Source organism: Mus musculus, chromosome 6 (assembly GCF_000001635.26).
Source record: "Mus musculus strain C57BL/6J chromosome 6, GRCm38.p6 C57BL/6J".
Lineage (NCBI taxonomy): Eukaryota > Metazoa > Chordata > Mammalia > Rodentia > Muridae > Mus > Mus musculus.
In genome coordinates this window covers 134,273,798-134,824,539 of record NC_000072.6, presented here as the reverse complement: position 1 = coordinate 134,824,539, position 550,742 = coordinate 134,273,798, and the positions used below count along the sequence as shown (strand labels likewise).

General features: G+C 43.5%; 5 protein-coding genes and 5 long non-coding RNA genes across 17 annotated transcripts; 5 read left to right on the top strand and 5 right to left on the bottom strand.

The window, feature by feature from the left end:
• Nucleotides 1-3,119: 3,119 nt before the first annotated feature.
• On the bottom strand, nt 3,120-32,180 carry 1700055D16Rik (RIKEN cDNA 1700055D16 gene). Of its 2 annotated transcripts, none has more exons than NR_151454.1 (2): nt 32,044-32,180; nt 3,120-4,157 (listed from the first exon to the last, which is right to left on the bottom strand). It is a non-coding gene; the product is annotated as an RIKEN cDNA 1700055D16 gene (long non-coding RNA). The 2 variants fall into 2 exon arrangements; NR_151455.1 differs by lacking the exon at nt 32,044-32,180 and adding an exon at nt 27,829-28,890.
• On the top strand, nt 17,477-109,072 carry Dusp16 (dual specificity phosphatase 16). Of its 4 annotated transcripts, XM_030255592.1 has the most exons (8): nt 17,477-17,551; nt 17,634-17,718; nt 63,106-63,694; nt 65,783-65,921; nt 84,565-84,728; nt 98,545-98,704; nt 103,923-104,046; nt 105,489-109,067. In XM_030255592.1, exons 3-8 carry the CDS (start codon nt 63,467-63,469, stop codon nt 106,654-106,656), a joined length of 1,983 nt encoding a protein of 660 aa, XP_030111452.1. In that variant the 5' UTR covers nt 17,477-17,551; nt 17,634-17,718; nt 63,106-63,466; the 3' UTR covers nt 106,657-109,067. The 4 variants fall into 4 exon arrangements, with proteins under 4 accessions (XP_030111452.1, NP_001041519.1, NP_569714.2 ...); NM_001048054.2 differs by lacking the exons at nt 17,477-17,551; nt 17,634-17,718 and adding an exon at nt 31,912-32,263 and having other exon boundaries at nt 106,455-109,072; NM_130447.3 differs by lacking the exons at nt 17,477-17,551; nt 17,634-17,718 and adding an exon at nt 31,912-32,263 and having other exon boundaries at nt 105,489-109,072.
• Gm36328 lies at nt 69,341-70,660 on the bottom strand. Its single transcript, XR_378067.4, has 2 exons — nt 70,156-70,660; nt 69,341-69,640 (listed from the first exon to the last, which is right to left on the bottom strand). It is a non-coding gene; the product is annotated as a predicted gene, 36328 (long non-coding RNA).
• Nucleotides 109,073-113,355: 4,283 nt separating the features above from the next.
• On the bottom strand, nt 113,356-185,028 carry Borcs5 (BLOC-1 related complex subunit 5). 2 transcript variants are annotated; one of them, NM_001170479.1, is made up of 4 exons: nt 184,853-185,028; nt 180,068-180,211; nt 138,419-138,576; nt 113,356-114,496 (listed from the first exon to the last, which is right to left on the bottom strand). In NM_001170479.1, exons 1-4 carry the CDS (start codon nt 184,911-184,913, stop codon nt 114,269-114,271), a joined length of 591 nt encoding a protein of 196 aa, NP_001163950.1. In that variant the 5' UTR covers nt 184,914-185,028; the 3' UTR covers nt 113,356-114,268. The 2 variants fall into 2 exon arrangements, with proteins under 2 accessions (NP_001163950.1, NP_080647.2); NM_026371.3 differs by lacking the exon at nt 184,853-185,028 and adding an exon at nt 183,283-183,600.
• A 7,023-nt stretch (nt 185,029-192,051) lies between these two features.
• On the top strand, nt 192,052-215,333 carry Mansc1 (MANSC domain containing 1). The gene is made up of 4 exons (NM_026345.4): nt 192,052-192,324; nt 202,491-202,807; nt 207,083-207,223; nt 213,689-215,333. Exons 2-4 carry the CDS (start codon nt 202,588-202,590, stop codon nt 214,570-214,572), a joined length of 1,245 nt encoding a protein of 414 aa, NP_080621.1. The 5' UTR covers nt 192,052-192,324; nt 202,491-202,587; the 3' UTR covers nt 214,573-215,333.
• Nucleotides 215,334-216,536: 1,203 nt separating this feature from the next.
• Nucleotides 216,537-219,308, top strand: Gm38910. The gene is made up of 2 exons (XR_869496.1): nt 216,537-218,865; nt 218,999-219,308. It is a non-coding gene; the product is annotated as a predicted gene, 38910 (long non-coding RNA).
• A 38,318-nt stretch (nt 219,309-257,626) lies between these two features.
• On the top strand, nt 257,627-378,064 carry Lrp6 (low density lipoprotein receptor-related protein 6). 2 transcript variants are annotated; one of them, NM_008514.4, is made up of 23 exons: nt 257,627-257,897; nt 282,495-282,888; nt 303,947-304,144; nt 311,121-311,317; nt 313,253-313,384; nt 316,858-317,254; nt 318,173-318,344; nt 337,869-338,085; nt 338,607-338,896; nt 340,100-340,326; nt 343,980-344,164; nt 344,705-345,031; nt 353,649-353,851; nt 355,686-355,897; nt 356,841-357,031; nt 359,936-360,145; nt 361,879-362,004; nt 365,072-365,308; nt 366,772-366,882; nt 368,255-368,485; nt 369,707-369,843; nt 370,893-370,990; nt 373,460-378,064. In NM_008514.4, the coding sequence occupies exons 1-23, from the start codon at nt 257,843-257,845 to the stop codon at nt 373,752-373,754; spliced, it is 4,842 nt and encodes a 1,613-aa protein (NP_032540.2). In that variant the 5' UTR covers nt 257,627-257,842; the 3' UTR covers nt 373,755-378,064. The 2 variants fall into 2 exon arrangements, with proteins under 2 accessions (NP_032540.2, XP_006505720.1); XM_006505657.4 differs by lacking the exon at nt 282,495-282,888 and having other exon boundaries at nt 257,820-257,897; nt 373,460-377,170.
• Gm52921 lies at nt 370,847-373,463 on the bottom strand. The gene is made up of 2 exons (XR_003956530.1): nt 373,206-373,463; nt 370,847-371,834 (listed from the first exon to the last, which is right to left on the bottom strand). It is a non-coding gene; the product is annotated as a predicted gene, 52921 (long non-coding RNA).
• A 7,751-nt stretch (nt 378,065-385,815) lies between the features above and the next one.
• Nucleotides 385,816-428,211, bottom strand: Bcl2l14 (BCL2-like 14 (apoptosis facilitator)). 2 transcript variants are annotated; one of them, NM_025778.3, is made up of 7 exons: nt 428,121-428,211; nt 425,749-425,898; nt 400,478-400,929; nt 397,080-397,244; nt 394,404-394,474; nt 392,128-392,394; nt 385,816-386,839 (listed from the first exon to the last, which is right to left on the bottom strand). In NM_025778.3, the coding sequence occupies exons 3-7, from the start codon at nt 400,920-400,922 to the stop codon at nt 386,801-386,803; spliced, it is 987 nt and encodes a 328-aa protein (NP_080054.1). In that variant the 5' UTR covers nt 400,923-400,929; nt 425,749-425,898; nt 428,121-428,211; the 3' UTR covers nt 385,816-386,800. The 2 variants fall into 2 exon arrangements, with proteins under 2 accessions (NP_080054.1, NP_001342615.1); NM_001355686.1 differs by lacking the exons at nt 425,749-425,898; nt 428,121-428,211 and adding an exon at nt 409,905-410,112.
• Nucleotides 421,125-515,589, top strand: 4933406J09Rik (RIKEN cDNA 4933406J09 gene). Its single transcript, NR_153848.1, has 9 exons — nt 421,125-421,675; nt 425,689-425,779; nt 430,679-430,774; nt 504,603-504,752; nt 505,224-505,357; nt 506,282-506,379; nt 508,210-508,312; nt 509,887-510,029; nt 515,451-515,589. It is a non-coding gene; the product is annotated as an RIKEN cDNA 4933406J09 gene (long non-coding RNA).
• The last annotated feature ends 35,153 nt before the right edge of the window (nt 515,590-550,742 follow it).

Sequence of the window (550,742 nt, the reverse complement as noted above, 5' to 3'; positions counted from 1 at the left end):
CCTATAGATGCTATTTACAACAGCCAAGAAGTGGACAGCCTAGCGTTCTGTCAGCTGGCAAATGGCAAAGAAGATATGTGTATATGCACAATGGAACTTTATGTAGCCAGGAGTGTAAATGAAACCCAGGCACCTGTAGGAAGATGGATGCAAGTGGAAATGATGTTAAGCAAAATGAGCCAAATAGCACATTTCTTTGCTCATATGTAGAAAGTGTGTGGTGTGTGTGTGTGTAAGTCACAAAACTGGAAGTGCTGGAGATGGCTCAGAGGTTACCATCACCATCACCAGCTGCTCTTCCCGAGGATCCATGGTCAATCCCCACCATCCACATGGTGGCTCACAACTCTCTGTAACTCCAGTCCCAGGGGTCCTACACCTTCTTGCTTCTGTAGGCACTGTGAAGATGTGGTGGATAGACATAATTGCAGGCAAACACCCATACACATGAAAATCAAAAAAAAAAAGTTTAAACTTCCCTTTCTTTTCCCTCCCTCCCTCCCTCCCCCCCTCCCTCCCTCCCTCCCTCCCTCCCTCCCTCCCTCCCTCCCTTCCTTCCTTCCTTCCTCCCCTCCTTTATGAGACAGGGTTTCATGTTGCCACAGGCTATCCTGGAATTCATTCTGTAGCTGAGGATGAATCTGAAGTCACGATCCTCCTGCCTTTACATCCTGTGTGATGTGATAGCAGGTGTATGCCACCAGGCCTGGTGGATAATTGTGCTGTAGAATCTAACCCAGACCTTCATGAATGGCGCTGGGATGCAACTCCTGCTTACCCTTTCCCATTGTCGCAGGGGAAATGTTAATTAAAATTTACTGTTGGAGTCAGGTGTGGCAGCTCGCACCCGTAAGTCCTGCATTTGGGAGTCTGAGGCCTGATGGTCACCAGAGTTTGAAGTCAGTTGGTGCTATGGTATGAGACGCTGTCTCAAAAACAGACCAACCAAAGCAATAGAAGCTGTGTGTAGTGGCACACACCGTTCATCCTAACACTGGAGAGACAGAGGGAGTCAGATCTCTGTGTGTTCAAGCCCAGCTTGGTTCAAATAGTACATTGTAAGGCTAGCCAGAGGTCACAGTGAGGCTTAAGACTAACAGTGAGACTCTGTCCCATAAACAAAACCAATAAACAAAAGCAAATACATTTTTATGGCTGGAGGAATAGCTCAGTGATTAAGAACACTTCCTACTATTCCCGGTGACTGGAGGTCAGTTCCCAACACCCAGGTCAAGGGGGTCACAGTCACTGTGACTCCAGTTCAGTGCTTCTCAACCTTTCTAATGCTGAGACCCTTTAGTACAGTTCTCTGTGTTGTGGTGACCTACAACCATGAAATCGTTTCGTACCTACTTCATCACTGTAATTTTCTACAGCTATGAATTGTAATATAACTATCTGAAATACAGGATATTTGACATGTGACCCCCAAAGTGGTCTCAACCCACAGATTGAGAAGTGCTGTGCTAGACCCGGGGAGAACCTGACGCCCTCTGCTGGCCTCTGCAGGCATTGCACACACAGCACACATTCCTATAAACACACACCTGAACTTCACCTGAACGCAAAGTAAAAATAAAATCTTTAAAACTTTACCTCTGGCTTGGCGTGGTGGCGCATGCCTTTAATCCCAGCACTCGGGAGGCAGAGGCAGGCGGATTTCTGAGTTCGAGGCCAGCCTGGTCTACAAAGTGAGTGCCAGGACAGCCAGGGCTACACAGAGAAACCCTGTCTCGAAAAAACAAAAAAAAAAAAACAAAAAAAAAAAAACTTTACCTCTGGGATCCTATAGACACAGGTATGGCCATAAATACACGTTAACAGAACCACAAGTGATGTTGAAAAGAACTTGAGTTTCATCAGTAGATCCTGACTCTGGATCTAACACTATCTTATAACGTTACAAGTGTTTAGATTTTTCTGTTTGAGGTGACACGTTATCACATACTTGAGCTTTGACGTTTTGTTTTCCTCTTGCGGGATTAGACTTGTCAAGTGCGTGCTTTGCCGCTGGGGTGTCTCCCCAGCCACAAGAATTTTTTTTAAGAATTTTTTAAAGCATATTTTTAGTTTCTTTAACTTAGAAAGGCTTCTCTGGTGTATATAAGATTTCCATGCTAGGGCTGGGTACAGTGGCACAGGCCTGTAAGCCTAGCACTCAGGAGCCCAAGAAGGAAGACTGCTACCATGTCAAGAGCAGCCAGAGCTATAGTAACAACATAACACACCAGGCATGTTAACACATCTGTGGGAGGGGAAAGCAGAAGGTTGAGTTTAAGGCTAGCCTGGGCTACATGACATTATAGTCCAGCCTGGACTTCATTAGACCCTATTTTAAAAAATATTTCTGCTCTAGTATAAATATCCTTCAAATATCCTTCAAGTAGTATATAGTCTTCAAATTCTGCTGGTTCATAGAATTATTCCCAAAACATCTTTGTAAAACTGAAGGTATTTACTCTTTGTCTTCTCTGGCTAATTCAGTGACACCTGAAGAGTATAAAACCCAAGTGTCCCCCCAGATCTTTGTGTTAGAATTGTCTCTTCCGAATGGAGGCATCGCTATGTGGGACTTCGCCTGTATAATATACAGCCTGTATTTGTTTATTTGAGCAAGTCCTCACTGTGTAGTCTAGACTGACCTTTAAACTCACAAACCTTCTGTCTCAGCCATCTGACTGGAGGATGACAAGTATGAGCCATCATCACCTCAGGCCTAACACATAGTCCTGTCACCATGAGCAGTCTTTTGTTAAAGGGCATACATTGTTTAGCTAACACCATCACTAAATGACAGTATAAGTCTGTTCAGCTGCTAGGTTCGTTTCTGTCATCCAAGGGGTTGGGATTCAGTTCAGTGGTAGAATGCTTGCCCGGTAAGTGCAAAGTCCTGGGTTTGGTCCTCAACTCTGGAAAAAATAAAGGTCATCCAAGGCATTAAAGATTACACTTTTTCTTGCTAGATGAAATAGCTTTGGAAAGTGTGTTCCGAGCTGATCTGCCACAGGGTTCAGATGGCAGCCTTCATGCTTGTTTTATAATCCAACCCATGTTAAATTCTTTCCACACTGTGGATGCTTTTTTTCTTTTAATTTATTTATTTTATGAGGTTGTGAGCCACCATGTGGTTGCTGGGATTTGAACTCAGGACTTTTGGGAGTCAGTGCTTTTAACCGCTGAGCCATTTCTCCAGCCCCATGGATGGTTTTTATAAACTTAGTCATACCTGTCCAAGACGAATGGCACTGCTTTGCAAAGGTCTTTCTAATGGCTAAACCTTATTGTTGAAGATATAACACACGTTGGTTGCAGGACATGAAGAAATCAATGAAGGACTGACCTGAAAACCTTTTCCCTGCTGGTCATGTTTCACAGTGCTGGAAGATACTCTGCAGCCCCACTAGGGAAGAAGAGCCATCAGTGGATTTACCCAGCAGTGGATCCTGCATATTACAACGCCGGCCTGCCAGGCAAAGTGTGCCTACCTGTGCAATAGCAGCATAGCTACTGTGGAGATAACCAACTGTTTCCTGCTTAGATTTGAGGAAGGAATTCTCTCTACAGGAGACAATCCATGCCTGGTACTATGGTCTAAAGCTCATGGCTATAGAGGAACCTCTACTCTTATTTGCTAAATGGACATGCTGTCAAACAGCCTTCTAAAATATTTACATTTATAACCATACATTAGTGCTGCTCTCAACCTGATTACTGGTCAAAATGCTGAGGATAAGGGACTCTTGAGAGCTCACCCCCAAACGGGACGTTTATATCAGTCCTACAACCCCTCCACCCACAACTCAAGGACTGTCAAGGAAGATGGGGCAGAAATAACGCAAGAGTGGAAGGTCAGGGAGGGGTGCTGTGAAATGCTTTTATGGGCATGGCATGGCTATGGCACTCATGAGCTCACAACAGCTGTGCTTACCAGCACAAGACCTGCATGAGATCAAGTCAGTCAACATTCCAGCCTGGAGGGGAGAGGAGTTCACGAGGCTTTCCCACAGCCGAGGAACTGTTGGCAATCCACAAGTTCAATTGATGAGCAGGAGAGTCATTTTTCTTTAGGAGTGTGTCTATTGTTACGTTACCCAGGCTCCAGTGGATGGCTCCACAGTCATGTGCATGCAGGCAGTGCTAGCCAGACTCAATAGGCTCTAAAAAGAAAGACAGGAAGGTAGGAAGAGAAAATATTAGGGAAACCCAGAGGAGTAGCCATGGGGATTTCTGTTGGATACAAACAAGATACATTGTATACATGTTTGAAATTGTCAACTTGTCAAAGAATAAATTTAAAATATTCAAAACATACTCAACACACACACACACATTCACAACAAATGCACACATAGAGAGAAAGGTCTTAGTGCAATATGATGATATAATGCCTGTGATTTCAGAGCTCAGAAGGTAGAAACAGAACGACCAAGAGCAGCCTTGACAGCACGAGACCCTGTCTCAAAACACTCTAGTTAAATCAATAGGATTTTGCCACCCAGTGGAGTTTTCCTCACTGCTCTTCCTAGGGTGCTCACCTGAACTGTTTCTGCTGCATCTCTTCATGTGACGGATGAGTCACGGCTTTGCTACCCTGATTTGTTTGTTTTTATAGTACTGGTGGTTGAACAAGAGCTTTGTGCATGCTAAGCAAGCTGTTCCAACTGAGCCACGTCCTCAGCCTTTTTGTTTGTTTTGAATCTAAGAATGAAGAATCTAGCTCTTTTGCTCTCCCTCTCCCTCTCCCTCTCCCTCTCCCTCTCCCTCTCCCTCTCCCTCTCCCTCTCCCTCTCCCTCTCCCTCTCCCTCTCCCTCTCCCTCTCCCTCTCCCTCTCCCTCTCCCATCTCCATCTCTCTCTCTCACTGGCTTTCTCTCTTTTACTCTTTCTCATTCTGTAGACCAGTGGCCTTGAACTCACAGAGATCCTAGGATTAAAGGCATGCTCCACCACGGCCAGGCAAATAGTCTCTTTTTATACCTGTTTTCAGACTTGGTTTGACCAGATATCATCATCATCATCATCATCATTGTCATCATCATCATGAGTGTGAGTGTGTGTGTGTGTGTGTGTGTGTGTGTACACACGAGTGAGTACAGACGCCACAGTGTGCATATGGAGATCAGAGAGAACTTTGTGGAGCTGAGTCTCTTCTACCTTTCTGTGGGTTTGAGAGTCACACTCAAGCTATTAGGCTTTCATAGCAAGAACTTTACTGTCTGAGCCACCTTTTGGGGCCCAAACTGGTATTTTTCTAGAGCTTTCTGCTAAAAATTTTGGACAAGTAAATACAGAACTCTTCAGGGGTTTTGCATAGTTAAGTTTGTCCTTCCTTCCTTCCTTTCTCCCTCCCTCTTTGGTTTTGTTTTTTGAGAGAGGATTTCTCTTTGTAAGAGCCTTGGCTATCCTGGAACTCATATGCCAGGCTGTCTTAGAACTCCCAGAGACCCGCCTATCTCTGCCTCCCAAGTGCTGGAAATAAAGGCCTGTACCGAAGCACATACTTTCTATTGCCAGTGAACTTTGTTTCTTTTTGTTCTTTAGTTATTTAAATAATCACTATGTTTCCCTAATAAGAGAGAATAGTCAGAACTAATTAGTTCTGCTACAGGGCTCATTTTGTAATACAGCATGAGGCTTTATTTATTTATTTATTTATTTATTTATTTATTTAGAACAGGGTTTTATGTAATCCTGAATGACCTTGAACCTGCTATGTATCTGAGGATGATGTTGGGCTCCTGGTTACACAGCACCTAGCTTAACAGGAATTTTAAAGTGTGTGTGTGTGTGTGTGTGTGTGTGTGTGTGTGTGTGTGTGTGTGTGCTTATTATATGTGAGGGTGTTTATGTGGACTTCAGAGGACACCCTCTGGTATAACTGCTTGATTTCAGCTGGCTTGAGCCAGGGTCTCTTGTTTGTGGTTTCATATGCTAGGCTAGCTGTTCCACAGGCTTACCAGGATCCCCCTGTTGTTTCTTCCCATCTCCCTTTAGGAGCTCTGGGATGACCTAGCTTGTGTCAAGTTGAATAAAACGTAAATATGCTTAAGCACTTTCCCATCTCCCCAGCCATCCATCTCCTTTATAAACTGTCTTGATGCTGGGGAAGGAACCCAGACCTATAGATAACACTCTACCTCGGTGTGACATTCCAGCCCCTGGTATTGTGCTTCTTTATTCTTTGTTGTTGTTGTTTGTTTGTTTCTAGACAGGGTGTCTCTGTGTAGCCATGACTGGCCTGGAACTCACTTTGTAAAGACCAAGAGGCCCTTGAACTCAGACTTCTCTGCCACCTGAGTCCTGGGGTTAGAGGCCTGCACGACATGCTTGGCTCCTTATTAATTTTTAAGAGAATAGGCTGCTGGGAATTATTCTTTCCATGATTCTTAAAGAGTATCTCTAGCTTGCTTAGCTTTATCTTTAAAAAACTCCAGGCTCTGGCATGTCTCCTTAATTGGCATCCTTTCTCAATCAGCATGGAATTTGTTGTCCTTCTTCATTCTGTTCGTGCAGATGAAGACCGGTACCTGCTTCTTACCTGCCTGCCCTGTTGTAGCTTCCAGAGGACAGATGGTACCTCCTTTCCATCAGAACTCATTCCTCCCCACCCTAGCTCATCCCACACTGCAGGGTCCTAAGCACGGTGGGGTGTGGTCTAACTACCCTTGCTTGGCTTTTCCAGTCATATTACGTGTTTCTGCCCCACCAACTTCCCTTGTTTCTACCCCTCAGTTTGGATGTTTGGCTCTCCTGGCTGCCCAGCTCCTTTGCTCTGCCACACCCAGGCATGAGACAAGCTTCTGGAAGTTTCTCTAGCTGCCTGTAGGGTATCTAGGTCCCCAGCCAGCCCTAGGCATTTGTCTTTGTTTCCACAGGTGCTATTGCTAAGCTCGGGTCATTTGTGGGGAGTTGGGAGGAGGCTGTGACAGACTTAGACCCTCTTGGGTACCCTTCCAGGACGCTGCCTTCCCAGCTTTTCCTTTTCAGTGCCTCCAGCAGACAGGTGGTCCTCCCGCTGGTAGTAAATTCCTGGGTATTTTTACCCGGTGCTCCATAAACAAAAAGACACTGTTATTAGAAATGTCACTGTAACCAGGCGTATGAGTCATTTTCCCCATTAATCATTTTGCCAAAGAAAACAAGTTGCCATCCAAGCTTGTTTGGAGAGATGCTTGCTATGCGAAGGGAAGAAAGTTCAAGCACCTGCCTGAGGCTCCTGTCAAGGCTGGAATGACATAGCCGGTGCTCTGGTGCGTCTGAAAGCAGCCCTTCCCTGTGCAAGCTGCTGCTAGCTGTGTAGTCCACACTGAACGAGTCCATACAGGAATCTCAGTGCCAAAGCCTTGGAGAGTGAGGCCCTTCCACAGGGACTCAGAGTTAAAGAGAGGTGCAGCTTATACCTAGCTTGTCTGTATCAAGAAGTGTCATCACTACACAGACATCTTCCAGGGCAGGCAAGATGGCTCAGGGAGTAAACGTGTCTGCTGCCAAGCCTGATGACCCAAGTTTGTTCTCTCCAACCTACATGGTGGAAAGAGAGAACTGACTCCGAAAGTTGTCTTCTGACTTCCATATGTGCACTAGAGACTGGAGGATGGGGGTGGGGGTGGGGGTGGGGGTGGGAAGAACAGGATAGAGGTAGGGAGAGAGAGAGAATACATGTGCGTGTACACCCACACCAATAACTGAACACTAAACTGGGTCTCTACCCTCAAGGAGCTATAGTGGGAATGTAGAGATTCCCTTACATTCTTATAAATGAGTATTTCATGAACAGCTGCAGGATAGTGTGTTAAGATAATACAGCATAAAGAAAATAGGAAACACGGCAAGTTCAAAAAAGGAATACAAGTTTGTATGTTTGTTTGTTTTCAAGCAGGTAGGTATAGAAATATTTGTAAAGGCACAGTGGATTGGAGTAGAGTGGGGAATCCCAAACGAGCAGGTTTGGGTGTAGCAGACATCCAGAGGTAAAAATCAGTCAGGAGCTAAGGGCAAAGAAGTGGGTAAGTGACCGGTGAGGAAGCACTTTGAATGGCCAGCTTAGGAGACTGTATGTGGTTTGGGAGCCACGGTGGCATCAGTCTTTTCACGTGTGCCTAGCATTCCATGTTTCACTCAGGGCAATTTTTTGAATTATGTTTGGCCATATGTATGATATGTATAATACAGAAACAAATGTTAAAGTGCAAGGGCCTCTTCAATAACCCACGCCTGTGCGGGAACTCTGATGTAAGTCTCACCCAGGCCAATGACTTGCTTCCTGCCAGGCACTCTCTGCCCGATGGGAGCAATAAATCACAAAGTAGATATTGAGATAGCACCCCAGATAGACAGTATGGCTACCTGGCAGTGCCCAATATGTGTTTCCAAATATTTGCTTAGCTCTCCCTTCACCTACCTATTCTAACCTACTCTATTGTAATGTCCCCCAAAAGGGACAGGAACTGTGTGTGTGTGTGTCCTTGTGTGATGGAAGTAGAACCTAGAGCTTGGGCAAGCTGGGCAAAAGCCCTCGGTTACGGAGCTACACTACAGTCATTTTGGGTGGGTGGGAGGCTGAAGGAAGAGTCTCCAGGGTGGCCTCAGATTCAGTATGTGGCTGACTTTGGATTCTTGATACCCCATATCTGCTTCTCAAGAGTTGGGATTACAGACACATACCGCTATGCGAAGCTTCTGACTTTGTGTTTAGTCAATCATATATATTAGATACTGTCCTGAATCTGTGGGGTGGAACACCATATGTTCCCTTTTTTTCCTTTGAGAATTCCTGCTTTCCTTTGTTTTATTAATACAAACATGTAGAATTTCAATGATATATCTCTGTTCTTGTGTGGATTTATGTATAAGATAGAGTCCTAGTGGAAGAATTTCTTGATCACAAACACACAGCAGAGTTCTGCAAATATTGCTGTTTTGCTTTATTTAGGTTCATTTTATTATCTTGTGTGTGAGTTTTTTTGCTTGCATGTATGTAAGTACATACATACATGTATGTATGTATGTATGTATGTATGTATGTATGTATGTATGTATGCTGTAAGTACACTTCTGTGGGTACCTGATCAGAAGAGGGTGTCAGGTCCCCTGAGACTGAAGTTATAGAGGATTGTCAGCACCCACATAGGTGCTGAAGATGGAACCTGGGTCCTCTGCAAGGGCATCAAGTGTAAACTAGGTGTTATGGAGAATGCCTAAAGTCCTAGTATTGGTAGACAGTGGCAGCTGGCCTCTGAGTTCAGGGTCAGCCTGGTCTACAAAATGAATTCCAGGACAGCCAGACCTTGTCTTGGGAGTCTGGGGAAGAGCATCTAGTGCTTTTAACCACTGGGAAAACTCTCCAGTCTGCTCTTTTCTTTTATATGCATCAGAAATATGTTCTTTCATCGATATCTGTACAGTGTCCCATACGCTTATCCATGTTTGTGGAAGGAGTATTCCAGTTTTTGTGACTGGGTCTTGAGTAGCCAGGTTGGCCTTGAACTCACTCTGTATTCAAGATTGACTTATGATATTTCTGCCTCTACCTCCCAAGTGCCAGGGTCCCAGGCCTGCTCTGTGTCCCATGTCTGCTTAATGTGATGCTGAGGGAACCCAGGACTTTGTGCATGCTGGGCAAGCATGCCAGTTCTACCAACCCAGCTACATCTTCAACCCAGAAATTTACATTTTAAAGTCATGCTTATTAACAATTCCTCCATGGAGACTGAATCTTACATTTTACTCAGAGAAAGACTTCTCCATCACAAGATTATACTCAGAGACTATACATAAATTGTTTCATTTCAATAACTTTATCATTTCACTTTTATATCTAAGTGTTTACCTGGCATTTATTTATTTACTTACTTAGTTTGAGATATGGTTTTGCTATTTATCTTAGGTTGGCCTTGAACTCATTATGTAGCCTAGGTTGGGCTTGAATTTGTAACAATCCTCCTGCTTAGTTTTTCAGAGTGCTGGATTTATTTTTTTTTAAGAGAAAAAAAAAGGTATAGATTTGCTATTCCTCTGCTTTTAAATTTTTTTCATGATAACACTCCATGAATATTCTTCCTACAGATTTAGAACGGAACACACTGCCCTGCGCATAGACAGATGCTCTGCTTCTGGGTTACCCACCAGCCCTGAAATGCTCCTTTTATTATAAACCTATTCTGTTGGTCTATGGGTTCATTTGTGGATTGTCTCTGTCTTCCCATTGATATGCCCTGTCTGGTTTTGTTTGTAACAGCTGTTTTAATTAGTGTAGTTTCAGAAGATATTTTGAAATCTGATGGAACTAATTTCCTTTCATCACTCTCTTCTTGTTTATATTTCCAGATGGTCTATACTCATATTCTAATATCAAATTTAATTGTATGCTTGTTTGATCAGAGTTACAATGGCTACTAAGACAATTTCATGACTCATACTGGCCAGTACCATTTTGGATGTTGTTTTCGTTCCCAGTATTACAGTGTAAACATTCTTAATGAGACTTTTAGTCATTCCTGTTTTTCTGATTTGTTCACAATTATTACAAGTCCCTGTGCTCCCACAGAGTAAATGGATTGGCTGAAAACCACGGGGGACAGTGCTCTCCTGTTGACTCAGCCACCACACTGAGGCTTCTCAGGTGCCCGAGAGCAGGTGGCACAGTGCCCATCAATGTGGCTGTAAAACCTTACATTTGTCCTGGGTTTCATCCCACAGTCCCAGGAACATCAGGGTTCTGCAGGCACTCTTGCTTGACTACTTTCCCTCTCTGTACTCTCTCCCATTTATGCATGTGGTTCAAAGAAGCATATTTTCAGCCTTACAAATAAATCCAGAAGGAAATGATCAGGAGCTGGATGCCAAGCTCTGTCCTTGCTCCTCCTCATCCTTCCCACCTCCAGCCTCTCCAGACATCAAGCGAAAGGGTCAGAGCTAGCAGTCCTCTCCACAGAACTTACCAAGAGAACGGTTTAATTAGGCTCCGATTCCTAACTCTCTATCCACCTTGAAGCTTAAGGTAAGTGCTCCCGTACTTTAGCTCTTTTTACTTCAGGTGAGTGCTATTTATTTTCATGCTAACCACTGGAGTGGGGGAAAGAAGAACTAGTAGATCTACGGTGAAATAGAGCTAGGAGGACAGAGCAGGACATAGTGGCACAGCCCTTCACTTAGGGCCACTGGGAGAAGTAGGAAGGCTACTGTGGGTTTGAGTTTACCTGCTCACATATCAAGTCCATCCCCACCCCCACCCCCATCCCCCACCTTTTCAAGACAGGGTTTCCCTATGTAATCCTGGTTGTCCTTGAACTCTCTGTAGACCAGCCTGACCTTGAACTCAGAGAATGGCCTACCTCTGCCTCCCAAGTTCTGGAATCAAAGCTGTGCAGGAAGAAATGAAGAAAACACAAACTGAGGTAATTCTGGAGATGGAAATCCTAAGTAAGAGAACAGAAACTACAGATGCAAGCATTACCAACAGAATACAAGAGATAGAGAAGAGAATCTCAGGCATAAAAGATAGAATAGTAGAAATTAATACATTAGTTAAAGAAAGTATTAAATCTAAAATGTTTCTGACACAAAACATCCAAGAAATTTGGGACACTATAAAAAGATCAAACCTAAGAATAATAGGAATAGAAGAAGGAAATATTCAGCTCAAAAGCCCAGAAAATATTTTCAATAAAATCACAGAAGAAAATTTCCTGGGCTGGAGAGATGGCTCAATGGTTAAGAGCACCGACTGCTCTTCCGAAGGTCCTGAGTTCAAATCCCAGCAACCACATGGTGGCTCACAACCAATCAGTAATGAGATCTGATGCCCTCTTCTGGTGCATCTGAAGACAGCTACACTGTACTTATGTATAATAATAAATAAATCTTAAAAAAATACTTAAAAGAAAAAAGAAAATTTCCAAAGAAAGAAATCCCTATAAATGTTCAAGAAGCTTATAAAACACCAAATAGATAGGGCCAGAAAAAAAATCCTTCCACCACATAATTGTCAAAACACTAAATATACAAAACAAAGAAAGAATATTAAAGCTGGACGTGGTGGCGCACACCTTTAATCCCAGCACTCAGGAGGCAGAGGCAGGTGGATTTCTGAGTTCGAGGCCAGCCTGGTCTACAGAGTGAGTTCCAGGACAGCCAGGGCTATACAGAGGAACCCTGTCTCGAAAAACCAAAACAAAAAACAACAACAACAACAACAAAAAAAAGAATATTAAAAACAAAAATTATTCCATAGGTACATAAAATGCATCTTCTACCATGGAGCAGGTTTCAACAAAGAAGTACATTGAAAGCACTCACAGGGCCCAGGAGATGCTCAGCATGTAGACACTTGACAACAAGCTTCAGGACTTGAGCTTGATTCCCAGAGCACGTGTAAAAGCCAGCTGCAGTGGTACACACTTGTGTACAAAATCAATGGGCTCAATTCCCCAAAGAAAAGATACTATCAGAATGGATGCAAAAACAGTGTCCATCATTCTGCTGCATACAAGAAGCATACTCCAATATCAAAGATAGATATTACCTCAGAGTATATAAGTGTTCTGTATTCATGACTTGGCCCTTTGAGGCTAGAAGAGGGCACTACTGAAAGAGAGGGGGCACTACTGAAAGATTGTAAGCCAACATGTGCGTGCTGGGAATTTGGGAATTGAACCCTGGTTCTTTCTAAGCTCTTAACCATCTCTTTGGCCTTTTGTGTTCTTACATTTGAGGAAGAGAGGAGTTGAATCTTGGAGCTGGAGTGCTTGAGGTGGGTGCTGGGAATTGTACTGGGTTGTACCTGTTTTGTTTTGTTTTTAAACAAAGATTTTTTTTAAGATTTATTTATTCTATGTATATGAGTACACTGTAGCTGTCTTTAGACACACCAGAAGAGGGTATCAGATCATCATTACAGATGGTTGTGAGCCACCATGTGGTTGCTGGGAATTGAACTCAGGACCTCTGGAAGAGCAGTCAGTGCTCTTAACCTCTGAGCCATCTCTCCAGCCCTGTACCTGGGTCTTACGGAAGAGCAACAAGTGCTCTTACCACTGAGCCAACTCTGCAGTTCCTTCTGATTCTTAAAGAATGCTGTATTACTGAGTCAGCAGAGATGGTGAGCCAAGGCTGTTTCTGAGGAATGAGGAACAACAGTGGTGGGCAGAGTTACCTGTAATGTTTTATTTTATGTATGTGAGTACACTGTAGCTGTACTGGTGGTTGTGAGCCACCATGTGGTGCCTGGGATTTGAATTCAGGACCTTTGGAAGAGCAGTGAGTGCTCTTAACCGCTGAGCCATCTCTCCAGTCCTGTTCCTTTAGTCTTAAAGAGCTCCCTTACTACAGCAATGTGATCTGAGACTCTTCCTTATCATCAACCTTTCTCTCTCCCTCCCACGTTCCTTTCCTCCGGTCCTTCATTCCATGACTCATAAGGATCAGACCTACTTGATAATCCAGTGGCTCTCTGAGGGGACCTGGACTAATACATAATAGTGGGTGAGGTTTTGGCCTTTAGAGTTGTTGTGGATAGCCCTGGGGCTAATTATATTTGATGTTAATTCTGTTCTCCAGTGAGTGGTTGTGAACAAGGAAGGAGTCAGCACTCAGGTGATTTTCTGTAAACCTGCTTCCCACCTTAATTTCTAAAATAAAGGAGAGCTGATGATTGGGCAGATAAAGGGAAGGTGAAGCTGAAGGTGGGGAGAGGGAGAAGGGGAAAATGGAAGAGGGAGAGGATGCAAAGAAGGAGGAGGAAGAAGAAGAAAAACGGAGCAGAAGCACATGGCCTGGAGAAACTGCAAGTTCTAAGGGGTCTCATAAGATGGGGAAGATGGTAGTGTATCAGTAGATCTGCCCAATGTAGGTGAACAGCATGTATTCATATTAACTGTGTTGTGTTTTCATTGCTGGGGTATATTTGGGTTGGAGATTTACCACAACATGGAGTCACAATAATTTGGTGGGAATCAAGATCTGTCTACCCTGGTTATGGGAGTTAAATCAAGCAAGAAGTGTGACCTGTTAAATATAGTGCTCAGCTAGTGATGTGTGTGGTTTGTAGAGTTTATTCAACATGCACAAAGCCTTGGCTTTGAATCCCAGCACTGCAGAAACTGGGTACAGTTGGTGCATGGCTATAATGTCAAAACTTGGGAAGTAGAAGCAGGAGGATCAGAAGTTCAAGGCTATCCTTGGCTACTGTGATGGTTTGTATATACTTGGCCCAGGAAGTGGCATTATTAGAAGGTGTGGCCTTGTTGGAGTAGGTATGTCACTGTGGGTGTGGGTTTTAAGAACCTCATCCTAGCTGCCTGGAAGTCAGTATTCTGCTAGCAACCTTCAGATGAAGATGTAGAACTTCGAGCTCCTCCTGCACCATGCTTACCTGGATGCTGCCATGTTCCTGCCTTGATGATAATGAACTGAAGCTCTGAACCTGTAAGCCAGCCCCAATTAAATGTTGTCCTTATAAGAGTTGCCTTGGTCACAGCAGTAACACCCCAACTAAAACAGCTACATAGGCTAGTCTGGGAATACATGAGACCTTGTTTCCACACACACATAGGCTGGGGGAAGAGTTGAGAGTAGAATATTTGCCTACTATGAATGGGACCTTATGTTTAACTCTTTTTTTAAAATCATGAAAATTTTGAGGCCTAAGTTAGTAACGTTCATAAAGTGCTCTGCAGAATATCCAGAACATCATGAGTACTTGATAAATGTCAGCACTTTTGCTAGAGTTGAAGAATGAAGAAACAGGAGTTAGAGTAGGTGTCGGGCTGTTTGCAGTATATAATATCACCCAAGGTTTCATTGTTCTTTTGCATGTACCAGATAGCCTTGAGGTGTGAAGAGATTAGGAAATCCTTTTTGTCCTACTTCTGAAATTCTTGAGGTCTCCAGGTTTTATGACTAGTAGAAAATAAACTATTAACTTATAAACCAAACAAGAAATACATACATGGCCGGGCAGTGGTGATGCACGCCTTTAATCCCAGCACTTGGGAGGCAGAGGCAGGCGGATTTCTGAGTTCGAGGCCTGCCTGGTCTACAGAGTGAGTTCCAGGACAGCCAGGGCTGCACAGAGAAACCTTGTCTCAAAAAACCAAAACCAAAACCAAACCAAACCAAAGCAAAAAAAGAAATACATACATAAATCCTCCAGGGCTGGTAACGTGCTTGGTATGCAAGCAAGAAGACCTTAGTTTGACCCCAGCACCCATGTAAAAACAGCTTGATTCAGAGTGTGCACCTGTCATTCTGGTGCTGCAGAGTGCTAGCAGGAGGGCCTGGGGCTTGTTGGCCATCACTATAGACTCACCTCTACCCCAGAGTTGGGAGTTCTAGAAGGTAGCTTTTTATGAGACTTCAGTCACCCCTACTTCCTACAGGAATATTCCTCTCTTTGCCATGTAAAAAGAAAATCAGCCAACCTTAAAAAACTAGGCGAGTGGAATTCTAAGTTAAGTCATTTTCATCAATAAAAACTTAAAAGGCATGTGTGGGAGGGGAGAAGGGTTCTGGAGAAATGGCTCAGAGGTTAAGAGCACTGGCTACTTTTCCAATGGAGCCCAGTTAAATTCCCAGCACTCACATGGTGGCTCACAATAATCTCTAACTCCAGTTCTGGGAGATTAGATGTCTTGTTCTGGCCTCCATGGGCAATGTATGAACAGGGTGTACAGATATACATGCAGGCAAAACACTGATACACATAAAATAAAAATAAAAAAAATTTTTTTTGGGAGAGAATGCTTTAGCTATTAACATGAGATTACAGCATTCTGTAAAGTGTACACTACAAGTGATTTTCTTTTCTCAAAAATGTTAGTAAAATTAAGATGTTCCAAATTCAACTCTAGACAGAAATATGGAGTTAAAAATGGAATTGAAAAGCAAAATATAAGCTGAACAAAAATTTAAGAAATTTATTGTGATGGAAAAAAATTGATCCAAAGAACGGTTTATATGAAAAATATTATGGGTTTTAGGTTAGCCACCAGTCCCACCAGAGCCAAGGGTGCAATTTTAGCTCATAGAAAAATGAGTGTACTCTAGTCTAATAATGAGAAACTTATTTTCCTCTCCTGCTAAGTTAGGGCTATCATAGATGATTTGCAAACTCCTTTTAGAAGTATAATTCTGTATCTAGAAGTTCTAAACTTGCAGGAGGCAGGAGAATCGCTTGAAGTATAGCCTTATCTACATTACCCGGGCTACAGGAGCACCTGCCTGTGGAAAAGAAGACCCATAGGAAAAATATGTTGATTTCATGAAAGCAGGGTTGTCTGCTTAACTATACTGCTGGGGACGGGGAGGGTCTGTTTGCGATGCCCTGACCTTAGATCCTATCCAAATGAATGTGGTGATGATGAACGGCCTTCCTTACGTCTATTTCACACCATGGGAAGCTTCACACAAAGCTGCTTTTCCTGGGTGATGAGCAGGAGCGACCAGTTTTTCCTGAAGTTTGTCTGCTGCGTACATTTTTGATGAGCTGGCCTGTCATTTCACTGTCTTGCGTTAGCCTTGCAGGACCGATCCCAAGCCAACTGGCTGCCTGTTGATGTCTGGTAATCAAGGACTTCGGAGGAAGGCATCAAGGTTGATGTGAGGCAATACTGGAAAGGCCTAGCGAGGCCTGGTACTCAGGGTCCTCGATTATGCCTTGCCAGAAGAAGGCTGAGGGCGGGCATAGATCCGAGCTCTGGCCACAGGATAATAGGCTGGCTGACAATGGCTTGTGGGTAACCAGTGAGCCTCCTCACTTCACCAAGGCTGTCCCTAGTCCCTTCTAAACTATAAACTGGCATTTTCAAACACTATAAACATCTTGTAAGAAAAAGACTGTAAAAGAGAACAAATCTTTGGGGAAAGCTTCAATAAAAATAGAATTCTAAACTGTTCACCCAGCGTCTTTAGCTAGCTGACAAAAATTTGTAGGTCGGGTCAGAAAGTCTGTCTCTCATTTGTTCCCCCGTGAGCCAAGTGTATAGTCTTGGGCAAACCAGTTAACAGGCCTTCCAGATGAGGAGGCGCCCATCCTGCTACTTCAAGACCGGAGGGATATACTTAGGCTGTCGTGGTTTGTGGGGGACCCTGACTTAGAGGTGAGTTCCATGGACTGCCGGGGGGGGGGGGGGGGGGGGAAGAAGCCTTGATATGGGTTTGGAGGTGACCTCTGTGATGTCAGTCAGAGGGTGGGGCCTCTAACCTTAAAGGACACATCCAGAAGGCAACAAGCAGGAGCTGAGATCACAGAACTCCTACTTCTTGTCTTAGGCAAGTCCCTTCTAGGTGTTGGCTGAAGTGCTTAGTCACTTTCTTAATTCTGTCAGGCACAAGAGGTCACAGAGGGTGGGGTACTGGCCAATGTGTCATGTTCCTAATGCTCTGAGAAGAAAGGGACAGGGAGGAGAAAAACCAGAAAAGGAGTTGAGTTTAGTTTTTTATTTTATTTTATTTCATTTTATTTTATTGTATTTTGAGACAGGGTGCCACCGTTTTGAGACAGTGTTCTTAAACTTGTGATCCCCCTGCCTCAGTCTCATGTTCCAGGATTACAGGTGAGTAACACCACACCCAAGCTTCACAAGAAGTGTGTTTGTAGTAAGTTACTGCCAACTGATGGCCCTGCTTTCTTTCCAGATTAAAAACCCACAGGAGCCAAGGACATCTGAGCCTCAGCCTCGCAGGCCCTTTCACTACCTCAGCACCACAGCTGCCAGCTCCAGTAAGGAAAGAAAAATGTTTTTTAAGTTTTTCTCATGTAGCCTATGTTGGCCCCAAACTTAACATATAGCAAAGACTAGAACTCCTGACCCTCCTCTAAGGCTGCCTCTACTTCCCAAAGGCTGGGAGTTTAAATATGCAAACCCACATTTGGTGGAAGGAAGGTCTTCAATGAAGAGGACAAGTGGAAGAGATGCTAAAATTGAAGTTTTCACAGAAGATTTAAGGGGATATACAGATACTTCTGCTGGGGGAGATATTTGTTATTTTAGGTCTTCCTTTGTAAGTGTATAGTGGTAAGGCCGTTTTTGATGACTCCAGGTCTGTCCTTGTGCTGATGTCCACCCCCCAACCCCCCGTTCTCTTATGGGAGAAAGTTCCAGATTATTCTGTAGGGCCCATCTGAGAAGCTGCATTCAGCTCCTCTAGGAAATACCCTAGATTACCAGAAACACAGGAAATTCTGTGGTCATCGCTCTCCCTGCTGTCATTTGCCACTGCGTCTCTTTCGTTTTCATCTCTTTGGCTCTGACCACTAGCCCCGATTGTTGTGTGCTGACTTTTGGCTCATTCCAATCTTTTTTTTTTTTTTTTAATTACCTTTTAGACAGGCTCTCCTGTCACTCAGGTTGGCCTCAGACTTGCTATGTAGAAAGTACTGACCTTGAGGGGGTTTTGTAAAGGTTTAAGAAACCTTTCTATTTTCTGTGCGTGGATGTTTTGCCTTCCCGTGTGTCTGTGCACCATGTGTGTGCAGTGCCCTTGGATGGAAGAAAAGGACATTAGGTTCCCTGGAACTGGACTTACAGATGATTTTCAGTGGCCGTGGGGTGCTGATGGGATTCGAAGCTAGGTCCTCTGGAAAGAAGAACAGCTGAGCCATCTCTCCAGCCCTGACACTGAGCTCTTGATTATTCAGGTTCCACCTCCTCAGCTCCTGGATTATAGGCATTAGCCAACATGGCCAGTTTATGGCAGGGACTGAACCCTGGGCTTGGTGTCTGCTGGGCAAACACTCTGCAAATGAGCTGCAGCCCTGGCTGCCATTGTAACCTTTCCTCCTTCACTGGCCTTTTTTGGTCAACTACGGTCAACACCTTCTGTTGTCTAGCATTTGCTTTTTACCTGAGCGCCAATCCCCAAACCTGCATTCCTGGACTACTTACCCATCAGTCCTTTAGGCCATTGTTTTATAAAACAAATAATATGTTCAGAAACCTTTTTTTTTTTTTTTTGGTCACAAACCAGGTCCTTGTATGATGTCTCTGTCCCTGTCAGTAACCCACTGAATCATTTAAACTCAAATCCTCTTTGATCTCTCTTGTTGCTCTCAGCCAATCAGCCCCCAGAACGATCAGATTTTCCGGCACATTTTAATCTTGTCTGTGTTCCTCTCTTCCTTGTCCATTTCTAGGTACTTAGCATCTACGATGCTGTGTCTACCCTTTCCCCAGTCCATTTCCTGTGACCAGCTGAAGCTAGACCTAGACTATCCTCACTAATTTCCTCACGCCTGTTCAAAACCCTCAAGTTCTTCCCTGTTCAGGTCAAGGCTCTTTGCTCTTCTTAGGCTGTCAACATTTTCCACAGTTTGATCATATCTGGACAATACCTCTGCCAGGTGGCTCTACTGTGATGGAAAGTTTAATGGCTTGGGATAGAGCTGCTTTCAAATTGTAGCCTTGTGTTCAGTGGAATGACCTTGTGTAATTGGTTGACTCCCGGTGTCTCCGATCCTCATTTGCAAAATGAGGATAACAATGCCTATGTCATAGAAAACTTAATGAGGGTTTAATTAGATAATATGTGTGGAGGCTGTGTAGCATTGTGCTCAGAACCCACGTTTGAAATGACTCACTTGGCTTACACCCAGACTTTTCCACTTACTAATTACGTGACCTCGAGCAAATTCCTTGACCTCTCTGGACTTTGTCTTTTTCCTTTGTAAAGTAGGGATTCTAAACTGTGCTAAGGTCTGTAGTAAGGACAAGGTGATTTATATATGGGAAGTGCTTAACATAGTACCTGGCACACTGTACATTTTAGCAGGTTAAGCTATTGTTACTTTGTGGCAAGAAACCCAGTCTAATGTTTGGCATATAATCAGCATTTATATGTTTACTGAGTTTGTTAATAAATCTTTTTTTTTTTTTGATAAAAGGTCTCCTGTAGCCCATCCTGGTCTCAAACTCCCTGTGTAGCTGATCAGAGTGGAACTTCTGATCCTCCTGCCTCCACCTTCAGTTGCTAGGAGTACAGGCATGAACACACCATGCTTGGTGCCTGTGGGACTTTGGGAAGAAACCTAAGGCCTCATGAATGCTAAGCAAACACTACCTCCCTAGCCTCTGAATTAATCTCATTGATATGGTCTTCTTTCCTATGAATATAAGTACAGTCTCACACACCCTCTCCCAAGACAGGCGAACTACTTCCATTTCTATGCTTGTATTTTCATCGTTTTTGCCCTTGGTTGTGGTTTTCCTCATTTTTAGAATGTCATAATCTCTCTTTGCTGACTATGGAAATTCTGGTTCTGTAAAGTCGGTCCTAATCCTCGTCTCCATGAAACTTTCCCTCATCATTTCTGGGATCAGCAAAGTTTCGATTTCCTGAACCATTTACCAGCCTCTTTTTCTTTTTCTCTTCTTTTCTTTCCTTTCCTTTTATCTTCTTCTTCTTCCTCCTCCTCCTCCTCTTTTGACAGGGTTTTGCTATATAGCTCAGGCCTGCCTCAAATTTTCCATCCTCTGCCTCAGCCTCCTAAATGCTAGGAATGCAACATTAACCACCTTACTGGGGTCCAGTTACTCTTGCTTTAGTACTTGATGGTAATATTCTAGTGGAAACACTTAGCTCCTGTTTCCTGTGTGCTGGTTTTGTCTTCAAATAGTTTAGGAAATATTCTCCAATTTAGTATTGTTTCAGAACACATACTAAACATATAGTAATTATTTAACTTATGTTGCATCATCTTTTGGGATAAGATTCCCATATTATATTTAGACTATGTATTTATCAGAGTTCTCTAGAGTCACAGAATTTATGGAATATATTTACATATTAAGAAATTAGAATGATTTATAGTCTGCAGTCCAACTAACCCAACAATGGGCGGCTGTGAATGATAAGTCAGAGAGTCTAGTATTGCTCGGTCCCGTGCAGGTAGGTGTTTTAACTAGTCCTCTGTATAAGCTGGCATCCTAAAGAAGTAGGCTCCAACAGATGTGCTGGCAGGTAAGCACAAGCAGGCAAAGAAGGAAGCCTTCCCTTTTCCATTGTCCTTACTTACGTAGGCCTCCAGCAGCCGAAGGTACAGTCCAGATTAAAGGTGTGTACCACCGTGATTGGACCTAAGCTTTTCTTTACTTGGAATTTGGTCTGTCCCAGGCTGGCCTTGAACTCAGAAATCTGCTCGCCTCTGTCTCCTGAGATTAAAGGTGTGCACCACCTTGCCTGAGCCTAAGCTTTTCATGGTTACTATGCCTCAAGATCTGGATCACAGATGTGCCCACCATTTCTGGATTGTAGTTCATTCCAAACATTGTCAAGTTGACAATCAGGAATAGTCACCACAGGATAGGATTTGATACTTTTTTTTTTTTTTTCAAGAAAGAGTCCAGAATTCTGGAATAATTTTTCCGATCTACTGTCTTACCAATGGATTGGCGTGTGACAGATGCAGCTTGCTTTGGCTAAGTAGTACTGTATAAGCCAAGGGCTGGAGCCTCTGGGTCAGAGGGTTGGAGAAGGGCTGAAGCCTAGGAGCCCTGCAGGTGGAGGGCCAGAGACTGACCCTTGCTGATGCAGACAGGGAAGTGTCCCCGTTTAGATCTGGTTCTTGCCACAACAGGCTTTGCCTCTCGAACTTTCTCAGGCTCCTTACACCTTTACACAACGTTTGCCCTATTGAGAAACTGGTTCTGCTTGAAACTTCCCATGGCTTGAAGCAAGTAACCATGACGGTGTTTGCATACCAGTGGGGTTTTACCCTCCCGTAAGTGCCAATAAGGATGAAGTGGTATTTAGATGACGTGATATGAAGGACAGCATTGCAGCCTGTACAGCCCAGAATGTTTGAACTATGTGAAAGGTTCATACCAGATTTCACAATACACGGGCGGCCAAGAAAGCCTAGCCCACAGTACAAGGTGAACGCACCCTGTCCCAGTTCTCATGGGGTTCTCAGCTCCCCTCACACCCCTTTCTGCACTCATGCAGTACCTGTGGTCTGGACCACTCAGCTCAGTTTTGCATTAGGCTTCCCCTGCCCCCAAGGTAACTGTGTTTCTCAGCTAGCTGTAATTTCCCTAAGAACACAAACAATATCCTATACTTCTTTACTGCCTATCAGAGTCTCAGCTATAGTTTAACTAGAGGACACAATAAAATATCATCAATAAATGCTGCTTGACTTGACTTGAACATTCATTTAAAAAAAGGTCCACGTAAAGAAGGAATCAGAAGATAAAAAAAATTGTGGGTATGTTTGCATATATATGTATGTTAGAGACAGGATCTCACTCTAAGCCCAGGCTGACCTGAAACTCACTATGTAGCCAAGGCTAGCCTTGGTTGAAGAGCAATGCTATTGCTTCAGCCTCCTGAGTCCTGGGATTACAGGCTGGAAGCGGCCATCGTTATTTGTAATGGGAACGACAGTGGTAGTGTCCTTAGACACTGTATTGGTACTTTCCTAGGTAAGAGAAAAAGAGGTTCAACCCCATGCCCAAGGCCCCTTCCATGTCTTATGTCCCCTTTCCAATCACAGAGGTCATACAGTTAGAACTTGAGGAGCTTCAGAGACGAATTCAAGTCTCTCATTTCATAGCTGGAAGCAAGTAAGAGCAGCTGGTTGGGGTGGAGAAGGTGTGTCTAGGCTTCACTGTAATGGTGGGATATCTCTCATCTTCAGAGCCTCAGCTCTTCAAGTTTAAAGTGAGGACAGTGAAGCTTATATCTGTGATTGCTGTGGGAATTAAGTGATAGGCACACAAACAGGGCTGGGCCCCAGTAGATGCTCAATAGGTGCTGACCAGCTCTTCTTCTTTCTCTGGAGTGTCCTTCCCAAAGGCAGAAAACAATGCAGCATTGTCCTGCCCTGCTTTTCCAGCCAGTTCCCCCTTTGATCTCCTGTTATCCAGCCTCCCAGCCACTAGAAAACTGGGTCAAGCATTAGCAAATTATTTTCACTGGATATTTGTCTAAAATTATCTTGAGTGCATCTGTATAACTTGAAACAAAGGAATTCAGAAGACAGGAGTACTGAATTCTACGGAGAAATCAAAGGTCTCAAAGTTTGTCCTTTGCTAACTACAGGGTTTGCTCCTGATGGAGTGTTCATGGCCTTTTACCCCCTCTTTTTTTCCTTTTGGAAAAAAACCCACCTCTGATATATTTATGCGATTGGCCTTGCAACCTGATATTTTTCACCTGTCTGAGGACAGACTCTGCTGTTTATTCATCAATCAACTGAAGCTGAACTGAAAACATCGCTGTTGAGGTTGTTAAAAGAATTTCGATGTAATGGTGATGCCCACTGAGCCTTTGTAGTGCTGTTTAGTCTCAGAAGCAACATCATCGTTAATAAAAATGAGAGGCTAATGGTAAACCTTTCTTTCCCTCACTGGACAAGTTTTAATGGGATAACTGTTTCTTTAGAGATTTGTAGTTAGTTAACATCACTGTGTTTTGTTGTAAATGTTTTAGTATGAAGCAGAATTAGATTATACCAGAAAAAAAAATCTTAATTATAAGAATTTTCAAATTGGAATTGACCAGTCATCATTTAGTGAATGCAAGGCAGAGAGATGAAGCAGGGGCCAACTTTCTAGGTAATTTCTTTGTAGAGGATGTAGGAAGTGGAACACTGGCCTTCCAAAGTATTTATATTCTAATCTTCAGATGCTGGACAAGGTTACAAGGAAAAGAGATTTAAAGTTGCAAAGAGAATTACAGTTTCTAATTGCTGGGGAGATTGGTAAAATGCTTTGCTTTGCAAACACAAAGACCCAAGTTTGAACTCCCAGTAGAGGCCCAAGCCTGAGATGACTCAATGAAAAAAGCTCTTGATGCACAAGTTAGACAACCTGAATCCAATCTCTGGCACCTACGGTAGGAGGAGAGACCCCACGTCCAGAAGTTAACCTTTGATCTCAACTCAGTAATCATGCCATTGGCACACGAGCACCCACTTGCACATATGTGCACACAAACATAGCACACCAAACTAAACCAAGAATGCTGGTTATATGCATCTGCAGTTGCTGTCGAGGTCCTGACAGACAGAGCCCCAGAGCTTCTTGGGCAGTTAGCCTGGGGTAAAGTTCAGAGACAGTGACAGAGCCTCTCTCCTAGAACAGGGTGGGGAACAGTTGAGGAAACAAGCACATAAACACACATGCACACAGCCACACAGTCACACACACACACACACACACACACAGAGAGGAGAGAGAGAGCTAATTAGCGGAATAATTTGGATTTTCCAGGTAGAACAAAATAAGAGTCCTTAGCACAGAGGCTCTCAGCCTTCCTAACACTGCAACCCTTTAATACAGCTCCTCATGTTGTGGGGACCCCCAACCATACAATTATTTTCGTTGCTACTTCATAACTGTAATTTTGCTACTGGTATGAATCATAATGTAAATTGTCTGATATGCAGGTTATTTAATATGTGACTGAAGTGAAAGGATCGTTCAACCATCTCCCCTCCTCCCCATGGGTCTCCATTCACAGGTTAAGAACCACTACCTTCACAGAAGTAGGCAAAACAAGAGAGAACCTTGGGAGTAGAGTTATAGGCAGTTCTGGGCTGCGGTGTGAGCGCTATCTGCTCTTTCACCATTGAAAGAGTGGTAAGTACTCTTAACTATGGAGTCATAGCTCCTGCCCCTAGGTTTTATCCTTAATTTGTCATTTAGTTTCAACATCTAAGAACAGTAACAGCTAGCCGGGTGTGGTGGCGCACACCTTTAATCCCAGCACTCGGGAGGCAGAGGCAGGCAGATTTCTGAGTTAGAGGCCAGCCTGGTTTACAAAGTGAGTTCCAGGACAGCCAGGGCTGCACAGAGAAACCCTGTCTCGGAAAAACAAAAAAACAAAAAACAAAAGCAAAAACAGAACAGTAACAGCTAATATTTCATATGAGTTATTTCTTGCATTCCTGCTCTTTTGCTCAGTGTTCTCCATGTCTCCATGTTTGACCCTCCCACATTGCTGATACCATTTATCAATGAGGAATTTGGGGCCTGTGGAAAGTGCTAACGTGCAGGGCTTTCATTACTTATCTTCACTGCCTTCCGTGACGGGTGTCACCAGTCCTCTCAGTTCTCTTTCTGCAGTGTGTCTTGGGTTTGTCCCTTTCTTTCATGGTCACTGCCACTGTGTCAGTCTTATTTCTTTTTGATTTATGCCTGAGTTGTTGCCATGGTCCAACATGGTGTCCCTTGCTTCATAATTCCCTTCCTTAGCTTCTCTAATATGCTCTAGTCAGACTGAGGCAGCCCAATTTCTACTTTTATCCCAAGAGTCTTGACATTCATACTTTTTTTAAAAAATTATTTAAGTTTTATTGCATTATGATAAGAAAGGGACATAATTTCAATTTATCTGCATTTGTTAACATTTAAAAACATATTTTGAGTAAATAGACTTACATCATATTCTTCTTTCCCTTTTGTACCCCAACTTCTCCCAGAAACCCCCTTCAAATTCCTTTCATTTTTATCATATTCTTTAAAATTTATAAAATATTATAACAATAAAAATGAGTATTATAAAAGTTGTTTGATATAAAACAATCAATTGAACAACTTTATGTAGATGCTTGTCTACAGCAATACTGAAAATACATACATTTTTCTCAATATAAATTTTAAGTAACTCCAAATATATTATCGGTATGATATTTTAAAATAATATATCACTATTAGTTTTTTTAATGAACATAAATAGATAAAGTCTTTTTGTTTGTTTGTTTGTTTTGTTTTTAGTAGAGCTTAAAATCTTGGCTCTTGCTGGGCGTGGTGGCACATGCCTTTAATCCCAGCACTCGGGAGGCAGAGGCAGGCGCTTTTCTGAGTTCGAGGCCAGTCTGGTCTACAAAGTGAGTTCCAGGACAGCCAGGGCTACACAGAGAAACCCTGTCTTGAAAAAAACAAAAACCAAAACAAAACAAAATCTTGGCTCTTACTGTGATACAAGCCCAAAATAAGAACAATTTTTGGACATTGAAGTTCGTTGTAATAAGGCTGTACTTGAATGTCCATTCACGCTTTTAAGATGGAGAAAAGATACTCAAATGTCCCTGAAATCATCTTTGCATAGTGTGGAAATGGCACTATTTTCTATAGAAATTAAACAACATATTAAAAGGAAAAGGAGAAAAATGTTAAAATACGATTGAAATCACAGGACAAGGCGTATAATACGGATAGGCAACTACTGTAGTCTATAAGTGTGTAGCTCAAATTCGCTTTGTTTCAGACTTGGGAAGCTAATCTTAGGAATAAGGTCATCTCAGACGAGCAATTCCATTTTTGGAGACAAAGTTTTGTAGAAAGATATGTTACTTGGGGTTGAAGAGATGGCTTAGCTGTTGAGAGCACTGCTGCTCTTGCAGAGGTCGTGGGTTCAATCCCCAGCAACCACAAGAACGCTCACAGACATCTGTAACTCCAGTTCCAGAGGACCCAATGCCTTTCCTGACCTTTGCTCGCACCAGTCTTGCATGTGGTACACATATGTACATGAGGCAAACACTCATAAAAACATTACGTAGTATTTTCCACTTATTTATAAACTTTATTGTGACTATTGTAGTAAATGACTATACTATGATAATTTTAAGAAGAAAAGATGAATTCCATGAGAGGAAGTGCTAATAATCTGTGGTGTCAGATGGCTGCAGTGGTCATCTTTAGTGCCTACACTTACCAACTCCTGACACTGGGAATCTTGACTGTTCATCATTCTATTTGTCACTTATGCCTCAGTGAAGTTGGAGATGGGGTAGACAGCACACCAGGAAAGCTGTGACCACTGAATGACGTGGCCCTTTCCCATGTCTTTGAGACAGAGTCCTGATATGTACTCAGGCTGGCCTCAGCCTCATTTCAAGCCACTTGCCTCAGCCTACTAAGGGCTGAGTGTATGGGTAAAGTCCACCAGACCAGGTAAAAAAGAGTCTTATTTTCTTCTTCTTCTTTTTTTTTTTTTTTGGTTTTCTGAGATAGGGTTTCTCTGTATAGCCCTGGCTGTCCTGGAACTCACTCTGTAGACCAGGCTGGCCTCGAACTCAGAAATCCGTCTGCCTCTGCCTCCCAAGTGCTGGGATTAAAGGCGTGCTCCACCACGCCCGGCTTACTTTCTTCTTTACAATGCGTACAACTTAACTTTCTGTACTACATATGTATAGTTTTATAATTAAAAATTATATATAATTTTATGATAAAAATATAATTCCTGAAGACTGAAGTGTGGACACTATGCCCCTCCTTAGATTTGGGAACAAAACACCCATGGAAGGAGTTACAGAGACGGAGTTTGGAGCTGAGATGAAAGGATGGACCATGTAGAGACTGCCATATCCAGGGATCCACCCCATAATCAGCATCCAAACGCTGACACCATTGCATACACTAGCAAGATTTTATTGAAAGGACGCAGATGTAGCTGTCTCTTGTGAGACTATGCTGGGGCCCAGCAAACACAGAAGTGGATGCTCACAGTCAGCTAATGGATGGATCATAGGGCTCCCAATGGAGGAGCTAGAGAAAGTAGCCAAGGAGCTAAAGGGATCTGCAACCCTATAGGTGGAACAACATTATGAACTAACCAGTACCCCGGAGCTCTTGACTCTAGCTGCATATATATCAAAAGATGGCCTAGTCGGCCATCACTGGAAAGAGAGGCCCATTGGACTTGCAAACTTTATATGCCCCAGTACAGGGGAACACCAGGGCCAAAAAGGGGGAGTGGGTGGGCAGGGGAGTGGGGGTGGGTGGATATGGGGGACTTTTGGTATAGCATTGGAAATGTAAATGAGTTAAATACCTAATAAAAAATGGAAAAAAAAATATAATTCCTACTATTTCCCGTTACTTACAGCATGTAAATTCTTTGGCTGGGTCCTAACGTAATCTAGCTCTAAATTGTTTCCCAGACTTTATACTATTGCAGTCAAATGCTGTTTCGACACACATTACTTCTGTTTCTCCTGTTGTACTTGTTTCTTCTTCCTGGAATGAGCTTCCTCATTCTCTGTACCCCAGTTCAGTCTGTGGGTCGTCATCTAGGTCGGTTCCATATGAGGGTTTCCTAAGGCGGAAGGAGTGGCGTGAGGTGGTTACCATGTCACCGTACAGGTACTCGGCGCTTTACTTGGCACAGGATTTAAACCTCACAGTGACTCAGAGGACTTGGTGTCAATACCTTGTACATGTCCACCATGTGCCCCTGGACTCTGTAGCTGGCGAGTTCCAGCCCCTCTGCAGCTTATATTTGAGTCACAAGCTCCACAGAAGTGTATGCTAAGAGAAGCGATATTGCTTTAGTGTTATTTGGAACTCATATTCTGTATTTTCTAAACAAATTGGTCTCATGGGGACACTTGAATTTAGTTTCAACTTCTTATTACCACTTATGTGTCCTTGCAAAGCTCCTTGATTTTTTTCCCAGTCTCTGTTTTGTTCAATGTAAAAAAAATCATAAACATAAGCTGTGTATGGGGACACATATCTCTAACGCCAGCATTTGGGGGAAGCTGAGGTAGGGTAACTACAAGTTTGAGGCCAGCCTAGGGTACATGAGTCTGAGAATAACCTGGGCTACAAAGCCAGAATCCCTTTTATAAAGGTTGTTATGAGGATTAAAAATCCAGTATAAGCCAGATGTAGTATTACACACATTCCAGTAGTTGGGAAGTGAGAACATCAAAACAGGAAAAGGTATTTTCAGCACTTCACCATGTATGTGTGTATGTATGTATGTATGTATGTATGTGTGTGTATAATATATGCATATACATATGTAATTTATATATATGTACATATATTATTTTACTTGCCAGAAATGCCCTTGGCCAGAACTTCAAACTTGGATTCTACATAATATTAAAAATATGCTAAGCCGGGCGTGGTGGTGCACGCCTTTAATCCCAGCACTCGGGAGGCAGAGGCAGGCGGATTTCTGAGTTTGAGGCCAGCCTGGTCTACAAAGTGAGTTCCAGGACAGCCAGGGCTATACAGAGAAACCCTGTCTCGAAAAACCAAAAAAAAAAAAAAAAAAAAAAAAAAAAAAAAAAAAGAGCTTTAGAGGCCAGTCATGGTTGTCATGCCTATAATTCCAGCAATCTGGAGACTAAGATAGCAGAATTAATGAAACTAAGATAGCAGAATTAATGAAATTCCAGGCCAGCCTGGGCTACAGAGTAGGATTCTGCACAAAACACGAAACACGAAACAAACAAACACGGAGCATGTCTGGTTAGGTTTGAGGCAGGTAAAGGTGTGAGCTGCTAAGTGTGACGACCTGAGTTTGACCAATAGGCCCCACATGTGGACACTAAGTTGTTTGGCAAGTTGTTCTCTGACCTTTACAAGTGTACCATGGTCCACCCCTAGTATGTAAATAAATAAATGAATAAATAAATAAATAAATAAACAAATGTGAAAACAAACAAGCACACAAAACACCCACAGGATACTATCAGGAGCAAGCTGAACCTGAGATAGGCTGCCAGACCACTATGACCTTGGAGGGTTTAAATGTTCTACACTTATGCTTTACTGGAATTTATCCTCTTTTTCTCAAGCCTTTTGAAAGGACGGCATCTCATCCTTTCCACTCTTTCTGTTTCTAGCGCATTGAAATCCTGACCCAGTAAGACCGTTTTCTGTGAAACACCGGCTGCCGGTTCCTTGATAAACCAAAGACAGCCATCTTCATGAAGGGGACAGTTGCACTTGGCTTTGTTGCTTGTGACAGTCAACCTCTGTAGCATAAGTTAGCCTCTAGCTTTCAATCCTCTTGCCACAGTCTCTTTTAAAGTGTATATGTGTATGCGATGAGTGTATGCACAGACATGCCTCGTGTTGGCTGTGGAGACCAGGAGTACTTCCTTTCCTTGTGTATCCCAGGATGGAACTTAGGTCCTCAGGCCTTTTACCCAGAGAGCCACCACGCTGGTCCAGCCAGTGTCCCGAGTGCCAGAATTGTCTTGCTACCTGTGTACCATCACACCTGGCTAGACCAGAACATTTAAAAAAACAAACAAACAAACAAACTTTTTTTTTTTTTCCTGAGCTAGGGGACTCCTTATATAGCTCTTTTTCACCTACTCCTCTCCCAACTTCCAAAAGCAGGCGTCTTGGTGGTTGTCAGCTGGTGACGCTGCAGTACCGCGTCCTGCCACGAGAGGACAGGGAGCCGCCTCCACTCAAATCCGCAGAAGGTCAAAGGCACCTCTCCTCTAAGCTGGGTCGGCATCGGCAAGCTCAGCTTGCAGCTTCTGCGGTTCTCACCTCCAAAAGGGCTCCCTTTTTCACTCTGAAAGATGACCTGCAAGTCCCCGGAGGCATATTCCATAATGGTTACCTTAAATGATTAATGATTGCCAGCCTTAACGGGTGCACCTTTGTTGCAGGGTTTAAAGGTGGGAGAGGACTAACAGAAACGTTACCTTTCTAACCCACTCGGAAAGCACGCCAAGCCACCTAGGCGGTGCCCACATCGATTCACCTCAACATACTGCTTGAAGGCCGGAATCCTTACTTCAGTACCCTGCAGATGGCGTGTGTTGAGGGGTACAGGAATCTGGTTCTTGGGCCAGTCCACTCGAAGTGTGCTTTTCTGTCATTGATCTCATCTTTGTTATGTGATATCCACGTGAGTCCTTTTTAGTAGAAGCTTCAAGCTCAGATGCTCAAAGAACACTGGAATAAAGCTTCGATTGTCCTATTCAGTTGCTGAGAGTGGTTGTCGCCACCTCAGGTCTCTCATTTTCCTAAGTAGGTAGTGTCTCAAAACAAAGCTACTTTGAAAAGAAGGGAGAAAAAAGCAAAAGCAAAAGCAAACCAAAACAAACAAAAAACCCAAACCCATGAAAGACTTGGAGTTAAAGTAGGCTCAAGTAGGTCTTGCATCTCTTGAAAGCAAGTGAACTCTGGTTTGACTTAAAGATGATGCTGTACTACCGATGTCGAGAATACTTACTTAATGTGTAAGGGCGTTTTGATTTCATGTTTGTGTGTGCGCCCCATGTGTGCTCGGTGCCCATGGAGGTCAGCGGAGGGCATCAGATCCCCTGGAACTGGAGTTACAGATGGTTCTGGGCTGCCATGTGGGTGCTGGGAATCGAGCCGTCAGTGCTCCTAACAACCCTAAAATACCTTTAACGTCTTATTACATTTTATTTGTGTGTGTGTATTACATTTTATTTATTTATTTGTGTGTGTGTGTGTGTGTAGCGGGGTGGGGAACAGCATGTGGACTGAGGACAACTTTCAAAGGCGGTTCTCTCCACCGCATGGACCCTTTACTTGTTGAGCCATCTCGAGGGCACGCAGAAAAGATTCTTTTAGAAAAAATAATTCTTGGCTGCGTTTGCCCGCACTCGTGTAGTAGGGTCTTTCAAGGACGAAGACATAGGTGAAGATATGTTTGATATCACCGGTGCAGTTTTCCTTCAAGTACCTGTAACTTCCCTCTCAAGAGAAAAGCCCCGGATTTGGGATTCCGGGACCTTCTTACAAAATGATTGACTGCAGCACTCTCAGATCGCCTTGCTTTCCTTCCCCTAGAGTGGGGGCATTGGAGCAGCCGCCTCCGTCGGAGGAGAGACCCCAGCGCGGGCAGGAGGCGGGCGGGCCACAGACCCAGGCTCCCGGGCCGCGAACCCGGAGCGCCGAGGCGCCGCTCGGTCGGCCCGGTACGCGACCCGAGCCCGCCTCCCGGAGGCTCCGGAGGCTCCGGCTCGCGGGGACGAGCGCCGAGGGGCGGGCGATGCGCGGCCTGGGCCGGAGACCCCGCCCCCCCACCCCGCCCCCCGCCCCGCCCTCGCCCGTCTCCTCCTTTCCCCCCCGGGCTCCGCTGAGTTCATTCACTGGGATTGGTTTCAAGTGACGCCATCTCTTTATTTTTAAACCGATGACCTCATCCGCGCTTGAAGTTTCCTGACCAGCGACTCTTTCTCTCTCCCCAACCCCCACACTACCCCCCCTGGTCCCCTCCTGCGGGCATCACCGTTTGGGGGGGCTCTCATCCCGTTTCCAACCATTTACCCTCCCCCTCTCGCTTTTCCCGCGCGGACCCCCAACTTTACCTCAACTTCTTCATCCCTGTCGACATTTTTTTTTCCCTCTTTCGGGGGGCGGTGGAAGAGAAAGTGAAGAAAAGTTGCAAACGCCCGGGCTCTCGCTAAGCTCTCCGCCCACCCTTCAGAGGAGAAGCCCCGGCGGCGAGGAGGACGCGCGAGCGACGGCTGGGCGACGCGGTGACAACGCTCGCTCCCCTCCGCGAGCCTGGAGCCGGCGGCCCCTCAAGTAAGTGTTCGCGGCGGGCCGCGGGCCGGCTGGGAGGCGCGTCCGCTCCTCGTGCCGGCCGCCGCGCGCTCTCCCCGGCCGGGGGCCGGCGGGCCACGGCGGCCCGGAGCGGCGACGGCGGCGGCGGGGGGTGTGTAGGCCGCGCTGGGGGTCGGCCCGAGCCGCGGGGGCGCCCCGGCCTCGCCGCGCCGAGCGGGCGAGCGGGCGAGCGGGCGAACGAGCCCCGGGCCGCGGGTCGCCGGCACCTGGGCGGGCGAAGCTGCTCACTTCCAGACTGTTACACAACACGCCTGCCAAGTGGGGCCCTGACTGTTTCCATAATCCCAAATTCACCTTGTGTGTGTGCAGGCAGCCAGCGAGGCCACCTGGGGAGCGACCGTGTCGCTTCCTTAAACAAGGAAAAAAAAAAAAAAACCCACCCCCAAAACTCAACTTTCATTCCGGGGCTCCCGTCACGGTGTTGGAGGAAAACGGTCCGCCGGTGACTCCTTTATTTACAGTAGCTGTAAAATGTGAGACATGAAAACGGGGAAACAACGGACGGTGTGTGTGTGTGTGTGTGTGTGTGTACGGTGTAGTTTCACGTGGAAAAAAAAAAACCCTAAGGAGGACATACATGCAAACTCTTTAAGAGCGACGGGTTGTTTCCTACAGAAAGCTGATAATACACTTGGGGAAAGTACAAGGAGATCTTAAAATGAATGGCTTGTGCAAAATTGGAAAGAACTTTTCTTAAACGCCTGTTGCAAAGATCCTTGGTGTTTTGAAGTCCTGTGTGTCTCAGATTGTTTGGAGAACGCACACCTCTAATCAGCCCATGATTAGAGAGGAAAAACCTGTTGCATAATCTCATTTGCTGTGGGGTTGGCTGTGCCGTCCCCTGAACCAAGGGGAAGTGAGTTAGGATGAGGGTTTTTAAACCTCTGAGGTTTTTATTTACACAGTGCGCTGGGTGCCACTTTGCTTTTAAAGATTGTAAGTAAATACTCTGCTCTTACAAGCGAATCAAACCTATCGAACCTGCTGGGAAAATGACCAGGTATGTGTTCTCTCCTGCTCACGTTATCTCTCTCTCTCTGAAATAGATTCTCAGGGGGAATAAGCCTCTTTGGCCACTCTGTGGAGCTTGATAGTACATACAGTTAACAACTACTTCCTCAAAAAGCCTACACTTTTTCATCTCCCTTAAAGAAAAGACCTTTAAAGGTAAATTTCAGAAGAAGGGGAAAAAAGCTTAACAATTGAGACAATTCAAATATTAGCGAGCACACTGTGGGAGGCTGTAATTCAGATTTATAGAATTCTCTATTGGGTGAAGACCAGTCGCTTGGAGAAGTAAATTGAAAACTGAAGTGTCTGTGGCTTTGTGTATTCTAGTCAAAATGTGACCAGGCACTGCAAAAGGGTTTTGTCTTTATGTAAAAAATAAAACTGTGGAACTTATTGTGTTTAAAGACATTGTGGAATGTTGATATTTTCATAACATTTACCATCTTATGGACAAATTCAGAACTTCAGCTTGAATTATTAGTTTTAAGGTGTAAGATTTTGTGTTTATCAGAGTTCCAAATGGGGAGAAAATTCGAAGTAAGTTTATTTTGCATTTTAGTAAGTGGTGAATAAGCTGATGTTTAGAAAGTATAAACTGTTGATAATGATAGTTACAATTTTTTGTTTTATTTTACTCTCTGGTATCTTAGCAACTCAAGTGAAATACTTATCCTAGAATTGTGCTGATTTTCCTTCAGTGTTTCAGATGGTGAGTTTCAGTAGACAGGGCCAGGAACAGAAGTACACAGTTACCACTCCCTCCCCACCCCTCACTCTGTTCAGTTTGGAAGTTCTTGTCTCATAGTTCAGCTTGGTGAATGTAGTTGAGTACCTATAAATTTAAAATGTTAATACGAAATTGGGGGTTCCTGGTCTATTTGAACAGAGGTTTAATTATAGGAATTGAGAAAGGGGTCAAAGAGGAAGATCCTGGTAACTCAGTTCCCCTCTCTCCTGCTTTCTTACACATTGAAGATTTATTTGTAGAGTGGAAAAGAGGAGGCAGAGGTCAGCTGGTTTAAGAGTCTGGCTGGGGTTAGGTGAGGACCTAGGTGTAAACTATGTTCCCTCCCACATAGAGAAAGAGTAGGTCTGAGAAGTTTGAAGGAAGCTTGGCTCGAGTTAGAGAAGAACAGGAACAATGTTGGAGTGTTAAAATAGCTTTTTTTTTTTTCTTCTCTAACTGCCTGAATTAGGAAATTGAATTTCATAGAATTTTCATTATCTGGACTTAATATATTAAACAAACAAGTTTATATACATGTTCATTGTTAAGCCTTTTCTATTTTCACCCAACCATAAAGTCCTGTAAAATATAACTTGATATCATTTACCAGTGTAATTTATCCTAGAGTCTTATGTGTTCCTGGTATTTCTAACAAAGACATTTTTCTGTTGTATCTTATTGGACTAATAACTTCATTGGGCACTAATGTTTTTTAAGTGCATTGAGTTCTCAAACAGAAGATACAATAACTTGAAGAAGTAGATTAATATAGGGAAATCTCATGGCTTAAAACTCCCCAAGAAGATAACCAGGCATAACAGAAAACAAGTTTTTCAACATATTTCAACAGATTATACATGTTAAAAAGACTTGATAGGAAACAAAATATACTTGATGCTTGATTATCTTTAAAGTAGTAATTATCAGATTTTAAAATTGAGACTGATGTTCACCATCATAAAGAAAAAACAATCTTACTAATGTTGGTTTAAGCAAAATCATAAAATGAATCTTACCTAAAGCTACATATATTTCAAAGCCAGATGTCATTTTCCCAATTTACTTGTATTGTGGATAATCTCTCATTTTCATACACTTCTTTTATTTAGATAGATAAAGGGTTGGCTTTGTGAGGGAAGGGTCCTGAAGGCTGGCTGGAGGTAAAGAATCAGGGTTAAGCTTTAAGAAGAGGCCACTCTTTTACACTGACTAAGCTAGGAGGCGAGGAATTTAATCAGATACATGACCGGAGAAAAACAAGAGTGCTTCAAAAGAAGAATCTACGGCAAGATGACGCGCGTGTGTGTGTGTGTGTGTGTGTGTGTGTGTGTGTGTGTACACATGCCAGTATGTGTATGCCAGGGGTATGACCAGTATAGGAGGAAATAGGATACACCTTGGGATAAAAGGAAAGAGGTATAAGTGGAAAAATACCCCTTGATACTTCAACAAGAAGAGAATAATTAATTGTCATCGTCTTCCTGATTGATATTGGTTAATGATGTAGGTCTCTTGTCATCAGAAAGTCAGATCTCTGTTTTCTGTTTCTTTGTATTAAAAAACACAATCTAGCGGTGAGGAGATGGATTTTTGTGATTATATAACTATATGTAAGCATAAAACTTAATTCCCAGAGCTAAGTTTAAAGTAGAAGGACTCATGTTACAGTTTCATGGCCCATTTGATTGGGGGTGGGGGGTGGGGATAACTCATAAGATGTTCAAGTTATTAACTAAATTTCCAAATTGACTCACATGGAAATCAAGAAAAACATTAATTAAAGACACACTATTTCTTTTGTTTTATTTATTCATTTATTGTATTTTTATTTTTTTGGTTTTTCGAGACAGGGTTTTTCTGTGTAGCCCTGGCTGTCCTGGAACTCACTCTGTAGACCAGGCTGTCCTCCAACTCAGAAATCTACCTGCCTCTGCCCTCCAAGTGCTAGGATTAAAGGCGTGCGCCACCACTGCTAGTCTTATTCATTTGTTTTTGAAACAGAACCTCACTGTATCTGTGGCTAGCCTGGAACTCACTATTAGTTCTGGCTGGCGTCAGACACACAGAGATCTGTCTGCCTCTGTCTCCAGAGTGCTGGCTTTAAAGGAGTGCACACCACCATGCCCCAAGATAAGGTGTGGTATTTACATGGATACTAAGTTTTGGACCCAGGTCTATACTCGTAAGGGTGAAAGGTTGTTAAGAATTTTAAGGTGTGTGTGTATGTGTTGGTGCATGCAAAGATAAACAGTTCTTAGACAGTAGTAAGGACCAGAGTCACTGTGTAAGGAAAAAAGAAATTGGAATAGGGAGGCTATGCATACTGTGCATTGATAAAGGGAAACTGGGGCGGTTGAAGAGTAACTGTTTATCCTTTTGCTCATTCAGCAAATTTATGGCTGACTGCTGTCAACTGAAAATAAAGTTTTTGCCCTCATGAACTAAATTTACAGTCTGAGAAGACAGAACAACAACACAGTAAGGACACCAAATAAGTACCACAAACAAGTAAATAGTGGAAAAGTCCTGTCAGATGACTGGAATAAAACCAGGATGTAGGAAGTTATAGAGAGCTACTTCAGTTCCAGTTATTCGTCTATTATTATTCTAACTCACTGAGGTAGGGTCATATGCATCCCAAGCTATGATGACATTGAACTTCTGACCCCCCACCTAAGAGCTGGGATTGCGAGCCTGCACTACTACCCTCTGGGTGGTACTGCATAGTGATCCCAGGGCTTCAACATGTTAGGCAGGTATCCACCAAGTGAGGTACATGTTCATCCCATCCCAGTTATTCTGAATAACTTATTTTGATTATGATATTCTAATGTTTTTGTTTTTTTTTTTTTTGAGAGAGAGAGGGTCTCAACTAGCTTAGGGTGATCTAACACTCAGAATGTAGCTGAGGCTGGTTTTGAACTTGTGAACCTGCTGCCTGTAAAGTACTGGATTACAGGTGTTGCCCCATCCTTTTTTTTACTCTTTTTTTTTTTTTTTTTTTAAAGATAGTGTCACAATACTGTAACTTAAACACTCTACAACTAACCTGATTTGTGTGCTTTGGAAATATCTATTTAGTATCTCTGTATAATAGTGGTAGTTGATTGGCACAGTTTATAGGAAAGGGTTTACCATATATGTTGTGATATAGCAAGATAATTACTTTTAGGGCTGGAAGACTGACTGCTCTTCCTGAGGTGCTGAGGTCAAATCTCAGCAACCACATGGTGGCTCACAACCATCTGTAACAAGACCTGATTCCCTCTTCTGGTGTCTGAAGACGACTACAATGTACTTACATATAATAAATAAAATATCTTTTAAAAAAGATAATTAATTTTAAACATGTTCATTCACCCATTCACATTTACGGGCGATACATACAGTACGTGCTACTTGCTGTCTGTATTCTGTGTCCGTTTTGGTGAGTATTTTCAGTTCTGTATGTTGAGCCCTTAGGTCCTCTTGCATACTACTTGTTAAAGCACTTAGCCAACTGAGCAACCTTCTTGGCCTTGTGTGTATTAGGGTTTTTATACATAGCTCATATCCTAGGATAGGACCTAGCGCTACAGTCTTTGATAAACATTTGCTCAGTCAGTTGAGGTTTTGCCCTGTTGTGGACCTGACCTCAAACCCCCAGGTGGTTGATTCTTTTTTTGTTTTTTTTTTTTTGTTTTTTTGTTTTTGTTTTTTCAAGACAGGGTTTCTCTGTATAGCCCTGGCTGTCCTGGAACTCACTTTGTAGACCAGGCTGGCCTCGAACTCATAAATCCACCTGCCTCTGCCTCTCTGCCTCTCGAGTGCTGGGATTAAAGGCATGTGCCAGGTGGTTGATTCTTGTCACCTCTTTGTTCTCACAGTTGGTTCACAGTGCTTTCCCTCACTGAGCAGCAAAGCATCCTTTTCTAGTTGCTTCTCAGAATACTCAAGTGCATGTGTCACATGATGACCTATTTTATAGTGTATTTGGGTTTCTGTTGCTTGGTTTTGTGATTTGGTTGGTGGAGGGGCACGTTCAGGAACATAGTTCTTGACTTTGCAAGTTGTCTGTGGTATAGGAAACATAGAGATGGTATTGTTTCCTTTCCTTCTTAGCTTTAGTGAAATATGTTGATTCACTTGAAAAAACAGCTAGTAAGTAAGAGTGGTGCATTGATAATACCAACCAACTAAAAGCAAAGACTTTTTTGAGACATTCAAGAAAATTGACCATTGTTATATTAAACTCCGGTCTATTAAAGTGAATCTAGAAGTATGAAATGATGCATGTCTGATGTTTGTTTGAAAACTTCTGGATAGGCACAGGTACAAGCATGAGATAAATAAAACAATTTAAGTTTGCTGAAGCTTGGTAATGGGTATTTTGGGATTTATTCTTTTCTGTATATTTGCATGTACATGGAAATATACATAATATATCTCCACAGCAACCAATCATTGCTGTGGAGAAAGAAACATAATAAAATTAGATGTTTTGGCATTTGAACTATTGGTTAATGAGAGATTTCTACTTTGTACCTTTCTGTAAAGGTTTTAGTAACAAAATTTAAGATAGGGAAAATTTTATGGAAAGGTAAGACGTTCTTAAAACTCAACTTTGATCTCTTAATGTAAGTAATACCTTATAGTTTATTGCATGTTTTGACATATTCTGCGTTTTTTGTTAGGAATGTTCTATTTTGTAGATGAGATAACTAAGACCTCAGAGACAGACACTGAGTAATTTAGTTGAATCACAAAGTAAGTTTTGCTAGAACACGAGTCAAAATGTTCGAATTTATATTTAATATGTGTGTATAAATACAAAGACTACTTTTTAAAGACAGGGCTTCTGCTGTGTAGCTCAGGGTGGCCTTGTGCAGCGACCCCTGTTTCTGGTTCCTTGTGTACCTATGTGTGTCACCATGCTCAACTCAGTGATCTGTTGCTTTAGTTTTTGAGGTGGGGAGTATAGTGACGCAGCTCAGTGGTTTTCAGACGTATCAGTCTCGAGGTGCCTTTATACTTCTAGAAATATAGTACTCCAAGTATCTTGGTAGGGACCGTGTCATTATTAACATGTCAGAAATTAGAATGTTTAAAATATTTATTTACTTAATTAATATTAAAAGTTAACGTTAAAATGATACGAAAAACTAAATGTTTCCAAATTTAGTGAAAAATGCATTACTTTGCATTTTTCTATTCTTTTTAACGTATTGAGTAGCAGGACAGAATGGGATGGCTCATTTGCATAACTGTAACTTCTAAATTCAGCATCTGACCTGCTGTTATAGGTAAAGTATATAAAGTAATTAGGCTGCACTCAAATACACAGTTGAAAAAGATGGACTATTTAATGTAATGGTCTTTTCATATAAATATGGATATTTACCTAATCTCAGCACTATTGGAGCCTTAAAGAGTAGTTGCAGCATTGAATCTGAGACTACATGATTTTTTGTCTTCTATATATAATATTAACTATCTATTGATCCACCTTATGATTCTTATGAATCTTGTGATTCTTATGGCTCTTTGACCCCTGTCTAATTTTGTAATATGCACGATCATTTGGAAAATGATGATTTACTGAGTTTTACTGACCTTTCACTCAAAATTCACATTTGTTTATACATTTGATATATATTTGATAATAAGTAAGTGCTACTCCTTATTATGACTGTTAGTCTTATCCAAAAGTCTTTAAGACTCTGAAAGGAGTCAAGATCTTGGTAATTAATTTATTTCCCCAAATTCTGAATTTTAATATTGGCTATCCATATTGTCAATTTTGAAGAGAGAGGCTTCACATCATTCATTTTGGATAAAATGAATAACTCCCGTTATCTGCAAGTTATTTTTTAAAACCAGAATGGAGTTCTTTGAGAACCACACATAACTCAAACAATTGCCTAAGTGTTCTCCCTGAACTCAGGCATTGTGCTCAGGTGTGAGGGAAAGTGCTCTGTGTTCTTCTCATTTCAGTGCACACAATATTAGGTGCACCGTGCTCACTTCACATGTTTATACTCATTTTTAAAAATCCATACTCAAAACCACTGATCTTTCTTCTTTTTAATGACAAGAGGGTAGAGAGGGTCACATACTTTAGTGTTACTTTGTCTGTTCTGTTGATTTTTTTTCCCCTGAGAATTCTGAAGGGTGACTGAAAGCAGACATTAGAAAGAAGAAATTATGAGATAAGATTAGATATCCGTATCTTAATATTCGTCTGAACTGCTGGGTTGTGGTCAGAGAATGGATCTCAGGATTGCAGGATAGGTGCTAGAGGAAGGCTGCAAGTTGTGCTTGGATACTGGATTGGGACACAGTACAGGGATGGGTGTATCAAGAGTAAGAGATAAACATCAGCATAGGTTAAAGGTTAAAATGAATGACTAGTCTTTTGCTTTCTGACCAGTACTCAAATTCTGTTTTATCCCCTGTGTTCAGTTACAGTGGGGGAATCACCAGTGTCACAGTATGAAGGGTCTGGAGAATTAGGCTACAGTCATCAGTGTGTGCAAATAGGAACCAGGCAAACTTTGGGGATCCAAATTCAAGAATGAAAACTTTTAAAGATTTATTTATTATTGTATGTAAGTACACTGTAGCTGTCTTCAGACACACCAGAAGAGGGTATCAGATCCCATTACAGATGGTTGTGAGCCACCATGTGGTTGCTGGGAATTGAACTCAGGACCTCTAGAAGAGCAGTCAGTGCTCTTAACTGCTGAGCCATCTCTCCAACCCAAGAATGAAATTTTAATGCTTTGTTTATTTATTTATTATTTTTATTTATTTATTTATTTTTTGAGACAGGGTTTCTCTGTATAGCCCTGGCTGTCCTGGAACTCACTTTATAGACCAGGCTGGCCTCGAACTCAGAAATCCGCCTGCCTCTGCCTCCCGAGTAATGCTTTATTTTTTTTGATAAGTTAATAAAACTAAAGAAGACAGGAATTTAGTCCAAATAGAGAACATTTATCAATTTGTTATCTGTGTGGTGCTATTCCTAAAAAGGATTTGACATGGCAGAAGGAAAGACCAAAGTCAATACTCAAGGCCACACAGGATTCTAAGAATCATTTATCCTAGGTTTTTTTTTCCATTGACAACATTGACTTAATAAAGCCATATGGTCAAGCTATCACCACTGCTAAGTAATTAAATTGATCTCCTGTACAGGAGCAGTATATCCCCCCCCCCCGCTCGAGCGTGTATGTTTGTGTGTGTTTTCAGTTGCATGTGGTATAAGCAGAAAATATGTATGTATATAAGTGAGATTAAGCAAGAAAATCCCAGCATGCCGTACAGGGAATTTATAATTCAAGCATGCCTTCAGCTGTACTAGCGAGCCTTAAACCGTAAGCCATTTATAATTTACTCAAGCAGCTCAGGGTTCAGTCAGGTTCTCAGCATCACTTAAGCTGCTTAGCAGTGTCATCAGGCTTTCTAGTTCTCTCCAGTCGTCGGCTCTGTCATCTTTTCCTACTTCCTTAGTATCCTGACCCTTCTTGTTGCCTGGTCACAAAATGGCTGCTTTAGTTTAGCCTCACATCCTTTTTCAAGGCAGGAAGGAGGAAGAAAATAGAGCAAGTGGTCCTTCCTGTTACACCTGCCTGATTAGACTCCTAAGGCTAGTGGTTGGCACGTGCCTATAGTCCTAACACTTGGTGGGCAGAAGTTAGGATGGCAAGTTCAAAGACAGTGTGGTTTATATAGTGAGTTCTAAGCTAGCCTATGCTCTGTTGAGGCCCTTTCTCACAAAGCCAAAAACCAAACCGTACTAAAACTCAACAATGCTTCCTAGAAGTTTTTGTCTGAGTTCCTCACAAGTCTCATTTGCTTGGATTATTATACATGATTGCCCCCCACTCATCAGAGAGATGTTGGCAATGAATGTTGAATAATAGAAGGGTGTGGCTTAGTGTGTATGTACCACCTGGCTGAGGCATACAGCTTTTCAGCTTCAAACTGGGATTCTGTTAGCATTTGGGAGGGGAGGGAAGGTCTGTTGAGTAGCTGTGTGTTTGCTGCAGAGAGGAAGAAAGGAGAGCAGTGGTCACTGGTTAAACAACCGTCTGTCTGCTGGACATTGTCTCTATCATCCCTCCTAAAGCCCTGCATCCATTCTTCTTTACTGTAGATTAGGTTATGCAGCCTTCTATTCCAAGTAGTTGTAGGGCTAATTTAGAGGCACTTGAGCATTGATTTTTCTCAACTTTAAGAGAATTACACTTGATAATCTCTGAGGTAACTTTTATTTTTATTATTGTGTGTATGCACGTGCTTGGGTCAGCATCTGTGTGTGTTAGTGTCTGTGTGTATTCGTGCATGTGTGTGTGTTAGAGTTAGTGTGAAGTGGAAACTGAAGGGTTCTTTGGAAAGTTGGTTAGAATGGTGTTTTGCTGGGGCAAACATGTGAAGGAATGGTTAGCTGAAGCGGACACATGTGAAAGGACACGTGATGAAGGATTCTTCCCTGATGACATGCAAGTATTGGTCCACCTTACACTGTGTAGTTAAGCTGCCTTTATAGGGACTCCATAGAGAGAAACGCACGGAAAAACCTCTGGTGGTGTGCTGCAGTGTCTTGCCGCTTCCACGGACTTGGGCTGATTGGCAGAGTGATGCCAGCTGAGACAGACTCATGCTGAGGTACATGATGTTTGGAGGGGGTATAAATAGGACCTGATGGCCAGTGAAGGAGGCTGAGCTAGGCTTGTATATGGAGTTGGCTGTGGCTTGTTGGTTTCACTGAGAGGCCCAGCTGAGAACTTCTCCTGGCATTCCTGTTGACCCTGGTCCCTCCTGCTGATTTGTGCGGAGGCTGAGGCCTCACTGTCTCTGCTAGGTAGTGATAACCTCTGTTGATTTGTGTTTGCCTCCCCACTTCCAAACCGCACTGCTGGTGTATTCGTGCTGCTACCGCCTCCTCCTGTGAACTGAACTGCCGATTTCCAGACAGAACAGAAGGGAGTTGCATTACTAAACAGGTCCACTTCCCCTGTATCTTTTCTTTTCTACTACCTCTGGTGGGTGGTGGGCTAGCAGGGAGATTAAAGCTTTTAAGAGTCATCATTAAAAATAGGCATTGAAAAAAATTAAAGTTACATCAGTGTGTGTGTTGGAGTCAGTATGTGTGTTAGTGTCAATGTGTATATTAGTCATTGTGTGTGTGTTAGAGTTGGTATGTGTGCTAGTGTCAGTGTGTGTGTGTATGTCAGTGTATGTTTGCCATTGCTTGTATATGGTTCTCTGTGGACTTGGTTCTCTCCTTCCAACTTTACATGAGTTCTGGGGTCAAACGTGGGTCAATCTACTTAAGAAACCTTCTCCTTCTAATACAACTCTTTCAAGAGTATGTGACTATCTCAGGCTTGTGTGGTAAGCACCTTTACCAGAGAAGGTTGAGCTATCTTGCCAGCCCTGAGATAATTCTTTTCTCTTTTGTTCTTCTGACCACTTAAAGCATTTTATCATCAGAAGAGTAGACAGGATTTGAGAGGGTATGGTACTGTGTGGTTATTTGATTGCTGGATAGCATCACCAACAAAGGATGGTAGAGAAGTTTATAGTTCTTAACTTTAAAGGTGATTTGGCTTTTGATAGTCATTCTAAATTTTTATTGAAAATAAAAAAGTAATTACATTTAAAAATTAATTTTTTTGACTTTGCATGCTATGTAAGTGCTGTAACTAAGCTATAACTCGGCTTCCATTTCTTTATTTTAGGAAAGGTATGTGTGTATAGTCTATAAATACTTGAGTACAGAATTCTGAGGAAATGTCTTCCTGTCCAACATAAGATGTATTTTAGGAATCATTGTGGGAAACCTGGTCCACTCTGGCCTTTTGTTGGACATTTGTTATTTGGTGCTAGCAGTCATGCTGCATATTTGCTTGGATAAATTAAAAGAACAAGGCCTTCTGTATTAAACAACGGCACTTCAATGAAGCAGGGCATTTGGTACATCAGGAACCATATAGTAGCTTCTGTTTTGTTTTCATAGAATGAACCTGGTTCTTCACGTGGAGTTTTGTCAAAAGCTGTAAGGAATTTGGATAGTATATTGTGAAACACTGTACTGTTTGAGAGTTTTTAAAAATAAGACCCCCAAACTTCTAATCTTATACTAAAAACAATTTTATAGAAGTACATTTTATTTAATACATTTTATTAATACTTGGGTTTTTGTTTTTGTTTTTGTTTTTTGTTTTTGGTGTTGGGATTATTTCTAGGACTTTTCGATGTAATTCCGTGTTCTACCACTAGGCCTCATCTCACCCATGTTCTACCACCCCCACATCTCCTCCTCTTCCTTCTCTTCTTCCTTCTCCTCTTCTTTTTCAATGGAGACAAGGTTTCTCTGTGTAAGCCATGCTAACTTTGATCTACTGAGTTATATAGGGCTGAACTACTTGCCCAGGCTGGCCTTGAATAAGCTATATAGCTCAGGCAGGCTTGAAATTTGGGATTCACTGTCTCAACATCCTGAGTAGCTGTAATTTCAGGCAAGTATGTCTGGTTCCCTGGTACATTTTGTTTGCAGTTTATCAGTACTGGGAAAACTTTAGGCTGTATGCCATTAATTTAGGTATTTAAGAACCAAAAAAAATTTGCAATTTGAGTTGAATTATTTATTTTTTATTGGCTATATTATTTACATTTCAAATATTATCGCCTTTCTCAGTTTCCCCTCCACAAACCTCCTTGTCCCCTCTACTCTACCCCTGCTTCTGTAAGGGAGCTCCTCCACCCACCCACCCGCCCACTCCCACCTCACGGCCCTAGCATTCCCCTACACTGGGCATCGAGCCTCCACAGGACCAGGGGGCTCCCCTCCCATTGATGTCAAATAAGGCCATCCTATGCTACATATGCAGCTGGAGCAATGGGTCCCTCCATGTGTACTCTCTGTTTTTTTTTGAGACAGGGTTTCTTTGTGTAGCCCTGGCTGTCCTGAAACTCACTGTGTAGACCAGGCTGGCTTCAAACTCAGAAATCCACCTGCCTCTGCCTCCTGAGTGCTGGGATTAAAGGCGTGCACCACCATACCCAGCTTCCAATAACATTTTTAATAATAGAAATGCATAGTTTCCATTCTAGACTCAAGATTTAATCTCCAGAAATAGGACTAGATAGGTAGTTTTTTGTTTTTTGTTTTTTTTACCAGTTTTCCAAGTAATTTGTGTGATTAGATGGAAGGAGAGAGTATAAGTTGGATACATAGTAATCAATAAATGAACACATCTGTATTCTTAACCCAGGAAATTTTTCTTCTTAGGCTTTTACAGATTAGCTAAAGTCAATAACCTCAGAATTAAAGGAGAATGAGCAGTTCTCAGGAAGGAGAGAGGACTGAACACTTACTGTACCACATGTAAAGCACCTTTGCTCTTTTACTCAGTGCTATGTGATGTTCAGGTGTTGGTAGCAAATGATGGTGTTTTCTCTGAACCTAATTAAGAGTTGGCGCAGAAGGATTAAACAGTAGAGCTTTTGTGAATATAATTCTTGGGCTCTAACTATGCCACTCACTACATATTAGATGACATGGTAAACTCAGGTAGTTTAGTGTTAAGCCAGAGTTTCATGGTGGATGACCTTATAATCTGCTTTGTACCAAATTTCCCTTATGAAAACTTAATGTGTTTGTTCTGCCTTTCCTGTTAACTTTACACATGGAAAGGAGGCACTACCTGATACCTGTCTTCTTGTTTTGCTTTATGTGGCATACACACTGTGCTAGAGCGACAATGTGAAGGAAGGATTTACTTTGCTTTAGAGCTCCTTGGTTGACCATTGCCATCATGGTTGGAAAGGTGTGCTGAAAGAGTTGCTTGCTTCATGACCGCCACAAACCACAGAGAGACAGGAATAGGCCAGGAGCACATTGTATCTTTCAGGGTCTCTGTATAGACTAGGCTAGCTCTAAACTTGTGGCTGTCCTCCTGTTTTGAGATCTGAGTGCTTGGATTATATATATGCATGAGCCACCATGCTGGAAAATATTTTTTGTTGTCTCCTTTAGATCAGTCTCCTCTCCCAAGTCACTATGTAGCCAAGGATGTCTTGAACGTCTAATGACTCCCCTGCTTTCACCTGACTAATGGCGGGGGGGGGGGGTCCAGTCACTTCTCACTGATTGTATCCATATCCATCAGCCTTAGACCAAGTCTTGAGGGGCAGGTCAAGGGAGACTGCATTTTCAAATCATAGCACATATTGAGTATCTTGTATCTTATAGCATTATTGACATTGATTTTTTTTTTTTGGTTTTTCGAGATGAAATTTTTAATTAGGTCGTTTTTTGTACTACCATTTACCACTGAATGAATTCTATGATACTACAATAAAACGGATTTTGGATAATGATGAAAAATAATAACAGTTTATTGAGAAAATAGAGCTCAGTACTTTAGTTTCAGCATCTTTCTTCCTTTGACCATTCTTAGCATGGCATGAGCTAAGACCAAACAAAGAATGCTCTGTCTCTCTGTCTGTCTCTCTCTCTAGTGTGTGTGTGTGCATTTAACTTACAGAAGAGAATCATGATATCAGCCTTCAATTCCGGACCCTAGTGCATCAGTCTTCTGAGTGCTGGGATTGATAGGTGTATAACATCACCATACCTGGCTTATTTTAACCTTTTATTATGCCCAGTTCACTTTATTTGTAAACAGAAATTTGAACCTGGATATAATGCTCATTTAATTTTATATTAGCTCATATGAATCGGTGACAGATTAGAGTACCCAGATCTTTCAGATGTTATTATAGAATACTTTAATGGTGCAGTCCAGATGGCCATTTTCATGAGCACTGTCAGTGAGAAAACCTGTAAGTTAATGAAGGTGTGTTCTAAGGCCAGGCACGCTGACCAGCCTTGCACCCTCAACAGTCTTCTGATGCTTGCTTTTTATGTCAGACCATTCAGTAACTGTTCTCGTCTAAGCCATCCTTACACATCTAAAACACGCGGGCTGTATCTGAGGTCCCTTGATTCAGTTTTCTCATCTGTCCATTGTAAATAGTTACCAAGTGAAATTTATCCAGTGATGTTTTCAGGTCATTTTTCTGCAGCTTACGGTGGGTTTGACGGCACGTGCCTTCCAGGATGCTCCTTCCTTTTAACTTACTTTGTCACATATTGGTATAGTCTGTGCTCCAGCCAGGAAAATCTGCTTAGCTCTTTCATTGAGTTCATGTATTTATTTAATTTGGAACTTTCTTCTTCATTTCTCTCTGGGTGTTCATGTCCCAATTTTGTACCAATTTTTTCCTGAAAAGTCATCTTGAAATTTAAATTTTTCTAGGAAAGTGTTTTTTATATTTCTTCAAAATGTCATTTCAACTATACTTAATTTTTTTATACTTATATGAGGTTAACCATCTCTTCTGTTTTTCTCACACTGCCTTTTATTAGCTTTAAGATAAGCCAGTGCTGCCGGGTGTGGTGGCGCACGCCTTTAATCCCAGCACTGGGGAGGCAGAGGCAGGCGGATTTCTGAGTTTGAGGCCAGCCTGGTCTACAAAGTGAGTTCCAGGACAGCCAGAGCTATACAGAGAAACCCTGTCTCAGAAAACCACCCCCCCCCCAAAATAAAAGATAAGCCAGTGTTGACAGTGATGTTTTTCAGTCAGAAATTAAAACTTGGACAGTATCTGCTGTGTATGGCATACCTGAACCTGACATCACCTCTGGACTATAAAGGGCAGGATCATCTTCCTGAAGGTGGCAGATGATCTCTTAGAAAGGGAATAACCTGAAGGATAGCAGGCAGAAATAACATCTCATCTCAGACTTGCATTGTTGAATAGACATTTTCTGTATAATCTTTTTTTTTAAACTTTGTGGTTATTTTTTATGGCTTGTAGTTCAGTTTTTTTTTATTGTATTGTTAAGATTGTATTTGAGCTGAGATACAAAGCTTGTCATATTATTTATTTGTCTTTGATGTTCCTTCTGGGTCACGTTGTGACCAGTTGAAACCGATGGCTTACGAGAGGTTGGAGGGTCATCCAGCCGCAGGGCCACAGGTGCCATGGCACCCTTGATGAAACTTGTTTGTGTCCACACATGCTCAGGTTACTTTCTACTTTACCACATGAACCCCTAGGTGGTAAAGTAATCCATATGTTGTTATTTTCTACACATCCAACTGTGGAAGCCTCCAGAATCTGTTTCTTTTGAGGTTTAGGTTGAGGCCTAGCCTTCATATCTAGATTCACAGTATTTAAGACAGTGAGCCAGGTGTGATGTTCTAGACCTTTTTTTTTTTTTTTTTTTTTTGGCTTTTTCGAGACAGGGTTTCTCTGTGTAGCCCTGGCTGTCCTGGAACTCACTTTGTAGACCAGGCTGGCCTCGAACTCAGAAATCCGCCTGCCTCTGCCTCCCGAGTGCTGGGATTAAAGGCGAGCGCCACCACGCCCGGCCCCTCACTTTTTTTTTTTTTAAAGATTTATTTATTTATTATATGTAAGTACACTGTAGCTGTCTTCAGACACTCCAGAAGAGGGAGTCAGACCTTGTTATGGATGGTTGTTAGCCACCATGTGGTTGCTGGGATTTGAACTCCAGACCTTTGGAAGAGCAGTCGGGTGCTCTTACCCACTGAGCCATCTCACCAGCCCTGTTCTAGACCTTTAATTCCACCACTTGGGAGGCAGAGAGAGGCAGGTAGAGCCCAGCCTGTTCTACAGAGTGAGTTCCAGGACAGCCAGGGCTGTTACACAGAGAACCCTGTCTTGACAGGAAGTTAATGAAGTTTTCTTCGTGGAGCCAGCTATGTATGAAATGTCAAGCTGGGTGTTTTGTTTTGTTGTTGTTGTTGTTTTTAATTTCTCTAAAATAAAATTTTACTTTAAAATGTTTTATCTTAAAAGTTTATTTATATTATTATTATTATTGTTGTTTTGGTTTTCAAGATGGCGTTTCTCTGTGTAGCCCTGGCTGTCCTAGAACTTGCTTTGTAGATCAGGCTGACCTCCAACTCACAGAGATCCACCTGCTTCTGCCTCCTAAGTGCTGGGATAAGAGGTGTGTGCCACCACCGCCTGACGAGTAAAAAAAAAATTTAATGTTGATAGAACACCGAACCCATCGGTAACTATGTCAAAATGGTCGTAACAGTTGTGCTTACTTGATATAATAGCAACATATCAGACCTTGACAGACGCCCCACCCCGACCCCCCAAAAGGAAACACCACAGAAAATGAATTAATAGTAAAGGCTTAACCTTAAAATGCTAGAGGCCCTGTTTTTAGTTGTGAAGGGAGAACTATAAAGAGGAACAAGGGAGAGAAGAGGAGACGACAGCGTTTTAGAACAAAGGGAAAACACAGAAACTGAGTTTGATGAGAGGATGGAAAACATTACAGGGAAAAGATGAACGATGACAAGGAACCAAAAGCTCAGGCAGCATCCTTGGCTCTGCCAGGGTCTGCGTCTTGTGCTGTCCTGTTCTTCTGCCCTGGCCCTGGCCCTGCCACTCTATGGTTCTCCGGTGGTGTAGCTTCCTCATGTTATTAAATTCTCAGCACCCACTGCAAATGTGTGCATGCATGCGTGTGTGCTGCTTGTGTAGACAGATGTAGTGATGTTAGAGTTCGTATAGCCTAGGTCCCTAGGGTGGGTGAACAGTGGTGCTGCTCATCTTTCTCTGCTCATGACCTCCTTTTATCCTGAGACTTGCAGAGAAATGGCAATAGTTGTTTCAGATCAAGCCTTGGGGATCTCCAGCCATAGAAGGGATGATTTGGCTTGCCTGTTGTGGCCCCAGAGGATAGATATGTGAGGCTATAAACTGTGACACTTACATGACTGCTTGGTGATCAGTACATTTCTGGCACCTTTCTGTTCCAACACTTTTTAAATCCTAAGATATACTCACAGTGGCATCTTTATGTTACTAGTGAAAGAATCTTAGATGTCATTCAGTTCCTCACTTTACCTGTTATACAAACACAGGCTTGGGAGTGTCTATTGGCATGTTTTATATGGCCTTCTGAGCAGTTTGGTAAAGTTGAAATTAGGAACAAGGTCTCCTGAGTCCTGTCCATTTTACATCATGAAATCCTCACATTTATTTAATTTTTTTCTGAATTCTTAAGATTCGTTTTGGTTGGAATCTGCAAAGAAACTGAGTCTGCCTGAGTTGTGTGTGCTTGGTGCAGAAACCTAGAGAAGGGAATTGTGAGTGCTTGTGTGTGTGTGTGTGTGTGTGTGTGTGTGTGTGTGTGTGTGTGTGTGTGTGATAACAGTTTTGTAGCTCCTGCTTTCACTGCGCAGGCTGAGCGAGGGGCCAACAGTTACCCCTGGGCCTGGCTGACATCCCATTTTTTGAGGCCCCAGAGTTATTTTTAGCCCCAGGGCCTTGGAAGCAGGTGTGGTCTGTTCTTGAAGGCCACGCCTGGAACCTGTTCAAGCCTTGTTGTGCTTGTCTTCTTAGGAGCTGACAATGGTGACCTAAGCCTACTGGTTTACCTTGCCAGAGGAATTTGCATCTTTTTGGTGAGGAATGAGAAGTCATACTTTATTACATTTGTGATTATTTAAGCAGGTTTGCTTTGGAAACTTTTAATACTTGAAATATATTTTATTTTATTTTAAGAGTAGTACAATATTAACTAACAAAAATATCAGAATAAGTCCCTTATTTATAGAAGGACTCTTTGTATTAAAAAGCATGCCCCAACTGATATGTTTTAAAATTCAGGTTTTTAGTCACAAGTCACAATTGAACTTTTAATTTTCTAGGCATCTGAGATATAGTTCAGTGCTATAGACAATGTGTTTAGCGTGCATAAGGTTCTGTCACCAGTAAGCACACACACACACACACACACACACACACACACACACACACACACCTTGAGGATGATAGGCAAGTGCTCTTTACCTTACTATAAATATTCTTTTTTTCTTTTTAAAGATTTATTTGTTTTATATATGTGAGCACACTGTCATTCTCTTCAGACACTCCAGAAGAGGGCATCAGATCCCATTACAGATGGTTAAGAGCAGCCAGTGCTCTTAACCTCTGAGCCATCTCTCCAGCCCCACAGTAAATATTCTTTACAGGTTCTTTTGTGAAGCAACAGCTGGACTTTCACCTCTCAGAGATTAACATCAGTTTTCATATATATATATATATATATATATATATAAAATCTTCTGTTCTGCCACTCACTCTCCACCTTTTTTAAAATCAGCCCTGCCAAGAAATATAGCAAGATTGTGTGATATCATTTGCTAATGTTTCTCTCCTTCTCTCCTTCCTCCCTCCCTCCCTCCCTCCCTCCCTCCCTCCCTTCCTTCCTTCCTTCCTTCCTTCCTTCCTTCCTTCCTTCCTTCCTTCCTTCCTTCCTTCCTTCCTTCCTTCCTTCCTTCCTTCAAGTTCATGCATATCACACAATCACCCCAACACCCCTTTGCAGCCAAGGATGACTCTGAGTGTCTGATTCTCCTGCTTCTATCTCCCAAGTGCTGGACTGACTCACAGGCATGGGCCAACTAAACTGCACTTCATTACACGCTCCTAGGGCTGCTGATGTAGAAGTTAAGTCCTGGTTCTTCCTCCCAGCCCCAGCTCCCAGAAATGTCTCAGACTCAAGATATATTCACAGATACCTTGAACATAGAGCTAGGCTCGTCTAACTAGCTCTTCTCTCACTAAATTATAATTCAAATTAAACCATTTATTCTAATCTACATTCTGCCACATGTCTCATAATCTGTGCTCAGGTAGCATGCATCCATCTTGTCACATCTTCCCACGTGAATATCCTGTGCCTTGTTCTATCCCAGAATTCTCTCTGCCTCCTGGATGTTCCACCTTCTATTCTACCCTTTCCTATGGCCATAGGTTTTTAAAATTGACTGGCGATGCATCCATACAATACACAAGATATCTCTTAAACTGATAGTCTCTGAGAAATTAAGTTGTAACCTCTCTTTCATTAGACTGCTTCCAGATTATCCACCTGTGCCCTGTCTTAGTACTTGTGATAATTTAACTTTTCTATCAGAAACATATGTCCCTTCTTTCTCATAGTGGATTTTGTTATGGCAGTGAATTGGCCAAGGGTACAATATACAGATAAAGATTTTGAAGTTACTGTTACCAACCCCTTGACTATAAGTTCTTGAGTTATTTGATCCATTCTTTGACGAGAAGAACATCTTGAAAACATTTATTTTAAGGAAAAGATTTTTAAGGGGGCTGGAGAGATAACTCAGCGCGCAAGAGCACTGGCTGCTGTTCCAAAGAACTAGGGTTTAATTCCTAGCACTTACATGGCAGCTTATAGCGGTCTGTAACTCCAGTTCCAGGGGCTCTAACACCCTCAACACAGACACATGCAGGCAAAACACCAACCAATGCTCATAAAATTAAAAAAAAAATGTTATCTTTAAAAGAAAATATTTTAAAAATACTTTCTTGTATAGATTTTTTCATACTTGTATTTTGCTTACTATGTCTGTTATATTTTACTCCATCCCTTGCCAAAAAACAACCCTCCAGACTCTCTTAGTAGTTACAAACATTTGTGCTCTAAACAGCAGTATATGGTGTGAACATTGTAATCTTTCCTGTCACAGTGTTGGTGGTTCTTGGCTAAGACAAACACTAATTAAGGAAGCACAGCACCTTCCTTCGCAGTGTTAAAGGAAGAAAATGTACTAAACGTCTTTAATGCGTGTGGACTCACCTACATACACATACTTGTATATATTTCACTCTAAAGTTGTTAAAAATCTCAATTGCTTGGAAATGTGTCATTTCTAGTAGATATAACCATAATTCTGAAGAAAGCCTGAATATCTGCTATATCTTTTATTAGAATTTGCCTAATTCAGGAGTTCTTGGCCAGTCTCTTCATGATTTTCTTTTTTTTTTCTTCTTTTTTTTTTCCATTTTTTATTAGGTATTTAGCTTATTTACATTTCCAATGCTATACCAAAAGTCCCCCATACCCACCCCCTCCCCCCTTTTTGGCCCTGGCGTTCCCCTGTACTGGAGCATATAAAGTTTGCAAGTCCAATGGGCCTCTCTTTGCAGTGATGGCCGACTAGGCTATCTTTTGATACATATGCAGCTAGAGACAAGAGCTCCAGGATACTGCTTAGTTCATATTGTTGTTCCCCCTATAGGGTTGCAGTTCCCTTTAGTTCCTTGGGTGCTTTCTCTAGTTCCTCCATTGGGGGCCCTGTGGTCCATTCAATAGCTGGCTGTGAGCATCCACTTCTGTGTTTGCTAGGCCCCAGCATAGTCTCACAAGAGACAGCTACATCTGGGTCCTTTCAGCAAAATCTTGCTAGTGTATGCAATGGTGTCAGCGTTTGGAAGCTGATCATGGGATGGATCTCAGGATATGGCAATCACTAGATGGTCCATCCTTTTGTCACACTTCCAAATTTTGAGGCGCACACCGGTAGCATTTGCTGAAGGAGGCAGAGGCAGGAGGATCACGAGTTCGAGGCCATCTTCATGATTTTCAATCATGCTTTTGGCATAGAGCTTCAGTGTTCAGGCGACTTCTTAGCTTGCTTTCTCACCTCCTTCATGATTTTATTTTTTGTGATTCCTTTGGAGAAAGGCCTCTGACTGGTCAGTTTGAGCCTCCTCTAGCATCTCTTACCTCTTAACTCTGCTTCATTTATTTCTCCATAGCACTTTTCACTAGCATAACATAGTTTGTCTATTTTATGTACCTTATATTTTACATTTTGAAAGTCCCTTCAAGGTTCATCTATTGAAGACTGAGTCCCCAAATTAATGTTATTGGGAAGTACTGGAGTCATTAGGAGGTAAGATCTTGGGAAGATTTTAGGTCTCAAGGGGCAGGCCTTCAAAAGGAAATTGTGTGCAACTTCTTTTCTTCTATGCCAGTTTGCTATATGAAGAGTTTACCTGACCTCCCATTCTTACTTGCTACTTGACATGCCCACAGGAAGTACTGAGAGCATTGGATCTGCTCAATCTTGGACTGAAGTGTTCAGAACTCTAAGCTAAATATCTTTTTTAGGGACTGGGAAAATGAGTTTTTTGTGTCAACTTGACACAGCTAGAGTCATCAGAGAGAAAGAAACCTCAGGTGAGGAAATGCCTCTGTAAGATCCAGCTGTAAGGCATTTTATCCATTAGTGATCAGTGTGGGAGAGTTCAGCCAATTGTGAGTGGTGCTATCCCTAGGCTGGTGGTAGTCCTGGGTTCTATAAAATAGGAGGTTGAGCAAGCCATGTGAAGGAAGCCAATAAGCAGCATCTCTTCATGGCCTCTGCATCAACTCTTGCTTCTAGGATCCAGCTGTGTGAGTTCCTATCCTGATTTCTTCCAGTGATGGACTATGATCTGGAAGTGTAAGCCCAACTTACTTTTTGGTTGGTGTTTCATCATTGCAATAAAAACTCTTAACTAAGATAAGTACAGTCAGTAAACCTCTTGCCATTTAATTAGGAGACTACTGAGTTCAATACTCAACACCCATGTAAAATGCTTGTTATACTGCAGCCAGACATTATGCAGAGGGAGAGACTTTGGAACACTCCACTCTAAGTGGGATGTCTCTATCAAATCCCTCCCCTCAGAGTTCAGGGACCTCCCACCCCTTACTCCTCCACTCTCATAGAAGGGGAGGTGGGAGTGTAAGTTGTAAGAGCCAGAGGGGATGAGGAACACCAAGAAAAGAAGGTGCTCCAAATCAACATGAGTAAGGCTCATATGAACTCACAGAGACTGGAGCACAGCTCTGCACTGGGTCCTCTGCATGCATATATATATATATATATATATATATATATATATATATATATATTGGCTTCTAGGTGAGTGTTTTGATGGGATTCCTGAGTGTAAGAATGTGAGTAGGTCTCTGAATCTCGCGCCTTCTCTTGGGCTGTCTTCCTTCTGTTGGTTTGACTTATCCAACTTCAGTGTGATACATTTTGTTTTATCTGACTATATTTTATTTTTGTTTTGTTTTGTTTAAATGAATGAAAATCTAGCCATGGGGCTGGAGAGATGGCTCAGCAGTTAAGAGCACTGGCTGTTCTAGAGGAGCCAGGTTCAATTCCCAGCACACACATGGCAGCTCACAGCTGTCTGTACCAGCCAGGGGGATCTGACACCCTCACACAGACACACATGTGTATGCAGGCAAGGCCTATGTACATAGATATAAATAAATAAATCATTTTTAAAAAGAAAGAAAGAAAACCTAGCCACTAGGTTAAAGGTTAACCACTGAACTGTCACATACCTGCTGGAAGAGGAAAATCAGTTTTCTTCAACACTGGGTATATCAACCACTCCAGGACAGGCCTCCTGCTTAGGAGTAGTTAGCCAGCATATAATGGACTCCAGAGTTTTATTTGTTCTTATTTGGTTACAGTTACGTGGTTTTTTTTTTTTGTTTGTTTGTTTGTTTTTTGTGTAGGGGGGCTGGAGTATGGGGTAGGGTGGAGTTTTGCTTTCTTAATTTTGGAAGGGGTTTGTTGTATTGGGTTTTTTGAGAAAGAACTTAAAGTTGGGTATATAGGAAGGTGGAAAGGATCTTGGGAAGGGAAAGAATATAATCAAAATATATTTAAACTTAAAATATGTTTTAAATAATAGTAATAAAAAATACTGCTGGGTAAGGCGGTTCTGGTACTTCCTCCTACCTTTGGGAAGGCAAATTACAGCAAGACCCTCTGTTTGCTGTTCAGCCAGACTATCTTAATCTGCAAGCCTTAGGTTGCAGTGAGAGCCCCTGTCTCACAAAACCAGTGAATAGCATCTGAAGACTGGCACCTCAGGTTGACTCCCTGGACTCCCAGGACACCCAGGAGCTTGTACATGAACACACAATGTTCTCTCTCAATGAGTTAATTGTTTCAGATTTTCTTAAAGTAATGGGAAAATAACTAATTCAGTATTTTAGTACTAAATTCTAAGAGAGCAAGGATTTTTTTACTTTTACAATACATTTACACTTATAATTTATAATGAATGGTTAGCATTTGTTAATGCATTTTCATGGCAGTGTTTGGCACATCCTAGGTGTCTTATAATTACTTGCTAATTGACTGGGAGATGCTCAAGAGTACCAGGATACACATCAGTCTCACTTGACCTTGGCTTGTTGTCTCTTCTCAACACCAGCTTACCGTTGTCTTGAGTAGCCTTATAAAAACATTTTCTGTACTCTCAGATTCCCTACATTTCTTCCTGCCTGGTGGCTTCCTCTTAGGGACCCTTGCATTCCCACCCCAGATGGCCACCCATATCCAGGACCCTCTTCTAGTGACCTGGACCCTTAGTTTTCCGGCAAGGAGCTAGAGGAAACATGAGATGTGGATCAGTGAATGAGTGGAGGTTGCAGGAGTGTGTCTAATAAACTCATGGAATGGAGGAAAAGGAAAGGTAGGTAGTGTAAGAAGAAGAAATCAGGGCTCAGGGAGAGCAGGTAATGGAAGCTAGCTGTCGGCAGGTGAACATCACAAACAGGAAGCCATCTAAGAAGAAAGACACGATCTCTAACGGAGACGGTGTCAAGTGTATGCTACTCCTGGCCAGCAGAAACTCTATGGCTGCTCATACATCTGGCCCTGCCCATGAATTGGTTGGCCAGTGTCTTAAAAGAGAGTTAATCTTTGAAAGCTAGCTGCTATTGTAGCCTTCATTTGTAGTTCCCTGGAATCATGTAAACGGTCTAACTGTGATGCGTGCTGCCTCTCAGTGAGGCTGGGCTTTCCTGAGCTTTTATCTCCTTGTCTAATTCTACTCGTCTAGAAAGACTTTCTTCAAGCAGTCTATTCTGTTACTATCACTTGTCAATATTTATGTCTTACGGTTTTGGGTAGGAAAATGTAGAGCAAACATGTTAAGTTCATGGCTATTTTGGTGAGGATCTGCTTTTTGTTTTGTTTTGATCTCTGAATTTCTGTCAGTTTTTTTTTTTCAATTTCTGACAGTTGGTGGTGGTGGGGTGTTTGCTCATGTTGATTAGGGCACCTCACTCTATTAACCACAACCTCAGCCTTCCACTAGTTCTGTTATCCACAGAATCCTAGACAATAGCATTAATCCCTGTAGAACTGCAAAGGTCAAAGCCTAAGATGTTTTTGCTTGCTTCCTCATCTGGTCCTTCCTCCCTTGCAGCAAGTCTAGTCCTCTCTGTAGATTTGTACATTTTACCATCATTACCATCCGATTAGAGTTACCCTAATAGTCTTTTATTTTGTAGCTTGTTTTATCAGTCTTTATTGGAGGGGAACTAAGTATCACTGTAGTTTAAACTTCATGCCTGATTCTATCCTTCCCATGACCTGCTGAGAATTTGAGCTTATGCTGTAGACCTGCGAATTGTTTTCTTCAAGAAATGAGGATACAGTGGGAGCTCCTGCCTTCTCAATTTCCAGACTGTCGTTTGAAATGTTGGTGGAGCCTTCCTTACCCTGTGTGACTTAGGCCATGTGGGTGCCTAGTAGTTGAGAACTATTGTTGTTGGCATAGAGTAACCATGAGGAGAAGGAAAAAGGGACATTTATTCTTGTAGTTGAACATATCCTTATTACAACTGACCTCGGAGCCATCGTTGTGTTATTGGGACATTTCAGAGAGAAAAATACTTCATCTGGGAAGATGTTTAGTAGAATCATTTAATAGTAATGTGGTGGGGGAAGGGAAGTCCTAGAAGGATTGGGTACAGAGCTGTCATCTTATTCACTGTGGAGGCTGAGACATGAGGGTTATGGTCAAGGCTGCCTAACCTACAGAGCAGGCTTAAGGCTAGTGTAGAAAACTTTATATGGTCATCTCAAAATAAAAAGTAAAACAAAACAGACAAACAAAAATCCAGAATGGGCAAGATACACAGCTGAGTTGAAAATGCTTATCTCATGTGTGTGAGGGCCTGGGATAAATCCACAGTACCCCAGGAAAAATATCTAGCTGGGTACACTGATGGCTGCAGGGACTGAGGAAAGTGAACCTAGATGTCTTTCCTTTTAATTGTTTTAAGGACAGAGAATTGGTATTCTTATAATATTAGTCTTTATATTGTTCCTTTACTTAAAATAAGCTCTACCTTAACAGTCGTCACACATAGCAAACTTAGTAGCATCTTTCACTGATAGAGTTTCAAAATTAGATAAAACTCCAACCATCTCTTCTATCATGAAGTCCAGTATATCTTCTCATTGAATCTAAAATCTAAAATGTTCAATGTATTACATATAGAAACAATTAAAAGATAAATTTAAGGAGGAGGTTACTATACAAATTTTGTTAATGTTAGAAGTCACAGCATATAAAGCATGAATCATTTGATTCATATACTAGGAATGGCATTTCTTTATGTGTATGATGTGTGTGTTTGTGACTCTGTGCATGTCACCAACCACAGGTCAGATGTCAGAAAATAGCCTTAGGTGTGGATACTTGCTTTTAACGTGTAAGAGCCAGGACCTGTTGTAAACCTCAGTTCGTTGGCCTGATAGTTTGTGGGGGTTCTCGTGTGTCTGCTTCTGTCTTACTGGAGGGACACTGGAGTTACAGTGTGTGTGTGACCTTATGGAGGTACTGTGGATCTGGACTCGGGCCCTCATTATAGCGGAGCAAATGCTTTACAAATGGAGCCATTTCCCTGGCCCAAGAAATGGTTAGTTTGCCTGCCTGCTCATTTCTAAATGTAATGTTTTTTTTTTAAATAAAATTGGAGTATTATGAATGGAAGAAAAAGCAAGATATAAAACTGCATATTCCATGTAATATTTGAACAAAGGAGAAGACAAATAACCTTGTGTTTTCTGTATTTATTTTAAACAAGAAATTAGAAGCTACTAATTATTAGCAGTGGTTACCAGGTGAGGAACATCTACAACATATGAATTTAAGAAACTTCAGTACAGTGGTGGAGTTTCAGTATCATGGCAGTTTATATATAACACCTGGCACGGAGTGCAGGGATTGAACACAGGTCTCATGGCATGGCAAGCAGGTACTCTATGTACTGATACACACCCCAGCCTGTTAGGTAGAAGCAGACTATGGGTATTTAACTTAAAACTTCTACTTATAAGACACCCAAGTGCTGGCCTGGCCACACTGATGGGGGTGGCCAGAAGAAAGACACCCAAGTGTCTGCCGTGGGTGCCACTGAGAAGGACGAATGGAGAGATGGGAAAGATGGAGTATGTGGTGAAGAGATGCAAGAGAAAGTGAAGCCAAATGGTTTGTACACCGTGCAGAATGGTGGTGAGGAACAGGCAAATATAAGGAGGCCATGGTGACATGAGGAGGCTTGGGTTGTCACCAAGGGCCATGTCTGGGTCCATGGTTCAGCTGCAGCTGGGATCTCTGTTGATGTCTGTGGCCCTAGTTACCACTAAAGGCCAAGCAGATATCCATGGTCTGGGCTGCCACAGGGACACATTCTGCTCTGAGTGGCCTGTGTTGCCACCCGAGGCCATGGGGACATCTAGGCTCAGGCTGCTGCTAGGGGCCATGTCTGGTTTGTGGTCCTGTGGCAGCCAGGGTCTGTATTGATGTCCTAAGCCCATGTTACTACTGAAGGCCATGCAGATGTCTGGTCTGGACTGTTGTCTTAGGCACTGTGCTGAGCTGGCCCTGCCCCTCACCTGCTACAGCACTTGGGAGAGCGGGCCCTGTACTTTACCTGGGCAGCACAGTAGTTTGCCCTGGTGGCGAAGGCATGGGTGAGCCAGCTCCAGGACATGAGAACAGGAGAGCTGACCTTGCCCCTTGCTAAGCTGCAGCATTGGATGAGCTAGCTGGGGTAGTGCTGGAGAAATCTCCCTAGTGGTGTAATCTGACCAGCTCAGCTATGCGCCCTGCACCCCCCAGGCCCAGATCCAGGACTTTGAGTTGGCTCACCCAACATCTATGCTAGCTATGAGTACATGAAAAGGCCAGTCCTTCAGATCCAAAGCTGCAGGATCGATATGACACAGGACAACAACAGGATATCCAAGAGGAGTCCCAGTGAAGATCCAGTATTGATAGTGTAGCAGAAGGCAGAGACCTCAAATCAGACCAGTGACTCATTGCAGTGAACATTTGCAAGCAGAGCTATGTGGACAAAAGTGTATACTGGCTGACATGCTGCAATACAGCACAATTTCCATGCCAAGATTTTGTTTTAATTCCATCTTACTTTATTTTCTTTTGGAGGGTATTTTATTTTATTTGCAGGGGTGGAGGGCAGATACGAAGGGACAGGGAGATGAATGGGAGTGGGGTGCATGATACGAAATTCACAAAGACTCAATAACACTTGAAAAAATTTCTACTTATAAAGAAATGAGTACTGGAGTGGGAATAATGGCTGGATTGTAAATTAAGTAAGTAAATAGAAATGAAATGAGTTGGAGGTCATTCGTAGTCACTTTCTATTACCCCCTTGGCAGGGTTCTGCCACATAATCCAGTCAGGACTAAGAGCATCAACATTTTGATATAAAGGGACAAGAGGACTTGAGCTGGTTTCAGCACAGTACTGAACATGTACACATTTACTTTACTCTCATCCTTTTGCTAAAGTTACATCCCCTATTGGAGTGACTGAGCAGAGAGAGAGCTTTCTTGGTTAGGACAAGAGTCTGTCTGTGTCTGCAGCAGCCAGCTCGGGCCTTTTCATACCTGGTAGAGCTGTCTGCTGAAGGGAAGCAGATGAGTTTTCTAATTTAGCTTGTGCATATTTGCTATCTTCTCCCCTCTTTTGTCTCTTGATCTCCTAACCCAGATCACTGCTTTTTGTCTCTTCCTGACTTCATCATTGAACGGGGCCAACCACACTTGGTACTGTTGTTGGAATCAGCTTGCTCTTGTTCTCATATTTCTGCTTTCTGTGCCATCTGGGGACTCTTGTGGACAAGTCACATCATTCTTTCCCAGTCCAGTGCCATTGTGGAGCAGGTGCTTAGGGAAAACTGGGTAACCCAGTAGTAGAAGCTCTGGTTTGGAAGTCAGACATTCTCTGTCTTACATGCCTTACAGTGGCATGAGATGTGTCACTGAGCAGTCAGGACTTTGAATAAAGTGCTGTGAACATGCTGGATACTTTGCAAAAGTTTGTTGATTGCCAAGGCAAATCCGCTCTGGCTTCTTCAGTGAAATGAGAGGTGACTCTCATTCCTCTTTGATACAAAAGCTTATTGAAGATAAACACAATGTAATGAAACTTAGTGCTTAGAAGACAAGACATGGCTATTTAATACATTAAATGTAGGGTTCATAAAATAATATTTCCCAGGTGCATCTATATCAGGCTTTGTGAGAAAGGTGGAGGCTGGACTGTATAGGAAAGTAGATCGCTACTGCTTTGATCTACTCAGTAATGTCTTTTTAAAAGGAAAATACTTACGTTATGTGCATCAATGTTTTGTCTGCCTGTATGTCTATGTAATATGTATGTGTGTGGTACCTGAGAAGATCCCAGAAGAAGGCATTGGATCCCCTGGGAATGGAATTAAAGATGGTTGTATCGTGTGGGTGCTGGTCCTCTGAGAGCTGCTGGAGGATTAACTGCTGAGTTGTCGCTTTAGCCCTCATAATGTCTTTATGGTTCTAGACACGAGTGAGCTTTGTTCACAACACTGCCCTCCCAGCTGAGACAGAGTCTGACTATATAGTCTAGGCTGGCCTACAATTTAAAATTCCTTCTTTTTCAGCTGCTCGAATCCCAGCGTTAAAGGCAGGCTGTTACGCCCAGCCTCACCTGTGCATCCAGCCACCAATGCAGTCCCCTCCTCTCTCTGACTGATCCACTTCCATTTATTAATTTTAGATAAGTCAGACAGTTTTGTCCTCAGAACAAATATTTATGAAGAGATAGTCATTGCTGCGTCTGTATTTTGTAGAAGATAACCAGTAAATTCCAGGCTGCTTCTCTTTATAGCCTGATGCCTTTTCTCCATGTCCAGGGCTTGAAATTAAAGTTTAAAAGTAGAGAATATGACCCTAAGATGATTGACAGCTTTACCATCTTGTTCTGAAACCAGGCAATCAAGTATTTATTTATCATCATAAATTGTTTTTGGAACAAGAAAGGTTTTGCTTATTATGAAAGTTAAATCGAGCATCTTACCTATAAACAGAGTGGAAGTGAGAAACTAATCAAATATTTCCACCAAGTGCTTATCCTCTAAAAGTGTGCCAACAGCAAATGTCTGGTATTAGACAGAGTGTGTCTTGTGTCTCACGTAAGGAAAATGGACCAGGTTAGATACAAATCTAAGAATGTTGAAGGCTAGGATCAGGCTCAAATTGTGGACACTAAACTTCAATAAGTGTTACTCAGGAAATGGTTTCTTACAAGAGTCTGGTGAGATTAGAGGCATTTTAAGGGCTCTGCATGCTGTCTTCAAGTCCCAGGCTAAGGGATGAAACTCTCTAAGTCAGCAATGCTCTTGAGAATGTGGTATGAGAACTGGAGGGGAGCCTATGACAGGTCAAGGAACATGAGGTGGAGGGAGAGGAGGGCTCGGGATGGAGACAGACCACCTGCTGTGGAGCTGGGTCCTGTTGACAAGTGCGGCAGCCATTTTGTCCCCTTTCTTCCTTAAACAGTAATTGAGCTTTGTGGAACCTTGTTTTCCTGTCCCTTCTCAAGGGGCTGCTGTTTGCCCACTCACTACAGGAATTCTTAAGCCAGCAGCAAAGATTTTTTTTTTCTCCTAATCTGACTTTTTGCTATTCTGTGTACTGTTTTCAAGGCATAAATAAGTAAAATGGAAGAAAACCATTTGGAATATTAATACTTCGAGCTGCTTCTTCAGGCTCTGTAATTTCATACAAATTATTGAATTTGGGATCTCAGGTAATTATAATTATGAATGCCTTGTTTTGGTTTTTTTTGAAGTTTTTATATTTTGAGGTTAGTATAACCCCTTTTTAATGAAACCATGTCTAGTTATTCCTTTTTGTTTGTTCAAATGAAACAGTGCATTAAGTATGGAATTAGATTAATGAAGTAAATATTATGAATCATACACTCTCTAGTCTGATACTCATTTTTCTGACCCCATGTTTTGTTTTCTGTCTTTCTTTCTCTCTTCATATAGGTTGTCAGCCCAGTGTAAAGCTGTTGGAGTGAGGGCAGAAAGGTAAAGGATGATGTAATGCCTGGCTGCCCTAGAGCATCTTTTGTTGTGGGATGGGTATTCCCATCATCTCTATGAATCTAGTGTGAGGGGCTGCTTTGTGGAAGGAATCCTTTGCAAGAGCATATCAACAGGAAAGAGAAAGAGACATTCAGTTGGAGGGCTCTTGCTGAAATGGATTTAACTCTCCTCTTGCCAGTCACCACTAGCCTGACCTCATACATTTTTAGTACAATGGAGTGGCTGAGCCTTTGAGCACAGCACCATTACATCATCGTGGCAAATTAAAGAACGAGGTGGGGAAAGAGGACTTATTGTTGTCATGGCCCATGAGATGATTGGAACTCAAATTGTTACTGAGAGCTTGGTGGCTCTGCTGGAAAGTGGAACGGAAAAAGTGCTGCTAATTGATAGCCGACCATTTGTGGAATACAATACGTCTCACATTTTGGAAGCCATTAATATCAACTGCTCCAAACTGATGAAGCGAAGGTTGCAACAGGACAAAGTATTAATTACAGAACTTATCCAACATTCTGCAAAGCATAAGGTAATTTCTTTCTTTTATGACTTTTTAAGAAAGCAGACATACTAATTCAGAAAATATTTTAATTGAAGCTTCTTTTTTAAGTATAGAAAGTAATTTGAGGAAATTTTGATTGCTTTTAGATTTGGTAATCTTGCAATACCTAAAAATATATTAACAATTATACTGTCACTTTAAAAAGATTTATTTATTTGTTTATTTATTTAATGATATGAGTACACTGTAGCTGTCTCCAGACACACCAGAAGGGGAGAATCAGTTCCCATTATAGATGGTTGTGAATAATCATGAAGTTGCTGGGAATTGAACTCAGGACCTCTGGAAGAGCGTACTCTTACCTGCTGAGCCATCTCTCTAGCCCCACATTAAGAATATTTTAAACTAAATCAGGTGCTGTGGCTTATGCCTATCTAGCATGGAAGGCTGTGGGGGAGGATTGCTACAGGTTTAAGGCAAGCTTGGGCTACATAGGAAGACCCTGTCTCAAAAATGAAAATGCCATGGGGAGGAAAAAGACCATACTATACAGAATAGCTAACTTATTATAATTTGGACACATGCTGTGTTTCTTTATATATTAATATCTCAATGAAATTATCTTATCAGGTTAAACAACATTTTGTATTCTATTATCTTCAAACACACTGAAAGTCATTCTTTTCAAGGTCTTTGAAAGTTAGAACTGATCATTAGAAGTGGAAGTACCATTAATGTGTGGTAATATTGGTTAAGACATTATGTTCAGGAAAACATTATTACTGGGATAATGAAGTATTGTGTATGTGTTAGGGGAGTCTATCGCCCCCTTTTTTGAGTAGGGTTTCATATGACTCAGGCTGTTCTCAAAGTTGCTATATAGCGAAGATTGGCCTTGAACACCTGATAAGTGCATCTTTTAATAAACAGCAGATTTCCTTCCAGTTATATAAGAAGTATGTATGTGTGTGTGTGTAAGTATAAGCCAAAAGGGTATTATTCTTAGAAATGTAAACAGCTTCTTTTTTTTTTTTTTTTTTTTAAGATTTATTTATTATTATATGTAAGTATACTGTAGCTGTCTTCAGACACACCAGAAGAGGGAGTCAGATCTCGTTAGGGATGGTTGTGAGCCACCATGTGGTTGCTGGGATTTGAACTCAGGACCTTCGGAAGAGCAGTCGGGTGCTCTTACCCACTGAGCCATCTCACCAGCCCTAAACAGCTTCTTTTTGAGGTATCCTCCTGGCTTGGAACTCAGCAATTAGTCTAGACTAGCAGGCCTGTGAACCTCAGAGATCACCCCCAACCCCGCAGACACATACACACGAGAGACACTATAATCAACTTTTTTATGTGGGTGCTAAGTACCAAACTCAGATCTTCATGCTGAGATAGCTCTTCAGTTTCCTGTAGGAACTATTTTAACAAATGTTTCTTTTGGTGGGAGATTGTTTTTATAAGTTTTGCAAATTATATCATTTGTGAATTTTACCATTTTATATTACCACATTTTTAGCACATCTTAAAGTAGCATCAATTTTGCCTTTGAAAAGTAGCATACAAGCATGTAACCAACCATTTCTTTGCTAATTTTACCCAGTAAATTGATTGCATCTCAATTTTATTCAAGATACTAATTGATATAAGAAGCCATTAACTGTTTGAAGACCCCTTGGCTGGAGAGATGGCTCAGTGGTTAAGCACACTGACTGCTGCTCTTCCAGAGGTCCTGAGTTCAATTCCCAGCAACCACATGGTGGCTCACAACCATCTTTAATGAGATCTCATTCGGGTGTGTCTGAAGACAGCTACAATGTACTAACATAAATAAAATAAATAAATCTTTAAAGAAATAAAACTGTTTCAAAAAAGTACAATGTGAGCTCCTACAGAGTCAGTGACTTGCTAGATTATTTTTCTCAAACCATCCCCCACCCCATAATCCCTTTCTGAAACAGCGGCACAAGTAGCCCAGACTGGTTTTGAGTTTGTGTTGGGTAAGCATGACGCTGAATTCTTGATTCTCCTTCCAACCTCCCCAGTGCTGCAAGTGTGCAGTGCCATGCCAAGCTCTCGTCTTCCTTCTTAACAAGCTGCACGTTTGCATTTTAGGTTGACATTGACTGCAATCAGAAGGTGGTAGTTTATGATCAAAGTTCCCAAGATGTTGGTTCTCTGTCGTCAGACTGCTTTCTCACTGTACTTCTGGGTAAACTGGAGAGGAGCTTCAACTCTGTCCACCTGCTTGCAGGTGAGTCTGGGACCCAGTGGGAAGGGCTTGGACTGTTATGTCACTGTACGTAAGCAGCATCACAACTGATGTGTAAAGTGAGTCACAGCTTTCGATTGATAGAAAGGTTTCACTGATCTTGAATACTGTTATTCCTCCCCATTAAATTTGTGAAGTGGTATTTTACTTTATTTTTTGTTTGATTCTGAGGGAGAATCTCACTATGTATGTAGCCCAGGCTGGCCTCAAGTTTAAAGCAGTCCTTCTGCCTCAGTTTCCCTAGTACTGGAATTACAGGTGTGGACTTTCACACCTGACTGGGTCTGTGTATTCTGACCTAACTAAAATGCCTCTTTGTGTCTTATTAGATGGCTTATAGCCTCTTATAGCTTCTGTCTGATGATTTTCTGTGTACCTGCTGTTTAAGAACACTGAGAGATTTGAATCTCAGCTCTTGTGAGTTCTTACCTTTCAGCTAGAGCCAGACCAGCATTACAATTTCAAACTCTTACAATATATTCTTGAAGGAGACTCCAGAGATAAGCTCACCTTCTCAGGCATATGAACAATGAAATAAAGAGCAAATTTGTAGACTGTTTCTTCTAATTGTTACGTAGACTATTTTAAAACTTATTTACTTATATATTTCTTGTGTGATTTTTGTTTGTTTTTTATGCTTGGAAAAAAGGTCTTAATATATCAATGCTAAGCAAGTGGGTAATTTTGTAAAGCATATGCGAAGGACTAACTCCCTGAGAGGGAGCACAGTGTGGCAGGTGCATCTCATGGACTCCAAACAAACGGCTCACCCTTTGCTTACCTGTTGCAGACTGGCACACAAGAATGAGAAGTACATTGACCACTGCATAGAACATTAACATAAAGTTGCTACCAGGCAGATTCTAGCTGTAATACCCAAGAGTGCTTTTTAAGATGTGACCTAGGAAAAGATATTAATAGGTATTATAATTTTCCACCTTTGGTGTTTATTATAAGGAGGATGCAGTAAGCTTGATTAGTTATTGGCAGTTAGTATTAGAAATAAACGTGCTAGTTTTAAGATCAATAGTTTGTTCGTGTACAGACAGTTTTAAAATGTTAATACTTTGAAACTCCATACAGGGTTAGGTGAGATCCCCTGTTTCCAGTTCTTTCACACATTTTTGCTTCAGTTCTCTAGGAACAAGGATAGGTTTTTGTTGTTGTCCCCCCCCCCCCAGGTTGTCTCTAATTACACCTTATGTTTATGCTGTGAGTCTCTCCAGTCTCTCTGTATCAGGAAGTGAAGCTTACTTTTTACAGAATGTAGCTTACGTAATTCTGTATGATGACTATGATTATGTTTGTCCTGTCTCTTGATAGATGTGTGTGTGTGTGTGTGTGTGTGTGTGTGATGCTAAGCAGATGTTCTAGCAGTGAGCTGCTCGACCCCTGTCCTCTCACTCACCCTGCAGGCACATTTTAAGGGTGTATAGAAGTGGGTTAGATATAACAACTTTTTGAGTTCCACTAAGAGTAAGTTTGGTATTCAGGTTTTTGTAGCCACTGTGATGGACTTTAACTTCAGAGTGCTGTTAGGGAGTTGAAGCTTTGTGCTCTCATTTCCCTAACCCCACAGTGCAGAGGCTCACTCATGTTGAGCAAGCACAGTGTTAACTGAATCACACTTGTAGATCCAGTCTTTAAAGTTTGTGTGTCAGGATACCCCACCTTGCTTTTTTCTTTAAAATTAGACATTTTCTTTCCTTTTTTTGGGGGGGGGTTCGAGACAGGGTTTCTCTGTATAGCCCTGGCTGTCCTGGAACTCACGTTGTGGACCAGGCTGGCCTCGAACTCAGAAATCTGCCTGTCTCTGCCTCCTGAGTGCTGGGATTAAAGGCATGCACCCCCACGCCCGGCTAAGATATTTTCTTTATTTACATTTCAAATGTTACCCCCTTTCCTGGTCTCCCTCTGAAAGCCTCCTACCTTATCCCTTCCTCCCTCCCCCTTCTCACCAACCTACCCACTCTTTCATCCTAGCCCTGGCATTCCCCTACACTGGGGCATAGAACCTTCACCAGACCGAGGGCCTCTCCTCCCATTGATGTCTAACTAGGCCATCCTCTGCTGCATATGCGGCTGGAGCCATGAGTCCCATCATGGGTACTCTTTGGTTGGTGGTTTAGGCCTTGGGAGCTCTGGGGGTACTGGTTCATATTGTTGTTCCTCCTATGGGACTTCAAAGCCCTTCAACTCCTTGGGTACTTTCTCTGTCTCCTTCATTGGGGACTCTATGCTCAGTTCAATGGATGGCTGTGAGCATCTCTTTCTGTATTTGTCAGGCACTGGCAGAGTATCTCAGAGGTCAGCTGTATCAGGCTCCCGCCAGCAAGCACTTGTTAGCAACCACAATAGTGTCTGGTTTTGGTGATTGTATATGAGATGAATCCCCAGGTGGGGGAGTCTCATGCTGTCGATGATGTAGAGAAAGAGGAACACTCCTCCACTGCTGGTGGGATTGCAAGCTGGTACAACCACTCCGGAAATCAGTTTGGTGGTTCCTCTTAAGATTGGACATATTACTACCCGAGGACCCAGTGATACCACTCTGGCCATAAACCCAGAAAATGCTTCAACATGTAATAAGGACACATGCTTATTTATAATAGCCAGAAGCTGGAAGGAACCCAGATGTCCCTCAACAGAGAAATGGATACAGAAAATGTGGTACATTTACACAATGGAGTACTACTCAGCTATTAAAGACAATGAATTTATAAAATTCTTAGGCAAATGGATGGATCTGGAGGATATCATCCTGAGTGAGGTAACCCAGTCACAAAAGAACTCACATGATATGCATTCACTGATAAGTGGGTATTAGCCCAGAAGCTCAGAATACCCAAGATACAATTTGCAAAACACATGAAACTCAAGAAGAAGAAGACCAAAGTGCGGATACTTTGATCCTTCCTAGAAGTGGGAACAAAATACCCATGGAAGGAGTTACAGAGACAAAGTGTGGAGCAGAGACTGAAGGAATGACCCACCTTGCTTTTTTGAAACACTTTTCCTGTGGCGAGCTCTGGCCTGACAACTTAGTCAGCAGACAGGCACTCTGTAGGTGTGTTCACGTGAGTTTCTAGAGTAGGTGTCTTACTCGGCCCTCATTCCCTTTGCTGAAGGGCTTTCCTTTGTTTCCTGAGAAGGTTCTTATCAATCAGGCTTTGGGAGCAGCACTCACTGGGCTACAATGAAGCATGCATACAATGAAGTTTCCTACATGTGTGGAGTGCTGCATTAGTGGGAAGAGGTCCAGGAAAAGTGTGTGCAGGTAAAGCAAGAGGGATGCCAGCTGCCCTGCCCAGTAATGGATCTAACGTGTATTCCTGAAGTTTACCCCACAGAAGTAAAACTCAAGCTTGTAAGGAAGGGAGCGAATACAAAGAACCACGTTCAATGTTTGATAATGCCTTTATCAAACACTTAAGGTTTATATTAAAGATAATATTACCTTAGATATTGACAGGAGGAAAGGCAAGAAGGAAGAAAAGCAAGACTGCTCTGAAGGAGTCAGGGTCTTCTGGTGGACTTGGGGCCAAGACAAGCACTGGTGACCTAGGTTTCAGACATTTTTCTTGACATGCTCCTTGAAGCTGAAAAGGACAGGGACTGTTTTTTCTCCACTGCTCATGGCTGAATGTCTTTAGAAAGGTGATGGAACTGGACTTATGTTTTTTGGTTTTCTTCTTTTTCAGCTATCAAAAAATAGATATCCAATTTAGAGATTATTTTTTTGTGAGAATCAGATAGTACATGTGAAATCTGTTTCAGTAGTCTTTTTGAAGACTATTATCATCATGAACTAGAAGACAAAATAATCAGTTGCTAACATTGACTTATGATCAGCTATTTAGGTTTTGCTAACCTTAAGAAAACTTTAAAAAGCAAACTTGTTTCTTGGCTTTCACGTTATAATCTTAGCCTTTTTGCTGTTGTTCTTATCCAGGAGTGCTAGGTTTATTTCCCATAAATTAAATAAATAAATAAATAGATAAATAGATAAATAAATAAATGGAAAAAACCTTTTATCTGAGCTTTTAATTTATATTAACATAGGAAAGATGTAGAAATGACTTAATTTGATACCAAGCAGGTTAAGAGATAGCACACAGATGAACAATACTATTCTCTTATCCTCTCTGAATCCCAGTTGGGATGGGTTTGGTTTGGTTTTGCCTTTTGGTTTACGGTACCACACAGCTACACCTACCTCATGGTCTTCCTACTTCCACTTCAGTCTCTCTATCACATTCTCCCAGCATGTGCTAGCGCGGCATTCTCAGCCTTCCTTCTCAGCCTCTTGCGTGTTGGAGCTCTGGGTGGGTGTAGCCATGGCTCTCTTCTCCACTGCAGAGGGGCAGCCGAGGATGTAGTGCAGTGGTAGAGTATCTGCTTACAGGTACGATCCGGGGCTACTCTCAGCCGCCCATTGCTTCTAAAAGGAAGGAGAGGATCAGCCTACATACTCAGTCTGCCCTATTGTTTTCTGTCTATGGAAATCAAACACAGCTTGAGTGCTATGCCTCTCAGCCTCACACTAGCTTATTTCTGTCCTGGAATGAGTGACAGGACAACTGGACGGCAGATAAAACTCAAGACAAACCACAGACGTCCGCTCTTTGACGTGCAGATGGTGATTCAGTGACTCTCCCATGTTCTCACCATGTGCGTACGGCTCCGAACTACAAGTGCTTCCAGAATCTTCTAGACTTTTCTTAAGCCTAGATAGGGTATTAAGGGGTACTTTTTATTTATTTATTTATTTATTTATTTATTTATTTATTTATTTATTTATTTATTTTTTCTGTTTTGCCTCCCCCTCTTGAGACAGGCCTTTCTATGTATACCTGGTCGTCCTGGAATACGTAGACCAGGCTGACCTCAGACTCACAGCGATGTTCCTGCCTCTGCCTCCCAAATGCTGGGGTTAAAGGCCTGAGTCATCATGCCTGGCTAAGATGCTTGTTTGCTTTGTCTGTCTGTTTCTTTAACATACTTCCTCCAACCAGGCCACACCTACTCCAACAAGGCTTCACCTCCTATTAGTGCCACTCCCTATGGGCCTATGGGAGCCTTTTTTTTTTTAAATTCAGTTGAACCAGAGTCCTCTGAAAGAGCAGCCAATGCTTTTAACCATTGAGCGATTATCTCTCCCAGGATGCTTATTCTTAAAGACCTTTTCTAGTAACTCTTTGTCAGTCTCTTAAAGATTTTGGAGTCATGATCTTCATACTTTATGGAATGAAATAATGTATAAAAATTATTGTACATAAAAATTCAAATCATTAGATTATTTTAGCCAGAAGGAGCTTATCAAATATATGTGTAACTACTTTATCCTATGGGAAACAGTAGGTTAGAATAATTATAAAAGGAAAACATTATTAAGTATTTTGTGAGAGATAGTCTTAAGTACATTGCTAAGAGTTTTTATAAACATTAAGTCTCTGAACACGCTGTGCTTCCCAAGAAAATCATAATGCAATTTTTCTGGTTACAGATTTTCTGTCTGTGCTGTTATTATCAATTCTATTGAATAGTTTTTGGTGCTTCTCCTTTGAAAATGAAAGAACATTTTCAGTCATTCCATACCAAAACATGTAGCATCTGGTAAGAGATTAAAATAATATATTTCAGTAAAAGCACTCCAGTTATTCAGAATTGGTTGCTACTTGTCAAAAACCAACAAAAGAACAACAACAGCAAAATCTCAAACAAAACAAAAACCCCCCAAACGGGAAGTGACTCAGAGCCACTGAAAATAGGTCTTTACATTTACATATGCAATGGAATTATTTACCCGTAATAAACAAAGAGCTGAGGGTTACAGCTCAGCTGTAGAACATTGCCTAACATAGATGAAGTTCTGGAGTTAATCTTAGGACGGGATGGGGTTTGGGGGGGGGTGGGAACCAGGAAAGGGGCTAACATTTGAAATGTAAATAAAGAAAATATCCAAGAAAAAGAAGAAGAGAAATCATGTTTATTTGTTTGTTTAAACTTGAACCAGTAAACCATTATGTTGAGTGAGATCAGCCAGGTACAGAAGGATAAATGCTACATCAGATTCACTTATATATTTAGTCTAAAAAGTCACCGAAATAGAGAATTGAAACCAGATGTGGTGCATGCTTGTAATTGTGGAAGCAGAAGCATCTGGAGTTTAGGGCGAGCTATCCTGAGCTATATAAGACTGCTTCATAAAACCAGGAAGGGAGTGATGGGGCTGGTGCTGATTGGAGGATACAGGCAGACCTTTTTCTAGAGGTTACAAAGTGGTGAGTATAGTTAATAATGCATTATATGCTTGAAATCTGCTAAGAGAATATAATGTTATTACTATATTCACAAAAAATATGTTTAGTAACATTTCAAAATTTATATCAGATGGTTACTTATAAACATAAAAGTTTTACTTGAAAGTTATACTTCAAGAAGACTAGAAGAAAGGAAATTACTTTTGTGTACTTCCTGCCATGTATTTGCCTGGTGTTCTTTAAGTCTTAGTTTGCAGGAAACGGTTTAATTATATTGTCTTTCAGGCGGTTGTTACCAGTGACTAAGGCATCATGCCTGAGACTGTCTTTTGATAAAATGGACTCTGGAGCCAACTAAAGTACTTGTTTTCCTCATTCTGATATTTTCACAAGTTATACAAATACAGTTACCTGGAAGACAACAGTGACATCAGTCTTCTCTTGTCCCACTTGCGTCCTTGTGCTCTGCACAGATGCCAGGCCTAGGTGTATTTGGCCTTTTCACTGTGGGCCTTCAGAATTTGATGGGCACATTTGTGGTTGTGTTGTAGATTGGGCTCTAGGGAAGCAGAGGCTTGTCCCTGCCCTTGAGAGTCTCCTAGTTAATTTGGGAAACATGTCTAAGCAGGATGAAACAAAGGAAACACATGATCATGTGCTTTTTGATGTGTGATAAGAGATGATTCAATGTGTAGTCTGTAGAAATAGAGGGAGATTTAGTCACAGCAATGAAATTGTAGTTGAACCTTGAAAACAGTAATCTTTGAGTATGGAGGTTCCTTTGAATTCAGTGGGGGCGAAGTGTAACATCATAGTTCAGTGGGGAAAGGCTCCTACTATACACACAAGAAAAAGGTGACCTGAACTCAATCTTCACAACCCGAATGAAGGTAGAAGTAACCTCACAGAGTCATTCGCTCACCTCCATATATGTGCTATGACACACTCCCCTTCTACAAATAATATATACAGCCAGGAGCTAGAGCTAGAGCACAGTGCTCGCCTAGTGTCCACAAAGCTCTGGATTTAGTCCCCAATAGCACATAAAATGGGTGTGGTGGCACACACCTACCTGCAATTCCAGCATTCAGTAGGCTGACACAGAAGGGTTGTGAGGTCAAAGTCAGCTTGGGTTGCACAACTTGATTAAAAACAACGCACAGCAATGGAGATAGATTTAGAGGATTAATAAGGAGACTAAAGGGTTTTACTTTTTTTCTGTAAGAAGGAAAAATGGGAATTTAGACAAGTTGGTAGTAAATTATACATGCTCTTTAAACATGAATTTCTTTAGATGTGGTGGGCATTGTGAGCTGTTGGAGATTTGGCTGCAACATCTGTCACCTCTCAGTCACCACTAGGTCCTTTGCCTGTCTGTCAGAAGTCTTCATCTTCTATTACCTCAGTCTTTCTAACACCATCTCTTTCAGATGCTCCAGGAGCCTCTAAATTGTCTCGCATTCTCTGTCTTGCCACATTCCAGACCATAATGCACAGCTGGAGCATTTTCAGATTGTTTTCCTTTTCAGTTTAATATGTATCTGTAATCTTAGGATAAATTATAGACTCCTTAACTAACTCTAACAGTAGCTGACTTCTGTCTGTCTCTCTGACATTAGCTAAGCCACTTTCTCTCTTTTTCCTCTCCCTTTCTCCCTGTCCTCTCTCCTCTGTGCTCTGCTCTCTTCTTTAGCATCCCTTCCTTCCTTCCTCTCACCCTCTCTTCTCCCTCCCTTTTTAGATTATCAGTCTTTATCCTATTTGCTTAGAATCTGCAGCCTTATGGTCTCTGGACCTCCACAGAAAACTTTTTTCTTCTCTGCCTCTGAAACTATTTCTCTGCCACTTGTCTTGGTGTCTCCTACATTTAATGTAATTTTAAACCTCTTGGTTACAAGGTACTGTTGGTTACCACAGGTTTTGTTTTGGTTTTTGTTTTTTTGTTTTTTGTTTTTGTGTTTTGTTTTGTTTTTGGCTACCAACCATAATTAACTTAAGTTTTGATCTTATAATTATTTGGCTAAAATCTGTCTGACTAGATTGTCAGCTCCAGAGAGGGCCTCTGTCTTGGTCCACTGGTCCTTTTGCCTAGCACGGTGTCCACATTACAGTACATGTGCACTGAATACTGAATGATTTGTTTATTTTGTTTTGTTTTTTGAGACCAGCCTCTGTATGTACCACTGGCTGTCCTGAAACTCTATGTAGACCAGTGTGGCCTCAAACTCACAGAGATCTGCCTGCCTCAGCCCCCCAAGTGATGGGATCAAAGGTGTACATTACTTACTACACTACTCTTGAGTGACTTTTTTTCCTTGTTCTTTCTGAGCTCAGGCTGGCTGATTCAACTCAGCTGTTCTGGCTCAAACTCCTCTTGAAGCTGACTGATTCAATCTGGCTTCTCTCTTGGCCTCTGACTGAATTGCTCTGCTTGACCTTGTATCTTTGGCAATATGTTCTAATCTTCTGGCTCCTTCTCATTTTCTGGCTTGTTCTGTTTTCACCTGTGTCCAGTTTTCTCTCTGCAACCTGTCTATCATTGTCCTGGTAAAAATGCCTTCCTCTCTCCTCTGCCCCTGTTCTCTTAAGTAGTCTCTTCTTCCTGTCTCTTCTTGTGTGGGGGGAAGGGGTATCCTATCTCTGACTCATTCTGTCAAATCTTTATCTGATTTGTCAGTTTGTCTATCCCTCAATTAGACATCATTGTTTGGGATTAAAGGCGTGTGCTAAAACCGTGTCTGTATCCCAGCCAGAGGGATTAAAGGAGAGTGCTAAGGACTGAGCCACACCACACCTAGAAACAGGGCTTTTCAGTCAATAACAGTGTCAGGGTTCACAGTGTGATCAATATCCTCCAACAAAACTGTGTCCCAGCTGTTTTTGATTGTTGCTTGGGTTATTGAATAGGGATCATTCTCTTCCCTTGCTTTTTGAAGTTTTCTATAAAATTGTAAAGGCGGTCAGAGAGGTGGGTGGGGTTTCATTGTTGTCTGCACTAACTGTAGAGTAAACCTAGGGCCTAATGCATAATGCTCTGTCCCTGAGCTATACCCCTAGCTATTACCTTTTTAAAACAAGGTCTCATTTAATTGACCAGGCTGGCCTTGAACCTGTAGTCATTCAGTCCCAGGTTCTAAAAAGCTAGGATACTGGGCCCGTTCCACCAGACCCAGCTAAAGACTGTTAATATGAGTAGAATACATAGATTGTCTAGAGAGCTTGCCTAAAGTAGATTAGGAAGTTTTGAGCTGCACATAGAAAGGTGCTAGAGGGGCTGGTGAGATGGCTCAACAGGTAAGAGCACCCGACTGCTCTTCTGAAGGTCCTGAGTTCAAATCCTGCCAACCACATGGTGGCTCACAACCATCCGTAACGAGATCTGACTCCCTCTTCTGGTTTGTCTGAAGACAGCTACAGTGTACTTACATATAATAAAAAATAAATAAATCTTTAAAAAAAAAAGAAAGGTGCTAGAAATGTTTTGTATAGTGAGTGATTCTTGACTGTGTGTGTGTGTGTACTTGTTAGTAGATTTGAGTGAGTCGTTCTCTATCTGGAGTAAAGACTTACGCTTACCTTTCTTCATTATTCATAGAGTTACCTTGATTTATAATTGTATTCCCATTGTATTTTGATAATCATTTAAGGTGCTTCCAGTAGCCACCTCGTTCTCCTTGGGGTGTTATTGTAACTGTTGTCCTAGAGGTTTGTGAAGGGATGTGTCTTTGATTCCTCGAGCCACAAAGATAGGAATCCTGGGCCACTTAGGATGTCTGAGAAAATGTGTGTGTTAAGTGTTTGTAAAAGTTCCCTGGGTAGAGAAGTTGAAGGAGCAGAGTTGCTTTTGGCTGATCCAAGTGGCATTCACTAGAACTACCTTCTTTTCTCCTTTGGCAGCGGAAGATTATTTTCTTGCCCTGTGCCTTCTCTCCCATGCTGAGTCTCTGGGACATTGTAGTCTACAAATAGGAAACAGGTTTTGTGCCCCCACCCATGCCAGTGTAATTTTTGTCTTTGAATGGAATCAGGAAATCCGTTTTGAATACTAAAAATATACAAGACTTGCGCCCATCAACAGTTATTCATTGTAAAAAGGAAAGATTCAATAAACATTTGTTGAATTCTAATTATATACTAGGCACTATGTTAAATGGTGAAGTGATTAAAGAGTGCTATTCACAGTGAATTATAGCTTGAGAAATAAGACAGGACAATACACACAAACATATACAAACGTATCCAAATACACAAATTTGCAGTTATCAGATCATTCACAAATTCTTCTTAGTCACCAGTATGAATTTTGTAAAACTCACTTTTAGTTTGTGTATGTGTTTTGTGGTTTTAAAAAGCAGGTCTCAGGTGGCCCAGGCTGCCTATGAGCTTGCCATCCAGCCAAGGTGTCCTTAGGCTCTTGCTGCTCCTCCTCAGCCTCCCACTAAGTGAATTTTACACACTTACCACACTAAGTAAATTTTACAGAACTAAATGAGATGCCAGCAAGATAGCTCAGAGGTAAAGGCACCTGCCAGGCAAGCCTGGCAACCTGAATTTGATATCTGGGAACCATGGGAAGGTGGGAAAGGAACCAACTCCAGGGTTATCCTCTGATGTCCTCTCCAATTACATCAATCAAGATTTTTAATTAAAAGAAAGAACTTCTAAGTTATCAAGACCATATTGAGAGACACTGTATATGAGGATGTATATCTTTATTGTAGTGAAATGAAATATAACCTGCCAGCATTTAATACAGCAAAGGAAGATTATATTACTATTTTAGCAGTGAGTATATATATGTGTTCAGAAGGTTTTGATATAAAATGTATTTTCTTGGCCAAAGTAAAAAGAAAAAATTGGAATATACTGTTGTAGAAGAGGTATTAATTGTGCTTGCCTATGGTTTTGAAGAATATGTGAAATGAATTGTAAGGGTTGACTTGACAGGTACTCATCCAAATAGAAAGTACAGCTTTCTATGTTAGGTCCATATAGGATGGTAATAGGGGGGATTATATTGTCCACCTGAGTATCTTTAGATTTTATTTCATAAATAGTTAGGAAATAACATGAAAACATTATTTTGTAATTTTTATGTGGCAATAGAGTAGAAATAAATAATAGAGAAACAAATGGTTTTTTAAAAAAATTAATTATTAATTTTATGTATATGAGTATACTGTAGCTATTCAGATGGTTGTGAGCCATCATGTGGTTGCTGGAAATTGAACTTAGGACCTCTGCTCACTCTGGCCCTGCTCGCTCTGCCCTTGCTCACTTTGGCCCAAAGATTTATTTATTATTATATGTAAGGTCACTGTAGCTGTCTTCAGACACCAGAAGAGGGCATCAGATCTCATTATGGATGGTTGTGAGCCACCGTGTAGTTGCTGGGATTTGAACTCAGGACCTTTGGAAGAGCAGTCAGTGCTCTTAACTGCTGAGCCATATATCCAGCCCGAAACAAATGGTTTTGAGAAGGGTACTACTGAATTTATTCAAGTATAAGGTATGAGGATTTAAACTAAACAGTGTAGTAGGAGGCGGAAGAGAGAGACATTCTGTAGGAAGGTCACTGTCAGTTTCCCAAGCAATTGCTACTGAAGTGACCGGGGGTGGGGGAAGCGAAGCAAACATGAGCAGGATACACAAATAGGAGGGAGATTTTGGCCTTGAATTTATTTTTAGGTATCCATAGATCTTTTAATTCAAGTGACCAAAGAAGGTTGAAATATTAGATTGGAGTTTAGGGTATTAAGGCCAAGTTTTGGAACTGAGAACTCTGGCTTCCAGGTAATAAATGAACATATGTGGACTCCTTAATGATTCTCCTTCTATGCTGTTGGAAGCAGGGTCCTCTGAAATCCTCCCTTCCCAGGAGTCTCTGATTCTGTTGGCTCCGCTGTCATCTTCTCATCCAGATTGGACCAGAGGACCAGACAGGGTTGTGTCTGTAGATTTGGTTCTCCTACTTATTAAAGCACTTGTTGGGCTCTGGAGAGAAGGCTCAGACTGCTCTTCCACAGGTCCTGAGTTCAATTCTCAGCAACAACCATCTGTAGTGGGATTCAATACTCTCTTCCGGTGTGTCTGAAGACAGCTACTGTGTACAGATGGTTGTAGGTAGTTAGGTGGGTGCTAGGAATTGAACCTGGGTCCTCTGGAAGAGCAACAAGTGTTCCTCGAGTGTTCTTAACTGCTGAGTCGCCTCTCAGCCCTTGAATTTTTTTTTTAAGATTTACTTATTATATATAAGTACACTTTAGCTGTCTTTAGAGTACACTTTAGCTGTACTTTAGACACTTTTTCTTCCCTCTCCAGCCCCGCTCACTGCAGCCCAAAGATTTATTTATTATAAGTAAGTACACGGTAGCTGTCTTTAGACACCCCAGAAGAGGGCATCAGATCTCATTTGAGTCACTTCGTGGTTGCTGGGATTTGAACTCAGGACCTTCGGAAGAGCAGTCAGTGGTCTTAACCATTGAGCCATCTCTCCCTTGTACTCTTTTGAAAGATCTTTGTTATTTGAAGCATTTGTTAAAAGCCCTGGAGGTGTGTATTTAAGGTAAGTTGTTTCTAGGCTCAGTTGTGTATTGTCTGACAGGTTAAAGGATCAGTAAACTATCAAACACTCAGCATTTTCTAAAAACTAACTTGAACCACACTCTCAATATGATCAAATAGTATATGCATGTGTGTAGATTCCATATACAGCCCAGTATTTTATAAAAGGGGTAGATACTAAATCCCAACAAAACCAAACCAAAAAAGAGACCGCCTCTAGAGGTAAGGTTTGCTTCAGTTCCCACTACATTCTAGGCTCAGCAAATAGGGAATTCTCCTTACGTCACAGAACGTTTTGTTTTATGAACTCATCAGATTAGAGAACTGTCTCAAAAATGATACAAACATGGATAATTTAAAATTAAAGTTAAATTTACATATGATATCTGGGAAAATGTTTTTTTCAGGAAGTAAAATTTTTATATAAATACCATTCTGTATATATCCATAAAATTAACTTAGAAGATGGGGTGCGTGGTTTTCTTTAATTTTGCCTCCCATGTTAGGCAATTGTTGTCACTTAACAAAGTGCCAGTGGTGTGTCTGTCTGAAGAAAGCCTGGAATGAAAGCTTGAAAGCTTGCTCTCTCTCTCTTGCAGAGAATTTACCTCCAAGTGGTTGACATCCATCATTAGTTTGGTTAAAGGGATATGGTTTGATTTTTAGAATTTGAGGCTTAGAAAAGTTGAGAAGCTAGATACGGGTGTATACTCCTTTAATCCCAGGACTTGGGATGTGGAGGTAGGGGGATTGCTGCAATTTTGGGGGAGGGGTGCGAGACAGGGTTTCTCCGTGTAGTCCTGGCTATTCTGGAACTCACTCTGTAGACCAGGCTGGCCTCGAACTCAGAAGTCTGTCTGCCTCTGCCTCCCAAGAACAAAGGCATGCACCACCACTGCCCGGCTGGATTGCTGCAAATTTTAAGCCTGTATGGCCCATATGGAGAATTTTAGAATTGCTATACTTATACAACAAGATCCTATCTCAAAAATAAAATAAAAATTAATTAGTTAAAAATGAAGTGTTATTGTGCTGAAGTAAAGTATCACTTTTGATAATTATGTAAATATTTGTCTTTTAGAAAATAACTTTTACAGCTGATTACAAATGAACCAAGAAAGAGAAGTGACTGGGACTGTTTAGCAGAACCTTAAGCATTTTATTTTACTTGGCGTATTTTCTCCCACCACAATGCATTGATACTTCATAGTGATTTTTTTTTTAACGAAAATAATACTTTTGATTGCAGTTGTGAAGGAGGCACCCTCAGGGGAGAACTTTTTCTTGGCTGAGTTAGAATACATGGACATATAAATGACATATGCCTTTGAAGCTATAGCAAATGCATTCTGTGTCCAGAGTAGCACATTTTATTTCCACACACGCATTCTTTTGGTTGGATGGTGGAAGATTAACAAGCAGCAGCGCTGCAGTCTGTCCGTCATTCTTTCCATCTCCGTTTCTCTCCAGACCAGGAGTCTCGGGACGTGTCTACCTGCCTGGTAAACACTTGAGAACTCCAGGGACTAGTGTGCAGCTCTTTTGAAGTTCAGCTGTGTGTGAGGGACACACATTTGTGTTACTGCCATTTTACATTTTCTTCATTCCTGCTGATAAACAACATAGAATGTAGGGTAGAAAGTTGGTAGTATTAACAAGACAAGGCCATGATAACTTTTAAAATATGGCTTTCCACAAGGGAATGGGGCAGTGCCCTGATGGTACAGGTTTTGTAATACACTAACATGGATTGCTTATGACAGCAAGTTTTATAACAAAGTCAGATAACCTTCTGCTTTTAGTTTGTATCTGCAGCTCTTAGGAACAAAGTATATATAAATGAGCTGTGTGTTCTTTTCTTTTGATGTAGATCTTGTTTGCAAGAGAATCTTTGAAAGGAAAGGGGGTAGTTTAGATATTTTGAAACTCATTTGCTGATGAGGCCACAGATAGTTTTTAAAGGTTCAGAGTAGATCTTCAGTGTCTAGTCTGTTGTTAATTAATGAAATGAAACTGGAGTCACTAGAATACAACAGTGAATGAAAGGTCAGTGAATGGAAAACACTGTCAATGAAAGAGGATGTCAGCAGAGTGGATGTTGTCATAAAGAGCAGGAAAATGTACTCTTTGGCTGATGTAGTATTTTCTGTAAGTTCACAGTTTGGGACATTTCAAGTGAGATTGAGCACTAAATGAAAGTTCCAAATTCATTGAAACCTATTAAATATTTTAAAGTCCGACTGTTTGTACTAAATATTAGTTGAAAATACCCAACAACTTACGTTTTATTTTGCAGCAAGGCCTCACTTGCCTTAAGCTTGTGGCTTCTGGTCTCTGGGAAGGCTACAGTATATTTGGAGGATTAGGGAAGGGGGATATGAGGGAGAAATCAACCATCATACAAACCTTCCAGTGTGGCTGCTTTTGGGTCATCCATGCTCCTTGCCAGAATCCCTTACCCATTGCTCTGTAAATAAGACTAATAGACATTGTTTATGGAAGAGATTTTAGCAGCAGTTGTATTTAGTAAGTCTCTTATCTCTGGTCATGTTGGGTCCCCTTGTCTATCTTCTCTCTAATCAAAGCTTCACACACAAACACACACACACACACACACACACACACACACACACACACACACGTTACGCTCTCTGGTCGAGTCAACTGGACAAGCCGATCCTAGATAGCAGTAAGACTTTCCTTGCCCACAAAGGGAAGTTCGAATAGTTAAGAAGTAGACTCATAGCCGGGCGTGGTGGCGCACGCCTTTAATCCCAGCACTCGGGAGGCAGAGGCAGGCGGATTTCTGAGTTCGAGGCCAGCCTGGTCTACAAAGTGAGTTCCAGGACAGCCAGGGCTACACAGAGAAACCCTGTCTCGAAACGCCCCCCCCAAAAAAAAAACCAAAAAAACCAAAAACCAAAAAAAGAAGTAGACTCATACCTTAGCTCTGCTAAGTATTATAGAATGTGCTCTTGTATATAAACAGGAGTAGAAATGACATGTACTGCAGAGCTTATTTGAAGACTGAGACGATGCCTGTAGAATCAAGGATATTAGGCCACCCCTGTAGTCCCAGTTGCTTCTCAGAATTTGAGTTCAATATATTCTGTTGTTACTTTTCAGTATGATTATTTACAAATTTAAAATAAATTCAAGAGGTTTTTTTTTTTCTTTTTTAATTTCTCCGAGAATATTTTACTGGAACATGGTTCTGTTAGTTTTTAATGACAGATGTCCCATGAAACAATTCTTAGGTTAAATAACAATGTATAGAAGTTGAAATTTTAATCATATAATTATAAAATAGTACCTGTTGGTTGGTATAAGCTAAGCAAAGAAATGTGAGAACCTTCACTATGTTGCTGTAAGGCCCAGTTGCTGGGCCTTACCTAACAGCAACAATATTCTATAACCAGAAATCCTGAGAGAAATGTTAAACAGTGGACATTTGTGAGCCCATGCTGCCTGCCCCAGATCATCAGCGGTTACACTTGTAGGCCAAGGAAGTTGCAGTAGTTCCAGTCTAGCACTTGCTCGTATAGAATGCCACTAGCAGCTAACGATTTTAGAGGGATTGCCATGGTTCAGTCAGCTTGGAAATGCTTATTTGACTTAAGGAAATTAAACCACTTTCTTTGGAGATAACATTTGTGGGAGTCCTTAATATGTTAATAGGAGCTGTGACACTCTCAGGGAGATGAGATAGGCAGTATTTCTGTTACTTTGTAGACAATTCCCCTCTGACAGCTTCTTTCAGGACACCAGTGCTTTGTAGCTCCCTTGGGAAATGTAACCTTAGACTCTAAGGCTGAGTCTCTGCCTTTTGCTTTGTGTCTTAGGCGATCCTAAAGAGGTGCTAGGATGGAAGATGACTGCTGTCATGGAGTACTAGCTACTGATACCTGCTTGAGTGTTTGCTGGGTGCCACACGAAAAATATTGTAGGCATGCCGGGTAATCCTTTTAGAATCCTTCTTACAGATGAGAAAACAAGGAGTTGGGGATTCAGTAGATTTACCACATCAGACATCAGACTGTGTTGAGCAAGGAGTAAACTTGGACACAGGAACTTGCTCTCCCTACTTTCTTGGTCACTGGGCTCATATGTGTGCATGTATGGTGCAGGGCAGAGTGGTGGTGTCCTGCAGTATGAAATAACAAGGAGCTCTCTGTGGTTGGAAGCCATGTTTAGAAGTGATGGAAATAAAGCACATACAGGCATAGATCTTGAGGGCCTTGCCATCGTACAAAGTGACTCGTGATTTCCACAGTGGACCTGCTACACCTGCTCTGTCCACCAGTTTAGCTTAAGACCTTTCAACTGCCCATGTGCAAGAACAGTTTTACACTTACAAATACATGCACTGGAGGTAGGGATGTTGTCTTATATTTTGCTGGTACCTTAATTGTTGCTACAACTTCCTGCTCACTGCTTCTGGCCCTGGACTGAGCATAGACAGAAATATGTGTCCAGTTGAGTTATATGTGAGTCAGGCAGGTATTTTCTATAATTCTAATCATCAGTGTTCCTGAGTTGAGATCTTAAGAGGTAGCAGTTTGGATAGTAAGGAATTTTATCAAAACCAGTATGGTTCCTGTGTTTTCATTTGGATAGAAGGCATCTTTATTGAAATTGGAAGGTCCTGTGAGACCTTAGCCACACTTTTCCCCTTCAGAGGCGTTCAGATGCTCCCTGATGTCACTTTTGAACTGTGGCAACATTATGACACTTACTGAAGGCCGTGGGTCAGTTCGTTAGAAATAGAAGGATGGACTGGCATTAATGAGGTGGCTTAGTAGGGAAAGGCCTTTGCTGTTAAGCCTGATAACCCGAGTCCCATCCCTACAGCTCATGTGATAGAAAAAGAGAACTGACTTCAGCAAGTCGTTCTCTGGCCTCCATACCTCCCAACCCACTTTTAAAAAGAGAAAAGAGAGGAAGAGAGAGACTGAGGAAAAAAACAAGCCCAACTTCCAAACCTGAACCCAAGACTCTTGCCACAGAATTCTTGTACTCTGAATGATCTAGGATCCAACTACACTTTTTTGTAGTGTTTACTGAAAAGGAGTTGTAGAAATCAGTGACTAACTGCTACAGAACCGTATGACTGGCTACAGAGACATTTTTAAAGAGTAAGGTATGTTTTTGATATCTTAAGAAAAATGATCAGGCAAGTAGTACAACCTGAACCCCAGCACTCTGGAGACTGAGGTCAGAGAAGTTCAAGGTCACTCTCAGCCACAAAGTAAGTTGGAAGGTTTCTCAAGACCTTGTCTTATCCCGCCACTACTGCCAAATATTCTTTTGTATGGTTGAGAGACTTAAAGTTGAATCTCAGAAGAATTTACAACATTATTTGTATTCTAAAAAGTAACATTCAATTTATCACTTTTTAAAATATCCATTTGTTTACTATTGCGAATAATTATTTTTGACTTCTTTGCTATTAAAATCCTCCTTTTATATGTCCCATAAATAACATTTTTAATGGAGAGAGAAAGGAGGGGCATATGCCGTAGGGTATGTGAAGATTTAAGAGACTGTCAAAGAAAGGCCCTCAGTGTCCTCAGAACTTGCACATCCGTAATTCAGCCTTATATGCTAACGTTAGTGCTGGATTCTCCATCAGTTTTAGCATCAGCAGCTAAAGGAAGGAATGTGTGCATAGATCGTGTTACCTGCTTGCATCTGTACCGTCTGATTTTTCTGTTTTCAATGGTTTTAGTCAAGTAGTTCCCAGAGGGCTGGTTTGTTTGACTTTGTACATGGCATAACCTTACGATGTTTATTCTTAGGTGGCTTTGCTGAGTTCTCTCGTTGTTTCCCTGGCCTCTGTGAAGGAAAGTCCACTCTAGTCCCTACCTGCATATCTCAGCCTTGCTTACCTGTTGCGAACATTGGGCCAACTCGAATTCTTCCCAATCTCTATCTTGGCTGCCAGCGAGATGTCCTCAACAAGGTGGGTGCTTCAAAACACCTTTCTTTGTGTCTGTCAGTAGCATCTGGAAAAGCAGCAGTTGTCCATTATCTGTCATGGAACATTCTGTGATCCCAGAAAGGGGGAAACATTGTCAGTGTGACCCCCCTAGCTACATGTTGCATCATCTTAACACTATTACTTTGACGGTATTTATTGCCATATGACAGCCAAATTGTTTCTTGTTTTCCTTGTAGTTCTAAGAAACTTGAAGTATGATGGGATTATTTTGTTTTTCACACTATTAGCCTTGTCTTCTTAGACTATTAATTGTTCTATTACTGTAATTGGTGTCCTACATTTACAATGAATTGGTTTTTCCCTTGTATCATACTAGAACGGGGTTGAGGTGAGGCATTGGATTGAGGTCCTCATGGTGACAGCTGATGGGAGAAGGGCAAGATGGTCAAGGATGGTAAGGACCAAGGAGACTTAGACATGTGCTTTGTCAGTTCCACTATGTGCAGCTGGCTGGAACAATTTGTGGAGAGAGGATCATTTATTCTTGCTGAAAGGCTGTGGGCAGCCCTGACCACACCTGCCCTGTTAGAGAAATGCATACTGGATGGAGCATTTGTGTATAATGCCACAAACATAACAAAAATAGAACTTCAATCTGATTCTTCAGCTTATGTGCTCTTCACAGGAATGCTAAAAAAGCAGGAAAAGTGCTCTTCCTATTTGGAAAAGTGACTTTTCTCTAATAACCACTCCCTGCCTTGACTTCTAATTGTATAGTAAACAGACCGTGTAGAGTGTTTGTGGGAGAAGTTCCGTGTAGAGAAGTTTGTGGGAGAAGCTTATGGAAGTTCATGGCCAGAGGTTCAGCCTGAAGCTGCCATGGAAGACTGTCACTAGGCTTCTCCATGGCAGATTGGAGCGAGTGCACAAGAGACTACTAAGGATAGCTGAGCAGCTTGGAGACCTTGGACAGGACTTAGTCTTTGATGAGGAAACACTGGAACTTATTTAAACTAGAGATCTGCCTGCCTCTGCCTCATGAGTACTGGGATCAAAGGTGTATACCACCACAACTGGCTTCCTTTTTATCTGTTTCTTTTTTAAGTTTTATTTTTCTTAACAGGGTTTATAAGGCCAGGCTACTCTAATTTTATTTGGTTGAGGGTGACTTTGACCTTCTGATCCTTTTGACCCTACCTTCAGAAGGCTGGGATTACAGGTACATGGGACAGATTTACTGTCTCACGAGCATCATAAACTAAATCACCTTCCTGTTCAACTTCCTGATTTAAACATTCCAGAAACAATAATATATGCTTATTTTTCTTGAAGGTGAAATTTTAATGATCTTCCATAATATGTTCCTTTCTATTAAAATTTAAAAGTTGAAGTCATTTGAAAAAAAATCTAGAATGCTATTGTCTTTAGTTAGGGTTACTATTGTTAAGATGAAACAACATGACCAAGAGAAAGTTGGGGAGGTAAGGATTTATTTGGCTTATACTTCCATATTGCTGTTCATCATTGGAGGAAGTCGGAAAGGAACTCAAGCAGGGCTGGAACCTGGAGTTGGTGCTGATACAGAGGCCATGGAGGGGTGCTGCTCAGCCTGCCTTCTTATAGAACCCAGGACGACCAGCTCAGGAATGGCCCCACCCACAATAGCCTGAGCCCGTCCATATCAATCACTGATTGAGAAAATGTCCCGTAGGCTTGCATTCAGCGGATCTAATGGAGGCATTTTCTTAATTGAGGTTCCCTCCTCTGAGATGACTTCAGCGTGTGTCAGGTTGACAGAAAACTGTCTAGCATATAATGTTTTTAATATTAAAAAAGAAATAAAGGGTTTGTCCTGGGAGTTAGCTCAATGGATAAAGGCACGTGCTACCAACCCCCACCCATCCAAGTTTGTGACCCAGAGCCCACAGAAGGAGAAGAGAGAATTGACTCCCATAAGTTGTCCTCTAGCCTACATGTACACTCTGTGGTGTGCAAACATATACCCAAAATAAATAAATGCTATGCATACACACATATATACACACTCACACACACACACAAACAAAAACATGCATATGCACACACATAATAATAATAATGAGCCACGGAAATATGTTAAAAATATAGGTATTATGTTAGGAGGCTCATAGCTAATATAATAGATGAAATATAATGGAGTGCTAAGTTGTTGAAGATAGGTTGGCCCCAAATTTCAATTGTATACTATACATTTAAAGTACTTGGCTCTTAGCCAGAATAATGACTTAAGTTTGTAATCTCAACATGAACTGCAGACTAACCTGAGCTGTATAGTGAGATCTTATCTTGGCACTGACCAAAAAAAAAAAAAGAAAAGAAAAGAAAAGAAATAAACTTAGGCTCTTTACACTGTTGTATTTAACCCACATAGGATTGGGATTTAGGCTGCCCCAAGTTGCTGTCATTTACCCAAAATTTTGTCATTGGCTTCAGTAACAGAGATCTGTTTTCTGGAAAATGTAATTGTTGGCTTTGACTTTTCAAATCCTACTTTTAATAAGGGTTCTTAATGTTCTTACTTCCCTTCTAGCCCACCACCCACCAGAGGCAGAGGAAAAGAGAGGTTAATAGGGCAAAGGAGGATGTGGACCTGTTTAGAAAGAGTTCTTTGGGGCAAATCCAATCTTTGTTGTTCTCAGTCCAGTCCACTAGCAAACACCAAACACGAATAAGCAACTGCAGTCCAGTCCACTCAGCAAATACCATGCACAAATTAGCAAGGGCAGTTCAGTCCAGAAGAAACCATGAGGCTTGCCAACTGGCCAAGTCCATCGTGGAAAGTGGCAAGAAGCCATAGGAACCTCACAGAGAAGCTTTAGTGAGTTTCTCTCTAGAAGTCACCACGAGCAAAGCTCAGCAATGCAATGTAAAGGCAAACCAGTACATGCTGTCACCTATAATACAAACCACATACATAATTTAAAATATTCTAGTAGCTTTATTTAAAAAGCAGGAGACAATTTAGTGTTAACTTTAGTAACATTTACTTAAGTCAATATATAGCTAAAATATTTTAATATATAACTAGTATAAAAATGTATGTATTTTATGTTCTTTTCCTTGTACCAAGTTTTTGAAGTCTGCCATGAATTTTATACTTCACATATCAGTTCAGAGTTGTCACACTTTAGACAGTCAGAGCTGTATGAGGCATTGGGTACCTTAGCAGACAGTAAGGTTAAACTGTTAGCATGTACTAGTTATTTTGCACATTTAAAAGCATACCTTTTGTTTAAACACCATGAGAAGTCACTGGCTGCAGAGTATCCTTTTCCTTCCTCTTACACTGTTCTTTCTGTCTGTTTAGAATCTGTCCTTCTGTTCTCTGGTCTTTACTAGTTGAAATGAGAGCAGTTGAGTGCACTGTGTGTGTTAATGTCAGTGCTGAGGCCTATTTCATATCTGGAATGGGGGAAGTTTGAGAATCTCTAGTTATTGGAAGGTGAGGTTTTTTCTTCTTTTGTGTACTAGGCCAGTGCTCTACCACCGAGCTGTATTTCCATCCCTCACGTTTCCTAATTAGTTTTCTCCTTTAGCCCTTAACATTTAGAGTAATTTTTAAAATTTTATTCTTAAGTACTCCAAATATTCTGATAGATTACCTATTCAAAGTAGCCTGAAGCTCTGTTGTGTGTCTAGAGTGAACCACTTAAGCTGTCACTAAACTATCTGCCATTAGCATTCTTTATGTGACTTATTGTAGCCTTTTAACATGCAAAATTGATTTTCCCCCCATGCTATCTTATTTCGCTTGTGATAGGACTGGTGCTATTTTATTTATTTTGTATAGGTGTTGGGTAGTAGCCTGTACACAGCATTGCCAAGTGCTGATTTGGGAGTTTCTCAGAGAAACATATGATGTAGGAAGATAAAAAGATCATCAAAAGTATCATTAAAAATGTTGTATGTATTATGTGTAGAATACCATACAATGAGCATATTAGTTGTTTAGATAAGAAAGACTTACTTGTTAAACAGTAGTTCACATGACAAGGTGACTCACAGTATAATTCTCAATACTGAAGCAGCGGCACATGATGGGGAGAAACAGCTTGCGTACCGGTTCTCTACCTAACTACCCTGCCGCTTTAGTCAGGTTTCTAAATCCTGTCTTCTTCCCCTGACTCAGCACGCATGTGACGTTCAGAAGAAATGGCCCCATGCGTCTTACAGGATGCATCATAGCATACTGCAGTATGGCCTTTTTAATCAGTATTCCACAAGACTCCACCATCTTAGGAATAGATTAGAGAACCCAGGACTTGAAATTTAGTCTTAATTGTAGAAAGAGCTTGTTTCATAGCATAGAAGACAAACTTTTAAATGAAAAAAAAAAAGTGAATGAAGTGCCAAATGAGACAGTGCATCCCTGTAGCTCCTACACTTCAGCGGCTGCAGCAAGACAATTGAGAATCAAGGCCGGCCCTGGCTACATAGAGCGTTCCAGGCCAACTTGGGATATATAGGAACATGGGGTATATATAAAATCTATCTCAAGACGTTTTTGCAAAGAAAAAAAAGTTAATGAAAATTCTGTGTGAACGGGCCCGGCAGGCAGGTGGACTGCTAGAGCTGGCAGGAGGATGTTGACGCTCTGACAGTGTAGGTCAATGGCCACCATCCAGAGGAGCCCCAGCGGGGCTGCCACTGGGTAGGAAGCACTGCTGGAGCTTGATGTGACCTGGGAGAAAAGGAAGCATAAGGAATGGCAATAGAAATGTCTCATTAATTAAAAAAAATGGTGCCTTGCACACACAGACACACACACACACACATACACACACAACTAAATGTTTGCTTTTGACTCATAAATACTACTAATTATACAATCCTGGTTGTCCTGGAACTTACTGTGTAGACCAGGCTGTTCATGAACTCACAGAGATCCTCCTACTTCTGTTTACCAACTTCTGGGATCAAAGGTGGGCACCACCACACCTGGCTATAAATAGTACTTTTGAACATCTTTAATTATATATTAGACTCAGAACCCAGCGTTTACAATAACGTTTTTCACTTTATAGGATAACCCTTTCTTAATTTTTGGCCTGCTTTATTAAGTTTAGTCATCCCAGTTTAATGCCAATTAAGAGGAAGTACAGTTTAAATTAATGGGAAATTTACAACACAGGCCTTTTGAGGGTTTTTGTATGTATGTACGCATCATATATCTAACAGTCTTTCTGTAAGAAAGAGTAGAAGGTGTATCATTATGGAGCTCAGGCTGGCTGGCCTTGAACTTGTGATCTTGCTTTAACCTCCAGGTGCTGGGATACAGGCATGTGCCACTGTGCCCAGTTACAATCTGTTTTAAAAATAAGATAATATTAAATAATATTTAGGGCTACATTATATATTCCATCCTGTATGTTCTCATACTCTTGCTTGCATTTTGATACCCTCATCATCAGCCTTAATTAACAGGAGGAAGAAATGAAATATGGGGAGTGCAGCGAAGGGGACGCCGCCCAGGACAGGGCAGGAGTGGACTGTGACGTGCCGGGCTTCAGAGAGTTAACCAACTCGGAATTAAAAATGAGCAAAGAAAAACTCTATGTGTACTGAACCTGCACAAACAAGCTTCTGTCATTGCTCTTGACACAATGTAGGACTGCAGCTGCTTACATAGTGTTTACATTATATTTGGTATTGTCCAGAGATGACTCAATGAAGATAAAAGGACATCCTCAAAAGCTGTGCTGTCTTCATAATGACATTGAACATCCAGTAATTTTGTTATGTTTGAAAAGTGTGAGTCAGACCCGCTGGGCTCTGCAGGATAGCTCTGTGTCTAAGCTTCAAGCGAAGACTGTCGTGTCGTGTTCATTTAGGGTTCTGTGGCTTCTCTCCAGTGCTGCTTTGATTGTTTTGCTCTGCCATATGGACCAGACTGGGTTATTGATGTTTGTAGCTAACTGCTTATAGACTGCTCATCTCTTGGTCACGTGGCCTGCTCTTTGTTCCCCAGAGCATGCTTTAGAGCACCTTGATGCATGACAAGCCCTCCATGATTATTCGTAAATACTTATAACTTCATTTGTAAACAGTTGCAGTTTGATGCAGGCAGTTTACCTTGTCCTTAAAAATTACTTCAGCACAGCTGGTAAAATGTTTTCCCCCATGCAGTTAATTTACTTATAAATCCTTTTTTAAAATAAATGAGTAAAACTCGTTTTCATAAGTTATCAAATGGCTGGACCATAATGTGATGACATTTTATTATTGCTTCTCAAATGAAAGTCTTTAAGAAACATCTATGGAGATTATTCATCAAAGGATACTAATAAAGTAGCTACAGGATATGATTTTACTCATTTTAAGAATAATAGTTTTGCCAGGCAGTGGTGGCACATGCCTTTAATCCCAGCACTTGGGAGGCAGAGGCGCTTTTGTTTGCTAGATAGTATTCTCAGCACTGGCGATACATCTGTAAAAGAGAAGAGACAATAAGCAGAGTAAATAGGTATTTATATATTGCAGTCCACTATTTATTACCTGTTTATTATGGTGATAAGTGCTCGTAGAGATAAGTACCCTGAAGAAACAGGGTAAGCCGTTGGGGTACCCGTGGGTGTGGCTTTTAGTGAAAGGGGTTATGCAGATAGGCCTCACTGAGATAGATGGAAGCCAACACCCGAAAGGGGTCCCAGAGCAAATCATTGGGCTGTGTAGACAGAGAAAAGTACCACAGGCAGAAGAAGCGGCCAGGAAGAGCAGAGAAGCTAGCAAGGAGGGCAGTGTAGCTGTGAGGGTCAGCGTGGGACACGGCCAGAGAGGAAGCCTGAGGAGGGCAAGGCTCTACAGCGAGTCCTTGGCAAGATTTCCTCTGGGAGAAATAGGGCAAGATTTTATCGAGTAATTTTAGTGCGAGTGTTGGTAATAGGTGGTGTGATCCACAGGACAGAAGCAGAATGGCCACATAGTAGGTCTGATAGTGGTTGGAATCACGTGGAAAACAGGAGTGATAACTGGTTGGATTCTGACTATAACTGAAAACAAAGCTGTGAGTTTTCGAGTTTTCTGATAGATTAGATGGCAGGTGTGTGTGTGTGTGTGTGTGTGTGTGTGTGTGTGTGTGTGTGTGCGTGCGCGCGTGAGAAAGGAAATGCAGCTGGAGTGAATTCTGGACTTTTCGAATTCCCTCTCCCCACTGTTGGGCACTTCATCTAAGCTCCCTCCCATTGAGTCCTCGCCTCCCAGGTCTCTGGTACTTTCTAGAGGGTCCCCCCCCTCTGAGGTTGCATATTTCCATTCGTTCTGCTGGCCTTCTGGGCTCCTCTCCTGTCTCCCTTCCCAATACCTGATCCTGTTCCCCTTTTCTCCTCCCCCCTCCTCTCCTGCCCAAATCCTTCCCTCCTTCTGCCTCCCATGATTATTTTGTTCTCCCTTCTAAGTGGAATTGAAGCATCCTAACTTTGGCCTTCCTTCTTGTTAAACTTCATGCAGTCTGTGGGTTGTATCGTGGGTATTCTGTACTTTTTGGCTAATATCCACTTATTAGTAAATACATACCATGCATGTCCTTTTGGGTCTGGGTTACCTCACTCAGGGTGATATCTTCTTGTTCCATCCATTTGCCTTTGAAATGCATAATATCCTCATTTTTAATAGCAGAATAGTACTCCATTGTGTAAATGTACCACATTTTCTGTATCCATTCTTCCATTGTGGGAATCTGGCATGTTTCCATCTTCTGTCTATTACACATAAGGCTGCTATGAACATTGTGAAGCACATGTCCCTCTGGTATTTTTAAGTTAGGAAAAATACTTATTTGATTGTTAATAGTGGAAATAACTTAAGAGTAGAAAATTGATGTAGGAGAAAGTCCAACAATTGCTAGAAACATCCTTGAGTAAAACGAGGATGAATTTACTAAGCAAGTATGGAGACTGGTCTTATGGGCATTGATTGTTCATCTATAACAACAGCTGGGAAAATTGAATATATACAGATAAGCATGCTCATAGAAGATATATGTGGTGGGTGAAATTATGAAAATTGGCCTGCAATTGATCTAATTTCCCAGTGTAGCAGGAAAATGAGATTTTCTACCAACTTAAGAATGAGGATCAGCAGAAATATAGTGAGGGTTTTGAGGGGAATGGCACATACAGGGAGAGAAGAGAGTTTGAGGGGAAGAGAGATGGGTTGGAATGGCACATACAGGAGAGGAAAAAGCGCATGGCTAGGGGGATACCATTGTTGCTGAGGAGCCTGAATCAAAAGTGAAAGCAGGCTATGTTGCTGAAGTTTATCTCAGAGTCATGCTCAGCTACAGGAGCATCCTGCAGATTTGGTGGAGGATGAATTCTAATTAGCAATTAGAGCTGACAAGCAGGAAGAGGTGATAAAGGGGCAAATGAATTAAGGACAGAAGCAAGGGAGTGGTTGTAGCAATTGCCTGTGGAGTTTAAGTTGGACCAGGAAGGTAGACAGACATCATGGAATAAAGGACAGAGAAAGTAGGTAGAATAATCAGAGTGAAGGGCAGAGGGTTCTGGGTGTAGTGAAAGAAGGGGTGGACAGGAAAGAGTAGCGGTCCAAGAATGTATTGCAAGCATTGTACCTATTAGACAGTAGGCTGGAGCTCATGAGAGTAAGCAGTGGAGGTGAGTTCACAGAACGTAAGCACCGTGCTGTCAGAGGGACATCATGAAGGGCAGGAGTTTATCTTATCAGTGGAAGGGCACATATTAGCAGCAGTCCAGAGTCCAAGCTAAGTACTTCACAGCATAAGATAACTACTCTCTACAAGTCTAAAGATTGTGCTGCTTAATTACAGACCAGATTATTTAGTTGTGTATTTTTGTATAATGTGGCAAAATAGAATGAGAATTACATGAATGTATCTAGTTTATAATAGGTATCAGCAGCCATTTATGAAGAAGAACAGTCATTCCATAAGATACTTATTCTTCACAAGTGTACCTTTAAATCATACCATCAAAACTTTCAGTGCCTAGGGATTGAGAGATGGTTCAGCAGTCAAGAGCACTTACTGTCCTTGCTGAGGACGTGGGTTTCCAGGACCTACATGGGTGGGCTCACAACTGCCTCTAAATATAGCTCCAGGGGGTCTCTCATGCCCTCTTCTGACCTCCATGGCTATCTGCATGCATATTGTACACATAAAAAACATTAACATGCCCTATCAGCCAATTAAGTGTGCATTCATCAAAGTATTAAGGAAATACCAATCAAGAGAACAGCCAGTAGAGCTGTGTGGAGCTCCTAGAACTCACCTCAGAGATTCCTTGTCACGTCTTTGTGTCCTCCACAGTCTAGCTGTGAGCTGTTCCTACAGCACACCTGACACCAGTTTGTGAATATTGTACTTACCAGAACCAGTTGTTTGCCCTCAGATCTGTTTGGGCCAGTATGCTTGTTATTGTAATTATATACATTAATTAAAATAGTACACATACTCATGAAATAAAAATGAGGGAGGAGACTTGTTTTTGTATGACCTAAGCTAAATGTTTTGGAAAGATTCTAATAAATTAGGTGAGAATGAGGCCACTGTGATGGAGAGGGCACTGTGCAGTCACTGTTCTCTAAGCTTTCCTTTCCCTACTTTGTAAAAAGCACCTACGTACCTACCTACCTACCTACCTACCTACCTACCTACCCACCTACCTACCTACCCACCTACCCACCTACCCACCTACCCACCTACCCACCTACCCACCTACCCACCTACCTACCTACCTACCTACCTACCCACCTACCTACCTACCCACCTACCTACCTACCTACCTACCTACCTACCCACCTACCCACCTACCCACCTACCCACCTACCCACCTACCCACCTACCTACCTACCTACCTACCCACCTACCTACCCACCTACCTACCCACCTACCTACCCACCTAGCTTGCTTTTATTTATTTATTTATTTATTTATTTATTTATTTATTTATTTATTTATTTCCATAACAGAAATAAGACTCAGAGCCTTCTTCACACATGCTAGACAAGCATTCTGCTACTGTGCTTTATATATATATATATAAATAATCTCCAGCCTTTTGTGAGATCTTGCTCTTTATTAAAAAGTAAAAATAGATTGCTGCACTTAGGTGTGGTTCCCCCAAAACTACTCAGCTCAGGAGAAAAAGCATGCATTAGAGATTGGTGAATTAATGTACATTTGTCTGCCTGCTGCCTGCCTGCCTGCCTGCCTGCCTGCCTGCCTGCCTGCCTGCCAAGGCTGACTTGGGATTCTTTTTAACTGTGTCATGGGAGGTCTTATGAAGACATTTTCATTCAAGCATACCATGTACTTTGGCCAAACCATTTTCATTGTCTATTCTGCATAGTTCTCTTCCTTTCCCAGATAGCTGTAATCCTACTTTCATGTTATATATAAATTATTTAATACATAATTTTAAGCTAAATGTCACATTTCAGGTTTGTCCTGTCCTTAATGATTTCCTTCTTTTACTGACATTTCCCACTGATATAGTGACTACAAATCTAAACACGGAAAGCACTACGAGATTTAACATAGCTGGGAAATCACATTTTCATTTTGTGTGACATGTTATTATTTTGTTTGCCTTTTTGTTTTAAAAACTGGCCTAATTTTTTTTTTTTTTGATTTGTTTTTCGAGACAGGGTTTCTCTGTGTAGCCCTGGCTGTCCTGGAGCTCACTTTGTAGACCAGGCTGGCCTCGAACTCAGAAATCCACCTGCCTCTGCCTCCCAAGTGCTGGGATTAAAGGCGTGCACCACCACGCCCGGCAAAACTAGCCTCATTATATTTATCAAATTTCCAAAGTCATCTCCACTGTGCTGCCCAGTCAAGGTGTGTGTGTGTGTGTGTGTGTGTGTGTGTGTGTGGTGTGCAGTTTTCCAAGTGCTGCAGCCTATGAGACGCTGGGTCAGCTTTCCTGTTCTCACACTTTCAGGGCTGGCTCCCTTTGCCATCAGGGCCAGCTCCACTGTGTTGCCCAGGTAAGGCACAGGGCCCCCTGTCCCAAGCTATAACCAGTGAGGAGGCAAGGCCAGCCATTCTCTCAGGTCCGGTTCGCCTGACTCCCTGCAGGTGGTGAGGGGAAAAGGGAGAGCATCATCTCTCACCCCCGGCCCCTCTACCAGAGACAGCCTAGTCTGTTGCCTAGCTGAGGTGAGGGACCCACTCTCACAGTGCTGTAGCCTGTGAGGGGCAGGGACAGCTCATATGCTTTCCTGCCTCCAGGTCAGATCTCCAGCTGCCTCGGGTGGGAAGGGGACGAAGGGATACCTCCCCTCGATGCCCAGACCATCTCATGGCAGAGGAGTGACTGGGCCCAGCTCTTCCTCACTCAGGCCCTCAGGGCTGGCTCACCTGTTCCCCCACCACCAGGGCCAGCTCTACTGTACTGCCCGGGAAGGTGAGGGGCTATAACTCTTGAGTTCTGTAGCCAGTGAGGGGCAGGGCCAGCTCTTCCAACTGCTGCAGGGTGTGAGGGGCAGCCTTGCTCTCCTGAGCTCAAGACCCTGTGGGGAGCTTTCCCCACTGCTGGATGTGAGGTGAGATGAGGTGCCACTATCCAGCTGATTTGTGGCACAGTCAGCTGTCCCATACTCATACCCTGGAGGCCAGCTCACCCATATTCCTGCCCCCAAGCCCAGGTTCAGAATACTAGACCAGCTTTTCAGAGAGCTGCAGCCAGTAAGTAGTAGGGCCAGTTATGCACAGGTCCTGGACATGTGGCTGCTCTGACCAGGGACATCCCCATGTTCTCTAGTGGTAATATGAACCATTGGTTGACCTATGGCACTGTGTAGCCATGGACTCAGACATGGCCTCCAGCAGCAGCTAGGGCTGGGACATTACCATGGCCCCAGGTGGCAGGGCTGGCCACTCACAAGGCTACTACTCCACCTTCACGTCTCCAGTTCCATTTCTCTCCATAATGCTCAGACTGTTCGTATCTCTTTCCCAGCTCTCCACCACATACTTGCATATTGTGCTGGCTCCTGTTGCAGGCTCCCATGAGGCTTGTGGGCTCCTAGGTGACATCCTCTGTCCTGCTACATGGCATAGTGGCAAGCAGGTGTTGATGGCCACATGTGCTGTATGCTGGAGGCTGGCACGGCAGTTGGCAGGTTTCTGTCTTTCTCCTGCACTGAGCTGTCTGGATTTGATTTGATTTTTATGAGTCCTAGGCATAAAGCAGCTTTGGTCATCAAGCCAGGCATCAGGCTAGCGTGAACAAAGGACTGTCATGTGCTCCTGCCTGATAGAACACCAGCACCACCAACACGGTGTCTCTGCCCGTTGCTGGGGTCGGGGAGGCCTCCCTTGCCTTTTCATCTACACAGTTACTCGTCATCCCAGAGCTCACTGGCAGGCTAGGGTGGCTGGCCAGTGAGCCCTAGGGATCTGTCTGTCCCTGCCTCTCCAGCACTGAGATCACAAGTAGGCACCAAGGCACTTAGCTTTTCATGTGGGTTTCTGAGCTCATGACTTTATTGTCTACTTTAATTTGCTGTAGAAGAAGCTTAAGTTTAGTGTATTGTGGGAACTAACTGTAGTTTCTGGAAATGAGTATTTTAGATTTGAATCTTTCATTCTGTACTGGTTCTAGCATGCAAGACCAGTGTGTGTAGGTAAGACTCGGAAAATATTATATAACCTCTCTAGGCTTTAGTTTTCTCATTTATAGTAGGGATAATAATAAAACATATCACACAGAAAGTTGAGGATTCAGCAAAACTCTGGGATTGAGCATGTCAGGAGCACTTAGCCTGCTCCGAGTTGTGAAAGAGATGAAGCAGAGTGTGGTGGCATCTGCCTATAGTCCCAGATCCTTTGCACACTGAGGCAAAAGAATAATTTGAGTCTGGAGTTTGAGGGCAGCCTAGGATACACAGCCAAGACATTGTCTCAAAAAAGAAAGTTGTGAGGAATCTGGTTTGGAGGGGAAACATTATCTTGGGCACTGCTCACCGAGTGGTGGATGGGAAGAGAGAGAAGAAAGAGGGCAAATGGAGGAAGTGACACTTAGTGGATCGGCAGCCATTTGGATGGGATTATAAGGATTTTGCCAGCTGGCTGTTGGATGTTCTCATGTATTGTCTCATCAGTGTTGGGATGACAGGAAAGAGGAGTGCAGGGCAAAAAAAGGGCAGAAAGATAATATGGCTGGTTTCTGGCATTTGAATGTGAAAGGCCTGTGGGACATGCCAGTTTATAGTAGGTATAAACTTAACATGCACATAAATAGATGCAGCCTTCAGAAAGACTTCTAAACCAAGCAGCAAGAATGCCCAGCATCGCCTATGTGGGAAAAGAGCTATGTGTGCTGTTGTTTCATTGAATGCTTTATTCTGCTTCTCTCTGCAGCAGTGGACACAGCCGTGTCTTGATGGATTGATCATGTATGGTTGCTCCTCAGGCATCTATCTTAAATGGGTTTTTGTCCATAACTTTTTTTTTCAGTTTCAGTCTGTAAATGTTACTTCTTTGGATTTTTGGATTTTACTATGTGCAAAGAAACTTGTAATTATTTTTTTTTAAGATCTATTTATTTATTTATTTATTTATTTATTATATGTAAGTACTATAGCTGTCTTCAGACATACCAGAAGAGGACATCAGATCTCATTATGAATGGTTGTGAGCCACCATGTGGTTGCTGGGATTTGAACTCAGGACCCCTTTGGAAGAGCAGTCAGTGCTCTTAACCGCTGAGCCATCTCTCCAGCCCCGAAACTTGTAATTCTTGTTATAGTATTCAACATCAATGTTTCAAAATGATTCTTAGTACAAATGATTCCCTTTCATTGTTCTTTCCCTATGTAGGACCTGATGCAACAGAATGGGATTGGCTATGTGTTAAATGCCAGCAATACCTGTCCAAAGCCTGACTTCATACCTGAATCTCACTTCCTGCGAGTGCCTGTGAATGACAGCTTTTGTGAGAAAATCCTACCATGGTTGGACAAGTCTGTGGATTTCATTGGTATGTAGCTCAAGACAAGGTACAAGCCCTTTGAATCATACATACATACATACATACATACATACATACATACATAGTGTCACAGATAGGTATAGCTACCCCCTCCCTTTTTGTCTTTTAGAGATTTCAAGTCTGGAAACAGCACATGATGTTGCTAACTTATTTAATGGTCAAGCTGATGTGTGCTATGCTTTCCCTAAGGGATTGGCCTGTGAACTGCTAGCTAACTTTTAACAGCACCAAGGTTAAAGCTTTGCAGGATCTATGATTATGTGTTGCAAGTATTTAACAATCAGTTAAGCTTTCAAAAATATCCCTCCCTCTCCCCTACTTTTTAGATCTCTGAAACTTTGATGAACCTGGCTGTTATTTTTCTTTCTTATTGCTGTGATTTTCTTGGGAAAAGTTAGGTCCTGTGAAAACACCCAATACATTTGAAGGCCTTTGATGTGTTACAAGATTTTCTGAGCCTCAGTTCATGCAGCAGTAGTTTCAAGTATTTAAGTCCAGTGAAATTCCAGCACTTGCACATGCAGGAGCCATAACAGAGGTTAGTCTGTATCATACTGTGCTCTGCTTTGGCCTCATCGGGAGCCTCCCTTCCTCACAGTGCTGCGACCTAGTGCTGCATGCCACATTATCTGGTAACTTGGTGGTTTGTACTTGGATGTGAAGGCTGGCAGAGGAGACGTGAGCAGCAAGATGAGATGTGGCCACTTCTGTTCCATGCAAGAGTGTCTTGTGGTTTTCCTCCAATAGGGACACAGCTCCATAATTAAATCTTGTGAATTAGTTATTGTAATGAAAAAGAAAGGACCAGGGCTCAGCTGGGGTTGGCTCATCAGTTCAGAGCACTGGCTACTCTTCTGGAAGAGGCAGGCCCAATCCCAGCCCCTGTGCGCTGGCTTAAAACTAGCTGTGACTAGAGTTCCAGGAGATCTGACACTCTCTCCTGTCCTCTTCTGGCAACACAGACATATTAATATTTCACAGATACACATGTAGGCAAAATACCCATAGACATAATTTTAAAATTTTCCCCATAAAAAACAAAATTAGGTATGTTAACCCTGGTAACATTTTTCGCTTCAGGTAATTCTGATATAGTTCTTGTTGTGGTTGTGGTTCTTCTCCTTCTCCTCTCTCTCTTATTTTTTTTAGAACTTCAGTTTTCCAGAAATTTCTGTCATCAAATTGAACTTGTTCTTTAAAATGCCTCAAGATTAAAAGCTATAACAGTTCACATTAAAGTAATCATAGAGAAAATTCTTCATCCTGATACTTTCTCACTGTACCTCTGAGTATATCTAGCATAGCATTAGATTTCTAGCCCCTAAGAAGGCAGACAGTTGTGATCAATGTTCCCATTGGATGCCATGTTGATTCAGAGGCATGATCCAAGCTCCTGCTCTCTCTCCATGGTTGCTTCCTTGGCTCCTGCTCAACCCCACCCCACCCCCAAGTCCACGAATCTGTACTGAGGCAACAGAGAGACTTGATTAAAAGGATGGACTTTGGAGCCAAACTTTGAGTCCTGCCTCCCTGGTTATCAGTTAAGCGATTGTGTGTATCTAACATAAAACTCTTAAAACTCTCTTGAGCATGTTTCCTGAAAAAAAGGCTGGGTAACACACCTGCTTTGTATGAAGAGCATGAAGATTAAAGCAGACAGTCTCTAGGCAGCGAACCTTTGCAGAGTACTCAGCTCAGAGTTAGCTCTGAGGACGTGCTCACCTCTTTCTGTTTTCTGCTCCTCTCTCTGACACGCTCCTGCTGGGCTGGCCTCATCCTTTGGGCTCAAGCACTCCTCCTGAGTAGTAGGGACTCTAGGCACAGGTTACCCTCACTGACTAACGGATATTTTAAAGAGTACCACGAAGACTTTTTCCTGTCTCTCCTCAGCTGAACTGTGCTCTGACCTCCCTGGCCATCGCTTCCTTTTCAAGCCCTGACACCTCGCTCTTAGCAGGCCCTCAGTCTTCTCAGCCTTCTCCTTTGCTTTAGTTTATTGTTGTGGCAATGTTTCTGTCCCTAAACATTGCTTTGAATTCCTGTAGTACTAACTTGATGTTATTTCCAGTTTCACCATCTCTGACTTCTTATTCGTCACTCCAGAACTAGCAGAGTCTCCTTAATTTCCTACGCAAGAAGATGGCTCTTAGCCTAGCATTACCGAGAGTCATCCTACATACCACACACACACACACACACACACACACACACACACACACACACACACACACACACACATGCACACGCATGCACGCTGGCACATACACGTATGTCCCTACTTTTGCAGCCACCTCCCCTTATTTCTTCCATGGCTTGTGAGTGCCAGCTCCAGCAGACTGCCTTCTGAGCCTGCTCAGTACTGACAGGGCTCTCCTCTCATGGTTCTTTCCTCTCTACCAGGTCTTTGTGTGGGACTTCTGTTCCAAGGCATGGGCTAGCACTCAGTCTGTCAAGACCTACGTGCTAATGAGCCCGCTCTAGAATAAGCACTTTTATATTTAATTAAAGACACTTATCAGATGAATTGTGGCTATAAAAAAAACAAAACAAAAAAAAAAACTCAGTATGAACACAATACAGAAAATTGAAAGGGGAAGGAAGCCCACCATCAACGCTGTAGTGCGTATTCTGTCAGGGTTTTAAAACAGCGTTTGTCTTCTTACTTGTATGTATTAAGTAGAGGCACACACAGGCAAGCAGACATGTGACGTGGTGCATTTCTGGAGGTCAGAGGACACTTTGGAGAGTCAGGTCTCACCTGCTTGGAAGTACCGGCTCTTTGTGAGGCGTCACTGCTGCTCGGGCGGCTGGCTGTACAGCTGTCACTTTTATTTCTTTGCAACATCCTTCAAAAGTTTTAGTTTCATTGTTACTATGGTTGTGTGTACATGATACATGTGTGTGGGCACACATGTGCCACCATACATGGAGGCCAGAGGACAACTCATTCAGCTCAGACAGCAGATACTTCTGTCTGCTCAGCCTTCTTTCCATTTCTCTCTCTTTTTTTTTTTTGTTTAAATAAATTGCTTTTTAAAATATGTGCGGGGCTGGAGAGATGGCTCATCAGTTAAGAGCTCTGACTGCTCTTCCAGAGGTTCTGAGTTCAATTCCCAGCAACCACATGGTGGCTCACAACCATCTGTAATGGGATCTGATGTCCTCTTCTAGAGTATCTGAAGATAGCTACAGTGTACTCTCACATACATTAAATAAATAAATATTTTAAAATATGTGCCAGATACTATTAACTGCCTGCATAAAATATGCTAGTATTCAATACGTTGAGGACTGTGAGAACAGGACCATGTTCTTATACTTTTTTAAAAGATAATTATCATTTGAAATTTTTTTTTAGATTTATTTTTATGCCTGTATTACCTGTGTATATGTTTGGTGCCTGAGGATGTCAGACAAGATCATCAAATACATAGATCTGGAGTTACAGACAGTTGTGAGTTGTAGTGTGGGTGCTGGGAGCCAAAACTCCAGCAAGTGCTCTTAACCACTGAACCACCTCTGCAGCCTCAGATCATTACTAGCAATAATAGGAGATAAATTCAAAATTAAGAAAACTGAAGCCACGGGGTTTTAGGATGTGTGCTGGAATCGGATGTGGAACTTTTCCAGCGACAGGCGGTGCTCTGCACGCTCTTCTCCCCAGCCTTCCAGTCCTGCTTCTCATCAGGATTTGGAGCAGCTCCCAGCTTCCAGCTAGGGGCTGGGGTCCACACACACACACACTCATGCATACACACCAAGAGGACCAAAGTTGGAGAAGAGCCAAATAACAGGGACAGTATAATGTTGGGACATAAAATCAGAATTGCTTTGAGCCTTTCAGCCAATGAAAAGAGAGACAGACTACTGAGTAGAAGGTAATAATGTGGGCAGTTGATGTCAGCATACTATGAGTATGTGTAGGCTGTGTGCTTTGTGTGTTAGCCTGCCCTGTGTGTCAGTGTGGATTGTGTTCACTCTTTCCTGTTTGGCTCCCTTGTCTAACAGAAATGCTGCTTGCTGATTACTCTTAAATTATTTAGTATGCAATGAGTAATAAACTACATTTACTAGAAGTCTGTATCACAGGCTGCGAGGTTGGAGCAGCTCTGTATTGTTCAGTATGCAGTGCAGGTTCCTTGTATTCTGATAATTTTTAAGAATGTTAACCTTGTCTGGTGGTAGTCCACACATTATTCCCAGCACTCGGGAGGCAGAGGCAGGTGAATGTCTTGAGTTTGAGGCCAGTTTGATCTACAGAGTGAATTCCAGGACAGCCAGGGCTACCCTGAGAAACCCTGTTTGGAAAAACAAAAGACAAAACCAAAATGATCTTAACCTGAGTTTTGACTATAACACAAATGAAAAGGATAGATTTGGCTCCATGACAACAACTTTAAGCTGGGCACATGTGTCGTAGTTGAGGGTAGAGTCTGTCGTGGACTTGCTTACAATGGTGTTGCTTGTAGGCTGTCTGGGCTGTCATCTGCTCCTCCATGTGCGCGCTGAAGCTCCTCAGCAGCAGAGAGGGCAGCGCCCCCTGGATCTCCCTGGCTTGCTCCTAATGGTGTCCACAAGTCTCAAACTCTTGCTTCCTATTAGAGAACTCTGCTCTAGCATGGACATGTTTTCGAGTTAAGCAAATAGCTGGGCAGACAGTCAGCCTTTAGGTGCTTCCTGTCCAAGCGTGAGGACCGGAGTTTGATTCCCAGAATTCATGTAAAAATGATGGGTTTGGTGGTGCTCGCTTGTAATCCAGTACTGGGGAGGCAGAGACAGGAGGCTGCCCCAGCCCACTACCTTAGTCTACTTGGTGAGCTCCAAGCTCGTGAGGCACTTTGTCATACCTGGGGAGTGACAACCGAGGTAGACCTCTGGCTTCCCTCTACTTGCATTCTTACACATGCATTACATGGCAAAAAAAAAAAAAAATTGAAATAAGAGCCCAGCAATCTGAGGTAGTAACCCATTCATTGCTTATTAATAATCCCTTTAAACCTTAATGGCTCATGATATGTTACTAGTGAGAGAACTACCCTTCCCCTTCCCCCTGTAAACAATAAAGGATAACTAGGAGGCTATGTAGGTAAGATCTGCTTTGAAGTTTCAGGTGAAGACACCGACAGTAACACTCAGAGTAATGGCCAGTGCAAGATTCCCTTGCTGAAAAAATCCCTAGTGACTTTTCTTAAATTTGCTCCCACAGAGAAAGCAAAAGCCTCCAATGGCTGTGTGCTTATCCACTGCTTAGCTGGGATCTCTCGCTCCGCCACTATTGCTATTGCCTACATCATGAAGAGGATGGACATGTCTCTAGATGAGGCTTACAGGTAAGGACAGGAGCACGGCTTATGGGACTTGCTTTCATTTTCCCTGAAACAGAAAGAGGTAGGAAGGTGGGTGACCAGACGAACGTAGACAAAGCTGATTTTGGTCACACACATCACAGGTTCCTGGTGACTCATGGCCTTGCAGAGACTGAGGAAGAGTTGGCTCTGCTTAGCTTTCATTCTTCTAACATGTGGAGTCCCTCCTCGGCTCTTTTTAGTAACAGACCAGGAAAGCTTATCCTTTCCCTCAATAGAGAAGCATGACCTTTTCTGATTGACAAGGCCACAGAGGCTGCTCTGCTGGACTGGACTGCAGAGATGGAAAAGCCAGGTACACTCGTGGATAAAATCTGAGGAAAACTGCCGTCCTGTCTAGTTGGCCAGATTTTACAGGTAGTAGTTTTGCCTAGGCTGCCCTCTCCTTCTATCTCAGGAAAGGACAAAAAGTGGCAGGATTGCTGAGGACTTGTGTCTTCTTTGGTGACAAATGAGACTGAGTTCTCTCTTATGCCTCTGTTGTATGCTCTGTTGACAAGAAGTGGTTGTGTCACATAAGAAAAAGAATAAGAATATAGATGCATGCACCATGTTAGCTTCTTTTGATATTTGAGTTTCTCAGAATGTAAATTCTGGAACAATGACACGAGCTGCTTAGGCAGTCTGTCTTCCTGGGTGCCGGGAGGGGTAGGTAGATCGGTCCTCTTTGTACAATGCTTCTCTCCAATTAGGCTATGTCCCTGTGTCCTTCTGCTTAGGTTGAAGTCAGGTGGGAAGGCTCACATTCTTATATCCCATTACAGTTTTACTGTGTGAGTTTTCAAGATGGATTTAGACACTCATTAGTCCAAGGTTTGAATCCCGCTTCATTGTTGAGTGAACTTAAGGACTTTGCGCCTGATATAGATGAAGCAGGTTAAGGACTGAGTAATTCAGTCCAGCAGCACAGTGCTTAGCATCCAGAGGTCACTTTGTAACGGATTTTTCTAACATTGTGAATATAAAAAGAAATCCAGAACTGGGTGCTCTGACACTGTGCCATCTGGTGCCATCCGTCTCCTTATGGGAAGTCTTGAGATGTGAGTGAGTATGGACGTTGGAGAGGGAATCCTGGGATGCTGAAGCTGATGAGGGGCTTAGCCTTGCTGTGCTGCTGGGTGTGGCAGGGAGCAGGGCATTTCCTGGGTTCAGCAGAATCCTCTTATCAACTGCACAGGAAGCCTTGGCTTCTTGGAAACAAGGAGCCTAGAGAATCCCCTCTAGCGGGCACCCACCATGCCACAGCACCCTGATAAGGTGTTCTCCACCTCAGTGCTGGAATTGTACGTGAGTTCTCTTCCAGCACCCTGAGAAGGTGGAGTAGTGTCCCGTCCCACGTTCTCTTACTAGCTTCAAGACAAAGTGCAGTTGTAAAACTCAGGGGTTTTGCTTTGTCCTCTCTATAGATTTGTGAAAGAAAAAAGACCTACTATATCTCCGAATTTTAATTTTATGGGCCAACTCATGGACTATGAGAAGACGATTAATAACCAGACTGGAATGTCAGGGCCAAAGAGCAAACTGAAGCTGCTGCACCTAGACAAACCCAGTGAGCCCGTGCCTGCAGCCTCAGAGGGCGGATGGAAGAGTGCACTGTCTCTCAGTCCACCCTGTGCCAACTCGACCTCGGAGGCATCAGGGCAAAGGCTTGTGCATCCTGCAAGTGTGCCCAGCTTACAGCCGTCACTCTTAGAGGACAGTCCGCTGGTACAGGCGCTCAGTGGGCTCCAGCTGTCCTCAGAGAAGCTGGAAGACAGCACTAAGCTCAAGCGTTCCTTCTCTCTCGATATCAAATCTGTTTCATATTCAGCCAGTATGGCCGCGTCCCTACACGGCTTCTCGTCAGAGGAGGCTTTAGACTACTACAAACCTTCTGCCACACTGGATGGGACCAACAAGCTCTGCCAGTTCTCCCCCGTTCAGGAGGTATCAGAACAGAGTCCAGAGACCAGCCCGGATAAGGAGGAGGCCCACATCCCCAAGCAGCCCCAACCTCCCAGGCCTTCTGAGAGCCAGGTCACACGCTTGCACTCAGTGAGAACCGGCAGTAGTGGGTCCACCCAGAGGCCCTTCTTCTCGCCACTGCATCGGAGCGGGAGTGTAGAGGACAATTACCATACCAACTTCCTTTTTGGCCTTTCCACCAGCCAGCAACACCTCACCAAGTCTGCAGGGCTTGGCCTCAAGGGCTGGCACTCAGATATTCTGGCTCCCCAGTCCTCTGCCCCCTCCCTGACCAGCAGTTGGTATTTTGCTACGGAGCCTTCACACTTGTACTCTGCTTCAGCCATCTATGGAGGCAACAGCAGTTACTCTGCCTACAGCTGTGGCCAGCTGCCCACTTGCAGTGACCAAATCTATTCTGTTCGTAGGCGGCAGAAGCCTACTGACAGAGCTGACTCGAGGCGGAGCTGGCATGAAGAGAGCCCCTTTGAAAAGCAGTTTAAACGCAGAAGCTGCCAAATGGAATTTGGAGAGAGCATTATGTCGGAGAACAGGTCCAGGGAGGAGCTGGGCAAGGTGGGCAGCCAGTCCAGCTTCTCCGGCAGCATGGAGATCATCGAGGTCTCTTGAGAAGACCTCGTCGCTTCTGTTGACAGTTTTGTTTCCTGTTCACAAAAAATAGTCCCTGTAAATCTGAAATATGTATATGTACATACATATATATTTTTGGAATATAGAGCTACGGTATAAAAGCAACAGATGGATCAACACAGTTGTTCTCTCAGCACCTGCACTGAGAATAGCTAACTCTCAGAAAAGATTGGAAGGGTAGATGTTAGAATTCTCCCAGCCAGGAGAAGAGATTTGGTTCAGTGAATTGCACATCTTCTTGTTCCTACAAAAGCAAGGGTTTTGTTTGTTTGTATGTTGTTTGTTTTTAATGTTAGAGGGCAAAATCCCTCCCATTTTCACGTGCAACAGAGGTCTCAGAACTCATCTCTGTCCAGGCCCTTCCCTAGTGCACCTTAGCGCTAAGACTGAGCCAGCTGTGGGTCAGGTGGGAAGACCCTCCCTCTAATGGTAACTCCAAGGGAAATGATCCTGTCTTAAGCTGCGTAATAAACCCAAACTTGATTGACAGCTGAAGGATACGGACATCATTCTGCTGGATGAACTATTTAGGAGCCTTGCCTAGATCTACTTATAACCAATCCAGTACCTCAGACAAGACATTTGGGGCCATCACCACTACCATGTCTAGTAGACCATTTTCTAGGCATTGTGAATAAGTAGGTAACTTGTCACTTTCCAGACTATGCACAAAATCCCAGTGGGCCTGTTGCCCATGTAACCCTCCTGTCAGCTTGAATGAAGAGGGGAAACCAACTAGAGTTTAGCTTCGCCAGAGATTGGGCAGTCAGATAGCTTAGAGACTTAAGCCAGGGATGGAACACTGAACAGTCTCCCTCCCTCCCTCCCTCCCTGTAACATAAGAATTCTCTTTAGTGGGATTGTTACTTCTTCACTTGGCCACAGACCTGGTTTAGAGATAAGCATGAATCACTGGGCTTGGTAGCAGACCGACAGAACCTCAGGTTCTCACTTCTGTTTCGTGTCCTGGAATAAAACTATGGCAAGACTTGGGAAGGTAAAACCTGAAGCAGGAAATGGATTTCCTTGGCTTTTTTTCTCTATGGTATGCAACGAGGGTAATATTTCTAGAATCTTCTTAAACTTCCAAACTTAACCATGGGCTTTGGTAAGCAAGAACTAGTCAGAATAAAACATACTAGAAAGGTTAAGAGGGCGTTGTTGAATTTTGTTTAGTTTTGAATACAGGAAAGCTCTTTTCCAAAGCTATCCCAGCATGCTTTCCAGGGAAGGGGCATATCAGAGGGAAGGACCACAGTGGTGTCTTGGTCCCTGACATACAATCACTGTGTAGACTCAATCCTGGCAGCTGAGGATAGGAGATAAGAACAAGAAGTGTGTACACGATAGTCCATATCTGCCCTTAAACTTCCTGGCTTGAGTTGTATCCTCTAGAGTACGGTCCTCCTTACGGCCTTAATTCACTCACGTCAGCAGGGTGTGGGTGTGGGGTAGATGTTGTCATTGTTCTTTACTGTAAGTGTAGCTAGGGGCTGACTCATATCTCAGGTTTTTCTGTTAGTGAAATGGATGGTCCTTTGGCTAGGATGTGACTTACTGTTTCCTATACTGATTGCTGAAACCAGCATAGAGTGACGGTGGTTGGAAGCTGACAGGCTTGATTGTGAGGAGGATTAGGGGCCTCGTGAACAGACTGGGTCTGTACAGATAAGCTGTGTGTGGGCATAAGGTGAAGGTAGAGCAGATACTGCACAGGGAGCACGTTGCCACTCTTGGAGATTCTGTTCAGCAATCTTCTTAGATATATATCAAAATGTCTAAAGTTCTCAAAGCTTCACAGTAAATTTTGATACATTGTGTACACACACTTAAGTATGTAACAATCCACCTTCTTAAAATCTGGTCACACCGGTAAGATGTAATTTATTTAAGAATGAAAACAACGGCTCCAACATGAAGTATGTTCCAGAAGACTGGGGACTTGGCTTCAGTAGCTTCGGGCAGTGCGTTACCTAATGCCAGATGTCCTGTAGAGAAGTGCTCTCTGGACTGTGTGGCTGACAGTCATACACTACAGCTGTCAGTCCTTCGTCACTAATGTCGTATCAGTTCTTGGAATCACGACTACCATGCTGAAAGGGCTGCCTCTGAGGCACATTGTGGGTGGTGGTGGTTAGGTCTCCTCACGTAAGCACAGGGAAGTCTGTGAAGTCTACTGGGATGGTACAAAATGGACTCTGTGAGAAATGCTGGAAACCGTTCAGGCCGTTTATAAAGTTAGAGTGGAAAGACTATATAAATGTTTAATATGAATATCGTGTCCTTGAGTAAAAGGCAAGCTGTTGAATGGTTCACTTGTGCATCTCTCATTCTCAAGTGTCACGTATGTTAATATGATGAAATAAAATCAGAACTGGTACCTATTTGTACGTAAGTGTGAGACGTGGCTTCTCCTTGCAGATCCCACCCTCGGTGGGAACCACACTGTCACAGGACCACAAGTGACAGTTTTAACCATTTGGAGTGGAGGTGGCAGCTGATCCATCCATGTGTCATTCACATGGAGCAGAGACAGATGCCAGTCTGTGTTCCCTATGCCAAGCACACACTGAGGAAGCATTCCTACCTTCCTGACTTCAGGACACACAAAGACAGCTGCCTGCCTGTGCACCTACCACAAACAATTCCATAGTCCTTAAGGGAAAACAGGAGGGTGGCCTTTAAACAGGTTCTCAGAAGCTGAAATGAGGCTCAGGTGGTACAGTGCTTACCTCATATTCATGAGGCACTGAATTTGATCCCTAGCACTGTATAAACCAGACATGGTGAATGGTGGGAATCCCAGCACTCGGGGTATAAAGGTAGAGACTGCAGGAGTTTATGGTTATCTGTGGCTACACAGTGGGTAAGGAGGCCTGACTACTTAATGAGACCCCATTTCAATGGAAAGAAACTGTTCCCCATGTTATATATACCTTAGTGACATTTGATCATATGAGAAACTTAGCCTCACCAATTTAACCAGATGTACACACTAAAGAGGTCAAATAACGCAGTTGTCACTACAAGGCTGACAGAATGGCTCTAAAGGAAACCATGGCCCTGTGAGATAGCTCAGTGGGTAAAGGTGTGTGCCATACAAACCTGGCAGCCTGTTTTCAAGATCACTAGAACCCATGTCAAGATGGAAGAAAATAACCAATTCCACAACACTGTGTGAAACACACTCACACACACACACACACACACACACACACACACACACACACACACACACACGAGGGGGGGGGAGGGGAGGAGAGGCAGAAAGACTCCACTGAGACTGCTGCTGGGAATGTCGCTCAGTGGCAGAGTGCTTACCTGGCATGCAAGGCCCTGGGTGGGATTCCCTAGCACTTGAACCAGACACCACAAAATGAGACCATTCCTCTGCTCCAGCCTAAGGTGTTCCTGACACTCATTTCATCAAAGATTTACTCTGCACACAGTGTGGCTAGGTATCTAGATTCACAGTATATTTTATATTCCAAATTAACTGCTAAAAGAAGGCAAGTATATGTGCATATACATGAATATATATATAATTACTAATGATACAACTTTGAGGGAAACAAAGATATGTCTTGGGCTTTCTGTTCCTGTGATAAAACACCATGACCAAAAGCAAGCTGAAGAGGAAAGGAATTTTTTGCCTTACACTCAGTCTACCACTGAGGGTAGGAACTCAAAACAAGGCAGAGCCCTGAAGGCAGGAGCTGATGCAGGGGCCATAAGGGAGTGCTGCTTACTGGCTCGTTCTCTTATTGAACACAGGACCCAGGGTTGGTACTGCCCACAGTGAGTGAGCTGAGCCCTCCCCACATCAATCATCAGTCCAGAAAATGTACTTGTCTACAGGTTAATGGAGTGGAAGCATTTTCTCAATTGAAGTTCCCTCTTTGAAAAGGACTGTGCCAAATTGACATAAAAGTAGCCAGCAAACAATGAAATCTAAAACAGTGCCCTAAGTTAGTATAATAGCTTTGTGTGTATGTGTGTTGTTTTGTTATTGTTTTTGTTTTGAATATCAGGTTCCACTGTAGTCTAGATTATCCTTGAACTCAGTGCTTAGCCCAAGATGTCCTTGAATTTACAATGATCTTCCTGCTTCAGTCTTCTAATCACTGGGACTAGAAATGTACACCACCAGACTTCATTATCACTTGCTTTAACACCCACCACCCAACATGTATAAAAACCATAAAAAAACCCACATGCATATAAAACAAGAACGAAGGCCAGCTGCAACTGCCCTTCACTGTAGTAAGAGTGCTCTGTTTGTCCCTAAATACAGATAAGCACGTCTCAGGGAAGCAAGACAGCTTCTTAGAGGCACAGTGGGGCTCTGGTTTACAAAGCAAGGCGAGGAGGGAGGGAGGGACACCCTGGGAGCTTCCTGGCTAGGAAGGAGTACAGATGCCCTCCACATGCTGGGTGTGGTGGCATCTGTCTGCTACCATAGCACTTGGAGAAAGAGACTAGAACATCAGAAAGCCAAGATCAAACTCAGCTCAATATTGAGTTCATGAAACCTTATCTCAAGAACAAAAACAAATGACTAGAGGTAGAGCGCAGGCGTGACAGTAGATGGAAACGGGAGATTACTCTCTTCAAGGGCATTCCTGACTTACTCCCACCAGGCCCCATCTCTTAGGCTCCACCTCTTTCCAACAGTACCATTGTCTGGGGACTGGGCCTTTCATATTTATGGGCCTGTGAGGGGACATTAGCTTCAAACTAGTCCTGAGGTCCAGGGAAATAAAAAGCATTTACCAAAACTCAAGGAGAGAAACTTCCTTCCAGGACTCTCTGACAACTCCAGGCTGTTTCTTCATTCCATAACAACCTGTGCTGGCCAGATATGCCATAGAATACTGAGAGGCAGCATAACGGTGTTCTGATGTGTCACTCGGCTCTCGGAGCACTTTGGGAAAGGACTCCGGAAGCCCTCAGCTTCTCACAGCGGAGCCTTCATCCACGTGCCATGAGTGCTCAGAGAAGCAGCTGACACTAACTCCCAGGCTGCAGAACCCCAGCAGTTGTGGACAGGGTGGGACAGGGCCTGGCCCGTGCCTCCTTTCAGCCCCTTCTTCCAAGTCTCACAGGAATGTGTCTGATGCCCAGCCCCACTCCAGAGGAGACCAGGAGACCACCTCACCCACAGCACAGCAACGAGTTAAACTAGGACGACCATCAGAATAAGCTCTGGCCTGCCTAATTTCTTAGAAAAGAGAACTGTCTACTCCACCTTTCTTCCCTGAAACAACCCTCGTGCTAGGAAGTAAGGAGATGGCCGGAGAGGCCAGCCTCAGGCTGCGGTTGACATTCGCCAAGCCAAGGAGAGCTGGAGGTGGCACCTGATTCCTGTTCACACAACTCTGCAGACAACTGGCCCTTCTTTCTTTGAAGGTTTATGAACAGGTCTCTCTGCACAGAGCTGGGTTCCTAATATCCCAGAAACTCAAGGAAAGACAATGGTGGTGGTGGCTTTTAAAATGCCTCCTGCCAGTCTAGGTGAAAAAAATGAGCGCCCACTGCCTTACTGTTCAACTTTCTGCCCATTTCAAACTCGGAAGAAAAAAAAAAGGGAAAACTATTTCTGAATGTAAATGGGCTTCATCTAGCCACACCACATAACAAAATACTGTGTGGAAATAATACTAAGCAGTATGAGAAATCAAAAATAGTACAAACACTGAGGGAAGAAAGAGCAACGAGTCAGAGCTCAGTCTGGAACTAAAATCTTAATTATCTGACAACTGAGCACACACGAGACACTGAAAAACCACCTGGGGGTGACACCCAATGCAGGTGCCCCTTCCTTCACCCTGCCGTGCTCGACAACGGCCTTGGGGTATCTAATAAGTTTCTGAGCTACAGGACATCTGTTGTAAACTGTACCTCCCAGGAAGTTGCTCTAGCAATGGCTAAACTACAGTCAATGTAAGACCAACAGAGGTGAGATGATGGCCACTCCCAGCTGCAGTGCCCCAGAGCTCTCAGCGCACCTTACCGCCTTCCTCCCTCGCCAGGAAGGAAAGCAGCCCCCAAGAAGGGAGGCACAGCACGGCCAAGAGCCTGCCCAGAAAGTGGCGGCCCAGCCTGGGCACTTCAACGTTAATATACTCAGTCACTGGGAACACCCTAGACACAGTAGGGACGGTAAAGTGGTGCCTCTCACCTCAGCAGTGAGGGACCAGAGGCGGGAAATAGCCACAAGGTCAGCTTAGCCAAGGAGTGAGGTCCAGGCCAGCTAGAAGCACATGGATCCTGTTTTAACCCCAACCCCATAAAGAGAAATGCTTAGACATTACTATTTTTCCTTATGTCTATTTAACCTTTTTCTTCCCTGTACTTCAAATATTCATGCCACTCAGCTACCTAACCCTAATCTGAGTTCTAAGAACATTATAAGTTAATATCTGATGAAGAACCAGTACTTTTAGGGCCTGGTAGGATTGTTCAATGGGTAAAGGTGCTTGTCAGGCATGCCTAGGTCGATCCCCAGAATCCATACAAAGCTGGAAAGAGAACCAACCCCACAGAGTTATCTTCTGACCTCCAAGCATGCACTCACTGTGACAATCCTGCTCACACAGAACACACCATATACACCGTCACAATTAAGAAAGAAAATTAAAAACTAAAAAATGAGATTAGAATCAGATCAAGTTTAGCTGCTACACAATAAATTAATCAGATTCATTTTAATCTTATAAAAACACCGAGGCTCTTCTAACACCTGACAGAATCTCTCTGGATTCTGGAGGAACACAGGGACGAAGGGGAGGCTGTAGACTCCCAGCCCTGACAGCCCCTCAGACCCAGCTCTTATCTTCGGGCCCGTCCCCTGCACTTATTGCGTCTCTTCCTTCCACAGCAGTCCTGTGACGGGCAGCTCTTTCCCCAGCTTCACGCCCTACAGTCGGCAGGGCGGGCAGAGGCTCCGTCGCCTCTTTAGTGTTCCTGGCACATCAGTGGAGGGCCAAGGGTCTCGCATGAGAGAGGGTGGGAGCAAGTGTCAGTGCAAACCTTGTTATGGAAGCCAAGGTCTGCCAGGCTGGCAGAAGCCTGAGCTCTGAATGGAAAAGCGGTTCTAATGGGAAACACCTTCATGAGTGCATGACGGCAGTCTTCAGTTTCCAGTGACCCACAAAAGGGGCGTGGTACCGGAAAAACAAAAAGATGGTGTTCTGGCAGGGCAGGAAGACAGTGCCAGATACCTCCTTGATGTGATGGGGGCCAATGCATAGCAACAGTAGCTGGAGCCAGTCAGCACTTATGTTTACAGCCACAGATCAGAGAGCCTGCGTCAAGTCTCACGAGGCGCCAAAGTGAACAGGTCCTTAGCATTTTCTCCACAGTTTCACTGCAGTAGCTAGACTACTTACACTTTTAATTCAAACAATCGGAGCAAAATAAAAATAACTCTTGATGCAAAGTTCTTTACAGGATTTCTGGAAATTCAACTGTCCCAACTTCGGTTCTCAAGAACTACCACACTGGGAAGTCCATGTGGGTCAGACACATCTAGGCAAACGTCAGGGCCCAGGGGAAGGCTGGAGGAGCTGTGTGCGCAGGCAGGCGCCTGCTAGTGCCGCTCCCGCTCAGGCTTCATGCTGAAGGGCTCCAGGCGCTCAGCCTCTGGCAGCATGCTGTTCAGCCGCTCCATCAGTGGCACCGTCTGGTCTATGCCCATCTGGATGCGGCGCAGGATGGCCGACATCTCATTCACCTTCTGGATCTGCTCTGCATACTTGGCGTATCTTTTCTGGCGCTCCTGCATGAAGCAAAAGAGGGTTTCCACGGACAGATCCATCTGCAGGAAGTGAACAGACAAAACATTACAGTCGGCTTACCCTGTTGTCCCGGGCAGTGGGTCTCAACCCAGCTCTTCACAGGGGTCGTTTTTCAGATTTCCTGATTCTCAGACATTTACATGGGGATTCATAACAGAAGCAAAGTTACTGTTATGAAGCAGCAATGAAATAGTCTTATGGCTGGGGTCACCAGAGCATGAGGAACTGTGTTGGGAGGGCTAGGTGTGCTGCTGGAGGCAGAGGAACCTGACTGTGTGAGAGGCAGTGGCCGTCCCGAGGACGACTGCAGCCTATTCTGGACTGCTTGGGAGTGTGTGCTACCCATCCCATTCCCTGCTGAGACTCTCTCTGTGGAAGAGTTCCCTGTCTCTTACACTGCACTTATGTTTGGCTCTGTTGAAGTGAACAGACCCTTGCCACCATGTCACCACCAGTCCCAGAATATGCTGTCCAGGCTGCAGCCTAGAAGGAACAGGCACTGTCCCCCAACCCAAGTGTGCAGCGGGCTTTACCATACAGCTGTGCGTGCTTGCACTTCACACACCATGACGAAATTACACACACAGTTCTTAGACTGTCTCTGTCATCAAAGGACTCACAGCTATAACCAGAGTTGTAGGAATGACAGAATTACACACAGATAGCTAACCCAGTGACTTGGTAATGCTGTGATCAGTCGGGGGACTACAGGGAAGGCACAGCGCCTATGGCAGACCAACATGCCAACTGCACCTCCAGCCCACGAGGGAGCCTTACAACATGATGTTAAACTCTGTACACTGCCCCGAAGGCCCTTTTCTCTCCCGGGCACATCTGTCACAGGTAAAGAGGGCACTTCCTGTGTTTTGCATGCCTGTGCCCCTCTGCAAGGACCCCACATCTACGCATGTATCCTTCCCTTCCCATATACTTATACTTTTGGTTTTGTTTTGTTTTTTTTTTTCCCTTTGGTTTTTCGAGACAGAGTTTCTCTGTGTAGCCCTGGCTGTCCTGGCACTCACTCTGTAGACCAGGCTGGCCTCGAACTCAGAGATCCACCTGCCTCTGCCTCCCTAGTGCTGGGATTAAAGGCGTGCACCACCAAGCCCGGCATACTTACACTTTTGAGACTCTCATTCCACTCTAAGCTTCTAAACATTACTCCAGCTGTCGTGTGGTCTCCCGTTTCCCTCCTCCCCAGCCTCTCCCTTCCTATCTGTGCCTTTCCCGCTGCATGCTGGAGCCCAGGATGTCTTACCATGTAGAGCCTCTGAAGAAAATTCTGACAAAAATGAGAGCAAGGCCAATCCTACTTTTACACGGGGTGGGGTGGGGTGGAAGGGGGGCAGGACAGACACACAGACAGACAGCATTAGTACTTCAGCTGATCTTTAAAGCTTTGAGATAGAGAGGACTGGGTGGCAGGGCCAGAACAAAACTACAGTCCACCCAAAAGGGGATTCAGTATGGAAGTGGTGCATCTTCAGAGGAGCTGCCTACGCACTGCTCAGCCCTGAGGAAGCAGCGTGCCGGCAGCTAAGTGCCACTGCTGGCCACTGTCAGGGCCTGCCAACATGGCCCATTGAGTCCCTTGGGAGGGAAGATAGAGCCAGCACAGCTCACCCAGCTGCTCAGACTCTGCTGTCTTCTCCAGTCATCACGTTATCTACCTTGCTGGGAGGTCCCCTGCTCTCCATCCTTGAATCACACAGTGACAGACACATGAGCCAGACATTGGAGTTTACCTAACTGACCTCAGAGGCTCCTGTGGGCCATGGCGAAAGGGCCTGGCAATCAACTCATCAGCCCTGACACGCAGCTCAGTGCTTTTACAACCATCTTGTAAAGTGTTTGTTCCGATGCACACACTTCATGGCCCCATGTCCAGCTGGGCATGCGGATACTGCCCAGTGGAGTGACTCTTAGGACATGCCCTGTGCCATGCTGGCTCCCACGGACAGAGACACTCAAACCCAGACTCCTTCTACCCACAGCACTCACTGCGCACAGTAGCATGACGCTCCACTGGCTGCTAACGAGACCACTCACTGCACACAGTAGATGACGCTCCACTGGCTACTAGTGAGGCTGCACTGTTCCAGGAAACACAGGCAGACCCAGAAAGAGAAAAGTTGGAGTAACTAGGTTACGGGAACTTCCACAAGAAGCCCCAACTATTTAAACAAACAATTTGATTTTCCAATAAACAGTGAACTACTGTCTATTCTCTACAACTTGCGTTTGAAACCCCTTGCCCTGCTGTGTTCTAGTGCATTATGGTGGCCGTCAGTCATGAAAGGCCCCTCAGTTGGAACTTTTCTCAGTCGCCAACTGCTAGTGTGACGCTCATGGACTGCTTTGTCTCCTCAGGTCTCCTCCGCTCTGCTGCAGCGCAGGGAGAACTACAGGTAAGGTAAACTAGAGGCCCGGGTGACTTTGTGGGCCAGAGCAGTGCCTGCCTGAGAGGGCAGCAGTCTCTCAGTGTACAGGAGTCTCTGCAGTGCCAGGCTTTCTGCAACATCAGCACAGTAAAAAGGCGATGCTGCTGCCCTCAGGAGCTCAGGGTTCAGTCAGACCTCGTCAGACCTCGTCCTCCACTCCACACACTGCCTCTGGTAGCAGGATGTTTCAAAGGACCACCATACACACACCATGGTGCCCCACACGTAGATAGAAAATAGAAAAGAAAAAGGCAAGCCACATACAAAAAATATCCACAACACATACATTTAATAGACTTGTATCCAGAAAACCAATTAGTATTGGCAAGTAATGTTAAAAAAAAAAAGGGGGTAGGAGGGCTGGTGAGATGGCTCAGTGGTTAAGAGCACTGACTGCTCTTCTGAAGGTTCTGAGTTCAAATCCCAGCAACCACATGGTGGCTGACAACCATCCGTAACGAGATCTGATTCCTTCTTCTGGGGTGTCTGAAGACAGCTTCAGTGTAGTTACATATTATAAATAAATAAATAAATAAATAAATCTTTAAAAAAAAACAAAAAAAAAAACAAAAAAAAAAAAACATCAAGTCCTATCGTAACCAGGGACATTCTGTATGGATACAGGAAAAGTGCTGCGAAAACCTCACTGAGCCACAGTGGAGCCTGAGCAGAGCAGCCCTAGAGGAAAGCACAGAGCTAGAGGTGTTATCATACCTGACTCTAAGATGTACTATGAAGCTAGAGAAGTCAAAACACACACATCAACCAATGGACGAGCCCAGAAGTAAATCCATGTGTTTACAAAAGAGTAGTCAGCCTAGATGTTCCTCGAGAGATGGCTGGTACAGTGCAGGATAGACACTGAGGAGAGTCTGTTTAGCTATAAGAATGAATAAAAGAAAGGACTTGTGTCATCTGCAAGGAAACACAACTGCAGACTGTCATCTTAAGTAAAATAAGGAAGTAGCAGAATCTAGATGATTTTCTTTGTCTTACCACTATAAAAACTTCATAAAGCTGTTACCAAACTGAAATATGGCATTCGGGGAAAGCTAAATCGGTGTTCCCAGACCACAGTTGTGAATATTTGGCTTCAGAATAACCTAGTTTATTCTCTGAGGTGAGAGCTTTTTACATGATCATAAAATCTCTAAGGAGTGTGACTCTGCTATGTTAAACACCAAGTGACTATGTTCTTCGTTGTAAACTTCGGACCTGTGAAATCTTACAGCTTACCTCCCCTCCAAGTTTCCTGACAGAACCATCTCACACCACCAAAGGAACCAAGTCCTAGTTACCCACAAATCCTTCCTGTTCTTTTATCAGTTTGTAGTACCAAGGATAGGCCCCCATGCCCCATGCTGGGCACATGCTCTGGACCTGGCCCCAAGTCTCTTTAGTCACCATTTTCAGCTTTGAATATAAGCCAACTCCTCTAAACATTGGTCAGACCCAACATGATCACAGTAAAAATGTCTAAGTACACACAAGTGCATGTGCTTTTAGAAGTACTTTAGCAGTGCTAGGCAAGCCTGAGCCATCTCCCTGAGCCTTTCTAAGACATTCTGAAAAACTGCTCAGCACAAGGCACACACGTCTTTAAACCCACACTGGAGGGGAGAGACAGGCAGGTGTCCGAGTTCAAAGCTAGCCAGTGACATAGTGACACACCAAAACAAAAACAGACTTCCACTTTTTAAAAACAATATGTAAATAAAAAGGAAGTACGAGCTGAATATTGTCACAAAACAAAATGAAACAAAACCAAAAAACCACTTTTGGGCTTAATTAAAATATGTAGCTGGGCAGTGGTGGCACACGTCTTTAATCCCAGCACTCGGGAGGCAGAGGCAGGCGGATTTCTGAGTTTGAGGCCAGCCTGGTCTACAGAGTGAGTTCCAGGACAGCAAGACTACACAGAGAAACCCTGTCTTGAAAATCAAACAAACAAACAAACAAACAAACATAAAAACCCCAAAAAAGAAAGTATGTAAAGATTGAGGATTCGCCGGGCGGTGGTGGCGTACGCCTTTAATCCCAGCACTTGGGAGGCAGAGACAGGCAGGTTTCTGAGTTTGAGGCCAGCCTGGTCTACAAAGTGAGTTCCAGGACAGCCAGGGCTACACTGAGAAACCCTGTCTCGAAAAACAAAAAAAAAAAAAAAAACCAAAAAACAAAAAACACACACACACAAAAAAAAAAGATTGAGGATTCTTCTCATCATTTAAAAGAAATGTTCAGCTTTAATTTAATGTACTGTCTATGTGAACTTAAGCCTCAAGGTGAACTTTGATTTGGTCTCAGTAGATAGCAGCTCACCTTCTCTGCACAGAACTCCTTCCTCCCAAGGAGAAGGCACTAGAATGTGGCACCAGGGAGCAAGAGGCCATGGGGGACAAGGCTGGCTGACCAGTGGCTGTGTGTCATCTTCCCAGTTCCACCTCCATGCTGGCTTTGTTCCCTCTCTATCTGGACAGACAATGCAAAAACATGCAGGGATGCACAACTCTGCTCTCTTCCTGAAGAGCTGAGAGGGAAAATGAAAACCACTCAGTGAATTGTTAGGTCAGCGATAGTCTATGGGACCTGGCCATAACCAGATTTGCCTACTTGATGATGGATGCTCCCAACACAAAACAGTTTTTACCTCAGAGTTTGTTCTGGAGCCAAATATAAGTGACAGGGGCCTGAGAACAGATTTAGGTTACTCCAAATACCACGCTCTACTTGTAATCATTTAATAAAGTTATAAAGTATTTATAGTTAGAGGCAACAGAAAGCTCTAAGTCAAGACACTTCTTAAATACATTGGTGGGAGCATCAGGTCCGTGAGGGAACCTCGGCCACAAGTCTCAGATGTCCTCTGACCCACATTCTTAGCATCCAGGTTCACAGAAGCTAGTAATCTGTCAACTTATGCCACAAAATAACACAAGTGAGAACTCATAGATTTAAATCCTGCTACTTGTATGGCTTCCAGAAGCCAGTCTTAGCTTCTATTTTCTAAAATGAGGAATGAAGCACCTGCCTCTTATATCTCACAGTAATGACATTAAAATTATAAATGAGGGCCGGAGAGACAGCTCAGTGGTTAAGAGTGTATTGATCTTCCAGAAGACCTGTCTTTGATTCCCAGCACTGATGTCAGGCTCACAACCATCTGTAACTCCAGCCCACGATGATCCAATGCCCCTGGATCCACGTACCCACTTACAGGTATACATGTATACACATAATTAAACCTTTTTAGAAGATACAAATGAAATGATATAGGCAAATGTGACGTAAACAGAGCTATAAACTACAAGATCATATTATTCCAACAAGTCTCACTGAATGGAAATTTGTTCTTCACAACACTCAAAGTTAAATTCCTAGATTATATGACCACATTCAAAGAAAACTGTTTTACCACTCACTGACCTCCCTTCAATGCATCTGCTTAGAGCTGCAGTTAGCAAAGCTACAGGATTAGCACTCCCGTAGGCAGAGTCTAGAGGCGTGGTTACAGCCTCCTCGTTTCCCCAGAGAAGACAGACGCAGCCACAGCCCATGAGAAGATGTAGTGTCTCTGGTCATTTGGGAAAGGAACATCAAACCATGGAGACTGCTTCTCATCCACTAGGAGGCCTAACTCAAAAGAGAGACCAGCAAGGGCCGGTGATGGTGTGGAGAACCCAGCAACCCTCGCCCCTCCTGCAAAGTGGTATGGCCACTTCAGTGACCCATCTGACAATTTCTCACAAAGTTAAGCAGAGGGTTATCGCTGACCAGCAGTTTAACACCCAGGAAAATACACGAGGAAACCAAAATATGCACAACCTTATACATCAGTGTTCACAACACCATTCTTCATAGTAGGCACACACAGAAATAACCCACATGTCCATCAGTGTGAAGGGACAGCAAAATGTGGTATGCCCATAGGCCAGAATATCATTTGGCCATCAAATCAAATGAAATGTTGACAGAAACTCAGCAGTGTTTGGAAAAACCTCAGCAGTGTTACACTCAGTGAAGGAAGCATGACACAAATGGTTACATATCATAAGACTGCTTTCACAAGTAAGGCCCCACAAGGGCACTGTATAGAGACAGACAGTAGACCTGAGCCTATCACGTGGTAGGGAACGGGGAGTGACAATGTGTACATGTTTCTAGGATAGGGCAAGTGTAGAACTGGTTGTGTTAGTTACACAACCCTTGACTTACTAGAGACCACTGAACTGTAGACTGTGAAATGGGTAAGCTATGAGACCCAGATCTTAGTCTTAACAAATAAACAAGCCCAATACCCGAACTTCCTTCCACACCTGTAATAGCACTAAGCACAGGCTGTTCTAAATCTGACCTGGAATGGGAGCCTGTCCTGACACTGGACCCCAGGTGGCCAACTGCAAAGGATTAGAGTTCAGGATGATGAAACCCACTTGGCAATCCTGAACTAAACACTGCCCAGTGGCCCTCAAACAAATCACTGTGGCCAAGTAAAACATTACAAACCCAAGGAAACTGAGAGCGCAGGCCACAGAGCAACTAGCAAGAGAGAAGCTGGGTGCTCAGCCCCATGCTTTCTTGTGACAAGGGACAATGAAGAACGCAGAGCACCCCTCTCTCTCAGAGCCCCTTCTTTCTTGTTCTGACATTGGCTGGTACTGGCCACAGTCTTCTTTTATTTTTTAATAAAAAATAAGAATCCTTATGGAGCTGCCAGGCATGGTGGTGCACACCTTTAATCCCAGCACTCGGGAGGCAGAGGCAGGCAGATTTCTGAGTTCGAGGCCAGCCTGGTCTGCAGAGTGAGTTCCAGGACAGCCAAGGCTATACAGAGAAACCCTGTCTCAAAAACCAAAAAAAAAAAAAAGAATCCTTATGGAGGACAGTTTGATGTATGTATATACAGCGAAAGGATATTTGCAGTCAGGCTATTTCTCTTCCGCTCCTGACTGGAGGCACCGTCAAGGTCTCCATCCTACACCCACCCTGGTCATTAGGTTTCCTACAGGTGGCCCCGCTGTCATGCAACGCCAACCCATTATGGCCCATCAACCCCTCTTTATTCACGTCACACTGCCGCTTCATGTCTAATGGGGATTCAGACCACCGAAAGCCTGGAGTGGGCCATGCTCAACTCACAAGTTTTCTGGGTCACCTAAGTTTTCTCCGGCCTTCTGGTCTACCTTTAGATCACCCCTTCCATTCCCACGGAAGACTCAGCGTTCTCTTTTCTGAATGACTCTCTCTTGCACAATGACAGTGGATAGATGTTCTCATTAATTATACTACAGGCTGAATGCTGTGTGTTACCACATACTGCTATTCTGGAGTGACCTTGTTTCCCCAAGGAAAGTCCTGAAGACCATCATTCTAAATAGGCTGCAAGAACAGCTTTCAGAATAAGGTCCAGCCTTTTATTCTCACGCATAGACTCTAACTCTGGAAATTAAAGAACAAAACTTCACTCCAGCAAGTCGCAGCTAAGCTGATTTACAGAAAACGCAAACACAGTGTTGGGACCGGCGCTTTTGGCCATCCACAGAGTGACCTGGAAGATGGAGCCTAGTAAACAATATTCTCTGGTTCGCTCATTATATTAACAAGTGTGACAGATAATTTGCAAGTTACAGCTACTGTCTCCTGAGTATCCGGGAAATGGCAGACACGACTGTACATTCTACACGCCTTACCTTTAGGTCCCATGACACTCCTCAAGGGAAGTATCATTTTCCTGCTAAACATGGGAAGTGGATTCTGAAAAGACAAAAATGCGCCCAAGGTCACCCAACCTGTCCCAGTAAGGCAGCTCGAAGGCAGCCGCGTCCACTTAACTTTTGCTCCTCTTCTTTATAGAATCCATTCATTCAAATGTCAGAGCAAGCAAATGGTTTTCAAAACCCCAATGAAGGAATCTATATACCAATTTTTAGTGTTTTCCAGTAAGAAAACACTTGATTTCTACCATAAACACCAGCATTTACTTTTTCCAAAAAAAAAAAAAAAAAGTAAGTAATGCATTACCAGATCTAAAATGGACATTCTGAGTGGCTACTGCGGGGCTGGCATCTCTTTGCACACCTCACCCGACAGGCACCACCTGGACCTCACACAAAGCAGGGAAAGCCGAGAGCCCTGCAAGATGTCCTCTAATAGAGGAAGGCTGCTCCAGAGTCATAGGCAGTTCACCTCACGTCACCCAGCTGACATGGACAGCCAACACCCAAGTCCAGATCTCCCGACTCCAAGAGCCACCACAGCACTGTCCCAGGCAGGTCCACAGTTAAGCCTGCTGACCATATTTTCTTTTCCATAATTTGTTCTGCCTAGCCACAAAATATAATTGTATAAGATCTAAAAGTAAGTTTCTCGGGACAACATTTACAAAAATCTATTGTTAAATAAGGTCAAAACTCAAAGGGTGATCTCAACAAAATGCATGGTCTCTGTGTGCTAGGACGAGGAAGGCGCTCAGGTGAGCCACAGGCTGGAGTTAGAAAGCCAGGCTGAGCAGAGCTCTAGCCACTTCCTTCTGCATTACGTAAACCTCCTTGGGCTCTCTAGTGCCCTGCCACTTCCTGTTGTGCAAGGACAAACAATGGGCAGACTGTCGCCAGTGTTTCCATTAATTACACCACAGGCTGAGTGGCATTGATTACCGCATACTGGACATTTTGAAATGACCCCATTTCCTTTGTTCAAATACTCTACCCAAGTGTTTCAGTAAAGGAACACAATTTACTCATGTCTTTGAGAGAATGAAGAGATACCAGCAGCTGGGGAATCTGAATGGCGTCATCACTGTTCCAATTATTATTTTATGGCTTGCCCAGCTTCCCTTTATGCTGGCTTCCCTTCTGAGCTATGTCTAACTAAGAAAGAAATCTTAAAACCTGTGTTAGTACCCTAAACAAAACCTGTTCGATCTGGCAGATCATGCCCCTCCCTGGACTTGAAAAGGCTGTAGACAGCAGCAAATAAGAGAAAGAAAGAGCTCAGTCAGGGTGTGTGGGCGTAAGACAGAAGGCTAGACAGGAACTATGTATGCATCAGAGTCTCACACTCACTATAATTCTCAGCTCCAGGCCTAATACTGAGACCCTGGGGATGGAAGGCTAATATCAAGTACTGGGCCCCAAAAGTCAGAGAAAAAATTGGGAAAGACAGTCAGACAGATGAAAACCTCCAAACACACAGAGCTATCATTTTAGGACTCCTTGTTTCAATGTCCGAGATGAAAGGAAAGTAAGTCTGTACAAGTTAAATAACATTCTGGTATTCTTACACAGTGGCAACCCGGATTAGCTAAGTGCTCTGTAATCCCTCTGAGGATCTCACAGCATGAGCACTGCCCCTGCGACCCAGAGAACAACTGCAGGTGTGGTTGAGATAAAGACCTCACTAAACTCCTCTACCATTGGCCTGAAGAATGAACCTGGGATGGTGACATCAGACTAAGGATTTGGTAATACCACCCCTGCCATCAGCCAGGAGCTATTATATTATAGCTAGTATAAACTAGACTGGATGGTTGCTCATGACTGATAAGTCTAGGGGTCCACATCATTTCCCACTCACAGTAGGTGTAACTATGCAAATTAATCCAGAAAACATTTTCCAAAGTCTAAGGAAGAAGCAAACCCTTCCTTCTGATAAGGGACAGAGGATGGTTAGGCTGCTGTCTGATGAAGGAGGAGTGTCTCAGGGAAGTCAGACACGGATTATTCTAGCAGGGTGGACACAACAGGAGGCACAGAACACGAGTTGAGACTGGCCATAGCCAACATTTGGCAGATTTTGGAGACTTCAGTTATGAGCATTGCACATTATATGGAAGGCAGATGAGTGTCTGACTACAGAGAACCAAAGTCTCAGCAAAAACAAAGGGAAAGAAATGCTGAGGTACTCTGGGATACTGGAAGAAGCCGTCATGGAAGACATGCTCCAACTTTGACAGAGTACTACTCTGCACTCCCTCTGTGTATCTCACTGTGTTTGAGATAGATAAGGTTTTTTTTTTTAAGATTTATTTATTTATTATATGTAAGTACACTGTAGCTGTCTTCAGACACTCCAGAAGAGGGAGTCAGTTCTTGTTACAGATGGTTGTGAGCCACCATGTGGTTGCTGGGATTTGAACTCCGGACCTTCGGAAGAGCAGTCGGGTGCTCTTACCCACTGAGCCATCTCACCAGCCCCCGAGATAGATAACTTTTATTCCAGAAATGGCATTTATTTTCAGAGTTCCTTAGGTCCTCTGGTCTGATCTGCAGTCTGGCTGTCACCACTTCTACATCAGCAATTCCTAGCAATTTAGTCTGCCCTCAGACAAGAAAGTTCTCTCGACCAGTGTGCAAAGCAGGAGCTGTGGAGTCCCACCAAGATGTCAACCAAGCTTTGGGGCTGTCTCCTGGAGATACTTTAGAAATCGTTGAGGCCTGGGAGAAGTAGGAAATCCTTTTATAAGGAGCAGGGAAGGTCTTCAAGTGTCTTCCCAGCAACAGAGGAGACTTCAGAATGAGCAGGTAGCTGTAACAGTGAAAAAACTAGTAAGGAGTAGGCTCGTGGGTACTGACTGATGTTGACCAACAAATCCGATCACTTTCAAGTGAAGATGGTTCCAGGTCTTCTGATGCTCTGTATTAGCTCAAGGTCACCTTGCAGGAAGGCCTGCCCAGGCCAGCCTCTCTATAACTTCTAGCCCACTCACAGTGCATGTTCCCTTTACCTTATTTTATAATTGTTAGACTTTATCTTTTTATATGCTAGCTACTTTTACTTTTTTTTTTTTATTTCCTTCCTTTTTCTGCCTTGCTTATTATCTGCTTCTCCACTGGAGTATAAGATCTAGGAAGGATTTTTTCCATTTGTTAGTCTGCTACCTAGAGCCCTGGCACTTGCTAGTTCATCCACCTAGGGGGTGGATAAAGGTGCATGGACTCAGAGCTCTGAGCACATTCTGTCTTAGTGTCCTAGTGTGATTCTCAGTTGCTGTGATACAACACTGACAAAAACCAACTTGGGGAGCAAAGGGTTTAACTTACACTTCCATGTCACAGCCCATCACTGAGTGTCGCCAAGGTAGGAACTCAAGCAGGGCAAGGGCCTGCGGGCAGGAACTGAAGCAGAAACCATCAAGATGCTGTCCCTGGCTTGCTCAGCCTTTCTCATACATCCCAACCACCTGACAGGGGTGGGACCGTACATAGTGGGCTGGGCCCTGCCGCATGGATCATTAATCAAGAAATGCCTCAAAGATTTGCCCAAAGGCCAGTCTGATGGAGGCAAATCCTCAACTGAGGTTCTCGCTTTCCAAGTGACTCTAGTTTGTGTCAAGTTGGCAAAAACTAACCAGCAAATTTGGTGAGTAAGAAAAAACCTGGAGCTGGCGAGATGGCTCAGTGGTTACGAGTGCCGACTGCTCTTCCGAAGGTCCCGAGTTCAAATCCCAGCAACCACATGGTGGCTCACAACCATCTGTAACGAAATCTGATGCCCTCTTCTGGAGTGTCTGAAGACAGCTACAGTGTACTTACATATAATAAATAAATAAATCTTTAAAAAAAAAAAAAAAAACCTGTATGTTTAAGATGAAGAGTTTGTAAATAACAAAAAATAAAAAATAAAGACAGGCTAAGGAAGTAGTGCTAAGAATCTCACCATTAATGTGCCATGTAATTGATTAATTGGCTGCCATGTTTCCTTATGATCTTTAAGAGTTTGGAACAAAGTTGAAGTCATGCTGAATGGATGTTCCATGTCTTGGTTTTGTTCAATGATCTTGGTTTTCTTAAAATGATCTTTGTTTTCTTAAAATGATCTTTAAGAACAGTTTTCCACACAACTCCTGTTTTTCACCCACAGTAGGACTTAAACTCTGTAGAGCTTACTATGTGACCTGACCCAGAGTCTCAAGCTTTGCAACACATGTACTGTAGAAGAAGTCCAAAGATGACACAGATGCTCCAACTATGGCTCAAAGTTTAGTGTAGCCATGAGCACACAGCCATTCCCAGGCACCTGTGGATGTAGCCCTGTGATTGAGTTCAAGCCAGAGTTTCTGAGACCCGCAGGTTCAGCCCGTAAGACACTCCTACTGCTCTTTGCCATTCCATAGTATTCTGCCAGGTAGATGCTATGGAGATCACAAAGCCACAAGGTGAGAGGAACCTGGAGATCTGAACTCAACAGAAGAGAACCATCTGCTAACAAGGAAGATTTACTCTAAACATGAGTACAAGCTATACTTCCATACCATCTACACTATTACACATGCCAAGTGTATTTACAGCTACAGCATAGCCTACTCACTCTAATACTACTCTCAAAACAGTTATTTTTCCCTGACAGAATGAGACAGCTTATCAATTTGTAGGATGAAGTAGCTGAAGCCTCTAGGAAGCTGTTCATTTAACAAGCACTCATTGTTTACTACAAGCTGGGCATTATTTTAGGCTCTTGAGCAGTGAGTCAGCTTTCTATTACTATAAAAAACAAACCCTGATATAACCAGCTGAGACGTTTACACTCGTCTTTAAATTTGCACCACTGTAAATTGTAAGTCAGACAGGGAGCATGGAGTTTTCTGGAAAGGTACGTTGCCTGTAGCAGGCTGGCATTCAGGAACTTGAGGGAGAAGAAAACTACTCTGTGTCCAAGAAGCTAGAGGCTAACACTACACGGGTTGGGGTTTCTTTGAAGGATTTGGCCACTATAAATAGCCTGGAGATCTCCTTCCTGGGTGGCTCTCCCACCTCTCAACAGTGTGACCCTGGGGACCAAACCTTTAATACATGGGCATTTGGGTGACATACAAGATCAAAACTGTCAGAGCACCAGTGTCCAAATTTGCTAATATTCTTCATTACTGTCAATAAAGAAATGCAGAACAGGAAGATCTTTGCTAAGCCCTATTTCCATGTCTATAAACTATGTGTCCTAATACTTCCCACGCACTGGTCTGTAGGCTACAGGTATTTTTGGGGTTCCTTACAGGAGGTGACCCTTAAAGCCTCTAACCTGCTTCATCTGTAGAGAAGAAGACAGGGGCTTTAGAGCCTGGCACCTGTGGCTAGCACCGAGAGAGATGACAGAGCCAGCTGTCTAGGGACACATCTAGGGCAGGCATGCTGCAGGTAAGTATGGCTGTTCACACATGCTCAAAAGTCAGTGTCTGAATGTGAAGAGAGTTAAATCTCAGAGCAGGGGTAGCCAAATAACCGGGCTGTGCTCTTGTCTCGCCAAAAAACACAACCCTAAATTTCCAACAGGCAAGTAATAAATTTGACTCGGCCCTCCTCCAGGATTTCTGTGTCTTGGCAGGGCAGGGATGGTGGAAAGGAGCACGGGCCCAAGGCCCAAGGAAGCACTGCACAGCATGTGTTACTGCCAGAGCCAGAGCCAGCCCAATCTCCATCTCCATTTCCTGCCACCCAAGGGACCAGCTGGATTTCTTACTGTAAAGAAAGGTTGCCCAGAGGATAGAGAGGAAGGGGGGATTATAATTACATTGTGTACTCTCAAACTGAAATTTATACCAGAGTAATGTGTAAGACAGAAAAAGAAAATTCAAACTTTTCTGGAAATGCTTTGTCTCAGTATTTCAGGGGAAAAAAAAAAAAAAGGCAGCCAGCTATCTCAACGCTTTGCCAAAACCTTTAGTTTTAAAATGAAGCACCTCTCAACTCAGTTTATAATCTCAGGTCAAGAAGCAGAAATGGATGCCAGAATGTGGTCAAAGCAAGGACGGGAGTCAGCTCATGTTACTTAAAGGAGGTTCAGTGTACAGAGGCAGACAGAGCGTTGCCTGGCCAGTGGTTGATGCCAGTCAGACTTGGTGAACTGAAGGCAAATGCAAACACTAATGCCAGCCTAGGGCTCTGCACCATGGGAACCACTCTTACCTGTCACTCTTTTCCCTGGGAGAACACAGTAGTTAGCTCACATACCTGGTGAGTGGCTCCATCCAGGTCTATGTTACAGAAGGAATCCCCTGTGGGCTCTCATGCCCCGACCCCTACCCTGGATGCAGATTCAGAAATGGCAGCTCCTGCACATTTCTTCACACTTCAGGTGAGTGCCTACTATGTGAAAACAGAGTAACCAAAAGTGAAATGAAGGGTTCCAGACAAGGAGAACATAAGCAAGTCTTCCTTATATGAACTCAAAGTACTTCAGAGGACTTTTGTATCCTATTCTGGATTCTTGGATGTTTGCATAGGCTCTACCATTTGCACATCCTTGATCCAGCCTCTGAAACTGTAAATGCTCCCAAACCTGACACCGTCTGCGTCGCAGGGCAATGCTCAAAAAGTTCCATATATTGGAGCACCTTAGATTTAGATACCTTGATTGGAGTGTTCACCTCATAGGGAGGGGAGGAGGGAGAGGGAGAGAGAAGAATATAGCAATCAGAAGATCCATTTGTCATGCAAACATGAAGCCCTGACTTTGACCCCAAGCCCACATTCTGACAAAGAGCTGGGTGCAGTGATGTGCTCTTGTAATTGCACAGTAGAGAGATCCCTGGGATTTCCTGGGCCAACCAGCCCAGCCTAATCAGTGAGCTCCTGACCCTGTATGGAAAACCAAGGGAACAGTGCCTCTGGTAATGACACCTGAGGTTGACTCCTGGTTTCACATGCACACATACTTGTGCACCTGCACACATATACACACAATTCACCCCTCAATATCATTTTAGTCATTAATAGGAAAGCCTTGGTCAAGTCCCAGGTAAACTTTAAGTTCTGGGGTTTCTTGATCTGTGCAGTGACTTAGAGAGAGAGCCTTCAGGGTCTGTTTCCAATCTCATGTGATCATGTGTCTTTCTGAGCAGGGACTCTTTCCAGGAAAATCCCTGGTGTTTCTCAGCATCCTACGCTAATGCCTTACACTAACACCAGTACACCTAAGAATTGAAACCAGAGGCACTACTAGAATCAGACCAGAGTCCACTCTTAGATTAGCTGCGAGAATATATATATGCCTACTAGCTTTATCTCGGGCTAGAAGCTGTGAACTTGTGTCCAGGGACAGCAGCTAAAGTGAAGTACAAATGTGACCAAATCATGACCCAGATTAGCACGGCAGGAGAGGCTCCACGGTCTCCGCTGTGTCTTCTGCCATGTGCCTTCTCCCTAGTGCATTGTTGTTGCTAAAATTTCTTCTCTGGGCAAGACAGAAACAAAGTGAACAGTATCTCCCCGTCCCCCTGAAGTCCTAAGGACAAACTGGACATAATTCCATCAACGTTCACCTCAGGGAACCAATGAGCTTATTAGGCTTACTCACATAGCGTAGGTGAGGAGTTATGAGCAGGACCACAGACAGACAACCTTAAAGCAGCCACACTGGAAGGTCTGCACTCAGCATGGACAGTGCCTTTCCCATGGCTAGCTACATAGATGGAACCCCTTCTCCTCCTGATTCCCTCCCACCTACATCCTCTAGTCCCACCCAGAAGACCATGTGCAACAGATGCGGAATTGCATGCAATTGGTTGGGAGGAGTGGCTGGATACTGAGGTGAGGGTCCCATGACCCTCTCTACCCTTCCTTTTATGAGGGAAGGGAGACAAAGTCAATAGGTACAGGTGTGATAATCTTTGTAAACCAGCCCAGCAGAATGCCCAAAGATGTGGCAGTTTTGGCTGGAAGGAATAGTCTTGTTCAACCCCTGTCTCCAAAGAAAAATACACTGGTCGACAGGCAGTCTCCTTATAATTGGCCTTTCAGTACACTTGAATTTCATTGACAGATGAAGCCTAAAGTGTAAAGTGCCTGTCTGCCACTTTCAATCTTTAATAGAAATATACCAAAAACAACCAACCAACCAACCAACCAAACAAACAAACCCAGAAAAAGTGATGAGAAGTGATCACTTAAGTCCCTGCTTAGAAGCCAGGGCCTATTTTTCCAGCATCTATATCTAGCTCTCCAGCAAACCCAAGCCTCCTAGGGAGTGAACCAGTTTACTAGTCACAAGCGTTACTAGAATCAGACCAAACAGATAGATTAACTACAAAAATTCCAAAACTCACATACTTTTGGTATGAAAGAAATCATTTAGGGTTTGTGGGAACCAGAGTTCACAGAAAATATCTGCCTTGCCTCTCTTCAGGTTTTACCACATGGGTTGTAGAAGGCAGTGTTCAAAATAGGCCAGGACTTGGCCTGCTACTACAATCAAGAAACTTCACATGAGCCAATTCATGGCAAGGTGAGACGTTTCTCTTTCAGTCACAATGTGTACCGAGGACAAGGACTCCACTACAGTATTGACTGTACAGCAGGCCCAGTCCTAAGCATGGTACCTAGAGGAACTCTCTTTAACCCTCCTCAGACCTCACTGTTCTTGTATCAAGAACAGAACAAGAGACTGAAGCTTAATAGGCTTGAGTAAACAATCTGAGGCTACCCAACTAGTTAGAGACGGTGTGAGGACTGGACCCTGCCATAAAGCTCTAATGTTCACAGAACTATTATCTGAAATGGTTCACAAACACAAAAGCCAGAGTCTAGACCCAACGTGACCCATCCCAAGTAGAGAATGACAGCTGTAACTCTGCCAAGTACATCTCAATCTCACATGTAGTTTCCCCTCCATATTCCCCCTCCCACCCACACACACAGAAAGAGGGGAGAGAGAGGGGGAGAGAGAGAGAGAGAGAGGGAGAGGGAGAAAGAGAGAGAGAGAGAGAGAGAGAGAGAGAGAGAGAGAGAGTGTTAAAAACATAAAATTTCCCTTTGATTATTTATGCTCTTGTAATTTATCTTATTTTATGACTGGGTAATCTGCTTTAAATGACTTCAATTTATATATCTAAATAACAAGAGACTAGATCAGGTGATCGCTAAGATCTGCATAATGCCAATATGCTGTTGTTGGCCGGACACAACATGCTGTGGTCTTTAATGCAGAAATATGAGTGTTTTCTTGAATCACAAATCTGTCTTTTCACTATCCCTGAAGTCCCAAAGCTATTTTTCTCTAAGATTGGTAAACTGTCTCCCATTTATCTATACTCATATCCCAAGACCTGTGTTCTCCATTATTTCACTTAGGCCACATTGCTCCAGGATATCTGCTATCTCACTGTTAGGAGCAGGTGTGGCGGCAGTCCTAAAGGCGCCAGGGACTGCAGCTAAGTCATATGACTTGCACCTGACTTCCTCATATAAGACACAAACATCTTGAGTGCTGCGCAGGTGTACCAGGATACAGGTGAATCCAATTTGGTGGAGATTTGCCCCTGCTGCCCTGATTAGCTGAAGCTGCGTGCCTGGTGAGGTGGCGTGGCCTGCTGTGCGTGGATGGGAACTGAGAGTATAAAAGAGTGAGAGGCCCGGGTTAGAGGGAGGATTATTATTCGAGAGAGGATTGTTATTATTGGGAGATATAAACGAGGGAGAGATATAAAAACAGGGGAGATATAAACAAGGGAGATATAGAGAAAGAAGAAATAGGACTGAATAAACGTGTGCAGAAGGATCCTGTAGCAGCGTCGTTCTTGCTGGCGAGTTGGGGGCGCGCTCGAGAGTTGGTGCCGAAACCCGGGACAAGAAACATCTTCAGGCACGAGCGAAGACCCCCTGCTACAGGGAGGATTCAGAACTGCATCATGGGGAAGGAGCTGTTAATAAAGGTTCCTGTAAAACAGACTGTTGAGAAGGATCCGGCGTGGATTCAGAACTCTTCAGCTGGGGAACGGTACTGATGAAGAGAAAGAAGAAAGATGAAGACTGAATAAGCTGCTGTTAGAAGGACTGGTGGTCGTGTCGTTCTTGCTGGTCGAGAGCAGACGCGACAATTGGTGGCCCGTACGGGGAACCGACTCCCCCACCGAGTTCAGAACTTTCAGCAGTCAGTGGTTGCTGGCAGGGTAAGTTCACGGTGAGTGAAACTTGCAACCCCAGGAGTTTGGGAAGGACCTCGATAAAATAGAGGTGAGCATAAAGTTGCCAGGAAGTAGGCACAAAGTAACCCAGGAGTTTGGGAAGGACCTCCGATAAAATAGAGGCGAATATAACGTTGCCAGGAAGCAGGTACAAGGTAACTAAAGGTTCATGGTTTTGGGATAAGTTAAGGTTCCCGGTTTGGGGACAAGTTAAGGAACTATGATAACCTCAGTGTAGTGATCAATAGATCCTCGCTGTGTAGATATGCTTTTTTCTCCCATTGACCCTTTGTGGGTAGGTCTGATAGTTTTGGTCTTGTTTGTTCTGATATATGGACTCTGTTACTGTTTGAAACTGTGTGTAGAGGCAGTCAAGACAGGTCAGAAAATCCTTACAGAGCAACAAGAAAGTATGTCGGAAGAGAAGGGCTTAAAAAGAAAAAGGAAAAAGAAAGGAGACACAGTGTTATCAGATGGACAGAAAGGACAGGACAACAGAGCTGAGGTGGAGGAGGAAGGTGAATTAGCTTCTGCTCCCCCTCCCTATGCCTCCTCAGCAGCCATCTATGGGCAGACCTTCTGTCCGGAGGTCTGGAAAGAGGATAGATTCTCCTTGCTGGGATGTCCTATTTTCACTGATCAAGCTGAATTTGCATGGGATAGAGATATGTTGCTTGATCAAGGTCGATTTGCACAACAACAGACAGGATATCCAGTGCAGGTGTTTAAGCAGGTAAATCAGATTGCCATAAGGGCACGGAAATCATTGCCCAACAGAGGGGAAGCTAGTGAAAACTTGACTTTCATATTGACTTCCCAGATGGACACACAGGTGATTGAGGTTATGGTCTCATCACCACGAGGTATTGTGTCAGTCTCCCCTGCGGATCGACCAGATCAGGTGTTGATGTGGGCGAGAGGGTCTGTTTGTGTTTCCACAGGACCAGACGGAACCTCTTTGGGTGCTGGAGAGATTGGTGAGACGCTGCAAGAATGAGGCTCCTGATCCAGTTGCCCCTGTGGATGTGGTGGATGATCCCACAAGCACAAAGGATGGAGCCGAGATGAGAGATCCTTTCGGTATTCCAGAAGCCGATACCAGCTCGACATGACATTCAAATTTTTCCACGCTTTTTGATCCCTGAATTCCCCTTAAAGAGATAGCCTCTCTGGCTATCTATCCCTTGCTTCAGGGAAGATGAGCGGGGATGAGAGCCCTGGGATGTATGCTTGTTATAGTGTGTGTGTTTTTTGTGTTTGGCACATGTGTTAGGTGCAGAGTGTGCAGGCCCGCACTTTCGCCATGGTAGCGTAGGCTTTTGCTGCAGTGGAGGCGGAACAATCTCCTCAGATTCGGTTTGCTGCTCTAAAAGAAATTATGCTGCGTTATGCCGTGGGGTGCGAGGCTAAGCACTGCACAGAGGATAGCTTGCTGTTGGCATCCTGTGGAAGGTATGTCTGATTGCATGAAGGTTCAGTGTCCTAGTTCCCTTCCCCCAGGAAAAACGACATGGGAGCTGGCCAAGACCTCTCTGGGTGATGAGCCTAAGGGATGGTTTTGTGTAGGGCCCCTATGCTTGCACACTGGGGATCAGACCTCTACCTTCACCCATGAGGCTTGCTTGCAGCAATTAAGATCTGGCCATAGGTTAATTAACATCCTGGCCTTTTGATGCACCTGCCACAAGCAAAACACAATCTCCCCAGGAGTGGCTTGGCATGATAGAGAGGTAGTCAGTGATAAGACTCCCTGGGCATGTCACCAACCTAAGACAGGGATCAAACCAATGCTGTTTGTCACCCAAGGACGGGTAAGGGGCATGGCTGCGGGGGGCTATCTACAGACATTCTCTCTGCCAAAAAAGAAAAAAGGGGGAATTGTTAGGAGCAGGTGTGGCGGCAGTCCTAAAGGCGCCAGGGACTGCAGCTAAGTCATATGACTTGCACCTGACTTCCTCATATAAGACACAAACATCTTGAGTGCTGCGCAGGTGTACCAGGATACAGGTGAATCCAATTTGGTGGAGATTTGCCCCTGCTGCCCTGATTAGCTGAAGCTGCGTGCCTGGTGAGGTGGCGTGGCCTGCTGTGCGTGGATGGGAACTGAGAGTATAAAAGAGTGAGAGGCCCGGGTTAGAGGGAGGATTATTATTCGAGAGAGGATTGTTATTATTGGGAGATATAAACGAGGGAGAGATATAAAAACAGGGGAGATATAAACAAGGGAGATATAGAGAAAGAAGAAATAGGACTGAATAAACGTGTGCAGAAGGATCCTGTAGCAGCGTCGTTCTTGCTGGCGAGTTGGGGGCGCGCTCGACATCTCACAGAAATTTCACACTGCAACCAGTCTCCACTGACAGTGCCCACCCGGTCCATAGAGATGTAGGTTTTTTTGTTTTTGTTTTTGTTTTTGTTTTTGTTGTTTTGTTTTTGGTTTTTCGAGACAGGGTCTCTCTGTGTAGCCTTGGCTGTCCTGGAACTCACTTTGTAGAACCAGGCTGGCCTCGAACTCAGAAATCCGCCTGCCTCTGCCTCCCGAGTGCTGGGATTAAAGGAGTGCATCACTACACCCGGCTGGTTTTACATTTTTGTTCTGTGTATTTTCATTTCACCAGCCAGACTAACCACTCAGTGGGCATGCCACAGTTGCTCAGCAACACCGGTTTGGTGATGGGTAAGGGGTAACCTTACAGCCAGTAAGTAAACCAGTGGTCGAAGTGTACTGTGATGCTGGGAAGGCAGCTAGCTCCATTGTTGTTCTCCCCTCTTACATGTACATATTTGTAAACATAAAATCTATCACTCAAGAGCATGACTCAAGTGAGACTCAGTGAGTCAGAACAAGAAAAAGAAGGCATGAAGTTAGAAGGGGTGTGTATGCTGACGGCAGAGAGGAGTTAGGGGCAGGTGGGATAGTTATGATCCAAAATACAGTGCATATGGCTCAGAAATTAAAAGATAAATAAAAAAATAGTATTGAAAATGCATTAAGACAAGAAAATAGAAGGAAACTATTTGGGATAAGAGGGTCAATAGGGGCATAAAAAGGAAAAACAAGAGTAAATGAAAGATGAGTATGATCAAATTATATGATAGAAATTTACGAAAATGTCATAATGAATCATTACTTTATATGGTGAATATATGCTAATAATAAGCTTTTACTTCTGTGGGATGTTAACAGATGTTACTTAAGACAAGTGCTTTGAGGTAAAGTTAGTTTGGAATGTATTGGTTTTCTTTACTGTGAGACTCCTAAGAAATTTAAATAGTATGCTAAATTTTAAATGTCTATGATGTGACTTTTCAGGGTGTGGTAATGAATATGCAAGAAGTTTAACCTACATGGGATGAGTTTTAAGCCTTGTTTTGGAAAGTAGTCCTTTACAGCAGTGGTTCCCACATCCCAGTTAATGAAGGGCAGCATTAGGTATCATTTGGCAAGCTTATTAAAACAATGACTCACAGGCCACACCCTGGTTGGGGAGGGGAGAACACATCATTCAAATGAACAAACTGAAGCGATACTGATGCACACTCAACTCTGGGGATTAGAGCGCTACGGACCGTAATATAATTGAACAAGTATCTGAAAGGCTAGGGCTGGGAATGTAGATAAGTTGGCAGAGCACTTGCCTAACATGCCCAGGGTACTAGGCTCCACTCCTACCACTGCATAGAGAGTGGTGGTGCACACCTGTAATACCAGCACTCAGAGAGCAGAAGCAGGAGGACTCCAAGTTTAAGGTTATCCTCAGTACCAACCGGGACTACACGACCCTGTGTTACATGTATATTTAGGGCTACGTCAATGCCAGGCAGTGAGAAAGGACGTATTGAATAGTTCCAGAGAATAGCATTTGCTACGATTTGGACATGAAGTCTCCCTCTGCATCCTTGGTCTCCAGCGTATGAATCCACTCACTGTGAGGTGACTGGGTCACAGGGCTCTGCCATACTCAGTGCATTAACTCCTTGAATGACTGATGCTTGACAGCGTGTACAGGAAGATGGGGGCCTAGTGTCTGATGTCAGCCATGGGGACAGGGTTTGGAAGGGTGTTTTCTCCTTGGTCCTTTGACATCTGCTCCTCAGCTGCCACAAGTTGGTCAGCTCTGTCCCATCACATACTCCTGCTATGCTGCTCAGCCTCACCATGACCTAGAAACAATGGAGCCAAGAAGCCACATACTGAAACTAAATAAACTGATGTCAGCTATTTCGCCACTGTGATGTCTGACTAAGTTGTTTTATTCATTAAAGAAAAGTGCATATATTTATATCTTTATGAAATAATGCTAAATGGTGGAAGTGTTGGCCAGTTTAAACCTGCTGCTACAATGAATGTCCAGAACAGACAACCTTCGGACTCTCTGAGAACAGCCTATCCTTATTACTCACTGAAAGCAAAGCGCAGTGATGGACAACCCATCACTTGTTCTTCATGGTCAGCTCGCTTACCAGAGTTGATGACCGATGGCCAGTTGTTACACACACAGAGCTGCCACCCTCCTACATAATTTCTCCTGGATAGAGCTCTCACACTTTCCTTCACACAATAGCGCCTCACAGCAGAAACCTGGGCTCTTCCTTGATGGAAAATTTTAAAATACTATGTGCTTATCCCTCGGGGCTCCAATGTAAATGTCCTGGCCAATAAATCATTTCAGTGTTGAAGCAAAGAACCTACTATGCTTACTGGTAACTACACATTTGTACCATCTTTGAGTTTCTTCTTTTTTTTTTTTTTTTTTTTTTTTTTTTTTTTGGTTTTTCGAGACAGTGTTTCTCTGTGTAGCCCTGGCTGTCCTGGAACTCACTCTGTAGACCAGGCTGGCCTCGAACTCAGAAATCCACCTGTCTCTGCCTCCTGAGTGCTGAGATTAAAGGTGTGCGCCACCACACCCGGCTAGTTTATTCATTTATTGATGGAGTCTTTTGTATCAAGGATAGCTTCTAACTTGCTATGTAGCTGGGAATGACCTCAAACTTCGGATCCTGTCTTAACCTCCTGAGTTTTGGGATCACAGCAGGTTTACGTGGTGCTGGGGATGGAACCCAGTGGTTCACGCTTGCTAAACAAGCAGTTTCTCAGCTAATGTGCAAGGCCTGCACCACACTCTGTGTTTACAGGCTATTTCGCACGAATGATACCTGAGCTGCATTCACAGAAGCCTTCAGTGTTAAATAGGCATAGTCACTTCCACAGAGCAAATAAGAGCACTGAGCTGTATGCACTAACAGTGAGAAAAGTAAAGGATGTGCTAAGGCTCCTCCATTCAAAGCAAATGATTACTATGAAAAGTACAGAGGTGATACCCAAGAAAAAGCTAACTGCAGATCTATCTGGAGCAAAATCATGATACTAGGACTCTACACACTAACAGCCGTGGAGCAGCCTCACACACTCAATGCTGGACCACTACCCGGCCCGTTCCTCATGTGCAGAGAAGTTAAACAGCAAGTCTGACCAACTCAGCTGTGAAGCAGGAGTCAAATGCCAGGCTGTTCTCAGCTGAGAACATTCTTCACCAGCATGTCTTACTACTGCCATGAGTCCGGGGTGGGACCCCCCACAGCCATGGAGCCCCCCACAGCCATGTTACCTCTTTGATTCGCTTGACTAGAGCATTCTGATCGAAAGCCACTGCCTCTGCGCACTGGTGCAGGTGATCCTGGTACCGGAGGCAGAGCTGCAGCACCTGCTGAGAGTCTAGCTTCTCCAGTTTGGCATTGGTTGGGGAAGTCTGTCCACTCAAGAGCCCTTTAGAGGAGAGAAATGGAAACAGTGTAATGAGAAATACTGCTGATGAACTTGTGACTAACCTAGCCGAAGTCCATGGAGTCAGGGAAAATTCATTTCATTTTGCATCTTCTGCTCTATGTAGATGAACGTCATTACATCCTTGATCGCTCTACCTTTTGTGGAGTCCCAGCCACCTATCAGCTGCTTTCTTTTGCCCGGTGCTCCCAGTGCATTACTTTCTTAGCCTACTTTACACAAGAGGGAGCGAGGAATAAGCCTCTGGTGATCACAAAGGGAATCAGTGGCCCCTCAGACAGTGCCCCTGGCCTTATCCCACTACTATAAAGTGCCAGGGGGCAGAACCCCTTTTGACTGAAAAGGGTGGAAGTGCATTTGGTTACTAATATGGTTATCTGAGAAACTGAGAAAAATGTGTAAGGAAGTCTTACGAATTTAATACCAAAATTAGAACAAAGCCAGAGTGCAAGCTAACCAGCCTGAACTGGTTTATCTTTTCCTAGAATTGGTTTCTTTAGGCATATAGCTTCACTAAGCAAAGAAGGCTATGTTCTCAACATATTTACATTGATCCACCATGCCTTCCTATAGATGCATATGTCGGGGTAAAATTACAACCATCTCCTGCAGAAGAAATCAATTCAATTACAGATGCTACTTACACTTGCCTATGGCCAGAAGGCAAAGCCCTGACCTGAATTTAAGCCCATGCACTTTTGGTTGCTAAGGCAACAGTTCTGCAACTGTGGTATCAAGCAAGCTCCTCCTGTACATTCTCACGAAATACTGGCATTTTATCTATTGTTATTAACCTATCCAAAGTTAAGCCTGATAAAATTCTCTAGTGTTAAATAATTGCATGCCTCTCAAAAAGTCAAAATAATAGTAACATTTTACAGATTAACATATACACTATTTTGAGAAAAATGTTTCTATTTTCCAAAACAAAAAAGACAGAAGGGTTATACTGGTTTATATTTTCCCAAGTCTTTTTAGTGTTTTGCTTAATAGAAAACAATAAATTCTCACGTCTCTTCTGTATGTAAGTTGCCATTTCTTCTCACAAAGTCTCTAGGAAGCTCTCCTGGACACTTCCTAGATTGACAGTGGCTTGCAGATGGTGTCCAAGTATCGACCTCAGAGACTTCCCTTGGAAGTCTTGAGACTCCTGGGACACATGTCCCTCAGCTGGCACATTCTGAAAATCGCTCATTATACCCTATCACGCTGTTCTTGGACTAAGCACAAGGAGTATTGAGACATGTGACATTGGGCATGTGCTGAGCCTCCTGTGCCAAAACTCATCCTGTTCTCTTCTACCATCAGCCCCTTGCTGCTCCCATACGTGGAAACTCAACCCAAAATCCTTCCCCAGCAGGACGATACACAGATGACACACATACAGCTGGGCTGTGTCTGAGGATGCTCAGGCATGCTACACAGTGCTGCTCTCATCTTTATGGGACTCAGCCCTAGACAGGGTGTAACATGAGGATCAGAAGTTCAAGGTCATCTGCAACCATACGATGAATTCAAGGTCAACCTGAGCTACACAAGAAGGTTTCAAATAAAATAAAGAATGAATTATATGCCAGGCAAGAATTTATGGTTTAACTATTGATTTGTAAGGATTTTTCTTTATAACCTATTTTTGCACAATTTTCAAAGTATAGAAAACCAGGAAGAAACCCAGACACATCTAGGTTCCATTTTATAATATCCAGACCTCACTACATAATTGTTTCTTCTTCTGAGCCATTAAAAATAAGCAGACATTATCTGGGCAGTGTAGTGCAAGCCTTTAGTCCCAAAACTTGGGAAGTAGAGGCAGGTGGATCTCTGAGTTTGAGGCCAGCATGGTCTACAGAGTAAGTTACAGGACAGCCAGAGCTACACAAAACCCCATCTTCAAAACAAACAAACCAAAAAAAGCAGAGATCATGATACCTCAGTCCATAAAAGATTTCTGTGTACATACTTATGGTTAATTTTTCATGTTAAATAAATTAAGTTTCTACATTAGTTTGGAGCAGAGCCATTCCTTCATTTTCTAGTTGTCTTTAGGTTGTAACAGATTCACACAAAAGGGACATTATTGAGCTAAGACCCGACCTAACAGATTCTGTTTCTGAAGTGGTAGATCTGCATATGGCAAACACGGGACATATCTCCCAAGATCATGTTGAGACCATTCCTTTTGTACAAAACTAAGGTGTGGGCTCCAGGGAGTGGGCGAGGACGCAGACAGAAGTTAACAGAGCTAACGAACTGCCTACTATATCCACCTCTTCATGTAAAGTGCTGCGTGGAAAAATCATCAGGGTTAGAAACTGGGTGACCATTTCTCTGAGTTCTTTTATGATAAACACCATTAAGAATTAAAACATAAAGCACAGTCCAGGACTGTGTGGTTATTAAATTAGGCTATTGCCAAACTGAGTTTCTCAATCATGAGAGCTTAGTTGTAGAATTACGAATTAATGGTATAATGTTAGACACATATTTTTGAAATGACAGAATAGAGAAAGTAGACTCTATAACTTTGTCAAAAGTTACTGGAAGGTATAATTAAACAATAGTATATTTTTTTTAAAAAGAAAAAGAAGTCCCTCTGTGTGAAGTAAATGCTAATGTCTTCCCCAAATTGCCACTGGAAATCCTACAGATCCTTGCTCCCGCCTCTCAGTGTTAGAGCTATAGGTGTGCACCATGTGTGTGTGAGCACACATGAGTACCTCAGTACTAATCTGGAGGTCATTGGACAACTTGTTTTACATAAACCTTTAAATACTTTTAGCCTTTAAATGTTTTTATTCATTCCTTGAGAATGTCATTCACGTATAAAATAAACTTTGATAATATTCACTGTTCTCAGAGCCTCTTCCCATGTTCCTCTCTTAACTTTTTTTTTTAACCATTGGATCCCGTGAGTTCTGCTTATGTGTATAGAGGTATGGGACTATCCACTGGAACCTGGTCAGTCTACCAGGAACCACACCCCTAATGAAAACCGACGCTCCCTCTCTAGTAGCCATCAACTCCATCTGGAGGACAACTTTTGGGAGTTTGTCTTAGGGATCAAACTCAAGCTGTATACAGCTCTGCAGCAAACACCTTTACCTGCAGGATCTCCTTGCCAATCCCATACTTGGCTTTTTCTGTAAGTTCTAGGAGTCCAACTGAGGTCCTCATGCTTTGCCGCAAACACTTTACCCAGGAGTCAATTCCCCCGGTCCCTACTCTTACCTCTCTACAGCAAAGATGGTGGAAGGAACTGGGTGGAAGGGTGTGGATGCACATGTACTAAATGCCTTGCCCTGCTCTGTCAGCCTGTCCGTCTTCCTCTTCCCTTTCTAAGCAATCAGAATGATGGGGCTGGTAGGGCCGGGGAGGTGGCCCAACTGGTCCAGTGCTTGGCTTGTTGAGTATGTAGTAGAGCCTGTACCTGGATGGTCAGAAAGCGATGGGGAACTGCCTTGTAAACACTCACTGTGCTGTGTCCACCAGCGTAATATTATCCTTACCTAGACCTAAGGAAACGAAGGGGAACCAGCACATTATAATGCCAGCTGTGCCCCCCTGTGCAAACCAGAAAGAAAGTATCACCAGTCAACTCACAGAATCTGACCTGTGCCACCAGGGGCTGGATGAGCTATGTCACAGTGAGCCGTGAACTCACCTCCCCTAAAAGAGCTTCAGCCTTCTGAAAACTCTAGAACTCACTGGTGTTGATTACACCTGAGGAACCTACAAGGGCACATCACATCTAGCCTAAGTCCAAGCCATGTGGCCTATAAAGGTCACATCCTCAGGAAATGTCTTTTTCTTTGTAAGTCACCACATACCTGGGCAAGTGATGCACATAACTGTAAGCCCTGAACTTAGGGGACAGGGGAAAGAGTATCCAGAGTTCAAGGCCAGCCCTTAGCAACACAGCAAGTTCAAGATCAGCCAAGAGCTGTATGAGATCCTGTTAGGAAAAAAAAAAAGAGCACAAAAAAGGCAGAATTATAAAGAAAATCTGGGCAACTGAATGGTAAGGTGCAACAGCAACACAGGGACTCGAGAGCCAAGATAAGCAAAGCAGGATGCTGCCTCCAAAGCTGGCAACTCCAGAGACAAGAGATTGACAAGTAGCCTGGAATACAATGAAAAATAAAGATCCCAAGAAAACAGACCAGACATGAGATCCAAAACAAATCAGTAACTTCATTTTCAGCCTTCTATCCAGCATGGTACTGGAGTTCCAAACAGAACCTTTAAATAAGAAGAGAAAGGAGAGGTGTTCAAAGTGAGGGGAGAAAAAAAGTGACTTGTGATTACCGGGATGATTTTATATGCAGAAAGCCCTAAATAATGCTTGAATTAATAAGTAAAACTTAGTAAAGTAAGAGGATACAAAGTCAACTCAAAATTCTGTTGCATTTCCATGAACTAAAGAGAAACCCCCAAAGCACAGAAATCAAGAAAGCAGGTTCAATGACAGCCACGTCAAGAGCACACAGTGCTTAGGGGTGAACTAGAGAAGAGCAGAAGATGTGCATAACGGACATTATTTGACACTGATGAAAGGCAGGGCACCAGGAGAGGGCTGACTCTTGAAGTTGTCTTTGGGTCTCAGAACATTACTCAGTCTTATATAATGAATCTTTGAAACATTTCATTAGTTGAAATAAACCAGATTTTAAACAAGGGCAAATACCGTCTAATTCCATTTACATGAAATACACAGAATAGTGAAATTCCTAGAGAAAGGAAAGGGATAATGGCTGTCACACTGGGGGTAAAAGGACATTGGAGGTCACTGTTAATGGCTGCAGAGTTCAATGTGAGATTATGGGAAGTGAAGGTTGACAGTTACGATGCTGCACAACACTGTGAATGGACCAAAGACACTGAACACAGCCTTGGAAAAGGGTTGAGATGATACATTTTAGGTTAAATATAGATAACACTAAAATCAGGTTGATTAATTTTAAATTTTGCTAAGCAAACATATTCTACAATACTCCTGTAATAAGAAGGCCAAGAATGGGGGATGGAACAGAGACTGAGGAAAGGCCAACCAATAACCGGCCCAACTTGATACTCATCCCACGGGCAAGCACCAATCCCTAACATTATTAATGCTACTCTGTTATGCTTACAGACAGGAGCATGTTGTCCTGAGAGGTTCCACCCAGCAGCTGACTCAAGACAGATACACCCACAGCCAAACTGTGGATGGAGCTTGGGACTCTTATGGAAGAATAGGAGGAAGGTTGTGCCCTGAAGGGGATGGAAACTCCACAGAAAGACCAACAGAGTCAACTAACCTGAATCCTTGAGGCTCTCAGAGATTGAACCACCAACCAAAGAGCATACACAAAGGCCTCCCCAAACATGCACAGAACAGATATGCAGCTTGGTCTTTATGTGGGTCCCGAATAAATGGAGAGAGGGCTATCCTACAAGCTGTCCGCTGTATGTGGGATATCTTCTTCTAGCTAGTCTGACTTGCCTGGCCTCAGTGGGAGAGGAAATGCCAGCCTCACAGAGACTTGAAGTGCCAGACTGGGGAGATAACCAGGGGTGTCCCTACCCAATCAGAGAAGAAGGGGAGGGAAGGGGAAAGGATTGTGGGAGGGGTAACCGGGAGGGGGCAGTGAGCTGGATGTAAAGTGAATAAGTAAAATTAAATTAAAATTTAAAAAAGAAGGCCAAGAGAGAAAAAGTGTGATCAACAGGAAACAAAATGAAAACTATATTTCCTTGCCTAGAAACAGAGTTCTTAAATCAAGTTTTCTTTGAAGTCTCAAATTTTCATTTTAAATTTTTAATTATTTTTATTTTGTGTGTACGATGAGTACACATACCCTAGGGCTCATGTGTAGAGTCAGTGAACAACTTAGGGGAATCTGTTCTCTCTTACTACCATGTGGATTCCAGGGACCTAACTCAAGTCATCAGCCTTGGCAGCAAGTGCCTTTACCCACTGGCCTTAAAATTTCATTGTTCTTAACCACTGAGCTATCTTTCTAATCCCCACAAAATTTCATTTTCTTTTCTTTCACTTTTCCTCTCTTTCCTCCTCTTCCTCTTTTTTCCCTCCTCTTCCTCTCTTTTCCTCCTCCCTCCTCCTCTTCCTCCTCCTCCTCTTCTTCTCCTTCTTCATTTGTTTATGAGACAGGTGTTCTCTGTGTAGTCCTGACTGTCCTGGAACAAGCTCTATAGACCAAGCTGGTCTTGGACTCAGAGATCCACTTGCCTCTGCCTCCCAAGGGCTGGTCTTAAAAGTGTCTACCACCTTCACCCAGATCAAATGTTCATTTTCTAAGAAAAAGGTTTATCTACATATTAGGTGCTTGCTATGGATTGAATATTTCTCTTTCAAACTTGTGAAAGTATGAGGAAGTGGGGCCTTATTGATGTGACTAGATGATAAAGTTCCTTTATAAAAGGGCTCAACAGAAACGTCTCCTTCGGGCTGGAGAGATGGCTCAGTGGTTAAGAGAACTGACTGCTCTTCCGAAGATCCTGAGTTCAAATCTCAGCAACCACATGGTGGCTCACAACCATCCTTAATGACATCTGACGCCCTCTCCTAGTGTGTCTGAAGACAGCTACAGTGTACTTACATATAAAAATAAATAGTAAATAAATATTGAAAAAAAAAAGAAAGGAACGCCTCCTTCTAGCTGGGTGTGGTGGCGCACACGCCTTTAATCCCAGCACTCGGGAGGCAGAGGCAGAGGCAGAGGCAGAGGCAGAGGCAGAGGCAGAGGCAGAGGCAGAGGCAGGCGGATTTCTGAGTTCAAGGCCAGCCAGGGCTATACAGAGAAACCCTGTCTCGGAAAAAAAAGAAAGAGAGAGAGAGAGAGAGAGGGAGGGAGGGAGGGAGGGAGGGAGGGAGGGAGGGAGGGAGGGAGGGAGGGAGGGAGGAAGGAAGGAAGGAAGGAAGGAAGGAAGGAAGGAAGGAAGGAAGGAAGGAAGGAAGGAAGGAAGGAAGGAAGAAAAGAAAGGTCTCCTTCTGATCTTTCAGCTTCTGTCCTATGGTGTCACAATGTTCAAGGCACCATCGTAACAGTAAAGCCTGAGCCCCGAGCCCTCACTAAACAATTGTTAGCACCAGATCTCGGGTTGCCCAGCTTTTTAAACTGAAAAAATAAATTTTGTTCCTTAAAAAGTATTCATTCTTGGGTATTTCATTACAGCAGCACAAAGAGACTAATAAGACTAAAAAACTCTAACAACACCTTAGAGACTTAAACACTCAGCATCCCAATCCATTTGTCCAAGGAAAGCTCTAGATTTAAATTCCTTTCAAGTAGCTACACTTTAGTGTGTGTGTGTGTGTGTGTGAGAGAGAGAGAGAGAGAGAGAGAGAGAGAGAGAGAGAGAGAGAGAGAGAGAGAGAGAGAGAGAGAGAGAAAACGAATCACTATGTGGCCCAGACAATCCTTTGGACCTGCTGCAATTCTCCTGCCTCAGCTTTTTGAGTGCTGAGATTATAAGTGTGTCTCCATCACACCCAGTGCATGACATATATTTTACTCCTATTACTGCAAAAAAAATGAGCTCCTTTTTGCCTTTGAAGTAAACTTACGCATCACCCTTGATTGAGATAGGTACAGCTTATAAGTGAATCTTTATCTATCAATTGTTTTACGGCAGCCTTTGAAAGTGTAGAAAGGCAGTTATATGGAACTACAAGATAAAGAGACACTAAAGATCAACATGACCACGTAATAAACTTTGCTCCTTCTCCTAGCAACTACATGTAAACACACACAATGTATCCCATCATCATCTGGTCAGAGCTTGACTGAGCTACAACAATAAATGACATATCAGTGGGTCCATTAGTTAGTTCTCTGACCCCTGGCCCCAAGTTCACTGTGATAATATATCTCAATCTCTATGAAACCATAAACACAAATATTTCCACCAGGTGGCTGAAAGAATGGGCTTCTACAGTCTAAGTCTCTGAACGCATGAAGAAGAGACTCCAGTTAGTTTTCAATGCCCCGCCCCCCCACCCCCGCCACTGTCTCTAAGGCCCACAGCTGTGAAAGCATGCTTCTTTGTAGAAAATGTGTTCAATAAATAACACTCATAAGAAATAGCATGATTATCAATACCCTTCTTTCATTCTGTGCTACAGTTTCTCCAGAAGCAGAAAGGCACCACAAAGAGGACAGGGAGAGCTGGGCCATCCGAGGAGGTTATATGCTGCCGCCTCCAAAGCAAAGAGAACAGCTGAGCATGGCAAGGGGAAGCCAGCAGAAGCCACACACCTCCAGAAATCACACTTGTGCTGCCAGTGAGACAAAGCGACTAAGGGACCTAAAATCACACAAATAGTTTGAACAGGGCCATGTGTAGTTCATGTTGAAACTAATGTAATTAAGGTTAGGGAAATAGGTTTGCAAACTGGTTAAATCAACAGCGTTAGAACAAAAACCTGCCTTTAAGTTTCAACTCTGACTATTCTTTCATTATCAGCAACCTTCATTAGCAAATGAGGAAACGCTGAACCAGATATTTATACAGCAGTTAAATGAGATCCTGTATGTAACATATTTAAACTAAGAAAGAGGGAGAAGAAAGGAAAAAGTAATTGTTATTGTTAATGGCACAGGAGAACCAAGGGCACTCAACCACTTTTTATATATGACTTGTTAAAAAAACCAAACACTAAAATGAGTAGTACCCACCCTGGTCACTCTGGGATGAGTCTACCCACTGAGTATAAAAATACACAGAAAGGTTAACTATCCTACCAATGCTTATGTATAAAGTTTCTCTATAGACAAGGTAAAATAAAATACATTAGAAGAAAATAAAGAATCTAAGCAGAGCAGGCTAGAGAGCTGGCCCAGCAGTGAAGAGCCCTGGGCTGCTCTTCCACAGGACTTGGGTCCTGTTCCCACTACCTACATGGCAGCTCACAACGTCTGACGCTCCAGTTCCAGGGGATGTGCCCTCTTCTCACCACAGATACACATGAGGGTACACACTCAGACACACATGCAAGCAGAAGCTAATACAGAAAATAATACAATAAATAATTCTTAAATTCTATGAATCAAGAATAAATATACTGGGCTGGTGAGATGGCTCAGTGGGTAAGAGCACCCAACTGCTCTTCCGAAGGTCCGGAGTTCAAATCCCAGCAACCACATGGTGGCTCACAACCATCTGTAATGAGATCTGATGCCCTCTTCTGGAGTGTCTGAAGACAGCTACAGTGTACTTACATATAACCAATAAATAAATCTTAAAAAAAAAAAAGATTTATTAAAAAAAAAAAAAAAAAGAATAAATATACTTCAGTAAGGAATTCCCAGATATCTGCAGTGGTTAACACTTACCTTGACAGCCTTTCAGAACCACACAAGAACCATCCCTCTGGGCACAGCAAGTTTCTAAAGTGGGTTACAGTTGAGTAGGAAAATTAAAATTCAGGCACCAACATTTCAGGCCTGAATAAAGGGGAAAGTACTTAGAAGCAGCATGCATCACTGTGCTTCCTGGCTGGACACAAAGGCCCAATGGCTGCCTTGCCTCCCTGCTGTGATGCGCTGTGCCTCCATCTGTAGCCTAAGTAAAGTACACGGACCCTTAGTTATGCTGGTTTTGTCAGAACAATGGAAAATGAGAGGGCTTGAAGGAAAAGCTGTCTCTCAATAGCTCCGTGGTACTTACTGTTCTTCCAGGGGACCTGAGTACAGTTGCCAGCACTACATGCGTGTCCCACACTCTCCTGTAACTCCAGCTGCCAGCACTACACTGGGTGTCCCACAGTCTCCTCTAACTCCAGCTGCCAGCACTACACTGGTGCACAGTCTCCTGTAACTCCAGCTGCCAGCACTACACTGGGTGTACCACACTCTCCTGTAACTCCAGCTGCCAGCACTACACTGGGTGTCCCACAGTCTCCTCTAACTCCAGCTGACAGCACTATACTGGGTGTCCCACAGTCTCCTGTAACTCCAGCTGCCAGCACTATATGCATGTCCCACACTCTCCTGTAACTCCAGCTGCCAGCACTACACTGGGTGTCCCACAGTCTCCTCTAACTCCAGCTGCCAGCACTACACTGGGTGTCCCACAGTCTCCTCTAACTCCAGCTGTAAGGGAGTCTTCTAGCTTCCTCTGACACCTGCAAGCAAATGGTATTCACTCATGGAAATAGACATATGTGCACATAAATAAGACAATAAAAATAAATCTTTTTTAGAAAGAAAAAGGTAGAGGGAGAGAAGGAGAGTAGGAAGGAGAGGGAGAGAAGGAAAAGGAGGAGAGGGCGAAAGAGAGAGAGATCCCTTCCAGTTCTGAGATCCTATAAGCCTTATATGCTACAAGACACAAATAACTTTCTGGTGCTCATGGAAGAATAGAGTTTTGCTCTAATAATAATGCCCCTAAAAACCAAAGGATTTCCAAATTGAGGTAAGAGACGGATTTACCACTCAACTCAAACAGGACTGAATGTGAATGGATGGATGCCCTAATTCGGAACCTTGTTCTTTTCCTCTCTCAGTTCTTTTCCTTCCTGGGTGCTGTGCTCACAACCTTATTGGATCAACACCATAAACATTCCCTGACCTCTCCTGCAGAGCTATCCCAGAGAAACAATCTTAGATGAAGATTTACATGGCCATATTTTTATAAAAATTCTAGTGTTATTTGAATGTCCTCAAACAAGACAATGGTAATGATTAAAATGGTGTTTTCAAATAATTTCCAAATTATATGGCGAATGTCAGAATGCTAATCAAAACTGTGACATAAAATACACATTCAGAATAATTCTAGCTGTAAGCAAATGCATGCCCTGATGTCTGCCCACAGGAAGAAGGAAGCGCACATGACGATGTTATTGGTTATTGGCCTATACAGGAAAAGGCTTTACTTTTCTTTCTTGTAATTGTTTTCCCATTTCTTTAAAATAAACAAATCATTTGTTATCAAAATATGAGCACAAGAAGCTGTATTATAGCTATCTTGGATTTGTGACACAAGAAGTAAAATAAATCCTTTCAAAGAAGGAAGGCTGGAATTAAAAAGTCCGGTTTATATCTCAGCCTGAGCTTTCTGTGGTTGCTAGGCATACTGCTACCTTTAAATTAATTGGTAAGCATGGAACAGCTGGACAATATCCGCTTTTATTGAGGATGTGGAACAACAGGAACTCAACATAGGAAGCAAGGATATAAACTGACATAAATACTTTGAAGGGTAAATTGAGTATGGTAAAGCAGAAACATGTGCACTCTGGGACAGCAGCTTGTCACCGGTTACCTGCTTTAGAGAAAACTCTTATGCATGTGTAAAAAGTGTGAGAAAGGATGTCTGCTGCAGAATTTTCAATAGTGAGACAACAGAAAACTCAATCATTAACAGGACCAGGCTAACTACACAGTAATGGATAAATAAGGTATATTCCAGAAGCACATGGAGCATGCACATAGATTACTATTCATACACAAGTGAAATGCATATATCATGCAGAGATACAGGAAAATGCATATATCATGCAGATATACAGGAAAAAGCAGTCATGAAAAACACAAGTCAGATGATGATTTCCTATATTGTGTTCTTTAGGCACAAAGTCAGAATATCAGAGAATGCTAAAAAGGATGGTGTATTAGTTTCTTTTCTTGATGCTATAACCAAATACCTCTCAAGAAGAAATCTGAGATAGAAGGGATGTTGTTAGCTCACAGTTTGAGGAGCCAGTCTACTGTGGTAGGGCAAGCACAGCATCAGGAGGTCTGAGGAGGAGGGGATGTGTAGCAGCTACCTCCTCACACATCTACACAGCGGGATGTGTAGCAGCTACCTCCTCACATGTCTACACAGCGGGATGTGTGGCAGCTACCTCCTCACATGTCTACACAGCAGGATGTGTGGCAGCTACCTCCTCACGTGTCTACACAGCGGGATGTGTGGCAGCTACCTCCTCACATGTCTACACAGCAGGATGTGTGGCAGCTACCTCCTCACGTGTCTACACAGCGGGATGCAGAGCGATGAACACTGGTACTCTACTGCCTTTACTACTTCCCCTATTTTCACCCAGTCCAGGCCACGCCCATGGGATGTTGGTGTCCACACTCAGGGCAGGTCCTTCCCCTTCTCCTCTCTGGACACATGCACAGACACAACTGAAAGTTGTCACTAATGTCCTAGACATTAATTAATTCTTTACTTATACTGTTTATTTTTGCGAGAGTACCTCGTGTACCACAAGCTGACCTCAAACTTGCTATGTAGCTAAGATTAGCCTTGAACTCTCCTGATCCTGCCTCTAACTCCTAATGATTAGGATTAGAAATATGTACCCCTAAGAGTCTCCTAGAGACTACTCAAGCTGACAATAAAAATTAGCCATTACACATGGGATGAGAGATCTAAGTTTATTTTTCTTTTCCTTGAAGGGACAAAAGATCTGAAACAAATATGTCCAATTGTTAAGATCTGATAAAGATGAATGAATAGAAAGCAGTTAACTTCTATATGCCAAGATACTATAAAGAGACATTCTAAATAATCCTATAAGCATTAGTGATCTCTACTGCAGCAATCTCTGCTGAGGACAAGGCTGTCTCTCCACAGCAGGAGTCTTTAAACTCTTGGGGATATAAGAGCCCTCTACAAAGTTGATGCAAACCATGGTGCTTTTTCCCAAAAGGGTTTGGTACACCTTACCCTCAGCCCCAGGCAGCATTTGGAAATTAACTACAAACTTTCTTTGGTCATGTGGTTGACCAGGTAATTTCTAGTTGTGGTAAGAGTTTACAAGGGTAGACAATTAGAAATGGTGACACAGTAGGCACTCAGAGAAACAGTCTATGACATAAATAAAACTTTCACTTGAAGAAAGGCTGCTAGGATGACTACTGGCCAAAGTCTTAAAATCCAGTGCTAGGCATGCAACTGAAGGTCTATCTGTAGAACCGAATGATCTCTGGGGAAGCAGTCTAAGAACTATTCTTAGGCTCAATTAGGCCTTAGTGCAAAGCCAAGGTTATAAGTTGTAGCTGATAACAAAGATTAAGGAGACTTGCTCATATTTCATAAATGTTTCCTTTATTTGTGCATCTTATTTAATAACATTTCATCTGGCAAGTTTGAAGCTAATGTTTGGCTAGTGTTTGTGCATAGCTTTTCCAATAACACATTGCTTTACTTTCAGAAAGTCCAGATCAGTGGAAAACTATGACTCTCTGAGTCAGACTTGGGGAAACCTGGGGGTAAATGGTTGCTGAGACCTAGAAGCCACAACAGATGCAAAAGGCACAGTGTACATCTAGGAAGACACATGGCACATGGCTTATGAGCTGGCACCTGCAAAGGGGCATGAGATACTGTATTCTGATATGCATCAATAAATACTGTCAACATACATGTGAACATCCAACATGCATGTGAACATCTGTAAATAGAATCATTATCTCAGAGTGCTTCTCTCTTAGACGCTCCAAACTGTGGCCTTCTGAACTAAAGAGTTCCAGAAGCACACTGTTCTACGCTTCACAGCACAGGAGATCTCTAGATTTTGTTCCCACCTCTCACTGTCTCTGTCTCTCATCTTTGCATACCAATCTCAGGCACTTTCTCATGCCTGCCTCTTCCCCAGGCCTCCATCTCTTGTTTCCTCCAACCCCTTGTCTCCACCGTGAGCTGCTTACCTCCTGCCTCTCAGGATGTAGAGGAAGCACCACAAGACTAGACAGCTGGTACCGTTTGGGAACCAATGGCCCACTTAAGAAGCCTTGTGCCTCTTCCTCTATTTCCTGACAATGTCTCCCTCCAACCCCCACCCCCTGCATCTATTTTTCCAAAGTATTTTATCCAGTTTTCAGAAATAAAATCCATTCCAAATGAAAGCTATGCTACACTGCAAGTACACAGTTCACTAAGATGTCCCATGATCTTTAAATAAATGATTAAAAACAAACAAACAAACAAAACTGGACTGTTTGGTGAGATAGGCTGTTTCAGCCTCTCCTAGCCCTAGAGAAAATTCTAAAAAATTATGGCCTCTCTTAACTGTCACAAAACTGAGGTCACTACTGGAATTTAGTGAGTAGAAAAGTTCAACACTCCAAACAGCACAGTGCACACACAACGAAGAGTAGTACACCCAAGACACCAGTGGTGTCTGCAACCCCTCCTCCTCTAAGCCTGGACCTTAGAGAGCTTCACTTAGATATTCACTTAGCTAGCTTCAGGTGATTCCAACCTGAATTTGGCCAATCTTGACACTGCCGAGTTTTTAGAAATATGGACAATTAGTTACCTAAACCTGGCCACCCAGGTTCCAACAAATTCCAATTTCCAACAAATTTGCCTAGGATTGGGGGGAGCAGGGGCAGGGGCAGGGGCAGGGGCAGGGGCAGGGGCAGGGGCAGGGGCAGAGGCAGAGGCAGTGGCCTTTTCTCCAAGGTTGACTGCTAAAACGACTATTCTGAGTTCCACGGCCCCGTGTCTTATGCACTTCTTCACTCATCATGATTGTAGGACTATTTTGAGACAAAGAAGCAACAGGGGCCATTCCTCCTTGACACTAAATCAACATAATTCCACAGCCCTCTTCAGGGATCAGCACACAGTGGCCCTCTGAGCCTGGAGAGGAGCCAGGAAACATCCCTGCTCCCAGCTCCTGTAAGGCGGACTCCTCCTGATAAGAAAAGCACAGCTTTTATACATAGCAATGCTACTCACAACAAGTGAGCCATTCTTACATTCCTTCTCCAGTTCATTTCCCCTACAATTCTTTTCCCCTTGTCTTCACTCTCTCCTCCCCATCCTGCTGTACTCTTTGTATGACAAAAAAGAAAAAAAGGAAAAAAAAAAGTTGCTTCTGGCCAACTGTGACATCAACTCATTCTTATTCAGTGATGTCCAGCAGGAACTTCGCTCTCCCAAAACGTTTGCTCAGTTCTGAAGCAACAAAGATGACTAACTTCCTTCTGTTTGCCTTCCCTATGTTCTTGATCTATTTGCAGATCTTCTGAAACATTTCTCTGACACAAGGCCCTATACGTGTGCACAAAGAACTTTCCAGGCAGTCTCAGCAAGCTAAAACATTGCCCCTAAGTTACTAGAAAGGGTAACATAACAAGATGACTTGATCATTTTTTTTAAAGATTTATTTTTTATTATATGTAATTACACTGTAGTTGTCTTCAGACACACCGGAAGAGGGCGTCAGATCTCATTACAGATGGTTGTAAGCCACCATGTGGTTGCTGGGATTTGAACTCAGGACCTCGGGAATAGCAGTCAGTGCTCTTAATCACTGAGCCACCTCGCCAGCCCGACTTGATCATGTTTACACCCCACAAAAGATATTTCTGTTTCATCATTGTAAGAAAGAGCTAATAGATGATCCAAAAAGATAAAAGAAAAATAAAAAAGTAAGCCCCAGACTATTCTAGATCATTTGTTACTTATGGGAGGGAAAAAAGAAAAGGTAAGAATAGCAACCATGTATTATAACTACTTTCTGCTATATACTTCAGCAAGGCACCGTTTAAATGCTTTTGAAGGCCAACATTTTACTCTACACATTAAGTAATATAAAGTTTAAAGAGCTGACTAGGGACTGTGGTTCTGGTGTCTAAGTGGCCAGCCGTGATGGGAGCAGCAGACTGTGTCAGGCTCAGCTCCTCCTTTGCTAGGTCTCCGAGGCCCCACGCCCTGACTTGACCGCAGGGCTGGGAAGGCACCATTCACAGTCTAAGCATCATCTACGCTTTGCCTGACACTGTCGTATTCTGGGATGCGCACAAGGAACCCAACCATGGAACTGTGACAGGGCACGGCACTAACATTTCCTTCTGGGGCTCTCAGGGGCATGTTGTAGGAATGAATTCACTCAGATCCAAATCCTACCTAGCAGTGATTGGAGAGGTGCCATTCTGAGCTCAGTAATCTTCAAGCAGATAGCTAGCTCACTGTTTGTGAGTTCCAACATTTCTCATAAATATAAATTGAAGTAAACTAAAGAAGGAACAAGAATTTAAAAAAAAATCTATCTTCCTCTGTAACTGTGACGATTTAACAAAATTCCAGGATGTGGTGCAGCTTAGAGATACAGCACTTGACTAGCATGCAAGAGATCCTGGGTTCCATCCCTGACAATGAAACACACACACATACACACACACACACACACGTTTGTAGAGAAAAAGAAAATCATAGGTTGCTGCAATGCTGCGGCTGCTGAGTTTGTTTAAAGTTAACCTGAAAAAGACAAAGGAAGCAGCTCTGAAGGTTATAATTACAGAAAATTACTCAGGTGACTTCATCCCACCCACAGGCTCCTCCGAGGAGTACTTTATAAGCTAGTGTTCTGGAAGGGTACAGCTGCTAAGCATGGGTTTCATATGCTCCATTTAAAACATTATTTTATCAACACAATTGTTAATGGCTTCTAAATGAGAGTAGAAATTTCCAACAAGAGTGCCATAAATTCCTATTAGTATTCACTCTGGGTCTAGAGAACAGAACCCCAGATGGATCGCTCCTTGGCACAAACAGTAAAATAATAGTATAACGATTTCATAACCCCTACTCCTTTCCAAGAGCACTGCATACATCATTACTTGTGTGCTAAGTACACCAGCACAGAGTGTGTGCCATGACTGGAAGACTACCACCAGTGCAAAATTGACTCAGAAAACCATTAAATCTGAAAGATATCTGCTGCCCTCCCTTTCCAAAAATACTCCCACGTCATTGAAAGTTCACTCATGACCAGAGAAACACTCCCAGGGGCTAGGCCATGCCATTCAGCCTCCATCACTGATATGACTCCTAGCTGTGGTTCAGAGGAGCCAGTTTAAGAAATTAATCTGCTTTCAGTTCGGCCATTATCCTGCCTCCCCAGTCAGGCATACTGCCCTCTGCTTTCAGTTCTCACCCTCCTCTCTTCTTTGAGACAACTCAGATTTGCTCTTCTACCGGCCCTAACTCAGCCATGACTTTGATCAGTGTATCATTAGAAAACTACAGTGACTACCTAACTGGGTTGTCCATCTCAGACCACTGCCCCAGTAATTACCCAAAAATACAGACTTTTTTAAAGACTTATTTTTATCTATGTGTACATCTGTGTGAGACTACATGCAAATGCTAGTGAAGGGTAGAAATACATTGGATCCCTTGAAGTTGGAGTTACAGGCAGTTATAAGCTGCCTGATGTGGGTACTAGGGTCAGATCTCTGGTCCTCATGATAAAACAGTAAGTCCTCTTAACCTCCGGGATATCTCTCCAGCACCCCCTCTCTGCCTGCCCCCCCAATCCCACAGCTTTCAAAGTGCCAATGTCATGTTTCCTGTTGCAACAATAAAACCATAATAGCAGTTGTAATTTAAAGGCAATTGCCTTCAAATTCCTGTCTTTATCCTGAGGAGCCTCCAGCAGTCATTGGAGCCAAATACCGTGCCTATGAATACCATTTTTCTAAACTTGAGACCCATAAAAACCCACACTGAATTGTCATTGACATTTGTACCATATCCATGGACAACTGTTTATTTTTAATTTAAATGTATAACTTGATATACTGCTGTTAAATGTTACTGTGGCTTTAGCCCATCTTTCGAGTCTACTGAGACCATTTTTGACCCTTATTCCTGGCATCCATCCATCCATGTAGATAATTTATCCAGTATCACCTGATTGGGGTATGGGATCAGATCTCTGGTCCTCATGATAGAACAGTAGGTCCTCTTAACCTCTGAGCCATCTTTCCAGCAACCCCTGCCCCCCGCACCCCCGCAAAATCCCACAGCTTTAAAGGTATCCTCTTTCCTGTTGCAACAAACAAAACCATAATAGCAGGCACCCACATCCAGTATAAAAATGTGATTTATATGTGGAAACAAATCCTCAGTGAGTGAATAGTACGTCCAGGGTTCTTTAGGTAGTAGTAAGTCAACTGGCATGGGAGAGAACAAGGCAGAAGTCAAGGTCAGACCCCTGTACATCTGATTTTTACAGGCTTACTTTGGAATTTGTTAGCTTGCAAAGGACACAAGTAATTAGAGACACTGTCTTGGAAAGGGAGCAGGCTCAGAAGGCAGGAAGAGTTGAAGCTGATGCGTGGAAGCTGTGGCGAGGTCCTCTTGGATCATCCCCCTTCTTTAGCATCCTCTTTTCCTTGTGGAAGCTTCTGGCACCTCCCATACCCCACAGTTTATTAAAGACCACAGTTGAATAATTCTACTCCCGAGTCCTTCCAGTGCCCTGAAGAGGAGGGGTGAGTAGGGGTGGGGAACCCGGGAGGAGGAACACCATGGGAACAAAAGCAGAGACCTTTCACCAGCTTGCTATATTTCTTCCAAAAGTCTGGGGGTTTAGCGACTCGTGTCCTATCATTTTCAGTGAATGATCTTTCTCTGTGGCAGAAAATATGGATGCGAAGGAGGTGTTACAGAGCTAGGCCCTGACTGGGCCTTACCACTGCCTTTGCTCTGGCCGCACAGTCTCCTTTCCTAATCATCCTCACACCCACCGCCTCAGCAGTGTCTCCTCACCCATTCACTCACTCACTCACTCACTCACCCACTCACCCACTCACTCACACTACAGCTTTCACCCACCGCCTCAGCAGTGTCTCCTCACCCATTCACTCACTCACTCACTCACTCACTCACTCACTCACTCACTCACTCACACTACGGCTTTCACCCACCGCCTCAGCAGTGTCTCCTCACCCACCCACTCACTCACTCACTCACTCACTCACCCACTCACTCACACTACGGCTTTCACCCACCGCCTCAGCAGTGTCTCCTCACTCACTCACTCACTCACTCACTCACTCACTCACTCACTCACACTACGGCTTTCTACTTGCCCATGGTACACTCTCTTCCCTGTACACTTAGGACAGACTTTAGCATGCTCCTTGCACAGTCACATCAGCCACGTCATATATCCTCCCCTTTTCTCTTCTGTGATTTATTTAACTGTGTCATTAGCAATCTTGGGAAGGTAAGAAGGGTGATGAAGGATGTGAGCTAAGAAAAGCTTCTATTCTCGCAGGCTGAGGCATTAAAGGTCAGGTCTAGTGCTGGGAGTAGCAGCACACCTCTTTGATTCGAGACAGAGGCAGGTGGACAGCCTGGTCTACATAGTGAGTTTCAGGGCTTTAGTAAGACCCTGTCTCAAAAAAAGACAAAAACTTCTAGTGCAGTACAGGAGTAAAGGCTTGCAAGACATAAAGGCAGGAGGTGGCTGCTAGTTTGCTCTGGAGCTCAAGATAGTTAAAAGCAATGGGGCCGGGGCCGGGGGGGGGGGGAGATGAAATGATCACTAGACATTTTCAGATCTGTGCCCAAATACAGCAGCAACCACACACTCTAAGGGTTACACACACTGCTAGAACTAGGGTTGATGAAGATTTCAGCAAAACATACAGAACTGCAGAGCAGACATGGTGCTACATGCCTTTAACCTCAGTATTTGAGAGGTTGAGGCAAGATCACTGCAAGGTCAAAGCACGTGGGCTACACAGTGAGTTCGAATCCAGCCTGGATTACATAGAAAGACTCTTTCAGAAACATCAGCAGCCAATCAAGTAGCAAAACACCAACAAAACCAAATAATTAGAGGTGTGAAGCCAAGTGTATGTGCTTAGCATATAGAAAGCCCTGGAAGGGGTTCACCTGCACCAAAGGAAAAAACTCTATAAATGCACATTAGAATATATTTATTTGTGAGGGTCAGGGAAATGGCTGGGTGGGTAAAGTACTTTCTGCATATATATGAGGACCATAACCCACATTAAAAAACAACCAAAAAAAGGTTGGCTACAGCAGCACAAGCTTGTAAGCCAGCACAGTGTGTGGACGCAGGAAGCTCTGGGAGTTTGCTATCCTACCGGGCTAGCGAAAACGTCAAGTGTAGTTCAGTAAGAGGCTTTATCTCAAATAAAATAAATAAGGTGACAGGCTGGGAGACGGCTAGTGGGTTAGAACACTTCCTGTACAAGCATGAGAACCCTGAGTTTGGAACGCATGTTAAAAAATAAAACAAGGGCTGGCGAGATGGCTCAACGGGTAAGAGTGCTGACTGCTCTCCCGAAGGTCCTGAGTTCAAATCCCAGCAACCACATGGTGGTTCACAACCACCCATAAAGAGATCTGACGCCCTCTTCTGGTGCAGATGAAGTCAGCTACAGTGTACTTATGTATATTAATAAATAAATCTTAAAAAAATAAATAAAACAACAAAACAGAGCAAGAGCTGGGCATGAGCATGGCTGTGCCTATGCCCCAGCAGTGTGGGGGATGGAGACAGGGGAATCACTATGACTTGCTGGTGCCAATCTAGCTCCAGGTTCAGTGAGAGACCATGTCTAATCTAGCTCCAGGTTCAGTGAGAGACCATGTCTTAGGTAATAATGAAGACAGCAGTAGACCAGGATACCTACCAGACGTCCTCCCCTGGCTTCTATACATACCTGCACACACACACACACACACACACACACACACACACACACACACACACACACACATACACACACACACCAAATAAATAAATAAATAAGAATGAAAAATAAGGTGGAACAGTGACTGAGGAAAGACCCTAAAGTGAACCTCTATTTTCCACACAAAGTTGCCTGGTTAAGCACACCCACATACACATATACACCCATATATGTACATATACACATACCATACATGTATGTCTGTCTATAAGTGTTCATGTATAAATATACATGTCTGAGAGAGTACTTTGGCCAGAGATAGATATCTTTCTATATGCTTTTTAACTGAATTCACAGAATTTGCCTCAACAACCTATACTTTATCCCTAAACTGAAATGACTGAGGCTCAGGTGTGTGTTACCAAAATCAAAATAGGGATGAACACAGGCCAAAATAAATAAACCTCAGGAATATAGTGCCTTGCCAGAACTGATGGCAAGCTGGGAGAGGACTGACTTTTACCCACTGCTAACCGAAGAGTTACGCTCCTATCTAGAAACTCTTTGTCCTGTTTCCATATAACGCCCTTACTGTGTGGCGCTGCCTGAGACTGTGTTTCAGTCTTTCCTAGATGCTGCCGGGAAGCACTGCAGGGTAATAACAGCTATCTGGCCAGTGCTGATATTAGCCCTCCCTGCTGGTACTCAGAGCAGTCTCAAATGGCTCTTCCCTGTTCTTGTGTGTATCCTCCTCATGCGTGTGGTCACTTTCATTAATTATTAACCCTTTGTCCTGCTTTCCCTTACTGTAGAATTATGAGGTACCGTCTGACCAGGTGGGTTTACTGATAGGCTTATCTATCACTGGTCAATGATCACATCCAAAACCAACAGTGGGTGTCATTATTAGATTTACTTTACTTTGTTTACAGATACACTGCTTTTGTGCTGGATATTAACTATCCACAGCCAACCATTCCTCTTTGTTGATGTCACACAGTCTAAGTAACTGGCAGCCTTGACACTATTATTTTTCTTATTTGAGGGTTAGGCCAGGTCTTAAAATAAAAGTTTTACTGTTTTCAATTGTGTGTTTTTTATCTCCTGGTTATTGTCATTGTGTTTAACTGGTATGGTACACAGTAGCTTAAAGTCTCAGGAAAAAAAATCCCTGTATTTTAATTAAGCACTGTACTAGTAATAAATATATAAAATAGTAAGGAATAGGCTATCATAATAAACTCTGCATTGATGGTATGCAGATAAGCACAGTGCTGATAATAAAATACTAATGAGTCTCTTGGGAGCCAGGGAGAGAGCGCAGATGTAAAGCACTTGCTTGTCTTGCACAAACCGGGTTCAATCTCCAACACTGCAGAAAACAAATAATCATGATCTTAAGTTTTCATGAGGTATGACGGCATATAATCCCAGGCATATAATCCCAGGCATATAATCCCAGGAGCTGAAGGCCAGTCTCAGCTATTTAGTGAGTTTGAGGCTAGCCTAGACTATGTAAGACTGTTCTCAAAAGGAAAGAAAACCAGAACAAGGGGCTGAAGATATACTTCATTGATAGAATGCTTGCCTCATATACAAGGACCTGGGTTAGAGCCCCAGAAACCTGTAAGTGGGGCATCATGGCCCATGCCTAAGTTCCAGCATGGAGGTAAAGACAAGAGGGTAGGGCATTGGAAGTCATCCTGAGCTACACAGTGCACATGAAGCCTTTTAGACTGTCTCAAAACCAAACAAAAACTGTCAATAAATAAGCAGCATTATCTGTCACTTGTTGCACATAACATTAGCAATATCCTCTTAAAATCCTAAGGTAAACCTAGGTAATTTCAAAACTTACCAGACAGAAAGAGTTCTTGCTCTGTCAAGAATAGTATTATGTGATCTCCTATAGCCTTTACATTTGGATTCTGCCCTGTTAAGCATTTTAAGGTCATCTGAAATTTTCCACTTAGGATGCTAGTTGTAAAAATTATAGAAATAGAAAAAGCAAAAAGCTTCAACAATACAGAAACATAACTTCACAATGGGGTCAAACAATATTTATCTTATACTAGCAATCTGAAAACTATCTGGAAAACCAGATGGTGGGGAGGTGTGGCTTAAAGTCAAAGCATGTGAAAATACTTTAGGGTTTTACAGGACTCAAGGGAATGTGCTACTGAGAAACTTTAACTTGAGCTATACTGAAAGGAATATAGCATGCATATAAAAAAGGTCCAGCCTGTGGAAAGACACAGAGGACCCAGATTGCACTTGGAGTAGGTGCTCAGTTGCATAGGTCAAACTCTAGACAGACCAACATGGAATGCATGTAGGTTTGCAATCAGAGGCCTGAGTGACACAAAAATCATGTCACTCAAGGAACCACCTCAGCCCAGAAAACAACTACTCTATAATTTTTTACCTTATGAGAATAAAAGGCATTTCTATTTTGGAAGTCTTAATAATGCTTGCAGAATATTATGAACCTGAATGTTCAGATAGTCCTTGTTCAATGTACACTGGTTCATTAAATTTGTGTTTGAGTTTTTTGTTTCTTTGTGTTTGTTTTTGTTTTGAGACACAGTTTCTTTGTATAGTTCTGTCTGTCTTAGAACTCACTCTATCGCCCAGGCAGGCCTCAGACTCAGAGATCTGCCTGCCTCTTCCTCCCAATTACTGAAACTAAAGTCATGTGCTTCCATAGCCAGCTTCATTTAATATTTTTAAAAGCCATCTTGACATACATTGTAACTTCCATAAAACTGCTATTACAGTGTCTTTGTTTATAACTGTCAAATATTTGAAACATTCCAAATTTTCTCCAACTAAAAAATATTCAAACTATGATACATACATAAAATCAAACACCAGGAATGAAAGGGAGCAAGCTCTTGATAGTATGAATAACTCTTGATTGCATTACTCTAAGTGGAAAAAGAAACAGACTCTAAAGGATGCGTGCCGCATGGTTCTATACAGCACTGGGAAAGGTAAACTCCAGGATCAGGGAGCAGAGCAATGGCGGTGGGCACACAGGTAAGGGATGAAACTGACCACAAAGGTGCACAGCACAAGTTCTGAGGAATGGAGGGATTACTATATACTGTGGTTATGAGGATGCTAACACAATGGTATGGATCCATCAACATTCTCAGAACTACATAATAAGACAGGTGCACTGTGTGGTGTTTAAACTATATCTTACTTTAAAAAGAATTAAAGGAAAATTTGTTGAAGTAAGACAAAGAATAGAGATACAGAAAGAACAAAAACAAGAACCATTTTTTAAAACTGAGGATGATTCAGCAATTACGAGCACTGACTGTTCTTCAAGGCCCTGAGTTCAATTCCCAGCATCCACATGGTGGTTCACAACCATCTGTAATGAGATCCGATGCCTTCTTCTACTGTGTCTCAAGATAGCTGCAATGTACTCATATAAATAAAATAAAATAAGATAAAATAAAATAAAATAAAATCCTAAGGAGAGGGCTGGAGAGATGGCTTAGCAGTTAAGAGCACTGTCTGCTTAAAAGACCCAAATTCTGTTCCCAGCCCCACATGTTAACTCACAACCATTTGTAAGGCCACTTCTAGGGTGTGATGGTTTCATAGGAATGGCCTACTAGACTCATGTGTTTCAATGCTTCATCATTGAGAATAGTACTATTTGGAGGTGTGGCCTTGTTGGAGAAAGAGTGTCACTATGGGGGTGAGCTTTGAGGTCTCCTATGCTCAAGCTATAACCAGTGTTGCCACACAGTCTCCTAGTGTCTACAGATCAAGATGTAGAACTCTCAGCTCCTTCTCCAGCACCATATCTCCTTGGATGCTACCATGCTTCCTACCATGATGATAATGGACTAAACCTCTGAACCTGTAAGCCAACTCCAGTTAAATGTTTTCTTTTATAAGCATTGCCTTGGTCATGATGTCTCTTCACAGCAACGAAACCCTAACTAAAACATTGGAAATATGATGGCCTCTTCTAGATTCTTTGGGCACTGTGTGCTTGTGATGCACACACATGCATGTACATAAAGTAAAAGTAAATATTTCCTTCATAGAGTATAGTTATGAACAAACTAGAGAGAAATAAAGACTTTTTCAGAAAAATAAACAAGGGCAAGAGTCTTATTACTAGCAGACCTACACTGCAAGAAATGCTAAGGGAAGTCCTCTAGGGAGGAGCAGGATGGCAAACAGAAACCTGGACCTACCTAAGGAAAGGGGAGTCTCTGGGAATGGCTAATCACCAACTCACTGAGCGTTTGAAGTGGGAGTCAACAAAGCATGGTCCAAAGGCCGAATCTTACTCCTTTGGGCTGTTATAAGTCAGGTTACATAGGAATACAGTCACGCTCATTCTTTCATCCATCACCTGTGGTTGCTCTTATAACAAGGGCCAGAGAACCTGCAAAGCCTAAACTACCACCACGCCTTTAAAGAAAATGTTTGCCAACACCCGACCTAAAGCAAAAGGCAGGAACAGTCAGATAGAGTGCATTTACAGCACACAGGAAGACTGTGTGACAGCAAGCACAAAAGATACAAAGAACCTGGCGTGTGCTCTCGGGAGATCCAGGGGCCAGAAGTGGGAGCAGCATGCCCTACAAGGCTATCTCAAATAAGGAGGAGGAGATGTGTACTGAGAGCCTCGGATAACCATGGCTTAAATCTTAATGTAAAAGTTTAAAGGCCCCAGTAAAGATTAAAAACAAGACAATAAAAAGGCATAACCCTGAAGCACCCAGAAAAGGGGAAATGAAAAAAGAAAATCAAAATTTATTCAACCAAACTGAAATTAAACAGTGATAAAGATAGTATTTGAAGAGAGAAATTTGGAAGTGGGGTGAGACAAGGTCTTACTCTGTAGTGCAGGCTGGCCTTGAACCTGTGATCCTCTGAGCAGGGATGAGGTTCATTCGAGACAGTGTTGTCTAGCATGCATGAAGGCCTGAGACTGAGTCCTAGCACCACACAGAATGAGGTATGATGGTGCGTGTCTGAAATCCCAGCACTTTGGAGGTGGATGGCTACACAGTGAGTTCAAGGTAAGCCTGGGCTACATAAGAGCCTGTCTCAAGAAAACAAAAACAAAATAACTTTAGATGTTAAACACAAGAAATAGTTCAGTATTGGGAGCTGGAGAGATGGCTCAGTGGTTAAGAGCACTGACTGCTCTTCTGAAGGTCCTGAGTTCAATTCCCAGCAACCACATGGAAAGAGACAAGGTGTGGGGGTTCATAGGGATGAGAGGGGGATGAGAGGGTACAGAGAGGAATTAAGAGAATACATCATATACATGTATGAAACTTATCAAAGAACTGACAATAAACAAAATAAATGGCTCCATCTACACCCAGTAACCAGAAACTCAGGTTCAATGTTACCCAGACTCAAGGCAGGACCAAGGATAACCTGCAAAATGAAGATCATTTCACTTAGGTCTTCTCACCTCTTGATTTCTACTTAGATCATTGCATCCAACCTATTTTCCTCCCATCCTGCTGACAGGGTCTCCCAGTTTGGGCTGGCTCTCCTGAATCCACGCAATTGTGGTTTCCAGCTCATCCACTAGTTTCTTTCTAGTGCTAAGTAGGATTTTTATTCCATTTCCTGGACATGTGGTATTTTACTTATCCACTCACCAGCAGACAGATATTTAAAATGCCTCCAATAAACACAATTATTTCTTTGAGCACAGTGATAAACTGAAAAGAGTTTCCTACATACACAATGTAAGGTCACGCTAGAGTTTCCTCTGGTCAGACGTTTTTTCCTTTCCTGTCTTGCTAAACACTAAAGGAGGCAATTACAGATGACTGTCATGTCACAGAACATGTATGCTTTCCAGCTAACTTGCATTTGAAATGAGCTGTGACCTGGTTCTAAACGGAGATCCAGATGCTCGGGAGCCCATGTTCCTAACACTGGGCACAGGGTACAGACACTTCCGCAGCCAGCTGTTTTATTCTAGTGACATCTAGTGGCAAAAGTGTTGTCACTTTTAGATGGCTCAGAGGGTTAGGATACCGGCCTCCAAACCTGAAGACTTGAGACTGATCCCAAAGACCCAAAGTCCAATAGCAAGTTTCCAAAATCACACGCCTTTAAAAAACAAACAAGCAAAAAGGAAAAAAAACAAAAACAAAAACCGTCTGGGGCTGAGGAACGAAAGCAGCTCTGTGCTACAGCACTTGCTGAGTAAGCCTGAGGAACCCCTAGCTCCACAAAGCAATCATCACTAAAATCATTACTGAATAATCTAAATTTTGTGACAATAAGTAGAATTCAAATTTACCATCTTCAAATTAGTTTATCCAATACATGGCCCATGCACCCATTCAAGGTCACTTAAAATGCTAGTGTAACACACTCCTTATATCCCAGTCCCTGAAAGTGACTCTGAAGCCAGGGCCTGACCACCAGCAGTTTTTAAGTTTCACCTGGTAACCTGTTAAACATTTTGGAAATAATTTCAGATTGCACCAGACAGTGATCACACATGTCTTTATTTCCAGCACTTGAGAAGCAGAGGAGGCAGATCTCTGAGTTTAAGGCCAGCCTGGTCTACACAGCAAGTTCTGAGACAGCTAGGACTACACAGAGAAACCCTGTCTTGAACCCCCTCCTACCCAAAGACGTTATATATTGAGCATCCTTTCTTCAAAAACCTGAAATGCTCTAAAATGTGAAACTTTTTGAACTCGGTGTCAGTGCTCAGAAGTTTCAGATTTCAAAACACCTAAAGCCTATGAAAATACCCCAAACCTAAAACATTAATATCCCAAGGCATTTAGAATAAGGCGTGCTCAGTCCACACTCGCAAGATGACCAGAGGTTCTTCCACACTCTTCTCATTCTCGGCAACCTTTACGTCTCAGAATAGCTTGTCTTCCCTTAGGTTCCCCACATCTGTGAGCCCTTACCATGTGCTGCCATGACAGGCCCTCCCACCCCCTTGTTTTTTACACCAGGGACTCTTCGTGGGCCATAACCGTGGTTCTGCTTTTGTATCTCTAGCCTAAAGATAGCTGTGAACAAAAAGAATAAATACATTTGTCTAGATGGATGAATAAATATTTTAGACAGCAGAGTTCTAAATCTAGGATGTGACTGACTCCCTTCTGTTCAGGAGTTAAGAACTTTATCCACAATCAACTCTGCATTCTGTAAGACTGTTACCAATCAAGCTGTCCAATCATCAGTTAAAATCTGAGACGTGGAAAGGACTTTTTTTTTTTTCAATTCTGGAAATATTTATAAAGCCTCACCTTTCCTAAATTGACATTTCACTTCTAGTTGCTAGTATGCTTAAAAGTAGAAGTATAGAGCCGGGCGTGGTGGCGCACGCCTTTAATCCCAGCACTTGGGAGGCAGAGGCAGGCGGATTTCTGAGTTCGAGGCCAGCCTGGTCTACAAAGTGAGTTCCAGGACAGCCAGGGCTACACAGAGAAACCCTGTCTCGAAAAACCAAAAAAAAAAAAAAAAAAAAAAAAAAAGTAGAAGTATAAAGAGGGTTTTTGAAAAGTAAAAAAACTTAAAAGGACTGACTGAATTTTATACAGTCTACCCTTATGTATTCAGGCTGTCACAAACTACTAACAAAGACGAGCTTCAGAGAAAATAAATACATCTCTTATTGTCATACCTCAGCAATATTTTAACTAGCTCAGATAGGAATATTGTTTACAGTGACATGGCTCCACATACTTAGGTTTAAATTCAGAATATAGCACAAATTACAAATGTAAATAAAAATAATGAATACTCAGTACACATGCTGGCAATTACTCTAACGTTGGTTTGTTTGAGGGAGGTTTTCACTATGAGCCCGAGGAGACCTCAAACTTGCTATGCAACCCAGGCCGATCTCCAAATTACAGCCGTGCTTTGCCTCTGCCTCCAAGTGCTAGGATTACAGGGCTGATGCACCATACCCAAGCTGAGCTAACCAGGAGAGTAACTGAAATCAAAACCTGAGTATACTACTGAGGTAGAGGGATGGTTCGATTCTCACCTGTTTTTCTATCATGGTCCAGGCGATATGGGGAGAACTTACCTCAGTCACGGACAGAAAAAGCCTAAGCTGAAAGCAGACTTTTACCTCCTGACCTATGGCTGTCTAGATGACAGCAGATCCCAAATATAACTTTAGCAAAGAGCTAGTTTGGCTTTATATAGCTTCTTTTTGTTTATATCAAAGATTATAAAACTTGGAACCCCCCCCATCTTTATATAGTAGTTTCTCACTCATCCCTTGGAGTCCAGCTCAAATGTTTTTCCTCTGTGAAGCCTACTCAGCAGAATATTCTACAGGCTATGTTAATAATCCCCTTCCAAACCAGGAAGGGGGAGAACATTTGGACTGTAAATAAATAGCCGATAAAACCATCCCCCTTCCATGCATGCCTATTCTTTTTACTAGCAGTTTTACTAGCAGTGTACTAGCAGTTTTACTCACACTATATTACCGTGAGTTATTCAGTTTGCCCACAAATCTACCAAAGTTCCTGAAGGTTAGCGGCCACGTTGTACATTTGCGTTTGTCCTGTCTGAACACTCTCAGACACTTAGCAATGTGTTGCAAGAAGAGGAAAAAAAATTTTTAAATGGATTAAAATTTTCTTTTTTCTACTTTTATAGAAATTCCTAGTTTCTAAAAAGAATGAACTATTCTGCCTTCCAGCCATACACAAATAGGAAGCAGATAAAGTGTATGGCGACTCTTCAGATGCTCTGCACAGGAAGTGCCATTCTGTCCCCAAGAGAAGCAAAACAAAGCACTCTGTTTTCCTAGCTTACTGCCTGAAGGCAGTTTCCAGGATGTAGAGCAGGGAGGTGACTTAGTCATGGCTGCTGTAACTAGAACAATATGGACGGTGGCTTAGTCGACAACTCTTTCTTTCTCCTAGTTCTGAAGCCTGGACCATCCATGGCCCCGGAGTCCCAAGACCTGGTTCTAGTTTACAAATGGCAGTCTGCTTACTGTCTCATCACCTGGCAAAGATAAGAATGTTCTTCTTTCTCTTGTAAGGACATGAATGCCACCCCTAAGGGTGCCACTCTTATAATCAAATTACCTACAGGCCTAAGATCCCATCTCCCTATACAATCATAGGAATTCCATTGCAGCCTCTGGTTTTGGACTGATAAAGACATTCAGTCCACAGCAAAGGGTATCTCTGAGAAAAGCCCAGTTTTCTTTACTGATCTGGAAAGGTGGCGACGCAGTACTGGAACAACTAGTGTCTTCAGCTGACACAGCAGGCCATGGGAGAGGCAAGGCCTCAGTAAAGGGACATTTGAGCTCTGCACCGGGGTGACTGTGAATCTCCAAATAAGACTATCTGAAATGCATGGAGTAAAATTCCATGAAGCTGGAGAAACAACCATAGGTAATAATAAGCAAACAACTTCTGACTCTCAAACAAGGCCAGGCATAGGCCTTTCACCACGAGCCACGGTAGAGAGGTGGGCAGACACCAAGGCACTAGTGGAGTCTAACACCTTGGTAGCAAGGGTTATGATATACTGAGGATTGCTGTGCACTAGTTGTGGTAGCCCATACCTGTAATCCCAGCACTTGAGAGGTGGAGCCAGGAGGATCAGGAGTTCAAGGTCATCCTTGTCTACATAGCAAGTGGACATAAGTCTACATAAAACCCTATCTCAAAAAAACAAATGAAAAAGAGTAGACCCTATCTCAAAAAGGAGGAAAAAAGGAGAAGAAAGTTCAAAAATAAATGAACTACAACATGTACATCAGAGCAAAGTCCAATATCTTCAAAGGAACACAGCAACTAAAACCACAACATTTGTAATGTTTAGCCTATAAGAAACTTCCCGACAGGCAAAGAAGCTAGGGAAGAGGACTTATAGCAAAGAGAATGTTTGATCAATAAAAAAACACAAGCCAGGGAAAAAATGAATGAGGAAAAAGTCAATATAAACGCACTCAGATATCCAAATCAGAGAAAGACAGCATAAGCCGACAACTGAAAGGGACTCAGGGCAGTTATTTAAAGCTGAACTCATAGTATCAGATTGGAAAATATTAGAACAGTATAGACAAAAGAGAAACTAGACTGCTGAATTTAGAAACACAGCAATGAAAACAATCCGAAATAAAGATGGGAAGGAAAAAGACTAAAATTATAAACTGTAAACTGTACCAGGGCTGGAGAGAAAAGCCAGTCGCTTTGTGTCTGTTTGCCAAAGCCCTAGGGTTTGACCCCAGCACTGCAGGAAAAAAAAGAAAAGTCTGGGTTTTAGGTGTCTGCCTGTAAGCCCAGCACTTGAGGCAAGAGGACACATAATTCAAAGCCAGCTTGCCCTACATAATGAGTTGTAGGCCAATCTAGGCTGGGTATATAGCAAAACTCTAAGACTATATGAAAGAAAGAAAAAAGAAGGAAAGAAAGAAAGAAATGAAAGAAGGATGGAAAGCAGAAAAGGGAAAGAAGAGAGGGCTGAGTAATGGTGGTTCGTGCCTTCAATCCCAGCACTTGGGAGGCAAAGGCAGGTAGATCTCTTGAGTTGGAGGACAGACTACAGAGTGAATACCAAAAGAGAGAGAGAGAGAGAGAGAGAGAGAGAGAGAGAGAGAGAGAGAGAGAGAGAGAGAGAGAGAAGAGGGGGAGGGAAAGGAGTCAATAATAGCCTAAGAAAAATAATCAGTGGTCAAACAATAGATGTTCTGAGTCTTACAAGAAGAAAGATGTGGGGACAAGATATTAAAAGAAATAATAACCAATAACCAATAATATTTGACTAAAACAAACAAACAGGTATGAGCCAGGCCTGTGAGATGGCTCAGAAGGTAAAGGTGCTTGCTATGCAATTTTGATGACCTGAGTTTATCTCCATATGTTTGTACAGGAGGAAGGAGAGAATACAGTCCATAAAGTTTTCCTCTGACCTCCACATACATACAGTGGCATATGTGCTGACACACACACATATCATGCATGCACTCACACACAAATTTAATTAAAAAGTTATCAAAGAACAAGTACTAATGTGAAGTCATTATTTAAAAAATACAGGTATGAACAAAAACAAGCACACACTGGTTGAGTGTATATATGCACATGGATACACAGACATGCATTTCCTAGCTAAATCACTCAGGAAGTATAGAAATGGATGGCTCCTTAATGTCATTTTCCACTAGAAGACTCAGGAAACACTTGAAAAGTGCCTGACTCTAGCGCTAGGGTCAGGCAGGGACAGCATGAGGATATTGTTCCAGGAACCAAGGATCAGTTCAAGGAAAAGCACGGGTACATCAAAGGGACCTGAAAAATTAGACTAAAAGTGTGCAGCTGAACATGGTCGGAGCATGAAAGCGTGAACATAAGAACTTCACTTGCAAACAAAAACAAAACAAACAAGAACAGGAGTCCGCTGTTCCACACTTACTTCAGTACATAAACGAATAAACAAATGGGAGAAGAAATCTCTTCCTTGTAACAGAATGCAAGCTGGTCACCATAGAAGAGATGATAGCATAAGAAAAGAATTGTGCAACCATGACAGTATAATTAATGCCAAACCACCACCACCCCCAAGCTGGACGTGGTAGCACACGCCCATAATCCTAGCGTTTGTGGGGTGGAGGACCAAGGATTCAAGGTCAGCTTTGGTTATATAGTAAGTTAGAGGCCAGCCTGCGTTACATGAGACTCTACCTCAAAAAAATAACAAAAACCCCAAAATAATAATAATAAAGGAAAAGGCAGCAACAGATTTTTAAGTGGTAAGAAAGTGGGTTGGAAGATGAGAGCCATGGTCTTGCTGGATCTGTTCAAAAACAGTGATATGGGTTTTATAACAAACTGGGTAGAAATGGCATTTTTTTTTAGCTGCAAGATATACTAGAATATTTAGACCAAAAGAAAATGAAATCAGCTGGGCATGGTGGTCATGCCTAAGAGAATGGTCTCGGGTAAGGCCAACTTGGACTACAGAACAAGATGTTTCAAAAACAACAACAACAACAACAACAACAAAAAAAAACCACAAATAAAAATAGGGAAAAATAGAATGTTCAAATATTCAATTGATCTAAAATTGACAGAAAAAAATGTTATGAAGAAAGCAAAGCACGAGGCACAAATAAAAAATAAACTAAATGGTAGATTCAAATCTAGTCAGATCAAGTTTTACAGAACTACATGTAGACTATGGGGCCTAACAGAAAAGCAGCAGCCAACTACTAAGCACCAGACATATACTTTCAATATAAAGAAACTATAAGAAAGCCAGGCAAAACAGTCCACACACTGGGGCAACATCACAGACAGAAATTTCATAACAATGAAAAAGATCAATATGATTCCTGTACTACACAAAGTAAAAGCTGGCAAAAATTAATAAGGCAAATTGTCAACCATAGGTGAGCATTTTATACTTCTCAAGAGAGAAATGATGGCATCACATTAATCAAGAAAGATGCGAACACTATTAACTACACTTTGCCCTGATTGACACCCAGCATCATAGCGTCCATGGCTCTCCAGGGGGACAGTCAAGTGTACATTATCACCTGAGTTTTAGAAGGAAATGCCTCTCGGGCGCTGGAGAGATGGCTCAGGGGTTAAGAGCACTGGCTGCTCTACTAGAAGTCCTGAGCTCAATTCCCAGCAACCACATGGTGGCTTACAACCACCTATAATGAGATCTGGTGCCCTCTTCTGCCCTGTAGGCATAGATGCAGACATACACGCAGCAGAACATTGTAAATAGGGATGAGGAGATAGGCCAGTCAGTAAGGGGCTTGCTTCACACGCATGAGGGCCTGAACTGCATCTACAGAACACATTAAAAACAAAAAATAGAGCCAAGCATGACAGTAAGCACTAACAAAGTGGAGACAACAGGTCCCTGGACCTCACTGGCTGGCCAGCCAGCTAATACTTAGTAAATTCCAGGCTACTGAGAAAAAGGGGGTGGAGGGAACAGGGGCTAGAGAGATGGTTCAGCAATTAAGAGTGTTTGCTGGTCTTCCAGAGGATCCAAGTTCAGCTTCCAGCACTTATGATAGGCAGCTCACAAATAACTCTATCTCTAGCTCCTGGGTATCCAATGCTCACTTGTGGCCTCTGTGAGCAGACATACACATACACACACATACACACACACACACACACACACACACACACACACACACACACACACACACGCACACACACGCACATACATACACACATACATACACACACACACACATACACACACACATACATACACACACACATACACACACACGAATAAAAATATCATTTTTAAAAAAGATTTATTTATTATTATATCTAAGTACACTATAGCTGTCTTCAGACACATCATTACTGATGCTTGTGAGCCACCATGTGGTTGCTGGGATTTGAATTCAGGACCTTCAGAAGAGCAGTCAGTGCTCTTAACTGCTGAGCCATGTCTCTAGCCCCAAAATATCATTAAAAATAAAAAAGTAGGCAGTAACAGAGGAGTTGACATCAGGGTTGTACTCTAACCTACACACACACACACACACACATAAATGCACAAACATGTGCAAACACAAATGTAAGAAAAAAAAAGTGGCCTGAGGCTAGCTGGGGATGTGTCTTGGTAATAAGAGTGTTTGCCTACTAGCATGTGCAAGGCCCTGAATTTCACCCTCAGTACCAGGCAGTGATGGGGGCTTTGTATGTTTTCTGAATAAAGTAAATAAATACATATGTACATAGGCAGAAGATGGAACATTCTGAATTTAGAGGATCAGTACACAGGCCTGGAGAGATAAGTACCTTGGTGCGTAGAGATACATTCAAGCCGTCTTGGCTTGCTTTCTATTGCTATGATAATACCATGACCAAAAGCAACTTGGGAGGAAAGTACATATTTTAGCTAATAGCTTACAGTTCATCATTAAGGAACATTAGGGCTGGAACCCAAGGCAGGAACTAAGGCAGAGACCAGGGATGGTGGCTGTTTACCGGCTTGGCTATGGTTTCTTTGCTTTCTTTCTTCTTTTTAAAGATTTTTACATTTTACTTTTATGAATGTTTTTCCCTGCATGTATATCTGTGTAATTTTTTTGTGTGCCTCATGTCCACCAAGACCAGAAGAAGACATCAAATGGCCTGGGACTAGAGACACAGGTGTTTGTGAGCCACCACGTTGGTGCTGGGAAATGAACCCATGAACTCGTGTCCTCTGGAAGGACAGCCAGTATTCCTCAGCCATCTCTCCAGCTCCCATCGGATTAGTTATACAATGGCCCAGAATACCTGCTCACAGATGCTGCCACCCTCTATCCATGTCAATAATCAAGAAAATGCCCAGAGACTTGCCTAAAAGCCAATCTGATGGAGACATTAGGTTCCTTCTTCCTAGACCAGAGGTGGTGTCAAGTTGACAAAAACAAACAACAACAACAAAAAAACTGGGACTGGGAGATAGGCCAGTCAGTAAGGGGCTTGCTTCACACGCATGAGGGCCTGAACTACATCTACAGAACACATTAAAAACAAAAAATAGAGCCAAGCATGACAGTACGCACTAATAAAGTGGAGACAACAGGTCCCTGGACCTCACTGGCCAGCCAGCTGATACTTGGTAAATTCCAGGCTAGTGAGGAAAAGGGGGTGGGGGTAACAGGGGCTAGAGAGATGGTTCGGCAATTAAGAGTGTTTGCTGGTCTTCCAGAGGATCCAAGTTCAGCTTCCTGCACCTATGATGGAAAAAAAAAACAAAGCAGGGTGGTGGTGGTGTCCGCCTTTAATCCCAGCACTTGGGAGGCAGAGGCAGGCAGATTTCTGAGTTCGAGGCCACCCTGGTCTACAGAGTGCGTTCCAGGACAGCCAGGGCTACACAGAGAAACCCTGTCTCAGAAAAACCAAAACCAAAACAAAAAACAAAAAAACAAAAACAAAACAAACAAACAAACAAAACACCTAACCAATTCACAAGCAAAGCATCCACACATATAAAGTAAAATAAAATTTTTAATTTAAAAACAGGCTGGGGCTGGGCAGTTGGTGGCACACACCTTTAATCCCAGCAATCTGGAGGCAGAGGCAGGTGGATTTCTGAGAGGCCAGCCTGGTCTAACAGAGTGAGTTCCAGGACAGCCAGGTCAGTTATTCAGAAAAACACTGTCTTAAAAATCCAAACGGGGGTGGGGGGTGCTGGAGAGATGGCTCAGTGGTTAAGAGCACTGACTGTTCTTCCAAAGGTCCTAAGTTCAAATCCCAGCAACCACATGGTGTTTCACAGCCATCTGTAATGATACCCTCTTCTGATACCCTCTTTTGGTGTGTCTGAAGATAACAGTGTATTTACATGGAATAAATAAATAAATCTTTAAAAAAAAAACAACCCAAAGGGGAAAACAGGAATGGCACATGGAAAGTTACTAGTTCACAGCCAAAGAAATAGGACACAACATTGAGGTTAACGACACAAATGTCAAATCATCTTGATGTCTACATTTCAAAACACTTAAGGTCCTTAGAATCTTGTTTCTCCAGAAGAGCACTGGGCAACAGTGCATGCAAAGATAAACAGAGCGACCAGAAGACCCCAGCACTATGGGATTGCGCAGAGCTATGACACAAAAAAGAAATTTAGAAAGTGGGATGAAAATGTGCATTAAATATGAAAAAAACAGAGGCAGCCGTGGCCTGAAGGAAAAAATGTCAGGCATGAGACAAGAGTGTGTACTTCTCTACGGGAGCTAATCAAGGAAGTAGGGATCGGGCTGTAGGGATGGCTCAAGCGAGAGGTGCTTGCGGCCAAGCCTGGTGACCCAAGTTTGATCACAAGATTTCACATGGTGAGGAGAGATATGACCCCTGCAAGATGTCCTGTGATGTCCACACATGTACACATCAAAATAAATGAGACCTTCAAGGATGGCGAAAGCAGAGAGAATGAAGGGACGTGTAGTGACCATTTAGTAGCAGCGTTGGCAGCAGCGATATACACTAAAGAGCAACGCATGGTAGCCAGGAGGGGCAAAGCAGTCTCAACAAAGCAATTTTATTTGTTAAAAATCCTTTCTGTATATAACTCAACAAAGGAAAATAGGTACACTAAGTCAGACACTGGAGGGAAAGAACTGCAGAAGCAAAGTAAATGTGTGTGGGTGTTATAACAGAAGTAGACATCTTCTCTGAGGTCTGATGGAAAGAAACACGAACAGATGCAGGCCAGAGGCAGGCCAGCGAGAGCAGAACGCTGAAAGTGCTCTAGGGAGGTGGTTTCACCTTCCCAGTCCATTTCAGCAACTCTTCACTTGGTATTTCCTTTCACTCAGTTACATTGGTGCTTTGCTGCATAAGTCATGTGCAAAGCTTAGCTCAACAGGTACTAGACACAAAAATAAATCTACAGGGTAGTCAGAAGTAGGCTGCCAACTTTCTAATCTGGTGCTTGGGGGAAACTGTATTTAGGATCAACGTGTGCTTGGAGAACACTTTAACCTATTCAGAGAAGACTGTGTCTCTGGTTAAGTCCATCCTTTGGCTAAGCCTTCCCTTTGGTACACCACTTTCCAACTCAGTGATGTCTGGCAGCTGGTAGAGACTGATGAATGTGGAAGACTTTATGCTTGATCTTTCTGAATGACAGAGGAGGACCTGGTTAGAGAACAGCACACGGTTGAGAAACTGGTCCTGTGAAATCTCCCTCCCTCTTGTTCTTCCCTGTCCTTTCCTATTGCTTTATCCCCCAGCTAGGTGCAGTTTTCTGTGTTCTAAGACCCTTCACTGCTGCTCTACGTGATTTAACTCCCCCAAGAGAAGTCTAAAAGGCTGGCTTTGTTTCTTTCTTTTAGCTTTCCTTTTCTTTGTATTCTATGCCCAGGCTTGCCACAAACTATCTTTCCGCCTCTGCCTGGTGGTGTTAGGATTACAGGCATGTCCTACCTCACAGAGCTCCGAGCTCTTTAATAATCGGAATCCATTTCACATGCCTTCTGTTCCTAACACCCACTCTCAGAACACCCAACAAAGCTGCTTAGTGTCACGTAAGCATCTATGTTGTATAAGCCTGATTTCCTGGCTAGTAACAAGGACAGTGCTTTCTTAGGCATGAAAACAACCACTTATGTTATATCCAAGGTCATGAACAAAAATGGCAGGTCAGTTACAAACAATGCATGTGTGTATGCACATCTATTCATCCACTAAAAGTGAAGAGTACATTTTTCTAACTTTGACATAAACACAATATTGCATCTCTCTTCTGAATGTTTCATTCCTATAGAATGATATAGAGTCAGCTTCATTTTAAAAAGTGAGTGGTTAAAAACGGAAGAAATGTGTAGGGCTTATTTATTTCATTGGCATCTCAGTAACGTACATGAAATCAACTATTTGCTTCTGTGTTCTGGAATAGCCACACTGCTACCCTCTAGTTTCCATTTCCTAGTAAGTGTTTTACATATGAAAATAAATTGCTAACTCAGAGGTTTCTATGAAAGATAGAAATTCTTTGACTTGAAAAAATGAGAAGAACAGATATTTGTATTATACAGCATAAATTATACCCTGGTATATTCATGCAAAAGAGTTAAAACCAAAGAATCCGCTTGCTTCTTAAGATGCAAACATTACCTCAGTCATACAAACAGCCTGCGACCGCCCAGTCTCCGCCTCTGCAGCTCACCCACCGGCATCAGATTACATCAGATGACATTATGGAACAATAGTGAACTCTGTGTTAGTTGAACATATTGTTTTGAAAGAATAAGCTGTCATTAACTTGAATAAAGGCTCTCTGAAATCAAACCTGGGAGTACAGCCTTCACTGGGTGGCCTGGTTTTTTCTACTTTAAGAAATTGCCTCACCCTGAAAGCAAGGTGAAAAAGGAGATGACAGCATAAAGCCAATTGTCACAAGCCTTCTGCAACTTCTGCAATGGCCCATGAGACAGGGCTCAGCTTTAAATGACAAGGCAGGAGGCTCTACTACAAGCTGGACACCTAAAATCCAAACAAGCTTGCACACACACACACCCTCTCCCTGAAACAATCGTGATCTATAGAACAGAGCAGGTTCCCACTCTGCTCAGTGGAACAAGTCTTAACTCTATGGCCAGCATGTCCCCAGTGCCACCTGAAGATGGGCAACTACCATAGCCAGTGAATCCCAATGTTTTAATCTATACAGTAAAAAACAAAATGACTATCACGGGGAAGTCCTGAGGGGACTTGGACACTATGGCTATCAACTGTATTCATTAGCTTACTAAATGTTCCTGTCCACCTGTCTTCTCTAATCACTATCCAGGGAATTTCTTGTTCACAAATGAAACACAAGCATCTGTAAGTACTCACTGCCTGTTGTTTGTACCTGTGGTCTGAACGCAGCTTGCCATCTCTAACCAAGCAAGTGCTCTATCTTGCTTAGCCAAGCCCAGATAAGCACCCAGAGTCACCTGCCCCACGCCAGCTTTCCTTTCCTCTCTACTATAACCTACTCTCAATGTAGTTAGCTGGTGATAAAGCTCTGATACAAGTGAGTGTGTTGCAAGGTGACGCACCTGGACTTGGTTACCTTGGTAACTTGTATCACACATCACTCATCCACCTCGAGGCGGACAACCTATGATGACCTTAAATTCACCGCCTCTTAGTACCAAGCTTAGATCTTTTTTACTAGTCAGTTTACTCTCATGTGAATTATTTCAAAAGTTCAACAACTGACCCCAGAACATTATTAAGTATATCTCAAATTCGGTTTTGCCTCTTGTACTTCCTTGAGCGAGAAAGGACAAGAATTAGTCACAGAAGACCCATGGAGGACGAGAAGACTTTGAGGAGTGAGAGGATGGTGACAACAGGAAGAAGGTACATGAAAACTGACTGAACTGTACTCCATACAGATCCAGGAAGGGCGGAACACAGAAGATCAATATCTAGTTGTTAGGTTTCTGAAGACTGGGCAGGTAGGTATATGTGAGGGTAGAAATCTCACTAACATTGGCTTCTTTGGAGAATCATATTCTTCCTCAAAATAAGGGGAAAGAATGAGAAGATGGGTAAGGAACAGAATCCAGTATGTTCTTTCATCATGCAGAGGGCTTATCAAAGCCTCATCCGGTGCCCAATACAGAGGAGAGTGAAAGCGTGGATAGCCTCTTCTATAAAGTGGATGACTTACTTCGAAGAATACGATGATTCATAGATCGCCTGGATGTGCTATTTGTTTTTGTTAGGAACAGGGCAGAATGGTGTAACTAGGGTAGGACATGATGTTGGTGAGCAAGTTTCAAGTGCAATCTCTATCTGCCAGATGTCTGATCTTGCAGAAATCACTTAAGCAAATTCAATGATGCAAGAATTACAAGAATGGTATGTGTGTATATGAAAGGCCAGGGTACGTTTTAATATAAATAACTATATAAGATTCCAGCTTGCTCTTGCCTAGGTATTTGTCACCTCTAGGGTTCATACTGAAATGTTACTCCCCCGGAGGCATAGGCTAATGGTATTTGGAGGCGGGGCCTTTGAAGGCAATCAGGATGGGATGTGTTCATGAACGTAGCGCCTTAAGATTACGTGAATGGCTCTGAGGAGAATGAGAGATCAAGACAGCAGTTTTCTCTGCTTTGTGATGTCCTCCTTCGTGCCATGAGCCAGCAGAGAGGCTGTCACCAAATGCCAAGAGGATGCCAGTGTCAAGGTCTTCAAGAAGTATAAGGTAACTTAACCTCTTTTCTTTATAAATTTCTCAGTCTGTGGTATTGTTGTCAAAAAAAGAAAGATGGAGAAAGATGCAGGCAGGTTAAGTAAGCCACAGCCTTGTTTATGGTCATTAGAGCGAGGTCTTGTTTGCAATGCTTTTCTATAGCACAAACTCCATTCAGTTGATAAAAAAACATCTCCAGGAATGAGAGGGAGCTCAGTTATTAGCACCACGCTCTAACCAACTGAGCTAACCGGCCAGCTGGGAGCTCAGTTATTAAAGTGCTTGTCATGCAAGCATGGGAACCTAGTTCCATCCCCAGAAACCACAGCACACACCTGTAATTCCAACCCTGGGCATTGGGAGACAGGTAGATACACGAGGCCCAGTTGGTCCAGCCTAAGCGGCAAGTCCCAGGTCCCAGTGAGAGACCGAGTTCCAAAAAACAAGGTGATGGCTCCTGAGAGCAATACTGGAGATTGACCTGTTGCCTCCAAACACACACCCACACAGCATCCATGCACACACACCCACACAGAAGGCACAGGAAGTAAACTCCACTTAATGAAGATGTGAAAACAGGCTATGGTCTTCATATAAAGTACCTTCAAATATGCTAATCGGGTGGGTAACCACTCCTCTCACAAACATACTTTTCTCTCATGCAAGAGAGTAGCCAGAATGAGTTACCAGTGCATTAGTGGTGACAGAATTTGTCTGTGAGTCTGAACTAGACAACCTATACAACAGTCTAGATCACAAAAGAATAACAAAAATCTTTTCATGGAAATACTGCAGGAAAGGGCCAACTCCAATAACATCGAGTCATCCATTGATTTACTCGACCCTTATCTTAGATCTGGTTCTATCCCAAGGGCTGGGCTTCAGCAGCGGAAAGGAACAGAAAATTCCTGTCACCATGTAGATCACAGAAAAATACAGAGAGCAAGTCAACCTGGCTGGCAAGGTGGCTCAGATGGCTACAGGCACTTGCCGCCGAGCCTGCTAACCTGAGTCCATCCTCAGTACCCATGTGACGGTGAGAAAGAGCCCACTCCCAAAAGTTTCCCTCTGACCTCTGTATGCAAGCTGTAACACGCACACCTAGACACACACACACACACACACACACACACACATATAAAACAGATAAATATAAAAATGTTCCGAATTTACCACAGGTCAATGGTGATTAAGTGCTTCAGGGAAAAAAAATAGGCAGAGAAAGAGACTCCAACTTCAGACAGGGCATTCAGGGAGACTTTTCAGAGACTATGTCAAGTAAGGAAAGACCTAAGAGACAGAAGAGTGGAGTTTGTACATAAGCTTCCCCAGCAAGTCCAGATATCACAGAAGTCTCTTACCTTTTAAAAGGGGCTGGAAGGTTGGAATCTCTTGTAGCTTGATGACATCGGGGTCATTGCTGACATTCCGTGAGGCCTGAGAGCCCTGAGCTACCACCACGATATCGTCCATCTTGGCCCGATGTTTAGCCGGAGATGGAGTCACTGCAAATAAAGATATACAGATCAGTACCAGTTGATCACACGCTGGAGAGCCGCCACTACTCACCAACAGTCATTAGAAAGAGGAGTTTGTAGTAAATGAGAGAGTTTTCTTTTTTTGTCTTTTTCTTTCTTTCTTTTCTTTTTTTTTTTTTTTAATGTATTTATCTCATTTATATGAGTACACTGTAGCTGTCTTCAGATGCACCAGAAGAGGGCATCAGGTTGTGAGCCACCATGTGGTTGCTGCAAATTGAACTCAGGACCTCTGGAAGAGCAGCCGGTGTTCTTAACCGCTGAGCCATCTCTCCAGGCCCAGTGAAAGATTTTCTGATCTTAATGGCTTCTCTTCAAAGTCATCCTTATTGAAGTGACAAACTACTTCTTCCAAGAGTGGTGCTGTCTCCTTTTTGTCTTTGAAATGCTGTAATGGATTAAAGTTTGTTTTGTTTTTACTAAAAGGAAATGCTGGTGCAGTAGCACACGCCTTTAATCTCAGCACTCCTGAGGCAGAGGCAGGCAGATCTCTGTGCGTTCAAGGCCAGTCTGGTCTACAGAGTGAATTCCTGAGCAGCCAGAGCTGCATAGTGAGGGGGAAAAACACCAATAAATAAAACTATGCAAACAAAAGACTATGTGGGGGGGTGTAACTCAGCTAGACATAAACTGGACATGGTAGCCCACATCTATAGGAGGTACATACAGGTAAATCCAAACTTCAATAACAGGGGTTGGAGATACGGTTCACCAGCAACCAGAGCACTGGCTGCTCTTCCAGAAGACCTAGTTCAATTCCTAGCAGCCACATGTTGGTTCAAAACCATTGGTAACTCCAGTTCTAGTCTATCCAGTGCCCTCTTCTGGCCTTCGCAAACACTACATATATGTGGTGCAAAGCCATGATGCGGAGACAAAACACCTAGACATATAATAATAACTTTTTGTTAAAAAAAAAATTGAACGACCGTCTTGGGAGTATAGATCTATCTAGACTACATAAAGCATTGTCTGAAAGGAAGAAAAAATAGTTTTACATAACCAAATGCAGTGATTTTTCTAGTGGGGGCTGGCACAGAAAGATTATGGGGAACTTCTAACTTGTTTTTCCCTCCTTGTGGTACTGAAGATTGTACCTCTCACATACCAGGCAAGTGTCCTACCACTGAGCTATAGAGCCCTAGCCCAAAACATCTATTTTTCTCTTTTCATATATAGAATGCAAAACCCTCAAACATAACAGAAACATATAAGATGTATGAATGTCTTTCATAATCACACATTTTATCACTCAACATGCAAATCATAAGTAGGTATTTTTTTTAAAGTCTCCTTTTTAATTGTTCTGATCTGTATGTAGTTTACAGATTTGCCTAAGGTAAAACAGATTTAGGAAAGGCACTGAGGGTCTCTTGGTACAAAAGTTCTTCATAGTGTCACAGAATGCAAAGGTGCCTCTCTAGCCTATCAGAGCCAGCCAGGTGTGGAGAAAAGAGCCAAAATCTCTGGTTCCAATCCCAACTTATAAGTCTATACCTAAGGCTTCAGGGAGCTTGGTGCAGCATTTGTGCACGGAGGACAGAAACCATCAATAGGAACCATTCAGAAAATGGGAGCATTGCTTCCGGGGCATGTCAATGTAAACCTACAAGGAGTCTCTAGAACAAGATATCCTCTTACCCAAATAATTTCCTGGCTGGAACAAGAATGAATCCCTAAGCTGTCTTATTCTTGAAAGTTCTGGTAAACAGTAAACACACTCAGGCCCATCCGTCTGTCCTGAGGATAAATACCACAGAACTACTCCATCTTCCAGGAGCGAGCTTCTCCTGGTGCCTCACCGTGCTGGGGTGGGAGTGGGGGACAGATGACAACAACGATGGACCTCTGCCGCTTTTATTGCTTTTTCAGGAAAAGTTTATCTTGGCTTTGTCATTTATCTGACACTTTACAAAAGCAGTACCAGTCTTTTCTGCAACAAATTACACGATTCCTCCAGACTCAAAGGAAAAGGGACTTCAAAGCAGTTAGGCATTATTTATGCATAAAATTGGTAAAGATGTGGGCAAAAATGGGTATACTATAAACATTATCCTGGCACGGGATGTGTACGTTCTATCAGAAATGAGCCTATGCTCATTTCTATGGTTCCCGGATGAGCAACTGTCTGATAGGATGCTACACTACTTCCCCTAAAGTGTGCTTCTGGCCTGATACAGAAAAAAAAAAAGTATGAGATGAGCCATTTTTGCGGGTTTCTTAAAAACAGACGTGATACTCTAGGCCTTCCAAGGAATGAAAACATAACAAAGCTAGTAGCTGCAAGCCCCTGACTGCAGGTCTTGAAGGAACGCCCTTCAGCATGAATCATCTGTTAGCTTCCACATTTCTAAGTTGCAAAGATTACCAAGTAGAGAGCCACTCTGAGACTCTTTGGCTATGAGAGAGTTTAACTAATTAGGCTTGTAACCCTTGAGCCTATCGAGGGCCCTCTCAGAGGTTACCTAAGTAACAACAAAAGGACCAAATGGTTTTCAATTGCCAGCTGTTTTATTGAGCACTTACTACAGGTACAGGACAAAACCCTTCCAAATCCTACCCCAAATGCTAAGAGACGTCTAAAAAATGTGAACAGAAGATACACGAGAGACTGCCTGCCACCTGGCCAACTTATTTTTAAAATTATTAAAACAAAACAAAACAAAAAACCGATACCTGAGTGGCCAGAGAGCGGTGCCTGGAAATATTTGCACCCAAACACTGAGAGTGACCGCCCAGTGCTCACAGGACCCTTCTGAAAAGGTTCCTCGACACCCCGATTTTCAGAAAACCTGATCTTGGAGGACTCGGGTATGATCGATCCAGTGTGACCCAAGTCTCCACGTCAGTGTGGAGTCCAGGAACCGAACACTAAGTAGGTCGTCTTTTAGAAATTAGAGTGAAGCCGGGCAAGCCGGTTTAGGGGACTAGGACTGGGGCGGGAGGCCACGCTTTTTTTGTGTTAGGGAACACAGAGGGCCTGCACCGGGGCGGTCGGCTTCGCCAGCAACACCGGTGCGGGGAGGTGAGGCACCGACCTGAGGCGTTCAGATCGCCGGGGCGGCTCTCGGCCTCCGCGCTCTGCTCGCTGCCCATGGCCCCTGCAGCGGAGGGACACCGGGGCAGAGGCTAGGGAGAGCGGGGAGACCCCGCTGGGCCACAGACACTTGGAGAGGCGCCGCTGGAAAGCACGCCGCTCGCGTTGACAGGAGGCTCGGGACGCCGGCAGGGCTGCAGCCGCGACCGGCGGGCGGCGCTGCTGTCATTCACTGGCTCGGTGGCTTCAGCTCGCTCCTTCCGGGACGCCGATTGGCCGGGCCGGCAATGCGCGGCCTTCAGTTCCGGGTTTGGAGGTCCCGCCTCCAAACCCGAGGGGTGGGGCGGGGCAAGAGACGCGCGCTGGAGGCTGGGGCGGCGCTGCCTTAAAGGGCTAGGCTTCCCCAAGGCCAAAGATGTCCAAAAGATAAAGCCTTTTCCTACCCCCGAAGACACATTAATTACCTTTGAGCAACACATATTAAGAACCATAATGCTGGGGCTGGAGAGATGGCTCAACGGTTAAGAGCACTGACTGCTCTTCCGAAAGTCCTGAGTTCAATTCCCAGCGACCAAATGGTGGCTCACAACCATCTGTAATGGGATCTGATGCCCTCTTCTGGTGCGTTTGAAGACAGCTGTAGTGTACTCATATACATAAAAATCAATTAATAAATAAATCTTTTTAAAAAAAAAAAAAAAGAACTGTAATGCTGGTTATCTTCAAACGACTTTACAGAATGGTCTGGGTTTTTGTTTTTGAGATAGAAGTTCACTCTGTATGACCCTGGTGACCTCGAATTCTCGATCCTGGCTCAATCAACAGAAGTGCTGGGTTACAGGGTAAACCACCACCATGTCAGGCAAAAATCGGTATTTTTACACCTATTTTACCAATGAGGAAGAAAGGTAGTCTGTAGCCCTCAAATTTCAATTCACACTAGTACAGAAGCAGAGTTCTTTTCTAAACTTTGAAAGCAGGGAGTTTTGTAGTAGGAGGCCATACAGGAAATGCCAAGACTGTGTGTGTGTGTGTTTTAAGGAGTTAGAAATAAGTAAGAAATTGTTAGAATATGCTGTTTTATTGACAGATCACTATGGAACTACCAGAAGCCAGGAAGATAAACAGCTAATACAAAAAAAGGAAACTGCTTATCTGAGCCAATCTCATATAGATGGGTAGTAACCCAATGCCTTATAGGGATTCTCTCATCTGTTTCAAGATATTACAAGCAGCTTGGCTTTATGATGTATGCCTGTGTTGCTAAAATTCCTTCCTTGGGGGAGATATAAATACATCTATACCCTTCTACAGTCTCAACTACCACCGAAGTTCAATCCCTTTAAAATATCTAATATCTTGAAATTCAAAGTCTTTTTACAATTCAGTCTCCTATCTGTGGGCTCCACTAAAATACTTTCATACTTCAAGAGGGAAAAATACCAGGGCATAGTCACAATCAAAAGCAAAATCAAACTCTGACTATCCAATGTCTGGGATCCACTCTCGATGCTCTGGGCTCCTCCAAGGGCTTGTGTTACTTCTCCAGCTCAGCCCTTTGTAGCACCCACCTTGTTTTCTAGGCTCCAGATGCCTGTACACCAGTGTTGCTGTTCTCAGTGGTACTGGCATCTCCAAAACACTGCTGTTTTCTGCTACAACTGGACTGCACTTTCACTCTCATAGGCTCTTTTCATGGTGCTAAGCTTCAACTTCTCTGCATGACCCCTTTAGTCCTGGGCCTTCAACTGCCACTGTGGCTGCACCTTCACCAGTGACCTCTCCTGGCCTCTCACAGAGCCAAGCATCAGCTGCTACCCCTTCATGTTTCAAAACCAGTACCACCTGGGTGACTCTTATACATTACCAAGTATGGGTCCTACATGAGGCACAACTGTGGTTGTCTCCAGAACACAGCTTCTGTGCTCTCAGAAAACACCTTCCAGAAGATGTCACCTCAGTGATGCTGGCCTCTTCTTTATCACCGCTAATTTCGTAGCTCCAGCTAACCAGCATCAATTGCCCCAGTAATGCAAAGGTTTCGCTTTAGTAGTCCTGGTATCTTGTTAACCACAGCTGATCCTTCAGCTCCAGCTAACCAAAACCACAGAATCTTCACAATCAAAGTAGCAACAGCCCTGGTAAGATTCTTTAATATCGCTGGGCATTGGTGGCACATGCCTTTAATCCCAGCACTTGGGAGGTAGAGGCAGGCAGATTTCTGAGTTCGAGGCCAGCCTGGTCTACAGAGTGAGTTCCAGGACAGCTAGGACTACACAGAGAAACCCTGTCTTGAAAAAACAAACAAACAAACAAACAATAAAAGATTCTTTAATATCCCTCTGAAGTTTCACAAGCCAGGCCTCCATTTTCTGCACTGTTCTCAACATTATCTTCCAAGCTCCTACACAACATCCCACAGAGCTCTTAAAAACCAATGCTCTTCTAGCTCAAAGTTCCAAAGTTCTTCCACAGTCCTCCCCAAAACATGGTCAGGTTGTCACAGGAATACCCCACTATGCTGGTACCTGTTGGGAGCGACCGTGTTTGAATGTTAACTGCCTTGTTAGCCATAAGTGCTTACTTACAAAGTCTTGGCCTTAGTGGAAAAGCACTAGCTTAGTTTAGATTTCTGTGGGAAAAAGTTGAGGCCTCTATGGAAACTACTACCCCCAGTTAAGAACAAATAGCTGTAGATCTTGTGGACAGGTACCTTGCAACCCATTCTGTTCTGTTCCTCCTGCTGAACTTTTTACCTAGCCAATAGCCTGCTTTTGGGAACAGGTGCGTTCTCCCAGAAACAAAGCAATTCTGCGAAATCCCCCTCCCCATACCCTGCTTCTGTGGGCATAAAATCTGCCTGGGAACAATAAAAATTTGACAGCTTGATCAATCAGACTTGCTGTCAGTCCTTGTGCTTCTCACCTCTCGTTCTCTCCATAGGTGGTTCCCCAGACCCTGGTCGACTGTCCCAAAGGCCGGGACAGGTACCAATTTGTCCTAGTCAGGGTTTGTATTTCTGCACAAATATCATGACCAAAAGCAAGTTGGGGAGGAAATGGTTTATTCAGCTTACACTTCCATTTTGCTGTTCTTCACCAAAGGAAGTCAGGACTGGAACTTGGAGGCAGGAGCTGATGCAGAAGCCATGGAGGGGTGCTGCTTAGTGACTTGCTTCCCCTGGCTTGCTCAGTTTGCTTTCTTACAGAACCTAGGACTACCAACCCAGGGATGACACCAACCCACAATAGGCCTTCCTACCCTTGATCAGTAATTGAGAAAATGCCTTACAGCTGGATCTCATGGAGGCATTTCCTCAAGGGAGGCTCCTTTCTCTGTGATAACACCAGCTTGTGTCAAGTTGACGCACAAAACCGGGCACCCACCTATGTATACAGCTAGTATACATAGAGTCCCAGCCTTTCATGTCTTACCGATATACCCTAGCTCCACCCAGATACAATTCTCCACCCCCAAAGCCACCTTCAAGCAGAATTGCATAGAACTGCTTGTGAAGAGGGGCTGGATAGTCAGATGAGATTCCCCTTACCCCCTCTTTCCTTCCTGGAGGAAAAATAAAGTCAGAACCCCCCACTGTGGTGATCTTTGGCTAGCAGGCCCAGCTGGAATCCTGAAGATAGCAGTAGTTTGACTCAAAGTCATGTACAACAGCCTGTACTCCAGTACTCAGAGACTGTGGTGGTGGAAACAAGAGGATCAGGGTTTCAAAGTTGTCCTTGAGTACTTAGAGAGTTCAAGGCCATCCTGGTCTTCGTGACACTCATCTTAAGAGACAAAACAAGAAAAGGTCCTAAGATTTTGTGTATAAATATAGTACCAGCAGGGCCAGACTGACCTAGGACTTTGAGCTTTCTTTTGCTGTGCACAAATATGCTCTGTATCTTACCTCATTTAAACTTCACAGCTCTGAGGGCAATAAATATGCAACTTCTAAAGTTAGGAGACGGTGAAAAGTGAAATGACTTGGGCTGTGGTTTCAACGACTCAACAAGGCAATGAGAAGAATGCAAATAGATTTTTAAGTTCAGTATTTTATAGGAATAGAAAAATAGATATAAAATCTACCCAGAGATCAGCATAGGCTCCTAGAACGTGAAAGACTGTTTTGTTTGGGGTTTGGTGAACTGTGTGTTTTTGAGACGGGATCTCTATCTAGGCTAGTCTAGTGTTTGATGCACAGGCCCAGGTCAGACCATCTCCCTGCTTCAGCCTCCCAAATGCTGGGATGGCAGGTATGCCCTGTCGTGCCCAGCTTTAGAATGGTGAGAAAAGGTGAGGGGTTTTTGGGTTTTTTTTTTTTTTTGTTTTTATTTTTGTTTTTGTTTTGTTGTTTTGAGACAGGGTTTCGCTATGTAATAGCCTTGGCTGTCCTGGAACTCCCTTTGTAGACCAGGCTGACATGGAACTCAGAGATCTGCCTCCAAGTACTAGGATTAAAGGTGTAAGACACCACGCCTGGTGGAAAGGTGAGGTTTAAGTGCCTATATCTTTTTTAACCCTAGATTTCACTTTATTTGGAGCAGGAGACAAGGGTGAGTGGTTTGTAGTACCAGTGGAGACCAGAAGAGAGCGTTAGATCCCTTGGAAGTACAGTTACAGCCAGTCGTTAGCCACCTGATATGTGCCATGGGAACCAAATTCAGGTTCTGTACAAGACCAGTCAGTACTCAATTGTAATTGCTGACCCATCTCTCCAGCCTTTGAAGAATACACGTAAGTGGATGGATTTAATTTAGTACAGAACTCTGTATGCCTTTCATCTGCTGACTCCAAGTTTACTGGGAGCCTGTCAGATACTGGGTACATGTTAGAGGTAAGAAAAGATTCAACAAGATGTAGCCCTCACCCTTAAGGAAATGGAACGAGGGGCTGGAGAGATGGCTCAGTGGTTAAGAGCACTGACTGCTCTCCCAGAGGTCCTGAATTCAATTCCCAGCAACCACATGGTGGCTCACAACCATCTGTAATGGGATCTGATGCCCTCCGGTGCGTCTGAAGACAGCTCCAGTGTACACATATAAATAAGTAAATTAAAAAAGAAAACGAAATGAGTGTTTATACTGTAAGTTTTCTCCACCTGTGACTGATGCCTTTCAGAATGGCGTATGCATGAGCAGCAGTCTGTGTGTGTTACATGTATGAATAGCCTTTGAACATTTTTTTCTCCTGTGGTTTTTGTTGTTGTTGTTGTTGTTGTTTGAGATAGAGGTCTTCCTTTGTAACCCAGGCTCACCCTAAATTCACAGCAATTCTCTTACTTTAGCCTCTCAAGCCCTAAGATCATAGGGCTGGGCCACCATGTCTATCTTAGAAACAACTCTCTTCACTTCCCAGTGAAGTGGTTTCATACAGTAAAGTGTGATATACCCAAGACTAAAGTTTTTTTTTTTTTTCCTTTGTGCCTGTGACCCCCCTCCCCAAGCCTGGATCTTTCTCCCTTTTATTACCCAACACATCCAGCTAGCCAGTCTCTCATCCAAAAGTCTCCTTGGCCTCACCAGTACATCTAAGCAGTCCCTGAGTCCTAGAGAGTTTGTCTCTTTAGTTTCTCCCTTATTTCCATGCCCAGTTTAAGGCCCATCATTTCTTTCGTTTCTTGGAAGTCAGGTCTCTGACCTCATCTCCTTTAATCCATTCTCCATGTAGCAAAAGGGAGACTTTTCCAGGATACTAATGTATTCTGAGTAATGTGTTCTCTTCCTTTATGTACACAGGCGACTTTCCTGCCAGATGGGCTGATCCCCGAGTGATCATGTTCCCTCTCTCTGAATTACTCGGGGTTTTTTTGTTCTTCCTCTTCCTCCTTCTTTGGCTAGCTGACCTTCTCCTTTTTTGGATCTGGTTTACATACATCTTCTTGGAGGGCCATCCTTTGAGACGCCTTAGTTGGCATTTCTTCATTCTCTCCATACCTTAGTCAGGTTTCCAGGACCGAGCAGTGCAGGGTGTAACATTATCCCAGCACTCAGAAGGCTAAGGAAGGAAGATCTTGAGTTCAAGGCTAGGCTTGGCTTTATAACAAGACCCTGTTTCAAAAAAACATAACAAAACCCCATCATGCAATGAGGTAGCAGTGGATTTGATTGCAAGTTAAACATCTGTTTCATTATCAACACAATGTGAAATGTTTATTCTTACAGTTTTTTACTACTCTGTGGATTGAAAGTAAGGCCTTGTACATGCTAGGAAAATACATGGCCGCTGAGCTATATATATCCAGTCCTTAACCTTTTTTTTTTTTTTTTTTTTTGAGATGAAGAGATTATTCAGTGGTTAAGAGTACTTGTTATTCTTGCAAAATACCTAGGTCTAGTTTTCAGCACCTATAAGGTGGTTCATAACCACTGTAATTCTAGTTCCAGGGTATTCAATATGTTCCCCTGTCCTTCTAGGGCACTAGGCCCGTTCACACATGGTATATATACATACATTCAGACAAACATTCATATACATGAACACACTTTTTTGAGACAGGGTCTCACTGTGTACCTTTGTATGTCCCAAAACTCACTATGTAAACCCGGCTGGCCCTGAACTTACAGAGACCTACCTGCCTCTGCTTTTGTAGTGCTGGGATCAGAGGTGTGTGCCACCATGCCCTACAAAAATAAATCTTAAAACATAGTGTTTAATAGAAGCTGGGCAGTGGTAGTGCACGCCTTTAATCCCACCACTAGGAGTTTAATCCCTGAATCTTTGAGTTTGAGGTCAGCCTGGTCTACAGTGTGAGTTCCAGGATATCCAGGGCTATACAGAGGAAGTTTAACAGGCAGTTGTTAGCTGCCTGATGTGGTACTGGGAGCCAAATTTGGGTCCTCTGGAAGATCAGTGTGAACCCTTAGCCATTTCTCAAGCTCTTGGTGTCTTTACTAATTTTTTTTTTTTTTTTTTGAAACAGGGTCTCACTAAATTGTCTGCTAGCTTTAAACTCACTCCTTAGCTAAGACAGCCATTAAACTTGTGATTCTCCTATCTTAACTTTTAGCTAGGGTTGTAAACCTGTGCCTCCAGGCCCAACTCCAGGAAGTTTTTGTTAAGCCACCATTTTCATCAGTGACCTGTGTTCACTGCTGTAATTCAAGACAAACATATAACAAGACCATTGTAGCAGAACACTAACGCGGACATGTCTTTGTTGTTTGAGACATGAAGTCTATGCAACAACCGAGGTTGGCCTGATCTTCCTGCTTTCGAGTCTTGAGGTCAGAGATTACAGGCAGGTGTGAAGATACTGTGCAATCTGAAATTCCTAATAGTGGAGGTTTGCTTAGTTCCCATCACACTCACAAACTCACACACACACACACACACACACTTCATATCATCTACAGAGACAGAATATACATCCACTTCATCTTGTTGCTGCAAGAAAATTACCCCAGCGCAGTCATTAATCCACACTGTAGTCTAGTTTTCCTTGGCTACTCCTTGGTACCAAGCTGTGGCAACATTACTATAACTGGAAAGTAGGTCACCCTCTACCTGCCCCGAGTTGGTATCACACAATGGACCGTTGTTCACAAGCTTTCTCTGACGACATATACTTCCTGCAGCTACTGGTTAAAGCCAGCTTATGTGTTGACTGTACAGGCCCAGAACAATCATCTATAACTGCGGCTTCAAAACTCTTCCGCCCCAGCCAATGTGAAGATGGCGCCGAAAGTTAGACTGGATTACATCAGTCTCTTAATGAGGTTTTATTCGTTTGGGGTTATATGCAAACAGGAGTGAAGGGAGCAGTCAGAGATAACTTAACCACTTAAGCCTCGTTTCTATTTATTTGGCAACAAGTACTTTTTTTTTTTGGTTTTTTGAGACAGGGTTTCTCTGTAGCCCTGGCTGTCCTGGAACTCACTTTGTAGACCAGGCTGGCCTCGAACTCAAAATCTGCCTGCCTCTGCCTCCCAAGTGCCGGGATTAAAGGCATTCGCCACCACGCCCGGCTAAGAAGTACATTTTAGTCAAATACTTTTAAACCACCATAAAGCCAGAGTGCTACGCTAAGTGTTTAGGGATGTCATTTTAACAGCTGTGTCAGACAGCACTGCTTTCGTCGTTATTATCCATACTCATAAACAAATCATGACTTGGGAGGTAGAGGCAGGAAGATCAGGACTTAAAAGTTCATACTCAGTTACACGTGGAGCTGGAGACCAGACAGGTGAGAACCTGTCTCAAAGAAAAAAAAAGCCAAAATAAACAACAACACACAGCAACAACAACCCAGTACATCCCGGGAAAAGCCATGTGCCTTACAGAGTTAGCTGGAGAACTGCCAGCTGTGACTGAGCCCCTCCCGTTCCCCAATTGTGGAAATAGACTCTCCTAATTATGCCCAAATTAGGATGCTCTGTGATCTTTGACCAAGAAGGTGTCCTTGAACAGAAAGTGGAGGTGAACCCCTGTGACACCTGCACTTTGGAGGTAGAGGAAAGAGGATCAGGAGTTGAAGGTCGTCCTTGCGTACCCAAAGAATTCCAAGTCGGCCAGGCCTTCAGATAACGTCTGGAAACAAAAAGCAGCGCTTATTGTGGTTGCTTGCTAAAGACAAGAAGACTGCGACCCAGCGTGGAGCGGGAGTACACCTGGGTGTGTGACCTCCCCATCAGCACCTGTGCATTTGCTCTTCATGGCTTCCCCGCGGCCGAGCGGCACGGTTTAAGACCCTTGGTGACCCCGAGAGTCAATCCTCCCCCTCTAGTGGCTCTCAGTGCGTTGGGTGCTGGGGATCTGGCGGCTAGGTTCGCACATCCCGGCTGGGGCGGTCAGGCTGGATGTTGCCTGGGAAGCAGCTCCGGGTTGCAGGGCAGGGACGCGCCCTTCCCCCGTGCAAACTTTCAGTCGCTGCGACGGAAGCAGGAACTTGGTCACGACAAAATCTGCGGGACCGGTGCGGGAGCTGCGGAGCATCCCCTGCGATCCTCCCCAGAGCCTTGCGCCGCTTCGCTGGTTCTTTGCAAAAGCGACCTAACTGTCCTTGGGCCCAAGCGCCGCGGGGGCCACAGGGGTCTCTCGCTTGCAGGTAAAGGCGTCTCTTTCCGCCTCTGGCTGGCCTCGGGTAGACGCGACCCCTTGTGGGAACAACTCCGTTCCTTTCCGGGGCCCAGCTCCAGCAACCACCCCGAAGCGACCCTAGGGACCAGACTTGGGCAAAGTGGGGGCTGGCCTGGATAGTCCCCAAAACAGATGGTAGGGCGGGCTTGAAAGCACCTGCTATAAATGGCACAAGCTCCAAATTGTCTGCAGAGGGCGGCTGAAGCAATTCAGGGAGTAGCATGTACTTGCTCAAAGGACGGAAAAAGTTCCCATGTTTTCTCCTATGCTTTCTCTTCCCTTTTCCTTATTCAACCTGCTGTGTGATACTCTGTAAAGGTGGGGGTGGGGTGGGGGTGGGAAGGGAGAGAGAGGGACAGAGAGAGACAGAGACAGACAGAGAGACAGAGGCAAACAGAGACGGGGAGAGGAGAGTTACCTACCGACTTCTTGATAGTATGCTGTAAATGATTGCCAACACTTGAAATAGTTACATACAAGTTAAGTTTGAGCGAGTCAGCAAGCTCTCTTCTCTCTATGTCTCTGTCCCCCTTTTCAACAGGATTAAGTTGAGCTTCACACCTTTAGTGGATTAGATAACTTCATGAACTAATGGCACTACAATTGTGCTAATATGTAATTCTTTTTATTTATTTTATTTATGAGTACATTGCCACTGCCTTCAGACACACCAGAAGAGGGCATTAGATCCCAATTCAGATGGTTGTGAGCCACCATGTGGGTGATGGAAATTGAACTCAGGACCTCTGAAAGAGCAGTCAGTGCTTTTAACCTCTGAGCCATCTCTCCAACCCTAATATGTAATTCTTAATCAGGGATCAAAAAAGCCAGAAGATCTAAGTCACCTAAGAGCTGTTGGATATCCCTAATGAAACTATTTGTTAATTTAATTGATTACATTTCCCTGTGTACCCCTGCCCAGCCTGGAACTCATTACTTAGACTAGGTTGGGCTTAAACTCACAAGATCTGCCTGCCTCTGCTTCCTTGGTGCTGTAGTTAAAGGTGTGTGCCACTGCGCCCATACCTTTTTGGGGTTGTTTGGTTGGTTTTGGCCTTTCAAGACAGGGTTTCTCTGTGTAGTTCTGGCTGACCTGGGATGAGCTCTGTAGACCAGGCTGGCCTTGAACCCAGAAATCTTCCTGCCTCTGCCTCCAAGTGCTGGGATTACTTTTCTTTTTAGCTTTATTTTTGGTTTTAAGACTAAAAAAATATACATACTTGTATGTGCACACATGAACACATGTGTTTATACCCTGGTGCATATATGTAGGTCTGAGGACAACTTGTGGGAATCAGGTCTCTACTTCCACCATATGGTTCCCAGGGATAGAGTTCAATCCCCAGGCTTGGTGGCAAGCCCCGGTACCCACTGAGCCACCTCAAAGGACAGTGCTCTCTGCTCAGCAGCAGTCACTGTAAAGATGCTGAGAGCAGAGCCCCTGCTGTCTCCTGCTGTCTCCTCCCACAGTTCAGGTTTCTGTGCAAGCGCGCCTGTGCGAGGACAGGCCATATCAGACTCTCCTCCCTTTCCTTTCCCCTCTCGAGGCTCCATGGATAGAATTCAGGAAGTCTGTGAGCTTTGGGAAACTTTATTACTTCCCTTTCCTCTAACTGAAAAAGCAGCGTTTCTGTCAAGAAGGACGTAGGCAAAGCCATAGTAGGGTTAGCAGCGACTGTGACTTGCCACCACTAGAACGCACAGCTACATTTTGTAGGTGTTATTCATTACAAAACTCTCAAAGGATTGCATTCAGCACTGCTTCAAAACTGCAGCAGTTGCTTGATCCTCCACTCATTTTCACCATTAATAAAGCAGCACACATACAGCACACAATTGTTCTGTTGTTTTACCTGGACGTTGAATTAAAAATAGGCCTCTCTCTCTTTCTCTCTCTCTCTCTCTCTCTCTCTCTCTCTTTCTCTCTCTGTGTGTGTGTGTGTGTGTGTGTGTGTGTGTGTGTTTTGAGTAAAGGTCTCCAGGCTGTATTCCAGGCTGGCCTGGAGTTTACTAGGTAGCTCAGGCTAACCTAAAGCCTAAGTTGGGCTGTCCTGGATTTCTTGTGTGGATTTAAGGTCATGGTCTGTATAAAGTACATAGAGATTGGCATGTGAAAATGATGCATCTTCCCATTTTATTGTCCACAGAAGTGGTAATAACCAGGGAAGTATTAAACTTGTGTTCTATTACCATAGACTGGCTTTGTATGATAACCTCGTTTACCAGCTAAAGTTCATTATTCACACAGGGTTCACTTGGCATGTTTTATAGTTGAGGGGAGTCTTGGTAGATATGCAAAGACATGTATCCATTGCAGTATCTTACAGAATAATTTTACAGCTGAAAGGACCTGTATTCCACCTGTCCATCCCGCTTCCCCTATTGGTAAGCTCTGATATGTCTTTTAAGGTTTTAAAATATTCGTTTTTGCCAAATGTGGTGGTATATACCTTTAATTCCAGTACTCAGGAGGCAGAGGCAGGCAGATCTCAGCGAGTTTGGAGCCAGTCTGTCCCACATTGTAAGCTCCAGGACAGCCAGGGCTATGTAGTGAGACTATGTCAAAAAAAAAATTATCCTTCTTTTATGTTTATGGGTTTTGCTCACATGTATGTCTGTGCACCACCTGAATGCATTTCCTGAGAAGGCCAGAAGAGGCCATCAAATTCTCTGGGACTGGAGTGACAGACCCAAATAAACTACCTTATGGGTACTGAAAACTGTGTCCTCTGGAAGAAGAGCCAATGCTCTTAACCTCAAAGCCGTTTCTCCAGCCCCAGGGCTGATATTTTGGTTTGTTTTTTTTCCCAGACTATCAGGAGATATTTAGAGTCAAACTCGGAGCCAAACCTGTTCATACTAGCTTCTTTTAGCAATAGACTACTAAAGATTTCCTTATCTTTCTGTTGTTTGACAACTCTGCGTCCTTCCTTCCTTCCTTCCTTCCTTCTTCCTTCCTTCCTTCCTTCCTTCCTTCCTTCCTTCCTTCCTTCCTTCCTTCCTTCCTTTCTTCTTTTCTCTTTTTTAGCTTTCCAGACAGGGTTTCTATGTGTAGTCCTGGCTGTCCTGGAATTTGCTCTAGAGCAGGCTGGCCTTGAACTCAAAGAGATCCACCTGCCTCTGATATTAAAGGTGTGCACCAACTGGCTTTCATTTCCCTTCATTGCTGAACAATGGTTATTTTATTTATTTACATTCCAAATGTTATCCCCCTTCCCAGTTTCCCCTCAAAAAGCCCCCAGCCCCTCCTCCCTCCCCCTGCCTCTATGAGGGTGCTCCCCCACTTGCCCACCCACTCCTGCCTCAGCAGCCTAGCATTCCCCTATCCTGTGTCATCAAGCCGCCACAGGACTAAGGAACTCCCCTCCCAGTGATGCCAGATAAGGCAATCCTCTGCTATATATCCAGCTGGAGTCATGGGTACCCCCTGTGTACTCTTTGATTGGTGGTTAAGTCCCTGGGAGCTTTAGGGGGTCTGGTTGGTTGATATTGTTGCTCTTCCTCTGAGGTTGCAAACCCCTTCAGCTCCTACAGTCCTTGCCCTAACTTCCCCATTGGGGTCCAATGTTTGGATGTGTACATTTGCATCTATATTGGTCAAGCTCTGGCAGAGCTCAGTAGACAGCTGTATCAGGCTCCAGTCAGCAAGTATTTCTTGGTATCTGCAATAGTGTCTGGGTTTGGTGTCTGCATATGGGATGGATCCCCATGTGGGGCAGTCTCTAAATGACCTTTCCTTTAGTCTCTGTTCCACTCTTTATCCCTGTATTTCCTTTAGACAGGAGCAATTCTGGGATAAAATTTAGGAGATGGGTGGGTGGCCCCATCCTCAACCGGGCCATGCCTAACCTCTGGATATGGTCTCGATAGGTTCTCCCTCCCCTTTGTGGGGTATTTCAGTTAATGTCATCCCCGTGCGGTCCTGGGAGGCTCTTGCTTTCATGGCATCTGGGACTTTCTGGTTGCTGCCCCAGCTCCCCACCCCCCATTGCTGTACACCTCTGTTCAATTTCCTGACCCTCTGTACATCTCCTCCATCTCCTCCCATACCTGATTCTTCACCTCTCCCCCCACCCCTGCTTTTCTCTTCCTCCCAAGTCCCTCCCACCCTCTACTTCCCTTGATTATTTTGTTCCCTCTTCTAAGTAGGACTGAAGCATCCACTCTTTGGTCTTCCTTCCTCTTGAGCTTCATGTGGTCCATGAATTGAATCATGGGTATTCCATGCTCTTTGCCTAGTATCCACTTATCAGTGAGTACATAACATGTGTGTTCTTTTGTGGCTGAGTTACCTCACTCTGGATGATATTTTTTAAATCCATCCATTTGCCTGTGAATTTCATGAAGCCATTGTCTTTAATAGCGGAGTAGTACTCCATTGTGTAAATGTACCACATTTTCTGTATCCGTTCTTCTGTTGAGGGACATCTGGGTTGTTTCCAGCTTCTGGCTATTATAAATATGGCTGCTATGAACATAGTGGAGCATGTGTCCTTATTACTTGTTGGAGCATCTTCTGGGTATATGCCCAGGAGTGATATAGCTGGGTCCTCAAGTAGCACTATGTCCAATTTTATGAGGAACCGCCATACTGATTTCCAGAGTGGTTGTACCAGTTTGCAATCCCACCAGCAATGGAGGAGTGTTCTTCTTTCTCCACATCCTCGCCAGCATCTGCTGTCATCTGAATTTTTGATCTTAGCCATTCTGACTGGTGTGAGGTGGAATCTCAGGATTGTTTTGATTTGCATTTCCCTGATCATTAAGGACTTTGAACATTTCTTTAGGTGCTTCTCAGGCATTTGGTGTTCCTCAGTTGAGAATTCTCTGTTAGGCTCTGTTCCCCATTTATAATAGAGTTATTTGATTCTCTGGAGTCTAACTTCTTGAGTTTTTTGTATATATTGGATATTAGCCCTCTATCAGATGTAGGCTTGGTAAAAGATCTTCTCCCAATCTGTTGGTTGCCATTTTGTCCTTTGCCTTACAGAAGGCAACTTTATGAGGTCACATTTGTCGATTCTTGATCTTAGAGCATAAGCCATTGGTGTTCTGGCTGAACAATATTTAAATATATAATGTGTTTTATTTATTTGTTCACCTATGGAATGGCAACTTGGTTGTTTCTAGTGCTGAGCAATTTTGAAGAATGTTGTACAGATTGTGTGTGTGTGTGTGTGTGTGTGTGTGTAGAAACTAGCTTTTCAAAATTTTTATTTTAAGTGTGGGTGTGTGTGGAAGCAGGGGTCATGAGCCCATAGTGCCTGAAGAGGCCAGAAGAGGTTGTCAGATCCTTTTGGAGCTGGAATTTGACAACTCAGTATCTGCTCCTAGTAGCTGAGCTCTCTCCCCAGGCTCTAGACACCATTTTTCATCCCTTTGGGTAGGTACCTGTAGGACAGCTTGCTGGATTCTGCTGTGAGATGACCTTTATGCTTTGTAAGGCACAGTCACACTTCTTCCAGAGTGGCCATACCAGTTTGCATTCCTACCAGCAAGGAATGGGAGTTCCGGTTGGTTCACACCCCAGTCAGCATTTAGTGCTGCTGCTTTCTCAGATTTTTACCATTCTAATAGATGTGTAGTGGTGTCTCAGTGCTGATTCAAATCACAGTTCCTTGGTGATACAATGTTGAACATTTTAAGTATGCTTGTCTATATATGTATATATGTGTGTGTGTATATACATGTATGCATATATATATATACATACATATACATATATATATATTATTGGTGATATATTACTTTGCCCATTTTTTGTTTTTATGGGGGTGGGGGTGGGGGAGGAGGGTTGTTTGTAGGGTTTTTTTCCCCCTGGGCTTTTTTGTTTTTTGGACAGTGTCCCAGGATACAGTCCTGGGTGTCCTGGAACTCAATATATAGATTAGGCTGGTTTCACACTCATAGATGTCTGCCTGCCTCTGCCCCCTGGTACTGAAATTAAGGATCTATACCTTCATATGCCTGACTCCGTTTTTTAGGTTTTCCCCTTATTGTTAAGAGTTCTTGCTATGGTTTGGATGGCAGGCCTTTACCAGCCAGCTGTCTTACAAGTGATTTTTCTGTGTTTGGAGTGATGACTTAGTACTCTCCAGGCAAACATAAGGACTGGAGCTTGGATTCCCACCCCACAGAAGTGCTGGGAAGGCTGGGTAGCCTTTGAAGGGCACCTGCGGGATCTCTGGAGTAAGCTGGCTAGAAAGATTAGCTGTATCGGCAAGCTCTGGGTTTGATTAATAGACCCTGCCTCAGAAGAAAAAAGAGCTGTTGAGGAAGATTCTGAACTTCAGTTCCCCACAGGCACGTGCACCCCCCACCCCACCCCCACCCCACCCCCACACACATACATACCACACACGTGCGTACACATACACTCATGCACACACACATACCACACACACACACGCGCGCGCGGAAAGAACAGTGGCTTTTATAGAGCAGCAGTGTTAGGGGTTTTTGTTCTTTTTAATTGAATAGGGATTGGAGACATAGCTCAGTGTAAGAGCACTTGTTGCTCCTGTAGAGGACCTAGGTTCGGCTCTAGCGCCCACATGGTGGCATTGCAACAATCCACAGCTCCAGTTTCAGGGAGAGCCAATGCTTTCTTCTGACATCTGCAGGCACCACATATGCACGCGGTCCACATCCACACACATACACGCAGGCTAAACACTCATACAGGTAAAATAAAATAGACATGAAACAAAAATCAGCTTTGTTTATGGTTTGTGCTTCTGCTGTTGTCTCTAAAAAAAAAAAAACCAACCAACCAAACAAACAAACAAACAAACAAACAAAACCCGCAGCATTCAATTACTCAAAGAGCATGAAGACTTGTCCCCTGTTACTTCCTGGAATTGCACAGACTTGTGTTCTACATTTAGGGCTTCATTCACTTTGAGTTCATCTCCTTGAAAGGTAAAAAGTTTGTGTCTCTGTTTATTTGTTACTTCTGGCTGTCCCGTTGTTCTAACACCATTAAAAAAAAAAAGATTCTGGCTTATTATTATTTATGTGTTTGTATGTGAATATGCACACATGTGTGCAGAGGCCAGAAAGGGGCCCTGGAGCTGGACTCAGAGGTGTCTGTGACCCCGTAGGGTGGGTGCTGGGGGCTGAGCTCTGGGCCCAAGAACAGCGAGTGCTGCTTAGCACCAGGCTTTCTCTCCAGCGAGCACCCCCCCCCACCCCCCTCACCCCCCCCCCACCCCCCCCACCCCCCACCCCCCCCCCCCCCGGTGCTAGAGGTGCTAGAGTTGAATTGCCTTTGCACCTTTGCCAGAGACTAGTCGGATGTTTGTGTATGTTGCCCTCTAGGCTCCCTCCCGTTCCGTTAAGCTATCTGTCCCTTCTTTTGCCAGAACACTTTTCTGTTTTTTGTTTGTTTGTTTGCTTGTTTTGTTTTGTTTTGAGACAGGGTTGCTCTGTATAGCCCTGGCTGTCCTGGAACTCACTTTGTAGACTAGGCTGGCCTAGAACTCAGAAATCCACCTGCCTCTGCCTCCCGAGTGCTGGGATTAAAGGCATGCGCCACCATGCCCGGCTAGAACACTTTTCTGAACTGTACCTTTCCACCAAGCACTGGATGAGGGATTGGTGGCTTGCTGATATTGGTTTTCTTCACTACTGTGCTGGCTGACTTTCACGGCTCTTTTCATTTCCACCTAAATTGTTAAAAGCATTTTGTTGTTACCCACCGAATAACTTACTGGATTTGGATTTATATATGATATTGGGAAAAACTGATACCATAATAATAATCTTCCTACTACAACCATGGGCTTTCTCTCCATTTACGTAGTCTTTGATTTCCTTCATTAGAGTTTTATATAAATGTGTATGTATGTATGTATGTATGTACGTACACACACACATATACACACACACACACACACACACACACACACATCCCTCCTGTTTGCCTGTTTGTTTTTGTTTGTTTTGAGACACGGCCTTATGCACCTCAGGCTTGTCTCCAACTGACTATGCATTGGAGAAGGACCTTGAACGTCCAGTCATCCAGTCTTTACCTCCTGAGTGCTAGAATTGTAGGTGTGTGCCACCCAGGCCCTGTGTATACCATGCTAGGAATCACAGGATCTCGTGGTTGTTGTATGAGCAGTGCCAGCTGAGTTCCATCTGAAGCTCCTAAAACGGATTTTGATAAAATAAGCAGTTTCCGGTGGGCTTTAAGGAATGCTGTGTGGCTGCTGTTGTAACATTGCTCTGCACCCTCAGCCCATCTTATGTATTTAGAGCATTCTGTCAGGATAGGGCCTTCGCTTCCTTAGATTACCGAAGGAGATCATGGTCGAAGAAAGGCTAAAGAAGCAGAAACTTGGAACTGGGGGAGATGGGTCAGTGGGTAAAAGCATTTTCTGCTCAAATATGAGGAGCTGAGTTTGAATCCTCCACACCCATATAAAAAGCTGGGCATACCATAAACAGAGACATCAGCGCTGGATATGTGGGGGCAAGCAGGGGGAGAGAGGTGTCAGCAAGCCAGCCCAGCTCCAGGGAATAAGCTGGAGAGTGCTAGATTATGACACCCACATCCTCTCTGACCTCCGCACATACGTGTAGGGCCATGAACACTGTACTGGCTACTTTTTGTTATTGGTGTGGTAGAACACTACGAACAAAAGCAACTTACAGAAGGAAAAAGTTACTTTGGATTACAATCCCTGAGGGAGACTCTGTAACGTCCAGATAGGCAGGACTTGGCTGGAGGACCAGGAAACTGTCTGGTTACATCTTTATTTACACACAATAAAGCAGAGAGAAAATGGAGGCCAGAAAGAAGGGAGGGAGAAAGACAAAGCAGGAAGCAGAACAAACCTGTAAATTGTCAAAGCTCACCTCTAAAGATGGACTTCCTCCAGCAAGGTTGCCTCTCCTAATGGTTCCATAACCTCCCCCCAAAACAGTACCATCTACTGGGGACCAAGTGTTTAAACAAATGAGCCTACGGGCGGACATTTATTAATCAAATAACCTCATCTGCTCAGCCATGCACATGTACATAACACACACACACACTTCCAAAATGTAGCAGGCCAGAGGCATGCTGATCTCTCTGAGTTCCAGGCTAACCTGATCTACATAGTAAGACCTTGCTTCAAAATAAAGAAGGAAGCAAGGAAAGAAGACAGGCAGGGAGGGACGGGGAGGCAGGGAGGGAAGCAGGCAGGCAGGCAGGCGCAGGCAGCAGCAGCAATTCAGCATTAAGCCAAAAATATGTATTCTGGAAATGTGAGGGTGGGTGAGGTATGGCTTTGGCAATTTCATACTGGTTTTTCCTTAAAGAACCAGGTACTCCACACAGTCTTGAGTTTTCTAGAGTTGTATGTTTTTCTGGTTTGGTTACAAACATGTATCACTTATGTAGCTAAACTTTTGTATTAAAGGGGGATATCAAAAAAGATAATTGCCCCTAAGTTTTCCCTTATCAGAGCCAGAATGTTCCCCATGCTAACTAACCAGTTCCTAGAGTTCAACCATTAGGTTTGTCTGCCTCTCATTTGGCATAAGGAGAAGCAATGTCTGCAGGGCTGGTATAAGGATTCAAGAGGGGACCACCCTGTGGGAGTTGCTTAGCACAGTCAATGCCGGCCTCTCCCAGATGGCTTTAAATGTGAATCGCTATTACTGAGGAGGGCTGTGTGCTGAGCTACCAGCCTTGCTTCAGGTGCCAACAGTTTTATGGCCTTTCTCCTCCAGGTTGGTAAGGGCAAGGTGATGAAGGATTCCCGAACTCACAGGCAGACAGGATTTCCGTTTATACTTCTTCATAGGTATTTTCAGCCTTTATTTATTATTACTGTTTCTTATTTGTTTTCAAAGCGATGTTTTGTTTTCCATGTGTGTATGTGTCTCTGTGTGTGTTGTGCCAGTACCTATGCAGAGGTTAGAAGAGGGTGTGAGATCCCTAACAGCTGGAGTTATAGGCAGTTTGTGAGCCATAAAAAAAAGTATGCTAGAATCCAAACCTGGCAAGTGTTCTTACCTGTTGAGCCATCTCACACTGTAGCCCAGGCTGGCCTATAACTCACACTATGTAGCCCAGGTGGACCTTGAACTCGTGGCGATCCTCCTGCTTCAGCTTTCTTTCTTTATTATTTTTTTTTCTAGAGAAAAAGCAATCTGTACAATTTTCCTGAAGTAAACTGAGACCAGAAGAGCCATCCTTGGTCTCTGCAGAGAGATCAAGACTAAGCAACAGTTCAGAATGCTCTTCAGGGGAACCAGCTTGGCTTACTCGTTGCTGGTCATTTCCTTCCTGACACCAAGGTCGTCTGCTGGTCAGAACTGCCTCACCAAGAGTCTAGAAGACGTTGTCATTGACATCCAATCGTCGCTTTCAAAAGGCATTCGAGGCAATGAGCCCATACACTTGGCAACTCAGGAAGACTGTATCGGTGCCTGCTGTTCAACAAAAGACATAGCAGGTAGGCGGCTCAGCTTGCCGTGGTCTGTGGGCTTTGTGACGATGGTGGCTGAACGGTGTGGCTGGTTCGTTTGCACCAGTGATTCTCCGTGGATCAGAAAGACAAGTGACGCAGTGGCTGGGAGACTGTCCACAAGTACATTCCACCATCCCACCCTAGTGCTGTGTTAAGTTGCTCTCTCTGTGATGCTGTGGCATAAGGATCGTATACCTAGCCTTTGTCTCAGGTCCTTGTGTGAATGTTGCTTTTATTTCCTCAGATGAACAAGTATTCTCAGTAAGAGCTCTCCCACTCAGCTCTCTCTTTCCCCCAGCCTTCTTTTTTACTTAAAATAGAACGATCTATTTTTATGTGTAGGAGTATTTGCCATGTGCATGCAGTACCAGTAGAGGCCAGAAGAGGGTGTCAGATCCCCTGACCCTGCTACTAATGAGCTGCCGGTTGAGCAGGGTCCTCTGTGAAAGCAGCAATTGCTCTGAACCAGGAGCCATCTCTCCAGCCCTGCTCTTTTAACTTTTTCATCGAGACAGGGTGTCACTAAATTGTCAGGCTGCCTTAAAACCCATTCTGTAGTCCACCCAGGCCTTATCCACGTGATTCTCCTACATCAGCCTCCTGGGCATCTGGGATAACATTCGAAGGCTGTCCTGTGTTTGTGGCACAGAGCTCCTAACTCTTGGAATGTATGAGTGACAGGCACAAGTCTCATTTTTGTAAATCTGACTCAACTATGACTCATTTATGCTAACTGAGACTACCTAACAGGCCCACAGACTGTTCTAGATGTTGCTAGTCATCAGAAAGAGCAAACCCTGGTCAGCCCTGTGCCCTAGTCTCCAGGGAGGAGTACATGGAACCAAAGGGCCACTGACTTAAACTGATTAGACCTATGCAGTGACGCTGGCATATAGGTCCCTAAAGGATGACTTTTGGGGAGCTTCTGAGGTAGGTGGGTGAACGTGTGTATGTGTGTGTGTGTGTGTGTGTGTTATGTGTGGTAGGAAGGTAGCATACCCCAGGTCCACAGGGACAGACGCTTCTGCAATCATGACCCTTCTAGACCTTTCCTTATGTCCACCTTCATCCAACTGTTCATTTGTGTTCTTTATATTTTATACAAGGAAGGCCCTGCATTTGGTAGTAAGTCCATGTACAAAAACAAACAATTTGTGTCCTTCATCTTACAATGTAAGAGTTCTATGGGTCATACTAGCAATTTATCAGATGGGAGGGGCAGGGCTGCAGCGACCTCTGAATCTGTAGTTGTCCAGTCAGAGTTCAGGTAACCCAAGACCTGCCCCCCTGCCACAGGCTTCTGAGGGGACAGGAGGCTCTCAGGATGGAACCCTTAAGCCTATGGAGCCTGGGGCTAAGCCCTGCAGGTTAGACTCAGAAGTGGGTTGAATTGAATAGCAGGATATCCAGCTATTGTCAGGGCTTTGGAGAACTGGTGTGGGAAGCGACCCTGGAGTAGATGCTCATGGGAGGTAACCCTTTAATGACCTCAAACCCAGCAGTCTGCTTTGTGGTACAGTGGTTTATAGGCAACACGGTGATTTAACTTAAATCCTACTTTCTGTACTTCTGTAAATGTCCACATAGAAGCTGTTGAATTAATAGTTATTAATAAATCCTGGTGTGGAGTTGCTACCCTCCTCAGTGGTTTATATCCCTGAATGAAAAAACTTGCCCGCCCCACACACACAGTCTCTTATTTTAATATACCTAAAGCAGACCAATAGCTGAGTGACTGTCTAGCCTCTATGTTGCTAGAATCTACCCTCAGCCCCGCCGATATCCTGAGTTACTACTTATTAATTTCTATGTTCCATCTTGGCGGCACCAGACCCATTTGTGCAGCCCTCTGGGCAGCACTCTCTTGGCCCAGAGCGCAGGGTGTTCTCCTTCCTTCTCTACCCCATGGCGGCCTCTGTGTTTCTCCTCTCTCCACACTCTCCTAAAGCATGATGAAGCCTCTCTTCCTCTCCCTATCCTAAGCTGGGGAAACCCTAAAATCCCGCCTCTGTCTGTCCTCCCCAACTATTGGCTGCCGCCATCTTTATTTACCAACTGCGGGCAGGTTCCCAGAAGCTACGTGCAGACAGACCCTCTCATGTAAGCAGTTTTTGAGGGAACATAACTAGCATTCATAATACAAGCAGCTACAAGAAGCCTCAAAAGCTCAGGGGCTAAGGCACTGATCTTACAGTCGTTGAGACAGCCATCGAGTGAAATAGAGGTGGGCATGTATGTACTCCCGGCATCCGAGCCGTCAGGAATGGAGTTCCCTACCAGCCTGAATGTCAGCCTAGAGTGAGGCCTCTGGCACTGTGGGCCCAGACAGAGCTTGTCTTCTCCGGGTTGTTCACATCAGTTATTTTGTCCTGGTGATGGGAGAACAAACGGAACTAGCATGGTCTTCTTTTAGGCTCTTAGATAAGTAGTAAACCCCCAATCGCAGGTGAGATTTTGTGTCTTTGTGTTAATGTGCATTTTCCTACAGTCTATGACTATTGTCAGATTATCAAGGTACTTTAAAATCGCAGTTTTAGCTGCTGAATACATGAAGGGAAAGTCTAAAATCTGTGAACTGGGGCTGGCAAGATGGCCCAACAGGTAAGGGCACTGATTGCTCTTCCAAAGGTCCTGAGTTCAGATCTCAGCAACCACATGGTGGCTCACAACCATCTGTAATGAGATCTGATGCCCTCTACTGGGGTGTCTGAAGATAACTATGGTATATTTACATATAATAATAAATAAGTTTTTGGGCCAGAGCGAGCAGGGACTGAGCGAGCGGGCCGACCGGAAAGATCAGAGGTCCTAAAATTTAATTCCCAACAACCACATGAAGGCTCACAACCATAAAATAAATGGTGTACTCACATACATAAAATAAACAAATCTCTAAAAATAAATAAATAAGTAAAATAGAATCTGTGAACTGAGGTCCATGGGTGGCAAAGCTGTATGAGTACTTTCACTGTAAAATAAAGTAGGAAACGCCTTGTTCTTGGCATTCAGGACAAATATCTGCTTTTCTGCATTGCCAGGAAACATCCACACAGCCGGCATTCAGTCCTCACAGATAAGATTTCTGTCTTGTATAAATGGTTTGCGTGTTGTTGTTGTTGTTGTTGTTGTTGTTGTTGTTTGAGCAGTGTTTCACTGTGTACATGAGGCTGTCCTCGCACTGGTGATTACCCTCCTGCGTCTGCCTCCTGAGTACTGAGATTACGGGATGTACAACTGTGCTCAGCTTTTGTTTCAGGCAGGGCATTAGATAGCTCCCGATAGCCTCAAACTCCTCATGTAGCCTTCCTGGAAGGGCTCACCCAGGAGGGTGCTTCACTGACTACCACAGGCATCTCAAACCGATCATGGTTTTCAGTGACATTAACCTTCGCGGCTCCGGGTGAGCAGAGTTTGTCGTTTCGACGTAGGATCTCTTACAATCAGGCTGGCCTCAAGCTCAGTATGGAGCCGAGGATGGCTTTGAACTCCTGTTCGTCCAGCCTCTACTTCCTGAGTCCTGTGGATTACCTCAAGACTATACCATACCGCCACGCCACACCTAGCTAAAACATGTCTTTTGTGGCCGTCTTTGTTTTTCAGTTTTATTTTTATTTTATGCGTCTGGGTGGTTTGCCTGCCTATCTGTGTGTTTATCACGTGGGTGCTTGGTACCCAAGGAGGCCAGAATACAACATCAGATCCTCTAGACCTGGGGCTGAAGCCTGTAGGTGCCAGGATTCTAACCCCTAGCCCCTAAGAGATGTCTTAACATCTGGAAGATCTATCTCTGGAGAACTAAAGGTGCTGCTAGAATTTGGTGTGGGAAGTTTAGTGGCTGAGAACACTGGCTGCTCTTCCAGAGGACCCAGGTTTGAATCCCCGTGCCCACACCATGCTCACAAGCATCTGTAACACTAGTTCTAGAAGGTCTGACGCCCTCTTCTGGCTTCTGCAAGCACTGCATGCACACAGTACATAGATATGCATGCAGGCAGAGCACCCATATGCAAAAAACAGATACTATGATTTTAAGTTGAAAAAAAAGGGGAGGGGGAGGCCTTTCTAAGATTTTTAACTCAGGCTTCTAGAGCCGACCAGGTGTCACTATACTTAGGGAAAGGAAGTTATCTGAGGGGTCAGCGAAGAAGCCAAGTGAGCAGAGGTACTCTGCAGGAAGTACCCAGTATTTACAGCGCCTCCATCTTGCCCCAATCTAGAAAGTTCTATTTCAAAATTGTGCTTACAAGTCTTTCATTGCAGGGGACAAGGCATGTAATTTGATGATCTTTGACACCCGGAAGACAGACAGACAGCCCAACTGCTACCTGTTTTTCTGTCCCAGCGAGGATGCCTGTCCGCTGAAGCCAGCCAAGGGCCTTGTGACCTACAGGCTCATCAGAGGTAAGAAAGGCATTGTTCTCTGTCTTTGGTGACTAAATTATGTAGAGCTTTGGCGGCTGTGGAAGATGTCCTGTAAGATTCTTAAGTATCAAAAAAAAAAAGTTCATAAATATTTCATGATTTGAAATTCATTAAACTAAAGATATATTTTTCTATAATGCGATCTGGCAGTATTTTTTTTTAATTTTGTTTTTACCTTCATATTATTAAAAGTGCATAGCTCTGTTATGGGCACTTTTCTTTTTAAAATAGACGAAGTCTCCCAGGTAGCCCAGTTGATTGTTAATATTCTATTTATTCACTTAGTCAATAAATAAAGAATGTTATTTAGCATTTCCTTTGCCTCGGCACACTTTCTATATCCCAGGGATGAAGTGCTGAACATAAAAACCACAGTTCTAGTTTCTCAAGCTGACTTTTGGGGGAGCTGAGATGGTAGTCATAACACACGCTCGAGAAGAATGTGGAGGAGTCACAAGTGATGTGCAGGGTTAAGATAACCCCACAGAATAATTGCCAAGGTGGCCCCCTAAATTAGGTGATCGGTGAGGGTGTAACCCCTAGATTGAGATCTGGAAAGCCAGGGGCCAGATCTGAGGAGACAGAGAAGATCTCCCAGGACCATGATCCTTAGGTGGAATGGGTCTGGAATGTCTGAAGAGCAGACGTTCATTCTGAGCCCAAGAGGCGTAGTAAGCCATACAGAGTGTGTGGTGTGAGGAGGTAGGGAGTCCAGGTCACTCGTGCGTTTGACATCCAGAAGAGGAGGTAGGTTTTATTGTATATGGAGAAGGGAAATGCTGAGGGAAGTTTTGGGGTAGCCATGCTCCATGGTGTCTTTTAAAAAAATTCCTGTTACTATGTATGTGTGTGTGCGTGTGTGTGTGTGTGTGTGTGTGTGTGTGTGTGTGTGCACATGACCTGGCATGTGTGGAGGACAGAGAGAGCCTTATGGACTTGGACTTCTCTTTCCGCCTCTGTGTGCATTCTGGGTATCTTGCTCAGATCTCAGGTTGCCAGGTTTGCCATGTAGTCTAGCCTGGTCTTGACCTCAGAGAGCTCTGCCTACCTCTGTCTCTAGAGTGTTGAGACTCAGGCTGTGTGCTTCCAGTATGTCTTTAAGGAGACTTCTTAGAGCCCACCGGTGTCTCCTTTTAGAACTACTCTGAGGCCACAGGAGGTAGGAAAATGGAAAAACTGGTTCCTTGGGAAGTAAGATATAGGCAGAAGATGTCCAGGGAGATTAAAGGAGATAGAAGGAGGTAAGATTCCAAGGCTTGCTGGTAGCCAGGAAAATGGACACAAGGAGGCTGAGGTTTAGTTTTTGAATAGCACATCTGACAGGTGGGGCCACCATTTGCGAACTGGCTGATCTGAAGGACAGTAATGTTAGAGTCAGGAAGTAGAATAGAGTAAAGTGTTCCCCTTCTTGCCTGTTAAATTGAGGTACTTTGTGGGATGAACTGTCTGGAGCACCTGGGTGTGTGCTTTGTCTCCTGAGTGGGGGAGAAGGGATGCCTGAATTTTGTTCCAGAACCAGGGAAATCCAGTGTGCCAAACACTTCCTGAAATGGGTGCACAGAGCACAGATTGTTTGAATGATCTGCCATGGTGATATAAATTACAATTGAAGATTAACTTTCCCAATTTCCATAATATTTCTGTAGAGTTGATGGATTTATAGTGTATGAAAGAAGAAATACAAGATAAAGCTGCTGGCCAGTGGAGATGAGAGGAAAGGGAAGTGGGTCTGTGTAGGAACTTTGTAAGGATAAGAATAAGAAGGTAGATCTGGAATCAAGCTGTTCTGCTGGCAGCCACCAGGGGGCATCATGAGCACAGAGCAGGTTGAAGGATGGGTGGTTCTTGGCAGTGACACCCGATCCTGGTCACATGCGGAGGACAGTGTATTCATTCCTACAGGATGTATACAAGTTATGTTCTTAATTCAATTTATAAATCTATCGCGTTTGCGGGTTGAGTTCTTCCACTGATCATAAATTATCCTGTTTGAACTGAACTGAAATGTAAATATCTGTTCGGTGGTTTGTTTCTGAAGGAATTTTATTTCCTGTAACCAGCTGACTAATATTTACAGACTGACACTTTGAAAGATGACAGTGGACTCTGCTCGGGCTATAAACGCACTGCAGCTTCGCATTCATCTGTCTTTAATAGTTTTGCAATATATCTTTCTACCAAGCTCTGTAAGAATGGGAGAATTCAGAAATCCAATAAATTGGAAATCTATTTGCTTAGCTGGTTTCCAAGCAATAGCCTCTGGTTCTTTTTTTTTTTTTTTTTTTTTTTTTTTTAACTCAGCAAAATCCCTTGAAAAACGAAACTCTAAAGACGTTTAAGGCCCAGGGCTGTTTCCCAAGCCCCAGAGAGAAGCCCCGCCCAGTGCAAACAGCAGTGGGCGAGGTGGGAGGAGCAGGTGTGAAGGGTTCTGTGAGGTTCTAGGCTTTTTGCCAACATTTGTATCTTATCAGACCGGACTGGTGCTTGCTTTTTATTACAGCTGAGGTCACAGGTCTGAGAAAGCAAACAGCTGTTTCGGTCGTTCTTGTCAATGGATATAGCTAACTTACAGTATCAAACAGACCTCAGGTCAGTTAGCTAAATGGTCTTGCGCTCTCTCTCTCTCTCTCGTTTTTTATTTTAGAATAATATTTAAGTGTTTTATTATAACACTTTATTTATTTAGTGTGTGAGTGTGCAGAGCTGTGCTCACCATAGTGATAGTGATAGTGTAGAGGTCAGAGGACAACTTGTGGGAGTCCGTTCTCTCCTATCAGATCGGTCCAGGGGACTGAACTCAGGCCTTTCAGGCCAGGCTTGGCAGCCCTGCTGGGCCATCTAGCTGATGCCCCTCCCCCCTTTTAAAAATGAAACATGTTGAGGTATATTTGTTTCTTTTGTGTGCATCCTCCCTGGGGCCCATACATACTATAAGCTACACTCCCAGCCCTGAGTCCTCATTCTTACTAAATACCTTATGATACAGATGGTATGAATGTGACATCACCTGTAGTAGTTACACACACACATATACACATATATGAAGATACACACACATATGAAGTTACACACACACATATATACACATATATGAAGTTACACACACATATATACATATATATGTTGAGAAAGAGGAAAAAGGAATTGTCAGAGGAAAAAGGAAGCTCAAATATCCAGATTTTTGTGGGGGGGGGAAGTGAAGTGGTTTGAGACAGTCTATGTAAACCAGGCTGGCCTTGAACTCATTATGTAGCTGAGGGTGACTGTAAGTAAATTCTTGACCCTTCTACTTCCCAAGTGCTGGTATTAATGGCATCACTACAACACCCAGCCCCTACTTCCATTTTAGAATAGAGCGAGGTAGCCTAGAGCATATGTCGGGCAGCTTTTCTGTCTTGATGTCAAATAGTTCTTAGGTTTTGGAGGCCTGGGTTGAAGCGCTCTGGCTGTGTGCAACCAGTTATATCTATTCACCATTGACCTTTATTGTATAAAAGCTGCCATGGTGACCATATCAATAAATGAACACATTGGGCACCAGTAAAACTTGATTGAAGAGCAGTAACATTCAAGGAGTGTACGATTTTCACATGTCCAAAGTTGGTTATTTTCAGCCATTGAAAAATGTAAACTTCAGTCACAGCTTGCAGGGCACACGGAGGTAGATAGCAGGCTGGACTTGGCCACTGATGTCAAACCCTGTCCTAGATGAATGAAGTGATTCTTGTAAAGGTTCTTGTAGCCTGGTGGGACGATACACGTCAATAATGCCAGCAGGGTTGGGGCATGCAGATCTGGGGCTCAAGATGAGCCTTAATCCCAGCACTTGGGAGGCAGAGGCAGGCAGATTTCTGAGTTTGAGGCCAGCCTGGTCTACAGAGTGAGTTCCAGGACAGCCAGGGCTACACAGAGAAACCCTGTCTCGAAAAACCAAAAAACAATCAAACAAACAAACAAACAAGAGTAGCCTGAGCTATCTGAGACTGTCTCAAACAAATGAAATAGGGCCAGCAAGATGGCTCAGTGGGTAAAGGCTCCAGCAGCCAGGCCTGATGACCTGAGTTTGAGTCTCAGGACCCACGTGGTACAAGGAGAGAACAAGCTTCTACGAGTTGTCTTCTGACCTCCACACATATACACTGGGTCCCTTCCTCCATCTCCCCATAAATAAATGCTTATAATATTAAAAGTAATAATAGCAGCAAATAATTAAGAACCGTGGAGGGCATGAGGATTAGTGAGCATTTCCAAGCTATCCCACCTCTGCAGTTGCCCTTGGATCTGTTAGGAGTCATAAGAGGTCTACTTTAGAAACAGACATGGAGGGACATTAAGAAGAAAAGAGGCGAGGAGGGTGACACCTCCACTGTTTCCTGCAGTTCTTTTTTTTTCCTCATTATTTTTTTCCCTGCCCAGTTCTTATTTTTTGAGACAGGGTATTATTTACTCTGGGTGGCCTTGACCTCTCTGTGTAGCAGAGGATGGCTTTGAACACCTGACCCTCCTGCCTCCAACTCCTGGGTGCTGGGATTACAGGTGTGTTCCACTGTGCCCAGTTTATGTGATACTGGGGGTTGAGTCCAGGGCTTCGTGTATGCTGGGCATTACCAACCGAGCTACACTCCCAGCCCCAACCTGCCTGCCCTGCTAATACTATCAAAACAGCCAAGTAGCGCAGTTAATACTGAGCAATTCAAATTATCTCTCGAGGCACTTGATTGCCTTAACGAGCTTTTCCAGTTCGAGCTGTGGTTAAACAGCTGTGTGTGGCTCAGAGCAACCCCCACCCCCCACCCCCCACCCCCCTTGATTGTTCTCTGGGAGCTGGTCTGTCATATCCAGTGTGGGCATTCTGGTTTCAAACATCATTCCCATAACCTAAGGCTTTTGCTCTATTAACACCAAGCTTTGAAAGTCCAAGGCAAGTCTCTGATAGCCTCCCTCTTCTGATAACACTCTGAACCGCCCACCCCTGATTTTATTTGGATTTACCTTGTGCTATCTTGTTGGCTCTTGGCTCGTTGGCTCGTTGTTCCTCAAGGAGTCCAGATCCCGAAGCCCGCCCCTTCCTGTTTCTGTGAAACCATCCCCACTGTTCAAGGCCTGTCACCAGTTCTGGTCCCCCTGACTCATTTTCCGGAGGCCTCTCTCACTGTTTCCCACCTGTTCCACGACCAGGCTAACTGTCTCCATGATTACCTGTCGCTGTGGCAGTTGGCAGAAAGCTTGCCTCACACAGCGTCTTTCCTGCCAGTCCTCATCCTGCTCAGCGCGCCCCCCCTCCCCGCCCTCCCCGCTCTGCTGCTGTCTTTCTCTCCCTAACCCTCCTGCCTTCTGCAGGGTGTTTGCCCAGCCTTCCCGCTGTTCCCACCTATTCCTCACACAGCCTGGGCACCCCCACCCTCACTGTCTCTTCTCTTCTGTTCTACTGGGCTAGAAATAAACCATACCGCGAGGTAAAGAGACACTGTGTGATAATTAGCGTGTACTTTTCTATTTTATACATGCTTTGATGAAATATCCAGTATCTGAGGCTGAGGTGTAGTTTAGTTATATCGTGCATGCTTGAGATATACAGGATGGCTCTGTGTTCATTTTCTAGCATGTATGCACAAGTGTATACACACACACACACACACACACACACACACACACACATACAGAGAGTTGTCAGTCAGTCTGTCTTAGCTTGTTTTTTTTCTTTTTTTTAAAGATTAATTTTTAATTTATATGAGTACACTTCAGCTGTCTTCAGACACACACTAGAAGAGGATATCGGATCTCATTACAGATGGTTGGGAGCCACCATGTGGTTGCTGGGAATTGAACTCAGGATTTCTGGCAGTCAGTGCTCTTAACTGCTGAGCTATCTCTCCACACACACACACACACACACACACACACACACACACACACACACACACACACACACCCTTTTCTTAGCTTGTTTTCTATTTCTGTGATAAAACACTGACCAAAAGCACTCTGGGGAGAAAGAGGTTTATTTGGCTTATATATTCTGATCACAGTCCATCACCGAGGGAAGAAGTCAAAGCAGAAACCTAGAGGCAGGCACCGGTGCAGACATTCTGGAGGAAAGCTGGCTTGCTTTCCATGGCTGGTTCAGCTTGCTTTTTCATACAACCCAAGACCATCTGCCCAGAGGTGGCACCACCCACAGTGGGCCAAGTCTGCCCATATCAATCGTTAACCAAGAAAACGCCTTGAAAGACTTGTCTACAGGCCAATCTGATGGAGGCGTTTTCTCAGCTGAGGCTCCCCCTCCCAGGTGACTGTGATTTCTATAAATTGACAAAACAACAACAACCAACTCACCAGCACGTGCATCAGGTATCGAGTCTGGGGACATAGCAAACATTTGTACTATATACATACACACCATGGACATTTTAACTCTTCTTCTGATTTTCTTTATACTTTCAGATTTTCCGCTGACCAGCGCTAATTCATCACTCCAACAGTTAACACAAGGAGAGTTTCTCTTACTTGACCATTCGTCACCAGGAGCCACCCCTGGGTTTCGTACCCCAGCAGGTTACCCAAAGCCCACCGGCCTGTCTTGGAGTGACAGATCTTCTCTGAAGTCCACAGCCCCCCTGCACTTGCGCAAACACATCAAGGCTGATGAAACAAGCATGCAGCTCCCTGAAGAAAAAAGCCATTCTCAGAGTTTACAGCTTCCCTCAGAACTAAAAATGGCTCATCTGCTCCCTAAAACTGTGCCGACTCCACCTACCACTGTAGCTGTGGCTCCCCTCCGTAACGTCTCTGCCACCCTGAAGCCTGAGCTTCTGTTGACCAGCATTTCAGTGACAGCTAAGACTTTGAAGCAGAAGGAGGCCACCACAGCATCACCTGTCACCACCGTGACCTCGAAGCTCCCAGGAGTCCCAGGGTCTACAAGTTTTACACCCGTGGTTACACATCAGGCAGCTTTGACTAACACCTTTCAGGCACATACAGACTCCAAAGGCATCTTAGAAACAATGCCCTTTCAAGGAGGCTCTACGCTGACTTCAGACCCGAGGCACGGGAAAAGCTCAACCTCAGAGTCTTCCATTACAAACAAGACTGCTTCCTGGGAGGACAGGAGGGTCAGTGTAGGCAGCGCATCGCTGAACAAGGGTCCAAAAAGCCAGCATGGCCTTTCATTTGAGAAGTGGCTTCTCATTGGGACCCTCCTTTGTGGTGTTTTGTTTCTGGTAATAGGTCTCGTCCTCTTGGGTAGGATGCTGGTTGAAGCCCTCCGTAGGAAACGGTATTCAAGACTTGACTACTTGATCAACGGGATCTATGTTGACATCTAAAGACAAGTTCGGTATCTCTTAGTTCATGTAAGAACTCATTGCCAATCGCACCTGTGTCCCTTCTGCCCAGCCGGTCTCAGCAGGAACTGTATCTTGAAGAATAGCCCTACTTCCCTCCCCCTCCCCCTCCCCCTCCTCTCCCTCCTCTCCCTCCTCTTCCTTTTCCTTTTCGAAACAGGCTCAGGTAGCCCAGGCTGGTTTTGAACTCCTGATCTTCCTGCCTCTGCCTCCTGAGTTCAGGGATTGCAGATTTTCACTACCATGTCTGGATTTTTAATTAAAAAAATTTTTTTTAATTTTTTTTTTCCCAATACTACATACAGGTCAGGGTCCTCTGCATGCTAGGCAAGCCATCTCCTTCTGAGCCATCCCTCAGTCCAACCACTTTCTGTTTGTCTGTTTGGCTTTTTTTTTTAAAGAGGAAGAGAAGAAGGGTTAAAAGAAACTAAGTTAAGTTACTGAGTGATCTGTCTGTAACATAGTAGCTGAAAATAATTCCTAACTAGAATGTTAAGTATACTTAAATATAAACTAGAAACGTAGTATCTGGCTTTAGATCAAGACAGCTTGTTGGTTTAGGACATCTGAGCTCTGATTCATTACTATTCCCCATTCCAGATAATGGCAACTGTTTGATACGAGTTTTAATGGGTCCTCTTTTATTTTTATTTTTTTATTTTATATGAATTCCAATAAAATTCATTCCAGATGTATCTTCCTCCAATTAAATATTTGAATAAATCTCTTGTTCTGGCGGCACAGCCAGCTGGATAGCTTTCAATTTCTTCCCATCAGCAAAGTGAGGGAGTGGGGAAGCAGGCACCCCATGCTGAAAACCTACGACCTCTCTTCCCACCAATGACCAAAGAAGTTCCTTAGGGAGGATCTTAGCAGAGTGTTAGTCCACCATGGAGACGACGGTTTTTTGTTATTTATTTGTTTAAGACAATGCCTCACGTAGCCTAGACCGGCCTCAAACTCTCCACGGAGCCAAGGGTGGTCTTGAATTCCTGATCTTCCTGCCTCTGCCATCCAAGATCTGGGATTACAAGTATGTGCTCCCCTCCCCCACCCCGTGACTGGCTAGTTAATTAGTTCTTATACACAGCCAAACAAGGGATTTAGGATTAGGCCTAACTTTTTTTTAAAAAGTGCTAACATTTTCTAAAATTGTACCAAGTCTAAAAATTTCTGACATTACTTATGACTATCTAAACTTGAACAACCATCAATTACAGGTTCACTGGGAATGATATCAGAAGTAATATGTAGCATTTTGATTAGTATACTATACTTTTTATTGGTTGCGTTCTGCAATTTTGGGGAAATGTTGATAAGGAAGAGATTTTGCCAGACAAGTGGGGTTAGGGTAACTAAGAGTGGAGAAGACCATCTGGGTCCGTTGGACCTCTCATCTCTGGATTTCAATGTGCTTATTGGCTATACAAGAATGGTAGAACCATCCAGATATAAACAGGTTAGTACATATTTGTGTTTGCACACGTATGTAGAGACCAGAGGTCAGTGTCAGGTGGTGTCTAGTTTGACACTGTTCTTGTGAAGAATACCATGACCAAGCAACATTTCCTGGTCAAACCTCACCAATGAGGGAAACGGGGCAGCAACTAAAGCAGGGACTGAAGCAGAAATCACGAGAACCCCTGCGGATGGGCTTGCTCCTTTCTTATATAGCCCAGGTTCATCTGTGTAGAGATGTACTGTCCACAGTGAGCTGGGTCCCCCTCCTTCATCCATCAGACAGAGGTCAATATCATGGAGGAGACAGTCTTTCTAGGTGTGTCACGTTGACAGTCAAGATACTAACACAGGTCATTTCCTCTACGATTCACCTATATATTTATTTATTTAGCTTCTTTTTCAAGACAGGTTTGGTGTGTGTGTGTGTGTCCTAGAACTAGCTTCGTAGACCAGGCTGACATGGAACTCACAGAGATCCCCCTGCCTCTGTCTCCTGAGTGCTGAGATTGAAGGTGTGCGCCACCACCACTCTGCTTTACGCCTTATTTATTTTGTTTAATCCAAGCTCTTGCTGAATATGGAGCTTACCGTTTGTCAAGACTAACTGGCCAGTGAGCTCCAGGAATCCCCCTGTCTCACCTCCCCGGTGCTAGGATTCCAGAATGCACCATCACACCTGCTTTTTAAGTGGCTGCTGGGATCTGATCTCAGCCTTTTCCTGACTGAGCTATTTTCCTAAGGCCCTAAACGTGGTTTTTAAAGGTAAAAATGGAGAGCTGACTCAGCAGTTCGGAGCACTTGCTGTTCTTACACAGGCCTGGGGTTCAGCTGCCGGCAGCCTACAGCTGTAACCATCTGTAACTCTAGTTCCAGGTGATCGAACATCCATCCCCTCTGGCCCCGCACAGGTACCTATATGTGTATATGTATACATACAATCTGGCACATACATACACTGAACACACACACACTTTGGACTTCACATGTGACCTAAACAGCAAGCACTAGAGGGCAGTAGCTGATTAACAAGGGTAGCCAGGAAGGCAGAAGGAGAAAATGACCCAAGGGCTTCTCCCCTTCCTCCTCACCTCTTCTCTCCTCACCTCCTCTTTCCTCAAGGCCTTCTTCCCCTCCATTCTCCTAATAACTGCCTCCCCCCCACCACCACCACCACCACAGTCTGGGTAAAACGAATTTGAGAGAAAAGCTGGCCTATTGAAAGTCCATTTTTTTTTCATGTATTTTCCAATTTACCAGCTTGACACAGCTCTCCAAGGAGCTTACACAAGCTTTAAGGAGGTTGAATAAATAAAGCCTGGCGATGGTTGAACAAGCAGCTTTTTGAATATCCACTTGTAGAGCAGAATCAGATTTGTAACCAAGTGCCTTGGGAGTTGGAAACGGCTCCCCTCCTCGTTAGTGGGCTTGGAGAGGAAAGAGAAAGGCTCTCTCTGTATGTTTATGGAAGCTGCCTCCTGCCTCCTTGCCTCCACTTAGTGCCCACCTTTCCTGGGATGAAAGACTTGCTTTTTTTCTTCCTCTTTTTGAGTTCTCACTCTAGCCCAGGCTGACCACGGTTTCTCAATCCTCCTGCCTTCAGTTTAGAAGTATAGACTTACAGGTATGTTCTACAACGCCTGGCTCTAAATGTCTCCTTTCCCTCCCCCTCCCCCCTCTCTCTCTTCCTTCTTTTCCGTCTCTTTGCCATGGGGTCATGGAGTCCAGGCTGGCTTCCAGTTGGCTGCGTAGGCAAGGATGTGCTTGAACTTCTGACCCCCCTCCTTTCTGCTTCCTGAGTGCTGAGATTGCAGATGTACGCCATGGTGCTTGGTGTTAGGCCGGGCTAGGATGGGGACCCAGGGGCTTTGTGCATGCCAGGCAAGCATTCTACCAACTTGCTCCCCCTCTTTTTTTTTTTTTCTCCTCTCAACTTTGACCACTGAGCAGCCCTACCCCTTTCCTTTCCTTTTGAAACAAGGTCTTGCTAAGTTGCCCCAGCTAGCCTTAAATTCAGCTCTGCAGTCAGGCGGGTCCTGTACTCGCCATCCTCTTGACTCAGATCAGCCTCCTGAACATCTGGGATTACAAGCTTGCACAAGCATCCAAAATGCTTTCTCCTAAATGCTTCGTAAATGAAGCAATCAGAGAGGAGGCTGTAGCCATCCATAGCTTAGGTAAGAGACGCTGTGAGGCCAGGCTCTGCCGGTGTCTGGTAAGGAAGCACTTGGATTAACGGCATTCTTGTTGGTTTAATTCTTGAGACCAGGTCTCAGGTAGAGTAAACTAGCTTTGTAAGTATTCTATAGCTGAGGCTGGCCTTGAACTCCTGAACCTCTTGGTTCTACCTCCTCAGTATTGGGTTTTCAGGGCTGTGCCACCACACCTGACTCATCTACAGCCTTTAATTTTCTTTTCTCAATGCAGACACTTTCGTTTTTAATATTAAATGACAAATGAAGCTATCCTGCAAAACAAAAGGTTTTTGAATATGGCTTATAAAGAGCTCATAACAGGCACTGGTCAGGTGTCTTGGCTTTTTACTCCCATAGAAAGCCTGCGGCTCTGCTAGGACACAGGCTTTCCTGTGGACACAGGAGGTACCTGGCTTGCTGGCCTTGAACAGAACATGCCCCGTGGTTCAGTCTTCTATGCCCACACCTGGATGGAAAGAACCATCATTGGCTACAGGCAGAGGCTGCCCGGCTCTCTCCCTGGACTTCTCACTCTATTAAGGCTGCTGTGTTCTGCCCACCTGACATTCCTGCGGCACTCCGAGGACATCTTGGTAGTCGGGACCATGAACTCTGTCAGCAGGTACAGCACCGGCACTTTGGAGTGAAAGGCCACAATGGCCAGCACACCCTCTCCCTCCTCCCATCCCATGTAGGTAGGTGGTCTGTAGAGTCAGTGGCGAAGCATCTAGGAGTTCTTGCATATCTCCCCCCAGGTGGATCCTTCACATGGACTGTGGGCACTGTATACACTGCTTCTTGAAGCCTTTCTCACTTGAGACTCCCTCCTCTCTGATGACTCTAGCTGTGCCAAGCTGACATAAAAGTAAGCAGTACTCTAGGCAAGCACTCTATTGTTCCCTACATGCTGGCCAAAGAAAGAAGGTGGTACCATCTGCCTCCCTCCCACAAGATCTGAGATTTAAGTACCCAGCCCTTCCCACCACTTCTTTAACATGCCTGATCCGTAGACAAGTCAAGATACCCAGTGTGCTTGTAAATAAACTTTCCTTTTGTACCTGGCAAGTTTCCTCTCATCTTTAAAACCAAGATCACGTATTACCCCTATGTCTATGCTCTTCCAAGGTGACTGTTGTTCTTCCTGGTCTCGTGTAGTTCAGGCTGGCCTCAAACTCACAGAGATCCTCCTGCCTCAACATCTTGATACCAACTTTCACTTTTTTTGGTCAAATGGTTTCCCGCCTCCTCAAAAGTAGCTTCGACTGTTGGCATGTGCTACCCAGCCTGATTGGTTTTGCCTTTTCATGTGGCTACCTTTTCTACCTGGCAATCTGAAAAGTGTCTGGAAGGTTGGCAGTCATCTTACAACGCGTTTCATCTGTTAGAGCCATTTATCGTTTGCCATCTGTGGCTAGAGTGCGTTCTCCTTCCACCCCATTTGATCCTAATTATATGTTGTAAAGGGTGAGAAAAACACAGCTTAGAGAGCTGCAGGACTTGTCTGACCTGGTCCACCACCCTTACATCCTTGCTTTATCTGCCTTTGAGTTATGATAGCCTTTGCATTGAATTGGTGATCAATACATAATGATTAGAGGGCTTGGGGGATATAGCTCAATGGTAGAGCATTCACCTAGTTTCTTCCAGGCCATGGGTTTGATTCCCAGCACCATCACCACAAAGTGGAGGAGGGACAGAATATAGTATGGTGATAGAGTATTTGTCTAGGATATTTGAGTCCCTAAGTTCAATTCCAGTGTCGGAAAAGAAAGAAAGAAAGAGAGGAAGGGAGGGAGGGAGGGAGCAAGCCAGGGAGAAACCTTGTGGTTAACTTTGACACCTTTAGGCGCCCAGCACTGTGACAGCTACTGGGTTTCCTTTTCAAGGCACAAAAGGAAACGCAGATGTAGTCAGACAAGAAGTATATGAGTTAGGGAATGTGGGCAGACTTTCTCTGCTCTCTGATCTACCCAGATGTTAGCAGCTTTGCACTCCCACTACTCCCACAACCAGCCTTTCCAGCCATGATAACTGAACCCTCTTTACTGGAAACCAAAATGTTGTCTCCAACAAAAGGGGATATGGTAATGGGGTAGCCTTGTAAATTCAATCCCCCCAAAAAATGTGTTTTTAAAAAACAAGAACCAGGCTAGAGAGATGGCTCAGTGGTTAAGAACAGAGACTGCTCTTCCAGAGGTCCTGAGTTCAAATCCCAGCAACCACATGGTGTCTCACAACCATCTGTAATGAAATCTGATGCCCTCTTCTGGTATGTCTGAAAACAGCTACAGTGTACTTATATATAATAAATAAATCTTTTTTTAAAAAAAAAGAACTTCATAATCATAATTCCAGTGTTGTGGAGGCAAAACCAGGTAGATCCCTGGGGCTCACAGGCCAGCCACTCTAACCTACTGGGTGGGGTCCAAGCAAGTAAGAGAACAAAACGAAGAAAACAGAAATGGCAATGGAGGGACTGTAATCTGGAGCAGCGCTTATGCTCTTAAGTGGCTAAGACAAGGTATGCGGGACCGGACAGAGGAACCACAGCAGGCAAAGGCATATTGTTATTTATTTTGTTCGTTTTGAGGCAGAGCCTCATCTATCTCAGGCTGGCCTTAAACTCTCTGTGTAGTCAAGGAGGCGCTTGAACTCCTATTCATCCTGTGTGCCCACCAAAATCTGGTTGGTGTCTGCTAGACAAACACCAATTGAACGACCTTCCTGGCCCTATTATTTTACGGTCACTGAAACTGCATATGTAATGCTGAATGTACTGACCTTAGCTAAGCCCCCTAACCAGGAGGGCATTCTGTGCCGGGCTGACCAGGTACAGTGGCAACCAGATCAAATGTTGTTGCCAAGGATTCTCCTTCTTAAATACACAAGAGTGGCAGACACAAGGCACAGGGACAGCTGCTTTTTTTTTTTTTTTTTTTTTTTTTTTTTTCCAGATAGCAAGGAGCCACCAAAACTCATTCTTTCCCATCCTCCCTTCCTTCGAGACAAGCATCCTTATTTTCTAACTAGGTGCTATAAATCTCAGTTCCCAATCTTAAGACTTTGGATGGGGATAAGAGCATGAGAAAGAAAGAAAAAGAAAGACAGACAGAAGGAAGGAAAGACAGAAAAAGACTGAAAAAAGAAAGGAAGGAAGAAAGGAAAGACAGCAGGAAGGAAGAAAGGAAAAAAGAAAGAAAGAAAAGAGAGAAGAGAAGGGAAGCGGAGGGGAGGGAAGGGGAGGGGAGGGGAGGAGAGGGGAGGGGAGGGGAGGGGAGGGGAGGGGAGGGGAGGGGAGGGGAGGGGAGGGGAGGGGAGGGGAGGGAAGGGAAGGGGAGGGAAGGGAAGGGAAGGGAAGGGAAGGGAAGGGAAGAAGGAAAGGCCAGCAGGCAGGCCTTGCCTGAGAGGAATTTTGTCCATTCTGTCTCCAATCCTCTCCCCACCCACAGTCCCAGCCACAATCACAAACTATACTCCTGGCTAGATTTGTGACCTCCCACCCACTTCCCTGCAAAAGGCAAAAACTTTGAGAAAAACAAGAAGGCTGATGGCATGGGCTGAACTTTCAAATGCTAAACGACGGTGAAAATTTTTTTGGAAGAGAAACTATCTTTGAAATTGCGCTCCATCGTAGAGTTAATGCAACCCATATGTCCCCTACTAAAAGTTAGAAAAACAAACCAAAAACAATACTTTCGCGCCTGCCAGGCTGAAATATGATCTACTGCTTAATATTCACTCAACCCAGGGCCAAATACTTTAAAATGGTAATGATTCCAAAGGGCAGGCTGGCCTCAGCGCATAAACAACAGACCTTAAAATTTATGTTCCACTCCTAGCTCTGGGCGAGCCACCTAATCTCCTAGTTCCTTCTCAATTTTCTCAGTTCTAAAATGGGGGCGGGGGTGGTGGTGGTGGAGGCGGGGGGGGGGGGCGGGGGGGGTATCAGTACTTTGGAGGTGTTTATGAGCCACACCAAAGTGGCTGTAAAGCACTTTACAAATGTTTAATAATGGATGCTGTTTTCATAACCGGGTTCTATGACATCTATTAATATTCATCCAGCAGCATGGAAGTAAACGGAGACAATTCAGATGAGTGTGGCGGACATTTATGCCCAGAGCTGGCTGCAGAAGGTGTCAGCCACCTCCTCTTGCATCTGGCAGAGACTTGAAGCAGAGTTGATGAAAAGATAACTCAGAGTGGAAATAGCCAGCTTTGGATATGCCGGGATCTGAGATCATTGGAGAGGGGAGGTGGAAAGTAGCCTGTGAAGTCTCCACAGCCTACCGAGAAGTGGAGTATCTTAAGCAATTGGTGTGGGAGTTTCAATTGGCTTTCTCTGGCTCATCCTGTGTTGGCAAGTGAGTGAAACTCTGGTTAGAAGTCAGTTACACACTGCAGAGGTCGTGGGGTCAGAGTTTACTGGGCTACACTCAGTGTAGCCATTGTCCAAAGTCTGTGTTTTCAGTCTCTCTATGGAGTATTAAAGAAGAAAGAGTTCCAGTTAGCTCCAAGAAGTGAGCAAACCTCTGGTAGCATAGGAGAAACTTGTGCTTTTGATACAATAGAGACCCTTCTTTAAAAAAAAAATGGTGGAAGCACACATTTAGTTAGCACTCAGGAAGGTGAGGAAGGCAGATTTCTGTGAGTTAGGAGCCAACTTGGAGAAAGCAAGCTGAGTACAAGCGTGCATACATTTGCTCACTCTGCTCTACCTTGCGAATATGCCTAGCTGTTTTAAGTTCCTTGAATTCCCCTGAAACAAACATGAGACTGTAACAAAACTGTGAGTCAAATAACTCACCTTTTCCCTTAAGGTTTTTTTTTTTATTTTGTTTTTGTTTTCCCTGTAAGGGAGTCGTAAAAGTAACAGGAAATGTAACTATGAATCAAGGTCTTTCACTGATCCCGGACCTGATGGGTTGGGCCAGGCTGGCCAGCCAATGAGCTTCGAGGATCTGCCTGTTTTCATCCTAGCCTCCCAGCACTGAGTTAGAAAGGCCTGGGACTAAAGATGCTGCCACTAAGTTTAGCCTGGGCTTTACTTGGGTGCCGGGGATCTGAACTCGGGACCTTATATTCTGACATAGACGTTTTATTGACTGAGCCGTCTTCTCAGCTCCATTTAAACATTCCCAAAAGGAGTAAATGCAAACTGGTGGAAACCAGTTTATAACCCCAGCAGCTTGAGTGACTATATCTGAATGCTTGGGTGACTATATCTGAACGATGGAAAGCTCAAAGCCCACATGACTTACTGAGGAAGTTTGAGGTTATCTTAGGCTACTTGGTGAAACTCTTTCTCAAAATTATATATATATGTATATATACACACACATATGTGTGTGTGTATAAATATTTAAAGGACTGAGGATATAGCTCAGTGGTAGAGTATTTGTTGAGCATACACAGGCCCTTCGGTTCAAATCCCCAATATCACCAAAAAGAAAGAAAAATGAAAAAAAGAAAAACAAAAGAAGCCGGGCAATTGGGGGCCCAGGCCTTTAATGCCAACAGAGATAGATAATTCTCTTTGAGTTCAAGGACTGCCTGGTCTACAGAGTGAATTCCAGGGATATACAGAGAAATCCTATCTCGAAATTAGATAGATAGATAGATAGATAGATAGATAGATAGATAGATAGATACATACATACATACATACATACATACATACATACATACATACATAGATGATAGATACATAGACAGATATAGATACGGAACGAAGGAGAAACAGTAGACTCTGAAGACTGCTCATTTTCACTCTCTTGACACACGGTGAGCATAGCATTAGACTAGCAATCGGGACAAAGGAGCTCTAGCCAGAAGACTAAGTCCTCCTAGGACCCCAATTCCTTAAGAATAGGCCAGGAGTTGCTATCTGTCTGGCATAACACCCCTTTGGTTTGGGTCTAAGTGGCCCTAATGTTTGGGAAAGGACCCTATAAAACAACCAGCTTACATCCTGTAAAAGAGATTTCTGGTTTTTTTTCCAGGCAGTTCTGAAGTAAGATAAGAAAGAATACAGCATACACCTTTGAAGGTCTACCATGTGGACTGCAGTCTTAAATTTCTTATGTCCAGTTAGAGAGTTGGTCAGACTTAGATTCTCCATCCTTCTCGCCACACAATCCCTGCACCCCGGACCTCCACTCCACCTCCACCCCACACCTCAGCTTCTCCACTCCCAGTCTCAGTAAATAAGACCACCAGGAATTCCAGGAATGTCTTTGGGCCTGAGCAAAACCCGCTTTGGGCTTCTACTTCTTACTAATGGGCCCATTTCTTAAAATGACATTCTTGTTGTCATGCTAACATTAAACAATTATCAGTTTGTAACTTTTTTTTTTTTTTTGAGACAGTCTCATGTAGCCTAGGCTGGTCTTTGAACTCCCTGTATAACCGAGAATGACCTAAAGCTTAAAAAAAAAAAGGTTAATTTATTTTTATTTTGTGTGTATGAGTGTTTGCATGTATGTGTATGTATGTATATATGTATGTATGTATGTATGTATGTATAGGAGTGCCTGGTGCTCATGGAGGCCAGCAAAAGGGCATTGGATCCCCTGAAGCAGGAGTTACAGATGGGTTGTGAGCCCCCCACATAGGTGCTAGGAACTGAACTTGGGTCCTCTGCAAATGTTTTTAGCTGCTGATCCATCTCTGCAGCCCCAAGCTTGAACTTCTGATCCTCCAACCTCCATCTTCAATAACTTCAGGCTGAGCTATAATTTCTCTTTTCTTTTTGAAACAGGGATTTCCATAGCCCAGGTTAGTCTCAGACTCACTCCATATGGAAGAATGACCTTGGATCCCTGATCCTCCTGCCTCCATCTCCCACGTGCTGGGACTACATGGCTGTATGCCAACATGCCTGATTCTGTTGGAAGGTAATGCTCTGACAATATTCTCAGCTCACACAGCCATTCACTAGATATTCATTTGTACCTCTCTCAGGCACTTTATTAGAAATTAGAGAGTATACTGGCTGGTTTTGTGTGTCAACTTGGCACAAGCTGGAGCTATCACCAAGAAAGGAGCCTCCCTTGAGGAAATGCCTCCATGAGATCCAGCTGTAAGGCATTTTCTCAATTAGAGATCACAGAGGGAGGGCCCAGCCCATTGAGTGTGGTGCCATCCCTGGGTTGATAGTTCTGGGTTTTATAAGAAAGCACGATGAGCAATCCAGTAAGCAGTATCCCTCTGCATCAGCGCCTGCACCAAGTTCCTGCCTGCCCTGTGTGAGTTCCTGCCCTGGTTTCCTTGGTGATGAACAACAGTATGGTGTAAGCTGAATAAACCCTTTCCTCCTCAACTTGCTTCTTGGTCATGATGTTAGTGCAGGACTAGAAACCCTGACTAAGACAGAGTCAAGGGTAATTGTTTTTGTTGTCTTGGTTTTTTGAAATAAATTCTTCCCATGTTGGGCTGACTAGACCCTGCTATTGTAAACCACTGAACTTTGTCTTGATTCTATTCTCATGATTTTGCCCTTTGTGTGTGTGTGTGGGGGACTTCAGGGGTGTGCCATCCTGTACAGTACAAGCTCAATTAATACATAGATAATTACAGAAAAATGTGCCAAATATGACCTTGGCAACATGAACAAAGGAATATGAAAAGAAATTCATAATTTTCTTAAGAAATTAAGAACTGGTTTAAAGTTCAAGGTTAACTTTGGCTACATAGAGAGTTCTAGACCAGCCTGGGCTGCAGGAAACCATACCTCAAGAAAAAAAAAAAAGATGATAGATAGGAGATAGGTGATAAATAGGTAGATAGATGATAGACAGATTAAAAATGAGGACTAGCCAACAGAATATGGAGGGTGAGAAATTATGTGATTCATAGGATGGAGACCCGGAAAAGTCAATGCTTAGTCCAAAGACTTGAGAACCGAAGGAGATAATAGTAAAAATCCTAGTTTGAGAGCAAAGGGAGACAAAAATGAGAGGTCTCATGCAGTGTGTGTGTGTTAATGTTTATGTTTGTGCTTGTTAATGTGTGTGTGTGTATGTGTATGTTTGTGCTTATTAATGTATGTGTGTGTGTGTGTGTGTGTGTGTGTGTGTGTGTGTGTGTGTGTGTGTTTCTCCTTTGTTTTGTTTTCTTCAGGCTCTCAACAGGTTGGATAATGCCTACCCACATCAGGGAGGGTAATTACTGAGTTAAACTTAAACTCCTGGAAACACCCTCACAGTCACACCCAGAAATAATGTTTAATCTGGGTGACCCTTGGGCTAGCCAGTTGATACACAGAATAAACTATCACGCCTGACTTACCACCTGGCTTTGCCTTCTAAGGTACAGGTGACCGCTTCCTCCCAAGCTGCTGATTCCTATCACACAGGAAGGAGGGGAGCATTAAAATAGGAATGTGGTACCAGCAGCTCGGGAGACTGGAGCAGGAGAGTCACAAGCTGAAGGCCAGCGTGGGCAACTTAGTGAGACAATGTCTCAAAATAAAAGAGAGATTTAAGAAGAGGGATCTATCTATAGCTCAATGACAGAACTCATGTATGAGATTCTAGGTTTAATCCCCAGCAGTGAGGAAAGAAGAAAAAGGAAGGACCTAGAACAAATACGACTATGGATCATCAACAGTGTAGACTAGTGTTATTGATGCCATCAAACGGTATACTTAAAAGAAGTCAAGCAGTACATTTTGATATGTGTGTTTTTCTACAATTAAAAAATATACTTTGTTTTGTGAGTGTGTGTGTGTGTGTGTGTGTGTGTGTGTGTGTGTGTGTGTGTACACAGTGGGTTCTGTCATGTACCACATAACAGGGTTGAGGCCAATGAGAGACTGCACACAGAAGGGCCCATGAGACCATAACGGAGCTGCAAATTCCCCCACTGTCCAGTGACACTGTGGCAAGCACTCCTGTGTGTTGTGGTAATGCTACAACCCACTATGAAGCCACTTAAAGGAACACATGCATGTGCGCTGTACGTGGTACTTGGTGGCGATGATAAAATACTGATTTAGGCTCATCCATGTACCGATCTATATTTTAAGCTGTAAAATTGCATCATTTGTTTGTGAGGGAGCAGGGTGGCAGAGAGGACGTGCTCATAAAAGTCAGAGGAGAACGAGGGAGGGAGTCTGCTCTCTATTTCCATTCTGTAGATTCAGGGATTGAGTCCAGGTGGTCAGGCTTGCATGGCAAGCACTCACCAGGCCTGCTCTATTTTTTAATCTACTTGTTTATTTATTTTTAAGTTTACTATCTATGTCCTAAGAATTAGAACAGGGCCTAGAGGGATGGCTCAGTGGTTAAGAGCACCGACTGCTCTTCCAGAGGTCCTGAGTTCAATTCGCAGCAACCACATGGTGGCTCACAACCATCCGTAATGGGATCTGATGCCCTCTTCTGATGCATCTGATGATACTCAGGTACATAAAATAAACACATAAATCTTTATTAAAAAAAAGAATTAGAACAGAATGCCATGTTATTCCTACAGCACCTTACACATCCTGTGTTCTCCATCAGTTATTGATTGATTGATGTGTTGATTTGGTTTTTCAAGACAGCGTTTCTCTGTGTAACAACAGCCCTAGCTATCCTGGAACTGGCTTTGTAGTCCAGGTGATCCTCAAACTCACAGAGATCTGCCTACCTCTGCCTCTAAATTTTTTTTTTTTTTTTTTTTTTTTTTGGTTTTTCAAGACAGGGTTTCTCTGTATAGTCCTGGCTGTCCTGGAACTCATTTTGTAGACCAGGCTGGCCTTGAACTCAGAAATCCACCTGCCTCTGCCTCCCAAGTGCTGGGATTAAAGGCGTGCGCCACCACCGCCCAGCGCCTCTAATTTTTAAAATTGTGTGTGTGTGTGTGTGTGTGTGTGTGTGCACGTGTACAGGTGGCTGTAGAACTGTGGAGGCCAAAGAAGGACATCAGATTCTCTGGAGCCCCATTAAAGTGCTTTCTTTTATACGTTTGCTTGGTCATGGTCTCTCTTCACAGCAACAGAAAAGTAAGACAAACAGGGGAAGACAAAGAGATGGGAGATGGGTTCATCCAAACTAAGGATATATATATATATATATATATACCTTTTAGAAACATGCCACTTTGTAACCTAATCAAAAAATAGAGTTAAGAAAAATAAAAGGAGTTTGAACATAGGTTCCTTAAGTGGGTAGACCATGTTTCCCCAAGACGACAAGGTTTGATGAAGGATGCCATGTGTGGGCTCTCTTCCTGTGAGTTATTGCACAGGGAAACAGCATACTCCCTTTACTTATGGCTGCTCACCATAACTAGATGGTAGTACCAGACTGCTGAAGGCACTACATACTCCTTTGTGGGTCATAGAGAAAATCAAGCCAGAGCTGACCAGGGAACTTAATTCCTCCTGGTTAGCTAGCTTTCATAGCACCAAGGATGCTGTGCAGACCATGGGGGTGGGGGAGGGTGGGAGAAAAAGCCTCAGTAGTCTCACCTGCATACTACAATACCAGCCTGCCACCAAAGATGTAGCTGTTGGTGGGGCTAACAACTGTTTTCTCATTGGGTTTGCGGCCCATTCCACCGGAGGGAATTCATGCCTAGTACCATAGACCTGGTCCTTAGCCCATGGCTTCGGAGGTCCTAGACTCTGTGGGAGAACCCACAACCAGAGAGCTGAGCACTAAACAGGACACCTGTATCAACCCTACCAGTGCTTAAGCGACACAATGAGAGAAGAGGCAGGAAGAAGGTGGGAAGGAGTGTGGCAAAATGCTGACTTCTGGACACAACTGCTACACTCTTCAGCTCTCAACAGCTGTGGTCACCTACAGGAGACCAAGATAACACAGTTCATCAATATTCCAGTGGGCAGTGCTACCTGGACTCAGTGGGTTCCAGGAAGAGGAGGGGGGGGATGTGTTGAGTTGTGCCTGAGAGAGACTAGGAAGGGGGACTTGGGGGAGATCTTATCAAGATACATAATCAGTCCTTGTCTCCATCCATCCATCCATCTGTCCAATCAATCAAAACAGCTTGGGGAGGTTGCCTAGCTTGCACAGTTCCCTAGTTTCGATCTTCAATACCTCATGGCGGCTCACATCTGTAGTTCCCATACTCAGAAGACGGAGACAAATGAAAAACAAAACCCTTCTGTTTGCAAGTTACTTTGTGCCTGCCCTAGGGTCCACGGGTGAAAAGGTTTTTAGAGGAAGTAACTTGGAAGCAGAGGGCCAAGTCACGAGTGAGCCAGACGTTTGCTGCCTTGCCTCTTCGGTATACTGTCCTCTTGTCTTGGCTCTGTGCCCCAGGAAGCCACCCCTTTACACAGTGCATGGATGACTTCCTTCCTTTCCCCTCCGGCTTCCTGTACACTTTGGCTCACCGGACTTGCCAGGAGGAGAGCGGACAGAGGTCAGAGAACGTGAGCGAGCAGATTATTCTACTGGCTTCTGGTGGGCTGGTCGTCTGCGGCTTGGTGGTCTTCCTCCAGTGGCTACCTGACTCTATTCCTCTTTTGCTTGGGATCTAAGGTTCTGGGAACCCTTTAGTGCTTCAAGTAGACGTGAAGCAATCAGTAAAGCTCCCCTCAACCCCTGTGCCCTTACAGGGAAGTTAACACAGAGCCGAGTCTCTCCTCCCACAGTGTGAGTCCCGGGATCGAACCCAGGTTGTCAGTCTAGGTGGCAAGTACGGAATCTTTAACGGTGGATATCATTCCCACCTCTTTTTTTTTTTTTTTTTTTTTTTGGTTTTTCGGGACAGGGTTTCTCTGTATAGCCCTGGCTGTCCTGGAACTCACTCTGTAGACCAGGCTGGCCTCGAACTCAGAAACCCCAGAAACCTGCCTGCCTCTGCCTCTGCCTCCCAAGTGCTGGGATTAAAGGCGTGCGCCACCACTGCCGGGCTCTGATGCTTTTTATTTTTTATTTTTTTTAAAGATTTATTTATTATTATATTTCAGTACACTGTAGCTGTCTTCAGACACACGAGAAGAGGGTGTCAGATCTCGTTACAGATGGTTATGAGCCACCATGTGGTTGCTGGGATTTGAACTCAGGACCTTCTGAAGAGCAGTCAGTGCTCTTAACTGCTGAGCCATCTCCCCAGCCCTCTGATGCTTTTTAATATTCACAGAGCAGTGCTTAATCCGGTGTTGCTTTATTTTCTGTTATTGTTTTAGACGGGGTCTTCCTATGTAAACATTGGCCACGAACCCACGATCCTCCAGCGTTTGCTGCCCTAGTGCTGAGATTATCGTGTGCTCCACCACACCTAGCCCAATTAGCAGTTTAAAAAACGACAGTCCTGGCAGTTGAACTAAAGACCTCACACGTTGTAGGCAAGCACAAAAACTTAACCTGAGCCCTCTTAAAAAACAAAACAAAAAACATGGGTTTTTGTTTTGTTTGAAGCAGGGGCGCACGTAGCCCAGGCTGGATTAGAAACTGCTATGCAGCTGAGGATGCGTTTGAACTCTTGATGCCTGCCTCCACCTCCCAAGTGCAGGGAGTACTGCTGTAAAACCCATTTTTTTTCTTTCTTGATTTTGTTTCTTTGGTTTTGAGATAGTCTGTGCTGGGACAAGACTCCCCACAAGCCTTAGCCCACCGGGAATGGTGCCTCCCACAGCTAACCAGCTAACGTGGGTCTTCCTACCTCTATTCACCTAATGTAGATCATCTATCCTGGGCATGCTCAGGGGCTTCGTCTCCTAACTGATTCTAGATCCTGTCAAGTTTACAATATTCACCATGATAGATGGCGTCCAGGTCCAGTCTGACTTTGAACCTACTCTGTACCTAAGACAGCTGCAGTCAGTCTGCTGCCTACTTTAGCCTCCCGAGATACTATGACTATGGCTTGTGCCACCACACTAATTTCAATTTGCATTTTTAGCAAAACAATACATTTCCCACCTGAAATCCTTACCTCAGTTATCAATGGATGGAATTTCCCCTCTTCATGAATGTTTTACTTATTTTTTCAAAAGCGGGAGTGGGGGGGGGGTGGCTAGGAAGTAACCAGCATAGTTGGGTTAGAATAGACCAGAATCTGCCCAGCTACAGTGTACTAAGATAAAAATAAATATAAATGCCTCTGTGTCATCATTTGGGAACAAGGGAGGTGTAGAAAGCACCAAATAATACTTGTACACTATTTTTATATGTGTGTATAGTATGTGTGTGTGTGCATGGGTCTACGTTATGAGAGTACGGATGCCTTTGGCCATCAAAAGAGGACTTCAGATTCCCTGGAGCTGGAATTCATGGGCAGTTGTAAGCCCCGGAACGTGCATGCTGGGACCTAAATCAGGTCCTCTGGAAGACCAGGAAAAGAGCCGTCTCTAGCCCTGCTCAACTTGTTCTTATGTCAAATATAGCTTGCTAAATGGCCTGTTTGCCTGAGTTCAGGGAAGTAGTCACTTTGGTTATAAAGAAATTAAGGCCCATACGTCTACTGGACATTCAAATGTTCACACACACACACACACACACACACACACACACACACACACACACACAAACCAAAGAAAGAAACAACAAGAAAACAACCCCCCCATACTCATTAGGAAAGACATTCTCACTAGAGGAAGCAACGCTGGTATCCAACTACATTGTTACTTTGGATCAAGGGACTTCCATTCTCCACCCACTCCTGCGTGAAAATCAGGTTCCTTTTTGAACTTTGAAGTGTGTGTTAACATCTGCAGGCATCCTAAGGGAAATTGGCACGAGGTACATCGTGAATGCTATTTTTAATTCCGCAGGGGGGGAGGGGCAAGGATAAATTAAGTTTCTCTGTATGAAACTTGGAATAGAAATGCTTTTCAGAAGTCTACTTAAACAAAAAGAAAAAAGGTTTTCACGGCCACCAACAAACACAAGAGCCCCCACCACTCGTAATCTCCATACAGCGTATGATCAGGCTATGATAATAAATCCTGGATGTTGGTGAGCTTGCCAATAACTTTTTCCTCTTTCTTTTTAAAATACTCATTTTATTTTGTTTTTATGTCCATGGATGTTTGCCTGCATGTATGTTTATGTACCGTGTGTGTGTGTGTGTGTGTGTGTGTGTGTGTGTGTGTGTGTGATATACACAAAGAGGCCAGATGAGGGGGTCAGATCCTCAGAAGCTGGAACCACAGATGGTCATGAGCCGCCACGTGGGTTCAGGGAATTGTACCCAGGTCTTCTGGAAGAGCGGGCAAAAATAACTGCTGAGTCATTAGTCTAACCCAACTTTATTTTTAATTATATGCATTTGTTTTAATCTGTGTGAGGGAATGCACTTGTAAGCACAGGCGCCTGAGGTGTCTTGGAGGCACCTCTTGGAGCAAGGATATCCCACCTGGCATGGGTACTCAGAGACAAACCTAGTTCCTCTGGGAAACCAGCAAGCACACTCAGTGCTGAGCCATCTCTCCTTGTGATGGTCTGAATAGGAATGGCCTCCATAGACTCACGTGTTTAAATGCTTGGCCATAGGGGGTGGCAACTATTAGGAGGTGTGGCCTTGTTGGAGGAAGTGTGTCACTGTGGGGGCCAGATTTGAGGTCTCCTATGCTCAGGATACACCCAGTATGACACACAGTCTCCCTCTGCTGCCTTCAGATCAAGATGTATTACTCTTGGTTCCTTCTTCAGCATCACGCCTGCCTGCATACCACCATGCTTCTCACTAAGATGATAATGGACTGAGGTTCTGAAACTGTAAGTCAGCCCCAATTAAATGTTTTCATTCATAAGAGTTGCCTTGGTCATGATGTCTCTCCACAGTAATGGAAACTCTAAGATACTCCTAGGTGGTCTGTTTTCCTTCCTTCCTTCCTTCCTTCCTTCCTTCCTTCCTTCCTTCCTTCCTTCCTTCCTTCCTCCTCCTTCTTTTCTTTCTTTCTTTCTTTCTTTCTTTCTTTCTTTCTTTCTTTCTTTCTTTCTTTCTTTCTTTCTTTCTTTCTTTCTTTCTTTTAATGTTTCTACCTTTTACAGGGTTTCTCTGTGTAACCTTGGCTGTCCAAGAACTTGCTCTGTGGACCAAGTCACATAGCGCTGCCTACCTCTGCCTCCCAGAGGAATTAAAGGCACACACCATCACTGCCTGGCTAGCAAACATTCTTAACACTGATCCATCTCTCTTGGACCATTTTTTCTTTCTTTTTAATGTTTTCTAAGCATTTGTTTCTTTTGTTGAGGGAGGGCATGTGTGGAAATCAGAGGACAACTTGCAGGAGACAGTTTCTCCATCTACAATTTGAGTCCTGTGGTTTGAACTCAGGTCATCAGACTTGGTAGCAAGCACCTTTACCCAGTGAACCATCTCACCAGCTCTACAGCTCTAACTTTGCTATTTTCTTTTCCCTCTTTCTATCTTTCTTTCCTTCTTTCTTTCTTTCCTTCTCGCTTTCTTTTTTAAAGCAAAATGGATCTGGAAAAGCATTACAATTGCAGTTTTAGAAGGTATTTTATAATTTCTTTAATATTTAGTAATGCATGTAAGGTAGAGGTATCCTACCAGCCAGGATGTGAGAGTAACAGAATGTCTGATGAAAAAAAACCTAGATTCAGACCCACCCTGCCCCACCTTTCGGAGACCCCGCAAACGAACAAGTGATGAAGAAGAGGGAAAGAAGGGAGAGTGGAGAAGCACGTGCCCTTGCATGGAAGAGAGGCTGAACTGGAGACGAGTGGTAGTGACAGGTCTAAGGGTGGGCTGTGGTCAACAGTGGAACGTGTTGTTGCCCAGGGGGTCGGTGGGATGGTGTGCAGCGGCTTGGAGCATATGCAGATGCAGGCTCAGTCCTTGAACATTGCCCTGGCTCTGGGTAATGATGGAGGCCTGAGATGAACAATGGTTCACTTTCTGGACAGAATCTCCTCAAAGGACCACCATGGTCTGTGATGCAGCCGAGGGCCATGTGTGCGTCAGAGGTCCTGATGTGGCTGGGGACCCGGTAGATGTCTGAGACCAGTATCACTACCACGTTTAGATGTCCGTGGTCTATGCTGTGGCGAAGCCATGTTGGCCTCCGATGAGGGTCGGGGGAGGGCGCAGCATTTTGATGTGGGTGACCCGTGCTGATACCTTCTGGGTCCAAGGTCATAGGGCGGCCAAGATCTGTGTTGATGTCCATGGCCCATGATAACCACTGAAGGCCATGGGGATGTCCGTGGTGTATGCTGCATGGTGTATGCTGCAGCCCAAAGCCACATTTGTATGAAAGGCCTGAGCTGCCACAAAGGGCCATATTGATGTGAATGGCCCGCACTGTCACCTGAGGCCATGTTTATGTCCGTGGTCTGAGTTGCCTCTGAAGGTCTTGTCTGAGTCCATGGTCCTTCTCCAGCCAGGCGCCATGTCCGTGGTCTGTGCTGTTGACAGAAACCCATGACTGACTGTAAAAAGCAAGGAAGCTACTTTGGTCGTGATATTGATGACTGCAAATGAGCAGTTGAGAAAGAGGGACACGGAAGGCTTCTGTGACAACCTCTGTTCCCCAACCCACCGCCTCCAAAAAGCAGCAGCTTAAACAGGAGGCTGTGGACGAGAACGCTTTAAAAGTCTGGTAAGGATGCACCGAGGTGCGGGTGAGGAAGAACTCAGTTTTATTTGAGGGGCAGAGGCTACTGAAAGCTTGACCACGCTCCAGTGAATTCACAGATAACACAAAGTGGACTTTGTTTTTGTCTGGTTGTTTGGTTGGTTTTAGTTTTGGTGTTGAGGGAGTGGACAAGAAAGGATTAGGGAGTGTGACTGGGTGCATGATGTGAAATTCCCAGAGAAACAATAAAAATACCATGTTGAATTAAGAAAATAAAATACACTTTTACCATCTAAAGTGTGGTCCTTGGATCAGCAATATGGGCATCACTTAGGAGACTGAAAGCAATGTAGACTCTCAGGTTCCGTGACAAAATGTTTGTTTTATTTGGCTAGTTGCTTTTGTTTTGTTATTTTGAGACTGAGTTGCTGTTTGAATGTGAAGTATCTCCCGTAAGCTCATACGTTTGAACACATGGTTCCCAACTGGCCGCTCTGCTTTGGAAGCCGGTAAAATCTTTGGGAGATGGAGCCTTGATGGAAGATGTGTCACTGGGTGGGGGGTGGGGGGGGGTGAGCCTTGAGGATGGACGGCCTGACCCGACATCCTGTCTACTCTCTGCTCCTTGACGGCTCAGTGCAGCCAGCTACCTTGTCTTCCTGTTTCGGTACCTTCTCTTCACGATGGACTCTCTCCCCTGACTGACCCAATGTCAAGCCTCCCTCCTCAGGTTTCTTCTTGTCGGGCAAAGCAATAGAGACTAACACAAAGATCTCCTTATGCTTGTTGCTCAGGCTGGTCTCACACTCCCGGACTCAAATGACCCCTGCTGACCACTGGGACTCCATACTCACATCAGAAAAGCATTCTTCTTCTATTTACTTTAAAGGAAAACCAAATATTTTTTTCAAAGGGCCTGAAATACAGCTCATTGATAAAGTGCTTATCTAGCATGGCCAAGGCCCTGGGGTCAATTCCTAGAGGAAGGGATGGAGAGAGTGAGGGAGGGGGAGAGGAAAAGAGGGAGGGAGGGAGGGAGGGAGGGAGGGAGGGAGGGAGCTTGTTAGCTGTGGTGGCACACACTGGTAAGCCTAACAATGAAGCAGAGGCATAGGCCTGGTATACTGGCACATGCTTTTATTTCCATCACATGGGAGGAAGAAGCAGGAGCTCTGTGAGTTTGAGGCCATCCTGGTCTACAAAGTGAATTCTAGGCCAGCCAGGGCTGCATTTTGAGACTTTGACTCAAAAACAAACAAACAAACATACACACAAACAAAATCAGAACCAGGAGGTTCAGTTCAAGGTTATCTTGAAGTAGAAAGTTCAAGGCCATCCCTGGCATATTTTGAGATCTTGACTCAAAACAAAAGAAAAGTATACATACACACATTTATACACACATATGTGCACACACACACATTTCCTAGACTCCCCTGGGACAATTTTTCCTTGTGTTTCATTGGTCAGAACAGAGTCAGACTGTCATCTGACTGAGGTGGGGATGGCCTTACTATTGCTTGAATCTATCATGGTTTGTTTCCAGGAGCTGGGAAGGTATCCATTTCATCCCCTTGGCGTTGCCAGTGGACACCTGAAGGAAATGAAGCTTTTATTAACAAGGACCATTGTCCTTCTTTTCTCCTCCTGCACTACTGACAGAAGTGACTTAAGGGAAGAAGGATTCAGGTGGCTCATGTTTTTGGTGTGTGTCATGATCAAAAAAGCATGGTAGCAGGATTGGCTCAGTCCATGTCTGCCACAGTGTGAGGCAACTGGCATACCATGGCAGGCAGGAAGAGACCAGGACTGGAAGCAAGGTCAGGCTGTCATCCTCAAAGCCCACCCCAGTAACCCGCCTCCAGCAGCAAGGTTTCACCTTCTAAAGGATGTACAATCTCTTCAAAGAGCATCACTGTGTGAGAACCAACCGTTCAAAGCATGAGCCTACGGGGGCATTTCACATTTAAATCAGGACAGTCCTAATCCTCATAGGGTAAGTGTAGGCTGGGTAGGTCAGATGAGGCAGAGTAGTGTTGATAAAAAGCGAACCAAACGTAGTTAATACAGGAGACGCGCTCTCAACCTCCAGCTGTTCTTACCTTACACGTACCGAGAATGAGTTTATTGGTCAGGAGTAAGCTGGACCAACAATGACTGGATCCGTTACAAGTCGTCTGTGTGAACCGTAGAGTGTGAGATAGAGTGGGAAGAGCATCAGGAGGTTGCAGAAAGAGAAATAATCAATGAGACCAATATTAAAGGCTTGCAAAAAGAAAGAAAGAAAAAAAGGAAGAGAGGGGAAGAAGGAGGGAAAGAAGAAAGGAAGGAAAAGGAACAGTGAAGGTTCATTTCTCCTCTCTCTCTCTCTCTCTCTCTCTCTCTCTCTCTCTCTCTCTCTCTCTCTCTCTCTCTCTCATGTTCCCCACCTGTTTCTTACACACCAAAGCAGCACAATTCTGAGTCTTTCAAATGGAGGAGGACTGGTGTGCTGGCATAGGCCTGAATTTTTAGCACTTGGGAATTAGAGGCAGGAGAATCAAAAGTTCATCCTTGGCTTCCTAGCCAGTTCCAGGCCTTCTTGGGCTATGTGACAACCTGCCTACCTCCTACCCCGCTCCAGCCCCAAAGGAAGAAGAATCTTTGAAAGAAAAAAAATGATTGAGGGATGTTGTCAGCAAGGAAAGAGGAGCATCTCAAATCACAGGGACTTTAACCTTGACCTTGGTTGTCTCAAAAAAGTACAGGCAAGTTAGGAAGTGGGGAGAGAAACAGACGTGGGTGCCCAATGCTGGGCCTCCAAGTGTTGTGAGAGAAATGCCAATCCACAGGCAGCACCTGGTGCTCATGGACTCCCGAATCCGGAGCTCTGGCTCGGACGGAGCCATCTCTGTGTTAAGCCCTGCAGGTGATTCTGCAGCTTGCTCAAGTCTGAGACTCAGCCTGCCAGGGAATTGTTTATGTAGCTCCTACCTGCCTGCACACCTCTGCAGCTGGGAGACTATTTTGAGCCTTTTATTTCAGGAAGTGTTTTTCACTTTGCTCTTTGGTGTTCATAGCAGCAAGATACACGTATGCGTTCAGACAGACAGATCCATTTGGTGTTGTTCTTGTTGGACCAGGTACCATATCTGTTTTCTTTAAATTTTTTTTAGTTGGTTAGCCTGGTCTGGTGGCACAGGAGGGTCATTCTAGCTACTCAAGAGACTGAGGCAGAAGGATCACATGTTCAAGGTCTATTGGGGCTACAGAGTTTAAGAGCAACCTGGATAACTTACTAAATGTACACGCACACACACACATGACTGGGGCTGGGGAGATGGCATAGTTGGTAAGGTATTTGTTACATAACCATGAGGACTCGAGTTTAACATCACAGAATCCACACAAACAAACAAACTGGGCATGTTGGTGCACGATTGTAATCCCAGCACTGGGGAGGCAGAGACAGATGGACCCCTGGGGTTTGCTGGCAAGCCCAGGTTCAATGGAGACCTGAAGAGAACAAAGGCACCAAACGAAGCTGTAGACAGCGTGGGATCACTGTAGACATCAGGTTTGGCTTAGTTAAGATGGCTGTTACTGGATGTCCCAGGAGCCACAAACAATCAATAAATGAGACTGTTAGGTAACTCATCATATAACCAGCTCTGGCATGAAGCCACTCCCGTGTGATTTTTCTATAAAATGTCCTTGGGACCAAAGGTGCATGCCCTCACCTGAAATAAAGCATGTCGCCAGCAGAAAATGCTCTCACCAGATTGGCCTGCGGGGCATTTTCTTGATTGATAATTAATTAATTGATTAAGGGCCCAGCCTAATGGAGTCATCCCTGGACAGGTGGTCGTGGGATATATAAGAAGGTCTGAGCAAGCCATGAGAGCAAGCCAGTAAGCAGCACTCCTCCATAGCTTCTGCTTCAGTTCCTACCTCCAGGTTCCTTCACTTCCTGCTCCTGCTTCTCCCAGTGATGGACTGTCACCTGGAAGTTTAAGATGAAATAAATCCTTTCCGTGACAAATTGCTTTTGGTCACGGTGTTTGCTCACAGCAACAGAAACCCTAATTAAGACATCTCCTGGAATCCATTTAAAGCTACAAAGAAGAGAACCAACTCTACAGAAGTTGTCCTCTGACCTCCACACGAGTACTGTGGCATGCCTACACACAAACATTGTATAAACACGATGATTAATAATAAATGAAATCTAAACAAATAAGGTAGAAAGGAATTGAAGAAGGCACCAGATCTTGTTCATAGATACATTCAAGCGTACATGTGACCATAGCAACCCGGAATCCCCACAGGGATGAGTATAAAGCTCAGTGGTAGGGTTGTATCTTAGCCAGTGTTCTGTTTCTGTGAAGAGACACCATGACTCTTATAAAAGAAAGCATTTAGTTAGGGCTTGCTTATAGTTTCAGAGGTTTAGTCCACTTTCATCATGATGAAAACATGGTGGTATACAAGCAGACGTGGCGCAAGGGAGGAGCTGAGAATCCTACATCCAGATCCACAGGCAACAGGAAAAGACTGGATTTTTTGAAACTTCAAAGTCCACTCTGAACAACGCAAGTTTTCCAACACCTTCTAATCCTTTTGAATAGCTACTCCCTGGTGACCAAATCTTCCAATCTATGAGCCCATGGGGGGACACTCTCATTCAGAATACCACAGGGTGCTTACTTAGATGTGTGAGGCCCTAAATTCAATCTCCGGTACTGCTCCCAAATAAAAAGCATACCTTTATATATACAACTTTATTATTTGTGGCTTTTGTTTTGTTTGTTCTTTGAGATAGAGTCTCATTGTATAGCCCCAGGTGGTCTCCAACATATGGTCCTTTGCTTCAGCCTCTCAAGTGTTGGGATTGTAGGCAAGAGCCACCAAGCCAGTCTACTTGCTTATTTTTAAGTATTATCATTGTATGTGTGTGCACATGTGTGCACTCTCATGCCGATGCACACGCCATGATGCACATGTGGGAGTCAGAGGGTAACTGTTGGGGAACTGGTTCTCTCTTTCCACCATGTGTTCCAGCTATTGAACTCAGGCTCTCAGGCTTGAAAAGCAAGTATTTTTACCACTGGGCCATCTCAAAGGCCCTTCACCCCCTGGGCCATCTCAAAGCCCTTTACCCCCTGGGCCATCTCAAAGCCCTTCACCCCCTGGGCCATCTCAAAGGCCCTGAGTATTTATTTTGTACCTTCACACTTTTCCCCTTGCCTTGAGTTTATAGATAAAGGGCCACTAATTGTGTTGTGTTTTCTGAGAGTGTCCTCCATTGCCTAAATATGTAAGTCTGCACCCGTAAACATGGAAGATCAAGCCTTCTGTGCTCTCAACTGCTCATTTCTTGTGTTTCCTACGATGGGGCCCTGACAGAACCTCTTCTCTACAATGAGAATTCTGTGGAAGGGAACTCAGAAAAACTGAAGACAACTTGTCTTTGTTCAGACAGGATAAGAGAATCCTACAGATCGGGACTTCATAAACCTTCTCTATTCGTGACTGCTATTTGCTTGCTCCATTTTAATGTGATCCTAGGCATATTTGGTATATGAGGTAGATATACAAATCAAATGTTCATTGATACTTAATCAAAAATTATTTTAAGGAAATTCTTTGGCATATATACATTTCTACCATTTATTCAATATTAAACACCAAATACGCAAACACAATGCAATCCAAACATAGGCTAATTTTATACTTACCAACTGAACATCAGTGGTAGAGAAATATTAAAAAGTCTTTGTTTTCTATAAGTAAATCATTATGTTTTCATTAAGTACAGAAACTTACATGCACAGTAAAGATACTGCAATCCAAAATATATGGTAGTTGCGAATCTCAGCTGAGGTGTCTTGGGAGGCACGGGTTAGTGTTGTGTAGTGTGACTGCGTGCATAGTGCAAGGTATGCCCATGTCCTGTGCTTGGACCTAAGGCTTCAGGACGTCATGTACCGCAACATGGCTGATTACTGCCAGAAACACCTTGGATTTATTGTGTTTGGTTTTTAATTAACTTTTTGTTGTTGTGTGTTTGCTGTTGCCAGATTTTTTTGTTGTTGTTGTTTTTCGAGACAGGGTTTCTCTGTATAGCCCTGGCTGTCCTGGAGCTCACTTTGTAGACCAGGCTGGCCTCGAACTCAGAAATCCGCCTGCCTCTGCCTCCCGAGTGCTGGGATTAAAGGTGTGCGCCACCATGCCCGGCTTCAGATTTTTTTTAAAACAATGTCCATATTCAATTACATAAGCCTAATGGATTGTGACCTACAAATCAACACACAAATGAAGCAAAGGTAACTTGGCAACACAATTCTTTTTGCAAAAAAGCATTTGCTAAAACCCAAACTAGTCTAGCAAGCACATTTGGCCAAGATGGCTTCTACCTTTTATCCATGACATAGGTGGTGACTTTGTCTCATCCTATTGATGAGAGTTCTGCTTTACAACCTATAGTGAATGACTTATAGATGTGAAGGGGAAGGGCAAGGTTCAGGAAATATGAATCTTTATCAGGTAACTAGCCTTGATAGAGAAAACCTAACTATCTTGGATAGGAAAAAAAATTCTTCCCACTATGTTAACCTATGACGTTCAGAGAACACATTTAGCCCTATAGCACAGTCAAATGAAAAAAAAATGCATAAAGCTTAATGTTAGAAAAGTGGTCTATATATATAGTGAGATAGAAACACAAAAGAGAGGGGTTTTAAGTCAATGAAGGGCTGGAGAGATTCCTATCTGCCCTTCAGAACAGAGTCTTTAGAAAAAGTCAAAAGTGGCTTTGAGAAGGTGGAGATGTAGACTTCCAACTGGAGGGACAGTGTCAGCAAATTCAGGGAGGCTACAACAGGACAGCAGGTCCAGGGGTCCAGAGATGCTCAGATGTCAGAGCCTAAGAGGTGCTGTTTGGGCTCTAGAAAGGGAGTTAGAAGACAACCAAGAACCCTACCTTTGCCCAGAACTATCCTGGGGTAGCAGCAACAGTCCTCAGGCCTTCAGTTTGGGACAAACTAGGATGATTGGTCACAGCGGGAGAGAAGCTGGGAGGCAGAAGGTCACATGCGTCATGGAAAGAAGCACACTTGATCCACTGAGCTCCTGAGGGATCAGGGTGTCTTTAGCAAAGAATGGCAGAGGGCTGCATTGCCAACCACAGGAGCCAAAGAGGTCAACACCCATGCTTTGCAAGGAAAGGGAGGCTCAAGTCTCCAAGCTTCTGCTAGCCAGCACCTATGGAGAAATTAAGATCAAACAACATTAAAGGGGAGGATGGCATAGACAGGAGGGCTAGGAGGGAGGAGCCTGGAGTCCCGTGTGCATTCTTTGCAGTCAATCCCATGGCTCTATAAGCTTTGTCTTCCACATCTGTGAAATGGGATAATACCTACCTCCCTGGTTTGTTTTGATGATCAAACAGCCCAGTGTGTGTAAAGCAGAGTGGTAGACTATAAAGCCCTCCATGAGGTCACTAATAGGAGCACTGTCACGCCCCGCCTCTGTCGCATTCAACCGCATCAGTCTGCACAGGGTGAATTTGATTATCATCACATTACTTTCAGCTTTTCAATAGCATTATGTCATCATGAATAAACTCTGAGTGTCAGCTGGCTTGAAAGGGGTTGAGAGTCACTGGGGAGAATCCCTGGGGAAGAGACTACTGTCCAGAATATTTTCTTCCCTTCTACATATTGTAAACATTTAAATTGGGGAAAGTGGGGGGGGGGCAGCCAAAAAGCTCAGTCATGCAAGCTGAATTACCTGAGCACTCACACGTGGAACGGGAGAACTGACTTTCCAAAGCTGGCCCCTGACATTTGTGTAAATACATGTATTTTTCCCTACACACACACACAACACAACACATGCATGCACGCGCACATACATGCACACATATGTACACATGCACACAAATATATAAAGCAGGTAAAGTGGGATTTGAAAGAATAAGAGAGCTAGGTATTGCGATATAATGCCTCTAGCTCAAGTACTAAGAGACTGAGGCAATAGGATTGCTTAACCCCCAAGAGTTTAAGGTCTAGCCTGGGTTATACAGCAAGATGCCCCCATCCAAAAAAAAAAAGTAAATAGGTAGATAAACAAACAAATAATACAAAGAAAGAAGAGACAGAGGGACAGAAGAGAAGGGAAGAGATTTGTTCTAGACTCCAAAGTGTGCTTGCAAGGGTAAGTTTAAGCAGTATTCAGCTCATGCTACGATAATCCCTTTAGCAGAGGGTAAAGCTCAGACTATCTATAGTTCAGTTGGAAGGGTGTCTGGTATGTAGGAAGCCCCAGGCTTGATTCCTAGCACCACATAAACTCAGACCTGACGTTTCAGAACCCAGGAGGCCAGAAGACCAGAAAGCCAGTGTCATTCTCCACTACAGGTGAAGTTCAAGGCCAGCCTGGGAAACAAGAGACCCTGTCTCAAAGAAAACGCATCAAAAACCCCCACATTTCTTCATTGGGGCTGTTTTCTCTGTTGAATTTAGTTCTTTCTCTCTTTACAGTTTAGATTACAGGCCAGCACATGACTTACCAAGGTGAATGGTATCCTTTCTTCAATCTCTCTCTCTCTCTCTCTCTCTCTCTCTCTCTCTCTCTCTCTCTCTCTCTCTCTCTCTCTCTCTCTTTTCACCCTGTGTTCTGGGGCTTTAACTCAGGTCATCAGGCATGGGTGACAAGTGCTTTAACTCCCTGAGTCACCTCCTCTGCCCTCTTCTTTTTGTTTTGTGTTCTTGAGACAGAGACTCATGTAGCACATGTGGCTGAGGGTGGCTTTTGACACCCCCACTCCAATCCTCCTGTCTCCACCCTGGTGCTAAGACTCTGAATGTACATCACCACACCTAGCTTCTCCCAGCTCTTGTCCATGTTGTCTCTTGTCTGAGTTTCTTCTTGGTACACACACCCCAATACTTCCAATAGGAACTCAGAATTTGTCACCAATGTGTGGTCTACCTGAGGAAGCCTAGACATCTGTGAGCCAGGAACATCTTGGGCATTTTTCTAGTATAGGGGAGAATGTGTTGTGTCATGTGTTAGACTACTGTTGTGAGAACGATTTACCTGGAGAGATATAAATAAACTTCTACTCATCTCTGTAGAATACCAGTGACAAACCAGAGTTCGACTCCACCAAAGTCCATCTTGGAGAATCAATAAATTTATTGGGATTACTTACAGAGCTCAGGTGGAAAGTTCCTTATAGGAATGTAGGTAACTCTAGACAGCTACCCTGTGGAAGGTCCCACCTCAGCATAATGAGGACCCTTCCCCATAGCTTTATAGATGGTGTGCCCCATTCTGTTAACCTTTGACTGTCCATATACTCTAGCACCTCCTGAGATCATGAGGCCACATGCATTAGGACAGAAACACAATTAGTTATGAGTCTGGCATGGCCTTGGTAGGGACAGAATGACATGGTTCCTGCCCCATGGACAGGGCCAGTAGGCTTGGACCTCTACAAATGTCAATGGCTGCTGTGGGTCTAAGGCTTGTTTGAATACTAGTGTATATATTCCTCCTTCAAGGAATGTTCTTCCTGTTCACATTAATGACGCTATAATAACCAGAGACAGCACAAGTCCTGGAGTTGAAGGTGGCTAATATCTCAGCAAAACGGTAAACACTGGGACCTTCAGGACAGCCGTTAAGGCTGTGGGAAAGAACTCTAAAAACATAGGCTCAAAAAAATGTAATTTCTCAAAAAAAAAAAAAAGCCTGCAACATGAATTGTATGAGGGGCTTCACAAATCTAAAAGAACAAAAGCAGCTGCTCTGTGAGCCAACTTGTCAGAAAGATACTAGGGAAGGAGATACAGAGATGTAGGGAATGGTGATTGCACGAGACCCCACATAGCTAACATTTTTGTTTGTTTGCTTATGCTTACAAAGGCGGACAGAACCCTGAGTTCAGGGTTGGTCTGGGACAGAGTAAGATTAGGCCTAGGTGTGGTAGAAATGGCAATTTCAGGCCAGCGTCCCACCTAGCTAGTTCATCTGTGCTTAACAGAGACAAGCAGATGTCTGAATTCTTTTGCATTGTTAAAAGAAAATGTGTGCTAGTTGTCTCCTAAGAATTAAGGCGCTGGGGTCACCGGATGCTGACTCATAGGTCAATCAAAAGGGAACCTGGAGTAAATGACTGGACTGATAGGTAAAATAAAAGACTGGGCTTAAGATTTGCAAGAGATGAGCTAGCCAGAGAACTTTTTAGAATAAAAAGAGAGAACTGCTTGGAGAGCCATCAGAAACTAGAGAGAAAGCTCTTACACACCCTTTCCTCAGAACCCATCTCCAAGCCAAGGCTGGTCCTTGGCAGGGTGGTAGTGTTGGAATCTCGGACGAGAGTCTAAACACCCTTTGCATCCCCTCCTTCTCTGAGGAAAGGACTGATATGGAGGATCTCCTGCGACTGGCCACGGCCCTCTTGATAAAGACAGTGGCTCCCAGGTTTAGAGGGCAGCACATGACAATGCTTATAAAGCTGGGTTTCAGGCTCCAGTCTTCCTTTTAAACTCAAGCCTGCCATTTTCTCCTTTGGATGAAGCTTACGAGAAGTACTGGTACAGATTAGTAAGAGCCTATATTCCAGAGTGTTTGTGAGACCTCAGAGAAATCACCACGCCCTTGATCCTACACTGCCCTCGAATGTAACGTGGAAATGTTCACATTAGTGCATACTCCATAGAGTACTTTAAAATATACACACATGTGTAAATATGTTTATATACGTGTATATATTAATTTGTACGCAAATAACCTTCCCCCCCACCCCCTTTTTTTTGTGCAACTAAGGAGTGATCCCAAGGCCTCGCCAGACAAGCTTCCGATATCCCAGCCATGTTTTTAATGTTTATTTTAAGATAGTCTCACCAAACTGCTCAGGTTGGCCATGAGCTCACCTGTAGTCCAGAAAGGCCTTGAGTGTGCAGTCCTGCCTCAGTTTCCCCGACCGTCTGGAATCCCTGGCCCATCCTTCCCCATCCAACTCTGACCACTCCGAGTCAGCTTGCCTAGGGACCTGCAGCAGTGTCTTCACACGAAGCGAGCTTTAAGAAGATAGATTGGTTTTTCTATATTTTGAAGGCAAAACCAGATTTATGTATCCCTCAAATACTGTATTCCTCTTCGTCCTAGCTCGCAGAAACGTCAGGGATGTCCCTGAGTTGGCCATTTAGGAGTAGACGTGGGAGTGGGAATAAGACCGTGCTTTATTTATCTAACCCGTGCTTTTAAAGTGGTGATAGCATCATTTCTTTCACTTTGTGTGGCAATTGAAGGAACCAGGCATTTCACAGTTCAGACTCAAGCTAAAAGCTTTTCTTTTTCTTTCTTTCTTTTTTTTTTTAAATCGATGAGTTTTTAGTGAGAAGCAGAGAGGAAAATAAAATATAATGACAGGAAAAACTTCCTAACATCACAAAACCCTTTCAGAGCATGAAAGGTGAGCGAGCCCAGGAATGGAGAGCTCCTGCTAAGACTCATTGTCAGGGATGGAACCTTGAACCCTGAGGCAGAGTCCCTGCCTCCGCTCTCCTAACAATGCAGCTTTAAACCGACTGAGATGGGAAATTTGTTATCAGATGACTCAGGTGGGGAAATCCAGTTCATTGGTGCCAAAGATGACAGAGAAAGATTAGGCGTTTGAATGTGAGGCTCCACTCAGCCTTGTCAATGAACTACAGCTACCTGGGATGGAGAGAAAAGAAACAAGGCAGTTAGATACTCACGCTCAAGAAAATAAAAATGTTAAAGAGCTCTGTGGATTTGAATAATAAAACTTTATGCTTACAGCATGTTCATCTTTCAAACAGCCTAACTACTTTTATTTCAAAACATCCTGAAAGGTTTTCTTAATACATTTTATACGAGTAACTTTTTTTGTCCTCAGCTATCTGAGATTCAGAAATGGATTTCCCATCACTCTCAAAACTTTTTTGGAATTATTTCCCAAAAGAACCTTTCCTCTGCTTGTAATGAAGGGCTGGTTTCCTCCTGGTAGGTCCAGTTTATAGATTCACAGTCTGATGGTGTTATCTAGGAGTGGTGGAATTAGGAGACAAGGCGTAGGAAGCAGGTCACTGGGGGTGTGCCTGGAAGGGTTTGATTTGTATCTGGCTCTTTGTTGCCTGGCCATCACAAGGCGAGCATCTCTGCTGGGCTTCATCCTTCTACCATGATGCTCTGCTTCACCGCCTATCCTGAAACCACCAGCCCAAATAAAGCCTTACTCATTTACATTACCTCCCTTGAGTATTTTTGTCACAGTCATAAAAAGTCTGACCACACCCATAATACCCATATGAAAAGTTTTATGATATCCACTTATAGGGAAACTTTGAATTGCGCCAACCCCCATTCTGACTCTGTCTCTGTCTCTGTCTCTGTCTCTGTCTCTGTCTCTGTCTCTGTCTCTGTCTCTGTCTCTGTCTCTGTCTCTGTCTCTGTGTCCTCTGCCTCTGCCTCCTCTGTCTCATTTTAGTCCTGGCCAGCTTGGAAATCTATATAGGTCAACCTGCCATCAAACTCGCCACGCTCCTCCTCCTTCTGCCTCCTGAGCACCCGTCCTTGGCTTACAGTCAGGGACTCCTCCATTCACTTTTCTTTCCTGTGCTTTCCTCCCTAGCATCTGTTGGAATGAGGATAGAAATCAGATAGTGAATTTCCTAAAACTCCAGGTAGCCATAGCAACCCTTGTTAGTTTTGTGTGTGTGTGTTGGGTTTTTTGTTTTGTTTTGTTCGTTGTTTGTTTGTTTGTTTTTGCTGGACAGGAAGTGCTGTCACAGCCAGTCACCCCGAGAGAGGGGAGAGAGAGAGAGAGAGAGAGAGAGAGAGAGAGAGAGAGAGAGAGAGAACGAGAAGGCCAACACATCTTCTCATCCTGTGCACACTGTGCATGCTCAGCTTACTTGCCCACTGCGGGGGGGGGGGGGGGGGCTGCGTCCAGCACCTGCTGCCTTCTAGGACTTAGGTGGGGCAACACCCAGCTGAGGAAAGCTTGCACTGATTCCAACAAAGAGATGGGCAGAGTTCCTGCATAGTAAGACTTGACTGGCTTCTGACTTCATGATTGTATTATGACACAGTAGTATGTGTCCCAACAGAGCAAGACAGAAGTCACCATTCCTTGTGTGTGTGTCCCTGAGTGGTGTATTTGTGAGCTCATGTTCATATGGGTATGTGTGCTTGTGCATGAACATGTGAAGGCCAGTGGTTGATGTCAGGTGCCTTTCTCAATGGCTCCCTGCTACTGTTCCTTCTATTGTCTAGCCTTAAGGTCACACACTGTCATTACTCCAGTGGGTTAACCTTGTCCAGTGTAAGACAGAGTTCACAGAGGTGTGACTACCAAGTATGAGAATCATGGGAGACAGTTGCACTTTCATAAAACTCTTGTTCATCAACTCTTGCCTTGGTGGTTGCTTCTCAATAGGCACATCTGCCTATTGGACAGGAGTAGAATATACATATGTATCTCTTTCTTCTCTCTCTCTCTCTCTCTCTCTCTCTCTCTCTCTCTCTCTCTCTCTCTCTCTCATTTTTGAGACATCTCATGTAGCTCTGCTCCTCACCCCCACCTCACAAATGCTGGAATTAATAGCATGCTCCTACCTTAAAAAAAGTATACTTAAGATACCTTAAGATAGTTGATTTAAAGTATTTGTCTAGTCAGACTAATTTCTTTTAAAACTATGTATATATATGCATGTATGCATGCATGCATGTCTTTATTATTTTGTATGTGTGAGTGAGCAGAGAGAGGCAAAGAGAGAGGGAGAGAGAGAGACAGAGAAAGAGTGAGACAGAGAAAGAAGGGAATCTTCATGGAGGTCAGAGAATCCTTGAGAATCATTTGTTTCTCTCCATCTTATGTGGGTTCCAGGGATTGAAGTCAGGTTGATGGACCTGGTGGCGAGTTCTCACCGCACTGACTCTTGCTAGCCAGAGTCCGACTCATTTCTAAGCTGCTCCTCCTTCCCCCTTTTCTTCCCCTCCTTCTCCCTCTTCTTCTATGAATACACAATGCTTCCTTGCTGCTCCTGGGTGCCTAACTTCTTTGCTGTGGCTGAAAGTGGGACATTTTGGACACAATCCCAAAAGGAGACTCAAAGACTCATTTCCTCAGGACGTTCTGGCTTTACTTGCTGGGGCTTGTAGTTGTTGGTGTGGCGATTTCTTGAAAATGCTTTTCTAATGACGCCTCCTTTGTATTGTGTGGTCTCTGGAGATGATTACTTTAGTAGTCAGCTAATGTTTTAACAGAAATTTCCTTTAAACAAACAAATGTCTATACAAAAAAAGGAAACCCTCACTCCTAATTTACTTGCAGATTAGCTTTGTGCTTGAGCCAACACCAAGGCCATTTATAGCTTTGCCTTAGCCTTCCCATCCTACTTGGGATAAGGCTAAAGATAAGCCACAAGTGAAAGTTCAGTTCTTTTTATAGCTTATCTGAGGATATGTCCTGCCCTGGACATGCACATAGCTTGCTAAAACAAAACAAAACAAAACAAAACAAAACAAAACAAAACAAAACAAAACAAAACACCACTTTTGTCTTATAGTGGTGTGTATGTAGGTGTGCGCGCGCGCACGCACGCGAATGGGCACATCACAGTCCATGTGTGGTGGTCAGAGGACACCTTGTAGGAGTAGCTGCTGTCCTTCTACCATGTGAGTCCCCAGGGACTGGATTTCAGTTGTCAAGCTGGGTAACAAGCACTGTTACCAGCTGTGCCATCTTGCGGGTCCTGCACATGGCTGCTATGATTCCTCAATATGCGCATGTCTTTCTCAAAGCTTTCATACTTCAGACATGGCAATCTACAGTCTTTCCTCTTAGACATCCCACATACTTGTTATTTGCATCAGCTGTTACCCTTTCCCCTAGAAAACGGAGACTTACTCAACTGTCGTCGGATGTTTTCAAGGACTGTCCGAGACGGAGCCACCTTTTCTCTTGAGTGTTCTGAGATAGATGAGAAAAGCACACACCCTTGATGTTGACCCTCTAGGGAGCCTCCAAACAGACCAAAGCACGTGAGGGCAGTTCCTCAGGAAGGGGGTCCCTGAGCATCTTCCTAACCACAAATGGGGAATTCACACTGTCAAGCTGGGTGTGTCTTCTGGGCTGTTTCTCTGCTAGGGTTGGAGTGGGAGGTGAGCTGTGTGAAAACTGGACAAACCTCTTACCACTAAGCTCTTTCTCTCTCTTTGTCCTCCTCTTCTGCTGTCTACTCTCTTCTTTCTCCTCCTTCTCCTCCCTCCCTCCTTCTTTCTCTCTGCCTCTCTCTCTCTCTGTTTCTGCCTCTGTCTGTCTCTCTGTCTCTTTTTCTCTCTGTCTCTGTCTGTCTCTTTGTCTCTCTCTTTCTGTCTCTCTGTTTCTGTGTCTGTCTGTCTGACTGTCTGTCTCTCTATCATCTATCAACCTCTAATTCTTTTCTCTCCTTTGTTGGCTCTCTCACTTGAAGGTTACAAACACAACCAATCTTCTCTGGAGCTTAAGAAAATGGCGTAACCAGCCAACCCTAGGAAGATCAGCTCCCCATTCCCTCAGCCTCAATCTCCCTCCTAGGCAGCCGGAGGTGCTTTCCCCTTCAGCAGGGTTTGGAATGAAGCGCCTGTCTGTCTGTCTGTTCAGCTTCTCAGCTCCCTAATGCTTGCTTTGACTTTCAGAAAGCTGCTGAAACTGCCTTGGCTAACACCTCCTAGGACGGTTTGGCACTTAAAATTTATCAGCTATTTTCAAAACAAAGTGCTGAAATGTAAAACTATCGGTTTAGACTGCTAAACAACAATGAAAGGCAAGCCAGTGAGCAGCACCCTCCATGGCCTCTGCATCAGCTCTGCCTCCAGGCTCCTGCCCTGCTTAAGTTCCTGTCCCAGCTTCCTTCAGTGGTGGACTACAGTGTGGAAGCGGATGCCCAGTACATTCTTTCCTCCCCAACGTGCTTTTTGGTCACGTTTTTTCGGTGTATGAACAGAAACCCTAACCAAGGCAACTGCTGCGCCATTTCTCCCGACGTTACTTTTACCTTGTAACATAAGATTTTATTTCTGTATAAATCTCTTTCTCTCTCTCTCTCTCTCTCTCTCTCTCTCTCTCTCTCTCTCTCTCTCTCTCTCATTTCTGTGGATAAATTCCAAGAGCTGCAGTTTGAAAGGTGTGTATTTGACTCCCAGGCTGCTTTCCTAAACTGTTGGATTGTGGATAGACCCATGTCAAGAATGATGGTGAACCCCTGTGAAGCCAGCACTTGGGAGGTAGAAACAGGAGGTAGTCCAAGGGCAGCCTTGGCTGCAAGGGTTCAAGGGCTACCTTGTCTAATAACTAAATAAACAGGCCATGTTTTAAAATTAATTCTTGGAAAATTTTATACAATCAATGTATTCTGACCATATATTCAGCTGTCCTTCCCAACTCCACCCAGAACTACCCTCTCCACTCTCCCATCACTTTCCACTCAACTTTGAGATTCCTTTATTTTTCCTTTTTTCTTCTCTCCATCAAGTCCAGTTTGAGTTGACCAGTTAACCTTGTGACTATGGTATATGGTTGACGTATCAGGGGCACATCAAAGGAAAAAGACTCTCCCTCTCCCGTCATTTATCAAATGACAATAGCTCCTTGGCTAGAGGTAGGCTTTCACGCCTACCTTCCTCTCCTCTACTGGGGGTGGGATGTCTGTCTGGTACCTGTGCAAGTCTCACACATGCTGTCACAATGGTCAAGTTGACGTGTGCAGCTGCCCTGTTTGGCCCGGAAAAATTTCCTTGATGTCGCCTTCCACCTCTGGCTCTTACAGTCTTGCTACCCTCTCTTCTTTGAAGATCCCTGAGCCTGGTGGGTGGGCATGGATACGAATGTCCCATCCAGGGCCGAAGACTCTGCCATCTCTTCTTCTGTATATTGGCAGGATGTGGGTCTCAGTGGATTGAGATCTACTGCAAGGGGAAGCGTCTCTGAAGAGGGTTGAGAGATGCATATGAGAGATGTCTGTGTGTATAGCAGTAAGCCATTAGGAGTAATTTTAATACTGTGTCCATTCAGGGGAGTAAACTGTGGCTAGTCCTGTTGATGACTCTTTGGTAGTTATAAGCCCCACTGTCCCTTGCCAGCACGTCTCTCCTAAATACACTGTGCTGAAGTGCCTTTAATTTGCCTAATGACGTCGTCATATCTGATGCTTAGTGCCTCTGTCTGCTAACCTAGGCCTAGTCCTGAAAGCTTCTAGCCTCCATCCAGTCTAACCTAGCCCTAGAATGTTTTCAGCCTCTGCAACTTACTGCTGAATATGCTCACCTCTTCTTGTTCTTTCGGAACTTTATCTAGGTGGCTGGTTTGAGATGCCAAAGCTTTTAAATCCAGACTCCTGACCTAAGTTTGAACTCAGGTAGACTAACAGGCTGGTATCTAGCATTAGTTTCCTAGTTGTCCCCCACCCCGACCCCCCACAGAACGTGTGCCTAGCTCATGTCTCTAGGCTAATCCAGGTTACACCCTCAACAAGACCAGTGTCTCCAGGTTATTCCCCCAACAAACCTGCACCCCGGGTTACAAGCCCATCCTTTGCCTAACGTCCACCAATGCAGAAGGGAGCAGAAGTTAAGTTTATGACATAACTCCCAGCACCAGCCAATTACGTTAAAGGGCACAGGAGCGTTCCAATTAGATGCTTGCACACATATTCCCTACTTGCTGTTGACTATAAAGCCTTGCCCCTGTAGAGACTCTGGGCTCCCCCTGCCCCAAATCATCCTGTGTGATGGTGGTGCATTGGGGGGCCTGAGGTAGCTCGAATAGAAAGACCCTGCTGTGAGTTGCATCAGATCAGCTCCTGTGTGTGTTTTGGGGGATCACTAACATTTCCCTGGCACAACAGGTTCATCTCAGCTGTTCTGGCTCAGATTCCTCTCCATGCTGACTGATTCAATCAGGATTCTCTTAGCGTCTCCTGAATTGCTCCGTTTAGCCTCAAACTAACTCTGGCAATCAGTTCTAATTTTCTGTCTCCTTATTCCCTAGCTTGTTCTGTCTTTACCTGTGTCTAGCTTGTCCTCTTTTCAACTTGTTTCTGTAAAATCCTCCTGGAAAAATGGCCTCCTCTCTGCACTGTCCCCCAAGTAGCTTCCCTCTTCTCTCTCTTCTCCTGAGAGGTGGGCAAATCCTATCCTGTCAAATCTTTCTCTGATTCATCACTCTGTCTGCCACTCGATTAGACATCACTTTCAAACATCGGTGCTTCTACAAACTAACTTTACCTTCATTGTTTGGGATTAAAGGTGTGTACTAAAGGTGTGTCTGTATTCCAACCCGAGGGATTAAAGGTGTGTGCTAAGGCTGAGCCACATCACAACTAGAAACAGGATTTTTTTTTTCAGTAAATAACACAATCTAGGGGTTCACAGTGAGATCAGATATTCTTCAAGAACACTCTGCCTGCCATTCCTGACCGTACTGTCTTTCATGGCCATACTGCCTGGCTCTACCTTCAGCCAGTCTTCCATTCAATGCCTTATGGCTCCTTTCCTAGCTTCTATACCATACCCAACCATATTTTTCTTTGTTTTTTTGTTTTTTGTTTTTTGTTTTTTCCTAGTTACACTGGATGCTTCATGGTTCCAGATTTATTTATTTATTTATTTACTTATTTTTGTGGCCCTCAGGGTAGAACTTAGAGCCATGTTTTGCATGCTGGGCAAGGGCTCTACCACTGAGCTACATCCTTTGCTCTCTGTATCGAGAATCTTAAGCCTCGGTTTTCCGTAAGTTCTTGGGTAACTCAGATGATTTTATTTTAAGACATCTTACTGTCATGGTCAAGCAAGCTGTGGCATAGCTGTGCTGTATTCTGTAAGCCATGCCCTGGGGTGTGTGGTGTACTAGACTAGTTCCACAACCATTACTCCTGGTTGTTTTTCCCATTCTCTTCTGACCCTGAATGTCTATATTGATTTATCCAGTATATATTTCCAGTTGGATATTCTATAAACACCTTAAATATGAGAGGCCTGGTTTCTCAGTTAAGAACTTGGTTCTCAGGACTCACCTTGGACAGTGCACAGCCATCCACACTGTTAAGCTCTGGGAGATCCAACGTTGTCTCTGGGCTTCCTCGGTCATCTGCACACACATGCCCAACACAGACACAGACAGACATACACACAGACACAGACACACACAGACACAGACAGACATAGACACAGACAGACATACACATACACAGACACAGACAGACATACACAGACACAGACACAGACAGACATACATAGACACACACAGACACACACAGACACAATCACAGACACAGACACAGACAGACACAGACACAGACAGACACAGACAGACACAGACACACACAGACACAGTCACAGACACAGACACAGACACAGACAGACACAGACACAGACAGACACAGACAGACACAGACACAGACACAGACACACACAGACACACACAGACACACACAGATTCAGACACAGACAGACAGAGACACAGACTCAGACACAGACACAGACACAGACAGACACAGGTACACACAGACAAACACAGACACAGACATACACAGACACACAAACACACACAGACACAGGTACACACAGACAAACACAGACACAGACATACACAGACACACAGACACACACAGACACAGATACATACAGAAAATTAATAGCAAATCTTAAAAAAACCCAGAAGCCCTATAGTATGGCGTAACTTATGACCGCTTTCCTTCTCAATGGCTTTTGTGTGTTAGGATGTAAATCTTTATTATGCAGCCCAAACTGAACTAAGCTCAGGCTCTTCCCACCTCAGCCTCCCACACAGTGTTGAGATGACAGGCTGCTCACTATACCTGGCTTTTGAAATGCTTTTCCTTTGTTCATTGTAGGTGAGGCTGGCCTTCAGCTCCTGAGCTTCCGGCCTTTACCTCACAAGTGCTAACACTACTAGCCTGTGTTACACACCTGCTTGAAATGGTTTCCTGGGCTTGTCTTTTCTTGGTATAAGAGACTCCTGTTTCACTTAGAGACCTGAAGTCCCCCTCAGCACCTCTCTCTTTACAAGTCCTACTGTTTTGATGTCTTGTTTCCTTTAAATTCCACCTCTTCACCCCTCAGGCCTGTTGTGGACTGACCCTTTTTCAGAGTTCGCTATCATATGCAAAATTTCTGAATACCCTCTAAACTTAGCTTGGCTTACACCATTTTTTTTTTTTATTAAGCTGGGAGTAGTGACACTGTCTCGTCATCCAAACATTTGGAAGGTGGAGGCAGGAGGATCAGAAACTCACGGTCATCCTTGACTATACAGAGAGTTGAACATCATCCTGGGTTACACGAAACTCTGCCTCAACACCCGCAAAGGAATGAATGAATGAATAAACAAATAAATACCTTCTCTAGTAATAAACACAATTCCTATGTAATGGTCCACCCTCGTTTCTTGACATTCTCCAAAAGCCCCATGGTTTAGCAAGGTGGAGCTACTTTCAAATCCCCAGCATGCCAAGTGCTCTAGTTAGCCCCGTGCCTTCTCACCCATCCTTTTTCTGCCTGGGATGCTTCATTGGCCTGGTCAGCTAAGCAGACTCTCGAGGGACATTTCAAGCCAGGGTTCTCCAGGTATTTTCTCATTCTTTGAACTATCTAGGCAAACTCAAGAGTGTCTCCATCTAGCAAGTATAACATTTTTAACTCATGTGTGTTTCCAAATCAGGGTGTTAGCTTGAGTGTGAGGGCTATGGTTATTCTCATTGTTAAATCACCAACACTTAGCCCAGGGACCGTGTCTAATGTGCAATTAAATGGCTGAGTGACAAATCTGTTCTACAATGAGAATAGCATTGTTGCTAGGCTTCTATTACAGAGGTTCACTCCAGTATCTTTAGGAAATAAAAACACAGTCTATTAAAGGACAGGGAAGAAAAGTGCACCTCTATCCTGATACCTACTTTTGCATTATCAGTTCTGGTCTTTGCTCAAGTATACAATAGGTCTGTGCACACATATGCACACAAGTTACATCAGCAAAATTGAAATTTTCAGTTTCTTCCCACAGTACAAGAGCGATCTAGGGTCTTGCACATGAAAGCCTGCCACCATGCCAGATCCCCTTCTGTTCTCCATCTTCACTACTTTTAAGCATGCAAATTTTGTTGTTGTTTACAAAAAAGTGTGTGTGTCCTGGAGAGGGTGAGTCCCACGGCATATATCATATAAATGGAGGTCAGAGACAGCTGGAAGGAGTAAGGTCTCTCCTTCCACATTGTGGGCCCTAGGGATTGAACTTAGGCTGTCAGGCTTAGAGGTAAGTGCCTTTACCCACCGCGCTCCCTCACCAGCCTACCTGAAAACATTTCCTAACACTCCTGTACAATCCTCCAAGTTGGTTGCTTCAGGTTCTGTTACTCAGGACTTGAGTGGCCTTGGATAAGTCACCGAGTGTCTCAAATTCTTCATGTGTGCCAAGAGAATCACAGCAAAGCCAGTCTCATCTCAGGTTAGTTCTGAGTGGCCCATCTGATAAATTGCTTGCAAGCCCTAGGTGAGCCCTTTGCCCATTCGCCTGCAGAAAGGGTGTGTGATGGCTGGACAGGACACAGCTGATGGTTAACGTTTGGAGCTGGCTGGCCTAGGCTGAAGCTGGCCAGTTGACTGCAGAGGGCATTTGGGCTATTACTTGGAAATGCCCACTGCACATGTAGTGGTAGAGGTTGTTTTGGGGGCTCCTTTTTTTCTCTCAGACCTGTAACCCCTCCCCCTGAAAAGACATGTTTTATTTTCTCTTTGCTGTTAGCTACTAAGGATTTTCTCTCTCAGTTTAGAAAGCTTTAGTCCTTGTCAGCTTAGTTCACAAAAAAAGGTCTGTATTTCTTGGAAGGCAATAAACAAACAAACAAAAAACTATTGTTTTTTTTCTTTAATTTTTTTCTTAGTTTATATTTATTGTATGTAATGATGGATAAGATTCAAGCACATAATTTTCTTTTAACATGTGTGTGCCTCTTCCCCCAACATTAGCTTCACTCTTTTTCCCAGATAGTCATACTTTTATTTTCTTATCATCTATGTGTTAACTCATATATAAAGGCATTTCTACACACACACACACACACACACACACACACCCCTAGATCCACATATGAGGGAAACTTGTCTGAGTAAGGTTTACTTATGTGTATACAATCCCACAATCTTTGTCTTTTCCCCATGTGTGTGACTTTATGTGTATATGTAAAGCAGGCTCCACACTAGGAGAAAAACATACTTTTTTTTTTTTTTAAAGTCCGAGTCTGGTTTATTTTACTTCCTATGATGAGGATTCTCAACCCAGTCCACTAGCGATGTGCTCCGCGTTGGCTTCTGCACACCGTTCCCCTGGCCCGCCGCTTCGGGAAAGCGTAAGCCGCAATGGCACTTTGATTTTCCTACGTCCCGGGGCAGCCCCGGGGTCCGCAGCTCCACCTGGCTCGGCGGCCGGGCGCACAAAGAGCGGCGCGGGCGGCGACGGGCCGGGACGCAGAAAGTAGTCCCGACCACGCCGGCCCCAGTGTCGGCCGACGTCGCCTCACGCCCTCCGCCGCCCGGGGAAAGAATCCCATCGGAATGCGCCTCGGGAAGACCTTATCCCCGCAGCGTGCGGGGGCTCGCGAGGCTCAACCCGCGGGGGCTCTCCGGGGAGTCGGCGCGCGCGGCGGTCGCGGCTCCCGGGGTCCGGCCGCGGCGCGCTGAGGACGGGGGTGGGGGGAGTCGGGCGCGCAGGGAGACGGCGGCGGCCCCGCGGCGGATCCCTGCGCCGCTGCGAGAGGAAGAGGCTGAATGAGGCGCCGCGCGGGGGACGTGGGGCGCCGCGGGAGGAGGCGGCGGCATGGGGGCAGGCGCTGGCGTCGCGCGAGCCCGGGCCGGAGCGGCGCGCTAGAGCCCTGACGTGCGCCCTTTTCTTTCTTCTCGCGGCCGCGGAAAGCATGAGCGTGCAGACCCGCCGCTGCGGCGGCCGCCCCGGCTCCTCGCCCGCGCGTCCCCTGGCCGCCGGGCGCCGGTGAGGGCCGCGAGCGCGCGCGGTGGTGGGGGGAAGATGGGGGCCGTGCTGAGGAGCCTCCTGGCCTGCAGCTTCTGCGTGCTGCTGAGAGGTGAGGCGAAGCGAGGCGAGGCCGGGGGAAAAGTTGCCGGGGTCCCGGGAGGGGGAGGGGAGGTGGCGGGGACAGCGGCGGGGACAGAGGCCTGGCGCTGGGGAGCCGCGCGAGGAAGGGGCCCGCGGTCGGGGGCCGCGCCCGGCCGCCGCGCACACCCCTGGCCGGCCCCGCGGCGCCGCCGGACAAAGCTGCGGGCCTCGGGGGGACCCCTGGCCCCCCGCACTCCATCGGAATGACTGACGGTGCCCGGCTCGCCTGCACTCGGGGCAGAAAGGGGCTTTTGTAGTTGCGCTTTCAGCACCATTGGTGTTGACCTCCCTCTCCCTCGAAGCCTGAGCTCACCTTTCCCGTGTCTCTTAGGTGAACTTTTTTCTTCTTCTTTAAACCCCACTATTTTTTTTTTCCTTCTCCCCTCTCTAGGCCTTGTTACAACTAATAATTGTCTTCCGCGGGGATAGAATGGTCCTGGGTGAGAGCACAGTTGGAAATTGACTCTAGGGTGATAGGTCGCGCTTTTCAGCATTCGGGATCATCTGAGCCCATAATAAAAACACAAACGTTGCCCTCGTAACCCCTGGTATTCAGGACTCGCCCCCTGTTTGCGGAGTGTGCAAGTGTACAGTTGGCACCAAGTAGGGAAGTCATCCTTGTGTGGCGAGGAGCCTATCCTGGGAACTAAATTATCATTTGCTGGGCACCCCTGGGAACTGCTTGGCACTTTAGTAAATAACAGAGAATGCCCTGGGTAATTTGCTATGGGAATCGCTTAAACGTAGTGGCTCTGTGGTGTTTTGAATTTGGACTGTGAGGCTGAGACGTACGTCCTGACTTTTTGTTGTGTGACAGTTTGCAATGGAAACCTTGTCGACTGGTCTTCAGTTGATGAGCGATGGGGGCTGGTGCCATGGAGAGTGTTGCCTGTGCAAGAATTGAGGTGCTGTTTGACGCCGTATCTTGTTGTTCGCTTTTGTTAACTTACCTGTGCCAGTTAATGGGACCTCTCTGGGATTCTTAGTTATTAATTTAACAAGCTCAACGTTTAAGTCCGTCAGAAGTATGGAAGTTTGCAAAGTAGGATAGTAACTAACAATCTTATGATGTAAATGGGACAGCCTATCATCTATGCATGTGTGTATTTGAATAAGACTATTTGCCTTAAAACCCCCCCACCATTTTCTAAAAATAAGCGTATCCCGAATTGTCTAGTCCTTTTTGCAAATACCAGAAAGATAATTGCTGTTTTAATTTCCATGGCAGAGAACTCAATGTTATTACTCAAGAGATTTAATAATCAAGTGTTTATTTTGTTATAGTAAACTCTACATTGAAAGATTTTGCTGTAGCTGTGAGAAAGTTGTTATTAACATGTGAATATGATTGACAAGTTCATAAGAGTTAAAATGTAGAACTAGTGGATTGATTTAGAGTTGGGAAAGTCTAAATCTGTGACTTCTGATGGCTTTAGCGCCTGAAAGTCCAGCTGCCATTCTTAGAGGGGACATAGGACTGTTTGTTTATTTTGATAACAGGTTTGAGCCTAGAGTTGAGTAGATTCATGCATGAGTTTGGTTTAGAGATGGTGAAGCATGATATTGTGTGTAACAAGATCAAGAAGAGGTAACTGTCCGAAGTGGAGCTTATTTAAATGTAATACAATAATGCTAAGGAGGTCTTTGTTTTTCTGTTTAGCATTATTTAATTGTGAGCATATATCATTCCAACTGAAACTGTCTTTTTGGTGTAAACGATTCCTAATTTAAAGTTTCTTCACTTCTTGGCACTGTTAGCCTCTGTTATAAGTGACAGTCACCCTTGGTTTCCCAGGAGCAAAGTGTGATTTAATTACTTGTAGTTCCCAGAAGAGGTGGTACTTTTACTTTGGGTTTGTGATGATGTGTGACTTTGGGACTTTGTACCTTATAGCCTTGTTTACTCACCAGCAGTTGAAGGTCATTTAATACTGCCATCGCTAGGCTGCACCCTGTCCTAGTTACCAAGTGACAAAGAATATTGGGAAAAACTTGAAAGTTGAGGATTTTAGCACCATAGACTTGAGTTTAAAGCTAGATCTTCATTATTTCTGCTTCTGGTTCTCTCTGTCTCAGCTTATCTATAAAACATGGGTAATAATACCTGTCTGGCTGATTTGCAAGGGTTATTAGGTGTGTTTAATGAAGTAACATAGGAGTGCTTTCCAAATATTAATTAAAAAGTTTTAAAGACAGGATCTTTCTATGCTGCCCAGGCTGACCTCCAAGTGCAACTCAACTCTTCTCCTTTCCCAACCTCCTGAGTGTGGGGGTCACAGGCATGCCTCCCCATATATGGCTATAAATAGTGTTATTTTTATATGTGAAAATTTTTTTTTATTATTTATGGATGTGTCCTCAATTGTTGGTGATTAGAGATTTAATTTGTTTAAGATTCAAGAGTGCTTAAAGTAGATGATATTGTTGTCATTTGTAAGAAGTTGGGGCACAAAAAAAAAGTTGGGGCACTCTCTGTCAGCTAGTTCATTGTAGAGCAGGGCTTTTCTCCGTTCTCTGGCCAGTGTGCCTGGAGTAGCTCCTGTGTGAATCTCAGTTCCTCAGGGCGGCTGGAGTAAGGCAGACAGGGCTTTGCTCTTTCAGACCCCACAGCTTAGGTTAGGTCTAGTCAGGTACCAATAGGAAAAACATTATCTCTGATTTTCTAGATGAAATATTTTTGGAAAGAGCCACACACAGTTTTATAAAAAATTAATTTTTTAATTTTTAAAAACTATGTGTGTCTGTATATAATGAATGAAGCATGGGTTCTCTGGCGCTGGAGTTACAGGTGGTGTGAGCCACTTAATGTGGATGCTGGGAACTGAACTCAGGCTCTCCAGAAGACAGTGTGCACTCTTAAATCCAGCTGCAAGAATTACAGTATTTGAAGGCAAGCATGGAAGCATATGCCTGTAGTACCAGCATTTGATAGGAGGCAAGGCTAGCCCAGACAACATAGTAAGTTTGAGGCCAGCATGGGAAAAAAAAAGAAATCTTTATCAATAACAACCATTATCACCCCCAAAACAAAAAACAAGTTTTCAAATGACATCGAAATAGGTACTTGGTAAGTACTGTATCTTGGTTTTCTTTGAGGAGACTTCTTTTTTGGTTTTTCAAGACAGGGTTTCTCTGTGTAGCCCTGGCTGTCCTGGAACTCACTCTGTAAACCAGGCTGGCCTCGAACTCAGAAATCCTCCTGCCTCTGCCTCCCGAGTGCTGTGATTAAAGGCGTGCGCCACCACTGCCCAGCTTGAGGAGACTTCTTAAAATTCTTATTATTTCCTGTAAAAAATATTTTTATTTTTGAGACTCATACATGCATATAATATATTTTGATCATATTTATTCTCCTATCCCTTCTCCTATCTTCTTACTCCTGACCTCTCCCAGGTCTGTTTTCATCCGCTCTGAACTTTGAGTTCTTTGTCTTTAAAATAGTCTACCAAGTCCAGGTTGTGTTGCCTATCTACTGGTGGGTTTGGTACCATTTACTGGAGCATAGTAAATCTGTCAGGGGCCACACAGGTAGAGAAAAGGACTCTTCCTCCCCCAGAAGCCATCTGTCTGTAGCTCCTCTGTAGCAGTAGGGAGGGGAGCGCATGAGCCTCTCTCCCCACCTCCATGCTGGAATGCTGACATACTTGATCTTGTGTGGGTCTTATGCAGCCCACCACAGCTGCTGTGAGTTCATGTGTGCAGCACTCCTGTCATGGCCAGAAGACATTATTTTGCTCTGCTCCTGCATGACTTTTGGCTCTTAAAATCTTTTAAGATGGTCCCTGAGCCTTGTGGGGAAGGGAGTATAACATAGATGTTCTCTTGTGGCCGGGCTTGTTAATATGACAATTCTCTGCTGCCTGTCTTCCTTCCCCCAGCCCACTTTTTGTAGAGATGTGAATGGTATCTGAACAAACTGAAGTGTTTACAACTAATATTTCTAGAAAAGTGAGTCTTTCAGAATTGATTTCTCCTTTAAATCAGGTATTACAACGTTTTGAGGCAGTCAAATGAATTTTGGCATGGGAGTCGGGATAGCATATTTTTCTAAGTTTGGTGTTTTGTGCTTTGGTTGGTCACTTAGTCTCCTTGTACCTTATTGTCTTTATCAAGCCAAGGGTCAATTTTGGAGATTTCTGCTCTATTTATGGGCTTTGCGAAGTCTGGAAGGTGAAAGGGTCAGTTGTAACTTTCTTTGCACAGTAGCCATCAAACTTGACAGTGATATAGTTTTTGTTACTTTGTTTTTCCTTTTTGAGACAGGTCTGCTTACAGAGTGGAGGTTGGCTTCAGGCTCCTCCTGCCTCTGCCTCCCAGGTGCTGGAATTACAGGCATGTATCACCATGCCTGGCTCTCCCAGCAGCTTTATGTGTGTGTTTGCGTGCTTGTGCACCTGTGTGTGGGTACATTCATCCATGGTTGTAGGCACTAGTCATCTTCCTCAGTTGCTCTCCTCCTTGGTTTTTGAACACTGAGTCTGGGGCTTACTGATTGGCTGGTTTGGCTACGGCTCCCTTGGTCTTTACCTCCCAATCCTGAGACTATAGATGTTTCTGGGTGGTTTTTTACATGGCTTCTGGAGATATGAATTCAGAACCTCATGTTTGCAAGCACTTTACCCATTAAGCCATCTTTTTAAAAAAAATTATTATTGTATCTAAGTACACTGTAGCTGTCCCAGACACACCATAAGAGGGTGTCAGATCTCATTAAGGATGGTTGTGAGCCACCATGTGGTTGCTAGGATTTGAACTCAGGACCTGCAGAAGGCTGAGCAATCTCTCCAGCCCCCAAGCCATCTTTTTAAAACGGACTTTTTAGGGAACGTGTGCTGTGAGAAGCACTGGAGCGCTTGGGTGATCCTCTGAGGGTTCGGCTCACTCTGAGTTGGTAATGGTGATGAGGACTCGGTTTGGGTTGGTCTGAAGCTCTCACCCCAGCTTCCTTGTCCTAGATTTGCTTACCTGGCTAGAAAATAATTTGCAAAACTTGAAAGTTTCAGTTCACTGTTACCAGAAGTGCTAACAGTGTTTACCCATTGATCAGTTTTTTAGAGAACTTTTTCCTTAGCTTTAATTAGAGGTGTTGCTATTTGTTAAACTGACCTGTGTCCTTATCCATGCTTTGACCATCAAAGAGGACTTTTCTCTCTTTTAGTATAGAGGTGGTTCTATAAAGAGATACACATTGATGGAAATTATTTTGTGAGAACAAAATTTGTCTGAATAATTTAGATGTATTGGAAAAACAAGTAACAAAACTGTAGTATAACTAGTGCGGGAACTTTGGTTTTCACTGTGGAAATTTTAGTGAAAGTTTATGTTTGAGATGATTATAGAGGGACCACTGTATTAGAAAGGAGTGGGGGTCTTATCATCCTATTTTTTGTCATTCTGTGCCTGTTATGACATTAAGCTACGCAGTCTGCTTTCCTTTCTGTTCCATCATGAGCAGCAGCAGTTCAGGGAGATGTGGGAGGGAGGCTGAGAAGCAGGGCTGCACAGTATACAGTGTCTGAGGGGCCATGTCAAGTCAGCCCTGGTGGCTGGATCCCAGAATTTACAAGGAAGAGGAAGGAAGAACAAGAGCTCAAGGTGAGCCTCACTTCCCAGAGAGCTGAGGCCATGTGTGGCTACGGGAAATCTTGTCTCAGAATGAGAGAAAATCAGTGCTTACCCAAGTTTAGTAAGACATTCAAGTTCTTGCTATTAGATACTAACCAGTTGATAATTTTTAGACTACATTTTGAAATTTTAAATTTACCACTGAAATATTGTACTTCTGATGTCTTGTATTTTGCCTTATGTGAAATAAGATGGCTAATGGCTAGTTTACATTAAATATTTTAAATATATTTTTTTCTGACCAAGTCTCACTGTAGCTCAGGTTGACCTTACACTTGCTGCGCTTGTCCTGCCTAAACCTCCCCAGATGCTGGGAGCGCAGGTGTGAACTGCCACGCACACCTTGCTTTTCACCTTCTGTTTGTGTGTGCATGTGTAAGCAGGTATGTGTGTTCTTGTGAATGCAGTTTCCATATTTTGAGGCAGAGTTTTTACATTGGTCTGGCAAGTGAGTCCCAGTGATATTGCTTATCCCCGTCTCTCTGTTTCCAGAAGAGGGCATTGGATCCCATTATAGATGGCTGTGAGCCACCATGTGGTTGCTGGGATTTGAACTCAGGACCTCTGGAAGATCAGTCAGTGCTCTTAACTGCTGAGCCATCTCTCTAGCTCCACCCCCCCTTTAAATATGGGTTATAGAGATTAAACTCAGGTTTTCCTGCTTGGAAAACATTTTAAAAATCATACTTTATGGACTGATTCATTTCCCTAGCCCTTAAGGAGGGTGAGTCAGGTGATGATTACTAATAACTAGAAGATAGAGAACTCAAACAATTGATTGGGATACTTTCCCCTTTATTAAAATAGTTAAGCACAGGTAATACAGTTTTATCAAAATAATAGAAAGTATCCAGTTGGTAGATTGCTTTCTGAAGACTGAGTAGATGCGATTTCTCCTAAGTTCTTGAGTGTTTTTTAGCCTTAACATAAGTGTTTTGTGTCTTCTGTAAAATATGTTTCGTTTTAGTGACTACAGCACTATTTTGTGGGATTAATTTTGAAATGTTAAATACATGAAGTAACAATTTGCCCTTGAAATGATTGATTTTGCTGAGCAGGGTATCACATGCCTGTGATCCTAGGTAGTTGGAGGCTAAGACAGGAACCCTGCAGCTTAGAGGCCAGCCTGGACCCTGCCTGGCTCAAAAGAACAAGTACAGAGCAAACAGTGCTGTTCGCTATTAGCACAGAGTTTTTGTTCCTTACACTTGTGCTATGTGTGGCAGCAACTGTACTCAGGAAAGGTTCAGGCTGTTCAGCGTGAGGTTAGAAAACAAGGAAAACCCTTGGGTTCTTCCAATTGAGAGACTGGCACTTTGATGCTGTGGGGCTATTCTCTGTTACATAGCTTGCTTAGCAGGGCTGTGTGTAAGTGCTTTGATGACACTGAAGTATGTAACTGACTGCTACCAAGCATAATGTTGCTGATCAGATTCTCAGTGTGAAACAGAAATGCAAAGGTGGCCATGGTCAGCAATTGCCACCCCCCCCCCCCTGAAAACAGTCATTCAAACAATAAAAAGTTCTACCATCAAATGTTTGATGAGGAAGTATTTTCTGCATTGGACTTGGTTACTCTTTTCACTGTGAGACCCAAGTCACACTGTGTAGATTATTAAGAGTTAGAGTCTTCATTATTTATGGCCAGCTTTATTAGAAAGTGAAGATTAAGAATCTATATCTTCCTTTTAATACTAGCACTTGGGAGCCAGAGGCAGGCAGATCTCTTGAGTTTTAGACCAGCCTGTCTACAGAGTGAGTTCCAGGGCAACTGGGGCTACACAGAGAGACCCTGTCCCAAAAAACCAAAAAAAAAAAAAAAACCAATCAGCCATCCAGCCAACCAGCCAACCAAAACAACAACAACCACCTCCCAAAAATCCTCTAAAAGGTTCCCCTCCAAAAGAAAGCTGTATCTGTGCTTAGCAATAGACTTCCCTTTCTTTTATTTCCTAAACAGCAGGGTTTAAAACAGCACTTCCGTTAGGTGCTGTAAGTATTCTTGAGATGATTTAAAGGGCTCAGGGAGACGCGACCGACTTTGTTAAGTGTAATACTAGGCGTTTACATGAAGTTGCCATAGCTACAGTTTTGGTGTGTGTAGGGAGCGAATGGAGATGTGCAGGATTCATCGTATGCTGGAGCCTGTACTGCACGCACAGGCTAGGGATGCAGAAAGTCAAACACTAAACACTCTCCACTGCACTACAGTCCCAGTCTTTGCTTTTTTTTTTTTTTTTTTTTTTTTTGAGAGATCTCAAATCTGTGTTCCTCTTGCCTTTGCCTCCTCACTGCTGGGTTATGGTATGTACCATCATGCCTGGCTATGATGAGTTTTTAAACCCATTTAAAAGGGTTTTAATCTAAAACCCAGTAAAGGGTGGGAGAGATGGCTCAGTGGTTTAGAGCACTGACTGCTCTTTCAGAGGTCCTGAGTTCAGTTCTTTTTTTTTTTTTTTTAGTATTTTTTATTACACATTTTCCTCAATTACATTTCCAATGCTATCCCAAAAGTCCCCCATACCCTCCCCCCCCACTTCCCTACCCACCCATTCCCATTTTTTTGGCCCTGGCATTCCCCTGTACTGGGGCATATACAGTTTGCGTGTCCAATGGGCCTCTTTTTCCAGTGATGGCCGACTAGGCCATCTTTTGATACATATGCAGCTAGAGTCAAGAGCTCCGGGTACTGGTTAGTTCATAATGTTGTTCCACCTATAGCTGAGTTCAGTTCTTAGCAACCACATGGTGGCTTACAACCATCTGATCTGATGTCCTCTTCTGGTGTGTCTGAAGATAGCTACAGTATATTAAATAAAATAATAAAAAAGTTCTAAAAAAAAAACTCAAACCATTAAAAAGGCTACAATTCACATGAAAAAAAAAACCCAAAAAAACAGAAAATTCCATTAAAAAGCATTTACATAGCATAAAAATCTCCATTTTTAAGTGTCTACCTTTTTTTTTTTATTCAGAGGGTTGTAAACCTATCACCATGGTCTTATTCCAGAACATTATTAGTACTCTCCAGCCGTCTCTGTGCCTCTTAGCTGTCACTTTGTAATCTCTCTCTGCCCCAGCCTCTGAATTTGCCCACTTTGAATATTTCATAGAAATAGAACATAGCATGTGGGCTTTTGTGTCTAGCTTCTTTCTCTTTGCACAGTTTTAATAATGTTTATAGTATAACATGAATCTATATTTAATTCCTTTTATAACTAAGTAATATTGCATTGTATACACATATGAAGAACTCTAAAGTGAATATGGGCTTGCTTGTTGAAGTCTTTAAGTTATTTTTAAAATCTGGTCCCCGTCCCCACCTTTCTGAGAAAGGTTTTTACCCTGTAGTCCATGCTGGGCAGGGACTTGGAGTCTTCCTGACTCAGCCTCTGAAGTGCTGGGCCGAGTGTCACTCACTACACATGGCAGAAACCCATTGAGGTTATTGAAAAAGATTGTGGAATATCATTTCCATGGGCTGCTGAGATTTATCTAGACACTTATTAGCATTTCTTGCTTCTCTCTTTTGACTTATAAATAGCCCTGTCATAGTTAAGCCATATTGTGTGTGTGTGTGTGTGTGTGTGTGTGAGAGAGAGAGAGAGAGAGAGAGAGAGAGAGAGAGAGAGAGAGAGAGAGAGATGCATGCAGAGGCCAGAGGTTGATGTTGGGTGTTTTCTTCTGTTGTTCCCCACCTTACACTTTGAGGCAGTCTCTCAGTGAACTTTGATCTTACAGATTTGGCTAGACTTGCTATCCAAGAGCTCCAAGGACTGCTTGTCTTTGCTGTCTAGTTTTTTGTTTTTTGTTTTTTTTTTTAACCTGAGTTCTGGGTCTCATGCTTGAGCAGCAAGCAGTGTATTGACTGAGCCATCCTCCTAGCTCTTAGTTAAACCATTTCGATAGTCACATATGCTGAGTTCATACTACTAAACTCACATTTAGAAGAAGATAAAAGAGCCTAGAAATCCTGTGTGAAATTCATTTCACGTAATTAGAAAGGTGGGCGGCTAAAATCAGGCTGGGTTGCTAGTACTGTGAACAGAAGTTCCACTTTCAGTGCTTCCTGTAGGTATCAATTTTATCTTTTTACCCAAGTCTTTTAGTAAAGGCAGGGTCTCACCATGAGCCTAGGTTGGTTTGTAATTCATAATCCTCTCATCTCATCTAGGATTATGTGACTGTACCATCATGTTTATTGTTATGGTTACAGGGCTTGGTACGTTGCCCACGCTGACCTTGAACTTCTGGGCTCAAATGAATTTTCTTATCCTTTTAAGTAGCTGGAGTTACAGGCAATGTCACCACACCCATCTAATCACTTTTGATAGAGGACAATAATAAGAGTTTTGGAGTTTGTAAGTAGACAGTTTGTTATAGGATTGCATATAAAGACAGATATGTACTTGGGTAAAGGAGCGGTTCATTTCAGCAGAAGTGCTTTCCTTAGCATCTCCGCCTGTTTCAACACCAACTACAAAAACACTTCCTAGGGAAGGGCCAGAAGGCCGGCAGGAGCTCTGTGGGAGTTGGGCCAAGAGGAGAGGGGTACGCAGATTGCATGATCAAAATTGTCTAACTGGAAAATTCTGGTTTTGTCTGGTCAGCTGACACTTGGAATTGAGGAAGAAAGTTGTACATCTGCTTGCTAAGCTTAGGGTGAGCCAGAGTTTAAGGGCTTGTTGGAGGAGAGAAGTCTGTGAAGTTTGGTCAAGCCTAGTCAGTGGGGAACTGCATGCACTTGTCAGAATCTCCGTTGTTCAGAACAAAACCTGGCTCCTTTGGAGATAGAACAAGAGGTTGTGACGTTAGTTACATTTGATTTGGCCGATTGCTCTCATGGGTGTGACAGGAATAGTATTTTGCCACACATCTAATGGGTCGTTTGATGACTTTGGTCAGAACTTTTAAAGGACTCTCAGATTCTTTAAAAGTCTCTTGAAGCGAGGGATTGTAAGGGAAGAACTCAACATCAGGTGTCAATTCTTGGACCTATGAGATTTAGGTTAAGTCCCATCTTTCAGATGTTCTCTAAATACTGTGAGATTTTGGGGCTGTCAGGAAGTGACCATCCTTAATGTACTCATGAAGCTGGAACTCTGTGAGCTACATAGTAGGACAAGTTTCCAGGAAAGCTCTGAACATAGCCTTTAAATTCAACTGGACTGACACTCCTTAAAAATGTCTGGTGCCATGAGATTAAAGCAGCACTTTGAAAATGACACCCATGGTTCTTCCAGTTGGAGGCAGACTGAAGCTAGGCAAACAGTTATATTCAGGAGGGGCTCTGGAACTGAGGAGATAGGCAAGGAGAAAGGATAATTTAGATTATAAAGGCTTAGACTGTTAACAGTAATAGAAAATCTGAGAGAGAGAGAGAGAGAGAGAGAGAGAGAGAGAGAGAGAGAGAGAGAGATTGAGAGATTGAGAGATTGAGAGATTACTTCACCCAGGAAGTAGGACATTAAAGCACCAGTAATATTGTAAACAAATCCCACATTCACCCTTTAACAGCTCATTCAGCTCTGTGTAATTAATTCTTGTTTTGCTTCATGAACCCATCTGTTTATCTACCAGCTGTTTAGAAATCCTGACTCCGTCTTCTTGTGTGATCTCAAAGTGATGCCCTTAGATACCTGCGCACAAAGGTCTCCTGGCACACAATAACTTTTTTTCAGTGTCAACTGTTTTTTTTAATTGAAGGTGAATATTTGCTAATTTGCAAGTGTGTCCCAGGAAGCATCAGGGTAGATGACAGAATAAATCACATGGCATGACTAACCCTTTACCGATAATTTTAAAGGTGAAAAAAAAAATCTGAATGGTTGCTACAAAAACAATGCAGTTGGCAAGTATGTGTGGTGGTTTTTTGAGGCATGCCCACCAAATTGGGTCAGCCAGAAAAGTTGTAAGATGACTGAGAGCCGACTGGTTAACTTTAGAAGAGGCGTGGGCAGTACATCTGATAAGTGGATTTAGATGAATATAACTTTTTCAGAGAGAAAAAACTAAAGATTTGTAACAAGCATCAGACATAGTGTTCTCAAAATAACAAGCAAACATAAAATACATCAAGAATATGTAAACCTTAAAATAATAAAAAGACTTTGTAGGTTTGGAATAGACATTTCATGTCCATACAGTAAAATTCCTTAAGTTAATGACATGTGTTCTCAGCTAAGAACCTTGGTCTACCTAGAAGTTACTGCATTCAAATTAAAGTAATTAACTGTGGCCAAGTTAACATTGAACCAAAGGTATAATTGGACTGCACTGCACTGTATGTAGTCTTGACACCAAGCAAAGCCGACCCGAGTAACACATCGTTAATTTCTAGTAATTTCATTTTTGTGTGCATCTTTTGAATTCAGAGTAATTAATAATCCCTTGCTTACACTCCTGTAACCTAGGGAGGATAAGCTTGCTTTTGACAGCGCTTACCAATAGAATTCTGGCGTTTGATCAGATAAGCACTATTATTGACGACTTTGGACTTTTATATGTTTTAAAAAAAAAAAACTCTGTAAAAAAAAAAGAAGCTCTTTGTGATATGTCGGGTCCTCTGAGAATCTTAAAGGCAGTATGTTAGACACACTTTATTTAGGATTTGGTTATGAAAGGGCAGGGTGATACTTGGTTTTAATCACACTGAATGTGATTTTTAAATAGGTAGGTAGTCCAATGGTTAGAAAAAAATCCTAGTTCCTAAATGGGGTTTTTGTTTGCTTGTTTTTGTTTTAAACAATCCAGCACATAATAAAGCCAGCATTAGCATGGAGAATAAGATAAGATAGAGAGCATATGCTGTCCACAGGGATTATTACAGTTATTAAGAAGGCAGAGGCAAGCCTTTTAAATCCGCTTTAATCTCATACCTCTGAATTTGGCAATTTTAACAGAGAACACCAAAATCTTAATTTTTCAAAAGGATTCCAAAGAAACTCTTATATAAACTCATTGGATTCCAGCCAATTTGAACAAAATTCCTTTGTCATGATTAAATTAAAAACTTTTATAGCCATTTAGATTTTGTCCAACATTTTCCTCAAACTCATTTTGGAACATTTGCCTTTAGCACAAAACTGTTGTCTTTTCCCTTCCCAAAGACATAGCCTGCATATCTTACATATGAAATTGTTCTGTGTGTCACTATTTTTAATAGTTTCATTTGCATATAAAATTATAACTTGTGTAATTGCAGCAACTGATACTTTAAGACAAAGTTACTTGGACCTTAATTATGAAACTTGCACATCAGCATTTCATAGTAGACTAATAGGACTTAAGAATACACATCTTTCACCTTTTTTTATAGCCAGATGTTTCCCAACAATATAACTTTTCTTTTCTCTCTTAGAATTTTTATTATTATTAGTTTTTTTTTTGTCGTGCTGAGATTCATACTTGGGGCCTTACACATACTACCACTGAGCTGTATTCCTAGCCCAGTACTACTTTTCAAAATAAGTGTTCTTTAATAAGTTCATAGATTTAGTTCTTCTACCATAAAAATAAGAAACTATGTAAGTAGAAAACATGTTTCAGTATAGTTTAACTAAAATGATCTAGATGGGTAATAAACACCTATGAACTATTGTAGCACAAATCTGAAGTTTTATTAGTACCAAAGATTTTGGATACTGTGTTCACATTAGGTTAGTGTATGGTGTGTGTGCATGCACATATCTGTATGTATATGTGCACGCATATGTCAGCACATGTAGTGTTGCACATCTGGAGACCAGAGATCAGTGCTGGGTATCTTCCTCAGTTGTTCTTCACATGTTTTTTTGAGATTGGATTTCTCACTGAACGGATAGGTCATTAATTCAGCCATGCTGCCGTAATCCTGGGATCTACCCACCCTAGGCATTCACCCACCTCCGTCTTCAGCACTGGAATTAAATTGTACTGCTATACCCGGCTTTTCATATGGGTTCTGGAGATGGGAATTTGTTATGTAGCAAGCACTTCATCAACTGAGCTTTTTCCTAGCCTCACGTTGGTTTATTTCAATACATAATTGCTCTTAAAATAGAGTTTGTTAGATTAATCACTTCAGCTAACTGCAAATGCAGGTGTTTTATTTGCTTATTTGGAACTAACCTGTTAAAGTTTAGTAGAATATTTTTAAAAAAATTTTTTATTAGGTATTTTTCTCATTTACATTTCCAATGCTATCCCAAAAGTCCCCCATACCCTCCCTCCCACCCCTACTCCCCTACCCACCCACTCCCACTTCTTGTCCCTGGCGTTCCCCTGTACTGGGGCATATAAAGTTTGCATGACCAATGGGCCTCTCTTTCCACTGATGGCCGGCTAGGCCATCTTCTGATACATATGCAGCTAGAGACATGAGCTTCGGGGGTACTGGTTAGTTCATATTGTTGTTCCACCTATAGGGTTGCAGATCCCTTTAGCTCCTTGGGTACTTTCTCTAGCTCCTCCATTGGGGGCCCTGTGATCCATCCAATAGCTGACTGTGAGCATCCACTTCTGTGTTTGCTAGGCCCCGGCATAGTCTCACAAGAGACAGCCATATCTGGGTCCTTTCAGCAAAATCTTGCTAGTGTATACAATGGTGTCAGCGTTTGGAAGCTGATTATGGGATGGATCCCCGAATATGGTAGCCTCTAGATGGTCCATCCTTTTGTCTCAGCTCCAAACTTTGTCTCTGTAACTCCTTCCATGGGTGTTTTGTTTCCAATTCTAAGAAGGGGCAAAGTGTCCACACTTCGGTCTTTGTTCTTCTTCAGTTTCATGTGCTTTGTATCTTGGGAGTTTAGTAGAATATTATCCAAGCAAAATAAATAATGCTAGTATCATACAGAAACTTAGAAGACATAGAATACAGATACAAATTACCACTTGTAGCATTTTATTTTTTATCTCTTTTGTGCTGGAAACTGAACCTGGGACCTTGTAGATGTGAATGCTTTGCTGAACCACATTCCTGGGTAAATTTTATTAAACCAACAATATTTAATTAGTCTCTCTTGCCAGATTGCCCAAATTTACTTTAACTTACTTAGCTCTTTATTTTTTAGATCGTGTGATTTCCTCAGATTTGATTTGTATCCCAGGTTGGCTAGAAGTCCTCCTGTTGTAGCTTCCTGAGTGTTAGGATTACAGACAAGAGCCTGTAATGACTGGCCTTAACTTGGATTCTTAAAACATTTGGGTTAGTTCCTCTAAAAATACTTTTGAAGGTACATTTCGAATATCTTAGGAATGTTTAATTTATAAAATTACTTACTTATGTTTAAGCCACTCTAAACAGAGTTTCTTTAAGGAATTTTAAAATATATCTGTTAATACCATCCACAGGTAGGAAAATAGCTTACATAGATGGATGCATATAAACATATAGACAGATACAAATAGGACGTTCATATTTCAGATTGGAATTTTCAGCTCATTTTCAGTGATATAAAAAAGCTTATTCTAGCTCTTCTCTCTTTTATCTTGTCGTCACAATTGTCTGTCTGTCTGTCTGTCTGTCTGTCAGAGAGAGAGAGAGAGAGAGAGAGAGAGAGAGAGAAAGAAAGTTCATGCATTACTCTTGTGGCACCATGACTATGAGGGTCTCCAGAGATTCAACTCAGATCATCAGGTTTGGTTGCAAGTGTTTTAACCTACTGAGCCATCTCCTTGGTCACACACACACACACACACACACACACACACACACACACACACACACACCAGACTGTGTTTGTGACTGCTAGACTAAGTTGAGGTTACTTGCTGAGTCAGTATAAAGTCTGAATGTGTAAGTAGACTAATTTTTGAACAAAGGACTGAAGGAAGACCAGCTGTCGTGTTGGGTATCTCCAAATCTCATTTGAGTGATAAAAAGCCTGTTTATAGCTTGAGCTTCTGACTTCTGCCTGAATCCCCACTGGAGGATGGGCAGGCCTGTAGGATTTGGAAATTTGGAGATGGAAGGAAGAATTGGACAAGGTGTAGGTCATTGAGGAGCCTGGGTTATTGAAAGGAGGCAAATGAAAAGATTGAAGGGAGCCTGAGGGAAGGGTGACAACTGAAGGGAAGAGAATGTGTGTGGTACGAGGTCATGCTTAGGTATAGAGCCTTAGGGGAGCCAGTAAGGGAAGATTTTAGGTTTTTAGGGACATTGAAATTCTTCTCAATTGCTTTTAGTAGAAATTTGCCATTGTGAGGCAGTGAGCTAGTTTAGAAGACCCTGGAATACTTATGTTAGTGTCAGAGCCTACGTTTGTTCCCATAGCCTGAGGAACTGTTTGCTTGAAACATCTGAAGTAATTCCTTATGCTATTACAGCAGACAAGAGGTCTGGAGAACTAGTTTAAGAGTTTATATTGGGACTGGAGGGTTGGCTCAGTGGTTAAGAGCACTTCTTGCACTTGCAAGGTCTCAGGTACAATTCCCAGCAACCACATAGCAGCTCATGCCTGCTGTGACTACAGTTCCAGTTCCAGGGTTCTGATGCCCTCTTCTGACCTCCATGGGCACCAGGCACACACATAAGGCATACAGCCATACACACATAAGGCAGGCACTTATATGCATTAAAAAAAAAGAGTTGATCACAGGAACACAGCTTAGCTGCTATTTCTGAACTGGAAAGACATTGAAATAATTCTCAAAGCACTGTCTTTGAGGTAGGGTTATCACATGCCAATAGATGAAGTACTGTTCCCATGAAAGTTATGCCACCATACAGATATCAAATGGAAGTAAAATCTAGGCAGGCCTATTTAGGAAAACACTTTGAAAAGACTTTCACACAGGGCATACTTTGACAGCAGGATCTTTTGGAACCTTACAAATGTACAGAAAGACTTTCACAGGTAATGTGAGTGGGTTTTTGCTGGGGAGGTGACTAGGTTAGTTGGGGTTAGCAGATGAGATGTTAACTGTAGGCCAGTTTAGCAAGTGACTTTTGATGTGGTCTGTTGATATCTGAATGATGGTTAAGTGAGGATGTTCAGGGGCTAGAGTTGTTCTTAGTGATAAACCCTTACCATGAATGTATACAGGCCCTAGTTCAATCTTCAGAATATCAAAAATTTGTGAAGAGAGAAGAGTGGAAGAGGAAAGGAAATAGGGAGGTAGGAAGGAGAGGAAACTGTTCTACAGCTGCTTAAGCTGAGGGTACTTAATCTAGAGTTTAAGGTAAGGACAGCAGAAGTCGGAATACACTTTAATCAAACCAAGACCATGAGTAGCTTCATGGGCATTGATCGGCTCGTGGTTTCTTTGTAAATGCATTTGTTTTTCTGGGCTGGGGATAGGTCTCAGGGCCTTCCTTGTACATGCTCTGTAAGCACTCTACCGTGGAGCCTACTACTCTGCATGGTAAATTTCTCCCTCCCCTCCCCTCCCCTCCCCTCCCCTCCCCTCCCCTCCCCTCCCCTCCCCTCCCCTCCCCTCCCCTCCCCTCCCCTCCCCTCCCCTCCCCTTCCCTTCCTTCCCTTTCCCTCTACATTCTTTTGAACATTTATTTAGAGTGTGTGTGTGTGTGTATATGTGTGTGCGCGCGCATGCACCTGTGGAATTCAGAGGACAACTTGGAGGAGTCAGTCCTCTCTACTGTGGGGATTGAACTCAAGTCATCAGGCTTGTTGGCAGGCATCTTTACCTGCTGATCCATCTTTGCCAACCACTAAATTAGGTTTAGATTAGGCTCTAATGGAGGATTACATTTTTTGTTACTGTTTTTTGGCAGGGTTGGGGATTTAGCCAGTGCTTTGTAAGTGCTGCATAAGTGCTCTATGACATAACTATATCCCTAGTCCTGGAAGATTGCTTTTAAATATTAGCAAAAATATTTACCATATTACTGTGAGCAGTGGACTGACTCAACTAGGCACCTGGAATAAATTAGTTCTAAGGCATATAGCTCTTAATTCTCAAGGAACTGAGATCCTACTTGAAGTAAAAAAATATACTTCAAAAAGGCAAGTATCAAAACAGAGTGTGGAGCGGTAGCATTGTCTTCTTTAGAGTACAGGTGCATGAGGACCTGCATTTGCTCTCTACAACCTGTGTGGTGGAAAGACCTGACTTCTGAAACATGTCATCTGGCCTTAAAATGTACATGCATGTACACACACACACACACACACACACACCCCTTTAAATAAAGCTGGGTATGCTGGCATGCATCTGTATCTTAGTACTCCCCCCCCCCAACCCCTGCAATAAAACCCCCTCATTTAAACAAGCAAAAAAAAAAAGCTTTTTTTTTTCTTTTTTTCTTTTTTCCCCCGAGACAGGGTTTCTCTGTATAGCCCTGGCTGCCCTGGAACTCACTCTGTAGACCAGGCTGGCCTCGAATTCAGAAATCCTCCTGCCTCTGCCTCCCGAGTGCTGGGATTAAAGGCGTGCGCCACCACATGATATAAGTGATAAAAGACTGTAGAGGTTCAAAGATGAAGTGTCAGAAGCCATCTAGGAGAGGCAAAGGCAAGCAAGCGAGATGATGGCCCACTGTTGCATGGCTGCGGTGGGTGAGCTCTGAGAGTGCTGGGTCCTTAGAGACTTTACCCCAGGATTGCTTCTTGCTGCTGATAATGTCTTTCCTGTCACTATCACATAGCCTAATGATTCCTGGGCATCAGCCCACCCGTCGGGCAGATTTCCTGCAGAATCAGTATGAAGATGTACTCTCATTTAGTAATGCTGTGTAAACGAATTGGTGATTTTCATTATTCGTGATAATGATTTTATAGAATTCCTAAGTTGATACAAGTGATTTCAAACCTCCTATAGAATCAAAGCTGTAATTAGAGCTCCATGAGCCATCATGTTTCATGAGCTAATTGCACTAGGAAAAGAAAGCAAACTTGGAGCAAATTTATGATCAAGGACAACATTCCTTCTAGGTTAGGGAAAAGGCCATTGTCTGGTAACTAAAGGTCATAAACTGGGACCGCACAATTTATTATAGGTACAGGGACAGAAAGTAAATGATGGACTAGTCTTTTTATACAAGATTTCAAACTAATAAGACGCAAGGCAGATGATTTGTCTCTTGAAAAAACCATGCTAACTTACTACATTAAAAAATCACTGCTGGGCTGGTGAGATGGCTCAGTGGGCAAGAGCACCCGACTGCTCTTCCGAAGGTCCAGAGTTCAAATCCCAGCAACCACATGGTGGCTCACAACCATCCGTAACGAGATCTGACTCCCTCTTCTGGAGTGTCTGAAGACAGCTACAGTGTACTTACAAATAATCAATAAATAAATCTTTTAAAAAAAAATCACTGCTTTAAACTTATAATGAACTTTTGGAGCTAGTAACAGGTATATCTAGTCTAGTACTAGTCTTAATGAAAAGACATGTAAACAATTCTGCTGTAATTCCTTAAGTCTTACTGATCTATGATATGAACTATTGGCCTTAAACTTGCTATGAACTGTTGGAATGTAAAAATGCTTAGAAAACTGTGTGATCAATTATCCTGAGAAAGTATAAAAACCAAGAACCTCTGTAAAATGATGGTGTAGTTATCTTCAGCTTCATCTAGTATGTGCGACTCTTGTGTATGTCTGAATTTTTCTCTTTTCTTTTCTCTCTGGTTCACACAGTTAATGAACTCTAAGCCTCTCATCTGACCAGTGAGGGGCTATTAAGCCAGAGAGAAAAGAGACCTAGTAACTAACTTTTTTTCCTTAATCTCCTGCTACTGTCAGCAGGAATTTATTGCCAGAAGCCAGTGGTAGCTTTTGGCCATAGAATAGCAGAGTTAAGAAAGAGAAAATTTACCAAAAGTTAGCAACTTTTGACCTGCAATCGCTGACACCACCCATTACTACCTGCCTCAGTGTACCTTGGATGCCGGGCTGGTTACCAACATTATTACTACCTGCCTCAGTGTACCTTGGATGCCAGGCTGTTTACCAACATTATTACTACCTGCCTCAGTGTACCTTGGATGCCGGGCTGGTTACCAGCATTATTACTACCTGCCTCAGTGTACCTTGGATGCCGGGCTGGTTACCAACAGTGAAGGATGATAAGATCTAAATCTAGCCTTGAAGGACTTAGATTTGCTCACTGAGCGAAAAGTATGGAGAGAGCAGGAAAGTGAGCACACTGGTGATGACATATATTGTGATGTGCTTCCAGGTCATATATAGGTTAAATCTGTTTTTATGTGCTGAGATTAGAAAGATGAATTTGGAGTTCCAGGAGGAAGTTGCGTAGTGGAAGGCTAAGGTTTTGGGGCTTCATGTCTTGCATAAAGGGAATGAGGGGCTTTTGAGTTGGGTGACATTTTATTTATTTATTCATATATATATTCATATATATATATATATTCATATATATATTCATATATATATATATAGTAGGAAAAGGAGAATGTTGAGATCATTCACTGTTAGGGAAATTAGATGTGAGCTCATAAAGCCTAGGGCAACAGAGATGTTCTAGAAATTGGGAGCACATTTAAAGAAATAATAAAGAAGCATTAATTACACAGTAATTGGCAGACTAGGAAAAGAGGAGGCATGCCCATAGTAAGATTAAGGAGACCTGGGCTGTGGAGATGTCTGTATGAAAAGTGTAAGTACCTAAGTTTGGATCCCTGGCACCCAAATAAAAACCATATAAGGGTGCTGTTGGGACTCGTCTGTAACCCCAGCACTAGGGGCAGGGTTCAGGGTGATTCTGGGGAGGAGGGGCTCACTGACCAGCCATCCTGGGCTCAGTGAGCGATCCTGTCACAGGAAGTCATCTGATGTCCACCCTGGCTTCCACAGGTGCATGCCTAGGCTAGTGCAGCCATCCTACACTTGTATGCACTGGCCTATGCCATCACCAAAGAATTACAGCAGCCTTGAAGAAGGTTTTAGAGAGAAAAGTAATGAATTTTAAGTCAATGATAGGAAGATTGCAGCACCTCCCATCCTCCCCCACCAAAAGCCTGGGGAATAAAACGCAAGGTTAAGTTGATGGTTTAGAAATCAGTTGTGTAGAGATTCATAATGATAACAGAATCTGGGGTGTTATTGTGGGCCCTCTCATTTGGGGGCCAGAGGTGTGTATGAGAGGTGAGAGAAGATTTGAAATAAACAAGAGACCATTCTGCCAGCAGAGCTATAGTGAGTACTGTAGAGAAGTAAAGAATAAGGACTAGGGAAAGGTTTTTAGTTGGATTTTTTTTTCTTGAAGCCTTTGAGAAAGGTTCAGTTGGATAGAGTGTCTGAGGTCAGACAAAAGAAGTTAATAAAGATGAATTGGTGATGTGTAGTCAGGAGAAAGAGAAGTAGTTTCTTGATAGTAAACAGTTGGGTAGAGTGTTTGATACCTGAGCCTGCCATGAGCCTTTGAAGATACAGAGCAACTGATGGAGCTCAGTCACAGAGAGAGTGAACCTAGGGTGTTGCTTGACCCCACAAAGTAGGAGGGGCATTGCCCCATACTCTGCTGAGGGCAGGAAGAGGGGTGCACAGCCCTGGCTGCCCTAGAGCTTGCTTATGTAGACTAGGCTTCCCTAAACTTTTAGAGGTCCACCGGTTCCAGGGCTGGGATTGATGGTGTGTTCTACCACACCTGGACCCAGAGAACTTTTTGAGAAGTATAAGATGTTGATGGTGTGATACATGCTTAAGTCCTAGAACCCAGGGAGAACCGAACTTCAAGGGAAAAAGAAACAGAGAATGCAGGATAAAATGGACCTTGAGAACTTGTTAGGAGATTGTAGCAGAGGAGTTCAGCCATTTGAATATTGACCAAAGACCTGCCCTCCTTTATTCAGGAAAGTTATTCTCTTTGACTGAGTGAATGCGCAAGGAACAGCAAGGGAGGAAGGATACACCCACCTAGCTGGCCATGAGAGTGGATTCCTGAGCTCCTGCGAGTAGCTGCTGAAGAGATGTGATTTCTGTCTGAGGTCTGGTTGTTAGGAGGTCAGGCCAACACTGTGGAGTAAGCACATGGTGTGCATTATGTTTGCTACTGGCAGGGAGCAGGTGTGCAGCGTCTGTATGTCTAGTAGATAAATATGGTATTGTAATTTTCTCAAGGTTACACACTACTCAGCAGATTCTGGTGGCAAGGTTGAAGGCCATGTTCATGTGTGAGAGAGTAGCTGCATAGACAGACCTTTTGATAGTATACAGTCACTTGAACACTGTCATAACTAGAGCTGATAAATTAAAGATACTAATCTGCTCATGGTCTCCTCCAACAATGATGGCACTCAGAAGGCCCATAAACTTTAAATTACCAGGAAAGTTTTTTAGATTTTTGTAGATCAAAAACTCTTCAGTGGAAATATTAATGTTTGACTTGAAAATTATGAAAGCCATTTGGCTGCTACCTAATGCCATAAACAAGTTTGGTTTGTAAAGTCTCTTGTGGGTGGTAATGCCATAAGTGAAGTATCCGTTAACTAGTACATTTTTGTTATTCTTGAATTGTAAAACTTAAATATCCTGGGACTATTTCTTAGTTTTCTGTAGCAGCCTTTGGCATTTAACTCTTCACTAACAGAAATGGTTTGTTTGTTTGTTTGTTGTTTTTTCAGATATTCCTGTTTGGCTTATACTATAAAAAGCTGAGTAAGACACTAATTGGACTGGTTCATTAGTGTGATGTGTGGATGTCTGCAGTTAGTTCAGGGGGTCAGTGTCTGTAGTGGTTACCGTGTCTGTAGTGGCTACACACAGTAAGCAGAAATGACTCAGCCACTTTTCCTTTTCTAGTGAAGTGAATGCCCACGTGTTTTTGACTGAGAATTTGGGTTTCAGTGTGGTTGGATCAGAAATTCATGTTACCTAACAGATGGGTAGAGCACATGTTCATAATCCAATTTGGTCAATATAGCCCTATAAATGGGCTTAACCATTACTCTTCTTTTTGAGTTTTGTGAGCCACTTAATTTTTTCAAATTAGAATGTTTTTAATTAAGGGAGTGGTACTTTTAGGGGTTGAGAGCATTTGATATTCTTGCAGGGAACCCTGATTCTGACTATAGAAGTCACAGGGTGGCTCACAGCCATCTGTAACTTCACTAGGGGATCTGACACTCTCTCTGGCCTCTGTGGGCACCAAGCATGCACATGGTGCCCAGACATGCAGGCAACACACACACACACACACACACACACACACACACACACACACACACACACACCATTAGCTGCATTTTAAGTGTTCTTGGTCACATGGTTGATGGGTACTCAGTGTGCAGTAATGACTTCCCATTGTCATAGGAAGCTCCATAGGACAGTGGCACTCAGTTCTTAATTGGTGCTTGATATTGGGAAAGTAAATGTCAGAAATTTAGTAAAGATATTTTTTTAAAAAAACAAAACAGAATTTATACTATTGTAGTCCTAGTAATTCAACTCTATCAAAGTTAAATATTACTTTTTCAGGTAAGGTTTCTATCTAGATTTGGTATTAGGTTTAGTCAGAGATCACTAATATTGGACAGCAGGAAGTTACATCAGGCTCTGCTAGGCTGCTTATTTAAGTTTAGTAAGGTATTGATATTATCAATAAAGTTACTTATGCAAAGGGTAAAATTAGGTTTCGATATGTGTATATAGCTGGAGTGAGGCCAGGGAAATTGATGCTCTTGGCAGTGTCTGTAGTAGTTATACAGAGTGAGCGGAAAGGAGTCGCCTCTGTCTTTATAATTGAGACCAGTTTTTTATGCTGCTGTGGGAGCTGCAGCTCAGTGCTGAGTGCTGGAGGGCTCTGGGCTCTGTCCCTGGCTCTGCAGAAAAGCAGTGGGGGAGCTTGACTCTTGTTCCTGTTTTTTCCCCACCCCTGCTTTCCTCAAGAAAGTCAGATTTTGTCTGAATAGATTAGTTGACATTCTCTATAATCATTCATAGATGAACATCATTAAATATGTTTTCTTTTTGGTCTGGCATATTTTTCCATGTGTTATTTAGAGATTATTTCATTTTTCATGTATAAACGGTTCATTACATTTAAAAAATGGTGGTTGATTTTGGTTTTTGGAGACAGTCTCCCTTAGCCCATGCTGATCATAAAATCCCTGTGTAGCCAAGGAAAACTTGGACCTCTGATTTTCCTTTCTCTTTATTCCAAGTGCTGGGATTGCAAATATGTACTACTGTGCCTGGCAGTTGATTGCTTCTTATTCTATTAGTATATTTCTACTTATTTACTAGCTGTTGTCCACATTTGGGTTGATTCTGATTTATGTTATTGCCAACAAATTTCTCTGAACATTTACTCATAGGTATTTGTATTGTTTTATTTATTTTTCTTGTGTATTTATTTCTGTGTATTTAGTTCTCTTGAGTAAATACTTGAGTGTGCAGTGGCTGGATCATATGGGTAGATTGTGCATCTAAACTCTGACAAGCAGTCAGTTGAGGCCGAGGATGTAGTTCATGGCTGGGATTGCTTGCCTGGTGTACAGGAGGATCTCGAGTTTCATCCCCACACTGCAGACAGACAGCTGCAGAGTATGGGTGTTCCAGTAACTCAGCTTTTTAGTATGTATAAAGCTTTTAAATTTTATCTGACACTCTCAATAAGAAAAGACAGACAGAAAATTAATTTCACTTCTTTTTTTAAAGTGCTAGAAAGTGTGAAAAGATTTTAGCCAGTTCACTATTGCTATTTTTCTCATTTTTAAAAAAAGTACGGGGTTCTACTTTTGTGTGTGGTTGTGTGTTTGTTTGAGATTATGTGTAGCACATGTGTACAATGCGCACAGAGACCAGAAGGCGCGGGATCCCTGGTGGCTGTGAGCTATCGGATGTGGTGCTGGGAACCCAATCCAGGTCCTCTGCAGGAGCAGTGAGTGATCTCAGCCTGGGAGCCAGCTCTCCACCTCTTAGTTCCCATTTTATTTTTGATAGTATTTAGTCACAAATGGTGATTTGACTTTATAAGATTCATTTTATAAGATCTGATACATTTTCTTCTTCCTTACATATTTTTCTTTTTGTTTCAGCGGCCCCTTTGTTGCTTTATGCAAACAGACGGGACTTGAGATTGGTTGATGCTACAAATGGCAAAGAGAATGCAACGATTGTAGTTGGAGGCTTGGAGGATGCAGCTGCGGTGGACTTTGTGTTTGGTCATGGCTTGATATACTGGAGTGATGTCAGCGAAGAAGCCATTAAACGAACAGAATTTAACAAAACTGAAAGTGTACAGAATGTTGTTGTTTCTGGATTATTGTCCCCGGATGGGCTGGCATGTGATTGGCTTGGAGAAAAATTGTACTGGACAGATTCTGAAACTAATCGTATTGAAGTTTCTAATTTAGATGGATCTTTACGAAAAGTTTTATTTTGGCAAGAGTTGGATCAACCCAGAGCTATTGCCTTAGATCCATCAAGTGGGTAAGTGTATAATGTACAAAAGGCACTCCAGTTTCTATTCCTAGTCTTCCTTGATTGGTAAATACCCCTCACTGCTAGGGGACAAAAGAAAGGTAAAGGACTTTTGGGGTTTCATTGTCAAGTAGACTTGTCTATGGAAAGTTGAGTTTGTTCTTAAAAGACAGTGTGTATCCACCATGTATTCTCTGTTGGTGGGGGTGCAAATTAATAAAACCAGTTTGGATACTTCTCAAAAAAATTAAAAGTAGAACAACCATGTAACCCAGCTATTTCATTCCTGGATGTCTGTCTGGAGAACTACTTACCATACCTTAAGAGACACTTGTATGTGTGTGTCTGTAACTGCTTTATTCACTATAGTGAAGCATTGGAATCAACCCAAAAATCAACAGATGGGTTATGTATGTATGTGTATGTATGTACACGCACACACACACACACACGTGTGCGCGTGTACATATACAGTTCTGCTCTAAAGAAAAGTAAAATTAAAATATTTCCGGAAAAATGGATGGTGTAGGTTCAGTATAAGTAGAAAAGAGAAGAAAGGGTAAATGCCGGAGGATTAGGAAGGACTTAATGTGGGTAATGGACACGAGATATGAAAAAGACTGTAAAGCTAATTGTTTTCCTAGCTTTGATGCTATTCTGTTTTTTTTTTTGTCTTTGTTTTTGATTGTGGATAAGTACATAGATATATATCTAGTAAGTGAAAGTGTAAAATCAAATGTAAAGCTCTGTGGCTTCAGAATTGATACTTAAATTGTATAGAAGTTCATTGAGATGTATAGACTTTGGGCCTGGTTAGTTTCGGCATGTAATTTTTATTTGCAATTTTTAAAAAATAATAAAGCTTATACAATTAAAAAATATAAAAACAGTGTAAATAGTTTTGTTTCTTACAGTAGTTATAGAACAGCCATGTTTATAGTTCTTGGTTTTCTTCATTGTTTAAAGAGAGAAGGAAGACTCAGTATCTCATCACTTAAAGATGATGTTTTAAAAATATTCTTGATTTTAGACTATCATATGACCAGTCATTTTGCAGTAGCATCTTTTATATTAAGCTCTGACATACCACTTAATGTATCTGTGGTGAATGGAAAGAATAAATATTAAATAACTTATTTCTATTTAGCTAGACATGCATTTCATGATCTTGCAGTAATGGGGTCTGTGCCTACTCCTCAACCCAAGGCCTTGCCTTGCTCGGGGAGGCTCGGGGAGGCAAGTGCACTACCGTTGTGCTGCATCCTAGTGCTGTAAGAGTTGTAAGTGCTGTAAGAGCTCAGAGCTGGAAGTACTGCACCACTGAGCGAGCTCTTGGAGCCTACGCTGCTCCTCATTTACCTCCCAGCTGTGCTGTCTTATGTTTTCACTCAGTGAGCTGTGATGGCTAATGGAGGTGGCTGTGCTCATGAGCTTGCAGTGACCTAGCTAGCACTCTGTTAGAATCCGCAGGTATCTTCTGAATACTTTCTATATTTTAATAAGTTTCTTTGATTTTTTTTTTCCAAAATCAGGATGTTTTAAACACTAGAATGCTTTAAACCTCTTTGTAGAAGGGAGTAAATTAATTTTATGTACTAAAGTAGAACTTGCAGAAAACCAGATAAAGGTTTATATGGGTTTGCTTGTTTTGATAGCACTTCTGATTGCTGGCATATATTAAAGGTGATGTTATGTTGTAAAAAAATGAAAAATTTGTTATGTGTCTGGGGTTGCTTAGAGCTTCATCATGAGCGTGAGTAAGTTTTAATAAGAAGAGGCTTTTTATTTAGGTATGGAACTCAACTCAGTTTACAACCGAGAGCAGTCCCAAAATGTACTGTCTAGCCATATCAGTCCAGGGCTTACCAGGACAAACCCACAAAGTTAGAGTTTTGGGTCTTTTTGAAAAGAATAAGCAAGTTTGATTACAACCGTAGAAGCAGCAGTTAGTCTTATGATCTATTATCTTGCAAGAACAGCAGAATTTACAAGATCAGTCAATTTAAGAATAGTCTTCAACTGGGAAAAAGGGAAGTGGGTGGTTGCCAGGGTCATAGCCTGTATAAGCGAGGGGCTTACATATTAGAGTCTGGGTTTTTGTTTTGTTTGTTTTGTTTTGGTTTTGGTTTTTTTTTTTTTGGTCTTTAGTCTCAAGCATAAAATCTAAACTTTAAATGTAATGTTCCCCCCCCCCAACCCCCTTGACCCCTCTTGCTCTGTAAATGTAATGTTAACCATTGCAAAGCAGCATCTATTGAAGTGAGATGGTCCTTTAAAAAAAAGTGAGAGGACAGCTTTCAAAAGGTCAGTTCACCCAACCACATGGATCAAACTGCTGGGCAGGCTAGGTGCAAGTGCCTGTACGTGATACCATTACTCTCTAAGCCATCTCCCTGGCCCCTAAAATACATTTGTTTATTTATTTATATGTTGTACATTGGTGTTTTGCCTGCATTTATGTCTGTGTGAGGGTGTCAGATCCCCCGGAACAGGAGTTACACATAGTTGTGAGCTGCCATATGGGTGCTGGGAATTGAACCTTGGTCTTCTGAAAGAATAGTTAGTACGCTTAATCATTGGGCCACCTCTCCAGCCCTCCTCCCTGGCTCTTGAAAATGGGTGAGGAATCAGAAAAGTGAGTCTTAGAGACTGTACAGTAAGCTCTTCTGATAAGAATTTGGTTTCGTTTTGAGAAGTGGAGCTGGTATTTGCTAATAGAGTTTGTAGGATGGAGGGGCGCTGATATGCTTGAGGCTACTGCTACTGTAGATCACATTGGACTTGGTGCTTTCCACTGATCATTAGGGGAGACCCCCTCCCCCAGCCTCTTCCCCTCTCCCTTCTGCCAGGACTTCTCAGAGTTTCACTGTGTAGCTCAGACTGACCTGGCATTTGTAATCCTCCTGCTTCATCTTCCTGAGAGCTAGGATTAGAAGTTGATGTTCCACCATCCTCACCCTCCTTTTTCTTCTTGATCAGCGTATTCTTACCACTATAAGGGTGATAACTGAAATTAGCTGGTTAATGGTTAATATAGTTCATACCTCTCCATTTCCTTTTTAACCTCATTTGAGAAGAAAGGGGGTATAGTTTTAAGGATAGAAAATGGGAGAAACAACTTTTCACTGAAAGTTTATTATGTTGCACGTATTTGGAGATGGCAGTATTAAAGGAATTAGAAGGCTAGTTAGAGCTCGATTTGCTTATTCTGGTTTTACAGCTTGAATAGCACAGTTCTGGTTGGTTTATCACCTTGCGCATTTCTGCGTGGGGTTATACTTGTGTGGTAGTCCACCGCACACACATACATACACAATATAAATAAATATGATTAACATGTAATTGAGACCAAGTAAAATTTGTCTAAATAGTATATATCTGATAATTGGTATGATAGGGAAATTATTTAAAATTATATTTTAAACTCATAGAATAAAAAATATATATTCTATTGCCCCTTCAGTATTACTGATCTTAGATTTGTGTCACGTATTCTGGTTTTAGTGCAAAAGCAATCACAGGCAGAATTTACCACTTGTCGCACAGAAGAGAGGATTTCCAGATCTATTTTCTAGGGGAAACATGACGTTTATTTTTCAGATAAAGTGTATAGAGATAGCGCTAAGGAGTAAAGTAGACGCTTTCAGATCGCAGCATCCTCGGCTCTGAGGTTCTGAAGCATCAGCTGAGCACTTTACATCAGTCCGTGAAAGGAGGCAGTTGAATGACTGTATTGTTGAGCACTGGGAGCTGGTGCAGACATCCGTGTGCTTTTGGATGTATGGAGCTCTTTGTATTATCAGTTCATTTAGCCTAGACTGGAGGAAGAATTTTCTAAATCGGGCCTCTATTAGTCTGGTCCCCCCACCCCCTTTGCTTTCAGTACTTCTGTCTGGTAGTGTAGAAGCCAGGCCAACGAATAAGAAAATATGTGTCTTATGAAAATTGTTCCAGGAAGCAATGTTGTCCTTTATATTGGATAGAGGACATTCTTGTGTAATTAGAAAACAAAGCCCCTCATTCTGATTTGCACGTTGCTATACCTTGGTGACACTGACAGTAGTAATTCTGAAAATGTTTTTGCTTGGTTCCAAATCACTAAATATTTCTCCAAGTTAGTGATTCAGCTTGAGTTCATCCTGTGTGTGGCCAGTGAACTTGTGATCCTCCTGTCTCAGCCAACTGAATGGCATAACATTTCTTGTATTCATTGCTAAGTATAATAGTAACACTCAAAGTTTACTTAAAATGCTTATGTAAGTACTCAGGAGATGGAGGTCTGAGGGTAAGGAATTGGAGGCAAGCCTGGGCTACATAGCAAGTTCAAGGCCAAACCTGAGATATATTATAAGATTATGTCTCAGAAAAAACAAGGGTTAGGGCTCTACCTTATGTAGATAGCTGATAGGGGAATTATCGTAGGTCATGTTTAAAAATATGTATTGCACTGGTTTATCAAGATGACTGAACTAGTGCCTGCCACATTCAGGTGTTTGATAAATATGCTTTGAATAGTGAACTTTTTTTTTTTTTTTTTCCGAGACAGGGTTTCTCTGTGTAGCCCTGGCTGTCCTGGAACTCACTTTGTAGACCAGGCTGGCCTTGAACCCAGAAATCCGCCTGCCTTTGCCTCCTAAGTGCTGTGATTAAAGGCGTGGGCCACCACCACCCAGCTGAACTTTGTAAATTAATAGTGCTCATATAATGTATTCTCTTTAATATCCTAACACTTGGGAGTCTGAGGCAGGAGTAGTTCTGTGATTTTGAGGCTAGGCCATGTTATGTGAATGAGCTCTGGGCCAGCCTGGAACAGAGTGGACTCTGTCTTACTACAAATGTAGACATTTTATAAAAGCATTCTGAATGTCAGAGCTTTTTATTTCACATGTGTAAGTTTAAGTCAGCAGCTTAGATATGTTATACTTAGAACTGTGGGTTCTGCCCTCTTTTAAACTGAAGTGATTATTTATTTATTTATGTATTATTTATGTATTTATATATTTTAAGATTTATTCATTCTTGCAGTTTCATACCTGTGTGTGTTGTACGTCTATTGTAGACCTTCCCCGCCCGCCCATGTTCTCTTCTGTATCCCCCTCTCCTCAGGTTTTTGCCACCCCATCCTCCGTCATGTCCTTGTGTCCCTTAAGCTCAGGAGTCACTCAGGTCAGGCTGGGCTTGAGAGCTCTCTCTCATGCTAAGTTTAGAATTGTTCCTATAGAACAGACATACTTTAAAGCATTGATTCTACTGTTCTCATTGCTTGTCTTACACTGGGTTTTCCTTATTCAGAGCTATTTTGCCTTTAAAACCTACATAAGCCCCCACCCCTTACATTTTAAAGTACTTTAAAATATAAAAGGAATTTTGATTTTTTTTATTGCAGAATGAAAAATTTGGCCAAGAGATTTGTATTTATGGTTTCTGTTTTCTATTCTTTAGTTGAATTAGTATTTATTTGGAAGTAGGCTAACAGTTTTATTAGCATATATGCATTGTAATAATAATGGGTTTAGTATATTTTTATACATGTAACCTTTTTTTTAAGATTTATTTATTATATATAAGTACTCTGTAGCTGTCTTCAGACACTTTTTTTTCTTGCTCCAGCCCTGCTTGCTCTGGCCCTACATGTAATATTTAAAAAAATTTTTTTGCCTGTAAAACAAACCCTTGCTCCCTCTTCACTGCCTTTTTTAATAGATAGATACAGATAAATAAAAACTGTTATTACCTAAAAATTAAGAGCAGTGTGTTAGAAAAATTATTAGTCTTGTCAGGAAATAAGTTGTGCTTGATCGGCTTCTGGGATGTGAATCTAGGTCACTGGGAGGCAGTGTGTTGAGTATATATAGGTGTTCTCTAATATTAAAATAGAAACTTTTTTTCCTGACAATGTCCTCTCCCTCAACCACTTTTTCTTTATATAAAGTGATGTTCATAATTTTGCCTCAAGTTAATGAATTTTAATTGTCTTTCTTTGTTTCTTTGTCTCAGCTGTGTTGATCTGGCTGTCCTAGAACTCACTGTGATAGCCAGGCTGGCCTCCAGCTCAGATTCTGTTTGCCTTTGCCTACTCAGTGAATTGTCTAATTTTTTTTGTTCCGTATTTTAAGTCTACTTTTATTAAGGGAGTACTGAAAGGGAACATTTATACTAAATGACTTTATATAGCATAATCTTTTAAGAGCTTTGTTTTTTAATGAAAGCTTTCTTTTGAAGACTTTGTTTTTGTTTGCTTTTTTTGCTGCCAATTTGTCGAATTCAAAGTGGGGCCTCTGGAATGCTGGGTAAGCACTCTACCTCCAGCTGCATTCCTAACCGGCAGCTTAGATTTTATGGTCACATTCTTAGTAGGAAGAAGGACACTTTGTGTTGGTAAGAATAACACATTCGGTTTGGTTCATTGTTTGAGACAGGTCTTTGTGGTTCCGGGTAGTCTTAACTTCACGATCCTGCTTGGGAAGACAGGGTCTCTTACCGTAGCACATGCTGGCCTCTAACTGTGGTCACTCTTCTGCCTCAGCCTCTTAGGTCCAAGCAGGACTATGCCTGGCTCTTTTTAATTTTGGAATTGCGAGTTTCTGCATTGTATATGCTAAGTTCAACCCCCCAACCTTTGGGAGGGCACTTTGTGGCAACACAGTGTCTGGTGAGTTTTTCACTTCCCTGCTTTTCGGTGGGTTCAGCAGTGCCGCTTGCTTTCTCTGCTGGGGCAGGCAGGTTGCTCTCTTCAGTTGTCCTACAGTGAGTGCCTGTGACGGGCACAGGCTTCACTGTGTTCCAGGGTTTGTCTTCTTCCGTCACTTGCCACCACCATAGAAGCCTTTTAGATTCTGGGATCAGGACCCTCTAGGGTTGTCCACGCAGTCTAGCAAGTTTTGCCCTTTTTCTGTCACCCTTCATCTCCCCTAGCTTTATGCTGAAAGAGGTGTTTATATATTTTACTTTTGTCTATCTGTACAAATCAAGTCAAAAGTGGTAGTTTTTCTGGTTAACTTGTTACCAAATTACTATTTACCACTATACCTCTGCAAGTTGCCTGTGATGTTGCTTGTTAAGGTAGTTGGAGTAGATACATTCTTACGAGCAGTAAAACATGCAAAACTTGAATTGCATGCAGTTTGAGTTTTGAGAAGTGAAGATGACTGTGCCTACATTATCATTATAATAGATTACTTAATATATTTTATATTACTAATGTGTATGTTTTAATGACTTACAAATCAGTAACAAGGATCATAAAGTGGATTGTCACTTAATAGAGATTTGGTTCACTTGAGTTTTATAGCTCAATTCTGATACGTTATCTTTTTCTGTAATTACATCTTATAAAGAAAGGGTGAACATTTATTCAGTTTAGCTTTATTGCAACCAAAAACTTCTGAATATCTTCATTTGGAAAGCTAGATTCAGATTGAATGCTTATACCAAAATAAGGATTTATGAAGATTTTGGAAATTGTTATGATTTTATCCGTACCTAATCATAGAAAATATATGTTTGTAATGCAAGAATTTTGTGTAAAGTAGCTTGTATCTAATTTGTCAGTTTGAGGCACTTTTACTGTTTTGGTATGACAGTCTTTGACGTCTTCGGACTCTATGTGTTTTCTCTCATTCCCTTTCAGTAGAGATGACGCCTCTCTCTTTCCATTATTCCATTTAAAATTATTTTTCAGAAAGCATTACAAATAAATAGGCGAGACACAGCAATGAAATTATAGTCATATGGACATTAATCAACAGCTTATAACAACCTGGTATTAGTTTTCATGATTTTTGATGGATAGCAGATGTGCATACTGTTACAAAGTAGGACTGTAACCACATATCCTTAATTCTTTAGTATCAATTAAATATGTTTACACTCTTAATTCAAAGTCAGAGTAGAAGCATTGAGGTTAAAATAAATTAGGAGGCAAGCAGGTGCCGTAATCCAAGAGTGAGTAACTGCTGATGAAAAGGAGGGTTCTCCCGAATGAGACTGTGGCCTGGCTTTTGAGAAATGGAGATTTTTTTTTTCTTTTTTTTTTGGTTTTTCGAGACAGGGTTTCTCTGTGTAGCCCTGGCTGTCCTGGAACTCACTTTGTAGACCAGACTGGCCTCGAACTCAGAAATCCTCCTGCCTCTGCCTCCCAAGTGCTGGGATTAAAGGCGTGCGCCACTACGTCCAGCTAAGAAATGGAGATAATTTATCAACCTACTGAGCGCTTCCCTGACCTTACTTTTGAAGGCATTGATTAAAAAGCCTTACAGACTATATTCTTACACTAGTTGAATTTAGCAATTTATTAGTACTTCTAGGTATCCATAGCTCACTGAGAGAGGGGTTAAGTGCAGTAAAACCCAACCAAACCTCCTCCTCCATCTGTGCCCATCAATTAGCTTTCACTTCTGAGTTCAAAGTCAGATAAGAGTGGAGGCAGGGGCTTATCTCAACCATCTCACCGTGGCTGTCTGGGTGAGGGTGGCATTTGATCTTCACTGTTTGTGTTCTTCCGAGTTCCCCTAAGGGGCTGTAGCCTTGTGATGCTTCCCATTCTGGAAACCCAAGCCTGCATGAACAGGTTACGCTTCCTTCCTCACACTGCCTATTTTCCTTTTCTAAAAAGAAAAAAAGAGACAAATATTTATTTCCCTTTTAAAGTATTTATTTTTATGAGTATGAGTGTTATGCCTGCATCTATAAACGTGCACCATGTGTCTGGTGCCAGCATAATTCAGAAGAGGGTTTCTGATTTCCTGGAACTGGAGTTTGTGAACCACCTTGTGGGAGTTGGCAAGCAAGAGTAGTGATTCCTTTTAACTACTTAGTTTAATATAGGAAAACATTATTTCATTAATCTCAAAGCTTTTACTCTGGAATTAATGCAGAACTAAGCTTGAATAGAAATGGATACTATTGTCAATAATGAGTATTTCATGTAGGATGATGGTTCTCAACTATGGGCTATAATCTCCAGGGGAATGTTAAATGACTCTTTGACAGGGGTTGCATATCGGATTTTCTACATATCAGATACTTATATTACAGTTCATAACAGTAGCAAAATCACAGTTAAGAAGTAGCAATATAAATAATTTTATGGTTGGGGTCATCACAGCATTAGGAAGGTTGAGAACCACTGATTTAAGAAATGAATCAGAATTTGTCAGACCTCAGGGACTAGAGGTGGGGGATGGGGGCGGCAGGAGACCCTAGACTCAGGTATGCTGCATGATTAGCCATATTGCTGAATACTTCCAGTGTGAGAGAAGTTTGTGCTGATGCAAACCCCTTGATCACAGACCAGCTTTAATGTTTTGTGGTATTTATAATTTTGTTAAATATAAATGTGAAGTTTTTTCCCTATCCATTATTCCTGAAGAAAAGCATTATAGAATGTCTGTGTAAATAGCACATGTACCTGATGTTTAATTAAGCACTTGGTGTGTGTCAGGACTTGTAGTCTGGTCACTCACACGTTTTTCTTGGAGGTGCTGATAAAGAAAGCTTGTGATGTGAAGATTCAAGACACAGTCCCTGCACAGTGAAGGCTTGAGTGACATAGGCACTTCTGAGAAACTTAAAGAGTGTCTTTATCATTGCTTTTCTTCCATATGGGCATGTGAGATTATCTGGAAGGATAATTTTAAATAGTTTATTTTGATGTTGGACTGTCATCTAATTTTTGTATTCATAGAGCCACATATGGAGATTTAATTGGTGTTTTTTCTGAATTGATCAAGCAATTTGCCAGTTGCTTTATAAGCATCTGAGAATATTCTTTAGTGTTTTTTAGAGTTGCATAAAAATTTCTTCATTTTATGTACTGACTGCAGTTTCTGATAGAGCATCATCAGGAAAGGTAACACTTTTGGTTTTGTTCTCTTGTTAATGATTCTTTGCTGGGAAGGAGTTTGAGATTTCCTGAGCCTGTTGGAGCAGGGTTTAGAGAGGGTAGCAGACGTTTTTCTATAAAGACACAAATAGTAAATACTTTAGTTCTTGGCAGGCCACATACGGTCCTTGTTACATGTTTTTCTTTTTTGTTTCTAGAGTTTGTTTTTCAATTCTTAAGAAAAAATGCAGAGATCATTCTTAATTATGAAGCTGCATAAAAACATGGTGTGGTCAGCAGATTGCTGGTCACTGCTTGTCTCTGAGGAAGTGTATGCGTTTAGTTGTTCCTGGAAACAGGAACTGTGAAAGCAATGTTTAGGACTTTTCAGCATGTTAGAGGGACATATGTCTCATGGGACTTTTTTTGACCTAACTTATTAATACGGTAAATCATTGCTGATAGTTTTAAAGTGTTTTTTTTTTAAACGGATCTTTAAAATTTTAATGGAGACATAATTAATACACAGTAAAATTCACCCTTTAGTTTTAATATTATAAACAATTACATACAATTATCTTCTGTCAGAGATAAAGCCATATGCTAAAGTTGTAAGGGCAGATTTTAATTAGTGATGCAGTAGGAAAAAGATTAGCACTCACTGCACTGCAGTTTGTACAGGGGTGTCTGTCTGTTCTGCAGGGAAGCTGGGAGGAGAGGATGGGGAAGAGCGGAGAAGTACAGTTTGGGACAATGATTCCTTTCTAAGCGTATTATGTATTAATAAACCCTACAGTGACGGAGAGGTGGCTCGGGTGTGAGAGCTTCTGCAGAGGAACAGAATTTCTTTCCCACTCAGGTGTGTGTTGTTTTCCCCCATTGGCTGGAGTCTAATCTCACAGTCTCACAGTGATGGGGTATAATGGTAGGTCATTAGAGTTTATTTTAATTAGTATGTCTATTTAACAGAATAATAACAGTAGGTTCTCTTTTAGAGTCTATGATCTGTCTAGCCATAGGTTCTTGGTCTGATAGTGGTGCCCGGTTTGGTTTTCATTTTGTGGAATGAGCCATAGGTCATACTAGAAAGTAGTTGGTGTCTCCCCTAACATTTGTGCCACAGTTGCCAGATGCATTGTCTTGTTAGGCATAACAGGCTGTTATCATTGTTCCCAGGGTTATACCTGGGTGAGACTGATGCTCATGTTTCTCCTCTGGTAGCATGCATAGTACCTTCATTCACTACTATGAGAGCTCGCCAGTAGGGATGAAGTTTCCAGGTGAGTGCAGATTAATTCTTTCATGTTCTCTGACTTGAGTGTCTAAAGCAATAGAGTCTAACCATCCAGGTCTGGAAGGTAACTAGGATCTGGCAATAGCCTATAATGTTTGGAGGTCTTTAGGGACCTCACTGGTCAACAACTTCAGAGGAAGTAACTCATTCCTGGGACAAGGCTTTTTTCTTTGTTAGCCTTATGGTGTCTGGTATGGTAGTGGCATTGCTGCCCTGTTACAAGGTAACTCCATTTTGACCCTTTTAATGTTTATGTAGAGATAAATTTTAGGAAATTCTACAGTAGTAGGTTTCATGTGACTTAAAAGTCTTTAGTGTTATTTATCCTTCCCATTTCCCTCTTCACCCAGTCCTCCTCTTCCTCACCACAGTTTATCCTTTCCTATCCCATAATTCCCCTTTATACATTTTATTTATTTATTTTTATGTGTATGAGTATTTTGCCTGGATGTCAGAGCCCTGTGACTGGACTTACAGATAGTTTTGAGCTGCTATGTGGGCGCTGAGAGTTGAACCCGAGTCCTCTGTAAGAGCAGGCAGCTAGCACTCTTAACCCTGTGCTGTAATTCCCCTTTAACTGGTGTATTCTACTTCTCTCTTGAGTGCCTTTTACTATGGCACGTAATAATTTTCTGATTGCTATGAATGTTCAAAATGAAACACATATCCAAATATTCAAACCTGCGTTTCTGTCTGCCTTCCTTTCCTTTTAAAGAACGGGATCTCTGCATAGCCGCCCCAGACTTGTTATCCTTCTTCAGCTTTGGCTTTCTGAGTGCTGGATTGCAGGGCATCAGCACGCCTGATTCAGTTGCTTTTTAAGAAATGCAGTTTTGTTTAGGTTGTTGATGCATTGTAAGAATTGGTTTCTTACAAAATATTATTTTTTTTTGTGTGTTGGGTATTTTGCCTGTTTGTATGTTTGTGCAACATGTGCACATTTGCTGCCTGGTCATGGTTCCTGGTGCTCGGTGCCCTGGGCTTGGGGCTACAGATGCTTGGTGAGCCAGCATCTAAATTCCGGGAATTGAACCCAGATCTTCTGAAGAACAGCCAGTGCTTTTAACTGATAAGCCATTTCTCCAGGTCCAAGAAATTAGTCTCTTACTTGACTGAACTTATTCAGGAATGGGCAAATTTCATATGATTATTTTAAAAAACATTCATTTTATGATCTTCTCCATACTTTCCGTGTAGTCAACGGTAGTTGTTAACCAATCTCAAAGCAGCACAGTGTCAGAGAGAGTAAGTTGTGTCTGCTTCGGGTGATTGAAACTATAAAGACAAAATTTACAGAGTAGTTATCACACCAGCTTTATTAGCAAAGACAAACTAGGCTATATTGGATGAATTACAAACTAAAATCTCTATAAGGAATTAGCTACTAAAAAATCTTAAAAGGTTACAGGAGAAATTTGAGATTTTTTTTTAAGTCAAATTTTAAGTGGTTATTGTGAAGTTTTAAAATTTCCATTCTCGGACATTCCTAATAAATGGAAAAGTGCTGTGTGGGCAGGGATTTTGTGCTTTGATACAGTATTTGGACTTAGGCTTTTGGGCCACCTGAGGCTAGTGTTTGAGACACCTGGTTAATGAGTTCAGCTCTTGAATCTCACCACTATAAGGCCAGAGCATGGTGGACAGGTGTTGAGAAAAATCACATTCTGCTTCACTGGGTCAAAGCCTTGTCTGGATATAGTAGAATTCCGTGGGAACTTTTTTAGAGTCTTGCTTGTAAATACAGGTGTGGACCACCATATTTGTCTGCCTGTCTGGATCTAACTCTGTGTGTGTGTGTGTGCGCGCGCGTGCGCGCATGTGTGCACATGTGTGCCTGTGTCGGTCCTCACCTTCTACATGTTGAGACAGGGTCTCTTGTTGTACACAGCTACATATACCTGCCCCCAAGCTTCTAGTGACTTTCCTGTCTCTGCTTCTCATTTCCTTGTAGGGCTGTGCTGGGATTATGGAAGTGTGCCCTGCTGCATCTGGCTTTTATGTGGCTGGTTAGGCTTACATGGCAAGTGCCCTGGCCCCTGAGTCATCTTTCTAGCCTCTGTTGAGACTTAATGGAATTTCATTCAGCCATAAAGAAAAATAAAAGTATGAAACTTGAAGAAAAGTAGATGTATCTGGAAGTTATTAAGTGAGGTAACACAGACTCAGATAAGGGACAGTGTGTTGTGCTTCATCTGCAGCGCTTAGCTTTTAATGTGTGTGTGTGCGTGTATACGTGGGTGTGAATGTGGGATTGGAGCAGGGGAAGAGGATCAGCAGAATATGAAAATACCATAATGAAACGTGGTACTTTATACTCTAACAAAAATAATTTAAAAAGAATACACTGATTCCTGGCTCCAGCTCAGGCCACAATTAAATCAGAATGTCTGGTGGGAGAGTCCAGGTCACTGCTGTGCTTAGTAAGTTGCCAAGGATGGATCCCATGCAGGCACTTGCTGTAGCTGTTGTTATTTTGTGTGTTAGGAGGCAGGGAGGAAAACATGCTGAAGTGAGCTTACTCATAAAGTTTTTAGTTTTTAGATATCCAAGAGCTAAGTGGCTATCTCAGCTGTACCGCAGCCTCCCAGAATGCTGCTGCTGCACACTAGCTGTGTGGCTGTGATTGTGTGGGTGATGCCAACTGCTCATGGGTTTCTCTCAGCTCCATCATTCCCCTGGTAATGGTGATGTAAGAGTGTCATGTTAACGTTAGGCTGGCCTTTTGATCTGTCCTTTGCTCCCTCGGTCAGTTTTCATCAGGATACTCTCTTGGTACCTGCACAGCACGGGAAGTCACACTGCTGTTGGCTGCCGGTGCTGCCGGTGGCCTTGATTGTAGGAAGAGCTGTGTGACTTGAAAGTTCTTTTGTTAGAAGGAGGAAACTCAAAAGGGACTGCTGGGATGGCTCTGGGTTTAAGAGTGAGAGTGTGTGTTAGCATTCACAGTGTTAATAAAAAAGAATCTCTATAAGTTTAGTCACTAAAAGACTGTAGGTTAAAAAAAGCTGTTAGGTTACTTACAGAATTTCGTAAACAATAGAATTTGTCTTGGGCTCTCTGTTTAGGAACAGTGCTACAGGTCACCCCCAGGGGTTGGCTCTTCGCAGGCAGTACTGTTAGCAGTATGCTCACCTCTGTTGCCACTCTGATGACACATAACGCTAAAACTCCCGTAGGTCCTCATTAGAAATTGGGTTAGAGAGAGATTAATGAGTGCAGGTGACCTCCAGCCTCACTGGAGTGAAATGCTGGGATGCTTTCTGCTGCCTCCTCCTCTCCTGCTCTGCCACCTCCTTTTCACACTTCATTTTCCTTTCTGTTTTTAAACTTAAGTCTGTTTGGCGCAGGCTGGCCTGGAATGTGCTGCTTGACCCAGGCTCACCTCCAACTCCAGGTCTCGGAGCCTCAGCCTAAATTCAGATGTTTGCCATCACAATCAAAAGTTGGGGTTCATCTCTCTGATTGGCAGTGGCTACTCAGCCGTGCGCACTGATTGCAGGGGAGGATTGGAAAGCAGATATCTGGTGTTCTGTTTCTGTTCTTTCAAGATGTGGCTCTACCTCCTAAAGTGAAGGATTAACTACAGGGAAGTGCAGTTGCTGGCTGGTTCCTCCCTGTCCAGTGTCAAGTATCTGTAACCACATTCTGTAAGAGAAAAGGACCGCTCCTGGGGTTTGTGCACATCTTTGCTGCAGCTTGAATCTTGCTTGTGGCTTTTCCCGTGTCTGAGATGGGAAGGATGATTGAGATGTGATAGTGAATATCAAAGGAGATGACACAATTAAAAAACAAACTTGTAAGTAAGGCAGGTCTTGAGAACAGTCTTCTTGGTCCTTTCCCTTTATTAAGATATTAAGGAAAAATTAAAGCATGCCAATATCTGGCTACTACTTACACAGGTTACAGAATCAAAGCTTAGATATTCTAAACAACTTTGCAAAGTTAGACTAGTAGCAGGTCTACCACATAGATTAGGATGCATTCATTACCTTTATTCATGTGAATTTAAGATTAGGCTGGGTGGAAAGATTGTGAGCACCAGCGGTGGTAGATGACTTAAAGGTGACTGTTCTCTGAAGATAGCGAAGGCAGTTGCACGTATGAATACACAGGGGCTGTGACAGCATGCATAAGATATTGCCTCCCTCCTCCCCACAAAGAAGCTCTAGCCAGTCAGGAATGCCAGTATGTTGAGGTTCTCTCTTCTGTAAGCTTGTGATGTCTGTATTTAGTTCCTACGATAGCTGCTTCACGTATTGTTTTAAATTGTGATTATTTGTTGTGGAGTGACTAGCATGGTAGAAAGTTACTGTTACAGCTGTGACTCTTGGATTATTAATGTGCTCGCTAGCATTTTAAGTTAGGGTAGGATAAGATGGTATATGCTGGAATGTAGAAAAGGAACTGTATGATGTCTTTTAGAAATGTTTGATCATTATGTTTAGTGTGGGGTCAGGCAGAAACAAGACCAGTGATACTGCCTAGCATTTTTGGCTGAGTTGGGCTTCTGTCTTTGTGACTGCAGCACCGCAAGAAGTCACCAGCGAGAGGAAGACATTTGTTACTCTTATCATGAGGATTTAAGGCAGGAAACAGTGAGAGGTGGCTCTGGGAAGGTGGACTCTGTATAAATGAGTGTTTCTGTTGTTCAGCTGTCACTCTTTCCTTTTCTCTCATCATTTCCGTATGGAGATTAGAGTGGATCCCTAAGTAATATCTGTCTGTGGGTTAGTCTCTGTACTGGCTAGTTTTGTGTCAACTTGACACAGCTGGAGTTATCACAGAGAAAGGAGCTTCAGTTGAGGAAATGCCTCCATGAGATCCAACTCTAAGGCATTTTCTCAATTAGTGATCAAGGGGGAAAGGCCCCTTGTGGGTGGGACCATCTCTGGGCTGGTAGTCTTGGGTTCTATAAGAGAGCAGGCTGAGCAAGCCAGAGGAGGCAAGCCAGTAAAGAACATCCCTCCATGGCCTCTGCATCGGCTCCTGCTCCCTGACCTGCTTGAGTTCCAGTCCTGACTTCCTTTGGTGATGAACAGCAATGTGGAAGTGTAAGCTGAATAAACCCTTTCCTCCCCAACTTGCTTCTTGGTCATGATGTTTGTGCAGGAATAGAAACCCTGACTAAGACAGTCTCTAAGTGGAATTAGCTGCTGTGGTCATGTGTATAAAATACAAATCAGCCACATTCATTAATGTTTTTCCAGAGTCTTAAGAAGACAAGTGGGGGCTGGAGAGATGGCTCAGTAGTTTGGATTCTCAGAAGCCATGTAAATCGGAAGCAACCAACTAGCCTACTGTATGCAGCAGTGAAAGAGAGACCCTGTTTAAACCACTTGGACATTTATTCCCCCCCCCCATTAAAAAATATCAAGTTTAGGCATCTGAGTTCCTAGACAGTTTTGTTGGTGATTTGACCACTTCTGTGTCCGTATCTCAGCTCTTGTGTGTTAGGCTGTAGTACTAATAGTCTATGCTCTGGAGTTCCTGTGTACACAGATTTGTTCCCTAGTGTGCCTCCTCTTCCTGGAATGTTTTTTCCTCTGAGGCTCAAGCCAGGTGGTGGGACTCAACGGCCTTTCTGAAATCTATAAAGGAAAAGAGCTCTAGAATCGAGAATAACATTAAAATCGTTACTGAAAGTGTGGCATTTGATTAAAAATTAGCATGTCAAATTGTAATGATATCTGGCCACAAACTCAAATTCATTGTGAATCTCTACTCACTTTCTCTGCCAACCCGTTCTTTAAATGTTACTTTTTTGTTTTTGATAGAAGCTATTGTATAATCAATAGATTTGACATGTAGAGGGTTGCTGGGGAGATGTCTCAGTGGTTAAGAGCACATATGTTCTTGCTGATGATCCAAGTTTGGTTTCCAGCACCCGTGTCAGGTGGGTCACAACTTCCTGTAACTCCAGGTCCAGGGGATTAGAGGGTCTGGCCACCATGGGTAACACATATAGTGCTACACACAGATGTGCACACAAACCCCTAAAAATAGTATGTTAGGAGAATCATCATGTAGGGAGACAGAAACTTCAGAAAAAGGAATACTTCGGTTACTTCAAGAGGTGAAAAACATTTACCTTTCTACCCTTTCTTAGTGAGAAAAGTTTAGAAAACTTAAATGTGTCAGAAAACTGCAAGAAAGATAGTGTGTCGAGGAAGTGACCACATCATGGTAAGGTGAGCCGTGCATGCGAGGAAGCTGCAGACTCAGGCAGGAGGGAGCTCAGCTGACCAGAGCTGAACGATGCTAAGGACCTGGCCGTTTCCTCAGGTCACTGAAGGAAGTGGCAGAGCTTCCGTTCTCGGGGACATTGGACCACACTGTCTTTCCCGGGAAGTGCTTCGTAATTAAAGGATTTGTAACTGTAAATTGTACAACTTGTAACTGAAAATGACAGCCCCCTGTTAGAGTGTCTTCCAGTGCTGTCTCCACACTAGGGGTCAGGTCCCCTTGTCTTACAGCTGTGTTGATTCTGGGACCTCCTGACACCTCCCGTCTTTACAGCATTGCTGCCCCACCCAGAGACTTAGAGAAACCATGGGAGATGTTGCTCTTTCTTTCATCAGCACCCTGTTACTTTTTTTTCTCAAAAGATCAACTTTGGTCTTCCATACTATGTATTAGTTGATGGGATTATTTAGATAGCATTGCAACTTCTTTTCTCTGTATTCACAGTATGTTTTTGATGCCTATGTTCAGTGACATTATAAAGGATTCTTAGAATCTTCGGAGGATTTGACCAGGTCACTTTCAGTTTTGTGGCTTGAATTTAGTTCACAAACTGTAACCTCCATTGTCCCGGCAGGAGTGGGTCTCTTACTCTTTCTTATATGGGATAATTGCGGTATCCCTCATGGCCTTGTTGGTCTGCTCTTTGGGGAGAACAAATTCTATAAAAGGCTGCCTCCCACCCACTGACTTTCATAGTTCCCACCAACTGACCAAATGCCATCAGGTTTAGAGCATTCCCATCACCTGGCAGAGGAACTTGTTCTCACCGCCTCAGGCAGCTGCTGGCTCCTTAATTTGTGTGTTTGCTTTTAATGGACTGTTGATTCGAATGGAATCAAACAGCATATGTTTTTTTCTGCCTTCTTTTACTTTGTGATAGTATTTTGAAGACTATCACATACTCATTCATGTATCAAGTAGGTAGTTTCTTTCCATTGCTGAATATTGTTCTGTTGAATGAAGGTAGGAAATTTTGTTTTTATCATTTCATCTATTAATGAAAGATTTGTAGGTTTCTATTTTTCCTATTAGTAATATTGATACAAATGTTCATGTATAAATCTATATATGAACATAGTATTTCTTACCTCTTGGGTAGAGAGAAATTGCTGGGTTATTTGACAAATCCAGGTTTAACATTAAACAAACAAACAAACAAACAAACAAACCCAGAACTGAGTTGTGTTTTATTGAAGTGGCCACACTACTTTATATTTCCACCTCACCACATACTTGCCAAAACTTAAAGTATTATGGTTATTCCTGTTTTCAAGCTAGATTGGCTGTTTGAATATTTGATGAAATGACGTCAAAGTCCATCCCTCTGCCCTAGGCGTTACCCTCTTACAAGTGCTAGGAAGGTGCTCCCCCACTGAGTTAGATATCCTTGTCTCCTACTTAAAGTATTATTGTTTGCCTTCATATTGATTTGTAAAAATCTATTATGTATTGTGAGTAAAATTCTTTATCATGTTGATGAGTTCAAATATCTTTTTACCTAGCTTGTTACTTATTACAGTCTGAATATAAAGTTGATCGTTTAAAAAGCTCGTGTGTTAAGAGTTGACTGACTCATAAGAGCTGTGACATAATGAATTGATCCCTTAAAACATTCATAAATGTGGTGGTGGTGATGATGGTGGTGGTGGTGATGGTGGTGGTGGTGGTGGAGGACGAGGAGGAGGAGGAGAAGGAGGAGGAGGAGGAGGAGGAAGGTGGAGATTAAGAGGTAGGAGGTTCGAGGAAGTAGTCTGGAACAACAGAGCTTTATAATTGATTTTAACTGACCTAACTTATGTTTGATGTGTGTATCAAAGTATACGCTTAATAGAACAGAGTACAAGCCTGGCAGTGCAGACCAGTGATCCCAGTATTTGTGAGGTGGAAGCAAGAGAATTAATTAGGTGTTCAGGGTCATCCCTAGCTACAAAGTTAGCTTGGGGTCAGCCTGCATGAGACCATCTCAAAGAAAAGTACAAGTAGAAAAAGCCTAGGGTGGTGATGCATGCCTGACTGTAACGTCAGCAGGAGTCACACCATGAGTGTCCTGACTGTAACATCAGCAGGAGTCACACCATGAGTGTCCTGACTGTAACGTCAGCAGGAGTCACACCATGAGTGTCCTGACTGTAACGTCAGCAGGAGTCACACCATGAGTGTCCTGACTGTAACGTCAGCAGGAGTCACACCATGAGTGTCCTGACTGTAACGTCAGCAGGAGTCACACCATGAGTGTCCTGACTGTAACATCAGCAGGAGTCACACCATGAGTGTCCTGACTGTAACATCAGCAGGAGTCACACCGTGAGTGTCCTGACTGTAACATCAGCAGGAGTCACACCATGAGTGTCCTGATTATAATGTCAGCAGGAGTCACACCATGAGTGTGAGTATAGTCTCTGTTGCAGTGAGCTCAAGGCAAGGGCAGCCACAATTGAGACCACAAGGTAATCACTTAAACACTGTAGAAATAAAATCAACCCCAGTCCTACGTATAAAAGTGAAAACTCTCACATGCAGCTTGACTTTAGGTGCATAATGCTTAGATAATGATACTGAAGATGCTGTGCGTAGATGAAAACACTTGCAGCATAAGGAAAGGAAAGCTGCCATGTTAATTAGGACTGCAGAAGCACTGCTCTGTGCTCCCTTTACGCCCCCGTCTTCTCACTGCTGCCAGGCTCCAGTAGCCAGCCGTAAGACTGGACACCGAAGTGCACTTCACTGACGTTCCTTGTTTGGAAATGTAGCATGGAGCAGTGTATATTTCGCAGAGTTGTTGGAAGTGATATGTGGGAGCCAGGGGTTTCCTCCCGTCCTTTCTTTGATTGGCCACTGAAGCAAGAGCGACAGTGCCAGGAGATGCAGGCACAGGCAGTTCACTGTCATCACTCCATACCTGAATTCTATTTGGGTTTTAGCATATTTATTGGCTGTTTCATACTTAGACATTTATTGTGTATGTATGGGGTGTAAAAATGCTGCAGTCCTCGTGAGGTTCAGAGACAGGTAATGGCAGTTAGTCTCCTCCCATGTGGGTTCTGGGGCTAAAACTCAGGTTGTCACACTTGGTCTCAAGTGCCTTTACCTGATGAGTCATCTTCCTAGCCTGAATGCCCCTTCATTTAGAGGTCATAATACCTCTGTTAGCTTTCAAAAGATGTGCTGCTAATTGATGCATAGCACAGTTTTCTTTTATATCAGGGGAACTATTTGTGTCTCTCTATTTGAGCTCTTTGTAGGATTTTATTGAGGCGAGTCATTCTCTGTGGATGGGCAGGAATGGGGTATAAAACTACATAAACCATGTCTTGTGTTTTCCATTACCCCACAGTGAGAGGTTTATCACGACTGCTGCTGCTGCCATACACAGCTTGGTTTTGGTATTAGAGTACTGTCCTCCAGACTTCCTGTATTGCTAGTTGTCTTCACTTGGTTAATAAGTCATCTGTAGGTTATGTGATGGGACAATGTAAACGTTCTTTTTTCAAGTAAACTTTGATCTCTTGTTTTTTTCTATTCCTTGTGTTAATTGTCTTACTCATTTCTTTGTTGGTTTCAAGTAGATTATTAAATTTTTGGAAAAATGTCTAGGGCTTGTTTTCAGTTTCTTGTTTCTGAGAGAGCTTTATGTAATAGCAATAATTAAAAAATATTTTGTGGTTATTTATGTCATGACTTTCAATTTTCTTTTTAATGATTTTTAGGTTCATGTACTGGACAGACTGGGGAGAAGTGCCAAAGATAGAACGTGCTGGGATGGATGGCTCAAGTCGCTTCGTTATAATAAACACAGAGATTTACTGGCCAAACGGACTGACTCTGGACTATCAGGAGCGGAAGCTTTACTGGGCCGATGCAAAACTTAATTTCATCCATAAATCAAACCTGGATGGAACAAACCGGTAAGATTGCCTTGCTATAAGGTTTTATGTATATGTTTGCATGAGTGCATGTGCACACGTGTGCCTGTGGGTTTGGATCCCTCAGAACAAGAGGCACAGACATTTCCAGGACAGGTCTCTTTACTATGACTCTGGGGTCTGGGCTCCGTTTCACATGAATGTATGCAAGTGCTCTAATCTACTGAGCATCTCCCGCCCTCCGTGCTTTTTATATCAACCCAAGCAAACGGATGGTTTGGGTTGTTTGTTTTTAAGAAGTTAGTGTATATTTTTGTGTCAAAGGGAATTAGAATAGGCTTTTAATTTGGTCCTTTAAAGAATCCTTCCGTGTGTTCTGAGCTGGTAATGCGCTTGCTGCATGAGTGAACCTGCGAACCAGTGTTCAGATCCTTCTGACCCCACAGAAAGTGGGGTATGCCATTGCAGTCCTGGAATCCCAGGTCTGCTGCGGGCTCTGATTTAGCCTTACCTGGTTTACCAACTATAATTTCAAATCTCATTGGTTTATAAATTAATCTGCTTTGTCTCACTTATTTTAAAAACAAAAACCAGTTTTTCCATTTACTGATAATTAAGATTGCTTGTATTGGTATATATATTTACAAATTTATATGATATACAATATATGTAATAAAAAGATTAGAAAAATAACCTTTATATTTTTACGTTTCTAAATTTTTCATAGAGAACAACTACGTATTCCTTTTATAACCAGGAGGAAAATAATAGCTTTGGGAAAAAAGAACTCCAGTACCCATGTTTGCTACCGTTGGTTCTGTTGTGTATCTCCTCTCATTCTCCGACAGGTTTACTCGCTTTCCTTGTTTCTGGCCAACCAATAATCATTTTGGGACCAATGGATAGTTTATATTTTTCTCATGAGACCCAACTAGTTAATAATTTTGAAACATTCTCTCAATCAAAAAAATTCTTATGCTGGGGAGGCACATGCCATGGTTGGCATCTGGAGGTCAGAGGATAACTTTTAATTGTCAGGTCTCTCCTTGTACCGTGTGGGCCCCAGCGATCATCAGGAGTTGGCAGCAAAAGCCCTCATCTGCTCAGCCACCTTGGTTTTGTCAATTTTAATAATGGTTTAGTCATTGGTTTTATTACAGGGTTGTAAGTTTTTTTTTTTTTGATTTTGATGTAAGATTTCATCATTGAACATATGATTTAGGAATGTTTTCTGTCACTACAAGCTTATGCCTTCATTTTTTTTTCTTTCTTTTTTTTTGGCTTTTCATTTTCTTAATGGCATGTTTGCTTTATGTGTAATTTTTCCAATTATCAGTTTTTACTCTTATTAAATTGCTTGTGGTGCTCCTAGTAGTCTTCGCCTGATGCAAAGTGATAAATGCTTTTTCCTTTATTAGAGAAACTTCCAAGAGGTTTTTTTTTTTTTATTAGTTTAATTCTTACATTTAGATCAGATGTATGGTTAGTTTTTGATTGTGTATGTGTGTGTAAGTTATCTCTTAAGCTCTTTTGTAAAATGTATCCCTAATAAAATTTTTAATGTGTACTATAAAAAGTAAGTCCATGTTTCATATTTGTGTATTAAGATATAATTATTTTACTTACGTATACTCAATATATACTAAGGGGCTGGAGATTGAATCCAAGACCTCCCGCCTGCCAGGCATGCTTTACCCCGGAACTATGTATCCTTAGCCCTGTATTTATTACTCATTTTTAAAGAATTTTAATATGTGTGAGCCGGTCAGAGGACAATTTTGGTTGTCAGGTTGCCAGGCTTGGCCTAGGAAGTTCCTTTAGCCATCAAGTTAGATTGACAGCCCCTCTCTGTTTTATATATTATTATGGTGCTGGAGATTGAACCAAGGGCCTTACGCATGTGAGGCAGATACTTTTATTCCTAGCCATTACTTTTAGTAACAAAATTAAAACATTTATTTTTCATTGCTTATATGCAGACATATAAATTACTTTTGGTTTGAATCATTTATCTTAGGTCCTGTTGGGTTTACTTGGTTTGGGAAGATTGGCAAAAGCCATGAGTGTGTTCTGTGTCCAGGTCATGGCATGTGTGAGTGAATGGTGCAGCAGTGCTTCCCTCGTTGTCTGGGGGGTCTTCGGGTCTTCTCATTGATCTCAGGGCCTAGATCCTGTGATATATACAATGCAGACGAGAAGACATCTCTCTCCTGCTGCTGTTCTGGGGTGTTTATTGCCAGATTAGCACAGCAGAGTGTTAACCGTAGATTTTAAAGTACTTTCACCAGGTTAAAGAAGTTTTCTTTTATTCCTGGTTTATTGACTTCATTTTAAGTCATGGATGATTATGAATCCTGCCTGTTTATTTTACATCTATAGAAATAACTTTTTAAATAAACATTGTTAATTGCATTAGTTGGTTTTTTTAAATTGTTGAACCTAGCTTATATTTTTAGGATAAATTCTACTTAATGGTAGTTAATAATTCTTTTTAGATATTGTTCTGTTGAGGATTTTTATGACCTTATCCATGAAGGATATTAATAAATAGTTTTTTCTGAGGTCTTTGTGATTTTGTTACTAACTTAGAACCAGCCTCTAAGAATGAGAAATGCCTCCTTTCCTTTTATGTCCTCACAGAGTGTGCTCCTTTCCTAGTTTGTTGTTTGTTATAAATGTGTCTGGTAGATTTAGTCTGTGGTGCTGTCTGAGCCTGCCTGTTTCTTCTTAGGGATCCTTTAAATGACAGGCTTGTGTGCGCAGCTCTGCTGTCCTCTTCCAGGAATCTATTTTAGTAATTGGTTTCTTTCTAGGAAGGGTTTCATTTCCTATACGTTGAATAATTTGTTGGCACAGAGTTGTTTATGGTGCTCCTTACGTGTTCTGATTTCTGGAAGTGTGGAAATGATGCTCCCCTTACATAAGGTCATGGAGTTCTTTCAGTTAGTTTCACATTTTCTGTCTTTTTTTTTTTTTTTTTTTTTTTTTGCCTTTGCCTTTGCAAAGCTAATAACTTGCAGTTTTGTTAATGGTTTAAAAGAATCAACTGTTTTGTTATTGATCTTTCTTCTCTGTTTCATTGATTTTTTTTTTCCCCCATGACGTTTTTATTGACTTCCCATGCTTATTTCTGCCCTAGCCTGGCAGGTTGCAAGGAGATGGACTTGCCGTTTGTCTCCTAATAGAGGCATTTCCCTCACTTAACCGCTGTGGTGGCTACTCACACTTTTCTATGCATTGTGTTTGTGTTTTGTTTTAGCTCAATATTTTACTTATCTTGTGATCTCTTTGAACGGTTGCTTTTTTGTTTTGTTTTGTTTTTCATATTTTGAGCTGGTTCTCACTACGCAGGCTTCAGATTTGGAGTAATGTTTCTGCCTTAGCCCCTAGAGTGCTATAATTATAGATACGAGACATTGTGTATTGTGACGTATTGCTTATTTAGAAGAATATGAGGAAGAAGTTAGACAATGAAAGATTGAAAAAGAAATTTAATTTCTTGGCTCTTTATCCATTTTTCTTTCTTTTGTAAAGATTTATTTATTTTATGAGTGAGTGTTTTTTCTGAATGTGTGTGTACCTTGTGTGTACTTGTTTCCTATGGAAGTCAGAAGAGGGCATCTGTTCCCCTGGACCTGGATTGTTGTCAGCCAATGTGGGCTTCTAGAAAGCCAACCAGGTCTTTGTAGGAGCAGTAAGTCCTCCTAACTGACGAGCCATCTTTCCAGTCCCCGTTTTTAGTTTCTGCAGTATAACTTTGTGTAGCACTTTTTATAACTTTAGTATTTATTGACTGGTAAGGCAGGTCTCACCACATAGTTGCAGCTGGCTCACAGTCCTCTTTCCCTGGAGGACTGGTAGTATAAGCCTGTCACTGGGCAAGACACGCATTAGTGTGTATGATGTATTTTAGTGCTGGAGATTGAATACAGGTCTTTAGGAGTGGTAGCAAGCATCATGTTTCTGAGCCAGTCACCTAAGAGTTCAGCGTTTTGATGAGCAATGCGTGGAGTTGGGGTAGAGCAGAGTGGTGGGGAGCATGAGTGGTGGGGAGCACGAGTGGTGGGGAGCACGAGTGGTGGGGAGCATGAGTGGTGGGGAGCATGAGTGGTGGGGAGCACGAGTGGTGGGGAGCTCGTGCTTCCTGTATGCAAGGCCCCGAACTCAGTTCTCAGGACTTGAAGAAAACAAAAGGCAGACATGCACAAGGCCCAGCCTTCCAAATATGCCGAGCGTACTGAGAGCACTGTCTCTCTGGAGTGTTTTATAGATGGTGAGTTAGTATGTACGGCACATGGTTTTCTAGAGAACGGAGTGCTAGGCACCACTTCCCATAGTTTCAGCGCTCAGGTTGTTTCTGTGCACAGGATTGTAGCTGTGTGTTCTTGTCATTTGATCTTTCCCACACAATGTCTATCTCCAGTGCTTTATTTTTCCTACTCAGTGTGCTGTCTGCAGTCAGTCTGTGTTTGCTGTGATTTTTACTTTTAACCTTTTGCAGTCTTTGTGTCTAAAGTATGTTTCTTATGGACAGCCTGAATTTAACTGTTGGGGCTTTATAATATGTGTGTTACAGTGTTCTTCTTACCCAGCTAGCTCCCAAAAAATTGAGACTGGACTATTATTTATTTAACATGCTTTAAAGGCACACCTGAGTAGTATTGCTCTATTTTAATCCTCTAAACTAATCTGGCTGCTCCCCCCCCCCCCCAACTCCGCCCCAAGCCAAGGTCCACTATGGCTTTCTCTGCTCTAGGTGTTTGCTCGGAAGTCTCTCCTGGACTCTCTCCCCATGGTTAATCCCCTATTTCCTCTTCCTCCATCTCCTCCCCCGGCTGGCAGGAAGTCCAGCCCTATTCTATTCCCTGCTCAGTCATTGGCTGTTAAGCTCTCTGTATTGAACATCAGGGAACACTTGGGAACTGGTGTTTACACAAGATTGAGACAGGAGATTTTCTGAATAAGGATTGTAATAATGCAGGCGAGACAGAACTCAAGCATTTGAACCTTTACACAGTGCACCATAACATTATTCCTACACAACTCTGGGTTTGTTCAGTCTAACGACCCGTTTTTAAATCAGGGTTAGAAGAAAGGAAAACCATAGAGGTTTTGTATTGCCCTATCTGTTGTTCTCTTTGTTCTTCATTTCTTTCAGAGATTTTGAATTTTGAAAGGTTAATATAATTTGTTATGTTTTTATCTCTTTATAATTTTTAAAGTAGATTTATTTATTTTACTTCATATGTAAGTATTATTCCTGCACGTGTCTCTTCACCATGTGCATACCTGGTGCCCACAGAAGACAGCATTGGCTCTCTGTACCTGGAGTTGCAAATAGTTGTAAACCACTTTGTGGATTCTGGAAACCTAATCCCTGTCCTCAACAAGAGCAAAAATTACTTTAGCCTCTGAGCCACTTCTAGTCTGTTCTGTTTTTAGTGTGCTTTTACTTATGGCTTTTACACAGAGTTTGTTTTCCTGTTTATTAGAATGAATCTTAACTTTGTATTTAGAAAGGTACAAAGGAGTTTAAAAGCTTTTTTCTCATTTTTAGAAAAGGTTTTGTTATGGACCGTGCAGGTTTTCAGGATGGCGATAAAGTGCCCCTTCCCCATGAAGAGTCACTTGGTTTGTGCTAGTCTCTATTTTTTGTTTGTATTTCTGCTTTGTACAGGTGTCATTTCAGTTTGTGTCTCACCATAATCAACTTTGGAGGACTGATGTAAAATATGCTGACCTATTTAAAAATACAATAGTTTAATTTACTTTTTAAAAAGGAAGAAAATACTTAGGAACAGTTATTGGAAACATTCTTTTTGAGAGAGGAGAAGGAAAATTAATCTTCTAAAGAAGAAAAATTAAGGAAAATGAAAGGAGAAAATTGATGTAGATCAGTTAGTCGGTATGATGCTTTAAAATATAAATCAGTCATCTTTATCTTGTACTCAAGATTTTAAAATAAAATCTGTCTTGAATTTATGACACTTTAGGTCAGTACTAGTTCATGTGTAACAGACACTGATGTCACTTAGATATCCGCTGTCCTTGACTTTGGCTTTCAAGTAGATGCTAGAGACCTTGAAGTCACCGGGTGAACCTAAAGTTAAGTCTCTTCCTAACATTTGATACTTTGTTTTTTCAGTACCTTATGCGTAGGTGTGTGGTCTCCCCTTCCTCCCCAAGGCTGAGTACTTGAAAATATGGGTTTATGAAAATACCAAAGCATTTATTGTCTTAAATGTTTGTTTGACTAAATTCATGATTTATTCATTGTGTCTAGAACATTTACTAATTGCACAACTCTGACACTCTGCCAAGTGCTGTGGTGTGAGGACTAAGTCTCTCTCTCTTTACAGTTTGTTTTGTTTATGAAATTCTGGTTCTGTATTATGAACATACTGTGCCAATTCAGGACATTTTTAGTTGTCTGAACTGAGAGGTTTAATAAATTATACAATAAAAATGAGCAAACTAGCTTAGATTTTGTGTGTCATTTCTGCAGTCACATTTTGGAGCTAGACTGAGGCCTATCTTTTTTAGCATCACGTGAATGCCTTCAGTGGCAATTATTAAAATCATAAGATCGAAAACTAGGCTCAGGCTCTTTGCTCTTGAGTATCAAGGAGGGGCAGACCTTGTTGCCTTTTCCGTCTTCTGGGTTGCCAGCTGTCATCCCTGGGACTTCTTCATTGCTTATTTTTCATGGAAGAATAGAAAATATGAGTGCGAAGGCAGTTTTTGAGAAGGGAGGCTGACAGCAATGTTAAGAGATTTGGGCTTCTGTGTCTTGTGACTTAGTTTGCCTACTTCCAAGGCAGGGACCATTCTGAGTGTTCAGTATGTTTTTTTGACAACATAAATATATTTGAATTTGCTATTCAAATTGTTTTTCACAGATGAATTTAATCTACATGTATTTTCCTTAGTATGTTTATGTATTGGTGTGAACTGTTTTCAGTGTTGAAGTCATAAAAGAAAAAATTTGAAGTGTGAGTTTTTCTTTTTGTGTTAACAGGCAGGCAGTGGTTAAAGGTTCCCTTCCACATCCTTTTGCCTTGACGTTATTTGAGGACACATTGTACTGGACTGACTGGAATACACACTCTATTTTGGCTTGCAACAAATATACTGGCGAGGGTCTGCGTGAAATTCATTCTAACATCTTCTCTCCCATGGATATACATGCTTTCAGCCAACAGAGGCAGCCAAATGGTAAGTGATCTGGATTTTTAAATTCCAGTTTGGAACAGCTCTGTAAGCACTCTGATGTCTGGCTTGAGTGAGGCACAGAAGGAGGAAGGGCATATCCAAGGTGGCGAAGGAGTAACAAGCACAGCGTGCACATAGAGCTCAGGTTAGACACCGAACTCTAGAACCTTGTCACCTGATACCCTTCCCCATGTCATGTCTTGTCTTTCATTGGGGGTTGGGGTGATACAAGAGAACAGCAATGAATTAAAATTGAGACAGCTCATCTGCTGTTTATGCATAAATGCATTTCTTGTTCATATTATTTTCTTACTATATTTGAATGTGTTCATGTGAGTGTGCTCAAAAAATACCAGCTTACTAGGAAACTTCTGTTAACCTAGCTTGTGAATTCCAGCACCTACATGTGCAGTGTAAATAAACTACCTGCTTAGACATTGGCGTGTGTTCTTCCTCTTGCTCTTATGCAGTTTTTTTTTCAGCTTGCTTCTGGTTTGGGTTACCCTTTTCAAATACTTGGGTCTGTGTCTGCTAACAATGATCCCTTGTAGGAGAGGAATGGATTCGGGATTAAAAGGAATTTGAGAATGCAGAATGCTTGGCACTGGTGTGTCAGTAAGTGTCTGGCTGTGTCTGAGTGTAATTCAAATAGTTTTTATAGCCAAAAGGAAAAGTGCTTGGATCCTGAGTTGTTGGGTATTAGCTCTTTCCATTTAGAGGGGGAGATAATAAAATATTGAGTGTTATTCAATGACCATGAGCCCATTTTAAGATAGATGTGTTAATCTACATAAAAATAAATATTTGTTTAGACCATTGTGAACTTTGTATTCGCATGGCTAGTCATCAGAAAGTCTCTGAACCCTATTTTAAACATCACAGTTGATCCTTTGTTTTACTAGTTTGAGAATTTTAGTTATTTTTGATGTTATGTTTTATGTTCTTGTCTTATGTTGCTCTCTGTATTATATTGTCTTTCCCATGAATATTATGTGAATGTATCCATTACTGCAGTGTTCACAAACTTGGCTGTTTTTTTTTCTGTCTCTGTCTCTTGTTCTTTCTTACTTTATTTCTCATTTAATTTTGCAGTGCTAGAGGCTGATGCTAGACATTCTAGACAACTACCCAAACCACTAACCTACAACTCAGCCTTTAAAAAACTTAAAAATAAAAATGGGATCCTATGTAGCTCCCACTGGCCTCCATCTTAATTGTACCTGAGACGGACCTTGAGCTCTTCCCCCCATGTGGGGATTGTGGGTGTGTGCTATCATGCCTGCCTACCATTATTTCCCTTCCCTCCTCTAGTGCACTGAGCGTATCTCTTTCACCTTATTCGTTGCAAGGGATGACTTTCCAACATTCTGACAGTGTTTCTTGGCTTTCATATGCTCTGCTACAGCCTGTTCCTACGCCTACTGCAGAAGCCCTAGCCTCTGTTGGTAATGTCCTTACTGCCTCCCCCAGTGCCTGGTCTCTAAGCTTTTATTTTGAAGGCTTTTTTAACCACACCCAAAATGTTCAGAATGTCCCCTTCTGTCATGCCTGCTAGGCCCCATGCAATTTTAAATGCCAAGATTAATTTCCTCCTTGATTGTAGTAGATAATGTGCAATATAATATTTATATTTCTTGTTTTCTTCCCATTTTCATAGTTTATTATTTTGGCTTACTGTTAGGTTTATAAACGCCACTAGGACAGGGGCCTTCTGCTTTTCTTTTTAGTTTCTCCTCTTTGGATAGAAAAATGCTAAGTGAGTTCACTAATTAATTCCTTTCCTTACAGATGCTTGGTAGTCAAACACCTGGATGAAATTTGGTAGTAATTTTGGTTTATCACAGTTGCTCATGTTATGGTTGTTAACCTTTGTGTATCTAGACTGAGTGAGGTCATTCCTAATCATTGGTATTAATCAGTGTGATTTATATTTGACAGCTACAAATCCATGTGGAATTGATAATGGTGGTTGTTCCCATTTGTGTTTGATGTCTCCAGTCAAGCCTTTTTATCAGTGTGCTTGCCCAACTGGGGTCAAGCTGCTGGAGAATGGAAAGACCTGCAAAGATGGTAAGATGGTTATTATCCAAGTAGGGGCTGGGATCTGAGAGCAGCTGGATTCTCTATGGGCAATTTTATATTTCTTTTGTAAGCTCTAGAGTTGGCAGTACTTTGGGAGGCTAGTCACTCAAGTGGCTAATAGCAGGGATGGCTTATGTTTTGTGACATCTTTTATTTTTATTTTATGTTGTTTCATTTAACATAAAACATGCTGTTTCTTAAGTACTATCTAAATAATTATTAAATGCTAATTCATATTAAATACTTACTCAGTACTAATTAAATATTTAAATACTATTTCTCCTCTTTGTCAAATTTCACAGCCACTGAAATCTCAGTTAAGTATTGTGAGAAGAGAGCACTGTGTCTCATACAGGCATGTAGCCCTTGGAGATAAACTGAAGACAGTCAGTCATTAAACTGTAGTCCAGGAAGAATAAAATGAGATACATGAGGTTTTTATTTAGTGATTAAAAGATATTTTTGACTGCTCTTTAATGATGAGTACATTAAGAAAAAAATTCCTTACTGTACTATTAAAGTAAGTTTTATGTTTTCAGCTTAACTGTCCACTTCGCCTCTTCTCCTCACTCTTAATTTCCTATAGAAAGAGGCATGTTGGAGAAGGCACTGGTCCAGGGCAGTGCAGGGCTTGTAGTTTGGAGCCCAGCTCTTCTTTCTCTGAACGAGGGTGTTACTCATTCTTCCCCCTGTGGGCCACCATTCTCTGGCAGCTAGCAAAACCTGGTAGGAAAACTGTTACATGTGCAGTGGCTTCTTCATCTACCTCTGAGAAGCAGAAGCCTTCATTCCAGAGCTCTCTGTGTGTGTGTGTGTGTGTGTGTGTGTGTGTGTGTGTGTGTGTGTGTGTGTGTGTGTGAGAGAGAGAGAGAGAGAGAGAGAGAGAGAGAGAGATGGTTAGTTAGTTCCCGGCAAGGAGGCCAGCGAGTCAGTGAGATGGAATTGAGACAACTTAGTGGATGTTTACTAGGAGTTGGCATTGATAAATTATCCTTGTAGTCAAAGGTGAAGCTGGCTGACTCTTGTCAGATGGTTTCCATGGTGAACCGTGATTTGGTTTCAATTTAAACAGAGGATATTTGTAACATTGCTTTTCTGTTTAGAAGTGTACCTTGACTTTGAACATGAGGGAGGTTTGTCTCGTCCCTCACAGTGGTACACGTGTGTATGGTTAGCCGGCCTTGGGTTTCAGATGCATATTCGGCATCTAGTAGCCTTCAGTTATTTATATTGTTTTGATCACTGTGCTCAAATCAGTAGTTCTGTGATTGCTTGTGAAGCTGAACGGACTCTTTTGCCGTCAGCAGGGGCAGTGGGCTGTGCAGAATTATTCCTGCCCTGCCTGCGGTCACAGTTGGGTTGTGTTTCCTGCAGTTTAGAATTTGTATATAATCAGCACTCAGGCCGACAGCTCATACTGAAGCTTGTCACTCCTCGTTCTGCATTTGCAGTTATAACTCCAAATTCATGTTTAGGTTTATATGCCAGCACTTTTTAGACACATATTTTAGCTGAGATTTTTTTTTCTTTTACCTTGCTCATTCCTTTAACAGTTTACATATTATTTTTTTAGCCTCTTAGGTGATTATTTTGCTGGTGTTTGACCTGAACATTAAAAAATAACAAAAAGATTGAGCTTAATACCCTAATTTTTAATTGTTTTCATTGGATCCTAATTCATATTAAAATATTTCAGAAATATGGTTTATAACTCAGTCTTTATTTTTAATGATAAATTAGTTGATTCTTATTTAATACTTTTACACTCAGTACCTTTGTGAATGTTACATCTGTTTATCTTTAATTTTTGTAGCAACCTTTACACATTTAGCAGACTCTAGGCTTAGAGTGGCTCTGTTTGTCTCAGCTTGTATCCCTACTTGAACCAGATTTTAGTGACTCAAGTACTCTTAACCACAGGTGTGCTTCTTAGAATCCTTGTCCAGTGCTGCCATACCCATCTGCACAGCCTCTCCTGTCCTCGGGTCTGTCAGCTATAGTTCTATATGCCTTTACGGCAGTGCCACTGAAAGAGAATTTATATTCTGTAACATTCTTCTATTTCAAAATTCAGTTTTAAACATTTCTTGTTCTAGATTTCTTTATCATTGTGTATATGTGCATGTGTGTATGTGTATACATGTATGAACATGTTTTTGCACACACATGTTCATATGTTTGGGTGTACACGGAGGCCGGAGAGCCTCCATGTGTTGCTTCCCAGGTGCCATTCACCTCCTTGATTTCTTTCTTTCTTTCTTTCTTTCTTTCTTTCTTTCTTTCTTTCTTTCTTTCTTTCTTTCTTTCTTTCTTTCTTCCTTCCTTCCTTCCTTCCTTCCTTCCTTCCTTCCTTCCTTCCTTCCTTCCTTCCTTCCTTCCTTTCTTCCTTCCTTTCTTCCCTTCTCCTTCTTCTTCTTTCTTCTTTCTTCTTTCTTCTTCTTCTTCTCCTTCTTTCTTCTTCTTTCTTCTTTCTTCTCCTTCTTCCTTCCTCCTCCTCCTTCCTCCTTCCTTCTTCTGCTTCTTCTTCTGCTGCTGCTACTTCTTCTTCTTTCTTCTACTTGGCAGAACTGTATCATAGAATTTTCCATCTAGGCTAGGCTGGGTGGCTGTGGTCCCAGGGATCTGCCTGTCTCTATGTCTTTGCGAGGACAGCCAATGCATTGCCACCAGGACTGGCCTTTTGTATGTGGGTTCAGGGGATCAGACTTGGGTCCTCATGTTTATAAAGCAAGCACTCTGCTGTTTCCCCAGCTTATCCTTTAAAGTATGCATCTTGAATGAAGGATCTGTGCTTTGCAATATTTTTTTCTCCATTAATACTTAGTTACTAGGTGTCTTAGTTAGGGTTTTACTGCTGTGAACAGACACCATGACCAAGGCAAGTCTTATAAAAAACAATATTTAATTGGGGCTGGCTTACAGGTTCAGAGGTTCAGTCCATTATCATCAAGGTGGGAGCATGGCAGAATCCAGGCAGGCATGGCGCAGGAGGAGCTGAGAGTTCTATGTCTTCATCCAAAGGCTGCTAGTGGAAGACTGACTTCCAGGCAACTAGGGTGAGGATCTTACACCCACACCCACAGTGACACACCTACTCCAACCAGGTCACACCTATTCCAACAAGGCCACATCTTCAGATGGTGCCACTCCCTGGTCCAAGGATATACAAACCATCACACTAGGTATAAAATATCTAGTGATCATTTCTACATGCCCTTATTGTCCAGGAGCTGTTAGTAAATCACAAGTGTGGGCCAAGCCTGATTTGGAGAGGTTAACTACTATGGCACTTGACCTGACTCTTCTGCTTCACAGTAGCACTTTCTAGTTCTACTCTAGTTGGTATTCTTTTAAATTCAGTTAATTTTTATTCCTGAAGACATCTGCATTCTTTTATAGAGAGTGACTAAATTTTGCCTGTGGCTTTCCAATGTTTGGTTGATTTTTCTTTGTTGATTTAGGTGCCACTGAACTATTGCTGTTAGCCCGACGGACAGACTTGAGGCGAATTTCTTTGGATACACCCGATTTTACTGACATTGTTCTGCAGTTAGAAGATATCCGGCATGCCATTGCCATAGACTATGACCCTGTAGAAGGCTACATATACTGGACGGATGACGAAGTGAGGGCTATCCGTCGCTCCTTCATAGATGGATCTGGCAGTCAGTTTGTGGTCACGGCCCAGATTGCTCATCCTGATGGTATTGCTGTTGACTGGGTTGCAAGGAACCTGTACTGGACAGACACTGGCACGGATCGTATAGAAGTGACAAGGCTCAATGGGACCATGAGGAAGATCTTGATTTCAGAGGACTTAGAGGAGCCCCGGGCTATCGTGTTAGATCCCATGGTTGGGTAAGAAGTGCTGACATTAGCAATCTGTTTTCTACAGGTACCTAGAGACACAGTTCAGGTGACATGAACTCTTGGAGTCAGTTGTTTTTCTGTAAACAGTTTGCATCCGCTTTAGAGTGTAGCGATTAGAATATGGTCTCACAGGATTGACACAGTAAAAGGCTTCTGACTATCTTGACTAACTTATTTCTGAGTTAAGCTCGACTCACTGATCTGGGTGTGGTTTGTACGTTTTGCTCAGATCGATATCTTGGTCATGAAAAAATATGGAAAGAAATTATTTTCAAAACTCTGTGCCCTTTCCCCAGCAGATTTGATTTTATCCTATTCAGTTGTTCCTGTGGGAATTATGTTACTGTATAGTTCTTGTGAGTGACTCACATTTCTGTGAGCCTATTTGAGGGCTGATACATTGACAGATATATGCCTCAGTTTACACCAGTGCCTTGGAGCCACTTCCATCCAGGAGCCTCAGCTGTCACTTAGAACCACAGAGAGTGTTAGTTATTTGGGGATTCAGTTTGTCACCTGACTAGTTGTACTAGGTAACTTTCTCTACCAGAGTTGACAAGCCATCAAGCAGAGTGGCATGACATGGCAAGAAAGAGAAATATAGTAGAAAAAAAATATGTGTAGTAATGGAGTCTAATGAGAGTCCATTGGGAGACATTTCCATCAACTCCAGAGAGCAGTTTTGATCTGGGAGTGTACTTGTATACTGCTGTGATGAACATTAGAAACGCTCTCTACCGAAGCTTAAGTCCTATTATTTTTCTTCCCTCCTCCCATGGCATTGATAATTACATTGGTAATGTAATGTGTACAGTGGGCTTCACTTTTGTTCTCTGCTTTCAGCTCAGGATTGATTGATTGATTGATTGATTGATTGATTGATTGATTGATTTTCTGTCTTTATAGGTACATGTATTGGACAGACTGGGGAGAAATCCCAAAAATAGAGCGAGCTGCTCTGGACGGATCTGACCGAGTAGTTCTTGTCAACACTTCCCTTGGTTGGCCAAACGGCTTAGCCCTGGATTATGATGAAGGCACAATATACTGGGGAGATGCCAAAACAGACAAAATTGAGGTTTGTTTCTTTTTAAAAATATTTAAAACCAATTTTATAATGGTTTCTAGGCCAGTAGTACTTTGGTTCACATAGCCTCTGAGCAGTTGTCTGGAATTCCAGGATATCATTTCCAGAAATCTTCCTCCATGTTCACAGATCTCAGGACAGTAGGTTGTCTTGCAGCTAATCCTAGGGTTTCTGAGTTTCGTAGGTACAGGAAATGTGGATTCTGTTGTTTCTGGTCTTAGCAGCTTTTGTAAATGATTGGCTTTGTTTTGAGTGAAGTTCCTGCCTAAATTTTCTACAGCCTGTTTTCTGCAAACCAAAATTATATAAGATCCACATAGGCAAACCTGGCAGTCTTAAGTCAGGAAAGCAAAATGCACGTGGGTGCATGCATGCATGTGTGCAACTTTTTGTTGTTTTGGGTGTTGGATTTGGTGGCAGGATATAGTAAGTATTCAGTTGGTTACATGAAAGCAAACATCTTGTTTATGTAGACATGGTTTCACTGTATAGACCAAGCTAGTTCAGTCCCATGGTTCTTCTGTGTTAGTTTCCAAGTGCTGAGATTGTAGGTATGTGCCACTGTACCACATTAAAAACAAGTTTTAGATTGATGTGTGGACTATATGGAAGGAATAGCCAAATCCTGGGAAAAAATTTTTACCAACTGATAGAATTAAGTTTGTGGGAAATAAAATTACAGCGAAAATAACCAGTGGTAAATATTTTATCACAATGTTTTGTAAATAACACATCCTTGATGCTGTCCTTTTAGGGATGCATGGCTTTTCATATAAGGAATTACTTTGAAGAAAAGGACTCTATAGACAGCCTCTGCCCCTACCTTATGGATACATAGTTGGAACTGTGGGGCAGTTATTTTAGAAAGGTAATTCTGAGGCATGCCAAGGACACTCAGGGAATAATGGATTAAAGGGCCTTCCTTCTAGAGTGGAAACTTGGAATTGAAGGAACCCATTAATACTTCACCAGTCCCAAATATTGGAAATTGCATTCCCAACAGCTGGTTTCTATTAGCAAAGCTCTGTCTGGCCCGTGTAACATTCCTCCGGGTTATTACAGTTTCACTTACCATCCCCCATCCCAGTCCAGGTTAGAATTTGGATCTTTGACAGCTGGAAGGGAGTGCTAACGTGGCAGAGGTGATAGATTGACATTTCAGAGAGGCTGCTGGTTTTGTTTGCTTAAGTACACATCACTCATCAGCCCTAGCCCTTCACAGTGTGTGCTGTGGGTCAGGTGTGGACTCTACATAATCGTATGGGAAACAGTTAAAAGCTTATGTATCCTAGAAGAAGGGTCTAGTTTTGAGATTTTTTTTCCTTTTTTAAAAAAGATTCATTTATTTATTTTATGTATATGAGTGCTATATCTGCATATATACCTACATGCCAGAATAGGGCATTAGAATCATTACAGATGGTTGTGAGCTATCCTGTGCTTGCTGAGAATTGAACTCAGGACCTCTGGAAGAGCAGCTGGTGAAATTTTATACAAGAGGGAAAATGCTTAATTTATTATCATCTAGAGATGTTTAAAAAAATTCAGTATTTGGTTTTGTTGTTTGTTTATTCTGACCAATTAATTGGTTTGAAAAGACAAGCATTGCTTCTTGCTTCTTACAGAGTCTATTCTCCTCCCCATTTCCAGGTGTATTATTTTAGACACATAAATTTAGTCAAAGTCATGGTAGTTGAGGGGGATTCAGTTAGAGAAATGAGAATTTATTCATGCAATGATTACATAATAATTGGTTTAATAACACTTATTGTATATACAGTGGTCTTGTTTGTCCTCTCCCCTTCTCTTCTTCTTCCCGATGGTATTATCTGCCCTTTGCTTAACATGTACAAGGTTTTGGGTTCTAGCTAGCACACAGCTGTTAGTTGTGTAACCCCTCAGACATATCTAGAATACAATAGTTACTCCTATTTTTTTCTTCCAATAATTTTTTATTCACTTTACATCCTGATCACAGTCCTATCCCCTTCCTTCCCAGGGCTTCCCTTAAGAATCCCCCTCCCCCCATTGCCTTTGGGCACTCTACCCTTGGGTAACACCCCACCCTGGGACATCTCATCCTAGCAGGATTAAGCAGATCCTGTCCCACTGAGGCCCAACCAGGCAGTCCAGGTAGAGGGAAAGGGAAAGGGCAGGGAAGAGAGACTTAGCCTCTGCTCCAATGTATAGGGGTCTAGGTCTAGCTCCTGTGTGCTCCCTGGTTGGTGGCCTAGGCTCTGTGAATCCCCATGGGCTCAAGTTAGTTGAGGTCTTCTTTTGGTATCCTCGACCTCTCTGGCTTTCTCACTTGTATCCCTGAGTCTTCAACAAAACTCTTTGAGCTCTGCCTTGACACTTAGAATCATCTTCTACAAATAGAGGCGGAGCACAGGCTGATATTAATGATGTCACATTTTTAACAATGGCACCACACTTCTTCCATACGCAGATGTGTAGGTAAGGCTGTATGTAATACATGCTGCGTCTGCCTCCATCCACTGCTCGATGAAGCCTCTCAGGAGACAGTTATGCTAGGTTCCTGAATGCAAGAGTAGTGGAATATCATTAATAGTATTGAATTGTTTCTCTCACATGGGCTGCGTCTCGAATTGGGGCACAGTTACTCCAATTTCTCCCCACTGCCTTCCCCCCCCCCCGACCCTTTCTTTCTTCTCCCCATCCCCCAACCCCCAATCATGACTGTGTTGCCCAGGCTCTGTTGTCCTGGGCTGTATTTAACCTCAGAGGGTTGGGACTAAAGTTTGTCTGTGCCTTGCAAGGACTATATCTTGCTTATTAATTCCCTTTTATACTAATGTGTAAAGTTGCTCATGGATGGCAGACTGAGTTGTGTTAAGAGCACAGCACTTCATCTAGATTCATCTTTCATAACCTGAGGAGGAAAAGCCTTCCTTTTCTACCCTGAGACTACTAGTGGTTATGAAAGCACATGTTCCTGTGTGTCCATTCTTGTGTACTTGAGAGTGACTAAGCAGCTAATATCAAAGTTGTGTGTAATTTTAAAGTTGTAGTGTTAGACTCCTGATTGATTCCTCTGACCTGGTGTGGATGGTAATATCCCTTCCAACCCTGTCTTCTAAGAGAGCGTCCCAGCTGTGTTAGGTGTAGGAGTGGGAGCTGCTTATTGCTGGGGCTGTACGGAGCACCAGCTATGGGAACCCTGTTTGCTTCTGAAGACTTAGAGTTGAGAAGAGAGAGAGAGTTATCTGTGAGATTATTCTATGGCAGAGCAGCTTTGTGTTTAGAGTGGAGGACAGAGGAGCTCAGAACACTTCTCCACACCGGCCTCTGCTCCTCCAGGGGGTAGGTGCCTTGGATCTGTTTCTTCTTTTTGTCCAAGTGACAGGTGCTGGGAGTGTTGAGTTGAGTAAGGATTCAGAGAAACCAGGGAGAACAGAGAGCCCGAGATTTTAGTCCGGATTCTTTTTTTTACAGAGCTGTGGACAGGTAGATTTTCTTGACACTTACAAACATCCTCTACAAATAGAGGCAGGGCACAGGATGATATTAATGATGTCACTTAAAAAACCAGTGGCGCCATGCTCCTTCCATATAAAGACGTGTAGGTGAGGAGAGTCTGCTTCCGCAGCTCCGCAGCAGTGGGTGGTGGTTAAAGGAGCAAGCTCCTGCTCGTCCTGCTGCCTCTGCAGAGCGTGGGAATGCTCCCTCACGGCTGGGCAGACTGTCCAGTTGCAACTGGAGTGAGGGTTTACAGCTGCTTGGAGCAGCAGAAAGAAGTTTCCAGTTTTCTGGAAAGGGAAATGTCAAAAACCTTTATTTCTCTTTTATATGACCTTATAGTTATTGGAAACCATTGTTGTTTTGACAACATTCACATCTTCTTGGTCAGCCCCAAACATGGTTTGCATCTAGTACCTGCTTACTAATAGCAAAACCAAGTCACGGATACTTTAAAATATTCTTTGCTGTGATATAACGTTAACAACGCACTGTTAGCTTGGTTTTGTTTGTGTTGTGTTGTTTTTAGTCTTTGAGAATGGGTGTCTAACGTTGCCCAGACTGTCCTCATTGTCACCTTCCTGCCTTGCTCTCCAAGTGTTGGGAGATTACAAGACTGCATCACCCTATCCAGTTAGGCTGGGTTTTCTTGATGATGCTTTCTCATTGTACATGCATTTAAGTAATTGGGAAACAATTAAGTTTTGATTACTCTTTTAGCAAAATAGTATCTAATAACTACAATTTCTTCAGTTTGTTTTTATAGTGCTTTTTGTTTGCCCCCTCGCCTTTTCTGATAGTGTAGCTACACTTGGTATTTACTGCTGTTCTTGTCTTGGACCTGTGTAAATTTGTTTGTAATCTCTTAAGTTCCTTTACTTTAATAATACAGTAACTGTAAGTTATGTAGTCCAGATCTCATTATACCTGGCACTGCCCGCCCCCCAAGGAAGAGAGACAGATTATTAAAGCCTTTCAGTACCAAGCATTTTTGAATAAGGAGGTCTTATTGTCTGTGCTGTGTTGAAACCTTGGCAGTTGGTGAATGTTCTGTTTCATATTCTGAACCTGCAATTGCTGGGCTGCGTTTTCCTCTGCGGATAGCTTCCTCTGCTTTATCAATATCCTAGTAATACTGGGAGATTTCTTTCCAAAGTATTCAGATTTCTTTTTAAAGGAATTTCTTTGTCTTATATTTTTAGCCTATTTAATGTGCAAGTCTGTCAGAAGGCCATAGCCCTGTCTATGCTGCTTTTCTTTGGTGCTGGTTTCTAAGATTAAGAAGTTAGAACAATGTAATAATCCTTTGTTAAGATAAAGCTATTGATTTTATGTCAAATGTCAACGAGTATTTCTTTTGAATCTTCTCCAGTTTATAACATCCATTGTCTAGTTTTCCTTAAAATTGATCATGCTTTCAGTTTGAGAAATCTTCAAGATAGTGTATTTAATTTTCTGAATCTTTGTATTTCTTTACCATGCTGTGTACATGTTTATAGATTTATATTTTCCTCCATATCTTCCTGACATCTCATCACAGACGAAAGATTGATAAAACTCTGTCATTAATTTCTCAAGCATGATTTTGCCTTGTTCTTGTTACTATATGTCTTTCAGGGGTACATAGGGGCTCATAGTAAGCATGTGAGCCCCTATTGGACGTTTGTTGACATAATACAGTCGTAGAGACAGTTACTGTGCTATAGCCTACAGGAGCCAGAGCAGCCTGTGAGCACGTGTGCGCTGCTGTCTCATTAGGCTCTCAGTCTGGCACTCAAGTATGAACAAAGGGAGCCGATGATAGGTGCTGTCGGGCTTTCCTGACTGCCTCACCAGGCAAGATGATTCATTTTGATTAGGTCTCTGGATAGTTTCATCTATAAAATTTCAGAACAGTCTAATGCATGCTCGTACTTAACATTTTGGTAGCGTAGTTCTGAACTCACTTGTTCTTGAGCCATTTTTAAAAAAAATGCTGCTGTTTTGGTTTTACATCCTATATTTAATATAAAGCCACTTAATATGGGCAGTGAAACTTTTAGTTTCAGTCCTAGTCTTCTTAAAGTACTTTATTCCTCAGCTGTAGGCATAGCTCAGGCTATGTCCAATATTACTTGTTTAGTATATACAGGGCCCTGAGCCGGGGCCCCTCACCACCCCGGATTATTCCTTTGAGCTTTGAGCTCAGGGGAAAAGGTTTTACTATCTTCCCTTCTTGACAGGATGGAGTCTGTATCTTCAAGCTTATGTCAGTGTTAAGTAGGGAAGAGTGGGAGTCTCAATTTTTTTTTTGAAACATTTTACAATACAGGACCCTTACTTTCATTTTTTATTTTATATTTAAGCAAGTGACCTTAAATAATTTACATAATCTTTAGTGTTTATATTTTGGGCAATAAGACCACTTGAACTAAACAATGTTTAAGGTTCTTTTTAGCTGTAACAGTTTCTGATGATTATTCTCTTAACTAACTGTCTCTTAGGTTAAGAAAGGATAATTTACTTTCCTTGGAAGATTTACTAAAAGGAATTTGGATTGCAGATGGCATTTTTTTTTTTTTTTACTTGCTTCAGAGCTATTCACTATTAATGTAAAGAAACTTGTTGGGAGCTGTAGCTCTTTAGTAACTCAGTTTCTCTGACAGGCCCTTTTCTGCTAAGCTGTCTGTGACTTCTCATGGAGAGGGATGACTAGCTGTGAATTCATTCCAGGTAGCAGACCAGTGATAGGCTGAGGACATGCTTTCGTCAAGTGAGCTTGGTGAGCCTGTGAGCTTACTTTGGCTGAGGAGTTACCTATGGGAGATTTATGGGTAATTCATAGGCAGCACCATCAACGAAGAGTCTCCCTCTCAGTGATTACTAACTTCTTATATATTCTTGGGGAGGGTGGGGCCTCACCTTCCCCCACTTCCTTGAGTGCCGTATTAACTCTTGAGCCCTTCATTAATTGCCTGGTGAGCAGACCCTTCACCCCTGTGATGGTTTGTGTATGCTAGGCTCAGGGAGTGGCATTATTTAGAGGTGTGGCCTTTGGAGTATGTGTGGCCATGTTGGGTTAGGTGTGTTATGTGGGTGTGGGTTCTAAGACCCTACTCCTAGCTGCCTGGAAGTCAGTCTTCCACTAGTAGCCTTCAGATGAAGAACTCTCAGCTCTGTCCGCATCATGCCTGCCTAGATGCTGCCCTGCTCCCACCTTGATGATGAAGGAGGACTAAACCTCTGAACCTGTAAGTGAGCCCCAGTTAAATGTTGTTATAAGTGTTGCCTTGGTCATGGTGTCCATTCACAGCAGTAAAATCATAACTAACAAACCTCTACCCGCTTTCTGTGAGAGAATGTTAATGAGGATTGCCTGTGGGTGATCACAGCTGCTCTGATTGCAATAGCCATGTCTTCATGTCCAGGGGTCAGGGTCAGAGCTCCAAAATACAATCTGGTCGGTTACTGGCACAAGTGATAGGTTTAGTAAATGTTTATTTAAAGCTATTGGTTGATGTTTGCCAAGTACATTAATTCTCTTAAACTAATAGAGTCTAAAGTACTATTTTAGGACCAGAAGGTTTTGGAATTTTTTTTTTAGATGTGGGAACCTACTGTAGATTTAAAAACTCATTGATATTTCTATTGTCTTTAGAAGGGTTGGAAAGGGTAGGTGGGTAAGTAATGGCAAAAGATCACTACTTGGGAACTTCTTGATAAGGAGTTTGCCAGAGACGGAGTAGTTAACAGATATAGGAGTTTTGACTTCTTACATCATCAGGTATCAGCAGCTATTTAAAGATTCCATCTCTGTTCATTTTGAAAGTTCTCTCTGATGAGAATAGATTCTTCAGCTTGCCCTCCTCCCTAACTATTCAACTTTAAGTGTGATCTGTAATATAAAAATTTAGACCTACAAAGAATGTAATAATGCAGGCTTACAGGGCTGAGGATGTAGCTCAGGGCTAAAGTACTTGCTTAGCATGTGTGAGGCCCTGGCAGCAGTCCCCAGAGCATGTCACCACCACAAGAAAATAATGCAACCCTGTAATTATTTGTTTAAACTAATTTTTGGATGAACTCTGATAACTTGACTTTGATCTTTAATACCACTTCTGTATTCTAGCTACAGTGTTATTAGAGAAAAATCCTATGCTATCTCAGTTACTTTTCTATTGCACTGATAAAACACTGTAGCCAATGCAACTTACAGAAGGGTTTATTGGGCCTTAGAGCTGTAGAAGTGTGAGTCTATCACTGTCTTGGGCAGGCAGCTGGCGGACATGGCACTGGAACAGCTGAGCGAGTGCCCACATCTCAGTCCACAAACAGGAAGCAAAAAGGTAAGTTTGAACTGGCAAAAGTATTTTGAAACCTGAGAGTCTACCCCCAGTGACATACTTCCTTTAGCAAGGCCATAGTTCCTAGTCCCCACAGCTTCCAACTGGGGATTCAACTATTCAAGTGCCCAAGGCTTTTGGGGGCATCTCATTCAAACCAGCATGGATGCCTTACAGACTTGAGTAGCTCACAGGTACTGAGTAGATAGATAGCTTCCTGGGCTTTTAGAGTTTTACTGTGTTTGAACAAGAGAAAGCTGTTTTCATAACATTAGCCATTCTTTGTTTCCCAAAGAACATCCTTACACCAGAGTCTTTGTTCCTTCTGTTCTAGTCTTCTCTTTCTGAAAGTTCAGGAATATTGGTGGTCCCCACCCCCACCCCAAGGAAAAGAATAGAACACGAGTCTCTCCCTCGCAGCGCAGTGTTCTCTGTTCTGTCTTCTGCTGCTTCAGGTTTAAACTGTCCATTCTGAATACATTCAAAAACTATCGCTTTCACTGGGTTCATGTTAGATGGCCATGAAGCATTACCTACACTCGGAGGTTAGCTCTAGTGCCAGTTTTGTAATTTCTTCTATAATGGATTCTCTTGGGAGGAGTCATGTGACTCTCTCCTACAACTTTAGCCAGCTGTTCACTTGCACAGACTCATGGATGCTGGTATTTATTCTTAAGAGTATTTCACTGTTTTATAAGTTGTTTCTAGTTGACTTTTGTTCCCTTTTTACATACCTCATTTTTTTTAAGTTGTAAAAACACAGTGGGCTGGAGAGATGGCTCAGTGGTTAAGAGCGCTAACTGCTCTTTCAGAGGTCCTGAATTCAATTCCCTGCAACCACATGGTGGCTCACAACCATTTGTAACAGACTCTGATGCCCTCTTCTGGGGTGTTTGAAGAAAGTGACAGTGTACTCATATAAAACAAATAAATAAATAAATCTTAAAAAACAAACAAACACACAGACAACAAACATTATGTTAACATTTTCAATGCAAGTACAGTAGATTTCTGGGCCGGTTTTCGTCATCCACAACCATAGCCACTGGACAGCACCCCTGCCCATTTCCCTTTTCCAGCATGCAGCAGCCAGCATTCTGCTGCCCTTTACTAAAACAGTAGAGCATCAGGCACGTTTTCTTACTATCTGATCACTTCCATTTTTATTTATTATTTAAGGCTGCGTTGCATATATGTGAGCCGAGTTGATTTAGCCCCATCTATCTGTTGATGTACATCATGTTTGCTTCTACCTCCTGGTTTGAACAGTCTGCCACAATGGAGTATAAATGTCTGTCTGAAGTCTAGTGTACTGGCTGGTTTTGTGTGTCAACTTGACACAGCTGGAGTTATCACAGAGAAAGGAGCTTCAGTTGAGGAAATGCCTCCATGAGATCCAACTCTAAGGCATTTTCTCAATTAGTGATCAAGGGGGAAAGGCCCCTTGTGGGTGGGACCATCTTTGGGCTGGTAGTCTTGGTTCTGTGAGAGAGCAGGCTGAGCAAGCCAGGGGAAGCAAGCCAGTAAAGACCATCCCTCCATGGCCTCTGCATCAGCTCCTGCTTCCTGACCTGCTTGAGTTCCAGTCCTGACTTCCTTGGTGATGAACAGCAGTATGGAAGTGTAAGCCGAATAAATCCTTTCCTCCCCAACTTGCTTCTTGGTCATGATGTTTGTGCAGGAATAGAAACCCTGTCTAAGACATCTAGCCTTCATTTCTTTTGGGTATGTAGTTAGAAGTGGGATGTCTGGGTCACACCATTTTAAGCTTTCAAGGAGCCCCTATCATTTACCTCTCCTAGCCTTATCTCACAGTTCCCTCGCCTCCATCCTGGAATCTGTTATTTTTCTAAGGAGCTTGAGTTCTTTTTAGAGTGTATTTAAAATCTGGATCTGAGTTGTGCTTACTTGTCTTGGGGCAGTCAATCTGCTTTTTAATATTAAAGGATTACAATCGATGCATTTTTATACTCTGCAAATGGAATTTATTTTAGCTGTGTTTAAAAAGAATGAGAGGTAAGTTAGCACAGTGTTTCTTTCTTGATTTATTTGTGACTTCAAGACAGTGGAACTCTCAGAAGCATTTGATAAATCATTGAATATAATTGATTTAATAGTGTTTATCGTAATGGTGCCTTTATCTGGAAATCAGTTCGTTCTCACTCTTGCTCTCGCTCGCTCGCTCGCTCGCTCTCTCTCTCTCGTTTTTTAGTTTTTCAAGACAGGGTTTCTCTGTGTAGCCCTGGAATTCACTCTGTAGACCAGGCTGGCCTTGAATACAGAGATACATATGGAAAACAGTTCTTAATTATATACTTTCCCTGAATAATTCAGGTTTAAAAAGATTCTATCGAAATAGTAATTTAAGAACCAAGGCTCTATCTGAAAAAGAAGCCTAGTAACTGGAAATGTCTAATTCTAAGCCTGATTATTTTCAGTAATTATATAAAATTACATAGTATAATTAACACATTGCAATTTTCTTTTTAGTGCTAAAAGCATGTATGTATGCTCAGAGGAAGGGGTCTTGGCCTAGGCTGGAGAGCTTTGAGGGTGGCACTGTAAACAGGTCCATGATAGATAGCCCTTAATTTCGCCTTTTGTGTCAGAGCATTTCTTGTTGTTTTGCTATATTTTCTGGGCTGGTCTTGAACTCTTGAACTCTAGTAATCCTCCTGTCTCAGCCTTCTAAGTGCAGTGTTCCCTTTCCCACCCCCTCTTTCAGCTTGTTTACTTTTGACTATGACAGTCTGCTGCAGTTAGATTTTTGTATCAAAGATAAAATACACGTCTCTAAATTCTTCATACACAGCTTTGAATGACCAGCTTTCTTTGGATGGTGACTGCGGTATTTAAAACAGAACGATGCATTTCCAGCAGTGTTTCCCAACTTCCCTTATGTTGTGACCCCAACCATAAAATTACTTCATTGCTACTTCATAGCTGCAATTTTGCTACTGTTATAAATCATAATGTAAATATCTAATATGCAGGATATTTTATATGCCGCTTCCAAGGGGTCGTGACTCCCAGGCTGAGAATTGCTGATTTAGAGTATAATTTACATGTACACTATGGAACTCAATAGCTTCACCACTCTAGCTGTTTTTCTGTCATGTGTTCCATCAACATGTCTAGTCATGTGAAGTTCCATAGAAGCAGTTTGGGTAGTTGGCTGGCAGCAGGCCAAGATTTCATGGCTAAGTCTGTCTTGACGTTTAATTAGCTGATGAAGCTGCTGAAAAACTGGATGTGATGTCTATGGGAATTTTGCCATTACTTAGTCTTTGTGCACATTGTGTTCTACGTGTTAGCTGAAATCTATTGCCTGTTACAGCCTATATCTCAGTGTGGTTAACAGAATTTGGGAATGCCTCAGAATGTGAACACCGTACCACAATGTGGTGGTAGGTGCTGAGCCACTGCAGACTCTAGTTCAGATCTAGAGTTAGATTTTAGAAATGACAGAAGTCTAATTTCAGTTTAGCTAATTAAGCTAGTCTGAGGTAATGAAGTGAAACACTCTCAGGAGTTGCCAGATATAATTAATGCTGGCTTAGTTTTTAAAGTATAAAGGTTATCTTTTGGAATCGCCTGAACTTTTTTCATTTGTTCTGGATTTAGATACAAATGAGCTTTTACCATGATTTGCTTTATTTTGAATATAAAGGGCTTAAAATTGTGTGTATAAACCTAGTAATCTCTCTAAAACTGCTGGCAGTGAGAACTGGGTAGCAATTTTCCTGGAGATGGAGCAGCTTCTTCATCTTCCATGCTGCCTCTCCTGAGGGCAGCATGGCTGACCGGAGAGCACGCTTCCTAGTAGCAATGTCACCTCTGCAGAAGGAAACTGGTTCCAGGAGTCATTGCACCTTACACAGATGGAAGCAGCATTCTATAGATTTTAATTTTTACGTTCAGACTTCACTTAAGCTGTTGATCCTTTCATTTCTTCAGAGGCTCCTTTTAATTGCTCTCTGCATCCTATTAAAGAACAAAAGCGATAAGAGCATTTATTCCTCACAAGCAATTATCATTATTGTTGTTATTTAGGTGCCTTTGGACCTGTTCCTTATCTCTCTCCCTCCATTTTTCTCATGGAGAACTTCAGGCATAGAGAAAGCAGAATAAAGGGAATGGTGAACACCCAGCTCTCTGTGCTGGCTCAGCTAGAACGCTGCACAGCTCAAGGGGAGAGTTCCCTTACTGCTGCTTTGAGATGGAAGAAGCAGAGTAGTTAGGCCTTTTAGTTACTCTCAAATACAGAAGGTACTGTTCTGAAATGTGAGCTTGTAAAGGAAATGTAAGAAGGAAGATTTTAAAGTGTAGTTTTTGTCGTACCTTCCACCCAAGACTGAAGATAACAGGCACAGGATGGGTAGGAATATAAGTTTAAATGCAGAAGAATAAATTCATTGTATGCTGTATACTGACCTCATTGAAACTTGAATCCACATAGACCAGCATGCAGCCACTAGCCAGATGGGTGGGTGTCTGAGTTGACCTGTATAAAATCCAGAGTAAAAGTCCTAGAATAAAAACAAATTCTTAAAACCTAATTAATAAACTTAATATTTATTAACATTTATTTGTTGAGAAAAGATTTGGGTATCTTAGATTAAGTATATAATGTTGTCTGTGCTCCATTTTACTTTTTACAAAGTGGTTACCAGAGAATTTGGAAAAGATGGGCATGGTGGCATACATTTAAAATCCTAGCCCTTTGAAGTAGGAAGGGTTGATGTGTGTGGCCAGGGCTAAGTGGGGTACACAGTGAGAGCTTGTCTCAGAATACCAGATTAAAAACTAGAGAAGCTGAAATTGCCACTCACTTGGCTCATGTTTGTGAATTGTATTCTGTTTTCCTTGGAGAACATTGTTTTAGACCCAATTCTGTTGTCAAAATTATAACAGATGAGAACAGGAAGACTAAGGAATTAAGAGGGAAAATGTGAATACAATTATGTTAAAATATTTAGCACATCTTAATTACATCAACTAAGTTGAAGTAAACATGACTTGTTATGTCTTGTGCGGATTCTTTCTGCCCTAGTCAAAGCATCTTTGTTAGAATCTCTCAGAAGACACGGAGTTCACCCTTCACCCTGTGACTTTAACATACACTGATTCTTTTCTTCTAGAAATACCTTATTTCCATGTCAGAGTTTTACTTCTTCAAGATGAATTTCAGCTGCTGTTTGCTGAGGGGTTTCCCTGTTCTCTGGTCCACAGGTTATATGCTGTGGTCTGACTGCACATGCAGCTCACCTCTTGGACTTAGCCTTGCTCTCATTTACCTTAGCAGTAGTGATTTGGTGAATTCCCTTCATTTATTAATCTCTGATTTAGGGAGAAATGGTGTGGAGGTTTGAATGTGCTTGGCCCATAGGGAGTGGTACTGTTAGAAGCCATGGTTGTGTTGGAGGAACGGTGTCGGTGTAGGGATGGCCTTTGAAGCTCTGCCCAGTGTGGAAAAATCAGTTTTTCTCCTGGCTGCAGTCAGTTCAAGATGCAGACTTTTCAGCTCCTCCTGCGCCATGCCTCCCTGGAAGCTGCCATGCTCCCACCTTGTTGATAATGGACTAAACCTCTGACTCTATAAGCCAGCTCCAATTAATGTGGTCCTTTAGTGTGGATTGTAGATAGTCAGCACTGAACAACCAATGAAATACAGATTAAATAAGAAATAATTAAATTGAGCTAAAGTCAAATCTTTTGATGCAAGGTACCAAAGTTTACAGTTACACAAAATCATGTTATGGATTTAATGTGGTCCAGAAAACTTATATGTAGCAACTCATGTTTCACTGTTACTAGATTTGGAAGGATGCTATTGTAGGCCATTTAAGAGACTTCATGAGGATGGTGTTCTGTAGACTTAGATTTTTTTTTTAAAATTAAAAAATTTTATTTTATTTTTAATTTATTTTTTACAATTCACACTATAGGTAAGAGGGGAAAGAAAAAGCTGTCTTCTCAAGGAAAAGTGGTTGACACATTTACAGACTGACATGTATATTATACACTGAAAAGACAATTAGAGCGTGATAAAGAGGGACATAAATGGAACAAGTGCACAGAACTTGTTGTGAATGCAAACAGTGACAAGGTACTGTGCAATATTCTCTGTGAAGTGGAGGTTGGTGAAGAGCAGCTGTGGCATATGTTCATTTTAAGTCTAGACCACAGTATAACAAGCCCAAATAATTATATCAATGCAATATTAAGCATGTATTCATTTTAATGATTTTTCATCCTAATAATGGAACTGTGATTTTATAGCTAAGAACAAAATTGTTAATTAACTATAACAAATGTCTACTGTTAATAACATAATAAAATGAAGATTACAGTGAGTATTCAAAAAAAAATGGTCCTTTATAAGAATTACCTTGGTCACGGTGTCTCTTCATAGCAGTGGAAACCCTAAGGCAGAAGTGTGAAAAAGTCACAGTGGACCCCGTCCGATGGGCAAAGGGCTCCTTTTGTTCACTAACTTAGTTATCTATGTGTAAGCAACAAAACCAGATAGGACTGAAGTTAGGAAACAGGATGAGGCTGTCAGCACATCATAGGCCTGTATTAATTTTATCCTTTATCACTGTGGTTATTTCATTTCATTATTTCCACATATCTTTCATACTTAGGTACTTATTATTATTTTATAGCATTACATTTCAATAATTAAATTTATCCATTTATGCTTGGGTATTAAAACATTTCAGTAAAATAATTTTTATGAGTAGGAAAACTAAGCACCCACTGGACGTTTGTTGCTGTGACAGATTTAACATTGTTCTGATTAGCCTTTGAATAACAGGGTTAGTAGTGAGCCACTTGCTGTCCAGTGTGCGATAGAGCATCTGAACCCAGTTTAATTGTTTTGTCACTATTATTTGCTGATCACTTGAGATTAAAAAAAAAAAATCAGAGGACTTGAGGAAGGGTAGCTATTAAATAGAATATGCAGAATTATAAGAGCTAAAAAAGTCATTTTGAATTGTGGCTTCTGTTAATTTTATTTATGATTTTTAATTTTATTCTTAGCCTATTATCTAGATTCATACCTAGTCTTCCATTAAAAAACATATAATATTTTTATTTTATGAGTATGGGTATTTTGTCTACATGTAAGTATGTATTTCATATTATGCATGTGTGGTGCCTGCAAGGCCACAAGAATGCATCAGATCCCTGGACCTGGAGCTACAGAGGGTTGTGGACTGCCATATTGGTGCCAAGGACAGACCCTAGCAGTGCTCTTAACCACAGCCATCTTCCCAGCTCCTGATCATTCAAGTTTGTGTTAAAACTTTTAGTTTTATTTTGTGTGTTTGGGGACTTGCTGGTGTATGTGGGTACATGTGGAGGCCAGGAGTCCTTCTCAGATGTTGTTCACCATGTTTTTTGAGAGAGGCACCCTTAGGAGCTCACTGAGTAGGCTAGGCTAGCTGGCCAGAAATCCCTAGGCATCTTCCCAGTGTTGGGATTGTGAGCGTGTGCCACCATCTTGAGCCTCCTGTGTGGTTTCTGGGGAGCAGAGTCGGGTCCTCCTGCTTATACAACAAGGGAGCCATCTCCTCAGCCCTCGGTCATCTTGTTGCTCATTCATCTAAATGAACAGGCAAAATGATGCAGGGTGATAGAGCTCACTGAATGACATTGGTGGATCTTTTAATATTTTTGAAGTAGAGATGTAAACTTTATTTTACAGTATTCAGTATTAGTCATCTCATTTGTACTTTCAGACATTCATTTTAATAAGACGGATAACTTTGAATGTAATCAGCAAATTAGTGTAATTTATTAAATATAATATAATGTGAGATAATTGATTTAAGATAGCAATAAAACTAGTCAAACCAGAATTCTTTTAGTATACCATAATCTTATAAGAAACTTTGATAGTCTCAGGTTGCCATCAGAGATGTCTTCCTAAGTCACTTTCTACATCAGGATAGCAGCAGAAATCTGGTTGACTCAGTAGGATCTTTGAAATCTATTAATCTTGAAAAATATGCAGCTGGTCTTCCTTCTCCTTCTCCCTCCCCCCCTTCCCTCCTCTTTCTCCCTCCTTCTCAGGCACCAGTAAAATAAACAGAAATTGAAAAGCAACCTCACAATAAAAAAATAAAATGAGATTTTACTAAGTTTGGTGGAGTTTCAGTGGGTTTTATGAAAAATGAACATTAAAAACGATGTAGAAAGAGCATGGGAACTGAGGGAAGCAAGAAGGGAGTTGGAGGCCATTTCTTCTAGTTTCTTCATCTGAGTTACAGTTTGGAATCTATTGACAGCAAGTTAAAGGACTTAGTGATGAGAGGAAGAGGCAGTTGTCACAGATCATATGCAAATAATAATATGGCAACAAAATCAGAACTACAGATCAGCAGTGGCTCTGCGGAACCATTCCATTTGTATACACTTTTCCCAGGACACCGCGTTAAAGTCCAAGGGAAGCTGCCGGGAGGTGTTGGGAGGACATTCTTGAAATTTCTGATAGAGCAGAGGGCTTGGATTCCGCTCCAGTGTGGGCGGACCGAGTCAGATGATCTCCTTGACTTAAGATAGGGATATAATGGGGCTGGATAGGCAGCTAGCGAGTACATTTGATCCTCTTCTAAAGGATCCAGTTTCATTCTCAGCATCCACACCAGCAAGCTCACAATCAGTGTAGCGCCACCTCCAGGAGATCTGAGACCTTTGTCCCCCAGAGTACTTGTGTTAATGTGCACATACCTGCATGCAGATGCAAACACCTACACATAATTAAAAGTAATAAAAATAAATCTTAAGATGAGGACGTAGTACAAGTTTTAAGTAAATACTTTTTCAATTTGGATATCTATTAAAGGAAAAATTCTTTACCCCAAATTTTGAGAAATAAGAGAACAGGGCCAAAAGTTGTTCTCTATCTCTGGCTTTAGAAAGGGAAAATGGTTCCATTCTCCTGACCCATTGTGTCTTGCCCTGTAGGTGTAAAATGTGAGGAAGAACAGCATTTGTGGTCCGGGTCAGCACTGTAGGAATGCGAGTGAGAGCACTGTACAGATGAGCTCTCTGGCTGTTGTTAGGGGCCTGCTCTGAGAGCTCTGCACAGGTACCTCTATCGATCCTCATGATCCCATGAGAGGATTATGGTCACTGATATTCTGAAAGTGCATGTAAGCTGGGAACGATGCCAGACTCCTGCCATCTCACTGCCAGGGCCTTAAAGCAGGAGAATCTTGAGTTTGTGGCCAGTGTGGGCTGTATTGTGAGATCCTGTCTCAGAAAAGGACACTAAAATAAATGAAATGGAAAGTGCCAACACAAGCACTTTGTATTACAGACCGTGCTTCTAAGAGCCTGGGTAAACTGTAAGAGCTGGAGAGAGGAGAGCGAGGTTTATAGACATGATGATAGCAGCCATAGGGATTTTTATTTTTTCCTTTACTCCCAGTTGTTATATTCTTCCTACTGTGACTTCTTTATGCCTTTACACCCTCCAGTTCTTAAAGTAGGCACAGTTATCCATCCATCCATCATCTCATCCATCCATCCATCCATCTATCCATCCATCCATCATCTCATCCATCCATCCATTCATCCATCCATCCATCCATCCATCATCTCATCTCATCCATCCATCCATCCATCAATCATCTCATCCATACATCATCCATCCATCCATCCATCCATCATCTCATCTCATCCATCCATCCATCCATCCATCCATCCATCCATCCATCCATCCATCCATCCATCATCTCATCTCATCCATCCATCCATCAATCATCTCATCCATACATCATCCATCCATCTCATCCATTTTTATGACAGCACACATTTTGTAGTAGGAGAAACCAAGAGTTCTAAAGTAAACACTTTAAGCATTAAGGTTAAAAGAGTATACCTTGTTTTTACAAGCCAAGCATCCAAACAGGATAGTTTCTCTTGTTTTGCCCTATTTGTGATAGAAGTCATTTCATCATGTCCCCAGTTTAAAATCGACTTATCATTTACTGAAGTATTTGGTGTTTGAATAGTAACTGTAGAAGGAGTTAAACTCCTGCTAGAGCACACATTCAAGTTAGACACAAGGAAATAGCTGGCTCCCCTTCACTGCTTACCTCTCTACTGATATACACTATTTTACATTTTATCTAAAATAGGAAGGAGGCTCAGCAGTTAAAAGCACTTGTTGCTCTTGTAGAGAATCAGAGTTTGGTTTGCTCATATCAGGCAGCTTACAGTTAACAATAACTCCAGTTCTAGAGGATTCTCCATCCTCTTCTGGTCTCCATGGGTACCTGCATGCATGTGTTCATACATACATACATGCTCATATGCACAGACATGCATATCTAAAAATAAAAATATTACTTACACATAAATTTTATCTTAAGAATGACCTATTGAAAGAAAATGTGAATATTCAAAAAGGTGATGGTTTTTTTTTTAAATTAGATGTTAACTTCAATAAGTGTTTCATGAAGGACATGGAGTAGTGTTTAGTTTTTGATCTTTAGAAAACATTGTTTACTATTACATATAGTTGTCTAATAATCTCATATATGATAGAGAAAAATGAATATAGTCTTTCATTAGCTATATATCCAATATTATTGACACTTGTGAGTGATAGTGCAGGGGCACGGAACAGTTCTGTATGGTCAGTTTCTGAGTGCCAGCTTTCTTTGATGGAAGTTCAGCAAGTATATGTGAGCTTTTACAGGTGGGGGAAAGCTAACACGTGCCCGTCTGGACAGTCACAGTGCTGACTTACTAGGGATACCCTGCCTCCTTACCTTTCCTGTCTCAGGACTCCTGGGCTGGCCTCCAAGTCCTTATGTAGTCTCAAGTTTTGATCTTCCTGTCTTCACTCCCAAGTGTTAATCTTACAGGCATATGTAGCACTGTGCCTCTTTTTGTTTTTTGCACTTTTTTTTGTTGAGGTGCTGAGGATTGAACGTGGGGTTTCCTGTATGCTGCACAGAGAATCCACAGATAAGTGAGCTATGTTCTCAGCCCCTTACCTGGAATATTTCTTACTGGATTAAAAAGTTAATATTTGCATGTAAGATTCTATCTGATGCCTCTTAAGGTTTGTAGAGGTAGATGTTGTTACATGTTCACATGTTTAGTACCAGAATAAGTTCCCTGAAGACTGATCTGCCTAGCACATAGGCCATTTAAAACTGTAGCAACACTCTTATGGAATTAAGCATTAGGAAGTCGCCTCCATCTTTCAAAACAAGGTTAGTATAGGTTGGTACAATGCAAGGCTGGATTCACTCACACTGCTCTTGTGTAACTGGGAGGAATGGGTATAGCCTTGATTTTGACGTGTATATGCACAGAAGGATTGCAGCTCTAGATACAGGGTTACATACTTTATAATCTGAGAAGCACATGCAAACGGAAGGTAATGATAACATGTTTAATTTTGAGTCATTCAATAAAAGAGTTTCATATTAAATCTAAGCTTACCAGAAAAATTTTAAAGGAAGGATAATAAGAAATTACAGAAAAGGAGGTCACATACGAACATAAGGTGAATGTTTAGGATAATTGTCACTAAATAATTTTGTATTTTATGACACATTGTCTTAGCAGCACTTTTGAGACTTGGATTTTGATGCAATAGATGGTGGGAGTTTCCATTTTACACTCATTCAAGGGATGAGTACTGACCTAGACCTCCTCCTTCTCTTCCATCTCAAACCTGAAGGTTATGAATACCGATGGCACCGGGAGGCGAGTGCTGGTGGAAGACAAGATCCCTCACATATTTGGGTTTACCTTGCTGGGTGACTATGTTTACTGGACTGACTGGCAGAGGCGGAGCATCGAGAGAGTACACAAACGGAGCGCAGAGAGGGAGGTCATCATAGATCAGCTGCCAGACCTCATGGGACTGAAGGCCACAAGTGTTCACAGAATCATTGGTGAGTCATCCCAGAGGCTCTGAGAAGTGGATCTGGACCTAAAAAAGATAAGAGAAGTGGCAGAGAGTAAAGGTGAATCGTTGATGTTTGAATCAATTTAAAATCTTTACTATACCTGCCTCTGACACCGCAGTGTGTGTGATCTGTTAGGTTAGATCCATAGGCAGCCACTTCATCACAGGAGCTCAATGTCTCGTGTGTGTGTGTGTGTGTAGATAGATAGATAGATAGATAGATAGATAGATAGATAGATAGATAGATAGATAGATAGATAGATAGATAGATAGATAAATAGATATAAAATGCCCTTAGTTTACTGCTTACTGTAGGTATAAAACATTTGTTCATACTTTTTCTCATGGATAATCCCAGTACTGCTTGCTTGTAAAAGTAGAGTTGGAACTAGGTCAGGACCGACAGAAGAACCATGAAACAAATATGTCCTGCTTTAAAAGTGAGTATGTGTTGATAATGCCAATGTTTGTGTTTTTCTGTACCTGTTGTAACCTATTTTCTTTTAGGTTCTAACCCCTGTGCTGAGGACAATGGAGGATGTAGCCATCTTTGCCTGTACAGGCCTCAGGGGCTTCGATGCGCCTGTCCCATTGGCTTTGAGCTCATCAGTGACATGAAGACATGCATTGTCCCCGAGGCTTTCCTTCTGTTCTCGAGGAGAGCGGATATCAGACGCATATCTTTGGAAACAAACAACAACAATGTGGCCATTCCTCTCACTGGTGTCAAAGAAGCCTCTGCTTTGGATTTTGATGTCACAGACAACAGGATTTACTGGACTGATATATCACTGAAGGTTAGCAAAGAAGCTTGAAGTGCAGGGCCAAAGGAGAGCTTGAATCACAGAGGCTTAGACAGCTGGCTGGTGGGAAGTCACACTGAGTGTGGATTATAGCATCCTGGTTTCCCCTAGCTTTACTACTGAGAAGCTTACTGAGAAAGTGAGAGGTAGCACCTAACTAAAGGCTGGGGGATAGTCTTTCCTCTAGATTGTGGCTTTATGTCAGATAACTGTTGTGCACTTATAACTTGCAAAGAACATGAAATGTTGTAGCCAGACATTTGCCTTCTAGTGGTATTTAAGCAAATTTGCTAATTGAGTGGGGAAACGTAAATAAACCTTGGGTTTAACTGGGCGATCTGCCATCTTGCAGGACTCTTGTATTAAATGAGAGTATCTGCAGAAACATACCACTTATACACCACTTGGCCTAGAACTTGTAAGGTGGGATCATCTATTACTAACTTTTAAATTTTATGGGGTTCAAAACTGTAATGATGATATAAAAAAATTGGTTTTGTTTATATTATGAATTTGGAGGGGCTAAGGCCTGAGTTGGCACAGTGGCCTCGGGTGCTTTCAGATGTCTTCAGAAAGCTGACTACAAGTAAGCATTCTGGTCCCCTTGTCACTTGATTACCTAGAAATGTCCAAAGAAAACTCATTTTTTGGGAGATGGCTCCAGGGTCAGAATGTGGTGATGACCTGATTTCAAATCCCTGAGACTCATGTGAAAGGCTGTGCGCGTCTGGACTCCAGTGTTGAGGAGTAGAGAGAGGAGGCCCCAAGAGCTCGCTGACTTGCCAGGATAGCTCCAACAGTGAGAGTATGGTTCAGTGAGAGACCCTTCTTAAAGGAATATAGTGAAGAACAACAATAGAGGAAGACACCCAGGGTTCCTCTCTGGCCTGTGCCTGTGCATACCCAGCGTACATAACACACCAGACAAGCAAAAATACACAGGTGCACATATGCACACACATACACAAACACATGCACACACGCACACACACATGCGCCAACCAGGCATCTCATTTCATTGCCTTAATAGGAAGAAATTTTGATTCTTCACTTTAGAAGTTTTCCCCTGAAGTGGCTTAATTATAGCTGCATTTATTTGTCACTTCTATGTCTTTGTACCACCAATAAAATCCAGACTTCTGAATAACTTTTTTAACCTTAAGCTGTGTGTCTTAGTTGCAAATTTTATTTTTGCAGACTATTAGCAGAGCCTTTATGAATGGCAGTGCACTGGAACATGTGGTAGAGTTTGGCTTAGATTATCCAGAAGGCATGGCAGTGGACTGGCTTGGGAAGAACTTATACTGGGCAGACACAGGAACAAATCGCATTGAGGTATCGAAGTTGGACGGACAGCACCGACAGGTTTTGGTATGGAAAGACCTTGACAGTCCTCGAGCTCTGGCACTGGATCCTGCTGAAGGGTAAATACTTTTATGTGTGCATTCTTTACAGCTTCATCACACAGTGCTTATGATTACATCATTGATGTCTTAATGTTTATTACTAATGTGACAACTACATTATAGGAAAGATTTAATTTAGAACCATTTATCGCTGGGCATAGAGCCTCAGACTTGTGGGACCAGCACCTGGCATGCTGAGGCAGAAGCATTGCTGGGAGTTCAAGACCAGCCTTATTACATCATGAGTTCCAGCCAGCTGCAGATTAACAACCCACCACAATGACAAATGAACAAATAAAAGGGAAAAAACCCAAGCTGTTCATATTTTGCTGCTTAATAATAATTCATTACTAAAATTATTCCATCATAACATTCACTAAAGAAAGTGAGATAGGATTCATAATAAAATATTCATTGATCAGCATTAATATTCTGAGGGAACAGTGCTTTATCATTATTGGACATTGCTTGCTCTCTCTCAGATCCCTTCAGGATATAGAGCCCCAACCTCTACTAGAAACCCACTGAAACAGTGTTCCACACTGAGAAACAACTAGTGTGGGTCCTTCACTCCTAAGGTCTGGTTTTGTGTTCCACGATTCTAGTTACCAGTGGTCTAGAAATAACTAGATAAAGCATTCAAGAAATGAGAAGATTGTAAGTTTTAAATTGCTTTTATTATGCTATGTATTTTTCCTACTTTTTTTTATTAGTTGCTAATCTTTTGGGGCCACATTTATACATTAAACTTTATCATAGTGAAGTATAGAAAAAACACAGAATAAACAGTATAGGGTTTGTTACTATTGTAGTTTCAGATACACAGTATTGAGGGCAGTGTATTAGAATGTACCCCCTGCAGGTAAGGGGTAGAATACTGTGTATTTTAAAAGGTGCCATTCACTTTTTTAAATCTGTGTGTGTGTGTGTTGTTGGTAATCAAACCCAAGACCTTGCCCCAAAAGTTGCATTTTAGGATACCCACTAATTTAAAGTGGGCAATTAGTATAGTCTTTATTGTAAACTTAGGGAAACGTTGGTGTTATACAATAGACTAACTAACCTGTTTATTACAGCACGCTTTCTTTTTTTTTTTTATCTTTTTTTAATCTTTTTTAAAAAATATTTTATTAGGTATTTTCCTCATTTACATTTCCAGTGCTATCCCAAAAGTCCCCCATACCCTCCCCACCACTTCCCTACCCACCCACTCCCACTTTTTGGCCCTGGCATTCCCCTGTACTGGGGCATATAAAGTTTGCAAGTCCAATGGGCCTCTCTTTCCAGTGATGGCTGACTAGGCCATCTTTTGATACATATGCAGCTAGAGTCAAGAGCTCAGGGGTACTGGTTATTTCATAATGTTGTTCCACCTATAGGGTTGTAGATCCCTTTAGCTCCTTGGGTACTTTCTCTAGTTCCTCCATTGGGGGCCCTGTGATCCATCCAATAGCTGACTGTGAGCATTCACTTTTGTGTTTGCTAGGCCCCGGCATAGTCTCACAAGAGACAGCTATATCTGGGTCCTTTCAGCAAAATCTTGCTAGTGTGTGCAATGGTGTCAGCGTTTGGAAGCTGATTATGGGATGGATCTCTGGATATGGCAGTCTCTAGGTGGTCCATCCTTTCGTCACAGCTCCAAACTTTGACTCTGTAACTCCTTCCATGGGTGTTTTGTTCCCAATTCTAAGAAGGGGCAAAGTGTCCACACTTTGGTCTTCGTTCTTCTTGAGTTTCATGCGTTTAGCAAATTGTATCTTATATCTTGGGTATTATAAGTTTCTGGGCTAATATCCACTTATCAGTGAGTACATATTTTGTGAGTTCCTTTGTGATTGGGTTACCACACTCAGGATGATGCCCTCAAGGTCCATCCATTTGCCTAGGAATTTCATAAATTCATTCTTTTTAATAGCTGAGTAGTACTCCATTGTGTAGATGTACCACATTTTCTGTATCCATTCCTCTGTTGAGGGGCATCTGGGTTCTTTCCAGCTTCTGGCTATTATAAATAAGGTACAGCACACTTTCTTTAGGTTGGGTGGTCCTTATTACAAGAGGTAAGCATGTTTCATGTAGCAACTGAGACATCTGAAAATTAAGAAAATAGTTCCTTCCTTCCTTCCTTCCTTCCTTCCTTCCTTCCTTCCTTCCTTCCTTCCTTCCTTTCTTGTTCATTACAAGTTTATGTAAAAGTTAGAGGAGGACATGTAAAATATAATACTCTGTTAAATAAAGTTAAAAGCAAAAATAAAACATCCTTTCATATTCATAGGTACATGAGACGAAAGCCAACAGCAAGTCATAAAATGGTTGTGTGATGCTATCTCAAGTTAGTTGTAGATTTACAAGATTTTCAGAGGGGAAACTAGGAAAGGGGATAATATTTGAATTATAAATAAAGAAAATATCTAATAAAAAAAAAAGAAAGAAAAAATAGTTTCTAATGGAATCCTCACATCAAGCTCACTGTTAGTTCTTTGCTCATCTATGGGAGGCCATGGGAAGGCCAGTTTCTTAGTGTACCAGAAACTGAGGTGCGATTGTGGTGATCTTTGCTTAAGCGCGAGTCGCCAATCAGAGAAACTCAGTACTTAAAACTGAGGACTCTATTGTAGGTTGCCCCTGGCAAGGGTGAAATTTCTATCATAGTTGTTTCTCTTTGGATCGCTGAAGTGTGTGCATGGCCCTCAACTGACACAAACAAATGCAAGCAACTCTAATTTTCATAGCAGATAGATTGCTACCAAGTGAACTGTCAGTTGGCAGACTGTTGAGTGAATGTCTGTCCTTAAGTCATGAGAGCCAGCGTTCGGACGGATTTCCCCAGACTCAGTGCTAACACTAGCAGCTGACTAGCTTAGCTGGCAAAGTATTTGGTTAAGAGTAAGGTTCTAGTTCTAGCTATGCCATGTAACTGGCTTGGAAACATGACATAAGAGATTTCATACTTCTTTACTGTTTGGCCTTCCATATAGAAAAAGCCCTAGGGAGCGTTAAGATTAAACCCTCTGAAAAGTAAGGTGTAAGTAGAAGATATTTTAAATGTCATAAGGATATTAGTACTTGTATTTCTTGCTCAGCCAACATACTAGGATGGTCTACATTGTGCTTATTTGTGTAGTATGTTCTCTTGAGCTGTATAACTAAATATATTTTCTGGCTTTGCCTTTGATGTGAGCCTTTCAAAAGCCACTGTTTATTTTGACATTAGTGTACCCTTGCAGCTAGTTTTTAAAGAAAGTTGATTTATATAAGTTGGAAGGTAAACCAGTATTTAAAAATCTGAAGTTGCTTACACTCAGAAATTCAGAAAGATATTTTAGTAAAGTGTACAGGATTCTTAGACCAGATTGTTAATCCTTTTCTTGATACTAGTTTTACAAGTGTTAGTGCTGCGGTAAAGAAATCATGGTTTGCCTCTGGCTCCCGTCTGGGTAGAACGGTTGGATTGGATGACTGAAGAGAGCCCTATGGCCACACCTTTGCAGGAGTGCAGGGCACAGTTAGCTGGAGATGACCAGGTGCTTGGAGAATGGAGCCATGGCTTTTTATCCATTTACTTGACTTTCTTTTTTTTTTTTCAAGTTCGTTCAGTTACTATACATGACTGTGACTCCTTTTTTCAGAAAATCAAGCTGACTGTTAAATTTCCACTGTTTTGAATCCAGGTTTATGTATTGGACTGAGTGGGGAGGCAAGCCTAAGATTGACAGGGCTGCTATGGATGGAAGTGAACGCACTACATTAGTTCCAAATGTAGGCCGAGCAAATGGTCTCACCATCGACTATGCTAAAAGGCGGCTTTACTGGACAGACCTGGACACTAACCTAATAGAATCCTCAGATATGCTCGGTAAGCCTCACTGTTTCTTGCTTAGGTGTTTATGGAAACTCACTGGCTGCCCTCGTTTGGATGCTCTGGCTGACACTTTGTATCAGCGGCTATTCTAGAATTGCATCTTTGTATCTTTGTTGTTGTTGTTAGTAGACCCCTGTTACTTGGATTTATTTATATATTATGCAAAGTTTTATTACTATTGGGTCTGTACTGATACTTGTGAAGGGATTCTGCTATGCACATGCATTCCCCGTCCTTTTGTGGAAGGGAGAATGAAGTACTGAACTCTGAGTCTCATGCACAGGAGAGAAAATCAAAGTCACAATAAACCATCGGAGTTTGAAGAGACTTAGCGACTTAGAGATGACTTTTAGGCAGGAGTCAGACTACGCATGGACTACTTTTAGAGGTCTCACCTGGTTTTAGGATTGTTTTTAAATGAAGTATTCTGTTTTAAATTTAATGTTTCATATGTTACTTTTTTTTTTACCCCAAAAGATAATTGTTCCTCACATACTGATGTCTCTCCCTTGTCTACTGACTTTCCCAAAATAGGACTCAACCGTGAAGTTATAGCAGATGACTTGCCTCATCCTTTTGGCTTAACTCAGTACCAAGATTACATCTACTGGACAGACTGGAGCCGACGCAGCATTGAACGTGCCAACAAAACCAGTGGCCAAAACCGCACCATCATCCAGGGCCATTTGGACTATGTGATGGACATCCTGGTCTTCCACTCTTCCCGGCAGGCAGGGTGGAATGAGTGTGCCTCCAGCAACGGGCACTGCTCCCACCTCTGCTTGGCTGTGCCCGTCGGAGGTTTTGTGTGTGGATGCCCTGCCCACTACTCCCTGAATGCTGACAACAGGACCTGCAGTGGTAAGTTACAGTGTACCCGGGGGCAGCTAGAATTAGAAGTCAAAGCAACATGTTGAGAATGTTTCAGATTTTTTTTAAAGAGTAAACATTGTATAATCCAAAGGTTGAAACTGGGGAGATGTAGCAAATTTTACCCTCCAGTTCATAATAGCAATTTAGTTTCATACAAAGTTGCCTTCTACTTTTGATCTTAAGTATTTAGTAAAACATGTGTAGTGTGTGTCCATACATGACACTTACTTATCATAAGGGAAGAGCAATGCGTGCAGCAGAACAGAGAGGATGCTAATATATTTCTCTGAAATACATAAAACAGGACAAATAGCATTTCCATTATGTTTGAAGCCATACAGAAAATGCACATGAAGAAGTTAAACCCAGGGTGAAGCAGCGGTTGACAGATGGGGACACTGCCCATGTGTGCAGTCACTGATTCTTCTCACCTCGTCAGGGTCCAGAGTTTGACATGAGAGAGAAGGCTGTCCCTATGCCTTAGTCAACGCTCTGCTGTGAAGAGGCACTATGGCCAAGCCAACTCTTAGAAAGGATAACATTTGGTTGCAGCTGACTTACAGTTCAGGGGCTTAGCTGTTCTCGTCATGAAAGGAAGCATGGCACCGTGCAGACAGACAGGTGCTGAAAGTAGCTGAGAGCTCTGTGTCCAGATCCACAGGCAACAGGAAGGGAGTGACACCGGGCCTGCCCACTCCACAGTGTCACACTGCCTCTAACAAGGCCACATCTCCCAGTGACCAAGCATTCAAATCTGTGAGCCTGTGGGGGCCATTCTTATTCAAACCACCACACTCTACAATATCCTTTTAAAAGCTGACCAAAATTTCACATTAAAAGTGAACACACAGGGAGGCTGGAGAGATGGCTCAGTGGTTAAGAGCACTGACCGCTCTTCTAGAGATCCTGAGTTCAATTCCCAGCAACCACATGGCAGCTCACAACTGTATGTAATGGGACCTGATGCTTTTTATTTATTTATTTTATTTTTATTATTTTGGGGGGGGGGGTTATGTCTGAAGACAGCAACAGTGTACTCATGTACATAAAATAAGTAATTCTTTTAAAAAATGAACACACAGTGCTAACAAAAAAGCATGTTACAACATTGTTTGCTATGGAAAACCTGGTATATGGCTTAACTATATATAGAGACCCATGTCTTGAGGATTAGATAAGAAAATTAGTAAGTGGTCAAGAGATATATAAGACATCAGGCCAGGAAGAGTCTTGGGACACAGGAGACTGTCAGTTGGGAAGAAAGTAACAGCTTAGTGTAAGATTTTAGATATAATTAATTAGTGAAATTACACTGTCATTATCTGAAAAAAAAGTGTGTCATATAGCAAAGGATTTAATCTTTTCTGAAATAGACTTCAATTATGAACAAAGAATACAGATTATAATTCAGCAGTTATGCTTTAGAGAATCCCACACATTGTATTTTTTTTGCAAATAACTTTTTAAAAAATGTTATACTGTTAGGATTATCTTTTTAAATTTATTTTTATTTTATATGGATTGGTATTTTGCTTGCATATTTATCTGTGTTAGAGTATCAGATCTCCTGGAACTGGAGTTATAGACACTTATGAGTTGTCTTGTGAGTACTGGGAATTGAACCTGCGTGCTCTTAACTAGCAGACAGTGAGTGTTTTTAACCGCTGAGCTATCTCTCCAGTCCCCCCTCAACAATTTTTTACCCTTAATTTTTCTCATTTTAAAAATGTGAATAGGACTGGTGAGATGGCTCAGAGTGTAAGAGCACCCGACTGCTCTTCTGAAGGTCCGCAGTTCAAATTCCAGCAACCACATGGTGGCTCACAACCATCTGTAACGAGATCTGGAGTGTCTGGAGACAGCTACAGTGTACTTACATATAATAAATAAATAAATCTTTTTTTAAAAATGTGAATAACAACTGTAGAGCTTCTGTGGGAATGGGTGAAAGGTGATGTGGCCCTGGGGAAACCTGGACCACAGTGTGGTGGTGATGGAAAGAGGCTTGTGGACTCTGTGTGTGCTTCAGAGTTAGCGAGAATGTTGGAAATGAACTTAGAGGAGAGAAGAAGAGAGATGGAGCAAAGCAAAGATGGTTTCCAAGTTGGTGTCAGAGTCAGTGCACTAGTAGAGGGCTTGTAGTTTAGAGCTGCAGGTGTGGGATTCCCTACAGGGAAAGGAGTGTTGGGCCCAGCAAACCAGGTAGCAGATTTTAGACATGTGATGTGTGGGCTCTGTTATACCTACTCAGTTCCACCCAGCCCTGTCTGTCCCTTGAAGCATGGAAACAGCCATAGGCTGTATTACAGAAAAGGGCAGCAAACTATGGGCCATGGTTTTTAATTCCTTGTGGAGAATAAAAAAAGCGTCCTGGCAGCTCAAATCACTGGTTCAGGAAGACACGTTTGCAGAGGGTACTGAGAATTGGCATAGCCAGAGGAGCAATCAAAGCAGGCAGCATTGAGGTGCCAAAGAAGAGATGAGTTGTCGACGGCTGTTGAGAGGCTAGGTGAGGTCTGGAAAATATTTTTTATCCTTTAGATTGTTTCCATCCATGTTGGCCAAAGTGACCATGAAGGTGGTAATTTCTGGGAAGTGATGGCGAAGGACAAGTTGGAGTAGACGTGAGCAGTGAGCCTGGGAAAGGAAGGGAGGAGTAGGCAGCCATCACAAGCATCTCTCTCAAGAACTCCAGCTCTGCGGGGAAGGAGAGACTGGTGTGAGGACTGTTAGAAAGTGGAGACATAAATAGCACTTCTGAGATCACTGTGCACGTGCCCCGTTGGTTGGTTGGTTGGTCGGTTGGTGACTGATCACCGTGGGGAATCAGTGCTGCAGGCCCCTAGTATCTGTTGACTGACTGTCTGATACAGTTAGCAGTGCCTCAAGGCTTCTTGTGTGCTCCTTCCGAGTACCATTTAATATTTGCATGTAGTTGTAATACACCCGTGTATTAGGAAGAGCTTAATGTCTAGGTTCTTGCTTTCAAAAACATTCCAACATAAATTACATCATGACTGATTTAAAAAGCCAAGTCAGACCTGCTTGTCTGTGAGTTCAAGTGTGACAGTGCTCTCTAGCTCGTGCAGAGTAAAAACCCTGGCTCATACAAAGTGTTTAAGGCGCAACATGAGCAATATCCCTCACTTCATAGCTGCATCTTTATCCCAAACACCCAGTTTCCTTCTCTAACCTATGATAAGTTTCCTTATCTACTATTCTTTAATTTGCTTTCTCTATAACAGACACATTGGTCTAATTGCTTGTTTCAAATATGCAAATCAGTCTCATTTCAGGACTGTTGATCTGCTTACTTAATATGCCTGAATGGTCTTTTTGCAAAACTTCCATCCTTCCATCCTTCATGTCTAAGTCTTTGCTTACTTGTGACCTGCATAGCAAGATGCCATCTGCAGCACTTACTGTGGAACACCTCCTTCCACCGCGATCACTGCCAGGCCCACTGCTGCTTTCCATAGCACTCACAAGTCTTTGTTGTGTGTGCCGTAGTCTGTGACTCCACTGTTTACACATTGTAACTTCCTTCGTTTTGCTTATTGCTTGCCGTGTATCCCATGAAGCAGCAGCTTTGTTCCTGGTCCCCTCACTGGTGTATCTGAAGTGTCTAGACTAGTGCTTCTGCTGTGTGGTAGGCACTCAGGAATTACTGTTAAATAAAATGAATGAAGAAATGGGGTGGTTCTGAAAGAATGTGTGGCCTCCCACTCAGTAGTTTAATGGTCTCCAGAAACCTTTAACTTTTCTGAGCTGCAGTTTCCTTATCCGTAAAATGATAATATACAGATTAAATGGCATTCCTTGTGGCATGTGACATGTTAGAATATAGAGATTAAGTGACACTCTTAGTGTTGAGTGGTGTGTTTGAATATAGGGATTAAATGGCATTCTGTGTGATGTATGACGTGGGAGTTTTTCAGTCATACCTACTTATTTTCATTCCTCCTGCTTTATTCTTGTACTTACAAAATCAAGGCTAACGGGTTGCCTTTGTTGTCATTCCATGCTTATTTCTTTACATGATTTTTTTCATTCTTTCATTCAGTATGTGTTAAGCACTTAACTACATGATAGGCCTGATTGTAACCATTGGAAAATACTAACAATGAATGAAACAGACAGAAATACCTGCCTTCACCAACCTTCCCTTTCCCTGGAACTGCGAAGATGAACAGAACTCTCAAGAGAAGAAAATGTGGGGGCAGAGATTACGAGGTTAATAGGGCTGCCAGGAAATGTGTACTAAGGTGGCACTCAGGTCAGGACTTGAAGGAGTTGAGGAGATGAGCTTTGAGGATGTCCACATGTGACCCAGGAGGTTAGTAGATGTAGGGAGTGAGTAAGGACGTTGGGGGACGAAGCAAGAAGCTAGGTCTCGCAATCCCATCTTTGATACACAAGTGGCCTTATGGTACTTGTGTAAATTGGGAAATGATGTTCCCTCTGGACAAGTTGAGTCCCCCAGGTACACAGCATGGCTCCTAGTCAGTGCTTTTGGTACCATGGATGACACTGTCTTATGTGGTAAAGTTGGCCATGAAGACAGTTCTGTTCTTACCCATGAGCAGCACCTTTCTTTACTTACTTTTCTTAACTTACTGATGCTGTCTGAAGAGAGCGGAAGATGGCTCCGCTTACACCTCCAGCTTCTTCATGCTATCTTCAGTGAGGGAATGCAAGGCTAGGAAAAACCTAGTGACTTTAATTTCTTTGTTTGTTTATTTATTTATTTTATTTTAATTTTGAAACAGGGTTACCCAGGCTGGCTTAAAATTCACTCTGTAGCTGAGAGCTAGGCTTGAACTTCTGATCCTCCTGCCTCAGCTTCTCAAGTACTGGATTATAGGAATGTACTACTGTGCTTAGCTTCTTTTGTTTGTTCTGTTTTTAAGATCTTTCTATAGGAGATGTGAGAATGTGGTTGAGGGTTGGAGAATGGACTTAGACTTTTAAATGGATGTGTTGTGTCACTTTAAGCATGGACGGTAAGAACTCAAATTATCAGCTTCTGAGAAATATTAATTAAAAATTAATGATTGTTAACTTTTTAATTAAAAATTTTAATTACGCTTCAATTGATTGTGTGTGTCCATGTGAACATGCTACATGCTTATTTCATGGCATACATATGGAGGTCAAAGGACAGACTGGAGGAGTTGATCCTGGAGATGGAACTGGGACCATCAAAATTAGTCACAAGTGCCTCTGCCTTGCTGGGGGAGCCACCTTGCAGGCCTAGCAATATCTTTGAGTAGATTTCTTGCTTTTGTTGTTGTTGTTAATAAGCATCTATTTAGAAACAGATTTGATTTGGTTTTGCTTGTTTTGAGATGGAGGTTACACTATGTAGCCCAGGCTAGTCTTGAGCTCTTAGGCTTAAGTAGTTTTTCTCACTCCTGAGTGGCTAGGACTGCAGCCATATACGGACGGTTTGGCCTCTGGCTTTCTCACGCTACACATTTCTAGAATAAGCTCTACAATGACTGTGGAATCTTGTGTACTGCTTACAGTCTGACTTGGAAGAGAATACTCAACGAAACTCACTAGGAACCAGTATATATTTGGTTGTTTCCTGGACAGGAACAATTGAGAACTAAAATACCAAGGTCTTTCTTCTAAGTCTGACTGAATCTTAATACAAATGGCACTTAAGAAAATAGTATTGTCAAAAAGTAATCCTTTGTGGGAAGATAACATTACAGCCATTCCATGTAAAGTGTGTTCTTATAGCCAAACTCTTACTAACAGTGCTCAAAGTTATTAGGTCAATGTGTGATGGAAATTTCTAATTGAGTGGCTATTTACTGAATCTTCTAAACTGGATATGAGCTTTTATCTAATGAAGAACTTAACAGAAATGCAGTATTGCAATTATCAGCTATCTCTGTCAGTGCCAGTGAGTTCCTTTGTATCCGTATGAGTATGAGAAAGCCCTGAGCCACAAGTAAGAGCTGTGAAGGTCAGAGGTCAGACAGGGAGCTCTGCCAGGGAGCTCTGGCATGGCTTCCTGTGCCAACGCCCTTGAGAAGGATGTGTCAGTTGGGTTTAGGTAATGGCTGAGCACCAAGGAAAATAAAGTCTCATCACATCTCTGTGTATAGACTACAGCAGCCCTCTGCCCCCACCGTCATTTTTTGTGGTTTCCATTACCTGTAGTCAGCCTCCATCTGGAAATAATAAACTGAAAATTCCAGAAATTATTCGTAAGTTTTAAATTGCATGTGGTCCTAAGTAGCGCAGTGCAATCCATTTCAGTCCTACCCACGATACAAACCGTTCTTGCCTAGCACTTGCATTCTTTCTGTGCTGCGCTCTGTGGCCATCTCTTATGGTAGTCAGCTCTCCTGTGTTCAGGTGGGTGGTGCTAATTCTCCTTAGTAGTTTCCCTAGTGCAAATAGTGGCAATTAAATTACAGTATATTATTACAATTTCTTCTCATTGCTCTGTTGGCCAGCCTGTAAGTATGTCTGTCACATGTATGCCTGGTGCTCACTGGATCCCCGAAAATTACAGTTACAGAAGGCTGTTAGCTACCATGTGGGTGCTGGGAATTGAATCTTGTACCAACAAGAGCTCTTAACCAGTGAGCTGTCTCTCCAGCCCCTTAAATTAAATTTAATGATAAACATAGGGAAATATATAGCAAATTAAAGAATTGGTACTGACAAACTATCTTTATCAGTAGTGGGGAGGGGCTATATTAAGGTTTAAAAAGTACTTTTAGGTATTCCTGTTGCTGGTAACACTCTCAAATGCCATTTGTTTGTGTTTTGAAGATAGGCTCTCATCACATAACACAGGCTGACCATAAAATCACTGTTGGCCTCGTTTCTCTACTTCTCAGATGTTATCCTGAACTGGAGATGACTCCAGAGTAACGAGAGGCTCAGTCCCTGGGATACGGAAGTGTTGTCTTGGGCACACCTTCTCATTTCATGAATGGTATCATCTTACCATAGAAACACAACGTTTTTTTAGTGAAGTTATACTTATTGTTGTTTTGTGTTTTGTGTTTTTTTTTTAAAGTTTTGTTTTACGTGTATGAATGTTTGCCTGCACGTATGTATTTGTGCCATGTATATACCTGGTACCCATGGAGGCCACTAAGAAATGTTAGGTCTCCTTGGTTTGGGATTAAAGCCACTTGTGATCTGCCATGTGAGTACTGGGAATTAAGCTTACATCCTCTACAAGAGCAGCAGGCACTCTTAACCACTAAGCTGTTTTTTTCCAGCCCCTATTTTTGTTTTGTTTTGTTTTGTTTGGGGTGGGGGTTCTTGGTTTTAGACAGCTTCACCCTATCTAAGTCTTGCGTTTGCAGTGACTCTTCTGCCTTAGTCTCCAGAGTACTAGGATTAGAGGCACTACAGCTGACCTTAATGCTTGCTTTCAAGATTATACATGATAAGTGTTAAAGTGTCTATAGGGACTTGAACCCAGGGCCTCATGCAGGCTAGGCAAGTCTTCTCTCACTGAGCTACGTTCCAATCTATTATTAGTTGTTTTTTTGTTTATCACTTTTTCCTTCTTCTCCCTGCAAAGCAAATAAAATCTATAACCTTTTATGTTATTATTAAATGATTAATTAAAAATAAGATCTTTGGTATTTTTGTAAGACAAAAAAACAGGCTAGATGATTGAAAACCAATGGCCAGGGGGTTGGAGAGATGGCTCAGCAGTTAAGAGCACTGACTGCTCTTCCAGATGTCCTGAGTTCAAATCCCAGCAACCACATGGTGCCTCAAAGCCATCTTTAATGGGATTCATGCCATCTTCTGGTGTGTCTGAAGACTGTAATACTATACTCAAATATATAAAATAAATAAATCTTAGAGGTAAAAAAAAAAAATCAATGGCCAGAGAGATCTAGGTACAAAATTGTAACTTATTCCTCTAATTCACCTTTTTAATAACTAAAAATGAGACATACAGATAAATCTTTTATAGAGTCCATCCCTTTTCTGTAACTCTAAGAGTGATTGAGCCTTTTCCCTGCTAACATCCCAGGCATCTATTCAGATGTAACTGAGCATTGAATTGTTCATCAGATGCAAAGCTCTATTAAATGAGAGAAGACATATCAGTCACTTACAATGGAGCCAAAGGTCTAGTAATAACTATGTAACTGAAAATAGTTAGGTAAAGGCCAACTGGAAAGGAGTAGAGTGACTAAAGAGACACAGAGTGAGCGTGGGAATCAGACTGGGAGAATCTCATCTGCCTGGGCGCGGAGGAGGTCAAGGGAAGCCACACAGAGGCTGGGGAATGGTCCCGGAGGTGTGGGTGGGATTTAGAGGTAAACCAACAGAACCGCTCTGGGCAGCACAGCACCATCAGCACCATCAGAGAAAGCAGGAAGAAGAAGCAGGCGGAGGGACAGGGCGGGGAACAGTTACAACAGCTTGATAAGCCGAGTGCTGAGTGTTCTCCCTTTGAAGGACGGTTCTGGACGCGTGCCAAAGCCTTCTTCCCTTAGCTTTACCAAGCCCTTCCAGTTGGAGATACAGTAACCGCCTCGCCAAACCTCGCGGCTGATGAAGCCCCAGTCCCTCACTGTGTTTTAGATTTGCTCTTTTCTTTTTAAAGCTCCCACCACCTTCCTGCTCTTCAGTCAGAAGAGCGCCATCAACCGCATGGTGATTGATGAACAACAGAGCCCTGACATCATCCTTCCTATCCACAGCCTTCGGAACGTCCGGGCCATTGACTATGACCCTTTGGACAAGCAGCTCTACTGGATTGACTCTCGACAAAACTCCATACGAAAGGCACATGAAGATGGTGGCCAGGTAACTCGGGCTTAATCCAGAGTTCATTGCTGACTAGAATTGCTTCAACCGTCCCCACTGCTTCATTTGTGTACAGGGGAGATGGAAGTGCAGAGATCATACTTTTTATTTTTAACTTCTCAAGTTAACTGTACCCTAGAGACATGATGATGGTGGCGCTGGGTTGGACATTTTATCAGGGAAAAGAGGTCGTTAGTGACTTTGACCACTGGTTACATCTACTCTTGCTATCTTTCCATTATCCTGGTCTGTGCAGAAGTACAGGTCTTGAAATCAAGTAGGTCTTAGTTCCGATCCCAGCTCTGTCACTCATTAGAAATCTCAGTTAACTTTTTTGATTGAACATAATGCAAGGCATAAAGCCTCTACCTGTTAATGATAGGGGTTGTACAGATATAATTATATCACTAATTACCTTTTACTTAAAAGACTCATTGAGTAAAAAACATAATCTTAGCAAAAAATAAAAACTCCAACAGTTTGATCCAGTATTTCTTGGTAACTATTTGGGGACTGCAGAATGAGAATAATGATATTATCAGTCTCATGATGATATCATCAGTACATGCCTATGTACGAGGCATGGATTTCAGTACTATTTACACTTCCTTCGTCTCTGGGCTCAGCCAGTGTAAGCTTCAAATGACAGCAGCCGTTGGCTGTCTTCTTTACAGCAAGCACTTTACATTTTGAGTGTGTTAAAATATAGGGAAATGAGATTACTCAAGTACCTTACGGTGAAGAACAAGGAGGATGTCATGTATAGGGTGCTGAGGATCATTTAGCAGTGTTAGCAGCGTGCTCATACCTTGTACTCCATCTGTACCTTATTCTCATAGGCCAGTGCTAGTGGCCAGTAACTGGTAGATAGAAATTACACAGCCAAAGACACGGCAAATAAATTAGATATCTTTTTGAAAGATCTTTTTGAAGTTGTATTAACTCAGAATCCTAGTAAATGAAATAAAATTTATTTGGACCGACTATATAGAAAAATGTGCTTTTGGTTGACTTTGTAAGAAAATATTACATTAATAATAGTAATATAATAATAATTGCTATTGGGCTGGAGAGATGGCTCAGCAGTTAAGAGCACTGTCTGCTCTCCCAGAGGTTCTGAGTTCAAATCCCAGCAACTACATGGTGGCTCACAACCATCTGTAATGGGATCTGATGCCACCTTCTGGTGTGTCTGAAGACAGCACCAGTATACCCACATACATGAAATAAATAAATAAATCTTTTTTTTTTTTTAATAATTCCTGTTTCCCCATATAGGACAGTAGTCCCAGCATGCAGGAAGCTAAAGTGTGGAAAGTCCCAGCTGCAGAGCAGCGTGTCTGTGTGTGAGGGTGTGGAGGCCTAGGGTGCGTCTCCACAGACTGCAGGGTGTTTAGCAGCATTCCTGGCTTTCACCTAGTAGTTGCCAGTAGGATTTCCACATCTTGATATCAAAATATCTGTGGATATTCCCACATCTGTGGCGTCCTGTGGGTGCAGCATCACCCTTGGATGGGGACCACTGCTCTGGATGTATTTCTAGTTTGTGATTGGAGCTTCCATTGTTTATCACTCTGGAAGAAAGCTGTTCTCCTCTCTGATCAAGGCATCATCAGATTCTTGGACCTCTCTGTGTTGTCCCCACCACCCTCTTCTGCTCCAGGTTAAAGTAGCCCTGAAATGCATTTGATAAGCAAATACATCACTCATACAAACCCTTTTTTAAAGACCAGATACCCTTCTGATGTATGCTCACACGAATTAAGAATTGTGTGTATTGTCTTGTGGTTGTCTGGTGTGGAGTCTGAGTTATGTGTTTCTTTCTTTTCTTTAGGGTTTTAATGTAGTTGCAAACTCAGTCGCAAATCAGAACCTTGAAATACAGCCCTATGATCTCAGCATTGATATTTATAGCCGTTACATCTACTGGACCTGTGAAGCTACCAATGTCATTGATGTGACGAGATTAGATGGACGATCAGTTGGAGTGGTTCTAAAAGGCGAGCAAGACAGACCTCGAGCCATTGTGGTAAACCCCGAGAAAGGGTATGTTCCAAAGCCACAGCCTGAGACTGCCTCTGATGCCTCCTCACCCTTCGTTTCTCTTTTAGTGGTCCTCACACCAGCAAACAACTCCACTCAGTGTTTCCCACCCTTGTCCCTCCTCCTGCATTTTCTGATATGTCTTCTTTCATTTAATAGAGCTTTGCATTTGATGAACAATTCAATGCTCAGTTACATCTGAATAGATGCCTGGGATGTTAGTAGGGAAAAGGCTCAATCACTCTTAGAGTTACAGAAAAGGGATGGACTCTATAAAAGATTTATCTGTATGTCTCATTTTTAGTTATTAAAAAGGTGAATTAGAGGAATAATTTATAATTTTGTACCTAGATATCTCTGGCCGTTGATTTATTTTTTTTTAATCTATAAAATGTAATTTTCTGAAAACTTCTTGGTACCCTTTGTTACTATTATTAAAAGGAGTATATTATCTTGACCTTTTTAAAAAGATAGGCGGGGTGGGGCGGGGCAGGAGAACCTGGAGAAAGGTTAACTGGTAGCTCCTCTTAGTTGTGCTTAGCAGTGAGACGCTCCAGCACACTGTTGCCTGGGAGACTGACTGACTGCAGAGTGCATGCCCCAGAGCGCTACAGAAAGAGCTTGAGTATGCTCACTGTAAAAAGTACACCCCTGAGGAGATAGAGATACTTAACAACTATAAAATATAAACAGACATTGAAATATCAGGTTTACTCAATTATATATAATTTTTGTTTGTTTCCACATGGCTGGACATTTTTAAATAGATTTAAAAGTATTTTACCTCCATTTATCTTTTTAAATTTGTGTTTGTGTTTTGTAAGGCCTTGCTCGTGTTAGGCAGTGGTTCTGCCAATCAGCTGTACTTTCTGTGTTTATCTTACCAAGACTAGTCTCAACTTCTCTGATTCTTCAGCAATTTTTTATTTTCTCCTATTATCTTTAGGTATATGTATTTTACCAATCTTCAGGAAAGATCTCCTAAAATTGAACGGGCTGCATTGGATGGTACAGAACGAGAGGTCCTCTTTTTCAGTGGCTTAAGTAAACCAATTGCTTTGGCTCTTGATAGCAAGCTGGGCAAGCTCTTCTGGGCTGACTCAGATCTCCGGCGAATTGAAAGCAGTGATCTCTCAGGTACCCAGAAGTGTCTCTGTATTTTAATTTGAGTTTTAAAATGGTTTCAGTGCTGTGAATTTGTATTCTTCCCATGTTATTTTTATACATGATTATAATTTTATCATTAGATATATTTAGCATCATGTTAGTTAAGGAGATCTTTAATTACTTCCTTTGTTCCCTAATTACTCACTAGTTTTATTGATCTGAAAATCATGTATCTTTTCCTAATTCTTCTCCTCGACTTTTACACTCTTGTCTTCTCTGAACTCTAGCCTGTGACTGGTCTCTCAACTCATTTTTCTATATAAAAGTTTGCATGTGTAAACATTCACAAACAAATTTTACATATGCAGACATCTGACTTGTGACTCCTCGTGTCTCTTGTTAAGTCTGGAGAGTATTCTCAACCAAGGAAGAGCTGGCTGTGCTCCTACTTGGCTCAAGTTGGTACTCACCCTTCACAAAGGCATCACGTACATTCTCACACTGTTAACGTTTTACTTTTATGGTCCTCTGCTTGTAATCAGTTACCTCTTCTATCATAAATCATGATGGCCTCGCTAGTGACCAGGAAAATAAGATTGAAATGCACTGTTTATTTTTGTCAAAGTGGCAAAAGTATGTTAAGGTTTATTGTATGCAGCGCTTGTCAGGATGGCGGAAATAACACACTCTCCTCAGAGTGGAGCTGAGCGCAGGCGCGAGCACTTGCCTGACGGGCTGGGCTGAGTCCTAGCTCCATAACCCAAATCCAGTAGAAACAGCAGAACCTTTAGTGTGGAACATTTTGCCAATAATTATCAACATTTAAAGGAGATAACCTTTGATTGGATAGTTTCCCTTTTAGATGTTATGTCTTATATAAATACTACCCTTGTATTCACTGAGCATTATTTGTGATCATCTTTCCTGGAAAAATACATTGTAACATGTCTGCATGCTGCTTATCAGTTCCATTCAAGAATAAGTAAGGCAATTGTGATGAAGGCTCTAATTCCTCTTGGAAACTAAAGCAGGAAGATACTGATTTTGAGGCCTGCCTGGCCTAATACCAATACCCCATTTCAAAAAAAAAAAGCAAAAAAACAAAGCAAAACAAAAACCAAAAGCAACCAACCTCCACAGTGCTACATGGATCTTGTGAACATTACTCTGTGACCTAAAAGTAGTGGTGGAATTTCCATATAATACAGACAGTAACATACAGACATATATACATAGATTCTCTCCACAATTCACATTAGTCTAAAGACCCTGTCAAAATTTTATGAGAGTTGTCTCTCCAGCACCTGGCAGTGTTGGAGGCTTTAACCAGTCTAGTCGTTTAAAATACACTTCACAGCCAGGCGGAGGTGGCAGAGCAAGTTCCAAGACCTCCAAGGCACACACAGAAACCCTCTCTTTAAAAAAGCATACATGCGTGTACAGACACATACAGACAAAACCAAATAAAACAAACACCCAAAACAAACAAATTTTTAGCACAGTAACAAAGTTTTTCACCTTATTTATTGAAACTGAACAAAATTTATGTTGTATTGATTTCCCTGTTTTTTTATAACTCATATCTCCTCCCGACCCCTGAAAGTCTAACTGGGTTACCCACATGGGCTGCAAACTTGAGGTATCCTGCCTGCCTGCTCCTCCTGAGCAGCCCATCTGCCATTTCCATTTTCAGTTTCTAGAATTTTCTGTGGATTCAGAATATGAATTTACTGTTAAGTTACATATATGATAATTAAGTTGCATATATGAAAAAGAATTTGGATCAATCTTAGCCTTGTTGAAGGAAGTTTTGTTCTGTAGTTGTCTTGTACTTTTTACATTTATATGAGCCTCCTTTTGCTGATAAGACAAGAAACTTCGCATTCTGTCTTTTCTACTGTTTTGAGACATAGTTTAAAAAAAAAACAAAAAAACGTTTTTGCTTGAATGCATGTCTCTGCACCACATCTGTGCCTGGTACCTGTGGAGGATTCCCTGGGACTAGAGTTACAGATGACTGGGCTGCCATGTGGGTGCTGGGAATCAGACCTCGGTCCTCTCGAAGAGCAGCAGCCAGTGCTCTTAACCACTAGTTTATCTCTCCAGCCCATGAGATAAAACTTTACCACACATGATTCTTGGCTGGGGGTGTACTTCAGTGCTAGAGCGCTTACCTAACATAAGCAAGGCCTTGGATTCAATTCTCAATCATACAAACACACATGCACGCACGCGCATGCACACGCATGCTCGCTACCCACCCCATAGGAAATTCTAACACATGTGAGTCAGTCTCTGAGATAGATTACTAAAAGCTTTTGATGTTGCTTACTTGTTTGTGGTCCTCCCTTTCCTTAGAGGATATGTTCTGAGTTCCTCTAACAGCATGGAGAATACCAAACTCCAGAGGTACCACAAATTGCTTATCTGTGCTGTAGAAGTTAACCTGCCCTCATTTATATCTCTGTTCTTAGATGTTGAGTCCAGGATAGCATAGGATTAATCCACTACCTGTGAGTCAGATGGACTGTGTGTGTTCTGAGAAGTCAGGTCGAGTGGCAGTAGAATTGTTTTTTATAGATGTCTCAAGTGTTTACCACCGTTGTCTCATCTAGACAAGAGTTGTTTTGATCTGTTTTATTGTGTCAGCTTTTCATAAAATTTGAATTCAAAATGGATTCTGCTAAAAAGAAATTGAATCCTGCTATCCCAAGTTCTTTGTTACATTTCATAACTAGAAAATTCTACATGGATTGGGATTAACTCCTAGTTGCACATGTCTGGTCTTGCACCCTTTTCTGCTACATTTAAGTCTTATGGGGAAGCGCTTGGATTTCCCTTACTTCTAGGATCTACCTGGTATTCATGGGATAACTGCTGAAAGTGGGATTTGGGCACACAAATCATTGCTGTTAAATACTTTCCTTTTCTAAGGTGCCAACAGGATCGTGCTAGAAGACTCTAATATATTACAGCCTGTGGGCCTGACCGTGTTTGAAAACTGGCTCTATTGGATTGATAAACAGCAGCAGATGATTGAAAAAATTGACATGACTGGTCGAGAAGGAAGAACCAAGGTCCAGGCTCGAATTGCTCAGCTGAGTGACATCCATGCAGTAAAGGAGCTGAACCTTCAGGAGTACAGTAAGTGAAGTGGACAGTGAGTGCCCAGGGCTGCTGTGCTGTAAGAAACAAGACATGGCTTCATGGTTTCAACCGTTTTCTTCGTTATTTGTTTTTATATTTAGAAAAACATTGTGTTGAAGTGTTAAATCGAGTGTGATTTGAGTTTTTCAAAATTATCATGAAGACAGGTAAAGAAGTATAGTCCTGCAATCTTAGCACTAGGGTGAAGGCAGGAAGATTGTGAGTTAGACATAGTCTCAGTAAAACCTAGCCCTGGGATGTAGCTCAGTGGTAAAGCACTGGCTTTGCATCCACAAGGCCTGGGTTTGATCTTTAGTCTAAGTAGATAAATGAGTAGTAGTGTATACTTGAACGACTGAGAACCACCTTTGTTGATACATACTCAAGTATAATAAGTAGTATCCATTTTGGGTAATCTACTCCTTTGTAGATAGTTGACCATCTCAATATCAACACAGATTGATGTAGCACCCATATTATGATAGAAAACAGATCATAAGTAACGGCTATATTGCATAATGATACTGATACTGTAATAGCAAAGATCAGATTGCTTGTAACACAAGCTAAATAGAAAACTCAGAGCAGTGACTTTGTAAGTACTGACATTGTTGAGTTGTAAAGCTGACATTGAAGAGTTGCTGAATGGCTTGTCTTTTTAGCTTCACCCAATAAGAGGAACTTAGGCCTTTGTAATACTTTATGCTACCTTCGGCAATTGAACAAGCAAGCAGTTTTGTCTTTCTCAGTTCCATGTAACCATAAAGTTCTGTCTTCTACTAACTTTAATTTTCTACAAATTCTTTATTAAAATATACCCTTTAAAATGAAATACTTTTATTCTTTAGGAAAGTAGAGTTCTAAGTTAAAATGTTTAGAAGAGAATTTTCAATTTTAGAAATAAGACTACGTAAGTGCCAACAGTCTCCCTGGCAACTTGTAATTCTATAAATCATGTTTTACTTATTTGGTGTTTTTGAAACCAGGTCTCATTGTGTGGCCCTAGCTGGCCTAGAACTTGCTGGGTAACCAGTTCTAGCTTTACTTATGGTCAGGCTTTTGCCTCTGCTTTCTAGTACTGGAATACAGGTGTGCCTCATCATGCCCTTATTTGTAATTAATATCTTAACTACATAGTTAACATATCATAGTTAAATTTTTTATTCATCATGTTGTTTGGGTTTGTTGTTGTTTGTATGATCCTGGGGATTGAACCCAGGGCATCCCTCATGGCAAGCACTCTTAAACCTACAGTAGTTTAGAGTGATATAACATTGCTAGGTCTAGAGCCGGGTGTGGTGGCGCACGCCTTTAATCCCAGCACTTGGGAGGCAGAGGCAGGCGGATTTCTGAGTTCGAGGCCAGCCTGGTCTACAAAGTAAGTTCCAGGACAGCCAGGGCTACACAGAGAAACCCTGTCTCAAAAAAAAAAAAAAAAACAAAAACAAAAAAAAAAAAAACATTGCTAGGTCTACATGCCTGTAGTCTGGGTGTTTCTGGAGGCTGAGATAGGAGGGTCGCTTGAACCTAAGAGTTTAAGACTCGCTTGGCCATAGTGGGCTCCCACCTCATTCACCTCCTTACTGGGCTCATGGATAGATAATGTGTTAGAGGTCATATAGGGACAGAGTGTGGAATTATACTATGTAGAGGTTAAAGTCAGAACATTTTTTTAAGATGTGTTATTGTTTGTGGTTCATAAATCAATTATGATAATCACTCTTTTCCAGGACAGCACCCTTGTGCCCAGGATAATGGTGGCTGTTCACATATCTGCCTTGTAAAAGGAGATGGTACGACAAGATGCTCCTGCCCCATGCACTTAGTTCTGCTTCAGGATGAGCTGTCCTGTGGAGGTAACGATGTTAAACTCTTTCATCTATTGCTAGTCTGCAAAGCTGCTATTTCTCCTGACTTAATTTGTTTGTCTCCCAGGCTTGCCTTTCCCCCACTTGCTCCCCAGACATTCCCTACTGCTCCAGACTCCAGTGACCACTGTTTTAACAAACTCTGTTTCTGTATGGGTTTTACACATTCCACATAAAAGTGTAATTATTAGATGGTTACCATTCTTATTTCATTTAACATGTATTCTCTAGGCTCATTTCTTTGTAGCAAGCACATGATAGGAGTTCCCTTTTTAAAAGTCAAATAGTATTTTATTATTATATATGTCTTATGGTATTTTCAACCTATGAATTATATTTCCAGAACAAATGAAACAAAATCAAACCTTGTAAGCATATTTAATGCTATTGAATTATATACCCTTTAATGATTCAACTGATAAAATGTTGTTACATATGTTTTATCATAGTTAAAAGAAATTGTGTTTCCATATAGAGTGCTAGACTTGCTTTAAAAAGCAAATCCTGAAGAAATTTAAGAGATAAAACTGAGCCAGTATCCCATCTTCAGTTAGAAAATATCTTTTAAAGGGACTCAATTTTTTTGCTTATAAAGTAATTTTTTATTTGTATATAAAATTAATAGCAAGTTTTAGAAAATTAACACAAATGTCACCTGACTCAAGATGTAGAATGTTGCTTTAAGAAAGTACTCTTGAAGATCGTGTACTCGAGAGATGGAGGCAGTTCAAGATCATGCTGGGCAAGGAAACCCTTTCTCCAAGAAACAAAAAATGAGCTAACAAACAGGGAGGGGAAAAGAAAGATGGTGGCAATCACAAAAGAGAATGCCATGACCCTGTGATGCCAGCGCTGGACCACAGGGTGGATTAGAATCTGGCCTGGGCATTTAGTGGGACCTGTTCAGTCCATCACCACGTGAGAGAGGAGGGAGAGGAGGGCACAGAGGAGAGGGAAGGAGAGAAACAGAAAGCAAGGAGCCTCGGTTCTTTCTGGGCAGTTTTCTAGAAGCAGCGCCTACTCTGCAGACTCTGCCAGTCAGAGTTGGTTTGAACATTACCAGTGGGGCTGTGGCATGTAACCTTTCGGGTGTTAGCTTCTCTGACATAATTCTCTTACATAATGTCTTTTTAACTACTGAGTCACAGTTCATTATGTAACACTACAGTTACTCTGCTGTGAGGAACCATTGTGTTTCATTTTTAATAAAACTTCTGTGCATGTTCTGGACAGTCATTGTAACGTACAGTGACTCCACAGCATAAGTAAGTAGTGACGTCTGGGAACTAAACGCCACTGTACAGCTCTCACTTGAACTTGCCTCATTTACCATGTGAGGCTGTGTTTCTTTCCAGCTTGCTCTCTGCTTTTATCTGACTTAAGAATTTGGTTGATGTCCGCTCTGGCGAGGTCTGTTTCCATGTGCTTCTGTGTACTTGTGTCATTACAAATGTGTCTTTCTCCTCTTTTGTAATATCTTACGTATTCATCAAGTGCCTGTGAGGTCCCGTGCTCTGAGAGGTCTGTAGTAGCTGCTTGGATCTCCCGCATGTTGTGCAGTGTAAACTACAACTCCTTCAGATTTACCATGTAAACTGTTCAGCTGTGATCTGCATTAGTCTGTTTTAAAGATAATGCTTTTCTGATCAGCATATGATAAACTCATGTGTTTCTTAGAGGATTTATTAGCACATGTTTTAATGAAATAAGTTTAGTAAGATAAATTAAATAATATTAATAATAACAATACAGGATTACACACTATAATCCAGCATTCAGAAGGCTGAGGCAAGATTTTCTCCAACTCAAGACTAGCCCGGGGTGTACAGTAAGACTTTGCTCATGTAGACAAACACAAGTTGACAAAATAATGAAGGCTTTAATGACGTCCCTAGTTGTTCTACTCTTGTCCTTTTAAGGATGACCATCCCTTGTTTGTCACACAGTCAGCTGTGTGTCCTTGAACATCACTTAGCCTCCGGGCTAGATTGCTGTGTGTCATGGCTTGTGTCTGTAGTATCAGTTTAAGTTACATGGATGGTTGTGAATTATTTGAGCCCAGAGTTCAGCATGAAAACAGGATGAGACCTTGACTCTTAAAATTACAGAAAGGGTAGGGTATGGACACACAAGGAGGAGCCGTGTGCTTGAGGTGGTGAGAGCATTCGCTGCACAAGCAGGAGGGCCCTACTCACAACTCCAAACACCATGGAAAAATAAATAAAGCCAGGCATGGCTGTGCGTACTGTGGCCCTAGCCCTGTGCTGAATTAGGAGGGTCGGTGTGGCTCTCTGGCCACCAGTGTAGCTCCAGGTTTAGTGAGAGACCTCGTCTTGCCTTAAATGGAGAGCAGTAAAGCGGGACACCCAGTATCCTCCTCTGACCTGTACCTGTATACACAAGACAGACAGGGAAGGAATATAAGGAAAAATGAGAGAAGAAGAGTGCATGTGGTGGGTTGTGTCCAGGCCTCACATGGAAGGCGAGCTACACATGGCAGAAGCATGTTTTTCCATAGACATATAAACAAGTAACAATAGCCAGTTCTAATGAGTAACCTGGAAGTATACTCACTTCTGTCCACTAGACTTGGAAGGAGCATGAAAACACATTCCAAGATGTTTTTTAAGACACTGAGGTCACAAAACTCGTGTCTTGTTTCTTGGACTTTTCTCACAAGCACTCGGGATTTCTCTCCCAGGACTCCATTCTTGGGCTATGTTCGACCACTCACACAGTAAACCCAGTGACAAGAAGGAGTAGGGTCTTCAGGGGTGTGAGCACCTCAGCGCTATGTTCATTCTAAGCTAACTTTAAAAAAACATGGAAATTGGCAGTCATAGTGGTGTTTCCTGGGTGGGTTGCAGACGTTTTCGTCCTAATCAGGCTGTAATGCTAAGACTGCCTGTGTTTTTAACTGGTTACTGCATCTGGATGTCTGTGAGCAGATGAAGTATGTATTGTAACATGTTGCCTGTGTAGTTTGCCTAGGCCCCCTTGGCTCTCGTGTTGTCTCTGTGTGACCACTGCTCTTTCCGTCTCTCCTCACATGCAGAGCCTCCAACGTGTTCTCCTCAGCAGTTTACCTGCTTCACTGGGGACATTGACTGCATCCCTGTGGCTTGGCGGTGTGATGGGTTCACTGAGTGCGAAGACCACAGCGATGAACTCAATTGTCCCGTGTGCTCAGAGTCTCAGTTCCAGTGTGCCAGCGGGCAGTGCATTGATGGTGCCCTTCGATGCAATGGCGATGCGAACTGCCAGGACAAATCAGATGAGAAGAACTGTGAAGGTACTAAGTCCCTCGGTGCTTGCTTTATGGTTCTTTGCATCAAGTTATTTAAAATTCAGTGTCCTTTTGTTGTTGTTTTTGTTTGTTTTGGCTTTTTGGCTCAATAATTTGAGTTTTATATTTGACTATGCCTTGCACATTATATATGTTGCTAATTATTTGAACCATTTTATATGTGTAAGTTCTCTACAAATTAATGTGTTTATTTTGCTACTTGATCGAAATACCTTGGTGGTGAGTGTCTTTGGCTGTGATAAAACACTCTCACACTGTCCAAGGGCACCTTAATGAAGAAAGAGTTTATTTTGGCCAAAAGTTCCTGAGGGAGAGTCTATAAAGGCAGGGAAGCTGAGAGACCACATCTTCTGCTTCAAGATACCAAGCAGAGGAAATGAGCTGGGAGTGGGGTGAGACTGTAAACTTAGCTCTTCCCTGCCCGATGTACCTCCTCCAACACTGCAACTCCCATAACCTCCCAAACAGCTCCACCAAATGGGAACCAAGTGTTTAAATATTTCTCTTGTAATGAGACATTGCTCATTCAAGTCACCACAGTGACATTTTTATAGAGGTGTATTTAGCTCCCATTCTGAAATGTCAAGGGCAGGTGCTGGCTTTAGTTGGGCTCTGGTAAAAACTTCCTGGCAGAAGGCAGCACAGTAGTGAGAGCACTTGGGAGAGTGAGGGCACACATCTATACTACGGAAGGCAGGGTGAGAGGAGGGGCAGGCTTGTTCTCTTGTTCTCCCTTTAAAATGTGTAGGTGTTTTACCCAAATGGGAAGGACTGACAAAAAGAATAGTGGTCACACAGAGATAGGACAGTCATAGCCAAGGGACCTCAATAAAAATATATAGACACCATTTTACAATACATAGACTTTGTAACCTGCTTCATGCACAGATACTTATATGCATGGCGCCTAAGGAAGCCTTAAGAAGCTGTCAGACCTCTCAGTATTGGAGTTAGATGGTTGTGAGCATCTGTGTAGGTGCTGAGGAGGGACCTCTGGAAGAGCAGCCAGGGCTCCTTAACCATGGAGCCTGCTCTCCAACCACAGGCGTGTTTTTGTATGACTAGTTTTTCTCAAGAGCTAACACAGGGTACATTGAGCATTCCCTAACATATTCTGAGAATGAGGTCCAGTTACCTGCCACTATGCTCCCTCTACCTCCAAACTACACGAAGGACCAGGGCTCCAACGTATGAACCTTAGGAGGAAGGAATACATTTAGACCATCCAAACCACACCAGTAAGTTCTGAAAATTGAGAAATAGCACCAAAAGTTAAGTGAAATAAAAAATTTGATAACAAAGCAGAGAATATCATTTTTACCAGTGGGAATCCTTAGAGGTAGCACTCACCTGTGTCTGAGCCTGATGTGTTTTTAGATTATACTTAGAAAGCATTTGATAGAATTTGTCTTTTCATGGTGATAAAAATAAAACTGCCTTTTTTCTAGTGCTTTGTTTAATTGATCAGTTCCGCTGTGCCAATGGTCAGTGCGTTGGAAAGCACAAGAAATGTGACCACAGTGTGGACTGCAGTGACAGATCTGACGAGCTGGACTGTTGTAAGTAGGAACAAAGCCTTGTAAATCCCTCACAACGGAGAATTTGAAAAATACCTATTCCTTTGCTTTTTGTATTTCACTTACAATCCCGATTTCCTTATGTAAAACACATATACTAGTTACTTGTGCCTAAGATATTTTGTTTTGCCTTTAATAATTGTTTAAGGACAGTAGTTGCGATATATTTAGTAAAACACCAGAAAAGAGCAAGCATTGCCTTGCCACAACTAAAGACGCAAAATCCTCAGATCATTTAGATGCATGGAAGCTAACTGGTGATCGACCTTCATTCTGAATATTAGGTTATGTTTAACCATTCTTGACATGTTTCTACCAGTTTCTCGGGATCTAGAACCTAAATGCTTTCTTCCTCCTTTCCTGCCATCCTGTCTCCCTCATCCCTCCTGTGCTTGCTTGTCTGTCTCTCTTCTTCCTTGCTTCCCTCCGAGGTAGCCTGCAGTGGTGAGGAGGAAGCCTGCCATCAGTGTGGAGCAGAGCATCAAGAGAGGGTTATTCGTCCTCGCGTCTTGGCACTGGGAAGGCACCAGGAGAGAGTACAAGCGTGGCAGCGGGCAGGGTAGGGTAGAGAGGGCGCCACAGAGGACACACACTGAGCTGAAGCTGATGGCCACAGCCAGGAGGCTGCTGCCGCTGTCACTGTGTTTCTGTTAGAGATGAGCTTAGCTACATTGACAGGAGCTTGGCATATCAGCAGGCAGGACGTGCTCTAACGGCTCTTCAGTTACGAGATTATCCATGGGTTAACTAGTCAGAGTGGAAGAATTTTTCTTTTGAGTAACTGGGTGCTAAGTCTGATAACTCACTTCTTCCTGTTTTCCCAAATTCTGCTTCTTAAACACTCACGTAGTCAGAAGCCCAGGAAGGCGAGTGTGCTGGGAGTCTCCTGCAGTGCTCTGGCCTTCCTCCCTGTGTCCTCTAGTAATCAGGGACCTGGGTTTATCTTACTCTCAGGCGGCCGGGGAGCCCGAGAACAGTAGTGGTTGGATCCAGGTGCCTTCACTCACCTGCAGCTTTCTGGTTCCGAGCTGCTCTGGCCTTTTTCACCATTCCACTGAAAGCATTTGGTGACATCTTTGGGTCTGTCCCTTCTAGCCAAAAGTTTACAATGATACTTCCTGGTCTGTTGTCTTATTTTCATTTAACAGAGCTTCTTTAAGTTTATTTAAATTAAATAATGCCATTTAATTCATATTTTTATGTTGTATGATATATATGTATATATGTATGTGTTCATATATAAATTTTATGTTGTTTGATTTATCAACATTGTTTTTATTTTTGTATTCTTGTATTGCTATTTTGAATATGCAGTTGCTTTCCTATTAGCTAACTACAGTAATCTCTATTTTAGATCCAACTGAGGAGCCAGCACCACAAGCCACCAACACAGTTGGTTCTGTTATTGGAGTAATTGTCACCATTTTTGTGTCTGGAACCATATACTTTATCTGCCAGAGGATGCTGTGTCCTCGTATGAAGGGAGACGGGGAGACCATGACTAACGACTATGTGGTTCACAGCCCGGCGTCTGTGCCCCTTGGTTATGTTCCTCACCCAAGCTCTCTCTCTGGATCTCTTCCAGGTAAGTGGCAAGCGATTTATGAGAATCTGCTCTTGTCCAGTTTTAAGTTCTAGGATTACAAACTACTCTGGGTTTAAGGAATTGTGAGAACTTTTTTTTTTTTACAGTTTTATACTGCCTTTCTATGCAAAAGGACTTAAGTATGACTTTGTCAGCCAGCTCCATGCCTCTGACTGCACCAATGAAATTCAGTGCTTGGTGAATACCTACTCTGTATAATTTCATCGAAGGGGGACCCTGAGGCTATGAGTGTAGGAATAAAGGAGTGGGAAGACAGCTCAGTTTGCTGTCCACAAACAAGGATTTGGAAATAGCTGGTTGGCAAGGAGAGAATATAGTCCCCTGTGCCCTCTCCTGATCTAACATGCTGACAGTGGTGTGAGGTGTGAGGTGGGTTAGCCAGATGTTCCCGCCTGGCTATAATATTCTTGGGGAGTAAAGCTTTCCCTAGTGCTTAGTGCCTTTAGTGAAAAGAATCCTGGGTTTTTATGCATCTGGAGGAGATGCCTGGTCAGAGCTCTCTGAAAATAGGAATTTACTATGGTTGTGACTCTCAGAAGAGCCACACTATTTAAGCTGGTGAGTAATGATGCGTCTTTGTTGCCGTACCTACTTGCAGTGGGAATGGGACCCTACTTGGAACAAACAGAACTTGTATATTAGCATTAGGAGCTTTGAGTTCAGAGGTGTCTGAGTTCTGTAGGTAAAGTGGTGTTTTCTTTCCCAGCACTCGGGAGGCAGAGGCAGGTGGATTTCTGAGTTTGAGGCCAGCCTGGTCTACAGAGTGAGTTCCAGGACAGCCAGGGCTACACAGAGAAACCCTGTCTCGAAAAACCAAAAAAGAAGTGTCTTCTATGCATTGTGTCTGTCTTATAAAAACACTTGGCATTCTTTGGCGCTTATCTGCTGGCTTGACCTACTCTGGTTTACAGTCTTCACCCCCACAGTTCTTTCCTTAAGTCTTCCATGAGAGGTGCTTACTTTGAAGGGCTGTTTCCACGGACAGAGTCAGGTGGGAGCTGCTTGGCCTTACTTGAGGCCAGTTCTCAGTGAAGCCCATGGTTTGGACGTTCATTTCCCTTTTCCATGAACTCTTTACAGCTGTTAGGAGGAAAAGAGGGTGGATGTTGCTTTAGTTGATGTTCTTCTAACTAGAGTGTTGATTAGCTGTTTCGTGTATTTTTATAAATGTTACTCACCCTTCATTTTTCTTTCCTTCAGGAATGTCTCGAGGCAAATCAATGATCAGTTCCCTCAGTATCATGGGGGGAAGCAGTGGGCCCCCCTATGATCGAGCGCACGTCACGGGAGCCTCCTCAAGCAGTTCTTCCAGTACCAAAGGCACTTACTTCCCTGCAGTAAGCACGCTCTTGCTTTCTTTACACTGTTAAAGTGCATATCGTGTTAGATGAATTCATTTCAATGTGGGGCTTAAGCACATAGGAGTCAGTGGAGAGTTTACCACCACTGCCCTGTGCTTGCAAATCTTTTAAATTTACTGTTGAAACATAATTTCAACATAGTTGAAAGCATTAGATAGTAATTTCATAATTCAGATAAAGTTAAACTAGTAAGGAGCCAGACAGACTTACTAAAGGCAGCAGCTGTGGCTGGGGAGATAGTTTAGTCATTAGAGTGCTTGTCTCACAAGCAAGAGGACCTGGGAGCACAAGATAAAAACTGAGCCTCACTCATAATCCCAGGGCTGCAGAACTGGGAACAGGAGGCCCCCTGGAGTTCACTGGTCAGCCAGTCTAGACTAGTTAGAGAAATCCAGGCTAATGAGCAAGCCTGCCTCCCCCCACCGCCACCCCTTCTAAGTAAGTAAGTAAGTTAGTAAGTATAGTGTTCTGCCTGCACTATGCCTGCAAGCCAGAAGAGGGCACCAGATCTCATTATAGATGGCTGTGAGCCACCATGTCCTTGCTGGGATTTGAACTCAGGACCTCTGAAAGAGTAGGCAGTGCTCTTAACTGCTAAGCCATCTCTCCAGCCTGAGCAAGCCTGACCTAAAGGAGGTGGACAGTGTCCCTGAAGATGACAACTAGGGTTGTCCTCTGGCCTGCAGACACGCATGCACACGTGCTCTTGTACATACACGCATAAAAATAAAATTTAAGAGAAAGGACACTTAGAATTCCTCTTAAACTAATAAAAATTCTGTTTAAAAAGTAGAATCTGCCTGTGCCAAACACACCAGTGACGTAGGTGACCTGTTTTCTCCTCTCTGCTTGGCCCTGTTCAGGATGGAGAACTGGTCTAGGAAGGGAGCCACAGTCATGAAGGCAGTTGTTTTGGGAAGGAGAGTATGGTAATACTGCAATGGGAAAGAACGGACACAAAGATGAGGAGACAGAGATCTGTGGGGATTGTCCTTAGCTTAATATTTTAATTGTTTTCCTTTTAGATTTTGAACCCACCACCATCGCCTGCCACAGAAAGATCCCATTATACCATGGAATTTGGTTATTCTTCCAACAGTCCTTCCACACATAGGTCCTACAGGTAAGACACACCCTTTCCATATTCTGTTTGTGAACATACAGACCATGATCACCAAAGAACAGGATTTTTGTTCACCTGTAAATCCTTTCTTTCTCTGGGCATTTTTTAAAAAAAAAGATCTATTTATCTATTTTATGTATATGAGTACACTGTAGCTGTCTTCAGATACACACTAGAAGAGGGAATCAGATCACATCAGAGATGGTTGTGAGCCACCATGTGGTTGCAGGGAATTGAACTCAGGACCTCTGGAAGAGCAGTCACTGCTTTTAACTGTTGAGCCTTCTTTTCCAGACCCATTCTGTATTTTAATAGGCAGTTACACAAGCTGAGTAATGCAGTTGAGAACTAGGCAAGACAGTTCAGAGCGTCGTGAGAACTTGCATACAGCAGGAGCATCACATTGAAAGAGAAATGAGAAGAAGCTTGGTCCATGTTTACATACGTCACTGTGACCTGGAATGAAAGTTTTATGTAGTTAGTTGCCTGTTATAAACAAGTTTCCTTAAAATGAACAGAGCATATTTGTAAGTGGCAACAGGAAATGGTGGCCTGTCTTCATGTGAGTGTGCTGAGCAGGTCACTCTTCCAAGCTCTTCAAACATCAGCAGAAGGTCGGGAGTGCTACATTCTGTGTCTGCAGGCCTCAGTGCCGATGCCATTAGAATAATGTTTGCTTTCAGTCACGTGGATCAGGGTGACTGCAGAGACGGAGGTACAGTGGAAACTGCCTGCCAGCGTCAGCTAGGACCAATAGGGCTGGCTCCATCCAATAGGTCTGTCCATGAGTTACTGTAAGGTCGTGAATGCCCCAGGCATGTTCTAATCAAAAGCAGAGAAAGGCCTGAAAATTGAAAAGGAGAACCAGAACCTAAAATTATTTATTTACAACTTATTTAATTCTGCTAGAATAAAACATAGATCAAAGTATGAAACAGTTTTTAAATCATTTCCTGTATTAGGTCTAAAATCTGTCTTAACCTTTTTGTCATTTGCCATGATTTTTAGATTTACAGAATTTTGTTGACCAATTTTCTTTTTTTCCTTTTCTTATAAGACTGGAAGTATTTAGCTTTTAAAATTCTGATTCCAAAAATCTTGCTAGCCTTTGACACCTGCTTGGACAGAAAGGTGAAACAGAACAGGAAAAGCGCTCTGACAGTGTCCTGGCTGGACTGAAGCTGCAAGCCCCAATCCTGCTCAGGGCGGCTGCGGGGCCAGGCTGCGGGCAGCAAATTCTGGGTGCTGTGCCCCCAGGAAGCTTATGAGCTCCCTGTCAGTTATTCTGGCCCTTGCCCCTGGTCTTGCAGTCAGTGTATTTTAGAGACAGTAAATGCATGAATCTTTAGGATAAGTATAAGATAAGCTTAACCATATTTACAATTAGAGTCCTAAGAGGTCATCCGGGGATAAGTCAGTGTTGTAGTCGGCTCTGCCTTCATGGAGTGTTCCTCACCACGGCACTTTTTTTTAGATAATTACATTTCAAATTTATGAACTGTAGGTTACTTAAGAAGGTAGGTAAACAAGTGTAAGCATGTTAGACTCTTGTTCTGTTATAAAGTTCACGCACTGTCTGAGTATTTAAATTGATCGTTTTGATAATTGAAACCATACTTAGGACTGTATACCCGGGTACCCACAGAAATCAAAACGACTACTTGCAAGTTAGAAGGGTTTCCCTTTGCACATGATAGTGATGGGATAGATCTGCCCTCACTGGGAGTTTAGCCTGAATCGTGTAATATTTTACTTTGAAAAGAAATGAAGTCTTCAGACATCATAACTTACCTATCAGGCAAATTATGAATGACTGAAGAATGTGAGAGCGTAGACTGTGAAGACCCATTCTACACACTGCTGCTCCAGGAGCTGCTGAGATCATGAGTGCGAGGTGTGTGGCAGAGGTTAGACCACCAAGGCTGGAGCTGAGAGTAGACCACTTGCTCTGGGGGAAAGGCCCTGGCTCAGTTCCCGGCACCAGTGAAAACCAGAGTGCTTTTCTAAAGTGCATCGATAGGTACAGCTCTTGAGTTGGTTTGCTTTTATTCTTTTTTTATTTTTATTTTTCAATATGTCTGGGGGTCAAACCCAGGGCCTCGTGCACAGCAAGCACACGCATCTAGATTTACCTCAAGATAGAAGAGCTATTTGGGGCCCAATTGAGTTCCTCTCTGCTCTCCAACTCCATCCCTTTTTACTTGCCTCTACTTACATTTTACTTGCGTAGGTCTTCCTTTGTTGATGTGCTATTCGTTGCCTCTCCATCCATGTCTGTGAAGAGCAGTGGCTCTTTGGTTGTGATGGTTTTGGGGATTGAACCCATGGGCTCACTGCACACAGCAGTCACGCGAACTACCCATCCCCTACACAGATTTCGACTGCACCAGCTCCCAGCCTTCAGACTGATTTCTGATGCAGTCTGCTTCTATAAAACTAACGCAGTGCTCTATTGCTTTCCTGCTCTAGCTATAGGCCGTACAGCTACCGGCACTTTGCACCGCCCACCACACCCTGCAGCACTGATGTCTGTGACAGTGACTATGCTCCTAGCCGGAGGATGACCTCGGTGGCAACAGCCAAGGGCTACACCAGTGACGTGAACTATGACTCAGAACCTGTGCCCCCACCGCCCACACCCCGAAGCCAGTACTTGTCAGCGGAGGAGAACTATGAAAGCTGCCCCCCTTCCCCATACACGGAGAGGAGTTACTCCCACCACCTCTACCCGCCACCACCCTCCCCCTGCACGGACTCCTCCTGAGGAGGGCCCCTCCTCCTCTGACTGCCTCCACCGGGACATGTAAATACACATCTGGTTGAGATCTGGAGGGGGGGAGGGAGCTATAGAGAAGAGTGAGGCAGACTCTGTACAGTTAACATTATAAAGTGGGTGGGTGCTGGAGATATTTGTACAGAAGAAAAGAATATTTATATATTTTCTTAAAACAGCAGTTTTGCTGCTTGTGCCATAAAAGTTTGTATAAAAAATAAATTTGTACTAAAAGTTTTATTTTTGCAAACTAAATACACAGAGCATGCCTTAAGCCCAGTGAAGAGACTGAGTACAAAGGAAACAGGAAAAGAAAGGCATCACTGACCAGGAGTGTCTGGGTTTTAACGATACCAAAAAATAAAAAGGAGAAAGTAATTCCATCTTAGAGTAGCAAACTTGGAAGTAGCCAAATTGCCTTTGGGTTAACTAACATTTGAGGGCCGACAAGTCGAGAACCCATGAAAGAAGAAATAACAGTACTAACTTTGGACACAGGGCTTTGTTTTCTCCAGGAATCCAGCAATTTTCACGAGGAAAATAGATAGTTGTGAGATCCGTTTTGAGTGCTGCTGTTGTAGGAGCTGAAGCGTCTCTCGCGGGAGCTGCTGAGAGCTCTCGCCTGTCACAGTCCATGGTAACACCAGCTGTTCTCACGGTCTGCCTCCCAACACCTTGGAGACTGTTTTGCCAAGAGCCATGATTTATTTAAGCTTTTTAATCTGAGGAGTTGATTAAATGGAATTTACTAAACACGAAATTGAATTGATTTCAGTATACCTACTCTGTTCGTTCAGCAATTGGCTGAGTTTTTAAGTTGTTGGCTGTTTTTGCATAATCAAAAGTTAGCCATATTATTGGTCTTCCACAATTGTTTTAATGCTCATTAAAGTGTCTTTTTAGAACATATAAGAATGCTTAAAAATCACAAATCTAACTGTTATATTCTTGTAAATTAGCTTTGTATCCTTGCAGCATACAATATCACAGTGTGAAATCATTTTATGTATTTTGTTAGTAAAACATTTCAATGTGCTCTCGTTAGAAACAGTCTGTTTAAACAGAAATTCTTATTGTTAGTAGGCGTCCCCTAGATGAACTGTTTGTGACATTTTCACTTTCTGTGGACCAGCTTTTCTCAGAGTGATGTTTGCAGGCATAGCTCTGCCGATGTGCTGTGAGGTAGCTTCTCGGTATGCGCTGTGAATGAGTGTGTTCACACGGCCCACAGTCTGTCCTTAGTCTCCTCCTGTGTCTCTCTGTGTGCTCTCTCCTACCCCATTATGGATTAAGATAATTTCACAGATTTAACAGTGGGATTAAATGAGAAGACACCGTGAACTTCTCAGCTGCAGAAATTTGAGCAGTGGAGACAATGGAAGTCTCCTGTCACATGCCTGACCTACTGTCACATACCGGGCCGCTATGTCTGTCACTGTTGGGGCTGGCTGTGGGATGACCCTGCTGGGGACTAGTTTCCTGCTTTCACATGTGCCTAGCACTCCTCTCCTAAAGCTGAACTTTTTTTAAGCTAGTATGATTTTTACCTTAACAGGTGTCGATTAATTATTGAATACATTTTAAAAATTATATATTGAATTGTAGCTATGAATTTCAGAGCCTAAGGGGAAACAATGAAAGAATTGATTTCAGAATTTGGCAGAGTTTGAGCGACTTTAAAAAAACAAAACAAAACGCCTAAGAACGTTTTTAAAGAGAAAAAACTCCTTTCTGACTAATGCGTAGTTGTTGTGGACAGCTTAGTGAGAATCAGGGGCCTTGCATCTAAGTAAAGGGCAATCTACCTGTGTCCTGCATTTCAGTCAGATAAGCATTAACTCTTCCTGTTACTGAGACGAAGTGCACAGAGCCTTAAGACAGACTGGACACTGAACTTGCCTCCTGTGACGCACAGGCTACTCAACACTTACGTGAAGATGGGAGGGTAGCAATACTGGGTATCGGTCAGAATTGGAGAATTCTTTATGTTTACATTTTCAATGTGCGTCTTTATCTGGTGGGCTTCCCATGTAGGAGAGACTTGCACTGTCGTGTGCCGGGAACGGTGTGGCTTGTTTCATCTCAGTCCAAGTGCTTGTGCTGAGTGGCAGTGGCCTCTTGCAAAATACTAACTTGTGTGCCAGTTTGTTGAAATGATTTGAAGGCGGTTCAGGTCAGTCTCAGTAGCCTCTTTCTGGGGCCGCTCAGCCGCAGTGAAGATTGCTCAGGGTACGTCTTAGTGAGGGTCGTTAAATCAAAAGTTAGGAAGATGATGATACTCAAGTTACATGGACAGTTACGTTTAAATAAACTGTGTCTCAATTATTGAACATAAGAGAAAATGAGGGAAAAGACAGTTTTAAATTAGGCTGCATCTAGATTCATTACTCAAGAGGAAACATGAATAAATTTGATTAGATTTCATAGTTACAAGGGTATTTACTTTGAACGCATATCTTAAAGTGTGCCTGCTCACTGATCGGAGAGGGTATGAGGTGAGCTTTTGTCTAGCTTGCTTTTGTACACTGCAGTAAGCTTTTCTGCCGTGCAGTCTTCTAGAACTAAGACTCAGACTTGACTCATTTGGAGCCCAAGTCTTCTAACCAAGGCCCAAGAGTTCTTGCTTAGGTCAGATAAATGGCACAGGAAGATAAGGTTTAATTTAGAGTCGGTGGGTAGAATGTTATTAGTATTTTCCTTCTGTTTTAAAATTTTACAATCTTTTTCGCAATGAATACTAACTTGTAAAAAAATGGCCATCTATTTTAGGTAACAGTTTTTGGGGGACAACATGTTTTTGTCTTGTCAAAAAGGCCCGTCAGTGAAAACAGTTGAGTTCATAGCTGTGTTAGTTACCTCACCAGTTAATTGAGATTTGTCTAGTGACCAAGAAGGCTTTCTGCAGGGAAGTCGGCTTCCCTGCAAGGCACAGAAACAAAAGTCTTGTTCAGTTCCAATAGTTCTGCTTTCAGTGACTACAGTGCTTAGTGTAGCCCTTATAACTTTATAGAAACAATTACCAACTGATTTCTTACTCAAAATTAGACTATAGATAGGAGTTTGGGTATCAGTTGGTTGGCAGTATTTAAGAATTCACAAATGAGAGCCGTGCATGAGTGTGGGTACAGACTGAGTCCTAAACAAGTTTGCCATTAAGCATTAGTTAAAATGTCAGAATCCCTGTTTAATCTCCTGGGGTTTCCTCACCCCAGGCCTAAAACAGGCTGTGAGAAGAGACGTGCTTTGAGGACCCGGAAGGCACTGCTTTGTAAGAATGTCAAGATTAGGCTTTTGAAACCTTAGATTTTCAAGTCAAGGACTTTGGGCCTCAAATACAAAACGACACATTTGTGACCTAAATACTGTGCCTCACAGATCCATACAGCCCGTGGCTTTCTCCGACTGAACAGCTCACTGAACTCAGCTTACACCTGAGTAAGGGCGGTGGGGAGGTGGCAGATGCGCGGGTTTACCTTGATGACCTAAGAGTCACCTCCTTCAGGGAAGGAAACTGTCATTTTAAACATTGTTTAACATTTTCACAAGGCGTTTAGAAAGCACTCCTGATTTTATTCCTAGGGAATTTTTAGGATTACAAATTGATGTCTTGTACTCAGAATATGGCCCGACACACTCATCATTGGGTTTTTCCCTTCTTCCCTTAGAGTGCTAGACAGCTTGCTTCTGCTTCACTGTCCACTTGGGGCTTGCTTTGGTTTTTGTTTGTTTGTTTTGTTTTTTGTTTTTGTTTTTTTGTTTTTTTGTTTTTCCATCAAATACGAGAAAGTTGAGGGAGTGGTATAGCTACATATATCCATGTGGCTGTGTATCTGTATCGATGCCTAAATATGAGTATTCAGAGGAAAGGAAGGCAAGGGACTGCTCCCATCAGTCCGGTGAGAGGAGGCTGGAGAGAGGATACAGGAGGCTGAACCTGACCGGCCTTGTTGCAAGTGAAGGATCTGGTGCTGCTTTTGCTGTTTGTCCTTTTTGAGTCTGAACGTTTTCTTAAGCTTTAATCTTTATCATTGTCTTAAAGTCAGCTGGTGTTTCTTGTACATCGACTTTGGAATGATGGTGCTTTGCAAGGATGTATTTATATTATAATGGCCAACATTTGGTCAGCCCTTGTCCGCTTATTCACTTCCCCCCTTTTGTAAAATAAGTGCTTTAATTATAAACTGTATAAATACCTTGTATAACCCCCCCCCCTTTTGATTATTACAAACAGCTGAATTGTAACAAATGAAATGTTGATTTTTATAATAAAACAGTGGAAAAATCAGTGGAAAAAATGAAAATGACTGTGCTTTGTGTGATTAACACTGCCGTATTTCCCACACTGCAAAGGCAGCTTTGAGGTCTGCATGGAGAACTGAAAAGGGCGGCGGGCTGGCTTTGGGCTGAAGCACCTGTGCCTACAAAGAACCTCGGGCTTCCTGATGTGTTCTCATTGGTGGAGTTGGATGGGCGATGCCCTTTCTGTCTCTCTCCCTAATTAGCCATGAAGTGGTGGTATGGAGCTCAGTGTGTCGCTGCCCTGCAAGATTGGTGTCGCTAAACCAATGAGAACATCAACACCAGGTCCCACTCAGTCTCATGTGGCTGGTTTGACGGAAGGCGATAGTTTAAAACGGAAGCCAGATGCTAGTGGGTCTCAACAGGTGCTCTTGATTCCTCCTGAGAGAAGTCTTGTTATTTCCACTTTTCCTTTATAAGGAAGTAGGAAAGGCCCAGCATAAAGGTCATGCCATTTCCAGTTACAGAAAGAGCTGAAGTCTTACCTGAACCCAATGTGGTCTAAGGATGGTGAGAAGCCCTGTGTATCTGGGGCCTCCTCTTGCCAAATAGGCTTTTGGTACCATAGTTAACAGTTCTTTTATTCTGTATTCATTGCCTTGGGTGTGTAGCTTTTGTTTCTATAAATTTAACTCCTGATGAATTCTTGTGGCCAGTACTCTTCGTCTGTTTTTTTTTTTTGTTTTTTTTTTTTGTTTTTTTTTTTTTTTATTTGATTTTTTGAGACAGGGTTTCTCTGTATAGCCCTGGCTGTCCTGGAACTCACTTTGGCCTCCAACTCAGAAATCCACCTGCCTCTGCCTCCCGAGTGCTGGGATTAAAGGTGTGCACCACCATGCCTGGCTTACCCTTGTCATTTATACCGATATGCAGTCTACACATTGGGATCATTATGGAAAGCTTTCTACCTGAGTCTTGCTTTTGTGAATTAAGATTTAGGCAGAGGAGAAAATCGATCTTCCCCTGTAAAAAGGCTGCTAAGATGATGGATAATTTTACTAAAAATCTGGCAAGCATTCACTGTGCACCAGACATTATCCTGAGTTTTCCCTTTACCACGTTCAAAAGTAATCAACTGATTGATGGCCAAACTTGATAGGCAATGCCTGCTGGAAGCTGACCGTCTCCAGTCAGAATTTCTATCAAAAACAGGTTGTCGGTGCTGAGAAGGATAAGGCTGTGACTCCCAATTCTGCTCTGTTGTGTTGAGATGGGCTGTTACCACTTTTCTATTGCTGTGATGAGACACCAAGTTGACCAAGGCAACTTACAGAAGAGAGAGTTTGTTGGAGGCTCCCAGTTGCAGAGGGTGGGTCCATGGTCCTGAGCAGGTAAGCATGGTTCTGGAGCAGTAGTGATGACTTACAGCGTGAGCCACACGCACAAGCACACCACACTGGGAGTGGCTGCGAGTTTTGAGTAGCCTGTTCCCGGTGACACACCTCTTCCAACAAGGGCACACCTTATCCTTCCCAAACAGTTCCACCAACTGGGGACCAAGCATTCCAATATATGAGTCTATGGGGGTCATTCTCGTTCGAACCACCACGATTGTTCAGTCATGTCTGCGTACACTTATGTTTTAGATTTTCTTCATTTTGATTTTTTGGGGGAGTTTGTAGGGGGCTTGTTCTTCATTTGTCCTGAGGCAGGGGTTCATAAATCAGGCTGACCTTGAACTCGAGTCTGCCTGTGTCTGCCTCCGGAGTACTTGGTTAAAAGTGTGCCTTGTCAAGCCTTTACCGACATGCCTGGCTCTGTGTTCCTTATTCAGTTTATAACTTTCTGATTTTTTTTTAAAATTATTCTTTGAGTGATGAGTCACACAAAAGTATGCTCAATTTCTAAATATTTGGAGGATTTCCATTGTTTTGTTATTTTAAAACTCAATTCCATAAAGGTCAGATTTAAGTTTTACATTTTTTTGAGACTTGTTTTATGGGCCAGACGGTGGTGGTGACAATGCTTGTTTCTCAAGCTCCTGAAGAGAATGTGTACTTTGCTGGTTGGCGGGTTTAGCTCCAAAAGTCGGTGGAATCTCTCATCTTTTCAGTATCCTGATGGATTTTCTGTCATCTCCTGTTTCCAAAAAGAGTTGGAATCACCAAACATCCCTGTGGCTCTGCGTGTTTTATCTTTTTTTTTTTAAGTTTTTGCCTGCATGTAATAGAATTGTTACATTCTCAAAACACGTTCACCCTTTAGCATCGTGTACGGCTTCTCTGTCCATGTGTTCTTTGAAGTCTACTTGTCTGACAGTAATACTCCAGCACACAGCTTCTTGGTACTCCTGTGTATGCTTTTCTGTCCTTTCATTTCCTTTCCTTTGTGTATAGATTAAACAATTTAGAATAAATAAACAGCAGCTGAGGTGACTCAGTAGCTAGAGGCTCACTGGCTGCCAAGCCCAAGGACCTGCGTGGGACCAGCATAGTGGGAGGAAAGAAGTGACCCCTGCATTGCCATACACGTTAAACACATGTAAACAAAAATGGTAGCCCCACAGGCTTTGATGGGGTCTTTATTCTTTTGTTTACTTGTTTTGTGTGTTTTGAGACAGCCTTTGATGGCCTGGAGCTTGCTTTGTAGACCAAGTTGGCCTCACACTCAGAGATCTGCCTACCTCACCTTGAGAGTTGAAGTTAGTTGGAATTTATTCTTATCTGACTGTCTCTTCCCTTTAGTGGAAATGTTTGGCTGTTTCTCTAAAGCAGCTGTCATTGTGACTGTCTACTCCCCCTTTCCGTTCCTCTCTCCTTCCTCCTCCCTATTCCCTCCTCTCTTTGGAAACAGCCTTACTTTGTAATCCAGGCTACCTTTGAACTAGGGTCTTCCTGCTTTCCATTCCTGACAAAGGCTACACGTGTGTTCCACCATGTCCCGCTTTTAGTCTTAACTTCCTTTCCTCTGGCTTCTTTTGAGTTGGCTAACTATGAGTAGAGTTGCATGTCCCACACGGTCTTTCTGGCTGCTTTGTGGTTTACAGGGCTCGCTCCCTGACTGCTGTATTCTACCTGGAAGCAAGTTAGACCTGTTTGCCTGTGCTCTCAGAACGAACCTCAGAAGCAACACTTCCTGTTTCCTTCTTACCCTTTGTCCTCTCCACCCCTCTAACCTCTAAAGTTGAAATTAGGTAAACATTACCATCAGCCAAATAGCCGCACACACCTGTAATCCCAGCACTTGGGAGGTAGAAGCAAGATCGGGAATTCAAGGTCATCTCAGCTATGCACAGTGGGAGGTCAGCCTGAGCTGTGAGATACCCCGTCACAGTGACAAGCCTTACAACCAGTTTTAAATGTACATGTCCATGGTATTAAACATTCATAATGTTTCCACTCATTTCCGTAACTTTATTCGTTGTGCGAAGCTGAGCTAGCTTGGTGGGCTTTACCTGTAAGCCTGGACTGTGTGGTGAGAAATCCTGTCACCAAAATAAACAAAAAGCAAATGATAAAAATAGCTATGATGAAAAACAAGGGGCTGGTGAGATGGCTCAGTGGGTTAGAGCACCCGACTGCTCTTCCGAAGGTCCAGAGTTCAAATCCCAGCAACCACATGGTGGCTCACAACCATCCGTAACAAGATCTGACTCCCTCTTCTGGAGTGTCTGAAGACAGCTACAGTGTACTTACATATAATAAATAAATAAATAACAAAAAAAAATTTAAAAAAAAAAAAAAAGAAAAACAAAAAAACTACTCATCAAAATAACCCCCGTCTGCCGTGCCTGGAAGCCTCCATTCGACTTCCTTGTCTAATAGGATCTACGTTAGCCCTTCAAATGAGTGACAGGATAGATGCCTCTCTGCCACTCACCTGTGTCACTTGGCATGATGCTTTCAAGGTTTTGTAGGATGTTAGAATTTTCTTCCTTTTTTCTTTTTTTAAGGCCAAATAATATTTTAAATGTACCAAACTTTTGTTTATCCAGCTGTTTCTTGAAGGGCAATTGGATAGTTTGAGTATTGTAGGTGTCGTGGAATAACAGTGCTGTGAACGTTAGTTTCAAGGACTGGAGAGATGATGACTCAGTGGCAAAGCACTTGGCCGTGCTGTTGAGAGTGGAAGTCTTGACTGAATGTATTGTTGACATGAACACAGCCATGTCAAGGACTCCAACACCTCAGACCCCATGGGTGACAAAGCCTTCCAGGGTGAGGCTCAAAGGGATGGCAAAGTTTTCCTCTGGTCCCTCTCTTTGAATGCTGACGGCGTGTGTGGATGCTATCAACCACAGCTTCCTCCTCCAGAATGGCTGCAGCCTGGGATGTTTCCCTATAGAGAACCCCTACCAAAAATTAACTCATCCTGCCTCCTTGTTCAACTAAAGCTACAAACCCACCTTCTTGTATGCATTAGGCATGCTGAGGTTTGGGGCTGCATTTGGTGGCCACTATAATGATCCAAGCGTACCCAATCCCAGCTCTTCTGTATGTGTGTCTGTCCTTTCTTCATTCCCTTGTTGCCCTGGTTAGGTCGATCCCTGAAGCCAGGCAGAGTTCAGCACTACTCAAGCTTGAGGACAGAGTTTGCATCCTCAGAACCCACAGAAATGCTGGACAGGCCGGGTGACTCACCAATAACTCCAGTGATTAGAAGGCAGATGGGGGAATTTTCACACCAGGCTCCCTAGTCAGACAAACTGTATTGGTGAGCTATGGGTTTAACTGTTAGATCCTGTCTCAGTGAAAAGACAGAAGGCCCTCCATGTCAACCTCTGGCCTCTACACACATGTGTGCACTTGTGAGTGCATTCACAATGTGCCCCCACTCTCATCTATACACACCACACATATACTCGAGAAAAATAAAATAAAAAATAAATAAAATAAAGTCTCTGTTCAGAGGCTAGCAAGATGGTTGAGCCAGTAAAAGTGCCTGCTGCCTGAGTCTGACTTCAATCCCTGGATGCCTTGGAGAGCAGAGAACTGACTCCTGAAAGATGGTCTCTGATCTCCACATACATGCTGGGACACTCCTTTGCACACACATGCCATGCCCAATAAAATAAAAGTTTAAAGTTATCTGTCCAAGTCTTTGCTTTCAATTCTGCAGGATATATAATATAATTACTATACTATATATTAATTCTGTTTTTAGTCTCTTGAGTAATTATTTTACTATTTCCAACTCCACCACTGTTGGAAGAGCTAAGAGTTGATGGCTGCTAATTGAGGGAGAGTTATTGGACAGCCACATACCTATATGCATATTAGCATCGTTAATTGGGTTCAGGGGATTAATAATGATTATATACATCGTATATATACATATTATATACACATACACAACATCATTGTCCCCTTGAGTGTAAGATCCTCCAGTCACAGCCTCCTGTCTGCTGCTATACCCAGCTTATCCCTTCTGTTCTATCTTTTGAGACAGGATCTGTCTGCCCTGGAACTCAGAGATTCGCCTGCGTTTGCCTCTCAAGAGATGAGCTTTAAGGTGTGCCTTGCCTTGATGTGCTGAAAAACGTTTAATTCGTGTTTGTACAATGTGTTTCCGTGTGTGTGTGCATATGAATTCGTTTGTGTGAATTCAGGTGCGTGTGTGCTGCACGTGGAGGATCGTAGTGTGCATGTGGAAGTCAGAAACAACCTTGGGTGCTAGACTTCATCTGCTACCTTATTTTGTCATAGGACCGGCCTCTTAGTTGTTTTCCCTTTGCAGACACCATGCTTGCTGGCCTGAAGGGGTCTGGAGATTGTCCTGACTCTGTCCTTTATCTCCCCATTGGAGTACTGGGGTTACGGATGCTCATTTTATGTAGGTTCTAGAGATTTGAAACCTGGTCCTCGTGCTTGTATGCCCAGCTCTTTTACTCCGTAAGTCATCTTCCCAGCCCAAGCATTCAAATCTTATTAACGTAGAAATAAATGTCCCCTTTTGCCTTTGAGACCTGTGTGTGTGTGTGTGTGTGTGTGTGTGTGTGTGTGTGTGTGTGTGTGTGTGTGTGAAGGCCAGAAATCAAACAAATGTCTCCCTCAATCAGTAATTTTCCACCATATTTTGCAAAACAGGGTCTCTTCTTGCACTCAGAGTTTACTGACTCAGCTAGACTGGCTGGTCTGCAGACCCTGCCTTCATGTCTCCACGTCTCCATCACTGAGATTACCAGTGTGTGCCCCCACATCCGTCTACTACACCGGCAATGAATGGGGCATTGTGCAGCAAGCATTTCCCTGCAGAGAAATTCTGAGTGTTCCGCCTAGTCTTCAAACTGGCGTCCCTCCTGGCCCTGTGAGCTCTGGAGTGCTCTTTTCAGTACTTCCAGATGTACAGGTTGATCTGTGCTCATCTGAGGGCTGTCTGCAGCTTGGGGTGCGATTTTCCTCCCCACGTTCCCTGGACTCTGAAGCCTCCTCGTCGGTTCTGGCTAAGAGACTCTGGGTGGTTCCCCTGTTGGAGTAAAGCCGGGGAATGTTTTCCATGCCTCATTCTAAAGCAATCACGGACTCATGTAGCTTCTCATCTGTCAGCATCCAGGTCTCCACTACCATCCTGGTCTCGTTTATTTTGTCTGCAATTAAACCGAAGCCTTAAGCAGGAGAGCAGATCTGGTTACTGTCGTCACAGCATCCTGACTAGAGGCTGCGCATGCTTCTGGAATCACATGCGGTGTTTGTTATGACTCCGAGTATCTTGGGCCACACTCCAGTTGTACTGATTTACAAGCTGTGGCAGAGAGGCTGGGGTCTGGCTTGCAACCGTGTGCCAAGGAGATGCCTGGTGTCAGATGTGTAAAGCCAAACTGCATCTGTGCAAAAGAGCTCCCCGAGCCACTGAGAAAGGCTGTGTGCGCCGGTTCACAGGACGCAGCGCACTAAATCCAACGTCTGCAGGGGGAATGCGTTGGATCACCCTCGAGAAAAGACATCCAAATACAGCCCTGTGGCAGCCAACGGAGCGTCAGTAAATGACGCACGGGGGAGGGGGGGGGGAATGAAGGAGTAAATTTGGATTTGGAGAACTCGGGGAAGGAGGCTGGCACGCAAGCACATTCCAAGTGGAGAGGATGTTGTTCAGGACCCAAGGTGCAGAGATGCGTGACACATTTGGGAAGCTTAATTGTTTGGCTGGACAAAAGACAGAGAACAGGGACGCAGAGGAGAAAACAAAGGAGGAACACATTCCTCTTATGGTGCGGTTAGTGATGCCTTTGATAACAGACCGGCTCCTTCCTCATTGATCTATCTGTTCAGGCTACATTCTAGGTGCCAGCTATCCAAAAATGTGTAAGAACCTGTAAAAAATTTTTTTGAGGCAGGATCTTACTCTGTAGATCAGATTAGCTTGGAACTTGCAAGCCTTCTGCCTCAGCCTCTCTTGAGTATTGGAAACTCAAATGTCTGTCTAAATGTTTTGGGGTGTTTTTTTTGGGGGGGGGTCTTTTTTTTCCCAGTCATACTATCAATAGCAAAAGAGCAACCTGTAATTGCTTCAAGAGAGTGGGGCCCTTTGAACTGAGCTGTGGGCGGCTCACAGTAGGAGTGGGGCAGTCAGTTAACACTAACTAGGTCCTAAGAACTCTAGGTCCTGAGCTCTTTATGTAGGTTAGCACATTTGGTCTTCAGAGAAGCCCTACTACGATAACTTACTATTTTAATAGAAAACATTTTTGGAAGGGGAGTGTCGAGACAAAGTCTTGAACTCATTATGTATGTCTGGTTGGCCCCAGTCTTGCGGCCCTCCCACCTCAGCCTCCTGAAAGCTTGGGTTACAGGCAACTCTTTTTCCAGCAAACTTTCAATTTATTTATTTTATTAATTACCAACCATTATGCTACTTCTAAGGGGTCCTAATAGTCCAGAGCTCAGGCTGGGGAGGTAGCACTGTGGGTAAAGTGCTAGCCACAGAAGTGTGAGGACCTGGATTTGAATCCACAGCACCGACCTAAAACGCTGCGTGTCACAGGGTACACCTGCAACCCTAGTGCTGTGGCTGTAAGGGAGGAGGCGGAGGCGGGACACTCCCAGACGCTCAGGAGTGATCCAGCCTGGGTAAGAAGCTATGCACAAAGAGGAAGATGAAAACTAGCACCCGAGGTTGACCTCTGTATCTTCTTGTGGTACCTGTGTGCCCTTGCTCTCGATCGCACTGATGTGGTGGGGTGCAGGTATATCACACAGAGAAATCTGTGAAGATGGCTTTGTACCAAATGGACTTTGTCAAGGTACCACAGTAGTTTTTGAGAGGACGGGTTAGCAAGACTTAAGCTAGCTAGACATAACAGCAAACTCAGGTTTTTCTCTCTGACATGAATAGGGCTGTCTTCCTGAGGGTAAGCTTGACACGAGACAGTAATCAGGGCATCCCAGGTGCAGTATAAGGAACAAATAGTGTTAGAGACTAAAAAGTAAGCACACACATATTTATCGTTTCACCTCCATGAGACCGACAGACACGTGCCGAACGAATGCTTCCACTGGTGTAGCAACAGGATGGTTTCCGTTCTCAACATTTAGAGGTAAAACAATCACTTATCTTTATGGAGCCCCTCACACATTCAGTGGAGGACTCGAGTGCCCTCAGCGAAGTCCGTGCTACTGAGTTCTATGAGCTGAAGAGAGCAAGGCCTCTCCCGATGCCTCTTGAGTCAAAGGAAAGATGGTTCTCTAGACACTGTCTGCTGGGTATGTTTTAACTTTCTCCTGAAGTCTATGGTAAGAGTGGTGGGCACACAGAACCACTGTTGCACAAGGGACCTTCCAGGCGACAGGTCTTTGGCTATTTCAGTCTACTTCTTCATGTGAGATCCCAAGTATTTTTTCCTAAAGGGAGGAAGGGAAAGAAAATGCATAAAATTGCAAGTTTGACCCACTGCTGAGGTGAAAACACGGGCTGGGGTTGGGGAGGGCGTGGGAAGGGAGGAGGCTTGGCATCCTTGGTGTGTGCCTGCAGAGAAAGCACGGCTAAGGCCCCCCTGTTACACATCTGGGGCTAACAAGCAGCTGTATGAAATACTTGAAGGCTTTGAGACCCCTTTAAGAGTCCCCAAAGTAAGTGAAGAAGCACTGATTGTGACCGAGGCTGGAAACTTCTTCCATAGGAGCAATGGAAGATGAAGGCCACAGGAGTTCATGTGGCTGTGTGAATACACGCCTCACTCAACAACAAAGGAGTTAGCTATGAAGGGTCACTCCTGCAGATGCTTGCGTTGAACACTTAGCCCTGCTGACTACGCTGTTTTCTCAGGTTGGTGGAACCTTTAAAGGGTGGAGCATTACTGGAGGACGTGGACTAGAGAGTGAACCTTGACGTTTTAGAGCCTAGCTCTGCTGCCTGATTGCTCTGTGCTTCCTGTTTACCCAGGATGTCTCAACTTCACACTCCCACCACCATGCAGCTGCCCTCCCCTCCATGGCTCTGTCACCCCTTCAAACCATGAGACAAAATAACCCTTCCCCTCTCAGTTCACTTCCTGCTCTGCTCTGAGAAAAGTAGCTAAAGGGGCAGGACTTGGAGATGGAGTTTGCCTCTTCGGTGACTGATCAAGCCCCCCACTGTACAAGTACTGGTTCAACATCCTTGGTGTATGTAAAGTAACAGGAGAGGTGAGGCCAGGAGGCACCCTGTACTGGCTGGGTTTGTGTGTCAGCTTGACACAAGCTGGAGTTATCACAGAGAAAGGAGCCTCCCTTGAGGAAATGCCTCCATGAGATCCAGCTATAAGGCATTTTCTCAATTAGTGATCAAGGGTGGGAGGGCCCATGGTGGGCAGTGCCATACCTGGGCTGGTGGTCCTGGGTTCTATAAGAAAGCAAGCTGAGCAAGCCAGGGGAAGCAAGCCAGTAAGTAGCACCCTCCCTGGCCTTTGCATCAGCTCCTGCCTCCAAGTTCCTGCCCTGTGTGAGTTCCTGTCCTGACTTCCTTTGGTGATGAACAGCAATGTGGAAGTGTAAGCTGAATAAATCCTTTCCTCCCCAACTTGCTCTTGGTCATGTTTTGTGCAGGACTAGAAATCCTGACTAACTAAGACACATCCATCATATTGTCCTAGGCAAACTGAAGTTGAGTGGGGAAGATTAATTGCGAGCCCAGGAAACCTGCAATATGGAGACAAGAGCCCAGAGCTTCCTCCCTCCCCACTCCTTCCCCGGTTCTCCTCCCTTACCTCCTCCTCCTCTTCCTCCCTCCTCCAACCCCCCCCCCCCCACTCCATCTCTCCTTCCCTTCTTTCATTTTGAGACATGGTCTCACTCTGTAGTCTAGGCTAGCCTCAGTTTCACAGCTATCATCCTATCTCAGCCCTGAGAGCTGGGATTATGCATATATCAGCACACCCAGCTCACACTTCCCTAGGTGGTATCAGTTTATGTGTGTTCACAAACATCCCTTTTCAATAGTCCTTAGTTTTCCAATGCTTTCCTGGCACTTCGGCAAAGTCAGTTCTCAATATCACTTCTTTCTCTCTCCTCTAGTTGACGTTCTCCAAATTAAGCCAACCTAAGGCCGAGAGCTAAGATTAAGGCTCATCACAACCAGGGCGGGCAGGGGCGGGCGGGCGGGCGGGCGGCCGTTCACTGGGGAGGGTGCTTGCCTCACACTCTCAAAGCCTTTCAGTTTGAGCTCCAGAACTGGCAGAAATAAAGAAAGACCGAAATCCTAGCACTTAGGAGATAGAGGGAGGAAGCCCAGGAACTCAATGACAGTCTGAGCTACAGGAGATTCTGTTTCAAAAAACAAAAGCAAAAATTACATAAATAAAAAGAATGGAAGGGACAAAACCAATCAAACAAACAAATAGGTACTGGGAGATAACTTAGCAGTGGAGCACAGATTACCATGTACATGTGAGGCCCTGGAGTCAACCCCTAAGAAGACATACGTGTACACACACACACACACACACACACACACACACACACACAAAATGACAGACACATATACACAGACATACACACAGACACACACACATACATATGTACACACAAATTACAGACACACATACATAGACATACACACAAACACAGACACACACAGAGACACACATATGTACACACACATATATGCACACACACATACATATATACACAGAGACATACATGTACACACACATACACACAAAAAATTACAGACACACATATATATACATACACATGCACATATACACACGCAGACACACATATATAAACATAGAGACACATACACACACACAGAGGCACACATGCACACACATACACACACACACACACCCGTCAGCAGCCACATGAACATCTAATCTCTAAAACGCCCCCTCCAAATTCCTCCAGAAGGACTCATCGGCCTCCTCTGACTGACTCTTCTTTTCTCTCTAGCTAGCAGCCAAGTTAAATGTTAAAATATCTGCCTTCACTTCTCCTTTTGTCTGATTACTGGAATTAGAACCATTTAAAAAAATATTTACCAAAAATATAATTTTACCATAAAATTCTCCCTGCGAACGTGCATAGCTTAATGGCTCTTCCTCTTGGGAACTGTACAACTGTCACCCCTGACCCGAGGACCCTTTCACCACTCCCGAATGAAACCTTATGCCTACTAGTGGCCAGCCCCAGTCCCTCACTGTCGGCTCTGTTTCTGTGAGTGATTATTTTGGACATTTTATAGGAATAGAACCATATAACCAGGGGCATTCCTGTCTGGATTCCTAGCGTAATGATTTTTTTTCCAGTTTTACTTTTATTTTTCAATCATTGTATATGCATGTGTGTCTGGGAGTGTGGCCACGTAAGTATGGGGTCCCACAGAGGCCAGAAGGCGGCACTGGAACCCTGGGGCCTGGCGTTACAGGTAGTCATGGATGGTGGGAATCAAACCTGGATCCTCTGAAATGACAGCAAATGCTCTTAACCCCCGAGCCAGCCCTCCAGCCCAGCATAAGGTTTCCTAAGGTCCACGGGGCTTTATTTCCTTTTGTGGCTCGGTCCTATTCCACCATGTAGTGTGAGCTCCCTTCTGCTAACTGCCATTATTAATTGATGGGCACTGCAGTTGTTTCTGCTTCACAGCTATTGCAAATAGCGAATACTGCCATGAACACTTATGTTCATGTTCTGGGTGAAAATCTGTTTTCCGTTTCTGGGGTGTGCAGGTGGTAGCTTCATTTTACTTCTTGTGGTGTCAGGGATCAAACTCACTGCGTTTGCCTGCTGAGTGTGTATTCTACCACTGGGCTACACACCCAGCTCCTGGTGACTCTACTTAACTGTAGTTAACAATTTGCTAACTGCCAGATTGTTCCCCCAAGGAGCTGTATGGTTCTGCAATCCAACCAACGACGTAATCAGGGGGATTCCAGTTCCCACAGCCTCACAGATAATCCTTGCCGCAAGCATCCCAGAGGGTAGAGTTCTTCAGCTTTTTGGCTTACATCTCCCCACAACTGAAGTGAGCACGCAAGTGTCTTTTCCTTTGCTTGTTGACTATTTCTATAGCCTCCTGAGAGAAACAGTGTACAAATCTATTGAGCATTTAAAAAATTAAATTACTTGTCTTTTTTTAAGTATAGTGGAATTGTAAGAGTTCATTATGTCTTCTGGATGTAAATCATTTATTTCAACATATGACCTGCAAAAATAGTGCCCCATTCTGCATGCCTGCCTCCACAACTTAACACTTTTTATCAGTCATTTGGTTTGAGTTCATTTTGTTCTCTTCCCTCCCTCACTCTTCCTCCCTCCCTCCCTTCTCACTCTCTCTCTCTCCTCCAATCTGTTTCCCTCTTCAATTCCTATCCTCATTTCCTTCTCCTCCTCTCCTATTTTCTCTCCCCCCCTCACCTCCCCTTCTCCTCCTTTCCTCCCCCTGCCCCTCCCTGCTCCATACTGGGGATCGAACCCAGAGCCTCATACAGGCCAAACACACACAGCCATAGCATCACCGAGCTACATCCCTGGTCATTCCGCTTTTCATCCCCCACCCCCTCACAGTGGTCAGGAAAGAAAGGCAGCAGAGGGACTCAATGGTCTCTTGACAAGAAGAAGGGGGAACTGAACTACTGTTGAGGGATCTAATCCTTTCAGAATTAGTCAGGCAGCTTGAACTTGGGGGTGGTTAGCACACTGCCCAGTTGTCAAACCTGCTGTGAAAGTGAGAAGCAGCAATGGGTAGAAGGCTGGGCTAAGTTAAGTGGGGTGCCACTGAGGACAGTGGCAGGATTTTCAGCTCAGTGGAAAAGGTGTGCCACACTTCCCAGCCTGTGAGGAAGACCATATCTAAAGCCGACTCAATTCTGCTGGCCCCTGGAACACAGTATGAAAGAAGCCCAAGGATAATGAGTGAGGGCTCTTCCTCCTAAGACTAACATTGACTTCTTGGGAATGAAAGCTCTGGAGAGACCATCTTTTCCAAGTTGGTCAATCTTGAATATGCTAGTTTGTGGGGGATCTCAGGGTACAGAGATCAGTGAAGGAGGAAGGGCTGAGGCTGAGGCCCAGAAGGAAGGAAGCTGTTACAATTGCTCTCAGCTTATCAAAAATAGATCCAAGTCCAGTTGTTCACTCTCCAGTTTTGTGTCCGTATGCCCCTGTTGAGATCTAAGCAGCAATGCTGGAATACCGCAAGCCTGAATCTCCGTGGGAAGATCAGCCCACATCCCGTAGCATCAAGGAGTGTGAACAAGTGTGCCCTGCCTTCATCTGGCCAGCAGAATTCTGCTGCTGCAGAGTTAGTGAGAACAGACATGGCATCCACTGGAACATGTCTCACCAGCTCCTCATTTCCTGCTTCCTCTAACCCTCCCCCCCCCCTATGACGTACACTCTGGGAGCTCAGTAAATATTTGTGGACAAAGAAGATCATTGCTAAAAATATGTTCCGGTGGATGGGACTTGTCTCTTGCCACTTGAGACCCTCTTCACAGATGTGGTCCCTCCGTCTTATAAAATCTTGTCATCCATCCCTTATTAGAGAAGCTGTGTGTGTGTGTGTGTGTGTGTGTGTGTGTGTGTGTTTTAAGGTCTCTCATTGCGTAGTCCAGGCTGCTCCCAAACTCACACTCTTCCTGCCTGGGCTTCCCAAGTGCACATATGTGCCACAGTGCCCTGATGAAGGGATTTTCTTTGTGGGTTGAACTTACCCATCCGCCATTCTGCTGAACCCAGGGGGAGAAGTACTCTCTTAGGTACTTGGTCCCGAAGCCCAGCATTCTATTCATTGGGTGGTTGTCGATGGCCGTGAGCTTGGCGATGGCGTCTATTGCAAGGGCAGCCTTGAAGCCCCGAGCTTTGACCTCTGATTCTCCTCTGGTGTCCACGTCCCTCAGGAACAGGTCTGTGATGGTCTTGAACGTTGAGTAGGACAGCCCGTCCTGGAAGCTGCTCATCAAAGCCTTGTCTTTCTTTATCTGTGTACAAGAGGAGAAGCAATTGGGAGGCATGGGAAGGCCATTCTTGCACCCCAAAGCACCAGCAGAGAGACCTTGGACTGCAGTGCCAACCTGGCACCACATCTCACAGAGCCAAGTGGAGCCATGAACCTGCTCTGTTAATCCCTTCCATGGGTACAAATAAGGACAAAACTAAAAATTTTACTCAATGCTCAGATACCTCCCAGGCACCAGAGATGGGCAGGAGTCATGGTTGATGAAGACTCAAGTTCTCACCCATGGGGCCCACAGTCTAGTGGAAATGGCAAAATAGCGCTGTGTGCTTTTCAAAAGGCAGGATGATGGATGGGGTCCAAGACTGAGGGCATGCCCTCTGCCTCATCCTCTCAGTGCAGTTTCATTTGTCATGTCTATTGATTTCCTCTCTGAACAAGCATAATGATAGCACGGTGTTAGTCATGGAGGAGGAGACCTGGGGGCACAGTGGAGCCAGGGAAGACTCCCCACGTGCATTTGTTCACTAAAAATAAAAGGAGGCGGGGCTGGTGAGATGGCTCAGTGGGTACTTACTGCCAAGCCCCAGTTAGACCCCTAGGATCCATGGTAGAAGGAGAACACAGACCCTCTGATTTCCATGTGTTTTCATGGCACATGTACACCCCACCTCACCTCCACATGAATAAATAAACGTACAGAAAAAAAAATCCAGATTCCTTTCCCATTATTCAACCCAGTTGATTTCACCTCCAGCATCCTCCCCTCTGTTCTCGTTTCCTTTGGATTGCTATGCTTCTCTTGTTTTGTTGTTGGTTTTGAGACAGGCTCTTACTCTGGAGCTCAGGCTAGCTTGAAGCCCCAAGTGTGGGATTATAGATGTGTGCTACCATGCCTAGTACCACATTAATCATTTTCCACTGGTTGTTGGTGTTTAATAGCAATTTCTACAGATGAAGCAATTCCTTCACAAGGTAATCCTTGACTGGATGGGTGGCCATGAGTACCAGAGAGTTGAGTCTCATGCTGAGGGGCTGTGAACTGCTGGAACAGCTGCTTGAGTTCCATATCTATGATGTTATCAGATTCTTGTTTCCTCTGAGGCTCACCCTAGCCCTGCCAGTGATGCCAAAGCTCACACACTCTGCTCTCTTCTCGTTAGCCCAGTACCCTCAGTTTTCACTCCACACCTTCCCTAGGCCCTCTGTACCTTTTTTTTTCTCTATGACCTAGGCACATGTCTGCCAAGGCTGTTGGAAGAAGAGCTGTGATCCTGCCGAGACTGCTACCAGTTAATTCTGCTTTCCCCTTCTGCAAAAGCCCACACACATTGTCTCTGGACCCGACTTCCTCCCAACAGGTCTTGACCACAAAAGAAAAATCTATAAGCTAGATCCTGATTGACAGACCCGAGAGATGGGTAATTATCTGTGGGCACAAGACACAGACGATGTCTTCTGACAACACTATGAGTTTGTTCTTCAATGTCACCTGGGGACAGCTGCCTCACTGATGAAAAGGGTGGGTCTCCACTTCTCCACTTCAATGGGTTCCCTAAGTTGCACTAGACTGCCCCCACTAGGTGAACTGCTAAGAGAGACTTTAGGCGGGCACAGTCCAACAACTGTATGGGAGGATTTCCGAGAGGATCCCAGCCTTTGACTAGCCATGAGACACACATCCAGGCTGCTGGGCAATTGCAAACATACAGAATCCCCTGAGACTCAGTTACACGGGGAAAGAGGGTGATAAAACTCATGCAGCAAGTTTTCATTTTCCGACGTCTCCTCTTACAAGAACACAGTTGCGTTCCTAGTTTCCAGAGATTCCAAGGAGGCTCTAGAAGACTTCCTTATGCTTCCCAAAGTGATTCATTCTTGAGATGCTGCCAGCATGAAGATGTGGACTCCAAGGGAAATACAATTTAGGACTAAGTAAGTAGAAGCCAGGACTCTGCAGAGGATGAGGGTTAGAGCCTGGCTCACAATTCCTTGTCCTGCCCTAGTGCGTAGGTGCAGACAGGAGCTCCGTACCTCTCTTCCCAACTGATCCCCCGAGAATTTCAGCAGCTCAACAATCTTGCTTATTATTTGGTCTTCTCCATCTGTTGGGGATGATAAAAATTCCAGTTATTTCTTTATAAATGTTTCTTTCTAGTGGCAAGGTGTGTGTCTTGGTTAGGGATGAAGAGGGAAGCAAGCATTCACGTCCTTAGTTGATAAATCTCACCATTCATGACTTCTGCAGTCCCATCCCTTGTTTTCTTCACCGGGTCCTTCCTATCCTTCCCTGAGAAACTTACCACTATATGAATCCTGTTGAAGACATCAGTTCCACGACACATAATCACGTCCATGAAGATTCTTAGGAGACATTTCCCTCTTATTTGTATTTAATTTTTATTTTTCCACTAGGTTATAGTTACAGCCCATTTCCACCCACATGGTGGGGGTCAAAACCAGGGCCTCCTGCTTTCTAGGCCAAAGCTCCACCACTGAGCCCCAACCCCAGCCCTCCTTCCTCTTTTCCTCCTACCTCCTCAGCAGATGCTACTTATGTGAAGTATACAGCCCTTGTGTGTGTGTGTGTGTGTGTGTGTGTGTGTGTGTGTGTGCCCACGTGCATGTAGAAACATTGGCAGTCTTCCTCCATTTTTTTCTACCTTAGCTTTTGAGACCGGAGCTCTTACTGAACTGGTGCTGAGCTGAGCTGGACCGACTGGCTAGATGGTCCTTGTGCCACACACACAAGCACACGCCCCTATGCATAGCTTCGTATAGGAGCTGGGGCTCTGAACTCAGGCTCTGGGCACAGAGAACACCTTACCAGCTGAATCAACTTCCCAGGCCCATATGTGCCACATCTGATTATAATCCTACCATTGTCAGAATGCGTGGAGCCAAATTTAAGCCCAAATGCAGAGTGACATTTTCTTGGGGACTAATCTCCTTCTTAAGCTCATTTTATTCCCTTATGTGGTTTTCCTTTCTTTTCTTTTCTTTTTTTTATGTTACTTTTAAGCTTGGTTGGTTTTTATGTGACTACAATTTATACTCTCTCACTCCATGTCTCTACAAGGTGGGACACGTGGGAATGAAAAGAACAAATTCCTGAGGTCCCCAAGGCTGGAATGGCAGTTGGATTAAAACATAGCTGCCCCTGACATGGCCTATGAGGGTTCTCCTTCCACAGCTTGCTACTTCGTAAACATAACCGTGAAAATGATCGTCACTACAGAACAGAATCCAAACGGAACAGCCAGAAACTGAGCGAATCGAGTTTCTGACTTACGGCCCCGTCTCTTGAAGCTACGGGACCCACAAGTTTGTCTTGGCTAGAGGCAAGGGAGACCAGGGAATAAATGTAGCCAGGCCCAAGAAGGTGTAGGGCAGAGGAGAGGAGAGTGATGTCCTGGACTCACAACCCTGAGAGAAAACGCCTGTAAATCTCCATAGCCCTGTCTGCTTCTGTCTCTCTGGGAAAGACAGAGTACTGGAGTCTTGGGTTCCTCCTGTAGGCAGGGAGGAGTGCCTTGGCTTTAGCTTGCCTGACGGGATCAGTTTCTACCTCCCAGGCACATTTGGGACGGCAATAAAGCCTCAGCTCTTTCTTGTTAGCGTGCTTGGAGGGCTCCCCACTCAAAGCCTCTTTGGCATTTTTTTTTGGTTTCGGATAGACAGCAGACAGTGGAAAAAATCCACACCCTGTCTCAAGGTCTGAGATAAACGACGCCTTCGTGGAGAGAATTCTGCTCTATCCTTCACTGTGCTAAAGACCCCGGAGGCACTTTGGCACTTCTAGGGGCTGAGGAGAGAGAGCTGAGACAAAGGTCAGCAATGAAGGAAGGCAAACCCGGCTCCCTTCAGTGCTTCCCTCTGATCCCAGGGTTTCCCTAAGGCTTCTAGAGTCTGTAGTAGTCTCAGCCATTGCTACAGTGTACCCAGTGACTGATCTAATTTAGTCCCCAATTCTCCCTTTTTTCAGCACCTTCTGAATCAGACCTGGGGTTGCTGAATCAAAAATGAATTGTTTCCCACAGGTTCACGCTTTGAATGCCTGTCCTCAATGGTTGGCACTGTTTGGGAAGGTTGTGGAGGTTTAGGGGGTGGGGCCTGCCTGGAGGAAGTGGAAAACTGAGGGCGGGCCTGTGGGGGTATATTATGACTGGCCACTTCCTGCTTTCTTTGCTTCCTGATTGACTACAGAATGAACATCCACCATCTTCTGTACTCTGCAGCCATGTTCTTCTGCCTAAATGTATGTGGCCAACAACCATTGAATGCAACTCTCTGAAATCCTAAGACAAAATAAATTTTTTTCTCCCTTACATTGCTGCTGGTAGGCATTTCTCTCACAATGGCAAGAAAAATAAATATGTCTGACCATACTGGGTGTTTCACAGGGGTCCTGGGTTGGCTGATGCTCTAACTCTATGTACTAGTGTGATTAGAGCTAGTCCTCTTCTCCCTCCATGGGAGACTTTTCTTCTGACTTAGCAGTGGGCTGACATGTTGGCCAACAAGCTAATGGCATTCCTGTGTCTTGGGTGATGTCTTAAGCCAGAGCTCAAGGTCTCCATCGTGTTGCCTTCAAGTGGGCTGAGATTCCCAATTTGCAGAGCCCCGAGCTGTGTCCACACAAACACACCCAGACACTTCTGTCTGGCACATGCTCAACCCAACACACTCAACTCAGCAAGGAGGGCTTACCTTTATTCTTAGAGTCACAAGGTCCTTCAAACCTGAAGTACAGAATCTCCGAGACCCTCTCTTTGAGCTTGCTTCCTCCCTGGCTGTGGATGACATCTGGTGGTGGCCAGGAGTAAACAATTTCAGCCACTCTGTTGGCAATACAAGCCACTTTGGAATCCACAACTGAAACAAGAAAGCACTGCTCAGAGGCCATCCCCAGAACTGGGGATGCAGTGTGGACTTCTGGTTGTTTAGGATGAAGAGGCCAGCCTCAGATAAAAGGACTATGCCCAGGAGTTTGTGTTTGAAGCGGGACAGTCTTCAGAAGGGACTAGCAATTCCCCATAGGCTGGGGTAAGGGGGCAGTATACAGGGGCCCTTCCACACCTTCATCTTTTCTCCCTTGCAAAGAAATGCACCCAACATGGCGTGGGGTGCTAGCATTGCTTGAAAGAATGTTCTTGGTGCTTTTATTTTTATTAAGCTTAATTACATTTGAGGGTAACCTTTATACATTGGAGAAGGAGAGGTGATCTCTCAGTTCCCAGGAAAGTGTTCAGTAGTCTGATACTCCTTGCTTTTATAGTCACAAATTTCCCCTTAAGTTTAATAGAAAACATTCAAGTAATGCTTATAGGTAAACAAGGCTTCATACACACGACCACATCTGTCACCTCAGCACTCAGGAGTCCAGGGCTGCAAGGTCGTGAGTGTCAGACCAGCACAGACTACAGATAGCTCAGAAAAGTGTGTAACATACAACTCATCTTTCCTGAATTTGTAAGCCAGGAAGGGATGTACTGTGTGTTTCCACTCAAGGAAGGAAGATTTACACGGCATAGACTCAAGTTATAGCCACCCAGAAACAATGCAGCTTTGTATCCGCTTGGGGAAGGCGGGGTAGAGCAGGCAGGTACTTGGCTGACTTGTTGGGTAGTCACTGGTGTTCCACCAATCAGCTCACTGTAGGAACTTGAAGTGGTTCTGTGTTTGGTCCCAAGTGGAGTAGCTGAGTGTAATCATACTGTATTTGGAGAAGAGCATTCATTCACAGTAATTAATGATGGGGGTGGGTCAAGAGGTAGGGGTTAGTCTTGGCTACATAGCGAGGTCCTATCTCAAATAAGTAGTAAATAAACCCATACATACATACATATATGTATATTTGTATATATATATATATATATACACACATATCCAAATAATCTAGAATAATCTAGAAAGAAAGCCATCTCTGCCTTTCTCTTTTCTTTCTACTTGAATGGAGATATGATATCTAGAATCTCCACAGCCCTGTAGAATATGTTCTTCAGAACATCCAACATATAATTAGATATGCATAAAACTATGTATTATGGGAGCTGGAGAGATGGCTCAGCACTGGCTGCTCTTCCAGAAGTCCTGAGTTCAATTCCCAGCAACCACATAGTGGCTCACAACCATCTGTAATGGGATCCAATGCCCTCTTCTGGTGTGTCTGAAGACAGTGACAGTGTACTCATACATAAATAAATCTTAAAACAAAAACCTCTCTGTATTATGGTTATATACATTGTAATATATGGTTATTAAGCCTAAGATACAATTTAGCCAATAAACCCACTCTCTCAAATTTAGTTTTTATTCTTAATCTCATCTGAAATTTATTTTTCTTCTTTCTAAAAGGGGAGGAGATGATGTGAGTGATTTCTTTTGAAAAGTTAGGAGGGAAAGCCAAACAATACTTTTGTCATTTCCTCTAGGAAATGCGGAAGGAAGGCTGTGGAAACTTCCTGTCTCTGTGCAGGCCACAGTGACCCCTAAAGCCAGGTCATTGGGGCCTCCAGCTCTGATCCACAGTTGCTGACGCATGCGTGGGAAGACAGGGCAGGAGAGGAGGGCGGAACCCCTCTTGCTGTGGCCTCAGCCACCCGTGCATTTAGAAGCAGATGAACAAATCTGAGAAGATGGCTTCGTGTGGTTCAGGCAGTGTGTCCGCCACAAAGTCTCACTGCCTCTTGAGTGATGGGTTCTGCGTATTCTTAGGAGCCTGCATCCTCGCAGTCTAACTGAAGAAGTTCCCTTGGTCACAGGCTGGTTTGGAGCCATCCATGTCCATGCAGGGCTGATTCCAACTTAGAATGATCACAGCCCTTTAAAACTGAGCCGTTACTGCCATCTGCTGACTAACTATGGACAAGTTTCCTAGGCCCAACAAACCTGGCAGGAAGGGGCTCTGCTGAGGTGGGAGTGGGTGGGATGGCGGGAGAAGCGTCTGCTGAGGTAAAGGGCACTTCAGTGGTGGTAAAGTGGGTGGAGGTAAAGCCCTCAGTGATAGTACAATTTCTTTTTTCCTAACAAGGGAAGACTTTATCAGTTTTTTTAAAAAAAGAATAGTTTACATTTTTTGAAAAACTTCCCTTTTTAAAAGATTGTCTGCACGCATACCAGAAGATGGCATCGGATCCCATGGGACTATAGTTACACACTTTGTGAGCTAGCACATGGGTGCTGGGATTTGAACTCAGGACCTCTGGAAGAGCAGCAGTGCTCTTAACTGCTGAGCCATCTCTCCAGCCCGGTGGCTTATGTTCTGAAAAGTATTTTGTTTCTTTTCAGTTTTCCAAGACAATCTTACAGTATAACCCTAAGCTGGCCTCCAACTTGTTAAGTACCCCAGGCTAGCCTAGAACTGGCCATGCTTTTCTTTCTGAATGCTGAGGACGGCAGGTATGAGCCAGTGTGTTCAACTGAAAACCTATCTGCTTCTATCTCTTTGCCTGAGTGTCTTTCTTTCCTTCTTTCCTTCCTACCTTCCTTCCTTTATTCTTTCCCTCCCTCCCTCCCTCCCTTCTTCCTTCCCTCTTCATCCCTGTTACTCCTCTCATGCCTCTTCCCACTGCCCCCTCTCTTTTCTCTTCTCTCCCTTCTCCTTCCTTCCCTTTCTCTTTCTCCCTCTTTCCATTGTTTGTTTATTTGTTGTTTAAGACAGGGTCTCATGTAGCCCAGGTTGGCATTCATCTCACTATATAGCCAAGGCTGGCCATGAACCCTTGAAAGTCCTGCCTCCATCATCTGGCTCTTCTCTTTGGTCTTTCCATCAACCGGAAGAAGTAGGAGAGGGTGTGACTCTCCAGTATATGGGTGTAAACACAGTACCCAGGCTCCCCAGAGGTGAACTGGCCCAGGAAGAGGCAAAGCCTCTGCCCTGGCTAAGGTGCCTTCTCTCTCAAAGCAAGCTTCTTTACCATCACAGAGCCAGAAAACCCCTACTGCCACCATCCCCTCCCACCCTTCCCTCCTTGGGGAAAGTGGGTGGTTACGGCGGAAATTAAAGAAGTGGAAAGGCCTCTATCTTCAGCAGGTAAGAGGAGGCCAGCCTCTTGGCACACACAAGGAAGGAGAGTGGTGCTAGGCAGAGCTGTTCACAAGCCTACCTTCACTCTCCAGGCGCTGCTCCACACTGCTCAGAGACCTGGGCCAGTGCTGGTTGTGGAAGCCACTCTGCCGCTCTACCGGGAAGGGGCCCTGAGGACCCTGAGCTCGGATCTCCTTTGGGGAGCTCGGCAGGCCTTCCTCCTTCTCGGCCACCCTGAAGAGTGTTCTCCAAGAAGACTTCTTCTTGCCCAAGCTGATGTTCTTTTCGCTGGAGGGGGAACCTCTGCAAGGCAATGATACCTGTGTCCAGGAATCAGTTGACCAAGTCCCCAGGGCTTTCTGGGACAGACTCCTTGTTCTGGAGAGCTTGGGCGAGAAGACAGCCGGGGTGTTCTTGAAGACATGGTGTCTGGCGTAGAAGGCCAGGATTTTGAACTCTATGCTGTTTGGATCATCATCCTCCAGGGGAATGTCTTCCAGGTCATACACACTGGTGCTGCACATGCTGGGTCTGGAACGACAGAGGGCAAAGGTGCTTAGCGTGGGGGAGGGGGGCATTTGCTTTGCAGGTTAAGAGAAAGCATGGGGGAGACCTGGGAGAGCATCTTTTGGCTCTGAGATCACATTGTTAGGATAGGCAGGAGTAACCAGTGTCAGAAGAGCCTGGGGTACTTAACAAGTTGGAGGCCAGCTTAGGGTTATACTGGGACGGGGGGGGGCAGGGGGGGGGAGACAGAAGCATACACAAGCCAGGTAATGACAGACTACGGGCTCTAACGGAGGGGAAGATAGCTGGGTGTGGGGAGGCAGGGGGAAAGTCCGCTTCATATGGAACAGGTGAAGGCAACAGAAAGACAGGGGATGTGCTTTATCTTTAAAACTTCATGGCCAGTTGCCTGGAGGTGGTGGCACACACCTTTAATCCCATCACTTGAGAGGCAGAGGCAGGCAAGTCTCTGTGAGTTTGAGGACAGTCTGGTCTACAAAGCTAGTTCTAGGGCAGCCAAGGCTACATAGAGAAACTTTGTCTTGGGAAAACAAAACTCAACCCATCAAACAAATAAAAACCAAGAACCATGCTGGGGAAGTGGTGGTGCACGCCTTTAATCTCAGCATTTGGGAGGCAGAGGCAGGTGGATTTCTGAGTTCAAGGCCACCCTGGTCTACAGAGTGAGTTCCAGGACAGTCAGGGCTACACAGACAAAACCTGTCTCAAAAAACAAACAAACAAACAAAAATTCAAAAACCAAAGCAAAGCAAACTAATGAACCAAACAAACCAAAAAACTGCATGGGCAGAGAACTTATGAAGACATGCTTGAAGTTTGCTGAGAATGGTACAACACAGGTATCTGATGGCCAGGGCTTGTGTCATGTAGCCCAGGCTGGCCCCAAACTCAATAATTTGGAATCATTCAGAGAAAATAAGTGAAAAGGCAGGTGTAGACACACACACGTATACATACATATGCACACACATATGTTTACATACACTTTTATTATTATTGTTGCTGTTATTAATTATTTAATGTGTATGTGCCTACACATGCCACATGTGGAGGTCTATGGTTCAGTTCTCTTTCCACCACGTGGGTTCTGGGGATGACTCTCAGGTTGGGAGGTTTGTGCATCAAGCACTTGCTGAGCTGCCTTACCAGCCTCATAGCTACCACTTTCGAGTAAGGTATTGAGCAAAGACCTTCTACACTCACAATACTCCATACCCTGTGGGTGTTGTAATTCCTAGTCAGTCCACAGAAATCTCAGGGTCAGATATGGAATGCTGTTTTCCATAGGGCACAAACTAGTTACTGTTGTAGGTAAGCTTCGGATTCGAATTCGGATTAGAAGACCCTTAGACCTGAAGCACAAGCTGTTTGACAATACAGCCTCAGCTGAATTTTGAATGGAAGGATAAATGGAAGGCCAGGCTTTCTTGCATCTGAGATGAAAAGGGAGAGAAGGCCTTGGTGCTCAGCAAAGCAAACTCTCTGCCAAGGCGGAGATTCTCTGGCAGGGAACCAAAAAGGGGTAATTCTAGGATAACTTCAACAAAGAAAATGGTGCAGCGTCCACTCCTTCTGCCCATATGGTTATTTGGAGGAAATGAAGATGATCGAACCACTTCTGCCCATTTCCAGGCTTGGGGTGTTATTCCTAAAGGAATTATGTGATCATGTTCTCCCATAGGAACATGGAAGAGCTCCCTACAACGCCCATTACTGCCTTTCAATATCATAACGTAAATAAATAACGGGACCTCTTACTCAGTGACAGCTTACTCCGAGAGCCAATTACAGGAAACAAGCCATGCAAGCTGAGGCAGAAGGTACCTCAGAAGGCAGAGAGGAGAGGCTAAGTGCACCACAGCCTCTGCAGAGGGAGCAGAGACCCCTCAGACTGGTCTAAAGACATGTCACAGATTGTGAGTGTAGAAGATAATGCACGGGTGGCATGTATGTGCACATACACACTATACAATAATAATATATGTGAATATATAAATATATGTATGTGTATATGCATGTATATAAAATGAAAGTTATACCAGGCACGGTAGCTTATGATCAACACTAGGCAGAAAGATTGCAAGTTCAGGTCAGCGACTATCTTATTCTTCTTTTGTCATGTGCACATCAATTGCTGACAAGAACATGTCTTGAAAACAGGTCATCAGGTGACATACTGCAAACTGTATACTGATGCATGCTAAGAGGGTTATCAGACCAGTTGCTGATATGATCTCAAGGAACAATCCTTATACTTTGTATTTGACCATGGTTGGCCAGAACATTACTGTGTAGCGTGGGACTGTATAACTTTCCCTGCCTCTGTCCTTGGTGGGGGTCTTAGCTAAGCTTCCTTCTCTTGCTGGTCCTGTTTTGTTTTTGGCCTGAGAGCTGAAGATACTGTAATCATGATGGAGCTAAAGTGCTCTTAGTGTAATCCACTGGCACATTCCTCTTTTCCCTTCCACTGTGCTCTCCCATACCAGGGCCAACCTATAGAAGGACAGGATAGCATCAGACAGGGATTTAAGCAGTGGGACATGGTTCAGACAGGCAGACTGGACTCGAGTGTGGGACTTGTGATCATGGTCTGACAGCTCCAAACTCACATTACCATTGGGCGATTCAATCTCTTTGGTCCTTGTTTTCTACATAAACTGAGATTCACATGTCAAGGATCTAGCTCAGTGACAACACACTTACCTAACACACACAAGGACCTGGGTTCCCAGCACCATAAGAAAATAAACAAGCAAACCTCCTCTTGTCTAGACCGAGAATGTTCTCTAACTCCCCTACCTTGGCTTTGATGTTCGAAGAAAGGATAGGACTCCAGCATCTTCGCAGGGTGACTGCTTCCTGATTCTACGTGGCTTCATTTAGAAGAGGCTTGAGCCTCTGAGGAACAGCTTCATGGCCAGGCTCAGGGCTGAGCTAGGCAAATTCTAGTGGAATTTGTAGCTGGGAGCTACAGGGTGGTTAGGCCAAAAGTGAAGTGACGAAATGGGAGAAGGGGCTTCCCCAAGGCAGCGACGGGCAGTCTTGTAAAACCCAGCACCTGCTACACACACAGTCGTATTTATACAAGGATGAGTGGGTGTGAACAAGCAGTCTGGGAGCGCAGTGTGAAGGGGCACCATGGCCAGCCTCTTCCCTTCCTTTCTGTTTCTTCATATTCCTGGCCAGTTCCTATGCTTTGACCTTCTGTTTCTCCTGAACTGCTTCAGCTGCACACTCGTTACGCCTGAAGTCTAGGGTTCTACTGGGAGCCGCTAAGCTGACTGCAGGACACACTTCTTCTGGCTTATTGATGTTCATCCTTTGCTTATCAAGCCCATCTGCCCAGTGTTTCCTACACAGCCCTTCCCACAGGTCACTAGCTCCTCCCACTCACCCAGCCGGTCCCTCACCTCTATCCCCCATCCCTTCACAATGTTCCCTGCTGCTTCAGCTCCTCTGTTCTCTTCAGAGCACCATCCTGTCTCACTTGGACTATACTGAGATCTTCTCCTCTCTCCAACCAGGTCCCCCCCCCCAGTAGCCAAACGATCTCCTAAAAAATAGACAGCTTGGGGCTGGAGAGATGCCTCAGCAGTTAAGAGCACTGACTGCTCTTCCAGAGGTCTTGAGTTCTATTCCCAGCAACCACATGGCGGCTCACGGCCATCTGTAATGAGATCTGATGCCCTCTTCTAGTGTGTGTCTGAAGACAGTGATAGTGTACCATATACATAAAATAAATGAATAAATCTTAAAAAAAGGGCATCTTAGGGCCTGCCTAGATGGCTCAGTTGCAAAATCACTACATTACAAGCTAAACATTGTGAGTTGGATCCCTAGAATCCTCAGAGAAGCCAGGCTTGGCGTACATATGTAGGCTGTGACAGGATACAAGGTGGAAATCGGAGGATCACTGAAAGACGATCATCAAAATAAGTCAGGACAGGAACTCAAGCAGGTCAGGAACCTGGAGGCAGAAGCTAATGCCGAGGCCACGGTAGGTACAGGCTTGCTCCTCATGGCTTGCTCAGCTTGCTTTCTTACAGAACCCAGGACTGCCAGTCCAGGATGGCACCACTCACAATGGATTGGGCCCTCCCCTATTAATTACTAATTTTAAAATGCCCTACGGGCTTGCCTACAGCCCAGGCTTATGGAGGCATTTTCTCAATTGAGACTCCTTCCTCTCTGATGACTGTAGCTGGTGTCAAGTTGACATAAAACAAGCCAGTGCAATGACTCATGGGTCAAGTGGCCTGGCAGAAGAATAAGAGAGATCCTGCCTCAAAACAAGGTGGAAGAAGGGAACTCCCCAAAGTTGTTCTCTGCCCCCCAATTGTGTTGCAGTGGTATGTATACCCCAAACTCATCCCCAGAGTATGACTTAAAACCTGAATATATCAATACACAATGCCTATCTCTAAAGCTGGGATGAGCATTCTGTGCCATTTGCTGTGACTAAAATGACAAAAACCTATGATGTGATTTAAAAAATCAGATCTGTAGATCTATTTAAAGAACTTATCGCTCTTGCAGAGGATCTGGGTTCCACACGGTGGCTCTCAACCATCTGTACTGCTGGTTACAGAGAATCTAATGCTCTCTACCATACCCTGTGGGCTCCTGTTTATATGTGGTGCATATAAACTTATACGCTCACACACATACACATGAGGAAAAAACAGTTTTCATAGATTTTAATCTGATCCAAGCCTCTAGATCTAACACCATTTTATAGAGTATAGGAGGCAGAGGAACGACCTAATGATCATGAAGATGCAGTGATCTAAACTCAGGGTGTGGCTAACCCCGATACAGATGAGCCTGTGATTCTACCTACTCAGGAGGCTGAGGCAGGAGAATTGCAAGTTTGAGGCCAAGCACCGCTACATCGTAAGACTTGGTCTCAGAAAGAAATAATGAGGCGATGGCCATTTTTCTTAACAGATGGCGATCATGTGCACATACAAACACATACGGAGGTCAAGGAGAGTATTACAGACTAGAAGACACATAAACACATTCCTCCCATGCAGCAAGCGCTTGCTTTAGATCTGAGTTCAAACCCACTCTCCTTGTAAGAGGCAGATGCTCCGAGACAGTCAGGGAGGTCTGCATAAGACATGTGCTTTACCTGGCACTGAATTGTACCTCTAAGAGTATTTGCTGTGTATGCAAATAAGAGCTTACACCGCGTAAGGATATGATAGCTAATCTTCATTGTCACCTGACTGGATTTAGAACCACCTAGGAGACAGGCATCTGGGCAGGTCTGTGAGGGCTTTAACGGAGGAAGGGACACCTGTCCTGAATGTGGGTGGCAGCATCCCAGGGACTGGGAAAGGGAAGAGAGTGAGTTAGCCTGGCATTCATCTCTCTGCTTCCCAACAGGAGCCCCAGGGTGATCAGCCACTGGAAGCTCCTGCCACCACAGCCACAGCCACTCTCGCTGCTTAGCCTTCCATAAGTGTGAGTCCAGATAAACTCCCTGTAAGCGGTAAGCTGCTTCTGTCAAGTATATTGTCATGGCAACAAGGGTAACTGATACAGATACCAAGAGTAGAGCTTTCTAAGCGGAGCTTTGCCTGATAGTTTGTGGGTGCACACCAGATACAAGTGAATGGATGAATGAATGAATGAATGAATGAATGCCAGGTCAAACACAAGGCATCTGGTGGATTATGAATTTGAGCAGTTTTTGATAGATTATAAGTAAATGTTACTAAATCTATGTCCCAAATTTTACAAATTGAACTCTTTTAAATCTAGAATTCAAATGCAACTGGGTGTTTTGTATTTGCTAAATCTGACAACAACACTAATAAAAGATGCTGCTGAGAAGTCCTGAGACCTAATGGCTGAAAGGTTGGGTCTGTGGAAACTGAGACAAGCAAAAGAATCAGTCAGAAAATGTGTCTGAAGTAAGTGAGACGGAGACTCAGGCAAGACTGAGCTCAGACTACTCAGGGAAGGGTTCTGGAAGCTTCCTTTTAAACTGGGTGGTTTGGGTCAGGTGTGATGGGTCACACAGTCAATCCCAATACTAGCCCCTAGCTCCTGAGTTAGATGACCTCCTTTGGGAAGCAGAGGAAGGGGTAGGGGCAGGTAGATCTCTGAGCTTTCAAGGCCAGCTTGGTGTCATAGAGGTACCTGCCCCTGCCCCATCTAAAACTGTTAATAAAAACCAAACTTGGGCAGCCCAGGACAGGCAGTGGGCGGGACACTCTTGTCCCATAATTGCTTCATCTGAGGACAAGTTTGGAGCTCTGTGCTTCCATGAGAGATGTTCACAAAACCCAAAGATCTCAGTGCATCATAGAGAGCGGGTGTAGGCTTTCCAACGGCAGCTGTGCATCTAAGCTTCCGGGGAGAGGAAGGAAGGATCTGGCTTCTCCAAGAAACAGGTTCCTTAAATGGCTGATTCAGGAGCCTCATCAGAAACGGTAGGGGGGGTGGGGGGGAGTGGGGGAGGGTGGATAGAGGTGGGGGGTGTGGCACTGAGCTGAAGAGAGAGCTTGGTGTCCTTCCACTTTGTAAAAGGAGAGACTTTTATCTAGCCAGTTAAGACAGGTCCTGGGTTCAAGCAGAAGAAAGGTGATTGTCAGGGAAGATGGCAGCAGACAGACAGATGGAAGACAGGGTTCTGTGGCAGGAGCTGGGAACTCAGGTGGGCAAATGGAGCCAGAAAAATGTGAATGAGTGTCCTCAGCCGCTGGCTGAGGGCAGTCCCAGAGTGTAAGGCCAGAGGCTGAAGCAGGACTAGCTTGAGGCTAGCCTTTGCTGTAGGGAAAGGAAAATGTTGAGAGAGCATTTGAATATGAATACACTGTATAAATACTTGGGATTCTGAAAGAATAGATAAAATGACCTTAATTAAGGGAGAACTACTACGGAGCTGAGATCTTGGTCTTATTTGAAAGCAGCAAGAGAATTTATCACAATTGCTGCTGTCTGTTCACAGGGGTTCCTAGTGACCTTTCTACTTAACAGGGCAGCGGCTCTCAACTTGTGGGTTGTGTGCCCTTTGGGGGGTTAATTGACCCTCTCACAGGGGTTGCCTAAGGCCACAGGAAAGCACAGCTATTTGCATTATGGCTCTTTTTTTTTTTTTTTTTTTGGTTTTTCAAGACAGGGTTTCTCTGTATAGCCCTAGCTGTCCTGGAACTCACTCTGCAGACCAGGCTGGCCTTGAACTCAGAAATCCGCCTGCCTCTGCCTCCCCAGTGCTGGGATTAAAGCGTGCGCCACCACGCCCGGCTGCATTATGGTTCTTAAAAGTAACAAGATCGTAGTTTTAAAGTAGCAGTGAAAATAATTTTATGTTTGGATGGGGGGTCACCACAACATGAGGAACTGTACTAAAGGATCGAAGCATTAGGAAGGTTGAGAACCACTGCAATAGAAGGTACCCCAATTTCTGGACGGTAGAAATATAAATGGTAAATTTAGTGTTGGCGGCAGTCCTAAGGGACTCTTCAGAGGTCTAAATGTTAATTCGGGAATTCAGGGGCTCATTGTCTCTCTCACCCCACTACAGTTTTCTTCCTGGTCACGTCCCACTCTCATAGGTAAACACGCAGCTTCACTGGACTCTCTCCCCTTCCAGAGAGTTCCCTGAAGCGTCCTCTGAAAGGCAGGTGCTTGGTGTGTGGTGTTCTGGGAAGACCAGACTGCAAGGGCCACCCAGACCCTTGCTGAGTGAGTGGCAGTCACATTGAGAAGTTTTCTAGTCTGTGGACTCCTGGTCTGTGCTGGAAGAGGTGAGATTTCACTTCCCTTCCCCAGGCAGGTGGGTGAGCCCTTAGACAAAGCAGCTCCCTGAGAGGCCAGCAGAGTCTAGTGTCTGTCTGGGTTCAGTTGCAGTTGTAACCTCACCTGGCTTGCCGCACATCTGCTCGTCTTGGAGACAAGAGCTAGGGAATGTAACTGAACTTACAGGTCCTCTTAGGGAGCCTAGACTCAGCCACAAAGCTCCATTATGCCTGGTGACCTTGAGCCTCACCTTCAGCATCCTGGGTCCCTTTTGTCAGGGGGACTCTGTCTATGCGTCTCCCTCTCCCACTTTCTCCAGACCACTAAGTGTCTCTGGTCTTTCTGCCTTTTCTGTCATGTCCAAGGATAAGACAATTCTTTAGTTCTGAAGGTGAAAAAAATACACAAAATGCCTTAATTTCTCACGACAGAAGCTAAACACAGAGGTAATACCTTCAGCCTGTGTCTCTCACAGAAGACAGAAGCTCTGACTGGGGAAATGGGGGCAGAGACCTCAGGGAGAAGAGAGTTTTCCCTCTCCTTAGAGCATCTACGGGACTTGGCTGAGCACCCACGTTTCTACAGAGTGCTCATGTCTTCAGGTTCAACCAATGGGGGAGATCCCATACTGGACCCCAGCCCTGCTCCAAGCCAATCATTTCCGCTGGCTCTGACCAGCTCTCCTGCCACTATCACTATATACCTTGTCATATTTCCACCAGGAGAGAAAAGAGCACGCTTAAAAAAACCAGTCAGCCACAGATTCTTTACCATCTAAACACCTCTGGATAAAGAGAAATAGAATGAGAAGACTTTGTTGGGTGTGGTGGCCATGCACGCCTTTAATCCCAACACTGCTGGAGGCAGAGGCAGGGGGATCTCTGCTTTCGAGGCCAGCCTGGTCTACAGAGCAAGTTTCAGGACAGCCAGGGAGGGCTACATAAGAGAGAGAAACCCTGTCTCAAACAAAAACAAAAACAAAAACAAACAGAAAACAGAGAAGGAAGAAAAGGAGAGGAAGGGAGAAGAGGAGAGGGAGGGGGAGAGACCACTCCTCATAACCTGTCTTGCCCGTTCTTGGAAAGCCCAGTGAACTAGCTTCGCTCACATGTTTGTTAGCAGGGGCCCCTAGCTCCTGAGTTCAATGGCCTCCTTTGGTAAATGCAACCTAGATGCCAGTCCCAGAGGGCGTAGAGACAGAGATTGCTGTCCCCTGCTGTTGTTACCTGATCTGCAGGTTTTCAGCCGGTTTCCTCTGGCTTCAGGTCAGGTCTCAGGTGGCTATTTGTACACCAGTGTCCCTGAATGTGCAACTGAGAGGAAACCTTCCACAGGTCTTGGCTTCTCACGACACAGCTCAGTGGCTGGAAGCTCCCAGGCACAGGCTTCTCAGGTTTGGGACCACATCTGAGGCTTAAGAAAGGAAGCCACTTCCTCATTAAGCTCCGCCTCCAGCTCTTTAACTGAAGGAGAGGCTGCCCTTTGCTCGAGTAATTTGACTCGAAAAGCACTTAGATATCCTTCACCAAACACTTTCACTGCCACCGGGCACAAACAGGTGGAGCTGTCTTGATGGCTCCCTGCTTTGCATTTTATCTGTGTTTTCCCGACCAGCCAATCCGTGGCAGGTACATAAAAAATGTCCATTGCTCCTATTCCTTATTCAAGGTACACTGTTACTTGCGCACATTTTCGTAAAAGCACGTACAGTATGGTGTGACTGTCCTTTCTCTCTAGCGTTCTTCCCCCTCCCGTTAGTCCCTTTTGTTCCTCTGGATGGTTTTACTTCTACTTTCATGTCACATGGACATCGTTATGGTTGAAAAAAAAATCTGCTGTCTGTACCTACCACTTTTATCTATCTGTCCATTCCTCTGTTGGTGCACACCTTAGGTCGGTTCCATCATTAGGACTGTGAGCAGTGCCCTAATAGGCATCAAAGGGCAAGTGATTATGTGATGTGTTGACTTTGAGAGTCATTTGAGTAAATGCCAAGAGTGGCGACGGCTGAGTCACCCAGTTGGTCTACTTTAGCTTTTTGAGAAACCTCCATGAGTTCTTCCATGGAAGCCTTTATGCTGATTCCCACAGTGGGGGACTAATCTAATATTCCTATCAGCAGGGCATCCGAACTCCGCTTTCTTCACATACTAGCCAGTATCTGTTATGTTTTCTTTTCTTTCAAAAAATATTGGGAGATTTTGTTTAATTTTATTTTCCATTTGTTTTCTTAATGACTATCATTCTGACTGGAGTGAGGAGTAATTTATATCTTTACTGGCCACTTTATTTCATCTTTTGAAAGTTATTAATTTGGTTGGTCCACTTATTGTGGTATATAATTTCTTGTTACACACACACACACACACACACACACAACCAATCATCTGTATTGCTGACAAAGATTTTCTCTCATTCTGTGTGCCATCTGCCCCATCCATGAACCGTTTCTTTACTGTGTAGAAGCTTCGTCATTTCATGATGTCCTACCTGTCAGTGGTTGACATTGTTTTCTGAGCAACTGGAGTTCTGTTCTGAAAGGCCAGGGTGCTTTTCCTGGTTTCTCTTCTAACAGTTTCATGACTCACATTAGCGACTTGGATTCATTTGGAACTGAGGTTTTCACAGAACGAGATAAGGATCCAGTTTCATTCTTCCACGCGTGGAAAAGCCAGTTTCCCTGGCACTGTTTGTTGAAGATGCTATCTTTTCTCCAATGTGTATTTTTGGCATCTTTGTAAAACATCAGATGTCGGTAGCTGAGTGGACCTATACCTGCATCTCCTACTCCATTTGATTGATTTGCATATCGGTTCTGTGTTAGTATTTTGTTGTTTTGGTACTATGGTTCTACAGGATAACTTGAAATCCGGCATAGTGATGCCTCCAAGGTCCAAGGTCCTTTTTTTGGGGGGTGGGGGGGTGGGGTTTGAGACAGGGTTTCTCTGTGTAGCCCTGGCTGTCCTGGAACTCAGTCTGTAGACCAGGCTGGCCTCGAACTCAGAAATTTGCCTGCCTCTGCCTCCCAAATTCTGGGATTAAAGGCGTGCACCACCACGCCTGGCCTCAAAGTTCCTTTGATTAGGTATTATTTAGCTATCTGGGTGTCTCTGTACTTCTATGTGCATCTTAAGATTCTTTTTTTCTATTGTGAGAATCATACTGGGATTTTGATGGAGAACATATTAAATTAGAAGTTTTTAATGGCAATAGTAGCCATTCTCTCAATAAATTTTCTAGTATGGGGCCCTTTCTATCTCCTAGTATCCTTTTCAATTTATTTTTTGGATGGTTTAAAGCTTTAATTGTTGGGGTCTTTCACTTTCTTGGTTAGGATTATTATTACTATTACTATTATTATTAGTAGTAGTAGTAATTTTTAAGACTTTATTTATTTTATGTATGTGAGTACACTGTAGCTGTCTTCAGACACACCAGAAAGGGGCATCAGATCTCATTACAGGTGGTTGTGAGCCACAATGTGGTTGCTGGGAATTGAACTCAGAACCTCTGGAAGAGCGGTCAGTGCTCTTAACCCCTGAGCTATCTCTCTGGCCCAGTAATTTTTAATGGAATGATTTTTCCTGACTTCCCAGCATTTTTATTGGTGTACAGGAAGGCTACTGATTTATGAGTGATAATTTCATATCCTGTCACTTTACTGTATGTAAATGGTTATGCAATCTAAAAGTTTCTCTTTTTTTGAGAGAGGGTTTCTCTCTGCAGTCCTGGCTGTCCTGGAACTCAGTCTGTAGACCAGGCTGGCCTCGAACTCAGAAATCTGCCTGCCTCTGCCTCCCAAGTGCTGGGATTACAGGCATGTACCACCACTGCCCGGTCGAAGTTTCTTGATGGAATCTCTAGGGTCTTAGGTCTAAAATCTAAATCTGCAAGTGAGGACGCCTTGAATTCTTGCTTTTCTGTTTGTATTGATTACATTTCCTTCTCTTATAGCTAAGTCTTTAAGCACAATGTTAAATAAGAGGAGAAAGTGATCTTAGTGGAAACACTTTTAATGTTTTCTCATTTGGTATAGTGTTGGCTTTCCACGTGACATCCGGAGCCTTAGTGATGTTGGGATGGATGTGTTCCCTCTATTTCTACTCTGGAGGATTTATCATGAAGGGATGTTGGGTCTTTTTAAACACCCCTCTGTGTCTATTGAGAATATCATGTAATTCCTGCTCTTGAGTCCATGTTTGTGATGTATCACACCTATTGGTTTGCGTATGTTGAGTTAGCCCTACATCCCTGGAATAAGGCCAACTTGATCACGTGAACGATTTTCTTTCTTTTTAAAATTTTGTTTGCAAATATTTTACTGAGTTTTTTTTTTTTTTTTTTTTTACATCTAAGTTTAACAGAGAGATTGGTCTACAATTGTCTTTAGTTGCTGTTGTGCCTTTGTGTGGGTTTGGTAGAAGGACTGTCAAGTCCAAAAGAAACTGGACAAATGGCTCTCTGCGGTGCCTATGGACACACCAAAGCACGTGGTGGTCCTCGGGCTCACTTAGTGCCTGTGGCTCTTCTCCGCTCTTCTCACCCCGACCCTCTCTCTATTCTAACTTCTCCAGCTCATGGGCTTGCCTCCCTCGGCTTCCCATTCCCATACAACTCTGCTGTTTTGGCCATGTGCTCTTCTTCCGTTGTCATCTGGTTCCCTCTCTCTTGATCTCCTTTCCTGCGTTCTCTTTCTCTTCGTTTCCCTCTTTCCCCCTCTCTAACCTCTCATGGCCCTGTCCAGTCTGCTGGCTGCTCTCAGTCTACTTTCTCTCCCTGCTCTAGACCCTTCCAGATGCCTGGGCTGTCCTCTTCCTCACCACACCTTGGAACACTGATGTCATCAGTTTGTACAAGGACAACACTGGCTTCATAAAAAGAATTTGATAGCATCCTTTCCTTTTCTATGTTATAAACTAGTTTGAGGAGCTTGGCGTTAGTTCTTTAAGGTTCTGTTGAAACTCAGCAGTGAGTCCATCTGGTCTCAGGTTGTTGTTTTTAGTTAAAATGTTTTTGTTTTGTTTTTCAATTTCATTATTAAAAATTCTCAGTCTCATTTTTTGTTATAAAATCTGCTTTTTGGGGGGGGGATTTCGAGACAGGGTTTCTCTGTGTAGCCCTGGCTATCTGGCTGTCCTGGAACTCACTCTGTAGACTAGGCTGGTCTCAAATTTAGAAATCTGCCTGCCTCTGCCTCCCAAGTGCTGGGATTAAAGGCATGCAGCATCACTGCCCAGCATAAAATCTGCTTTGGTAGTTTATCTCGTATTGATTTAATTTTGATATGCTATATAAGTTTAGAAATTCATCCATATCTTTTAGAATTTCCAGTTTCATTTTTAAATTATATTCTCCCAATGAGATTTTGCTTTTCTTTGCTATCTGTTGTAATGTTTTCCTTTCATCTCTATTTTTTATTACTTTGAGTTCTGTCTCTGTCTCTGTCTGTCTCTTTCTCTCCAATCTTTTCTATCTTTTCAAATCACCAATTCTGTTTCATTGATTCTTTGTATCAAGTTTTTGTTGTTAGTTTATAGTTTAATTCCTGTCTTCTTTCCATCTACATACTTAGGATTTGACTTATTCTTGTTTTTCTAAGGCCCCCACGTGTGTTATTTGAAATCTGTAGGGCCAGGGTGTTCCATATTTTAGTATAAGCACATGTATATAGATTTGAGTATGTTGTGTTCACATGTTCATTCAATGATAGGAATCTAATTTCACCCATGAGTTCCTTGGAGACCCATTTGTCATTCAGAAGTGCCATTGCTTAATTTCCATAAATTGTATAGGTTCCATGGTCTTGTGGTTAATTTCTAGTTTTATTTCATTGTGGCCACATAAACTACGATAGATTATTTCAACTTTCCCATATTTGTTAAGACTTGCTTTGTGCTCTAATGTATGATCTAGTCTAGAGAAAATGACACAAAAGCAGGAAAGAATGCCCTTGAACACAGGTTTCTTATTTAGCTTTTGTCAGTATAACCTGTAAGTATAACTGGCAAGCTCTGTCCATTGATCTGTATACTGAAGTTACCCATTATTGTTGTGTGGGAATTAATGTGTCTTTACATCTTTTAGGACTTATTTTTATGAAATTGGGTGCAGCGATGGTTAGTGCATACATATTTAAAGTTGAATTCCTTCTTGCTGGGTTGTTTCTTTATCCAGCATGTGACTTTACTAACTATTAATTATATTGTGATTGTGTTTCCGTGTGATAGGGATAGGATCTTGCCCCAGTGCACACATGGGGGGCAGGGGGGGGGCAGAGAACAACTCTCAAGAGTTGGTCCTTTCAGCCCTCTCCCCCTACCTAGGAGGGGGGAGCTCTTTTGATGTTTCTGCCACTCTGGAAAGTTCCAGTAGCTGGTCTCTGATGCTCTGGGTGATTCTCATGTCCCCGCCTTCTATCTCGCTGTAGGAGAGCTAGGATTACAGATGTGCCCCATGACATCAGGCTTTTTATGAGTTCTAAAAATTAGACTCATCATTTGGCTTGTGTGGCCAGTGTTTTCTATGGCCTCCTTTGTCTAGTGTTGATTTGAACTCTATCCTGCCAGATGTTAGAACAGGAAAACCTACTCTCTTCCCAGTTACGTTTGCTTAAAGTGCCTTTTCTGTTGGGCAGTGGCGACACACGCCTTTAACCCCAGCGCTCTGGAAGCAGAGGCAGGCAGATCTCTGTGAGTTTGAGATCATGCATTTCTTTAGTCTGTTTTTAATCATGAAACTTTTTCTTTCTCTTTTAATTATGACAGATAGTTTTACTGAGATAACAGTTGCTGTCTGTCAGAGTTTTAAACACATAGTTCTAAGGTCTCCTGGCTTGTAAGGTTGCTATTGAGAAATCTGACGTCATTCTACTGAAACTTTGTGACTTGGTGTTTCTCTCTTCACATCTCAATATACTTTCGGTATATTCCGTGTTTTTACTAAATTACGACATGGGTGATTTTTTGTTGTTGTTGTTGGTTTTTTTTTTTGTTTTTTGTTTTTTGTTTTTTGTTTTTTGTTTTTGTTTTTGTTTTTGTTTTCAGACAGGGTTTCTCTGTGTAGCCCTGGCTGTCCTGGAACTCACTCTGTAGACCAGGCTGGCCTTGAACTCAGAAATCCGCTTGCCTCTGCTTCTCAAGTGCTGGGATTAAAGGCGTGTGCCACCACCACCCGGCTTGAGTGATTTCTTTTATGGGCTTGTCTGCTTAGCTTTTAAAATATTTGTATCCAGTTAGGCATCTCTTTCTTTTTTTATTATGATCTTACTTTTAATTCTATTCTCTTTGCCATTGAATGAACTCCCTAGCTTTTCCTTATTGTGTTCCAGGCTTAACTTTGCATCTTCCCTTCCCAGCCTTCCTACTGATGCATCTTTCTACAGAGATTTTTATAGGATTTGCTGAAAATTCCCTTTCTTTTATTTAAGTTGCTTCTTTTCATTATTCTTCTTTATTAGCTTTTACCTTAATCAACTGGCCTGAATTTCTTAGTCCATGCAAGTGCTTGTGTTTTGGAGTTAGCTCAGGAGTGTATGTCCTTTTTGATTTCTTTGATTGTACTTACACTTATTCTTTTGAGTTCTTTCTCTGGGATTTCATCTAACTCCTCATCAGACGCCATTATTAGGGAATGAATAAATTTTGGAGAGTCATGATGCCTTGCTTGTCCATAGTTCTTGTATTTTTGCATTAGGACTTATATGAAATTGTTGGTCAAATTATTGTTTTCTTTCAAAATCACTGTTAATATTTCAGTGGAAGTACTTGAAATATTCAGGAGGGATTAAACTGTAAGAGGATTGAGGTGTCATCTTCTTTGCTAGCCTGGTGTTTAGGGGACTCTTGCTGTCTGTTTGGTGGTTCTGGTCTTCACTCTCTTGATATTTCCTCCTGGGCTTCCAGATGCCTGTGCAACACTCAGGGTAGTCTTTTGTGACATTAGGTCACAACTGCTTGTCTTACCTGTGGACAGTTCTTCATGGGTTGGGTTACAAATGCTGTTTTTACCCTTGAGTGGACTTTTGAGAGTTTGGGTCCCATTTATTGGTCCCAGCAGTGGGTGGACTTCCATGAACCAGATTACAGATGCTGGTCACCTCCGAATGGCTCCTTCAGGAGTCCAGGCATAAATGCTGGTTGCATATCTGCCTGGTCTGTATTTGCAGTGTCAGGCATACTGCTTAGATCCTGTGTCAGATCTTTTTTTTTCTGTAGATTCTGGTTCCAACCAGGTTTCCACCTGGCTGAATACTGTACAGTTCTGAAAGGAAGCTATTCCCCCCAAGGTCTAGAGGAAATGAGCTGGCCAGGGTTCACTCTACAGTCCCAGGACACTTATTCTGGGTTCCCAGAATAAGAGTGTGGTTCTTAGGGGATCTGGGGCTGCCAAGCCACTGGCTCAGCAGGGGTCTCTTAAAAAAGGGCGGAGTCACTGATGGTGACTCATGGATGCTGGTCAATCGCCAAGGAGAGCAGGTTTTTCCAGTTGTCTTCTCTGTGCTGCTCCTGTTACAGCTTCTACCCTCCTTCCTCCTCTCTCCCACTTGCTTTTCTAAGATGTCTGTTACTGAGTTGAGAGCACCAAGATGGTTTTCTGAGACACCGAGAGAGCGTGAGCAGAATTAACAGGCTGCGTCACCCCGTAGCTCTGCCTGCTTCCCCTCTCCAGACCTGCCAACCCTTCCCTACGGATTCTGGGCTCCTATTTTACTTGTCACGAAGCTGATGCCTTTAGCCCTCATTCACTTCAACTGATCGCTCCTATTCCCCCTCCCCCGTTTCCTCTCTGGAGCCTCTAGCAGATGGAACCTATGTATCACCTATCGCTGCCCTAACCCTGCTGAGGGCAGGTGCCAGGATTCCTGTCTCCCAGAGGAGGTGATAGGCTTAGAGGGAATAGGGCTCTGCTCAGTTGAGTGAGATCCAAATCGTGGTCCTTCTGGCTTCGTGTCAAATCACAATGTCAAATCACAATATCTTTCCAGTGACCCCAAAACACCATTTTCAGGTGGGACTAGTAGAAAAGCTTATAAATAAGACTTTCACCCCAGCTGTAGTAAAAGCCACAAAATTTAATTTTAGACACAGCTTGCTACTACTACTATGCATTAAACTCCCCTTGTGTATGAAATAAGAAATAGTTATATGCGGTTTTAGTTTCCATCCAGATTCTTAGTTGACATAGACATTTGTATTCATATATTCTTATGATCTCGAAACTCCTAGCACAGCTGGTTAAGTATAGATGAAGAAACTGGAAGTGGTGGGAGGGGAATTAAGACTCTTCCCATTAAATTGGGGGATGGGGACTGGTCTTTTAGCTCTTAGGCTAGTAGGCCCAGACAAGGCGAACAAATGACTTGAACATGGGATATTCTGACTCTTGATGTCCCAAAGTAAACTCCCACCAGCAAATGAACACAGTGTGCGGGATTTTGGTCAGTTGAGAGGCTATTAAAGAAGTATGAGGAATGAGTTTTCTCCCTAATGGGCAGGGCAGTAGTGGCACACACCTTTAATCCCAGTACTCAAGAGGCAGAGGCAGGCAGATCTCTGTTAGTTCGAGGCCAGACCGCTCTACAGACTGAGTTCTAGGACATCCAGGGCCACACAGAGAAACCTTGTCTCAAAAAACCAAAGCAAAACAAAACAAAACAAATTTCCTTAGGTAGTGAGTCTGAGGACTCTGGGCAACATGAGACTTTGTCACAAAAGAAGAACAGTTCCACAAAGCAAAAGGTGTTGGAAACTAAGAGACAAGGAGGCGAGCTCAGCAAAGACAAGGTCTGTCTACAGACACACTCGGGTCTCCTGCGCCTAAGAAGCTGGCACACCACGGTGACAGACTCAACACGTTTTTTGTATTAACCTGATATGAAAACTACTTTCCTCTCAGTCCTAATAGTATACATACTGCAGTAGAAAACATGTACAACCTAAAAAGGACACATAAAATAAAGATGCTTATGAGAATTCATTCATTCATTCATTCATTCATTCCATAGCAAATATCTTTATATCATTGTGGTTCCATTCTTCCTGTCATCTTGGTAATGAGTCCAGGTTTTGTTCCAGGTTTTATACTGCTGTCCCTGAAGGGCTTAGGAGATGCCACCCCACAGCACTTCACTATGACAGGGCATTTTGAGTTGACAAAACAGGCACAGGTAGATTCTTCTCCCTCCCCGCTCTGTGAGGAAGGGCAGGAAGGTTCTCACTGGGACCTGATCTAGACTGGTCGTTACCAGTCTAGGTAGGACAGCACCAGGCCCTGCTGACGTGCACTCTGCTCTTACTTCACTGCTTTTCCACAGTCAGCTGCCCTTGAAATTCTAGAACCTTCTCCTTTGCTTGCTACGTTCCTCCAAATTGATAGGTTTTATTTTTGTTGTTAAGATGTGATGTAAACTCTTGACTCTTGTGGGTTTATGTTGTTTTTCCTTTTTCTTTTCTTCTTTTTATTTACTTATTTATCTTTTTGTTTTTTGTTTTTTGTTTTTTTGTTTTTTTAAATAGGGTTTCTCTGTGAATGTAGCTTTGGCTGACCTGGAACTCATTCTGTAGACCAGGCTGACCTCAAACTCACAGAGATCCAGCTGCCCCTGCCTCTCAAGTGCTGGGATCAAAGGTGTGTGCCACCACAACCAGTTCCTTTTAGTTTTTTGTGATGAGGTCTTGCTATGTAGCTCCACTGGCTTTGAACTTGTGATCTTCCTGCTTCCGTTTCCTGATGCGCATCCCCAAATCTGGCTCAGACACAGGGTTTTTCACTACTCAATTCTCCTGGAATCTGTGTAGTGCATGTTTCTCGAAACTAATTTTTCTTTGGTTAGTTATATCTTTTAGTATGGAAGAACCCAGAAAGAGAATGTGGGAGGGATGCCTCCCCACCCCCATACTTGTCAGTAAATCCAAAATTGTGTTTGAGGCTGAGCAGTGATGGTGTTGCTGGTGCAGTAAGAGGCAAGGCCAGAGCCAGAAGCATTGAACTTCCATCAGGGTCGTCCAGGCACAGAGGCGGGATAGAATTGTGGTGGATTTAGCTATCCCCAACTTCCTTTGAGGACTCCACAATTAAGAACATCTCAGACTTGACGCTAATATCACCTCTTCCTCTACCGGAAGCCATGAGGGCAAATGTTGGTCTACACCTGACTGACAATGAGTCTGTGTCTACTCTAGGAGAGGCAATGAGAAACTTGGAGAAAGCGAACATCCATCTTGTCGAATTTATGGTCATCAAGAGAGACTTCTCGACCTAGTCGGTCATCAACTTTAAAAATAAACAGAAGCATGTTTTCATAGTCTCGGGCTGCAGAGAGGTGTCATTACAATAGCTGGGATTTTTTGGAGTCACTTCTTCTTCTTCTTCTTCTTCTTCTTCTTCTTCTTCTTCTTCTTCTTCTTCTTCTTCTTCTTCTTCTTCTCCTCCTCCTCCTCCTCCTCCTCCTCCTCCTCCTCCTCCTCCTCCTCCTTCTTCTTCTTCTTCTTCTTCTTCTTCTTCTCCTTCTTCTTAAAACTCAGCTGTGTAGAGAGTGTTTATAGTTATGCCCAACTTACAGATAAGAAAACCGAGGCACCGAATTGCTTAAGGTGACATATGCGGCTAAGCTGAGGTTGAAGAGAGCCCAGGCTGTCTGTCTATAGAGCCCAGACCCTGACTATCTTTCCTGTCACTATTTAGATGTCTTTGATTAACTCTTTGTCTTCTTATCTAGAACCAGGATCATTGCCACTTGACTCTGGAGCAGAAAAATACTACACTGTCTGAAACAGGTAAAAGCCTGGTGATATCTCCTCAGTGGGTGGTTGGGAGTTTGGAAACCGTCTGGTTCCTAGAGGCCTGACCCTTGCGTGCTCTAGATTCGTCCACATTGCAAGTCTATGGAGATGCAAGTTAATGTGTAGAAAATGAGGGTAATGTAAACACAATACCTCCCATGAAAACGAGAACCGGTTCCTGCAGAATGCGTTCCTTTGTTGTCCTGCAGAGAGCAGCTTTTCCAGTTTGTCCTGTTTGTACATCATCTCAGCAGTCCTTATCTGACTATAAATGCTTAGTGTTAGAAGGTCTCCTTCAAACCGGAGAGAATATTGTATTGGTTTCGGTTCGGTGTTACAGAAGGCATTTGAAATAAGCTCTTTTTAATGTGTCAGTCAAGCCAAATACATTTATTTTTACACTTTCACACGAGTGTACAACATATTGTGGTCATAGTCTTACCCTATTACCGTTCTCCCTCACGCTTGTATTGACTTTCTTCTTCCCATGCCTTTTTTAGCCCCACGAGGGCTGCTTGTGTGATCATGGCTATGGGGTGGGTCATTTAATTAAAGCAGGGGCAACTTACCAGTGGCTACACCACTGAAGAAATGGCACCCTCACCCCAGCAACTGTTAACTGCCACTAGCTCCTTGGCAGGGTGGGGTGGGGTGGGTGGACGCCTCAGGAGCCTCCCCTATCCACGGTGGAATGTTGAAGGGACCAATCTGACACCAGTTCTTTACAACATATGATTTTACTTTAAATTAATTTAACCCTTAGTTAAATCATTTAAGTTCTTTGGCTTTCAGCCCCACCGAATCTTCACCTTGGACTATAGGCTTGGTTGCCTGAGGCACATTTGGATGCATTGGAGTCATTTCTGTTACTCATTGTGCCTCTGACTGGATGAGGGATGCGAAGGAGGTGAAGTTTGGTGTCCTCCGTGGCTCATGTGCTTGAACATTCGTGCCCAGTAGGTGGCGCTGTTTTTCGAAGGTTAAGAAATCCTTAGAAGGATTCAGGTCGGGCCTTGGGCCTCTATTTCCTACAGGAGCTTTCTGTTTCCTGATCTGTGAAGATGTGAACAAGCCGCATGACAAGCTGGAGAGGCGATCCTCTGTTACAGAAAAGAGCCAGCTGAGCAAGGTGTGGGGAACAAGGCAGTTTCTCAGGTCTCCGCTTCAGTTTCTGCCTCCAGATCCCTTCCTTGGCTTTCCTCAGCGATCAGGTCATGGTAAGTCAAATTAACCCTTTCTTCTCTAGGCTGCTCTTGGTCATGCCGGCTTTATCGCAGCCATAGAAAATAAACCAAGAATGGGTTACTGTCGAGAGGTGTTGGAGGAGCGGGCTGACCTTCACAGTGTTGGGGAGTTGGCAGTTCAGAAGCCTCACACTAAACAACTGAGTTATTAGAGGATAGTTATATGGAGGATGAGTGAGTTTCGTGTGTTCTGTGAGGAGGGCTGGGGCTAGCTCAGCGGCAGAGTGCCTGCCTAGTGTATCTGAGACACTGAGTTCAACTCTTACACCACCCAGAGAACAAAATCCCAGAGTTAGGGAAGAACATTTGCAATGCATGTTCTATAACTAGGGGTCAAAGGTCTCAGGATGTGCACGGGGATGAGTTGGACAATGACAAAACAGGTATAGATGTAAAACTCCTCGGGTGGCTTCTCATTGCTACCCAGAGTGTGATGTGTGCAGGTGTGGAATAAGAACCATTGGCTTGCACTGGCTTGGGTGTCTGAGTGTGGGCAACAAGTCCAACATTCTGTGAAAAATGCCTCACCCCTGACTGTGAATAACCAGCAAATATACAGTGGGAGGTTTGAAATTCACCTTTGAGCACTGTCCTCGAATCTGTTTGACATTTTTTTTATGATTGACTTGGGTAGTGATGAATTCACAGATGATGGGAAGAGGAGTTTGGGGAGGGATATGGACCACAGAGTCAGGTGAGAGTTCTAGATGTGAGCCTTGGGTCTGTCATTTCCCAACTGGATGCTCTCCCTTTCTCCATCTTCTTCCCCCTCCCTTCTTCCCTCCCTCGCTCCCCCTTTCTCTTTCCTCTCTCTTCCTCATTGTTTTTCCACTTTATTGTAGTCTCTCATTGAACCTGGGGCTTGCTGCCTCAGTTAGCCATCCAGCAAGCCCCTGAGTTCTGCATGCTTCTGTCCCCCGCGCTGGGTTACAGATGTGGGCCACCATGCCGAGGTTTTTCTGGGCATCCAAACTGAAGTCTGTACAGACTCATGGTTGCCACTGAGCCATACTTCTAACTCTCTAAATAGCTTACGAACAGTTCCCTTAACCACACTAGCCTCTGTTTCCTAGTTTATTAAGAGAAGACAGAAAGATCTGACTTTGTGTAAAGACCAAATGACCAAGGTTTTCGTGGGAAGCACTTGTCAGGTGTCGGGGTACAAAGCTGGTGTTTCAGAAACTGCCAGCTGTTGTTGACATATGATCATTACTCTGGGAAGAATAAAGTAGGTAATATGTGGGGTCCCCAAATTATTGTAGGGACAAGCATGTGCTAAGATTTGGAATACTTAGGATTAACTAATCAGTTGTACGCAAAAAGAATAAGAGAAACCTCACTTAAGAAGAACTCATGTCAAAATGCCTTATGGATGAGTGTCTGCTTCATTTGAAAAAGTGTGAGATAGCTTCCCAAAATGTGATGGTGGGCCAACGAGATGGCTCCGTGGTTTAAGGCAATTGTAGCCAAACCTGATGACCTGAGCTTGGTCCCTGAGATTCACAGGGTAGAAGGAGAGGACCAACTTGAAGTTGTCCTTTGATCTTCACACAGGTGCTGCTGTGATGCGAGCCCCTTCCCCCCAGTAAATAAATATAATTTAAAAATTAAAGCAAGTGATATAGTCTTAGGCTGAGTTAATAGGAGTGCAAAAGACATCCTGGCATGCAGTGCCCTTGGAGGGAAAAACCACACCAGCAAAGCTGTGCTCAGCCCTGTTCTTACAACTTTGTAGCATTATGTTCAATCCAGCAAGTTACAGCTCTGGGTTGACTCTTATTCTTCAGACTAGGCCTTTCTGTGTAGTTCTGAACATCCTGGTACTTGCTGGGGAGGCTCAGACTGATCTAGAACTCACTGCAGTCTTGTTGCCTCAGCCTCTGGCATTCCAGGCACGGGTCAAAATGCCTGCTTCCCAGACTGACTCTTGTGCCTTTCCACTGAAGAAATAAAGCAAGTAGCCAGACTGCCTGAAATCAACTTCAGCTCTCTCTTTAGACTCTCTAGGAGCCTGGACAAGTCGGTTAACTTCCCTGTGCCGCTAAGAGTGTGATGCTTGCAGTTAGGCCAAGAGAGTGCAGAATGTCTCAGAGCCTGTGCGATTGCCTTTGGTGGACAGGGAAGTTTACACTGAGGACACACATTTCTTCGTCTTTACCTTCCAGACAAAGAATGCTGTTTGGAAACTGTTTGCAAGAATGCTGTCAGTTCTAGCCTTGGGATTTCTCCTGTCTTTCTGGGAAGGTTTATGACTGTGGATGACTCCCTGTGATAGCCCTCTTGTAACTAGAGATTGCCCACTAGCAACCAATCATTTGTAACTTAACGCATGACTAGATTCTCAGCACCAACTTAAATTCACCCATAACAACTTGGGTAGTTAAGAGAGCTAACAGAAAACTATCTAAAATGTTACTTCTCCTCATTTCACAGTTGCCCCCTTTCATACACACGCGTGCGCTAGCGCATACACACACACACACACACACACACACACACACACACACACACACACACACACACACACATCACACCACACACATACCAGTCCTCCTTTCTCTTGATGGAATTACTTGCTTAGCTTTTAATTTATCTGTATTTTTTGTTCAGCAAATCTCTTCTGTCTTTGCTTCCATCTTTAACCTCTTTTGATGCCCTGGTTTAAATCTATAAAACAGAACACTAAAAACTATATCTATCTGATAAGGCTGATACAAGGATCCAATAGATGGACATATGCATAGGTGAGGTGCTCCCAGAAGAGTACGGCTCATAGTAGCAGCTGCTGTAATTGCAGAAGGTGATGGTGCTGATGAGGGACTGTGCTACCACCATCTCGAGCATCACGTGGTACTACCATCACCAGCTTTAGGAGATCAATCGTCAGGGGCACAGAGAGACTTACTGGAATGGTGATACATGCTGCATCAGAGTCACAGGGAGAGTGTGGCTCCGTGATTCACTAGCTCTGCCCAAACAGCCCTTGCTACGGCCAGCTTCACACAAGACATAGTGCACTCATGCTCATTTCCATACATTCCACAGTAGCCAGGAAGTACAAATCACGTTAATGAACAGAGAAATTGCGATAAACATCCAGCACGCAGTCTCAAAACAGGGGTGCAATAACGCAAACTGTGATGGCATGGATGAGTCTGGTGTACACTGTGTTAAGTGAACTGAGCTAGCATGGGGAAAGAAATGATACCCAACCTCCTTCCCATAGGCTTGGAGTTGACTGGTGGTTAGACAGTAGCTGGGGGAAGGGACACTTGGTTAAAGGCACAACTGTTCATTATGAAAGTGATGACTCTACAGATTGGTGACTCACTGCAATAAATAATTCATTGTACATTTCAAAACAGATGACAGTGTAGATTTTGAGAATTTTTACTATACAAAATAAACTGTAAGATTAACATGTTAATTAGCCTGATTTAATCAATATACATTAAAAATACATATCAAAACATTACCTTGGCCTGGCATGATGATGCAGGTCTATAATCTCAGAGTTTAGGGCAGAGGCAAGAGGATCACAAGTTCAAGACCAGCCTGGGCCATATAACAAGACTGTGTCTCAAAAATGGAAACAACAATGACCCGTTGCTTTGTAGCCCACAGATATAGACAATAATTACTTATCAGTGGAAAGTGACAAGAACTGAAGCTGAACCTCTTGGCACAGCTCTGAGTCCCAGCTACCCAAGAGGCTAAAGTTCGAGACTACCTTGAGCTTCTGTATTACTTCAGAGCTAGTCAGTGAGACCCTCTTTTAAAAATCCGGGGCTAGAACACAGCTCACGGAGAGAGCTTGTCCAACACCTAGAAGGCCCTGGTACTAAAACCAAAGCAAGACCAAAACCAAAAACAAGACAAAAACAACCCCCCAAAACAAACAAACAACAAAACAAAAACCAGAAAAAAGACAGAAGCAAGAAGCAAGCAGAGATCCTCATTCCATGTCCTATACTCTTTCTACTCAGGACCCGCCTCTTTCTCCACAACTTCTGGGAAAGTCTTTGCAGCTCAACTTTGAATCTCACCTCCTTCAGAAGCGTTGACAGGCCCTGCAAGGTAGGCTGGCTCACTGTTCCACACACTGTCCCTTCATAGGTTTGGAGTGCATCTTTCAGTACTTATTGGTCTTCTGCATTACAGTCTACTGACTTGGTCTCTGCCTTGACCCTGTTTGCCTAAAGAGAAAGGAGACGTGACTCGCCTCAGGATTCCTCTCAGCACATACCTTTGCCCACACAGGCCATCGTGAAGACTATGTTGCTTCTTAAGGTTCTGCCAGAAGAGCGCTTTAGGAGAAATGAGTTTCCTGGATGAAAAACCAGAGTTAGGTCATTCTGCTACAGAGAGCAGAATGGGGGCCAGACTTGATCTGAATGGTGAGGACTGCTCACGGTCCATTAATGAGTGGAAGGCAAGGATGACCACCATCAGCAGTGAGTGGAGGGGAGCCAGGACATTGTCTTTGAGACGTCTTGTTTATTAACTCGGTTTCCAACATCGTGGAAGAGTCCGGTGACCGTTTAGTGCTCACGTGTAGTCCTAGTCATGGGAGAGGGATGGAATGGCCGAGTGTCAACCCAGTGAGGCTGAGAAGGGGTCAGCCCTGTCCAGGTGGGCCTGAATCTCATTCACTCACTACTCCAGTATACACAGACTGCTCCATGGAAGGCAGCTGCCCTCCCCTTGGCCTCTATATCATGCACTGCCCCTGTCCTTCCCCAACCTTTCTTGCTCACTGCTTCTTGGTGAGCCCAAAAAAGCAACTTCATGTTGAATTTCACTCTCTGTCTTAGTTACTTTTTTATTGCTGTGATGAGACACTGTGACCAAGGCAACTTATGAAATAAAAAGTATATTAGGGGCCACAGTTCCAGAGGGTTAGAGTACGTGGCCATCATGGCAGGGAGCATGGTGACAGGCAGGCAGGCATGGCAATGGGGCGGTAGCTGAGAGCTTACATCTTGAGACACAGTCACAAGGCAGAGAGAGCTATCAGGGTTAACTGGGAATGGTTTGGGCATTTGGAACCGCAGAGCTCCCCTCCCCTCTTCTCTGACAAGGCCACACCTCCTAATCCTTCCCAAACAGTTCCATCAACTTGGGACTAAGTATTCAAATATATGAGTCTAGGGGGGTCATCCTCGTTCAGACCACCAGACACCCCAAAGTCATAAGTTTCATCTAGAAGTATCTGGGGCTTCTCATGAGAACCTCTCAGCTTAGCTTTGGTTAATCATGCTGTTGAGAATCCATAATGAGCACTTCCACAGAACAAGCCCCGAGCCTCTCTTTTGGAGGCAATTGGTCTTTGTGCCTTTTTTCCCCCTGCAATTCCATTGCATTTTCAAATTTCAGATGCAGCTCCTCTTTTACTCCTTGCATTCCAGACGGACAGCTGCCCATTGGTACCTGCGAGGAACAGGTTTCAGGACCCTCCTGCATAACTGAATCCTCAGACAGTGAAGTATTTGCAAATGACAGACACGTGGCCTCTTGTGTACTAAATTATCCTTAAGTCACTTTTAGCACTAAGTACAACGTACACGGTGTGCACATAGTTGTTGTACTGGATTGTTTAGTGTGGCTATTTGGATATGAAGGCCCCACCCAAAGGCTCAGGTGGAGACGCTGCTTGTGGAGACTTTAAAACCTTTAGACGTTCAGGTGAAGAAAGCCACTGGAAGTGGATCCTTGGGAGATTCCTTACTGTCTCCTTTTCCTGTCTGCGTTGAGGTGAACTTCCTCTGTCACACACTCTCCTGGCCTTGACACTGTATCTTACAGTATCTTAGGAGCCTAGGAGCAGTAAGTCAGGTGACCCTAGCCTAAAACTGCGGAAACCATAAGCAGAGGCAAATCTTTCCTCACTCTTTGCTTCAAGTATCCTGTCAGAGTGACCAAAAACAACTAGTACACTTTAGAAATGTTAGAAGAAAATTTTGTACATTTTCAGCACAGATGCATTCTTTCTTCCTGAAGAGTTTTGCTCAATATTTGGTTGAAGCCATGATTAAAACCACTCTGCAGACACAGGGCCCACTCTTAAGTTTCTAGTTAAAAAGTCCCCCCCCCCCCACCCAGCCCTTTGGTATTTCTTTTAGGACGTGGTGTTTCCTTGGTCAGAAGCTCTTTGGAAGGCTCCTCTCGGCCCTCTCCATGCTAAGGTGTAGATGATGACCTCTTAAAGGTCAAGTCTACATTGTTAGTTCTCTTTACGACATCCCTTTCTTCCTACTCTTGGCCTGAGTGTCTTGACCATCTTGGTCTCTTTCCTGAGGGAGGGTTTTGCCCTGGCAAATTTTCGTTGTCCCCTATAGCACAAACATCTAGGAAACACCAAGTTTGAGAGTGGATTGCATTCTAAAACCACTTTCTAAGAGGCTTGTTTAGAACTCACATTTCCCTCTTGTGCCGATGTTCTTCATGGTGGTGGGTTTTGCCAGATTAGGCCAGGAGAGGCCATTTAACTAGTAGGGTTAAGCTAAAGTGTGGAACCTTTAGAATCTTAGTGACTGTAACAGTTCGGCAGAACACAGGGTTTCCGTGGGAAAATATTTTCTGGGTTCTGCATTGGAATGCTTGGATTCCTGTAAATGTCTGCAGGGAGTCTGAGCACCCCTCCCCCCACATTACATTTAAAACACGCTACAGACTTTTTTGAGGGGCTCCCATACAGCAGGCAGTGACAAGTCATTGCATCTTATGTTTTTTCTGTCAATGCAGAGAAGTGGGAACTGGACACCCATTTCCACCCACTTCCATATGGCAGTCAAAACTGCTCTCAGTGATTTGAATGTCATAGGAATAATTGGATTTAAGGCCTAATCCATAAGTTGAAATCTATACCTAAGACAGTTATAAGGCTAAGAACCTGTAGCTAGAGGTCAGAGGCTCTAGGAAAGAACCTATTACTAAATAGAAATAGCATTAAACAGACTCCTAAAGACTTATTGTCATACCCATAAATCAGGGCCTCAGCAGCCCTCATCAAAGAGGCTTCTTTTTGTTGTAGATGGTGGTTAACAGAGAAACCCACAATGGTCAAGATGCAGAGAATAAGGACTTTCTGTTCTAACTTCATTTAGTAGACTATGTTACTTATCAATATCTCAGACTATGCTGCTTATTTATCAATATCTCAACTCCTTCTTTTAAGCCTGTGGATGATGTTCCTAAGACCTTTTGAGTGTAGCTCAGAGTTCTTAGGTGCTGTGGCCATGCTCCTCTGTTTACTGTTTTACCTGTCTTTGAATGTAATCCTCTCAACCTCGAGGTCCTCCCTGTTAGTCGTTCTCTTGCTCTGCCAGCTCTACTGATGATATTAGGACTTCTATTTTATTAATTTCACTTTTCGTTCCTAACATCTTTGTTTTTACACAGTTCGAATTCTATTACTGGATTTCTTTCTCATTTTGCCAACCTTTCCCATTCACACTGCTGATTTCTTATCCGTTTTGACAACTTTCTCTTCTGTGTTCCTGTCTTGCACTGGGTTTCTTACTTCATCTGTGTGCTTGAAAGTCAAAGCAACGGGCACTTGAAGCAGATACTCATATTGAATCTATAATCAGGAAATAGAGAGAAATGAGTATCTAGGGCTCTGTTCACTTCCATCTTATGCAGTCCAGTATTTGTCCTATCCACTATTAAAAAGGCTCTTTCCAAATCAATTGACATAAGAAAGAAAGTCTCTCCCAGAGTCTAACCCTAGACTAGACAATCCCTCACAGATATAGAGTCTAACCATAGACTAGACAATTCCTCACAGACATAGGGTCTAACCTTAGACTAGACAATCCCTCACAGACATAGAGTCTAACCTTAGACTAGACAATCCCTCACAGACATAGAGTCTAACCTTAGACTAGACAATCCCTCAAAAGTCTGCTTTCAGGTCCAGCTCCCAAGTCTAGATTCTGCCAAGCTGACATACTTAGCATTACATTCATCAGACATTTTACTGACTTCAGTGTCCTTGAACCTGTAGTCAAGGAATTAGCCTTTTAAAGGGCCATGTTGCCCTATTGTTTTGTGTTTCTTATGTTTCTGTGCTGCTGTGTGAACATCTCTTTATTTGGATATCTCTCCAGTTTTATTTGAATATCTTCTTGGTGATCAGGCCAGGCTATCCTTGAGGGCTGAATCCCTAGCACCACTCAGAGAAGAGAAGCAAAATACTGTGATAGCAGCAACAGCACCAAATTGTTCTGGAAATAACCAGAATCAATTGGTGCATGCTGCTACATCATCCGTTCCTATAAGCAGAACATGACAAAAGCAATGCAGAGTGTCTGTGGTGTTAAAGATTGTTTAAGGTAAATGTAGGGGTATTAAACTGAGATAGATGGAAAGAGTGGGGAAATGGAGAGAGGGCAGATAGAGAAGTAATGTTGGATAAATGAAAGGGGAAAGAAGAGGAGAAAAATGAAGAGGAAGAGAGGACAAGAGATTAAATATGAAACTAAAATGGACTTCCCAATGATGAGAAAAGAAAAACAAAGAGGAAGAGAGAACAAGAGATTAAAAAATGAAACCCAAAAGGACTTCCCAATCATGAAAAATTTGTAAAAGAAATTAGAAATTTTAAAAAGGGGATTAGAAAATGAAAGCATAATATCTTTAAAAATACCACAAAGTCAAAATATTATTAAAGTAGAATAGAGTTGTTTTTTGTTTTAGCTACAATACAGGGGATTCCAAAACAAAACAAATAAATAGAATTACTCAATAATGAAAAGATATGTAAACAAAATTAGGTGAATGTATGAAGGATTGTAGTGGTCTGATTGAGAGTGGCCCTCATAGACTCATGGATTTGAGTACTTGGTCCCTAGTTGGTAGAAATGTTTGGGAAGGATTAGTAGGTGTGGCTTTGTGGGAGAAGGTGTGTCACTGGGGGTGGGCTTTGTCCATGACATGCCCATTTAGCTCCTTTTCTGTCACTTGGGTTTGTAGATCAGACGAGAGCTCCTAGCTCCTGCTTCAGCACCATGCTTGCCTGTCTGGTGCCATGCTCCCTGCCATGATGGTCATGAACTTACCACTGGAATGGTAAGCCCCCAATAAACTCTTTCTCGTATAAGTTGCCTTGGTCATGGTGTCTCATCACAGCAATAGAAAAGTACTTAAGATAAGGGCAATAAAGTAAAACACAAAAGCTAAAAGAGATTATACAATAAAAATATTACTAGCCGAGTAGTAAGAAGAAAACAAGAGAAACCCCAAGGATAGAAGAGAAAGAAGGAAGGCAATGAAGTGTTGGGGACATTTCTTTATGAGTCTTGGACATTGGAGGCTTTCAATTATATGTAGGGGACAGGGCCAGTGGAAGTTGTGAGCTCTAGCCTTTCCAAGGTGCATGCTGTTGTTGGACACTACTGTATTAGGTGCCTGGTGTCCCCCAGGGATGCTTAGAGTGGCTTCTCTTTGTGACCAGGGGACTCTGCTGGTCATGCCTAGCTTTGCAGTCTGTGGGCTGGGCAGAGTTCCTCACATTCATATTTTTCCTGATATTCCCTAGTTTGTACCCCCTAGGATGGCTAATGTCCTAGCTGGGGAGTGTCTCTCAAGAAGGCTGTTAGTTGGGGGAAGTGACCACGCATCATCCACTAAGCCTAAATCATGCTGCAGGAACGATGCGGCTGTGGACATCACACTATGTACAGGCTCTTTGGAGTTCTCAGACTCTATAGCAGAGGACCTCAGGTATATGGCTCTGTATCTACCTGTTGGCTTCAGGCTCCGCGGCATCAAACTCTAGAGTTACTCTCAATTGGTGAGGTTACTCTCCAGGGACCCAGGATCTCGGTCTGCCTCTCCTTGTGTGCTTCACTGCCTGGGCTAAGCATCTACTCTCTGAAGTTTTAGCTTTATAGGTGCCTGGTTCCCCAGTTTTCCACAACTGTTCCCCAGCCCTCCTGAGCCCATGACAGGTGGAGTCCAGACTTCCTGACTAGTGAGTGTAGCTTCGTTTAAACATTAGATTCCCTCTCCAGAGGGTACCTGGACACACCCCTCTCTACTGATGATCTGTCCTGCTAAATAAAATCAGCGTCTGAGCAACGCCCACCCCAGGGTTTGATTTATGAGAGGGCTGCGGGCTTGTCCTGTGGGTAGGACCTTTGCCTTGTTTCTCCAGGGCAACATGTCATAGTACTCCTGGATGAGGTTGCAGCTTTCTGAGCTGTGTGTGACTCTCCAGTCTTTCCATACTGCAGCCCCCCACCCCTTCCACTCCCCCCCCCCCGTTCCATCCCTCCTCTTGTGGATTTCCCAAGCTCTTCCATCTCTTGGGAACGAGCTCTATTTTCCTTTTTGACTTGCATTTCTTTTATTATGAGTGAATTCCTTATGTTTAAGGGTCTTTGTAAGATCATGTTTTCCCTTTCTGAAAGTCCTGTATAAGTCTCTTGCCTCTTACCCCCTTTTTTTCTTTTATTAAAAGTAGATTTTTTTTAATACACTAGATCCTGATTGTGGTTCCTCCTCTTTCCTCTCCTCCCCACGCCTCCCACGCAGATCCACCCCTTTTCTGTCTCTTGTTAGAAAATAGACAGACCTCCAAGGGATAATAATATAATGAAACAAAATATAATAAGATGAAACAAAAACAAACACTTCAGAAGAGGACAAAGCCAACAAACAGGAGGGGAAACGCTCAAGAAAAGCCACAGAAACGGAGCCTGAGACCCACTTGCCCTCACATTCAGGGAACCTATAAAAACACTGAACTAAAAGCCACAACATATACACAAAGGATCTGCAGGGCAGGGTTGAGGGGTAGGGAGGGAGAGAGAGAAACAATTTAAAACTTAAAAAGGTGACAGGCATGGTGGCACACACTTTTAATCCCAGCGTTTGGGAGGCAGAGGCAGGCGGTTTTCTGAGTTTGAGGCCAGCCTGGTTTGTTTATTTATTTATTTATTTGTTTGTTTGTTTTTCGAGACAGGGTTTCTCTGTATAGCCCTGGCTGTCCTGGAACTCACTCTGTAGACCAGGGTGGCCTTGAACTCAGAAATCTGCCTGCCTCTGCCTCTCAAGTGCTGGGATTAAAGGCGTGTGCCACCACCACCTGGCACAAATAATTTTTTAGTTAACATACAAAATAATGGGCTTCATTGTGATTTTTCCATACTCCCAAAATACCATGGTCCTTGGCTTATATCTATCCTTTCCTGTTTGTTCTCTATTTTGTGTTTTCTCTTCTCTCTTGGGTTACTTGCATGATTTCCACCTAGCTTTATCTGTGTTTATGAATTTATCTCCTTATGGCTTTTAGTGTATGTTCTAGGTCTTATACATATCTATATCATTAATGTCTATATCATATATTTATAATTTATCTATTTATATCTATCTCTATATATCTCTATCTATATCATTTATCTAATTTATATCATCTCTATATCATGCATCTGTATTTACCTATTTCTGTCTCTATTTATATCATTCATCTAATCTATATCATGTATACGTATATCTGTATCTATATCTATATATCTCTTACCACATCATATGGTGTCATTGTTTGCCAGTTTGAATGATGTATAGAAAGCTTTTCCCCATTTATAGTGATGTATAGAGGGCTTCCTGTGTTTATAGCGTAATTATTAAATAATTCCTTTACACACATTGGAAATGGCATCAGGCAGTGTTATCAACTTTTCCTTGATTGTGGAGGGCTTTTGGGGCTGCTTCTAGGAATTTGGCAGGACTTTGACATTGGGCTGGGACACGAAAGTCCACTCAAGGTGACTACAGCTAAGGAATCCTTTGTATCTTGATGGGTCTTGTTAGAGCCCTGAATACAGTAACCTTGGGACCTTTGTTTATGCCTTGTTTGTTCCCTGACTACTTTGTTTATGCCTCAGGACTGGCCATTTTCTTTGTATGTACCTAGAATGATATAGAAGCAGACTAGAAAAAAAAATAACCCCCCTTCAGCCTCAGCCCTGGCTGGAGTCCTGCTATAGTGTTGTCTAGTTGTCTTTTTCTTTTCAACCCTCCCTCCCTCCCTTGAGACCCTGTTGGCTGACTGAGCTGGCTTGATCACTTCAACTATTAAACACATTTTAGGAATTCAAGCAGAGAAGGCGCCTCCACTCCACCCACTCTCAGTTTTGCTCCCCCCGCCCCCATACCAATTTTCTTGCTTCATAATCTTCCAAGGTTTTCTGTCTTCCTCTCCCATAAAGAAGTTTGGCCATTCTTTTTTTTTAGACAGGGTTTCTCTGTGTAGCCCTGGCTGTCCTGGAACTCACTTTGTAGACCAGGCTGGCCTTGAACTCAGAAATCCGCCTGCCTCTGCCTCCCGAGTGCTGGGATTAAAGGCGTGCGCTACCATGGCCAGCTTAAGTTTGGCCATTCTTATAGGGATGTCTTGCTGGAGAAAGCTTCTCTTCATCTTCCTTCATCTGACACTCTTATGATTTCATCTTAATTCAGGAAGGACTGTTTTTGTTGGATACTGGCCTTTCTGACTTGTCTGACATTTGTAAATTTGGTTGTGAAGCAGAACTCACAAAGTTCCTGCTTTAGAGATGAATATTGACAGGTGACACATTTTGAAAACGTGGGATTTATGAGGACAGTAGAGCAGGATTGTTAATAAGCCCGCAACACCAAGGTCCAGAAAGCCACCCACCCAAGGTCACGGTGGACATCAAGGACAGAACTCACTTTCCAGACTGCTCAGTCAGCAACAGTGTGTCCTGGCAGGCACGGCAGCTGCTCACCACCACTGTGTTTCATGGCTATGGAACCCAGAATGATAGTCAAGGGCACCCTAAGGACCCGAGGACTCATGGTGAGGGAAGGGGCACCATCCATCGTGTCTTACAGCGCAGAAAGTTCTTTCGTGCTGCCATTTGTCAGTTACAGAACCTTGGATTCAGAAGATGTTAAATACTTGTTGATTTGAACAAAGCACTATGGCTTGCTTATATATTTGTGCTTTGTGCTTGTGAAAAGACAAGGATTTTTCTTTGTGAAAAGGAGATTTTTTTTTCCAGTCGCCATCTCAAAGTGGCTGAGTTCGCAGGAGACAGACCACACGGGAGAAAGAATCTATCTGTACCTGTCTGGAGCCTTTCATAAACACAGGACAAGGAAGGAAACGGTGCCGTTCAATTGTGGCCACCAGGTGGCGCTACACACACGCTGTCGAGTCCAATTTTCTAGTCCTTGAGGATTTTTTTATTTACCAAAAGCAGGTGTGTGTGTGTGTTTGTGTGTGTGTGTTTGTGTGTGTGTGTGTGTGTGTGTGTGTGTGTGTGTGTGTTTAAAAACTCCACAGGTCCTGAACGTCTGTGCAGAATAGTAGAGATGAATGTAAGTGGGAAACTCCCAAAGAACTTTAGCTATCTAGTTGTGTAGCAGATAATCCTCTAATAAGTGGAGAGAATCAGGAGTCTGGCACAAGAAAGCGCTGGCATTCTAGGCTCACACTCCTCCAGGACTTGGGCTCCAGGGTTGGCAGGTCACTTGTGTGGACCCTGTTTCTACTTTACATCTTTGGGAGAATGGCGATTTCCACTTTTACTTAGGAAGCCTTTTCCTTCTAAACTTGTTTCATTTATTGAATTTTTTTTCCCCTTCCAGGACAGCCTGGAGGTTTCGAAGGAGGGATTAGACAAGGCCATGTCCGGTAGTTCCTTTTGGGGAGAGCTCTGGAACACCTAGTCTTATCCATCCCTCTGAAGGAAACTTGTGTAGGCACATCCGTGCTTCTCCGCATCCTGAATCTCCTGGTCTATTTAGCAAATTTGCTCTGAGGAGGAGAAAACCCAAACCCCACGCTTCCATCCCCAGAGCCCTTTCTTGGTACCACAAGAAACAAGTGAGTGTTGGCTCTCTGCCACTTTGATTGTAAGCCAGGGACCACTGCACCCGGATGCCCAGCAGTGATGACTGCTGAGGTTGCCAGCCCTGGGTACGCATTAGTGGCTGGGCCCGACTCCCGAAGTTTCTGCTGCGGATGCCGCTGGCCTGGAGACCAAACTTTGATGATCGCAGGGCAGAGAGCTGGTGGGGGAGAATCTGCAGCCAGAAAGAGCTGATGGTAGCGGCTTCGCTGAGCTTTTTCTCCGGGGGGGGGGGGTTGTTGTTCATTCAAGGATCGCAAATCACTGCGGAGTGCCTGTCCTCCGAGAGTACTGTACAGCGTTCTTTCTAGACCAGTGCCTCCGGACTTAGCATTGCAGTGGGATGAATACGAGCTGACTCTGGCTTCCCGGAGAGCCTGGTTTAATGGTTTCAGAGTGTAGTCTGGGCATTGGTAGCCTTAGAAGCTCCCTTAGTGGGTACACCTGAAATTCCGGTCCTCGGGAGCTGGAGGCAGCAGGATGGTAAATATAAGCCTGGTCTGGACGATATAGGGAAAGACCGTGTCACAAGCAAACAAGGCCGTTAGGTGAGCCTGGGCTGAAAATTACAGTTCTAACTCGTACTGTCCGTGCACTCTTCCATTTGTTGTTTGCTTATTGCCTATTGTCTTGAACTTTAAACTATTGACCCTCCCACCTGCATCTTCTGAGTGCACATGGCTCACAGGTGTGCACCGCCGTGTCCAGTTTATGCCGTGTTGGGGATGAAGCCCAAGGGTTTGTGGGTGCCTGTCAAACATCCCACCAACTCCAGCCCCAGCCCCCTTTCTCACATTTATTATATCTGAAATCTCACTGGGAACCCAGGTTTAACTTTCAAGATCTAGTTCAAATATTCCCTCCTGAGAGACTTGCCTCCCTCCCACTCCTCGCCATTAATTGCTGCCTTTTCTGTCTCTAGAAGTATTTTGGACACACTTGACTTATCACCTCTTTTTCACTGGATTGCAGTTATTGACATCCATACCTTCGCTTAGCAGTCAATGGTCCACCTCTCAGGGGTTTTAGTAATTTGTGACAGGATAAATCCGGTATGGGGGGCATGCAGTTAAGCATGCGTGGGACTCTGGCTAAGGCTGTTTATTCACCGTAGTTCTGCACAGCAGTTTGAGTGGGTACCCAGTGTACCAGACTCCAGCGGGTACTGGAGAACACAAGGGAGAATTTATCCTGGAGGTGGGTTCTTGTTCAAAACCACCCTGGGAGCCACTCTCAGAGAGACAGGCTTGGCTGCAAGAGCCCAGGCACCCACTACAGTCAGGATTATGTACACACCGTTGCTTGTCTTTCAAGAACCAGTTTTTGTCTCTCGCTCCAGCCATATCCATGCTTGGATTGTCGTTGGTTGCCTGCACACACATCGCCATTGCTGAGTCACATCTTGCTCTTCCCCCACAGTGCCCTCCTCGCTCTTGCTTGGCTGGCTAAAAGCCATGGCCTATGTAGTAGCTTCCTGGGCCTCCAAGGCTGAGCGCCGTCTCTTCATATTCTTTTAACAATTTACGCGTACAGTGTAACTCTCTCCAAAAGTTTATGTGTTGAAACCCCACAGATTTATGCTGATGGGGTTTTGAGGTAAGTCCTCAGTGCTAATTAGGAGTAGGTGACATCCTAGGGGACTGGAACCCTGACAGTGGGATTAGTGACTTTGTAGGAAGAGATGGTGTCTATGTTTACCACATGGCAGTCTTTATGGTGTCGCAGGGCAGTAGGTATGCATTACGCACATTCAGCATCCGATACGGTATTTGATATTACGAAGCATCCTTACTTACTAGACGGTGTCACTCTCTTTGACTACCCAGTCTGTGTGGCCATGCACCAAATCAACTTCTATCTCTTATAAATTACCGGATCTCAGGTATTTTGTTATAGAAATCAAAAACAGGTTGAGACAGAATCTATCAGAAGGTATAAATACCTTATCCTTATTTTATGTAAGCCTTGCACACATTTGATGCTTCATAAGTGTTGAGCTGAGATGTTTACACACTCATTCTCATTTTCCCTAACATTCACATACAAGACACATGCCCACAGTTCACATCTCTGGTGTCACACTTACCTCTCTCTTGACACATGCTGATTCGTCACCCATATGGTTATGGCTTAAGACTGGTGGGACGCATTTTCCTGGGGGTAGTCAGAACCTGAATGGGAGGGAGACAGAGTTAGAGACACTCCCACCTACCACCTGGGTGCTAATGTGGCTAGGTCTAAGTAGAGGGGTGTGGACCTACTATAGTCTAGGCCAGTGGTAGGTGCTTTTAAAATTATGCCTTGGCTTCTCACAGCATTCTTGTCATTAGATGTTGTATCCTTATGCTGTGATTGGCTTAAAAAAGTGATTTGTTGTGTGGATATAAGGAGCAAAGCCACGCTACTTTCTCATTGCTTTCCATGTCTCTTTCTGCTGTTGGAGCTGTGTGTATCTTGAAGGTGTGTGCTTGGTCTTAGTAATGGTTTTACGCTCTATTTTATTTGAAGTATATGTGTGTTTTGTCTGTGCATCATGCAGATTCCTTTACTTCTGACTTATCTGATCTTAAGTATTTTATTATAGAAATAGAACACAGGTTGAGCAGTATCTTTATCAGAAGGTAGAGGCCCACAGAGGTCAGAAGAGGGTTCTGGTTCTTGGAACTGGAGTTATAAAAGGTTGTTAGTTGCCATGTGGGTGCTGGGATTCAAACCCTGATGCTCTGGAAAAGCAGCTGGTGGTGTTCTTAACTGCTGAGCCATCTCTCCAGCCCCGGCCTCAGATACTGACACAGAGCCGGGGGTCAGAAGGCAATGCTGAGCTGAACCAAATCACTCATGGCCACTTCTCTCTGCCATTTACTACAAATGCTGGTTGAGCGGACATGTTCAGGTCATGTCATCCCTGCGCCCTTCACAAATATCACACGAGAGCTCTGCTTTAATTGTCTTTTGTCTATCAACAGCTGAAAACCTCTGTAAATTCGAATTGTACAATTGCATGATCCCCATGTCATGGGTGTGGCATACTTTTTAGTTGTGTGTTATCCAGCTATGTTCATCTTGATATTCAGCTATTTGTACTTTTGAATTCTATAATTCTCGTGTTTTTTTAAAAATAGTTTTGATTCTTTCATGAGATTGCCCATTTATTTATTTATCTATCTATTTATTTTTAAAGATTTATTTGTTTTATGCACATGAGTACACTGTTGCTGTAGACCAGAGGAGGGCGTTGGATCTCATTACAGATGGTTGTGAGTCACCATGTGGTTGCTGGGAATTGAACTCAGGACCTTTGGAAAAGCAGTCAGTGCACTTAACTGCTGAGCCATCTCTCCAGCCCCAAGATTGCCCATTTTATTAATTGCTAGTGTCTGCATTTTTCCCTCTAAGTCATGAACATTTTTTTTTGTGGTCACCTTAAAGCTGTGTCTGCCAGTGATCAGTGCCCCCTCCTTACTCATTTCTTTGAGACAGGTTGGGCCTGAACCACTATCCAGTTGCACATGACCTTGAACTGATATGCTTGCCTGGCCTTGTCCTCCAAGACGTTTCTGTTTGCTTCTATTTACTGCTTTATTTCTTTGTTGTTAGGGGTTCAGTGATTTTTTAAATTATTACTATGTGCTAAATCTCACGGGTTTTATCGTCTTCTTTTAAAGAGTCTTGCATTTTTCTTGGTCAGCAGTTAGTCTAGTGGATCACCCAGGCATATGATTCTGTTTTGGTTGGCCCAGCACAGCCCCCCTTGAAGGTTAGGGTGAACCAATTCTAAAGGCGAGGCCCCCTGGAACTTTGCAGAATATAGAGCATCACAGGGTTCTGGTTGGCTCTGCTATGGACACTAGGGACGTAACTGTCTCTCCCCACTGTGTGACCCTGGAGCACCTGTTCAGTGCACAGCTGCTAGTGTGTGCTCTCTCCTGGCCCTGTGGAGCTTCACCTGCACGTGTGCCGCTCTGTCTGCTCTACGCAGCTCCACTCTTCCTAGCACTCTGCCCTGCAGTATAATCCTGAGAGCACCCCTTATCTGGTCCTCTGTCTTCCATCCCAAGTACGGGCTTTGCCTCCACGGTCAGAGAGCAGAAGAAGACCTCACCTCGCAGGGATTTCTTCTTTGAAAGGCTTTATCTCCACCCATCTGTGGCAGACTACCTAAAAGAGTCATGCCACATCTATGTTTCGGCTAATTTGACTACTACTGATGTCAGAAGGGTGATCCTGATGTCCATTACTTTTGTCGTGGTGACAATCAGATGTTATGTTGTCATAGACAGACATTTGTCTGTGTTGAGATAAGTGAAGCTCAGAGTATGTAGGTGCCACAAGAATACACTATAACCTGGGAAGACACTCAGAATAGGGTTCTTCTCTATTTCACTCCTGTCCAAAGAAAGTGTTCATTAACATTGTGTCTGTGTGTGGGGTGGTGGTGGTGGATGGTGGTGGTGGTGATGGTGGTGGTGGATGGTGGTGGTGGTTGGGGTGGTACTGGGAATTGAACTCAGGATCTCCCACATGCCAGTGGGCCATATTACTAGCCCACCCCACATCTGCTACCTCATATAGCCTCCCCAAAGTCCTTTTTAAACTTTTTTTTTTGAGACAATATATTGCTAAGTTGCCCAGGCTAGCCTTGAACTTGCTCTGTAATCCAGGAGTGGCTTAAACTGGAGCTCTCTCTACCCCAGCCTTCCAAGTATCTGGAATGAAGGTCCCTATCACCACACCTGGTGGGAATAATCATAAATCTCTCATTTGCCTTCATGGCTCCAATTCTATCCCAATTCATGTTGTCCCCTTTAATGGCTTTGGGCCATACTGTCTCATCCAGCAAGCTCTGTTATGTCCCGCATAGACCCCACCCTTTCTTCCCTCTGTTTCTGTCAAAGTGTCTAGTGAGGTTCCTTATTTATTCTTGCATTTTCTCAGCATCAGGCAATGAGGTTTTCAGATAGTCATCTTTGGAGATGCTGTTAGTAGAACCAGAGGAGAAGCAAGTACTAACTCATGCACTGCTATCTGGAACAGGTGCTCCTGGGGCCAGGGGAAGAGCCAAAGCCTGCAGGTATCAGCAGCAAGATCCAGCAACCTGGAGCATGTCTCCATATACAGCTTGGACAGGCTTTTTCTTGATATGGCTGTTGGCTGATAATTCATGCATCTCTCTATTATTCTTGGCATGCTGGAACTATCCCACTAACTTTCTTCTATATTTTTCCTGGAAGCAACTTCACGAAAGTCCCTTTATTATCCATTTAACCATGCTGACATAAAACTATCCACTCCTCTCATTTAATTTTAGCATTGTTCTTTTTTTCCCTTTACGTTTCTAGCATACTTTAGAATTTTGCATCCAATTTCTTTATAGTTTTCCTTCGACAGAAATGGGAGGGGAGGCCCTTGGTCCCAGGGAGGTTTGATGCCCCAGTGTAGGAGGATGCTGGAGAGGGGATTGGGGTGTGGGGTTGGGGAGAGTGTGGGTGGGGGAGCACTCTCATACAGGCAGAGGAGAGGGGGGAGGGTAGATGCAGGATAGGGGTTGGTGGAGGGGCAACCAGGAAGTGGGATATCACTTGAGATGTAAATGAATGGCATGATTAATAAAATAAAAAGAGTGAACAGGGTAGGGTTTTATACAAAAAATTTAAAATGTATTATTATTGTGCTGTGCATGTGCCACGGCAGGCATGCTGGATCCAGACGGTAACTTTGTGGAGTCCCTTCTCTCCTTCCACCTTTATGTGGCATTGTGTGACACAATTCCTGGGAAGAACAAATGTCTACTGACCCGCGATGGGAAATCAATGACAGGCTAAAGCAAGACTATCACCGAAGTCCAGCTTGGCGAGCCAATGAGTTTATTTGGGTTCCTTATAGAAGCACAGCTCACAGTTTACTCAGGAGCAGAAGTGACTTGAGGACAGCTGTATCACCAAAAGCCCACCGCAGCGAAGGCGAAGGCTGTGAAAGCCGGAAGCCTGTATCATGCTACACAGCTTGCAGGCAGCTTACAAGCCGGACAGCGCTTCCTCCAGGCACCTCAGCTTGTCTGAGGATATTGCTCACAGTCTTACTGCACCTATACACGTAGAGAGGGAAAAGCCTAGTGAATTTGGTCAGTTTCAAGGACTTCCTGAAGCTATTAAGTTATTTTCTTCCCAAATTTTCAGGAGCGTTTGTTGATAGGGAATATGCCCCCTCCCCTTATAGCATCCTGGGTGTTAAGGAGCCTTCCTAAAGCTTCTCCCAAGATGAGCTGTTTTAACTTAGGGGAAACTGATATAAGACATAGAATCTAAGAATTGAACTCAGGTCATTGGGCTTGTAGAGTAAATGGTAAATTCCTTTAACCATCGAGTCATTGTCCTCCCCTCAATGTTTCTTTGTTCTTCAAAAACATTCTTTCATTGTGTGTGTGTGTGCGTGTGCGTGTGCATGTGCGTGTGCGTGTGCGTGTGCGTGTGTGTGTGTGTGTGTGTGTGTGTGTGTGAGAGAGAGAGAGAGAGAGAGAGAGAGAGAGAGAGAGAGAGAGAGAGAGAGAGAGAGAGAGAGAGATCATGCATGTAGAGGTCAGAGGACAACTTGGAGAAGTCAAGTCTCTTCTCAATGTAAGGTCTGGGAATTGAATCCAGACCATTAGGGCATCTTTATTATACCGATCCTTTCTTCCTTCCTTCCTTCCTTCCTTCCTTCCTTCCTTCCTTCCTTCCTTCCTTCCTTCCTTCCTTCCTTCCTTCCTTTTTTGAAACAGGGTCTTACTATGAAGACCTGGCCTGGAACTCACAGAGACTCTCTGCCTCCCAAGTGCTGGGATTAAAGGTGTGAGCCACCATGGCTGGCTTCATTCATTTCTTCATGCTACCATCTCTGGAGACTTCTCTGGGGTTCAGTACTTTTTATAGTTTTTTTCCCCTTTCATTCTCTTTAAGTTTTGAGACAGGGTTTTATTTGCCCATTCTGGCCTCTATCTTGAACTCCTGATCTTCCTGCTTCTGAGTACTGAGTATCACAGGCATGGGTCACACACTCAGCTCAGATCCCATCACTTCAGTCCAACTTCTCCATTTTGATTGCCCTGTTTAGTGCTTGTACTTGAGAGCCTCTGCTCTTCTCTTCAGGGACCACAGTCTCCAGCTCGTTGTCACCTTCTACCCCGTGAGACACTGTTTGCCAGGGAGGGTCAGAGGCCTGGCTCCCCTTCAGCTCTCCTTCTTGCTCAATCAGGAATTCACTCCCTGCTTTCTAGTCCTGCCAAACTCCACATCTTTAGGAGGTGGCTTTTGGCTATTGCCTTCAAAAACAAGAGCAGGACCATCATTCCTCCTCTGTCATAACCGCTGTCCTTTTCTGTATACAAAGTGTCAGCCCCTGGCTCGGCTTCCATTTCGGTTGGTATCTATGGCTTGTGTGCCAACAAAAGCCTTCAGCCACGTGCTCTTGCTTTCTGGGTTAACTGGTTTGTTGGGACAGTTTTCTTTCATCCATTTTATTTTTTCCAAGAGCCCGAAAGTCTTTTTCCTCTTAATTTACTCACCTTGTTCTTGAATTTTTTTGGAAAACGAGGCATATTTTTATTCATGGATTTGTTTTCCAGACTCCTTATGCAGGTTCTGCAGGGTTTCCTTTCCTTTCCTTTCCTTTCCTTTCCTTTCCTTTCCTTTCCTTTCCTTTCCTTTCCTTTCCTTTCCTTTCCTTTCCTTTCCTTTCCTTTCCTTCTCTTCTTTCATCTTTTTTTTTTTAGGTTAAAATTTTATTTGTTTTGTGTAAATATGTATATGTATGTGGGCACATGTGCCATGGCATGTGAGTAGAGGTCAGAGGACAACATGTGTAATTTGATTCTTTTCTTCCACCATGTGGGTTTTGAGGGTGAAACTCACCATCAGGATCAGTGGCAAGCACCCCTATAAGCTACCTCATCTCCCCAGCCCATCATCATCGTCATCGTCATCATCATCATAGTCATCATCGTCATCATTTGTAATAACATTTGAAAAGAACAACGTTTTTTCATATTTGCTTTTAAAATATGTTTTATGAAGTTTTTGAGAATTTTACAATATATTTTGATCATATTCATCCTTCATTCTTCCTCCAATTCTTTTTCAGATCCATCACAACTCACTCCAAGCTTCATGTACTTTTTAAAGTAACCCCATGAATCCGATTTATGCTGTCTGTATACTAAGTGTGGAGCCACCCATTAAAGTGTGGTGGACCTACTAAGAGGCATGTAGTCTTTAGAATGTGATCACCTCAATAAAATACTTAATATACTCAGCATTCCACATACTAACTGTGTTAATAACTTTTCTGTTGCTGTGTGTGATAAAACTCTCTGACAAAAAGCAACTTATAGAATCAGGGGTTTATTTTGGCTTATGGTTTCAGGGGAGAGTCCAAGATGTGGGAAGATGGGAGAATCTGGCTGGTCACATCTTTATCCACACACAAGAAGCAGAAGTCACATGGTAGTTTGAATAGGTATGGCTCCCATGGACTCATGTTTTAATTCTTGGATCATGGGGAGTGGCAGTTATAGGCACTTGTTGGAGTAGGTATAGCCTTGTTGGAGACAGTGTGTCACTGTGGAGGTGAGCTTTGATGTTTCTTATGCTCAAGCTTTACCTAGTGTGACACATAGTCCCCCTTCTGCTGCCTGTTGATCAAGATGTAGAATTCTCAGTTCCTTCTCCAGCACCATGTCTACCTGGATGCTGCCATGTTTCCCACCATTATAATAATGGAAACTAGCCCCAGTTAACCTCTGAAACTAGCCCCAGTTAAATGTTGTCCTTTATTAGAGTTGTTGTGGTCATGGTGACTCTTCACAGCATTAGAAACCTAACTAAGACAGATTATAAACAGGAACTGGGGACAGGCTATAAATCCTCAAAACCTGCCTCCAGTGACATACTTCCATCATAAAGGCTTCACTTCTTAAAGATCCCATAACATTTCCAAACAGGGGGCAAAGTGTTCAAATACATGAACCTGTAGGTGACATTTCCCATTCAGATTACTACAGTGCCATTCTCTCTCTCTCTCTCTCTCTCTCTCTCTCTCTCTCTCTCTCTCTCTCTCTCTCTCTCTCTCTCTCTCTCTCTCTTTGTGCCAGCCTTTAAAGCAAATTTCAACTATATAATACAATATTAACTTGTCAACATACTATAATATAGAGCTCCTGAACGAATTCATTTTGCATAATTAAACTTTGTACCTTTGGGCAACATCTCCTCATTTTTGTTTCCCCTCAGATCCTGAAAAGCACTTAACTGCTCTGCTTCTGGGAGTTAAACTGTTTTAGACTCCACATTGAATAGCGATCATACAGTAGTTATTTTTCTGGGTCTGGCTGTGCCCTCCAGGTTTGCCCATGGTGTTGCAAATGGCAGGATTTCCCTCTTTAGAAGGCTGAATATTAGTGTGTATATCTACATTTTCTCTTTAGCAGTCGCTGATGAACGTTTAGCCTTTACCAGATCTTTGGAGCTTCACCTCTTGTAGGTGCTTGTTCTATACGAAGAGTATAGGAAAATATCTCAGATTTTTCTGCTAACTCACTTTTGTTACTTACCAGGAAATTCCACAATGGTCAACCATTATTGTTTTCTACCAATATGCTTAATACTGCACCAAGTCTCATTAACTGAATCATCATATCTTTATGAACAAGGTCTTTACATCTGTCCTGCCCAGGGGAGTCACCAGAAATTTCCTATGCTATTCTGACCCCTTTTGACAGATGAAGACAGATTTCTCTGATGGTTTGAACTACTACTGATTTCTAGGGAGGTCTACCTCTCCATACTTAGTTTATTCATAATGAATTGAAACAAGATCCCTTATAGGCCTCAAGCTGTAGAGAACTGTACCACAGGGTATCACTCCCAGCACTGAGACAACTTCAAAAAAGCTCTGACCATATATAATTCCCTACAGTGTTTGGATCAAAGCTGTAAATTCAGTGTTGGGGGAACCTCACCCTGTCCAAGATCTATGGGATTGGCAGTAGTTTGTATTCATCTGGTTTCTGGTAGCTAATTGATGCAGTAAAAGACTGCCACATTTCAAAAGCCAATGGGTCAGGCTGTGTCAGACTGCACCTGCAAATGTTGGTCATGGCTCCAGAAAGCTGGTTTCTGAGGCTCTGGCTTCAAGATAATGAGTGCTATACAAATATCCCCAAAGATTCTTATGAGATTGTTTGGGGAGGGCCCTGGTCATGCCGTTGCCTCTGGCATCAGATGGACATGGATTCCCAGTCTGGCTCTTCTGCTCTCCAGAGGGTTTATAAAATCTTTGAGTCTAATATGTAAATATGAGCATAACAGTGCCCATTTCAACGAATGGTTCTCTGAAATTACAGGGAGTTTTGTAAGGTATCATTATAACTGCGTGCTTTGTGAATGATAGTCATTTGTTTCTTCTTCCTCTTGTCTTTACCTTCTTTGTGTATGTGTTAGGGCAGGGCATGGATGAACTCAGACCACACAATAGGCGAGGCAGAGTATAAAAAATAATGACAAAACTCAGGGCAAGTGATAAAATTTCACCCCAAGACAGTAAAGGTGAAGAGAGAGAAAGACAGAGGGAGGGGGAGGGAAGGGGGAGGGGGAGGGGAGGGAGAGGGAGAGAGCATCAGATCTGTATAAAGAGGGAAAGAAGCCCACACATTGGGGGAGGGTTCTCTTTTCCATTTTGTGTAAGAATAGGCACCAGGATTGGCTTTATTGGAGGAGATGGGGAGGGAATAGCTCCCAGGTTTCCTTGATTAATGTGTTTTCTTTTGAAGTGGCCTGGAAAGTATTAAGATAATGCTGTGTGCTATGTTCCAAAGGTCCGGGATGTGGAATTAGGGACAGAGGTGAGAGGGCATGCGGAACCTACTCTGCAACTTTGCTTTGGCTAGCCCTTGTTTCCTGTCCCATGTTGAACATAGTCAGTCAGTCACCCAGCTGAGAACAGGAGCCAGCCTGAAAGGAGCATGAACGTTGAACTGGTGAGCCAAAGGTGTGTGGATGTTAACTATAAAGCTGCACCAAACCCAGAGGAAAGCTGAGATCCTAATTGCAGCCTCACTCAGGGATCACGTAGGGAATCGGACCATCAGGGGAACAAGCTCTGTGTGCTGCAGTTATCTCCTACCACATAATCCAGGGCATATTTCCCAACTTCTCTGAGCTCTAGGCTCATGTGATATTCCTAACATCTAACATCCACACTTCCATCATAGTTAATCATATATCATATATTGTATCATATCCAAATTATTCTATGGAATTTTATTATTTTAAAGACCAAGTATTTTAGTGTCACAGATGAGGAACACAGCTTCCAAGAGTGTTGAATATGTGACCCACGAAGGAGTAGAGTCCAGGGTTTCTGTATCCCCCAAGAAGGGAGTTGGGGCAGTTAGAAGAGATGTGGGAGTGTCTCAGCCAGGTGAACATGTTCTAAAAAGGAAGGGCCATTAGAGCTGGCATCCATGCTTGCTTTGTGTCAGTCGTTGGCTATGAGAGCCAGGCTCAGAATGAAGTCTTTCATGAATTACTGCTTGGCTCTATTCCCAGAATGCCCGTCAAGGTGAAACTGCCCAAGGGAAGGGGCCCTGGTTGATCTACAGACTCTTAGATATCCTCTTAGCAAATGAACAGGGAAGGATAGCAGGAAGCAAGGGCGGGGCTGCGGAAGGCAGAGACAGGTGGTTAGGTTCCATCTTTGCTCACCTTGTTACTAAAATTGGTTTCTGGAATCTGGTAATGGTAGAACTGAAGCTAGAGCCAGACAAGTACAGGTGTTTGGGGACCGCCAGCTTGAACATGGTGTGGGACAACGTGTCAAGCAAGGGCAGGGCAGGCAGGCAGGCAGACAGGGAGCAGCAGCAGCAATTATTCCAAGACTTTCATGCAAATGAGGGATTCAGATTCTCGAAAAGCACTGGGGCCACATAGACAAGTGTTGGGTACTCCATGCAAATGAGGGATTCAAGCTCATACTCACCGATATTCTGTTCCTCCTGACTAGGGGTGTCCTAGCTCAGAGCAGACAGCCCATAGATCAACCCTTGAAAACTAAGCCAGGGCAGGTGCTCAGGGGTCTTGCCCTCATTTACTTCTGATGTGTTTGTAGCTATTGTAGGTTTAGTTCTAGGACTGGGTGTGGGCTCTGGATCCCCATCTGTCTTCCTTTACGGGACAGGATCCCTGAGGGCTCCTTCCCCTGTATCTGCCAGTTGTGTCCCATTCTGAGGTGGTCTCTACTGGCTTCAGTCTGGGCCTGGCTGGGAGGACAGCACTGGCGCCTGACAGGGGACAGATTCTTGTCATCCGTCTCTATCCTCCTTAGCACAGTGCAAAGGCAAGGCACCTCTTTTCATGACTGCCCCCTTCCAAGTTTCCCCTCCACAAACCCCCATCCCCTCCCCACTGCTCCTGCCACTATAAGAGTGTCCCCCACCTGCCCACCCACTCCTGTCTCAGTGCCATAGCATTCCCCTACCCTGGGTCATTGAGACCTTTGGTAAGGCTTTCCCTGGTGGACCGAGGCAGAGACTTCTCTGGAAGCAGGGGAGAAGGAGCTGGGTGGTTTACTTCACAGCTTACTCATTTTGATTGCTCACAAGTTTGAGGACTTTTCAATTTATTTTATGAGTGCCTATAGGTTTATGTACGTACATGTGCGTATGTGTATGTGTGCATGTGTGTGGGAGTCAGAGGTTGGTAAATGTCTTTAAATGTCTTTCTCAATTGCTTTTCCCACTGAATGACCTTATTTATTGTGTTCATAGAAACCATTTAATATGTAAAATGCACAGGGAAAAACGGACATATCTAACTAGCTACGAGGATCAAAGAAGACCACAGGACCATACTGTGAGGTCACAGAGCACCTGGGGAGGTGTAGAGTCAGGCCCCGCCCCCCGGTACTGCTAGGCTCAAGTTCTTGACTTTTGCTTTGCACTGTTCCAATGGCAGATGAGCCCCCTCTTCAAAGCCCAAGGAGATACCACTGCTGACTGATCCCTGCATGTAAAAATTGGGAAGAAGAGTTTTTGAGACACCTCACCTCTCTCACCTAACCTGGACTTCACCAGATCTGCTAGGGTGGATGGCCAGTGAGCACCAGTTTCCCCATCCCTACCTCCCCAGGGCTAGTGTTGCAGGTCACATCAAATGCAGCTTCTTATGTGGGTGCTGGGAGTCCAATCTCAGATCCTCATGCTAGGGTAGCGCATGCTTTCATCTCTGCAGGTCCCACCTCTGTAGCTTCTAGCCCTTGAGCCTACTCTGATACTTCTGCTGTATGTGCTCTCAGAGCCCCTCCTTTAGAGAATCCCTTCTCCTCCCTTTCATCTTCTAGCCTCTCTCAGTTGGGCTGTGCAGCCTTACCAGGGTGCACGGTGCATTGTGGTGCCTGGGTATCCTGCTATGAGCTCTACTCTCTCTGGGGTGCAAAGCACTCAGGGCTCTGTAGTGTATTAAAACTGGGTCATTTGGAACTGCATGTGATTTACAGTTTTTGTGAACCAGTCACAGTGTGCAACTAGCAGTTTGAAGTCAGCTGAGGTTGGAGTTTTTACAGTGGACTCTTTAGATTAAGGGCCTTGGGTTAGAGATGGATTCTCAATCAACGTTCACCAGCACATTGCCTGCTGAGGAGATGCAGGACCCAGACGGGTCCTTGGAGGGGCTTCTTTTTATGCTCCCAGAGGCCCCTAGTATTTGAAACACTATCCAGGGACCCATTGCCTTAGTTTAAAGCAACTACTTCTGTGGGCATTGGCTACTCTGGAAGACAGTGTGGCCATGCAGTGCTTAGAAGAGTCATCCTTGGTAGACTTAGCCCTCTTTAAAAGAAAGATTTGTTTTTGCTGGGTGTGGTGGCACAAGCCTTTAATTCCAGCACTCAGGAGGCAGAGGCAGGAGGATCTCTGTGAGTTGGAGGCCAGCCTGATCTACAAAGCCAGTTCCAGGACAACCAGAGCAGTTATACAGAGAAACCCTGTATCCGAAAAAAAAAAAGATTTATTTTATGTATATAAGTGGTTATGCCTGTTTGTATGTTGTGTATCATGTGCATGCAATATCTGTGGAGGTCAGAGGGGATGTTAGATTCCCTGGAACTGGAGTTATAGGTGGTTGTAAGCTGCCATGGAGGTGCTGGGAATTGAACCTGGGTCTTCGGAAAGAACAGCCACTGCTGTTAAATGCTGAGCCACCTCTCTAGTCCCAAAGGGCTCCTTTCTTTAAAAATTAAAAAAATTCTCCTTTTCATTTTTATTATGTGTATGTGGTATGTGTGCATATGCATGTTCAGGTATACGCAGACATGTATGCGTGCGTACGTGCGTACGTGCATGCGTGTGTGTGTGTGTGTGTGTGTGTGTGTGTGTGTGTGTGTGTGTGTGTGTAGAGATCACAGGTCAATGTGGAGACTCTTCCACATTGCTCTTTGACCTATTCTTTGAGGCAGTATCTCCTAATCAAACTCAGAGTTTGCCAATACACAATCCTTGTCTCTGCCTTCTGAGCCTGGGATAATAGGCCAGCCAATAAGCAATCCCTCCAGCATTCATGTAGGTCTGGGAATCCAAACCCTGGTCCTCCTACTTGTTAGGCAAATGCTTTATCTGCCGTGCCATCTCTCCAAAACCTCCATTTTGGTTTCTAAAGACAGGGTCTTTCTAAGTTTCTGAGGCTGGCCTTTGCCTGTACTCCTTCTCTTTCTGCCTCCCAAGTGTTGGAATTATGTTATGCTATGCTAGGATGTTAACGGCTAAGTCTTAAGACTCACAGGACCCAGAACATTTGCTGGTTTTGTTATTGGTCTTCAGTGAACTAGCTGTAGGAGATAGATGTCTGTGGTCAGAGGACAAGAGAAAGGAGAGATGTATTCTGAGTGGCAAAGCCCTTGCCATCTGTCTGCTGTCTCCTGGTACCTACATTCCATTCCCTCCCTGTAAAATTTCTTTTGCATCCCTGAATGGCAGGAGAAGGCTTTGTGACATAAGCCCCACTTCTCTTTGAGCAGCCTTTCCCAATAGTCACCTTCATTGCTGGGACTTAATCTTGACTCTCAATTTAAATGGCCCTTCTTTAGTAGGCATGAGCCCATGGGTTGGTCCAGTAGCCCCAGTGCTGAGTGATACTCTGGGGTGGATATTGACCAGGTTCCTTCCAAATCAAGTCCTGGCTACTCTCACCCTGGTGTGACTGGAGAGAACTGCTCTGGGGCAGAGCAGAGCAGCCACATTCTTTTATGTGATGGCAGGGACAGTCTCAGGGCTCTGAGTCTGCTTGGAACCCTTTGCCAAGACTCCCCCTCTCCGTTCCTTGTTGTTGGATGGCAATCATATAAAACTTAGATGTCAAGCTGTCACTAATTTCCCGACTGAGACATCTGGTCTTGGCACATCCTGAGTATTTGACTCTGGCTGAACTATTTTGACCTTTGTATGATGGAACCCTGGAAGCGCTGTGTGTGAGTTTTGCTTTATTCTTCCTTCCAGAATTTTTTTTCTCCCCATTGCTCCCACCTTCTCATTAAAACATATCACAACACAGCAAAACAAACATTTTAAAGGCCAACCAAACAGCAACAGAAATCAAACCAAACCTCCCTTTCAAAGAGGGAACCCCAAACAACATCCTCACCCACACCTCAGAGGAAGAGACCCTGCTGCTTTCCAGAAAGTGATGGAAACATGCTATTCAGAAAGCACTCGGCTCATGAGTCATCTGCCCACCCACTCCTTCATCTGTATGAAAATAGACCCGTCATCTGCTTCCATGTCTAGTTTCCTGCCCAGAAGTCATTATCCTCTGGTGGCACCAGAGATAATTACTCCAAGGGACCATTCTGGCTGGCAGCAGGCAGTGCCATTTGGATGAAATGCCAGGCCTGTCAGTACCTAGCCATTCCAAGAGAGGGGAAGGCAAAGAGCTGGCCTGAGCTATGGGTAGAGGGGCCAATGACTGAGGTCAGCCTCAGAGATGACAGACTGACAGACTTCAGGTTTCAGGTCTAGACAAGGTAATTGCCCTGCCCGATGTCATCCCATGGAGGGGTTTAGAGATGACACAGGGATGGAGTGTGTCATGCTCCGAAGTGCCAGGCTGTTGTCCTTGAAGTCCAGACACATTGAGACTGAGGGATTTAAATGGGACAGTTGACGTAGTACCTGCAGACGAAAGAAGACAATAACAGAGCCTTGGTGTGTAGACTCTAACCCAAGTCCCCAGCCATTGCCTTGCTTCAGAGAAGAGTTCTCACATCCTAGGAAGGGTTTGGATTAGATAAATAGAAGTTGGCACACTGTGACTTGTGTGCTAAATCTAGCCCAGTGCCTGCTTTTGTATCAGTGTCCATGTTTTAAAATGATTAAAACAAGAATAGCACTTCTATGGCCTGTGAAAGTGATGGGGAATTCAATTTTTGATAACCACAAGCAAAATTTTATTGGAGAATGGTCACATATATTGTCCTAGTTAGTTTCATCTATCAAATTGACACGGCCTAGAGTCACCTGGAGAGCACTTGTCTAGATCAGATTGGCCTGTGGGAGTTTCTGTAGGGGAGTGTTTTGATTGGCCTTAGTTGATACAGGAGGGCCCAGACCACTATGGGCAGTACCATACCCCTGGCCAGTGGCCCTTGGCTGCATAAGAAAGCTAGTTGGGTATTAGCCTGCAAGAGGGCCAGCAAGCAGTGTTCTGTATTGGCTTCATGTTCCTACCCTGTCTTCCCTGAATGATGGACTAGGAGCAGGAAGCTGAAATAGACCTTTCTTTCCCTACGCTGCCTTTGATAAGGCTGTTGGATCGCAGCAGCAGAGATAAAACTATGACATATGTCCTTCCCCAATGTCTATGGTGGCTTTTGTTGACTGACTGGGACAGTGGTGGTATGTGACTAGGTGCTAGATGCCCAGGCAAGGTCCTCAAAGCCATCACATTGTAGCCACGATTTCCCCACGAGGCTCCTCAGCATCTTGCTCTTTCAGCATCTCATCTCCTTGTGAATTCTCCATCTGTTTCTCAGAGCTTCTTTCTGCCCCTAGTTGTCCTGGCTGGGGAAGTGGTGGTTAGATGCCCGAGGAAGGTTTGATGCCTGGGGTTTGAATGGAGGCAGCAGGGATGGGGCAGGCTGGGAGGAAGGTAGGTCTAGACAATGAATAGAATCCATTTTCCATCATTGAGATTATATCCCACCAATCTAGTGTGATCTTGGCTTCAGTTACTGTCTGGGATAGTCATGGTGTTGGAAAAGACTTGGGGTTGGAAAGCAAAACACCTGGCTTTGTCCCCAGTTCTTCTGTGTCCCCAGCAGATATTTAGTAAAATGGTATCATGCAGCCAGAATCCACCATTAAAAACAGACCAAAGAATGCCATGGAGAGATAGTAAAACACTTACTTTACTTCCAGGAGAAAAAACAACACCAAGAGCAATCTTCTGTCTTCCTAGTCCAAAGCAGAGAAGGGCTTTCTCAAAGGTTCTGGTGCTGGTGAAGGCTCAGGTTACCTTTCAACAATCCTACCTCATAGTCATCCTAAGATGCTTGACCACGCTCCAGGCTTTGGGGAGCTTTCACCACTTTGCTCTATCATGACTACAATCTCTTAGGTCTAAGTTGCCCTCAAAAAACACGAGAAGCTGAGTATGGAGTCCCAGAACCCATGTAAAAGCTTGCTGATGTGTGTGGTTGCTGTAGCCCCAGTGCTGGGGAACAGACACACTGGGGTTCTGGAACTTACTAAGCAGACAGTCTAGCCAGTTGGTAAGCTTCAAGTTCAGTGGGAGACCCTATCTACACAATAAAGTGGAGAACGAGGAAGACAACCAACTCTAACCGCTGGCCTCCACATGAGCAGATATGTGCACGTACATCACACACAAATGCACTTATCCACTTGAACACATACATATACCATATAAACACCACATATGCATACACATATACACACAACCACACACACACACACACACACACAGAGAGAGAGAGAGAGAGAGAGAGAGAGAGAGAGAGAGAGAGAGAGAGAGAGAGAGAGAGAGAGGTCCTCAATATATAAAGTTCTAATTGACAAACATGTTCTAGTGTTTGAAAAAAGCCTGAGGCTGTAGTTCTCTGGTTCAGGGATAAGAACTGAAGGGACTTCCTGTATGAATTTCTGACCAACAGATTCCACCCACCATGCTAGCCTAGAACACTGTAGCCACACACCCCCCATGCTAGCGTAGAACACTGTAGCCACACACACACCCCATGCTAGCGTAGAACACTGTAGCCCCTTTTGTGTTTACATCTAAGTGTGAATTTGTGACTTCTTGTTTGAGTCCATCAGTCTCATAGGCTAAATTATTTGTGAATATTAATTCTAGCACTGTAGAACATTTAGGGTACGCCTTACTTCCACATTTGCTGTCCCATATGCCACTCATCTCTGGAAATGTCCCCATAAAGGCACACAGAAGTGTGCTTTACTTTACTGCAAGCTTCTGGGAACCTATCTTCAAGCCAATCCAGATGACCAGCAAGATGATGCAGACTTTAAGTCTGCATGTTCACTCGGGGCTTGGGCCTCTTGGCAAGGATGGACGTAGGAGTTTTGACTGCATGTACCCCATGCCAGCGCCAGGCGGGTGTTGAGCTATGAGAAGCCACAGGTCTTGGCTCCAAAGGTGGGGAAGTAGGTCTGAGGTCCCCAGGGACTGCTGGAGTCAGCTCCGGGGTCCCCGGACCTGCATGGAGACTGGGGATGGCAGGTTCTCAGACTTTTGGGCACCCCAGATGCCGCTGGATGCCGCAGAAGAGTTGAGAATGGAGTGGGGGCTCACAGGCTGGATCTATCCTGGGCCAAAGGGGAATGAGGGCGGAGGAGAGAGCTCTGGCTGGGTCCCACAGGGATGAGTGTCCTTGGCTTGTTCAGCGGGTGGCTTAGCTTGGTGGGGGTCATGTCTAAGAATCTTCCTGAGAGAGATTGGACTCGGCTCTTTAGTCAAAGACCTGCTACATTGCTCCCCACAGCAGATCCCGATGGAAAGAGACAGTGCATGGTTTTAAGACATTTACTGTCATGGTGGAGAGTGGTGATACCCCACTTTTTCAGGGCGGGTGGGCCTGAGGTTAAATACATTTTGCAGAGAGGAGTGTCTGCGAAGGAGAGCTTAATTGGCTAAGGCCTTCAGGCCTTTAGGTACCTCATTCAAATGGAGATCTGTCTTGAGGCTACATGATCTGTGGTCACATCCTCTACCTGTGGAGGGGTTTGGGGTATTTCCTTTATGTGACTGATGGCCACAGAATTATGGAGAGCTGAGGCCTTGTGTCAGGGGCCTGGTGCTAGGAGTGTGGCAAAATTCCTACTGTTCCTTGCAGGATCACTTGCGGGGGTCACCGATGTTTTAAACCTAGCTCAACCAGAAACTAGTCTGCCTTTCACAGTTTTGCTACAGATTGCTATAAATTCAAGCCCAGCTTGGGTTGTAGAGTGAGTTATTCTTTCTCTCTCCACCAAAGCCCAGGGCCTCACACATGTTAGATAAGTGCTCGGCCATTGAACTACACCTCTAGCTTAGCCTTTGAATTTTATTTGTTCAGATGGCTACAGGATGGTGGAATACTATAGCATCCACCCAATATATTTTCGTTCAGGCTCCATGTTGGCTTTCTATATTTATTTCATGGCTTGTACCTGTAAAGGTCTGGGATTGACTCTGGGGCAAACAAGAGAAGAAGCACACTAGGAGCTTGGTGCTAGATAAGAGAAGGAAATAAAACAGTAGTCATATCAATGAGAGGAGGGATGGAGCACAGGATGAACCAGGAGGTAAGGGAGGCTTCATAAGATATGGCATTGACCTGCTCTAACAGGCAGGGCTCCATGCCACACGTTCAGCGTGGCGTGAAACCTAGGCACGGTATCTACGGCATTCTCCTGACCTTGGAGGCACAACAAATGCTTATTGGATTTGTTTTAAGGCAAGTCAGGGAGCAGAGGACAGAGGCTGGGAGGATGGAAGCTTTGAAGGTAGAGGCAGTTGAGGGATGGTGAGAAGCTAAGGCAGGCAGAAGCTGTGGGAGAGGACAGAGGACAGGAAAGCCGAGGTGTGTCAGCAAGGTAGCCCTGAGGCAGGAGTGGAGGCCAGCTCTCAGTGCTCCCTCCCTCTCTCTCTCTCTCTCACTGGGGGCTGACAGTGCCATTGTCTGAGATTGAGAGTGAAATCACAAGCTACAGCTTCAGAGGCCCACGAGAGACATAGCAGGACATGTTTCCTTTCCTGTTCTGACTTTGATTTCAGATTTCCTGACAGCTATTGACTCAGATGACTTCAAGGTGAGAGCCAGGATGACCGGAGGGCAGTGGTGAGCTTCGTTCTCCCCGAGGAATGCTCACACCATGTCACAGGCTCTTCACTCCAGCCTGGCTGGGTCTCCTATGCACCTCTGGCCACAGTTTTGACATAGAATGTCTATGTATCTTTCTGCACACCACTGTATCTGTGAATGTGGCTAACTCATTTACATTTTCCCGGGAAATGCTTTGTTTTAATGCGGAGCCATGGTTAATCAATACAATCGCCATCAGTTCCAGGCAAAACAGAGTTGTTAATTATCCTTCAGGAGTGTGAGGTGCTCGGGCGCTTGGTACCCACAGAACGTTCCAGATGCATCTAGACAATTATTAAAGCATGCCTCTGGGGACGCCTGAGAGTGTCTCCCAAGAGGCTTAACTAAGGGGGAAAAGACTTGCCCTGTCCGAGGGCAGCACTCTCCTATAAGTAAGTTAGCGGCTGATAGAGTGGCAGAGGGAAGGGGAGCCAGGCAGTTAGCTCAGGGGTTCCTTATCTCTGCTTCCTCTGCAAAGCTTCAGCTGGTCCATAATGCCCTCCTACTGTCCCCAGCCACCTCTAAAACCAAAAGCATGAGGCAGAAGAGATCCCTTCCACCCTCTGTAAGGTATGTTCTCCCAGCAGCAAGAAAATGGCTAGCTCATCAGCAGAACCACAGTGGCTGGATCAGAGAGCAGCTCTTAAGTTGATGCACAGTGAGTAAGAAGTGTTTGGGGACTTCACAGCAGAGGGAAGGAGACCAAGGTCGCTCCGGGGCATCTGGGCATGGCAGAGCAATGGCCTCAGCAATGTGGCGGCTGCAGTAGCTACAGCCGCTTCTCTTGGAGTTCAGGGACCCTTCACTTCACTTTGAAAACTCAATAACTCGATTGAAGGAATGAATGAAGAACACCCAGCAAAGCATCAGTCTGGCCTTTCCAGCCCTCAGACCACAGCCACTTCTAAATAGAAGTTCCTGGGGAGTACCCCTCCTCCCTTTCCTGTCATTGTAGGGCACACTGCAGGAAGCCAAGGACATTGCTTCAGGGAAGGCTGCTTTTTCTCTTAAGAAACCTCAGGTCATTGAAACCAAATGGTTGTCTGTATCCTGAAATCGAGTCAGGCTGAGAAGGCGCGTGGGGGATTCGGTTCCTGTGCCTTGGGTTTCCCCTACCCAGACCCCTGTACCCAGCACACCTCTCTCCTTGCCTCCCAGACCCCTGTACCCAGCACACCTCTCTCCTTGCCTCCCAGAGAAAGCACAAGAAAGCCTTTGGCCAATCTAAGTCCTCGAGCCAGATTTAGCAACCCCTCATGTCTCTCTAAAGGTTAAACAGTTCCCACAGGGCACCAGAAAGGGTTATTGAAAACAGCAGGGTTTTTTTTTTTTCTTCTTTCTTTTTTTTTTTTTTTCTTCCTTAACTTCACTTCTGGTAAATCTCTGATCCAGCATCTAGTGGTTAACCACTGATACAGGAAGTGACATTTAACGTTTTTTATCACTCATCCAGAAATGGAAGAACAAGGCAAGTCTGTGTTTGGGGAAGATGGATGGCTGCCCACCACCTTCATCTTAAAGGCACATCACCTCTTTTCCTGATTGTTGGGCTGATGGCAGCGCATTTCCCTCCAGCCTGCTTGCTTCACTGTTGGGGGTGCAGTAGGGGTGTCAAGAGGGTAGTCAAGACCTTATGTCCTGGATGGGAACAACCTTGTTGGCCATTGATAGGGGTGAAACGGATGGTATTTGGTTCCTCTTTCTCAGGAGCCGTTGCATGTGGGGACAGGCAGGAAGGAAATGAGCTGGGATGCCTGTGTCCCAGGCAAAGGGAACCACAGACTCAGCCTGGGGTGGCTGAGTGCTGGAAGCCACCTGGCCAGCTGAGACTTGGAACAAAAATCCTGCCGGCTGTGGGAAGGAGGGCAGTCACCTGAAGCCTTGTCAACCCCTGCCAAGATGCTCCGTGACTCTTAAAGCTAATGTTGGACACGGCAAGCCATGACCAGGGCCTATGCATTCGGGTTAGCAAAGCAGTTAACCTCTGTCACTGGATGCTTTCCTGTTTGTCGTGTTAGAAATAAGGGGGTTTTCTGTGTAGCTTCTAGGTAAATCCCTGGTAACAAGGGTGACAAGGACAACAACAAACACTCTGAGCAATCCCTGCCCAGGCTTTGCCCCACCTACTGGGGGGTCTGAGGACATTGAGAAGCTTACATGGGAGCCCTGCTGGAGGGTGTGGGTGCATCAGACACTGCATTGCTGGCAAAGACCCCTGTCTTCCCATATTTACCAGGGTGATGGATTTCTCTGAGAAATTCCCCCTTCTTCTGGCAAGAAATGACACGATATCATAATGAAAAAAAAAGTCGCTGGGTTACAAATTATCCTTTCTCTTCTGGCCACCTCTGGTCTGACCACATGGATTCTTGGCCCTGTCAACACTAGGAGGCAGTGATGCCATGGGCCTGCTCTGTCACCGAAATGGGCAGGAGCTACAGGGTCAGCTGATGTTCACCACGAGGCCAGCTGGACCTGTGAGTCAAGTCACCTCTTGATTTCTGCTCTAGCTTGCTCTGGGGAGGATCTGAAGTGACTGTGATCTCTTGGAACCTCAGTTTGTCTATCTAGACACTGCTTTGGAGATCTCAGGAGAGCTACAGATTGCTGCAAAGGAAATGTGTCTTTCCAAGTTTGCACTTTTCTCCATGAGAGGGAAGGCATGGGTGACTTCAACGTGTTCCTGAAAGGACAGAGTTGCACACAGGTGTCACATGCCCCAGGCTGTAGGCACCAGTGGTGGTGGGACTTTGTGTTGGAAGTAGCTGTGAGATGAGAGCATGATTCTGGTGGTCCTCAGTGCGAGCTCTTTCTCAAGCACATGCCTGCTCCCCACAGAGACTTTTACCTGATACACCAAAGTGGAACAAGCATCAAAGCCAATGGAGCACTTTCCTGTGCCACAGGACACAAAACCACCCCACATCTCTGAAGAAACAGCAGTCTGCTCACTGGTGCCAATGCCTGGCTGCCCATGGTTGGGAACTTAGGAAACAGTCCTGACCAGGTCCCCCTTAGAAACCAGCACAAGCATTTGCATGTGAGTGTACATGCATGTATACATGCGTGTGTATGTGTAAGTGCATTTGTATGAGTGCATGCACATGTGTGTGTGTGCATGTGTGTACCCATGCCTGTGTATGTGCAGAGGCCAGAGGAGAACATCTTTACAGTATTCCCTTGAAGAAGGCAATCCCACTGGAGTTCAGAACACTTCAGCTAGGCTGTGCCCCAGCGATCCAGCCATCCCCCTCACCTACAGCATTAGGCTTGCTGCAGCCATGCATGCCCAACTTCTTGGTGGGTGCCAAGGATCCAAACTCAGGTTCGCATGCTTGCTTGTGCAGCAAAAGTGCTCTTACCCACTGAGTCACAGCCTCAACATTTTTATAAGGGTCTTAAGCACATTGACATACAGTCTGTGTAGAGAGCCTCCTATTTAAATGAAGAGATTAATAAGTTAAAACACACACACACACACACACACACACACACACACACACACACACACACACACACACCACCACCACCACCACCACCACCATACAGAAAATTATATGCTCTGATTTTGGTAATTACAGAGAGATGCACAGAGGTAGAGCCTCTTAGCCCTGCCCAGGAAGAGCCGGTGCAGGAGGAAACGTCTCAGATGAGATTTCAAGATTAACGAGGTGAATCAGTTGAGAAGGAGCTGTGGTAAAAGCAGGTGAAATTAGGAAGGATGTGAGATTGGGGTGGGTAGGAGTCAGGACATGCTTTGCTGTCTCCCAAACTGTGTTAACAGCCACAACCTGCCTGCCGGAAGTAGGGGGTAAAGGGAAGGGAAGGAGCAAGGGTAACTTTAGGTTTGTCACGGGCAGTGGGTGGCTGCAGATGCCAAGCCTCTGGGCTTGAGGCTCTACGTGGGAATAAGTAGACTTATCTATGGGAGGCTCACACAAGTCCTAGACGCTGCCCAGGCCCGAGAGGTTTTGCAGGCAGCTCGTGATTGGTGGAGTCTGTCCAAGTGTCCTGTGGGTAACGAGGTCATCCTGGGAGCATCATGGGACGATGTTCGCCTCAGGGCAATGATGAGGGTGGGTGCTGCATTTTTTGCCTTTGCCAATCTGTTCAGATTTCCAGGGCTGCTTCCCACTCAGGAAGCTCATTTCCTCAGCTCAGCCCACCCAGCTCAACCCCAGAGTCCTGAGGCAAACCAACAGCCAGTTGCCACGTTCTGTGATCCGTTATTGCATCCGTTTTTCTCACTTAAATCAAATCTTACTATCTACCTATACTCACGGAAGAAATCCTCAAGTTGGGTTCTTAAAATAATAAGTAATAAATGTTTCTCTCCTCCTTGGTAACTCTCCCCCTTCCTTTTCTTCTTCTTCCCCCTTCTTCCTCATTCTCTTCCCCTTTTCTCCCTCTCTCTCCCTTTCTTTTCTCTTCCTCCCCTGCACCCTTCAAGCCAGAGTGTCTTTATATAGCCTAGGCTGGATTTGAACTAATGTTTTTCTTGCCTTAGCATTCTGAGCATTGCCATTACAGGCATGTGTGACCTTACCCAGACTCCTTTATGTTTTTATTAATAAACTTAGGTTCTAGTAGAGTCCTTATAGACACCCATGTCATTTCTGCCTATGGACTTCCCTCATCTGGAGAGTACCACACATTTTTTTTAATTACATACAGCTGTGCATTTCCACTCCTACAATCCACTGGGGCTATTTTCAAATTCTATAGCTCATTGTTCCTGTCACCCGTTCTTGATTCTTTGTCTTCTCATACTCTTCCACTATTATCCGATTGCCTTTTGGAGGGTTCTTTATTGCTTTGCTTGGCATACTGTTATTGCACCAAAATTTTAAGAACTTATTCTGCAAAGATGCCAAATTTGGATCCTATTACTTTCCTCTTATTTATTTATTTTTAATTTTCTGGAGTACTGGAGATTAAACCTGGGTCTACACACATCCTCAGCCAATGATCTACCACTTATCCACATCTCCATTAATAATCTGGATTATTAGGGTTGTTGATGTGTTGTTAACTGGATTTAGAATCACCTGGGGGACACATGTCTGGGAATGTCTACAAGGGCTTTCTGGAGGGGTTTAATGAAAGGGAGGAGACCAACCCTGAGTGTGGGCAGCACCACCCCAGAGGTGGGCTCCTGGACCAAGTCAAGAGGAGAAAGCAAGACAGACGTCAGCATCCTTGCATCCCAGCTTCCTTGAGTAAGATGTGGCTGCTTCATGTTCCTGCTTCTGTGTGGGTCCTGCCGTGATAGAACCACCTTCAAACTTCAAGCCTAACAAATCCCTCCTTAACTTATGTTTAAGTATTTTGTCATAGTATAGGTATACTAATACAGGTTGCTTAGTGCTATATATAACATCGTAAGAGAAAATGCGTTATAAACCATAAATAAATGAATGTTAAATAACGACTGCAGTACACTTGTCTGAATGACATGTAGAAACAGGTTGGAATGTAATGAAGTTCTATCCCTAGACTCTCCTGGAAGCCCAGCATCTACTCTTGATCCGTTGTAATTCAGATTCTAAACAGATGAAATACTGGAAGATATATGTTGATGTCAGGGCTTGCCTCTGGGCTCCTTTGAGTATTTACAAAATACATTTTTTTCCGTGTATACCATATAAACTTATGCCTTTTCTTCCCTGCTGTCATTTCTTCTTGGAAATTTCCCCCTGGACACATCTGTATCACATAACTCACTATATTCCTTTCTTCCTTCACTCACTCTGAATCTATTGAGTTCTACTTAGGTGTGGCAGCTAGTCATCCGAGGGTGGGCAGAATAGGAAGGTTCATATGAGAGTAGCTTCAAAGTCAAGTATGGGGTGAAACACTTGAAAATGGTCATATAGATAAAAGTAAAATACTAGTTTTGTGGAGTGAAACACCGGCTGAAGAAGCCCACTGTACAACAGGGATTTATGTGGGCCCTCCTGCTTGGCTGGGAAGGTGTCCTGGGACTCAGAAGCCCAGGAACCACACAGCTCTGATGGGAGAAGGTATGCCAATGGAAGGGCATCCTGAGACATGGGGACCCAGCAACCACGTAGCTCTGAGAGGAAGCCTCCTCACTCAGCAGAGGAAGTGTAGCTTCCAAGGGAGGGTGTCTGTACTGGCTGGTTTTGAGTGTGAACTTGACAGGCTGGAGTTATCACAAAGAAAGGAGCTTCAGTTGAGGAAATGCCTCCATGAGATCCAGCTGTGGGGCATTTTCCCAATTAGTGATCAAGGGAGGGGGGGGCCCTTGTGGGTGGGACCATCTCTGGGCTGGTAGTCTTGGGTTCTATAAGAGAGCAGGCTGAGCAATCCAGGTGAAGCAAGCCAGTAAGGAACATCTCTCCATGGCCTCTGCATCAGCTCCTGCTTCCTGACCTGCTTGAGTTCCAGTCCCGACTTCCTTTGGTGATGAACAGCAGTTTGGAAGTGTACGCCGAATAAACCCTTTCCTCCCCAACTTGCTTCTTGGTCATGATGCTTGTGCAGGAATAGAAACCCTGACTAAGACAGTGTCCCAGCAGCTCAGTAGACTTGGCCCCTCTCCTTCTCTTCACTTCTTCCCTTCTTCTCTTCATTGCTTTTTTTCCTTCCTTTTTTTCATTTTCAAGACAGAGTTTCTCTGTGTAGCCTGGCTGTCCTAGAACTCACTCTATAGACCAGACTGGCCTCAAACTCAGAAATCTGCTTGCCTCTGCCTCCCAAGTGCTGGGATTAAAGGCTTGTGCCACCACAAGCTCTTCATTGCTTCTTGACTTCTGATGACAGAGTCACACCAGCCATCAAATCTCATAAAAGAGATTCATTGGAGGGACGAATCCAGGAATGGCTGCCTATGCTCCTGGGAGGGAGCAGACAGCGGGGAATTGGACAAAGCACAGTGCTCGTATACAAGGGTTCTAGGACGGTGCAGCCTTCTAGGGTAGAGCTTTCCAGGGTGAGGATTGGTGGGATTTCAAGTCCTGAGCTTGGGGGAGCTCAGGGATTGGTGCGTTTTCCTGTTCAGGGATTGGTGGGTTTTTTGTGCTCGGGACTGGTGGGTTTCTGTGGGAAATTCAGGGATTGGTGGGTTTTGTTCAGACTTTTCACCTAAAATTAGAATAATCTGGGTGGGTTACTGTTGAGGGTCTGGAGATGACCTTTGTGACACCCATATGACAGGGAGCCTAGAGGAGGGGCCTGGTGGCTAGAGCTCCTCAGGCAGGGGCCTGACCACTTTTCTGCATTTAGGGTTTGCAAAGTTTACAAAGTTTACAAAGGGGGATCCAAGGCAGGGGAAGCCTTTTCTGCCACTTGAGTGGCCTGAATATCTAACAGTGTGACCAAGGTTGGAAGTATGTGGTGGGTTAGCAGGAGAAAGACTCACTGGAGAAGATGCTGGCTTTGTGCAGATGTGGAGGACAAAGAAGCGTTAATTAGGAGAGAGATGGGGGATGAGGAGATTCAGAAGAGGAGAGATGTCATGGAAGGTTGAGTGCTGTATTTGTGAAACTCACAGAAGCCAGTGAGTGGGGTTCGATGACATTGGGAACTGGCAGAGACCGAGGCTGGGTCAACCAGACAATGCTTTGAAGGTTGTATTAAGGAGCCTTTTATTTTAGCTGAAATATTTTATTTAAAAAATATATATATTTATATTTGTGTGTGTGTGTGTGTGTATGTATCTTGCCTGTGTGTATGCAATGTGTGCCATGCCCAGGAAGGCCAGAAGTGGGTGTTGGATTCCCTTGACGGGAGTTGAACTTGGGACCTTCGGAAGAACAGCCAGTGCTCTTAGCTGTCGAGCCATCTCTCCATCCTCAAGCTGAAAATATTGTAATTAAAATGCAAAATGATACCCGATTTGTATGAGGTAGGTTAATTAAACCAAGGGCCCATCCTCTCTGTCATCACTGAGAAATCTTGACTTATAAGAGATTCACAAACAAGAATGATTCTTATAATTGTATACTCAGTGTCACGAAAGTCTAAGGATGTAGGATTTTGTGTGTGTGTGTGTGTGTGTGTGTGTGTGTGTGTGTGTGTGTGTGTGTGTGCAAAGGAGTCCAAGTAATAAGCTTCAAGAAAGCCATGACCGAGCTAGGTATTGGAAAATGGTTTGGGAACTGAGAGGCAACTCTGCAACACTGCACATCCCTGGCATGCTGAAGCCCTGTGTTGGATAGATACCCAGTGCACATGCATGCACCTTGACATAGGTAGAGGTTGTCAATGCCATAGGAAGTGTGGCAGACAGAGGGAGCACATGTTAGAAAGGAGGAACTTCCTGTCTGCTGTAGAGGCAAGGGCAAGCATCACACACTGCATGAATACCATGTGCTCTGGTAGTGATATCCCCCCCCCCTCTTCTGAGCATGTGGTGGCCTTGTCCTTTCTAGATGACCCCACTTTAACGACGGTAAGCAGAAGCGGTGTCTGTCACCTCTAGGCAGAAGATTTTGGCATGCTTTGACACACCCTCTTCTGCTTTTGTCCACTGTCAGTGCTCAGGGGGTAGAAACGTCATCAGACTGTGACATTGGACGAGGATGGTGGTGCGGATGGGATCTGTGGAGGACACGGAGGATGAACAGGAAACCATGCTCTGCTCCAAGCCACTGAGATCTGGAGCCATTTGTAGTAATGGCATGGTTCAATTTGTCCTGACTGCCATAAGGATCTGCTGACCACAAAGGGTGTGAGGTTTTACATCACATAGAAGCTGGCACCTTAAGCTGTGGCACTTACGTGGGGTTTGGTAGAAGACGTGAGTTTCCCGAGTCAGAAACAGTTGCTCATGGTAAGTCAAGCAGCTGGAGCTTCCTCAAAACCCTGTTATGTAGAGTGGCCCCGATGGATGCTGCACCCAATGAGAATGTGTTATAATTGAGGGACTCTATGCTTAGGATACCCCAGTTGTTTATAATGAATAGCACATAAACCTGCCCCCAACTGTTTCCTATCCTCACTAAACTTGAGAGCAATCAAATCTTCCCTCCTGATCTGGTTATCTTTACTTTCCAAAGTTGTTCACTGCACACACATCCTGGAAAAGAGATCCAGAACACCATTTTTCAGCATCTCTGCAAAAGTGGAGAAACTTGACAATCTTGGAAACTGTTATCCAACTGCACCAATGGGTAGTGGTGGGGTAATGAGTGGTCAGATATATTCCAAGCAAACTTAGGAGGGGAATTTGTTGAAGATTGGATTTTACCCAGCAGGCATTGTGGAGTCCTCAAGGGTTCTAAATGTGTGCTATGAGGAAGAGTGGTGGATTGAGGGGTGGGAGGAGGGCAGTGCTAGGAGGGACATTAGGGCTAAACACACAGCTTTGGGGGACATTTTGCTGTTTGTTGTTTTTTTTTTGTTTCTGTTTTTTTTGTTTATTTGTTTGTTTGTTTTTAAGACATAGTCTCTCTATGTAGTCCTGGTTTTCCTGTAGTTTGCTGTGTAGACCAGGATGGCTTTGAATTCACAGAGATCCACCTGCTTTGCCATCTAAGTGCTGGGATTAAATGATTGTAACACTAAACAGGGCTAAGTTTGGGAAATTCTTAATATATTGAAGGGAGCCCAGACCAAAATATATCATAGTACAAACTTTTTGATAAAGAACTTGTGTTAGTTACTTCCCTTGTTACTGAAGACAGAACAGCTTCAAGGAATAAGGAGTTGTTTGGACTCATGGGATGAGAGTAGACACTGTCCATCAGGAAGGGGAGTCACAGCAGTTGGAGGAGGAGGCAGCCACTTGCATTGTTTTCACAGTTAGGTTGGCAGTATGAAAGCTGGCATTCCACTCATTTTCTCTCCTTCCATTTAGTTCCAGACCTTAGCCCACAGGAGGCCACACCAGAATTCAGGGTGGGTCTTCCCTCTTCAGTTAACCCTTTCTGAAACTCCTTCGCAGACATGCCCAGATAGTGTCCTCCTAAATCCAGTCGAAAAGAAGACCCATCACAGAAATCAAATGTAGACATACAAGAAACGCTGGAGGAGCAGTGCTTTGCTGGAAGTAACCATGAGAGAACTGGAGCCATCTTCCTGTTCTTCTAATCCCAGAAGAGACTCCGGGGACCCTCTGTGGAGTTCCTGCAGTCAGAACTCATCTTTCTCCTCCAACCTACTACAGAAAGAAGAATTGTTCTTTCTCTCTGCATTTTGACCTGATCATTTGGTAGCTTCTATATAATAGTATGAAATTCCATGTCCAGCTCTGTATTCCCTGAGTCCAAGTCAGTGCCTGCCATGTTGCAAGACTCTCCAAAGCTGTTTGTGCAATTGAATTGAATTGGTATGGAAAGTATAGCAGGAGAGTAACTATAAAATTACCTATTTTGGATAACTTTTCCTTTTAAACTTGGTTAAATTCAAGATAGCCCCTGAAACCTGACCATGGGAAAATCATGACTAAGGATGAGCAAGCAGCAACAAAACAGCAGCAAAAACAAAACAAAAAAGAACAACAACAATAACAAAACAAAAAAGAACAACAACAATAACAAAACAAGAACAGTGTTCAGTGGAAATTCTATGGGAACTACTTTAGTTTGTCTATGGACCAGTAAATGCTACTCAAGAAACAAAGAACCTTTTATTAGAAGGAAGAACAAGGTCCAAATGAACAGCACCCTTGAAATTAGTGTGAGAAGGCTGTCAGAACTTCTCGCATACTTGAGCCCTGTCAGCCTGCGGTGGTTTCGACAGGTGAGGAAGGACAGCCCTGTATTACTCTACTGACTTATGCCGTGCCAGCCGAATATTTACATTTGGAAAAAAAAACCCCAATATTTCAAAAGAACTTCATGAACTAGGTTTGATCCAGCTCCTGTCTTTAGCAAGTTCAGGGTGAGTTCACTGGGGATCTAGGGAAGACAACAGTTCCTGGAATCTCAGAGTGCTCTGCACTTTCCCGGGACTTTCCCAATCCTCCCCAGTTTCTTTCCACTTTTTTTTTTTTTTGAGACAGGGTGGGCTGGGCAGTGAGCTCCAGAAAGCCCTCCATCTTCCCAGATGTAGGATTTCAGATGCGTGCTCCCACAGCTGACTTCCAAACGTCGTCGAGGTGCTGGAGATCTGTGTTCTGATCCTCCTGCTGGCCTAGCAACCGTTTATCTCCAGCTGAGCCCTAGTCCAACCCCTCTTCCTAAAGCACTCTTATGACCTACTTGTCAGATTATAAGACAATGCAGGAATTTATTGCTGACTGGTGCTTCTCTTTCCTTTTTATATGACTTTAGCTACTTAAGTTTTGATTTTGCTCTTTGAAGTCATTCATTTTTGAAAAAAATTACTCCCTCTCTCTCTGTATGTGTGTGTGTCTGTCTGTCTGTCTGTACATATGTTCCATGGCCTGTGTGTAGAGGTCATAGGACAACTTTGTACAGTCCATTTTCTTCTATTTGGGTTCTGAAATCAAACTGAGGTCTCCAGGCTTGAGCTACATGCACCTTTATATTTGCTGAGCCATCTTGTTAGCCTTGAATTTATTCTTTAACTGATAATATACAAAAATGAAATTGTAGGACTGGAGAAGCTCTTTGCTGAGGATGTGAGTTGAGTTCCCAGCACCCTCTTTAGGTGTCTTACAATCAACTGTAACTACAGCTGCAGGGATCTGACACCTTCGGGCATCTGTGTTCACTTTGCATACCCAGCCTATAGATGCATGGTTAAAAGTTAAAGATAAGCAATTAAAAAAAAGATACAACCCCCTTCAAATTGCAATATTCATGAAGGTTACATTTTCATAGCTACATACATTGCATAATATATAAATCAGGTTAAACTCATTTCCTCAAGCATAGCATTTTGATGATGAATATTTCCAAACTCCTTCCATCTAGTTTTTAGAGATGAATACATTTTGGAAATGTGTAGCAGCATACTGTTGTACATCATCACAGTGCAGTATATTATTGTTGTTATAGTAACTTTACTATGTGATAACACACCTGAACTTCTTGCTACCAACTGTAGTTTAATTACAATGTGTGGAACAAACTCTTCATTTAGCAATACACTGGTCAACTTTTCTCCATTGAGCAGATTTCTCCTTTTTTTGTCTTTTGAGACAGGTCTAGCTGTCTAACTGTCTAGTTGTCTAGCTGTCTAGCCATATAGCTGTATAGCCATGTAGCTGTATAGCCGTGTAGCTGTATAGCCGTGTAGCTGTAGAGGTGTGTAGCTGTAGAGCTGTGTAGCTGTAGAGCTGAACTGTGTAGCTGTAGAGCTGTATAGCTCTTCCCAGTCTTCAACTTGAGAGCCTCCTGCCTCTGCCTCTGTGCACTGGGATTCCAGCTGTGCACCACTGTTCTTGACTGGTTGTGCTTTTATATAAAAGCAATTTTGAGGTGTTTCACTCTTTTATTTAGGTTGGTTAATTAAAAAAAATCGTCATTTAGCTTCACAGCTTGTGAGTGAATGCAAGGGAAATACTTTTTCTTATCAGGCTGGGAAAGCCTTGTCTTGTCTCTCCTGTATATGAGCTGCAAGATTTCAGGGTATTTGCAATTTTCCTGCAAATTTCTACCTTAAATTTTTTTCTTTTCTTTCTTTTTTTGGTTTTTTTGAGACAGGGTTTCTCTGTGCAGTCCTGGCTGTCCTAGAACACACTCTGTAGACCAGGCTGGCCTCTAACTCAGAAATCCGCCTGCCTCTGCCTCCCAAATGCTGGGATTACAAACATGTGCCACCACTGCCTGGTTACCTTAAATATTTGTTGAACTGATGACATTTGTGTCCTTATTTTCATGGTGTAGTAGAAATTTTATGTTGATGTCATTATTTGATGATTATTTGATGTCAAATCAGCAAAAAATTATACTTATGATTTATCTTGTGATTCACTTATTAATTGTATTATCAAATAATTTGCCAATGCATCTTTTTATATAATTGAGCTATACCCATTTTTTTTCCTTTTGATGAATTCTTTATTGCCTTTGATACAATACAATTGTTTTTTTTATTATAATCTGTTTTGTGTGTGATTCTGGGGACTGAATTCAGGGCCATATATCTATGGCTCTGTAGCACAATTTGAGGCCAGGAACTGTGATAGCTTGATATTGGTGTTTTGCCCAGGATTGCTTTAGCTGTTTGTGGTCTTTCTCTAAGTCTCACAACAGAGATATCTATCTGTAAATGCACGTTTATTGTTGCTTACTCACAGAAGCTAAGAATGGAACTATCCCACCAACGGAAGAATAGATTTAACATGGTGCACACTCACACTGAAATTTTATTCAGCCACAAAGAAATGAAAGTGGATGGAGCTGGAAGTTATTAGGCTGAGAGAAGTAACTCAGGCAAACACTGCACATCTTTTCCATATGCAGATCAAAGACTTGTGTGTGTGAGTGTGTGTGTGTGTGAGTGTGTATGAGTGTGTGTGTAGGTCTTGAAACTAGAAAAAGGACAATCCATGGTTCTTACTACCCATGGTTATGTGTTTATTGGTCACATGTACTTCATCTTTTGAAAACTTCCAGTTCATTTTATTAGTCCATTTATTGACTGTGTTGCTTTGTTTCTTGTTATTTGGTTTTCTGAATTCTTTGTATATTCTAGATATTGATCCTCTATCAAATATATAGCTCACAAAAAAGTTGACCCCATACTGTGAACTGTTCCTTTACTCTGTTAATTGATTCTTTTGCTGTGTGGAAGCATTTAACCTTCCTGAGATCTCATTTGTCTATTGTCACAGTTATTTGCTAATTAGGCAACTAATTTGTGCTGTTGTGCCTGAAATAGCAAAAGTTCTGGTCACAGTATACAGGAAGTACTTAAGATACAAAAGGTTTTTAAATCTATATTTAAATTCAATATTCCTCATGGTTTCAGGCATCTTAGGATGCTCTCCCCCATGATAACAGGCGAACATTGTACCAGTCTGGGAGAACACCCTGCTCAGGCTGTAGAAGTACAGCGATAACTTTTCTCTTTAGTTTGAACCCTCCAATAATTCTTTTAAAATTGGCTCACTTAGAGTGGCCAAATTAATTAAAACACCCAGGAATATTGGGGAGGATAAATCTTTGAACAATATGGTGCCACCATCATCATAGGGTCCATAGGAGAGTCCCCCACAACTGGAAAGAACAAGCCTTCCCCTAACCTCCATGTGCGGAGAGATGCATCAGGATTCCAGTTAATTAGAAGAATATTAACATGACAGGCGCACACTGACTTCTCACCAGGATAGAAGTCTGCTACAGAAGACCTGAGGGGTCTGCCAGGAGCCCCTCCCCAGGTGAGATGCGACCCTGTGCTCAGCCAGGAGCACAGTAAACACAGACCTGGGAATTGAAAACGGAGAAAGAGAGCAAGGTGTGGTCCTCTCTTTGACCTCTTTGTCATTTCAGGTTTTAGCCAGGATTCTCTACTGCATGTGATAAAAACAATTGTACCTCAAATAGCTTAAGCAGAAGAAATTTAATATGTATGAGACAGTCCTGCCAGGAGGGGTCACTTGTCTTGGTGTTGTCACTATTGAACTCTATCTACATGCCCTGTGATGACTCAATCCTGGCTCCATGCTCGGAGCCTCTCCCTGTCGGGTTGTAATAGCTGCACAGCTCCAGGCTGACAGAACATTACTTCTGGACTAGATTAACGTTTGAGCAAGATCCACCCTCACAGTACAGAGAGTGGGCCAGCATCCTCTAATCCACCGAGAGTGTCCACAGAACAAAGGCAAAGGAAAGACAGAGCTACTGTGCTGGCTTGTCATTCTATGTTGTCCTTGCTTGTCATTCTATGTTGACCTGCCAAGACAGAACCTCAGTTAAAGACTTGTTTTTATCGGATTGGCCTGTAGGCACGTGTGTGGAGACGTTTTCTTGATTGTTAATCAATGTCCATCCCAGTGTGGATGGGGTTATTCCTGGGCAATGGGGCCTGGCTGTATAAGAAAGGTAGCTAAACAAGATCCAGCATGCAAGCTGAAAACAGCATCCCGCTGTGGTCTCGGTCACAGTTCCTGCCTCTGGTTCCTGTCTTGAGTTTGTGCGGTGACTGCCCTTGATGATGGACTGCAGCCTGTAAGCCTCATAAATCCTTTCCTCCCCAAGTTGCTTTGGGCAAGGAGTCTATCACAGTGACAGCAAGCTAGAGCGCCTACTGTGGCCTTATTTTGTCATTGTTTTTATCTGACACAGGATCTCATGTACCTCAGGGTGGCTTTAAACTCACGCAGAGCTTCAGATAACCTTGAATTTCTGATCGTCTTTCCTCCACCTCCTGAGATCTGGAATCACAGGTATACACTTCTGCATCCTCTACACCGCTACTCTGCGTGATACTCAGGGTTTCATGCACACCAGGCAAGCAGTCTTCTAACTGAGCCTTCTCTGTGTTCTTGGCTGGGACACTCGTCTTCTCTTCCCTTTGGACATTGGCGTTCTTAGTCCCTAAGCCTTCCTAGTCTAGAATTTATATGAGCAGTCTTCACCCTTTGGCCTCTGAATGAATAACACCACTGGCTTTTCTGGTTCTCCAGCTTCCAAACAGCAAGCAGATGCTTGCAGATGATTGCATGAACCAATGCTCTCTCCCGTGCTCTCTCCTGCTCGCTTTCTCTCTCTCTCTCCCCCTCTCACTAGATGATGCATTTTACCATATTATCATAAGAAAGAAAGCCCTCACAGATGTGGGTTCCCCTGCCCTAGACTCTCAGCTTCCAGAATCAAGAGCCAAATAAACTTCTTTGTTCATAATTGGCCAGTGTGTACTGTTCTGTTAAACCACCAGGAAACTAAGACACCATTCCTCCTACAGGATCTTTCTGGTTCCTCTTACTCTAATTTCATTCTCTTTGCTTACATGAGCTACTACTGTCACTCAGTTGGACCAAACAACTGTAGAGCTGATAGAGATGGGAAGCCTTGCTGTCTCATGGCTTTCCCTGAGACGCCAGCATCTGCCATGTGCCTGTGCCAGGATTACAGCCCATAGTGAGAGTGGCCTCACAGCTGCCACAACAGGGGGACTCGGCTACTAGACCCTAAGTAAGAGATAATTAATCAAGAGGAGCTCTGGTCGGAGGCTGCCTCCCTCATCTTCCTGTGGGAAAAAAAGTCTTTAATAGTGGTCAAGACCCTTCTAAAAGTATGACATCCTGCAGGTGAATAATGATATTATATTTGTCCCTTTCTCAGGGATAGGGAGCAAAAATCATTTTTCTCTGATTTTTCAGAAATTACCAAATCAAATGGCCTAAAGTTTTCCTATTATCCCACAAGAAGTGTGAACACTGCCAGGCTCCCGGTTGTTAAAGTCATCATCAGACACATTGTGGCTCCTGTGTCTTCATCAGGGACTGGAAGGAAATAGAAAGCTGAGAGCTCTGATGGTTTGGGCATGGGCACATGTTAAAATGGGGACATCTGATGAGCTAAATACTGTTGTGTGTCTGAGAGGCCAGGAAGTCCCTGAGCCAGTATGCCTCCCTGTGCTTCAATAGCACACACAAAGCTGCCTCCAGAAATCTCACTCTGGAGGAGAGGAGAAGGAAGATTTAACTTGGTTTTCAACCAACCTTTGGGAAAGCCAGACCTTCCTATGTATGCATTCTGAGTTTCTCCTTGACAGGAAAGTGGCCCAGAGCCTAGATCTGGTGGCCCCGGGGCTTATAGGTACAATTTAAATGTAACTGGCATTGTCTCCACATCTGTTACAGAGGTCTGTTTGGGGAATGAATGAGAGAGAGAGAGAGAGAGAGAGAGAGAGAGAGAGAGAGAGAGAGAGAGAGAGAGAGAATGCATATCTTGATAATGGCCTTAATTCATTTGAGGATATCTGAAGCCCCATCTGTCAACACTTAGACACCAAGGATGAAATTTCCAACACAGCCAAATGTGATGGTGCATACTCATAATGCCAGCACTGGAGAGGCTGCACCGGAGGGTGGAGAATTTGAGGTCATCTGGACTTCAAACCAGTTCTAGACCAGCCTGGGCTGTATAGTGAGACCTTGTCTCAGAAAACAAAAGTTTCAAGCTTGAATTTTGGAGGGGAACATCAAGGCAAAGCAAGTGGGTCTCAAGCCACCATCCAGTATTCCCTTTTGGGGACGTTCTCTTGTCCTTGCCAAGTCTGATCTACAGAGTTGGCCTTCTTCTCACCCCCTATATAAAGAGCTTTAGACAATTAATGACCACTGAGAGGGAGAATGAGTCTGCTCTTGAGACGAGTCCCCGAGAAGTAATCCAGTCCCAGGCAGTCATCCCTAAACACTTGTACATCGGAGCTGAATGGACTCAGCAGGTTGTATTCATTAATTTACATGCAACAATAGTAATTGCAGAGTAAGAGAGTACACACATTTGAGAAGACTGAAGGGGACATAGAAAGAGTCAGGTGGAGGAGAATGGGGGGTAATGTAAACATAGTACTAATCTATAAAAAGAAATAACAAAATTATAAGTATTAGTTAAAAATAAATTACAATAGTGTACGTTTAAAAATCCTTCTTAGAGTTTTTGGATAAAATGATGGCCCAGCTTGATTTCCACAGACATGCTCTGTCTGGATAGGCTCAGGAGGGCATGACCACACTGTAACAATCTCAAAGAAATGAAAATGTAAAAATATTCATTTATCAAAGCATCGGGCTATCTGAAGTATTTATTGGCCATAATTTTCCAAGCAGAGAATGAAGTCAGCCAGCTTCCTGGAAGAAGTCGGAATTTTGAGTCTGCCAATCCAGAGGGAAGAGAATACACAGGGAATAAATGTCTCCAGTTTAAGAAGCTCTTAAGAGCCTACATTTCTAGATTAGCAATGTGGAGGCTGGAGAGATGACTCAGTGGCTACGAACGCTAGCTGCTCTTTCAGAGGATCTGAGTTTGATTCCCAGCACCCATGTCTCACACCTTCCTACAGCTCTAGCTTTGGGGGAATCCAATACCCTCTTCTGACCACAAGGATGGACACTCACATACACATAATTAAAAAAAAATGTAAATCTCTAGAAAAAATAATGTAAATCTGCAGAAACATGAAAAAGAAAGGGAAAAAATTAAGCGTCTTTCTCATCATTTCTGTCTCTCTGTCTTTGGTCTCTAAAGGACACAGATGACAATCATGTGTTCTCTGTCTCTTTGTGCCTTTCCTCAAGCTATCCAGAACATTTTATCTGATGTTTTTTAAGTTAAGGTGACACTAAGTGGTTTGAGTGAGAATGTCCCATACTGGCTCAGGTACTTGAGGAGCCATGGCCTTGCTTCAGTTCAGTGTGATCTTAAGCTTTGTGTTTGCAGCAGCTGAAGAAGTGACCTCTCTGCTCTCTGATCCTGCTGTCATACTCCCCTCCCATGATAGACTCTTTCCAAAACAGAGGTTAGCGACTGATGCCTGCTCTGTTTAGGAATGCTCTTCTGCCAGATTCCTCTCGACAGAGGAATGGATACAGAAAATGTGGTACATGTACACAATGGAGTACTACTCAGCTATTAAAAACAGTGAATTTATGAAATTCTTAGGCAAATGGATGAAACTAGAATGTTGTGGATAGTTTTGGGGCTAATTATGTTTGATGTTTATTCCTCCTGTGAGGGGTCACAAACAAGGAATGAGTCAGCGCTCAGGTGATTTCCTGTAAACCTGCTTCCCACCTTAATTTGTAAAATAAAGGAGAGCTGATGACTGGGCAGATGAAGGGAAGGAGGGGCAGAAGGGGGAGAAGGAGAAGAAGGAGAAAATGGGAGATAGAGAGGACGCAGAGGAGAGGAAGAAGAAGAAAAGCAGAGCAGAAGCACGTGGCCTGGAGATACGGCAAGTTCTAAGGGGTCTCATAGACGTGGAAGATGGTATGTAGTGGTAGATCTGCTGGACCTAGGTGCACAGCATGTATTCATATTAACTGAGTCGTTTTCATTGCTGGGGCTTATTTGGGTTGGAGATTTACCGAAACACAAGAAAATAGCATCCAGAGTGAGGTAACCCAATCACAAAAGAACACACATGATATGCACTCACTGATTAGGGGATATTAGCCCAGACTACCCAAGATACAGTTCACAAACCACATGAAACTTGAGAAGAAGGAAGACCAAAGTGTGGACACTTCAATCCTTCTTGTAAGGGGGAACAAAATACACATGGAAGGAGTTACAGAGACAAAAGTGTGGAGCAGAGACTGAAGGAATGACCATCCAGAGACAGCCCTACCTGGAGATCCATCTTATATACAATCACCAAACCCAGACACTTATTGTGGATGCTAACAAGTGCTTGCTGACAGGAGCCTGATATAGCTGTCTCCTGAGAGGCTCTGCCAGTGCCTGACAAATACAGAAGTGGATGTTCACAGCCATCCATTAGATTGAGCACAGGCTCTCCAAAGGAGGATCTAGAGAAAGGACACAAGGAGCTGAAGGGGTTTGCAGCCCTCCTAGGAGGAACAACAATATGAACTATCCAGTACCCCCAGAGCTTCCAGGGACGAAATCACCAATCAAAGAGTACACATGATTGGACTCATGGCTCCAGCTGCATATGCAGCAGAGGATGGCCTAGTCGGTCATCAATGGGAGGAGAGGCCATTGGTTCTGTAAAGGTTCTATGCCCCAGTGTAGGGGAATGCCAGGGCCAGGAAGCAGAAGTGGGTGGGTTGGTGAGCAGCGGCGTGGGGGGTGGAATAGGGGGTTTTCAGAGGGTAAACCCGGAAAGGGGATAACATTTGAAATGCAAATAAAGAAAATATCTAATTAAAAAACAACAAAGGAATGCCTGTTCTGTTGGGCACCTGAGAGTGCAGGCTTCTCACCCTCACCAGCACAGTCAGGCTATTTACTTGCTTTGGTTGGGTTTGTCTTGTTTTGCTTTGAGTAACTCTCACTATGTAGCCCAGGATGGCTTTGAACTCACCCCCTTCCGCCACACCCTTCCAAGTGCTGAGACTATAAGCAGAGGCTACCGCACTAGCACTAACGGAAACAGGTATATATTATTCACATTTAGGAGGGTCTCACTTTGAAGCCCTGGCTGCCCTGGAACTTGCTAGGTTAGTCTCAGACATGTAGAGATCTGCCTGCCTCTGCCTCCCATGTGCTGGATTAAAGTCATATGCCACCAACCCTGGCCCAGACTTCCCATTAGAGAAAAGTCTTTTTTATTTGCCTCTATGAAGGGGTGAGAAAAATGACGTGTCTTTGAGTCGGCTTTGGGTGAGTGAGTATCTTTTCACGTCTTTGTAGGCCATTTGAAGTCTCTCTTCAGTGACCTGCCTTTCCTGTTGAGTGGGATTATCAGTCACAGTGTGTTACCGAGGTATCTCCTCACTATCAGCTGCGTTCTGTCTTTATCATTCTCTCCCATAAAAAGGTGTTTAAAATTATGCATTAAGTTTATATATTTTAAACATTTCAAAATTACTCAAGTAATACTGTTTTCAACAGAAAATTGTAAAAAAAAAAAAAATAAGCCCAAAGGAAATGTGTGTGTGTGTGTGTGTGTGTGTATGTGTGTGAGAGACATTCATGGACATACCACTCCTAGACAAGTACCTATATGTAATTTTGTAAATCTCCATCTCCTGTCTTCTATCCATCATCACTGGTGAACAGAACTCTGTGATGATGACAAGACAATCAAGGGAAAGTGGAAGGTGGATTTTCTTCATGGCGTTGTAAGACTTTTCACCTGCAGCAGATGGAGGGGCTGCAGGTAGTGCTTACTGGTCAGGAAGAGGCTTCTAGTTCATAATTAAGTTGTTCTGAAAGGCCTGCCCCTTCCCACCTCTGGAGTGAGGAAGCCTGCTCTCTCTACCCTCATTACCGAGGACTGAGCCCAATGCCTTACACACTACCGCTGAGCTACATCCCCTAGAAGTTTCTTGCAAGCAATGATGTCTCCTGAACACTCTTTGGCCAGAAAGCAATCAGGTTGTGCTTTGTGTTGTCTTTGTGCTTTGTAAACTCCCACAAAGACTTTGCCAATATCTTTACTCTGCCTGGGCTCTGCTCACTGTTAGTAATACAAGTACTAGATTTAGTGGTGCCTTGAAATGTCTCTTTAAAGGCTACACTGAGATGATTTCAGTTGAACCAGGAGGTAGAAGCAGGTCTGTGAGTGCAAGGCCAACCTCGTGTAAATAGCAAGTCCAGGTCTGCTGAGAGGAGAGAAACAATCTGCTATTAACAGAGCTAAGAGAATATAGTCAAACTTTTAACCAACTTTCATCCATGCCGGTACGACGTGACAGATGGGGATGTCTTTCACCACAGAGTGAGTGGGGAGCTAAGCCAGACCCTCTTAGGCCTTCACTGAAGCTGTGAGGCTGGTCAGGGAAAGCAGGAGACAAAACAAGAGACTGAAGAGAAATCCCACACCCTGCTGTACCTCTGACCCAGGAAGCTCTCCCAAGCGCATGATATGGTATTCATACCACTCATCTTCCCTGTGGCCATGACATGACTATCTGTGGCTGTTCTAGAATCCATGCATTGGCTTACTCTCTCTGAGGCTGTGCTTTGAGTCATTACGTATTTTTTAGATTAACCATTACATCCCGGCACTTTAATGAAGGGAGGAGATAGTATGTCTTCTTTTATAAAATATGACCTGAGATTTCCTCTTCCACGTTGGAATATTCTTGTCTCTTTCTTTAGATGCTTTACTGGATAGAAAAACTCTTTACTGGCTCTTGGAAACTCTTTCCAGTGAGACCACTGTTTGTGCCATGCCCCAAGCTTAGCGATAGTTTAAATACAATAATTATTTATCAGTCTGGGTGTGATGGTCCATGCCTTTAATTCCAGCCCTCAGCAAGCAGAGGCAGCTGGATCTCTGAATTTGCAGCAGCCTGGTCTACCTAGCAAGTTCCAGACCAGCTATATAAGTGAGAACTTGTTTCAAAAACAGACAAGAATTTATTTCTCTCTCATTTAGACACAAAAGTCTTAACTCAGGATACTCTTCCACGGCAGGGACCTTGAATCCATCCACCTAATAGCTCAACCATGTGTGGTCTCAGCCTTGTGGTCCAAGGTCCAAGGCATTCCCCTGGAAGAGAATGAGAGAGGTACAGAGGAGCTGGTAAGGGGTGAGGGTGGCTGCACCAACTATCTTCTAGGGAAGATTCTAAATGGCTGCTCACCCCACCCTGAACTCAGATCCACAGTAACTTCTCCATATGGCTACCCTTAGCTACAAAGGAGGTTGGGGGCAGAGTCGTTCCTGTAGGCAGCTCCAAGTCCAGCTTTATTGCTATAGAGCAGGAGTTCTCAACCTTCCTAAATCTGAGTCCCTTTAACATAGTTCTTCATGTTATGGCGACCCCCAACTATAAAATTACTTTTATTGCTACTTTGTAACTGTACTTTTGCTACTATTATGAATCTTAATGCAAATATATGCATTTTCTGATAGTCTTAAAGGGGTCATGACACACAGGTTGAGAACCACTGCCATAGAGGAAAGAGAAAATATATTTAGGAGACTTTTTGAATTCTTGCTCACCAGTTGGCATTTTGTTGATAAGCATTACAGATTTCCAGTTAGTCTCTGACCTTTGAAGCCATTATGGGGGGAGATAACATAATGTGTCTTTAATCTTTCATTCCAATAACTGCTCCCCTTTCCCTTTAGCCAGATGGGTCTGTAGAACAAGGGCAGTGATGTGTGCAGATAAAGAAAGAACTAGATATTGTGTCCATGGCTGGGGAGTTGGCTCAGTTGCTTAAATGTTTGCTGTATAAGCGTGGGGACATCAGTTAGGATCCCAGTACCTGTGTGAAAACAGGCACAAGGGCACTCCTGTAATCCTAGCACTGGGGAGTAGAGGTGGGCACATCTCAAGCGCTCTCTGGCCAGCCAGTTTCGGCACTTTGAGAACTCCAAGTTCAGTGAGAGACTATCTTTAAAAGATAAAGCCCAGCGTGGTGGTGCATGCCTTTAATCCCAGCACTTGAGAGGCAGAGGCAGGTGGATTTCTGAGTTCGAGGCCAGCCTGGTCTACAGAGTGAGTTCCAGGACAGCCAGAGCTACACAGAGAAACCCTGTCTCGAAAAACCAAAAAAAAAAAAAAAAAAAGATAAGGCTGTGTGTAACTGAGAAGATGTTCTAAGTTGACTTCTGGCCTCTGTGTGTGCACTAATAAACATGCACGTGCATGCACATATGTGCACATACACAAACATGCACTCAGATAACACCCCCCCCACTCCCAGCACATTAATGAACAGTGGATAAAAACTGATAATAGCTAGCCTAGAAGAAAAGAAGTGATGGTGTCCCAATGTTCATAGCTCTGATGGTTTATCTTGTTGATTTAGAAGGACTAGAGAGAGAATCTGGCAAGCAGGTGAGATTTTCAGGGAGAGTAACCTATGTTGAATGCACAGAGGGCAGTTGTCCTGCTAAGAGCTGTCATAGAAGCAACTAAGTGTACATTTCTGCTGGAGACAGGACAATCACAGAGAAAGTTGATGTCCCAGTGTGAAAACCTGATATGAACCAGATAACCACATGTAAGTAGATGGATATTCTGAAATGTAACCACCATGTCTTACACCATGTGAAGGAAACAGGGCACAGACAAGCCTCATGGATCCATCCAGACAGGGTTAGTGTTCATGTGGTGCCGAAAAAATGACTTGCTCTCCTCTGGTTCCTGACTAGAGTTGTGCTTTGTGTAACAAGGTGGTGGGGAGAACAGAAGCAATTTAACTGGGAAGGAAGGCTGAGTCTCAGCTTGTGGGATTTCTGAAATGGATTTTTTCACATTCTACTGTAAGTCACCATGACTAGCCCAGGCTGTGCTAAGCAATCCCTTCTGGTCAGGGGACATTGACAGAACACAGGCATGCTCAGTGCCTTGAGAATCTGAAGACTTGCCATCACTATAGAAGCAAAGTCTCTAAAATCTGCTAATTTTTTGGAAAAAAAAAATCTGAAAAGTTTGCCCAGTGAAGACTTTTTAAAAAGAAAACTCTCTCTTGCCCAAGAAAATAACCAGGAAAGAAATCAGAAAACCTCTTTTTTCAGATCTCCCGATGTCTAAATATATCAATATACAAAACATGGTAATTTTATGAGTGAAACAAGATATACATAATGTATTTTTTGTTCCTAAACTAACAGCATGACTTTATATCTATAAAGGGCACTAAAAATAAGTTTGCATGTATTTCAATCCCTTGCCCCTGAGCTTTTTTGAAGAAGAAAAAAAATTTTTTTTGTTCTTACATGGCCTAAAAATTTTGAAGAATCTATGTATCTAATCTGTCCCTTTGTTCTTGCTGCCTCCGAGTGTGTTTTCCATCCCTGTGAAGTTTAGAGCTATGAAATAAACTTTTAGCTTTCCTGGTTGGGAAGGATGGACCCTGTGTAAGGCCTCAAGGTGGCCTGCTCCATCTTCCATGGCTTTAGTTTTGATGGGGCCTGCCAGATACACAGGCCTGCAGCAAGGCTGTCAAAGGACCACAGAACCACACAGGTAAAGAGTCATTTGTCATCATGACATCCCCAGGGCACTCAGACAAAAAGCAGTGGCAGGGGGGCCAGCCTGGAGTCTGGACAAAGCAATTAGGGGCCAAGAGTCTTAGGCTCTGCCACCAACTCCTGGCGGCCACGGGAAGGGCCATCACCTCTCTGAGCCTCCCATTGCTGGTTAAGAGTGCAGACACTGGATAAAATCTCCACATTCCTCAGAGGCATAACCATTCTAGAAATCTACCATGTTACCTTACATTTTAAGAAGGACTTGACGGAAGGGTTCAGCCTTTTCACTTCTAGATGTGGCTGAAGTCTTTGGTTGAGCAATCTTGGTTTACTGCAGGAAAGGATTAAGGAAGAAAATGCGTTCTTCCAGTGCCAACATGACTCTGTTGCAAAGCAGCGTCAGTTCCAACACCTGCTTTAGGCTGTGTCACCTTGATGCCCCTCGTAGAGGAGAATTGGAGAAGGAATAACTCCTTGGTTTCTGGTGCAGTTGGGTTGGCTTATTGCCTTCCAAACCTTCCCTTGAATGCTGGCTTAGTTTGCCATCAGCCAGATGGATACAGGCTTTGAGCTGTGCCTGACCAATGTAACAGTGCCTTGGCTGCCATCCCCTGCCGTGGTGATGGAGATGGCCTGAGGAACTGGGTGGCATTTCTGTCCTAGTGACACAAGAGTCCACAGCGTTCCTTTGCCTTCCAGAAGTGACTCCAAGGGCAGGATTGCCTCCTAAGAACCTGGCCTAGTTTTATCTCCAGCCCAGTTGGCAGAACAAGGAGGTTGAGATAAACATCTGAATTCAGGAGTGCTAGTGCTGATCCAAATCTTAATAAGCTGCATGCTGAAACCAACCTGAATCTATAGAACGGGAGTAGATTGCCGTCAACACATGCACACATGTTCACTTTCAAAAGTGACTAATCTCCACCCTTGCCACCCACACTCTATCACCAAAAGACTGGTTCTATTTATTGTCAACAGGGTACGTTTGAGATTTCTTAGATGTGAAAGTGAAAAAAAAAGAATGCTTTTTGTTTGTATATGATGTGACATGAATTATTGTGCATGTGGAAAGTAATTCTGAAAAATTGGAAATAACCTAAACTTCCATCTGTGGGCATTGGCTTAAGCATTTACGGTAATTCATAAATGAAATAAGAGGTATGATCTAAAGTGACGCAGTTGCATCTTAGCTGAGAAAGAAAATCACTCTACTGCCAGTAGCACATAACGAATGGTTCTATACGTGCACAAAGAAATAATGTGTATGTGTATGCTACAGATATTTAAAAGGTAAACCAGGTGTGGTGGCACAGCCCTTTGAAGAGACAGAGCTAGGCAGATCTCTGTAAGTTTGAGACCAGCCTGGTCCACACAGAGAGTTCCAGGACAGCTAGGGCTATGTAGAGGGACCCTGTCTCAAAACAACCACAAAACAAAGTCTGTAGGGAAGAACTCACTAAGTACTTGTTGAGTGGTGAAGCCTCACTGATATTTAAGCAATCTGGGCCCAGAGCTTTACTGCTCAACCTTGTCTGATTTTGTCCTCTTTGATTTTCAACGCTTTGTAATTGCACAAGAAAAATGAGACTGAATGACTGGCACAAAAATAGACATGTGGACCAAGGGGACATGATAGACGGCCTGGAGATAAGTGTACACAGCTATGGACACCCGATTTATTTTATTGAAATTAAAAGATAATTACATAATTGTCCCCCTTCCCTTTTCTCTCTCCTATACCCTATATTCCCTCTTAAATCGATGACCTCTTTATTACTGTTACACACACACACTCACCTAAATATATAATATAACCTACATTTAGCATTTGATCTATCATCTATCTATTTATCTATCTATCCATCCATCTATAATTTCTGGGATGATACCTCATATTGGATAACCAATTAGGGGGTTCATCCCTGAGAAAGAATATATCTTCTGCTTTCAGTATTCCCTAGTTGCTTGTAGTTCTTTATAGGTTGGGACCTGTACTGGCTGGTTTTGTGTGTTAACGTGACACAAGTTGGAGTTATCACAGAGAAAGGAGCTTCAGTTGAGAAAGTGCCTCCATGAGATCCAGCTGTAAGGCATTTTCTCAATTAGTGATCAAGTGGGGAGGGCCCCTTGTGGGTGGGACCATCTCTGGGCTGGTAGTCTTGGGTTCTATAAGAAAGCAAGCTGAGCAAGCCAGAGGAAGCAAGTCAGTAAGTAACATCCCTCCATAGCCTCTGCATCAGCTCCTGCTCCCTGACCTGCTTGAGTTCCAGTCCTGACTTCTTTCAGTGATGAACAGCAGTGTGGAAATGTAAGCTGAATAAACCCTTTCCTCCCCAACTTGCTTCTTGGTCATGATGTTTGTGCAGGAATAGAAATCCTGACTAAGACAGAACCTTTGAGACCTCCCGCCCCCAGACACATGTTAGCATATCTATTGGCATTGTACTTGTTCAGTTCTTGTTAGCTAGGCATATTGTTGGGATATCATTGGTAAAACTTGCCCGTAATTTCTAGGAGACAATCTCACAGCAGATTTCCTGGTCCTCTGTTTCTTAAAACTTTTCTGGCCCATTGTGGTGGTGTGAATATGACTGGCCCATGGAAAGTAGCACTGTTAGGAGATGGTCTTATTGTTATTGTGGATATATATATATATATATATATTCACATAGAACTTTTGGCTACTCCAGCATCATGTCTGCCTGGATGCCATGCTCCCACCTTGATGATAATGGACTGAACTTCTGAACCTGTAAACCAGCCCCAATTAAATATTGTCCTTTGTGAGAGTTGCCTTGGTCATGGTGTCTCTTCAACAGAAATGAAAAGCCTAAGACACCTGTCTTCTGCTATGTTCTCTGAGCCTTAGGTACAGGAGTTGTGCTGTAAATGTATCAGTTGGGACTAGACACTTGGTGATCACCTTTTCCTCTGTGTTTTGACCAGTTGTGGTTTTCTGTAATTGTCTGTTTATTGCAAAGAAAAGTTTCATTGATGAAGGGTGAGAATTTCACTTATCTGTGGATATGAGGATATATATTTAGAGTTTAGTTAGGAGTTTTGCCAGTTTAGTATAATGGCAATAGCATACTCTCCTCTAAGGTCCATGACCTCACTTGCTTCAAGCACTTGGCTAGGTTTCCAGGACCAGGTGTGATTTTCTTTCTCTTGAGAGGACCTTATAAATCCAATTAGAGAGCTGTTGGTTACCATCAAGATACAAATGCCACTATTGTTCCCTTGGTGTTATTGTGCAAAACTGGTTGTTGTTGTTGTGGTTCAGAGACATCAGAGATGGATAGGGCTATTGTTTGCTTCCCTCCTTTGGAAGCCTGTGTAGTACCTGCCTTCTTGTAGCATGAAAGTTGGTCCTCAGGGAGGAAACTTTCATGTCAGATCCTGCTCAGATTCTCTGGGTCCTATAGGATACCCAATTTGTAAAAAGGATTAAAATGACCCTGAGATTCCACATTGTACCAATCAGAATGGCTAAGATCAAAAAACTCAGGTGACAGTACGTGCTAGCAAGGATGTGGAGAAAGAGGAACACTCCTCCATTGCTGGTGGGATTGCAAACTGATACAACCACTCTAGAAATAAATCTGGAGGTTCCTCAGAAAATTGGAAATAGATCTACCTGAAGACCCAGCTATTCCGCTCTTGGGCATATACCCAAAAAGATGTCCTGCCATGACACAGGTTCATATGTTCATAGTGGCCTCATTTATGATAGCCAGAAGCTGCAAACAACCCAGATGTTCCACAATGGAAGGATGGATCCAGAACATGTGGTTCATTTACACAATGGAATACTACTCAGCTATTAAGAACTAGGACATCATGAGTTTTGCAGGCAGATGGATGGAACTAGAAAATATCATCCTGAGTGAGGTAACTCAGACTCAAAAGGACATGCATGGTATGTACTCACTACTAAGTGGATATTAGCCAAAAGAGTACAGAATACACAGGACACAACCCATAGGACTCAAGATAGTTAACAAGCTAAAGGACCCAAGTAAGGATGCCTCAATCCCACTTAGGAGGGAGAAGAAAGCAGTCATGGGGGTGGGCAGAGGGAGGGAGGGACCTGGGTGAGAGAAGAGACAGGGAGGGGGAAAGGGGGAACATGATCAGTATTGGGTGAGAGGAACAGGACTGAAGTCCCAGGGCCAGCAGAAAGAATGGAAACAAACAACCTGGGAAGGTAGGAGGTGGGGGACCCTCTAGAATGTCCCAGAGACCTGGAAGGGGAGAGATTCTCAGGACTCAAAGGGAAGGACCTTAGATGAGATGCCCAACAGTGAAGATGAAGAACTTGTACAGTCCACCTCCAGTGGAGGGACAGGACATCAAGTGGAGGGATGGGGTTGCCATTCCACAATCAAAAGCTCTGACACAGAATTGTTCCTGTCTGAAGGTAGTGTAGGGACAAAAATGGAGAAGAGCTTGAGAAAAAGAAGGTCCAGTGACAGGCCCAAATTGGAATCCAGCTCAAGGGGAGGCCCAGGCCCTGACACTGTTACTGATGCTGTGGTGTGTTTGCAGACAGGAGCCTAGCATGGCTGTCCTCTGAGAGGCCCAGCAAGCAGCTGAAAGAGTCAGATGCAGATACTAACACCCAACTAATGGACAGAAGACAGGGACCCCTGTGGCTGCATTGGAGAAAAGCTGGAAGAAGCTGAGGAAGAGGGCAGCCCCATGGGAAGGCTAGTAGTCTCAACTGACCTGGACCTCCCCCCTCCCCAGAGATCTCTCAGACACTGAGCCACCAAACAGGCAGCGTACATCAGTTGATACGAGGCCTCCAACACACATACAACAGAGGACTGCCTAGTCTGGCCTCAGTGAGAGAAGATGCACCAAAAACTTGAGAGACTTGAGGCCCAGAGAGTGGGGAGGTCTGGTGGGGTGGAAGTAGGGGCGTGGGGACATCCTCTTAGAGACAGGGTTGAGGGAAGAGGTATAGGATGGGAAGCTGTTGGGAGGGGGCAGACCGGGAGGGGGATAAAGTCTGTACTGTAAAAAAGGATTAAAGAATAAAAATTAAAAAAGAATTATAAGCAGAGAGTTCTCAAAAGAAGAAATACAAGTGGTCAGTAAACATCTAAAGTGTTCAGCATCAGAGAAATGCAGAGTGAAACCTCCTTGGGGGCCTAATTATCCATGTTAGACTTGTTATCATCAAGGAAGCAACAAATGCTGGTGATGATGTGGGGAAAGAGCAAGGCTTACTTATTCATTGTTTGGTAGGCGTGCAAACTGGTTCCCTCCTGTCCTCTGCTTTCTTTGCTTCCTTCCTCATATTGTTCATGCTTTCATCACACATGCATATGCATGCATGTGCACACACACACACACACACAAATTTAGATTCCACATATTTTGTCTTCCTCCACTGTCTTTGTTAGGGTTTCCATAGCTGTGAAGAGACATCATGGCCATGGCAACTCTTATAAAGGAAAGCATTTAATTGGGTCTGGTTTACAGTTTCAGAGGTTTAGTCTGTATCATCCTGGCAGAAAGCATGGAGGCTTGCAGGCAGGCATGGTGCTGGAGGAGCCAAGAGTTCTACATCTTGATCCAGGCAGCAGGGGGGACTGTCTTCTGTAGGCAGCCAGGAGGATGCTCTGATTCCACACTGGGCAGAGCTTGAGCATAGGAAACCTAAAAGCCAGCCTACACAGAGATGCACTTCTTCCAACAAGGCCATACCTCCTCCAACAAGGCCACACCTCCTCCAACAAGACCACACCTCCTCCAACAAGACCACACCTCCTCCAACAAGGCCACACCTCCTCCAACAAGACCACACCTCCTCCAACAAGACCACACCTCCTCCAACAAGACCACACCTCCTCCAACAAGGCCACACCTCCTCCAACAAGACCACACCTCCTCCAACAAGGCCACACCTCCTCCAACAAGACCACACCTCCTCCAACAAGGCCACACCTCCTTCAACAAGGCCACGCCTCCTAATAGTCCTACTCCCTATGGCCAAGCATTGAAACACATGACTCTGGGGACTAAACCTATTCAAACCATCACATTCCCCCATTATGATTTCTTGGTGTCCCCTTTCCTCTCCCTTTAGAGCAGTGCTTCTCAACCTTCCCAATGCTGCAACTCTTTAATACAGTTCCTCATGTTGAGGTGACTACCAACTATAAAATTATTTTTGTTGCTACTTCACAACTGAAGTTTTGCTACTGTTATGAACCATAATGTAAATCTCTGTGTTTTCTGATGGTCTAAAGCAACCCCTGTGAAAGCATTGTTCAACTCCAAACAGGTCGTGACCCACAGGTTGAGAACCAGTGCTTCAGAGCCTTTCCTTCTCCTTCCTGGTCTGCCTTCTACTTATGTCTCACGCATTCACTAGACTCTAGATTATACACGAGAGAAAACATTCGGTGTTTGTCTTTCTGATTCTGACTCATTTTCCTTAATATTATAATTTCCAGTTCCATCTGTTTCCCCCCACAAATGATGCAGTTTTATTCTTTATAGCCAAGTATAACATTGTATACATATACCACATTTTCCTTTATACTTCTGTCTTAGTTAGGGTTTTATTGCTGTGAAGAGACACCATGACCATGGCAACTCTCATAAAGGAAAATGTTTAATTGAGGCTGGATTACAGTTTCAGAGGTTCAGTCCATTATAATCATGCTAGGAAGCATGGCAGCGAGTGGGTAGACATGGTTAGAGGAGACGAGAGTTCTACATCTTGAGCTTCAGGCAGCAAGAGACTGTGTGCCACACTTGGCATATATATGGGACATCAAAGCCCACCCCATACGCTTCCTCCAATAAGTCCACACCTCCTAGAAGTACCACCTCTTTTTTTTTTTTGAACTGCAGTAGCAATATATTTTATTGTTAAAAATTTAAAAATAGGTTTATTTTAGAATTATCTACAGTTCTAAGGAGTAAACCTAGAGTTTCACACCTATTAGGGAAACACTCAGCTATTGAATATTATCTAAGCTTTTTCTGTTTTTGTTTTTGAGATAGGGTCTCTCTCTTTGTAGTTGTCTTAGCCAGGGTTTCTATTCCTGCACAAAACATCATGGCCCAGAAGCAAATTGGGGAGGAAAGGGTTTATTCAGCTTATACTTCCACACTGCTGTTCATCACCAAAGGAAGACAAGGACTGGAACTCAAGCAGGTCAGGAAGCAGGAGCTGATGCAGAGGCCATGGAGGGATGTTACTTACTGGCTTGCTTCCCCTTCCTTGCTCAGCTTACTTTCTTTTTTTCTTTTTTTTTCTTTTTTTTTCTTTTTTTTTAATTAGGTATTTTCCTCGTTTACATTTTCAATGCTATCCCAAAGGTCCCCCATACCCACCCCCCAATCCCCTACCCACCCACTCCCCCTTTTTGGCCCTGGCGTTCCCCTATACTGGGGCATATAAAGTTTGCAAGTCCAATGGGCCTCTCTTTGCAGTGATGGCCGACTAGGCCATCTTTTGATACATATGCAGCTAAAGACAAGAGCTCCTGGGTACTGGTTAGTTCATATTGTTGTTCCACCTATAGGGTTGCAGTTCCCTTTAGCTCCTTGGGTAATTTCTCTAGCTCCTCCATTGGGGGCCCTGTGATCCATCCAATAGCTGACTGTGATCATCCACTTCTGTGTTTGCTAGGCCCCGGCCTAGTCTCACAAGAGAGAGCTATATCTGGGTCCTTTCAGCGAAATCTTGCTAGTGTATGCAATGGTGTCAGCATTTGGAAGCTGATTATGGGATGGATCCCTTCATATGGCAATCACTAGATGGTCCATCCTTTTGTCACAGCTCCAAATTTTGTCTCTGTAACTCCTTCTATGGGTGTTTTGTTCCCATTTCTAAGAAAGGGTAAAGTGTCCACACTTTGGTCTTCGTTCTTCTTGAATTTTCTTATGGTCCAAGGATTTAAACACGTGAGTCTATGGGAGCCATTCTTATTCAAACCACCACACCATTCATCTATTGGTAGACTTCTGGGTTGGTTCTATGCCTTGATAATAAATATGGATGTGTATGTATCTCTGTGATATGCTGACTTAGAATCGTCTGGGTTGACACAAGGGAGTGCCATAGCTGGATTTATGGTGAGTCTATTTTTAGGTTTGGGGGGAAACCACCATACTGATTTCACCCATTTACACTCCTACCAAAAGGTATAACGAGCCCCTTTCCCATGTCTGCACCAGCATTTGTTGCCATCTGTTGTCTTGGCAACAGCCTTTCTGGCTGGGGCGAAATGGAGTCTCGGTGTAGCTTTGCATTTCCTGAGCATTTTCCAAATCCTTAGTAAACCAGCAAGTCTTTTTTTTAAAAATTAATTTAATGTTTTACACTCCATATTTTATCCCCCAACCTCTGTCCACCCTCTATCTGCTCCACATCCCACACCTCCTCCCCAACCCCTGTCTCCACGTGGATGTCTCCACCCCCCCCCCACCCCACCTGACCTTTAAACTCCCTGGGGCCTCCAGGCTCTTAAGGGTTAGATGCATCATCTCTGAATGAACACAGACCTGGCAATCCTCTACTGAATGTGTGTTGGGAGCCTCATGTCAGCTGGTATATGCTGACTATGTAGTGGTCCAGTGTTTGAGAGATCTCAGGGGACCAGATTAATTGAGATTGCTGGTTCTCCTACAGGGTTGCCCTCCTCCTCAGCTTCTTTCAGCCTTCCTAATTCAACAACAGGGGTCAGCTGCTTCTGTCCATTGGTTGGGTGCAAATATCTGCTTCTGACTTTTAAAGCAGTTTTCTTATGCAGCATTATTGAGCATAAACCCCCTGGACTAAGTCTGCTAAGCAGAACTGCAAAGGGCCCTCACTGGCTAGGATGGGGTTCCTGGCCACTGGGGATGAGAAGACTAACAAACATGTTAATAACCCTGGAAGGTAAAGCATTTGATTAACCAATTTGACGTCCCGTCCTCGGGAGCCGCTGCCACTTATTTTTTATATAGTCAGAAGTCATGGGGAGCATGGCAGTCGGAGACCCCGAGGTGGTAGCAAGGATATTGGATACATTTTGCTTTCTGTTTGAAGAATTTTGCTATCTGCAGAGAGTCTTGAAGCTGGGGTTCCCTTTTATAAGCATCCTCCAGGTTCACCTCGTTCAGTGCTTGTTATATCTTTATTCAGACATTGGCCGCCTGTGCATCCATTGTTGGTGCTTTCAGTGTCGCTACAGCCCAGGACCCTGAGTAGGTAACTCTCGGAGAAAACCATACACAGTGCACGAAGGTCACATGGGACCTTCCCTGTGACAATGAGTGAGTAAAGCGCAGGGAGAGCCTCATCACAAAGCAAACTTAGAAAGACAGTATCGGGGCTGGAGCTGGAGCCTAGGACCTGCATACTCTGCGGCCCAGAACTCAGCTGTACCCACAGGGATCCTCCTTTCCGGTCTTCTCCACGGAGCACTCACTAGCCGTGGATTTACTTTGGGGCTAATTATTTCAGTCTGTGAACTTTAAAAACATAGTATCAGCCAGGTGATTGTGGCACATGCCTTTAATCCCAGCACTCGGGAGGCAGAGGCAGATGGATCTCTGAGTTCAAGGCCAGCCTCATCTACAGCGTGGGTTCCAGGACAGCTAAGGCTACACAGAGAAACCTTGTCTCAAAAAACCAAAATAAATAAATAAATGGAAAGTCATATAGTGCCCATATAGTGGTAAAATCATATAGTGCTTTGGAAAATACTTAGAGAATAAATCCACCTGTGATCCCACAATGAGTTTTTTCAGCGTTTCTGTATTATGTGACCTCACAAAGAATTTGGTGTTAAACATACAGGGCATTTCACTTAAGTATTAGTGAAGCTGAGGCAAGAGTGCAGCTGAGAGCACTGGCCCAGCACATACCAAGCCCGGGTTCAGTCTCCAGCATCACATAAACCAGGTGTGGTGGGGCACAACCACATCAGAACTCAGCAGCTGGAAGCAGAGAGAGGTTCAGGGTTATCCTCGGCAACATAGAGATTTCAAGGCCAGCCTGGGTTACATGAGAATCTGTCTAAAGACAAGCAAACAAAAATCACTAACCACTCTTCTTTTTTGTTTCATATTCTTTGAAACACCTCAGATTCCTGAAAAATTACCACCATGAGGTATTTAGCTTTTCCACTTTTGCTGAGCACTTCAAGTTTTCCTGTCGTAAATAATGCTGCGATGAAAATCTTTCCCAAGAGTTAACTCTTAGAAAAGGAATTGGAGTTATTTTTAAGAGCCTTCATATTGTGTAGACAGATGGGACTATCATATATTTCTATCAACATATAAGCTAATATAATATTTTTGATCAGGACTGTGAAGATTATTAAATAGTTTCATGCTACAAATTATGTTTATGAAAAATTTGAATATGTCAGAAAAGAAATCTTTGCTTAAGTTTTTCTTTGTATTTTTTTTTTTCAGACAGCGTGTCACTGAGTCTCCCAGGCTTGCCTGGAACTCACCACGTAGCTTAGGTTGCTCTCAACTTTGTGATCCCTTTGCCTCCTTCTCCAGTGCTCCATTACAGACATGTGCCACCACACTGAGACGTAGTCTTTAAAAAACAATCACCTGTACTGAGAAACGCCTAAGTAAGCTACGTATAGTTTGTTCCTCGACATAATGCTTATGAGAATTTTAAATAGTGGAAAACACTGAATGTAGTTACAAAGCACTATATATGAACAGAACACTGAATGTATAACGTGACCCTAAGTACATAGAGAGTGTGCTTAGGAAAGCTCTCTACCGACATCAGAACTTGCCACGACATGACGATGACGATAGGACATTTCCCCCTTCTCGCTGTGTTTAATATCACTCCAGTCTGTTGTTGTTTTTTTTTTTTTTTTTTTTTTATAACCGAGGAAAAAGCTGTGCTTTACACTGACTTATCAGAGGTGTGGTCACTTCCGGGGAAGGGAAACAGGGCTGGTCTGTGCGGTGCAGGCTCTGTTTCCTTCCCGCAGCAAACACTCGGAGGGTAGCACGGCCCTGCTCCCATGCCCCGACTCCTTCAGATCTCTACTGATTGCTTTGCTCACTTTAATGTAGTTAACCTCCAGCTTGGTTTTTGAGCATATTTACCTCTGTTCTATCTTTCTAGTTTTCAAACATTCTGAAGCTTGTTCAGAACGAATGAGTTCTACTTTCCAAGCTTCCTCTTTCTTTGTCTCTCTGATACCAGTTATTATGCTCTTTTTAAAGTTGTATTCACACATCTTACACAGATCTGGGTTGGTGGGATGCAAATCACATGTCACCCACACCATGCATTTAAAAACTGCAGGTGTCTGGCTGGCAAGGGAGCTTAGTAGCAGGATGCTTGCCCACCACGCTGAACCTCCAGTTTTGCAAAATCAAACCAATAACATAAAAATGTGGACTCCAGTGGTTATGTGTGTCACCCTGTTGGGGCCCATCACAACAACCATTTCTGGAATGTGTTCTCAATCCCTCAAAATGTCCCTGAGCCCCTTTGCAGTCATCCCCTGTTTCTCCACTCTACACAGAGCAGCCTACCATGCTGTTTTCTGTCTCTATAATTTACTTATTCTGGACTTCATACAAATGGAATGATTTTTTTTAAATTTTTGTGTCTGTCCTTTCTAAATTAACACAATAACTTTAAAGATCAGCCTTCTTGACTTTGTGTCAGTATTTAATCCATTTTAACACCAAAGGATATTCTATCCTATAGATTTAGCAGCACTGCTGATCAAATTTTCATCGTTTGATGGACACTTGAGGTGCTCCCGTTGGGTATCGATTGCCACTAATTCTGCTATCAGCAGTGTGCATAGAGTTTTATTTGTGGGCACATGTTTTCAGAATTTCTTGGTTCATATTCTAAATGTAGGCTTGGCCTCTTAAGGGATCGGTGGACTGTTTTCCACAGTGGCCATAACCATTTCCATCCTATCAGCCATGGGTGAAGATTCTGATTTGTCCACATCCCCAAGCACTTGTCATGGTTATAGTCTATCTTTCTGATCATCTTCTTATAATGAATATAAAATGACATCAATTGTGCTTTTAATTTACAATTATCTGATGAGCAATGATAATGAACACTTTTGCATGAGTTTAGTGGCCATTTTAAAAGTCTTCTCTGGAGACAGTTTTTCAAAAAATTTTTTTTTGCCTATATTTTAATTGGGTTATTGCCTTATTGTTGAGTTGTAAGAATTCCTTAGGTATTCAAGATTTAAATCCCTTATGGCATACAATTTGCAGCTTTCTCCTGCTCTGTGAATTATCTATTTCTTGATATGGTATCCATGGAAGCACAAACATTTTTAGTTTTAGATTGGGCCATCAACTTTCCATCATGGAGAGAGGAGGAACAAGTGAGGCCCTATTGCTCCCTGAGGATCTAGAGACAGTGGTTTCTGGGGGAGGAAAATGAAGTTGCCTTCAGTGTTGTAGACACTGGTAAATTGTCCATGATCCTTTAAATAGCTCCTTACCTGTGCTCATGTGAGAAACCTTAACAGAAGTCATCATACACACACACACACACACACACACACACACACACACACACACTCACTCATGCATAGGGAAGGGGGGAGGAAGGTAGCTAGTTGGGAAGAGGAGGGGGTCAGGAGGAGTAGGAGGGGGAACATAGGGGTCAATGGGGGTGAATATGGTGAATATATACATGTGTGTGGATGTCATAATGAAACTCACCATTATATAAAACTATTCTCAGCTCATAAAAGTTTTAAAAATAAAGTTTCAAATTTTATGTGGATGAAGTTGTCTGTATTTTTCTTTTAGTCATTTTTTTGCCTGTGGATCATTTCTTTAATTTATTTATTGAATGTGCCTATGGTGTATGTGGGTGAGTGTGTACATACAGAGAGGCCAGAGGACTACTCTCCTCCGTATTTCCTTGAGACAGGATCTCTCATTGAACCTGGGGCTAGTCTAGCAGTAGGAAGCCTCAGCGATAATCCTCCTGTCTCTGCCCACTATAGTGCTGGGTTACATTGTACTCCTGGCCATGAGTGGCTTTTTATGTGGGTTCTGGGGATTTGAACTCAGTCCTCAAGTAAGTGGTCTTATGCAGTGAGCTGTCTCCCCAGGCTCTAGTTGGTGCCACTAATGAAAGCTTCTTAGGTGTTGGTTAACCCAGGGCAGAAGAGGTTTACTTCATCATTTTCCTCTAAAGGTTTTATAGCTTGTGCTCTTTTGTTCGGCTTCTGGTTTATAGAGTTAGTTTGTGTGCACTAAACTGTGTGAGGATAAAGTTGCTACTAACTGAGTTGTACCTTGCTCCCAAACTTTGTATGTTGAAACTGTAGTCAACCCTGGAGTGGCAGTGTCTGGAGATGGGGAGTCATTAGGGTGAGGCCCTATCAGATGAGATGAGAGACGGGGCTTTCTTTCTTCCTACACTCTTCCACGTGAGAACACAGGAAGAGGACCCTCATCAGAATCCACCTTCCTGACGTGAGACTCTCAGCCTCCTGAACTGCAAGGAAATAAATGTCAATTGCTTAAGCCCACAACTCTATGTTGTTTGGTTGGAGCCGTCCGAGCCAACCAACAGAGTCCAGCTCCCTTCCTTTGTATATCACATGTACCAGCAACATTTCTATGTTGCCCGGCCTAGCAGCGCTTGCTCAAAGTACTATTCTTACCCATTGAAATGTCTTGGCTCTCATCACTGTTAAAAACTAGCTCAGAACTGAGAATAGACTCTGTCCAACTCATCTGTGAACAGAGGAGTAACAGTGAAATAAATACCACTACTCTCCTCCCCAGTTTAATCAGCAGACCAGAACATTCTAGAAGTTTGAGCGTAGCTTTGCCCCTACTGGGCGTGAAGTGTTGATTCACCCATTCTTTGCAAGCAGCGGTAGTACCTCAATGTGTTCACCTTTATTTCTACTGGCAGGATTAATGGAGGAGTGCCAGGCACACAACGGGTGAGCCCTAGGGGAAGGGAGTCCTATTGTCCTGGGTTCAGCCTGGCACCAGTGTCAGGTGGGAAGGGGGAGAAAAGCTTGTGAAAGCACATGTGTAGAAGTAAGTGCTTGTTAGTAACAATTCCAGCTATAAATCTACGGATCTGCACAGAAATCTAAGCCTCAATCAAGAAAGAAAGGTTTCTCTATGCAGGTTCTTCTCCTCATAGCCCATGGCCAGGTTTAATTTCTGCTCCACACCAGCGCTGAAAGAGAGAGGGAAGGGGCGGGGAGGCAACAACAAAAACCCCTTTGCTCTAGGAAGCTCGCACAATGGCTTCATTGATTTAAGAGCAGTTAGTTCAACTTGCTCTACCTTGCTGCAAGGGGGAAAAAAAACAAAGCCTCCTAGGAAAGCAGGGCTTGTGGGAAAAGGTGTGACTCTTCCAAAGAGCCTTCCTTTGTCTCTGTGGATGGTCCTCCACAGAGCTTCGGTTGTGCATCCAGCAGGGTGCAGAGGTGAGAGTTGAGCCAGGCAAAGTTATCAATGCAGCCCATGGCTCGGAATGACCCAGAAAAAGCATCTCTAAGGAAAAAAAAAAGGTGAGACAGCAAGATGTCTGTGTGGCAGTGTGCCTCTATACCCTTCAGGTTCCAAGGATGCCACTGTCGCTCAGAGACAGGGAGAAGAAACCATCCCTCCTGTCTATTTCTTCTCTTTGGACTGGCCAAGAGCCAGAACCAGATAGGCAGATGCTAGTATAATAGGGTGCCTGTTACTAGGTATCCCAAGAGAGGGGAGCCCCAAAGTGGGCCTTCCGTTTACATGTCCAGAGCCCATATAAAATTTTCACACATTTTCCCCAGTGCCTGAGTGAAGTAGACATGTTTCAGGTTTTCAGATGTGACCCTGCATCATCACCTGTAAAGAGACATCCAGGAGAACTGCAGTGGGGGGAGCAGAAGTACACACTGGTGGAGTCCATTGGATAATTCTGAGGATGTGTGTCTGTCTGTGGCTTAGCACTTAGCCTGGTAAACATCAATGAATGTGAGCTTATTGAAAAAGTCACTGAGTACCTACTGTGTGCCAGTACCACACAGTACCACTCCCAACATCCACTCTTAGGGTCAATGTCCAAGGTCCTAAACTTCATGAGTAATGTAAGGATTCCAATTCAAGTTGCTTTCTGTTGTGCTTTATTTATATTTAAGGAATTGATAAAGTTAGTGAAGATGAATGCTACTCTTTTTATGAATTGCTTTGTAGTAGTCAGTGTGGGGTCAAGACTAGGAAGTTTGGGACCAAAAGAGAGGTGTTCAGCTCCTGTGTCTGAGCCTTGTGAACTGTGACCTTCAGCAAGGCAGTCAGCTTTTCTGTGTCCTACAAAGGCCTGTGATAGTGATGGTAGCTCTTTTACTGGGTTATAAATTTTTACAAGTTATGAATTAGTCAATGTAATGTGCTGGTTGATTTTTTTCTTCTTTCTTCTTTCTTTTTCTTTTTCTTTTTCTTTTCTTTTTTCTTTTCTTTCTTTTTTTTTTTTTTGTCAACCTGACACAAGCTAAAGTCATCTGAGAGGAGGGAACCTAAATTAAGAAAATGCCTCCATAAGGTTGGGTGGTAGGCAGGTCTGTAGGGCCTTTTTAAAATTAGTGATTGATGAGGGAGGGCTCATCCCATTGTGGATGGTGCCGTCCTTTGGTTAGTGGTCCTAGTTTCTATAAGAAAGCAGGCTGAACAGGCCACAAGGAGCACGCTAGCTAACAGCATTCCTCCATGATCTCTCCATCAGCTGCTGCCTGCAGGTTCTTAGCCTGTGTGAGTTCCTGTTCTGTCTTCCTCCAGTGATACACAGTGTTGTGGAAGTGTAAGCCAAATAAACCCTTTCTTCCCCAACCTATTTTTGGTCATGATGTTTTTTTTTTTTTGTTTTTTTGTTTTTTTTCAGCACACAAGAGATTTATTTGCCCAATGAGACAAAAAGCAGAGAATACGAGACAAAGACAGGAGATAGAGGACAAAGGAGAAGAGGAAGGGAACAAGGGAGTGGGGAGAAGGGATATTTGTCCTGAGGGACAAAGGACTGCCTCTGGATAGAGAAGATAGACCTGGCCTGGAGACAATGCACAGTTTATAAAGGAAAAGAGAGAAACCCCAGGTTAGGATGAGGCATTTAATTTTTTTTTTTTTATAGGAAAAGTATTTTTTATTTTAAACTTGTACCTGGAAATTTTCTTTCTTTTTTTTTTTTTTTTGCTTTCCATTTTTTATTAGGTATTTAGCTCATTTACATTTCCAATGCTATACCAAAAGTCCCCCATACCCACCCACCCCCACTCCCCTACCCGCCCACTCCCCCTTTTTGGCCCTGGCGTTCCCCTGTTCTGGGGCATATAAAGTTTGTGTGTCCAATGGGCCTCTCTTTCCAGTGATGGCCGACTAGGCCATCTTTTGATACATATGCAGCTAGAGTCAAGAGCTCCGGGGTACTGGTTAGTTCATAATGTTGATCCACCTATAGGGTTGCAGATCCCTTTAGCTCCTTGGGTACTTTCTCTAGCTCCTCCATTGGGAGCCCTGTGATCCATCCATTAGCTGACTGTGGGCATCCACTTCTGTGTTTGCTAGGCCCCGGCATAGTCTCACAAGAGACAGCTACATTTGGGTCCTTTCGATAAAATCTTGCTAGTGTATGCAATGGTGTCAGCGTTTGGATGCTGATTATGGGGTGGATCCCTGGATAAGGCAGTCTCTACATGGTCCACCCTTTAATCTCAGCTCCAAACTTTGTCTCTGTAACTCCTTCCATGGGTGTTTTGTTCCCACTTCTAAGGAGGGGCATAGTGTCCACACTTCAGTCTTCATTTTTCTTGAGTTTCATGTGTTTAGGAAATTGTATCTTATATCTTGGGTATCCTAGGTTTTGGGCTAATATCCACTTATCAGTGAGTACATATTGTGTGAGTTCCTTTGTGAATGTGTTACCTCACTCAGGATGATGCCCTCCAGGTCCATCCATTTGGCTAGGAATTTCATAAATTCATTCTTTTTAATAGCTGAGTAGTACTCCATTGTGTAGATGTACCACATTTTCTGTATCCATTCCTCTGTTGAGGGGCATCTGGGTTCTTTCCAGCTTCTGGCTATTATAAATAATGCTGCTATGAACATAGTGGAGCATGTGTCCTTCTTACCAGTTGGGGCATCTTCTGGATATATGCCCAGGAGAGGTATTGCTGGATCCTCCGGTAGTACTATGTCCAATTTTCTGAGGAACCGCCAGACGGATTTCCAGAGTGGTTGTACAAGCCTGCAATCCCACCAACAATGGAGGAGTGTTCCTCTTTCTCCACATCCTCGCCAGCATCTGCTGTCACCTGAATTTTTGATCTTAGACATTCTGACTGGTGTGAGGTGGAATCTCAGTGTTGTTTTGATTTGCATTTCCCTGATGATTAAGGATGTTGAACATTTTTTCAGGTAGCAAAAGTAACCCTAACTAAGATACCTAGGCAAGTGGTCCTGGGTTGTACAAGAAACAAGGCTGCCGAAGCAGTGGGGAGAAAGCCAGTAAGCTGCACTCCTCTACAGCCTCTGCTTCAGTTCCTGCCTTCAGGTTCCTGCCCTGACCTCCCTCAGTGATGGAGCGTGACCTCTAAGTTGTAAGCTGCAATGAACTCCTCTCCAAGTTGCTTTTGCTTGTGCTATTATGCCACACTAGAAACCGGACTAACACATCCGCGCAAAGAGCTTAGGAAGACTCTAGTGCACTGAAAAATACAGTGGGGATTAAAAGGTAAGCGTCTACAAGATGCTTTGATGATCTCACTTCCCAGATGCTGGGCCATGAAACTGTGACTAGTGCTGGTGTCAGAGCTCCTAGCAATTCACGTGACCCAGAGATTAGATCCTTGTCAAGATGACCCAACCTACCCTCTTGCCTCTCTCTCTTTTTATTTCATTCAGCTCACACTTCCTTCAGCAGAGTTTCCCCCAAAGATAAAGCGCATCTCAGTAGGATGCTCGGAGCTGGAGCCTAGAAGTTTCCTTCTCCCTTTTGTTTGTTGGTGGACCTTCCTGTTTCTCTTGCAGGCTGCCTTGGCCTGGCCTCCAGTAGTCCTGAGAGGAATCATCCCTGCAGGGAGCTCCCCTCCACATCGTTACAGACATCTTATGGTGAAGATCATAGAGCCAAGGCTGAGATGCTAAGCTTGCTCTCATCCTAAATTCCCATCTTTGCATTTTTCAGTTTACAACACCAGGCTTAGTATTGGTGCCACCATCAGGATAGAATTCACAAGCAAAGAAACAGGATCCTTCCTGACTCGCATCTAGCTTCTCTGTAGCCCCTGCTGCATGGTAGACATATTCTATAGATAGGGTGCTAAATGTGAGGGTGGCTTCAAGGAGGCTGGCTCTGAAGTGGGCCAAGAGCTCCTTGTTAGGCGGTGGCCACACCACGGGCAGGCGGCAGTGTACCAAGTATCTGCTCAAAACAGAGATGGTAAGATCATAAAGAAGGAAAGCATAAAATAACCTGACTTAGAAAGTGGGAATTGGCAGACAGTGTGTTTAGTCCATAATGACATATAAGGAGAGGATGCTGGCCTGAAAAAACAAAGTGCTGATAGAAATGAGAAGCAGGGTAGCAGGAAGCCTCACCCTGTTGGGTATGATGACCAAATAGAGAGGAGAAGATGGCAGAGCCAGGGCCTGGGTTTGCTTGGCTCTAAAGAAGTCTCACGAGTTGGAGCATGGGGGGGTTAGACTTTTTTAACACACTATAAACAGGAAGGCTTGCTCAAGACAGGCCTGAGCTGGGCAGTGAAGCACAGTGAGTAGAACATGCACACGGAGTGAAACAGAGTTGGAGCCTCAGCTTAAAATTTATTTGCCATGTTGTTGGGCAAATTGCATAATCTGTGTACTGGTTTGATTTTTTGAGACAGAATCTCATTTTGTAGCCCTGGAATGAATCTTGCTATGTAGATCAGGTTAGCCTCAAACTCATAGACATTGGCTTGCCTCTTTCTCCTGAGTGTGAGGATTAGAGGTGTGGGCCACACGCCACACTTGAGTTTCTTCATTTTTGAAATGAATAATAAATAATATGGACTGAAGGGACTCTAGCCAGTTCAACCATGGCAAGCATGACTCTGGAAAAACCTGTTAGATTCCATTCCTAAAGCTAGCCACCAAGGTCTAGTGCCTTATTTGGCCACTTCTTCCTCCTGAGGTTGACTATCAAGGTCTAGCTGTCAAAGTACTGAAGTACAGCAATCAAAAGCTCCCCTTAGCCAGGCAGTGGTGGCTAGCCAGGCAGTGGTGGCACATGCCTTTAATCCCAGCCCTTGGGAGGCAGAGGCAGGCAGTTTTCTGAGTTCGAGGCTAGACAGGTCTACAGAGTGAGTTCCAGGACAGCCAGGGCTATCCAGAGAAACCCTGTCTCAAAAAAAAATGCCCAATTAAGATTAAAGACCTCATCCAAACACAAGGTTTCCTCCTTTCCTTTATAAACTGCCATTTGCCTATGGCCCACATCTGTCTCATCTCTACCCAGAGACAGTGCTTTGTTCTATTGACCTCCGGGAAAAATACCATTGACAAATGTCCCGTGTTCCCTTCCCCTTCTCCCTCATCCTCTATCTCCTGTCCTTGTCTCCTATACCTTGCCTTCTGTCCTCCTGGGGGCAAATTAATCTCCTTTGTGCTGAGAGCTTGGTCTTGGAGGCCCTGAGCAGATACTTTTTCTCCCATGGATTGTTTGGATTATTGAACTACTGCATCTCCTGTGTCTATAAGATGTTCTGATACAGACAGTACATCAGTGACTAGTGACCTTGGTCACATGACAATTCCAGGATACTGCTTTGAAGGAGCTGTTAGCCTAGAAGAGGACAGGATTGGGCTAACAAAGAGAATTTCTTATCAAGCTGGATCCAGCAGTTATGCTATGAGTTCCCCCGTCACAGACCAGTGCCCAGACAGCCTCACAGGGTGAGCGAACAGAGGTCTAAACAAGGTACTGGCTTCTATGATAAGGAGCCTTGATGGAGGCTAAGTTTAGAGACTGAACAGTCATCTTTAATTCCGAGGAGATGTCTTTGGGGAGAATTGAAAAAACATCTGTTTTTCTGGATTACTCTCCATGGTGTGTTGTTTGTTTGTTAGTCTGTTTGTTTGTTTATATTTTGTTTGTGTTTGTTTTGCATTTGGAGAACAAGAGATGCAGGTACAGCACAGAGAAGAATGCAGTCTTCTGCGAGAGGCCATCCTCTGCTGGCCAGATGTGTCTCAACCTTCTGGACTAAAGGAAGGAAGGAGGGAAGGAAGGAAGAAAGAAAGCCTAGCCTTCAAAAAAGAACAATAAGCATTAATGGGTGGATACTGGGGACTTAGCTAGAGTGGGGATGCAAGTCTCCTGGGAAACTGTAATTAATCAGGGTCCTGTCTGGGCCCTCCTTACTGAAGTCACATCACGAGTGTGAGAAGGACGGGAATCTGTGTGGGCAGGGACATCCAACTGAGTTTGGGAGAACCTGATATAAGGAAGGACTCAGTTATTTTTAGACAAATAGGGTTTTCTGGCTTTTTTTTTTTTTTAGCTTAGTGATTCAAGGCAAAAAACTTAAAATAAAATAAAAACTCCCATGTCAGAGTATTTCTGTGACAGAGAGGAACCCACTTCTGAGGTTCAGCTTCTTCCTGCACAGAGCTCCCAGTGCAGGGATGGGGCTGCTATACTGCCACCAACTCAGTCGTCTCTGCTTATAATATTTCACTCCAGCCCCATCAGGGGAGCCTGTAAGCACACTTGAAGGTTTCTTTGTTTTCGTGAAGCCTGGTTTTCTCATAGCCTGGTTCAATTTTGAACTCAGCTCTGGTTTAAAATCGTTTTTCTTTCTGGTTGTGAACTCCACAAAAAGCATGGCCTAGAATTTACCTTCTTATATGCCGTTGTCATTTGTAAGAGAGGAACAGCTTAACAAAGGTTTGGTAAACTACAGAGGGAGGGAAGAGGACATGCAGGGAGGAAAGAGGAAAAGACTGAGAGAAATAACAAGGGAAGGGAGGGAGGGAGAGAGAGGGAGGGAGGGAGGGAGGGAGGGAGGGAGGGAGGGAGGGAGGGAGGGAGGGAGGGAGGAAGAACAAAAGAAAGTGGATCTCTTTCTCTTTTCCTCCTCTCCCTCCCTTTTCTCCTCCCTTTTCTTCTTCTGAGCATGGTTTCATCTCGCCAAGGATGACTTTGAATTCACTGTGCAGACTTGGTTAGCCTTGTCTTCCTGCTTCCAACAGCCAAGTGTTAGGCTTTACAAATGTGCACCATTGCCCAGCAAGCATGCTTCATTTCTTGCGTGTGAAGGGCCGACTACAGAGACAGCAGCACTCTTACTACTCTGAGAGAAGGCTGAGGGTGGCCTGTGAAATTGGAAAGCATAGATAGAGGATCTCACCACTGAGTGCCAGGCTAGCAGAATGGAGGAGAGTCAGATGGGGTTCAAGGGAAAGGATTTATCCCCACCTGTAACGGTTTGTGTATGCTCGGCCCAGGAGGTGTGGCCTTGTTGGAGTAGGTGTGTCACTGTGGGTGTGGGTTTAAGACCCTCATCCTAGCTGCCTGGAAGCCACAGTATTCTCCTAGCAGCCTTCAGATGAAGATGTAGAACTCTCAGCTCCTCCTGCATCATGCCTGCCCAGATGTTGCCATGTTCCTGCCTTGATGACAATGGACTGAACCTCTGAACCTGTAAGCCAGCCCCAATTAGATGTTGTCCTCGTAAGAGTTGCCTTGGTCATGGTGTCTGTTCACCAAAGTAAAACCCTAACTAAGACAACACTTATCACCTGCTCTCAAAGGAAGTGGCCTGTCCTCTTTAAATCTAAAAATGTTGTCAGCATGAAGTAATGGAGAGAGTGTTATAAATGTCCCTGTGTTGGGTGAACATCAGGTATCCCCCAGAGCATCTTTTCCCTTTCCCATTGTTTGTAAAAATCCTGTGGTTGGGTGAGACTCCCAAGGGCTGACGTCTCCAAGCTTCAGCCCCTCTTGGTCTAAGTGGCACCAGTGAGAGCAGGTTGTTCCCTAGCACCAGGAACTCTGACCACACAGTTTCCTTGGATACAGCTCCATAACTGGCATATCCCAGGTCTGTCTGGCTCTGCGGGTTTGGGTTCAGAGAAGTTTTCTGACAATTCATTCTCAACCTTGAACACAGTGCTGGTTTGCAAGGGTCCAGCTTATTGTTAATGTGATTGGGTTTAGAATCACCCAGATGACACTTCTGAGGTATCTAGGAAGGCATTTCCAGAGAGATAATTGAGGCAGGAAGGCACACGCTGAACATAGGCAGCATCGTTCCATTTGATGGGAGCTCAGATAGAGAAAAGAGATTAAAGAGGAGAAACCTGACGGTGCTGGAATTCCCTTGTCTCTGCTTCAAGGGCCTGAGAATTGCTGTGCTCTGCCAGGCTTTCTCCTTTGTCTTAGCTACTGTTGCTATCATGAAACACCACAACTGCAGCAACTTGGAGAGGGAAGGGTTTATTTGGCTTACACTTCAAAATTTTAATCATCACTGAAGGAAGTTGGGGGAAGGAACTTGAACAGGGCAGGAACCTGGAGGTAGAAACTGAGGCAGAGGTCATGGAGGGGTGCTGCTTACTGGCTTGCTCAGCCTTTGTTCTAATAGAACCCCAAATCACAGCCGAGGAAGAGCACCATCCTCAAAGGGCTGCGCCTTCCCCCATAATTATTAATTTAAAAAATGCCATCCAGGTCTGCCTATAGCCAGATTTTATGGAAGGATTTTCTTAACTAAGACTCCCTTCTCTTTGGCGACTCTAGCTTGTGTCAAATTGACATAAACTAGCCAGCACATCTTCTATTGAACTTTTTTTTCTTTTTGGTCACAATGATGAGAAAAGTAATTAAATAAGAAATTGGTATCAAAGTATTTGCTCATTCTAAATCTGGTTATTAAGCCTTTGGAACTGTTTGGTGGGAAGACTTTGGTGAAGCCAGAAACAAAAAGCTGAAAGTGTTGTAAGTAGAACTTACTGGATGACAATTGAAGAAGACCAGACTAGCACCAAACAGGGAAGGCCCAGCTCCTGGGTTTCAGGTGTGAATCAGGATCCCATTGAGAACCAGATGACTGGCCAGTTGTGTCATATCTTGGCAAGGAATTTGGCTACATTTTGTCTGTGCTATGAAACTTCATAGACGGTGAACTAACAGACTAGCTTTCTGGAGAAAGTTTCACGGCATTGTAACAACTAGAATATGGCTTGGTTTTGCGGACATGTTTAGCAAGATTTACAGGAACCAAAAGTAGATCTGAAAGACTTGAAAAACATACACTGCAGAGCCATGGAGGCTTCTACCTAGCCTTCAAAGGGAGATCTGTGAGGCCAGGTCAGGATCTCTTCGGTCAGCCCACCAGAGGGCAACGCTTGAAGCTGTGAGGGTGAAGCCTTAGCTGCAGTAGAAACACAAGGACATTAATGACACCAGAACATGCAATTTCTGCAAACTTCAGACAACAAAACTTGCCAGCTTAGGAGAGAGACCATATGGGCTCCAGTCAGCACTAGAGGGGGCCTGCCAAAACTCTTTGGTGTTCATATTATGCCAGTGCATACTTTGGATGCTGCAGAGGGAGCTATGGGATTTGTGTTCGCCATGCCTGGTTTGGGTCTCTCTTTGGTCACATCCATCTTTTTTATGATCCCGATCTTATCTTTTGTAATAGAGTTGCTCATGCTGTACCGTTAGCTGTTGAAAGGGTGTGGCTTTCCTTTTGGTTTTTCAGTGGCTCACAGTTAGGAATTGCCTCCAGTCTCAAAAGAGACTTCAGAGTTAGACTTGAACAGCGTTGGCATTACTAAGATGTGAGGACTCTCAGAGCTTAGCTAAATGCATTTGGGATGAGATGGCCACAGGATGAGCAGTGAGATATCATAATTTGATTATAAAATGCCTCTTATGGGCTTGTGGCTTGCATGCTTGGTCCCCATTGATGGTACTATTTTGGGAAATTGTACAAATGTTAGGAGGTGGCCTTGCCAGAGGAACTGGGTATTTGAAAGAATCTTGTCCCTGGCTCTTTCCTGTCCCCCACCCCCACTCCACTGTCTGCTTTGTACCCTTCATGATGTGAACGCTGTGCTCTGCCATGCTCTCTCCACTATTATAGACCGACATTTCTGACACCGAGGGCCCAAATGACTCCTTTCTCCTTCAGGTTGTTCCTGTCATGGATTTTTATCATAGTGTTGAGAGGAGCGACTCTCATGAGCTAACACAATGACATCACATTGGGTTGCTTACAGTTTGGAGGTTTTATTTCTCACAGCTCTGAAGACTACGTCAAGTTGTCAATGGACTCATCATGGTGAGGGATCCTGTCTTGTTTTACAGAGGGTTGCCTGAAAACCAAGATCAGGGTCAATGGCCTTTCCTTTGTGGCATGTTGTCTCTTCTTCCTCATATAAGGAGCTGATCTTAGCAGTTTAGGTCCCACCATTCTGACCTCATTTGCTGTTAATTGTCTCCACAAAGGCATTGTCTCCAAACATGGTTTGGTTTTGGAACTTCAGCATATCAGTGCATGGAGACAGTTCAATCCAAATTCCTTGGTTGGTTCTCTTTATAAGAAGAGGAGGAGGAGGAGGAGGAGGAGGAGGAGGAGGAGGAGGAGGAGGAGGAGGGAGAGTTAGTTGGATGAGTGAGAACCTAATACACTCAACGGGCTGTGTTTTGGGGGAGGGAAGCATGATGAAAACACGGGAGTCCTTGGGATTGTCCTTGTGACCCCTGATCTCTAGTCGGTGAAGTTCCATGGGCTGACATTGTTTTCTGCCAGACCTCAGAGTAAGAAAGTGAGTCAACTTGGGCTACTGTGGCTAGATCTCCCGTCAGTCCATCCTTCCAGTTCTGTGGCTGCCTTGTGGACAGTGCTGCATTATAAATCTGCCTGTCTGTCAGCGCTCTAAGGAGGTGAGAATGTCCTCATTTTGGTCAAATCATGCTGTCCAGTAAAATGTTATAAGAAAGCCCAGTTCTGTGTCTGTCTCTCTGTGTACACCCATCTCCCACCCCGGGGTGTGTGTGTGTGTGTGTGTGTGTGTGTGTGTGTGTGTGTGTATGTTCATATGCATACATGTGAAAGTACATGAGGAACATGTTGCAGGATCCAGCATACATTCACCGCCGTCATTAGACACGTGTGCAGAAGGTCAGGGGCTGACAGTGGCTGTTTTCATCAGTTTCTGTCTTTGTAACATTTTGAGACAGGGTTTCTCTCTGAACCTGGACAGATTCCTCTAGACAGACTGGTTGGAAAACCCAAGGAATTCTCCTGTGCTTGCTTCCCAGGGTGGAGAGTGTAGGTGGGTGCTATCACATGGGTTGTGAGGTACTTGGTTTGCTACATGGGTATGAAGAGCACTTTAATGATTGAGACGTCTCCCCAACCCCAAGCCCAGTTCCCCTGAATGTGAGTTCCTCAACTCTTGTCCTCTAATTACAAAATTATATATATTTAAAGTCAGTATCCATACTGGAGATGGAAAAACCTGAAAAATGCTACTCTGCTGAACAGAGCTACAGAGAACACCTCTAATTCCTTCTCACAAGACTACTTTTGAGTTCTCAACTAATGGGTTTCATTATGGCATTCTCTCTCTCTCTCTCTCTCTCTCTCTCTCTCTCTCTCTCACACACACACACACACACATACCATCTATAGTTCTAACTCATCTCATTCCCCTCGATTCTTGTGTTTTAGTTTGCACCCTACGTACCAATTGTCGTCCCTTCTATCCCCCTACCCTGCTCACATTATTTTCTTTAACACACTTTCTATCTTCTAACATTTCTCAAATTCACCCTTAATCATTTACTTATTTTCGTTTTACTTAGGATCTAGCTGTGCATCCCAGCCTGGCTCTGATATCACCATCTCCTTGCCTGCACCTTCTGAGTGCTGGGATCACAAGTACTTGTTGCTGCACCTGACTGTAAGAGTCCTTCGGCAGTGCTTTGGGGGAGGGGGCGATACTGTGTTAAGAGTCTCAATGTTACTGGGTTGAGGAAGGAATGAGTTATTTAAGTCAGAAGAAACGACCTTTGGATGCAGTGGAGGAGGACTGATGAAGCACCTGGTGTCTGCATGGAGCAGCGGCTTCACACATTCTACCACTTTAGTTCACTGAAGCTATGTAGGGAGACAAAGATGGCAGTGGTGAAGGTTTGCTGGATCACGTCGGGTGGAATGCTGGGGGCTTTTCGCTCTTTGTCTTCCCATAATTCCCGTGACACCTCTAAACACCGCTGGGCTCATTTTACAGTGAAGTCACTGAGGTCCAGCTGTGCCACGGTGGAGTCTTTCCGTGCTACCAAGAGAGCTGAGTTATTATGGAACCAAACAGAAGCAAGCATCCAACCAACCAAACCCCCGGAGCAAGGTTTCATGATAAATCCAAGAGTCCAGCTGAAGTCTGCCTCACTCCCCGGCCCACGTTCACACTGCCAGGCTTAAGAAAAGAACATTCTTACAATTAGACTTGGCCGGGGACGGAACGGCAACGACGGCCATGTGCTCTCTTCTCCGTTCTGAGCCGGATCCAGCAGAGGCTGGGTGGCCATCTGTTGGAAGAGCTGCAGGAGTGAGATCGATTTAGACAAACTTCAGCATCTCTTTCCAACAGTAAGATTCTCATGATACTTGACAGGCTGTCCTGTGGGAAAGGTGTTCCGTAGAGGAGCAGTTCTCAGACTTCTTTCATCATTTCAAGGGCAAACGGGCAGAGACTCGGGAGTTCCGAGGGCGAGCTGGCAGTGGCTGCCTGAAGCAAAACTTGAGGCGCAGTCTGACAGAGAAAGCATTTGAACTTTTTATCACACATTCACACATGCTTCTTTGTTTTAATAAAAATATTTTAAATTAGAAAGGTTTTCTAATTTTGAGATTTATTCCCTTTTGTGTTATATTGTGGGTGTTTTCCTGATTCTATGTCTGTGCACACGTGTATACAGCACTCTCAGAGGTCAGAAGAGGGTGTTGGATCCCAAGAGCTGGAGCTACACATGTGAGCTGCCTGTGGCTCCTAGGAATTGAACCCAGATCTCTGGAAGAGCGGTCAATGCGTTAAGCCATTTCTTCAGCTTCTAGAAAGTGTTTTTTAAACACTAAATATACAATACAGTATTTAAATTCCACCCACCTAATAATTTAATTTATCAGAAAATCATTGCATATTTATTTTACAGGTTAAAAGATCCCTAGTATATCACCATGAAAATGAGACCCTGCAATGAAAGGTTAAAAAATCTGGTACTAAGTCCAATGGCAGAAGGTGGACCAGGAGTCGCTCCCATGCCAGAAGGGCCTGAATAAGACCCCAGTTGTCAGAAGTGGTCAGGGCCTCTTGAGTGGAAGAAAGTGCTACTACTGAACATATTCCAGGAAGAGATGGGTCACACAGGTCTGGGGATGACAGCCGAGTGTTCTGCTCTGGGGATTCTGTGGTCAGAGCAAATCCATGGCCATAATTAAAGGAACAGACTAAAGCCATGTTCTCCACACTTGAAGAGGACTCAGTGATTTGCAAGGAAATTTATCAGAGTATTAATGGACATCCTGGTCCTGGGTGTATGCCCACCCAGTTTTTAGGTACCATATCATCTTCAATCCCATTTTCCAGATAAATAAACAGAGACACATTAGCTAAATGGACTCATATCTCAAAGCTGTTAAGAGCAGACCTGGGTTTTGAATGGAGACCAGAACAATTCTGAACTGTCCTTTTGATGCGCTTCTTGCTTTCTGTGTCTCCCCCACCACACAGTGCCATCTTGGTCCCTTGATCAAACCTGGAAGGAGACCTGTCGAGATGGAGAGAACTGCCTTGGTGGTAAGGTTAGACCCACTGGCTGCTGCCCCATTGACTGGTAAGTTTTGGTGAGCCACCTGCCTTCTTTCCTTTGAGGTTTGTTTTCCTACTTGGTGAGTCAACTTTTCTGAGTTTGACACGGAGACCATTCTTTTCTGCATGTTTTAAACTCCGACCAAAGAGAATCATGCCATGCTACAGAGACCCACTCTGTTGCCAGTGGGACTGAGCTGTGGTCAAACAAAGCAGAACAAAATAAATAACTGTGAAAGCTTCCCAAAGCAAGAAAGCCTCTAGAACTTCTCTTCCATTTGTAATTTCATGGCCCATATAGGGTTGTATAAGAAGCTTTGCATCTGCACCATGTAGGGGACTTGTCTTCCATTAGATTAGGGAGTTTGTTTTCCACCAGATTATGAAATATCTATGAAGGGGTGCTTTTCATGGCTCCCAGCACTAACCTTAGAATTTGACTGACTCTCTTACTCACTGCCCACTTACAGCTTTCTATTACAGGGACAGATTGTGTCTGGTGGCCATTAGCTTTCTAGTCTGAATGGCCACATGATGTGATATATTGATGTGAGGCTGGTTTCAACTGTGAGTCACTTATGGATAGTGAATATACTTCAGGGTCTCCCAAGAAATTTCTGCCATGGTGCCCCCTATATGCCTCACAGAAAACATAAGGCAGTGGGCATGGGATAGGGGTGCTCATTAATATGGAGTCACCGTGGATCAGGAGATGAACAGGACTGGGGTGCATGATGTGAAACTCACAAAGAATCAACAAAAAGTAAAAAAAAAAAAAAAAAAAAAAAGAAACAAGGGCTGAGAAATTCATGCATAAATTAACAGTATTAACATTGCCGAAGTCGTTCTGTGTATCTAGGGATGTGCTACATGCCAGATTTAACACTCAGTACCCAGAATCATCCAGTAAGATGGGCATATAACTTTTTATTTTACAAACTGAGACTGGGGATAGTTTACAGAGATAAAAGAAACACAAATGGTTCAAAGTTCTACAGATGCTACCGAGAGAGCCAAGGTTCAAAACCTGGTGGTCTCTTACCAGAAAGAACTGAGTCAAGGCACCAGCATGAGGCTAGATGAAAGCCAATGCACTTGTCTTAGCTCTCCGATCAGTTAACGACGCAGCACCCATGTTAAATCATGTTCTTTCCAAAGAGTTTCATGAGAAATGTTCTCCTTGATGACGACTTTGATTATTTACCTCTGTCAACAGCCCTTGCTACGTTTGCATAGTCATTGGTGGAGGTCTTTTCAGGAGGCAGTTGTATGGAAAGCACAATGCAAAATAAAAAATTAGCCTATGAAATGCATGGGCAGGGGAAGCAGTAATGATCTGCAGTTTCTTCCCTGAAGTTAAACCGTTCCTGGTACCAGGGTTGGGAAGAACTTCACAGAGGTTTGTGGAGGGTCTGTCTTGCTACGCTCCATTTCCTGAACAGGACTCTGGGGCTTTTCAGGCTCATGCATGTTCACTGATACTGCAGTATCTACCTAACCCAAAGTCCTTGACTAGAACAGATGGAATCATAAACGGGAATGCCTTATCATGCCACAAGTCTTTATAGAATTAATCAATATTGCAATTCCCCTTTTCAGTGTATGAGGAAGGAGGCGACAGAATGTGTGGTTAACCAAAGTCTGGACAATAAAAGCATCCCTGGGGGCTGGAGAGATGGCTCAGTGGGTGAACTGCTTGTTGTGGCAATTGTGAGAACAGAAGTTTGGATACCCCCTCCCACGTAAGTACTGAATGCTTGTGATTGCCACTTGTAATTCCAGCATGCTTAGAAGGCAGAGACAGCATCTCTGGAGCAAGCTGGCTAGCTAAACTAGTCTTATTGGTGGACTCTGGGCACAATTGAGAGACTCTGCCTCAAAGAATAAGGTGGAGAGTTTACTGAAGAATATTCCCAAAATTGGCTCTGGTCCTCCACGTACACAGATATGTTCACACATTCAAGCACACACATGTGAACATGAGTACACATATGCATGCATACCACAAACACAGAGGGACACATAAAAGGTATCTTTGCATTAGTTATTTTTGCATCACTGTGACCAGATAGAACCCTAAGGAAGGTGGGTTTATTCCGGCTCACAGGTTCAGAGGGATTTCAGTTTCCTGGGGCAGAGAAGGCACAGCCATGGGACTGATTCTGTTCTCATTACTGTGGGAACATGAAGAGAAGCTGTTCACCAGGTGGATGAAGCACAGAGAGCTAGATAGGGACCAGTGGCAGCCGTAACCTTCAAGGTCAGCCTGAGGAGACACTGCAAAATTCTACCAGGATTCATCCCTTCACTCTGAAGGTTTTTGAGAGCAGCACATCGGCTCCTTTACAAGCTGATCCTCTCCCTAGTGGGGATCTGAACCTCCATTCATGGACCTATCTATGCATGCAAGACACGGCCCTCTGTCACCTCAAAGGGAGAATCACAGCTTATTCTGAGCCACACATGAGTGGCTATGGTCCAGGAGCATGGATTCAAGCTGTCCCAAATGGCATACTACAACACAGAAGCAGTTACATGAACGTCTATTGGCTACAAAACAAAGTCGAGGCCTTTGCCAAATACACTGGAGGATGCACCAAGTAAGAGGATTGCTTGAGGAACCAATATGGATTTCAGATGCCATTCTTAGATTTTGCATTGGTGGAAGTTAGAAGTCTGTTAAGATCCATTTTTATGTTTTACCTGTTAGCTTAAAGGATGGTAGGTCAGACATGAGGTAGGAAATGGCTGGCTGCTAAGGGGACAAAGGATAGCCAAAGATACTTTGTCTCTGGACCCACAGCATCGTAATACCTCCACAATCCGGAATCTGTCATTTGGCCATTTCTCTTCCTGAGTTCTAAGACTGTAGGTACGTACCACTACTCCTGGCACATAGGAAACGTTTTAAAAAGGGTCTCATGAGACTGATTCCATGGGCCCGAGGCCAGTAGTTACCCACCAGAGCAGAGGGAAGTGAGTGGGACCAGGAAGCATCCACGCAGCCAAATGTTTTATTTATTTTTAGCAAAACCACCACCACTACCACCATAACCTACCAAAACCAACTAAAAAGCAACAGCAAAACCCCAAAACTGCCAGAATAAAATATTAATAGTTTAACATATTCAGATGTGAATTTGCAAATTTTAAATGGCTTACATTTCTGTACTCATACTCCCAAACACTTACATTGTAAAATAGGCAAGCACAAAAATGTCTGTCAACAGAAACAACCAGAAAGGAATCCTCTGCCAGGGAAGACTTAAAATGTGGCTCTACATGGAGTATAGGGTACTGTTGATAGTTGCCCAAATACTCAAGTTAAGGCTCCAGACAAGACCTAAGTGGAGCTGTGTGAACCCACCACTGGGAAGGTTGTTGTGGGCTTTACTCTTCCTAACAAATAGCGAGAAGCACCACAGTTCTGGTGCTCCCAGGGCAGTGCATGCTGCAGGGATGGACCAGGGGTGGGGTGCGTGAGGATGGGTAGACTGCGGAGGGTAGACCGGGGCGGGTAGACGAGGGGCTGAGGGAACGAGGTACGCTGTAGAAAGCCTCTAAGGACTTATCAAGGTGGATTTTTGAAGTGTTTGCCTTGCCAGCTTTAGGTCTCAAGTTCAACCTCCAGCACCCACCCTGCTGCCCTCCCCACCCCCAATCCTGCTTGAAATGTCAGAGCTAAGGAGGCAGAGACAGGCTGACCTCATCAGCCAGCCAGCCTAGCTTACCTCATGATCTGGACCAATGAAAGACCCTGACTCAAGAAAGTACAAGACAGACAGTGTCTGAGGAATGGGAGCTGCGGTTGCCCTCTGTTCTGTCTGTCTGTCTATCTGTCTGTCTGTCTCCCCCCTCTCACACACACACACACACACACACACACACACACACACACACACACACCTTCTCACAATCATGTGTATCCCTGCAGACTCAGGAACATGCACACACAAGAGAATTTGCTAAAGAAAATATATCATGAGTTCAAATATATCACGTTTTGATCTATCAGGGGAAGACTTTAGATGGGGCAGTGTGGACACAGCAGCTTCTCTTATTTGCTTCTCTTATTTGGGGTCCCGTCATCTTCTGAAGTCAAGAAGCCAAGGTACTGTATCTAATGGGCTAGTGGAAGAAAGGCCTGTGAATCTAGTGTCAGACTAATACAAAGGCAGCCTTTCATTTTTTTCCCCAGTGGCTTGAATGCATTGCCAAGGGTCAGGACCCTCCTCTGGTTTCCCATCCTCCAACAGAAACAGTGGAGAGGGATAACATGAATCTTCTGGGGGTCCCTATTGTGACAATATGAGACCACTGTACAGATGTAGGTGAACTGGCTGCAAATGTTCTTGAACTCCTGGAGAAGGCGGCAGTGTCTCTGAGATGTTACTGGAAACCTGCCCCCTGTACATCTGTGCACAGATAGCCTGAAGCTTCCTTTAAACAACTGCAGGTGACCAAGAAGGAAGGCAGAAGTCACAGCAAAGATGGTGTCTAAGCCACATCCTCAAGTTGACCTTTTGGGCTCTCCTGTGTCTTTCTAAGCAAGGATTTGGAGCGGGCAAATAAATCTGACCCATCATTTGTGATCTGGCCTTTGAAAGAACTGAGATGGTAGCCCAGCTTGCTCTCCATGACCCGTGTCATCTGCAGCTCAACAGCTGGCTGCCAGTCCTGGCCCAGGGCCAGAGGGAAGTCAGAGTGTTCACCTGGGGATTGCTTAGGCTAGAGCCCTTTGGAAGGTCACCAGCCAGATGTCCAGGCATGCTCAGTTGGTTACACAGCTGCTGCTTTAGTCTCCTGTGATAAGGAGCCTGTGGCAGAATATTGGAGCTCAGAAGTCTGGGCACAGCCTTTTGACCCAGTGCGCAGCGTATAGACTAGTGGCTCTTCACATTCCTAATGCTGTCACCCTTTAACACAGTTCCTCAAGTTGTGTTGACCCCCAACCATAAAATCATTTTGTTGCTACTTCATAACTGTACATTTGCTTCTGTTATGAATTGTAATGTAAATACCTGAGATGCAGGATATCTGATGTGCTACCCTTTGGGAACCACTGATGAAGATCGTCAGAACCATGGTGGGGAGGGCAGCTCTCATGCACAGGTCCAGATCCAGAGAAATCAAATGTTTTAGACTCAATAGTGGATGTTCTAGAACTTTCTTTCTTTATTTTATTTAGAAGACTTTTACATTTTTATTTTATGTTTGTGGGTATTTTTTTTTTTTGCGTTATGTATGTGTGTCGTATGTGTGCAATGCCCAAGGAGGCCAGAAGAAAGATCCTCTGAAACTCCAGGCAGGCGTGGGTTGCCATGTCGGTGCTAGGAATTGAACCCAGGTCCTCTGGAAGAGGAGCCATCTCTCCAGTCCCTTTACCTTATTTTCTCGACTTTATGTTCATTGAAATGACACATGTGATCAGTGTACTGCTTCTATCTAGGTCCCAGAAAAGATGAAGAAGAGATGGCTAGAAATGATGCCTGACACTTTTTTCTGTGGCTTCCCACCTTAGAAAAAGGATGTGTGTAACCCAATCACAAAAGAACACACATGATATGCACTCACTGATCAGAGGATATTAGCCCAGAAACTTAGACTACCCAAGATACAATTTGCAAAACACATGAAACTCAAGAAGAAGGAAGACCAAAATGTGGATATTTCGTTCCGTCTTAGAATGGGGAACAAAATACCCATGGAAGGAGTTACAGAGACAAAGTTCGGAGCTGAGACAGATGAAAGGACCATCCGAAGACTTCCCCTCTTGGGGATCCATCCCATATACAACCACCAAACCCAGACCCTATTGCATATGCCAGCAAGATTTTGACATATGATAGCCCTGATATAACTGTCTCTTGTGAGGCTATGCCAGTGCCTGGCAAATACAGAAGTGGATGCTCACAGTCATCTATTGGATGGAACACAGGGCCCCTAAAGAAGGAACTAGAGAAAGTAACCAAGGAGCTAAAGGGGTTGGCATCCCTATAGGAGGATCAACAATGTGAACTAACCAGTACCCCACAGAACTGTGTCTCTAGCTGCATATGTAGCAGAGGATGGCCTAGTCGGCCATCAATGGGAGGAGAGGCCCTTGGTCTTGTGAAGATCATATGTCCCAGTACAGAAGAATGCCCAGGCCAGGAAGCAGAAGTGGGTGGCTTGGGGAGCAGGAGGGGGGGAGGGTATATGGGACTTTCGGGATAACATTTGAAATGTAGATGAAGAAAATATCTAATAAAAACATGAAAAGAAAAAGCAAAAGTATGTGTAAAAATCAATTCTTCCTGTAGTGAAGAGGCTTGGGGAAGTCACATATCGCAGTACTTCATGGTCCTTCACGGATTGCTGGCAATATAAACCAGAGTTTGATCAGCAGGAACCCACAAGGAAATAAAACCAAACAAACAATATTGAATATTTGTCATTATTTCCAGCTCTTTTGGGAAATCCCTTACTGGAGCCTCTTTCCTAAAAATGTTCAAATATTTATATTAACTCAGATATGAAAGGGCTGACAGAGGACCCCAGGCTCATAGGTGGTGGCTAGATCTAGACTTAGGCTCCAGGTCTAAAACCCTAAAGGCTACTTGATAGCTCTTAGTGGTGAGCCTGCTCCCCTGACGCCATGCCACCCATGTCACTGCCACTCAAGCGGTCCCTGTTATAGCTGAGTATTCAGAACCTCAAGGTCGGGTGGTGTGGAAATGACAGAAGGGGGTTTTAGACCTGGAGCTTAAGTCAACTATGTACAGGGTGCTCAAGTCACGGTTGTTGCCAAGAGCAGGGCTGCACTCCCTTCTGTATCGGTGCTTGCCAACGCCTTAAACACAGCTAACAAATATGACTGAATATATTTGTCACAGCCTCATTTCTTTACGTAGACTATAAAAGATAAGAGGAGCTGTGGTCAGCTTTGCTCCCCTCAGATGAACCATGAAGAGGGATACTACGGTGGATGTCTTAATGGCTTTTATGAAGAGATGAGCATGCCCCACACCTTCCTCCACACACGGGTAGCCTTGAGTCTTCCAGCTAGTTGTTTCGCTACCTCTGAGCCTCAGTTCCATTCTGTCAGGACCCAAACCACAGCAGTGTAATGTGGGTTCAAAGATGTCTTGAGATGCTCAAGTTTAAACTGTCTCCCTCCACAGACTTGAAGCACCCGGATGGTAGGCTTGCTCCTTGTATCCTGACATGGTCTGGCACACCTAGGAGAAGGTACAAGGCTCACAAATCCAAGGTTGTCTGCACTGTGACCAAGGCAACTTACAAATAAAGTGTTTAATTTTGAACTCCAGAGGGTGAGTTAATGGCCATCATGGAAGAGAGCAGGGTGCCAGAGCAGGAGGAGCGGAGAGCTCACACCTCATCCACAAGTAGCAGGCAGAGAGGGAGAGAGCCATTGGGGATGCGATAAGAGTTTGACATACCTCTTTCAACAAGGCCACAGCTCCTGATCCTTCTCAAACTGTTTCACCAGCTGGGGACAGAGTAATTGAACGTATGAGCCTATGGGGACCATTCTCATTCAAACCATCACACTTAGCTACATAGTACGCTCAAGGTCACCTGGGTTATATGAGCCCTGCCCCCACCCTGGTCCCATCCACCCCCAGCGAACAATTAAAAAAGCAGGGTCTCAGGGGCTGGTTTGTTCATACTAAAAGAGCAAGCCATTTTTCTTACCCCAGGAAGGAGGGAGGGGTCAGGACTTGCTTGATAGTTATCTCTTGGGTACTCTCCTGGTTCTAGAACACGTGACACGTACTCAAACCAGAGATATCCATGATTGCTGTAAATATTTACTATTGACATGAGAATCCCAAAGGTGCTAAAATAAAAGCGATCTAGTGTTCCCTTTCCAGTTTCTTTCCTGTTGACAAACCAGAGAAATATAATAGGTATTTAATAACTTAAGGACATTTGTTAACCTGGAACAATGGACATAAAACTCTGTTGCTTAGTTTATTTTTTTTCTTTTCTTTTATTGGCTATTTTATTTATTTACATTTCAAATGTAAATCCCCTTCCTGGATTCAAATGTATCCCCTTTCCCAGATTCCCATCCCCCCTCCCCCTGCTTCTATGAGGGTGCTCACCCACCCACCCACCCACTCCCACCTCCCTGCCCTGGTATTCCCCTACACTGAGACATCAAGCCTTCACAGGACCAAGGGCCTCTCCTCCCACTTATGTCCAAAAAGGCCATCCTCTGCTACATATGCAGCTGGAGCTATGGGTCCCTCCTTGTGTGGTTGGTGGTTTAATCCCTGGGCGCTCTGGGGGGGTGTCTGTTTGGTTGATATTGTTATTCTTCCTATGGGGTTACAAATCCCCTTCAGCTCCTTCAGTCCTTTCTCTAACTCCTCCACTGGGAACCCCTGCGCTCTGTCTGCTCAGTCCGATGGTTGACTGTGTGTTGCTCATTTTATACGGGTTGACCCCAATCCACAATTTTCCCTTTTTTTTTTTTTCGTTTTTCTATTCCATGCTTTACTTGTAGGGTTTGGATTAATGTCTCTTTAATTCTAATCCTGGTGTTACAAGTCCTTGCCTTTGTCCTGTATCTTTAACACTTGCTCTTAGTCCTCCACACAGCACAATGAGTAAGAAGCATCATCTCCATTTACAGAGGCAGCAAAGGAAATCAAAGAAAGGCTTACCAGGTTATGGTCAGAAAGTAGTGAGCCACTGAGCTAGAGAACCCTGACTCCCGTGTTCAGCACCTTGCCTATTATTTCCCAACTGGTTTTCTGTCATCAGAGCCGCTGTCGTCTTCTTCTTCTTCTTTCCTCTTCCTCCTCCTCCTCCTCCTCCTCCTCCTCCTCCTCCTCCTCCTCCTCCTCCTCCTCCTCCTCCTCCTCCTCCTCCTCCTCCTCCTCCTCTTCTTCTTCTTCTTCTTCTTCTTCTTCTTCTTCTTCTTCTTCTTCTTCTTCTTCTTCTTCTTCTTCTTCCTCTTCTCCTTCTCCTTCTCCTTCTCCTTCTCCTTCTCCTCCTTCTCCTTCTCCTTCTCCTTCTCCTTCTCCTCCTCTTCCTCCTCCTCCTCCTCCTCTTCTCCTCCTCCTTCTCCTTTTCTTCTTCTCCTCCTTTTCTCCTCTTCCTCTTCCTCCTCCTCCTTCTTCTCCTCCTTCTCCTTTTCTCCTCCTCCTTCTTCTTCATCTATGACATCTGAACATCTGTTCTTTTTCTTATCTTGTTTTGTCTTGTTTTGTGTTTGTTTTTAGACAGGGTCTCACTGCGTGGCTCTGGCTGGTCTGAAACTGCTGGCATATATCATGCTGGCCTTCTACTCCGAAATCTACCAGCCTCTGTCTCTCAACTGTGGAGATTAAAGTTGTGTGATATTAGGCCAAGCAGTTTGGGTTTTGAGACAAGGCTCCTTGTATGTCGGGCTGGCCTCACCCCCCCCAGCCCCCCACCCCACCCCATGTAGATTCAGGATGACTGTGAACTCCCGATCCTCATGCCTCCACCTCCCAAATGCTGGGATTATGGGCACGAGCCAGCGCTGTTTCTGATGTACCATGGATCCTACCCAGGTAGGCCCTCTACCAATGGATGTCCCTGTCCCCATTCTTTTCTTTTGCTGGGAATCAAACCCAGGACTTTTGACATGCCAGGTGGGTGGTCTGGGGGCTATACTGTAGCCTCGGATATCTGTGGAGCCAGGTTATTACTCAGTCCTTTGCTTCTTGGCTTTCACTTCCTGTTTGAAGCCATTGTCCAGCCAAGGCTGGCCCAAGCTTATTTACCTTATCTTCTCCTGAAGAGGAGATTGCTCAGGTGTCAACTTCACTTACAATTTTCCCAACTTTGTTCCAGACATTTGACTACAATAATTTTTTTTTCAAAAATCGGAAGCTGCTGTTTAGTACTTTTTTTTTTTTTTTTTTTTGGCACAACTCAATATCCATCCAGGTGGGAGGAGTGCTTATTGCCTCAACTGTAATAATAATAATAATAATAATAATAATAATAATAAAACAACACCTCAGTTATTCATCAGCACAGTTAGCACAGTTGCTGTTAGACAAATGCCCTGCTACTATTCAGCCATATCTGAATAAGCTCCTGCTTTGGACCAGGGACAAGCAGGCCTTCCAGAGCTGGGGGAGGACGGGCGGTGGTGAAGAGTCTTTGTGTCTTGCTTTCCACTAGGACTGGGCCAGGGAAGCAGGGGAGGAAAGTCAGCCTCTGCCCTCCGACTCTTACTTGTCCCCTTCCACCAAGTCTAACTCCAAATCTGGAGTCTGGAAATCTGGAGTTGAAGGGACGTGGTGTGCCTGCAATGAGACCCACATCTGCAGCTATGTGCACCCTGCAGGGACTCTGGGTCACCTGGCAGAGGCTTTCTGGGCTAACGGCTACATTGGGCTTTTGGCCAAAGGAACAACAGACTTGTCAATGAGGACGCAGAGATTGAGTCTTGATCGTACTAGTGGCTAAGTCTCCTTCCCAACCATTGAGGTTTCTGTGCACTGAGTTCTGTAAACCATCACAAGGACAATGCCTGGGAGAAAACTGCACAGGCCCCGTTGTCCTTCCTGGTCCCTTCACCTTTCCCTACCCAGTGCTGAGCAAGCCTCCTTCCCTGGTCACTGCAGAGGCTCTGTGCTGACTGGAGCAAACATTCCTCCTGCTCACTGCTATGGCCGTGCGGCTCTGTGCTGACCGTGCAAGCACAGAGCCTTTTCTGGGCTGAGTAGATTTCTCTCTTCAGTGTTTTTCCTCCTAAGATTTACAGCTGACTGCTTTTAGTAGGAAGGTTCCCCACATCCTTTCTCTTAACAGGTGACCCTGACTCTTAAGAGGGGTCCCACTGCCCCGTGTTGCCCCATAATCTTGAAGCCTCGCAAAACTTGATCCTGAGCACGTTTATTTTGCCCCAGGCCTTGTGCAGTGTCCAGAGGGAGACCCATTCCTTCCTTTTCTGTAGACCCCAGACTTCTAATTCTACTCCCTCAAAACATCTGCTCCCTTCCTCTCTCTAACTAGGGTCCCCAAGACCACCATTGTCACCTCTGTCTTCTCTTTTGTTGTGTTCCTGTTTGTCCTTCATTAATCTTGGTTGCCTCTTGACCCCACCCATCTCATCCCATGTGACTGCCCAGCCCTTACCTCTGTGCCCAGACAGATCAGGTTCTCTTCCTTTATCTCTGGTCCTCCCTGCTACCTACCCTTCCTCCTCAGGTAAAACTATGGCTTATACTCAGGCAGCATTCTCTGCTGTATGTTCTCCATTGGCCCTCTGCCAGGCTGCCATCCTTGTTGTCATGTCCTTGCCATCTTTGTCACAGTCATTGCTGCCGCCGCCGCTGCTGCCCTCACACCACTGCTTTTGTCATCTGCATCATTGAGAACAAAATCCCAAGTGACTCCTTTGCGAATCCTCTATCTATGTAGCAACCCACCCTAGAAATTACATGGCATCAATTTATAGAGAGCGTTAGAATCCTTTCCACAGCTGCGTAATACTCTGTATGCATTCTCAATTCGGACAGACCCCTTTGAGTAAGTATGTAAAGAGTTTCCGGTGTTAGAACTACAAAGGGTTTGCAGCTGAATGACTACCCTGCACTAGCATCTTGCTTTGCGTTGTAGACGCATATCTTCATGGTAAATTCCTGAACTTGTTAGTCAAAGCATCAAAGAACGGTATGTGTGTTTTTTGGACATAGTCATGTTCTCTGTATGCGTGTACCATTCCATACTCCAACCAGTAAAACAGATCTATTTCCCCACACCCTCATCAAGTAACAGTGTTCTCAGGAATAAAAATTTCCCACCATGATAAAGTGAGAAATGGCACTTGTGGATTTAGTTTGAGTTCCTCTGATTTAGTAATATTGAGCAGATGTCCATGTTATAAGGCACACTTGGTTTCTTGTCTAGAGGACTGTGCCTCCTCATCGGCTGGCCTGACCTTATTGTTTTTTAGTATTCCAAAATTACACCAGGGAATTCTTCCTAATAGAAGCAACCTGACTTTGAAGCCCAATTGGCCAAAGTCATCCAGGCCTGGCATTGCAGCAGGAAGAAGTCTGGTGTTATAGCACAAAGTACAATATGTGTGGTCATCAATTTCCTGTCTGCCTTGAGTCCAGTTTCTCATCTCTGTGAGGTTGTGGAGCTTTGAACGAGGGTGCCTGCCATAGGCTCACATATTTGAATGCTGTCACCAGAGAGTGGACTATTGGAGAAGAATTAGCAGTGTGAGCTTGTTGGAATACAGAGTAAGTGCAGCCTTGTTGGAGGACTGTGTCATTGTAGATGGGCTTCAAGGTTTCAAAAGCCGAAGCCAGGCCCAGTCTCTCTCCTCTACTCCCCTCTCCTTTCCTCTCTCCTCTCGTCCCCTCTCCTTTCCTCTCTCCTCTCCTCCCCTCATCTCCCCTCCCCTCTTCTCCTTTTCTCCTCCCCTCCTCCCTCTCCTTCTCTCCTCCCCTTCTCTATTCTTTTTTCCCTTCCCTTCCCTTCCCTTCCCTTCCCTTCCCTTCCCTTCCCTTCCCTTCCCTTCCCTTCCCTTCCCTTCCCTTCCCTTCCCTTCCCTTCCCTTCCCTTCCCTTCCCTTCCCTTCCCTTCCCTTCCCTTCCCTTCCCTTCCCTTCCCTTCCCTTCCCTTCCATTCCCTTTTCTCTCTCCCTGCCTGAGGATCAGGGTGTAGAACTCTCAGCCACTAGTCCATCACCATGTCTATCTGCTTCTCAACATAATGATCATGAACTAATCCTCTGAATCTAGAAGCAACCCCCCCCCAGCCAAATGTTTTTCTTCATAAGCTGCATTGGTCTTGGTGTCTCCCCACAGTAATAGAAGAGTAACTAAACTTCCTGTTCTAGTCTCTCCAAATGTGCCCTTAAGACATCAGAAAGATGGCCATTCTGTCTTCTTAGAGTTGCCTTACCCTTCTTTACCAGAAAACTACTACTTATACTCCAAAATTTAGTTCTAATATCAGCTCCTTCACAACGCCATTTCAGCTGCCCCCATAGAACAAGCCACTCCTCTAGGTTCCTATTATATTTTGCATCTCTGTCCCCCACAGCAGTAGTCACCAGCTGTGCTGTACTTATCTTAAAAGCTGTTTTCATTCCTCTTTGAATCCAGGGCTTATTGTACAAATCCATCCCCGCTCCCCCCACTTGAAGCATTGTAAGCATGGTGGGTGATAAGTGAAATCTGCTGAACAAACAAATGGATGACAACTGAGATTACCCTTCACCCTTCTTGGTTTTCACCCATATACAACATAGTGTTTTCTCTTTCTTCTGGGCTTTATTCTTCAAAGATGATAATGTACAGATTTAGGAGCCTAGTGGGTGAGACCAGGTTAATTAGAGTTTCACAGCTGACCACTCTCCACTCATCTTGGGCCACGCACCCTGTGGCAAGAGGCAGGTCATCTACGTATTGAATCTCAGAGGGATCATTGGTCACCGCTTCTCAAACAGGATCTAAGCTCCTACTCTGCCCTGAGAGTGGAGTTTCAGACCTCGGCATCTCTTTAGTGAGAACCACTCTTCTCCAAGATGAATCCATTAGTGCCGGCGATAAGGCACCCTGACACTGGGCAGGATGGGCAATGAAGGTGACAGAGACTTTAGGGTGAGAATGTGGATGACTTGCTACATCACCAGATTCATCTACCTGACAACAGACACTCGTGCTGAGGGCTGTAGAGCAGGTATGACTACAGTGTATGAGGGATACAGTGAGTGTGATGGTTTGTATATGCTTGGCCCAGGGAGTGGCATGGTTAGAAGGTGTGTTCCTGTTGGAGTAGGTGTGTCACTGTGGGTGTGGGCTTTAAGACCCTCATCCTAGCTGCCTGGAAGCCAGTATTCTGCTAGCAATCTTCAGATGAAGATGTAGAACTCTCAACTCTGCCTGCACCATGCCTGGCTGGATGCTGCCACGATCCTCCTGCCTTGATGATAATGAACTGAACCTCTGAACCTGTAAGCCAGCCCCAATTAAATGTTGTCCTTATATGAGTTGCCTTGGTCATGGTGTCTGTTCACAGTAGTAAAACTGAAACTGAGACAGGGGGGATACCAGCAGCAACTTCTTACCATCTGACTTCCTGCCCCTTGCATTACTATGGTTTTTCTGGTTACCATAACTACAAAACAACAACCACACTATTAATAATTTGATTCAGGGGCTGGTGAGATGAATTGGAGGTTAAGAGCACTTACTGTTGTAGCAGAGGACTTGAGTTCAGTCCCCAGAACCCTGTAACTCTAGCTCTTGGACAGCTAATGCCCAATTCTTCTAGCCTATGTCCCCACCACACACATATAAACATAATTTAAAATTAGGTAAGTACACATAAAATAATTTGATTCAAATGAATGTCACTTGAATTCTACTTGGCAGAGCCCATCAAGATAGGATTTCTACTTATTATCTGAGGAACATTTGGGGCCATAAGTTTTGAGCAATACCGCCCCCCCCAGAATCAGTGTGTGTGTGTGTGTGTGTGTGTGTGTGTGTGTGTGTGTGTGTGTGTGTGTGTGTGTGTTTCTATTCTCTCCTCCCTGCAATACGAGTTGATGGAGCTGTTGTATCTGCCCATCAGGGAGAGGTCTCAGAAGCCCACAGTGCTGCCATGTCCCACATTAGGGAGCCACTGTTGCCATACATCTCTAATCCTCAACCAACTCTGTTGTGTTCACTCCAGAGAACAAGCTGGAAAACAGCCCAGAAAGATGCAGACAATATTTTCATATTCCCTTTAGGAAGGAATTCACTCAAACAGGTACGGAGCCAGATTCGAGCAAAAGTGGTGTGAGTTTCTTGTGTTTGTGGCAAAATAAAAGCAACGAGATCAAGCAATGTATACAATGGCCAACCTCATAAGGGAATCGCGATTTAAAGGACAAGAGGGGCTTGGTTCTGCTGGGTTGGCTTGAGAAGGTATTCCTGGGGAGACGGTATCTGTGCTGAGACCTGTAGGCAGGGAGAGGCCAGTTGGATTGAAAGCAGGATAAAAAACCTTTCCATGTGTATGGATAATCACCGGTAGAGTCTAAAGGAACGGAGAGTTTGTCTTTTTATTTTGGAATAGAAAAGAAGAAAAGTAATGAGGCTGGGGCTTCATGAAGAAGGAGGAGAGCGAAACAGGCAAGAACTGGCTGAGGAGAAGGCAGGGGCCAGGTCTGGAGGAGGAGTATGTTGGTTAGTTTTTGGGAATACAACACAAACTTAGACATATCTGGACTGAGGGAACCTCAATTAAGAAAATGCCTCTATCAGACTGGCCTATTGACAATCATTTGAGTAATGATGTGGGGGGGGGGCCAGCCTGCCAGGGGCAGTGCTATTCCAGGTGGTGTGAAAATTCCAGTTGAGCAAAATATGGGGAGCAAGTCATTAAGCAGCATTCCTCCATGGTTCCTGCAGCATTTCTTCTCCAGATTGAGTTTCTGCTCTGACTTCCCTTAGTGATTAGCAAATGCATGAGAAATAAGCGCTTTCTTCTTCCAGCTGCTTTTGGTCGTGGTGTTTGTCACAGCAATAGAAACCAAACTAGGACAAGGAGGGAGTAAGGGTCAGATCTGGTAAGGATGGATGGGGTCAGATCGGGTAGTCTGTGTTTCAGTCCGAGGAGAATGAAAAGAATTATAGGGGGTTAAGAAGATTATCTTTCTTTCCATTGAGGAGAATGAATTGGAGGAGCAGGTAGGGAGGACAACAGGAATTTGTACATATTCAGGAAGAGATGGCAGTGGCAGGTTTAGGGTTGGTGTCAGAGAGAGTGACAAGGATAGATGAAATGAGCTGGGGCACTGGGGAGATGTCTCAGTTGCTAAAATGCTGCTATGCGCGCATGAAGACCCAAATTCAATTCCTAGAACCCATGTAAAAAGTTGAACATGGAAATGTGTGCAGTGAGGGAAGGGAGCTTTCTACTGTAATGTGTACAGATTTTCTATGAATTGCCCTATTTTCAATTCTAAGTCCTGTTCTCACCCCTCTGGTTCTCAGCTGAGGCTAGAAGTTCCTATTTTGCTGAAGATCAACCCCTAAGTCTCTTGTCTGGTTCAGGGAAGGGTTATGGCCTCTTGTTTGAGACGAAGACAAGGAAAGGACTGCCCCACTTAGGAAAATTCTAGTAGCTGAGATCCAAGCATCCATTAATGGAAAAGCACATTAAGACAATGTGTCCTGGACATAAAATAGGATATTTATCCTTCCTGTGGATGGGAATCTTGGCACATGGCCTTGAAGATATTGAACAATGTGAAAGCCCATTCACAAAAGGACAGACACCAGGCGATTCCATTGTATGAAATACCCAAGCATACCAACCTTGAGATCTGAAACTGGAACCGTATTGCTCATGGGCCAGAAGGACCAGGTTGGAATGGCAGAAGATTGATGTTCAATGGGCACAGAGTTTTGATTTGAGAAAATGAGGAGTGTTCTATACATGGATGGTATCAGTGGTTCTACAATAATGGGAGTAACCTTGAAGTTGCAGGGTTGGGAGCAGTGAAGTGTCTGAGATGGCCAGTTTCAATTATGCAGGTTTTTAAACAATAGAAAGATGGTGTCTAGGAAAAGGCAGAAGAGCCCTGCCAACTTGTTTTGCTAGTCTGGCCCTCCCATATGCCCTCCCCAGCTTTGTCCATCCCCCATGCTGCTTTTGCCTCCCCCCTTTAAATCAAGGTGAGTGTGACATGGGAGAAAAGTTGGCGAGAGAGCAAGGAATGGAAAAGAGTGAAGGAGTGGGCTCTGGGGAAATAGCTCAGTGTGCCTTGCCTGCTGCACAAGCAGGAAGACCTGAATTTGGATCTCAACAATTATATAAAAATAAGATGTGGCAGTGTGTCTGCAACCCCAGAGAGACAAGCAGATCCCAAGGGCTTCCTGGCCAGCCATTATAACCAATATGGTGTGCTCTGTGTTCAGTGAGAGACCTTGTCTTCAAAAGATAAAAGCAGAGAGTGGCAGAAGAAGATACCCATTGTTGATTGTCTGGGGAGTGGGAGGAGGAGGAAGAAGAGGAGGAGGAGGAGGAGGAAGCAGAGGAGGAGAGGGAGAGGGAGAGGGAGAGGGAGGAGGGAGAGGGAGAGAGAATAAAAACCTCCACTAAAGGTATGGCAGCCAGACATTAGGACAAAGGCAGGCCAGCTACTGTCTGTCTTGGGCTTTCTTTTAAACAGAAGACAATGGCCCAGATGTTGGTCCCACAGTGCTATGCCACACAGCTGGAAGATATCCAGACAGCAAACCGAAGCAACAATTCTCTGTGTCTGCAGAACCCGACATTGATGTGAATAGCTTTAAATGTATAGGGGTGTACCTTCATTTGTGCAGACATGTAGACTCATCATGCTCTTTGCGTATGTGCTATTACAGATGGGGAGAGAACATGAGATATGTATAGATGTATTTGTAAATTCAAACTGCTGCAAATTTACAAGGACGCACAAGAAACATGGTTTTACTGTAATGTATAGAAGAGAATCCCAAGAGATACCCACGATTTGTGGAAAACACTTTTTGTATCAGGGAGCACTTGGCTTATTTGGGTACATTAGGAAGTAAAGATAAATAAAAAGAGGAAATTCTACTCCCTGGAGTTAAGCCCTGGCATTGAATAGATGACACATAGTTTTGTTTGCCTGCTCTCCGAGTCTAGGCAGGCTTGGGACTACTAGAATGGAAGAACGGAAGCGGAGTGTGATTTCTGCGGCTACACACAGAAGGTCTTGCCTTGTTGGAACACTGCCTTCTTGGGGCTCCGAGTTGCTACGTAAGTGATTATCTGATTATCTGAAGCCACCATGCTCTGAGAAGCCCAGGGTGTCACTCCAATGCACACCAAATGCCAGCTGAATCATCAAGGCCCAGGGGCAGACACTAGAATGAAGAAACCTTTCCATTTTTCCAGGCTCCAGACAGCTGAGTCACACACTGCCCCTCACCTCCTCCCTGCTGGGGCTCCAGACACCAACATCCAGGAAGAAGCCATGAGTGTTGCATCTTCAAAACCCTGACCTACAGAACCTGTGTGCCTAAGGAATGGATGGATGTGGCTATCATACCACTAAGCTTTGGTTTTGTTTTGTTTTTCTTTTTTTAGATTAAAAAAATGTGAGTGTCTGTGAGTGGTCCTGTGCACATGCATGCAGGTGTCTGTGGCAACCAGGAGAGGGCGTTTGCTCCACCGGAGCCAGAGAACTGACAGCCGTGCCTCACTGGATAACGAGACAAGAACTCTGATCTTCAGCAAGAACAGCAAGAACCCTTAACCATGGAGCCGCAGTCTCAGCCCCGATTTGGAGTGGTCCTTTATGTAGTTATAGATAGCTGAAGCCCCCCCCCCCCCTTCTCAGAGACAAGCACGGTTACTCCTTGTGAATTCTATCAAGGATTACTGCCGAACACACAGTCACATATTTAGTGATACATATTTGATACACTGTGTTTCATAAGAAGCAGATTGCTGTGTTTTTAGTTTTTGTTCATTTAACAATGTATCCTTACCCAGAATAAGTTGTTCATAGAAAACAGAGGACAGTGTTCCTCAGCAGACAGCCCTGCAGTCTCCATTGGAGGGTACCTTATAGGTCGAAGACCCACGACATTCAACATGTTGGCATGCTATTCTAAAAAAATAAGAACATGTAACTTGAAGATTATCCTACAGCTGTGGACTTGCAATATATTTATTCTTTTGATAACCGCAGAGGATTGATTTTATTACAGGAAAAAAACCCTAGCTCTTCATTCATGGACGTTCATCTGATTTTCAGGTCTTTAATTTTCTAAGCGTGTTGTGGCTGCTCTCGCTGCATTTGTAATTTCGGTGACATTGGCAAGTTGCTCTCCAGGGAAGTTATTTTAGGTTTTCCTCCCGATAGCAATGCCTAATGCTTGTCAAACATTGCTTTAAAAGTCAAACAAATTGATACAGAGGTTTTACCTATTCCTTTGTAATGAGTGAGATCAAGAGTTCAGGGGCGGGGGCTGGAGAGATGGCTCAGTGGTTAAGAGCGCCGACTGCTCTTCCAAAGGTCCCGAGTTCAAATCCCAGCAACCACATGATGGCTCACAACTATCCGTAACGAAACCTGATGCCCTCTTCTGGAGTGTCTGAAGACAGCTACAGTGTACTCACATAATAAATAAATAAATCTTTAAAAAAAAAAAAAAGAGCTCAGGGGCTGGAGAAGTGTATGGCTTGGTGCTTGAGTGTGGGTTTATGATGCTAGAGTCCTTGCCATTAATTCTTTGATAAATACTTTCTGTTCTTTGACAATTTTCCTACTGTGCCTAGCTTGCTTGCTTATTATTTATTTATTTATTTATTTATTTATTTATTTATTTATTCCTGGAGTGAAGATAATAAACCTTAGCCTTTACATGAAATAAAAACATCTTAGTCTTTCTTTGTTCTTCCTTCCTCCCTTCCTTCTTTTATTCCTCTTTCTTTCTTCTCAAATAAATTAATTAAATTAAATAAACGTAATTTAAATTTGGTTCTGTTGAATCTTTCTTCTCTTTCCTTAAGTTTCCTAAGTTCATGATATTTTGAATGTCAGGTATAATCGCAAATGTCACATAACTGTGAGAAAACCCGAAGTTTAGACACCGCAGCTTAGGGTTAGCAGGATTTGCTTTCCGTGTCATATTGAGAAGACAGGGATGGAGGCACTAGCTCTGGTTCCTTTGTTCTGACATTTCAGAGCTGATTCAGAGTTTAATTCAGTTCTTTGACTTTTCCTTCTCATCCTGGGATGATTTCTAGCCTTTCAAGGGGTGTGAGAGGTGATGCCCGCACCCGTGTGCTTGTATGTGCGTGTGTATGTGTGTGTGTGTGTGTGTGTGTGTGTGTGTGTGTGTGTGTGTGTGTGTGTGTGAGCGCTCATTTTTATGGGGAAAGAAAAGGGAGGGAAAAGATCCAACAGACATCCACTGATGTTTTAGTGTTCCAAACCAAAGACATAGACAGCCAGGCTGCAAAGGATGATGGGAAAATGACCAGGATTGCCACCATGACCCATCTTCTGGGATTAGGCTTCTTGCTACCCTAAAGAGAATTTCATTAAGTAGAAAGATCAGTATAACGGGTAACACAAAAGAGGCTGTGCACCCACAGCCTGACAGAATGGGGTGTCTCCTTTATGGATCGTTAGCACAACTTCCCCCCTCTTTTCCTCTAGTGTTTCTATGGGTTATACTTCCATATTTAAATCTTTAACCAAAATATTTTATTTTAAAAATTTTACTACATGTTATTTATTTTGTGTGTATGCATGTGAGTATGTGAGTGTATGTGCATGTGTGTACATGCATGTGTGAAGGTCAGAAGACAACCTTCAGGAGTCAGTTCTCTACTACCTTGTGGGTCCTGGAATCAAACTAAGGCTATAAGGCTTGGTGGCATGTGCCTTTACCTATGGAATGATGTCACTGGCTCCATTTTATATTTTTATTTTATTGTCAGAGAATCAAGCTGGCTTTTTCCTGTGGTAAAAATGCAGTTTAACAGCATCTACTAAGCAATCCAGCCTTTCCTCACTGATTTTAAATTCTCCTATCTTGTACAAAATTCAGATTTGAATGTATTTTTTGATTTTCTAGTCTATTCTTTTGACCTATTTATGAAATAGTAAACTATAGCTAGTTAATTTCATGAAAATAGACTGTTTTCATTATTATTTTTTCATCAGGATGCCCGTGTAGCTTAGCCTGGCTTCAAACCCATGACCCTTCTTAGCCTCCTGTGTGCAGGACACTGCCTGGCTCTCTTGCTTTACTTTTATCTTATTTTTCCATCCAACTTGCAAATTATCTGATTGAATTAAGAAACTTCTGTTTATATGTATGATAATGATATGCTAGATCAGTTTAGGAAGTATAACATCTAGTGATGTGAAATCTTCCGTTTTGGGAACACGTGCCATTTTCATCTGTTTAAGATTTATTTTGGGGGAAGGAGGATTGTCCTTCCGCAGTGTTTCAGAATTTTGATGTCCTTTATCCTCACGTGTATTTTCTCTTTGTTACTATCTAAGTGTGATCCTTCCAGCCATTAGAAAGTCTAAGCAGATATTGTTTCTATGCAAAGGCCCTTACTTTTGAATGTTAATTTCTTTAAGTTTTATTTTTAATTGTGTGCACATGAATGTATCTGTGCATGTGTTAAGTCCAGGTGCCCCGAATCCAGAAGAGGGTATTTTTTTCTATTACTCAGAGCCAGCATGACAGGTGACAGTGGACAGCCTCCCATCCCCCCATGTGAGCTCTAAGACTCATACTCAGGTTCTCTGGAAGAACAGCAAACATCTTTTAAAAAATTTTCTTCTACTGTTGTGTGTGTGTGTGTGTGTGTGTGTGTGTGTGTGTGTGTGTGTGCACATGCACATGTGAATTTCCCATCATGCACCCCAGTCCCACTCATCTCCCTGTCTCCCTCTATCTGCTCTTCACCCTGGCAATGTCCTTACCCTCTCTAGAAAAACAATCCGACCAAATCTCCACACAGAAGTTTCTGGTGAATCATGGTGTACCCCACAGTAGACCCTTTTGTCCACATATCTTTTCTTGCAAATGTTCATTGCAAGTGGTCTGGTTAGAGGCCTCTGCCTTCTGCTACTCTACCCATCCTGTAGCCCCACAGAGATACTTCCTTGGATATCTGGTTGTTGTTCTGTGCCATGGGGATCTCCTGCAGCGTTGGTTCTGCAGGACTGGCCCTTGCATATGCTCAAACAGTTTACAGATGATGTAGATATTGGGTGGGCCAACTTAAAGCCTGGGCCTGCGTGGCAGCAGAGTTGGTCAGCTGCCAGCTCTCCTGTGCCCATACCACCAGGGCTAGCTTTTCCACTTTCCCAGGCAACAGGAGGGGCCAGGCTGTCTTCAGCAGCCCGAAAAAGACAGGACGCGTTCTCCCTTCCCCCATGCCACCAGGATCAGCTCTCTAGCCCTGCCCATGTGAGGGGCAGGGCCTTCTCTCACAAGTGCTGCAGGTGGTGAGGGGAGGGACCAGTTCTCCTGCTCTCAGCCTGAGGGCCAGCTCTTCCACAATGAATGCCTAGGAGAGGACTGGGGCCAGCTCTCCTGAGTGCTATTGCCCTTGAGGGGGTGGGCTCAGATCTACACTGCCCTCAGACATCAATATGACCCCAGGCAACAGCTCATACAACAGCCTTTGGTGGTAACATGGGCCATGGGCATTGACACAGATCCCTACTGCTGCAGGAGTATGGACCCAAACGTGGCTGTCTGTGGCTGCATAGAACAGAGTATCACCATGACCTCAGGTGGCAGCACAGGCTACTCACATCAGGCTGCTTCTCTTTCTCTCCCATCTCTCCACTACATAGTTACTCATCGTAATGGCACTCACCTTGCTGGGTGGCAGTGGGTGGGCGTCTCACAGAAAACACTCTTAACTCTGAGCACTCTCTTGAGTATTATCAGTTGTTGTTAGCTCTCTCCTCTTCCACTCGACTCTGAGACAGGCTTTCTCTGTGTAGCCCTGGCTGTCCTGGAATTTGCTTTGTAGACTAGGCTGGCTTCCAACTCAGAAATCCATCTGCCTCTGCCTCCTGACTGCTGGGATTAGAGGCATGAGCCACCACGGCCTGGCTGGGTATTAGTTTTTTTTTTAGATGTGGCTGGTGCTTTCTGAAATGACCCCATCGTTATCCAGGTGCCAGCTCTGCACACATCTTCCTGGAAGAGAATTGGTGTCACGAGTTGCCCTTTCATTCACTTGTTCTTGTTGGCACCTTCAAGGTCCGATTCATGGGGACCTCTGCAGAACTTCATTTTAGACTGGGCATTGGGGCACTCATGGGGACAACCAAAGCAAACCAAAACAAACCTCCTGGTCTAAGTTCACAAAGGAAAAGAACATAGATGATGGGGGGCAGGAGGTGAATAGTGCTTTGGGAAAGATTAATGCAGGCACTGAAGCCCAAGGTCAGCAGATGGCTTCAGGTCAGCATAGTTGGTCAGATGTGTGCTGTTGATACCTTAGTAACAAAGCGACTGAATCTGGATTGACCTGCTCCTGCTCCAGACTGTGCTCTAGGACTTGGGAAGATGACATGCTTTTTCTTTAAAAAAATATTTTTTAATGCCAATTTTTACTTCCTGAAGGGAGCTTATACTGGACTTGTTGGGAAATGAGAAATAATTGAATGTCCATGCACAGCTGACACAGATGTCAGGGAGGGATCCCCAGAGGGTTTAGGGATAAGGATTACGGTAAGGATCCTCCAGCCTCCAGTAGCACCACTCTCCATGGAGTTTGAAGGATGTTACAGTGTGGTCTAATTACCTCTCCCAGCAACACTGGACTGTCAGTCCAAAGAAAGCTCAGGGCTGAAGCTGTTAAATGCAGCGGTTGGAACAATGAGAGACCTGTTCTAGCATTCCCCAGACACCACATGATGGACAAAATTGGATCTTCTCTCAACTCTCTCTCTCTCCTGGTGAGGTGACATTGGCTAGGATTCCTCTTGCCTTTTTACATGAGTCAGCTTGGATTTCCCCCCTGTGTGAGAGTAAGTGAACCCCACACTCTTTTATGCCACACTTGACAATACCTGCTTTGTGGATTCAGCGGTCGCTCCAGTGCTCATTCCTAGGGAAGGGTGAAAAGTGATAAAGCCAGAAACCAGACCCATAGATCTAGGCTTGGCTGTAGACCAATGACCCCAAAGCAAACAAGTCTTATCAACTTTCGTTAGATCAATTCAATCCCTGAACTGTATAATTTTCCCAAGCTACCGTCCTTCCCATGTCCTTAGATGCTGGCACGTATTGAAAAAGTGAACTCTGGGTGACTGAGGTAACTTTGAGGCTTGAGAAGGTATCAGTGATATAGTTCCATCTTTGAGGATGTTGGTAGTGACATCTGTTATCTTATTTGTTGTTTTTGTTTTTGTTTGTTTGTTTGTTTTTCAAGACAGGGTTTCTCTATGTAGCTTTGACTGTCCTGGAACTTGCTCTGTAGAACTCACAGAGATCTGCCTGCCTCTGTCTCCTGAGTGCTGGTACTAAAGACATGAACCACCACCACCTGCCTGTTACATAGTCTTAGGAGTTCCAGCTGCTTCTGTTGTGATGGCAAAGAGAGAGAGAGAGAGGCAGAAAGGAAGAGGAAAACTCCCCAGAAATGGAAGACAGGCAGTGAGCAACACGGGTGGTTTTGCTGGGTTGTTTCTGTGGTCGCTGTTCAGTTACCTCAGGAGAGTTCCTCATCTCCTGGTGAAAGGATCAGAGCTTTTGTGGTGCATAGGCCACAAGTGTGAGTCCTGCGTCTCTAAGCCTGAGAAATACAGGAGGGATACTGAATTCTCTCACCATCCAGGAACCCCTACATCATGGGCCTTAAAACTGATTGTAGAAGGCTCCCTTGGAGACCTCAGTTGCTTCTCCCTTTATTAATGGTGTTATCTTCTTCATGGCTCTGGGGTCATGAGAGCAGGAGAACTGGCCCTGCCTCTCACAGGTGGCAGCTCTTGGGTTAGTATACAAAGAAACACACACACACACACACACACATACACACACACACACACACACACACACACACACACACACACACACACACACACACACAAATTAACTCTGGAGCAACTGGTATGTTCACATGCAAATTCAAACCGGAACAAAAAGTGCATCATCACAAACTTTTACCATTAACAAAAATTAAGCCAATTGAACGATAGACTTACACTATGACACTCTCGTAAGACAAGGGGGAGTCCAGATGACCTGGGAGTTTAAACCAAAGGCGCAAACCATGGAGGAAGGATGGGTGACCTGGACCTCACTAAAGTAAAATCCTTCCACTCTGTGAAAGGCATTATAAAAATAATAAGACAAAACCTCCGATGGCAGAAAATGTTTGCAAAGGACGCAGCAGATAAGAACTGTTATCCAAGACATTCAGGAGCTTATAAAACTCGACAGTAAGGAAACAAAAACGTGACCATAAACAAGCAGTGACTTGGACATCTCATCAGAGAAGACAGACAATTAACAGGCACAATGGTGCTCAATGCCACACACTATCAAGAGAAATGCACATCAAAACAGTATCAGAACCAAGTCAGAAATGACAGCATCCAAGGTTGGTGACATTGGGAGCCAGAGGCTTGTTCCTTCTTGGCTTGTACAACTACTAAGTGGTACAGTCATTTTGGAAAATGGCGTGCTGCTCCCACAAAATATCTAAACATACCCTAAGCATGTGACCCTTAGTTATAACTCCTTAGTATTTACCCAAAGAAAGGAAAACAGCCATACAAAAGCTTGCTCATAGAAGTGCACAGCAGCTTTGTGCAGACTCACAGAAACTTGGGGGTAACCAAGATAGCCTGCAGTTGAGCAAACCGTGGGATGTCTGGATACCAACATGCTACATGGCCTAAAGAGAAACAAGGTGTTAAGCCAGGAAAAGACGTAAGAAGAAACCTCACCAGATGCTAGTGAGTATCAACGCAAAAAGGCTGGGTGCTGTGATTCTAACTCTGACACTCTGGAAAGGGCAAACTGTGGTGACGATAAGATCAGTGGCCACCAGGGATGGCGGAAGAGAAGGGTGAGCAGGTGAAATTTAAAGAATTTTAGGGCAGCGAAACTCTCCTGTAGTATTGGTGAATATGTGACCCTGTGCATTGTCAATATGGACTCTAAACTGTGAGCGTTGGAAGTAGTATTGCATTAATGCAGGTTTACCCATGAGCCTCTGTGGCAGAGGGCACTGACAATGGGGCTATTCGTACTAGAGATATCTGGGAGGTGAGTGTCAATATAGGAAATCTTAGTATCATTCATTCAGTTTTGCTGTGGAACTAAAACTATTCCACAAATAAGATCACTAGCCTCCCTCTTCCAAGTTCCCCAGGAATTAGTGCAGCACTTTAGCTTTCCAAAATTTTATAAACCCAAGCTATCACCGATATACACAAAAACGAGTTATTTCCTCACTGAGCACAACTTTGAATTATAAAACATATTCCTAAGACAGTATAAGAATACCAATTTTGGAGATTTAAAAAATCAGCAATCTGGAACCTTTGAACTGTCTTTGTTTTTTAGTTTTTAAAATCTTCAATTGGAGCTGGAGAGAAGGCTCAGAGAGTAAGAGGGTTGGCTGTTCTTGCAGAGGACAAGGATGGGGTTTGATTCCCAGCATGTACCTGGCAGTCCGTAGCCATGTGTAACTGCAGTTGCAGGGAGCATCTAATACCCTCTTCTGACCTCCTCAGGCACTGAACACACATGATATACATGCATACATGCAGGCAACATACACACATAATACAAAAGTAAATAGATCTTTACATGTTTTAATGGATGTAAACAAAATGTTACCTATTGATAGGATATGGTGTGGTAATTTGATCTAAGTTTATAATGTGTAATGTTTAAATCAGGGTAATTAACATTGTCTCTTAGCATTTTGGAGTGAACTTTCAAATTCTTTTAGTTTCAAATAAAATAGCAAAATAAATCACTACCTACTATACACTATATCCATCCTAGTGTATCATAGAATATTCAAATGTATTCATTGTATCTCACTGTACTTTGGTACTTGCTGCTAACCTCTCTCCATCATCCCTCCCCAGCACTCCTCCTGGTCTACCCTCTACTCTGAAATCAGTGTGCATGCAGCACTTAACTCTCCAAGTCTATCTTTCTTTCCTTAGTATAACGTCCTGTAGCCCATTCACCGATACTGGCATTTCATTCTCCTTTCATATTATGAAGTGGAGCAACTATAACACTAGTAAACCTTCTATCTCAAGTTTTAATCAAATGAAAATGTTCTTTCCTATTCCATTATGTACATGTATCATAAACTCTTTATATTTACCACCTTGTGACAGACAGATTAATAAATTCCACATGCTGGACATTGTAAATACATAATTCTTTTGTTGTTGTTGTTGGTGGTGGTGGTGGTGGTAGAGGTGGTGATAGTGGTGGTGGTGATGTGTAGACATGTGTATACAGGTGTGTTTACTGGTGTGTGTGTGTCCTCTTTTATTGTCTACCTTAGTTTTGAGATAGAGTCTCTCAGCAAGCTCCTTGAATCTACTTATCTCTGCCTCTTTAGCACTGGGATTACAGGGGCGTTCGGCCATGCCTGGGTTTTAGATGGCACTGGTGGTCTGCACAAGGTTCTTACACTCCTGCAGCAATCTTGCTTTATCCACCAAGCCATCTCCCTTCCCCAGTGAATGATGTGCTCACGATCCCTCTTCTTTGAGGGCATTTCTCAGCTCTCAGAGCAGTCAAGCAGAACGACATCAAGTCATCCACAGTGCAGCCTTTGCAGACTTAAGAAAATGAGGAAGAATGGAAAGCAACGGGCCAGAACCCAATTAATCACCCTAGGGAGACAAGATAGTCCCCAAAGTAAGTAGCCATTGAGTTCATCTTTATCGGCAACAATTTGGGGACTAACTATAGTTGGAAGTGTAGTTTCTGCATGTGAGATTAAAAAAATGTCTTCTGTTGATGCATGTAGTAGTTTGAATAGGTTTGGCCCCCATAGACTCGTGTGTTTGAATGCTTGGCCCACGGGGAGTGTTGCTTTTTAGATATGTGGCCTTCTTGGAGGAGGTGTGGTCTTGTTGGAGGAAGTGTGTCACTGTTGGGGTGGGCTTTGAGGTTTCGTATGCTCAGGCTCCACCCAGTGTGGAATGAGAGCCTCCTCTTAGTTGCCTGAGGAAGACAGTCTCCTCTTTGTTGCCTTCGGATCACGATGTAGAACTCTCAGGTTCTCCAGCATCATGTCTGGCTGAAGGCCGCCATGCTTCCTGCTCTGATGATAATGGATTAAACCTCTGGAACTGTAAGGCAGCCCCAGTTAAATGTTTTCTTTTCTAAGAGTTGCTTTGGTCATGGTGTCTTAAGACAACCAGCCCTAAGACAATGCATTTTCATGGAGTGTCCAGGACACCAGGAAGCACTGTAGGAAAGGCCTGGCTGCTTCCTTCAGAAGTGGTGCATACACATTTTGGCAAAGGACTTCCAGGTACAGTGCCTCACCCACACAGCATACCCCACTCCAGTCCCTAGTCATTATCCCATCATGGCACTGAGGATAGAGGAGCAGGTGTGGAGAGCTTTCAAAGTCTCAGTACACTTTAAAAAACTGAAATAGATAAACACAACTTAAACAAAAACAAAAACAAAAACAAAAACAGAATCTTGCAACGTAACTCAGGCTAGCATCAAACTCACAGTTTTCCTGCCTCAGCCTCCTGAGTGCTGAGATTATAAGCATGGCCATCCATACACAGAAAACTGAAATTTTGAGTGGAAACATGTGGTTCTAATTTTGAATTTCACCCATTCAACCCTGAATTTTTAAACACCAACTTTTCAAATGTTAGGTGTTCTCTTAATGCATTTTCTGTTGCTGTAACAGAAAACCCAAGACCGGGGGCTTCATAAAGAAATGAGGTTTGTTTAGTTTACGGTTTTGGAGGCTGAAAAAGTCAAGAGTTAGTGGCAACATCTTTCAAGGGCTTTGCGTTGTATCCAAAGACAGCAGGGAAGGAGCAGAAGTCCAGAGGGTACGCACAGCAGACTGGCACCAGGGATGGCTTTGATTTAGGATGGCCTGCTAGAGTCAACAAATCAAGTCACCCAAGAATGAGAACTCATGGCCACAGGAGAGGATTAATCTAGACTTAAGGGCTCTCTCTACCTCTGTGATCTAAACATAGTCCAAGGCTCCTCCTAACACTGCCTCACGAAGGAATTGAGCCTCTATGTGGGCTTTGGTGGGAGTGAACAGCACTCTAACTGTGGCAGAGGCCAGTTGTGGATTACATAGAAAGACTTAATGATGTTTCACCTATGTAGGCCAGGGAATGACCTTAAAGAGATGCCCCTCAAGAGAAATCTGTTTATATTGGTTCATTCAGTCTAATAAATATTTATTGAGTCATTAAGAGCAGGTCCAAGACTTAATGAGATATTTTGGCTTTGTTGGCTATGGTCTAAAATTTATAAAAGGAAGAAATTACTTACAGGGCACTAAAAAGACTGATCAAAGGATATTCCAACTTCATTTCAGAATAAATAAAACCAAGTCACTTGCCTTTCAAAGTACAACCAAATCTTGTTGGTTTATGATATGATATTTGACTCATTGAGATTTTACAATGGGGACACAATTTCCCACCTCTGGCTCCATACTTCTGAAAGACCTGGAACCTAAGCAAAACTTGTTATTCTATAAACAGAAAAAAAGGGTCGAGATCTTGGTTAACCTCCAATGCCTTCTTTAATAGACATCTACTATGCATTTTTTTCCATCTCAGGGGCTAAAGGAGTTAGGAAGCATCACTTGTTTGTATAGAAGGCTCACAGCTAATAGATAATCGGATCCTTTTCCCCAAGGGAAGGATTGTAGGGAGCACCAGGGTGAGATGGTGAACTGCTGGGGCAGGGGAATGAGCAGATGGAGTTTCAAAGCAAAACTGACCTAGCTATGAATTTGCATACGACCAGTTCTTTCCTGAAGCTTCAAATCTGAACCTGTCTCTTCCATGACTGTAAGCTTGTCTGCATCTCCTTCAAATACAAACAATGAATTGTTTGCCTGGTACCCAAAGATGTTTTGGGATATTCCCTGTCTCTCAGAGCCTACATAAATATTCTTATTTGCTTATTTGGAGGGAAGAGTTGTATATGTTTAATGAATGAGATCTCTTCCCACATCCCCATCTTGGAAGTCTCCCTCCTGTGGTTTTGTTATTGAGGTCATATTAGCCTTGTAAATGTGTTAGAATTTCATTTTCTACTTTCCAGACAATTTTATATAAGATTAGATTTTATATTCTCTGAAGATTGAATCCTTGTTTCCCTCTCTCTGGTCCAGGTTTTAGACAGTCCCAAGCCTTTTCTCCATAAAATGTCTTTGTGTTTAGAGTCTGTGACCTCCTGAATCTCTTCTATTAACAAGCTCTTTTTAAGGACCCCTGCTTCAGAAGGCTGCTCTGACCATCTTCTGGCAGTCAAGATGCTTCTCTCACTGGTTCTCTGTCTTAACGTCATAGTGGCTATAAGTGGATGTGGCCCTAAAAGGGATAAAAGTTTGGTCCTCAACCCCTGGTGCTATTGGGATATGGTAGAACCTTTAAGAGATATGACTTAGTGGGAGGTAATTATTATTGGGAATGTGCCTGCAAGAGATACTGTGAGAGCTCATTGCTTGGGTCACATAGTCCTGTAGGAGGTATTGCCACCACTGGTCCAGAACCTATAGGGCTAATCAGTCATGGTCTGAAAACTCCCAAACTGTAAGGCAAATACCACCTTCTCTCTGTACAGTTCAGGGTATTGAAGTCAGTGTCTTGCACATGCTGGCAAACACCCCAACACTGCTTTATATCTTCAGACGTTGATAGTGTGTGTTATAGTATATGTGTGTGTACTCATGTATGTGTGTTTGTGTGTGTGTGTGTGTGAGAGAGAGAGAGAGAGAGAGAGAGAGAGAGAGAGAGAGAGAGAGAGAGAGAGAGAGAGAGGAAGATTTCCTATATAGCACATGATAGCCTCAGAGCATGGGAACCTTCTCTCTTTATAAATTGATTATCTTAGGGACTTATCATAGCAATAAAAATTGACTTATGCACTCTCAGGCAAATTCAACCCGAGGCCCAGAAGCTGCAGCCAGCTAAAGATAACTATGAATATGATCATGCGAAATTGTAAACTTAGTTAAATGTTTTTGAAAAACTCAATTGAGTAGATCACAAACGTAAGCTTGATAGATAATATTCTTGTGCCCCAATGTCAAAATGTTGGATATGCTTGTATCACTGTTTATAACTAGTGTAGTGACTTGACATATTAATCAGTGTGAGGGCAAAGGCTATGTTTCCATTATTCACACAACATTTGGCACATGCATAGAACTTTATAAGTATTTGTTAAACTAATACTCGGTTGTCTCTTTTTTAAACATTTGTTTATTAGATATTTTCTTGATTTACATTTCAAATGCTATCCTGAAAGTCCCCTATACTATCCCCCCCCCCCGCCCTGCTCCTCATCCCATCCACTCCTGCCTCTTGGCCCTGGTGTTCCTCTGTACTGGGGCATATAAAGTTTGCAAGACCAAGGGGTCTCTCTTCTCAATGATGGCCAACTAGGCAATCTTCTGCTACATATGCAGCTAGAGACATGAGCTCTGGGGGTACTGGTTAGTTCATATTGTTTTTTCTCCTATAGGGTTGCAGACTCCTTCAGCTCCTTGGGTACTTTCTCTAGCTCCTCCATTGGGGGCCATGTGTCCCATCCTATGGATGACTGTGAACATCCACTTCTGTATTTGCCAGGCACTGGCATAGCCTCACAAGAGACAGCTATATCAGGGTCCTGTCAACAAAATCTTGCTGGTATATAGTTTGTTGTCTCTTAAACCTATCAATTATACTTGAAGCTAGAGAGACCACATAGTTGAATGTTGTTCCCAGAGTTCCTTTAGTTTAGCTTGAAATACTCCCTTTATCTTTCTCACAAGAATAGTATGTTTACATAACCTGAATGAAGTTGTCTTATATAAGTTTTAAAAATAAGCTGGTGGTAATTTGGGGAGTGGTCATTCATTTGATACTTTGCTCTTTGAATAAGTTCTACAAACTGACAACTGCTTCTAGAGGCTCTTATTTGCTTTTTGTATTAGAACTTTCTCCACTGAAACCCATTTTATCTTATCTTATATTATATTAGTATAAATGCTTTAGTATAATTTTGTTATCTGCATAGAATTTTTCTTATCCATTTATTTTTATTGCATCTTTGTCTTTCTTCTTTCCTTCTTTCCTTCTTTCCTTCTTTCCTTCTTTCCTTCTTTCCTTCTTTCCTTCTTTCCTTCTTTCCTTCTTTCCTTCTTTCCTTCTTTCCTCCTTCCTCCTTCCTCCTTCCTTCCTTCCTTCCTTCCTTCCTTCCTTCCTTCCTTCCTTCCTTCCTTCCTTCCTTCCTTCCTTCCTTCCTTCCTTTCTTTCTTTCTTTCTTTCTTTCTTTCTTTCTTTCTTTCTTTCTTTCTTTCTTTCTTTCTTTCTTTCATGACAGGGTTTATCAGTGTCAGTGGCTGTCCTAGATCTTGCTCTGTAAACCAGGCTGGTCTTAAACTCACAGAGATCTGATTGCCTCTGCCTCCCAAGTGCTGGGATTAAAGGTGTACACCACCACCATCTGGCTCATTATTTCTTTGTTTCTAAAGCATGTTTCTTATAGACAATATAGAGTTGAGTCTTGAATGTTCGTCCATGCTGACAGTCTCTGCCTTTTATTTGTAATATTTAGATCTTTTATATTTAATGCCCTTACAAAGTTGATTGCATTCAGCTCTACATTTTTGTTCTTTACTATCTGTTTTTTATGTACACTTCCTTCTTATTCCTTTCCTGATTTATTTAGGATGAATTAAGTAAATTTAAAAGTTACGTTAAATGTATTTGCTAGTCTTTTGCATTTTAAGTGATTGTTTAAACATTACAGTGTGCCCACATTTTCATCATTGTAGCATTAATATTCATCTTTACACAAAAAATAAAAAACTGGTCACCATATGAAACTGTTCCATGCCTTTCCCTGTGTCATTTATGCCTTGGATGTCATACGTATTACACATTTATGTATGAGGCCCACATAGCCCTGTTGTAACTTTTGCTTTCATCTTACTTTGGTTAAAATTTTGTAATTTTAGGCACTGTCCTCTCTGATGGTTTCTGAGATGAGAGTGAAAACAAAGGCCTGACGTGTAACCCCTTAGTCCTAGAAGGACGAGTGTGTATAAGTCACCAGCAGTCTGTAGGAGGCACTTAGCGCTTTCCTAAGAAGATACGTTTCTTATCCCCGGATTAATTTAAATTTCAGTGAGCATCCAAAATCTTTGCCATCCTGTACAAACTGTTTCTCTGTATTCCTTCAAATGCTATCAAATATCTGTGGCATGTACTTCATTATAACTCTCTTGAATTAAGCAGCCCATAAAAACAATCTTTTTGTTTGGCAAACATTCCACTTTCAGCACCAGTTTTCCTTATCACCAACTTGTTTCTTATGTGTCATATTTTTCATTCTCCCTCCTCCTCCTCCTCTTCCTCCTCCCCCACCCTTCTCTCATAAGGTCATATATAGCTTAGGCTGGTCTTGAACTTGTTATACTATGTAGCCAAAGAAGACCTTGAACTCTTGATTTCCCCTGCCTTCACCTCCTACTTGCTGGGATAATACACAAGCATACTCAGCCAACCTCTCTCTCTTTCTCCCTCTCTCTCTCTCTCTCTCTCTCTCTCTCCATATATATATATATATATATATATATATATATATATATATATATATATTACCCTGTATAAAGTATATTCATTTACAGTGTATATTTATTTACATTGCTGATTATGGCTTTGGATTTTAAAAAAATTCTTTCCTTCTGATTCCTTGACACTTTCTTGTCTCTTTTAGCAAAGCCAATGAGCATTGGGTAACAGCGGAATTAGCATCAAAATACAAGCAACACCAGGGCTATCCACAACACAATGCCACTGAATAGTACGTGACTTTAGATTAGTTACTCAATGCCTAAGAGCTCCACTTTACATGAAACAAACTGAGTTGTTCTGATTATATCATTCTGTATTCTGTAGTTAGTGTACCTTTAGGGGTATGCATGTACCTAAACACACGTGAGTGCGCGCACACACACACACACACACACCATCATCACCACCACCACCACCACCACCACCATCATCCCTTTTGTAATCCCCTGACACTCTGGTTTTGATTCTACTCACTTGTTTTCTATTTCCACACATCTAAACACATTCTTGACCCACATCTCGCTGCACCTCCTCTGTCCTTCACACAAATACCCGTGGTTTCTAGACTTGAATGGTCTGATGCCTGTCTCAGTTACTCAGAGAAACTGAAACTTCAGAGTTGTGCTTCTGTTCATAGGTGTGTCAGCACACGTGTATAAATGTGTGTGGAGGCCCAAGCTTGATATCAGAAAACTTTCTTCATCATTTTTCCACTTTCCTCTTTGAGGCAAGAGTTTCTCTGTCAAAGGGAGGGCTGACTGATATGAGTACTCTCAGTAGTCATTTTAGGCTGGGGAGCCCCTACCTTTGCCTTCTGGGGATGGAATTACAGGCAGGCCGTCACACTCACCTGGCCTTTATGTGGGTTCTAGGAATCTGAGCTCTGGTCCTCTTGCTTGTGGACAAGATCTTTAACTGAGTTACAATGTTCTTTACAAAGTCTATGTAGTAAAAAAGAGACGGAAGATCAGCAGAGATGACCCAACAGGCTCCTTTCCTATTGGTAAACTTATGCTCACCAGATGTGTCTCCTTTCTTTGATATTTATATTCCATGACATTCTGCACTGTCCTGGCTCCCTGTCCCTTTTTAGGAGACACTCTACACTTCCACCTGTTACTCAGGATCCAGAGGCTATGCAGACTTGCCTTGAATTCACTACTCAGGAGCCCCAACCCCTCCTAGAGAGGCATCATAGCAAAGGCTGTCAGTAGTCTGAAGAATGCTCTTTCCCAATTATTAAGACAGAGCATGAAGAGAGAGAGAGAGTTGGAAGAGCTTGGTTTCTGAGCTCCTGCACTCTTCGTGCATGACCCTGAGTGGGTCATTTACCCTCCGTTGAGTTTCTAGTGTTTTTTTTTTCTTTTTTCCCCTCATTCGTAAAGTGAGAAAGAACATATTTCCATAGGGTGTTTAGGATTTACAGGTACAGTATGAGAAAGCATTCTGTAGGTGTCGGTTAAAATTTTTATTTTTTTTAAACTGGTGATTAAAAAATGTATAGCTTCATCATGTACATTATCACCTGGGAAAGAGGTCAGCTATTTGGCAAAAGATAGAAGAGTCACCATGCTGGTATTGTTTATTTGTTTACTTTTTCTTGGGCAGTGAGGAGGGAAGACAACCAGAGAAGCTGTGCAAGATTTGTTGAGTGGAAAAATGAGAGTTTGAGGCACATAACCATTTATCCAGCTATCCACCCATTTCTAGGAGAAAGACATGACCCACCCAGACAGGTAACAATGGCCTATTCTTTGTGTGCCTGCTGGGTGACAGGGGCTTTATATAGAGCCCTTCTTCTTTGCAAAGCAATCTGAACTGTGAGAAGGCATTGCCACACAGTGTCAGTGATTCTACCAAGGCATATGCCTGGAAGTGGAGGAGCCATTGGCTATCTTCAGCTATGTTCCCTAAGGTTCTGAAACCAGTGTCTTCTCCAGACGATCTGTGCGAGTCACTTCTGTTTCTTTGATAAGAAGCACCTGAAAGGAAGGGAGGGCTTATTTTGGCCCAGATGTGGTCCATCATGGTGAAGAGAGCAGCAGCAGTAGTAGCAGCAGCAGTAGCAGCAGCAGCAGCAGCAGCAGCAGCAGCAGCAGCAGCAGCAGCAGCTTGGGGGAGCCACATCTATTGAAATCACAGTCAGGAGGCAGAGATGGATGACTGCCTGAGCTCAGATCACTTCTCCTGTTTGGACGCAAGCCCACAGAATGGCGCTGTCCATACTGAAGGTGGGTCTTCCCAATCTCATGTAACCGAATGCAGAAAATCTCTCACACGTAGCCCCAGAGACTTATCTCCAAGGTCCTGTCGAGTTGACAGTGTAAGCTACCGCATGATCCCAATCCTGATTTCTTGCAAAGCTTTACTGCTCCATTTCAGGGGCCGGGCACCACCAGGGACATCTAGATCTCCTTCAGGACACAAAGGACAGTCATGCTACCAAATCATTGGAGTAGACTGGCCTGAGACTTTTGCAGGTAGTAGTCAAACTGAGCTATGGTCTAAGAAGTCGCCCTAAAACCAGGTCATTCATGGGATATGAAGTAGAAACGGGAAAGGGCTTTGGCGAGCCTGAGCCTATCCCAAGGCTGGCACCCTAAATTATAAAGTGTGGAAGGGACTTGAGGAGCAGCTGCAACACGACTCTCTATAATTATTTTATATGGGTGAAATTCCTGCTAAATTGCTGGCTAAAGCTGCCCCGCATCTCCAAAGTGGAAGAAAACTTTATAGGTAAGTGTAGAACCAAAGAAGGCATTTCTCATGGCAAGCAGTTAATTGTCTCAGCCAGGAGGCTCTCCTCAAAAGTCCCAGTAGTCCCCTCCTCTGCCAGTTCTGTGGAGTTTGAGTCTGAGTTCCTCCCTCTTCATGGGAAAGGCTCTGTGACCACTGATGACAGATTTCTTTTGTGCATGGCCAGGTGCCATGTCACTGCTAGCACCAAGGCAATATTTAAAGATGACTGGAGTGGTCAACCCGGAGAACAGAGTGAGAAATATCTACTAACAAGGGAGATTTATTCAATTGTTTAAAATTCATTACGTGTCAACTTAAATTTTCCATTAAAATAGAAAATCTTGGTCTGGATAGAAGACTTAGTGCATAAGTGGCTGGCCTGGCAAATGTGAGTGTCTATGCCCCAATCCCATGGAAAGTGCCGCTCCATTGCTTCTGTGGTGAAATGGAAAGCAGAAGCGGGTGACTCTGCTGACGCTGGAGCCAGCCTGAAGCACACAGTCACAAACAGAAAACTCTACCTGCAGATCACGGGGGAGGTGAGGGTTGCCCTCTGACTTCCGACACACATGCAGTGGCACACGTGTGTGGACCCCTCCCCAGTACAAATGCATTTTCTTCTCTTTTCCTTTTTTTTTTATTAGATATTTTCTTTATTTACATTTCAAATGTTATCCCCTTTCCTAGTTTACCTTCCAAAAATTCCCTATCTTCTCCACCCTCTCCCTGCTTCCCAACCCACCCACTCCTGCTTCCTGGCCCAGGCATTTCCCTACACTGGGGAAATGCAGCTAGAGCCACAAGTCCCTCCATGTGTTTTCTTTGATTGGTGGTTTAGTCCTAGGGAGCTCTGGGGTTACTGGTTAGTTCATATTGTTGTTCCTCCTACGGGGCTACAAACCACTTCATCTCCTTGGGTACTTTCTCTAGCTATTTCATTGGGGGCCCTGTGCTCCATCTAATGGATGACTGTGAGCATCTACTTCTGTATTAGTCAGGCACTGGCAGTGCCTCTCAGAGGACAGCTATATCAGGCTCCTGTCAGTAGGCTCTTGTTGGCATCTGCAATAGTGTCTGGGTTTGGTGATTGTTTATGGGATGGTCCCCAGGAGGGGCAGTTTCTGGATGGTCATTCTTTCAGTCTCTGCCCCGAAATACATTTTCAAAAAGAAGAAGAGGAAGAAGAAGAAGGAGGAGGAAGAGGAGGAGGAGGAGGGGGAGGGTGAGGAGGAGGAGGAGACGGAGAAGGAGGAGAGAAGGAAGGAGAAGGAAGGAGAAGGAAGGAGAAGGAAGGAAGGAGGGAAAGAAGGAAGAAAATCAGAAAATCTTTGGCCAGAGGATACAGCATCTCTGGATGTCCTGTGTTCACTTAGGTTGCCTTCAGACAGGGAACCAGAATTTGAGGCTGTCAGGGAACTGACTAGGAGGAGATCCGAGCTGAATTGTTCAAAGCAAATTTCAAATTCTTTGGTGGATTTGCATGCTGGTTTGACTCCCTGGCTCTGCACGAATGCAAATGGCAGACCCAGATTTTCACTAGGAGGAAGAAGCTGGGGGGAGAACTTGTGACTTTCTGCTTGTGAGGGTGAGTATCCTTCAGGAAGGGTATTCTGACTTCCCAGGTGATGTTGGAATATCACCTACCTTACTTTGGACATGGTTCCAAAGGTCAGATGTGTCTCAAGGTACTAAAATAGCCACGTAGTTGCTTAGAAACCAAAGGTCCGAGCTATCTCAGCAACAGCACTGAGTGATTTGCTCAGGCCTGAGTTGATAACATTAGAACAGCAGAGATTTGGTACCAAAAGGACGGCGTGGATGATGGAGAGGGACAAGCAGGCAGCAAAGAGCTAGTGCAACACATTTTCTTCACTGAATCATTTCAGTGTGCTTTGAGGAAGCTAACTCTACATGAAATCCTAGCTCAGTTCTGGGGAGACAGCTCAGTCAACAGAATGCTTGCCATGCAAGCATGAAAGCTGAGTTCAATCCTCAGAACCAGATAGAAACCAGGCATGGGAGCATGTGGTTGTAAACCCAGTGCAGGGAGGACAGAGGTTCCTGGAATTTATTGGCCTAATTTATTAGCCTAGCCTAATTAGAAAGTCTCAGGAGAGAGAGAGAGAGAGAGAGAGAGAGAGAGAGAGAGAGAGAGAGAGAGAGAGAGAGAGAGAGAGCCTTGGTGTTATCTTCAAGAGCGATACCGGAAGTTGACTTCTGGCTTCCACATGACTGCACTGTGTCTCATGTATGTATGTACATATACATGAACCCCCCATCATCATATGTACACACACACCACATCAACACACACAAACACAGAGAGAGAGAGAGAGAGAGAGAGAGAGCGCTAGTGAGCAAGCTCCGAGAAAGTGGTATGGTTTTCCTGAACCAGGGTGGCTGCTGTTCCTCAGGCTGTCCCTTGGGGATCCTCAGCCCAGACTGGGAGGGAATGCTCCTGCACCTTTTCCCTTTAGAAAGGCAAATCAGTGGGGTCTCACAGCCTGACCTTCTAGCTTCCCAAATGACCATTCTTCCAGTGCTTTCTCACACGACTCTCTTTTGCTCAGGGCTTTTCTCAGCAGTAATTCTCATTTCCTGGTTCTAACACTGGACCCAAATAACATGCTTTTTGTATATAAGAGGGGAGCCAAGGCAGCCTTTAAAAAAAGATAAAACAAAAATCAAAGAGCCACAAAGTTATTTTAAATAACTCAAAACCTACACATTTCCTACAGCTGTTGAACTGGAATGAAACAATCAAAATATTCTCAGTGAACCTGAATTGAGCCAATATTTTCCTTGGGCCAAGACCGTTGCCACAAACTAACAGCTCTGAGGGCTGTGGAACTCCTTAATGTTAAGAACTTGAGCCCACAGCAGGAAGTGCAATGGACATTGGCTGGTCAGGCTCAGACAACCTGGAGTATGGGGAACTCAAGGCAGGCCCCTTAGCTGCCTGCTCCTCTCACTTCTGGTCTGAAACAGGAGGTGGTTACCATGGTATCATGATGCTCGCAGGAAAACAAGACAGCAAATAATAGAAACTCATCTTTGTAGAAGCATCTTTGGTGTTGGAGTGAAGAATTTCAGCCACAGAATATGATGTGCCAAGACTTCCTTTGTAACAAGTCATTAACCACAGCCAGTCTTCCCAGACAGGCACTTTCATTACACACATCCTTAGTTTACATTTGGGGCAAACTGAGGCAGGGGCATCAGGTCAACTCCTTAAGGCCATATAGCAACTGAGAGGACATGTGGAGTTTGGGTTCAGGTGCTCTGACCTGAGATGGAGTTTATGTCACTATTCTGCATGGCTGCTCTCCAGCATCAAGGGGCATTAATGCTAGTAAAGGACATTAATCAGAAGGAAATAAACTAGAAACCAGGTGCCAATGAGCTCAGGGCTCTGTGTGTAATTGCTTACGGAACTGGCACATGCAGGTGAACAGCGAAGACGACACTTCCTAGTGGACAATGACAATCTCTTCACAAGCTTGTTCCATCTCTGATGATAGTTTAACTCCTCACATTGCCCTTGGCCATGGGTCCAAGTTCTCCAGGAGTACATGTGAGCTAGCTACAACCCTAGCCCAAGGACCATCGTCTAAAGATGTGTTTTGCCTCTAGTTGAAGTCTGCTTACATTCTGAGGCTAGATGATTCAGGGGCTAAAGCTCTGTGATTGGGCTTATGGTTCACACATCAAAACCTTTGTTTATTTTAAGTTAATGGGTATGGGTAGGTTGCCTATGTGTATGTCTCTGTACTATGTACCCTTGGAGGGAGTCGGATCTCCTGGGACTGGGGTTAGAGACTGTTATTAGCTGCCACGTAGACTCTGAGAAATGGATCCTGTTCATTTGAAAAGCAGACAGTGCTCTTAACAACTGAGCCATCCCTCTGACCCTAATTTTTCTTTTTGCTGATCTGAAACTATGTAGCCCAGACTGGCCTCGAGTTCATGATGATACGCCAGCCTCAGCTTCTCATGTGCTAGGCTTATGCTAATTTACAAACCCTTTCCTTGGCTTCCCAAGAGCCTGCCTTGATTAGACATTCCCGAAGGAGAAGGAAGAGGAAATACAAATCACTGAACAATGAAAAAATGTTTCACGGACATGCAAGAAGTAACTTTAAAATACATTGTGATGATGGTTTTCATTCCAGCAGACATGCAGTATGTCTCAGCTTTTTCTGTGTGAGTGCCTGAACACCAGCCAGTTCTGGATGGAGAGATAATTGTCTTTTGAGCTAGTCTTGGGTAAAAATATGAAGGAATGCTTGACAGAGGTGAACAAACTTAGTTTGTATATAAAAGAAGCACTCTTGTTATCAGTAGATTAGACTTGCTTTCCATTCAGCTAAGTTAGTGTGAATTAAACAATCAGACAGTGGCCAGGTACACTAAGCCACCTCCCTGAACTGACACCATGCATTCCAGAATGGGCCTTTTCTGCCTCCTCTTTTGTTCTTGGGCCATTTCCTCTTGGCCTTTCACTCACTGTGAGAACTCCTCCCGCCACACACAGCACAACTGAGAACACATCAGTTCACATCATGACATGTTACTGTTGTTTTTGTCTTAGAACTAACCACCCCAAGCCCCGCAGCAAACCCCCTTCCCTGGTAACAGCCACCAGTTCACATAAGTACCCCTCACTGTCTCCACAATAGCCTAGAGCCATGCTGGGTCTCCAACAAAGGCTGTGAGCTTCTGGGATTCCCTTTTGGGGTGTCAGTAGCTGGCAGCAGTTTTGAGAGCTTTTGTTCATTTGGACACCCCGAACTGATAAAAATCACAGCCGTGAGGGTGTTTTCAGGATGTGGAGAGTGATTGGTGTTATGTCATATAATGTCTAGTAGCATCTCAGTCTACAGCACTGGTGTCTTTTGCCTGGGGTTTCCTTATTGCCATCCTATGTGATGCTCTTGAAGATGGATCCACCTACCATAAAGCCAGTGTGAACTGGTTGACGTCAATCACTGTCACTTTAATATTTTTTAATACCATATCTCATTGTATCTCAAACTTACCTCAAACTCTTCATCATTTTCCCTCAGCCTCCCAAGTGAGTTGTGTTCCACTCTGCCCAGTTAAAGCATAATACTCACCCCCATTTCTCTGTGTCTCTCTCTTTCTGTGTGTGCACACACACATGGTCTACATGGTCTTGTTCAAATGTATGTGTTTAGATGCACATACATGCGCATGTGGGGTTGAATACCACAGATCTATACTGTGGATCTTTCTCAATGATCATTTCGTTGTGTGTGAGTGTGTGTGTGTGTGTGTGGGGGGGAGGGACAGGGACAGATACATGATCATGTGTATGTGTGTGCGGTAGCCAGAGGACAGTATCAGGTGTCTCCTTTGCTCTCTACCTCATTTTTTTTGAGACAAGCTCACTCACTGAACCTGGAGCTCATCAACTCAGGGATGCTGACTGGCCAGTGAGCCCAAGGGGTCCACCTGTCTCTGCATCCCCAGCACTGAGATTATAGACAGTGGCCACTACACTAAGGGTTTTTTTTTTTTTCCCCAGAGGCACTGGAGATCTGAACTCAGGTCCTCCTGCTTGTATCTCAAGTGCTCTACTTATGAGACAACTTCCTTGCCCCAAAGCAAACTCAATGAATGTTAGTAAATCTGTAGATTTCTGCAGCCGTCCCAAAGATCCAGTTTCAGAGTATTTCAATTATATCCCAAAGTTCTTTTGTGTTTCTGCTTAAACTTCACCTCACTCCCATCTCCATCTCCAGGCAAACGTCTTTGATTGTCCTCACTGGAATTTCAGTATGAAGGGAGCCATGCAACAGTGCCTCCATCCTGCCTGTCTTCTTTTAACCTAAGCTGCCATCTTCTGGGTTCATGCCTGTTATGGCACGTGGTGATAACTTGTTCACTTTTTTTTTTTTTTTTGCTGAGTAGTATTCCATTGTGTGGCTATTCTGTGTTCTACTTAATGTGCTTACTAGTTGAGAAATGAGATCTTAGATCTTGCAAGAGACTCATGAACCACATATTCTCTGATGTGGTATCTGGGATGGTTAGATTTAATGTCAATGTGATACAGCCTAGAGTGACCCGGGAAGAGTCTCAATGGGGACTTCCTGCATTGGCTGATGTACCTATTCTCTTTTTGTTCCTTGATGTGATGTGACTAGAACTTGATCACCTGACCAAAGTTCTTGTTGAGACCTCAGAAGATTCTAGGAGGGCAGTTTTAAGAGAGCTTGAAGAGAAAATGGTCTCTTGTCTGAGAAGTCAGGCAGTTTCTTTGGTAGTTTTTACTACTGGAGATTTTCTCTTTGTGGTAGGGGTGAGGGCCTATGTATGTGTGTGTGTGTGTGTGTGTGTGTGTGTG

What these genes read in the sequence shown, in the direction of transcription:
- Bcl2l14 (NM_025778.3), bottom strand. Translation starts at nt 400,922, where the DNA reads ATGTGCAGCACCAGTGTGTATGACCTGGAAGACATTCCCCTGGAGGAT. An exon ending in TTGTGACTCTAAGAATAAAG is followed by an intron (nt 394,475 to 397,079) that starts GTAAGCCCTCCT and finishes CATCCCCAACAG; the next exon opens with ATGGAGAAGACCAAATAATA. An exon ending in TTCAGCAGAATGGCGGATGG is followed by an intron (nt 386,840 to 392,127) that starts GTAAGTTCAACC and finishes TCCTCCCTTTAG; the next exon opens with GAAAAAATACTTGGGATCTC.
- Borcs5 (NM_001170479.1), bottom strand. Translation starts at nt 184,913, where the DNA reads ATGCCAGTACCACTGAGAACAGCAACACTGGTGTACAGGCATCTGGAG. An exon ending in CTTCCAGCCCCTTTTAAAAG is followed by an intron (nt 138,577 to 180,067) that starts GTAAGAGACTTC and finishes TCTCCTCTAAAG; the next exon opens with GGCTCTTGAGTGGACAGACT. An exon ending in TAGTCAAGCGAATCAAAGAG is followed by an intron (nt 114,497 to 138,418) that starts GTAACATGGCTG and finishes CACTTCCTGCAG; the next exon opens with ATGGATCTGTCCGTGGAAAC.
- Dusp16 (NM_130447.3), top strand. Translation starts at nt 63,467, where the DNA reads ATGGCCCATGAGATGATTGGAACTCAAATTGTTACTGAGAGCTTGGTG. An exon ending in AGCGAGATGTCCTCAACAAG is followed by an intron (nt 84,729 to 98,544) that starts GTGGGTGCTTCA and finishes TTCCCTATGTAG; the next exon opens with GACCTGATGCAACAGAATGG. An exon ending in TCTCTAGATGAGGCTTACAG is followed by an intron (nt 104,047 to 105,488) that starts GTAAGGACAGGA and finishes TCCTCTCTATAG; the next exon opens with ATTTGTGAAAGAAAAAAGAC.
- Lrp6 (NM_008514.4), top strand. Translation starts at nt 257,843, where the DNA reads ATGGGGGCCGTGCTGAGGAGCCTCCTGGCCTGCAGCTTCTGCGTGCTG. An exon ending in CTTCTGCGTGCTGCTGAGAG is followed by an intron (nt 257,898 to 282,494) that starts GTGAGGCGAAGC and finishes TTTTTGTTTCAG; the next exon opens with CGGCCCCTTTGTTGCTTTAT. An exon ending in GGATGAGCTGTCCTGTGGAG is followed by an intron (nt 362,005 to 365,071) that starts GTAACGATGTTA and finishes CCTCACATGCAG; the next exon opens with AGCCTCCAACGTGTTCTCCT.
- Mansc1 (NM_026345.4), top strand. Translation starts at nt 202,588, where the DNA reads ATGCTCTTCAGGGGAACCAGCTTGGCTTACTCGTTGCTGGTCATTTCC. An exon ending in TTCAACAAAAGACATAGCAG is followed by an intron (nt 202,808 to 207,082) that starts GTAGGCGGCTCA and finishes CTTTCATTGCAG; the next exon opens with GGGACAAGGCATGTAATTTG. An exon ending in GACCTACAGGCTCATCAGAG is followed by an intron (nt 207,224 to 213,688) that starts GTAAGAAAGGCA and finishes TTATACTTTCAG; the next exon opens with ATTTTCCGCTGACCAGCGCT.